The sequence below is a fragment of the Antedon bifida genome, chromosome 9 (genome assembly GCF_963402885.1).
Source record: "Antedon bifida chromosome 9, ecAntBifi1.1, whole genome shotgun sequence".
Taxonomy (NCBI): Eukaryota; Metazoa; Echinodermata; class Crinoidea; order Comatulida; family Antedonidae; genus Antedon; species Antedon bifida.
In genome coordinates, this window is record NC_136234.1 from 4413257 (window position 1) to 4980095 (window position 566839).

Sequence of the window (566839 nt, forward strand, 5' to 3'; positions counted from 1 at the left end):
CCTGTACTATAGTAAGGGGAAATTTTCGAAAATTGGCCAAATTTCGAGTCTTTTATTTTTTTACTTAACTAGTTTCTATGGCTGTATAAGATCATGATAACACAATATATGCGCATATATGTCAATATTATGGCATAATTATTGAATTTTAAAAAGTCGATATTTTGGCTATTTTTCGAAAAAATCCCTGTACTATAGTAAGGGGAAATTTTCAAAAATTGGCCAAATTTCGACCCTTTTATTTTTTGACTTAACTAGTTTCTATGGCTCTATAAGATCATGATAACACAATATATGCGCATATATGGCAATATTATGGCATAATTATTGAATTTTAAAAAGTCGATATTTTGGCTATTTTTCGAAAAAATCCCTGTACTATAGTAAGGGGAAATTTTCGAAAATTGGCCAAATTTCGACCCTTTTATTTTTTGACTTAACTAGTTACTATGGCTCTATAAGATCATGATAACACAATATATGCGCATATATGGCAATATTATGGCATAATTATTGAATTTTAAAAAGTCGATATTTTGGCTATTTTTCGAAAAAATCCCTGTACTATAGTAAGGGAAAATATTCGAAAATTAGCCAAATTTCGACCCTTTTATTTTTTGACTTAACTAGTTTCTATGGCTCTATAAGATGATGATAACACAATATATGCGCATATATGTCAATATTATGGCATAATTATTGAATTTTAAAAAGTGGATATTTTGGCTATTTTTCGAAAAAATCCCTGTACTATAGTAAGGGGAAATTTTCGAAAATTGGCCAAATTTCGACCCTTTTATTTTTTGACTTAACTAGTTACTATGGCTCTATAAGATCATGATAACACAATATATGCGCATATATGGCAATATTATGGCATAATTATTGAATTTTAAAAAGTCGATATTTTGGCTATTTTTCGAAAAAATCCCTGTACTATAGTAAGGGGAAATTTTCAAAAATTGGCCAAATTTCGACCCTTTTATTTTTTGACTTAACTAGTTTCTATGGCTCTATAAGATCATGATAACACAATATATGCGCATATATGGCAATATTATGGCATAATTATTGAATTTTAAAAAGTCGATATTTTGGCTATTTTTCGAAAAAATCCCTGTACTATAGTAAGGGAAAATATTCGAAAATTAGCCAAATTTCGACCCTTTTATTTTTTGACTTAACTAGTTTCTATGGCTCTATAAGATGATGATAACACAATATATGCGCATATATGGCAATATTATGGCATAATTATTGAATTTTAAAAAGTCGATATTTTGGCTATTTTTCGAAAAAATTCCTGTACTATAGTAAGGGGAAATTTTCGAAAATTGGCCAAATTTCGAGTCTTTTATTTTTTTACTTAACTAGTTTCTATGGCTCTATAAGATCATGATAACACAATATATACGCATATATGTCAATATTATGGCATAATTATTGAATTTTAAAAAGTCGATATTTTGGCTATTTTTCGAAAAAATCCCTGTACTAGTAAGGGGAAATTTTCGAAAATTGGCCAAATTTCGACCCTTTTATTTTTTGAGTTAACTAGTTTCTATGCGTCTATAAGATGATGATAACACAATATATGCGCATATATGGCAATATTATGGCATAATTATTGAATTTTAAAAAGTCGATATTTTGGCTATTTTTCGAAAAAATTCCTGTACTATAGTAAGGGGAAATTTTCAAAAATTGGCCAAATTTCGACCCTTTTATTTTTTGACTTAACTAGTTTCTATGGCTCTATAAGATCATGATAAGACAATATATGCGCATATATGTCAATATTATGGCATAATTATTGAATTTTAAAAAGTCGATATTTTGGCTATTTTTCGAAAAAATCAAACTATACTTAGTACAGGGAAATTTTCGAAAATTGGCCAAATTTCGACCCTTTTATTTTTTTACTTAACTACTAGTTACTATGGCTCTATAAGATTATAACACAATATATGCGCATATATGGCAATATTATGGCATAATTATTGAATTTTAAAAAGTCGATATTTTGGCTATTTTTCGAAAAAATCCCTGTACTATAGTAAGGGAAAATATTCAAAAATTGGCCAAATTTCGACCCTTTTATTTTTTGACTTAACTAGTTTCTATGGCTCTATAAGATCATGATAACACAATATATGCGCATATATGGCAATATTATGGCATAATTATTGAATTTTAAAAAGTCGATATTTTGGCTATTTTTCGAAAAAATCCCTGTACTATAGTAAGGGGAAATTTTCGAAAATTGGCCAAATTTCGACCCTTTTATTTTTTGACTTAACTAGTTACTATGGCTCTATAAGATCATGATAACACAATATATGCGCATATATGTCAATATTATGGCATAATTATTGAATTTTAAAAAGTCGATATTTTGGCTATTTTTCGAAAAAATCCCTGTACTATAGTAAGGGGAAATTTTCGAAAATTGGCCAAATTTCGACCCTTTTATTTTTTGACTTAACTAGTTTCTATGGCTCTATAAGATCATGATAACACAATATATGCGCATATATGGCAATATTATGGCATAATTATTGAATTTTAAAAAGTGGATATTTTGGCTATTTTTCGAAAAAATCCCTGTACTATAGTAAGGGGAAATATTCGAAAATTGGCCAAATTTCGACCCTTTTATTTTTTGACTTAACTAGTTACTATGGCTCTATAAGATCATGATAAGACAATATATGCGCATATATGCCAATATTATGGCATAATTATTGAATTTTAAAAAGTCGATATTTTGGCTATTTTTCGAAAAAATCCCTGTACTATAGTAAGGGAAAATATTCGAAAATTAGCCAAATTTCGACCCTTTTATTTTTTGACTTAACTAGTTTCTATGGCTCTATAAGATCATGATAACACAATATATGCGCATATATGGCAATATTATGGCATAATTATTGAATTTTAAAAAGTCGATATTTTGGCTATTTTTCGAAAAAATTCCTGTACTATAGTAAGGGGAAATTTTCGAAAATTGGCCAAATTTCGAGTCTTTTATTTTTTTACTTAACTAGTTTCTATGGCTCTATAAGATCATGATAACACAATATATACGCATATATGTCAATATTATGGCATAATTATTGAATTTTAAAAAGTCGATATTTTGGCTATTTTTCGAAAAAATCAAACTATACTTAGTACAGGGAAATTTTCGAAAATTGGCCAAATTTCGACCCTTTTATTTTTTTACTTAACTACTAGTTACTATGGCTCTATAAGATTATAACACAATATATGCACATATATATGGCAATATTATGGCATAATTATTGAATTTTAAAAAGTGGATATTTTGGCTATTTTTCGAAAAAATCCCTGTACTATAGTACTGTATTGACATAACACGTTACTATGGCCCTCTAAGATTATAATAACAATATATGCGCATATATGGCAATATTATTCAATTTTAAAAAGTGGATATTTTGGGCATTTTTTGACCACTTTTATTTTTTATGGGTTAGAAATCTATTTATAATGATTAATTAAATTATCAATATATTAATTAAAACACAATAACAGTGTATATTATTGCAATGTTTTTATTTTCACAAAGTTTCAATACAACCATTGATAGACGTTAAACATCAACATCTGCCTGTTTTAATATGGAAAAAGTTTCACAAAAAGACGAATCAGCTAATATTACCACACTATGTATATTCATTTAAACTGTATATTCATATTCTGTTCGAATTGGTATCATTATCTTTCAGTAAATTATTCCTTATCGGTTATATATTTTTTACAATTACAACATTATATAAAGGTAGAGTTTTTAAGTCTGGTCCGACTGGTTTTAAAGTAAATGTTATGTAGGTATTATCATACAAAGAAAGCACAGAGATGGAATTCAATCAAAATTGCTAAGATATTCTAAGTATCGGATAATTTTGTCATCATTAATCAGACAAGTGCATAGTATTAGCAACATTTAGTAAAACCAGACACTGTGCGGGGGCCGTGGTTGATGGATGGTGCATGTGTGTTTAGAAAAGTTTAATCGACCTCTTCCATTCGGGATGAATCATCCTCGTCTCCTTCAAGTGGTGGTAAATCTTCGTCTTCTGCTCCTTCTTCTGCGGCAACCTCATCCTCATCAATTCCTGGTAGAAAAAAATTTAAATATATTTACTAATATAATATTTATTTGGTCGCAATGAAAAATAACCAGGAGTGAGAATAGGATAAAGCCCAGACAGATTCTGCACTCACTCCATACAATACAAACAGTTAAAATAAAACCTTATACAAAAAAAAACTTTAATTTTCTCGCGAATAGATGAGTCATCAGGCTTCGTTGTATGACGCTGTCTGAGTTGGTTTTTAATGAATCAAACAATTTTTAGTTATGACATTTTTTTGACATGACCTGTCAATTGCTTTTCCATATTAATGTTAATAATGTTGGATATAATGATGGCCAGCATAATTACACAAGGTTGAACTAATGTTACTTACCGAGTCCAAGTTTGATCATCTTGTGGATGCGTACTGCATGAACATGAGGATCGTCCAATGAGAATCCAGACGACAGTAAAGATGTTTCAAACAGTAACATAACTAAATCTTTCATAGATTTGTCGTTTTTGTCTGCATCAGCTTTTACTCTCAGCATGTCTATGATAGCGTGGTCGGGGTTGATCTCCAGGTGTTTCTTGGCTGCCATGTAACCCATTGTACTGCTGTCTCGCAGCGCCTGTGCTTTCATGATTCTCTCCATGTTTGCCGACCAACCGTACTGACTTGTTACGATACAACACGGTGACGTTACCAGTCTGCTGGAAACTGCTACCTAAAAAGACGCAATCAAAACTACTTAGGAAAAACAGCATTCGTTTCTACAGAGAGGGACATTGGATGCAAAGGAGATGGCCGACTCAGAATGTATCAAAAGAAAGAGAAAGAACAGAACACTATGTAAAACAGTAACAATAATTTTAAATATCACTTAACTCATTTTTACTGTTTTATGTATAATAACTGTTTTTATGAGCTCTGTATTTTAAGTATATAATTTTTTCAATGCCAAAGGAAAGCAGATTTCCAAAAATTGATTGGACGAATAAATATGTATCTTAAATAATCGGCCTACCTTTTCTACTTTCTTATCTAGGATTTCCTTCATAACGGTACACAGATTCTCAAATTTGGATCTCTGTTCCTCTCGTCGTTTCTTCTCTTCTTCATCTTCTGGTAGCTCCAAGCCTTCCTTCGTGACGGACACCAATGTCTTACCGTCATACTCTTTGAGTTGTTGCACGCAGTACTCATCGATTGGTTCTGTCATGTAGATGACCTCAAATCCACGTTTTTTTACCTTCTCTACAAATGCTGAATTGTTAACTTGATCCTTAGATTCTCCTGCGAAAAATTAAAACAATATGATGTTTATTATTTCTATTTTACAAGCTCAATCACTATACAGTCAACTCTCCTATTACCGGACACCTTTCTGCTGACCAAATATGTCTGGTTTTCTGGAAAGTCTGGTATTCGGAATGCGTTTTTAATGGTAAAAATGAATTTTGGACCTTTTGATCGTCAAGAAAAGTCTGGTATCGGGAGAGTTTCTATATTTCAGAGAGTTGACTGTATTCATTTTAAGATAAGATAATATAACTTTTATTGATCCTCAAAAAGGAAATTCATTGCTCGTCAAAAAAAAAGAAAACACAATAAATACAAATTATTGGGGGAGTGGGATGAAGGGGAAAAATAGTGATCTTAATTGATATATCATTTATTACCTGTAATGTAGTAAATCTGTGTTTGGTTTTCCTTCATTCTTGATACATATTCCTTCAGGCTGGACATTTCATCTCCAGAATGCGACGTAAAGTATCTTAGATGTTCTGCCAGTTTATTACGGTTCGTCGAGTCCTCGTGAATACCGAGCTTCAAGTTCTTGCTGAACTGCTCGTAGAATTTCTTGTAGTTGTCTCTGTCCTCTGCGACCTCGTTGAACAGATCCATGCATTTCTTGACGATGTTTTTACGAATGACTTTCAAAATCTTGCTTTGTTGCAACATTTCACGAGAAATGTTGAGTGGCAAGTCTTCAGAATCAACGACGCCCTTTACGAAGTCTGAAATAAACAATTGCACTTTATACACTACTACTTACGATTAAGCAAAACATACTCAATTTGAACAAATTCTTTATGGAGCCTATAAAGGCCAATTTACACAGACAAGCGGCAACGGTAAGCGAAAAACCACGTAGCTTGTCTTGCATAGAATCTATCCCGAGCGGAAATTGTCCGTCCGCTCCACGTTTTGTGTAAATGGTTCTATATTTTTATTACACAGAGCGTTACAGGGGCGTGTTTATATCACCTGCGCTCTATCCTAGTATAGCTTCATTCAAGCTGCAAGAGGGACTATCACAGCAAGAACCATTTTGCTACTTATTTTGAGACATCATTAATCGCGATAACTACTTACTAAGATACTCTGGCATGATCTCTTCACAGTTGTCCATGATAAACACACGTCTGACGTACAATTTGATGTTATTCTTCTTTTTCTTGTTCTCGAATAAATCAAATGGCGCCCTCTTCGGTACAAACAAGAGTGCTCGGAATTCAAGTTGTCCCTCAACTGAGAAATGCTGGAATTTAAACAAATATTTAAATTATTTAATTATTATTATTAGACTATGTTGTTGGCGAAATCCAGGCAACTTAACGCCTTGTAAGAGGCCTGTACAACCAACAGTCCTTTGATCTTATGTCTGGCTGCGACAAATACCAAAAGTACTGTACTTTGTATATTCTCCGCAGTGTGCAGAACTGATCATGTCGCAGCCACAGATAAACCCTTTGATCTCCAGAGCTCAGTATCCTGTTAGATTGCCTTGGTACAACCAATGCGCTCCATTGGAGAGTAAGTGAAGCAGTCACCACTGGTCTCGCTGGCCAAGCACAGTTAATAGCAGGCATCCAACCATACATAGAAGTGGATACATTAATTATACATACCTTAACAGCTAAATGGTCTTCCCAGTCATTGGTCAGGCTCTTGTAGAATTCGCCATACTCTTCTGTGCTGATGTCTTCTGGGTTGCGTGTCCACAGTGGTTTTGTTTTGTTCAATTCTTCATCTTCTACATAGTTTTCCTGCAATATCCAAAAAAGTTAACTTGGTGGCCAGCAAGTACTGCTACATAGATATGAAGTATTTTGTATCTCAGCATCTTAGTTAATTTAATAATTTTTGATATATATATACACAGTAGGAACTAAACACAAGGAGGCGATCTACTGTATATCACCAAAAAATTGGTTTGGAGCAAATTTTTACCTTGATAGTTTTCTTCTTTTTTTCCTTCTTCTTTTCTTCTTCATCTTCATCAACATCCTCAATTTTTGGTTTATCTTTGTCTTCTTCATCTTGCTGTTCCTCATCTTTCTTTTCTTCTTCCTCTTCCTCCTCCTCATCATCACTGACTTCCTTGTCTCTTGTTCTTTCACACTGAAATCATAAAACCAACCAAAGTTTACCAATCGTGTATTCAGAATAAATTATGGAGGGTTTGTAGGCACTAGCCCATTAAAAACCACACTACAAATAGCTATTTGAAATATATTTTTCTTGCATAAAACAAAATAAATTAGAAAATGTTTGTTCTTGAACTATAGGATAATCATTTATGCTGTCTTTGATACAAATAATATTTTTTAAAAATCCAATAAAATGACGTCAATCATAATTAATAAAAACAATAAAATCATTGTATTGTCACGATATTATTGCTCTTACCAATGATGACGCGATTTGATGGGACGTGTGGAAATATTATTTCCATCAAAGACAGCATCGATGGTTATCCTATTCTTCTAGAATGAAAACTTTTTAAATTTCTTTTGTTTTAGGTATGAAAAATGCATATTAATCTATTTATAGGCGATCGTTATCGCCCTAGTGTAAATGGGCCTTTAAACTAAACTAAGAAAGTGGCTGGGTCATCTACATCAAAGAATGTACACTCACTTGTAGGATGATTGGATATCCAATAAACTGACTGTGTTTCTTTACAACCTCTTTGACTTTCTTTTCTTCTAGATACTCTGCCTGGTCTTCCTTGAAGTGCAAAACAATCCGTGTTCCTCTTTTCACAGTTTCATCTGTTTGTTCAGAGAAAAAAAAATAAAAAGTTTATATTTTACATACCACATCCTTTATGGTAAAGCAACAACTATAGTGGAGCTGTAGCTTGGTGGTTAACGTGCTTGCCTTGCCAAACCACCATTGGGACAGTAATAAAGGGACCAGTTTTCCTGGAATATTTCGTGGCAATCAAGGGGCAACGTCATGCTTACCTGAACATGTTCTGATGGTAAAGGATCCACCAGCTGAGGACTCCCAGGTGTAACACTCGTCATCATTATGCTTGGAGGTGACTACCACTTTATCTGCTACCAAATAAGCAGAATAGAAGCCAACACCAAATTGACCAATCATAGAGATGTCTGCACCGGCCTAATAGGTGGAGAATAAATTACTTTTTAACAAAAAATCTTGTATACTAGTTGTTTTTTAACTTTAAAGATGTATCGTCTCCCGAAAAATATTTTTTTAGATTTTTTTTGTTGAATATGCCATTTTATTGTCACATTTATCTTGTCATTTTAATATGAGAAAACATTATTTTTTCTGATTTTTCTTTATTAAAACTACAAAATGGCATATTCAAAGTCTGATTTTATTAATCTTCGTTTTTCATGTTTTTGGGGGACAATACATCTTTAATATTGTAAAGCAGATTTAAATCATCTTGACTTTAAGTTACCTGCAGAGCCTCCATAAAAGCCTTAGTTCCACTCTTGGCTATTGTTCCAAGGTTGTTGATGAGGTCAGCTTTGGTCATTCCGATTCCAGTGTCTTGAATGGTCAGCGTTTTGCCGGCAACGTCGGGAATAATTCGGATGTTGAGATTCTTTTCGTTGTCCAGCTTGCTTGGGTCTGTAAGGCTTTCATATCTGATTTTGTCAAGGGCCTAAAAACAAATATTATAGTATTTAGTTTTGTTGTATTCCGAACAATTTTTGTAAGCCTAGATTTACACACGCATTATTAATTAGTAGAATTCATATAATTGAGAGATATGTTTCAATACATTATACAAATAATGTTACATGAATTTAAAACTTTACTTTTAAATTGATTGAAAATTTGTAATTTTATTAGGATATAATATAAATCAAATCATTATGTTGTACAACACAGAAAAGTTTGTGGTCGTCATGGGCGCGTCGTCCAAACTTTTTTGTGAAACCAGGAAATTAACGAGCCCATACTTACATCAGATGAGTTCGAGATCAGTTCTCGGAGAAAGATTTCTTTGTTTGAGTAGAAAGTGTTGATAATTAAACTCATCAATTGTGCAATTTCTGCCTGGAATGCAAATGTCTCTACTTCAGCATCCTCTTCCATTGGTTGTACATTTTCTGTTGTTTCAGCCATTTTTTGCCTAGATAAATCAAATTAAAATTATTTTTATTACCCTCCTACTACCAGGCCATAGTATATATCACATAACATTCAACCCCTTCTAGGCCTAGCAGTACGTTTTTAAAATACCAATTGTGTGCCCGGCGGACACACCACGAGGAAGAAAGCGTCGGTTCCCGGTGGTCCCCCACACTATACAGTATATAAATGGCCTTACACTTGCCATGTGCTCAACATACACACCAAATTCGGTCGTACATTCGAAAATAAGATTTTAAAGCAGCCTAAAAGACCAAATTATCTTTATAGCATGGAATGTACTTACAAAAAGTGGCAAGTTTAATTTGGAATACTTACGTTTATTAGTTCTTTTTGCCTTTTGTGTGAAAATGAGTAGTGATTGCGATACCTCGCCGAATTTAAAAGACCGGGTGACCAAACGAAGTGATCGAGAATTTTCCCGGTGCTGCGACAAAAGAAAAACCCTTTAATGAATATGCATGAGGACGCTATAATTTGTATATCATTACTCTGGGTACATTTATTAGATGTTAACTATATTTATTTACGAATTTGTTTTCCCTTATTATAAATATATTTTATATATAGTGTATCTGAATTGAAATCATAAAAAATAACTGGCAATATATTACTTTTGACCCAATTAAAATTATAGTCCGCGAAATAGTTCTGCGGTAAAACAAATGTTTTCTGGAAGTTTCTAGTAAATTGCCAACCGGAACACGCTGCGCTTAGCATGATGGGAATACCGTTAATTTCGTTTTCTTATCTGATTACTTATAAATAAATCATGTTTATTGTTAACTAACCGCACTGGAAAATCCAAACACCCATTTTTTTTTTTCTTTTACCTTAGACCACGTATATATTAAACAAACAAAATTTTAGACAAAAGAAATGCCAAGCGATCAATGAATGTCTCTGGGCTTACACAAAGCGCGCGTACACTATATATATATATAATAATAATATATATAATATAAACGGCGCGAAAACTTTTTTTATAGGCCCTATGGGAGTTTTACGCAAAATAGGACCGACCGCATTTTTTTAAGAGGGCAAAATACATAGAATAGTTCAAGAAGAAGTTACCTTACTACCCTATTACGTCGGCGTAATGAAGTACAGTACATATACGTTTATAACACTGGGGAATTCCCCGGTTGTGTAAAGGAGAGAGAGATGTTGTGACCGTCAGTGTTGGCATAGTATCCGACCCATGAATGCCCGGGTACTGAGCTTAATTCGTAAAATGTGATTGTTAGAAGTTTCACATTGTATTCTTGAAATTATTTTTAATGGGACTATTATTTTGTGGTACATTTTATATTGCGCGACAATGCCTTTAGAACCACAGAATGTATTTTTTTAATTGTTTTTTTTTTAGTTTTTGGACCATTTTAAATAGCACTTTATTCTCTTACTAATATACTTAGTCTCAAACTTTACTTATAAAAAGTGAATAAAAACAGATATCAAACAGATTTTCCTGCCAATTTGCAGATCAAATACATTTTAATAACATATTATTCAGATTTTTCATTAAAAATCTACAAAAAATTATTTCAAAGGTTCTTCAAAATTGATAAACAATCCCAAATTTTTTTAAACTTTAAAATATGAATTTTATAACAAATGATAATTTGTTTCTAAGGTAACATGTTTCCAAGGCAACAAGCTAACGATGCCTGCACTTAACTAAAATTGAGGCACTGCTGAATTATGATTAGTACAATTAATACGGAAAGACACATACAGCTATGATAAAAGATATAAAGTAGTCGACCATTCATTTTAAAGCTTAGAGATCTCTATTTTACGAAATTAAATTTCAGGAAAATAATACTCTACAATAAAGAAATATACACATAGTTGAATTCAAACATTAAATGAGAAAACAGAAATATATGTTAAATGCAATTTTATATTTAACAACTAAATTAATTTAATCAAAATAACACAATTAATATTACTTGGTAATGCTTTTAAAGCATTAAAATGCATAATCTTTTGGGTAAACAAAAAATATTTGATATTTAACAGTACAGTATTTATTACAGTACTTTCAATACAGGATATAATATTGACAAACATAACATTGTAATTTTCTAAATAAATTTATCAGGCACAAAATAGTGTCAAATTATTATACAGTACATACGATTGAAGTTACCATTTTATTCAATGTTCGAACTCTGTGTAAGGTATACTCTTACAACTCTACCCTCTTCATGACAAACTATACATAAATGAATAAACTTAATATCTCTTTTAATCCAATTCATGAATTAAAACATTTGAAAAGCTGACAGCACTTGTAGTATTATGATTTTGAAGTTCGAGGGGTTTGTCTTCATTCTCTTCATCATCTTTAAGAAATTCTTTGCTTTTTGTTTTTTCTACATTATTGTTGTTATTGTGTTTCGCATTTACATCCGCACTTGCGCCATTCTCAAAAACTTCTAAAGCATCATCTCCGCTTGCAACAAATTCTTTACTCATCGTACCAGAAGTGTCTTCTTCGCTGACTTCTTTTCCACTGCCAGAACTTTCTTCCTCAGAAGTTTCTGATGGTTCTGTCATACTGTTACAAGTTGCTTTTCCGTTACCAGAAGTCTCTTCCTCAGAAGTTTCTGATCGTTCACTAGCACTCTCATTAACCTTACTATTCTTATTAATCAACTTTCTCTGCCTTCTCATTTGTTTCTTAGACAGCTTGACCTTTGGCCTAGTCTCCCTTGGAGATTCTCCTTTTCCGTCAACCAGTTCCGAGTCGCTGCTTCTAGCAAGATTATATTTCTGAGCTCTCCGATTCCTTCTTTTGTTATGACCCGTTTCCCTTGCTTTTAGAATGTTCACTTTGATGTTGTCAGAGTTCAACACAAACTCGGAATCGCTGTAAGAATTCCACGAATTGTCTTTGATTCTCTCGTAGGACAAAGCTCGCCTCATTTTAGGTTGCTGCCCCTTTTTACCTTTGCCCTTTTTAACAAGTGTCTCAACCTCGACCTCTTCGCAGAAGCTTACCGATTTATGAGCTCGTCTGCGGTTCCTGCTAAGAAGGCTTTTTAAGTTAGAGGGCGATGTTGGCGTCGATGGTGGAGATGAGCTCCCGTTGCATCCATCCAAGTCCAGATTCTTCCATGCATCTACCGATGTGTCATATTCAGACTTGGACGCGGAATCTTCTTGGGTGGTTAAGTCATCTTTACCATCAACTGCGGCACCTTCTGTAATATTTTCAACTTTTTCATCTTCCTTAACATGTTTTTCATCACAATCTGTATCAATTAACTAAAAAAAATCATTTATAAAACAATTAGTACAAGCTCTTTCCTAAAAATTTGATTATCAAACCAATAGATTGATTATTGAACCAACAGACTTACATTAACTTTGACATGCATTTCATCCGCATTCAATCTGGTGACATTAAACTGCACATCACTTGCACAATCCTCAAACACTCTGCTCCGACTTTCTACGTCAAAAACGGTTTTCACATTTTCTTCGGTGATAAATTTCTTTTCCTGCAAACATAAAAATAATTCATTAAAATCTAAGAACAAAAACCCTATTAAGGGGAAGATTTCCCGCCAAACGAACAATGAGCAATGTTTTAACACTACGACCAACCTCTATACAGGAGACAACCTGTTATGGAGATATTTTATTGGGTCTCAAAATATGTTTTTAATTATTATTTAGTACTGCAAAAACTGACAATAATATTGCTAGTCTGAATAGGGTAAATACAGCTAACTGCTAACAAGTGTAAATTTTCCATTTACCTGCAAGGAATTTTCGTCAATTCCAGCCAAAAACATTTCCCAGAGTCCTTTACAACTTGGTTGTTTCTCCAAAACAACAACTACATTCTCCGATGAGACATCTACAGACGCATCCTTACTGATTGTGCAACCATTTGTAAATTTAAGATGCATCGCGTATTGAACTAAGCCATCTGGAGTTACTGCATTGTTTATTGTAATGCTGATGCCATCTTGAAGAGCTGGAAGTTGGTACGAAACATCTTCAGATTGGACACCAGAAGCATCGATCACCAGATGAACAAAATCATCATCCTGCTTGAAGGTGAATGCTGGGTAATCTGGAATACGGGTTTTCTCCTGAACACATAAAAAAAGTGCATTATTTTTATAGAATCTATTAAAATCGTTGACAGCGTTCGTTTAAACACATGAACCTTAAACAATCCAGTGAGTTGCATCATTCTTTTAATTATAGGTTAGGAATGGTTAGCGGCCCTCTGTTTATTTTATTTTTTTTATTTTTAATGTTTTACAGTAATGACACTTACTGTATGTATGGAGTAATCTTTACTCCATGCTGTATGTATTTGCTTATTGTACAATAAAATTTACATTAATAAAATACTGTAAACAAAATGCTTTGAAGAATTTGGTATTTCTGAATTTTACTGATTTTATAGATATTACTTTATGCATCAAAGTACAAATCAATACAGTTCTCTACAATACATAAATAACACTCTGGGTGCAAAGTTCAATCAGATATTCTTAGACATACTGAGTGTCACTGTATACGCACATAAATAAATTATATAAACACAAATTCTGTATATGCTTTTGTACTTATACATATATAAAGTTTATATAAAAATATATAAACAAAAGAATACACACTTTTGAAGTGAATGTTGTAGATACATTAAATATTTCCAACAATTGAAACATGTTAGACAAGCAAGCAGTCCCTCAGAAAAACAAATTTGGAATTTTCCAGAATGTATTTACAGACTCAACCACTTACACAGTACAAACTTAATAAATGAAATTTGTTTTTCCAGAAATCACTATTTACACAGAATAAACCAGTTTATGAATTTGCTTTTGTGATGCAGTAGACAATAACAACTATATTAACTGGCTCAATCCATTTCATGTAAAGAGGTATTTTTTAAACTTGAATTAAATACAGGGTCATGTACTTCCACCCTTGGGTGAGTTTGCAAGGATAATTATTAATCCAATAAAAATGGTTTAGCCAAGGTTATTTGGGGTCAATGAATTTTACACTAACTTTAAAGATATATTGTGACCCTAACAATTTTTTTTTTTCACTTTTTTAATATGCATTTTAATGTTACATAATAGTTATTCACTTTAACCAAAAACTTGATCGAAAAAAAAAATGATTTACCTGAAAAATGTAATTCAAAGCAAAAAAATGGTTTTTGGTTGAAATTAACCATTTCGTTTGTGAAATAATTATTTTTTGGGTTTGTTTTTTTTTTTATAGAAGTGAATAACTTTATTAAAACTGCAAAATAGCCTATTCAAAGTATTTTTCATGTTTTTGGGGGACAATACATCTTTAAGGATTGTGTGTAGAAAAAAAAGTGCTTGAAAAAAGGTGAGAGAGGGAATTGGGGTGGGGGGAGGGGGGTGCCTGTGGAGGGTGTTGTGAGAGGAGGGGTGCGAATCAAACATGGAGCAGCTAGACAGAAGAAGCTGTAAAATCAAAGTTACAAACTTTGCATTTTTATACCTTATTCTTCTCCTTTCCAATCATGGCTAATCTTTGGTTTTCAACACTAACGACTTTATCGATAGTCTCCGATGTTTCTTCGGTTCTTATCGAGTTCTCCTCGCAATTTGATTTTTCTAAAACTAATATTTCTTTTTCATGTGCTTTGTTAGATTCTTCCATTTTTGTTGGGAATAATTTCTCTTGAGTAGAACTTGGCAGTTCTTGGATCAATGATTCAGTCTTTGCCGGTTCAAACGATGGCATGTCTGGGATTGGTGATGGCATTACTGGAAGTGTGACCACCAGACATCGCTTACTCTTATCAAACTTTGCGCTGCCTACATCATCGTTCACAGGATATGGCAACGCAAGGTCTAATTTGTACGCAGCTGGTTTGACGCTTTCAACGATAAGTTGCCGTTCGAAGACCTCAAGGTCAACGTTGGCAGCCGACTCGAGAAGAGGTAGTTTGATTTTAACAACAAGTTCTTTCGGTCTTGTGGTGGTCATAGAGTCTGGTGCATTTGTGAAATGCTGCATGTCAAATTCTCCCCGGTGAATAATGCTGTATTCTGGAACAGTGTACGTTAATTTTGTCTCTTTTTTGTGAAGGATTTGATCATTATTTGGAGGTTTTTTACCGTTTGGTTTAGTCAAATCACATTTATTGTCATACGGGTATTTTAAATTTAAAGCATCCACCCCATCCTCAACTCTAGCTGGTTCCTTTTCCCCCTTGACGTTAGTTCTTAAAATTGTTGCAACGGGATTTCCTTTAAATTTTAACTTTTTGAATTCTTTGATATTTGGTTTATCAAATTTAACATTAAATTTGTTTTCGATGCCATTGACTGCTGTATCAATCATCATTTGTTTCAGACGAGGTTCTTTCTCTGCAGCTGCAAATGTGTCTGGGTGAAAAACAACATCATAAACTCTGCAAACACCTCCTGATTTATCGACATCATCCCTTCCTTCCGACATGCTATGGGGCATTGACCACTGATTACCTTTTGTTTTGACCCCGTCAGAATTAGTTCTATACGTAGTGGTCGAAGAAGCTTTCTCAATTTTATCATTTTTACAAATATTAATGAATGCTTTTTTATCACCATCAACGCTCGTTTTTACTACAAATCCAGGTTGAGGGTAAATGAACTGGGCATCCATTCCACGTGCGGCCTCCATTTTTGTGATCTCTTCTTCATACAATTTACGATTTTCCGGATTAGAGATTTCCTCTGCATATTCAACGAACAATTTTCGGAATTTTTCATCTTTTAATGCTTTTTGCAACTTCTCCACCTCCTCTGACGTTATATCCATATCTTTAAGAGAATCCATTTTGCTTACGGCAAGCTGATTTATTGACTTTTTGCAGAGAAAATACCACTTGATGTCCGTTTCTAGAAATTTCTAGGCCAGTGTTGTTATCGCGATTAAATTCACAACACAACCGATTCAGTACGAGTGTTGTTTACGATTTTAAATTACGTATAGGTGGCGCTAACACCATTTTAGTCATTAACAGAAACAACATTATTTTGGAATAATCAAAGAATATATATTCTTTGGTATAATTCATTTGAATGAATTTTGTCTCAATAACAAAATATTGACTACATTATTACAAAAAGTGTATATAATATTCTTTATTCAAGCGTAACAAAAGACAGAATATTATTTTATTAGAAAGTAATGCTAACAAAAGACAGAATATTATTTATTTATTCAAACTGAAATGTATGGGAATTCTTTAAAGTTATAATGGATACCAAAATCTGGTAATTGTGTTTTTTGTGTGTGTTCCAAAAAAAACAACAAATATTTATTTCATTACATAATAAAAACAATAACCCAAATTAACAATAATTTATTTATTATAATATAGTAAAGGAAAAACAAAAATAATACTAATCGAAATAACATTAAACATTTTAAATAACAATGATATTTGCTTATATAAATATAATATCTATGACTATTTTGAAAATAAAATTGTAAAGCTTCATCTTATAATAAAAATACTAATTATGTATTTTATGCGCAATAATCAATCAACACTCGAGGTGTAGAGGATTAGACCATCCTATGACAACCACACAGAGTAGTGTCTATGTGTATGATCAGAATTTTCAAAATTTCAAATACAGTTTAGTAAAAAAAAGATTAAAAAATTATCCCATCTGTACATCAAATAATATAAACACTGTACAACATTTGTCAGGTTCCCACGGTGATCAAAACCTAATCAATAACAAATAATCAATAACCAATCGATCAAACCATATCAAGTGATTGTGGAGGTGTGGTATATTTGTTTCTACTGAACAAAAGAATATACAGATTTAAATACCATATTTTGAAGAAAAAAAACAGTATTTTTTTTTTGCCAACAGAAACAGGTTATAAAAGATTTTAAATGAGGTTTTAAACCGTGATTGATTAAAGTATCGATCGGTTTCCATTGAGCAATTTTTAGGTGCAACACAATCTTTTTATAAAACAAAGAAAACCGTTCTTTTGGGATTTTTTAAATAGAAACAGGCCATAATGAAACTTTTAAAATATATATACCGTATATCCACAGGTATAATTCTTTATGTCTGATTTTACAAATAGGCATATCATTGACTTTTGGTCTGGATGTAGGCCTCTCTCTAGCCAGTTCAGATGAGTTTTTACAAGAAATGCTTGCCAATAATTGTTTTTCCCTGGGTATAGTCCCACCCCCAAAGACGGCCCAATTGTGTGTTCTAGGTGGTGGCATAATACCAGAGGATATACGGTATATATTTTCAGTATCTGTAATGCGATAGTCTGTGGTGAAAAATGATTTATACCTCTTTGAACCAAATAATTATGAAAAATTCTTCCGAAATTAGCTGGATTTTATTATTTATAACACAGCTATTATTAGTAGATTAATTATAATGAATTTTCAACAGCTACGCACCAAAGTATATACAAGTATATACACTGCCAAAAACATCAGTACTTACAACAAATTTACAAAAAACCACCATTTTAAAGTTCAGTTTTAAAGTCAGTATATAGGTCTACACCTGTAATGCATCTGAGCTTGAGTATTAAGCACTATATAAGAACAACATATTATCTTTTTAGAAAAAAACTATCCCTTTAATCAGCCTACACAGGCCAATAAAATATACATTGTAACTGTCCCTTTAACTACACCACAATTTTCTGCTAGCCCTACAGGTCACATGACTCTCTGTCATATGAATCTGGTAAGAATGTGACCTCACTCTGTCGGAGGTTATTCCGACCGACTTCTAAAACACATTTACTCAATTTTGTACTTATTTCTATATAAATCTCATACACAGTCTGAGTATTTTGTTACTGATCAAAACAGCATTTTATTTCACATTAATTCAGGTTATTTTAATACAGAATAAATGTATTAGTTAGAAATATGATAGAATTTCATAATAAAATCACCTAAATAATTTTTACTGAAATCACTTTGAGTAATAGACCCTATAATACAGCTTCTTAGACCTAAAGAGGGAATATGAATTATCGAATCGAAGAAGGTAGATTCCCTTTCCCGGATAAGCATGGCTGCCGGCAAACACTTCCTCATGGCATTCCCGACGGAATATCGGTATTATCTCGTCCATTGGTGGTCCTTTTGCTTTTGAGCTTCCACTTTCTAAATCCCCTTTTCCTTCTGCAATTATAAAGTTTCAATATCGTTGGAATAGAATCTATCTTTATGGAAAATTGAGGATGAAATGGTGAAAGAAAGAGAGAGATAATAATGATGATGATAAATAGATAATTATGATAATAAATAATGATGATGATAATAGATGATAATGATATATAGATAATGATGATAAATAGATAATGATGATGATAATGATATATAGATAATGATGATAAATAGATAATGATGATGATAATGATATATAGATAATGATGATAAATAGATAATGATGATGATGATAGATGACAATAATAAATGATAATAAATAGATAATGATGATAATAAATAGATGATGATGATGATAATAAATAATGATGATGATAATAAATAATGATGATGATGATAAATAATGATGATAATAAATAGATAATGATGATAATAAATAGATAATGATGATGATAATACATAGATAATGATGATAATAAATAGATGATGATGATAAATAATGGTGATAATAAATAGATGATGATAAATAATGTTGATAATAAATAGATAATGATGATGATAATTAATAAATAGATGATGATGATAGATAATGATGATAATAAATAATAATGATGATACACTAACCTCCTCCTTCTTCTTCTAATTCATCCTCTTCGTCACTTGATTCACTCACATGTACACTTATTGCATTGCTTTGTGCCTCCGTCCATTCAAAGTACAATCCAAACCCAAGATCGTAGCTATCGGTGGCAAATTCCCAAAATATACAGGCGCCCTCATCATGAGTTGGCACACGTACAGTGACGGTTTCTCCCCGACCCACTGTAATGACGGCTTCAGTGTCCTTTGATAATTGTTCTTTGAATTCCTTAATTTGTGGACGTGTCCATATTGATGCATCAGCAACTGTTTGTTCTGAAATCATTTTAATAAGAAAAAATACTTTTTAATAATTGATTAATGAAACTTTCGAACAAAATAATTATTACTAGGATTCTAAAGCTCTGTCTACACTAACAAATATGGTTGTGATGTACCCAAATATGGTAGAAAGTGATATGCCCACATATGGTAGTGATATGACATCATAATGTCCATATATGGGCACATCACATTTTTTGTCACATAAAGTTTGATAGTGTAGATAGAGCTTAACAATTTATACTGGTTAATTAGTATGCAAATCGATTCTCTGTACTGTATCTTTATATAGGACATTATCATAGGCAAATTATGTATACAGTGTCACATATGTATCACATATGACACCTATATTATCTTAATGTAAAAGTTAGGCTTACGGCCCATGATACAGGTGTCACATGTGATACATATGTGACAATGTATCAAAGATAATGCATCAGTTAGACATGCTCAAGACCTAGTAATATGAATATATACTGCAATGCGAGGCAGGAATTTTTTGCATCGCATGAAAAAAAACCTAGAGAGGGTGAGTTTATTTTATGGAGCTTAATTTAGACGCTCTGTTATATTATATACTTACGGCTGTCTACATTATCACTAGCTTGTTGTGTTGAAAGTTCCCCATTTGGTGGTCCATTTTGAATTTTCATATTTGCAAAGCTATCAGGTAAATTGTCACCTAAAAGAAATTGTCATTTAAATAGAAAGATTATTCACAATCAAATCTCTACCTTTCACTACAAATCTGGAATAAGGTTCAGTTATATAAAGCCTAGTGACTTCGTAGTTTTCCAATCTAGAAATACTTTTATTTTCTATGACAATGCCTCTGGTACAACGTCATTTTTTCATCTACAAAAACTTTCATTTTCTATGGCAATGCATCTGGTACAACACAGTTTTTCCCACCTACAAAAAGTTGATAGTATAGTAGCATAATAGTATGAAATGCTCTTGTCCAATATGAGAAGGAACAGGTGGATTTAATCCATGTCATTAACACAAGTATGGAACGCTCACTCACCTGAACCTGCTATTTTTTGCTGTTGGCTTTCCATACTTTGTTGCTGTTGCTGATACACCTGTTGTAGGTATTGTTGGTAATAATGTTCTTGTATCTGATTAATGTAAGCTTGTTGCTGGAAACAGAAAAACAAATTTGAGACGTTAACAGACACAAGTTGTTGCGAGAAAATGTGAACATTGCAAAACATGGTTCCCACTAGCGACGCAACTCAACTCAGCGACGTATTGCATAATCACATGTGGGAACCGACGATGCAACAGTGCTGCAAACATCGTAGGTTTGATTTCATGCAGGTAGGGCAAACAATTACAATTATTGTAGGGGCATTTGTTTACGTTGCGTGGGTTGCTTACGTTGTGTCGCTAGTGTGAACCACACTTAAAACAGTGTGAACCTTTGAACATCACATTTAATGTAAATATCATGTGATAGGCAAGATTAAATAATCTACAATAATGCGATGAGCGTATCTTTAAAATTTGAAAGCTGTATGGCATAATGGCATGGGTTATCAGACTAGCATATGATAGGCATGGGTTCAAGACCTGTCTCTGTCATATTGCTTGTATCCTTAGCTAAGATATTTTACTCTCATTACCTACTCCTTCAGGTAGGACATAAAGCTGTTGGTACAATGCAATAAAGATCTTGTATGGCGTAATGGCATGGGTTATCAGACTTGCATGCGAAAAGTATGGGTTCAAGATCTGTCTGTGTCATATTGCTCGAATCTTTAGCTAAAGATATTTTACTCTCATTGCATCATCCTTCAGATAGGACATAAAGAACTTGGTACACTATTCGAAAAGAGTAGGGTGTGTTAGTGCGATGATGATACTCCTGTATTCGGCTTTCTCGGAGAACTAAATTGAAATAAAATATGTTCCCTTACCTGTTGTGGATTATTTGGATACTGTTGGGCAGCGTATGCCTGGACTTGCGGTAACACTTGCTGATAAATTGATTCTTTTATTTGTAACCTGCAATGCAAATAATAAGTTTTTATGTAAATACGTATTGGGAAAGCTATGGTTTCCACAAAAGTCACGGTATTGCATTCGACAGCTGTGGATTTCTAAAAAAAAATTAATACATAGTGAAATATGTTAAGTATTATTAAAAATTAAATCCAATTACCTTTGTTGTTCTTGTATTAATCTTTCTTCCTCCTCTTTTTTCCTAGCTTCTTCTTGTCTAATTCTTTCTTTTTCTTCTTCTTCTTTTCGTATTCTTTTTTCTTCCTCTTCTCTCCTAAATATAAAATCATCAACATGTTAGGCCTAGAAAATGTAATTATACAATCCACCCCAACCCAAAATTTTTTTAATTGAGCATTAAACTTTTTGTTGTTAAATTTGCATGAGTGAATATTCTACAGCGCCCTCTATTTTTAGTAGTATTTTTTTTTTATGACTACTGTTCATAATTGTCAGTACCAACAGCTTAAAAGTTTTTTTTTTTAATCCAACAGACTGAGATTGTTTTTTTAATTTACACTGCTTGGGCAACAAAATATTGTATTAGTCCACCCCACTTTTTTTTAAAAACAATCCTGAACATTATGTAACAAAATATACCATACCTTTTACGTTCCTTTTCTTCTTTTTCCCACCGTTGCGCTTCAAGGTATGGCTTTAATTTTCCACAGGTTAAATTTAAATGTTTACAAAATTCTAGCATAGCATCTTGTTGAGATAAATCTCCTAATGTTTGCCATTCTCGTCTACAAAAGAGAAAAATTAATATTCATTTTCGCAGTGAAATAACTATATTTTTTACATTTATTAAATTCAATATAGTTCAGAGAGTTACAGCAGTTGACAAATTTATTATATAAAATTAAAATATATACACACATTTAATTTTTCCTTAAGCTCTATCTACACTATCAAACTTGTGACAAAAAAATGTGATGTGCCCATATATGGACATGATGATGTCATATCACTAGCATATTTGGGCATATCACTACCATATTTGGGCACATCACTAGCATATTTGGGCACATCACTAGCATATTTGGGCACATCACTACCATATTTGGGCATATTACCACTAAATTTGGGTATATCACTACCAAATTTGGGCACATCACTACCACATTTTGGCATATCACTACCATATTTACCTTCTATCGTTTCCAACAACATCAAAATAACCAATACTAGGAGAACTTGACGGGTCGTATTTTCCGTGTGAAACTTGACGAGTGTAAGCTACTAACTTTAGTTTGTCTTCATATGATAAATTAATAGCTTTGCTACCTTCTTTTTCTGTAAAGAAAGAATTAGGAAAATTAAAAATATTATAGAAAAGGTGAGATCCAAATGTTCAAATTTAATTGGATAGAAACTTACTCTCAACATGGCATATGCATATTTATTTAATATTTATTCTGTTTTTATACTGAATGACACTTTCAGTGCTAAAGCATTGATTTCCAAAGTGGTTCAGTAGAGAACATTAACAATATAATAACAATAAGACTAACTAGCAAAGTAATTTACATTAGTACACACACATTTACAAAAAGGTAACTAACTAAAAAACATACAGTATATATAAATAATGGAATGAATTCAAGGTAAAAGATACTTAATACTTAATCAGTAATATTGAATTTTTAAACTTTGAAAGTGTAATAAATTTATAGTTTGTTTTTGTGTCATTTGAAAGTTTGTTACATAATTTGGTGGATCGATATACAAAAGTTCTTTTACCTAAGTGTATTTTTCCATGATGATAATAATATCAAATGATTTCAAAACACAAACATTTGAAATGAATAACCTTATCACTATTAAATTAAGCGTTAACATAAAGAGATGATGATGGGCTATCATTTAAATATTAATATTTATATAAATTACTGGACCTCCTCTGCTGCGAGACCAACTGCGAGATTTACCCAAATCAAATTATGCTATGATAATTTGTATTGGCTAAACTTAAGTGTACAATAACAATAGAAATAGCAGGTCATTGTAATAGTATGCTGTCATTTACTCACACACACACTAATGAGTTCAACTAGTATGATAACAATTTTATCAGCAGATGGAAATTTTAAAAAAAATATGTAAAATGTTATGTAATATATTTTGAGACTCTCAAATACTTCAACATGTTTTTTCTTTCATGGGCCGTCCCACTTTTATTGTTATGTATTTTTAATATTATACTTCTTTAACATGGAAACAAAATCGTGGAAAGCATAATGTCGAAAAACGTTTCGAGAGAGAGAGGACTTCTTTAATGACTACCTCTTAGTCTTTGTAGTAAAATATTAATTACCTCAACATAATATTTACTGACTTGTATAGAATACTTTCTTATTGTTTTTTAAACAAATTTACAGTAAAATAAAATATAAATTGATATCTAGAGGATTAAATATTCGCAATGACTTAAATCAAAATTGGCATATATAATACAATTAATTGTTTAATTGTGAACATGCACATTTTATTTTGCTGCACACAAAAAAGTTAAAATGCATAATCACTGACTATAACATCAAATCAAAGAAAAACAAAGGTGTATAATAAAGGTGTAATAAATGACCTACTTATCAAGGTCATCAGAATAATGGAGGTAGAATACTACAACATGTAAAGAAATATCCTACAAACATAATAATATAGAAACATAATTTCTCTAATAGGTCACAATGATAAATTTTGCGAAGATTTATTAACCTAATTTGTTGTATATTATTCAAAATATATATTTTTCTGAAACAGCTTAGCTTCATCAAACAACCCTTTGGTCCAGCAATAGCCATTTTTAAATAAATCTAAAATCTCTATCAAAATAATTCTGTATCCAAATGTACAGATGCCAGCATCAATAACATACCCTACTAAATATTTCAAACTGAAATGAAATAAGAGACACAAGTCTTGTAATTAGCAGATATAAATAAGCTAAAAATGCAGCCAAAATATTAATATTTAAACGTGATAAAATGGTTACCTTGACAGACTGGATGTGGTGTCATTTACCGCTGCTTTGTAATGCAGGAAAACATTACTTATTCTCAGTCAAAATGCACACAGCTTAAATTGGACTAGACCATTATTCAAAATAGGTATGATTATTTTTATATGAGTTGCACTGAACTTGCACTGTATGAGTAGACTTGCATATATAGTACTCATTCTATGATACTCACTATTAGATGATAATGTATTATTAATCAATATTTTGTAATGATAATTGATTAACTGTCACGAAGGGGAATATTGAGACAAATTAAGAGAACACAGAGATGACAAAAAATGCTTGCTTGCAGCTAGTAAATTAAAACAAATTATTCTCTTGTGCTAATAAAAAATTAGTTCCCAGCCTTAAGATCTGTCTACACTATCAAACTAGTTTGACAAAAAAATGTGATGCACCCAAATATGGTAGTGATATGGTTAAATATGGTAGTGATGTGACATCATTATGTCCATATATGGGCACATATCATACTTTTTTGTGAAACTAGTTTGATAGTGTAGACAGGGCTTTACATATCAAATTAGTGACAAGACAATTTTCAATAAAAAACTGTTTGCAATGCAAGTTAGTTTTGGTTATTATGTGTATTTAAATCAACAGTACTTTAAGCTAATAACCATTCCCAGTCAAGATTCACCTAAAGGTCTAATTATGCATTAATAAAGAAAAAATATCAAGACATCCATGCTGCCAATATTGCTTTAGTAGGAAGTGATGTGTCCAACAAGATTGTGGGGGATGTTCAATTCCTGCCCAATGTATTTTTTTTTTAATTATTTAAAAAAAGCGTTTTTTTTTCCAACTATATCATCATCGTCTTTATTGAGTACAATGGTTAGGTCGACTTTACATACCATTTTCTAGTGGGATTGATGTATAGATTTCTTTATATATGACTACATTTAACAGGTACAACCATTTATAAATTAAATTAACGAATTCTGCGTCCCCTGTTCTGCACCAACGGCAGTTGATATGTTAAATAATGAACAGAGTGTACCTAGATATTTTCTAATGTGTATTTTATCATGAAATCATGTATTTAGTTGTCTTGTAAAATGGCATTAACAACTACCTTAGAAAATGAGAGGCTGGGCAGAATTAATTTATAGAAACTCATATGGGTTTTAACTATAGTATTAATAAGAACAAAGAATATGTACAGATTTTACAATATATAAATAATATAACATAATTGTTTATGTAGTAGTACAGGGTACTTGAGAGATGCCTAGGCCTATATACAGGTTGGAAATATTGACCTGGCCTAAAGAAATTACTATTCTGCTACGACAGGCCTACTAACTAGGCCTAGAGCCTGCATGCAGTAACTGTAAAAAAGTATCCTCACTTATCACCATATATATAATAATATAATATCGTAGAATGATGATGGAGGAAAAAATAATTTAAACAAGGCCAACAGCCATTAAGTCGCGTGCTACAATGCATAGTGATACCGGACCGACAGACAGACCGACCGACCGACATAGTGAACTATTAATATTATAGGCTAGAGTAAATAAATTTGTTTTTCCTCAATTTCTCATGGCTAGTCAGGTCTAACTAACTAGACCTTATTCTATCTTCGGATTCAATTACATAAAAGTTATATGGAAAACTAGGCCTAGCTTATTCATACATAAATCAAACAATAAATAAATCCGTAGGCCTGAGTGCTAGGCTAGGCTTGGTTGCCGGTTGAAGAACACAGGCGGTGTTTACCTAGTCGTCACGCGGCGAAATGGGCACGATCTCCACTCAAACTCAGATGGAGGAGGAAGCCTAAATCACCGGCTTGAAAAACCTTACCTTTGTAAAACCGCAAACAAATGTTGTAAAGTTCTTTAAGAGGAAATCCCCATTCTGCTTCTGTATCTAATTTAGCAGTAGTATCAATATTATTAGTTTCTTCTTCTATTTTAGGGGTGATACTTTCCACCGATTCGATTGATTCGTTCGCCATGATCAAAAGTTGGCCACGTTTACGCGCAGCCTCAGAGATGATTAGTTAGCTAACTGTACGTATAACTAGTAGCTATACACCGCCGCCGTACCTATTATTTCTTTTTAAACCCAGTGATTATTATAAACGCCTCTGTATTTATTTGTTAATTGTACGAAAATAAGCACAAAATACCATTTGGAAATCACTGTTATATACTATATTAATTGTCGCTCATGACAAATAAACAATACAAATTATGGTAAATTTGTATACAGCGCGGGTCAGCAGAACAAATAAGACCTTTTAAAGCCAAATGATGACCCAGTATAAAATAAAAACATTCAACAACCTATAGTAAATGTTTCCTTTTTCTCTGCGATTTTTTTATTTTCAAATTATACAAACATTTGAAGCCACTAAAATACTGTTTACCAAAATACTGCCTATACTGTATTCCCAATATAAAAAATACATGATTAGTTAAAACATTATTTCTTACAAAATATATATCCTTTCACCAACAGTACAAACAATTTAATAGCAAAAAATCATTACAATCAATATTTCGTTTTTATCTTAACATAGTTACTTTAAAAAATATCACTATATATATAATACTATGTTTTTTATACATTATTTTCTTCGTGCTTTTTCACGTTCCTCGCGCTCCACTTCTTTTAAATATTTAGCATAGGTAAGGTTATTGGCTTTTGGGCCTGTTATCTCCTTCCTTTCCAGGTACATTCCCATTGGTTCTCTGGGACGCAGCGATATACTTCTGTTCCAGTAAGGCCTTTCAATTCCTAGTGTGTCGCGTATGTTCTTGGCGATAAACTATAGGAGAGAGCAGAAAAACATAAATTATAACAAATTATAGTTTATTTATTTAAGTATCTGAATCTTTGTAAATTTCTACCTATATTTGGTTCATAAAAAAATAATGGCAATTACATTAATTAATGATAAAATACCTTAATATGCTCAAAGTCTGTAATTCCAATCTTTGGTAGGTTTGAGGCATCCATTAGAATCAGTTTACGGCCATTTATCATGTTGGTCTCAAAACACGCCTAAAAATAAATAAAAGAATTTTATTAAAATTGAATTTAAATCTTTATTAAATGATACATTTTTGGTTAGCCAACAAGCCTATGCATATATTATACTACCCAATAATGCAGTACAAACATGCTTAGCCTCCTCACGAACCTTAGATATCCTAGGCCTATGCCCTACATCACCATGGCATAACTAGGCCTATAAGGACTCAGGAGGCTAGATAGGCCTAGGCCTATACCTCGTCGTTTAGGCCTAGCTAGCTAGCTAGGAGGATTAGGAGGCCTCCTCACTACATACAGTATCTAGTTGGCCTAGCCAGGCCTATAGTTTAAAAAGTAATAAATAGACATACGGCATACTGAGGAAAACCTAATGTTTCGATCCAGGAAGAAACGTCTCTGTAGCCCCATGTCAGACAAATGGGTTCTTCGTTCCATTTATTTGACATTATAATAATTATTTATTTACATTTTCATCACACACACGATTGACTTTTTCTCAACAAATTTTTCACGGAAAAAAGTTACTGCGTATTGGTTACTATAGAAACCATATTCATATAGAGGGCGGCAGTATAGTTTGGCCTCCTATCATCACCCCCATCAGACATTTGATTATTTTGGTGGCGCATAATTAATAATTTATTTATTGATTAGTTAATGTAGTTTTAAATATGTGCTATTTCATTATATATAGGCCTATATATATTTATTTGTTTTTATTCTTTTATGACGTCAACGGAAATGAACAAATATATACTGTATAATATTACCATGGAGAAATAAGATAATCTCCATGATATCTGAGTTGTCTCAGATGATAAAAAAAAAAGAAAGAACAATTTAAAAAACCGATGATGAATAATATGTTGATACGCCTAAATTGAATTGTTATACTGTACAATTCACCTACCTTATTATTGTATTATAAGGACAGCGAAATTTCAACTATATGGCCTAATAGTTCGAACTAACAATTCCATTGTGTCTGCTTAGAAAAACCAAATAAAAAGACATAAACTATCTTGTGGACGTGTTAGGCCAATTGTAGCTGTTATTATATTCAATGGAAAACTATTGTATTCTGCCTGACAATATAGGGTGGGGGAAATCATTTGAAAATGTTCATGTTCAAACAACTCAAGTGACCACCACCATCCTTTATTTTTGTTGATGAATTTTTTTTAATAGAAAAATACTGTATACTGATGGACACTAAAATATACTTGTTGTTTATACTCTATATATGGACAATTCGAAATGATTTAAAATCACGATGGCTCAAGTAAATGTACATATTTCTGCTATCCTTTTAATTGATTAATATGTAAGGCCTAATTAATTAAATTAAAACAATATATTCTGTATTTTAAAAAATGGAAAAGGATGTTGGGATTTTTCTAATTTTAATTTGTATCTATTTTTATTGAAGTTTTATACCATTTTTATGAATTTCTTGTGTTCTTTTATATTAATACATATTCACCGGGGACGATCAAAGTATATTGATGATCGAAACTTCAGATTGTACCCCAAACTTTATACCAACTTCGCCATGCAATTCAAACAATATATATTATTTTATATTGGAAATTTTTTTAAATAAACGAATGATTTTTTGATATTTAGTTTTTTTTTAAACTATGTGCCACGTGCGCCACTGGTGTTTAAATCTAAATCATGTCCATATCTAAATAAAGAAATAATCTTTTTTTTTTTCATGTTCCATTTTTTTCGGCGTTCCAGTTTACCCCCATCGTGATCACAGCGGAAGGGCGGTGCCTCAAAGTAGAGTATAAGGCTTTTGTTATCTTGCTACCTTTATGGTACAATCACCGGCAAGAGCCTTGGCGCGTGTTCGTATCAGCTATTTTGATTGGTCAATGAGTTGTCACCGAAAAAGGTGACTTGAAGATGAACGAACATGACCGATCATTATCATTTTGAAACTTTTTCTGTAAACATCGTTAATAAATAAATAAAACAAATCACGTCTACATAATATACCGTAATTTCATCTTGTTTCTCAATAATTATGGCCGCCTCTGCTAACTACACGAGATATGGTCAGAAACATGCAGACGACATAGCAGCTAGCCAGCTACGGTACATATCCAGGGTAGCACCATGTAGAGAAGACCTGGAGCAATCGTCGGAGATGGATGCAAAGAATAAAGTCAGGCTTCACTCAAGTTCTTGTGATCTCCAGTCGTCCAATGGTAGAGATGATGATGTTTTCAGCACATTCAGTGGAGAGAGTTTGAACGACATCCTGGGCTATGAAGACTACGTGATGTGCGGCTCCATCAGTGGGGACGAATTGTTAGCTGAACTTGGAATGGGACGACTTTGTAAGTATTATTTTTTTCCTGAAATATTTTTCAGTACACATTTCTTCCCAGGAAAAAGAAGACGTCATATTGCAAACTTAATATCCTATTTTTTCTCAATAGTTCTATTGAAAAAAGTTAGACTTAGCTCAACTTCTCTTCTAATCCTTTCCCCCATTTTTTCAATATTATAAATTATACCCGATTAACTTTATATTATTTTCTTTTTTTATAGTTTGTCGATCTCCATTCTTCGATGGGCCAGGTGATCAGGGACAGTGAAGAGCTATACGGCGCCGGATAGGGCGACAGCCCCGCAGGCTATCCTTCAAATCACCTCCGAGGAGACAGACGACCAGGGAGGGCCACTTCAACTTTAAACGTCTAATAATTTACGAGAAGTTACTACGGCTTAGGAATGCTTCAAACACGTGACTTGCGAAAAGTTTTAGAACACAAAAATCTATTGACAACTCCTTATAATATATATGATTAAAAATGTTCATCTGGTTTTGACAACTCCGTGACAAAAACTATGGCCTATTTTGTTAATATAGTTTCAATGTATATAGTATATATTTATATTGTAAAAAAGAAAATGTAGAAATAAATGTTTATGATTGATCTTAAAAGTTAGATTTTTATTGTCATGTATTTTTGACGATGACGACATGACATTTAATCGGATTCCATTTAATCGACGACTACTCGTTGCGAAAATAATGTGGAAGGAATTATTATATAACAAAAATACTCCTATTGAGTTTAACTCTACGTACTTAAAGATGTTAACATAGTATTTATAATATTTATCAAATAAGGGGACATGTTTCTGTTAAACGAACAAGAGGAAATTTATGTAAGGCTGCGCTTTACTCGGCCTAACACTCCGCCGGTATAAATCATAATCAGCAAGAAACCTCCATGCTCTACGGTACAACACCAGGTGGACTCGAAGGTGTTCCCTTAATAATAATAATTAATAATATACTGTATTGGGAAGACATTTATGATTTAATTAACTCAATTATTCTCACCATTTCAACGTTTTGGTACTTAATTCCTACAGAAGAACAACCCCTTTTCGGAGTTTTATATATCGTAGGCCTTTATCCAAATTATTTGTGAACTCTCTGGTTTATTTGCTTTCCACATTGGTGGTACACTTTGGTCTTTGCTGGCATTACAGGGCCTATATGTGACGGTATATTTTAAAATCCATTACGGTCCCTTTTGTTTGTAAAATGTATTTTTTTTCTCTAAAGAAATACTATTACATAATATACTGTACCAATTCTAGATACCCCAAAACATACATCATTTTTGTTACATAGAATTATTTTCATTTCATTTATTATTTTATAAATTGCAATAATAAAGTTCAATGTGAGCTTTCTCACGCCCCAAATAACAACATAATACGTTGTTAATGTTACACAAGCTCTGCTAAATAACAAACTTTTCAAGATCGTTACGACGTGATTTTTAACTCCATGTTCTCACGCCCAAAATAACAACTAAATAAACAACTTTTTGGAGCTAATTACTGAATATTTAAAACAAACAATTTCCATTTATTTAGACATGAACAATTTTGCTCGGGCTGATAAAATTATACATTACTGTGTACAGTAAATACTTAGTTTTCTTAATATTTTCCTTTTAATTAGTTTACAGTGGTAGCATTATTACGGACAGATAAGAAAATCCGCAAATGTCGGCAAATGGCCTTTGAAACCGATTGAAGATTCATTCAATGAAATCTTCTCAACCGAGAATATCTCTATTTCCTCTATAGGCCTACTATTTTGGCACACTGCAATGTTTTTAAACATTCATTTCTATGAATATCGGCTTATGTGTTTATAACGATTTTCCATAGTTTTATTAGTGTCGGCAATCAGGGTTTTTTGTATGATGCCGAAGTGATAAACCCATTTACATACCAGTCGGCAAATTGATTGATTGATTGAAATATATATTTATACTGGGTAACCTCTTCAGTCAAAGACTGGTCTCCCAGAGGGCCCAGTTGGTGATCAGTGGCTGTGATGTACTAATACACCGGGGTAACCCCCTACTCGTCTCAAAAGAACACGAGCTAGATGTGTACACTGGACCTACGGTTTATAGTCCTTATCCGAGAAGACTCGGATTGGGATTCGGCAAACTGGTTAGACACCCTTCCAATATATACCAGGCATGAAAACATTTATTTCTCAAGTTTCATAAAATAACAGATAATTTATACAACAATGCAATAACATAATGATATAAGGTCAGAGTTTAAAGGCAGATGCCCTGAAAGATCTTGGACGAGCCTCCATGCACCAGGGGAGTGAATCCATTATAATCTCATACGATGGAGAATTTAATTAATATTATATCAATTGCATAAAATACATAGACACTTGTATTTATGAGGAGACTATTAGTATTACAACCCAATACAAAACAGAAAAGTATAAGAATATTCAATGCTCTAATGGTAGTAAACATGTTACTCTTCCTTGATCCATGGAGGCATTATTTACTGTAGATAATATAATAATTTATTTGGAGTTTACACTTTTACAACAGTGGGACTCGACCAAATGGAAGGTGCATCCAGAAGAAAGGATAAACAAATATAGGCCTACAAAAAAAAACATGATATAGTAAACAATTACAATAAAATGTCGATGTATGATAATTCCTCAATTCTTGATCTATGAATTAAAATAAAATTGTTATACACAACAAGGAATTAATTCATTTTCCCATGATCTACAAACCACTTTACTTTCTCAGGACATTTACTTCCTAGCACATTAACTTTCTTTGTTAATTAAAATAACTAATAAACATTCAGTTTAATTTGTTGTTATTTCAATCGATGGGAAGATTTTTAATTTGTATTGCTAATCGTATTGGAATGTTAACAATGTATTCAACAAGTGTGCCTATGATTTATTACACTCCGCCTTCACCAGTCTCCTCAGTGACGACGTACGCTCGTAAATTCTCCCAACCTGACGACGTAATGGTCAATAACCCAAAAAGTAGCCCATGGAGATACAAAGCAGACTGACCTCTGTTGAGGACCACCATCAAAATGCGACTAAAGACCTATATCTGGTTAATGTCTCTCAGAAAAATTACGATTTTAAATTTGCGATCGAGACACATTCGAATCATGGATCTATAAATTAAAAAAGGACTTTGAATAGGCCATTTCGGAGTTTTAATAAAGTTTAATAATGAAAACAAATAATGTTAAAATTCAACTAAAATCCATTGACTTCCAGCCAATTTGACAATTTTTTGCGGTAAAATTAAATTACAATTTTTTTCCGGTAAAAATGTCATGTAACAAAACAATGTAAACATAAATTTCAGGGGACAACATACAGGTTGCAGGAATAAATTGTATAAAAAATTGCGGTATATATCGTAGGGATCTGATCTCCAAAACTTAAAAATTATTATTTTAAATTGTTATCAAGTTTTTTTACAAGCTGTTAAAAATCAGGCTAGTGTGCGTCAGCGATGCGGTAACATCAAAGAACCCTGTAATCCAGTGAGTGCGTTAAGTGACACCTGTCAAAAGCCACGCCCTTAACGCACAAGCGGACCAATCAAAGGAAGCAAGGAAATCACTGTCACGCACAAACTTTGGTAAGACGACCAATCAAATGCAGTTAAATATTACTAAAAATATCGTGACATCTGATTGGATGGCCGAGAAAACTTTAGATAAGATATTTAGTAGCGCCCTACAGTTTTATGTATCATTTTTCCTCGAGTTCTACCGCAACGTTACGTTAAATTTTATCAGCAATATTTATTGGAAAATTTTTATTGGATTTTGTTTAACAAAATGTCTGAATCGATAAGTCAACGAACACGATCGCAAACTGCACGAAACAACGATAGCCAGCGTAGGATGCCTGCACGACGTCCAACAACGGCAATGAGCCGAGCAGAGAGGCTTTCATCTGGCTACGAAAGCAGTTCGTCCGTCGTGCTAGAAGCCGCCACATCTAGGCCTAGCACCTCCAGGGAAGCAGCAGACGACGATGCCTATCTGACAGACGATGAAACATTCAACCACATAATGAGTAAGTAGGCCTAGTACTTCTCTTTTAAGCCCTGTCTACACTATCAAACTAGTCTGACAAAAAAGTGTGCCCAAATATGGTAGTGATATGACATCATCATGTCCAGATTTTTGTTGTCACATAAAGTGTGGTGTATTTTTATTTCTCCAATCTTTGTTAAAGAAAAATCTTTTTATCCATTTTGTCTGGTGTACTAATGTTTTAATACATTTTCTGAATGTCAGATAATTTTTTAAATATCGATACATTTTAATGATTTTATTTATTTATTTACCATCATACATTTTACCTTTCTTGTCTACATACAGTACAGTACATACAGTACTAATCTAATGTTTTTTGAAAATTAATTTAATTGGACCGAATTTGTTTACATTTTATTCATTTGTTTCTATTTGTTCAATCATATTTTCTATTCATTTGTAACACTTTTTGTTTCATTCTCATCTAACCATGTTAATTATATTCTCAAATTTTTTTGTTAGACACAACGATAAATGGATTCCTCAGCATGCGTTCCGATTTCTTGGATGACTCGGATGAAGACGACCTCGATGAAAGTGATTCCTCCGATAGTTTCGATGAAGACGACGAAGAAGATTTCTTTAGCAATGCCGAAGTTGTTTCAATGATCACGCATGCTTCAGTTGGTGCAAGGTCCGTCTTGACTGGTTTCAGAGTTTTCACCGCCCCCGGTGTGATGGCGCTACTCTCGTCAACGCAATCTGTTGTTATAAATAGGACGAAGAGTCCGTATAGAAGCGCAAAACGATCAAGACATGTCAAATCAAAATCTAGAAATATATAAACTCTTTTCTGCAGAAGAAGATCTATAAGACAATTTTTTCCATAACACACAAAGTACTGTGTAAAAGAAATGTAAATATGTAAATACTTTTTATATTCCATTTTTCTATATTTTAACCTTTATTTTTTATGATGTTAACTAGTATTTACCATTTTTCTATTTTATATTTATGTATTAAAAAAACATGTGACTGTGACAATTTAAAAGTGTCAAATCATTTTATATTTTAACTTTTAAACTAGTATTTTAGTGTTTTGTTTTTCTAAAGTGATATACCAATTTAATTTTATTTAAAATATTTTGTGTGACCATAAAAATCTCCCACAGTCAAATTATATTTCATTTTTGTTTTAAATATTTAAACATAACCTTGATATTAAATCAGAGAAATATTTACAATTTAATTTTTTCTTCAAGTGATAAAAACATTTTTAAATGAGACTGGATACAAATAAATAATATATAATGGTAAAATTGTATTTTACAAAAAAATAATCAGGTAATATGTGTTGTCATAAAGAGTATACTGCAAAGACTTGATTTTATTTTAATAAATGTTCATAGAAAAATGTTACATTGTGGTTATTTTTATTGTACAGTAAATATTATGATGGTGTTGATGATATAAAGTTCAAATCTTGATTGGGGCGACTTTTTCTTATTCTCACAGATCCCTTAATCGTTTCAAATTAATTAAATGATTTTAAATATTATTTATAAAGAAATAAATAATACTGTGAATACACTTACTGTAGTACAGTTTTTATAAATTGTGGTTTGAGAGCATTTGAAGGAGTTAAAAGCTGTTTATATGACTTTTGTTTGTCTATCAGCCACCTTTTGTTTTGATTTTCTTTGTAATGCCTTTTATATCTATCAGATTATCAATCCTAATTTGCATATTGATTATTATTGTCTGCTTTTTGTATTATTGTTATTCATTGATAAATGATCAAATAAGGAACAAAATGTTACTTCTTTCATGTTATGAATGAAGCCGGATTACTGTGCATGTGTTCAATTGTATAAACAAACAAAAAACTGCAGTAGAATGCTTGAATTAATATTAAATACAGTATTATGAATTTAGCCAGATTACTACTGTATGTATTGAATTGAAATGTAAACAAATTTACTAATTTTTACACTAGAATGCTCGATTTGCTTTATTCAAAAAAATTAAATACAAATAAATTTAAATTTACTGATGAAGAAACCGCAAAGACTGTTCTTTAATTTTAATTCCATAAATAAAAATTTAAACTTTTTTTTCGTTAACTGGGCCTAGTCTTGACACTTAGTTTGTCCCACACAATTTAAATTTATGTATCGTAATATAATCAACTTGTTAGTGACGACACAAAGTGATATTAACCGTGTAGTGGTTTGATACATACGTTTCGCGAAAAACACGGTTTAGTAGCAAAAAAAAACACATCATTTTAGGTTCAAGAAATTTATAATTTAGAAAGTTTATTTTCACGCTTACAAACATAGATAATTTTGCAATTAAATGGTTCATTCTAATATTGTTAATTAATGAACTACTGTAGTATGTTATGGCTAAAGATTAGTATTTTTCTATGAAAACGCAAATCTGTTTCATGTGCGTATGTAGCCACGAAACTGCCTCTTTGTGGCGTGACCAAAGAAATGTCGCATGTACAAATAATTTCGTAAAATAAACTTAAATTCAGTTGAAAACTAAAAGTACAGAAGCACAAGAACACTATTGACCAGTAAAGTACATTTTCATGTTATTGACAGTATGACGTAGTTTTCAACGTTATGGACAAAGACAATGTTTTTACATATGTTATCTAGAAAAATTAGATACCAAACTTGTTTATGTTTCTTCATCTTCAGAACTTGACGACTCTGCCAACGACTCCTAAAAATTAAAAATAATTTTGTAAGTTTAATTAATATAATAATAATAATCCTACTGCAGAAACAATTTTTTTTTACTACAGTAACTTAATAAATGAGAGAATAAATATTTTCAAGTTAATTTTGTTTACTCAAGCAGAACAGTGCAGTGGCGTAACGCACAGGGCAAAGGCCCCTGGTTTAGCACTCCTATGTGGACCTCCAGCGCTGGGCTCCTTGATCTCTAGAGCCCCTGGGTTTAGCCAGTGAGCACTCATATCCATTACGCCAATGGAAACAGTGTTTAGTATAATACCTTAGCGCATTTCTCAGCTTCTGCGGCGACATCTTTAGGGACCATCTTATGAATACCATTGCTAACCTCTCCTACCCAACTCAACTCTAATTCAAAAGCTTTATCCTTTACTTCATCATGTACAGCATAAATACTAGATAGGAAGAAAAATAAATACATAGAAAAACATAAAAAACTTTTAAAATAGTAAGGGAGAATTTATGAAAGCAAAATAGAGAGAGCTATACAAGTTTTAAATAATCAAACTATAGAGGGCGCTATTAAAAACTGATGCATTTGCTTCTATAGTAAACAATGTCGTTTTCCAGACGTAGCAATGGCGAAAAGGTGTGAGTGGAAACACATATATTTCACCTTTATTTATTGTATTTTTTGAATGTTTTTATTTTATACTGGCAGAGATGAAAACCTCTATTGAGAAGTTGATTTAACCAACTAGGGCCTAGTAGAAGTGCATAAATGATAAATGTATGGGAGAAATTGAACCTTTAGCAGGCACCAGGATGTTTACTCAAAATATCGGGAACCTGCAATTATTGGGATTGAGTTAAGAGATCTGGATTCTGGTCCTCGGTTATAATCCCACACATAGACGGGGTTATACCAGAGTGAGTATACTTGCTTACATTTTAGCAGCTTCTTTGATTGCATCACGACATGTCATGTCTTTGATGTGTTTATCAGCTGTCAGCAGTTTCTCTATTTCTGTTTTTGCCGTCTGTTTTGCTTTTCCTATGGCGCAACCGAAATAACCCTATTGGTAAAAGAAAAGATTTAAAATAAATTCAATCATTATTAATTGCAACACTGCTGGTACATACTAACAATACCCAAATTACCGTAAAATTTTATTCAAATTTCACAGAGCTACAAATCAATCAAAGGGGTCATTCTTTAAATTTTTTTAAATTATACATAAACAAATATATACATATACTTTATTTTCTTTGTTTTAAATTTCCTGCTTTATAAGCAACCATTTCTTCTTTGTACCCCATAGCTTTTGGAGGTGTGCCTTTATAACTATGCCTTTTGTTTGTTAACATCTTTGATTGGCTGATTTGTTTTATTATGTAATTTTGTGACTTATATATGTTATCCTTTGTTACAATTCTCTTCACCTGATGATGGGCTATGCCCGAAACATGTCGTAAAAATAAATCTATATTGAGGCAGTTTTAACCTATTTGATCTTGATTTTTTTCTATATCCTGCCTATGCAGCTCTTTGATTTATACATATACTTTACTTACGTATGACACGCCAGATGGGTCTACCATGTATAGTTTGGGTCCATTTTTATCAAAACATCCATACATCACACTAGAAAAGAAAATAATGATAGTAAAAATGACAAAATATTGAAATTGGGGCAACTGATTTTACTAAATTTTGGGGCTACTATCATATTTACTACAATTGGGGCTACTAATATTTACTACAATTGGGGCTACTATATTTACTACAATTGGGGCTACTAATATTTACTACAATTGGGGCTACTAATATTTACTACAATTGGGGCTACTAATATTTACTACAATTGGGGCTACTATATTTACTACAATTGGGGCTACTAATATTTACTACAATTGGGGCTACTAATATTTACTACAATTGGGGCTACTAATATTTACTACAATTGGGGCTACTATATTTACTACAATTGGGGCTACTAATATTTACTACAATTGGGGCTACTAATATTTACTACAATTGGGCTACTAATATTTACTAAAAAGCCTGCACAAACCTGCAACCAAACGGTCTAGCATATCCAAACAACGTGTATGCATGTACGTATCCAGCCACACTTTCAACAAGTTTCTGGAAATTATTTTCAAAAAATAATTTAATTCACCTAGATCATATTATTCATTTTATCATCATCAAAATTAAATGTTAATAAAATATTTTTTTCAATATCTTGATTTCTATAATCATTTTTCAATCATAATAAGTGTTAACTATTAATCAATTATACAATCTATTCTGGTCAAACTATTATGATACTTATTAATATTATTATTAATTAATATATATATTCTGGTCCAATTTGATTACCTTTAATGGGACTGATGATCCATATGTTGTTCTATAATGAGCTGCTTCGTCTCTGGAAACTTCACAAACCTGTGGTGAAGTAAATAAATAATAATACTCACTGTAATAATATAAATAATACAGAAAAATAAATTAAAACAACACATTGTGATATATGTATTTTCTCACGTTTTTAAGTTCTATTCAAACTCCATAAACACATACATTAATTTGAACTGTAATTTATAAAATTTAATTTACTAACCTGACGAGCATCTGATAAAAGTCCTGCAACTGCCTGCGTGAAATAAAAAAAAAAGAAAATTTAATTACTAATATGAAAGCATGGCCAAACAATAGAGGGCAATATGCGAGTTTGTAAAATATCAAATCATAGAGGGGGCTATTTAAAAAAACTATCAGCATTTATAGTAAAATATGGGTTTATGCCAGGCGATTTTTTTGTTTGGTGTGGCATAGGCTGATTATAAGTAGGATTCTAGGGCCTAGTATTAGAGTCTAAATGAAAATTTATAAAATTGACACATTTTTTTCATATAAAAACGATCAAGAAAAATTGCACCTTTATTAGCAGGAGACTGGAGGCAACTCAAAAGATTGGGAAACTCCCTAGATTATCGGGAAACGACATGAAATAAAAATACCTTAAAGTAGTCAACATGAATTTAATTACTTACCATTCCTATATGCCTGTCAACATTAAAGATTCTTTGATTTGCTCCGGATTCATAGAGCTTTGATTTAACTAACTTTTCTACAGCAAAAACTACACCATCTTTACAGCGAAGACCCACGGCTGTGCCACTGTTTTCAACTGCTTTGATAGCATATTCTACTTGAAAAATACGACCATCTGGAGAAAACTGGGAGGCTGAAAGATCATACTACAAAAAGAAAAGTTTGATTTGTTTTTATTTCAAATTTATAAAGTGACCATTTTGTATTGGTTGGCAACAATGACAACAAAATGATAATGCAATGGCACAGTGTCAACCGTGCCGATAAATAACAAAATATTGGTAATCCTAGCTAGGGAGAAGATATTATTTTATAGACATGGAGAAATTTTTTTACATACATACATAGCCTTACTTATTAGGGTTAGGCCTAGCTACTACTAGTACTACTACGTACTAGACTGGGCCTATTTTATAATAATAATTAATTTAAATAATTAATAATATAATTAAATATGCATTCGTCATTTTAATTCATTTCATGGATTGAATGAATCATGAATGGAATCATTTTTGTTTTCGAAAACGAGGCCTAAATAATTAATATTATGATGCCCTCCTCCTTATGACACTTATAACGTAAGCTAGGCCTACCCGGGTTACCGGCTAACCGGACCGGTTTGATCGAACACGCACGATGAGGTGTGTGTGGATGATGGATGTTTGACAGGCCTAGCTAGCTAGAGGGCTAGGCCTAGCGCTAAACAGTATTATTAATATTCTCTAGCAAAGAACACATCATTGCATTATTATTCGTGATATAAATAGAGGTTATATACTTACACCTGTTCCAATAGAACTCATTTTTATGTGCTTATTTATATCACAAAATGCACATTCACGTTTCAAAGAGATATGACCTTCGACCTTAGTTCCACTACACTTTTTTTGTGATAACTGTGTATTATCGATATAATTAAAATAATCAATTTCATTTCACATGATTAAAATTATTTCTATATTTAAGTTTATTTTAAAGTTTTTGTAGACTAAAATAAATTTTTAATCTATATTCTTTGTAAGAATGTTTTATGTTACTTCCAGATTGTTGGCATTGTTTCCGCCCTCTATAATAATAGACTTTAAAAACTTAAAAGTTCGCCGCTAATTATGATAATATGAGTGTAGGATCAGAATCAAGTTTTCTTTGTTATTTATTGTCTAACGCATGCTGCTGATGCAAAATGCCATTCAATAAATATCATTACCTATATTTATGAAAACAAACTTAGGCCTATAGTTGCTAATAATATGAAATAACGGTAATAATTATGTTATCATCGGGAAAAACAGGCAATGTCGAGGAAGTTTTTTTCTTCATGCGTATGCTATAAACCGTTAAATAACACTCAGTGTTGCACTGTGAACAAATAAATCAATAATTGTTCTGGATTAACTATAAATATGATTGCGTCAAAAGAACCTCAGTATTGTGTATAGCAATCCGTTCGTACCGGTAATCGCATTGATTTTGGATTAAATTTAGTTACAGCCAAATAGTAGCGTCTCTATCAATTCCATGTATGTGACGTGCGCGTTCGTTAAAATGAGTTGCCTCCTGGTCGACAAAATGCAAGCTGAACGAAAATAAAGATACATAAACATTTTTTATTTTGTTTACAGTTTAGATGATAGTTTATTGTAATCCCAGAAAGTCTTACACCTGAATTTAACATTAATCAAAAGCTAGCTAGTTAGACTTTTTAAATGGAAGCCTACATTTGATACGACCATATTTCGTCACTGAGACACTTAATGAATAATATAGGCCTACCATCAAGGGGGAGGGGGTGGAATAATAGGCATATGTAGCAGAAACATTTTAAAAAATAGACTATTTTAACTAAAATACATCACCATAAATTAAATTATTTTAACATCTTAATATGAGAATATTATTATTGATAAGTGATGGCCGCCGGGAAAAATGAACGAGATACAGATCGTCTGCCACTCTAACGCGTGATTCCCACTGAGCCGCAACAACTTACGTAGACGCACGCAGGCGCGAGTTAACCACTAATGACAAGCGACAGTTCAAATAATCCATCGTTGGTATTGGTCAAATCACTTACGTCACGAGTACGCCCTTACGTTGCGTCATCTTATCAAAGCTTAATGCATCTTATTCTATAAATGCGTTAAAACACGGGTTAAGGTTTGTCCAACCAATAACAAGCGATGGATTATTTGAACGAGTCGCTTGTCATTGGTCAATTCGCTTGCGTTGCGTCTACGTCGTCCTTGCCATCTCTATTGGGTGGTCGTAAATTACTAAAAAGGTTCCAGAAAAATATTAAAACAAATCCAGTTCATAGTAATATCCAATAACGACATCTTACATTCTTAGAGTGCAAGTGGGTATTAGCAAACCAAGTTTAAAGGCCTATTATAATATTTTTTTTTACAAGGGGGTTGTGAAACGTTAGCGATGTTCTACTTGGAGATTTCATCGTTGTCCTGGTTGATTACCACTGGATCATTGTTTATTTCCTATGGGAATAAAACATGAGTATGTTATGTTGAGTTCATACTGTGTTACAGTTCCTACTACAGACGCAACACAAGGACGTAACGCAACGTAAGTGATTCGACCAATCACAAGCGATGGATTATACGAACGGTTGCTTGTCATTGGTCAACTCGCTTGCGTTGCGTCTACGTCGTCCTTGCGTTGCGTCCTAGTGGGAACCAAGCTTAAGAACAAGCCTACAGACGGCGAATACGGTTTGCTTACGTCCTTGTGCTGTGTGCTGCGTCCTACTGGGGAACCAAGACTAACATACGTTTATTAATAGCTAGAATAACCCCCAGGACACACCCCCACCACCCCCACCCATCCAAAAATGTCATATCAATTAATAGATAATAGATTGTAGGCCTACACTTACTATGGATCCGATAGGACCGCAAGTCTTGTGACTGTGATGGCACGTTCCTTCGCAACACGCCCGGTTATGTATACAATGATGGGAGGCAGGCGTGCAATCTGACGTGTTTTCTTCCGTGTCCCCAACTACTTCCGTCGAGTTTCCCGCTCCTGCTACTTCCGCGTCTCCGTTCTCCACCTGTCCACCAGATGCTCCTTCGTCAGTTCCTTGTTGGTTTTCTGCTGTCCCTTCATCTTGCGCAAAGGCACAATGTTGTACTAACTGGTCACGAATTAATAAATAGATGCTTGTAATTGTGTGTATTAACGGTAGTGCATGTATGAAAGATGTTTACTTGAAAATTTGACTTAGTATGGAAAATTGAAGAATACGTAGGCCTATAATATTTCTCCATGGTTAAATATTAAACACAATTCTCACAAATAAACAATGTATCATCCGCGCACGGAAGACATAATCCATACACATTTTATGTTAGGTTGTTTGGATATCCATATTAAGGCCAATTTACACAACAGACGAGCGGTAACGGTAAGCGGAAACCGCGTAAGCTTGTCCGACGTAGAATCAGCGGAAACCGCCCGCCGTACGCTCCGAGGTGTGTGTAAATGGTCATAAGGAATAACATAGATTCTATATTTTTATTACCGTTACAGCTCGTCTGTGTAAACTGGCCTTTAGACGTTACAGGAATTTCGATCAATTTATTTACTTTACTTACCAAGACTATGAGAGTTATACCAAGTAGCTTCTTGAAGGTATTCATGTTGATTTCAGTAGCTTCTACGTGCGACAACGTTATAATTACAACACCAAAAACAGACTGATCGAACTTGTTGGAATTTTGTTTAAGAAGATTAGTGAAATCATGTCGGATTTTGAAAATTGAAAGGAATTTATCGAATTTTTGAAATCGGGCAAAAAAAACATAAAAGAAACGAATTAGATGACGAAAAATCAATATATTTAGTAAAGCTTAAACAATGGAGGGTTGAGTTAATATGCGATTAATAAACTCCTGGTCGATAAAATTTAATCGAATTTTCCCGACATCTGTCTTTTGAACATGTACTGCGCATACTCCAAAATAAATGTTAGGAATAGAGTAGAATCGGCCCCCATCCCTCATTTGGGACACCCCAGGGGAACTTTCATTTAGATCCTGATTCGTCAAAGCTAATTAACAGGTGTGACGTGAAATAAGCCTTAGAAAATTGGTGATACAGGAATGTTTGTAATGCTAACTGGCTTTCATTTATGTAAATTTACGGTATTTTTCTTAGGGAAAGACAGACAGTAAGTTTACAAATGACAATCGACAATTTGAATAATCCATCGATTGTAATTGGTCGAATCGCTTAAGCTTGGTTCTCACTAGGACGCAACGCAAGCGAGTTGACCAATGACAAGCGACAGTTCTAATCACCTGTTATTGGTAAAATCCGTTACGTTCTTGCGTTGCGTCCTAGTGAGAATAACCAAGCTTTGCCACATATTTTAAAATAAACATTATGGTAACTTTTACCTTACATTACGGAGATACCCTTTAAACCGCTGATACTGCATTGAGTTTTAAAAAGAACAAATTAGTCACAAATTATCGTTACATTCATTTATTCATCAACACGAGTACCATGGTTAATTCCCCAACATAGCACCCACCATAAGAATGTACGACTAATTTACCTACTGTACGTAAAACGTACGATAAAACTTGGTCCACACTTCACGCAATGATAGGACGTGAAGCCTATTTTCCACTAGCTGAATTTGTTCGTGCGAATCGAAAGCGTCAGCTTATTATACACATGCGTATTCATGTTTCCGTCTTCCAAATCCCTCTCTGCGCATGCGTATAAGCTAGGTAAATAGGCAAATGGTGCGGAACCAAGATTGAACAATTTACGGAGGAAGTAGATACAAAACTACCGGAGTTTCGTCAATCACTGGTGGCGCACTCCGGAATACATTTCCTTTCAACAAGATAATTATAACCCTAAAACATTTCTCGAAATTATCAGCATTTTTCCCCCTAAAAATTTGTTTTTAATATCTTAAAATATTCTACTTTTTAAATAACAATTAAAACAATCGATGATGCCAGAATAATATACATATTAATGACATTCAAATTATATCCTCAATTATCTACATAAAAATAGACTTGATAGCTATCCTATAGAAATTTCAAATACATTATGTAAATATATGCTATATTTTTCTATAATGTCCAATGAAAAATGTTCAATGTATAAATTGCCTCACGTCTTCATTAAAATGCCACTACGTATATTTATTATGTGTGTACATATTTATATGTATGGACCTATTCTGATTTATAGGTCCATGCTTGTATCTACTTTTTCTATGGCAAAAAAAAATTCTCAACCAAGCTCAGGAATGTTTGATTCACTTTTTGAAAAACAACTTTAGACGACTCAACTGATAGCAAGTCCGGCAAACTAATATAAAGCCGCAGTTAAGGCGCCCTCTAGTGTCAAACAATCGGCCTTACTAACAGAAAACCATAATCCAGTATTTCATAACACATGATTAATTGCACCCCAAAATTATAAATAATAAAATATTTTTGTATATCCACTATATTATATTAATTAGCCTGAGTTATCCCTATATATATTTTCTATGTAAAAACATACTTTGGCCTCAAAGCCATACGGTAAGCAGAGAGTAAGCAATTTGTGAAATGTGTACAATTCTTCCTAAAGCTCTGTCTACACTATCAAATTAGTGATGTGCCCAAATATGGTAGTGATATACCCAAATACGGTAGCAATATGACATCATCATGTCTATATATGGGCACATCACATTTTGTTGTCACATAAGTTTGATAGTGTCGAGAGAGCTTAAGGATATTAATAATATTTTGTACAGATACAGATATATTATCCCAATAAAAAAAGTTTTTTGTTGAATATGCCATTTTCATGTCCAAAAATTGGATAGGAAAAAATCTTTAATGAAGACAAAATAAATAGTCAGAATTGTTTGTTAGAAAATGGGTTTTTCAAATAAAAAATAAAATTTAGGTTAATTAACCATTTATTTTGTCTTTTTATAAGTGAAAACGCTGTTTGTTTTTCAAGGTCTGTTTATATTCTTAATTCTTTTATGTTTTTTGGGGAAAATACATATTTAAGCCATTTTTTCCCCACAAATTGCTCTCCCAACCAGTCAAATCAGACCACGGCCAAGGCTTTAGAACATATGCACTGTACGTTTGTTGCTAACAAACTTTACTTTATAAGGGCAAGAAACTCTTCTCGTGTTTTTGGGTCTTCACGGAAATATCCCAGCATGCAACTTGTAACGGTTTGACTGTTCAATTTCTGAACTCCACGCATCACCATACACATATGTCTAAAAAAAAAGATTTTAATCAGTATTCAATTTATCATATTTATGAAATATATTTATTATATTTATCTTAGACCCCATTTACACTTACGATTGGGTCCTGGACCGGCCCAGGCTCGGGTGCAAACTAATAATTTACGCCCGATCCAGCGTGTACACTTGCATTCCAAATGACGACCCTAAGGATTCATTTACTTTATTTTCTCAAGCGATTGGTCACGGTTCACTGCATAAGCTAGCCAAACATAAAATCCACTCCTGGACCTATTTGAGAGGTGGTCCAGATATGCATCCAGCCCAGGGCTGGCCTAACTTTATGGAGTATTTACAATTCCTATTGGCAACCTAGGGTCGGCCAAAATTGTAAGTGTAAATGGGGTCATAGCATGACCTAATATTTACCTCACAAGTTTGATGTGGACACTATAGTGAGGAAATCTATCATAATGTGTGTTGGTTGATAATAATAGTAAATGATAAATGATAATACTACTTACGATGCTTCAATCACCACACCTACTCCTGCTGGCGCAACTGCTTCTGTCAGTGCAACAGCTATTTGTTTGGTTAACCTCTCTTGTACTAAAGAAATATAAGAAAATGATTCTGATTAGAATGATAATGATGATAATGATCTTAATTCTTATAATTCAAATTCAATTTCATATGCAAAAGCAAGCAACTTGCAATTACAGTATGGATAAACTATTTTTTTGTTTATCGTGCTTATAAACTAAGTCTCATTTGAGGGAGTGGAGTTTAAAAATGGGTAACACTGGCACTAGGTCAAGATTGAACCCGGACCTTGGGATTTGAAGGCAAGCATGGTAATTCATGTCTTTTATTAAATAATTTTTTAGGTATCTTCAACTGTAGCATTTCGAAATTTAAATGTATTTTGAAAGATATTATTATATACATTTTATCTTTGTGTTTTCTTTAAATATATATATTTTATGATCAACCTGTAATTGGTGCCTTGTGTTATTGGTGCTTTGCACTGTTGGTTGAAGAATAAACCACAAAGTGATAGCTTTACTACAATAGTGATTATTGATATTAATGATGTGGGTAATTATGATTCAAATGATAATCATGTTGATAACTGATTTGGTTATGATTAATAATTATGATGCATGTGAATGTGATAATAAAATGTTTACATAAAACAAAATATTATCAAAAATACCTTGTAATCTGCGACTGAACATTTCAACAATTCTATAAAAAAAAAAATCATAATATTAAAATTTATGGAGAATTTGTAATTTCTAATCTCAAGTGCTTTATTCTATACTGTACGTATGTACGAATACTTTAACGTGTGTTTACACAGGTTTTGTTCCTATCTTCATTAGTATGCTTGGCAGTAAACCCAAACCAACCTAATCTGAATCTGAGATACTACCAGTACCATCAATGCAAAATACAAAAATATTTTGTTTGTTTAACAGTGCAGGGGTTTTGCTAATATAGCAGTGAACGGGTAAAAATGTCCGTAGTAATTCTTACCTAGCAATTTTGCTTAGTCCTATAACACGTTTATTTGGTAGATAACCTATAGATACCTAAAAAACAAAAGTAAATCAAGTAAGAAATAGATTATTATTTAATAGTTTGTTTTTGCAGGTAATAGTAAATATACATGATATTATATAACATTGCACTCTGGTTTTATGCAAGTGAAAAAAGAGGCCATTGGAAAAGATAGACCGAACCGGCTCACCCTATACAGTATCATGTCTAGAGACAATAAACAGCCGGCAGTTTCGTGTCTCTGTGATTGTAACATTCGTGTTAGCAGACACAATAATACTGCAAGCTTGTTATTATTACTTGATATAATACCTTATTAGAATTGACTGACCGCTTGATGTAGGCTTGAAAATTACAGTCAATTGGTCAAAGGTGGTCAGTATTGGGAGATTCCATTATCAGGATTTGTACCCAGTATGTTAACCACCAAGCCACGGTGCCACTTTTATTTTACACTCATCAAACATTGAACAAAATAAATATGTACCAACCTTTCCAACAAACGGTACTAAGTGATGCTCACACATTGAAAAAAACTCTATGTTTTTGACAATAACAATCTCATCGTGGTCCTCGTCAAATATTGCATTGTTTAATAGATCTGAAAGAAAATAATTATTAAAATTAGTAATAAAAGGGTAAATAAAATTAATTATTACAAAAATAAATTGTTGACATTAAAAAAGAGGACACTCTGGTGAACCTACAACCTCATTGCACGTGTTAGTAATATCCAAATAGCAATCTACATTTTGTGTAGGTTTTTAATTAGTACTACAGTACTACTACAACCACACAAAGCAATTTCTTACAATACATATGTCGTGGGCGGACAATGAATATGGACGAGGTCATTAACACAGGAAATAAACATTTGTACATCTTAATTTCCTTTTTACCAAGAAATATAAATAGTTAATAGAAATGTGCATTAATTACTGGCAATTTGTTTGGTTGAAACAGAGATTTATAATCTCTATGGTTAAGTCCAAGTACTATATACATGCTTACCAATACCAGTAATTTTTTTTCTGAACCAGGGTATAGTCCCGGCGTGCAAAGTCAACCCAATTTCGTGTTCTAGTGGGGTGGGATTATACCAGAGGATATACAGTATATATATATATACAATTGAGTTTGAACAATACTATGGAAGCCCCGTTGGTCTAATGGTTAGGGCATCTGCATATCAAGCAGAAGGTTCCAGGTTCAAATCTCGGTTTGGGGCAGCATTTTCTCACTCTCACAGATTTCCTCATCTTATTGTTTCAAATTAATTAATTAAATTTCAGTATATCACTGGGTGGTTTAGAATTCGTTCTATACCTGTGATGTTTATATATCCAATCTGATATAATATCTCCTATATTCCTTCTGGAAATATATTGGGGTTAACTTATAACCCTGGAGTAAGGAGCACAAAATGGTGGTTGAATTCGTCTGCTTATACACGAGTATGGCATGCTCCATAATGAGTATGTCAAAGTGCAATGATCTTTCATTCAACTTTTTTTATCACAAAATTAAATCAGTGATTGTAATATTCAATTCACCCGTTTGACACGCCTCATCGAGTATTGCATTCTCATAAACTGGTATATTATTATTACTGTCATGTAATTTATTAGATACCAAAAATTAAGGATAATTTGAATGTCAATGGTGAAGCATCGTTGAGCCATTGAGATCGTAATTAACTCTCAACGAGAAGGAGCAGTTTGTGAATAGGTTGGTACTACGTCACAAGCTCTTTAAGAGGCCAACGCAACAGGTTTTTAATAATATGTTCTGTGATACAGGAAACGGTATGACGTATGGCCAAGTACGAAGATGACTTAATAAATCCTTGATGCTTGTTTATAAATCAATAACATAACTATTCTACTTATAATCTTTTATTGTAATTATAAAAAAATAAATAGATACAAATAAATATAGTGTCTAAATTTAAAATCCTTAAGAGATTATAATTTATTCAATTTTATTACTAAGATTTCAATCTCGAAGATTTACTATCTGGCATTATTAATACAATGTACTTTATTGTACTTTACTCCAAATACAGAGGTAGGAAGTCAAAGTTTTGTTGGTTTTGCATTCATTTCTTTTTTTAAATGCAAGATTATATCATTTTAGTTTCATTTCATTATTTATTTGGTCCTCAGGGAGACCAGTCTTAGACTGAAGTGGTCACTGGTGTACCAGGTCACTCACAGCCACTGATCATAAGCTGGCCCTCTGGGAGACCAGTCATTGACTGAAGAGGTCACTCAGAATAAATAAATAAAATAAAAATAAACATTGTTTACCTTCTATTTTTTCTTCATAACCTTTTGTAAAAAACATTAACGCTTTGGCAGCTCTTTCGGGCGTCTTCTTTAGCCCCTCCCTACTCGAGTCCTCCCCTACACTCTCAATTAACGATTTGTATGCGTCTTCCATTCTAGAAAGCTGTGAATCCGAATCCTTTCGATACAAGTTGGAAAGCGAATTTGGTTTTATCGATTCTTTTGCTTTGTCATTATTTTGGTTCGTGTCTTGAATTGTCAAATTTCGATGGATATTTTCCTCAATGTTGTGCGTCTGACCTCTGTAAGCCATTACTTGTGTCTTGTAAATCTGTACAACAAAAATATATTTAAAGGCGTATTATTACTATTTTAAAGTCACAAACTCCACATGGGTAAAAAAAAAATTACAATATTTTGATAATTTAAACCGTTCAAAATAGATCCTTTAACTCAATTGACTACTAGATCTTAAGCTTGGTTCCCACTTGGACGCAACGGAAGCGAGTTGACCAATGACAAGCGACGGTTCGAATAATCCATCGCTTGTGATTGGTCAAATACCTTACGTTGTGTTACGTCGTTGTGTTGCGTCTCTAGTGGAATCCAAGCAATAGCCCCAGGAATGGAGGATCTGAAGGACCTCTTAGAACTTGCTGTTATCTTTAATACATTTACTAGAACAAACAGTTTCATCTGAGTTACCACCAAATAGAGACCAAGTGTACTGTAACGTCCTGTATAGGTCGGCTCCACAAACACTTTCTAAATTTTATAGGTAGTTTTATGGATTTTATTAAAAGATTGTGTCTCACTCTCACCCAGCTTTTTGTAATACAGCCAATTAAAATTATGCATCACTAACCATATATGAAATTGGGCTAGGTATACTGGAAAAAATGGTCAAGAAAGCTTTATTGCTGACCAATCAACCAAAAATAAACTGCACAATAAGTAAGTTGAACTTAACTTGCAGAATCCATTGTTAACCAAATAGTAATGGAAATAAATTTATCTCTTCAAATAATAAAAAAAGCGACTTTAACAATTCACAGGTATGCAGAGATTTTAAAAGCATTGTGTTTGGTATTTATCAACTTTACGATTAATTTTATATCCAGACAAGTTTTAATGATTTAACGACTTTAATACCAATGTCATTGTTATCAAAGTCATTAATAAATATATTTTTTTAAAAAGAGCTAAATAGTAAAAGTGGTCTTATCATCTACAACGCATGGGTTATCATTATGTCGATCGGAGTGGTCCTGGATTTTAAGGTCTTCAACTGCACACCTGCCCTGGGCTGGTATCTTTGTTAGTACACATCAATAATATTCATCTGCATAAATTTGTACATTTCACAAACAAGTTACGGACTATACCCGATTAGAGGCGCCATGCATTTTGCGATATATAAATAACTTTTCTGTCAAACTTCAAAGGTATATTATATCCAAATATTAAATTTCATTATATTATGCCTCTTATTTATCTATTGTAAACTTCAATATGTTTACCAGAAGGTGACTGTTTTGTATTTGATATATTTTCTTTTTCTTTGTCTGTTTAAATATCATCTTCGTCTATAGGCAGGTCTTCCACAAGCATTCTGCTTTTTTTGTACATGCCTTCTTTAACTGTTATCGTTTATTTTTTTAACTTCATCTTGTTTAACTGTCTTTTTTAAAGTAAATAAATGTCACTTTGAATTAAATTTAAACATTATTATTATTTGTTTCAGTAAATCTCGCATGAATTCGTAAGTATTAAAAAAAAAAACAAAACAAAAAACAAGTAAAACCATATTGAATCAAACGCAGGTTCATAATTTTGGGTTAACAATTTGTTGAAAAACATGTATAATTTCGCAAAATAGAAATGAATACATAGTTGTAAAATTGACAAATGACTTCTATTATTTCCAATAGTTCAGTTAATCTATTTCACTGACGTCACAATCGTCCTCAATATACGGATAAACAAACATTAATTACAAAAGGGTGAAATCAAATAGAACATGTAGGACAAGTACTAGCAGGTTTTAGCTACAGTGTATAGCCAATCATAAAGCCACCTACAGTTGGTCCTGTTTCTGCTGCATAAAAATAACCGGTTAAAAACAGTGCGAATAAATTAACCCCAATTTCTTGGGAGCAGAAACAGGACAATTTTTTAGAAACCGGTTGTAGCGCAAAAATAATGGTTGAAAACACTCATTCAATTCGCTGTTAGAACGCAATTTAACCGGTTATTGCTCGCGGCAACTTTTAGCTGCAACACAAAATAACGGTGATTGACAGCTGCTGACCTTGAGTCAACTACACTGCAGTAACGTTTGAATTAATTGCCAGGACCAATTGCATTTTGGGTAATTTAAAACGATTTAACCCACTGATTTAAACGGTTGCAGTCAATATAACATAAACAAAATCTATTTTGAAATAAACGGTTTATTCGGCACCATGCAGCAGAAACAGACCCCTAGGAAGTTGGTGGGTCATGATAGTGATGGATCTGAATGGGGATCTCTCGGAGACTAGGCAAAAGGGTTTTTATTATTATTTTTATTACAAATAATAGATATGTAAAGATATGTAACTGTGTATGCACCATAAACTGTATGTATGAAATTTGCAAAAAGCCAGTGGAGCAGTAGCCTTTTAACAATGAAGTTTGCTCATAAATGGAAGAAGAGAAAAAGATATATAGGTACCCTTTGTAGAAATTGCCCTCTGACAAAACGAAAATCATCATCATCTTCCTATACTGTGCAGAACCTCATTTGAGTATAGTCATACATGGTTGAATTGAATTGACCCAGAGGGTGTACTAGTACATCGGGGTAATCCCCTACTCATCTCGAAAGATGTACTAAGTTCTTTAAAGGCCACATGAGCCAGATGTGTACACTGGACCTACGGTTTATAGTCCTTATCCGAGAAGACTCATTCTACCACAAGAACCATGGAGGGAGTAAGCCTCGAACCCTTGCTGATGTTAAGGCTACGTAATTACAGTTACGGTTAACCACTCGGCCAGTCAATAAATACAAATAAGTAAGGCTGTAGGGAACAAGATTTTATATCTGCTAATAATAGTAATAAATGTCTAAAAATAAAAATTCAGACTTAATAAATACAGTAATTAAAGCACGGTTGTAAATAAAATAATCTTTAAGGAAAAACTAGATGAAAAATGGAATTTGCTGGTACACATTTCTTCCAGTTCAGTTTTGACCAAGCCCTTTTCGCTCCTTCTGGCCGACCTCTGTTGTGAGCTCATCTTACCTTATCTTACTCAGGCTTTAGATATAAAAACAAAACATTGTTTAGCAATAAATGTTTACAATCTAGATATCTCTAACATTTTTACTGGTACGGTAGATTTAAAATGACATCGGAAATATGGGTAAACATATTGAAAGCTTACTTATTATCATCAAAAACAGATGATCACTATTAGTCGGTAAAAACAAACAATTTGTTATTAACCCGTAGATTAAAAATTCAACTTAAACAATCATAATTTAATCATATCAAATTTGTTTCTTTGTCGGTGTTAAAATCGGAACCTTCTGATCATAAAAAAAAGAAAGAAATATGCTTAAATGAGTGATGACGGTGGTACGTTGGAACAGGGAAGAGTTAAATTACAATTTAATTTAACTCTTCCCTAGTTGGAAGGAACGTTCTCACATGAGAGTGTGGTTGCGGACTAGTCCATTATGGTCCAGGTGTATTCTAGGAACTTTAACTTTTCGTATCTGAGCCTCCCTCTGGAGAGTAAGGGCTATTGTCGGTTTATCCAGCTATATGTTACTATTTAACAAAGTGCGATACATCTGTCTAGTTACTTATTTATAAAAAATAATAATTATTAATACAGTACTGATGTCACATTTATGAACTTTTGCCGAATAAATATTATTATTATTATTATTACATAAGTAGACTTTATTTTTGTAGGAGCTATTGGTAAATGTTTATGATGGTATTAAAATATTTTGTATTTATTTAAAATACGAGCATTCATTGCGCGTCAATTATATTTTCGTATCGTTATGTCCCTGTGATAATGCACCCAAGTATTATGCATTATTTTCACAAAATGTTAAAAATTGCAATGATAGTGTATTTAAAAGATTTTTAAAATAATGATGAAACACAATTTTTTAAAAATGGTACAGATTCTGTACCAAATTTGCCTGAGAATGCAACAGCTTGGATTAATTAATTAATAAAATATGCATATAAATTAATAAATAATTTTACAAGAATTAGCATACATTTTCCATCACACCCCCATCGTCTCAGTCGCTTGAAACACATGGTGAAAACTAAAATTGCATCTGTTGACTAATGCATCAAACCTTTGTTAATATTGATGCCCTATTGATGGTGATTAACTAGGTCATCAAAAGTTTGTATATAACTTTTTAGGTCACGGAAACTTTTTAAATAGGGTTTTTACTGTAATACAGAAGCTTGAAATGAGTTCATTGGCAGATCTAGGGGGTGAATAGGGTGGCTAGCCACCACCCTTAATTCTCAAAAAAAAGAAAGAAAAAAAGATGCAACATACCCGCGACCGTCGCTAGACGTGGATTCGACGCACCCTACTCTTTTTTTAATTAAGAAGAGTATAGGCCTAGAGCTAGGGTTAGCATTAGTTGTGTAAATACGTTGAGAAGCAACTGTCAGAAATAAAGTTTTTATTTGTATATTATGTGTTTATATATCCAGCAGTAGAGCCTACCCACAGTCACAGTAATAAATGTTCTTTGTATATGTGTTTATATAAACAGTAACCACATTCACAGTAAGTAAATTTCGATCCAAATGGCGACCAAAAATGGTTAATACGTACAGTATAAATTATAATAAATTCACTTTACAAACTTTACTGGAATCATCTGTTTGAAATTATTGCTACATTTTGCAAGTAATTTTTTGTATTACTAATTAGTTTTCTAAACTAAATTCCTACAATGGTTTAAAACCACTCACTTCATATTCATATCCTGCTGAATAGGCCTAACTAGACTAGAGTGAACACATTCCAATTTTATATAATATTAATATATACCATCAACATTTAACAAATAAAAGGCTGTCATGATGACTTTAGAAAACATAGAGCATAATGATGAAATTCACAAATATAAGAAGATATATTATACTTACTACTAACAGTACTTGAGTAAAGAAAATTGATGATCGCCTGGTGAGTGTGGTTTCGTTTGTTACAACTACCAAACAAGTGTGACCAACAGAGGGTACAGTTCTTCAAAAGGAGTGCGCTTCTACTAGCGGATAGGCCTAGAAAGTATACTTGGTTTTAAACCAGATATCACTTTCTCAAATCTATAGTAAATAGTCTAACCTTTAGATATAAAAGTTCAGATGTAGATACAATAGAGGATTACAGATTTACACTGACTATCTCTTCAGGTGGTGCCGACAAAACAATTTGATCAGTGAGTTGTAAACTGATTTGATGATGACAGTTTTTGTTGTAGTTCTTCGCTTCTTTATGAATGATTACACTCTCACGCATGAGTGAACACAATTTTTGAAGTGCGCCACCAAAGACACGTGCTTTAAGAAGTGGCGATAAAACAAAAACAACAGTTAGGCCTCTCAGCTCCGATCCTACTACAGGGCAAGGAGGGAGTATGGTCGAAGCGGCCGCCAACCAAAGCGGCCGCCAGTTTAATATCGTCATTTGTATGGAACGCCGTGTGCGCTTTAATCTTGGATTGTTGTTGTCAACGACATGGCCTATAGCGAGTTGAGTTACAGCTCTTCTTTATATTTCTATAACAAGTTGTATAATAAGTTTGCCGGCCGTTAAATCAATGTATATATTATATGTATTTTAATATTAACTTACATGCTATCGAATCTTATATTCTATTTTTAATATTTACATACTATCGAATCATTTAATAATTAACTTTGTATATCTCATTATATTGGTAGTGAAGGGAAAATATAACGTTGAACTGACACGACGTTTCTCGACCCTCTCCTATCGAATCTATACATTAATAATTTACGTACGGTATTGTCGAATCTTTATATCTCATTTACATACTATTGAATCGTTATACAGTATTGCATTAATAATTTACGTACGGTATTGTCGAATCTTTATATCTCATTTACATACTATTGAATCGTTATACAGTATTGCATTAATAATTTACGTACGGTATTGCCGAATCTTTATATCTCATTTACATACTATTGAATCGTTATACAGTATTGCATTAATAATTTACGTACGGTATTGCCGAATCTTTATATCTCATTTACATACTATCGAATCGTTATACAGTATTGAATTAATAATTTACGTACGGTATTGCCGAATCTTTATATCTCATTTACATACTATTGAATCGTTATACAGTATTGCATTAATAATTTACGTACGGTATTGTCGAATCTTTATATATCATTTACATACTATTGAATCGTTATTATACAATATTGTATTAATAGTTTGCGTACGGTATTGCCGAATCTTTATATCTCATTTACATACTATTGAATCGTTATACAGTATTGCATTAATAATTTACGTACGGTATTGTCGAATCTTTATATATCATTTACATACTATTGAATCGTTATTATACAATATTGTATTAATAGTTTGCGTACGGTATTGCCGAATCTTTATATCTCATTTACATACTATTGAATCGTTATACAGTATTGCATTAATAATTTACGTACGGTATTGTCGAATCTTTATATATCATTTACATACTATTGAATCGTTATTATACAATATTGTATTAATAGTTTGCGTACGGTATTGCCGAATCTTTATATCTCGTTTACCTACTATCGAATCTTTATACAGTATTGCAATAATAATTTACGTACGGTATTGCCGAATCTTTATATCTCATTTACCTACTATCGAATCGTTATACAGTATTGCGTTAATAATTTACGTACGGTATTGTCGAATCTTTATATCCCATTTACATACTATCGAATCTTGGTTTTTATTATTAGTAATAGGGTGTGTTCTACATTAAGTGTTATTCCATTGTAATACATTGTTTGTGTTTTCAATAAAGCCATGTGGGGACGAAAACGCCAGAGGAACGCGCACCTTCTACAGGACTATTGCTGGCCGCCAGTCGAGTTATTAGCAAAAATTCGCGTAATTAATTACCGTACCGTACAGACACTTGCATCTTATATTAGTATTTAAAACTCATTTTAAATTGATTTATATATCTGAAGGTATAAAATCATGTATATTGTAAAAAAAATTAGAAAGAAGTTAACAAATTATGAACACTACTATAGTATAGTTACTTTACTGATTAATTAATATACAATAACAAAACTATATATTGTGATATACTTTATTGAAAAAATGTATATAATTCTTAATAATTGGCTTATTATATATTATATTAATATACAATACAAACACCACAATGAATGTTATTGACTTTATTATTAAACATATATATCATTTATTTAAAATCATTTAGTTAAAATAAGTAGGCTAATCATCGATTCGCCATTTCGTTTAAAAGAACGTATCACATTCAATCTGTAAAATAAAGAGAATAAATTACATTACAATAATGTAGATTGTTATTTACGTCCGAGTAAAGAAAACCTGTCGAAACAATGACAATCAAAGATTACAAACCAACGACAATCAAAGAGCACACGGCGTGCCATACAAATTGCCGTTATTGAACTAGCGGCCGCTTTGGTTGGCGGCCGCTTCGACCGTAATCCGCAAGGAGTACGCCTAGGCCCCTTAGTAGTATGGCGGAAGATACAAATTCGATGAATATTTGTCAACTTCTGATTCCCCAAAATAAGAGAAGAACAATTTACGATGGATTTATAGAATCTTTAGTAAGCAGCCCACCAGATCTAGACCCTATTGCTATACTATAAAACTAGCCTATTTTTAGTATTAATATTATTCTATAATATTAATAGTATACTACTAAAATAATTAATATAGGCCTAGCTAGTTTGGCCTATTATTAAACTCTTCCTAGAGGCCTAATATATATAGTTTATATTATAAATAACACATTGTGACTGTCATTACTTCATTTATTTATTTTTTTATTAATAGCCTACCCTCTACTTTAATTGCAGGGCCAAGAGTTTCATCTGAAAATAGAGTTACCACCAAATAGAGACCTCAAGTACTGTAGGTAGGCGTTGCTCCAACAAACCAATGTTTAAATTTTGAATTTGATTTTTATTTATTATTTAAGATCCCAAATTCAAATTATGCATCTCCATTCATGGAATTTCTGTTATTGGCACAAAACTCGACAGAAAATGTATCATGGTCAAAAAATATAACTGATCAACCATGGAAGTATTATAGAACTCCAGAAAATGTACCATGGTCAAAAAATATAACTGATCAACTATGGAAGTATTTTATAGAACTCCAGAAAATGTGCCATGGTGGAAAAATATAACTGATCAACCATGGAGGTATTATAGAACTCCAGAAAATGTACCATGGTCGAAAAATATAACTGATCAACCATGGAAGTATTATAGAACTTCATGGATCAACCAACCACCACAAAAAAATAAACTATACTTTGTCCTTGCAGAATTCATTGTGATGTCAACCTAATGAACATTTTACGAGGATATCTTCCAATAATTAAAACGCGACTACAACAATGTTCAAGTATTCCAACGTTTTTAGAAGAATTGAAAAGCATTGTGGTTTGTCTACTAAATTTATTTATCTATGACAGGATATTTACAATTTTTTGTATTGTCAATAACAATTTACTAAGTTTTTTTCAAGGTTTATGATGTGCTATGAATACCCTCCAAAAACCTTGCTAAATAATATTATATTTCAAGTTAAAAGGGTAAACAAAATGCAATTACTGCAGTAACTGTCACAATAGTGTAATTTTGTCCTAAAGTACCCATAGTTTTATGTACCATTCTTTTGTTTTACTGAAAACACAATACATTCACACCATTTGTGCAATAAACTAATTAACTAATTACCTAAAGAGCATTAACAAGCTTCTTTATACTTTGAATGTGCCACCAATCTCAGAATGGTGGTGGGGATTATGATGGACACAGTATAATATAGTATACTTTCATTTTTTTTTAAAGCATGCAGTGTACAAAAAATTTGAAACTTGGGAAACCATAATAGCCAATGAAAGTAAAGCTCTGTCTACACTAAATGTGATGTGGCCATATATGGACATGATGATGTCATAATAATAATAATACTGTAATTTAGTTAAAAGCTACACTTTTGAAACAGTGGCACACTTCTTGAATGAAGGTTCATCCAAAGCAAGTAAAATAAAACACTACCATATTTAGGCACATCACACTCACTTTTTTTGTCAAACTATTGTAATATAGTGTAGACAGAGCTTACAACTCTTACACAATAATAACACTGGTTTCTTTTTTAGGACTTGGCTGTTAAACAGAATAAGGAATTGCAAGCATTAAACACAGCACCATATTTGTATGAAAAACTCATTCAAGAAATTGCACTTGTAAAATGGGACAAGTAAGTCAGATAAAAAGTTAGACATTTTCATTTTAATTTAATCATTTTAACTGATTTTTTAGGAAATTTTCTTGTATTCAAATTGTTTCAGGGTTGTTGAAATTGATGAATCGTTTAAAAAAGTTAAGTTAAAGACAGTGGATGGTGCGGAAAGAGAGCATTACATAACGGTTCATATTTCCTCTCAGGTAAAAAATTACATTTTAAATTATGTTTCTCCTTTTGTAGATCAATGTCCTAATTAATGTATTGTAGAAAATTCAGATAATTTTTCTCTTCACTCTCAATTGTTAAGCTCTGCTTGTCTACACTATCAAACTAGTTTGATGTGCCCAAATATGGTAGTGATATCCCCAAATATGGTAGTGATATCCCCAAATATGGTAGTGATATGATTATCATCGTGTCCATATATGTGCACATCATAATGTTGTAGACAGAGCTTTATATAGTTTGTATTTCAAGTAGACCACAATGTGTATTGTACAGTATATTTAATAAATCAAATGTTTTAAAAATTTAATGTGAATATTGTGATTTACTTTTCCTTTTTTGAGCAAATAAAACAAACAAAATTCATTGAAAGTTTGAAAAAAAAGTAGTTCCTACCTTGTTTGACGTCGTACAGATTTGTCTTTTTTTGTCCAGAAGGATATCCCTCGATGATAACAGATCTTTAAATTTCCTTACTGAAATTTGTCTATAAAAATACTGATTTAATTTCTGAATATGTATCATACTTTAAGATAGAGTAAACCACTCGTGTTCAATAATGCTTATCCCTCATCAATACACAGCATTGATTTTGCAACATTTTATATGTATATATATACACCTACACCAGAAATTAAACCAGGGCACAGGTTTCTTTATATAACTAATATACAAGCACTATCTTTTATGACAATATTTGTATATAGTAATCCATTAGTTAAAGGTTGAAATCTAGAACTTTCAGGTCAAGGATACAGTAGTTGATTGTGTATAGAAAGTCCTATACCCCAAGTTGAAGGATCCAAGCCTTTGCACTCAATTCTGTACATTTTCACAATAGATATACCATACAATCTGATATGCAAGGAAAGTGGTTTAGTCAAAAAAACTCATATCAATACCTTATGAAACAAGCACGAATGTGCAATACTCGGGGTACAGCGAAAGAAGCTGTAATGACGTCATAAGACCGGATGTAACGTCACATACACATCAATAACCGTGCTACCAAATACGGCTATACGGTATGGCTGCATCCGGTATGAAAATAAAAAATCCGGCTCTATAGCTTTGAGGACATGTCTCTGTAGTATATTCATGCTAAATCCGAGCTCAATACTACAACGAATAAGGGAGGAGTAGTACTTTATAAATCGCACTTTTTTCTCAATAGTGTCCGGATGGAAGAAGAAGAGGAAAAGATGAGAGAGTCCTAGAAAGACTCAGGTACCCCGAGTAATAAAACGAGATATACTCTATATCATATTACGTATACAGTATATTTCACCATAAAGTTAAAGAAAAATAGGTTTCGCCAGGGCTCGAACCGGGACCTTCTGCGTGTTAAGCAGACTTGACAACCACTACACTACGAAACCTCTTACACTAAAAATGTGGGTTACAGAAAGTTTTTTAATCCATTTAAATTAGAAATAAATATGGTAATAAGCACAAAGCAAAATAAACATGTGTAAAAGTGATAATTACCGATTACACAAAATAAGTATTTAAAAAAATAATAAAAATAAGATATACTGTGTATAATTATCATATTGCGTATACACTACTTTTCACCATAAAGTTTAAAAAAAAAGGTTTCGCCCGGGCTCGAACCAGGTACCTTCTGCGTGTTAAGCAAATGTGATAACCACTACGCCAAGAAGCCGCATATAACTACATAACGCTGTGGTGTGTGTCACACATTGTGGCTTCCTAATTAAACAAATTAAAAAAAAGCACGAATGTGCGATACTCGGGGTACAGCAAATGAAGCTGTAATGACGTCATAAGACGGGATGTAACGTCACATACACATCAATAACCTACTATATGGTACCATCTTCGAGACGTCATATGTCTGCATCCGGTTTGAAATTTAAAAATCCGGCTCTATAGATTTGAGGACATGTCCCTGTAGTATATTCATGCCAAATCCCAGCTCAATACTACAACTAATAAGGGAGGAGTAGCACTTTAAAAATCGCACTTTTTACTCAATAGTGTCCAGATGGAAGAGGAGAAAATGAGTAAGTCCTAGACTCGGGTACCCCGAGTAAAAACACCTTAGTACATTTAATAGTGCATAACCCTTCATTTGTAAAAGATTATTAACAGATATGAAATAGTTACATAACATTAACAATAGATTGACAGCAGGTTTTATAAAACTAAAAATGGTTACAATATACAATCTATCATGTAGTGCATGAATTAAAAATATATATGGTTGAAATATAGAACTTTTAGGTCAGTGACTTGATGGTGTATAGAACTATTGATCCAAACCTTTGCACTCAATTCTGTTCATTTCCACAATACTGTGGATACAATACAATCTGATATGTAAGGAAAGTGGTTAGTGAAAAGAATTTCAATACCTTATGAAAAAAACTTAAGTACATTTAATATCTCAGTGCATACCCTTTCATTTGTAAAAGATTAACAGATATGAAATACTTACATAACACAGTAGTGATTTCTCAGATAAACAGCAGGTTTTACAAAAACTAAATTACATTCATTCCTGATGATGATCAAATAAAGATCGAAACGTTGTCTGAATCATGGCTTGCCTCTCGTTATTTGCAGTCAGTTTTATACTATGCTATAATGGTTACAATATAAAATCTATCATGTACTGCATACATTAATATGATATGCTAATCAATTGATTGCACTAGCATTACTGCAGTAAATTAGTGAAACTGCAGAATATGGTATATTTAGTTTTTTTATTTATTGTTTTATAATTTTGTTCCCATAAAGTATCCAAATGAAATACCAGAATTCAGCACTGACTTGCCCTCTGAATTCATACTACAGTGGAATAACTCTGTAAGTACATGGTACATTAATTAATGTACAAACTTATTTTGATATGGAGTTGAGTGGCCAAGTGGTTAAAGCTCTGTCTACTATCAAACTTTGCGAAAAAAAATTTTTGATGTGCCCATATATGGACACGATAATGTCATATCACTACCATATGTAAGCATATCATATTTGGGCACATCACACTTTTTTGTCAAACTAGTTTGATAGTGAAGACAGGCCTTAGGACAGGGGTGCCAAAATTCCATAGCCATAAAATCATCACAGGTTCAGGCTCTCCTTAACGATATATCTTCTGGTGTGGTAGAACAAGCCTTTTCAGATAAGGACTTAAAACTGGAGTTCCACTGCACACATCTGGTTCATCTTAAAGAATCTGAATTTCCTAATTGTGGATGAATTATATAAAATAAGCAAATATCTATTCCACTGTGTGGCTTCACTGAAAGTATTGTTTTTATACAGATGACACTTGCAGATGTTTTAAAACAATTTGACAAAGTTGTTGAGAGACATCAGATATTTTGGAATTGTCTGGATGAGATTGACAGGTCAACATGGGTGCTGGAACCAGAGAACCCTTGTAGGAAAGACAATGCTAGACGAATTGCTTTAGGTAGATATTCTTGTTTAAGTTCGTCATTTTAACCAGTAGTTAATAGGTTAATACATTTTGTCAGGAAGTGGTCTTCTCTGCTACAGAGCAGTGTTGGAGGTATGTGATCTGAAGTTTTCTTTTTTTCCTTTATTTATCCTAACACAAGTTATAAACATTGTAAACATAAATAAAACATAATATATCATGGGAATGGCTAAAACTAGTCAATAGATTGAACTAATTGATAGATAAAAACTACAGGGACAAATTTGGAATATACCACAGCTTTTAGATTCAATTTCACAGCCTGAACTTGCCCTGACCTGTGGTAATGGTTGATCTCCTTTTAATCATCTCCTCCACCCACCCCTGTTGTACCCATTGAGTTGCCGAGTCAACAAATTGAGTTCCCAAATTACAATCCCGAGTGAAATACATTTCTTATTTTGATAGGCAACAATTCCTCAGTTCAAATAATTGTAAATCCGCTTCATCCGACACACTTGCCCGAATGTCGATTCTTAGGAGCCGATAAAGTCGTTAAACCTTTAAGAGACAACATGAACAAGTCCGTACACCTTTGGAACACAGCGCATTCAACACTACACAACTTACAAGCCTTGATGGAAATAACTTTCCCATCTCAAATCTCCTCCAAGAAAGAGGTAATAAATGATATTTAAATTATTTTACCAGGGAAAGTAAATATAGATGTTTGTGATAAAAACATGTGAATGACTGCAAATATTTGAATATTTTAGGTTCTGGCGATTCGACTTAATATTTTGGCACACATGCCGTTTCATACATATAATACTTGCAAGGCCATAGCGAGAGGTTATTATATAAAATATGACGATCTCTGCTGGGGAATTGGGGTGGGTAGTGAAAATTGATTTTGAGCTGAAAACAGACAAAAATTGAAAGGCTGACTGGAATACGAACATAAAAAAGACAACTATTAGAGATGTTGAACAAGTCTAATATGGTAACTAACTGGTAACACCAAAGCATTATTTATGTAGCTTTTTTGTCTGAATCTGCAGGATTTTTGCTTGGAGTGCAGTATTTGCTACCTCTATCGACTTGAAGGGGAAATACCGGATAAAGTGTGCGAGTTTCCAGCATGTAGCAAACCATTCCATCAAGCATGCTTATATGAGGCAAGTTGCATTGTTTGTGTGGTCTGTTCTTCCAGAGGTCTGCCTGCCAAGAACTATGCTGTACTAATCAGACCTCCTGACTCTCCCTATATTTCGAGTCATCTCCAGCGAAAATGCAATTTGTCCCGATATTTAAGATAAACCAAAAAATCTCCTGATATGTATAAATTCATTATTTCTATACTACTCTAGATATTGATAAGAGAAAAGAAAACATACTAATATTATTGGTCCGTATAATGTTTATAATCTATTCATCCATTGCTTAATAAGTGAAATAATGAGTTCCTGGCGCATTTTTCACCTTCGGCACGCATTATGGATACCAATATATTTAGGTAGAGCAATATATGAAGACAAGTAGGGGGAGCTCTTAAGCACTTATACCGGTGTTCTGTGGTTTACAGTCGTAAAACGTACCGTGGTGACATTGGGTATTATACATTGAGTGCGAGATCTTTGCATTTCTTTTACACCTTCCTCAATTTCCATTGGTTTTGTGAGCTCTGTGCTGGGAATGCTAACATTTTTCAATACATTTTTCTTTCAGTGGTTACGATCATTACCAACTAGCAACCAAAGCCTTAGCAAATATGGATTTAAAAACATATATGGGGAGTGTCCATATTGTAGTCAACCAATCACAGCAAGACTTGAAGATAAGTGACATGTGATGAGACATGTACTATGATTACCAGTGAGGCAGAGACAGGCAATTCTTTTGCCATGCAATGCATACCCACCTGCAGAATTAGGCGACATCTGGCTTTGCACTTTTAAAGAACTGCCGCTAAGGTCATACCTTTAATATTCTTATGAGCGCATATTATGACTATAATAATTTAATACGACTTATTATCCAAGATGCTTTTTTTTTTAGTTGTTTAACTGATAATGGTCAGTCTTAACTGAAACATGTCTAACAAAATTACATTTTTTACAAATTTTTATTCTATGCCTGGCATTTTCATTTCAAGTCATCAGAGACTTAGATTTTCATGTTGACAATGTCGACTGCTACCCTATGATATGCACATGCACTAGGCAACTGGCAAATTTGAGCACCTGTTCAGTGGCATTACTACAAAGAAACAGTTTCCGAATAAACAACTTTCGAGAGTGGGCGGAAAGGCAAGATTAAACTTGTCTATTAAATACAATATTGTATTCCAAGAAATGTTATGGATTATAAAATATCAATATTCATATTTTACATAAAACATTTATTTTACAATTCATTAGAAAAAAAGCAAGTACAGTAGTTCTAGAATCTAGAAAGTGGTTTTTGATCAAAGCTTTAAACAAAAAATATATGTACATTTTTATGAAATTAGGACGTACATTGTAAGAAAAACAAAGAAAAATTAGCTTTTCAATTTAAATAAACACAAATCTATTAATTGAAATTAAAACAAATATGTTAGATCATCATCAATATAATTACTGGTACTAATAATATATTCCAATAACTTTTTAGTGCAGTATTTTGGGTATTAATAAGCATCAACTTGTTTTATTACTGTATGGAATTGATTGATTGACCTTACTGTTTTACTCTATATAATTTAAATGTTCTAATAAAGTGTGTTGTTTGAATTGATAACTACCTACCTACCTACAGAGGGCATTAGTTTTTATGCGTTTGATAAGAATCTACAGTAGAACCCTCTATTAAGGGGACACCTTCGGGACCCAAAAAAGTGTCTCATTAATAGTGTCTCCAGAATAGGGGTTGGTTGTAGTGCCAAAACATATATTTCCCCTTGTTTATGTCATTGGAAAGTGTCCCCTAATAGAGGTATCCCAAAGGAGTGTTTGAGTGTATGTTTAATTTTGATAAATAAATATTGTGTATCGTATAGTGAATTTGTTTGTAACTGTAACCAGCAAGTATACAGTCCAAAATCAACCTTTGCTGGCAAGATATTTAAAAATATTTTCAAGTGGAAGAAGGAGGAGGGGGGGGGGAAGAGAAGAGAATAAAGGGAATGTGAGTGAGTATACGTTTTTTTCTCTGCAATTCGTTTATTTTGAGATTCTACTGTCAATGTATCTTTGCAACAAGCCTGGCGATGTTTGGATCTCTGTATCAGTCATTTTTTTTCTTTTTGAATTTTTGATTGCTGTTTTCTTTACTGGTTTACCTATAGTATAGAAGAAGTAGAGAAGAAAAATCACAACACTGAAAAGTAATACAGTAGAAGCCCCTTTAAAGGTGTCCCCTGAATAGGGGGTGGCCTTAGTGTTAAAACATATTTCCCCTTGTTTGATTCATGTGTAAGTGTCCCCTTAATAAGGGTGTCACCTTTTTTATTCATTCATTTATTGCTTTTAATTATTTTTATTGTCAATATTTATTATTTTCTAAGGGTTCTTATTAACTTAAAATATGCATCCTCCATGTACTTGGTTGTAGCAGTAGTCTAGTAGTATGTAGAAATAAAAAATTGAAATATAGGTGTGCCAAACGAGGGGGTTCTACTGTATAAGAAATTTTGCTAGATGAGAAATAATAAAAAAAAGCAATGTAAAAGACTAGGAAACATTGTTCAAAGAGAAATTATTATTTTACTTACTTACTTTTTACTTTGGATTGAAGTTGTTTCTTTGGTGAAGCCTGTTTCTTTTCTTCTGTTGAAGTATCCGACGACGATATGGAGCACACTGCAGGTTCCTTTTTCATCCTCCTATTTCCTGCTGCCCCTTGTTTTTTTATTTGTGGCTTCGGTTCTTCATCTGCACAATCGGAGGAGGAACTTGTGATTTTTCTTTTGGTTCCCCCAACTGGTTTTCTTCTCTTAGCTGGAGAACTCTCTCCTCCAGGAGCAACCTTCTGTGATTGGGGCCTTCTTCTTGGACTTCTTCTCTTTTCTGGGGAAACCTCCCCGGAAGACGTACCATTTGGTGACTTTACCTTTTTTCTTGGGCTGCCATTTGAGACATCTTCTGATTTCCGTTTAGCTGGAATCTTCCCCTTTGATTTAGCAGTTTTAACTGGACTGTTCGTTACACTTTCGAAAGAAAACTTGCCATCGTCTTTCAAGCCGTTCTTTTTCAGGGCGTCTTCAAAAAGTTTTCTTAGTTGAACATAGTCTGGTTTTTCCTCATATTTCAATCTTTGTGCATATTTTAAGTATTTTTCAACTTCAGCTGTCATACAAAAGATTTAGAAAAGAAAAAATGCATTTTACGAATACCGCTCTGTATCATCATTCAGATGAGAAGTTAAGATGACATAATTCAAATTGACACTTTTACAACTAAATATCATTGATAATGTTATTCATCATTGAAAGTGTTATTACCTCCGCCAAGGAGGTTATATTTTCACCCCTGTATGTTTGTGTGTGTTTGTGTGTGTGTCTGTGAACAGCCTGGAGGCCACAGTTTTCATCCGATTCTCACCAAATTTGGCCACAATGATCTATGCCCCAAAAGCTTGGACGAGTTCGATTGGGAGGGGAAAAGGTCATAGGTCAAGGTCACAACTAACAAAAAACTATTTTACTGCCTAGAGCCACAGTTTTTATCCGATTCTCACCAAACTTAGCCACAATGATCAATGACTCATCATATAATTGTGTTTAAATTTTGAAGGGTCAGGGTCAAAGATCAAGGTCCACAAAAAAAAAAAAACTTAACGGGACTTGAACCAGCGATCTCAACTGTGAGAGGCTGGATACATAACCATTACACCAAACTCTCATTCACAACTTTGTAGTGTGCAGTTAGCCTATTTACACTTAGAACTAATAAAAAAAAAAAAAAAAAAAAATATATATATTTTCCGGGGACATTTCATGTAGGGGAATTTTACAGTAGGCGGAGGTTTGTACTCTCGGAGTACCCTCTAGTTGCTACTGTAATTGGTTCATCCTGGAAACAGCATAACTATATAGGGTATTTCTATTCTTTATATTCTATTCTATACTTTACCTTTTCCTGTGAAACTTTTTCCTCCAAAACATTCACCAAGCAAGCCACTGACATCCAACATGTACCTACAGATAAACAAATACAACAGCCTTAGCATGGTTTCCAGAAGGCAGGAGGAAAATAAAACAAAGTGGAGGTGGGCAGTGGAAATGGAGAGAAGGGCATTGGGATTGGAATCTTGAGCGGCAATATATGTTATAACACTACAAGCAACTCTTTCTCAGGGGATTCCCTCCTATTCAGGGGACACACCTATTAAAGATGTATTGTCCCCCAAAAACATAAAAATAAAGAATAAAATAATCAGACTTTAAATAGGCCATTTTGCATTTTTAATAAAGATTATTATTATTAAATTATTTCACTTACTTCACTAAAAAGACCCAAAAAACAGACAGACAATTTAAGCATTTTTTGCTTTAAATTACATTTTTGTCAGGTAATTTTTTTCGATCCAGTTTTTGTTCAAAGTGAGTAACTATTATGTGATATTATTATTCAAAAACAAATGAAAAAAAGTTTTTTTTTAGGGGGACAAAATATGGACATTCCTATTAGGAGGACACTTTGTACATGTGTCCCTTCATACTATACTTCAGTGCATAAATACAACATGAGTATCTTACTTTTGTTTCATATCACTGACTTTATCAGGATCTTGAATGTTGTCCCAAGGAAGTTTGCCACTTAACCAATGTAAAATGTTGTAACCTAAGATTTCAATATCTGCTCTTCTAGATGGTACTAAACAGAGAGAAAACAGTGTGTAATAAGTAAGCATTTACCAATTTGTATTGGTAAAAATAAACAAGAAACTATCATTGAGTGTACTACTATATCATGAGACTTTCAGAAACTTTAAAAATGTTTTATTGTTTTTTGTAAACTTAGTATTTTGTTTTTATTTCTTTTATTCCAGTCCTCTCAGGCAGCGCTTGTCTTGCTTAATATTCTCAATTTACTCTCACTTGCACTGATGAAGGGCTAGTGTTGTCCGAAAGCTCTGCTAATTTGACTGGCTGTTTTGCTTTATCATGTTGATTTAGCTTTCTGCTTATTTTATTCATTTTTTCAGTAATTTGCCTTTGGATTTATATCATCATTTTTGTTATACATGTACATGGAAAGGTTTTGAACTATATTCGAACAAGGCAGGTATTTTTGCCACCCCTATACTATTCAGAGGACACCTTTATTAAAGGGACATTTCCCGGTTGAACAAGTGGTAATATATGTTTTAACACTATTAAGTGGACACATAGTTTGGTACAGAAGTTTCAAGCTTACCCACTCCCTTGTGCGCATCACGACTTGTGTATTCAAGTGTACCATCGTGCGCCTTCCTGGGATCTTCTTTGTAAGGCTTGTGAGTTCCGTCGGGTTTGTAGCGATAGGCAAGTCCATAGTCAACCAAAAACAACTGTATTATAAAAGTAAAACTGAACTATAATCTCTCTCTAGCTTTGCACTATGCAACACATGATTTATCAAGGCCATCATGCATAACATATATCTGAGCATGCTCACAAACTTTTATGATTAGCTTCAGTATTTTATAACTCCTGGTCATTTGTGAAATATTGAATGGAATATGCTTTAAACAAAACTCTTCTAATCTAAATTTATTATTTGCTCTCTTTGGAGAGAATGGCTAATGTTGGTTTATCCAGGTAAGCTATGCACGAAATAGATAATTTAGCACTTACTTGGTTTTCAGCTTTGGGGCCATGTCCCATCATCAAATTAGCAGCTTTAATATCAGCATGTATATACCCATTTTCATGCAGATATTCCAAGGTATTTAACTGCAACAAATAACAAACATTAGTGGAGTTTAGTTAGTGATAAGATGCTCATCATCAGTGTCAAAGGTAAAAAAGGAACCCATTTTATTTGATTATTAAATAAATAAATGAAATAGGCAAATTTCTTTCTCTCCTGGGAACTAATGAAATGTAAATCTAACTATATGTATACCATGCTTATCTATGAAACACCAAATTTTGAGAAAGTTTCACCAAATATAGAGAAAGTTTCACCAAATATGGGGAAAGTTTAACCAATATGGAGAAAGTTCCATCACATATGGAGAAAGTTCACCAAATATAGAGAAAGTTTCACCAGATATAGAGAAAGTTTCACCAAATATAGAGAAAGTTTCACCAGATATGGAGAAAGTTTCACCAGATATGGAGAAAGTTTCACCAGATATGGAGAAAGTTCACCAAATATAGAGAAAGTTTCACCAGATATGGAGAAAGTTTCACCAGATATGGAGAAAGTTTCACCAAATATAGAGAAAGTTTCACCAGATATGGAGAAAGTTTCACCAAATATGGAGAAAGCTTCACTAAATATAGAGAAAGTTTCACCAGATATAGAGAAAGTTTCACCAAATATAGAGAAAGTTTCACCAGATATGGAGAAAGTTTCACCAGATATGGAGAAAGTTTCACCAGATATGGAGAAAGTTCACCAAATATAGAGAAAGTTTCACCAGATATGGAGAAAGTTTCACCAGATATGGAGAAAGTTTCACCAAATATAGAGAAAGTTTCACCAGATATGGAGAAAGTTTCACCAAATATAGAGAAAGTTTCACCAAATATGGAGAAAGTTTCACCAAATATGGAGAAAGTTTTACCAGATATGGAGAAAGTTTCACCAAATATAGAGAAAGTTTCACCAGATATGGAGAAAGTTTCACCAAATATAGAGAAAGTTTCACCAAATATGGAGAAAGTTTCACCAGATATGGAGAAAGTTTCACCAAATATAGAGAAAGTTTCACCAGATATGGAGAAAGTTTCACCAAATATGGAGAAAGCTTCACTAAATATAGAAAAAGTTTCCCCAGATATAGAGAAAGTTTCACCAGATATGGAGAAAGTTTTACCAGATATGGAGAAAGTTTCACCAAATATAGAGAAAGTTTCACCAAATATGGAGAAAGTTTCACCAAATATGGAGAAAGGTTCACCAAATATAGAGAAAGTTTCACTAAATATAGAGAAAGTTTCACCAGATATGAAGAAAGTTTCACCAAATATGGAGAAAGTTTCACCAAATATGGAGTAAGTCTCACCAAATATAAAGAAAGTTTCACCAAATATAGAGAAAGTTTCACCAGATATGAAGAAAGTTTCACCAAATATGGAGAAAGTTTCACCAAATATGGAATAAGTTTCACAAAAAATGGATTAAGTTTCACCAAATATGTAGTAAGTTTCACCAAATATGGAGTAAGTTTCACCAAATATGGAGTAAGTTTCACCAAATATGGAGTAAGTTTCACCAAATATGGATTAAGTTTCACCAAATATGGAGTAAGTTTCACCAAATATGGTTTATAAGTTTTATTTTAAAGAGATTTCAGAGGAGAGTACTTTTCGTAAAAGATTGGAAATAAACTTACTATACGCTTTGCAAGCATGTACGTTACTTTTGGTGTAAATCGCTGATTCGTAGCTTTAAGCTTTTTGTATAAATCCTCACCAAACCGCTGCATGACCATGAAGCGGTACTTTACTTTGTTGGTTTCGTGTAGACCAGTACTGATAAACTTTGGAACACCTACGTATGGTAGCTTGTGAGATTTACGAAACTGCTCCACTAAAATAAAACAGCCATGCCAACATAATAATTAATCAATTATAAATGACAAAGATTTCTTTTTTCTTAGAAATATGAAGATTTTATATTCTGGTTTTTATTTTTTAGTCTTTGCAATAAAAATTGAATTATGAGTAGATTACAAGCATATAAAATACAAATATAAAATGTAACCTTACTAAGATAAGATATCTTAGGTCTTAGTTTTCAAGATTTTAGATCAACAAAACACTGAACAATACCCAGCTGTGAAAGACTGCCACCACACTGACTTCAAGTTCCGTGATATTAATCAACATGATTGTGGGAACTTGCAACAATCAATTACAAATTTTTCTCGAATTTCGAATTAAAAGTTCGTAAATTGCAAAAAAATTGATAATTTAAAATTAAAAAATTACTTACACATTTCTTCCTTAGCTGCCCGTTGATAGAAGTGTAATTCAACAAAAAGCGGCCCATTTCCTTGTGGTTCCTAGCAATATAAATTAAATCATGTTTCACTGAACAGCTAATTTTATACAAAGTTCAAAAAATAAAATGATGGGATTTATGATGGACTATATACTTACAATTTTTAATACATGTTGTGCTTCTGCCACCACCTTTTCTTTTACATTGTCTGATGCTGAAAAAAATAAATAAAATTCAGTTTGTTTTGCACCTTTGTTTTGTTTTGCAACTAGGAAAAATAAGCCTATAATTTAGTTACATCCCAAATAATAAAAATAAACTATATATATTTTTTTAATATTTGTATTTCGTATGCATCCAACAGCGAGCACAAACTCGTCAATTACAGGATGGATAAACAATTTTATTGTGTTTATAATGTATAAACCAAGTCTCATTTGAGGCCTAGGGAGTAGAGTTGAAAGAGTCGCGAGTTAAAACCCTGGCACTAGGTGAGGATTGAACACCGGATCTTGAAATTGGAAGGCAAGCACGTTAACCACCAATCTAAAGCTCCATTATTTACCTAGGTAGATGTATCCAAAGCCTCCCTGTCCGATAATTGATCCAATACGCCATTGTCTTTTCCCGGAATGCTCCGTCAGTATTTCTCCCTCAGGAAGAGGCTTAGGCAGCTTGTACGCTCTTGCTTTTTTAGGCTTTGCTGCACCAGCTTAAATAATAAGTTTGGAAAATTAAAGATTAGTAGTAAGTTGAACAGTAGTAAGAACAGTAAGTTGTAAGAACATGTGCATGAGTTCAATGCTCCTTAAAGTGCATGAAATAGATGCTAGGTGCAGGTCAAAATCTTTTTTAATTTTTCAAAAATGTTATTTCATATGCATCCAACGGAGAGTAACTCGCCAATTACAGGATGGATAAACCATTTAATAACTTATCGTGCTTATAAACTAAGCCTCATTTGAGGCTTAGGGTGTAGAGTTGAAAGAGCCATGAGTTACAACCCTGGCACTAGGTCAGGATTGAACCCCGGACTTTGGGATTGGAAGGCAAGCACGTTAACCACCAAGCTACAGCTCCACTACTAAATTAAATCGGTCAAAATAAAAAAGTGAATACATTAATAAAACAATTTAATTAAATGTGATAAAGTTACATACAGTTTAAAATGAAAAAAAGAGAAATATTCCTTTTTTTTTTACATTTCCAAAGACATTTCTTTTCGTACAAAAGACAAATAGTAAAAAAAACAATGACAAATTGAGATGTAAAAGAGACAGAACCTCAAAACGTTAAGAACATTGTGGCAGGATTGCCTAAGGAGAGACAAATAAATATTATAACAATAAAAAGAAAGACCTGGGGAAAAATTAACGTATGAAAAATAAAGATAAGAATTTAACAAATAAATAAATAAAAAACTATTAAATTAGTTGAAAGACTGTTTATTTAAAATGTCCAACCTTTTGATCCAGGCATTGCCAATGTCTTCTAAAATCTGATATCTGTTGAATGAATAATGTATATATAAAATATACAGAGAGTAAAAATGTTATTTTAATATTATTAAATATTAGTTTTATTTAATTATTATATCCTCTATAGCCTAGCCTAGTATAGAGTGTTATTTTAGCAATTATAGTTTATACTATATAGTTATTAACCCGGCGAACAGACCTTGGGCGGCTAGGATCTAGTATAAATTATATGCTGCATGCCATACTAAAATAATATACGTTAGCCTAGTCCTTCTACTAACAACAGTCTAGACCTAGAGTAGTGGCACTGGCTGGCAGTGTATTCTCGCAGTAGTGAGTCTACTACTACTAGGCTAGTACTAGTACTAACTAGGCCTAGCTAGGCGAACTAACTCCACTCTAGAAGAGTATTATTAGGCCCTACTATACGTGTTTATTGCCTACCAAAAACAAATAAACATGTGTTAAACTATTAATAAAGTTAACCTAAGGCTAATTTCAAAGGAAAAGTCATTATTCTACTCATTTATTGTCATTAAAGTGTTGAAACTTACAAATTTATTTGATGTAATGACATCCACTCTCTGAGAAATTCCCCGCAAAATTTCAAGTTCAATCGAAAGATGGCAGCAGATAACATAACAATTGGCCTACCGTTATACATATCGGTTGTTTATTGGCCAAGGTTCACTACGTTTATCGATGACAACCATTCAGGATGTCGGTTATGTAAAAGATTTAGAATGTATTTTGACCTATGAACCTGTTTCTCGTGAGAATTTAGGACAGCTGTACTGCAAAAATAAAAAAATTTCGAGCGACGACTGACGATCGGATACAACGCCTAATATTTGTATTTTTAAGTGATGTATCAATAAAAAGGTGTAAATAGATGTCCAGTTATGGAAGGAGAGGTTGGAACAAATACAATAACAAGTTATAAAAGCATTCTCTCTCCTACAACTGCTTCAAAGTCGAGGTTGAAACTTCCGGGTAGACGGGTTAATTTTCCTCAGGATGAAAAGATAATTTCGAACACATTGGACCCGCCTGATCCGTGGCAAAATGGTTTGTACAGGACCTTTTGATTTTAGACTGGGCCTAGCCTAGGTCCTAGGCCTAGGTTTTTCAAGAATATCATAATAATAAATCTTTATACATACTGTATATATTGTGGTTTACCTTAAGTTTATGGAGAAGCTATGTTTCATTTTGAAACTGAAAACATATACGAATTATGTAATTCAATAACTAGCTAATATTTAATAAATTAATATTTATAATATTAATATTAATTAAATAATATATATTATTTATATTTATTAATTGTAATAGCATTTTCCTTTGTTCATTTTCTGTTGATTGTTTCAGCGCTTACTTATTAGACTAAGAAAAGGCAGCCAGCACTTTTTGCGCTATATCAAATTGAACTTTTGTTATTGTTTTACAGTATAAACTATTATTATTTCGATATGTACTCGCAACATAACAAAGAGGATTTTTCCATCAAATTTTATTATATGTAGTTGGGTTTTTATTAACTGATATATACAATTTTGTTTTGAAGATCTCTTTGTTCTTGTTTCATTAAATTGTTTTTAAATTTTAAAACTATGTTTACACGCTCTTACTTATCTCTTTTGGAGTTAAATTGTAGTTTATCAGAGTTTATTTACTTATTTTATTTTAATTCAACCTTGTTTATAGAGGGTGACCCTCATCGTATTCTGACAATCAAGTGGCCCTCATGATGAGTTAAGATATCTGTCTGTGTGTGACAGTGGGTGTGTGTAATACTACTACTAGTACACCGGGGTAACCCTGTAACCCCTACTCATAAAAAAATACACCAGTTAAACATCTGATATACCCCTACTGATTGATTACTGTACATATAGAATAGAGGTACTTCGGAGTTATGGGGTTAACGACACAGAGGTATAAAAGACAAGAGGGTTCACAACACTTACTGCGGATGTAACTCGGATATGATTTGAATCGGCTTAAGCGTACATAGAACGGTAGCAGTGCATGTAAACACAGCTTATATCAAATTCATCTTATCTATATTGTATCAATCTTTTGCAGTTCAATCACCCAGCAGAGAGGAATTATTATCAGCTTATCAGTCAGCCTGTGGTAGGCTTAAAATTAAACCAAGTATAAAGATGCTTAATCTAATACAGGTAAGATTTGGCTTTAAAACTACTAACAGTTTATTTATTTAATTCCTTTCATTGAAACATAAAAAGGGAGCACTGAGGGAGATGTCAAATGATGTCAAAGACAACTCCCTCTCTCTCCATTTTGTTGACAGATAGCAAATAAAGTTTATAGATTTTGCTCTGTGGTTAAGTTTTCAACTAGCCTTAAGCTCTGTCTACACTATCGAACTAGTTTGACAAAAAAAGTGTGATGTCCCAAATATGGTAGGTAGTGATGCTTCAATATGTGATATGACATCATCATGTCCATATATGGGTACATCACATTTTTTGTCACATAAAGTTTGATGGTGTAGACAGGGCAGAGAAATTGTATTTGATGAATGAATGAGGATAAAAAGGAAATTAAACCTTACATTAAAACATAATACAATTGTCAATCCCAATGATAAGTGAAAAAAAAAATTGCCAAATAAATGCTGAAAATTTCTAAAAGGTCACCCTAACCAAGACTTTAACCCTGTGTTTCTGCTTTAGGCCTATATATAGTATGCCAAACGTCATACTGTATGTACTGTACATACAATATTTACATGAATTACAGGCAGAATTGGAAAGTAATTTATTAAATACTGCATACCAAAATGACATCCATTTTTAATCAATTCTGTGTCGGAATAAATTCATTATTTGTACTTGAGATTTCAGTGAAATGACAATAATTGGATTAATAATATCTTGAAAAGCAGATGATGTCAAGTATTATATTTGGTTAATTTTTTGACTTCTTAAAAAGACGTATTGTCCCAAGTTGAAACACAAAATATGAAGGTCAAAATATTCTAAAATTAAATTGGCCTTATCAAAGTAATATTTAAAAAAAATTACGTAATTAACAAGTAAATTAATTTGATTATATTTTGTCTGGAAAATCATCGCAAGCGAAAGTAAACAAAGATTTCAAACCACGAGTATGCATTATGCATGATGCTAATTAGGATTGTTTACAACTCGTCACGGTTAAGAAGGTGTTTTCACACAGATCGCAAGGAAGTTTTTTGATTATGCATACATTAGTAAAAAGGTTCATCTGGATCACTGTATAGTATTCAAGTAAATTTTCTTTTGGATGATCCAAAGTCAAATTATGCATACAGAGTAGCCAAACAAGCGCGTTACATTATGAGATATGTTTTGATCGAAAACTTTGACTGGAAGTCAAAGTTATTTTTTGAACAAAAAAACATCTGTATTTCAGTTAAATGATTTTTTTTTCGACTAATATTTGGTGAAAGTTAATAACTATTATGATACTTCAAAATGACCCACTTTTTTCGAAATCTTTTTTTAAAATTTTTTTTGCAATACATCTTTAAAGATTATATTTGGTTTGCAATGTATTGCTAATTAAAGGGTCTTTCACATCTGTTCCGGCACGGTTCAGGTCCAGCGAATTGAACATCAATGTTTCGTTTCAAGACGCTCATCGATATGCACGTAGCCGTGTGAAAACGAAACAATGACGTTCGATTGGATTTTCCAGCGCCGGACCTGAACAGATGTGAAAGACCCTTCAAGTAACTATGATTAAAAGTTTCTTATTTGTGTGTCTTTGATTTATTTTACAAATTATGAAGAAATATACAGATACAGTACTACAAGCCCCTAAAAATATATTGATCAGTTCATTGGATGTAGTAAAATTTACAACAATTCAAGGATGGGTAGATCGATCTGTAATAAAAAATATTTGGTTAGGGTAAAGTTAACGCACATAGGGGCGGCAACAATAACATTTTGTATGATGTGCGCCCTGATGTGTGTACAGTAAACTCTAGAGTCTTGCTAAACAATGTGAAAAGTGTATACAGATACGTTACTGGAATTTACCATGCTTTAATCCATACTGAATGTATAATATATGTAAATAAAAAATAAATTGTAATGTCTTGTGAGAAATATGTCTTAATAAATTAAAAACTGGAGTGACAAACTGCAGTAATGGTTAAGGATATAATGTTACAAAATGCATTACATCATCTTAGACTTAAATTGGAACCTTTACCTGTAAATTTCACCATAAAAGTCTGTGACATTTAGAACGCTAATGAAATAGCCAATAGCATAGTTGAATCATGCTTAACAACCAGCAACATTGAGAAAATACTTAAGAGATCATGACAGCTACTTACATTTTCACCATAACTGCTCTTTTTAAATTTAAAAAAAAAATTCTTAAAATGATAATTTTTTTGTTTGTACCAGTTTGACAATCCCAACTAATGCTTTGTTCCCACTATAGAGGACATAAGTGATTTGGCCAATCACAAGTGATGGATTATTCGAACTGTCGCTTGTCATTGGTCAATGCGTCTACGTCTTTACATTGTGTCTCTAGTGGGAACCATGCTTTAGGAAAGTTTTAAATAGATTATGATGTGGCTGTCGAAATACAGACCAGATGGGGAGTAATAATATTCCAATGATGGCCACAAACTTTGTGGTTACAGTACATTTTCGAATTCATTATTACGGATATTTTTTGTTGTCAAACATCACCTGTAAAGCTCTGTCTACACAATCAAACTAGTTTAGTTATGACAAAAAATGTGTGATGTGCCCAAATACGGTAGTAATATGACATCATCATGTCCATAAATATGGGCACATCACATTTTGTTGTCACATAAAATGTGATAGTATAGACAGAGCTTAAGTGGAAACTTTGTTCCTGTTGAAATGTTTTTGTAAAAATAAATAAATAAAAAAAATTATATATTTATTCAGTAATCCTGTACACAATAATTAGGAAGAGAATAGGCAAAAAAACAAAGCAGCTCCTAGAATCACTTTGCAATAAATAATGTGTAAACCTAGTAAAGGAGTAGAAAAAATACAGATAATATTTGTATCTTTTCTTAATAATTATTATTATTCTTCAGCAGAGAATAGGCGAAAGTGGACTGATTCTCTACAGTGGATAATGCATAAACCATCAGCCATATTAAATAAATGATTATCATAAAATTGTCTAACGTTGACGTTCTATAATTGTTTCTTTAATGATAGGTGTAGAACGTACAAGCAAAAAATAATGAATCTTTGTGTGTATTCCCAACAGGAATTAATATGTAACACACTGCAGTTTCAATTATCTGTTAAAATGCAGTTACTGAAATAATAATATACGTCTTTATTTGCATTTCAGAATACAGCTGATTTCAAGTCAAGAATAGAGACATTGCAATTAAAAGGTAAATAAAACAAATGTGTAAATGTAAATGTTGGGGAATAACCTGTGACTACTAGCAGCCTAACTGAGCTGAATTGCACACAGGTGTGGACGGCACATACAAACAAATAATGAAAACATCAAACCACATTATTTAAACATTAAATATACCATTGCACTTGCCTAATGTTATAAAATGTTCAGTTATGGTGTTCATTATTGGAGGTACCATCTCCCATAAAAACGCTGTAAAACAAAAAGTTTTCAAAAGAAAGGAGGTAAAGAAATTTGTCCAGCAGTAGTACTAGTAGTAGGGATGAAAGAGGTGAAACAGACATAAAATAAAACAGGAGGACATTTAAGAGACATGTATGTCATCTTCTTCCCTTTGATGTCTGGCCCTGATCATGCTAACAAAGCTTGAGGGTAGATGTCAACATTTGGAGGTCAGGTACTATGGTGTTTGTACAGTGTTAACATTCTTATGGTTGGTACTTAGCCAGTGGCATAATGCAGAGACCCAAGGCCCCTGGGTTATAGACCCTAAGTGCCACGCCACCCCTCCCCCCACCCCATTTTGGAGGCCTCTTTTTAGCCTTTTGAACACATTTTAATGCATGTTTTCTTCCCTGCTCCAAGGCCCTGGTGTTAGCCAGTAAGCACTCATAGCCGTTGAACCACTGTACTTAACATTTATTTATTTATTGGGTGAAAGTATTGCAATCTCTGTGACCATCAGCCACCTATATACAGTACCATCTAGTATGTCCATTAATAATGTCAAGTATCGACGACGACGTCACAATTCTCTGATAAAGATACCATACATAATGAATTCATACAATGATACAGGTATATAAACTCTTGGGATAGTCTTGGAATAAACGATTATGTTAGAACACCAGTATAATTCCAATCTGTGTGTTCTATGTTACTACAGTATTATATATGTTTGATTGATGTTATAATATTAATGAATACTGTTTGAATGAATATAGTTTAATTTTTGTTTGATTGTTAAAATGATTTATAGATATTTTTTTGAACTATAATAAATATGAAAAGTATGTTTATTTTGTAATGATTGTGTGTTTTGCAAGTTTCCTGGTTATAACAGTATTTGTTTGTACATACTGTATATAATCTATTAGTATTGGTAAACATTTTGGTGTGTATAACACCCAAGTATCTTTGTCATTTGATTGGAAGATTGTGGGTCACATGATATTTAATAAATACTCCATTGAACGTTATACAAGTGGAATTTGTACTACAGGTATGCGCATTCATTCCTGTTATGTGTAATAGCCACCTTCAAATGACAAGGATCTACGTTAGATGTTATAAAACATTCATTTTTATTTTCAGTTTTATATAACAATACATTTGTGCAATGGAACATCTATGTAATGTTATATTTTAAACTCATCATGATCATATTTGTACTATTGCACTCATTCACTATTCAAGGCGGATCCAGGGGATATTTTATTTATTTAAATATTTTACGACAGACAAGTCTCCCGCAGAGGCCAGATAGTAACATAGCCGTTAAGGCTAGTGGCTAATTTAGTGGCCTCCCCCTTAATTAATCTTAATTTGACATCTCCTCCCTTGACTGACAGCTAAAATGATCTATTTTTTTATATCTACTTTCAACATACTATTAATCCTTGATTATTTGTTGTATCATCTAAATACATTATTATCATTCTGCGATGGCTGGCGATTATTTTCACTTTATCTGTTGGTATTCTGATTCAAAATAACTAATAAAATTCCCAGCTATTTTATGGACCACTTAAAGTAAATTATCATTTTTCTGCAAGCAGCTGACATAGAAGATGGCATCTACATCATTATATAGGTTTTAATTACACTTTCTTCCGGATATAAAATCCTTTTTAATCAGCGCTTACTGGCTAGTTAACCAGCTAAAATTTATGTTTCTCTACATTTTTTTCAAATTTTGTAGATCTTAATGGTTACAAATTACATGTTTCAAAACATCAGATCATTGTGAATTAAAAAAAAGAACATTAAATCAAATTGAATAAAATGTAGAAAGGAGAATAAAAAACAGCTTATGAGTTTAAAAAACAGCTTATGAGTTCAAAAACCATTACAAATTAAATATACAAAATGGAAAATTCACAGTAAAAGGCAAAAGCATATAGATTTCAGCTTAAAATGAACCCCATAGGGCATTTAAGAATAATTGAAAAACATTATTATATTCATATAAAATGACTAAACTTCAGTATACAGAAAAGTGTAGTGCAGTTTTTGCCATACAATTGTCTGCCAACTAGTAGAACACTGGGATAGTAGTCTAAAGTAGATTTTTAGACCCTGTGCAGTGGAGTAATGGCTATGAGCGCTCACTGGCTAAACCCAGGGGCCCCGGAGATTATAAGTGCCCCTGAGCAGTGTCCAGAGAAATAAACAGGCATTAAAATATGTCGAAAAAGGCTCCAGAATTGGAGGGCCACTTTGGGTTCCTAAACCAGGGCCCTCAGGCCTCTGCGTTAAGACTGACCCTGAGCTGTTGAATTCAGATTCAGATTCGATTTATTAAGTCATTCATACATAATATAATGATAATTGTTTTCTTGGCAGAAAAACACAAGCAAAACAATACATACATAATATTTACATTTGTGATCAACTTGGAACTAACAACAACAACAACAACAAATGATCAGCAATATAAAATACAACAGACCTAATGACCTAATTAACCAGGTTGTGGGAAAAATGGTGATTATTTCAATAGTAGCACCATACTGTACACATGCATTGATTTGCCCACAGAGGTTAACACTTAACTGTGCACTGGTGAAATAGCAATAAACCGATCTAAGGTAGAAAAGCCAAGAGAATTGTATAAATTTCCGAATAATATTGTTAACCTTTAATCTTCTCATACTTTATATATAAGACTGATGTTTATCACATTAACATTGTGTAGTCATGATAATGTTGAAACCATTTGAATACATACAACTATCTACTTAACTTGGCACTGAATCTATTAATGCTGCTTTCATAACTAAATTATTAAGCATAAACGAAGATGGAAGAGTAAGCTACCTCTTTCATTTTCTTTAGTTGATATTATTTCTCAGAGCTTGAGGCTTATATTAGATCTATACTTAAGCCTATTTGTTACTCTATTGATTTAATAGATTTAAAATAATATACCAAAGTTTTTTCATATTACAAAATTACTTGGTATAAAGAAAAACAAAAAAACAAAAAAAATAGATTGATTTCGTGAGGAACGCCATTGCACAATGCATGATGGGAAGGGTTTTGGAGCAAACGTCACGATGCGTACGTACAAAACAACAAATCACTTACATACGTGCGACGTTTGCTCCCAAATCCTTCCCACCATGCATTGTGCAATGACGTTCCTTGCGATAAACCTTATTGTTGGAAGAATATTCTCAAAAAGGCTAAAAAAAATTCAACAATGAGTTCAACTGTGGGTTCAATGTATAGTAATAAAATAAATATACAGATTATTTCTCTTCAAAGAGTGGAGATGAATTTTATCAGTATCAAAATTTTGTTTCATTCTGTTTAATAAACAGTTTTATTTCTTGCAATCATAATTTAGGTGAGAAAATGGACATGAAAACCATAGAAGCGATGGAATCGGTTTTTAGTCGGATTCAGTTTCACACGGTAGATTTGGAATTATGCAACTTGGATGATGAGGTGAGAAAACATTTTGAGGGCATAAAAATTGTAAAATGATGTGCTGAACGTAAGCTCTGTCTACACTATCAAACTAGTTTGACAAAAAAAAGTGTGATATGCCAAATATGTTAGTGATATGACATCATCGGCATATTGGCACATCACATTTTTTTGTCATATAAATTTGATAGTGTAGACAGAGCATAAAATATCCTATCTGTAATGCTTAAAATGTAGCTGTATACACCCCAACCCCCCTCCCCTCCAGCCTTGATGAATGTATATTATGCTACAAGTTTGTTTTCTAGGCCAAGTATAACCTAATACAGAATAATCCTGTACAGTGTAATAATATAAGATACTTTTTTATGAATATAAACTACTTGATATATCTATATTTGTATAGGATATGTCTATTGTGTTTAAAGGACTCATGAAATTATTCACAAAAATCCCATTAAATGCTTTTAACTCATTTATAATGCTCCTTAAACATTCTGCTTACGTAAAAAAGATCACAAATTAATTACGTCAAGATTTTTGATGATTAAATGGATTGTACTATAGGTTGGGATTTTGTGATTTCTAAATTTGCCCTAGGCCAGGCCCATTGACCTTCGGTAATGTCAAGCGATTTGATTGGTAAATTTATTTTAAGTTTAACGAGTCACTTTAAAATGATAAATGTAGTTTATTAAAAATGTAATTTACTATTATTAAAATATGAAGATATTCACCAGATAAGAAAGCGGTATAATTCATGATGTGACTGTCACATCTACATTAATATATACAGTACAGTAGTGTTGTTAGCAATGTCTTGTCCAATATACACAGTAAAGCTCTGTCCACACTATCAAACTAGTTTGACAAAAAAGCGATGTGCCCAAATATAGTAGTGATATGACATCATTATGTCCATATATGGGCATGTCACATTTTGTTGTTTGATAGTGTAGACAGAGCTTTATACATTCTAAAATCATGAAACTACTGGTAGTTACATGTTAACAAAAGAGTACTACCACATGAAAACTAAACAAAAATTTTATGGCACATGTGACAGCACATGTGATATGCTAATCTTTCCTATCTACTAAATTATAATACAAATGGTGTAAAAGGACAGTTCTTTTCCTTTTTTTTCAGTCATCAACTGCTCTTTTCGATATGGTAGAATTCTATGAGTCCGCAATTAAATTGATTGTTGCTAGCAATCGTAACATTGGGATACGAGGATGGCAAGCAGCTGGCCGAATGATGAAAAAGGTACGTATCGGATTTAGTTATATTATTTCAGTTCACAATCAACAGCGGGGAGCCCGCCATTTACACTACAGACTGGCATACATAAAAAACAAGACCGTAAAAGAACATTGACAAGGTCCACAAGAACCAATTACAAACAATTCTTAATTTTGGATTTAAATAAAGATAAACAATTAAAGAAAATATATGAAGTCAATGGCAATATATGAATCAAGTAATCTCGGTAGTAACTCTGTTTTTAAGAATATTGAGTCTAGAAAAAGGAGTATGAAAAAGATAAGAAGATGCTTTTCAACATCTCTTACTTTTAACAGCCAGTCCAAATAAAGAAAGGAGAAAGGACCCAAATGACCCATTTATAGAGAAAAGGAGAAATTGCAACACATTCAAAATAGTTTCTGGTATACAGTATGTGTTTGGTGATGGGGTTGGAAAAAGCTTCCAAGCTTGGTTTGACATTTCTCATAGCCACCAAGAGGTAATGTCCCAGTAGCCATAGTGATTAGCAATAGATAATGACATTTGAGGTAGAGTCTTTAAAAGCTCTGTCTACACTATCAAATCTCGGTAGTAACTCTGTTTTTAAGAATATTGAGTCTAGAAAAAGGAGTATGAAAAAGATAAGAAGATGCTTTTCAACATCTCTTACTTTTAACAGCCAGTCCAAATAAAGAAAGGAGAAAGGACCCAAATGACCCATTTCTAGAGAAAAGGAGAAATTGCAACACATTCAAAATAGTTTCTGGTATACAGTATGTGTTTGGTGATGGGGTTGGAAAAAGCTTCCAAGCTTGGTTTGACATTTCTCATAGCCACCAAGAGGTAATGACAAGGTAACAAATTTAAAAAAGGGGAAATAGAACTAAAGCTCTGTTTACACTATCAAACTTTATGTGACAACAAAATGTGATGTGCCCATATATGGACATGATGATGTCATCTCTACCATATTTGGGAATATCACTTTTTTGTCAAACTAATTTGATAGTGTAGACAGAGCTTTTAAAGACTCTTCCTCAAATGTCATTATCTATTGCTAATCACTATGGCTACTGGGACAGAATCTTAGGATAAAAACATTAAATGTAATTGCTCTCCGTAATACTCTATTCACTGTTTATAATATCTATGGTGAAAATAATCACAAAATATGTAATTTGTGATTCAAACTCTGAACCTTTTCCGAACCTAGTCTGAGTTTAAACAAGCAACAATAAAATAATGAATGTATAAATCACATTCCACAACATAGTTGACATGTTATTCTAAGGTGCTATACTGTAAACATTTCACATGGTAGTACACATTATTAAAGTAATATCACTACTGGTTGAATAAATGCTAGTGAAAACAACTCACACTACAGAACCATACAGACATAGTATATTGCTTAAAGACACCTTCCCTACAATTTGTGACGTTTTGTAAAAATAATACATATATATTACTTTAAAAACATTAAACCAGGTCATTCCTTGTCTTAAATGTACGTTTTATGGTAAATTATGATAAAAAGTGAGAAACAATGCACTACCTAAGTAGCTCGCGGCGACTGACCTCTCGTGGACGGCCTTTAGGCCTAGCCTAGCTAGGCTTAGTTTTGTAGGCCTAGCTGGTAAACATCGGTAACGTACGAACATCGTACGCTAGCTATATACCTAGCCTGACGTTGTATAGTTGCTGCATTAATTATCTTTCTATTTTTGCCAGACTCCGTTGATACAAATTGGGGAAAACCCGGTATTTTCGCTGAAAAGTTAGGAGTCTTCCATTTGTTTTGGCCTCACGATCGATCGAAAAGTGGGTGAATTACAGAAGAAAAACAGAAATATCAATCCGCGCGCAATGCATTTTGGGATTTATAGCGGGCCGCTATAATTATTAGAATCGACTTATTTTTCACATTTTTAACCATTTAAAGACAAAAAAAGTTATCGCAATAGGACCATATAGTATTATTTTTACATTAAATATAGTTTGTGATCTTAAAATAGATCTAAAAAACGTAGGGAAGGTGTCTTTAAACATGCTTTCTAGCCAAGGCATTGTGAACTATCAATTCCTATGTATCTGCATCACCCTGATTTGATAATTCAAGAGTCCGAACTAAAAGTGAAATGTCAAGAATGTATGAAGAAAATATAGCCAGAGTGGAGATGTACTGTAAAAATACACTTAAATATTGGTGCTAAGTTTGCAGATGTTGTAACGGCCAAAAATACCTCTGGGGCAGTATAATTCAAGATATCGGGAACCTACCGCAAATTATAGGGAACCTTGGTCTGCGAATATTAATTCTCAGAGACAGACAGACATTGCAAAGATGTTACGTAGGAATAAAAAATCATTAGGATTACTGTTTGCCGATTACAAATCATTTTTTTGCTAATGTGAATGTTATCCAACGTTTTAATTACAATCATGATAAATTCTTATTTAAACCATTGAGGAATTCATGTTTAAAACCGAGTACTATGTCTAGACTGATACATTCAAACATTATGGCTTTATGTAACAAATCTTTTTAACCTAGATTTATTGTTTAAGAATAAATTTGAGTTTTCAATTACGATGAGAAAATAAGTGGTGGGTGACGCAAGTATTGCGTGTAAACAAAATATAGTTGAACATCCGAGTAAGTACTTGGTTTTTTTTAATAAAAAAACCTACAGTATATAGAGTAAAAACAAATATTAAGAATTATGTCAGTTGAACATCTAAGTACTTTTTAAACCAGTAAAAAATATTTGCATTCATATAAGATAAAAACAACTGGCACAATTTTGACCATCAATTAAGTCTACTTTCAGAGGTAAATAAATTGCCAAGGTAGACTAAAATATCCAATATTAAAAATTATGAAAGACATACAAAAATTAACATTTAATAATATAAAAGTATTGGAAATATGATGATTTTTTTTTATCACAATTTTTAATTTTTCCTTTTTAGAGTATTTAATCACATTTTTAATTTTTTTTTTTTTAAATCAAAAATTTCATTTCATTCAAAAATTGTGAGATTATTATATATTTAATGTATATTATCATCAGTTTCAATTCCTCATTAAGAAATGAGAATGTCTTTGTAAGGACATCAATGATAATGTGAGTAGTGCTTCACATAAAGGCTGAATGTGTTGCTGGTTTACAGTGAATGGTTTTAATAGTTTCAGTTGTAATTTTTTTGTTTATAATATAATTACACATAAATTGATAATTACATATTCAGTATCTTTCTATCTATTCCAAGAAGGTACTCCTACATAAACAAAATTGTTCCTTTTTATTTTTTGATTGAAAAAAAATAATGGGCAAATCCAAAAAAACAAAATGCTTGTGGGTGGCAGCTGTAGAGCAAATTCAAAATATACTATGCATAGGCTAAAGCTCTGTCTGCACTTTGAAACTAGTTTGACAAAAAAAGTGTGATGTGCATATATATGACATCATCATGACCATATATGGGCACACCACATTTTTTTGTCGCATAAAGTTTGATGGTATAGACAAGGCTTAAGAATAAAAAAGTAATCCAAAAAATTAACATATAATACTGTATACCACTGCTATATAAATTGTTGTCATACTACATAAATTAGAATTGCAAAGCTATGTCAGTACAATATTTAGATCGAAAAATAAACTGGACATTTTATTAAAGAATGCTTGGGAAGATAAAAAAGAACTGTGCCATATTATTTATAGGCGTACTGTCACAATAATTGTTTTAAGATCAAGAATAGATGAGAAGCTACGATTCATAACATTGACATAATGTGGACTAATATGCTACAATTGCATCGCTAGCCCAATCATTCTCCCATCTATCATTCCTCAACATAATATTGTTTATCTTATCTACTGCCGAGATTGTATTATCCTCAATGAGATGAGAGAAATTTAATCAATATAAGGTTGTTAATTGGTTTCATTAGACATTATTAATGAGAGGTAATATGTTAAGTGGTCTTCAGTTCAGACACATTAGATGCAGAAGCGCTCTCGTGGCTTTACTTTCATCGCCGTACATTCTCATTAAGTAGATCTCAAAATATCTGCATGTCGTATCATATTTTCTTTGATGGACAAATCCAATATAGGGATACAGTAAAAAAAAAACAGATTATGTAGTAGTATATTTTACATAAATATTTTAAAAACAAGTTACAAGAAAAATATAAGGTTTATCGTAGGAATAAAGGCATTTATATGTTTATGTATAAACAGTATGTAATATGTATATATTTGGAAAAATTCGCAAAAAGGCAAGTTTAATTCCAAGCAATTGAGGAAGCAGGCGTACAATTGAATTGCAGTATTTTATTGAGCAGGAAACATATTTATTTGATGACTACACAGTGGCGTGTTTAGCACTCCTAAGGGGCCCTCAAACACTGGTTGCATTGAGGCATCATCCTCTGGGTTCCCTGGGTTTAGCCAGTGAATGCTCATAGCCATGACACCACTGTGACACCAGTACCATGGAAGCAATGAAATATTCACTGCTGTGCTAAAATCATGTATTTGAGTTTTAAACACAAAAACATTTAATAGTCCTATTAGTACATTCATACTCAATTATTTTATTAATTCAAAATTAAAACAAATAATCTGTTAATAATATTTTGATAAGATACAATTACAAGCGAATATAAATATATGTTGCGTATACACATTACAGTTACCCATGGTTAGTACCTTAGTCCATGGGGATTTCTTCTTTAACATCATTATGGCAAAGGTCAGCTGCAGATTGAGCATGCTCACTGACATCTGCTCGGGTCATGTCATTATGTTTGACATCTTTAAATGTGATCGGATCACACATAGTAGGTTTAGGAATTTGTAAGATGGGATTATTTGGTAATGGTTCACGAATATCAGGTTTATTTAGTATTGCACTAGATATTGTATGTGCAGGGGGCGTAAAATACTTTGTGTTTACTACAGAATGCGATTGGCTACTATGTTCATTTACTATAGCACATGGTGAGATAGTATTACTGTGTTGATAAAGTACAGTATGTTCAATGGTACTAGTGGTAGGCTTTTCTACAGTATGTGAAGAGTCACTAATATAAGGTTTAGTTACAGTCTGTTCACGAATGTCTTGTTGATTCAGTACATTATGTGGTGGGTCACTAACATCCTGTTCATCATCCTTAGCAGTAGGATGGGCAGGGTCGTTGGGGTCATGTGCCAGGTCGGTATTGGTCGGGTCACTGATATTAACTGCTTCAGTTTCTGGCAAGTCAACAACGTCCTCATCTAACAGCAACATGCTTCCAGAACGATCATCCTGGTCTTCCATAGAGTGTTGGTCCATCATTAGTTCATTTAACACAGTTCTATCATGATCTATACTAGTGTACATCTTTTCCTTCCGTTGATTTATACTTATACTTCTCAATCTATCGAGCGCATTTTCCAACATATTTGCCAAATCCTCATCGTCAATGTTATTAGCGTACAGTTTAATTTGCTCAAGAGAATCGCACGCCTCGGATGAGGATTTAAACATCGGGTCATCTTTTACAAACTCGTAATCATCGGTGTGATTATTGCCAAGATCGTTATCATCCACCTCGCCACTTTGGTTGATAATGATGTTCTTAATTAGTTGTTGTTGCAGCATTTCTCGCCATTTCGGATCAGACGCATCAACTGGTATCTCGCACGTCGGCACCTTGTCCTCGATATACTGCACCGCGTCAAACCCGCTGTCTATCTTTTCGCAGAGGTGTTTTAAATCCATGAATTCTACACCATCGTAAAGATCATCCAATTCATCAGCTTCATCTGAGAAAAGTCCAATCTTTTTAAAACATTTGGTAACGGTGTGTGCATCTAATTCGTCCCAGGCTAGCTTTCCCCATTGTATAGTATCAAGTAAGCTGGCCGTCTCCGCAATTTCTTCAACGGTCAGCCCACTTCCAACTTTGCTGCATACGTACCGCAAGAATCGATTCCGTGTTTTAATCTTCCATGACCTTATCAATTGTGATTCTAGCACGGGAGTGTGTTGTGGGGATTTTTTCGGCAAAAACTCAATGTGTATGTTTTGTACGCAGTCTCGTAAGGTTTTTGGATGATAAGGAGCCATGTCTAAATATAGTAGTATTTGTCGTCGTTCAAGAGCTAATCGCCTATCAAGTCTCATCAATGTTAATTTCATTATGCTAGTTTGTATCAAACTTTTCACGTTGCTGAAATAACGACATCCAAACGGTCTTTCAGGCATTCTCAACTTCCTGAAACTCATCGGTAATTTATTTTTGCCAATTACAATTGGTTCCATTTTCTCTCCTGCTGCGTTGAAGAAAAAAGCCCATGTCAATTTCCGGTTAGGCGTTTGTTCGATACCTCTTTCGCTTTCTGAGGACATTGTTGTAGGTAGTGCCTTCCAGTAGATTGCTGTTAGTTCCATGTTCCAAATGTCCTCTGCTTGAAAACCAGACATTAATTCACTCGATCGTTCTGCCCAACTGTTCTGAAATTTTCCATCAATACTTGGCCGTCCACGGTTTGAATCGCTGAATGCGACCCCATGTCGTTTTTTCCACTTCTCGAGCCATCCTCGTGAAGCATCAAAAGCAGTCACTCCGGTCAATTTTGCGTAAGCCAACGCCTCGTCATGAAGCATGCGTCCATTTACGTGAATGTTTGATTGAATACACTTTTGATACCATTCCCACAAGTAGGAATTGATAGCGCCGTACGTTTCTGATCTGCCTCTCTTCCTGGTGCTACTACAGTCCGATTCCCAGTCTTTAAGTATCTCAGCTCGATGACTAAGAATTCTCTGAATTTGTGACTTGCTACATCCATATTTCCTAGCTAACTGTCTCTGGCCAATTTTAGGGGACTCACTTTTATCCAGAATAATTTGTACTTTTGTTTTTATGTCCAAACACAGCCTTTTTGCTCCACTCTCCACAGAGATTTGAGTAGGCTTCTCCTTTTCTGCTTCAGCCATGTTTGTTATAGTCTGCTCTTAAGAATGGTCAAAGTTGAAAGTAAGATATGTTCTATTTCACTAATAGGTAATTCTGGTATATAATAAAAACAATTGATATTAAATAAATTTGCACAAATACCTGCAATATGTTTTTTCATATCAATATTAATATTAAGAATCATAAGGTGAATCATTATTGTTTGTAAAGGAAAATTTAAAATACTGTTTATTTTCATTGAATACTACTAGTTACCATATCACAAAAATGGAAGAATCCATATTTTTACTGACATCCAATGCTAAGGTCATTCAAGCAGAACAACCAATCAAAGAAAAGAAGTTAAATTGCTAGCAGACTACTAACAATGAACTATCATTTATAAAATGATTCATTCATATAAAAGATGTTGTTTAATTAATGATACAATCAAAACAATAGTAATTACCAATATAAGAATAAATTAAACACCATTCAAATAGTGTTAAAGTGTGAGATATAATAGGTAAAATACTCTGAAAAGTGATGGTCCCTTAATGGAGGTGGTCCCTTATTGGGAGTGGTCCTGTGAATATTAAGTAGCAAACTCGTGCTTTCCTATTGGTCTGTTTCTAAATGTGATTTAAATGAACTTTGGCTTATAGATTCTAGGAAACAATAAATTAAATGAGACTGTACAGATACACATTCATTATTTTGGAAGATTTTAAAAAAAGACATGAGATTAAATATACTTTAAAAACAATTTTTTTTTACAATAAAAAAGGAGATAATGATTAGTGTTTATTACTATGTCAAATATTTTTTTATTTATTTACTACTGTACTGTGTATAGGTCTATGCTCAATCATAGTTCAATTTAAAGATAAACCAAAAGTGGGTTGTTATTTTTGTGATTAAAATATTTAATAAGAATAATTCAGAATAACTATCAGTTAAAGCCTACAATATGCATACAATAATAAATACTAATATAAATTCAGGTATTATAATCGTGGAGGTAAAATTCCATGTTATATTTAAATATAATGTTGGTATAGTAAAAAAAAAATTGATTTTAATAGAGAAAACAATTAAGGAATCTATGAATTTTTAAACATGTTTTTGCAACAAAATTATGAATTCATTAATAATTCACTTGCAAATTTCCTGTAATTGCCATTTTTTACAATTTATACAAGAGCCAAGACAAATACAATACTTAGTAGTATTTAGCTGCTAGACAAATGTTATAAAAAATTCACATGAATAAAATTTTAAATTGATATTTCGATTTAAACCCTACAGATTTGAAGACAGATCAATTTGTGACGGGTCGCTGTCCTGCGATAAATTGATTAGATAGAGAGTTAGCAATCTTTTGGATAACAACTCTCATACATCAAGAATGTGTGTGTTCTTCAAATAATAATATTTATTTGACTTTGTTAAGCCAGTTCATTGATTTTTACATGAAATAATTTATATTGTACATATCTTTCAGAGAAATTACATATTTGATATAAGACAATTTTCAATCAGTTAAAAGCCTACAATCTGCATTTAAATAATAATTACCAAAATACATTATGTAATTGGTTTGCTTTGTTATAGAATTTTTGAATTTCCTCGGAACTAAAATCTCTTTGTTTTGTTTACTGTATTTCCATTTTCAATGGCAGATTCTACGAAAGAGGTCCTTGCCTCTACCAAAAATTAATAACCTCCTTTGATTGCCTGCTCCTTGTCTGGCGATGGCCTGCAAAAAATCCTGAATCTGATTAAATGTTTTCTTCGTCATTTTAGTTATTACAGTATAAGTTATGTATGAATAAATGAATGAATTAAAGATCACTGTAATTTTATTTTCAATTTGTTGCATACGTTTCTGAATTTTTATCAAGGCATTTTTTATCTTGGTGTATTTGATTATTGTTAGTTTAAAGGCATCTCTTACATTTCATAATTATCATACGAATTGAATGTTAATGGCAACATAGGCTTTCTATCTGTCAATACATCTACCTAGACTTAATTTAAGGTCAAAGGTTAGGCCGCACCAAGTTCGTTTGTATAAGAGACAAGTATTTCAATTAGGGATGTTGTACCAAGAAAATAAATGAGTTGTTCAAATTATCTTGAGATCATTAAATCCATCCTGTGAGGGATTAAGCCTACAGTTTTGATAAAGTATGTTGGGATGAGAAATGAAAAATAATAAATAACTAATTTCTGTAAATTATAAGACACTGTGTTAAGCTATTATCTACACTATCAAACTGTATGTGACAAAAAAATGTGATGTGCTCATATATGGACATGATGATATCATCCCTACCACATTTGGGTATATCACTACCATATTTGGGCACACTTTTTTTTGTCAGACTAGTTTGATAGTGTAGACAGAGCTTTCTCCAAACTCTTTCAAAATGCATGTTGAAAATGTGGATAAATAGAAAATTTGTTATTCAATTATTTAACAGTATACACTACAGTAAAACAAAAATTTTATGATTTTTTAAATTCTTTTTCAGACTTCATGTTTAGAACATCTAGATGTAAGGAACACAGTCTGGTCAGAGCCTAGCATTCAGGCGCTTGCCCGAGCTGTGAGGAATGACATATCAATCAATATCCTTCATCTAGAAAATTGCAATTTGACAGGGCGCCCTCTATTTATACTGAGTAAGTTGATAGTGGATACTATTTGCTAATCAAAAGCAAAACAAATATTCTATCTGATGAAAATAAACTGTGGGACCTAACTAAAGTCTGTTGTAGGCTGTGGACAAAATAATAATAATAATCTGTTTTTATTTTTAGCATTAGCATTGAAATTAAACCAAACTTTACGTGATATCTTCCTTGCCGAAAATCGTTTGGTTGCATCCGACGCTATCCAACTCGGGAGCATGCTAAAGCACAATAAAGGACTTAAGCTTCTTGATCTACGTAACAATCATTTACAGGTAAACAAATACATTGTCTTGGCTACTCTCAGTACTGTGTTGGTTTATCTGGGCATATATTTGTCGTAACGGCTATGAGCGCTCACTGGCTAAACCTAGAAGCCCAGAGCTTATAGCTTGGTTCCCGCTAGGATGCAATGCAACGTAAGTGATTTGACCAATCACAAGTGATGATGTATTCAAACTTTTGATTGTGATTGATCAATTCACGGCTTACGTCCCTGTGTTGCATCCTAGTGGGAGCCAAGCTTAAGGGGCCACACAGTATGATCAACTTCAATGCAACTACCCAGCGTTGGATGGCCCCTTAGGAGTGCTAAACATTTGCCCCATGTGTTACGCCGCTGACCTATAAATGCATCATTCACAGATGATCACCACCAATTATTTTGTGTATTTGCATAGGATGTTGGACTTTCTCATCTGTGCGATGGCTTGATAGATCAAGAGTTTGGATGCCTTTCAACGCTGGTTCTTTGGAATAACCAGATAACACATCTCGGAATGCGTCATCTGGCAAAAGCATTGGTTTGTATTGACGCTTTACATATTACATATTAGGTTTTGGGGAGCTGAAGGAAGAGACGTTGTTGATATGTCTACTACAGTATCTTAAGCTCTGTCCACACTATCAAACTTTATGTGACAAAAAAATGAAACGTATGGATGGAAACACAAAGAGAATGATGCGGCTATAGGCCTACTGTGAATTCACTTATTACATATTAGGTTTTGGAAGGAAGAGACGTTGATATGTCTCCTATCTAACTGTTAAAAACTATTATGAAATATTATATGTATTGTTGTTTCAGCCCCAATTGACAACACTAGAGACCTTGAATTTAGGACAAAATAACATTGGCAACGAAGGTATTCACACCGTAAAGGACGCCCTCATGAAGAACCACTCGCTTCTAAGATTAGGCTTATATCAATGTCGGATATCAGATGAAGGTAAATGACCCTTGGTAAACTACTAGACAGTAGTGCTAAACTATGATAAATGAAAAAACAGAAAGGCCCACTAATCAAACACCTATTTATACTCCTGGGTGGTGAACGATTGCTCAGGCAGATGAAACATGTTTGGTGAACTAATTGCACTGAACATAATATAAAAATTGGAAAAATTAAAAAATTGGAGTACAAAATATGTAATTTTGGTTTTGTCAAATTGATAAAATAAAAAATATTTTACATTTATTTATTTCGGCAAACATATTAGAATAAAAAATAAATGTTTAAACTGTGTTTGCATCGTAAACAGGAGCCGTAGCATTAGCTGAATGCCTAGCAGACAACTGCCAAATGGTGAGACTAGATGTGAGACAGAATGATATCCGTACCGGAGGATTAATGGCGCTCGCTCATGCATTACGTGTCAATAAGGCGCTACTACGATTAGACCTTGATAGGGAAGTTAAGAAAGATTCAGTGAGTATTAAACCATTTTAAATAACAAATGAAATAAAAATATCTGTTTTGGTAATACAAGTTACAGGTACTATATTTAGAATATTATGTTATGATGAAATATACATAATAAAGTAAAGTATATGTTTTGCCAAATAAGGCATTATTACCACCATGATAAATATTATGATCTTATGTTCTGTATAAAACCAAGGAAATCTAACAACAGAACACTGAGCTCGCCTTACCAAGATAGGAACTTGTAACAGCTCTTTGATCTTATGTCTGGCTGCGACAAATACCAACAGTACTGTACTATGTACATATTCTCCATGGAACGCGGTGTCTGTTAATGGGTATGAAATTGATCATGCTGCAGCCACAGATAAACCCTTTGATTTCCAGAGCTCAGCATCCTGTTGTTAAATTGCCTTGATAAAACTGTTGTAATTAAATTTATAAATGCAATTATTGGCACACAAGAGGCTTTAAATATCAGTGATTTATAATGAGACTTGGTTAAAATTCTGCTGTTATTCAACACACAAATGAACGGTAGTGATATGTCCAAATATGGTAGTGATATGACATCATCATGTCCATATATGGGCACATCACATTTTGAAAGTAGTATCATGTCATTCATATTTTCTGTCTTTATTTAGACTAAAGGGTATGATGAAATTCAAAGAAGTCTCCAGCAAGAAATTGCCGTCTATCTGCATCGGAATCGAGAGAGTACACGGCAAGCGGAAGAACAAAGGCAGGCGTTGTTGGGACAACAAACAAAACCAGACGAAAATATTCCCTCACCAAGCAGTGAGGCACCTAGGACTGGTTCCATGGGAACAAATATCAATGGACACATATCAACATTTGTACAAAGTAAAGGAGTTTGCACAAATTCATCAGATTTGAACAAGGACAAAGAATCGGACTTGATTGAAAGAGAAATAACAGAGGCAATAAATGATGTTGATTATCTGACAAGCATGAAAAAGGATTCTGAGAAAATTTGGGAATGTGGTTCAGATATCGTTGGCGAGGCTTCTCAGTTGCCTTCATTCTACGCTCAAAGCACACAGGACTGTAATCCATTGTTATCTCAACTTGCGACCGATGTTGAGACGAGCGAGCCAATCCGACAGCCACTAGATCCACTTGGAGTCATCCAGCAGCAGGTCACGGCTGGGTCACCCCCGGGTATAATGATCACCGGCAACATTAAGCTCTTAACGCAGCCACAAACTATTGTTAAACATACAAGCCCACATAAAAAGGTAGTAAAAGGTGATTCAACCAATCACACAATGGACACTCAGCTTGAGAGTGCACCGATAGGTTCAAAGGTCAACGAGGGTGCATTAACAGATAATAATGTTTCTACAATAGGTAACTCAAATGCAACACTGGATAACAAAATGATTAAATCAGATAAAGTAGACTCCTCAATAGCCAACACACATACAGACACACCGACAGATACACTCAATTGTAACACAGAATCTGGCAACAGTACTATAGACAGCAATATACAGCAGCCAGTCGTGGCAACATCAAGTGCAATCCATAAAACTCAAGTCATTCCAGGTGAAAGTAAGTCTCCAGAAGTAACCGGAATCTCCACAACACCGTGCGGAGATTTTGTTGAAGCCTCGTTGGTTGATGAACAACACAATGGTCACCAGGATAAAACATTAGAACCATCTGATAGTAAATTGGACACTGCTAAGATATCCAATGCAGGGATTGGTGCAATTAATATACCAAAGACTAATACCCTGGGTAAGTGTTTGGTTTCTCAGCATTTTCGCTGTCTTATGAAAACGAGCTAGTGGCCGAGCGGATAAGAGAGTGGAACCATTCGAGGCTCACTCGCTCCATCGTTCTGGTGGTAGAACGAGTGTTCTCGAATAAGGACTATAGGGGGTTACTCCGGTGTACTAGTTCACTCACAGCCACTGATCATAACTGGACCCTCTGGGAGACCAGTCTTTGACTGAAGGGGTCACCGGTGCACTAGTTAACTAGACATTCTTAACTCAATTCTTTCCCTTTGGAAACACATGGTGTACCACAAACCTAAATGACTTTATTCGCCTTGCAAACCTTTAAACAATGTATCATGTCTCATACATTCAAATTCATATAAAGTTTATCTTCCTTGGAAGTTACTTGGCACAGCTTGTGTAATGTTCTTGTGTTTGAACCATTGGATTGGATTCCTCTCTGTTCACCAGACTTCCCTTTAAGATATGCTTGACACACCCGACTAAATTGTATTCAAGTGGATTAATACAGTACAATGATTATTTTCTTTAGCTGTGCAAGACGATGGAGGACTCGTTTCAACCTCTCCCGATGATTTTGAAAAGGAGTTAAGTCAGATGTTGGCCAACGCTAGAAGTGGGATGGACATCACCCCAACAGGTTAGCATTAAGTATTTCCATTTAATTTTTTCAATTCAACATTTCTTTCGACCAAAATCAACATATGTATACAAACAAGAAACAACAAAGTCTCAACAAAGGGACGACTTACAGACTCAAATAAGTCCAATTTAGCAGTCACCTGAATAATAGTTGCTTTTCATTATACAGTAATCTGAACGGTTTAAGCCAATAGTTGGTACCATCCATTGCTATGCCTCCCTCGGCTTTTTAAATTTATTCTTCTACCTGGGTTTTGAGACTAATGCTTCTATGCCCCTCTTGATCAGAACATACTCTTCTTTCTAATAAAATCACACCTTCCGCTAGGTCGGCGCTTGTTTGCATGTATTAGTTTTCGTAAGCCAGTAAAAATCTGTTTCGCATGGCAACGAAATATTGAATGCGCCGTCCAAAATATGACTGCGGTAAATTTGAGCGAAGCGCAGGTACGTGTTGCTTGCCTAGGCCTAGCAAACATCAAAGCGAGTGAGGACTTTAAAAACTGCTATTTATCAAAATTGACCTGGCATTTTAGTAAATTACTTTAGTAAATTACTTTCAATAAATCTATAATTATATTATAATCATGAATCATTCCTGATTCAAATGCAAAATGTGCAAAATAGATCAAAAACTATACTCGTTTTGTAGTTACGAATATGACTGGTGATATTCGTCAACACGAATATGCTTTACGAATATGAAATGAGGATCAGCTCAAAAGTTTCACAAATGTGTGACGTATCCGTTTTCGTTATCGTATTCGTAAGGTTGCGAAACCTCCCTATTAGCTCTAGAATTACCACAATAATCCATATCATCATTCTTAATTTCTGGGTTTTTTTTAACTTTCTTTAGGTACAGAGTATGAAGATGACCAATTATTCAATGATTGAAACAAAAGAAATATCTGATGTTAGGCAAATTCTAACAAAATAAAATCAAGTATTCAACTTGGCACTACTCCACAGTGTCTCACTTGACCCTTGGATATTATAGTACAACTCAATGGTATTTATTAATATTAAAATTAGTTAATTTAAGTATATGAATTTGACATATATTGAAATTTGTAAAATGATAGGTTAAGTAGCACAAGGGGTAAATAGAAATAATAAGGTAACATTCTCTAAGCTCTGTCTACACTATCAAACTAGTTTGACAAAAAAAGTGTGATGTACCCAAATATGGTAGTGATATGCTTAAATATGGTAGTGATATGACATCACCATGTCCATATATGGGCACATTGCATTTTTTTGTCATAAAGTTTGATAGTGTGGACAGAGCTTAAGAGCCAATTATACTGTAGCTGAAGGTCCTTAAAAGGGAACAATATAAACGTCGTGGTGCAGGATATCCAAAGATCCTGGGTAGACGTTTTCCACAATAAACTGACCAATCAAATGCTAGTAATGACCAATTGCCATGGTTACATACAACCATGAAGGAAAATCCTCCATGATACTATGTGTACAATCTTTATATACTGTTGTCATAAATAGTAATTTTAAATGAATATGTTATAAACAAGTTAATTTGTAAATCTGTTACTAAGTTATTGTCCATTGTTTTGTATTCAATATTGGCCAAGATGGGATGACAGACAAACAGACTATTAACTGACCAATGTATGAATGGATTATGATGAATTAATGGAGAAAGAACTAATAATTTTTGGGGTGTTAGTACAAACTTATAAATGTTGCATATAATGCTATAAAAGTTGGTATTGATGTAAAGTTTATTTTTTGTTAGCTTTTTAAATTTTTGAATTATAATGAATTTTAAGGTAAAAAATGAATTAAACTTTCCTTTATTATTTTTCTTAATATGTAACTTGTTATGATATATAAATAATTAAATTATTTATTACATCTTACCATTAAATCCTGTTAGAATGTTAATACATTTCTTGACGGTTTAAACTATGTAATTGATTTGTAATGTCTCTAATCTAATCTATTTAAAGCATAAAAAAAGACAATATATTTACATTTCTACTACAAACAAGATGATATTACAGTAAATAAATAATATGTACACAGTGGCATAACACAGTGGCATAACGCAGAGGCCTGAGGCCCCTGGTTTAGGAACTCTAAGTGGCCCTCCAACGCTGGAGGCCTGGGGTGTTTTTAGCCTTTTTTGACATTTTATGCCTGTTTTTCCGCTCCAGGGCCCCTGGGTTTAACCAGTGAGTGCTCATAGCCCTTACACCACTGTATGTATAGTGTGTATGCAAGGATATTCATCTCTCACAAACAGCAACAAATCTCCCTTCAGTGTACACAAATGAACACAAAATAACAAAAGAGAAACCAGTTAACTTGAACACAAAGTGAACATACGCACTATAAATTAATGGTGCAGTGTCCCCTACATAATTGCCTCCAGTTAAAGACGCCAAGCATACATATAATGTGTAACACTTACTGTAGGAAGGGACCAAATGCTGAACACTACCCAGATATTGAACAATTGCTATAGTAGAACTAGTGATGATTTGTAAAAAAATTTGTTGTTTTTATATAATTTACTTGTTAATTAGTTTTATAATGAATAAACTTATTTTGGAGAGTGGGACCAGCTTATAATAAATAAAAATATGGGCTCACAAACAAAACTTTGGGCTCACAAATAATGCCTTGAGAATGTATTCAGTGAGGAAAACATATAAATGTATTGAGTGTCCATGTTTGGATTTCATTGGACATTCATTTTAAACTTTGTTTTTTGACAGACACAGTTCTATTTCACAACAACGTTATTAAAAACAAATATTACTACAAAAATATAGCTGAATCAAGTTTTTGGAGATAATGCCAAAGAATGGTATTTGGCATATCATGTCTCCCTGACCACATTCAGACATTAATGATTCAGGGGGGGGGGGGGAGAGTCAGTGGCGGATCCAGGCCCACTGGTGAAATGGGATCTTACCCTAAAAGGAGGAATAAAAGCTTTACAATATATATAGATAGATAGGAAGTGTCCTCATTTCACTAAGCTAGGTGGGAATTTGCCTAAATATTGTATTGGAAAAAAAAATATTTTGGCACACATGGCGTTTCATACTGGAATACCACCATAAAAAAGAGACTTGGGGAAAATAAATGCATCATTTCATACACTACATAGTAATATACTTCACCCTGATTGTGTGCTACGATTGATATATGATGCTATAGTTTAATGTTGTTAAGAAAAACATAAATTAAATATGTAAAGCTTTTTTATGTGTACAGTATAGTTAAACAAATATATTACACTTACCAATTTAACAGTAATGTCCTTCAACAATAACTGTAGACAGAGTGAAATGATTTTTATTTGACGCAAATTTGCAATAGAACTAACATTAATGATGTATAGTTTCGTCCAGGACATGACTTTTATATTAAGGTTTATTTTAAATGATTATTATTTTTAGTTACATTATTTGTATTTGGTTGCCAATATTGATCAAATAAGCACCTCACCATAAAGCTTTGTACCATGCTTTTTAGGTTAACCGCCATGTTAAGCCAGACGCATACTGTCGGCTGAGCAAACTTTCACGAAAAATATTGCCACCAACTGTGATCGCGTTCTATTTTCTGATTGGATAATTACTATACGGCGCGCGCTGACATATTACAATAAATTAGAACATGTCATGCGCAGTGGAATTTTTTAGTAAGCTGTTAGCTCACGTTTGGCGCACACTTGGGGAAAATGACACGTGTGACAAAAAATATTAAACACAATAGATATTTTCCTCACCGGCACGCGTGGCCGATTCCTCACGAATTGTCCGGCGTACACTGAGCAAAGTGTTATTCATGCCAGTTGGCTCAGCTGATAGCTATAGTGTGCGCCGGGCTTTAGATAGACAAATGCGAGTTTAAATTAAATTAACTAAACTTAGTAAACGCACACTTAATCGGCTTCAACAAATTGTGCAGCAGTACGACTTGTTTGATCATTTATGGTATCATGTATATTTCAAATATTTTTTTTGAAAGGTTTATTGAAGACTTTTTGTAGGAATTTATCTTGTGCTCCATAGTAGGTGCTTCTGTAATAATATAAGGATTTTTTTTTTTCAACTTTTGTCAATGGATTAAGCTTTATATTTTATGTTATTTTTTCCGGAGACATTTGTAGTTAATCTACAGATACAAAATGCCACAATTGAATATATTATTGGATTTATGCTGGAGAGTTTTGGAAACTAAAAAATATACTATATTCCTTCGTTTTATCCAGCAAAATTTATCATAGAATTATTAAATATCGAATGTTCCTAATTTTTACTTCTTATTGATTGAGGAATATTATATTGAATCATTTGTTCGAGGTTGTCATAGTTTTCAGTTTTTTTTTTTAATATTACATTTACGAATCTTACTCAGAATTTTAATTAAACCTCCCTGGTATAAAGTTGTCATAGTTTTCAGTTTAGTATAAATATTATTTTTATATTAGTTTTACTCAGAATGTAAAATACTGGTATATAAGCTGAATAAACAGATTGTTAAGTTGTTTCTCATAAAGTCATTACACCTCAATCCTGTCCACAACTACACTTTTCTGTTTGTGTATAAACACTGTAAACATCGGTGCGTTTCATGCGCATCAGATGAAATCTGGAACTTTGTGTGTGGACACACCTCTATTTTTTGCAGCAGCTTTCTTAAATTTCTGAGACAATGTGATTCTTTGTCAATATTAAGGTGTACAGATGTCTTAATGATCTTTATAAGATAATTTCAAATTATTTAAATCTGTATGAATATGAAATTAAATTAATTTTATTGTAAACTGATACAATACTGTATGTCTTGAGTTTTAATTTGTTATATAGAATTATTACATTGACGACTGGACTAATCTTTCGCTGATAGTCTATTCTAGGTACTGTATGTGTACAGTATCATAGGCATATGTTGTCATACAGTGTAAAATGTGTATCACATGCAGTACAATGCGATGTGGAGATGTGGTACAGAGAATTGGGTGAATAGGATGATGTGGACTTAATCCTAAACCGTCGTACATTAATCCAAAAGTTTCTAAAGATAATAAAAAAGCATATTATTTTTCTTTGATATATTTTTATTTACACATGTACTATTTGAAATTATGTAAACTTTCAACCAAGTTAAATAGAAGAAAAAAAGATATTTGATAGGCATTATAGTAGTAAAAATTATTTTGAGAAAACTAGAAAATTTAAGTCATATGCCTTTTAGGCAAAATACCCAACTACCAGTAGGGGAAAAAAGAAAAAAAACCACCAAATGTTTCATCGAAATTTAAAATAAATAATTATATATACCTAAAGTTTTTACACTACTTGGAGGTGTATGTATATATTTACATAATTATTACATTCTCAAAAAATTATTATTATATTAATGATTGTCTCACTAATTACTCGGTGGTAATGCATGGATTTCATAATAATAATAATTGTTTTTTATTATTTTTATTTATTTTTTTAATTTTATGTATTTAGGCAATGTGGCCACGGATTACCAATAGTAAATTAATCACTGTCCTATCAGATAGGTGGTAATTCCCCTAATAATAATAATACATCAATCTTAGTTAGCGCTTAATGCAAGCCTATAAGCTCTTCACATTATTACCCCGGTGGTGTTTTGGATAAAACACATCTGGAAACATACTTCTATAATGTTGCAGCCATTAATCAGCACAGTTGTGTTTTGAACTACATGCCAGGTACCCATTTGTACACCTGGGTGGACAGAGGTAACATAAGTAAAGTGTCTTGTCCAACACATTGTGTCTCATGCCCTTATATGCTTTCAAGATCCGAAATGCGAGAATCATAAAATACAATTTTTACGATATCGGGTTTCTGTACAATTTATACAAAGCCGTCATATCAGTTTTCACTATGATTTTTAAATACACTGCGCCACACGCCTTTACGTGCTTTCAAATCCGAAATGTAAGAATCATAAAATACACAAATAGAAAAAAAACGAACCCAATTTTTACGATATCGGGTTTCTGTACAATTTATACAAAGCCGTCATATCAGTTTTCACTATGATTTTATAAATAAAAATCATAAATATAATTAGAAATACTGTAGAATTCCTACACATACAGTGTTGTTGGCTAAATCTGCCAAACATGGGCGAAGAATTGAAGCAAATTCCAATGTCCCTGTATGTGCATAATGAATGACAAGTCATCGCAAATTAAAAGCTCCCAATTAAGATTCGTAGATGAATTAAATCCAGGACCAATGACTCGTAATGTATGTATGCAAACCTCACAAGTTTTTACTACAGCATTGTATGCTGGAGAGACGAGAAGAAGTAAAAGGAGGGTAAAAAGGTCTCCAACAATCGCCTCATCATCACCGACAAACAATGTCTTTTCCTCAACATCAAGAGATCAACAGAGGATGTCAAAAGCCTGTTTTCCCAAAACTGGCATTGTATGCTGGAGAGACGACGAGAAGAAGTGAGAGGGGGTAAAAAGTTCGCCAACAATCGTCTCATCATCACCGACAAACAATGTCTTTTCCTCTACATCAAGAGTTCAACGGAGGATGTCAAAAGCCTGTTTTCCCATAAACTGCCTCCCTCATGTTACAGACAGTGAATAGCAGATACTGATTGTAACATCTCGCTTTTGACTTCAATATCAATAAAGGTCGAATGAACCCAAAACTGCCTCCATCAAGAGTTCAACGGAGGATATCAAAAGCCTGTTTTCCCATAAACTGCCTCCCTCGTCGAATGAACCCCAAAACTTCCTCCCTCAGACACAACAGTACAGTAGCAGATATTTACTGTAACTATTGACATTTTTAATCAAAATGTTACAACTCATATCTCTTTTCCAAGTTGACAAATCTGAACAATGTGTAAAAAAAAAAAAAATCCGTTTACGCATTGTTTACTTACGAATTACAATTTCTATTCCCTACACACATTTTTAATAGTGACCTTTCCTTTTTATTACGCACCAAATGCCTAAATAATTGTTGAGTCGAAAAGTCATTTTACACTTGCTCAGAAACATATGAGCATTCATAGAAAGACGGTTAAATTCTAACAGCTGCGTAGGTGCGTGTCACGAAAGGTCAATAATTTAAAGGCTATAATTTAAGCTCTTTCTACACTATCAAAGTGTATACGACAACAAAAAGCGATGTGCTCATATATGGACAGGATGATGTCATATTACTACCATATTTGGGCATATCACTACCATATTTGGGCACATTACTTTTTTGTCAAAGCTTTAAACATATCAACACACACAATCAACATTTAAAGAGAAAATATAAATAGTAAAAGCAACCAACCTGCGACAGAAACTGATCAGCATTAAATATTTCACTACATCCATAACAGATCTTTTTATTATTTCCACCAGCAGTTGCCTTAGTCTTAAGAACAAAAAAAATAAAAAATTACAATAAAATTATCACATTTTGTTTTCCTGATTTCTATCAATCGATCAGAATTCAATTTCTCTGCAAGCCTTAAAAAATGTATAATATGATTATGATCAAGAATCTCTTATTTCGTACTAAGTTATTCATGTGGATCTTGATAACGTTTTTTTTGTTATTTCATACTCAACCCTGGCACTACTGTAGGTCAGGATTGAACCAAGGACCTTGGGATTGGAAAGCAAGCATGTTAACCACCAAGCTACAGCTCCACTTACCTTCAGATAGTCCATAAGATTCTGATACTCAATGTAATTGCCACCACCGACAACAAACACAACTACTTCTTGGTAGGGATTCTTATTCCTTGGTATTGAAGAACTATTTTTTAAATTAATGAAAATAAAATTATCAAACATGAAATTTTAATTACACATGATGGATGTTTAAGCTAAAAAAGTCTAGTACTCAATTCACTACGAAAAGTTTCAAGAGTATAGCTAACTTAGGAGCGAGTGATTAGCCAAGTGGTTAAGATAGTGGAACCGTAATTAGGTAGCCATAACATCAGCAAGGGTTCTAAGCTCACTTGCTCTATGGTTCTGGTGGTAGAACGAGTTTTCTTGGATAAGGACTATAAAAGTGTGTACACATCTAGCACATGTGCACTTTAAAGAACCACATCAACATCTTTCAAGATGAGTAGGGGGTTATTCTGGTGTACTAGTACACACACTGCCACTGTCACACAATGTCTCTCATCATAATGGGGCCTTCAGGGAGACCAGTCTCTGACTAATCAGGTCACCCAGTATAAATAAATAATAAATAATAATAATAACCTGTCTAGAACTCGTAACATCTTTGGATCGAAGTATCTATACTCATCTGTCTCCTGGTCCGATTTCATCTCCATCAATGCATCGACAATTCGTGTAATCGGTAAATTCTGATAACAAAAACAGTGCAGTGTTATTGAAATGTTAATGTCCTACATATAAAAGTAGCATACTAAGATATTTAACAATACGTCAGGTCACTTCGAGACAAGACTCTATAGTATAATATTTGATTCAAAACTTAATTTAAAATGGTGCCAAATCTGACAAAAAATGATAGCTATGTATATGACAGAAAATGATCATATTATATAAAAATAAAATGTAAATTTACATGTTTTTTGACGACAAAATTCTTGACTCCTTCCATCACAAACTGTGATCCCGTACTCATCAGTTTACTAAACATACCAATTCGTTTCGTTCCTCCTCCTCCGTACGGATTTGGCATCACTGACATCTTACTATAAGCGCTGTGAAATAAGCATTGATTGCTTTTTTCATTTTATTCTAATCAAAAAATAGCTTTTATGGTGCCAAAGGGTAAAACGCTACCGTCACCGATTAGGCAACAATAAAGTCAAAAAATTGTATTATATAAGTTGTTATAAGTTTAAAATTTACTGTTTTCAACTTTCACATAAAAAAGATCTTCTATATTTGCTGCGATGCGAATAAATTGAAAATATAATGCATATATCTTTTGAAAAAGTTTCTGCCCTTTACATAATAATATTTGGTGTGGATAAATACAGTGTCATTTGTTTTCAGTTTTTTTTTTTTTGCTGTTAAAACAGTGTTCATATATTGTTAAGTTCTGTCTAAACTATCAAACTAGTTTAACTAAAAAAGTGTGGTGTGCCCAAATATGGTAGTGATATGACATCATGTCCATATATGGGCACATCACATTTTTTTGTCACATAAAGTTTCATAGTTTAGACAGAGCTTTAGTTAAGATCTATTCATTTCTAATGATTGATAATCTATAAATAAGACAATAAGAAAGAACCCAAAATAATTAATATTTTACATACCGCCATCTTTTGATGTAAGTTAGAGGTGAAAGGTCACAGCCAGCTGCTTCTAATGCTAATGAGTATTGATCAAATTCAGGCTAAAATAAAATATGTATTTTAATAGTTAAATCTCTTGATTGATTTTACATTATAATTTTACAATAGCGTTTTCAGGAGTCTGTTCTCATATAATTGCATTGTCAAAATCTACTCGCAATGCTCAGGACAAAAACAGCGAGAAGTCAAGATAGTTCTCCTCAAAACAGATAAGTCTACTTCACAATTTATAAATTATTAGCTTTTGTGAGTGTTGACTGTACCACACATAGCTTGCTTCATCATGTTTGTAATTTACAAACTTGTGATGGTTACATATAGGCAAAGATTAACTTTGCTGATAACGCAAATAAAATAAAACACTCAAACATCATTAGATAAGAGGGCAATAACAGATTTACTAGATATTGATTAAGTTCATTTTTTAGGAATCATTTTTTTTTTTTAGGAATCCTGTCTCTGCTTGGTTGTGTGTGTTGTTTTTCTTGTTTTTTATCCACGGTTTTTGTTTATTTTTTATGGAGACAAAATAAATGAAATGAAAGGGTATTAATACTTACATCTGTAACTTGTTGGCCAAGAATATAAAATATAATAAACATTCTCATCTTGTCCTCAGGGGTACCAGCATCAACATCTGATATAATATCCATTAGCGGTTTATCTAAGGACATCTTTGTCATCAATCGTTCTTCCACTTCAAAGTAAACATCTAACTTCCTTGCCTGTAAATGCAAATTTATGCTAATTTATGATAATCATGGAGTGTTTTTCTTTGTATGGATCAACAATTGCAACCTATAAGTTTGCATAACAAAGTTGTATAATAATGATAATAATAATAATAATAATTTCAGTATATCACCGGGCGGTTTAGAATTAATGTTCTTTGCCTAATGTGTTTATAATAATAATAATAATAAATATCTATAAAGTATTGTTTACTTATGTCTAAAAGAAAAGAATTGTTGAATCAGGGAAAGATTTTAGTGTGACTTGGTCTTGATTAATTTAATCCTGTTGGAATTGTAGCCAGTGTTCGGATTGGATTTTTTCTGGTCAATTTAGCAGACGACTAGGTTTATTTGACCAGATTAAGTCCAGTGCAATCGAGGCTAAAAAAAGTATTTAACCATCCATACCATCTAGTACTTTATGTAATAGACCTTAACTAAAAGTAAAGGCAACATTTCGAGACATCGTTTCAGGGAGGAAGAGATATATTAAATGTATTTAAAGCTCTTGGTTTAAGGGATTGACACTGACGCCATTTGAAGCTGGTTTCAATTGTGCTTGGCCAAAGATTGGGATAAAATTCATTTTTGGAAGTGGAAAGCAGGACACAGAAACAATCCAATATGCTGAAAATGGTTGTGTCGCATAAAAGATTGAATTTTCTGAAAATCTTAAGCTGTGTCTACACTATAAAACTTCATGTGACAAAAAAGTGTGATGCGCCCAAATATGGTAGTGATAGGACATCATCATGTCCATATATGGGCTCATCACATTTTTTTTGTCACATAAATGTTTATAGTGTAGACAGAGCTTTACATTTTATTAAAAAAAATATCAACATTAAAAAAAAGTCATTTAACTGTACCTTTATTTTGTCTAGTAAAGATGTTGCCAAGTTTGTGTGGGAATCAATCAAGCGTTTCTTTTCCAATAATTCTGGTAAAGAACTGTAAAAGGAAAATAAAAGATTAATTAGTTGATTCCAAATCAAATGTGCTTGGCAAAGAAACCAAAGATTTAACTGTTTAAGGCTCTGTCTACACTATCAAACTTGAAAAATCCAGGATATTATTATTATTAGTACAAGTTCTTATGGTACAGTACAGTACATGGCAACAAGTGATTTGATAATTATGGAAAATTTAAACTTTAATTATATTTGTTCATTTATAATAAACAATTAACATCATTTGGCTAAACATACTTTATGCTTTGTTTATTTACAGTACACATACTCTAGCCATATTGTGAAAATAAGGCTAGAAATAGATAAATTATAAATTGTTTAATAACATTTATTACAAATGTGGAATAGAGAATGTTTATATTGTATTTGTTTATTTACAGAATACGGTAGCCATTATTATATTGCAATATGATTTAAAAATATATAATTAGATAATAATATAGAAGAAGATGTTTATATTTTAATGTTTCTGATGAAAAAACTGTTACAAAATAATATTACTGTTTATTTTTGTATAACTTTAAAAACATTTTGACCCACATTACTTACAAAATTGAAAGGAAATATTTAATTAAATTATGGAGGCATTAAAAGCCAATTATTTATGTCAATGTTCTGTTTACCCTGCGAGGCCCAAATAAACATAAAGTTCAAACGTAATAAGGAGAAACTAAATTTTAAATTGCTCTTGCCATTCTGTCACAGCTGTGCCAATGAGAATGAGTACCCATTGAATATAACAGCTTGTTATTATCTCTCATCTTATCAATTTCAATCCCAATTAAATCAAGTATCATCAAAAGGACCATGGCCTTAATGAATCAAGTTTCTAAAAACAGTTTATATCTACTATTTAGTTGCCTTGTCTACACTATGAAACTTTATGTGACAAAAAAATGTGATGTGCCCATACATGGACATGATGTCATATCACTACCATATTTGGTCATATCACTACCATATTTGGGCACATCACACCTTTTTTGTCGAACTAGTTTGATAGTGAAGACAGAGCTTAAGACTGAGTTTTTTAACAAGCAATCAGTTAGTTTGGGGTTTGGTCAAACGGCTCGGCTACAGTGATTAAGTTCACTTAGGTTGATCCTGGTCTCCCCAATTTCAGTTTGTTTTTGTTATATACTGAAATAGACCGAATAAATGATGAAATCAAAGTTACAATAAATTATCAATATCAATCTAGGCATATTACCTCATTGCTGACGTTAATTTAGCAGTGGTATCTGACATTCCGGAGGCTGCTTCTTCTTCCCCTTCTAAGCCCTATGAAAAATAGACAACATGTCATTAAACAATAGTGCAAGAATAGCAAGGAGGATTGAAATTATAGGTACCATTAGTGGGTCCAAATGAACACACAAAAATGTGGTGAAAACACATCTTAAAGATGTATTGTCCGCTAAAAACATGGAAAATAAAGAATATTAAATTCAAACTTTAAATAGTCCATTTTGAAGCTTCAATAAAGTTAATCAATTTCGTAGAAAATGTAATGTTATCATTTATGAAAGACAAAATAAATGGTTAAATTAAACCAAAAAAACAATAAGCCAATTTGACATTTTTTGCTTTAAATTACATTTTTTTAAAGTAATTTTTTTTTCAGATCTAATTTTTGGTGAAAGTTAATAACTATTATGTAACAAAAAAATTGCATATTCATAAAAAAAAATTCAGAGGGACAATAAATATAAATGTGAAAAAAGGCTGAAAACATTTTTTTTAGGAAACGATAGTTGAAACAGTATTTATTTACATTACCTTGGTGTTTTTCTATTTTGAAACAAATAAATGAAGGAATTTTTCAAATTTGGTGTTCTCTGTTGTTTAAAAAATTATGCTTAAAATGGACCTGAAATGGACTTTCGATTTTTAAGAAATTCACACGTCACATATACACACGACGATCGAGAGCGTGTATGCCGCCCGATAGTCCGTGAATGATCGACGGCCAGGAAAGATACGCGAAGCGCTGACACTAATACTAATTTATTCAATATATAATGTTGTTGAAATTTAGTGCCCTAAAATGTACTTTGTACTAAAACCCGAATTTAGAAGGCCTAGGCCTACCTCCCAAACCTTTACTAGGCCTAGGCCCCAGCGCCCGGAGTCGATCCTCCACCCACCCATGCGAGGCTCCGTTTCATGTGCATCCAAAGCGATATCAACAACTTGCTGCTCATTGTCAAGCCAAAGTAAAATATGAATCAAATTCGTTTTCTAACTGCCTTATTCGTGACAAATAAATTACCATCTCATATTACTAATTTAATTCTGCTAAACTAAAAACTAAAGAAACTAACACATTTATTTTAGCAGTATCAGGCCCGTAGCCAGGGGGGGTTTTTATGGTTCGGGCGAACCCCCTTTACAGCGAACCCCCCCCCCCCCTTAACCGACTGCGAACCCCCATCCCCGACATCCCCAGTACCTCACCACCCTCATCTCTGAAAATCCTCCAACAAATACGTGCCCCACAATACAAAAGGTTATTTGTAAATTGAAAATTCGTAAACTCGTTCGTGAATAACTCATACCTTATTGTTAAACAAATGAATTGGTTGCCGATTTTCACCTGAAAAATAATACGAATTTTTGGTCCCAGGATGTAACATGATATTGACGCGAGCTTGGGCACAAACGATCGTACAAAGGACACCGCTAGACAACCGCGTACTAATATTTAAAAGGAATGAATATAGGCTATATTTCGTTTGTCGATGAATTTTTTAATTCATGTGTGAATGATTGATCCATTAGAGGTAATCTGTTATGTCTCTAGTAACACTGCTATGCGTGGGTAGGCTACTTCTCATGTGTAGTAGAGCGTTTCTTTGATTGAATAGTGTTGTTTGTATTATAACACAAGTTCATTTTGGATTTTCAGTAAATTACCAATGGTTTATTCAAAGTCAAACTGTAACTAATCCCTCAAAATGGTATTATTATACCACTATATTTTTGAAAAATGGATTGCGTGACATGAAAATGGATTGATAGTAAAACGTAACAAAGATACGTTCTTGTCTGGTTATTAGGTATTCATGCTCCGATGAAGCAGAGGATTATTTTTGTAGCGTTCCATTTAAAATGAAAAGAAATATGTTGGTTGTGAAGGTCGTTTTTGGGTATTTGGGTCACTGCACCGCGGGTGGGGTCTGAGGCGAATTTAGTGACACCCCTTGATGGCCGGAAATGGTACTCTCGTACATAACAGTCATGATAAATGGCACCTCTAATTGGCCGGAAAAACACTCTCATGCAGCATGCTACGATTGAACAAAACGATCGTACTTTTTTCCTCCTCCTCACAATAACATTTGTTGCCGCCGTATGTTAGATGCGCGTGCTCTGTGTGCGGAACCACCGCTGATTGTTTGATCATTCACTCGGTATTTTGTTTTGCGTTCAAGTTACAAGCCCCCCAAAAAAGCACAATTTGGGTGAGAAGGCAAATTCAATGCTTATTATAGCCAGGGGCGAACCCAGGGGTGTTTCCCTTGTGGCCCGGGCAACAGCCTTAATTTCATACTAAATGTTGTTTCTGCCACTAAATTAAAATTGAGTTCCATTTCATCGTATACAATATCCATCCGGACCCGGAACTTGATAGGCTTAGTCATAAAGTAGTTACAGAGTTGCAGGGCATTTTATTATTGTTGAATGTTTTGATATTAGCCTAATTGTTAAAACGACCTTCACAACCAAAATATTTCTTTTCATTTTAAATGGAACGCTACAAAAATAATCCTCTGCTTCATCGGAGCATGAATACCTAATAACCAGACAAGAATGTATCTTTGTTACGTTTTACTATCAATCCATTTTCATGTCACGCAATCCATTTTTCAACAATATAGTAGTATAATAATAACATTTTGAGTGAATAGTGAGGGATTAATTACAGTTTGACTTTGAATAAACCATTGGTAATTTACTGAAAATCCAAAATTATTCAATTAAAGAAACGCTCAACACATGAGAAATAGATGTCGGTCGATAAACTTCTGACGACGACTAAAACAACGACAATCAGCTAAATGTTAGTGATTTTATTTCATCTCTGGCTTGCTACATTTTTCATGACACATTACCGGACTTCCCCCTCCTCTCGCAATGAACGACAGTACAGATCTTCCCTATCTAGGCTCGTGTATGTAGCATACTACGTTATTCACAAATTACCCACGCATAGCAGTGTTACTAGAGCCATCACAGATTACCTCTAATAGATCAATCATTCATACATGAATTCAAAAATTCATCGACAAACGAAATATAGCCTATATTCATTCCTTTTAAATATTAGGCATATTGCCAAGGCTAATAATCGATTTGTCCATAATTATTGCGTTTTGCCGGGGGTTTTCCATAATCTAAGGCCAATTTTTAGGCCAAATCATAATTGTGCGTATTCTGTATTTCCGATGCGTGTAGTACCTTATTTATCTTCATTTCCGTACGTTCGTAAATATTAGGCCGAATTTCCGTAGTAATTTATAGACGTTCCGAAATTTGAACCGTGTTATACCGGTAGCAGAGCAAAGTTTGCTTCTTTCTGCAAATGTCCTATCATTCTTTTCTATGTTTTATTTGGAGTGTGGTTTAAAACAACACTTTTGTTAAAGTTTATAGTGGATAAATAAAAATGAATGTTTGGAAATGGTGGTTTTAACATCTGACTTTATTTAGCATTTTTAAATGAATTAAAATTCCAAATTATACAATTTAACCTTTTGCTCAATATATTTATAGCAACAGCTTCATATTTTTTGTATAACTTTTTAAAATTATTAATTGATAATTAATTTACATTAATTGAGTACAGTTATTAGAATGTATTACCGTACCAAAAGTACCTTCATCGGGGACCTCCCCGTGACGTTCGCATTGAACGAAAAAAAAATTATCATGAATTTTACGTGCGAGAGTACCATTTGCGGCCATCTAGGGGTGTCATTTAACAATTTTCTTGCTCAAATACTCAGTGTCTACAGCCCTGGAGTCTTTGGGCAACCCTCTTAAAATAGTCCTGCGACCGCCCCTGATAGCTCTATCTATATTTATTTACAGCAATTTGTTGAGGAAACTAAATATATCAATGTAAATAGGTGGTATTGATACAGTTGAGTAGGCCTACGTATCGGCTGGTGGTCTAGAAAAAAATAATCGAATGCTATAGGTGTAAACTACAGTACATGATACCATAGATATTATAGTGTAATATATTAAATTCACTATAATCCACTATACTTCATAGCCACACATACATATTGTAGGTAACCGCAGCGTTCCATTTTTTGATGTACGTCGGAAGGCTATATATGCATGCTGACTGCCAGTGATCGAAACAATAGGTACGCGGTTGTCTAGCGGTGTCCTTTGTACGATTCGTTCGTGCCCAAGCTCACGTCAATATCATGTTACATCCTGGGACCAAAAATTCGTATTATTTTTCGGCAACCAATTCATTTGTTTAACAATAAGGTATGAGTTATTCACGAACGAGTTAACGAATTTTTCAATTTACAAATAACCTTTTGTATTGTGGGGCACGTATTTGGAGGATTTTCAGAGATGAGGGTGGTGAGGTATTGGGGATGTCGGGGATGGGGGTTCGCAGTCGGTTAAGGGGGGGTTCGCTGTAAAGGGGGGGGTTCGCCCGAACCATAAAAACCCCCCCTGACTACGGGCCTGTAATAGCCCCCAAAACGTCATTCTAAAATGAAAAAAATCGAAAATCCATTTCAGGTCCATTTTAAATTGAAGGTGTCAATGGGTTGTTTTGCATAACAATTTTGCATAATAATAGAACAATAGTTAATGAACGAAGGTGCGAAGTTTAATTGAAATACAACAATAAATACCCCTTTGCTAAGGCGTAAACGCCCTTTTTTTTACTTGTCATTTCCAGAATACTTACTATACCTGCATTTTTCTCAGAACACTGATTGTATTAAAACATTTAGACTTGATCTCTGGAAGTAGGGTATGGTAAGATATTGTTTTCAGTATTTTAAATCTTGGAATTTGTGAAAATCTCAATTTTGAAAACTTCTACTTATGTCTCATTTTGCTTGAGAACACAAACTGTGAAATAATTATTTTATTCTTATTTTTTAAAAGTCTGTAAAACTAGCATAGTTAACAAACTTAAAGTTCATTAATTACTGTACTTTAATATATATGGAATGCCCGACGTGGGAAAATTGTTCCCTAATTAATAATAATGTAATTTTTTTTATAGCAATCTGAATGTTATGCCTTTTGGATGTGTTTTATACTATTTTTACCTTCTTATTTTTTGTGTTTTATATTTGTTGTCTTATTTTGCCCTGCATATGCTTGGTCCTCCAAGCTGTGATGTTTGTTACATTCTTATGATTTTTTAATTTGAAATAAAGGATGATTTTACTACTATGTGTATTTTTTTACACTAGAGACAAGTTGACTATTTCATCATCAAAAGTAGGACACATGACACCATTTAGCAATCAAATAACCCAGTAACAGTTGTTGTTTGCTTTGGAGTGAACCAGTATACAAATAGTCACCCCCACTTGAACACAACTGTATTGTATTCACTTGAACACAACTGTATTTTATATCTGTTTTGTCACTGTGTAATGTACGCCAATCAATTTAATTCAGGGTTCAATCTACATTATGTGTGGCCTTCACATTACCTCTCCAATTTGGTGTCCCAAGGCTAAATATACAGAATCTGCCATCACCTATTGATTATTGAATCTTTGTCATATTGACCAGACCATCAAACATTTTGTGGCTTAGATTAAACTCTCTGGGCGTCCAGTCTAATCAGTGAGTATTAAATTATACTCCACTCTTCAACCAGTAATTTGTATATTATATTGTAGACTGTTGATTTTAACCAACAACAATTTTATTTTTGGAAATGACCATTACCTTCAAATTCATGGCACAGCGATGGGCACAAAAATGGCGCCATCTTTTGCAAATTTATTTATGGGACAATTTGAGGCCAATTTTCTGTCCCTCCAACCAAACAAACCACTTGTTTGGTTTAGATACATTGACGACATCTTCATGATCTGGACCCATGGTGAAGATAATTTGGAATCTTTTCTTCTCAATATTAATGCAGCCCACCCAACTATCAAATTTACAGCTACCAAATCCACTAGTAGCGTTGATTTTTTGGACACTATAGTGACCATAGAAAATGGTACACTCAAAACTGACCTATTCCGTAAACCCACGGATAAAAATATGTACCTGCTTCCTAGCAGTTGTCACCCCCGACACTGTACTAAAAACATACCGTACAGTCAAGCATTACGTATCAGACGTATCTGTTATTTAGATTTTCAGAATCGTACCGAAGAACTAACCGGACATCTCCGGAATAGAAATTACAAGAAGGAATACATCGAAACTGCTATAAAGAAAGCAAAAGATATTCCTCGATGTCAAACACTGACGTACAAACCACGTCAGCCAAAAAAATCGACCAGAGTGCCATTGGTCACAACCTACCACCCTAGGTTGCCTCCATTACGGGCTATTATTGAGAAACATATGCCCATTCTACAGTCCACAGAACGTCTCAGGACTGTTTTTCCGGAACCACCCATTATTGCATTTCGTAGACCTCCCAACCTTCGTGATATATTAGTCAGATCCAAATTTAAGAGTGAAATTAACTCTCATGACAGCCAAAATTTGGGCAGTCACCTTTGCGGCAAATCTTGCAAAACTTGTTCATTGGTTGATTCTACTGAAAAATTTCAGAGTAACCAAACTGGCCGCATTTTTCGGATAAGACAATCAATTAATTGTCTAACCAAAAACGTCATTTATCTCATATACTGTAATATTTGTGGCAAACAGTACGTCGGAGAAACAAAAAACACTCTCCGTATGAGAATGACACAACACAGATCAGCTATCAAAACATTAAAGCTTGATCAACCTGTAGCCGAACATTTTAATTCAGCTGGTCACTCGATTGCAAATTTCAGAGTTATTGCAATAGACCACGACGTCAAATGGAGCGACAAAACTCGCAAAGACAAAGAAAACCACTGGGAATTACTACTTAAAACCACAAAACCTTTTGGACTTAACATTAGGAACATACTCCCAGATCGGTAAAATTATTCCATTGACTACCAAAATTTAAGTTTCAATATTAACCACCATTTTAGCTTTTTTTAGTTCCAGTCCAAAATTGTTTATATCTCTACCAAGCTACCTTCTTTATTTTCTACTCTTATTCAGTCTCCACCCACTATTCAACACGCTGTTTCTATTGTTATATTTCTTTTATTCCTGTCCACCCAGGCAGCACTTGCCAACTCATATGCTATGACTTTATCCAAATTCCCTCACTTGCACTGATGAAGGGCTAGTGTTGCCCGAAAGCTCTGCTAACTTTTCTGGCTGTTTACTTTATCGTTTTGATTTAGCTTTTCGCTTTTTTTATTTGTATCTCCATTGAGATCCAGCCACTGATACCCACAGCATTGTCATTTTTTTTTTCAGTAATTTGCCTTTGGATTTATATTGTAGACTGTTATTCATTGAACTTCTTCATTCTTTTAGTGTGAGAACCATGTTTACCAAGAAAAAGGTAAGGATAGTCTACACTATCAAACTTTATGTGACAGAAAATGTATGTGCCCATATATGGACATGAGGATGTCCTATCAATACCATATTTAAGCATATCACTACCATATTTGGGCACATCACACTTTTTTTTTTAAAACTAGTTTGATAGTATAGACAGTACTTAAAATCAAAATTATTGATACTACTATATTTAAGCATACAGCATCACTACCATATTTTTCAAACTAGTTTGATAGTGTAGACAGGGCTTAAAATCAAAATTATTGATACTACTATATTTAAGCATACAGCATCACTACCATATTTTTCAAACTAGTTTGATAGTATAGACAGTACTTAAAATCAAAATTATTGATACTACTATATTTAAGCATACAGCATCACTACCATATTTTTCAAACTAGTTTGTGTAGACAGTACTTAAAATCAAAATTATTGATACTACTATATTTAAGCATACAGTATCACTACCATATTTTTCAAACTAGTTTGATAGTGTAGACAGGGCTTAAAATCAAAATTATTGATACTACTATATTTAAAGATGTATTGTCCCTTTGACTAATTCCAAAAAAATAAAAAATAACAGATTTCGAAAAAAGGTGGGTCATTTTGAAGTATCATAATAGTTATTAACTATCACCAAAAATTTGTCGAAAAAAAAAATCATTTAACTGAAATACAGACGTTTTGTTGTTAAAAAAATAACTTTGACTTCCAGTCAAAGTGTTCGATCAAAACATATCCCATAATAAAACGCGCTTGTTTGGCTACTCTGTATGCATAATCAGAAAACTTCCTCACGATCTGTGTGAAAATACCTTCTCAACCGTGATGAGTTGTAAACAATCCTAATTAGCATATGCATTATGCGTACTCGTGGTTTGAAATCTTTGTTTACTTTCGTTCGCGACGATTTTCCAGACGAAATGTAATCAAACTAATTTACCTGTTAATTACGTAAACTTGTTGCTTTTGGCTCGAATTTTTGACTTAAAGTGAATAACTTTAATATTACTTTGATATAGCTAATTTAAATTTAGAATATTTTGACCTTCATTTTTTTGTGTTTCAAGGGACAATACATCTTTAAGCATACAGCATCACTACCATATTTTTCAAACTAGTTTGATAGTGTAGACAGGGCTTAAAATCAAAATTATTGATACTACTATATTTAAGCATACAGCATCACTACCATATTTTTCAAACTAGTTTGATAGTGTAGACAGGGCTTAAAATCAAAATTATTGATACTACTATATTTAAGCATACAGCATCACTACCATATTTTCCAAACTAGTTTGATAGTATAGACAGTACTTAAAATCAAAATTATTGATACTACTATATTTAAGCATACAGCATCACTACCATATTTTTCAAACTAGTTTGTGTAGACAGGGCTTAAAAATCAAAATTATTGATACTACTATATTTAAGCATACAGCATCACTACCATATTTTCCAAACTAGTTTGATAGTGTAGACAGGGCTTAAAATCAAAATTATTGATACTACTATATTTAAGCATACAGCATCACTACCATATTTTTCAAACTAGTTTGATAGTGTAGACAGGGCTTAAAATCAAAATTATTGATACTACTATATTTAAGCATACAGCATCACTACCATATTTTTCAAACTAGTTTGATAGTACAGACAGGGCTTAAAATCAAAATTATTGATACTACTATATTTAAGCATACAGCATCTCTACCATATTTTTCAAACTAGTTTGTGTAGACAGGGCTTAAAAATCAAAATTATTGATACTGTTGGTTGTATGATTTGCTCATCCCACTCCTACAATGTCAATATGTTGTTTTTGAAGTTAAAAGAGTCCAGAACTGTGTATTTTAAATAGACATATTATTAAAATTGAAAATGTCAAATAAACATTAGAATTATAATTATTCTAACTAAAGAAATAACTACTAATGATTTTGAATCATTCCTAGGTCATTCAGTGTTTCATTATTACGATGACATTAGCTGTTTTATCAATGCATTTATTATGGAAATTCTCAATAACAAAAGTTTCTGCTAGAAACAGAGAACATTTAACACAAACAAGGTAAGTATTTCATTTTTAAACATATATTTTAGTCTACTCCGTAGTATGTTATTATTATTATACCTAAGCAGGGGTCACGACTTAAAGTTCAATGAACTTACTATGACCTCCATCCACCCATATACGCTGTATGTACTTATGTTAAGTAAATGTTTAAAATCATTTGAAGAGTGGATAGGAAAATAAACAAAACTATATAGCTAAAAATTCATCAAAAGAAAATGGACAATATTTTTTTCCCTAATTTTGTTTAAACAATTCTCATATATTATTTTTAAGGGGTCATGAAGGTCAATGGATTAACAAAATAAAGAAATGTGAAAAAAAGAAAACTGTTGTCTTTCTGAAGACTCACAAAACTGGTGGATCGACAATCTGGTGGATAATGCAGAATTTTGCACTCCTAAACAAATTACAAGTGTTTATACCAAAACGAACAAAACCTATTGGGGATCATTTTATGAATAACAATACGGTAAAAGTGCTAGTTCCACCCAAGGGAGTTCGTGTAGGAGACTACAGCAAATATAAGTACAATATGTTTAGTATACATACCCGGTACAATAGAACTATTCTAGACTCTTTGATGAAGAAAGACCCGATGTATGTAACTATAATACGTAACCCTATAACACAGTTTGAATCTGCCTTTGATTATTTTGCCGTCGCCGGCCGTGGTGGAAATAAGACAAGAAAATTAACAGAATGGATGCGAAATCCTTTCGAAAACTGCAGACGTAGCAAACAACCTTTTGTTTGTAATAACCAACAAATGTTTGATTTGGGAGTTGACCCATGGCTTGATGTTAACAACACGTTTGTAGATAAATCCATTAAAAACTTGGACAAAGATTTCAATCTTGTTATGATAATGGAATTATTTGATGAATCGTTAATAATATTAAAGAAGATAATGTGTTGGAAATTTGATGATATTGTTTATTTGTCCAAAAAGAAACGCACTTTAAAAGTTCCATTATCCGAAGATCTCGTTCAAAAGATAGGCAACTGGAATCACCTGGACATGAAACTTTATAACTATTTTAAAAAACGTTTTCACGATCACATAAAAGATTACGGACCGAATTTTGAATCCGATCTTGCTGTCTTTCGCAAAATCAAACTGTTTCTTTATAACGTGTGTGTGGTTAAAGAAAACGTGGTAAAAATGAATGGTGTGCATGTAACGTCATACGAACAGAGGCTTCATTTTGACGCTAACTTTTCAACTGATGTTGGCACGTGTAAACGAGATGGATCGCGTCAAGAATGCGATTTCGGCAACGGTCAAATTATGTCGTTTAATTTCAAGACAATGTGCAAGAATTTACAAACAATACCTACTAAGTTTGTCCCTAGAATTAAGAACATGATGATGAAGGGTAGGAATGATAGCAGGTTAATTATTTAGTATTTACCAGTAAACCTGAGCTTAAATTATTTTATTAAAATAAATATTTCATTTCTATGGTTCTCTTAACACTTTTTAAGTTTACATGCCTTTGCACAATGTGATTTTGGAGACTTTTGATAATTGAGTAAGGTATCATGGTCAAAATATATATATATATATTATATTCTACTGCAGTAACTACATGTTCTTACTGCAGTAATGCACGATTTTAGTATATTTCAATGTAGAAGTTTATGAGGCAGTCCTTGCAATAAACAGTGTGTATGATTAAAAATTAAAAATCTTGCTAAATAATTTCAAATAAATAACAGGTTTACAAGTAAACAATATATTGTTACTGCAGTAACTGCAGTACAATAATTTTGACACAATCCTTAATAATAGTAACACTAAATTCCTACCATTGCACTTTTTAACCTTTTGACCTCTTCTTCCGAAGCACGGTACGATTCTAATTCACTTTGTACAGCTTCTGCAACTTCTGGGAATGGACTGAAAGAAAACAATTCATATTGTATTATTTAATTTCATTTATTCACTTCTTTTAATGTAAGTAGAGTGATATAGTAGGAGTTCTTAGCATGAAAAAACAGGTAGATTGTTCACTTTTTAATGAAGGCAGACTGTCATATAACATGAAATAAAAAAATATTAATGTGTAATTCAATTATTTGATCGGCATATAATTGCCTTTCCAATGATAACATACATCACTATATTTTAATATTTTGTCGGCCATCGTGTTTCAAAATGGGGGATTATAACACATTATTATGTGAAATCAGATCAGTGATGTAAAGCCGAAGGCTAGAGGGCGTACTCCAGACTGAAAAGTGATTCCAACAGGAGGGGGACCAACAAGATGGCGGCCGTAAATGTGTTCAAAAACATTATTTAATATAAAAAATAATAATTTAAAGGCCAGGTGCGGGCATAAAATTTCTATTGATCATACATTACAATAAATATCGATCTAACGTTTCCCCTATGTTTCATAATTTTTGAGATTTTATTTGTGTTACACGAGCTTGTTGAAAATAAGCACTTTCTTATTAGTGGGGGGATAGTTCAAATTACACAGTAAAATCTGTATTCTTTTGTACACAAATTTTGTAAATAGAGGGGCATTTTAAAAAGCTATGAAAAATAAACGGTGTGGTAAAAAATTTTATCAGATGACTAAATATAGGTAATATAACTTGAATATTACATTTCTGATATTTTTATTCAACTTCACATTTTTATTTTCATGCTATAGCAAAAATTATCCACCGTATATCCACCATCTTTTTTCACCGTCTAGGGAGTCACCAGACATGTTATTACATTAGGTTAACTACCTAACTACTGAAAAAAAGTCTTCCTGGTTTTTGTGGAAGAATTTTGCCAAATTTTGTATTTGACCATATTAAGGGAAATTCATGTTTTTTCGTCTTGATTTGTGTTACAAATATTTGATTTATGTACAATTAACCAAATATTATATTTAAAATTCATGCCTGTACATGAGCTTTAATATAATACATTAAGACCACATAAATTGCAACACATATTCTTGCCAAAGCACAGTGAAGTTTTTATAAAATTAAATATATTGTTAATCGCAATGGAATTAATAATTTCTTGATAATCTAGCATTTTTTGTATACGAGGATCATATAGAATGCGTTTGCGTTTATACGCTTAACACGCTGTGTTGCGTATCGTTCTAGCGCAGATAGGCTCAACAAAGGCGTATAGCAATGCATACTGCGTAGGGTATATCTGATTGGTCGATTGCAGCCGCCATCTTGTTGGTTCCCTCTCCATGGAGAATCACTTTTTGAACTGCGATAACATTGTTCTTTGAGATCTAGCCTTCAGCTATATAAAATCATTGAATCAGATGATCCGCCCCACAATCTTTTTAGATACCATCCATACAACATGTATCAAAAAATGCATGATTTTCGTGCTAAAAATCTCTGCTAACATCCCTCTTTAGTTCTATGTGTATTGTAAGTTCTTGAAATACCAGAGAATAAACATTTATTTCATCTGTACTCACTTTCCTTTTTGATTCATCCAGAATTTGTCGGATGGTCCGAGGTCATACGACTTGACCTTTGGCTTGGGCCTAGCACCTGACTGCTGACTGTCTTGTGGTGATTTCTCCTCAAATACAACCCTATTTAGTTGAAAATCCTAAAAATAGAATACAATAACAATAATAAATATCCTTATTTGGCAATGATTATTAGTACTTACGCTCTGTCCACACTATCAAACTTTATGTGATAAAAAAGTGTGACTTGCCTAATATGGCGGTGATATGCCCAAATATGGTAGTGATATGACATCATCATGTCCATGTATGGATATATGAAGTTTGTTTTTATACTCACCAAAACATCATGAGCCAATGCCTGATATGTCCAGGTGTGGTGGAGGGGCGTGGCCAAGTCCATGTTTCGATCTAATACCACAAGAAGGGGCCTCTGAAAACTTGTACAAACAAAATAATATTAAAAATTAAAAAATCGCAATGAATCAGAAAATTTTCCTTGTTGTTACGTTTGGAATATATTTTGAACAATTTTAAATTACAGGGGTTTTTTTTGGTAATCTTATAAATGTTTTAATTTGTTACTATGTAATGTTGCTTTTAAAATTTAAATTAGGAATGTTTTCAATGTTTTTTTTTGTATTTGAGGACACCCAATGGAAATAAGTTTTATTAAACTAGGTTATCCTCAGTTTATTCAGTTAATCTTGTTTTCTTGTACTTTTTTTTTTGTCTGTTGTTTGTAAAATTGAATGAATTGAAATAAGATGAAATGGAAAAAAAATGAATTTATTGACTATACTATGTATTTTGATCACTTTAGCAAATTAGATTGACATAGAATGACTAGTAAATTACCTTAGCTGGCCTGATTGCATTGAATCTGTTGTAAATAAACTATTTCTGGCGTCCCTCAAGTTCTCTCTTAATTTTTTATCCAATTTCTTAAAAAATCAAAAAAATCTTGTGTTATTCTTTCACTTTTCAAATTCGTGATGCAATTTCCCTCTATACTATGACCAAGGAATCTCGATATTTGGGAGGCGCATGGGGGAGGGATTTGGTTTGGAATTGGAGGGAATTTCTTGTTTTTAAAATCGTATCAGTATTGTTGAAGGTTATAATAAAAATCTGCTAAAGTTACAATACTCATATTTGAAAGTATCATAAAGCTCTGTCTATCAAACTAGTTTGACAAAAAAGTGTGATGTGCCCAAATATGGTAGTGATATGACATCATTGTGTCCATATATGGGCACATCACATTTTGTTGTCACATAAAGTTTGATAGTGTAGACAGGGCTTTAGATTAATGTATCTTTATTGATTCAGTCTTTTAGCTATTTTCACCGATGGCATAACATCATTATTAAAAGTACAAACTTAATTGAATATTAACACTAACCTCAGCCACCATTTCTGCTGCATTTCCTCTCGGTGACCTTATGATCGGTACTGCTCCAAAGGTCACAAATACCGAGAACAGACTGTCTACAATCGTATCCATGATGGCTTCTATTTCAATATCCTTTACATCAGCTTTGTTCATAGCTGTACAAAATTACAACAATAAAAATATGAGGAAAACTTTAAGCTATGCATTTGTAGAACTGGTTCCAGGGTTCCCCTTCAGGGAACACCACTATTGAGCAGAGACTTTCCTGTGAAACAAACATCAGGCAACATATTTTTCAATATAACGGCCAATCCCTTTTCAGGGGACACCCTATTAAGGCTATTTTAGGAAAACGGTAGCTTGTCCCATGTAGAATTTATATCTATTTTTTTGTATATGGTCATAAGGAATAACATAGATTCAATATTTTTATTAACGTTATAGTACGTCTGTGTAAATTTGCCTTTGTTGGGTCCTAAATGTGTTTTATTAATAGGGGTTATACTGTATTCAAGAATATATCATTGTTAAACAATACTTTAGTGGAATCTACAAAAACAATTGGTGCTTCCAATTGGTTGCATAAATGAAAGTCATATTTATGAGTAGCTAGTAAAAAATTAATGCTTTTAATTACATACCATAATATGATATTGCATTCCTGTTCTGGTGTCTAACAGTAAATATCTTATCTTCTAAGCTGATAAAGTTTAAATATTGGTCAAACACCTAAAACAATAAAATGCCAAAAAAGGTATTAAGCTCTGTCTACACTATCAAACTAGTTAGACAACAAAAGTGTGATGAGTACAAATATGGTAGTGATATACCCAAATATGGTAGTGGTGTGACATCTTCATGTCCATATTATGGGCAAATCACATTTTGTTGTCACATAAATTTACGACCACTAAAAATTGATAGTGTAAACAGAGCTTTATTCTTATTTTAGGAACATTTCCAAGGATAGCCAAAAGTGTGTTGAATCACTGTCCTTTAAAAGGTGGCAACACTGTTCACACAACAAACATACAGAAACAAAATAGTCTCATTTAATTCTTTGGTTGTAGAGTGTTATTTTTCAATAGAAAAAATCCTGCCATTCATTTAAAGCTGCAACTCCAATGTATGTTTACAAGTAGTCTTCAAAATGATGGTCTCAACTACAGAGAATTTAATGTACATGCTTATTGGTAAGCCATAAATAATCCTTGCGAATTAACTTCCAGTCAAATGGCCATACCTTTGATACTTGTGAAACTACATTGAATTGTAGAGCCGTGCTGGCTAAATCTTCCAGTCGTTGGCGTGAAACAGCGGATATAAAATTGATGTAATAAGATTCGTAGAGTTGATTTTGGAAATCCTGGTAAAGATTTTGCAATTGAAACATATTATATTATTAATAAAAACTAAAATGAAGGCAGATGATATTTTAGAACTCAAACAAGCCTGTAGCCAGGTTCAAAATACCTTTTTCCCACCCTCTGAATGCTCTGTCTACACTATCAAACTAGTTTGACAAAAAAAGTGTGATGTGCCCAAATATGGTTGTGACATGCTTAAATATGGTAATGATATGACATCATCATGTCCATATATGGGTACATCACATTTTTTAGTCACATAAAGTTTGATAGTGTAGACAGAGCTTGGGACATAACTGGACTACAGCCTTTATCATGGTGATTTTTTCCCCTTTTATGGAAATAAGAACAAGGAGGGAAAATACAGGGGACATCACGATTAAAGGGGACACTTTTTAATGGTGTCCTTTTAATAGAGGATTTATGTATTTCACAAAATGATGTAATTGTACCTGGCATATTCTAGAGACATTTTCTTCAGAAGGCATGACAAAATAAACAGCAGGCACATCTGATAATGTTCCACGGTCAGAATGAAGTAAACTAAGGAGACAAAAGTAATCAATGACAAAAAAATTTCACTTTGTATTAGAAATTCAGTTTAGGCTAGTGTGGCTTGAGCTGCTGATTTCCAATCACAAATTGTAATACAAAAGATAGGACATAAAATTAAGTTCAGCACTTCATTTCATTATTTTTAGGCCCTGCCTTGCCCTCACCCACCTATTTCAAAATCCTGTATCCGCCACTGCTTACAACGACTTTATCATCAAGCAAACATAATATCACTATTACTTAAAATAGATAATAAATATTAAAGGTAACACTTACAGGTGAAGAGTGACACCCATGTCTCTTAGTTCACGCACAGACAAAAGTGGAGAGATGATATCTTGGCCAAATCGGTCATATACAAGAGCCTATATAGAATTACAGTATTGTAATAAAACATTGGTAGATAATTATATACCGTATATCCTCTGGTATAATCCTACCCACCTAGAACACGAAATTGGGCTGACTTTGGTGGGTGGGACTATACCCGGGGAAAGCCTGGTTAAAGAAAAATGATTGGTATTAGCATTCCTTGTAAAAAGAATAAAAAAGATCACCAGGGGCGGATTGCTATAAGCGGTCTATAAACGGTCTTAGCGCTTAGCCGGCTATAATTCGTGACGTAGCAAGTAGTCTTTATTATAGACCATTGCTATACCGCGGTCTAACCTGTAAGAAATAAAAACATTAAAATTAACTATAGGTGTTTAAAGAAAATATTTACCAATTTGTTTATCTCACAAACTTGCCATTTTATGTGTGAAAGGACCACTTTTTTTCAACCACCAAGGGTTTTATAGCAATCCACCCCAGAACTGGCTATAGAGAGACCTACATCCAGATCAAAAGTCAATACTGGGACTATGCCTGTTTGTGAATTCAGACATAAAGTAGGGGGTGGGATTAGACCTAAAGTGGGATTATACCCGAGGATATACAATATAAAAATAAACATTTACTACAACAATGGAAATTACTCTATGTTTGACTGAAAAGGTAAGAATGATATAAACATCTTTTATAATACAATTTATTTTAATTATTATTTATTATTTTATTACCTTCCATGTTGGTTCGTTGAGGGAACTTTTGCTAAGTGGTGCATTAAGATTAAGCATCCGTTTTAATGACGCTAAAATTAAAATAATAAAATAATATTTTTATGAAAAAGATAAGGTAAAATAAGTGATTAAATTAAATAGCCTATTCTAATTAATAGATGTATTTGTCTATCTATTTGGCAAGGCTCCACCTCGTTGAATAGACCAGTCAATGTTTCAAATTATGAAAATATTGAAGCGACTAGGCATAGGAGGCTAGGTCCATGGGTATGAGTGGTCAACTTGTGTGTAATTTATTATTTTCTATCACCAGTTTTAACTCTGTGTATAATTAAGTTTATATATCAGCACGGTTGACCGCCTAGGCCTATAATAATAATAATATCCTGGATTTATATAGCGCTGTACATAAACTAATACAATAAAAGGGATTCCAACCATGCAAAAAAAAACCCAAACCGAAGTAAGGGGATACGCCTTCGTCACTAACCAGGGATCGGTCAAATTGAACCCTGGTCAGCACCGGTTGTGTCTCGGTCATCCTGGACTCAGGCGCCTCCTGCCCTACTTAAATTAGATCTAAAACAATCTAGGTGACATGGTAAAGGAGAGAAAAAATATATATACACAAATTTGACAATACGTGCATTGACAATATTCATTCTATGCCACAGCATATTCTCAGTTTTAAAACATTCAGTGTTTGGCCTAATACTACACCTTTTTCACAAAATGGAAGACATCTTCGATCGATGACAAACAATGCTGTGCAGGGAAGCGTAACCAACAGAAATAACATAGTTCGGCGAGCATATTTTCAGAGGACAACAAGTTACTTAAAAATTCGTAACTCCTAAATGGATAGTCATAATATTAATAAGGAGAACATTTTTACTGTAAAATGTTCTGTGTGATTAAAACAAAGTTGAATTTCTTTCAACGCTTAAAATCCATCGTATGCTTATACACTGTGGTGCTTTAATGATGGATGGATTTTAAGCGGGGAAAACAATTTTTCTAATTTGTTTCAATCATGCAATGATGGCCAATATTTTAAGAACATTTTTATAGTAATCTTTTTTCTCATACAATCCTCCGTTCAAGAGTTATGATTTTTAAATTAAAATGGTGTCCTGAAATCCCCTGAAAACTCTGTTATTTCTGTTAGTTACGCTTCCCTGCACAGCATTGTTTGTCATCGATCAAAGATGTCTTCCGTTTCGTGGAAAAGGGGGGCGTATCACCTACAAAAAAAAGATATTATCTACCATCATATTATAGGGAAGGCCTAGCCTAGCCTGGGCCCTAGAACAAAATTGACTGGCATGACTTGTCATACTGCCACCAGCGGATCTCTTGGGGCTACCTACTAGCCTAGGCCTAGCCTAGACGAATGACTGGTGGTGAGAGGCTGCACGTACGGCCCACACACCGTCAGTGTTGCATGCCTGCCACATCATCGATCCGGTCGCTCACACATCTGTCACACATTCATTGACAAATTACCGGGCTACACTGAAGAACCGAAACTACTAGACTATTAATAGTTCAATAAGAACATTAAAATTAACTATAGGTGTTTAAAGAAAATATTTACCAATTTGTTTATCTCGTAAACTTGCCATTTTATGTGTGAAAGGACAACTTTTTTCTCAATCGAAAAAAGCAGACGACCAAGAGTCAAATTTCTCCCCGATCCTCGTTTCTATTAAAACAGTATAATTTGGCGGCCCAGAACGATCTCAGTTTTTAAAATTGTGAAATATCCCTGAATTGATTACAAACGGCGGCTGGTTAAATAGATAATTTAGTAGCAATAAGATAATTTGAGTAGCAATAAGAACAGTCTTATGGTTTCTGATTGGTTGGTTTTCACTTTACCACCAGGAAGTTTGTAGACCAAACTTAATTCGGATTTCGGACTCATTACGTGTTGAGAGCCAGTGACCAACCAAGGTCCAAAGAGGAAGTTTCATCTAATATAACCAGTGTAAGCTACAACCTCAGGTAAATATAGATTTATTACAATAGAAAATGTAAAGATATGATAATTATAATAATATCGGTAGTTAGATAACTTTTTGTGTTACTAAGGGTGATATTATTATTAATAATACCATGATGTTTGGAAAGGGAGAGGTCAGCCAACTCAGGGAGGGGTCAGGAGATTGATGGGAGGGGATGAGAGGTGGTTGAACAGTTGAGGCTACTTGTGGAGAATATCCAACGCAACTTTAACCTGAATTAATCCATCAATCCATCAATCAATTTATTATGTGATCGGTAATAGAGGGTTATTGTTGTAAAGGCTTTCAGAGTCAATTCATTTCCTTATTTACTTTTCAAAAAATGTGTATCATATAAGATCAGTCAGTTATATTAATCACCGATTGATAATAAATAGAGGACCGTATCGGTCAAAAATAAATCTCAGCCAACATTACACCCAGTAAATAATTAATATGTACAATATTGAGCCTACATTTGTTTAATTTTTACAGAGAATATGGAATCAGAATTGCGTCAAAGAAAACCCGATCAAAAACCAGACAATGAAGAAACAAAACCTGATTCACCAAAGAAAAGACGAAGAAAGCTAAAACCGCCAACAATTGTGTAAGTTTTGTGTGTAGAAGTATTTTTCATATGCTCTAGCACTTGTCTGTTTATGTTGAAATAGAGTGGTCTTAAATTGGAGACTAAAACTAAATATATAATCTTAAAGACTTAATTAATTTGTATAGTTTGTTTTATGACTAAATATTAATTGATAATGTAGGCCTGCAGTATTTAGTTGCATCAATTTATAATATATATTACATATTTCTTTTCTAAATTGATGTATTTTAATGGTACCTGCATGTTTTTGTATTTCAATATTATACAGCCTTTCTTCCAATCACACTTATTAAAATATGATAACGTGTTTGTATTAATATTATCATCCTAAATCTCTGTTTACACTATTAAACTGGTTTGAGATGTACCCAAATATCATGTAGTGATATGACATCATCATGTCCATACATGGGCACATCACATTTTGTTGTCGCATAAAGTTTGATAGTGTAGACAGAGCTTAATAGATGGGCTTGGGTTGTGAGGGGAGTTGGCGGAGGAGGGAGGTGACTGTGTTATGTTATGGTAGTTCTTTTGAGAGGGAGAGGGGTGGAGTGGTGGGTTTGAATAGGGATTATTTACTGTCTCGCATAAAGTCTGGAAAGAATAGTGGTGGTTTTCAAAGAGCCATCTCATAAAATATAAATATGGGTGTAAAAAATATGCCAAGTCATCAAAGTTAAAATGTGTGATTTTTACAATAAAGCAGGAAGTATCTGGGAGAGCATACAAGATTACCACTTCCTATGGGATCATTACATCCTTCGATGTACTATTCCTGATGTTTTTGAATATATTTTACTATCACTACTTTTTACTACATATAATTAATTTGTATTGCATAACCAAGTATTCCAACACAAATTTCCCAGTTCTGTTATCTCCACATACTATCTATTTCCAAAATATCATAGGAATATTTGGTAATACAGCATCTCATTTATATCACATGTGGTGGTGCCTGTATCATGTAAGGTTATGTTAAGGGTTAGGTTACTACTAGATACATGGGAAACACATACAAATCATCCTATGATACTTCGGAAATAGATACAGTACCGAGAATCGGCTGATTATGATGAAGTTAATTTCAAGTGTGACGTATGAACTCGTCTGTGAGTGAAATGCCAACATTTACAGTAGTGTGTCCAGTTGGGGACTTTAACGTCAGTATTGTTTTTCTGTTGAGTAATGTATACTGGGCCATAGCCCTAGTAAGGTTTCAACTTGACCACTTGTTCACAGAGTCCATGACAACCCAGTTACCTGAAAAGAGATTGTTCCATTTTTGCACCACTTTATTTCTTGTGGTACTGGTCACTGGTATTTCCAACATTAATTAAACAAACAATCTTCCATTGCAACGTATAGTATTCAAATAAAATAAGTACATGTACTTAACAGATTATTCGAATATGGTAATGCACAGCTTACATTCCCATCATGCAATGCTGGTTCCTCAATCTTGAATATTGAGAATAAAATCAGATTGATCATCTCTTTAATTTAGTTCTTTTTTTTTCTTCCTTTTTTCAGAGATCGTTCTTGTACTTTATTAAGATTCATAATTTACACCGTGATGTTCGGAGTATTTTTTGTAGGTTCTATAACACTATTTATAGCTTTAGTCATTCCAGATAAAATCCATGCCACAACTTTCAAGTAAGTTTTATTACCGAATAAACAGCTGTTGAGTAGAAAAGTCATTTTGCACGCACTCAGAAACATATGAGCATGTGCAGAATGACTTTTAGACTCAATAGCTGCATAATCATACCACATTTCTGCATTGTCATTGTTTATTTACAAATATATCTAGATCCTGTTGTATTGTTGTTTAAAATCCTTGGTTTTATTATGTCAGGGATCAACTCACTGTGTTCGTTTTAGAATAGGCATACCAAACGTTAATACTTATATTTTTCTCTCATAACAATATTTGAAGAATGTCACTTTTACATACTGTTTTTGTTGAATCCTTTATTTGGTGAGGGTAGGGGGGGGGGGGGTAGAGTGAGGGGAGGGGCACACTTCAGCTATTCGGAGATAGGTGGATACAAGGCAAAAACATAACAGTCTCTGTTAAGTTCTGTCTACACTATCAAAAAAGTGCCCAAATATTGTAGTGATGTGCCCAAATATTGTAGTGATATGCCCAAATATGGTAGTGATGTGACATAATCGTGTCCATATATGGGCACATCAAATTTTGTTGTCACATAAAGTTTTACTCACCCCCAGCTGTCTCAGATGTCAGATTTTTTATATATGAAATTGATAATATTTATGTTACACATTTCAGTGCACCAACCCCAAGGCCTTTCACTGGACCTCTTGCTCCAAATACTCGATTACAGGATGTTGAACGGTTATTTGAAGGTCAAGTTAGTGGAGCAGAATCTTTTGCAATGCAGAAAGGTAATAAACTCATGTTCTACCAGGAGGGCAGGGGTGTTGGAAATTACCTGGCTAAGGCCCTCTAAATTTTAGACAAAAAATATAACTATAGGTTTAGCTACAACATTTTATTTGCCAGTGTTTATAAACCATTTTAAAATCTTGGGATGGATACACTGATGGACATTCTGGTGAAAAATAATTTTAATAATCATATTATTATTATATTATTATTAGTATTTTTCATTACATTTTTAGGCGTCATCTATACAGGCACACACGATGGTAAAATTATCAGAATTAAAGATGGCAAAATATCTACAGTAGCAACATTTGGAAACAAGCCTTGCGGTGAGTTATAAATAAATTAAAATTATCCTAATTTTTTAAAATTTCTGGAAGACCCAATGCTTGTGATAAAAGTGATAACCACTGAGCATCTTGGTAGCAAGACTTATTGTATAATCCAGTATAATATTGTGTTCGTTCTTTTAGGCTTGGAAGAAAACGAACATATATGCGGAAGGCCGCTAGGATTGAAGTTTCAGTCCGAGAATGAGCTCCTCGTCGCCGACGCATACCTAGGCATTTTTCGATTAAATGTTAAAACTGGTAAGTATTGATTAAAAAAAAAAAGGATTAAACCAGTGGCCAATCAAAGAAGTTTTTCCCGTAGCCTAAGTGTGAAAAAACAACCGTATTCACCAATCACACTTAAGTGAGAAATTTCCCTTAAGTATTTCACTTAACTCAATAAATATTTAAGTATTTCCCTTAAATTGTATTCACTTAGATAGGAGATATTTTCAATTTTGAAGGGTAAGTGTTTCCCTTGTGAAAAACAACTGTATTCACCAATCACGCTTAAGTGAGATATTTCCTATAAGTGTTTCACTTAAGTTAAAGTATTTCCCTTAAATTGCCTTCTTTTAGATAGATTGTTTCCTTAGCCTAAGTGTGAATGTTGAATATGGTCACTGGATACTAATAACATGGGTTGCTATTGGATTATTGCAGCCAGTGAAATATTCTCTCTTCTCATTTTCAGGAAAGTTTAAACATTTAATTGAGAATGACAGGTCGGCAAAAGGCGTGTACTTCAAATTTTTCAATGACATTGTGAAGGGAAGCGACAGGACAATATTTTTCACCGATTCTAGTCACAAATGGCAGAGAAGAGAATTTGGATACATTATAATGGAAAATGAAAACTGCGGAAGGTGAGAAGTCCAGTTCAGTCAGGAGTATGCCCTCTAGCCAATGTATAATACTAGTTCAGTCCAGTCCAGTCCAGTCAGGAGTATGCCCTCTAGCCAATGTATAATACTAGTTCAGTCCAGTCCAGTCCAGTCAGGAGTATGCCCTCTAGCCAATGTATAATACCTTGATGGAAGATACACACAGCTGAGATGTTTATTTTAATACCTGATTTACATTGTATAAACATTTAGTGTAGTGTGAATCAGGTATAAGTCAGTTGACGTGTACTTTTGTGTTCAGACAGGGGTCTTGAACACAACATCATGGAGTGCTATTACTGTATCTTTATACTCAGATTTTGTATATACCTTATTCAAACCCAAGACATAATGGTTTTCTGCTAGAAAGTTTAAAACTTTTTAGATTTTTATATATTTGTAATCAACTCACAATTAAATGTTATTGCAAAGAGTACAAAATAAAAGCCATAATGATATTTATGATGATTGAATGCAATATACTTTCAGAGTTTCGTGGTTTGATGAGAAAACCAATCAAATGGATTCGTTCATTAACAAGGCTTATTTTCCCAATGGCATGGCAATAGGACCGGACGGAGAATACCTCCTATTTTGTGAGACAACCCGATTCCGTGTTCACAAGTACGTATTGTTTTTAATCGTTAATGGTTACTATACCAAAAATATTCTTGTACATGTCAGGGCCATAGCCACCAGTACGGTTGGTAAGGTTCCAAGCTGACCACTTTTTCAGAGGCCTTTGGCAACCCAGTGGCTTGAACAGAAATTGTTCCCTTTCTGGCGAAAACCGAACCACTTTATTTCTTGTGGCTACATCCCTGCATCTGTGTCAAAATGGTATATAAAAAGATGTGGCTAAGGCTTAAAAAGAAAATGAATGTACCCATTAATTCATTTTATCCACAATTATAACATGTTCTATTTACAGATATTATCTAAAGGGTGAGAAGGCTGGACAAACGGAGACATTCATTTCAAATTTGCCAGGATTTCCAGACAATATCAGTCCTAGCAGTAGTGGTGGATTTTGGATAGGCTTAGCTTATCCAGGCGCACGTTCCGGATCAATGCCGGTGATTGATTTTCTGTATCAGCATCCATGGATTAGAAATATGATCGCAAAGGTAGGTTTATATAATGGAATCATTGACACTGATCCACATATTTTAAAACTCTATACCAATAAATAGAAAAGCCACTACCAAATCAAGATAGCAGTCCTTTTTAGCATAGAATAATGTGTATCCTAAAGCGCTTTCTACACCATCAAACTAGTTGCTAGCTGCCCAAATATGGTAGTGATATGCTCAAATATAGTAGTGGTATGACATCATCATGTCCATATATGGGCACATCCAAATTTGTTGTCACATAAAGTTTGATAGTGTACAGAGTTTAATTCTTTAATTTCAATAATTGTGCATTGTTCAGGTTATCGACCCAAGGACATTTTTCCGGTTCATACCAAAATATGGACTTATAATAGAAGTGAACCAGAAAGGTGAAATAGTTCAAAGTTTGCATGACCCCACAGGAGAGGTCGTCTCTAGTGTCAGTGAAGTTTTGGACACAGGAAATGAGCTGTATTTGGGAAGCTTTGGAGGGAATTACATTGGAAGACTTAATCTGCGAAAATCTAAAAACTAATTAAAACTATTAAAATAATAATAATTTTAGTTTGTGGTTCTTTTAGATGTTTTTATATACATGATAGGGATTCTTTTTGGGACAGTCTATTTAGGTGTAATATTATGTTTTTAGATATTTTATTTTTTCAAGAAGTTAAATTATATTCAGTAGTATAGCCACATTTAAATCATCCATTTATCATTAAAATAATGATCATTAAACATCATGTTTTTTAGATATTCAGTACTATAAAATGACAATAAAAATGTCTTATTGGATTTTGCAAAATGTTTTTTTTTGTAACAATCTTTCATGATTGTGTACCACAATGTACTTATGATTTTCAAATAGTTACAATATAGAGTACATGGCCTTTTATACTACAGTATATGAATGGTTCAAAAACATATAATAAAATACACAATCTGTTTTTAATTTTCCTGTATTGTATGCTTTAAATCTGCAAACTAATTATATATAATATAATTATTACTTTGTACCCTCATATATGGTCACCCCAATAATTTATCGTACACTAACCCTATTGGGAATTCTAATTTGTAAATTAGAAAACTAAGTTTTCACGACACCTCTTTGTGCATCCATATATACAATAACCTATATTACTATTTATCTTAACTGTTTGTATTATATGGAGTGAGTGCAGAATCTGTTTGGGCTTTAGCCTATTCTCATTCCTGGTTATTTTTACATTGATGACCGAATAAATATTATTATTATTATTATTATTATAATGATAGGTATGACTAGAAGCAAGTACACCTCCAAGAACACATCATCCATTAATTAAACTCCCACCAAACATTTTATAACTTGCATATCAAGATTTATACCAACTTATAAAATACTCTTTTCTATCTACTTTAAATTGAGTTCTGCAGCCCATCTAGAAATTGATCCATCCTATAAATAGTGTACCTTCCACAATAAAACCCTGCTTGCTAACTTTTGGTTGGTTATTCACATTCACATTATGAATACAATATTTATTAACAGATTAATAAAGTTTATCGGAATGCATTACTAAATAATATAAAAAGGCAAGTTATAGCTACCCTAACATGAACGTTCACACAGAGGCCTAAACCCATAAAGCAAAAAACTATATTGTTCCTGTGATACCAAGGACATCTAACAACAGGACACTACCTTGCCAAGATAGGAACTCGTAACAGTCCCTTGATCTTATGTCTGGCTGCGACAAATACCAACAGTACTATACTATGTACATATTCTTCACGGCGCGTAGTGTCTGTTAATGAGTGTGGACCTGATTATGTCGCAGCCACCGATCTCAGCATCCTGTTGTTAGATTCCCTTGTACAACCAATATCTACTTTTGATATACTGTAAAAGAAATGTGCGCGTTGCAAAGGCGCAAATAGAGGCTTTTTAACTTTTTAAATATGAAAGAAATGTCTGTATCATTAATACATTAGAAATTTTGAGAAAAAGTATTAATTTAATGGTTAATGTTCTGGTTCCACGAAACTTGAGAGCGAGGGAAGTTAGATACTTAAAGATGAATTGTCCCCCAAAAACATGAAAAATAAAGATTAATAAAATCAGAATTTTGGAATGGCCATTTTGCAGTTTTAAAAGCTATTCACTTCTGCAGAAAAAAAAACAACAAAAATAATTATTTCACTTCTAATAAAGACAAAAGAAACAGTTAATTTTAACCAAAAACCATTATCTGACAGACAATTTAGGTATATTTTGCTTTAAATTACATTTTATTTTAGGAAAAATGTTGTTTTTTCGATCCAGTTTTTGGTCAAAGTGAATAACTATTATGTGACATGAAAATGGCATATTCAAGAAAAAATGTTTTTTAGGGGGACAATATATCTTTAATAATGATAGATAATTTACCAATACAGACTTAGTGGAATTTCTCAAAGGTCTCTGTAGGATAGTGTTCCTTGTATTGTTCTACGTGTTGTTTCATCTCATTAAGCTGTTGTTGTAGTCGTTTTGGAGGCTTGTCGTAAACATCTAAAAACATCTGCGTTGGAGATGGCTTCTTTAATTTCTCAGCTGCTTGGAAACCCTCCATTACCTGCAAAAAATATAATAATAATAGTTCATTCGTATATAGCGCATACAAGCAAGCTCTCAATGCGCTGCACATTATTACCCCAGTCATTTTTTGGATCAAACACGTATGGAAACATACTCCTATAATAATGAAGCTAGTAATTAGTGCAAAGTTGTGTCTCGATCTAACCAGTACACGTTTTATACACCTGGGTGGAGAGAGGCAAATGTAAGTAAAGTGTATTGCCTAAGGATACAAGCAATGCGGCAAGAGTTGGATTTGAACCACGATTTCACGATCTGTAATCCAACGTCCAACACACTGCGCCACATGCCCTCACGTATAATACTGAACTATAAATACCTAGAGAAAAATAATAACTAAGAATTTTTTTTTGGTGGGGAGGATGGGAGGGAAAATCCTGCAAAGAAAAAATCTTCAAAAATTATCAAAAGATTCTCTCACCTGCTGTCTAGCCTCCTTCATCCAGCTCTTCTCTTTATCCATATCCCACCATCCTTTGTTAATCATAAATGCTCGTAATCTACCAATCGGATGATCTTCCTTATCCCAATAGTTGACCTCGTCCACTGACCTATATGCTGATGAATCATCGCTTGTACTATGATGGCCTAACCTAAAATATGACAAACACGTAGTAATTGAATTGAACACTTTATTTTAGAATATTTATAAAACAAAAATTTTCCCACTTAGTGAAGAGATTTGAATATCGTAACAGTACATAGTACACCTAACATCATTTTCACTATTCACAACTCTTAATCTAAAACCATAGATTTAAATGGATGGATGTAATTGATTATACTTTATGCCTTCAGAGGCGTAATGCAGGAGGTAAAGGGCCCTGGTTTAGCACTCCTAAAGGGCCCTCATGCTCTGGGACCCCTTAAGCGCTGTGGCCCCTGGATTTACCAATGAGCTCTTATAGCCATTACGCCACTGATACCTTTCGATAATAGTTTCTAAATTCTAAATTATGGTTTTAAGACATTAAAAAATTACCTGTACGTCATTGCCTCTATCAAAATAGGTTTACTTTGCTCTACACATATTTTTCTGGCTTCTCTCACTGTGTTGTACACAGCAAAGATATCATTACCGTCTACACGTATAGTATTCATACCATAGCCTACACCCCTTGATGCTAAAACAAACAAAATACAAATCAAATTTAAATATATATTAACAGTTTGTAGGGGACAATGCCGTGTTAGATGCAAATTTTCTGATGTGTATGTCTCCTAACAGCATCTCTGTCGTGCCGTTAAGTATCTACGTAGAATTGTTGTATACACAGTAAGAAAACTTTAAGCTTGGTTCCTACTAGATACACAACGTAACGCAACGTAAGAAAATGGCCTTCCAATAATTATGATTGCCCCCTCCTGCGTGAAATCAAACCTGCGATGTTTGCAGCACTGTTGCATCATCAGTTTCCACTTGTGGTTACGCAATACGGCATGCGCGTCGATACGTCACTGCGTTCCGTTCAAGTGAGAACCACGCTTTAGAACATAGTTTCATTTTGATTTTTGCTTTGAAATTGTAAAAAGATAATTGTAAACGTACCAATACCATCTCCTCTGTATTGTTCAGATGTTGGTGTAGAAATTGCATAACCATTGTTACGACTGAAAGATAAAGGTATTACAGTACAGTATAACTCCTATGAAGGGGACACCTTCAGGACCAAACAATGTGTCCTCTTAATATATCTTTTAGTGAAATAAACTGTTCAATCCCAACTTTGGTTATCATGTACAAAAGATGTTTGCGCTTGCTATATATACAGAATATTTTATAGGGAAGATTAATTTACAATTTGCTTTTACCAAAAAAATATAACCGGGGCATCCAGAGTTGCGGCAAAGTTGAATGCTGCGTGGGCATCTCCTTCACTGGCCGCTCCTTCCCCAAAGTAGCATATCACGCAGATGTCTGCTCCAGCCCGTTTCAAGGCGTAAGCTGCACCAGATGCTGAAAAAGGAAATAACTTGCACAGTTTCTGTGAACTCTAGATTGATTTTGTTTGTATTAAAACAGATTTGCAAACACATATATAGTGTATGACCCAAGTACATACCAAAATATATATTTATTCCTTTCTGTGAAACATAAAACTGAGGAGAGACAGGAGCTGTAAAAGAAAACTATCGCCAAAGGGCATGTCTCTCCAACTCCAGATAAACAATACAAGCAAAAATAAAATAAAGAATTACAAAAACAGACTATGTACACAGTATAATATGATATACAGTATAATACGATATATAATACATTCTCTCCTTTTGCACTCATTTATTATTGCGGAGTAACAAATGTATTAGAGCACCCGGCACACTTACCATGCGGCATTTGAGTTGCAAGGGGCGATGAAATAGTAAAGAAGTTAAGTTCCTTTGACCCATAATGCACTGGCATCTGGCGACCATGTCCAAGATCGTCACTGTTTCCATAACATTGGTTCATGAAACTGCTTAACGGATATCCACGCCACATAAGTACACCAGCTTCTCGGTACTGTGCGTAGACAATGTCTCTGTCATCGAGTGCCGCAGCGCTTCCGACGTGTGTTGCTTCTTCTCCATAGTTGGTCATATAGAAGGAGATTCGACCCTGTCATAGTATAAAAATATATGAAATGTATTGTGTTAAATAGTTAACTGTAGTGATGCTTAGTATTTGTAAATAGTATAATATATAGTCTTATAAGAAGGTCTACTATTGCTGTTTTATTATCTTCCGTCTATGGAAGGCTACAGCTGCCATATTGCAGCACTTTAAACATCCTATCAGGAGCATGGATCAATGGCAGGCAGCATCAGACAAACAAAATGATACAGTACTCAAAATTTATATATTTACCAAACTTGCTTAGCAAAAAAATCGTCTTAACTTTGCCTTAAATCCTAGATTTTGCTTAAGTCAGATTTATTAATATATCTAAGCAAAAATATTTGCTTATATTATAATACAATTGCAGTGTATAAAATAACACAATTTTCAGAATGATTTTCTGAAAAGTCTGGTTTAATCTGAATGTGATTTAATGGTAAAAAAAGAATTTGGGACCTTTCAGATGTCAAGAAAGTTTGGTTTTTGGGATATTTTCTAGGTTTCAGAGAGTAGTCCGGTATTGGGGCGAGACCCGACTACTAAAAGTCTTACCTGTCGTTGCGACTCGTACATAATGCGGTCCATTGTATTCATCATCGTCATACTTCTGTACATCTTCAGGACAGTTTGCTCGTCGAGACAAGGGTCTTGGCTCTCGTCCATAATCTGACCGCCACGATTCATTACATGATAAACAGGAATGGAGTCCAATGTTTCTGGACGGATAAAATCTAATTTTTTTGTGTAGGATGACTGAGAACCTGGGAAATTAGTTTGTAAATTATCATCACTGTATTTTAAGGATTTCTGCAAAAAAGAAAATTATTTTGTTTTATTTATTTCAACAATACTTTACGAGAGTGGTCCATCCAGCTGATCATTAGGGACCCTCACAAAAATATATTATTGGTAAGTCTACTGTACTGTACAACTACATCATACACCCTGTCCTGTCCGCTGAGCTGACTGAGTCTGTACGTGTAGAATGTAGCTTGTAGGCTAGACTAGTTTTGTTGCGAGGCCTAGCCTAGGCCTAGATAGTTTGCGGACTAAACGCTTACTTTTTGGCGGTTTCCGCATTAAAAATATGCATTTGATATAACAAACTCACTGTGCATGATATAGTTCTTGAAAATTCTGTCTTAACAGCTCTGTTAAACCTTAAAATCGAAATAAGCTTTGGGCTGTTCGTTATACTTCTTCTCACGATAGATGCCATATTGAATGTGTCTTCTGCTGCTGATATGATGTGCGGTCTGCCATCTATAGGCATGCGCAGTCCATACTTACGCGAATTGTGCGATTGTGCGTGCGCCACGCGTGGTGTGTTGAGTAAAGAGATGGAGCGATTTAGATGGAACTAATTACAACATTTTCACAAAAATCAAATGATTTACCTTTTACTAAAACATATACAAAATTACAGTGGTTCTTCCAAATTGGCCTCTATAAAGGCCAAATTGTTTTGGAAATTTTGTCATTTGCTTATATAGATCTAGTATCCATATTTTCGACAACTTACATAGCATATTACTGAATTTTGCCCATAAACCTTCGTTCCATTAATGGACGCAGCGCAACAACGTAAGGTAGATGACCAATCACAAAGAATGTTTAGTATCCATCGGCGATGACCTATTCGTTGATGATGATTGTTTTAAATTAAAATAGGTAATATACTTTAGTTTCGAAATTATTCATAAGCGCATACATTTTTTAAAATAAAATTCCTTTTGTAGGCCTAACATGATGTAGGCCTACCGTTGTATCTCTGCTTATTCTCTTGAAATGAATCCACTATAAATATTATTTCATTAAGCCTCAAAGCTTGTGAACAACACGTCCAAAGTGCAAATGCTTACGCTTTATTACATGTATATAAATGTATTCATGAATGTTTGTTATGCAAATAGCGTTACTTGGAATTATTGATATTATGGGGAAAACCAAAACAACAAAAATAACATTCATATACTGCTGTGAAGCGTAGGCCTGTGTTTATGTCGACATTTCGAGTTATTTTGTCATTTTTAACAGACTAACTTTTAGTATTTCTTAATGATGGCTGAAGCTAGCTCCATGGCGACAGAAGGCGTATCAACACAGAAAGAGGTAAATGTTTAAAAATCTGGGTTTAACCTTTTCATGATTGTTTATTTCTTTCGATGTTGGGCTGTTTCGTCAATATTGATCGATGCCAAATTATAGGCATCGACGATGGCCTATTTGGCAAATGGTGTCATAGCCAAGCCTACATAAGCATGAAGTTGGTTCATTAAGTTAGTTAGTTAAATGGATATCAGGGAGAGCTAAATAAAATCCTAAATAACTTGGTCAAAGTTGCGTTGCGTCCATTTATGAACCAAGCTAATAACACTGAGTAAAATAATACGCAAGTGAGGTCGGGATTCCGAATTAATCGGAATTCCGGTCAAATCGGAATGGTAATATCGGGTTCTCTCCGTAACACTAAACCTGAAGGAATCATGGAGGAACCAATAGAGGTATTTACCTTCATGAACCAATGTTATGTTGGTCAAGTTTATCCGAGTATAAAAGAAGGGTCCACAGGGGGAGCGGGAAATTTAGGGCCTATCCCTGTGATTTGTGAGTGTGATTCTTTCTTTGTTTATTTCTAGACCTTTCGCAAGCCTACAAATGCAATTGATTTGAAGGAGAAGGGCAACAAAGCATTATCGGAAGAACGTTACGAAGAAGCAGTCAAGTACTACACTCAAGCTATCGAACTCGACCCTGACAACCACGTCTTGTATAGCAACCGCTCTGCTACGCATGCTCATCTGCAGGAGTATCAATTATCATTGAAAGATGCAGAAAAAACGATTGAACTTAATCCTGATTGGGCGAAGGTATGATCTACTTTCCCACCTTTTTTTAATTGTTGGGGGAGGGAAGGCTGTTAATGAATGTTGTTTGACGTCACAAGCGCATCTAAGTTTGTCTTCACATCCATATTTTCGATATATATTGATATTTTAAAAAGTAAAACAAGGCTGAAGCTCTGTTTACACTATCAAACAATAAATATGTGATGTACCCATATATGGACATGATGATGTCATATCACTATCATTGGGCATATCACTACCATATTTGAGTATATCACTACCATATGTGGGCATATCACAACCATATTTGGGCACATCACACTTTTTTGGTCAAACTAGTTTGATAGTGTAGACTGAGCTTTACCCTAGCTCCTAAAGAGAAAGAATGCCTCATTGATAGTATGGTGGCCGATTGAAAGATATACTGTAATGTGTATACATGCATGTTATGAGATTTTATTTATACAAATTAGGGTTATTCACGAAAAGGCACGGCACTATTTTACTTGGAGCAATACGAACAAGCAAAAGAGGCCTATAATAAAGGCCTTGAGTATGATCCTGAAAACGAAACTATGAAGAAGGAGTTAGAGAACTGCAACCAGAAGCTTAAAAGTAAGACAAGAGTGATAATTAAGTGATTTTACTTCTCAAATTTAAAAACGAACATTTTGATTGAGTGTTTTTAGTCCTCTAGACAATGAATAATAATAATCAAACATCGAACGAATTCAAAGAAAAATGTGAATCCAATTCATTTTATGGTATCTGCTTCTAACAAAAGATAATGTCGCATGTTTCTAGCATTTTATACATATTTTTGGTTGATAGGACAATATCTTAATTCGTTTTAAAGGTCCTGCGCTGAGTCAACCGTTAGCTAACCCATTTGCTATGCCCGGGGTTGAAGAGAAGTTGAAGACAGATGATAGGACCAAGAAACTAATGGAAGATGAAGAATATCAAAAGCTAATAGAACAACTGAAAACAGATCCAATATCACTTGGGAAGTGAGTTAAAAAATCAATATGACAGTAGAACTAGGGGTGTCTCCCGAATAGGTGATTCACATACAGTATGCCCCTCGTTTGGTTCACAAAGGTGTCCCCTTAATGGGTGTCCCAAAGGGATTCTAAAGCTCCCTCTAAATTATTTTTATTCATTCATTCATCTTTTATTTCGGAAAAAAAAGTAATTCTCCATAGCTCAATAAAAAATTATATATATATTTCCCAAATAGGGTAGTGATATGCCCAAATATGGTAGTGATATGACATCATCATGTCCATCTATGGACAAAGCTTATATACATTTCGAAATTATAAAATCTTTGATGAACAAGAGGCATTATAAGTACAGTATTACTTTATGAATAATTCAAAACAGAATCTTGTAATATATTATAACGCATTTATTTTGTTATTTTAGGAGGTTGGAAAGTCCAGAGGTTTTGAATATCTTAAGCGTTTTACTAGGGCTTGACATCAAATTACCTGGAGGCAATAAAGATGAAAACGAAGGAATAAACGTCGACGAAAAGGAACAATATGCAGCAGACGATGATGTGAAAGAAGGAAGTGAGAAACAGGAACAGGAAGATCCCGGAAATGATGGAACAACTGAAGACTCTACGAAAGACCTTGAGCAGAAAGACGATGATTCTGATTCCGAAACAGAGGAGAATGATTTTGACAGCGTTATCGAAAAAGAGAAAGAGGACGAAGACATGTATGGAAAGTCTCCACAACAGGCTGACAGACCATTGCCTTCACAAGACCATGGCATTACTGGTTCATTTAAGCAGGACGTGACGTCAGCACCATCCTCGCTTCGTTCAACAGTTGAAGAAGAACAGCCAGTTGTCAGGGATGAAGACGTCCATTCTGCCGATACTAAAGAAGTGTCCTCTGCATCTAACACCAAAGACGGAGATGGCGTGGATGATGATCAAATGACGCATGTTACTTCAGAAGAGCCAGTTAATGATGAAGATAGTGACAATGATTCTGGACATGACGACGAAGAACAACCGTCTGTAGTTCAAGTTTGCTCAGATGAGACGAAAGAAAGTAGCGATCAGGAAGAAGAAGATAAAATTGAGGAAGAAGAAGATAAAACTGAGGAAGAAGAAGATAAAATTGAGGAGGAAAAAGATAAAATTGAGGAGGAAAAAGATAAAATTGAAGACATTCAAGGGCAGCAGAGTGAAGAAGAGTCCTACATAGAAGATGAGCAGGACAAATGTGAATCTGACAAGGATGTAAAGGATGATGATAGCATTCCAGATCTTGTTTCCTCTCCAGCTGCACCAATACAAGAGGAAGAACACCAAAGCAATGACGACAATAGTGGCAGTTCTGTTTAATGACCTCTGACATTTTACAAGCCCCATTTGAGACACCAAAGTGCATTTCATTGGACCGTTCGTAGCTGTATGGAAGGTATTAAATCCAATTCAATAATTTATTATTTTTTAGCTATGGTAGTTTTTCATATTTTAAATATTTTAGATGTACTTTTTAACGTATTCTGGATAGTATATAGAACCTTCAGTCTACACTATCAATATATGGACATGATGATGTCATATCACTACAATATTTGGCTATAACACTACTATATTTGGACATTTTTTTTGTCAAATAGTTTGATAGTGTAGACAGAACTTAACATTACAATTACTCAATCGCATCAGGATATTGACCAACAACTAACAGTATACAATTTATCCCATTGGATTTGACAAGATCTCTTATGAAAACATAACCTAAATCCTGAATTTTATTTATTTAATGGCTGTATATAAACTGAAAAGTATTCATGGAGAATATAAAAATTAGGGTGAACGGAACAAAATAGGTTGCTTTACATTTATATTTATTACACAGACATTCCAAGGTGACTTTTACAAGATTCTTTACAAACAAAAGCATTATGTATTCGAATATAAATTTTATCTACAGAACTACCTTATGCTCTGTTTACACTATCAAACTAGTTTGACACAAAAGTGTGATGTGTCCTAATGGGGTAGTGATATGCCCAAATATGGTAGTGATACAACATCATCATGTCCATATATGGGCACATCACATAAAGTTTGATAGTGTAGACAGAGTTTTACTCACCCAAAATCAGTACTTCATTCTAGTTAAATATTAGACTTATTTTCTTGAAATAAAATAAATAAAGTATATTTTATTTAATTACAATGTTTTAATTGGACAGTGATTTTAATGTGTATGTGTGCAGTCCTGCATTGATCTGGGCTTTTTATATTTTTGTCTCTAAAAAGGTAATAAGAATTTTAAACATGTAATTTAATAAATACTGTGTAATAACAAACTGACTCAAACTGTTCTTCACTGTACACTATTTATAATATTTGAGCCACAAATACCCCTCCAATTCAGACTTTTGCACAAAGGCCGAAATTAGATTAGTCCTTTAACCAAAATTCTATTATGGTATACAGAAAAACTGAAAAAATAATTGAACAACACATTTGTACCAGCATAAAACTATGTGTTGTTGCTCGACCACTTTCCAAAAATCTTAATAATGCTTGGTTCCCAATTGATGTGCAACAAAAGGACGTAACACAACGTAAATGAGTTGACCAATCACAAGGGTTGTTTTTTTTAACTGTTGCTTGTCATTGGTCAACACGCATAGGTTGCGTTGGGGTCCTTGCGTCGCGCACTAGTGGGAACCACGCTTAAGAGTACTAGACAACAACCACTGTCTCACTAACTGGCATGTTGATGACAGCTGTGATGATGGGTGCTGTCTGAGTCTCTTTCAATACGAACACTTTGATGACATCTGACAATCCTTTGTCACTTAAGCATTCAACTAGTGTCTCAAAGCTGTAGTTTAAGCCTGGAACTAGCATCGGTACCTAGGCAAGAAAAGAACAACAAATTTCAAGGTAAATAGTTATTACTGTACAAGGAAATCATGGAGAAGACGCCATCTATTATTATATAATTCCTATAATAACAAAATCTCTCTCTCTCTTGTTGTCTATTATGTAAACCTTTTCTGTATTCATGTCATATTGAAATAAAAATAACCGTTGATAAAAAACAAAAAAAAAACGGAGAGAAAAAAAAGTATTTATGTTGTTAGTGCTACAATAATGATAATAGCACTAGCAACATAAATAGTGAGTGAATGGCTGAGCGGTTAAGATAATTATGTATCCATAAGATTGGCAAGGGTTTGAGGCTCACTCGCTCCATGGTTTTGGTGGTAGAATGAGTCTTTTCGGATAAGAATTACAAACCGCAGGTGGTACACGTCTAGCTACATGTGCACTTAGTACATCTTTCGAGACTAGTAGGGGGTTACACAGGAGTAATAGTCCACATACAGCCACTGTCACACATAGCCACTGTCACACACAGCCACTGTCACAGACAGCAACTGTCACACACAGCCACTGTCACACACAGCAATTGTCACAGACAGCAACTGTCACACACAGCAATTGTCACAGACAGCAACTGTCACACACAGCCACTGTCACACACAGCAATTGTCACAGACAGCAACTGTCACACACAGCCACTGTCACACACAGCAATTGTCACAGACAGCAACTGTCACACACAGTCACTGTCACACACAGTCACTGTCACACACAGCCACTGTCACGCACAGCCACTGTGCAATTGGGATTGGACTGTTTTAGAGGTGTTTACCACCTGTTAGTCCCATCCATCACTAATGTACATCCTGGTAAGAAGTTGGATAAATTAATACAAAAATACAAAATAAAATACATTGAAACTGTTTGTTACCTGTATGAGAGCCTTTTGCAGTGAGTACAGTTTCTCATCAAAAAGGAAACTAATGAATAGGTTAATTGAAGGATGGTTGATGGACGTGTTCTGAAGACTGACACTCAGTTTAAAGGTAGGACCAATTCCTTGAACCTACAGTATAAAAGAAATAGATAAATTAGAACATAACAGGAATACAGTTGAATGCTTTAGGGAGCTAACAAAGTGTTATACAATGACAAAATAAACTTCAACCAAAAACCCATTGGCTGGCAGCCAATTTGACTATCTTTTGTTTTAAATTATAGTTTTTTAGTTAAATTTTTTTTTTTCCGTTTGTGACATAAAAATGGCATATTCAACAAAAAAATGTTTAAAAAATGTTCAGTTGGACATTACATCTTTAATATTATACATTATAATATATATACAATATATAATTTTACTGTGTGAGAGGTTGGTATAGCAATTGCAGTTTAAACTTTTAGATTAGAGGATCCTTTTTAATCTTTAAATTATCAGATATCTATTGAATTATGTAAACTAATCCTCATCATGTAATATTGCTTGATTAGCATAATATATGAAGTAGTTGAAATTTGCATATTCACCTGTGCAGAGAGCTTAAGTGGTTCCGCAGGATTTGATGAGATTGGACTCATGCTGTTATCAAGTGACTTCAAGAAGGCTCGGGCGGCCGTCAGTTTCATGCGATATAGATCATGTTGAAAAGTCCTATGCATCACTGTTTAAAAAAAAACTACATGTTCTTAGTATAGTAAGTACCAAGTAATCGATTAATAGTATAAGCTATGTAAATGGGGGAATAACCTGCAACTTGCAGCCTACTGCACTGAATTGTGCACAGGTGTGGACGACACATTCTACAATTGTCTATAATTCTTTTAAATTTTTAGCAGTAAAATATATCAATCATTTACCAATTCCATTCTCCTTCTCTCTTAAAGTCTGATCAACAAACGTCTTTGTTTTCTTTGGGATGTTCAGCTTCTGTCCTTGCGCTGCTGGAGGTCCTCTTGCCATTGACATCTTCTCATCAAGTATGGAGTTCCTCTTCAAGATCTTCACGATCATGCCACCTCCTTTGGTGACCATTATCAGAGTGTTGTCTTCTCGTCCAAACCTTCCAAATTGAACACCAGTTACTGTGGCCTTCAAGAATAAAGTACAAATTTTAAATAAATACCTTTGGCATTAGCAACGATTACAAAATTAAACAAAAGACTTTAACAATATTCTAGATTTATAACGCAGCTAATGTTGTGAAACCTCTTAAAGATGTATCCCCTGAAAAAATAATTCTTAAAACATTTTTTTGTTGAATATTCAATTTTAATGTAGCATAATAGTTATCCACTTTATAAATAAATTGTCAAATTGACTGTCAGCCAATGGATTTTGGTTGAATTTAACCATTTATTTTGTCATTTTACAAATAAAAACATTATTTTTTTAAATTGTTTTTTCTATGGAAGTGATTAACTTTATTAAAACTACAAAATAACATATTCAAAGTCTGATTTAATTAATCTTCATTTTTCAGGGACAATACATCTTTAGGCACTTTCCTGTTTGATGTACTGTATGTCGAAAGAAAACTATTGTTCTATATTTACCTCTGTGTTAATAGTATTGATAAGGTATTTCTCACGATAGATCTGGAGCTGGTTATTTGTTAGGCCCACTAACACAGCCTTGTAGCCTTTCTGTCGATGGTCCATCAGCCCCATGGTACTGATGCTACTGGCTAGGTATACTGTCCATAACTTCTTACCCTAGTTTAACAACAATTGAATGTAATGTTTACAATAAACTGATTTTATTATAACAGAGTGATATTCGTAAATTTTATTTTAATGAAAACGTAATTTATATTAAAACATACAGTACTGTACCTTTGTAGTGTAACTCTGCAGTGTTTTATCCATGCAGCCAACTACTATACTTTTGCCTACTCTTTCTAGGCCTACTGGCTGAGAGTTTAACTCAAAGCATTGCCTTGCCATCTTGGTTCCCCTAAAAGAAAGGTATAAAATGTACTCTCACAACTCTTGTTTGACAAGACATAAGTAAATAGAAGCCTAGCTAGTTCTAGACCATTTTAGGCGTACACTTTAACATTACGGAAAGTCATGTTTTGTTAAACAGAAGAGAATAATATCATTTTCACAGTCAATCTTAGTATAGAATAAAGGATGAACTATTTTGAGGGCCGAACTTCACACACGGATGGATAGAACCTGTATTCCATGGCCTAAACCTTACAATAACAACTTTCCACTATCTATCATTTTTCTTCCATTTCAACAGAAAACCTCAATCCTTGTGAGCCATAAATTAATTGTTACCTTTTAAGTGTGTAAACGTTACCATTTCGACATGACATCACAATTCGGTATTCTACATCGTACAGACCGGTTATTGTCATGAACACTGGAACACTAGGAGCGTCCATCTACCAACGGAAACAGACAAAGTTGTGATATACAGATATTGTCTTTATTTTATAAAAAGGGAGTAAACACTGGAATGTGGACGCACCGTTCAATACAGCTTCTGTTCAACACTATTAAACTTTATGTGACAAGAAAATGAGATGTGCCCATATATGGACATGATGTCATATCACTACCATATTTAAGCATATCACTACTCTATTTGCGTACATCACAGTTTTGTTGTCAAACCAGTTTGATAGTGTAGACAGAGCTATTAATAGTCAGGCCACTATGGTCACAGTACATTAAATTCTTGCTTTTTTATTTTTAAACAACAATGCTTCACTTTATTGAACAGGATGCTCACTTGCGCAATGCTAACTAACCTTAGAAAGAACGGTGAATGCTTCGGGGTCAAGTATGTAAATTTCTCTACACTCTGTACCAATCACAAGGCAGCTAATGGCATCGTCATCAGCATTTGTTTTCCGGAGTGTGCCAAGACATGTAATGACAGTCTAGAGAAATAAAAAACACAGTAGTGAAAATTAGCCATTGAATACGTCACTTCGTGGGGTCAGGGTAATATGTCAATAAGCTCACCTGTCTTTTGAGTGGAGTATTTTTATAGAGATTTGCAAAATCCATTTTTTGTTCCTTATCTGGAATCATCAAAAATCTACAAGAAAAGCCATAACAATAATAACAATTATTATATATTCTTCTAATTTTTTATATGCAAAGTAATAATATACTTAGAAAGTAAATAATAAAATGTCAATACACATGTTACCTTAAAGAACGAACTGTTAGAGCGCCCTCGTTGGACTCTCGCTGAATACCCTCTAACATTTCTTGAAGTATGACTACATCAATCTTATCCTAAAATGATACCAACGAACTTTAATTGTAACTTTTGTAATTACAGTAGTGTGACTGTGTTTTACTTTCTTTTCTTTCATTCCCAAGGTCTTGGGTTCAATTCAAGTGAATTTGTGTCTCTTCATGATGATGATTATAAATATTATGCAAATAATATCTGTGATATTATATAAAATTTTAATGACTGTTTTATATATTTTAATCCAATCTGTTAGTAGTAGGTTTGGTACTGTTGAATGTGAGTGAAAATCCAATTTTAAAATAGTGGTCCATTCACCTTACCTCTTTAACTTGATTCCAGAGGTCCTTCTCGATGGGGTTCACTTCCAGAGGAGGTAGTGTAAATTTAAAGTAAGGACGTAGGTTTTTGTACACATATATGAAAGGACCAGAGGCTGCAGCAATAGCTGAAAAATAATGAAAATAATATAATAATAATAATAATACTAATTTTTTTGGTTGAAATAAGAATACTTGATATTTCATTTTTAAACAAAATTGTTTTATATTTTAATCTGCAGACTAGTGTTGTTACAATGTTATCAATTTGAGAGTGACATGAGTTATTCAACAGAGTGTCTGAATATAAAGCATAATTATATTGGGTGAATTTATAAGTATGATTTCCAAAAAGCTTCTAAAAGATCACAGAGTTGTTAGAAGAGGGAATGTTAATGGTATGGAGGATAAAACCTCCTACAAAAATTGGAGGTGCTATAAATTGCACTCCTCAACACATTCAGGTGTGCTGTACTAGATGTGCTGTTTGTATCGTGGTGTAGAAGTTTACCAAATTAAAGTGTACTGTAAATCGGACTCCTAAAGGGCATTTTAGGAGTGTGTTAGGTAAAATATCGCACTCACAGGCCTCAAAAGGCAAGGCCTATCCTACCTGGCACTCTATGTTCATTGTTATCCATGTGGAAAGCACAGACGCCTGTTGGTAAGTCAATTATCGTGTTCTCATTCATCAATGTTGTTCCACGATAGACCTTCAATTTCATATCGTACGATCCTGTTCCTAAGTCAGCAACTATTAGCTTGTTTTCACCATCTCCATTGATGTCTGACAGACCTATGAATTAATTCAAATACCATACAATATTATTATTCCTTCAATCAAAAAAACTGACAATAAAGCTCTGTCTACACTATCAAACTTTATGTGATGATGATCACTTCCATATTTAGGCACATCACTTTTTTTTTTGTCAAACTAGTTATAGTCTAAACAGAGCTTAAGAGTTTGAACTGATTGTTGTATAATTGGTGAAACAGCCACAATATGTTTACAGTTATGCATGATATTGATTTGAATGATTTGTAAATCAAATTGTGCAACAGCTTTTCTTGAGCAATGGTTTCGTTGGGCAGCTGCGTAATTTGCAAACTGCGCATAAAATGCTGTAGCGCAATTTGAACACAAAAATAACATGGAAACGTAAAAAGGAATTCCAGTCGTAATTCACGCTGCACTTCAGCCGATTGTATCTCAGCAACATTGCGAGGTAATTTCCTGCATGATCGTAATCAAAACGGTACTGGGTTTGGTCTACTAGCGTTCCTGCTCCCAACTCGTCATCCATTCATAGAAGCCTTGATGAAGTAAGCCTACCTGGTGGTGACCATAGAACGGTCCCGAGATAACGACTATACTTCGGCTTTAGTCGATAGAAGATTGAAATATTGTTAGAGATAGAGTATACGATGTTTGATTATGTGTAGATGTGTGATTTGTTCTATTATTCAAATGATGTTCTGTATAAGGAGATGAAGATAGTAGTTGGGTGTAATGATTTTGTATATCAATTAATTATCCTAGACTGTATATATTGTATATTACTGTATATATATATTTATTGTTATGATTATAATATTAATAAAAAGATATATATATAGATAGATATAATGAAAAAAAGCAAAGAGATTATGGAGCGGCTAATCCTGAATATACAATAATAAGTATCGTAAGTTTAGTTTATAAATTTTAGCCGATCTTGTCAAAGGTCAAGCGCCTATAGCCTGCCACGTTTCGATATTCTGATTGTATCTCAGCAACATAGATTGCAATCCGGAATTAAAATATAGTGCTACCCCCTCCAACCCTCTAGACAAATTGTGCAAAAATCATTACATTAAAATTACACACAGCATTGTCATCTTCATACTCACACATGCATGTTGTGAATGTATAGAGGCTTGCAACAGGATCATAATGGGCATTTAACCATTTATCAGAACCATCACTAGGACCAGTCTTGCCGCTGCTGTGAAAATAGAAACATTCTATCATCATGATCAATACATTATTACAAAATATTCTGGTTTTTTTTTTATTAATAATAAATATTAATTTCTATTTCACAGTGACAAGGAGTCCTTAATTCAATAATGTTACACTGTGACGAATTACATCAGTGTTATAATTCTTTACACAAAAATAAAATGTATTCAAATGCGAGGAAGCTAGGCCTACCTTGTTGTAACATTTTTTGGCCTGGGGGACTCTGCAGAAGCCGTTGCACTCAGTGATGAAGTCGGGCTTACTGCTGTTGCTGCTCCCGAGCCCGAAGGCTTAGCCTTTGATGTTGTTGTTGAAGACATTTTATCTAATTATGTAACGCTTATTTATCTTAAACTAAAGTAAATGCATATTCTACATTAGCGCTTAGTTTGTTTTACAAAAAAAGACAAAGTAGTTTTATAATAATTCCCACTTTTACTTGGTTATTTTTAAGACAGAAAAATGTTGTTGTTGCTATTTGTTTTCCTGCCCTCAACGTTCAAACAAACAGAAAGGTCGATGATATGGAACGTCGATTATGCCTTCAAACAAAGATAGCTTCAAAGTCTATAATTGACTTAGGCACCGTCTCATGCCAGAAGTAAAACATGCCAGTCAAGCCGAACCAGTAAGTAGGCCTTGATCCGGGGATAAACATTCATTTGCCAATCAGCAGAAGTGTTAATTATACATGCCTTATCACAGAAGTACAAAAGGGAATTTGCCAACACTCGTTACATGAAACTTTCGGCATGTTTCAAAGTCCACTATTGTTAGTACAGTGTGTATCAAGGGTCCAGTCACACTTTATGCCAATTATTAAAAGCCGGTCTACATAAAAATGACAAAGTTTGGACTTTTGGTGACTTCTTTCAAGTAGTATTATTATGTTTTGTTGCTTCTAACAGGAATTGATGTACTACAATGGGCAATTGGCTCGGTCATGTAGGCTCTGGGTTTTTCTTTCTAATCTGGGCATCTTGGTGGGTGCTCCAGTTATCGTTCAACACCTTACGAAACAAGTATGAACGGGATGGAAGGGCTGGTGTACCGTCAGGACCTCTCAGGCTGTGTCGGCGTATACCACTTGAAGGTATCATAATTTGTCTGTGTACAGTATTTGGGTTCATAGCGGAAAATATGTACCCTTACACGCGCTGGAAGATGTTTGACGAGGAAGGAAACTTTATAGAGGCTAATGTCTGGCAACATTGTACAATCTGGGTGGCATTCTGGATCTTTGGATTGGTTAAGATCCTGGCCGCGTGCTGCTGCGTCAATCTAAAACCATGGATACCAGTTTTCAGAACATTTTCTTTTTTCATTCAGGGTATCGTGTTTCTAAATCACTTAAAAGATCGTGATGTACTCAACACAAAACTGCATGTTTTATTGTTAATTGCTATCTTACTGTGTGTATTATTTTCGGGAATGGAGATATGGATGACAAAGGACAAGTTCTTACCTTTTATGAGAATGTGGGCTACGTTTTTAAATGGTACTTGGTTGATTCAGGTTGGCTGCGCATTGTATCCGATACGAACCGGGCGATTCCAATGGAAACCAGACGACCAAAGTGTGAAATTCTTCACAATGATTTTCGCCTGGCATTGTATTGGAAATGTTATGTCAGTGGTTATGTTGTATTTGATCGTAGCAATAGCAATGAAGTTCGCCTACGGACACAAGAGAGGATATTCTCAGCTCGAGATAGAGGAAGACAGTGATAATGAACAACGAAGTGACACTATGTATTTGGAACGTTTACAAGGCGGGAACAGATCACAAAATAACTGGTCGGACAATAGTTTATAACGTGATTAAAATAATACAATATAATTCATATTCAATGTTTGTTTTTATGTTTTGCAGGCCTACAGTAAGCCATAGTTAAATAAATCGATAGATTAATGAAAACAGTTCTGACTTACGGGATTTGATTAATAATATTGATAGATAAAAACAGCAAGAAAGATGTTAACAAAATGAACACAAATTAGTCTTTATAATGTCTTCTTTTATGTTAGTCTACCAGATACAGATCAACTTTATTCCATCCTTCACAGGAAATTCACAGCAGTACCAGTGAGCACCAGTTGGTGTTTCGACTTTTGCCTTATGAGACGCCATGTATGCCAATATTAAGTGAATCGCCGTCTAGAATTCTCACTAAAACATACAGTTCGTAAACTTCTCTTTCAATTGATCACGTGATTTGAAATCCTTTTGGGCACAACGTATTTCGAACGGTGCATTGTGATATGGCAACAAGAACTCGGATGGATTAATGAATGTTCATGAATCCATGGATAGACTGGGATTTATTCAGAGAGGTGATATTAAGTCGGCTATGTAAGATCTTTGGATTTATTGGATTGCCTTCAATTGTCCGGGTTCACAAAGTATTTTTAAAAATGACAAATACGGTCAACGAATAACACATCTTTAATTTATAACCAAACAAAATATAAGATGGCATAATAGAGAAAACCGAAAACTTCCTTAATTTCATCAGATATAAAGACCAATTTACACATACGAGCGGTAACGGTATATAAGTGGAAAACCGCGTAGCTTGTCCCACGTAGAATCTGTGTCTATAAAGGAATAACATAGATTCTATATTTTTATTACCGTTACCGCTCGTCTGTGTAAATTGGCCTTTACCGGTACCGTAATGAATGAAGAACTGAAATCGAAGACGTGATGTCAATTTATCCAATTTGATCGCATCGTGTAATTTCAAAAATTTCCAAGATTCGCAAAATAATTTACAAAATAAAGCAAACACAAGACCACGCTCACCAAATAAACACACATCTTAAATTTACTAACCAAACAAAGTAATATACACTAATTCAACCGCAAGATAATGTAGGCCTATATGTTTATTGAAAGAACCATTGACCATGATTGCTCTCTCAAAAGCAAACACTTTGAGATTACAAATTACAATTTGGATTGAGGAGGTAAATCGACCATCCTAAACACAATTTTTTTTTAAATACTGAAATTAATAAATAGGTACACACTGGATTGAAATGTCGGAGTAATCAGATCCATTGCGTCGTGATTGGTCAAATTAGCTTCGGTCTTTGCGCTGCGTTCCGTCCAAGTTAGAACCAAGCTAAAGCAGTCTGACCAATCACTACGCGGCTGTCGTAGTCATATATCTGTCGAAGTTGTCATTGATCAACTCACGTGCGTTGCGCTCAGTGGCTAACGGCTATGAGCGCTCACTTGCTAAACCCAGGGGCCCCGGAGCGTATGGGGCCCCTGAGCAGAGGAAAAACAGGCACAAAAAAACCAAATATGTTGAAAAAGGCTAAACACATCCGAGGCCTCCAGCGTTGAAGGGCCACTTGCGGTTCCTAAACGCCTTTGCGCTTACGTTGTTTGGGCACGGGGTGGGCAGAAGAGCTTCTTCGCCATTCATTATACAACCATATCTATTTTTTACAGGCTTATAATTTAATACTAATAATATTATTATTATGATATTATATTATATTCGAGAAAAACCGAGAACAGTTTAAGACCTCTTATTAATAATGGGTATTGTCTTCTTAGCCACTGTATTGATCCGTTTGAATTGGGTCAAAAGTTACTCGTCGAGTGTTAAGTGCCAAATGCGATCTTTGGATAATACATTGTTAGCTGACATTGCATTTGCACTTCAAACGTGACCAACAACGCACGGACGACAAAAGTTTAAATTTAATAATAAGAATACACTATATACACTAATTTAAACTGTTTTTAGACGTCATAATGGGTGGATTTTTTGGGCATGCTGCTTCTGGTATCATGTTCATGGCGTTGTCGGTATGGTGGACTTTACAAAGAGTTTTCAATTCAACTTGCCCAAGAATTGGTAGAGGAAAAGGTAACAGATATTTTAAACTGCATCTCCTTAGACGGCTGCCGGTTGAAGGGATTCTCGTGCTGTTCTTAACGCTTAGTGGGCTTATAGGCGAACAAGTTTACAAAACATGGAGGTGGAGACTGTTCAACGAAGACGGTGTGTTTATATACTCTAACATTTGGCAGCATTGTACTATGTGGGCCGGCTTTGCGATGTACGGAGCGGCAAAAATTTCCGTCGGAACCTGGTTTAAAGGCCAAGAAAGGTGGGCTAAAGTTTTTCTAGCGTTTGCTTTTTTCATCGAAGGCACGCTGTTTTCTTTCCATCTACACGGTCGATCAGCACTGAACATACGAATGCATGTTATAGAGGTAATAATGGTCTTCCTCTGCTTATTGTTTACGTTAGGAGAAATTTGGCTGCCAAAAGATGATGTGTTACCATGGTTACGTATATGGGCTACTTTTATCCAGGGATCTTGGATGTTGCAGATTGGCTGCATCCTCTATCATCCCCTTAGCGATTATTCGTGGGATGAAGATGACCACCTGAATGTGAAATTCTTCTCAATGATATTTGCTTGGCATTGTATGCTAGCAATTATCGTCATCATCGTACAGATAATTGCTATGAAGATTACACTGCGCTTTTTCGGAATGTCATACTCGTTCCCTTACTCTGGCTTGCACAACGAAGAAGAAGAACACAGCCTTACTGTACAAACCAAAGTTAGGTTCAGTGATGACGAACTACAAGATTACAAAGATGACGTATCAAGAAGTGAAGAAGAATAGAATCAGGGACATGACTTTATCAATATTAACAAAACGAGTCACAAACGATCGCAGCTAGAAGATATTATTTATAGGAGAACATGAGGGGAATTGTTTTAAAACAATGTGCTATTTAAGAACAAACATTCAGGCTAAATGTTCAAAGCAAAAAAATAAGATTAAAAACGACATAGAAAAGATTTTAATGATTAACATTAAGTAATGTGTTTAAATAAACAATGTGAATAGAAAAAAAGAATATAGTTAGTTAGACGACCCACTAAGTAATAATTTGATATTCGATTATTATAATAAATTGAATGAGAATGCGTGTGTTGATTGGATTTTCTTTAATTTATTAGTTGTGGCAACGTAAATATTGTTTAAATCTAATGTCGGTTTATCCCACTTTTATTTCCATATATTATGTTCCCCTTCTATTTTTCATTTTTATTTCAATACACTATGCATATTATTCTATTAACAATGTTTGTTTTTACCATCTGTTTACATACAATTTTTTTTAAAGTTTTCCATTCATTTCTCTACATATTATCACATTTTCATTGTTTTTTCTACTAGTACTTTATTCCTCATTTTATATTATTTTTATCTCTAACACATTTGGCAACGTAATGATGACGATATGAATATCGTATTTTTCCAAGCAACACAAATTACGTGTATTTACCGTAATGTTAGCATTTTAGTATTAGGCCTAAATATATTATAATTTCTTATTTTGACTGTAAAGTCGATTAATATCGGTCGTTACCACGCCCGTAGACTTTGTACGAATGTCATTATAATTATCATTATTTAAATTGCATCTACTTATAAGTAAAATAGTAACTAACTTAGCAAACATGCCCCGTTTAATGTGATACATGCTTAATGTTTGAATAACAAAATAAACTGCTATACTGATGAAACACAGTAAAAAAGCTCTATCTACACTATCAAACTTGTATATGACAAAACAATGTGATATGCCCAAATATGGTAGTGGTATGACGTCACTGTGGCCATAGGCTTTGGGCACATCACATTTTTGTCGCATAAAGTTTGATAGTGTAGAAAGCTCTACACTATCAAACTAGTTTGACAACAAAGTTTGATGTTCCCAAATAGGGTAGTGATAAGTGATATGGCATCATCATGTCCATATATGGGAACATTTTTTTGGTCGCATAAAGTTTGATAGTGTAGACACAAGGCCAAGTTTTGATTTTTGGTAGCAAAAAGTTTATCTCATTACGCGCGCTAACTCAAGGGTTATTTGACCTAGACACTGGTACTTCCGAATGTGTGGTGGATCGATGTATGGTATTTTGTATATCAAAATATCATTTTGGGTAAAGTTTGGTTTTATCGCTTCCAAAATAAAAAAATTCAACTGTTTTAATATATATTTTCGGACTTTTATATTAGTTGTATTAAAAATAAGACTTAGTTTGCATTATAGACATATTAGACCATAAAAAACAAACAAACAAACGCCTACGTGACCGAACACACGTCGGTTTTCAAAATATCAGATATAGGCCTAAAAATATTCATATTTAATAAAATATAAACCCGTACAATTCTGTGCTAATTTTGTGAACTGGGCAATTCATTTGATTATCACAACTATGTTGTCAAGTGATTGGTGAAGTCAATGGTGATTTGGTAGAGTTTATTTAGCTTTTTTATAAGTGAAAACATTAATTTTATTACTATCATATTTGAGCATATCACTACCATATTTGGGCACATCACACTTTTTTTGGTCAAACTAATTTGATAGTGTAGACAGAGCTTGAAGGTTAAAAAATAGGTCTCAGAACAAACAAATTTACAATGATAATGTTTTTCGAACATTTCTTTTATTGATGAAGTATATTCATTTTGCTTCGTCATTGTTTGATGATAGACATGTGACGTCATCAAACATTGACGGGCGTGGAATCACGTGACTACCTGTTGTGACAAGAGCAGGACTAGAGGCATTTGTTATTTGGTTTCGCAGGTACAATCCAGGCGTGAAGTGTCCAGAGCCGTAAAAACCATGTAACTGCGCGCCTCTCACCTGTTCATTGTGCGTTTCTGTTGTAAGAATACGCTGATCTTGTCCTTTTTCGATAAGTTGTTCCAGTTCTCTGTTGCTATGACGTAGACAACATACTTCGTTTAGCAGACGACGATTTGTTTGTCGAAGTCTCTCCAATTCTAAACCCATCATAGATTTATCTTCTTGGAGTTTACAACAATCTTGGTCGTAACGTTTCTGTTGACTCAACTCTCCATTTGTCGTCGTAAGCTCGTTTTTTGACCTTTTCAAAAGAACATCAATGTGTTCTCTAGCTTCATTTAATTCTACATCCTTAACCTGAATTATTTGTTCCTGTTTCCCAATTTCATCCAGTAATTCATGTACAAATTCCTCAGATTCTAAATTCTTTTTCTTTAACTCTGTTATTTCCTCTTGAACACTGACATCAATAAGTTTCATCAAATTGACTTCGTCAGGGGTTGATGCACCATGTTTCACAAGCCTTCTGGTGATATCACTTATTTCTGTTGAGGGCATCGTGGAGGTAATCTTATCATTTTGTTTAATCTTATCCCGTTTCCAAGGGTTACATAATGTTTGCCATAAAGACGGTGCTGTGCTATTCATAGTTTGTGATTTACTTATTTTTTCTAAATCTTCTCTTAAATTATTAACTTCTGATTTAAGATTTTTAAACAATTCTAAATCATTTTCTTCTTTATGGAATACATGACTTTCGAGACCATCTTTTTGTCGACTTTCTTCAGCAGGCTTCTCAACAGGGTTTGTAAATTGCAACCGATTTGTCAGTTCATCGCCAAGCTGTTCTTTACTTATTTCACTGAAACGAATCGACTCTTCACAGAATATCTTTAATGTTTTCATCAATATTTCTTTCTGTTCAGATAGTTCTCCTTTCATCATCAGAATATGCTGACTAGACTTCATCTTAACACACATGCTTCTCACGACGTTTTTAACCAGATCATCTAGAACTCTGACGTCATTCAGATGAAGATGTCGGCTGTTTGCCAGCTTATGAGATTGTTTGAGTAAATATTTCATTTTTCGAAACAAGCTTTTAGTTGAAACTAACATTTGCGCTTTTGAGTTTCTACAGGAAATAAAGTATAGGAACAACAATGACATTCAACAATTCATTCAGAATAAAAGTAATGTATTAATGTGTTCTTATTATACGACAATCGTTGTATACCTTTCTTCAATAAAGTCCTCCTTCTTTGATCTGTATTTTCTTACTTGCATGGCAGAAGTATAAAAGGACTGAAGTCGAGGATTTCTTTCAGAGCCATTCGTCAACACTACTCCAGACTTGTCAATGTTAACTGGGACGCCATTTATTATGTACTTATTGTCCATGATTACTAAAACTATTTCAGAATTATCATAACCAGGACAGATTGTGATGTCGAAAGTTCCAAAATCGCGGCTATAAATTCCAGGATGATTTCTATTTACTGAATTACAATAAACGCTTGCTTTGTTGTCAGACATCGTGTCTAAAATGAACTGTTGTTATTATGAACCAGATAGGTTTCCATGGCGAGGCGCGCGCATTGTTAAGTTTCCGCGTTTAAGGACTGGTACCATCGCGCGCTCATAAGTTGATATAATCGACTTCCAGATATCTTCTTGTGGGATAGTGGCGCTATATATTTCTATAATCTTGCTACTAAAATACTGTTTCATTATCTAGTGAAATGATGTTAGGTTGTGCAGTAAGATGGTAATGGTAAAAGATCGTCACTGTATAAAGAAGGACAGTCACAACAATCAACAGTGGGTTCTTCACATTCCTCATTGCAACACAGTTTTAAAGTTACATTCGACGATCCAATAACACTTGTCCCGAATGTCACTCTACTAGACTCTTCCTCTATCAGTTTAGTCATAAGTTGAACTATGTCCTCAGAGTCACCGCTGATGTCAAACCGTTCCTCGGGATCCAGTAACAAATCGTACAAAACCGGCGGTGAAAATGCATCAACGGTGTAATTATCGGATTTGCACATCTTATCGTTATCCAGTGCATCTGTGTACACAACTTTTTCCACAAAGAAATGCGCTTTGTACTGAGTGTTCCTCACTGCGTATGCTCCTACTTCTGGGTCTGTTACAATATTGTAATACAACATCGACTTTCGTGGACTCTGAAAGAAAATATGCCTCACTAAACATATTACTTTTATTGACACAGCTTTATTGTCCAGTAATTTAGTATCTATAGATACCATCCAGCTCTTGTACTACTACAGAACATAATCAAATATGAATTAAACCGGCGTGTTAATTCTCTAACTGTAAATAACCATGGAATAATATACTAACCTCTTTTCCATTTAACAAGACGTCTGTGACATCATACCCATCCAGGATGACGTCAAAATCTTCAGCAGAAGAACCACTTAACCGTCTGAAAGTCGGCCATATGTCTAGATGACTCAGCAATTCTCTAGACACACCTGGTTGGATGTGACCAGGCCAGTGCGCAATGGTCGGTACTCGTGACCCGCCGTCAAATGTAGTATACTTTCCACATCTCATTGCTCCAGAAAATCCTCCGAGTGTATGGCTTCCTCTATCAGGTCTACACAATTGCAAAGGAAATTTTAAGAACATTTTAATTTTATGAGCACATTATTCAGCAAAAATCTTGGTTCCCACTATAGGAATGCAACACAAGGACGTAGGGCAATGTATGCTTGGTTCACACTACAGACGCAACACAAGACCAATCACAAGCGATGGATTATTTAAACTATTACTTGTCATTGGTCTACTCGCTTGCATCGTCTACGTCCTTGAGTTGCGTCTCTAGTGGGAACGAAGCTAAAGTGATTTGACCAATCACAAGCGATGGATTGAACTGTTGCTTGTCATTGGTCAACTCGCTTGTGTGTGAACCAAACTTAAGAGCAGATTTTTTTTTATCTCTTCTTCAATTGTGTCTTTTTTTGTCGAATAAGTTAGTTTTATTACGTCTTAAATGGTTTATATAGGCCTATTATTGTTTTATTTACACTTACCCATTATCAGATGTGAATAATATTAACGTATTTTCTATTATGTTGTTTATTCTTAACTCGTCCATTATTTCTCCTAGTTCCCAATCCAGCTCTGCCAGCGCATCGGTGTATTGTCCGCCCAGTGTTGCGTCCTCATTATGTCTGTTAGCAAACTGCGGGGTATGTGGATGGTGAGTGGAATAGTACATAAAAAATGGGCTTCCTTCGCAGACGAACTCTCGTATCCAGCTTCTAGCGGCTCTTGTCTGTCGTTCAGCTAAAGATGTCAAATTAATCGGCTGCTCAATAATATCTTCTTCTAATAACAATGGACAAGTCACAGCATCAGAATTAGTATACACGTTCGGGTTCTCACATTCTACGTCTGGATAAAAACATGCAGCACATACGCATCCCTCATGACTGTATGGCATTCCAAAATAATGGTGGAACCCTTGGTTTGTAGGCAGATATTTCTTATCAAGCCCAACACCAAGGTGCCATTTGCCGACAATAGCTGATTTGTAACCCTGTTGGGCTAGCATTTCTGGAATAAGCGTTTCGTTAAGAGGAAGACCATACACGGACTTGGGTGCAAATACGAGTTGTCCGTTTTCTGAAGTCCAGACTCCACTACGAACAGGATAGCGCCCCGTTAGTAACGCTGCCCTGAAAAATAAATCAACACGACGTGTTATAATAGTTTGACACCTCCTTGGTGACACCATCACACCCACGGGTATTGCACCAAGATTGGTCCTTAAGCTTGGTTCCTACTAGCGACGCAACGTAACGCAATCTACGCAACGTAAGCATTGGAAGGGCATTTTCTTACGTTGCGTAGATTGCATTACGTTGCGTCGCTAGTGGGAACCAAGCTTAATAATTGTGTTTGCCCTCGCCTGCGTGAAATCAAACCTGCGATGTTTGCAGCAATATTGCGTCGTCGGTTCCCACTTGTGATTACGCAATACAGCACTTTGCGTCGATACGTCGCTGCGTTGCGTTCTAGTGGGAACCACGCTTTAGGCCTATTACTACTACTAAATATTATTGTATACTCGTATTATATTGTATTCACGGAATATTTTCTATAATTATAACTTCTACCTTGCAGGGCTGCATATTGCTGAGGCACTGTACATCTGTGTCAGCTTTAGACCTCCTGCCTCTAGAGCGTCTACGTGTGGCGTACGCGATAACGGGTTTCCAAAACTCTGCAGATCAGCATAGCCCATGTCATCAGCCAGGAAGACTATGATGTTAGGCTTATTAGTATAGCTTTTCACACGAGTCCACAACATCACGTGGAAGATGATCCACCAATTGAGTAAAGAAGTCATTGTATGATGCCGAAAGCTATACAGAAAATTGATTTGATTTATTTATTTGAAGATTTATTTGTTAAAATGTATTTAACATCTTTAGGCCTATACAGGATTACACAATCAGGTAAAAGAAAACAAGTTTTTGCATTGTGGTGGTCCTGTCTTAAATATCTGTCTTTTGCTTTTGTTAACCTTTCTTGCCTGATATTGTTTTCTGACTATGCTAGGAGGCACCGGATCCCTGAAAAGATCAAGACTTAACCGATGCTAACTGGGGTACTTACACACTGTTCCCCAGTTAGCGGTGATGGTGTATCCCCATACTCCAGTTTGGGTGCTAGCTTGGTGTTTTTGTCTTTTGTTCTCTTTCCTTTTTGTTTTCCACTCTTTCTCTTTATTGTCGAGCGCATAGAGACATCGTTTATTTGCGCTATATAAATCTATCTATCTATTATTATTATTATTATTATTATTATTATTATTATTATTATTATTACCTAATAATTTTCAATAACCAAATAGTATTATAACCAGTCGGACAATCGATTGTATATTATTACCACTGTCGGTAAATCTAGTTGTTTTTCCCGTAATCCGTAATTTTTTAATTTACAGCATTTACTGTATCAATCTAGAAATTTTTTTTTTTAAATAGAAGATTCAATTTCTCTTTTTAAACAATTAATTGTGGTAACTTTAAAATGATATAATACTTACGTGATCACAAAACAAAAAAGTCCCGTCTATAATTGATAATTTCCCTGCAAATGCTGCTCTCGGTGGAGTGATGGTATAGCCCTATTCTAACAGCGAATGTTGTTTTAACAGAATAAATATACTTACTTTATACCGGTACTACTATCCGGGTAGATATTTATACATTATTCCTGTTTTCTTTGTTTGGTCTTTGCTTTAGAACTACTTTGTGAATATTTTAACATTAGAATAGGGCTATACCATTATACAGAGAGCAGCATTTGAATACTGAATACTAAATGCTTTATTTGTCCATCATCATCATAAAATAACAACAGAAATTCTTCTTAAAGATTGACAATTATTAGTAAAATAATAAATAGATATACAATATAATATATTATGTACACACACATAATTGCACAAAAAAAATATAAGTTATGAAACACGGTGTAAAAATGACAAGGTATTAAAATTGAATAGGATTCAGGAGATTAAAATAGTTTAAAACAGCTTTAAAAGGATTAAAAACAGCTTTAAAAGGATTCAAACCATTAGAATGTTCCTAAAACCTTACAATCTATAAATTGCTAAAATTTCAAATAGGCTAAAAATGTTAAAAACGTTTAAAAATATTAAAAATATAAAAACATTTTATAAAGTTTCATTGTTTACATAGTCTTGTATTACATAACATTTTATCGATGGTGACGTGAATTAATTATATGAATAGCATTTGCAACAAAGGCATATCTCGATCTGTTTGTCTTAGTTATTGGAACATGTATTCTACCATTGCGTTTGATAATAAAGTATTTGCTAAGGGGATGATCAACATCCTTAATTATTTTATGAGCTGCCTTCACTATCCAATCTATGTATATTTCATCTAACTGCACCAACGGATCAGGGAAATTATCAATTATAGACAGGAAAATTGACGTTTTTTGTTTGTTTTCAAAGTGATCACGTAAGTATTATTTCATTTTAAAGTAACCATAATTAATATGTATCTACTGTAGGCCTATGTTGTTACAAATAATGAATAATATATCTACCCGCATAGTAGTATAAAGTAAATGTAATTACATGCTGTAAAAACAACAATCGCTGTGATGACAAATTCGAAAACGCGCCTATCGAGTCGGAAGGTCGTTGTCAGTACTTAAGTACATATGTTATGCGCGATTTGAACGATTTGCGCAATTTGAAATTGCGCAAAAAATTCCTTGCGCAATTTGAAATTGCGCAAAGAATTCTTGCGCAATTTTAAATTGCGCAAGGATTTTCTTGCGCAGTATTAAATTGCGCAATCAACTTGCGCAATTTTAAATTGCGCAAGAAAATCCTTGCGCAATTTCAAATTGCGCTGCACAATTTGTAACATTTTCAAATTGCGCAACAGAATGCGTGTTAACGTCGACGATTGGTTAACAATAATAATTTATTGGAAACTAATAACTCAAAATGAAACATAATATATGCGAAGATAACATGTGTATAATACACAACATAAATGGCATACACAATTAAATAATATTATCACTCATTGTAACTTGAAATAAATCAAAATGAATGTAAAAATAACAAAAATTAAGGCAGTAATACACAACATAGTCTACCGCCACCACCATTTAGACTTGCTATCAAAACATAGCCAGTAGTAGGCTAGAGTAGTATAGCCGCCCGCCGCGGGGAACACCACCGCTTCGTTTTCCTTTGTCGGGTCTTAGTTGGTATGCTAACAATAACAACATTTTCACTATTAAAATAAGGAAATGCGATATTATCTTTAATTTTTAATCATTCTTAGAAATTACTATAAAAATATGTGTGCATGATTTCACAATCTGTCCAAAAACCTTGCGCAATTTGCAGATTACTTGCGCAATTTAATACGTTGCTTGCGCAATTTGAAAGGGATGTTTCAATTCAAATTGCGCAAGGAATTCTTTGCGCAATTTTAAATTGCGCAAATCGTTCAAATCGCGCATAACATTTATACATCTTTCCGGTTTTTATACACCCTCTACCCCAACTTATTTAAAATTCCTGGATCCGACCATATACCTTCTCACAACTACCTCTCTGTAATTCCTTTTCAACAGACAAATTTATAAATGAAAGACAGTCACATAAAAAGTGTTTATTTTAAATAACATTTTAATTCTTTATCAATCTATTTTTCATTTCAGTATAATTATATTCTAGCTTTTTAATATGTATCGATACCATTATGAGCGACATCATACACGAAACAAACCTGACTGTGTTTAAAGATGTACTGTCCCTTGAAACACAAAAAATGAAGGTAAAAATATTCTAAATTTAAATTGGCCATATCAAAGTAATATTAAAGTTATTCACTTTAAGTCGAAATTTCGAGCCAAAAACAACAAGTTTACGTAATTAACAGGTAAATTAGTTCGATTACATTTCGTCTGGAAAATCGTTGCGAGCGAAAGTAAACAAAGATTTCAAAGCACGAGTATGCATTAAGCATGATGCTAATTAGGATTGTTTACAACTCGTCACGGTTGAGAAGGTGTTTTCACACAGATCGCGAGGAAGTTTTATGATTATGAATACAGAGTAGCCAGCGTAGCGCGTTGCATTATGAGATATGTTTTGACCGAAAACAAAGTTCAAAGTTATTTTTTGAACAAAAAACGTCTGTATTTCAGTTAAATGATTTTTTTTTCGACTAATTTTTGGTGAAAGTTAATAACTATTATGATACTTCAAAATGACTCACTTTTTTTTAAATCTTTTTTTTTTTTTTTGGAATTAGTCAAAGGGACAATACATCTTTAAATTGCTGGATATTTTAATGTACTCTTGAAACCATGTGTAATTATCGGGATGACTTTTTTTGTTCTCGTAGATTGTGAAACATAACACAATTCCTTCCTTTGCCAACTATGATCACATTTTCATTCAGAAATAGAAAATGCATGATTGATACGAAGAATAAGGTTGCCAGTTTCAACGGCAATATTCAGCCCATTCATTTTTATATCATATTGATCAATGACTGCATCCTTGTTGAGCTTTAAAACAATGGTTTTGCTGCCAAAACTAGTTTTTATTTCTCTTCTTTCAGTAAACACTACCATATTGGTATTTTTGAATTCCACAGTTTTCTGTGAACTATCAAATGTACACAGTCCACAGCTACAAACTCTATCAACGATCCAATCAGAATCTAGTTTATGCTGATCAGGAACTATCCACAGATGTGATTGGCCGATGTTGGTGACGGGGTAACCATTTTGGTTACTAATAGCAACGGTTTGAAGAGCCGCGATAAAATTCTTAGCTGTCTGTTTAAACTGGTAGATAGAACACCCAATATTTGAACATAGTGAATTTTCAACATTCAACACCTTAAAAAAAAAAACCAAGACACTATGCATAAATTTACTCTATATTTTTGCAAATTAATTAATTTACAATATTTCTTTGTAAACACAAAATAAAGTATAAAATAAAGTTTCAACTCTCTAAAGCTCTCTCTACACTATCAAATTAGTTTGGAACAAAAAGTGTGGTGTGCCCAAATATGGCATTGATATGATGTCATCATGTCCATATATAGGCACATCACATTTTTTTTTTTCACATAAAGTTTGATAGTGTAGACAGAGCTTTAGATTTAATAGAACATTAATTACAATGGCCACTGAAATCACTGTACACTGTAGATTTACACCTATAAGTGAAATACTTACATACGTATCTCACTTAAGTGAAATACTTAGTATCTCACTTAAGTGAAATAATTTATATTTCACTTAAGTGAAATATTTAGTATCTCACTTAAGTGAAAATCTTAGTATCTCACTTAAGTGAAACACTTAGTATCTCACTTAAGTGAAATACTTAGTATCTCACTTTAAAGTGTAATTGGTGAATACAGCCACTGGATTTCCGTGTTTAAAACACCCAATCCCACCTTGGATTGTACACTTACTTTCTGTTGCAAATAAGCAGTAAGCAACGCTTCAAAGCACCCGGCACCAGGTAAAACGACTGGATTTACAATCAGGCTTCGTAAGACATTTTGCGCAACCATACAAACACTCTAAAAGGGTGAAAATAAAAAATAGCGAGGAATTAGTTTACACCTCTAAAGCTCTGTCTACACTATCAAACTTTATGTGACAAAAATGTGATATGGCAATATATGGAAATGATGTCATCACTACCATATTTGGACACATCACACTTTTTTTGTCGAACTAGTTTGATAGTGTAGACAGAGCTTAAAAAAAGATAAAAGTGAAAAAGTATAAATAATAAATATTAATAAAAAAATATGTAAATATATTTGAAGTATTATAACTGTGTCCTATTAGGTAATTGGTTGTCATTGTTATGTAGACATAAGGTTGGCTTATTGTTACCTTTATTTCCGTCAGTGTTTCTTGAAGTCTACTACACAAAACCAATGTACACACTGGCGTAGCATTATTCACAAAATGGTAATAGCTTTTCTTGAAATAACTTGCTCTTTCAAGCTTCTCCAGTCTTCCATACATACCTTCCATTCGGTCGGAGCAATGCAAGCTAGAAATACACTGTGCACCTTTCAAACAAAATAATTTATTCAAATTTATTTTTGAATTTCAGCAGTGAACATTCAAGAATAAGACAAGTCTCATGATGCAGACTTAATGGGCTATCCTTGGTGTACAACACCAAAATAACATGTTTTTGCACCATACTACTGAGCATGCTCAGAAACATAAGAGCATGTGCAGAATGTTTGTTAAACTCAATAATAGTTGCATAGCGCATCATGAAAATGGTTTTTTTTTAAATCAATAAAACAAAACTTTATAGCTTGCGAGTCTAATGGGTTTTTATTTGCATTAAACATTCACAATAAAAATTTAGTTTTAAAGAAATATTAAAGTATAAAAATCACCTGCAAGAGTCTCAATTGCGCCAATATTAACAACAGACAGACGGTCAATTACTAATATTCTATTCTTTGTAAGAAACTTCTTAAGGCTTGGGTGAATCACTTTTTGACAGGCTAAAACATCAACAGAATCTTCAATCAGTTTGTTTGCAATGTCAAAGAGCTTTTGAGTAACAACATCCATTGGGGATAACCCTTCTGTAACCTCGTAAACGGTGTTCACAAAATCGTCAGTATCTCCTGCTAAAGAGATGTTGAAGAGGGCAATCTTTAAAGAACCAGAATGAAAACTCTCTTCTGGTGGAAGGAAGTCCTCTTGAAGGTCATTTGGAAGCTGAAACAACACACCATCAACAATCTGTGAGTTCGCTTTATCGTAACCTCCAACCTCGATATATTGGACAAATTGATCCATGGGTTTATGAGAGTCACAAGGTGGCAGAGTTTTTAAGAAAGCTTGTATGATCAAACTCGAAATTTGCAAGATGTCTGCCTGAGAAAATGAGCAAGCGGGTTTGGTTGATATGACTGATCGAACCACTGCCATCATCTGGTCCATACTGCTGATGTCAACAGGAATCTTGCAGATACTCATAAATTCTTTGCACCAACTTAATAGTATGGTGTTAACGTCACAGCATAATATCCGTGGCAGATCAGTAAAACAAGAAAGAGAAATGAGTTCCGAAGCTATCAGTGCAACAAAGAGTCCTCCATCGCTGAATAATCGCAGGTGCTCAGTAACAGCAGTCACCAGTAATCTGAGAAATGGTCTTTTAATTGGTAGATTCCTTAAGAGGTTGTAAGAGCTGGATGTTAAGGTTACCTGGCCACCACTATGATGCTGGACAGTCTTGAGAAGGCCATTAGGTCCATAGCAGGATTTGATAAGATTTCTAAACGTTTGGAGTGCCAACCAATTATCTTCATTATTCAAAACGCATGATTCAACATTTGATGAGAAGCTTTTTGAGATGTTTGATTTAATCATAATTATCTGAAAATAAAATTACATTAATTTTACATATTTGTGTGTAAATTTCATATTTTTAGTAAAATTCTCCAACTCTATACTTAGATTAAAAATAAAAATAGAATTATAAATACCTATTCTTTGGTTCCTTGTTTCTCTTCGTATGATCTGCTGTATGCTCCGTAATTGACAGATGATGTCCAACGCTTTTCAGGTGAAAATGCAGATTTAAAAAATGTATATGCGCCGAGGTGAAAGACTACTAAGCCAATGCCAACAGACACGTACTTATTCTGTTTGACCCAATTTACAATACCCATTTTACGAAAAAACGCTAAACTTTTCTGAAATTTAAGGAATAAAAACGTTCAAATAATGATCACAAATACCAAGTGAAGGAAAACTAAACCTGCCAAAAAAACCCTAATACATTTCATCCACTAATAATTCATTCGTTCAAACCACAACATAATCATATCTCTTGCAGTTCAAATGAGAGGTTCAAAGTTCAACAATAGCAATAATTTCAATACAAAATTTGGGCTGACATACCCAATACATTACATCCACTAGTAATACATTCTACGTTCAAACCACATCATAATCATATCTCTTGCAGTTCAATGAAAGGTTCAAAGTTCAACAACAGCAATAATTTCAATACAAATTTTGGGCTGACATACCAAATACATTACATCCACTAGTAATACATTCTACGTTCAAACCACATCATAATCATATCTCTTACAGTTCAATGAAAAGTTCAAAGTTCATCAACAGCAATAATTTCAATACATATTTTTGGATGATGTCTAGTTGTATTTTAGGCTGTATTTTGTATATTTTTTTTTTTAACCATATTTAATGAGGGTGATCCATCCAGCTATTGCTGATCATTCGGGACCCTCAGAGGTTCACAAGACAAACATATACACAAACATGAACCCAGGACCCTTGGAGTGGTAGACAAGCATCATAACCACCAAGCCACAACTCCACTGTAAAGTAGTTCGATTTTGTTGTACAGTATCTAATGTTTTTTTTACTGATTTTTTTATTGTAATATAGAGTTTAAGTAGTACAGAATCTGATTTAGCCTATCATGGTACATGGTTAATATTTATTGTTGACCAAATAAATATTATAAACATTATAACCAATAAACAACCAACAAATATTAATATTCATACTATTACTTGTATAGTTTGTTATTTGTCACTTTTTACTGTTAGTTGACTTCATATAATCTGGCACAACGATTCCTGCCTCTCTCTTTTTATTGTTGAATGTTGAGTTGTTCGCTAGTGAGTACCAACCAAGGTGCACAATCGCCAATCCTGTTATAATTGCAAATGAAACTTTATACTTCTGGACGAATGACATTCTTTCTCTAGGCTTCCAGCATCTAGATTAGGAAAAAAAATGTATTGAAAATATATTTGAATTTTAGTAATAGAGTATCTGGGACCTTTATTTTTATACTAGATAGGCCCATTGCATTATTTATATCATCACTAATTTTTCTCACATCACTTGTCCAATACAATTAACCCTCCTGGCCCTACTCTAGAATTATATTTTATTTATATGTAGGCTGAGGTCTAGCTAGCCTAGTGTTGATTGGCCTTACCTACTATGTAGCCTAGCCTGGCTAGAGCCTAGTGTGTAGTTGTAGAATAGAAGAGGATAAATTAGAGAGGCCATATCATGCCATAGTAGGCCTAGCCTAGGTATAAATTTGATTTTGAGGATGGGGTGAAAAAGTGCATTAGCCATTAGCGCCGGCCTAGCTAGCCTAGGCCTAGCATATTATTTATTATCTACCGAAACTATTGTGCTAAAAACAAATGTGCGTATTGCACCGTATAGTCCTGGTTCTAATAATTCAAAATTTATTCTTTACGGATTGAGTGTATCGTTGTTTTCTTCGTAATTTATCAGATTATTTTTTATTTCTTCCTTGTAAAAAAAAAACTCAACTATTATAAATAAAGAGGGCGTTATCAGAATTAAAATTATGCATGTTGTGAGAAAACTTTGTACATGAGTTTTGATTGGATAGTTCAATTGTTTATTCCTTTGAACCACCAATAATATTATACGACACACAGCTGATGTACGAATTTCTCGAGTTACGTGGATGTGTTGCGTGTGACCGTGATGTGTGATAAATTTTACGAAAAGATGGGTTCTACGTGGAAGCTAAACTTTGCTTTATTTATAGCATTATGTTTTACTAAATTGCAATTAATTAATGCTGCACTTGAACCAGGCGTAGTTAAGCATACAGTTTCTGTAAGATTTGCTTTAATTGTATTGTATAACTAGCCTAACAAACAGCTGAGAAAAGGGGCCTAACTCTAGGCCTAGCCTCTAGCCTAGGCCTAGTAGTAAGTAGAGGGCTATGGCCAGGCCGCTAGCTAGTCCTAGTAGGCCTAGGTATAGGCTTAGGCCTAGTCTAGAGTAGATAGGCCTAGCAGACAGATGTACCAATTGCGTTGTATGTGTGTGTGGTGTGTACCAATTAACGGTAAATTAAATTAACATAATTTAATTATTTATGCACAATATAGGCCTAGGCCCTATATTATAATATAAAATAATTATTTATATTTACATTTGTTTAGGAATAGGAGGCCTAGTTTAGTACTTATTATATTCTTTCAAAATGAATTAATATATGTTATTTTATCATTTCTAACCTCACAGCTGACAGATTTATCATTGGTCACATGAACCTGAGCTCCCAATTTCTTTGTTAAAAAAATGTTTTATTCCATATTATTTTATTATTATTATTTTAAACATTTATAATTTCTTCGATATTATTAATTAATTGATTAACAGGAAATACATTTACTGTATCCCTGTACATATTGGATCCAGATTTAGATTTTGGATCCAGATTTAAATTAACACAATTAGAAGCTCAAAGAACTTGTCTCAAGATGACCCGGGGACAGATACAATATAATATTAATATTTTGAAGTTACAAAGTTTGACGTTATTGAAGAAAAAAAGTATTTTGCGCATAAAACATTAAACCCTATGATATTAATTATAATTAGATACGAGGTATCAATCATCACAATGTCTTCTAAAATAGAATATTAATATTATATACATATTATATAAAGTTATTCCTCATAGGCTCCATTTTTTGATTGAGTAATTGGTGAACAGATGATCGGGCCATAGAGACGATCGGGCCCATTTTTTTATGTGCCCGATCGTCTTATACATTTGGCCCGATCATCACTAACATTATTTGTATGTACATAGTTTATTACATTTGTATCACAAACTCGTGGAAAGAACACCCTTAATTTATTTTATGGTGAACAATTATAAATTCATTCGTTCGTTTTTCCTTTATTTTTTTTATGGGCCGATCGTCTAATTATATTGGCCTGATCGTCTGAGTCGTTGAACCCGAACGTCCACAAAGTTGGGCCCGAACGTCCGCACATGTTTGTACCCGAAGCCTGATCATCTGCCCCCGATCGTATGTCAATCGAATAATTTCGTATGTTTTAATTTATCTTTTCTACTTGTTTTGTTTTAGAGGAATGATGTAATTGCAATTCATAAGAGTATGTATAACAACACTAACGTGACAGTGATAGGTAGGATGATAGACTTTTAAACATTTTCAAATTCAATTATACACAATGCAGATGCTTTCCAATATGAGGTGATAAGGTGTGATAATATGTATAAAGTGATATCTGTGTGAAAAAGTACTGTACACTTACAATGGTTTTAAATTTATGGGATGTAATTCCATGTCATTGTATGGGATGTAATTCCATGTATATTGGTGAAACCAATAGACGGTTATCAATGCGGGTGCGTGAACATTTCAGGGACAAGGCTTCTCACATTTTTCAACATCTGCAGGATTCAGAACGGTGTAAGGTCCTCGCTAAGGCAGAATGCTTCACCGTTCTGGTTTCTGCAGATTCCGCTTTCAAACTTAAGGTCAAGGAAGCCCTCCACATCTCGTGGAGTAAACCTTCCTTGAACAAACAAATCTATAACTTGGGCGTCACACTTGCCATATGATTGTTTGTTGCCTACATTCCTTGTTCTTTTATTATGCTAATTACTTACTTATTTACATACAACATGTCCTGTTGGTATATAAGCACTCTAGGCGTTGTTTACTGTTCTGATGATGAGAATAGTTTCTCGAAACATGTCACATTTTAAGGCAGTTTGCCTTTTTATTAAATGCTTCGCTATACAGTACTGTAGTCATCTTAACTTTTAAATTTATATAGCGCAAAATACAAATAGTCTCTATGCGCTGTTTATCACATGTGTAATGTGATTACAAATTACAGTATTCCTCATCAAGGGTTAGCCTCTTTCTGTTACTCATAAGTCATTAACTACAGTACTACTTTCATTTTCAGCCAATTGTCAAGATTCTAATTGCCAAATCAAACTCAAGTGGGTTCTTCGTTTCTCTGATTGTGATAACGCATTTGTAGATAATAATGTAAGTACAGTGCAAAAGCTGTAATGTGAATAATTTCAACTCTCTTAATACCGGACACCTTTGGGCTGGTCTATTATGTCTGGTTTTCTGCAAAGTCTGGTGTTCCGAAATGTGTTTTTAATGGTAAAATTAATTTGAGTTTGAGAAAAGTCTGGTTGTGGGCAAGTTTCCCGTTTTCAGAGAGTTCAGTGTTGGGAAAGTTTACTGTATCATTTTCGGTATTATATATTTGTTATGGTTTATCAAAATGAAAAAAAGTATATCATATGTATTGTTTGAAGGTTTGCATGGCGAAATCAAATGTTGATATAAAGTTTGCGGTACACCACGTACATTAGTTCTGAAAAGAACTTTTGAGTTTCTTGACGTTTCGATCAATATGCTTTGATCGTCCTCAGAACTAATATGTATCATTTTACAATACAGTTGTAAATAATGAACATGACAATTACAAACACAAACTTTTTCAATTGAGTGTTTTAAAATGTTTGTGGATTATTAATTGTATTGTTATTTTTATTTTAGTTGTGCATGTAGTAGTAGGAGAAATGTACTATTTATTCATAAATAATCTATATTGTGCCAGACTTACCTGGATAAATCGACAATAGCCTGTGCTCTCCAGAGGGAGGGCTTAGATACAAAAAGTAAAAGTTCCTACAGTATAACACTCCTGAACCATAATGGACTAGTCCGCAACCACTCCCTCAATTGGGAACGTTCCAACGTACCACCGTCTCCAGGTTCAAGTTATTACAGTACATATGCGAAAATGACATTGACATTTTTTTTTGTTAACAATTATTTTTTTCATTTTAGATTAATACTACAGTTTTGTTGAGCAACCCAGAATCATCGATGTTACAGTTTGAAAATATAATAAGATTTCAACAATCTATTGCGGGCAACGAGACAGAGACATGTGATCATAAAACTATGTTTCAGGTATCAATTATATGTACAGCTTATTACATTACATTTTACTTTTATTTCGGAAACCGACGTCTATAGTTACAAAATCAATTGAATAAATAAGTTTAAATAAAAAAAAGCAGACACAAAAAAAAACACCGGTATCAGATCATCTCAGGATCTCCATCATTTTGTTATGGATCCTGGATGATTCAAATGATGATACCATAATACATTCTATCATTTCATTTTTGCTAGCTGACATTCTCTTTAACAATAAAGTACCTGGCATGAATAACACTTTGATCACAGTGTGCGACGGACAATTTGTGATTTATCGGCCAAGTGTGCCGGTGAGGAAATTATCTATCATGTTTAATATTTTTTATTACGCGTGTCATTTTCCTCGCAGTTTGCAGCGAATGTGAGCTAACAGCTCACTAAAAAATTCCACTGCTCATGTACATTCTAATTTATTCGTCGTATAGTGTAGTAAGTAATTATCCAATCAGATTGTTTGAAAGCATTCGCGTATTGAAGCCGTTTAGTATGCATCCGATAGAACGCAATTACAGTTTGTGGCAAATTTTTTTGTGAGAGTTATTTATCTGAATGGTAATGGTTATTTAACATATGTTTAAAAAGATCTGCTTAATTTCACACTGAATCATATAGTACACAAACAATTGCATCACATACACAACATCTAATAAACTTTTGATTGATTTTTCTATAGTTTTAAGTCACTGTTAAGTACAGTAAATTGTAATGTAATGCGACATTTATATAGCGCTATTTCATGAAGATCAGAGCGTTGTTGACTTAGATGTTACACCTTTTCAACAACATTCTTCTCCCCTACAGTAACGGTCACATCGTGTCCTTGGCAGCTAACTACGGCGCCATTACATCTGTCTACAACGGTGTGTATGTGTGAACTAGTACACCGGGGTAACCCCGCTACTTGTCTCGAAAGATGTACTAGGTTCTTTAAAGCACATGAGCAATATGCATACACTGGACCTACGGTTTATAGTCCTTATCCGAGAAGACTTGTTCTACCACCAGAACCATGGAGCGAGAGAGCCTTGAACCCTTGCTGATGTTATGGCTATGGATTACGGTTCCACTGTCTTAACCGCTCGGCCACTCACTCACTCAAAATTATATAATACATCATTCTAATTTTCTCAGGATCAAAGTATTCTTGCACCTATTCAGTGCCGTACAACCGTCAATGGTGATATTGCGTTTTGCAAAGAAGAAAAAAATAAGGGAAAAGACGAAGAAAAAGATAAAGGAAAAGACGAAGGAAAAAATAAAGGAAAAGACGAAGGAAAAAATAAAAAAGAAAAAGAAGAAAATAAAGAAAACAAAGAAGGCAGACGGAAACGAGTGAGTAAATTCTATCTTTTAAAAATTTTTTGATTTTTTTTTTTTTTTATTAAAGATATATTGTCCCCCTGAAAAAATATTTTTTCTTAAAAATTTGTTTGTTGAAAATGCAATTTTAATTTTCTATAATAGTTATTCATTTTGACGAAAAGTTAATATGAAAAAACAATAATTACTGTACCTTAATAAAATGTTATTTAAAGTAAAAATAGTCAAATTGGCTGCCAGCCAATAGGTTTTTGGTTATATTTAACTGTTTATTTTGTCTTTATAAGTGAAAAAATTGTTTCTTTTTCTTTTTTTTTTATCTTTGAAACTGATTAACTTGATTAAACTACAAAATAGCCTATTCAAAGTCTGATTTCATTAATCTTAATTTTTTTTATATTTTTGGAGGACAATACATTTTTTTAAAGTTTAGATTAATTTTGTATTGGTACAATTCAGTGTTATCTGAGCTTATCAACTTCACATAAAAAAAGCATTCAGTGTTAAAACAAAAATTAAAAGCAGATAAAAATTATACTAAATTTGAAAGTTTGTTAAAATTAAAGATTGACTGAATCACAAACTGGAAAGTTATGATGTGGCTATAGACATTGTACAGTGAATGCATGGTAATTAGTTTAAAAACATTCAGTTTTTCCTACTGTAATTTGTGACATACTAGTAGTAAATGTTTTAAATATCATTAGGCAAGTGAAGGAGACCCCAAATCATCTTCCAAGCCACCCACAACTGCCAAGCAGCCCACAAATGCCAATCCACCCGCAACTTCCAAGCCACCCACAACTGCCAAGCAGCCCACACCTGCCAAGCAGTCCACACCTGCCAATCAGCCAACATCGAACAAACCAAAGGTTGGTCATTCTATCTATTTTATTTATTATTTCTACCACAACAAAATAGAATAATCACAACAAGAACACAATTGAATAAATATAACTATTATATGTTATATATGAAAAATAAGAAAAGATCACATAAACAAAAATGATCCCTAATTTCTTTTCAAATTTAAAGAAAAATTAAAAAAGAACTATGCATGAATCACTGGTGCATTTTCAATGTTGGTTCAATCGCATATGCTACAAAATGCTGCCTAAATAAACTAGTGACAGTCAAAAACAGAACTGCCTCATGTTATAGAACAATCCATGATATATTTACTCTGTCTATACTATCAACTTGTTTTTACTAAAAAAAAAAAAGCAGACCAGGTTAATTTTGACAGCCATCCTACTGTAAAGCTCTGTGTACACTATCAAACTAGTTTGACCAAAAAAAAAGTGTGATGTGCCCAAATATGGTAGTGATATGCCCAAATATGGTAGTGATATGACCAAATATGGTAGTGATATGCCCAAATATGCTAGTGATATGCCCAAATATGCTAGTGATATAGCCAAATATGGTAGTGATATGACAGCATATCATATTTTTTTGTCCCATATGTAAAGTTTAATAGTGTAGGCAGAGCTTAATATTATCAATTTTATATTGATGAATAAAGTAGGATCATGTACAAGAGAAGAATACATATCAACGGTGACATCAAACGATTTCGACTATGATGTTGTTGACACACACCTTAGCAGCGCATGCGCCATTTTTTTGTAACACTGTTGGCAGTCTGCGCTCTGTCGGCAGGAGAGATGGAACGTTTGATGTCAGGCCAATGCCTATCCTTGCCTACTTATTTTGTCCATGGTAAAATTAATCCACAAAAGATTTAAAAAAAAATAAAACTGCCTCATTAAAATATCAGAAATATTGATAACCATTGCTGTGCTTATTTTATCATTTAAACTCTGTCTACACTATATCAAACTTTGTGTGACAAAAAATGCGATGTGCCCATATATGGATCATATTTGGGAATATCACTACCATATTTGGGCACATCACACTTTTTTGTCAAACTAGTTTGATAGTGTAGACGGAGCTTTATAGTAGAACGGCTGTCAAAATCAACCTGTTGTATTTTTTATTTTGTTTTAGGTTCCAAATAGAGTGACAAACACATGGCAGGATGGTCGATATATCTTTGTGTTTTCCATTGAAACAGATTGCGAAAATCCATCCTTTAACAGTAAGTTATTATTTACCAGAACTGCTATACAGTGACTGCAACCTTGGTGTTGACATTCATTTGTCTATGACCCTACAATCATTTTAACATAAACTTTAATTAAAATGTTTTGATTTTTATATTGATATACAGTACATAATTATGTTAAAACAGGGCCGTAGCCAGGATTTGTCAAGGGGGGGTTCGGACACTAAGTATTTGGGTCCACTCCACTCCCCCGGGGTGGGGCATGAGGCGAAGCGAATTTTGTTGGGGGTGGGGCCTGAGACGAAGCAAATTTTGTTAAATGACACCCCTAGATGGCCGGAAAAGACACTCTCATGCAGCATGCTACCAATGTGCAAAACTATCGTATTTGGACTCGTGGACTATTTAAAGGACGATAACATTTGTTTCCATATGTTAGATGCGCGTCTCTGTGCGGAACCGCCGATTGTTTTATCATTTACTAGGTATTTCAAGTTCAATGCGAACGTACGTCTAGGAGAAGCCCCGAAAAAAAGCACACTGGGTGAAGGCAAATGCAATTCTTATTATAGCTCTATCTATAATATTTATTTACAGCAATTTGTTGAGGAAATTAAATATGCCAATGTAAATAGGTGATATTGATACATTTGAGTACGTATCGGCTGGTGGTCTAGAAAAAAATAATCGGATGCTATAATGTGAACTACAGTACATGATACCATAGATATTATAGTGTAAAATATTAATATTCACTATAATCCTCTATGATACATTATACTTCATAGCCACACATAAATACTGATGTATGTTGGAAGGCTATATACTTTATGCATTCTGCCTGACTGCCAGTGATGATCTAAACAATTGGTACGCAGTTGTCTGGCGGTGTCCTTTGTACGAATCGTTCGTGCCCCAGCTCGCTGTGAGACGCGTCAATATCATGTTACATGCAGGGACCAAACATTTATTTTTCAGGTTAAAATCGGCAATTCATTTGCAACTCTTAGAAATTTACAGACACGTATCCCTCGAAGTACGCTCATACAGGGAAGAAGGTACTGTATGAGTTATTCCGAACGAGTTTACGAATTTTTCAATTTACGAACAACTTTTTGTACTGTGTGGGGCACGTATTTGGAGGATTTCCGGAGATGAGGGTGAGGTATTGGGCATGTCGAGGATGGGGGTTCGCAGTCGGTTAATAGGGGTTCGCTGTAAAGGGGGGTTCGCCCGAACCATAAAAACCCCCCCTGGCTACGGGCCTGTAAAACATTGTTGAAATCGTATTTTGCACCAGGGAAGAACAACCAAAACTTGATCTTGGCCTCCCTATTTAAATAAAGTTAAATTTAAGTTTATGATTGCACCTTTGTTTTTGTAATGAGCAATTGTTCCGTCTGGGTGCGATATGAGAGGTTTTTCCCATCAAGATATAAACAGCTTCGTAATGTGCATGTAACAAAATCGTTATCCAGCACTAGGCATGGAATAAGAAATATTTATGCTCCAGCGAACACAGAATCTCTACTCACCCATTTCTCCTGTCCCTATTAAAGTAGCCATTTTTTAACCTATATACTAAATTTTTTACTTTTTGGTGCAAGTTATTCTATATATTATAGTTTTTTTAAACATTTTTTCCAGTTACTATTGAATTCGAAAGTGAGCATGGTTACCTGTCAGCAACTCAAAAACCTCTTCTTACAGTAAGTTAAATTTTTAAATTATTTTTTATTTTATTATTTATATTATTTTTGTACAATCATTATATTTATTATATACCAAACAAATAGGTCATTAAACAGTTTTTTCCCGTCGGACTTTAGGCCGCTCAATGACCAGTAATGTGTGATCAAAGTAGGAATGGTCAATTTTGTATATTTAATTAAATTTATTAACACTGGAACCAATCAATTTTCCATATGTATGTATTTCATGTATATTGGACAGAATAAAGTATTGTATTGTATATTATATTATTATTTTATGAAAATCCTGATACCATTAGACTTTCCCGACGGCCACTTACAAGGAACAACAAGAGGAACTGTACATATGACATAGTTTTAGTAAAAGTTTCGATAGGGGCCGCATTGCTTACTCTTCCTGCCTGCCAAACGACACAAAAAATAAGGTTTTTTGTACTTCTGCAACAACTTTCAGAAGAAAGGGAAATGTGAACAACATTGAATATATTACTACTTAATTATTTTTCGTCGTTCACACTGATTAAAAATATTTCACTTACATGAATTTAGCATATTTAGTCATGTCCTTTCCAGTGTGTGTGTGTTTAAATTGATTTTTTATTATTTACAGTTTTATGCTGTGATGTGTGCTGCGTACACTATATTAGCGTTCCTGTGGCTTCTCATGATGGCTTGTCAATGGAGAGATATACTTAGAATTCAGTTTTGGATCTGTGGTGTTGTTATATTAGGTAAAAGCTTTAATATTTAATTAAGCTTGGTTCCCACTAGAACGCAAACCCAGGACGTAGACCGCAACAAAGCGAATTGATGGATTATTCCAACTGTCGCTTCAATAACTACATTTCGTTTCCTCTTTTATATATGCAATTATTTTACAAGCTTTTTTGTGATAATTGTGTAGTGTGTAGTTGAAGCTTAGTTCCCACTAGGACGTAACACAACAACTTAAGGAATTTAACCAATCACAAGTGATAGATTATTCAAATTTTTATTTGTGATTGGTCAACTCGATTGCGTTGCACTTATGTCCTTATGTTGCGTCCTGGTGGGAACCAAGCTTTAGTGACGTCTATAACATATATTATTGCAGTAATAAATATTGTTACTGCAGTAGAATAGATTTTACATACAGATGATAATATGCAGATAATTATAACTAAAACAATGACTTGAGCAAAGATGCAAGAGTAAAGCTCTGTCTACACTATCAAACTTGTTTGATTTAAAAAATGTGATATGCCTAAATATGGTAGTGATATGCCCAAATATGGTAGTTATATGACATCATATATGTGCGCATCACATTTTTTTTCACATAAAGTTTGATAGTGTAGACAGAGCTTAAGATATAACATATTAATGTAATAATAATAATAATAGTGTGTCCACACCTAAATTATGGTTAAGTATAATTATAGAAGCCAGACAGAGACAATACAAGATTTCTGATTTACAAGTGTGAACACTACTTAGTAGTATTTTTTCCCTTCACATTCAGGTCTTCTTGAGAAAGTAGTGTTCTACTCTGAGTACCACCACATGAACAAGACAGGTTTCTCCTCTCCCGCTGCTTTGATCTTTGCTGAATTGGTCTCCTGTCTGAAGAGGACAGTCGCAAGAATGCTTGTTATTATTGTTAGCATGGGATTTGGAATCACAAAGTAAGTCAATAACTGTACGGACATGGGTGTCTCCCTCCTCGCTCATGCCACCACCTCCTCGCTCATGCCACCACCTCCTCGCTCATGCCACCACCTCCTCGCTCATGCCACCACCTCCTCGCTCATGCCACCACCTCCTCGCTCATGCCACCACCTCCTCGCTCATGCCACCACCTCCTCGCTCATGCCACCACCTCCTCGCTCATGCCACCACCTCCTCGCTCATGCCACCACCTCCTCGCTCATGCCACCACCTCCTCGCTCATGCCACCACCTCCTCGCTCATGCCACCACCTCCTAGCTCATGCCACCACCTCCTCGCTCATGCCACCACCTCCTCGCTCATGCCACCACCTCCTCGCTCATGCCACCACCTCCTCGCTCATGCCACCACCTCCTCGCTCATGCCACCACCTCCTCGCTCATGCCACCACCTCCTCGCTCATGCCACCACCTCCTCGCTCATGCCACCACCTCCTCGCTCATGCCACCACCTCCTCGCTCATGCCACCACCTCCTCGCTCATGCCACCACCTCCTCGCTCATGCCACCACCTCCTCGCTCATGCCACCACCTCCTCAACTCCATTTGAACACAATTTGGTTTAGGATTCGGAAGATTTTTTGTTATTGTTTGTGTTACACACATGTATATCTCTCTCTCACTCCCAGATCTCTCTTACAGTAGATTCCTTTGTTCAGTAAGGGATTATATCCATGCATTCAAATCCAAAGACAAATTACTGAAAAAATGACAATGCTGTTGGTATCATCACATTTTTTTGTCACATAAAGTTTGATAGTGTAGACAGAGCTTTATGTTTTTCTTTTTATACAGACCACGTCTTGGACCTCAGTTGCATCGTGTGATTGGAGTTGGATTTTTATTCTTTGTGCTAAGCTCAATTGAGGCGTGTTTGCGTGTCCAAGGTGTAAGTGAATTGGTTGACATGTTTTGCTTCTAAAACCACGTTCAAAATCATAAATGTGGTTTTAATCCTTGATTTGTCTGTACTGTATATAGTACAGTAGCAACTCTATTAAGGGGTTCACTTCAGAACTCAAAAAATTATTCATTTAATAGAGTTGTCCCCTGAAAAAGGGTTAGCCGTTGTGTTATATATTTCCCCATCATACTTTTCACATGAAAATTAATAGAGGTGTCCCCTGAATAGGGGTTAGCCATATGTAATATATGTATTGCCCCTCGTTCTTTTCAAATGAAAGGACCCCCTTAATAGAGGTGTCTCAGACGAGGGGTTCCATAATTGTCTTTCTAAATGATAAGGCCTAAAAACAATGGTTGATGAGGTTATAAATTATTAATTATTTATCTTTATAGAGTGTACAGCAAGACCTTGTAGCCAGCATTCCTCTAGCTGTCCTGGATGCTGTCATTTGCTACTGGATATCCTTTTGTTAGTGACATACAACCCACTCTTATTATTAAGTGTTTCTAATAGTCTACACTATCAAACTTTATGTGACAAAATATGTGATGTGCCCATATATAGACATGATGATGACATATCACTACCATCATTGGGCATATCACTACCATATTTGGGCACATCACATTTTTTTTGTCAAACTAGTTTGGTGGTGTAGACAGAGCTTTATCCAACCAATGATATCACAACACTTATTGATACTAGTATCCTAAAAAGCAATAAAGTTATTTCATAATATTTTGGTTATACTTTAGGCTTTGAGAAATGGAAATTTCAAAAATGATGTAATACTAGGCCTTGTCTTTAGAGGCATGTACTTGCCTAACACACACCTAATATCCCCCTGTGGTGTGATTTAGATTTGGTAACTATCTACACACTTAGATACAAAAACATACCTACACCTGAATGTGTTGAGGAGTGCAATTTGTAGTATGCCTGTATCATCGTTATCTTATTCCAAATTTTAGAACTGTAACTTCTAATTATTCTCATTGGTTAGAATTGAAGTGAATGAGAATGCTATCGCACTTTGATATTAAAAAAAACACATTTTTCATTTTTTTAATTCTACAAGTGATTCTTTTATTTTTCTGCAGCACTCTACTTTTCAATGTTCTCAACGATAAACAATACTTTAGTTTTATTTATCTTCCTTACATTTAACTTCACATCTTTACAAACTTGGTGGACACAACGAGAACACTGAGACTACGCCGTAACCTTGTCAAGCTCTGGCTGTACCGCCATTTCACCAACTGTCTCATCTTTTGCATCGTTGCGGCCATCATTTTCCTCGTATGGTCTATGAAGGAACACAAAGCTGCTGTCTGTGTCACTGTAAGTGTTTCTGTACAGTGTGTTTTGAATTATATCTATTTATTAGCAAAATACACATCTACAAAATTGTAATATATATATATGTTTTTATCCCAGCCTAAAGTATCCTAATTGTTGATTCATTACCTGCCAACGAAACCGGACTAAAGGCCAATTTACACAGACGAACGCTTACCATGTTACTCGTAGAATCTGTATCTATCCTGAGTGTAAACATGCTCCGCGTTGTGTGTAAATGATCATAAGGAATAACATAGATTCTATATTTTTATTACCGTTACCGTTCGTCTGTGTAAATTGGCCTTTAGGGATCTATATTGAAACAGACTAGATGCAGGAGAAATTTTGTAGATGATGTGTTGTTGAATTTGTTATTTAATTATTATTTAAATAATTTTTTGCTAGAGATGGACGGAGCTTTGGTTGGACGATGCGTACTGGCACATTCTCTTCTACATCGTACTTGTTGTAATCATCATCTTGTGGCGTCCAACCGCCAACAACCAGCGTTACGCTTATTCACCGCTCACTGACGCGCTTGATGATGACGAGTCAAAGGAGCCAATGATTCCAGAATCATTTGGTATGTCTTGTTTCAACCCCCCTCTCTCTCTCTCTTTTCACTGACACCATCCCCCCTCCCCACTTCACTCTTCATTCATTGCCTTCTGGTTAACTTTGTGAAACCATAATTATATATTTTTCAGAGGGCATGAAAATGCGTAATGTAAACCGTACAGATTCTACGCCAAATAAAGTCGAAGACGATCTGAAGTGGATCGAAGATAATATTCCAGCTTCTGTAGCAGATGCGTAAGTGATGTTTTTATTGTACAATTTAGAACAGATCCTATTACTACTAATAATGGTAGTCTTATGTAGTGTGTAATACAATATTTCTAAGCGCTTCACACACAAAAATGATCCATAAAATATCCAAATAAAAAAACAAAGAAAAGTAGAGGAACCATTTACACTGCTCAGTTGTCCAGCACTTTGAAGCTCCCATATGAGAGCTCGCTGGAACAGTATTCACAGAGCTAGAGTGAAAAAAGCATCTGTCTATCCTACCAAAGTAAGAAAAAAGATGTTGCTTAAGACTTTTTAAAAAAAATATCGATTGATGTTGCCTCTTTAATCTTGTGACAGATCATTCCAAAGACAAGCAGATGGTTGTTGACATCCTTCACCTTTATTAGTGTTAACGTTATTCTATTTATAGATTTATTTATTTTCATAGGGCTCTCGCCGCATTTGATGACTCCGATGAAGAGATAGTTACAAATATTGAACGCAGTAAAATGGAATGAAGGTGTAGTGGTTAATTTATAGAGATTTTGCACCAAATGTACTGTACGTACAACTTTTAATATTTGCAATAATTTCGCGCAGATGTCTCGTACAATTTATATTACCTTGTAATTAGAAGACATCCTTATTCCACTGGTAAGCTAAGAAGTTTATGGCTACAGGTGCATGAAAGTATTTGCATTCAGATAACCACATGTATGCAAATTAGCCAAATCTGCACCAGGTGTACATTTTACATCCGATCTAGCTTCCCGAGATTCCTGAGATGTTTGCCAACTTATGAAATAGTGCCCTCTGGTGCTTTTGAACAGCAACATTTAAACCACCTTTATTTAAAGTGGCAAAATTCATTCAGATTTGTTAAAGATTGTTTTCTTATATCTAGGCTGCTAGAATGATAGCGTTATCAATTTGATTCATGGTAGTGTCTTCTTTACCACATCACTTTTACCTGTACATCATTTGATTTTTGGAAAAAATGATGATGTTTCTATTATCCGTTGTTGATAAATGATACCATTACATTAACCAACATCGGCTTTCTCTCAACACACCTACATATTCAAAGCCTCTCAGCGAGTAATAGCCCTCCTATTTCAGGCACCTCTGGCTGCCCATAGAGTTTTAATCAGAAACTCTAAATGCAAAGAATATTTGTATACTATACTGAACTAAGTTGTTTTAAACGTTCTTTATATTTGTTTTTTAGCTCACCAGCACTCATTGTATATAATACTTAGAAAAAGGTTACAATTGTATGTAACAATGCTATATTAAATGATAAATAAAGAGGGCTTTATTTAGTGGTGGCACAATGTCTAGTGTAAAGATGATCCTGGTTGTTAGACAAGTATATTGCATTTTGAAATATTAAAACCAGTTGTACCATCTGAGAATCTCTGCCTGGGTGATAAAGCATGACGATGATAAGATGATTTGTATTAACATCTGCAACAAACGGGGTTCCCCACAAAAAAGAAAAAAAAGGTTCTTTTTTTGCTCTCCAAAAGGGCCAGTGGATCATCTTGAAACCTGTCGAATAAAATTACGATACAAAAAGCCATCTTTTATTGTATTGCTTGAATGACTTGAGAAAGAAGAAAAGCTGTCTAGCGCCCTCTATTATACTTTATTACAATACCAAATCATTACTATTTTAATACACATTTTTATTCTCTCTGCCTTATATGAGATATATATCACATTAGTAAATAATTAATTTGAGCAGAGCTTTATTTAATTGAAATGATTTTATTGATTATTTTTTGCTGTTGAATAACATTTTTTTTGTTAAATCAACTTTTTGAGACTTCTTAAAAAATCTTCTTAAAATTTGATATTCTTTTTTATATATAAAAAATGTTTAACTTTCTGACAAATACAAATGAAAGCAGAGCGTTTATTCAAATAAATATGGTAATGATAGGTTTAAACTGACCCTCTTCACAAATGTTTTGTTCCCAAACCGGGTGCTGTACACCATGTTCCCCATTCAAATATATACAAACATATCTTTATTTAATATTTACATACTAAAATATAATTTGTCCTAATTTGTTAAATGTTTTGAGGTTTATTTTATTTAACAGAAACATTTAAAGCATCCCTCCCCACTATGCTTTAAACATTTATTATTATTAATCTTCATAGAACAAATTTGAATTTAAATAGTGTACAATTAACTTATAATAATATGTATATAAGAAACATACCATATTTGGGTAGAAACATACCATATTTGGATAGATTGTGTTTTACCATTAACATATTTCTGGCAAAGAATTAATTAAGCACTTTTTTATTATCATTACTGCGTTTACAAGTTACATTATGTTTTGAATAAATTATTTTGCTTGTTCGTCTACCTAGAGGTTGTTTTGTTTTTTAATGGTACTTATCTATTTTACCAGTTTAATAAAACGGTTCTTGGGTGTTCATTCAGTCCAGTCCTTTTTGTGCTGATCATAGAGTTATTACAGGCCAACTAGAGTGCAAATTAGGCGACACTGACAGTGATGGGAATTTCCTTGCAAGTTCCTTGTTCGCTTCGCTAGTAAGAATTCTTGTTGAGGTGCTGATATTGTAATGTTATTACGTAATAGCATTATAATTTTTTCATTTCATTTTGATTTTAAAATCAAAGTGGGAGTGCTCTTTAACGAAAGACATTTACATTTGGAGATCGTCATTCAAATATAAACTATAAAGAACGTTAGAACAGTATAAAATGTATCAATATTTACAACAAAAATATATTGTTTGAAATCTATCAACCGGCGATTATCCTTTTTAGTTTTTGTTAGTTTCTTCAATGCTCAATTTGATAGGATCGTAAAACACGGCGGTACCGCCGGTTACCTCTCCTGTGGCAGCAGTAGCAACGTCGCCAACTTCTTGAAAAGGTCGTCTAACGCGCATGCTCCGCCAGAACTCTCTTATTTGGCGTGATATTTGTTGTTCTGAAATTCCCGACGTAACACCCTCAAAGCCATCTCCTTCCTCTGATACTTGAATCGGTATACCGATATTATCACTATTGTTTATTTGACTTGCTGGTGGTGTATGTGAACTAACTTGAATATCCCCAACACAATCTCCTTCTTCCGATACTTGAATCGGTATACCGATATTATCTTTCTCGTCCTTTACTTGACATTCCTGTTTAGGAACTCCTTGTGACGTAGCTTGAATCGGTATCTCGACCATATCTCGTTCTTCCACCGGTTGTTGAATCGGTATCTCGACCTCCGCCGGTTTTTGAATCGATATGCCGATAACTTCTTTCTCGTCCTTTATTACTTGGCATTCCTGTTTAGGAACTCCTTGTGACGTAGCTTGAATCGGTATCTCGACCATACCTCGCTCCTCCGCCGATTTTTGAATCGGTATTCCGATAACTTCTTTCTCATTGTTTACTTGGCATTTCGATTGTTTAGGAACTCTTTGTTGTGAGGTAGCTTGAATCGGTCTCACAACACCATCTTCTTCTTTTCCTTCTTCTGCCTGATTCGGTATACCGATAACTTTTTTTTCATTGTTATTTTTACTTTCTGGATGTTCATGATATTTCTTGTGCTCCATACCTGCGTAAGTAAGGATATCATTATACTAAACATGTGGACTTACATAATGTACTGGTTCTTCTACCAAAAACCCATTGGCTGGCAGCCAATTTGGTTATATTTGGGTTACTAATAATATATTTAGATAAAAGACAACCCATTCTGCGCATTTTGTCAAAAAAACAAAACGGGGTGTAAACAATAATCGGGACATCTTATAACCGTTATAGTATAAATCACAATGTATTATATTTGACACGGGAATTGATCACAAACATCGGTATGTACATTAATTTAGACACAATAATACACTAGACATGAAACTCGTCACTTTGACGAGTTAGTTATCCGCACAACGACAAACGCCACGTGCACGTCATACGTTGGAATATTGCACACAGATAAAGATTATGGCATTATGACAAGAACTGAAGAATATGATATGCTGTTAGTGCTGAATTCTGTCAATTTTGTGTGATATAGTATATACATGCAAACAGTATAATCTGTATACATATTACATACAGTGTAGAATAGGTGAAATTACGGGACCCGCCATTTATTCCAATTTTTAACATGGCGACGGTATCAAAATGAAACACTTAAATAGCAATTTCAGAAGGAAATTATCTCAGGAACAACATATTAACGTGTAGAAGAAATTTGAAAACGTAAAATATAGATGCGCACCCTTTTAAATGTGATGAACTATTACGCAAAATATAAAAATAAGACTTTTTTTATTCAACTGGCCATATGATGACGTCACAACATCCGATTGGCAAAATGTTTACATGAATTCGTATCTACAATCCAATAGCTTCCAGAAAACGTTTTAATCGTGATTATCACATTTTATTCTTACGAGCTATTACAGATTAAAATTTACTGTAAAGATGAAATTAATGACCCACGTAATTAAAATTTTTAGGCATGATGACGTCATAAAAATTAAAATATTTTTATCTCATGCTAAAGAAAGTTGATTGACCTACACAATATATAAATTTAGGAGAAAAAGGAATACAGATAAGCGTGATGCGCTCCATTGAATGTGATGAGAAATAACAAAAGAGACAAAAATACTATATTTTACATTCGTGTGGCCATACGATGACGTCACAATGTTTTTTTAGCCTTATCGATGCATGATCCGATATCTACAACTCATCAACTTCTAGATTTTGTAATAAATAAACGGTTCACGGTTTACTTTAGAAACTATGACTGTTTAAAAAAAGACATAATTTTGACGATTTTTTAAGCTTTTTCATAAAAAACGCGCAAGAATTGTCTAATTCAACGTGTTCGTATGGCGTTATTTAAACTGGAAAATGTCTAAATTGTTTTCAAAATTACTAGGAAAGACTTGAAAAATATAATTCAAGAGAAAAAAATATGTTTTTAACGCTACGTGCGCACCGCGTGCGTAAAAAATTGCGCGCCCGTGGGAATTTTTGACATGCTCAAAATGACAAGAAACGCATAAAAATTAGAAATTAATTTTGCGCATTTTGAAATTTTAAATGCGCGTGCGCGCGTAACTTCTTGTGAAACATGCCATTTTTAATCCGTAGAAAGTTTGCCCCTGATATCTATATATAAATTATGGTTAATTCTGACATAGGCGAGCACAATGCAAAAACTTCGGTACAAATCTCCGCCATGGATACCTACCTTATCTATCTCAGATGTACCGCGAAACGTAGATTTGATAACATTAGTTTTCACATCGACGCTATTGTTCCATATTTCTATCTTAGGAAGATATTATAAAGGGTTTTATAAGACATTTTCTGATTTCAATCGGTAAATTTTAACTCTACGCGCGGTAGAAGTTATTTCCGGGTTCACGGTAAGGTGTGTCAATCACCTTGCAAGTTCCCTGCATTGTTGGTTTCAACCAGGGAGTTGTAAAACAACTCCCTGTTTCAACTAAGTTGGCCGTTGGTGTTTGGTGGCGATAGCCATTTTGTTTTTTTTTTGTTTTCGGACCGCGCGTGTGAAGGTATAGTAATTACATAAAGATCAAATTAAATATATTCATAAAACATATGAGTAAATTGTGGGAAATAATTATATAAAATGACATCGCGAGAATTGATGTCTTTTGTTTGAAATCGAATGAAACCCCGATAGCTGAGTTGTTGAGAAGCTGCCAGGACTTTATGTATACTGTGCGCTATCTGTGTCCCGTCAGGACCCTTGGATACTTCTGCCCATGTTGCAAGCCGTCTAAAACGTCTTCCTTCTTAGGCCAAAACGGCTCACTGTGTCGCGGAATAATGTATTAATTATATCAATTAGGAAGGTATTTATTTGAATAAATGCCCGGAACACCTCCTCAATAAAACATCACTTAAAATAATTATCGCCACTCAACCCCCACCCATCCAAATACCATCTAATAAACGCCCATCCACATTTATACACACAATATTGTATTATATTTATAACACAATTATACTATTTTTACTGTTATCTACAATTTACCAAGCATTTGTTATTCTTTTTTTACCACTTTTCATATCTACAATAAACTACTTAATAAGCTACGTAAATTAATTATCTAAGAGACTGAAACAGGTTAGTTTTACGAATATAAAAAGTATTTAAATAATGGTAACCGTACAGGCCAGAATGTCCTTCTAAAACTTTTTACCCGAGTCATTATCATTCCGAGAACCATCGTCTACACGTCCTAGAGGGGGAGCGAGCGAAGCGAGCTCACCCTCTAGTGACTTAAATTTTGTCAAAGTGTCAATACTAAATGACTTTTGGTTTTTAATCTATGATCAATCATTGAAATTCATAAAATTGCGCGTAAGTCACGTTGCGCAACTATGACGTCATTCAAAAATAGGAGGTGCACAACTTCACGTAAATGCCCATATGTTGTCAAAGTTATGAAATGTTATGTTTACACAGTTTAGAGAAACGCGACTCACAAAAAAGGAAGAAAGAATCCCATACAATAACAAGGAGTTATCCGCTCTACCAAGCGGATAACTAATTAAAGCAATTCCAATGCATTATATGAGAGGATTGAGTGTTTTTGAGTTTATAAAATAAAGTTAGAGTTCAACCAAATTTGTGTATTCCTACTGTTTTATTATTTTGCTATGAGTTGCTGACCGGAAAAATTGGGGGTGGGTTACTATTTTCAGGTGTCTAATTTAAGATTAGTAATAGTAACCCACTACTCTAATAGTAACCCCCTTCTAATAGTAACCCACCCTAAAAAACAATCAAAGAATAATAACCCAGGGTTACAATTAGAAGATTTACGGTATAAAACATATACTGTACATAATATGATAAATATGTGATGCCTTTTGTTACATGCCAAAAACTACAATCTGATATAAAACTGTGCGGATCTGTCTTGCTAGTCAAATTTACATGGACACCCAATTGTTTTTTTCATTGAATGTTATGTTACTATAATAAAACAAAATTAAAATAAAAATTGCTCAAAGAGCAGGGCTTCCAGGTGACCCCACCCCCCCCCCTTCCTGGGCTCCCCGGGGCCCTTGGCGTCACCCGGGGCCCTCGGCGTCCCCCTGTCCCCCTGTCCCCCTGTCCCCCAGCCGTAAATTGCTGGCTTCGCTCGCAAATAAATAATCGTTCTTTCAATCTCACCCCCCCCCCCCCATCCTCACCTTTCAAATCAAATCTGTGCCGTTTGTGCACAGCGCGCCCCTCTGTCGCTTATATATTATGTACAGAGGAATAAAATTGATATGTAATGAAATAATCCACTTACCTCATTGGTAAGAAATAACGTTTCTGGAAGAATAATCAGGGCCTGTATAAACCAAAACACAAACGAATTCGGCCCTTAACGAAGGGAATCCGTTTAAAATTCAATACTTATGATGCACGGCGTTTTCCTCCTCCCGATACATTGCTTGCGACTGGTCCACTGTTCACTACATGGTGCTTGGCTTTATATACACAGACGTCTATTTCATCAGAAGTGAGTAAAAGACTGTGGTTGGATGATATGTGGTGAGATGTAAGCAGTAGGAGTGAGTAAAAGACTGTGATTGGATGATATGTGGTGAGATGTAAGCAGTAGGAGTGAGTAAAAGACTGTGATTGGATGATATGTGGTGAGATGTAAGCAGTAGGAGTGAGTAAAAGACTGTGATTGGATAGTGTTGATGTCATAATATAAGTAGTGGGTGTAAAATATCGGAAGTAACTTTAATTAGTATTCATGAACTACATTTGATAAATGGAAACGAACGCGAGTCATATATGTGCTGCGTCACACGTACAGTTTTTTAATAGGAAATATAGGCTATGTAGAATAATATGCCCGAATATGACTGGAAAATAAGGATTTATTACGAATTATCTTATATAATATAACATTAGGTACATTAAAAAAAAACAATAACTTGGCTCCTAGTAGGCCTACAATAATTTATTTCTTGTAGGCCCTATATGTTTTAATTTTATTAAAAAACAACAGATTATTTCTTCACATTGGACAAAGATAGAGAAAATACCTAGCTTTAGGAAACACTTCATCAGAGCACAAATGGTTTTTAGGTGATCACATGCAGATTCCCTGGGGTAATGAATCAATGTTTTGTTGTTTCTGTTGTTGTATAATTGTAACTGTATTTATACATATATTTTGTGTAGTATGCCCCTACGTGAAGTCCCCAATGAACCACTGAGGTAAAAGACAGACTGCCCACGCCCGTCACGTGTAGGCCTATATTGTGCGGTTTATCTACTAGATCGGTTTGAGGCCTGCGCATTAACGCATAAATAAATATATTTATTGGTGCATGTCTTATCTTCAATATATGTATTGTTTTTAATAATAATAATAATAATGATAATAATATACCACATTTATATAGCGCCCTTTTCATGAAAAAACATGCTCATGCGCTTTACATAGATACATAAAAAACAGACAAAAAGTTACATAGATACATATATATATATAAAATTATGGATATGTAAAAAGAGTGATGGTCACAAAGAGGACACCTACGCAAGAAGGATCAAGTAATTAAGCAAGAAGTTGTTAATTAGAACACCCTATGTAAGCAGGCCTGGAATAAACCATCAAAACTCTACACACCACGCATGGCGAACGTCCCCTACGAAAGCAACACATGCGCAGCCGCAACCCTACGAACCCCCCTGGCTACGGGCTTGTATAACGTAGTTATTAGTATTACCCACAGAAGACCTTTTTATTATAGGCCAATTATTAAAATACACTTATCCTAATTTAGTAATTAGCGTACACTGTTTTTAAAATACTGAAATTATAATTTGTTTAACGGATAATAATAAAAAAGTTGATGATAAATAAATCATATATCAAACTTTAAAGAAACTTTCCAAAAAGAACGAAAAGAAAACTCTTTCTTGATTAAAATGAACAAATGCCCCTGTGAGGTCAGAGGTCCCTTAAAAGTTCACTTCCGTAATATTTGGGCGAATTTCCGTAATAATTACGGACGTTCCGAACTTTGAAAAAACAGTGTTTAATTGCTTCTGTCTGCAAATTTCGATGGTGGTTGTACAGTTTATAGTGGATAAATGAAAATTAATTTAGGAAATTGTGGTTTTAATGACTTATTTAGCATTTATTTCAAAATAATACAATTTAACGTTTTGCTCAATATATTTATAGCAGCAGCTTCACATTTTTTTCTAAATTGTTTTAATTATTAATTGATAATAATTAACTTTAAATTTTCAAAATCGTCTGGACTCTCTACAGTTGCGCCCCCACCCACTTTCACTAAACCCTGGATCCGCCCCTGAATTTATTAAATTACCGGAAGTACCTACCAAAAAATGTTATCCTATTGTTTTTCGCTTGTGTTTTACCGGCGGAAAAAACAGGCGTGATACGTCTGTTTGCTAACTGTGTAGCCCGATATAGAGTGTCATTTCTATTTATCGTAAATTTTACGTGCGAGCGTACCATTTCCGGCCATCTAGGGGTGTCATTTAACAAAAATTCCCTCGCAAATACTCAGTATCTATACGGCCCTCTGAGGACTCTTGGGCAACCCCCTTAAAATAGTTCTGCGACTGCCCCTGGTATACCATAAGGTTTTCCTTCCAAAGGAAGATTTTAAAACTATACTAGATGATAAATACTATCGTGATACGTGGATTACAATCTTTATTATCTTATTTAGAAAACAGGCAAGAAGCTATTACTCAATAAGAAAAAAAAAATCTTAATGAACACCTCAGTAAGCTATTTAATTGCTGAATATTAAATGTAATGTAATGTTGTTCGATTTATATAGCGCTTATACAATAAAAAGATTGTCCCAAAGCACTGAAAACAGAAAGAAATTACAAAGAAAAAAGATGGGTTTTTAACTCCAGATCTACAACGTAGAAGAGGAGGATCCCATATGTATGTATGTAAAATGGAAATTATAATAATATAAGGGGAAACACATTTTAAAAAGGTGTTTAACAATTACCTCTTTAGAAAGTAGCTTGTCTGCTCCACATTCATTAATTTTGGGCAAGCAGTTGGTTTGTTTTTACATTTATGGCTCTGTGGAAATATATAATAAAAAACATTATATAAACATGTAACAACTAAATCAACAACTTCAACAATTGCAATGTATGTTCCGCTTCAATAACATTCAAACTTTTCCGTTGCTCGATTTGGCGAGTTTCCACACTAGTAAACCTTCTAGATAGTTTGAGCAAATTTCAGGGTACAATGCGCCTTTGATCATCTTTTTAGAATTGGCGCTAATGCTATATAAATTTATGGTTTGATAGTTTTCCAAAGTTTGCTAGTGTACTTGACAAACCTCTGCAGAAAACAAGGTTGAATAAGTTCTAGCAAACTTTAGTTTTGTTTGCAAACTCCAGTAAACTTCAAGTTTGGAAAAAAGGGGGTTTTCAGTATTATACCCCTTTTACACCGCCGAGCTTATAACAAACCCGGGTCGTGTCCGGATAAATTTCCTTTTTACACCTGATTCAAAACCCGGGAATGACACGGGTTGCATGTATTTACACTGCAAAATACCAACCCGTGTAAATGTTCTAGATCAATCGAAATATCGCCCTCTCGCGCATGAAGAGACACCATAGTAACGGTCTGCTCATTATACCTCCTACAATTTTGTTTTATGGCAATACACACACAAATTAAGTCTACTCGTGAAGAATATTATCTTGAAATAAAAATGAATAACAAATAACCATAAGTTTTATTTATTAAATAAGCGAATAAACAAAATCAATCTTATCCTAATTTTATGTAAATTAAATACTATAGTGAGCGAGGATAGTAAACAAACGGGTAAAAAGATACGCTGAGCGTTTTACACCGCAAACACGGGTTCATCCCGGGTGCGTCCCGGGTTGACTTGACGCTGAATACATTCCGCATCACTTACCCGGGTGATTCAGCGACCCGGGTAACTTTTTACGTCGTTTACACCGGCCTACATTTCCGCATTTTTGCGTCCCGGGTACGACTCGGGTTATACAATTCCGGATCAACTCCGCATTTTTACTGGCGGTGTAAAAGGGGTACCCCTTTTACACCGCCAGTAAAAAGGCCGGTGTAAACGACGTAAAAAGTTACCCGGGTCGCTGAATCACCCGGGTAAGTGATGCGGAATGTATTCAGCGTCAAGTCAACCCGGGATGAACCCTCTCACGCACGAAGAGAGACCCTAGTAACGGTCTGCTCATTATACCTCCTACAATTTTGTTTTATGGCAATACACACAAAAATTGAGTCTACTCGTGAAGAATAATATCTTGAAATAAAAATGAATAATAAATTACCATAAGTTTTATTTAATAAATAAGCGAATAAACAAAATTAATCTTATCTTAATTCTATGTAAATTAAATACTATAGTGAGCGAGGATAGTAAACAAACGGGTAAAGATACGCTGAGCGTTTTACACCGCAAACACGGGTTCATCCCGGGTGCGTCCCGGGTTGACTTGACGCTGAATACATTCCGCATCACTTACCCGGGTGATTCAGCGACCCGGGTAACTTTTTACGTCGTTTACACCGGCCTACATTTCCGCATTTTTGCGTCCCGGGTACGACTCGGGTTATACAATTCCGGATCAACTCCGCATTTTTACTGGCTGTGTAAAAGGGGTATTAGTATAACCTATATCCAAACCTACCTTAATTTTTCCTCTGATTGACGTAAATCCAATCTTGAATTTCCACATTTTTATGATTTATAATAGCTAAATAATATTATTATTTGACACAAAACACATATCAGAATGATCATTCAATATACACTTTCCTCTAGAAATCGGTTTATAAATCCGTCATGCAAGACGTAACACATTTAAAGAAATATTTATAAATCCAGAATAAGAGAATACAAACATTCCAATATAGTATTCAGATCTTCCGCTTCTGCAAGTCGTCAATACAATATTATTATCTTTTAACAATGACAAGAATTATACAGTAATTTTTTTTGCTTCAATTAAAATATCTGTATCGATATTTCTATCGATGATGCGCATAGAATTGATCGTACATTGAATCTGGTATTATAGGCTATTGTTATTCCGGAAAAATCATAATTCAATATCCATTTCTGAGACGATCTTCCGTTCCGACGACTTCGGACAAATTTATTTATACTTATTTAATCTTTAATTCGTAGTCCAATTTACATACAGCAAAATCAGAATATATAATATAATATTACCTACATTAAAAGCTCTGTATAGAATATACAAAAATACAATAAAACGGAAACAACACATGGACCAAACCTGCCTTGCCTCCGTACTGTTAACATTCCGCAAATCGAACGTTTTATATTAATTATCATCATCCTTGTTTAAATTGTTTGTCTTGAAGAAATATTTTTCATAATTATTATTATTATAATGTCAAAGGTCCTACTGGGTCTATTTCCCTATGTATTATACAGATATACATCGATTATCCTTTTTAGTTTTTGTTTGTTTCTTCAATGCTTAATTTGATAGGATCGTAAAACACGACGCTGCCGCTGGTTCCCTCTCGAGGAATCGGAGCAGCAACAGCGTTGCCACCTTCTTGTACAGGTCGTCTAACGCGCATGCTCCGCCAGAATTCTCTTATTTGACGTGATAGTTCTTGTTCAGGAACTCCTGTTTGTGGAATAACTTGGATACTCTCATCATCATCTCGTTCATCCGATACTTGAATCGGTGGAATACCGATAACTCTCAAATCGCTTTGTCGTTTTGGTTGTTTGTGAATTTCTGATTTTTTAATCGATCTCGCAACCACATCTCGTCGTTCTTCCGATAGTTGAATCGGTGTACCGATATTTCCATCATCGGTTTTTTGGCTTAGTGGATGTGCACCTGAAATAACTTGAATACTTTCAGTACTATCTCCTTCTTCCGATTCCTGAATCGGTGGTAGGCCTATACCGATATTTTCTACATCATCGTTTATCTGGCCTTCTGGCGGTTCGGGGTGTTTTTTGGGTTCCATCTGCGTAAAGAATAGCGTATACCAATATTATGTGGACTACTACGATGCAAAGTATTATACTAAAGTGTAGCACGTAAATATAAAATACAATGCCTACTGTCATCACCAAAGATGATGACAAGGTATGAAGAAAAAACTATTAAGATGTAGGCCTATATCAAGACATCTATAACAAATTGAAAAACATACAATATCCAAATTGTCTTACCTCTGCATTTAACGTATGTTTACGCTAAAAAGTTTTTGCCAATTTATACTTCGATCCCGCGACGGAGTTCTGTTTTTTATTGAGAAAGGATTCTCAAGTATTGTTATTCGATAAAAAATGGTAAAATAGGTATACAATGCTTTATATATGATCAGCTACTAAAAACCACACACAGAGGATATCACTATTGCTTGCTTTTGATACGTCAATGAGAGAATGTACACGCCTCAGCAAACAGCCAATCAAAATGTTTAAAGTGGAGGTGTGTTGGGGCTTTTCCAAAACGATATTTATTATATAAATTATAGATTTCAGACTCAGATTTATTAGTCATGTGGAAATTCACAAGTATTGTTATTCGATAAAAAATGGTAAAATAGGTATACAATGCTTTACAAATGATCAGCTACTCTGAAAACGACACACAGAGGATATCACTATTGTTTGCTTTAGATACGTCGTCAATGAGAGAATGTACACGCCTCAGCAAACAGCCAATCAATATGTTTAAAGTGGAGGTGTGTTGGGGCTTTTCCAAAACGATATTTATTATATAAATTATAGATTTCAGACTCAGATTTATTAGTCAATGTGGAAATTCATGTCCGGCTCTTTATTCAAACAACGCTTTTGCCGATCAGAGGTGCCTCATTCTAAAATAAACAATAAGGTTACAAAAGTAAATTATGCATCAAAACTAAATTTAAACTTAATAAAAAACGGTCAGCAAATAAATTTAAATAATATATAAAAATAGAATTACAGCCAATACTTAACTCAAAGTGGAGAACAATGTAGGTAAAACTAAATAAATAAACAAATAATTTATTAATTTATGTGGTGGGCGGTAAATCTGTAAGTATATTATTCTTTCTATATCTCCAAGCAGCAGTTAAGTAATGTTTACAATGGTAATCAACAATTTCACCTATTTAAAGGAAATAATACAAGGTCATCAATACTACGTGACGTTGATAAACAATATTACATTTTCCCAGAAAGAATCATCACAAAATATATAAGATCATTGAATTAAAATGAAGTCTCTTATAAAAAGTTTTCCACATTCAAATAAAAAGTGGTCTGTATTTTCTACTGTATTGTAATTACATAGTTTGCAGAAACCAGACTGTAGGAAATAATAAATTATGCCTCGCATTTTTTGATGATGGTAAAACGATGCCTCGCATACATTTCTGACTTGCCTCGCTTGCATTTCGCGCAGATGTCTCGTACAATTTATATTACCTTGTAATTAGAAGACATCCTTATTCCACTGGTAAGCTAAGAAGGTTATGGCTACAGGTGCATGAAGGTATTTGCATTCAGATAACCACATGTATGCAAATTAGCCAAATCTGCACCAGGTGTACATTTTACATCCGATCTAGCTTCCCGAGATTCCTGAGATGTTTGCCAACTTATGAAATAGCGCCCGCTGGTGCTTTTGAACGGCGATGTTTAAACCACCTTTATTTAAAGTGGCAAAATTCATTCAGATTTGTTTTCTTATATCTAGGCTGCTAGAATGATAGCGTTTATCCATTTGATTCATGGTAGTGTCTTCTTTACCCCAGCACTTTTACCTGTACATCATTTGATTTTTGAAAGAAATGATGATGTTTTTATTATCCGTTGTTGATAAATGATACCATTACATTAACCAACAATCGGCTTTCTTTCAACACACCTACATATTCAAAGCCCCTCAGCGAGTAATAGCCCTCCTATTTCAGGCACCTCTGGCTGCCCATAGAGTTTTAATCAGAAACTCTAAATGCAAAGAATATTTGTATACTATACTGAACTAAGTTGTTTTAAACGTTCTTTATATTTGTTTTTTAGCTCACCAGCACTCATTGTATATAATACTTAGAAAAAGGTTACAATTTGTATGTAACAATGCTATATTAAATGATAAATAAAGAGGGCTTTATTTAGTGGTGGCACAATGTCTAGTGTAAAGATGATCCTGGTTGTTAGACAAGTATATTGCATTTTGAAATATTAAAACCAGTTGTACCATCTGAGAATCTCTGCCTGTGTGATGAAGCGTTGATAAGATGATTTGTATTAACATCTGCAACAAACGGGGTTCCCCACAAAAAAGAAAAAAAAGTTCTTTTTTGCTCTCCAAAAGGGCCAGTGGATCATCTTGAACCCTGTCGAGTAAAATTACGATACAAAAAGCCATCTTTTATTGTATTGCTTGAATGACTTTAGAAAGAAGAAAAGCTGTCTAGTGCCCTCTATTATACTTTAGAAAACTTTATTACAATACCAAATCATTATTGCTATTTTAATACACATTTTTATTCTCTCTGCATTATATGAGATATATATCACATTAGAAAATAATTAATTTGAGCAGATATTTATTTAATTGAAATGATTTTATTGATTATTTTTTGCTGTTGAATAACATTTTTTTTGTTAAATCAACTTTTTGAGACTTCTTAAAAAATCTTCTTAAAATTTGATATTCTTTTTTATATATAAAAAATGTTTAACTTTCTGGGTGCTGTAGACCATGTTCCCCTGCTTCAAATATATACAAACCTATCTTTATTTGATATTTACATACTAAAATATAATTTATTTTATTTAACAGAAACATTTAAAGCATCCCCCCCCCCCTATGCTTTAAACATTTATTATTATTAATCTTCATAGAACAAATTTGAATTTAAATAGTGTACAATTAACTTATAATAATATGTATATAAGAAACATGACATATTTGTGTAGAAAAATACCATATTTGGAGAGAAACATACCATATTTGGATAGATTGTGTTTTACCATTAACATATTTCTGGCAAAGAATTAATTAAGCACTTTTTTTTTATTATTACTGCGTTTACAAGTTACATTATGTTTTGAATAAATTATTTTGCTTGTTCGTCTAACTAGAGGTTGTTTTGTTTTTTAATGGTACTTTTTAATACTATTTTACCATTTGAATAAAACGGTTATCATGATGCTCATGATTCAACGTTGCTTATACGTTTTGTAAAGTTAAGTTGTATGTACATTATTTACACTTGATTCCATAAAACAGTAATTTGGTCCAGTCCGTGCTGATCATAGAGTTATAACAGGCCAACTAGAGTGCAAACTAGGCGACGGTGAAGTGAATTTTAAAAGTTTCTTTCTTGTTAGCTTCGCTAGTATCGTGTTGATGTGCTGATATTGGAATGTTATTTCGTAATACTGTAGCATTATAGTATTTTGTTATTAGGCCTCCATTTCATTTTGATTTTAAAATCAAAGTGGGAATGCTCTCGAAAGACATTTACAGATCCTCATTTAAATATAAACTATAAAGAATGTTAACAGTATAAAATGTATCAATATTTACAACAAAAATATATTGTTTGAAATCGGCGATTATCCTTTTTAGTTTTTGTTTGTTTCTTCGATGCTTAATTTGATAGGATCGTAAAACACGACTGTGCCACTGGTTCCCTCTCCTGGAATCGGAGCAGCAGCAGCGTCGCCAACTTCTTGAAAAGGTCGTCTAACGCGCATGCTCCGCCAGAACTCGATTATTTGGCGTGATATTTGTTCTGAAATTCCCGACGTAACACCCTCAAAGCCATCTCCTTCCTCTGATACTTGAATCGGTATACCGATATTATCACCATTGTTTATTTGACTTGCTGGTGGTGTATGTGAACTAACTTGAATATCCCCAACACAATCTCCTTCTTTCGATACTTGAATCGGTATACCGATATTATCTTTCTCGTCCTTTACTTGGCATTCCTGTTTAGGAACTCCTTGTGACGTAGCTTGAATCGGTATCTCGACCATATCTCGTTCTTCCGCCGGTTTTTGAATCGGTATCTCGACCTCCGCCGGTGTTTGAATCGATATGCCGATAGCTTCTTTCTCCTTGTTTAAGCATTCCTGTTTAGGAACTCCTTGTGACGTAGCTTGAATCGGTATCTCGACCATACCTCGCTCCTCCGCCGATTTTTGAATCGGTATTCCGGTAACTTCTTTCTCATTGTTTATTTGGCATTCATGTTTAGGAACTCCTTGTGGAGCAGCAGCTTGAATCGGTATCTCGACCAAATCTCGTTCCTCCGCCGGTTTTTTAATCGGTATGCCGATAACTTCTTTCTCGTCCTTTATTACTTGGCATTCCTGTTTAGGAACTCCTTGTGACGTAGCTTGAATCGGTATCTCGACCATATATCGTTCCTCCGCCGGTTTTTTACTCGATATGCTGATAACTTCTTTCTCCTTGTTTACTTGGCATTTCGATTGTTTAGGAACTCTTTGTGAGGTAGCTTGAATCGGTCTCACAACACCATCTTCTTCTTTTCCTCCTTCTGATACCTGATTCGGTATACCGATAACTTTTTTTTCATTGTTATTTTTACTTTCTGGATGTTGATGATATTTCTTGTGCTCCATACCTGCGTAAGTAAGGATATCATTATAATATCAGTTCACTACATAATGCACTGGTTACTAATATATTTAGACAACCCAGTGGTTGTTTTTAGTTAGGGGAAAATTTAATTTGAAAATTGTATTGTTGTGTTGTGCGCATTTTATCACAAAAACAATATTCATCGGACACCTTATAACTGTTATTGTATAAATCACATACAACTATTTAATTGTTCGACACAGTAAATGATTACAAACGTGATGGGTATGTATACGAACACGCATTTTGCGAGTGAAGCAAGCAATCAATTGTAACATCAATTTTATCTTATTTAGTTTAGATAATTCGAACATAAGTTTAACAGTACAGTAAAGCAATGCCTTTATTTAAAGATGTATTGTCCCCAAAAACATGAAAAATGAAGATTAATTAAATCAGAGTTTAAATAGGTTATTTTGTAGTTTTAATAAAGTTAATCCCTTCCGTAAAAAAAAAATGAAAACAAAATTATGTTTTCTCGTATAAAATAACAAAATAAATGGTCAAATTCAACCAAAAAAACCATTGGCTGGCAGCCAATTTGGCTATATTTTGCTTTGAATTACTGTACAGTTTTTTTCAGGTAAATACATTGTTGTTCGATTCAATTTTTGTTCAAAGTGGATAACTATTATGTGACATTAAAATGGCATATTCGAAAAAAAAAATAGAAAAAATAATCAGGGGGTCAATACATCTTTAATGCATGTTATGCGCAATTTGAAAAATGTGTGCAATTTGATTCCCTGCTCAATTTGTTGAACACAAAATAATATTAATAACACGAAACGGTAGGTAGGCATAAAACAAAAGGGAAAGTCCCGTCGGCAATTAGCTCAAAATCGCTGTTTTTCTTAACAGTTTTTGCCGTCTAATCTATCATCTCTCTTATAAAAACATGGGCTTAGTTAGGGCAAATCATTTTATTTATATTTTATGACATTTTATTCTGTTATTAATAAACAATTATTATGACATGCATTATTCATTATCAATAGGCCCAAGTAAGATTATTGAGTTTGGTTTAATCAAATAATACTGAAAAATACTTTGTGCAGTTTGACATTTTCTGCGCAATTTGAATTGAGCATTTAGGCTATATTCAAAGGAAAGGACATCCTTGCGCAATTTTAATTTGCACAAATCGTTCAAAATTGCGCATAACACATATAGGCTAGTCAATCTAGCATTTTGAGTGAAACAAATTGCAAACAGAGATTTTTTTTTTTTAAATGGTTACATATGATAAGGTGATTATTTTTTGAGCATCACACCTCTGACACTCATCCCGAAGGTATGCAAATTAGCTTAAATATGCAAATTAGGGTGAAATTACAGGGTTACCATATCTTCAAAACTACTAATCCTAGAGAGTTCGTTTTTGCACAGTCTGGTTCAGAATATATATATTTATATTTGCTCTAATGAGACATTTTACAAAAAAATGACCGGAAGTACCAGATTTTGACCCTTGACCCCATTTCTCAATATTTACATAAATATGTGATTAAAATGTCTGTAGAGACTTTTTTTTTGGACTCAATGACTTGGATATTGTTTTTCAATACCCACCATAGAACTGTATTATAATTCCCAAAATCACACCTTCGTCATGCACCTCGAAAGTATGCAAATTAGTAGTACAAGTAATATTAAATATGCAAATTAGGGAGTGAAATTACAGCGTTGCCATATCTCGAAAACCGCTAATGCTAGAGTGTTGATTTTTTCACTAAAATATTTAAAATATGTATATTTATATTTGCTCCAATGAAACATTTTACAAAAAATTGACCGGAAGTATGACATTTGACCCTCGACCCCATTTCTCAATATTGCATATATAATGAAACTAAAATGTCTGTAGAGACTTTGTTTTGCCCTCAAATGACTCAGATACAGGTTTATAATAGCCAACATAGAACTGTTTAGTAAATCTCAAAATCACACCTGTATCACTCACCTCCAAAGTATGCAAATTATTAGTACAAGTTACATAAAATATGCAAATTAGGGGGTGAAATTACAGGTTCCTATATATCGAAAACTACTAAGGCTAGAGAGTTGATTTTTTCAATAACTTGTTCAAAATGTACATATTTATATTTGCTCTAATAAAACATTTTACGAAAAAATGACCGGAAATACAACAATTGACCCTTGACCCTATTTATCAATGTTTGTATACATATTGCGACTAAAATGTCTGTAGATAATTTTTTTGACTCAAATGACTCGGATACAGTTTTCCTATCGTCAGCATAGGACCGCTTTGTAATTCCCAAAATCATAATTTTGTCACACACCTTGAAAGTATGCAAATTATTAGTACAAGTTACATGAAATATGCAAATTAGGGGTGAAATTACAGTCTTCCCATATCTCGAAAACCATTAATGCTAGAGAGTTGATTTGAATTCAGAGTTGATTCAGAATGTACATATTTATATTCGCTCTAATGAAACATTTTACGCAAAAATTGTCGGAATTATGACATTTGACCCTCAAATCTATTTCTCAATATTTTCATATAATGCAACTAAAATGTCTGTACAGACTTTGTTTTGGCCTCAAATGACGCAGATACAGGTTTTCTATAGCCAGCATAGAACTGTTTAGTAATTCTCAAAATCACACCTCTGTTACTTCGCTTGAAAGTATGCAAATTAATAGTACAAGAAAGTTGCCATATCTCTATCGGTCATTAGCGTTTTCGACATACATAAGGCAATTCACTGTAATTTGCGTATTTCATATAGCTTGTACTACTAATTTGCATACTTTCGGGGTGCTTGACTTATACTGGCTATATAAACCTGTATCCGAGTCATTTGAGGCCAAAACAAAGTCTGTATATACATTTTAGTTGCATTATATGCAAATATTGAGAAATAATAATAATAATTATAATATTAATATCCTGGATGGTTCTAGGACACCTACCCCCTAGACAGTTACCCCCCGGATGTTTACCACCTGGACAACTACCCCCTTAGGACAACTACCCCCTTAGGACAACTACCCCCTTAGGACAACTACCCCCTTAGGACAACTACCCCCTTAGGACAACTACCCCCTTAGGATAACTACCCCCGGTCAACTACCTATTATACACTGTTGCAGAGTCAGGTTGTTCCTAGGGGGTAGTTGTCCTAAGGGGGTAGTTGTCCAGGGGGTAGTTGTCCTAAGGGGGTAGTTGTCCGGGGGTATTTGTCCGGGGGGTAGTTGTCCTAAAGGGGTAGTTGTCCTAAAGGGGTAGTTGTCCTAAGGGGGTAGTTGTCCAGGTGGTGGTTGTCCGGGGGGTAGTTTTCCGGGGGGTAAATGTCCAGGGGGTGAATATCTGGATACGTCCTGGATTTATATAGCGCCTAATGTTGTGAAACCTCTAAGCGCTGTACATAAACTAATACGAAAAAAGGGAATTCCAACCATGCCAAAAAAAACCCAAACCGAAGTATAGAGATACGCCTTCGTCGCTGAGATATGGGAAGACTGTAATTTATTTATTTATTTATTCACCCCCTTATTTGCATATTTCATGTAATTTGTACTACTAATTAGCATAATTTTGAGGTGCATGACGAAGGCGTGATTTTGGGAATTACAAAGCGGTCCTATGCTGACTATAGGAAACATGTATCAGAGTTATTTGAGTCCAAAACGAAGTCTCTACAGACATTTTAGTCGCATTATGTATGCAAACATTGATAAATGGGGTCGAGGGTCAATTGTTGTATTTCCGGTCATTTTTTCGTAAAATGTTTTATTAGAGCGAATATAAATATGTACATTTTGAACATTTTTGAAGTTATTGAAAAAATCAACTCTCTAGCCTTAGTAGTTTTCGATATATAGGAACCTGTAATTTCACCCCCTAATTTGCATATTTTATGTAACTTGTACTAATAATTTGCATACTTTGGAGGTGAGTGATACAGGTGTGATTTTGAGATTTACTAAACAGTTCTATGTTGGCTATTATAAGCCTGTATCTGAGTCATTTGAGGGCAAAACAAAGTCTCTACAGACATTTTAGTTTCATTATATATGCAATATTGAGAAATGGGGTCGAGGGTCAAATGTCATACTTCTGGTCAATTTTTTGTAAAATGTTTCATTGGAGCAAATAGAAATATGTACATTCTGAATACGGCTGTGAAAAAATCAACTCTCTAGCATTAGCGGTTTTCGAGATATGGCAACGCTGTAATTTCACTCCCTAATTTGCATATTTAATATTACTTGTACTACTAATTTGCATACTTTCGAGGTGCGTGACGAAGGTGTGATTTTGGGAATTACAAAGTGGTCCTATGCTGGCTATTAGGAACCTATGTCTGGGTCATTTGAGGGCAAAATAAAGTCTCTACAGACATTTTAGTCACATTGTATATGCAAACATTGAGAAATGGGGTCGAAGGTCAAATGTTGTACTTCCGGTCATTTTATCGTAAAATGTTGCATTAGAGTAAATATAAATATATACATTTTGAATAAATCAGTGAAAAAATCAACTCTCTCGGACTAGTAGTTTTTGAGATATGGTTACCCTGTAATTTCACCCTAATTTGCATATTTAAGCTAATTTGCATACCTTCGGGATGAGTGACAGAGGTGTGATGCTCAAATTTTCATCTCCTCATCATATATGACCATTTAAAAAAAAAAAATCTCTGTTTGCAATTTGTTTCACTTTGAGCTGTTTTTTTTGCTAGATTGACTAGCCTAATATACTGTGCATATGGTAAATGTGTGATACATGCCAAAACTACAATCTGATATATTAATATCAGGTATATTATGTAACGCCCTAAATAAAGCCCGTTTTCCTGTCGATCGTTAACAGTTCAATCGTTTGAAAACGATCAAGTTGAAATGGTAACGATAGGGAGTACCTTTTTTTCCTGTAAATCGTTGACATTTCAATGTTTACGTAGAAGATCGCCGATTATTGTTAGGCCTAACAATAGCGTCGACTAAAGGCCGGTGCACACCGAACGCGACGCGTGACGGTTCGTCATGCGTCATTCGTCGGATCGCTTTGAAAGTTGAATTGTCGTGCGTCTATTAGTTTTTCTTGTCGGTTCCCACTAAACGCGTCACGATGTGCTGATTCGGCGCGATTGCTAGGCATAGGAGATGGTGGGTTGGCCAATACAATGCTACATTTAAAATAATCAGAGAAGATGACTCTGAAGTATTTCCTATGTAAGTAGGCCTAGCCTTCTTGCTAGTAAGGGCCCAGCTCGTTCAGGGCCTAGGTTATGCTCAGATAGTAGGGCTTAGGTTTTTACTTTCGGTAGTTTCTTCCAAAACGAAACAACTCAAAAAGAGAAAGCCAATCAATTACTGTATACAGACAACAGCAACTGATGAAAATGATTGTTGTATGTTCTGTGTGCATGCTGCTGCTGTTTGTGTAGGGTGTTCCGGGTTGGGTCTGCATACAATGAATAGTGTAAGTTAAACCATGGATTAAAGAATAGAATCTATTCTTTAATCTATGGTTAAACCAGGGAAGAGTTAAATTAAAATGTAATTTAACTCTTCCCTGGTTAAACCAATCACAGTGTTTGGTTTTGGTGGGAAAATGTTATCCTTTTCCAAAGTCTGAAATGTGCATGATTGTATGTATATTAAAAAGCAGTCAAACATTGTATCACAAGGACAGAAGATGTATCCAATATCAATACAGTTACAAGAATTAAAGCGTTTATTGTTGATTACACATACATGTGATCTGCTGACTGTATTCATTAGTGGTGTTACAAATATCTTTTGCAGCGGCAGCCTACCAATCAACAGTTGTTGCAACAACATTTTATAACCATATAAAACATTTCATATAAACACGAACTGGGAATCTTCATGGGTTTGTCACTTTCAAATATAAACTATAGGGCTATATTAATATAAAGTTTTCACATTCATTTTCTAATTATTATTAAATACTGTATTATATTATTCATGACAAAACATACACAGCTTTTTCCTCATTTATTTAAATGTAATAAAAATCCCAAACTCATATTTACACTGTATATTATTATCTTATGACTTTTTCACATAAATACACTTATTGAAATAGTGAATCATTGTTTTTAAAGGTATCATTAAATATCAACCAGATGCTTTCTTTTTTACTACTCCTGAATACTTTCGCAAAATAATATCAAAATAATAAATCTAAAATGTATCATCCCAAAAAAATGAAAATTAAAGAATATTATTATTGTTAAAGGTGAATAACTAACCATAAAGTGTTCTACTGTATTACGCACAACGAAAATGTTTTAAATTATTTTTTCAGGAGGACAATACATCTTGTCCAAAAAATGACACTAAACTTAAAGGTGTATTGTCCCATAGAATCATGAAAAATGAAGATGATTAAAATCAAATTTGAATAGGCCATTTTGTAATTTTAACAAAGTTAATCACTTACGTAGAAAAAAAACCCAAAAAACTAATGTTTTCACTTATAAAATGAGAAAAAAACATATAAAAATATAATATGTCCATGTGTTCTCTATTGCTAAAAAAAGACACGACAATAAAGTTCAGCTTTCCTTCTATAACCACTTAATAAATACTAGTTACAGTCCAACTCCTCCTTAATCTCTTCCATTTTCTATAAAAAAAAAAAAATGAAACAAGTATTAAAAAATTGCTATAGTAAGGCATATTATTATTGCTCAAATCATTTTTTCTGGCCAATGTATGTCACCAACTGATACCCATTTGAAAAAAGTCTATACAAACCTGTTTCAGACTCATAATTGCCAGTCCTCGTTTTTGAGTAGCAATTGCTCTTAATTCCATGGCAATATACTGGCTGCTCAAACTAGCTTGGTCATTGGTGGAGTTTGTAACGCTGTTAATAGCCTGAAGGATCCCATTATTAATGTTCATCTAATTGACCCAAAAAAAGAAACAAAAACAACAGTATTTATGTATTAATAATAATATTAGTACTACTAGCCTTACAACATTAAAATCAACAGCTAAATATTATAATATTAATAATAATAAGTAGGTTAGGCCTAGTAGTACATATTTAGTAGTAGGCTTAACCTAGGCTAGGCCTAGCACATAGTAGACTAGTAGGGATTAGTAAGTATTATGTAGGCCTAGAAGTACTACTACTAGGGTATATGCCTAGGCCTAGGTAGGCTAGAAATAGAAGGCTAGCCAACTCACTTTACAAATTTATCTCTGACGCGTTTATAGGCCTAGTTTTCTGGCATCTTCTACACAGATGTTTGTCTGTGAAATGATTGTCTTCCATGCATTAATCCTTATGTTTCTGTCTGTGTATGACTTACTTCTCTTATCGTAAAGACAAGAAGCGTAATGACAAAGAATTTCCATAAAGACCTCGCTCGTCAGCCACCATTTTTTGCCGTCGGTGGTCCGGTGTCGTCGCACAGCTTGGTCGTCGATGATGAGAGATATTCCCGAGTTCTGATTGGTTGACGAACGCGAACCGCTCTTGCGACGCCTCAAAAAGTTGACCAAGGTTCAACTTTTGAAAATTCGCGTGCGGTCGTTTTCAACGCGTTGATCTTGAAAATCGACTATCGTTCCTGTTCGATTGTAGGGAGGTTTCGCAACCTTACGAATACGATAACGAAAACGGATACGTCACACATTTAACGCTTTCGATTCGCGGGAACAAATTCGCCTAGTGGCATGGAAAAAAGCTTCAGCTTATACGCAGAGAAGGATTTGGAAGATAGAAACATGAATACGCATGCGTATAAGCTAACGCTTTCGATTCGCGGGAACAAATTCGCCTAGTGGAAAATCGCAGCAAAACCGTACGGATCTGTCATTTACATGGACACTCAATTGTTTTTCCATTGAATGTCATGTTTTGTTTAATTAGGCCTATATAAAACAAAATAGAAATAAAAATTGCTCATAGAGGTGATTTCCCCCTGGGACCGTCGTAAATTGATCGCTTCGCTCGCAAATAAATAATCGTTCTTTTTCATTTGATATGTAATGAAATAATAATAATAACAGGATTTTAATAGCGCACATACCACCACTCAAGAGTTCTCAAGGCGAAATAATACACTTACCTCATTGGTAAGATATAACGTTCCTGCTGGAAGAATAATCAGGGCCTATATGCATAAACCAAAACACAAAAACGAATTCGGCCTTTAACGAAGGGGATCCGTTTATCTAGAGCTAGGCCTATATATAGAAATTCAGTACTTTAGATGAACGGCGCTTGCCTCTCCTCCCGTTACATGGCTTGCGATTGGTCCAGTGTTCACCTATCCCTATCATCCAACAACTGCAACAGTGTTATAAATTCTGGTTTTATATAGGCGGATAGCATAATAGCGTATATCATCACTACGCGATTAGCTATATAGTTTTGATTCATTGAATAGTAAGCCTACAGTTTATGACGACTCCGAACAAAAATTATTATTATTATTATTATTATTATTTACTGTTATAATGATAAATAGGCCTATTAAGTAATAAAATAATACACACGAACATGGTGGCTATTGGCGGAATGTTATGATTATAACTCTAAAGCGAACAGGCCAAAAGCCAGAAAAAGGTTTGGGTTTGGTTTGGATTAACGATAATAAGTATTGTTCGCTAACATCATGCTATTTAATTGTACGTTTTATGCAATTTGTTTATTTAAACAAAATGCATTTTTTTAAAATAAACAAATTGCATAAAAGGTCTATTCGGCATTTTTTTTAAATAAACAAATTGCATAAAACGAACAATTAAATAGCATGACGGTTCACGTCAACTACAGGTCGCCGCCGGGCGCGTTGTTATTGACATGTTTTCACGAAGGATAGTTTATTAGTAGTAATTTTTCAATATTTAAATTGTTTCTGTTAGAATATTAATTCAATTTGACATTGTAGCCTATTAATAACATGTATGTTATAGTAATTTATATCATTAAAACATTGCTTTTTTAAATGTGATACAAATTTCCAGTGCAAAAATCGCGGATTGCTCATTCTTCTGATATTCTTTGATAAAATCTAGACAATTAATAATTAACTTACATCTTTATATCGGCAGCATTCAATGACAATTGGTGGTTTATGTAAACGAAACAAAACAATTAACATAGGCCTACAATACATGCTACTAAATTAAAAATAAAATATGAAGTTAAGTTGCTTCAGAAAAAAAAAGTTGTCTAGCGCCCTTTATACTGAGTAGAACTTCAGTTTGGAATGTACATGTTATTTTAAATCGCATTTGTTTGTTCTGTCTGCTTTTATATATGAAAGATATATCACATTAAAATTCCCCGACGGGGGAGGGGAAAATTCCCGACGGGGGGGGGGGGGGGGGTTCCCCGACGGGGGCCGAATTCCCCGACGGGGGAGTGGGTCGTACGCGCGAAACAAACAGTCATTGGTTTAGGGCTCTTATTCTTCTTCTTCATATTTGGAGCCAACTTCATATGTGAAGACTCTGCTCCTCCAACTCTGTTTTGCTAGCTCTACTGTATTTGGTTGTGTATTATTATTCTATTTATAGTTATTCTTTTACAGAGAATTTCTATTTAGTTATTCTTTTCTATTAGTTATTCTTTTACAGAGAGAAACTGGCTGTCAGTCAGCATGCATAAAGTGTATTAGTAGTATGGTTTTATTTTTGACCAGAAAAGAAATGATCATATTTTTCTCCCTGACAAATATGGTCAATACTCCCCCGAGGGCTGGCCACCAAAAATGTGTTGCCCGCAAAATAATAAACAATTTACACAATTAAGTACAAAAAGACTTTTAAACACTTTTCATATCACCCTAGAGGGTCACGCTAGCTATAATTGTTTCAACAAAAGTTTAAAAAAGGTTTATTAAATAAACGTAGGCCTAGCTTTTTTAGGCAAAAAGGCCTAGGCTTGCCCTATATAGCTACCATTTTTAAAGCCAACAAAAACAATCAAGATCGAAATAACTATTTCCGCGTTTAATGCTACATTACGCAAGATAACATATTATTCTAGATGAAAAATATTGAGTTTCATATTGTTTTATCCATACGTAATTACACTGGCATTAAAGATATAACATTAAAATGTAGGCCGTTTTATGAGCCATATTTCGCCGATTTCTAATCGCGGGGAAATTCCCCACCAGCGACATCGATCGATCGAGGCTAGTAGAGGTCCGGCCGGCTAGAAGCCTAGCGTGCGATTGTCGGAACGGATGGATTATTGCTATACAAATAAGTTTGAACAAAAGAGCTTACGACAATCTTAGGTACATTTTTATTAAACGTATATACTTGCTTGGCGAACCCATGCCTTTTAAATCATTTAACAGTCCGTAATCGGATCGTAGTACTGTACAGTAAAACCAAAAAACACCACATCAACAACCTCGTGCGATCTGTACGGTAACGGGACGATTCGGCCCTGAGACGATTCGGCCCGGGACTATTCGGCCCGGGACGATTCGGCCCTGAGACGATTCGGCACACTTACATTTATCGGCTTTGATATGCATTTTATAAGCAAAAATAAGCTTTTTCCCCAAACTTTATTTCCAGAGAGACTATGGGGTAGTACTACTAGGGATAAAGATGCAATAAAGCAAACATTTTGAAAACATTGTCGAAAATGATCAATTTTTAGTCACGCGAACGATGTAAACAAGTTACGCCCTCTGTTGGCCGCTTGGCGAATGCACGAAATAAACAAGGTTTTCGAAGTAATAAATTCATTATAAAATTACGTTTTTTTTAGTAATTTATTGTATATATTATATCAAAATGTCAATATCAATAAAATACGGATTGTTAAACACCTTTAAAAACTTGATAAATACCCACAAAAATGAATATGAATTTGGTCTGAGGTGAGACGTTTCGGCCCACAAAGTGGGATGTTTCGGCCCGAAAGTGGGCCGAATCGTCCCACCAAAAGTGGGCCGAATAGTCCCGGGCCGAATCGTCTCAGGGCCGAATCGTCCCTGAACCATGTGTACGATCTGTTGTTCTTTGCTGCTGCAGCCCAGATCAACATTGGTAGAGTCCATTAATTATGAGGGTGTTTATGTGATAACCCGTCTCAACCACTGTGTAATCAAATAATCGCGTATTCCGGTTATCACGTGATTGATTCACCGATTTAACCGTAAAATTAATAATCGCGTATTCCGGTTATCACGTGATTGATTCACCGATTTAACCGTAATGAGAATTGTTGGGCACAACAGGTCAAACACTTACTTTTTTCTACTGGTTTTGGTTATATATGGTTACAACAATATGTTAATAGTAAAGGTTTATTTTTGAGAGAATTTAAGTTGCGCTTATGTGATATTGAAAAACAAAAATGCATTCAAAAATTTAGTTTACATAATAAGTTAAGGCTCTTTTCTCTTTATAAAAAAGAAATATGTTTAAGTTATCACTTGACCAACATCATTAATTTTAAACAAAGAAGATTATTAACTAAGTTACGTTTAGGGATATTAGAGCTAGAAATTGAAAAGGGCAGATGGGATGGGAGGGTGTAGAAAGGTATAAGAGAACGTGTAAATTATGTAAAAAGAACATTATTGAGGATGAATATCATTTTATTTTGCAATGCACATTTTACAATGATTTAAGAAAAAGTTTTATTCCAAGATTTATTTTCCACTTTCAAGTTCCATAAAAGAACCCCCAGCGTCCGATCCGGAAACCGCACACTTTTTGACGTGAAAACTCGGGATTCCACGAAACCCAGTAATAATAACATTCATTTTAAGTACGATTTCTAAGCAAAGTACTGTTAGTTAGTAGATACTTACTTCAGCAGAAGTTGTAACGACGTCATTCGCCAAGTGTATGTTCAACGTTGCTTCCGATGTTTTTTCCTGTAGTAATCAAAGAAATTTCCGTTTAAAGGGATTCCTCTTTATGTTTGATTCTGACGATGACTCACTCAATAACTGAGTGTACCCCAACCGCCATTTTAATATATATATTCTTGCTTTCTTCCAGTCAGCCAATCGAGTCGTATTTGCTAATAAGCTAAAGATAAATGTAAATCGTAATGATTGGATTGTTCCATTATTAGGTAGGGCAACCTTAGAACAACCTAGAACGTTTTAAATATTAATCAAACATACACAATAATAGAAAAAATGTAAACTCATTCAAATCATTGAATACAAAACAAACATAATACATTTTAAAGAAATAATATTTTTCAATTGATATACTATTCATAATAATATTAAATATAGCAACGAATTTTAACTTGGACTGTACGAAATTATCGACCTGAAAAAAGCTAAGGTGACGTCAGCAATGTACTACGTCACACCTAACGAGAGTGATGCCCGCCCTCAAAAAGACTTGATTTAACAGATATTATACATGTCACATTAAATAGAATTATGATAATATATTTTGCAATTGTACAACATTTTATACAACATATTTAATAACAAACTAGTACGAAAGCCTATTAGGGCCAACAAAAAAATAATATTGCTTTCACAAATTCGAAATAACGAATTATTAATTCGTTTTTTCGAATTATTAATTCGTTATTTCGAATTTATTTAAGTAATTTGAAATTTCGAATTATTAATTCGTTATTTCAAATTAATAATTTAAAATTTCGAATTAGTAATTCGTTAATTCGAAATTTCAAATTAGTAATTCGAAATTTCAAATTAGTAATTCGTTAATTCAAATTTTTAATTCGAAATTTCAAATTAATAATTCGAAATTTCGAATTAATAATTCGAAATTTCAAATTAGTAATTCGTTATTTCGAATTAATAATTCGACCTCTGCCCTTTCTACTGTATGTAATGATATCCCAACCATCCCGCTTTCACAAATTCGAAATAACGAATTATTAATTCGTTATTTCGAATTTATTTAAGTAATTTGAAATTTCGAATTATTAATTCGAAATTTCAAATTACTAATTCAATTACAGACGTCAGGAATGCTACATGGGTACAGGTGGATGCACAGAAAATGGGTTAAACATAGATAACGAATGATCCACCTGTACCCATGTAGCATCCCTGACGTCTGTAATTGGCTTTCAATGAACGCAGCGACTTCCAGTTCGTCAGAATGCCGTTTTCTTCGACTAATAGGGAGGTTTCGCAATCTTACGAATACGATAACGAAAACGGATACGTCACGCACACGTATTCGTTTTCGTAAGCCATTAAAAATCTGTTTCGCATGGCAACTAAATATTGAGGGCGTCGTCCAAAATATGACTGCGGTAAATTTGAGCGAAGCCAGGTACGTGTTGCTTGGTTGCTTGGCTGCCTAGGCCTATCGTAACATCAAAGCGAGTGAAGACTTTAAAAACTGCTATTTATCAAAATTGACCTGGCATTTTAGTAAATTACTTTAATAAATTACTTTCAATACATCTATAATTATATTATAATCATGAATCATTCCTGATTCAAATGCAAAATGTGCAAAAAAATAGATCAAAAACTATAGGCCTACTCGTTTTGTAGTTACGAATATGACTGGTGATATTCGTCAACACGAATACGCTTTACGAATATGAAATGTTATTAGCCAAGTTAAGAAAATAATGGAAGATAACTCACACCCATTGAATGATAAATATGTTGTTAATAAATCAGGTAGAATTCGTCCTTTAATGTGCAATACCACTCGATGTAGGACATCATTTGTCCACAACTCTATTCATGTTTCCAACACAACATTCCAAAGATAGTTTGTTTACTTGTTTACTGCTGTATATAGTTTTAATGTATTGTATTGATATTTTTAATGTTTTATATATTGTATGTGTTTTTAAGCATCAAAGAAAACCAATTTCATGTTCGCCGTGTTGTGTTCGTGACAATAAAGATTTATCTTATCTTATCTTACAGTGGGAAATTCAACAAATCGTGTCAAATTTCGACTCGGAGAGGGCGCCCTACTTTTCTAATTTAGTTCAAAATTGCTAAATTTTAGGGTGTTAGTAAAACACAATATTTGTAAATTTAGCTGATTATCGGAAAAATATTATTAGTAAAATATATTCATAAATGGTTTTAATATATTGTCATGTAAAATTAAAATGTTTTTGAACAAAACGATAATCTGTAATTTAACGGCAAAATCAACCAATGTCTTTTTTCCGAAATTGTACCCTAAAAAATCGTTAAAATAAAATATTTAGAAAAATTGAACAGTCCTGAATTTAAAAAAAAATTAATAATCTACAGAATACGATATTAAGATACAAAATTCGGTTAGTGGGATGCAGCTCCGACTATTCAAACTAAAGGTACCTCTATTTGTTCCATCCAAAACTAGCGAAACCGCCATTTTGTAAACACATCGTCATCGTGTTTATGAATTTATTTATAGCGAACGATATACGCGATGTTTATTATTGTCCGCGTATTGTATTCATATAAATAAATACATTCCATTACAACGTATATTATTACTTGTTTATTTATGACAATTAATTTATTTAGTAAAAACTGCCGAATTAACAGTTCGCTTCATCAACCGGGCGCTACCGGGCGTGTTGTTGTTTACGCATTTTCACGAAGGATAGGTGGGAAGGATATTTCTAGGATAGGATAGGATATTTATATATTTAACTTGTTTCTGGTAAAACAAATAAATGTTAATGAAATTTAACATTGTATTCTATTAATAACATGTATTTTATACTAATTTATATCATAAAAACAATACTTAATTTACCGGGCGTAGATTAGTACGCGGCAATGGCAAAGAATAGGCCGATTTTTGGTGTTGCTGTTCGGCCTCTCTTTGTGAAGTAATTTAGCATGGTAGTAAATAATTTTCTGTCGGTCCTACTAAACACCACCAGATACCACCAGATACCTACTAGAGCAATAAATCTTACCACCAGAGAGCAGCCACCTGTTTGGAATTGATTATTAAGGGTATATTGCAAATTTCAAAGCTTAATTCTTTCAGAAACTGATAAAAATTTAAGTTTAAAGTTGAATTTCTCGCCGTCGTATTCCAGAACCGAATGCGTTTGATAAACATTATAGCAACGAAACGAACGCATTCATCCGTGTCTCTTGTGTATTGTATTCAACGGTCAACTATGAGGCGCTACCGATGCTCTTGTGTTACTTTAGTCAGTCACATAAAATACACCAATCGATTGCGCGATTAGTCTTTCTTTTGACATTATGTTTTTATCATGTTTTGTATGTCAAAATCGGTAACGATAACATAACAAATAGCATACGATAACATTTTTTTTGCACATTAATTTTAATTATTTCCCTTTGTTGCAGACTCATCCAAAATTTCAAGGTCATTATTTAGCTTTACTAATTCAATCTCTCTTATAATTATAGCATTAAGAGCTTGGCAATTAAATAAAAAATGTTGTATATTTTCTCTATTTCACCACTCTGACATATTATAGTGCAGTGGCCAGTTCTTTAGACATAAAATACACGGTAATATCAAGTTAAAACTTCTGTTTTATTTTCTCTTTCCACATTCCTATTCTATAATGAGTTTACTCTATTTTAACATACGATTACCATCACTGACAAAAGGTAGTTGGCATTAAGTTTTATTTATTTTTAATAAATGTTATAGTGTACAGAAACGAATTTCTGATTTTATTTTACCAAATAAATTCATCGGTAGCGCCTCATAGTTGACCGTTGAATACAATACACATGGCTCCATGAGACACGGATGAATGCGTTCGTTTCGTTGCTAAAATGTTTATCAAACGCATTCGGTTCTGAAATCCGACGACGAGAAATTCAACTTTAAACTTCAATTTTATCAGTTTCTGAAAGAATTAAGCTTTGAAATTTGCAATATACCCTTAATAATCAATTCCAAACAGGTGGCTGCTCTCTGGTGGTAGGATTTATTGCTCTAGTAGGTATCTGGTGGTGTTTAGTAGGACATATTTTCTGTAGAAGTGAATGTACACTAGTTTACGAAGCCTATTCTCATCTCATCTCATAGCCTATTTCACCCACTGCTGTGTGAAGGCCTCCTCCAGCTGTTTCCATTTAGTTCTGTTCCTTGCCGATCTTTCCCATGTTGCTGTTTCCATGTACGCTGTTATGTCGTCACGCCATCTTCTTTTTTGCCGTCCTCTTCTTCTTCTCCCTGTCCTCGGCTGCCATTAATTCAATCTCTTCGTCCATCTGTTGTCGTCTCTTCTGGCTATGTGTCCTGCCCATCTCCATTTCAGTTCTTTGATCTTTACCATGATGTCTTTGACTTTTGTTCTTTTCCGTATCTCACTATGCTTTACTCTGTCTCGTATTGATAGATTTACCATTTTTCTTTCCATCGCTCTTTGTGTTGTTATCAATTTTTGTTCCATCTCTTTCGTTGTTGCCCATGTCTCTGCCCCATAAACTATAGTTGTTAGAACACATTGATTGTACACCCTGCTTCTTAGTGACATGGGAATGTCTTGGTCGGTCAGGATATGCTTGTGCATCCCGAAGCTTCTCCAACCTGCTTTTACACGTGTTAATATCTCCTCCTCTGTGGTGTTGACCATTTTCAAGGTCTGCCCCAGGTATTTGTATTTGTCAACTTTCTCAATCTGGTGATTGTCTATTGGTATTGTCTCTTGAGTCGAGAAGTTGGTCATAAATTTAGTCTTTCCTTTGTGCATTTGTAGGCCAACCTTTTTACTTTCTTTGTTTAGACGATTGAGCTGTTCTTCCATGTCCTTAACAGTTGTAGTTGTTAAAGCTACATCGTCAGCAAATCTGAGGTCTGTTAGCATCTCTCCGTTTACGTTGATACCCTTTTCTTCAAGTTCTGCCTTTTTGAAGATATCTTCAACTGCTGCTGTGAAGATCTTTGGAGATATCGTGTCACCCTGCCTCACACCTCTCTTTAATTTGATGGCATTTGAGATGTCTTTATCGATGTGTATTTTGGCGGTTGCATTTGTGTAGATATCTTCCAAGATGGTAATGTATCCTTCTTGTATTCCAATTTTCCTCAGGGCATCAAACATACCTGTGTGTTCTATCGAGTCAAAGGCCTTCTGGTAATCTATGAATCCAAGACAGACGTTCAGTTGATATTCATTTGACTTTTCGATTAGTTGGTTTACTGCTTGCAGATGGTCTATAGTTGAATAGCCCCCTCTGAAGCCTAGCTGCTTGTTACCTGGGCTGGTTTTGATCCAAGATATGTCTCAATCGGTTTTGGATTACTTTGGTGAATATTTTGTAAACATGTGACAGAAGGCTGATTGGCCGGTAGTTTTTATGTCTGCTTTGTCCTCCTTTTTGTGGAGTAGTATGACTTTCGCTTCTTTCCAGCTTTGTGGTATTTTCTTGGATTGCAGAATCTGGTTAAAAAGTTTGGTAAGTTGGATTACTGCCTCATCACCTCCTGCTTTAATTATGTCACTTGTTAATTCATCAATGCCTGGTGCTTTATTGTCTTTCATTTGTGCTATGGCATGTGTCACTTCCTTCTGTAGTACAGGAGGTAGCTCATCCTTCTCCTTACTATTTGCCTTACACTTTGGTGTATCCGTTTCTGGTTTAGTAGAGCTGTACAGATCCTGGTAAAACTTGGCGCATATCTCTAAAATTTGTGATCTGTCCGATGTTAAGGTCCCATCTTCATGTCTTAGTTGGCATATTCTAGATTTGTTGCTGTCCTGTTTCCTAGCTGCCTTTGGACCTCTTTTAGATTTAAGGGTTTGTAGTATAATGTCATATTTCCTTTTTCTTGTTCTTTGCCTTCGTTTCTTTCTGACCGTTTTTACCATTTCAGCATATTCAATTTTCTCGGCTCGGGTTTTGATCTCTTTTTTCCTGAGATCCTTTCTCCTCAAGTTAAGCGCCTCAATTGTTTTGTCTTCTTCTGATTTGGTGTTTTCACTTTTCTTTGTTGAGGCTAGACTTGCTGCTTCCTCTAACATTACTGTTGTTAGTTTGTCGCATCTTTTATCCAAGTCGATGTCCTCCACTTCTAGACAAGCGAATCTGTTTTTCAGCTTCAGTTGGAATTCATCCTTCCTTTCTTTCAGTTTCATGATGTTGATGCTTTTCTTCTTTTTGTTGTTACTGAATTTGAGCCATGCAAGTTTGGTGTTTATGCAGATTTTAGCTCTCACCAGTCAATGATCACTTGCGATGCACACCTTCGTAATGACTTCGCAGTTCTTTACGATTCCTCGTTGGCTGCTTAAAATGAAGTCAATCTGATTTCTGGTTGCTCCATTTGGGCTCTCCCACGTCCAATAGCGTGTTTTGTCTTTTTTGAAGTAAGTGTTAGTAATTACTAATTTCTGTTCTTCTGCGAATTCAATGAGCATATCACCTCGTCTGCTCCTCTCTCCGACTCCAACAACTGCCCATGGTTTTTTCTTCTCCTACTTTACGCTGACCAACTTTGGCATTTAGGTCTCCCATAACTATAGTGTATTTGCCTTTGTTGTCTCTGATGGCTTTATCTATGTCTTCATAAAAGGCTTCCACTTCCGAGTCCTCGTAGTCGGTGGTAGGAGCATAAACTTGGATAACACTCATAGTATCGTCTCTGGCAAGCTGAATAACCATAACTACAACTCGGTTAGAATATGCTTTTATTTCTCTGATGTAGTCTTTAAACTTGGCATGTATCAGAAATCCCACTCCTTTGGCATTTTTGTTGTCTTCTGTTTTGCCGTGATTATATAGCCATGAGCCATCCTCTAATTCTGTTAATCCTGTTCCTCCTCTTTTAGTTTCTGCTAGACCGATGATACTCCAATTGAAGTCCACCAGCTCTTCCATCAGGCTTTCTAATTTGTCGTCCTCTCTAATTGTTCTTACATTATGTACATAATTGAATTGTAGTCAGTCTTCCGCGTACCTTCCTCCCTTCGACCTTAGAGCGTCCTTGCGGCTTTAACTTTAAGGCGTCATCATTAGCGTATGCTGTTGAGTGGTCTTTGGAGCTGCTACCAATTCGTTGCCCATTATGGCCATGGGCTTTACGGCCTCTCTTAATTGACTTTTCCATATTGCTGAAGGGTTTTCTGCCTTAAATCGACGCGCTGGCAAGGCGTGTTGTCGATTGGTTTGCGTTCAGGTTTTCCTTCCTGACCAGCAATGTCAGCTAACTTGACTGTTACCACCATCCGTTGTCTGCAAAGATCATCCGCATGCTGAATATGACATCAAACCGTTGGCAATAATAGAAGCTCGTCCGCTTTGATGTCTACATTGACCTTGCTAATCAATCAATGGTTATTTAACCCATAACTGGATATTTAATACTATTGTGTAAAGTACAGTACTACCATAGGCCTGAAGAGCCTGAAACCTGCCTGACTTGGTTAAACCTACTAGGGACAAGTGTCCCTGACAGTATAGCTTTCAGACAACTAGACCTTTGGTAATATTTTGCTGATACAGGTTCAGAATACCGTCTTGACCGATAGCAGTCCAGATGTTTTGACTGACCTGACCTGATGACTGACCTGACGAAAGCCTATTAGGGCCAAAAAAAAAAATAATATAAACATTTTAGTTGAGGAATATTTATAAAAACTATTATAGTAACTTGTATACGAGTCCGAGGCCTAGCCCTACTTTTAGCGAGCGATTTTTCCAGGGGCGGAAAGTCACTTAGTGACATCGTGATCTGGCGCGTCGGGCCTAGCTAATAATTATTAATAATATGACCTGAAATAAGCGGCTAACAAGAACTGTTATGATATAGTTGCTTACAATTTTTTTGTTATTGATGAACAAACAAGCAATTAATTTGAATATTTTTTTATTCATTTTTTGGGTAAAAACATATGTACAAACTACTCTACTGTACTGCATGCTCTGAGACATATGTGTTATGCGCGATTTGAACGATTTGCGCAATTTGAAATTGCGCAAAAAATTCCTTGCGCAATTTGAAATTGCGCAAAGAATTCTTGCGCAATTTGAAATTGCGCAAGGATTTTCTTGCGCAATATTAAATTGCGCAATACTTGCGCAATTTCAAATTGCGCAAGAAAATCCTTGCGCAATTTCAAATTGCGCTGCACAATTTGTAAAATTGTCAAATTGCGCAACAGAATTCTACCAGAATGCGTGCTAACGTCGACGATTGGTTAACAATAATAATTTATTGGAAACTCAAAATGAAATATAATAAATGCGAAGATGATACATGTGTATAATACACAACCTAAATGGCATACACAATTAAATAATATTATCACTCATTGTAACTTTAAATAAATCAAAATAAATGTAAAAATAACAAAAAATAATGTAGTAATACACAACATAGTCTACCGCCACCAACGTTTAGACTTGCTATCAAAACATAGCATCTAGAGTAATAGCCGCCCGCCGGGGGAACACCACCGCTTCGTTTTCCTTTGTCGGGTCTTCGTTGGTATGCTAACAATAACAACATTTTCACTATTAAAATAAGGAAATGCGATATTATCTTTAATTTTTAATCATTCTTAGAAATTACTATAAAAATAGTAAGACAGATTTCACAATCTGTCGAAAAACCTTGCGCAATTTGCAGATTACTTGCGCAATTTAATACGTTGCAATTTGAAACAGATGCTTCAATTCAAATTGCGAAAGGAATTCTTTGCGCAATTTTAAATTGCGCAAATCGTTCAAATCGCGCATAACAACTGTTCTACCTATATAATATAATATAGGCCTAACAATAAATATTCGGTAATTAGCCTGCCTCCATTTATTATACTTTATAATATATCTGAAGTGTTGCTAGGGCTAGTGTAGTGAAACCCAACTAGGCCTAGGCCCTAGTGTAGTTGGGATCCGTGTAGTTGTATTGTAATCCTTGTTGTAGTAGGGCCTAGCTAGCTAGAGCCTAGCCCAGCTAGGCCTACCTTGCCCCTAGCTAGTCCAAAAAAAAAACAATGCAACCTGCATGCCTAGACCAACAAGGTAAGCCTGGGAGTAAGCCTATCCCCGGTGAATCAAGTAATTCTACGTCGTCTGATGGAGCAGGAACAAGCAGGCCTAGGGTTGGTGTTGGCGATAGTGGGGATGTTAGCTTCAAAATGCCAATGTTTAAAAATCCAATACGAAAAACATTGAAGGTAAAGGCACCAAAGATTTTGGCTGATCAATCCGTTGCAGATTCTATAACTCTAGTGCAACCTGAATATAAAAAAAATGTTGATAATAATATTATTAATAATAAACTAAAAAAGAAGGCTAGGCCTAGTCAACGGTCACCAGCAGAAATACTAGCCACACCGCCACCTCCATACCGTGAGCCAGCATGGAGTGGTATCCCGCAAGATGAACATTATCTTGAAGTTCTAAAAGGCGGTACGATATGTGATAAAATTGGACTGAACGATCATGCATTTCATCTATTTGGTAGACTCGAAAGCAACCATGTTCAACTGGACCATCCTTCTCTGTCTCGCTATCACGCCGTGCTGCAATATCGAACAATCGGGGATAATGATCACGATCCAGGATTTTACTTGTATGATTTGGATAGCACTCATGGAACAACATTGAATAAGAAGCAGATAGAAGCCAAGGTGTTTTGTAGAGTCCGTGTTGGGCATATGTTTAAACTCGCAGGAAGTACACGTTTGTATATATTGCAAGTTAGTACACATATTATTATTAAATCATGAATTCACCAGGGAAAGTAGGATAATTAGCACCCTATTGCTATATAAAATGATACAAAAATCAGAAACTGAAAGCTTTGTAGTTATTTTATAACACATTTATTTATTTATTTTTTATTTATTTCTTTTTTATTATGGTAGCCAAGCATCATAACCACCAAGTATAATTGTAAAATACATCAATACAATTAAATCAACAAAATAGTTCATAAACACAAAATACCAATGTTATAATAAAAAATTGCCATAAAAATATATTTAAACAAGTGTGAATCCTACTAAAACACAATAACAATATAATAAGCTTTCTTGGAGGTATCGGGGGGAGGATGTATCTAGATACAGTGAAAATATCAACAGTTTATTTACAGAATCAAATTCCAACACCCCCTCCCCTCTAAAATTCCAAATATTTATCAAGAAGAATATACTATACAATAATATTATGATAAATGTTAATTATAATTATAATTAATATTTTGAAAATTATGAAGTAGGGAGTTTGTTCTTGTATTAATATAAAATTAAAATAAAATTTTAAAGTCTTTATCATATCATTTATGGTTATTTATCAAAGAAGTAACAATACAAATTATTTGTACTTTCAATTTATTTTTTGTCAAGGGTGGAAATACGTCGATGGAAGGGACCAGAAATGATCTTTCAATCGAACAGTTAAAAGACATGCAACAAAGACAAATGGAAGAAAAAGAACTGCTTAGGATGAAAGAGATGGAGGAAGAGAAGAAAGAACATGTAAAGGAAGATACTTCCAACACTGGAATATCATGGGGAATGGGTAAATGATTTTACTTCAGTTACTGCAGTACATTCATAGGGAGGAAGACCAGTGCAAACTCTTCTTTGTAAAACAATCAATTTGGACTGAAAAACACTGTGATATTAATCAGGAAATACATTATGGAGTCATTTCCCTATAATTGCGCAATATAGATAAGTGTAACATGGCTTAAAAACTAGTTGACTAATTAACGAGTTTTACGAGTTAACTAGGAGCATTTAAAAAATATAATATAATTCTATTCTTTATTTACAGATTCGCATTAGTTCCATCTTACTTTGAAGGGTGGCGCACTATTTTAATACAATTAATAACACATTTTTAATAATCATTTCTTTAGCTGACGATGCGGATGCAGAGTCTGATCTATCCCACAATCCATTCGCATTGGATGCCGACGACGATAAAGAAGCTCCTTATTTGAAGGACCCCAAGAAGGCTCTAAGAGGATTTTTTGAAAGAGAAGGTAATTGGTTTTAAGAAAGTAACAACAGTATCTGTGTTTTTTCACACCATCAAGCATCAATTATACCATCACTTTGTTCCAAATAACTATCAACATTTTTTTTTCTAACCATTAATTTCTTTAAAATGATTTAGTCTTGGTTGTAGACTGCGAATTGGCTTAATATTAAAAAAAGAAAAACGTTTTGGCACACATAGCGTGTCATACCTATAATTGTGGTTGATTTTAAAAAAAAATAAAAATCCTGATAGTGTGGCACACATGAATAATAAAAATGTAAAAACAAAGACAATTTTTTTTTAGACTTGGGGAAAGTCCAACAATGATTTTGAAACAACAATGTATCGTCTTTATACTATATAAACGATTGGAAGTCACTTCCTGCATTTCAGATTTGTTGTTGAGTCAACCTCAATTAATCAATTTAAAACTGGCTTGGAGAATCACATGTCTGAACACCACATAAATCTCTTTATTCATCTCATAAACAAACAAAAACAAGCAAGGATTAAAACATATTTTAAACGATGAAAGGGACCTCCAAGAAACCCCAAGGGGCTTGTGATAGGAGGCGCACTAAAAACTAGTTACATTAATTAAGATACCTGTACCGTAAAAAGAATAAATAAATAGACGAATAGACTATTAATTATAACAGGGGACGCGCATTGTTAGGGAATACCATTGCCAGGACAATCAAATACCAGATGAGGTTCGAAACAGAAGCAGAAAGGTTAAATGAACCCACATAGGCCTACATACTGTACATTACATGATACATACACATGCATGCATGTAATCATGGCATAATATAGACATTAGCTTAGTGTAAATTAATAAAAGAAAGTTTATATTTCATCTTAAAAAGACTTTTTTTCAGTAGTATTCACATGAGTATTCTCCCAATACTCAATACGATCTAATGCTTTACTAATGGAGGAACACACAGCCACAGCCTCAACATCAAGATATATATACATTTTAATAGCCAGGTGTGGGCAAAAAATGTCTATTGATCATACATTCCAATAATTATCAATCTGTAGTTTCCCATATGTTTCATATTTTTTGGAATTTTATTTGGGTTACACGAGCTTGTTGAAAATAAGCACTTTCTTATCACTGGGGTATAGTTTAAATTACATAGTAAAGTCTCTATTCTTTTGTACACAAATGTTTTAAATAGAGAGGCATTTTTAATTTGTAATATAACTTGAATTTTACGTTTCTGGTGTTTTTATTCAATTTCAGATTTTCATGCTATAACAAAAATTATCCACTGTATAACCACCATCTTTTTTTCACTTGCTAGGGAGTCACCAGTCATGTTATTACAATAGGTTAAACTACCTAACTACTGGAAAAGTCTATCTGCTTTTTATAGCAGATTTTTTCCAAATTTTGTATTTTACCATTTTAAGGGAAATTCATTTTTTTTGTCATGATATATGTTGCACATATTTGATTTATGTACAATTAACCAAATATTATATTTAAAATTCATGCCTGTACCTGAACTTTAAACAAATTGGTATATTTCTAGATATTGAGCTTGAATATAACGTGGAAGAAATGGGAATTGGACGAAGTCATCAATATATCTGCAAGGTTGTGTAAGTGCTATTAATTACTAAAGCTATCTAGTTAAATAGTGTTGTATACTGATACAGTATACTGTACGTTTACCCTTGAGTAATATGCCTACCTCCCAAATTTGAGATAGTTTTCTTACATTATGAAATAATATACATATACCATGTATACATCAACACACTTCATTTTTGTTCTTGAGTATTAATAATCTTTCTCCACGAATGATACCAACTCTTCCAAAGGAAGACCCAAAACCAGTCATGCGTGTAATTCATTTTTTTTTTTAGATGTACAGTAGTTGTAGTACTATACTATGAATCAATAAAGTGCTATTTTTGGTTGTAACCTAACAGTGTTTTGTTGAATTAGCAGTTCTACTGCCAAAGCCTTATTATGGCTTAGTTTAATTGTTATGGGACACGTATACCATGTAATTGTCACCATGGTGTTGGATGCAGGTAAATGTAAATAACATTTTTCCTAATGTTTAAATTGTCAGTCTACCTTTGGATGATCCTAGTGGAAAATCTATAGTAGCTGAGGCTGCTGTATCTGGTAAAAAGAAGGAGGCCGTTCTGGCATGTGCGCTGGAAGCGTGCAAGATCCTCGACAGACATGGAGTGCTAAGGCAGGCTAAACACGGTAAGATGATGCTCTCAGATCTTTGGAGTAATTACTGCAATGTTTCTAAATAAATAAATTATAGTGAGAAAACTGTAATGAGCTTTTGAGAATTAATTGACCAACTTTTGATTCGTTCAAATATAAAAGTTTATACAATATTGTTTAATTTCTTAGGGAGTCAAATTGAGATTATTCCATTAACAACAAAAACCTGAAGTTTCATTCAATCCTAAAGCTCTGTCTACACTATCAAACTAGTTTGACAAAAAAAAGTGTGATGTGCCCAAATATGGTGGTGATATGCCTAAATATTGTATTGATATTCCCAAATATAGTAGTGATATGTCATTGATGATCATGTCCATATATGGGCACGTCACATTTTTTTGTCATATAAAGTTCTTGATAGTGTAGACAGAGCTTTAATCAGTTCATGGAATTATTTTGGGCACACAATTCAATACAATATTTTGTGGAATTTATCAAATGTTTTTCGGTTTTTTATTTGAATCTTTATCATTTTTAGTCTCTTTTTTTTTGTCATAGAAAGTAAAAAAAGGAAAGACAAAAATTGGGCAGCAGATGATTACTATGATAGTGACGAAGACACGTTCTTGGATCGAACAGGAGAAATAGAGAAGAAGAGATTGAAAAGGATGAGAAAAGCTGGAGCAGAGAAACAGGAAATATTAACTTATGATAAATTGGTAAAGCTCTGTCCCCACTATCCAACTTAATGTGAAAAAAAAAAAGTGATGTGCCCATATATGGACATGATGATGTCATATCACTACCATATTTAGGCATATCACCACCATATTTGGGCACATCACACCTTTTTTTGTCAAACTAGTTTGATAGTGTAGACAGAGCTTAACATTTGTTTATATTATAGAAAGTAATACAAACATTTTGTTAGGTAAATTGATGTTCAACAGACCAACAAAAAAAGAAAATATTTGAAAAAAAAATGAAAAAAGTATGCAGATATTTATAATGCACAAATGTAAACTTTAAGCCAAAAAATGTTACCCAAGAACCATATAAATTGTTAAAATGTTATTTTTAGCTCATTTTTTGCTAATTATGAATACTCTTTAATAAGCCAAAATCTAAAATATCAAATAGAGGGCGCTATACAAAATTCACTCTCTTTCTACTAAATGAATCAAATTAATTTTAAATGAGTTTAAAATTCAAGATTGACAAATATACTGTAGATAAAACGTAAGCAAATATATTAATAATAGTAATAAATAGTAAAAATATAACTAGAGAGAAAATAAATGATAATTTGTTCTCAGGTTGTGCAACTAGAAGAACTTGAAAAGGAAATGAAGAAAGTTGAAGATAACTTGGCAAAAATGGCTAATGGTAAGAAACAGACAGTAACGTAGTGACATTCAGTATTGCTGTTGTTAATAGTTGTCAAAAATAGATATCGCAACGTAGTTCATAGTTTCAGGTAAGGGGAGGGCACACGCCAAGTGCTTCCCCCTGTTTACTGTTCTGCACTGTCAGTATTTTACCCATTTTATGACATTTTTTTGTGTTTGTTTTAAATTTTTATCTGGCAAGCAATTCCAAGTCATTTTATTTGTGTTTAACCAAATAAAATTGAACGAATAAATCACTGTCTAATAAATCAATACTCTCTACTTTTTAAGCTCTGTCTACACTATCAAACTAGTTTGATGAAAAAAATGTGATGTGCCCAAATATGATAGTGATATGCCCAAGTATGGTAGGGATATTACATCACCATATATGGGCACATCACATTTTTTTGTCACATAAAGTTTGATAGTGTAGACAAGGCTTTAAATATTACTGTATCTATAGTTGTTGTTTATTTTGTTGTAAAGATAAAGATGAGAATAAAGCCGAGGATTCATTGGATGCTTTTATGGACTCAATTAAAAGTGGCTTCAAAGATAGAAATCAAAGAGCTAAACTGAAATTGAGGCTTGTTGATCTGCGAAAAGAACACATGAAATTAAAAAAACTTATCGATATTGCAAAACCAGCCAAAATGCCAGAATTAAAGGGGTATGAAAATAAAACACTTTCCTGTCAGGAGTCCATCCTCTAGCCAATCTATATAAGCTCATTGGTATGTAGTTATACCATAGAGATATTATAGTGAACTACTGTATAATATCACAATAATATCTCTATGGTTATTATACTAGAGTGAGGATGACAAGTTATACTGACCCTAGTATAACTAATATATACCAATGAGATTATATAGATTGGCTAGAGGATGGACTCCTGACATAGAGTATTTCCAACAGGAACTGAACCATAAATATAACCAATATATAGATATGAAAGCACTCTAATATAAGACCACCCACAGCTCTACACATCTAGGATAAGGCCATATGCCATATCATCAATTTTTATCTATTTTCTATTGTAATTTCTAGACAAATGTTCAATATAAAGGTTTTTTTAAACTCTTTCTACACTATCAAACTTTGATATTAGTTATAATTAGATATGAGGTATTAATCATATCACAATGTCTTCTAAAATAGAATATTAATATTATATACATTATATAAAGTTGTTCCTCATAGGCTCCATTTTTTGAGTGAATAATTTCTTATGGTATTTTTAATTTATCTTTTCTACTTGTTTTTTTTTAGAGTAATGAAGTAATTGCAATTTCTAAGAGTATGTATAACAGCACTAATGTGACAGTGATAGGTAGGATGATTCACTATTAATATTATTAAACATTTTCAAATTCAATTATACACAATGCAGATGCTCTCCAATGTGAGGTGATAAGGTGTGATAATGTATAAAGTAATGTCTGTGTGAAAAAGTACTGTACACTTACAATGGTTTTAAATTTATATAGCGCAAAATACAAATACAGTATTCTCTATGCGCTGTTTATCACAAGTGTAAAGGTAAAATAAACCAGGAAAAAGCCTAATAAACCGAATAAATTGACCAAGACAACAGAAAAAAAGTCCGAAAACGGAATCTCACATCACCACACTTTTTCACTAACTTGTCAAGACAAGCTAGCTATTTATTCACCTTCTTTACTGTACACCCTATTTTGTCTTGAATGGTGTACAGTACTGAATTTTCCATGCAAGCAAACTATACACTGAACATACTGTAAATACAATTTTATTTAGTAGTCCTACTTTTTGAGAGAATCACTGTCTAAAACCTTGATCTCACTGGATTTAGATTTGTCAGTGTAATCCAGTAGCCAGGTACTGTAAATTGGCAAATCTGAACACTTGCTACAATTCAATTATAGTTAAATTATGTTAACCAACAGTTAATTGTATGACCACTGTCTGCCCAACTTGCCTTGGTAACCAATGATAATGATTTCTGCTGTTGAATAATCCAAAAATTTGCCATTTGAAAGTTCAGTGTGATTAAGGCTCTAAAGCACTCCGCCATTTCAAAGTCCAGTGTGAATAAGGCTCTAAACTCTTAGCCATTTGAAATTCCAGTGTGAATAAGGCTCTAAACTTTTAGCCATTTGAAATTCCAGTGTGAATAAGGCTCTAAAGCACTCGGCCATTTCTAAGTCCATTGTGAATAAGGCTCTAAACTCTTAGCCATTTGAAATTCCAGTGTGAATATGGCTCTAAAGCACTCGGCCATTTTTAAGTCCATTGTGAATAAGGCTCTAAAGCACTCAGCCATTTGAAAGTCGAGTGTGAATAAGGCTCTAAAGCACTCCTCCATTTGAAAGTCCAGTGTGAATAAGGCTGTAGACTCTCAGCCATTTTTAAGTCCAATATGAATAAGACTCTAAACTCTCAGCCATTTCTAAGTCCAGTGTGAATAAGGCTCTAAATCACTCAGCCATTTTTATTTCCAGTGTGAATAAGGCTCTAAACTCTCAGCCATTTTTATGTCTAATGTGAATAAGGCTCTAAAGCACTCAGCCATTTAAAAGTCCAGTGTGAATAAGGCTTTAAATCACTCAGCCATTTTTATGTCCAATGTGAATAAGAATCTAAACTCTCGGCCATTTTTAAGTCCATAATGAATAAATAATGAATAAGGCTGTAAAGCTCCCATTACAGTATTCCTCATCAAGGGTTAGCCTCTTTTTGTTACTCATAAGTGACTAACTACAGTACTACTTTCATTTTCAGCCAATTGTCAAGGTTCTGATTGCCAAATCAAACTCAAGTGGGTTCTTCGTTTCTCCGATTGTGATAATGCATTTGTAGAAAATGTAAGTACAGTACAAAAGCTGTAATAAATCTCTTAATACCAGACAGATTTGGGCTGGTCTATTATGTCTGCTTTTCTGCAAAGTCTGGTGTTCCGAAATGTGTTTTTAATGGTAAAATTAATTTGAGTTTGAGAAAAGTCTGGTTGTAGGCAAGTTTCCCCTTTTTCAGAGAGTTAGTGTTCGGAAAGTTTACTGTATCATTTTCATTATTATATATTTTTTATGGTTTAACATTACATTACATTATCAAAATGAAAAAAAGTATACCATTATCATGTATTGTTTGAAGATTTGCATGGCGAAATCAAATGTTGCACCATGTATATTAGTTCTGAAAAGAACTGTTCAGTTTCTTGACGTTTCGATCAATATGCTTTGATTGTCCTCGGAACTAATATACGTGGTGTACCGCAAACTTTATATCAATATATATCACATGTATTATTTTACATATACAGTTGTAAATAATGAACATGACAATTACAAACACAAACTTTTTCAATTGAGTGTTTTAGAATGTGGATTATTAATTGTATTGCTTTTTTAAATTTTTATTTTATTCAATTGAAACCAACAGCGATAATTACCGCCACTAACAGGTTTGATACAAACAAAGCCAGGACTGTTTAAAGCACCTTGATTGGTCCTAACATTATTTTTATTATAGTACTAGTAGTTACTAATAGTAGTTTTATTAGAGAAATGTACTATTTATTCATAAATAGTCTATATTGTGCCAGACTTACCTGGATAAATCGACAATAGCCTGTGCTCTCCAGAGGGAGGGCTTAGATACGAAAAGTAAAAGTTCCTATAACACTCATGGACCATAATGGACTAGTCCGCAACCACGCCCTCAATTGGGAACGTTCCAACGTACCACCGTCTCCAGGTTCAAGTTATTACAGTACATATGCGAAAATGACATTGACATTTTTTTTTGTTAAAAATTATTTTTTTCATTTTAGATTAATACTTCAGTTTTGTTGAGCAACCCAGAATCATCGATGTTACAGTTTGAAAATATAATAAGATTTCAACAATCTATTGCGGGCAATGAGACGGAGACATGTGATCATAAAACTATGTTTCAGGTAACATTAATATGTACAGCTTATTACATTACATTATACTTTATTTGGGAAATAGACGTCCATAGTCCATAAAATCAATTGCATAAATAAGTTTAAATAAAAAAGGCACACACTAAAAAAACACTGGTATCAGATCATCTCAGGATCTCCATCATTTTGTTATGGAGCCTGGATGGCAAATTTTTTAGTGAGCAAAGTGTTATTCGTCACCTATGGCTAATGTGTATGCCGGGCTTAATGGTTATTTAACATATTTTAAAAAAAATCTCTGTGATATAATGATTGAATTTTATGATTTTATTAGAGAAATGTAGTATTTATGAATAAATAGTCTATATTGTGCCAGACTTACCTGGATAAATCGAAAATAGCCTGTGCTCTCCAGAGGGAGGGCTTAGATTTGAAAAGTAAAAGTTCCTATAACACTCTTGGACCATAATGGACTAGTCCGCAATCATGCCCTCAATTGGGAACATTCCAACGTACCACCGTCTCCATTTCTTTCCGCAATAAGTGACGGGAAACAGCATAATCATATTATTCCGTCAACCCAACAGTATCTGCTTAATTTCACACGAAATCATACAGAACAAAAATTGCCTCACATTTTGATTGATTTTTGTATACTATAGTTTTGAGTCACTGGTAAGTACAGTAATTTCTTGTGCTTAAAATTGTATAATAATATTTCATTCTAATTTTCTCAGGATCAGAGTAATCTTGCACCTATTCAGTGCATTACAACCATTGATGGTGATATTGGATTTTGCAAAGAAGAAAAAAATAAAGGAAAAAACAAAGATATACAGGACTCTGTAACAGAAAAATCCAGACGGAAAAGAGTGAGTAAATTCTATCTTTTTAAAATATTGGATTTGTTTTTGTCTTTTTTTAATTAATTATTGTCCCCCTGAAAAATATTTTTTCTTGAAAATTTATTTGTTGAATTTGCAATTTTAATTTTCCATATTAGTTATTCACTTGGACAAAAAATTCAATTGAAAAAAACAATTATTTACCTGAATAAAATGTTATTTAATGTAAAAAATAGTCAAATTGGTTGTCTTTTTTATTTCTTTTTTATCCATGGAAGTGATTAATTTGATTAAATCTAGAGCCTAGTCTAGTCTGATTTTTAATCTTAATTACCTCCGCCTAGGAGGTTATATTTTCACCCCTGTATGTTTGTGTGTGTCTGTGAACAGCCTGGAGGCCACAGTTTTTAGCCGATTCTCACCAAACTTAGCCACAATGATCAATGACTTATCATATAATTGTGGTTAAATTTTGAAGGGTCAGGGTCAAAGATCAAGGTCCACAAAAAAAAAAAAAATAATAAAAAAAAAAACCCTCAGCGGGACTTGAACCAGCGATCTCAACTGTGAGAGGCTGGATACATAACCATTACACCAAATGCTTATCCACAACTTTGTAGTGTGCAGTTAGCCTATTTACACTTAGAGCTAATAAAAAAAAATATATATATATTTTCCGGGGACATTTTATGTAGGGGAATTTTACAGTAGGCGGAGGTTTGTACTCTCGGAGTACCCTCTAGTTTTTTTATATTTTTGGAGGAAAATACATCTTTAAATTTTAGATTAATTTTGTATTGGTACTGTACAATTCAGTGTTATCTAAACTTATCAACTTCACATAAAAAGAAGCATACAGTGTTAAAACAAAAATTAAAAGTAGATAAAAATTATACTAAATTTGAAAGTTTGTTAAAATTAAAGATTGACTGAATCACAAACTGGAAAGTTATGATGTGGCTATAGACATTGTACAGTGAATGCAGGGTAATTAGTTTAAAAACATTCAGTTTTTCCTACTGTAATTTGTGACATACTAGTAGTAAATGTTTTAAATATCATTAGGCAAGTGAAGGAGACCCCAAATCATCTTCCAAGCCACCCACAACTGCCAAGCAGCCCACAGATGCCAATCCACCCGCAACTTCCAAGCCACCCACAACTGCCAAGCAGCCCACACCTGCCAAGCAGTCCACACCTGCCAAGCAGCCAACATCGGACAAACCAAAGGTTGGTCATTCTATCTATTTTATTTATTATTTCTACCACAACAAAATAGAATAATCACAACAAGACCACAATTGAATAAATATAACTATTATATGTTATATATGAAAAATAAGAAAAGATCACATAAACAAAAATGATCCCTAATTTCTTTTCAAATTTAAAGAAAAATTAAAAAAGAACTATGCATGAATCACTGGTGCATTTTCAATGTTGGTTCAATCGCATGTGCATATGCTACAAAATGCTGCCTAAATAAACTAGTGACAGTCAAAAACAAAACTGCCTCATGTTATAGAACAATCCATGATATATTTACTCTGTCTATACTATCAACTTGTTTTTACTAAAAAAAAAAAAGCAGACCAGGTTAATTTTGACAGCCATCCTACTGTAAAGCTCTGTGTACACTATCAAACTAGTTTGACAAAAAAAAAGTGTGATGTGCCCATATATGGTAGTGATATGCCCAAATATGGTAGTGATTTGCCCAAATATGGTAGTGATATGCCCAAATATGCTAGTGATATGCCCAAATATGCTAGTGATATAGCCAAATATGGTAGTGATATGACAGCATATCATATTTTTTGTCCCATATGTAAAGTTTAATAGTGTAGGCAGAGCTTAATTATCAATTTTATATTGATGAATAAAGTAGGATCATGTACAAGAGAAGAATACATATCAATGGTGACATCAAACGATTTCGACTATGATGTTGTTGACACACACCTTAGCAGCGCATGCGCCGCTATTGTGGGCAGTCCGCGCTCTGTCGGCAGGAGAGGTGGAACTTTTAATGTCAGACCAATGCTTATCCTTGCCTACTTATTTTGTCCATGGTAAAATGAATCCACAAAAGATTTTAAAAAAAACAAAACTGCCTCATTAAAATCTCAGAAATATTGATAACCATTGCTGTGCTTATTTTATCATTTAAACTCTGTCTACACTATATCAAACTTTGTGTGACAAAAAATGTGATGTGCCCATATCTGGACTATCATATTTGGGAATATCACTACCATATTTGGGCACACCACACTTTTTTTGTCAAACTAGTTTGATAGTGTAGGCGGAGCTTTACAGTAGAACAGCTGTCAAAATCAACCTGGTGTATTTTTTATTTTGTTTTAGGTTCCAAATAGAGTGACAAACACATGGCAGGATGGTCGATATATCTTTGTGTTTTCCATTGAAACAGATTGCGAAAATCCATCCTTTAACAGTAAGTTATTATTTACCAGAACTGCTATACAGTGACTGCAACCTTGGTGTTGACATTCATTTGTCTATGACCCTACAATCATTTTAACATAAACTTTAATTAAAATGTTTTGATTTTTATATTGATATACAGTACATAATTATGTTAAAACATTGTTGAAATCGTATTTTGCACCAGGGACGAACAACCAGAACTTGATTTAGGCCTCCCTATTTAAATAAAGTTAAATTTAAGTTTATGATTGCACCTTTGTATTTGTAATGAGCAATTGTTCCGTCTGGTTGCGATATGAGAGGTTTTTCCCATCAAGATATAAACAGCTTCGTAATATGCATGTAATAAAATCGTTATCCAGCACTAGGCATGGAAGAAGAAATATTTATGCTCCAGCGAACACAGAATCTCTACTCACCCATTTCTCCTGTCCCTATTAAAGTCAATTCATCAAGAGTAGTCATTTTTTAACCTATATACTAATTTTTTACTTTTTGGTGCAAGTTATTCTATATATTGTTTTTTTAAACATTTTTTCCAGTTACTATTGAATTCGAAAGTGAGCATGGTTACCTGTCAGCAACTCAAAAACCTCTTCTTACGGTAAGTTAAATTTTTAAATTATTTTTTATTTTATTTATATTATTTTTGTACAATCATATTTTATTGATTATATATCATTATATTTATTATATACCAAACAAATAGGTCATTAAACAGTTTTTTCCTGTCGGCCGCTCAATGACCAGTAATGTGTGGTCAAAGTATGAATGGTCAATTTTGTATATTTAATTAAATTTATTAACACTGGAACCAATCAATTTTCCATATGTATGTATTTCATGTATATTGGACAGAATAAAGTATTGTATATTATATTATTAATTTATGAAAATCCTGATACCATTAGACTTTCCCGACGGCCACTTACAAGGAACAACAAGAGGAACTGTACATATGACATAGTTTTAGTAAAAGTTTCGATAGGGGCCACATTGCTTACTCTTCCTGCCTGCCAAACGACACAAAAAATAAGGTTTTTTGTACTTCTGCAACAACTTTCAGAAGAAAGGGAAATGTGAACAACATTGAATATATTACTACTTAATTATTTTTCGTCGTTCACACTGATTGAAAATATTTCACTTACATGAATTTAGCTTATGTTAAATCTACCAATTTGGCATATTTAGTCATGTCCTTTCCAGTGTGTGTGTGTTTAAATTGATTTTTTATTATTTACAGTTTTATGCTGTGATGTGTGCTGCGTACACTATATTAGCGTTCCTGTGGCTTCTCATGATGGCTTGTCAGTGGAGAGATATACTTAGAATTCAGTTTTGGATCTGTGGTGTTGTTATATTAGGTAAAAGCTTTAATATTTAATTAAGCTTGGTTCCCACTAGAACGCAAACCCAGGACCGCAACAAAGCGAATTGATGGATTATTCCAACTGTCGCTTCAATAACTACATTTCGTTTCCTCTTTTATATATGCAATTATTTTACAAGCTTTTTTGTGATAATTGTGTAGTGTGTAGTTTAAGCTTAGTTCCCACTAGGACGTAACACAACAACTTAAGGAATTTAACCAATCACAAGTGATAGATTATTCAAATTTTTATTTGTGATTGGTCAACTCGATTGCGTTGCACTTATGTCCTTATGTTGCGTCCTGGTGGGAACCAAGCTTTAGTGACGTCTACAACATATATTATTGCAGTAATAAATATTGTTACTGCAGTAGAATAGATTTTACAAACAGGTGATAAAATGCAGATAATTATAACTAAAACAATGACTTGAGCAAAGATGCAAGAGTAAAGCTCTGTCTACACTATCAAACTAGTTTGATAAAAAAAAATGTGATATGCCTAAATATGGTAGTGATATGCCCAAATATGGTAGTTATATGACATCATATATGTGCGCATCACATTTTTTTTCACATAAAGTTTGATAGTGTAGACAGAGCTTAAGATATAACATATTAATGTAATAATAATAATAATAGTGTGTCCACACCTAAATTATGGTTAAGTATAATTATAGAAGCCAGACAGAGACAATACAAGATTTCTGATTTACAAGTGTGAACACTACTTAGTAGTATTTTTTCCCTTCACATTTCAGGTCTACTTGAGAAAGTAGTGTTCTATTCTGAGTACCACCACATGAACAAGACAGGTTTCTCCTCTCCCGCTGCTTTGATCTTTGCTGAATTGGTCTCCTGTCTGAAGAGGACAGTCGCAAGAATGCTTGTTATTATTGTTAGCATGGGATTTGGAATCACAAAGTAAGTCAGTAACTGTACGGACATGGGTGTCGCCCTCCTCGCTCATGCCACCACCTCCTCGCTCATGCCACCACCTCCTCGCTCATGCCACCACCTCCTCGCTCATGCCACCACCTCCTCGCTCATGCCACCACCTCCTAGCTCATGCCACCACCTCCTCGCTCATGCCACCACCTCCTCGCTCATGCCACCACCTCCTCGCTCATGCCACCACCTCCTCGCTCATGCCACCACCTCCTCGCTCATGCCACCACCTCCTCGCTCATGCCACCACCTCCTCGCTCATGCCACCACCTCCTCGCTCATGCCACCACCTCCTCGCTCATGCCACCACCTCCTCGCTCATGCCACCACCTCCTCGCTCATGCCACCACCTCCTCGCTCATGCCACCACCTCCTCGCTCATGCCACCACCTCCTCGCTCATGCCACCACCTCCTCGCTCATGCCACCACCTCCTCGCTCATGCCACCACCTCCTCAACTCCATTTGAACACAATTTGGTTTAGGATTCGGAAGATTTTTTGTTATTGTTTGTGTTACACACATGTATATCTCTCTCTCACTCCCAGATCTCTCTTAGATTCCTTTGTTCAGTAAGGGATTATATCCATGCATTCAAATCCAAAGAAAATTACTGAAAAAATGACAATGCTGTTGGTATCATCACAATTTTTTGTCACATAAAGTTTGATAGTGTAGACAGAGCTTTATGTTTTTCTTTTTATACAGACCACGTCTTGGACCTCAGTTGCATCGTGTGATTGGAGTTGGATTTTTATTCTTTGTGCTAAGCTCAATTGAGGCGTGTTTGCGTGTCCAAGGTGTAAGTAAATTGGTTCACATGTTTTGCTTCTAAAACCACGTTCAAAATCATAAATGTGGTTTTAATCCTTGATTTGTCTGTACTGTATATAGTACAGTAGCAACTCTATTAAGGGGTTCACTTCAGAACTCAAAAAATTATTCATTTAATAGAGTTGTCCCCTGAAAAAGGGTTAGCCGTTGTGTTATATATTTCCCCATCATACTTTTCACATGAAAGGACCCCCTTAATAGAGGTGTCCCCTGAATAGGGGTTAGCCATATGTAATATATGTATTGCCCCTCGTTCTTTTCAAATGAAAGGACCCCCTTAATAGAGGTGTCCCCTGAATAGGGGTTAGCCATATGTAATATATGTATTGCCCCTCGTTCTTTTCAAATGAAAGGACCCCCTTAATAGAGGTGTCCCCTGAATAGGGGTTAGCCATATGTAATATATGTATTGCCCCTCGTTCTTTTCAAATGAAAGGACCCCCTTAATAGAGGTGTCTCAGATGAGGGGCTCCGTAATTGTCTTTCTAAATGATAAGGCCTAAAAACAATGGTTGATGAGGTTATAAATTATTAATTATTTATCTTTATAGAGTGTACAGCAAGACCTTGTAGCCAGCATTCCTCTAGCTGTCCTGGATGCTGTCATTTGCTACTGGATATCCTTTTGTTAGTGACATACAACCCACTCTTATTATTAAGTGTTTCTAATAGTCTACACTATCAAACTTTATGTGACAAAATATGTGATGTGCCCATATATAGACATGATGATGTCATATCACTACCATCATTGGGCATATCACTACCATATTTGGGCACATCACATTTTTTTTGTCAAACTAGTTTGGTGGTGTAGACAGAGCTTTATCCAACCAATGATATCACAACACTTATTGATACTAGTATCCTAAAAAGCAATAAAGTTATTTCATAATATTTTGGTGATACTTTAGGCTTTGAGAAATGGAAATTTCAAAAATGATGTAATACTAGGTCTTGTCTTTAGAGGCATGTACTTGCCTAACACACACCTAATATCCCCCTGTGGTGTGATTTAGATTTGGTAACTATCTACACACTTAGATACAAAAACATACCTACACCTGAATGTGTTGAGGAGTGCAATTTGTAGTATGCCTGTATCATCGTTATCTTATTCCAAATTTTAGAACTTTAACTTCTAATTATTCTGATTGGTTAGAATTGAAGTGAATGAGAATGCTATCGCACTTTGATATTAAAAAAAACACATTTGAAAACAACATTTTTCATTTTTTGTGATTCTTTTATTTTTCTGCAGCACTCTACTTTTCAATGTTCTCAACGATAAACAATACTTTAGAGTTTAATTTATCTTCCTTACATTTAACTTCACATCTTTACAAACTTGGTGGACACAACGAGAACACTGAGATTACGCCGTAACCTTGTCAAGCTCTGGCTGTACCGCCATTTCACCAACTGTCTCATCTTTTGCATCGTTGCGGCCATCATTTTCCTCGTATGGTCTATGAAGGAACACAAAGCTGCTGTCTGTGTCACTGTAAGTGTTTCTGTACAGTGTGTTTTGAATTATGTCTATTAGTAAAATACACATCTACAAAATTGTAATATATATATATATATGTTTTTATCCAAGCCTAAAGTATCCTAATTGTTGATTCATTACCTGCCAACGAAACCGGACTAAAGGCCAATTTACACAGACGAACGCTTACCATGTTACTCGTAGAATCTGTATCTATCCTGAGTGTAAACACGCTCCGTGTTGTGTGTAAATGATCATAAGGAATAACATAGATTCTATATTTTTATTACCGTTACCGTTCATCTGTGTAAATTGGCCTTTAGGGATCTATATTGAAACAAACTAGATGCAGGAGAAATTTTGTAGATGATGTGTTGTTGAATTTGTTATTTAATTATTATTTAAATAATTTTTTGCTAGAGATGGACGGAGCTTTGGTTGGACGATGCGTACTGGCACATTCTCTTCTACATCGTACTTGTTGTAATCATCATCTTGTGGCGTCCAACCGCCAACAACCAGCGTTACGCTTACTCACCGCTCACTGACGCCCTTGATGATGATGAGTCGAAGGAGCCTATGATCCCAGAATCATTTGGTATGTTTCGTTTCTCTCCCCCTTCCCCCCTCCGACTCTTCATTCACATTCATTGCCTTCTGGTTAACTTTGTGGAACTTAACCTTAATTATATATTTTTCAGAGGGCATGAAAATGCGTAATGTAAACCGTACAGATTCTACGCCAAATAAAGTCGAAGACGATCTTAAGTGGATCGAAGATAATATTCCAGCTTCTGTAGCGGATGCGTAAGTGACGTTTTTATTGTACAATACAGATCCGATTACTGCTAATAATGGTAGTCTTATATAGCCCCTAATACAATGTTTCTAAGCGCTTCACACAAAAATGATCCATAAAATATCCAAATAAAAAAAGAAAGAAAAGCAGCGGAACCATTTACACCGCTCCGTTCTCCAGCACTTTGAAGCTCCCATATGAGAGCTCGCCAGAACAGTATTCACAGAGCTAGAGTGAAAAAAGCATCTGTCTATCCTATCCTACTAAAGTAAGAAAAAAGATGTTGCTTAAGACTTTTTTTAAAAAATATCGATTGATGTTGCCTCTTTAATCTTGTGACAGATCATTCCAAAGACAAGCAGATGGTTGTTGACATCCTCCACCTTTATTAGTGTTAACGTTATTCTATTTATAGATTTATTTATTTTCATAGTGCTCTCGCTGCATTTGATGACTCCGATGAAGAGATAGTTACAAATATTGAACGCAGTAAAATGGAATGAAGGTGTAGTGGTTAATTTATAGAGATTTTGCACCAAATGTACTGTACGTACAACTTTTAATATTTGCAATAATTTCGCGCAGATGTCTCGTACAATTTATATTACCTTGTAATTAGAAGACATCCATATTCCACTGGTAAGCTAAGAAGTGTATGGCTACAGGTGCATGAAGGTATTTGCATTCAGATAACCACATCATTAGCCAAATCTGCACCAAGTGTACATTTTACATCCGATCTAGCTTCCCGAGATTCCTGAGATGTTTGCCAACTTATGAAATAGCGCCCTCTGGTGCTTTTGAACGGCGATGTTTAAACCACCTTTATTTAAAGTGGCAAAATTCATTCAGATTTGTTTTCTTATATCTAGGCTGCTAGAATGATAGCGTTTATCAATTTGATTCATGGTAGTGTCTTCTTTACCACAGCACTTTTACCTGTACATCATTTGATTTTTTAAAAGAAATGATGATGTTTTTATTTTCCGTTGTTGATAAATGATACCATTACATTAACCAACAATCGGCTTTCTCTCAACACACCTACATATTCAAAGCCTCTCAGCGAGTAATAGCCCTCCTATTTCAGGCACCCCTGGCTGCCCGTAGAGTTTTAATCAGAAACTCTAAATGCAAAGAATATTTGTATACTATACTGAACTAAGGCGCTTATTAGACTACTGGGCATATTTGATCATTCACAGTTGTTTTAAACATTCTTTATATTTGTTTTTTAGCTCACCAGCACTCATTGTATATAATACTTAGAAAAAGGGTACAATTGTATGTAAGAATGCTATATTAAATGATAAATAAAGAGGGCTTTATTTAGTGGTGGCACAATGTCTAGTGTAAAGATGATCCTGGTTGCTAGACAAGTATATTGCAATTTGAAATATTAAAACCAGTTGTACCATCTGAGAATCTCTGCCTGTGTGATGAAGCATGACGTTGATAAGATGATTTGTATTAACATCTGCAACAAACGGGGTTCCCCACAAAAAAGAAAAAAAAAGTTCTTTTTTTGCTCTCCAAAAGGGCCAGTGGATCATCTTGAACCCTGTCGAGTAAAATTACGATACAAAAAGCCATCTTTTATTGTATTGCTTGAATGACTTGAGAAAGAAGAAAAGCTGTCGAGCGCCCTCTATTATACTTTATTACAATACCAAATCATTACTATTTTAATACACATTTTTATTCTCTCTGCCTTATATGAGATATATATCACATTAGTAAATAATTAATTTGAGCAGAGCTTTATTTAATTGAAATGATTTTATTGATTATTTTTTGCTGTTGAATAACATTTTTTTTGTTAAATCAACTTTTTGAGACTTCTTAAAAAATCTTCTTAAAATTTGATATTCTTTTTTATATATAAAAAATGTTTAACTTTCTGATAAATACAAATGAAAGCAGAGCGTTTATTCAAATAAATATGGTAATGAATTAAACTGACCCTCTTCACAAATATTTTGTTCCCAAACCGGGTGCTGTACACCATGCTCCCCTGCTTCAAATATATACAAACCTATCTTTATTTGATATTTACATACTAAAATATAATTTATTTTATTTAACAGAAACATTTAAAGCATCCCCCCCCCCTATGCTTTAAACATTTATTATTAATCTTTATAGAACAAATTTGAATTTAAATAGTGTACAATTAACTTATAATAATATGTATATAAGAAACATACCATATTTGTGTAGAAAAATACCATATTTGGAGAGAAACATACCATATTTGGATAGATTGATTGTGTTTTACCATTAACATATTTCTGGCAAAGAATTAATTAAGCACTTTTTTTTTATTATTACTGCATTTACAAGTTACATTATGTTTTGAATAAATTATTTTGCTTGTTCGTCTAACTAGAGGTTGTTTTGTTTTTTAATGGTACTTTTTAATACTATTTTACCATTTGAATAAAAAGGTTATCATGATGCTCATGATTCAACGTTGCTTATACGTTTTATAAAGTTAAGTTGTATGTACATTATTTACACTTGATTCCATAAAACAGTAATTTGGTCCAGTCCGTGCTGATCATAGAGTTATAACAGGCCAACTAGAGTGCAAACTAGGCGACGGTGAAGTGAGAATTTTAAAAGTTTCTTTCTTGTTAGCTTCGCTAGTATCGTGTTGATGTGCTGATATTTGAATGTTATTTCGTAATACTGTAGCATTATAGTATTTTGTTATTAGGCCTCCATTTCATTTTGATTTTAAAATCAAAGTGGGAATGCTCTTTAACGAAAGACATTTACATTTACAGATCCTCATTTAAATATAAACTATAAAGAATGTTAACAGTATAAAATGTATAAATATTTACAACAAAAATATATTGTTTGAAATCGACGATTATACTTTTTAGTTTTTGTTTGTTTCTTCGATGCCAACTTCTTGAAAAGGTCGTCTAACGCGCATGCTCCGCCAGAACTCTCTTATTTGGCGTGATATTTGTTGTTCTGAAATTCCCGACGTAACACCCTCAAAGCCATCTCCTTCCTCTGATACTTGAATCGGTATACCGATATTATCACTATTGTTTATTTGACTTGCTGGTGGTGTATGTGAACTAACTTGAATATCCCCAACACAATCTCCTTCTTTCGATACTTGAATCGGTATACCGATATTATCGTTCTCGTCCTTTACTTGGCATTCCTGTTTAGGAACTCCTTGTGACGTAGCTTGAATCGGTATCTCGACCATATCACGTTCATCTACCGGTTTTTGAATCGGCATGCCGATAGCTTCTTTCTCCTTGTTTAAGCATTCCTGTTTAGGAACTCCTTGTGGAGCAGCAGCTTGAAACAGTATCTCGACCATATCTCGTTCCTCCGCCGGTTTTTTAATCGGTAAGCCGATAACTTCTTTCTCCTTGTTTACTTGGCATTTCGATTGTTTAGGAACTCTTTGTGGAGCAGCAGCTTGAATCGGTATCTCGACCATATCTAGTTCCTCCGCTGGTTTTTTAATCGGTATGCCGATAACTTCTTTCTCATCCTTTACTTGGCATTCCTGTTTAAGAACTCCTTGTGATGCAGCTTGAATCGGTCTCACAACACCATCTTCTTCTTTTCCTTCTTCTGATACGTGAATCGGTATACCGATAACTTTTTTCTCATTGTTAATTTTACTTTCTGGATGTTCATGACATTTCTTGTTCTCCATACCTGCGTAAGTAAGGATATCATTATACTAAAAATGTTCACTACATAATGCACTGGTTACTAATATTTAGACAACCCAGTGGTTGTTTTTAATTTGGGGAAAATTTAATTTGAAAATTAAAGTGTTTTTTCACAAAACGACAGGGTGCAAATAATTCATCGGACACCTTTAACCGTTATTGTATAAATCACAATGTATTCTATTTAATTGTTTGTCACAGGAAATGATTACAAACGTGGGTATGTACACGAACACGCATTTTGCGAGTGAAGCAAGCAAACAATTATAACATTAATTTTATATTATTTAGTTTAGATAATTCGAACACACGTTTAACAGTACAGTAAAGCAATGCCTTTATTTAAAGATGTATTGTCCCCAAAAACATGAAAAATGAAGATTAATTAAATCAGAGTTTAAATAGGTTATTTTGTAGTTTTAATAAAGTTAATCCCTTCCGTAAAAAAAATGAAAACAAAATTATGTTTTCTCGTATAAAATAACAAAATAAATGGTCAAATTCAACCAAAAAAACCATTGGCTGGCAGCCAATTTGGCTATATTTTGCTTTGAATTACTGTACAGTTTTTTTCAGGTAAATACATTGTTGTTCGATTCAATTTTTGTTCAAAGTGGATAACTATTATGTGACATTAAAATGGCATATTCGAAAAAAAAATAGAAAAAACTAGAGGGTACTCCGAGAGTACAAACCTCCGCCTACTGTAAAATTCCCCTACATAAAATTCCCCCTGAATATTTTTTTTAAAAATTGTTTTTATTAGTGTAATAAAGTGTGTAAATATGCTAACTGCACACTACAAAGTTGTGGATGTCAGTGTGGTGTAATGGTTATGTATCCAGCCTCTCACAGTTGAGATCGCTGGTTCAAGTCCCACTGAGGTTTTTTTTTTTAATTATTTTTTTATTTCTTTTTTTTGTTTTGTTTTTTGTAGACCTTGATCTTTGACCCTGACCCTTTTTTTAACCACAATTATATGATGTGTCATTGATCATTGTGGCTAAGTTTGGTGAGAATCGGGTAAATACTGTGGTCTCTAGGCAGTAAAATAGTTTTTTGTTAGTTGTGACCTTGACCTATGACTTTTCCCCCTCAAATTCGAACTCGTCCGAGCTTTTTGGTCATAGATCATTGTTGCCAAATTTGGTGAGAATCGGATAAAAACTGTGGCCTCCAGGCTGTTCACAGACACACACACACACACAAACATACAGGGGTGAAAACATAACCTCCTTGGTGGAGGTAATAATCAGGGAGTCAATACATCTTTAATGCATGTTATGCGCAATTTGAAAAATGTGTGCAATTTGATTTCCTGCTCAATTTGTTGAACACAAAATAATATTAATAACACGAAACGAAACGGTAGGTAGGCATAAAACAAAAGGGAAAGTCCCGTCGGCAATTAGCTCAAAATCGCTGTTTCTCTTAAAAGTTTTTGCCGTCTAATCTATCGTCTCTCTTATATAAACATGGGCTTAGTTAGGGCAAATCATTTTATTTATATTTTATGACATTTTATTCTGTTATTAATAAACAATTATTATTACATGCATTATTCATTATCAATAGGCCCAAGTAAGATTATTGAGTTTGGTTTAATCAAATAATACTGAAAAATACTTTGTGCGTTTGACATTTTCTGCGCAATTTGAATTGAGCATTTAGGCTATATTCAAAGGAAAGGAAAATCCTTGCGCAATTTTAATTTGCACAAATCGTTCAAAATTGCGCATAACACATATAGTGTGCATATGGTAAATGTGTGATACATGCCAAAACTACAATCTGATATATTAATATCAGGTATATTATGTAACGCCCTAAATAAAGCCTGTTTTCCTGTCGATCGTTAACAGTTCAATCGTTTGAAAACGATCAAGTTGAAATGGTAACGATAGCGAGTACCTTTTTTTCCTGTAAATCGTTAACATTTCAATGTTTACGTAGAAGATCACCGATTATTGTTAGGCCTAACAATAGCGTCCAAAGAACTGTTATAAGTTCTTTGATAGCGTCGACTAAAGGCCGGTGCACACCGAACATGACGCGTGACGGTTCGTCACGCGTCATTCGACGGATCGCTTTGAAAGTTGAATTGTCATGCGTCTAGTTTTTCTTGTCGGTTCCCACTAAACGCGTCACGATGTGCTGATTCGGCGCGATTGCTAGGCCTAGGAGATGGTGGGTTGGCCAATACAATGCTACATTTAAAATAATCAGAGAAGATGACTCTGAAGTATTTCCTATGTAAGTTTAACCAAAGAAGAGTTAAATTAAAATGTAATTTAACTCTTCCCTGGTTACACCAATCACAGTGTTTGGTTTTCGTGGGAAAATGTTATCCTTTTCCAAAGCCTGAAATGTGCATGATTGTATGTATATATCACAAGGACAGAAGAAGATGTATCCAATATCAATACAGTTACAAGAATTAAAGCATTTATTGCATGTTGATTACACGTACATGTGATCTGCTGACTGTATTTATTAGTGGTGTTACAAATATCTTTCAACAGAGGTTATTATTATAACCATATAAAACATTTCATATAAACACGAACTGGGAATCTTCATAGGTTTGTCACTTTCAAATATAAACTATAGGCCTATACATTAATGTAAAGTTTTCACATTCATTTTCTAATTATTATTAAATATTATATTATTCATGACAAAACATACAGTTTTTTTCTCATTTGATTAAATGTAATAAATATCCCAAACTCATATTTACACTGTATATTATCTTATGACTTTTTTTTCACATAAATACACTTATTTAAATAGTGAATCATTGTTTTTAAAGGTATCATTAAATATTTAATCATTACACTGTATATTATCTTATGACTTTTTTACATAAATACACTTATTGAAATAGTGAATCATTGTTTTTAAAGGTATCATTAAATATCAACCAGATTTTTTTAATTTTTTTTTTACTACTCCTGAATACTTTCGCAAAATAATATCAACGTTTATAAATTTAAAATGTATCATCCCAAAAAAAATGAAAATTGAAGAAATATTATTATTGTTAAAAGTGAATAACTAAGTGTTATACTGTATTATGCACTTGTCAATTGTATGACCCACTATACGACCCCCGAGAGAGGTGCGTCATGGGTGCGTCATTTACAAATAATTACTGACGCAGGGGTGCGTCAAAAAACCTAGATGGTACGTCAAATCAATGACCAATGGTGTGTCGATGTCCCTCACTTTACCACCCAAAATATCATAAAAAACATGGTTACAGTGCGTCAAAATGGGTGCGTCATGGTCACCTAAAGGTAAGTCACATTATTGACGCATGGGTGCGTCATGGTATTTATAAGGTATGACGCACATCGGACAAATGACGCACCTCTCCCGGGGGTCGTATAGTGGGTCATACAATTGACATGTGCATTACACACAACGAAAATGTTTTAAATTATATTTTCAGGAAGACAATATATCTTGTCCAAAAAATGACACTAAACTTAAAGATGTATTGTCCCATAGAATCATGAAAAATGAAGATGATTAAAATCAAATTTGAATAGGCCATTTTGTAGTTTTAACAAAGTTAATCACTTACATAGAAAAAAAACCCCAAAAACTTATGTTTTCACTTATAAAATGAAAAAAATTCCATTAGCTGGCAGCCAATTTGACTATTTTTTTAGTATTGGAGTATAACAAAACATATACATATATTTCCATGTGTTCTCTATTGCTAAAAAAAGACATTCAGTTCAGCTTTCATTCTATAACCACTTAATAAATACTAGTTACAGTCCTATTCCTCCTTAATCTCTTCCATTTTCTATAAAAAAAAAAATGAAACAAGTATTAAAAAATTGCTATAGTAAGGCATATTGCTCAAATCATTTTTTCTGGCCAATCAATGTATGTCACCAACTGATACCCATTTGAAAAAAGTCTATACAAACCTGTGTCAGCCTCCTAATTGCCAGTCCTCATTTTTGAGGAGCAATTGCTCTTAATTCCATGGCAATATACTGGCCGCTTAAACTAGCTTGGTCATTGGTGGAGTTTGTAATGCTGGTGGTAATAGCCTGAAGGATCCCATTTATCAATGTTCACCTAATTGACCTAAAAGAAACAAAAACAACAGTATTTATGTATTAATATTACTACTAGGCCTATTCTAGCCTTACAACACTAGGCCTAAATCAACTAAAGTAAATATTAGGCCTAGCCTAGGCCTATAAATATTAATAATAATAAGTAGGCTAGCCTAGACCTAGCCTAGTAGTACTCATATTTAGTTAGTAATAGTAGTAGGCTTAACCTAGGCTAGGCCTACCACATAGTAGACTAGTAGGGATTAGTAAGTATTATGTAGGCCTATAAGTACTACTTGGCATGGCCTAGCCTACTAGGGTATAGGCCTATACTTAGGCCTAGCTAGGCCCTAGTATGGCCTAAACCTAGTAGTAGGTAGGCTAGAAATAGAAGGCTTGCCAACTCACTTTACAAATTGATCTCTGACACGTTTTAGGCCTAGTTTTTCTGGCATTCTTCTACACAGATGTTTGTCTGAAATTATTGTCTTCATGCATTAATCCTTATGTTTCTGTCTGTGTATGACTTACTTCCCTTATCGTAAAGACAAGAAGGGTAAATGACAAAGTATTTCCATAAAGACCTCGCTCGTCAGCCACCATTTTTTTGCCGTCGGTGTTGTCGATGAGAGATATTCCTGACTTCTGATTGGTTGACGAACGCGAACCGCGCTCGCGACGCCTCAAAAAGTTGACCACCAATGTTCAACTTTTGAAAATTCGCGTGCGAAGCCTTCGCTGCTGTCGTTTTCAACGCGTTGAAGTTGAAATTCGACTATCGTACACTGTTCGCTTGTATGTTCACACTGGAAGCGTCCGTCGCCTGCCGCGTGCGTCACTTTTTAACGCGAAATTCGCTGCTTCGCGTTCGGTGTGCACCGGCCTTCGAATACGATAACGAAAACGGATACGTCACACATTTAACGCTTTCGATTCGCGGGAACAAATTCGCCTAGTGGGATGGCATGGAAAAAAGCTTCAGCTTATACGCAGAGAAGGATTTGGAAGATAGAAACATGAATACGCATGCGTATAAGCTAACGCTTTCGATTCGCGGGAACAAATTCGCCTAGTGGAAAATCGCAGCAAAACCGTACGGATCTGTCATTTACATGTACACTCAATTGTTTTTCCATTGAATGTCATGTTTTGTTTAATTAGGACTATATAAAACAAAATAGAAATAAAAATTGCTCATAGAGGTAATTTCCCCCTGGGACCTTTTCTTGGCGGCCCCTGTCCCCCCAGTCGTAAATTGATCGCTTCGCTCGCAAATAAATAATCGTTCTTTTTCATTTGAACAACAACTTACATTATGTTTAACTAAAATGACTAAAATTAAACAGTAGGCCCCTAACATCTTTTTTTGCTGATATGTAATGAAATAATAATAATAACAGGATTTTAATAGCGCACATACCACCACTCAAGAGTTCTCAAGGCGAAATAATACACTTACCTCATTGGTAAGATATAACGTTCCTGCTGGAAGAATAATCAGGGCCTATATGCATAAACCAAAACACAAAAACGAATTCGGCCTTTAACGAAGGGAATCCGTTTATCTAGAGCTAGGCCTATAGAAATTCAGTACTTTAGATGAACGGCGCTTGCCTCTCCTCCCGTTACATGGCTTGCGATTGGTCCAGTGTTCACCTATCCCTATCATCCAACAACTGCGACAGTGTTATAAATTCTGGTTTTTATATAGGCGGATAGCATAATAGCGTATATCACTACGCGATTAGCTATATAGTTTCGATTTTTTTTTTTTAATTCATTGAATAGTAAGCCTATAGTTTATGATGACTCCGAACAAAAATTATTATTATTATTAATAATTACTGTTATAATGATAAATATTAAGTAATAAAATAATACACACGTGGTGGCTATTGGCGGAATGTTATGATTATAACTCTAAAGCGAACAGGCCAAAAGCCAGATATAGAATTTGTTTTTTTCGCATTGCAATAATAAGTATTGTTCGCTAACATATGATTCTAATAATAGAAAATATTTATTTATTTTTATTGTGGCTTTTTATTCAATTTCACCATAGAGATGTCTATGATTTCACGAAGGATAGTTTATTAGTAGTAATTTTTCAATATTTAAATTGTTTCTGGTAGAATAATAAATATTAATTCAATTTGACATTGTAGCCTATTAATAACATGTATTTTATAGTAATTTATATCATTAAAACATTGCTTTTTTAAATGTGATATACAAATTTCCAGTGAAAAAATCGCGGATTGCTCATTCTTCTGATATTCTTTGATAGAATCTAGACACAATTAATAATTAACTTACATCTTTATATAGGCAGCATTCAATGACAATTGGTGGTTCATGTAAACGAAACAAAACAATTAACATAGACCTACAATACATGCTACTAAATTAAAAATAAAATAATGTTCTATAAAGTTAAGTTGCTTCAGAAAAAATATGTTGTCTAGCGCCCTCTATACTGAGTAGAACTTCAGTTTAGAATATGTTATTTTAAATCGCATTTGTTTGTTCTCTCTGCTTTTATATATGAAAGATATATCACATTAAAAAATAAATTGGTTTGAGCGGATCTTTAATTGAAATGATGGATAGATTGTGTTTTACGATCAACATATTTCTGGCAACGAATTAATTAAGCACTTTTTTTTATTATTACTGCGTCACAACTTACATTATGTTTTGAATAAATTATTTTATCATTCCGTGCTGATCATAGAGTTATTAGGCCTACAGACCAACTAGAGTGCTAACAAGGCGACGGTGAAGTAAATTTATATAATGATATTGATATACACTGTGTTGTTTTTTTCGATGGATTTTAAGCAGTCAAAAAAAAAATTAATTTTTTTAATCACACAGTGATGTAGGCCAATCTTTTAAGAACATTTTACAGTAATTTTTTTTCTCATACGATCCTCCGTTCAAGGGTTACGATTTTTTTTAATAAACATGGTGTCCTGAATCCTGATTATGCCATATCAAAATCACCTTCCGTTTCCACTTTCATTTCCATAAAAGAACCCCCAACGTCCGCACACTGTGAAGCTCATTGACGTGAAAACTAGTACTATAATTACATTCATAAATAATAGAAATAGTTATAATATAAGATTATACATAGAATTATTCGCTTAAATTTACCAATATTTATTTCACTCTTTCCGGATTATATTATTACAATTCTCGTTAATAATTTAATTATCACCAAAATATAATGCGGGCGGAAGTATAACAACAATAACCGGGATTCAAACGAAACCCAGTAACAATAACATTCATTTCTAAGCAATGTACTGTCAGTTAGTAAATACTTACTTCAGCATGGGCATGAATGAACTTCTTAAAAGAGAGTAGCAACGGGTGTTAATGTGCTTAGCAACAATAATATTTATAAAATAATATACCTGAAAATTCTAGAAATTAAGGATATTTTATATAACAATTAAGAAAGGCCTAATAAATAAAATGGAGATATTATATTGATATGTATTTACTGTATTTCTAATTTAAAGAAATATTTAAATTAAATATAAATCCAGAATAAGAGAATACAAACATTCCAACAGTATTCAGATCTTCCGCTTCTGCAAGTCGTCAATACAATATTATTATCCTTTAACTAAAATGACTAAAATTAAACAGTAGGCCCCTAACATCTTTTTTTGCTGATATGTAATGAAATAATAATAATAACAGGATTTTAATAGCGCACATACCACCACTCAAGAGTTCTCAAGGCGAAATAATACACTTACCTCATTGGTAAGATATAACGTTCCTGCTGGAAGAATAATCAGGGCCTATATGCATAAACCAAAACACAAAAACGAATTCGGCCTTTAACGAAGGGAATCCGTTTATCTAGAGCTAGGCCTATAGAAATTCAGTACTTTAGATGAACGGCGCTTGCCTCTCCTCCCGTTACATGGCTTGTGATTGGTCCAGTGTTCACCTATCCCTATCATCCAACAACTGCGACAGTGTTATAAATTCTGGTTTTTATATAGGCGGATAGCATAATAGCGTATATCACTACGCGATTAGCTATATAGTTTCGATTTTTTTTTTTAATTCATTGAATAGTAAGCCTATAGTTTATGATGACTCATTATGATGACTAATTACTGTTATAATGATAAATATTAGGTAATAAAATAATACACACGTGGTGGCTATTGGCGGAATGTTATGATTATAACTCTAAAGCGAACAGGCCAAAAGCCAGATATAGAATTTGTTTTTTTCGGAAAGCAATAATAAGTATTGTTCGCTAACATATGATTCTAATAATAGAAAATATTTATTATTGTGGCTTTTTATTCAATTTCACCATAGAGATGTCTATGATTTCACGAAGGATAGTTTATTAGTAGTAATTTTTCAATATTTAAATTGTTTCTGGTAGAATAATAAATATTAATTCAATTTGACATTGTAGCCTATTAATAACATGTATTTTATAGTAATTTATATCATTAAAACATTGCTTTTTTAAATGTGATATACAAATTTCCAGTGAAAAAATCGCGGATTGCTCATTCTTCTGATATTCTTTGATAGAATCTAGACACAATTAATAATTAACTTACATCTTTATATCGGCAGCATTCAATGACAATTGGTGGTTCATGTAAACGAAACAAAACAATTAACATAGACCTACAATACATGCTACTAAATTAAAAATAAAATAATGTTCTATAAAGTTAAGTTGCTTCAGAAAAAATATGTTGTCTAGCGCCCTCTATACTGAGTAGAACTTCAGTTTAGAATGTACATGTTATTTTAAATCGCATTTGTTTGTTCTCTCTGCTTTTATATTTGAAAGATATATCACATTAAAAAATAAATTGGTTTGAGCGGATCTTTAATTGAAATGATGGATAGATTGTGTTTTACGATCAACATATTTCTGGCAACGAATTAATTAAGCACTTTTTTTTCAAAATTAAACAGTAGGCCCCTAACATCTTTTTTGCTTCAATTAAAATATCTGTATCGATATTTCTATCGATGATGCGCCAGAATCGATCGTATTTACATACAGCAAAATCAGAATAGATAATATAATACTACCTACATTAAAAGCTTTTTAATATAGAATAAAAAAAATACAATAAAACGGAAACAACCCATGGACCAAACCTGCCTTGCCTACCGTACTGTTAACATTCCGCAATTCGAACGCTCCATTTTAACGATGGGCATCATCATCCTTATTTAAATATTGTTTGTCTTGAAGAAATATTATTCATAATTATTATTATAATGTCAAAGGTCCTACTGGGTCTATTTCCCTATGTATTATACAGATATACATCGATTATCCTTTTTAGTTTTCGTTAGTTTCTTCAATGCTCAATTTGATAGGATCGTAAAACACGGCGGTGCCGCTGGTTCCCTCTCCTGGGATCGGAACAGCAGCAGCGTTGCCAACATCAGGTCGTCTTACGCGCATGCTCCTCCAGAAGTCTCTTATTATTTGACGTGATAGTTCTTGTCCAGGAACTCCTGGTTGTGGAATAATTTGGATACTCTCAGTCTCATCACCATCTCGTTCCCCGATACTTGAATCGATGGAATACCGATAACTCTCAAATCACTTTGACTGTTTGGTTGTTTGTGAATTTCTGATTTTTGAATCGATCTCGCAACCACATCTCGTCGTTCTTCCGATAGTTGAATCGGTGTACCGATAGTTGAATCGGTGTACCGATATTTCCATTATCGGTATTTTGGCTTTTCGGTTGGTCAGGAATTGCTAGTAGATGTGCACCTGAAATAACTTGAATACTTTCAGTACTATCTCCTTCTTCCGATTCTTGAATCGGTGGTGAACCGATATTTTCTACATTCGGTTCGGTGTATTTCTTGGGTTCCATCTGCGTAAAGAATAGTGTATCTATGCATCAAATATTATGTGGAATGCGTGCGATACTATACCATTTTTTTTAATAATGAGAATTTTAACACTGAGAGTTAGGCCTACAGGTAGTTTGTGGGATACAAAATGTAGACAACTGTGAGTAGGTTAGAGGAAGATTTTGAGTAATTTGTAAGGGGTGTATACGCTGCATTAGCGCGGTATGTACCACCGGGCGATTCAGGCACCGTGCGGTTACAGATTTTGTTGCTGTATTTTGAACCAGACATACGACAACAAGTAGCCTCACTATTGATAAATAGATTTTATTTTATTATTACATTTTATTACTGAGCCTACTGAAGATTTCTTTTCACTTTTATTAAAGAACGGTAATTACCAATTATATTTATCTATGAGTATTAATTATCGGTCGAACCGGTTCCTGGTCACCCTGAAATATTCCGAGTAATTTGTTCAAATCATAAAAACGGAGATATTATATTGCTATGTATTTACTGTATTTCTAATTTAAAGAAATATTTAGACTAAAAGGCTATAAATCCAGAATAAGAGAATACAAACATTTCAATAGTATTCAGATCTTCCGCTTCTGCAAGTCGTCAATACAATATTATTATCTTTTAACAATGACTAAAATTATACAGTAATTTTTTTTGCTTCAATTAAAATATCTGTATCGATATTTCTATCGATGATGCGCATAGAATTGATCGTACATTGAATCTGGTATTATATTGTTATTCCGGAAAAATCATAATTCAATATCCATTTCTGAGACGATCTTCCGTTCCGACGACTTCGGACAAATTTATTTATACTTATTTAATCTTTAATTCGTAGTCCAATTTACATACAGCAAAATCAGAATATATAATATAATATTACCTACATTAAAAGCTTTTTAATATAGAATATACAAAAATACAATAAAACGGAAACAACCCATGGACCAAACCTGCCTTGCCTACAGTACTGTTAACATTCAACAAATCGAACGTTTCATATTAATTATCATCATCCTTGTTTAAATTGTTTGTCTTGAAGAAATATTTTTTCATAATTATTATTATTATTATTATAATGTCAAAGGTCCTACTGGGTCTATTTCCCTATGTATTATACAGATATACATCGATTATCCTTTTTAGTTTTTGTTTGTTTCTTCAATGCTTAATTTGATAGGATCGTAAAACACGACGCTGCCACTGGTTCCCTCTCGAGGAATCGGAGCAGCAACAGCGTTGCCAACTTCTTGTACAGGTCGTCTAACGCGCATGCTCCGCCAGAATTCTCTTATTTGACGTGATAGTTCTTGTTCAGGAACTCCTGTTTGTGGAATAACTTGGATACTCTCATCATCATCTCGTTCATCCGATACTTGAATCGGTGGAATACCGATAACTCTCAAATCGCTTTGTCGTTTTGGTTGTTTGTGAATTTCTGATTTTTTAATCGATCTCGCAACCACATCTCGTCGTTCTTCCGATAGTTGAATCGGTGTACCGATATTTCCATCATCGGTTTTTTGGCTTAGTGGATGTGCACCTGAAATAACTTGAATACTTTCAGTACTATCTCCTTCTTCCGATTCCTGAATCGGTGGTAGGCCTATACCGATATTTTCTACATCATCGTTTATCTGGCCTTCTGGCGGTTCGGGGTGTTTTTTGGGTTCCATCTGCGTAAAGAATAGCGTATACCAATATTATGTGGACTACTACGATGCAAAGTATTATACTAAAGTGTAGCACGTAAATATAAAATACAATGCCTACTGTCATCACCAAAGATGATGACAAGGTGTGAAGAAAAAACTATTAAGATGTAGGCCTATATCAAGACATCTATAACAAATTGAAAAACATACAATATCCAAATTGTCTTACCTCTGCATTTAACGTATGTTTACGCTAAAAAGTTTTTGCCAATTTATACTTCGATCCCGCAACGGAGTTCTGTTTTTTATTGAGAAAGGATTCTCAAGTATTGTTATTCGAAAAAAAATGGTAAATTTTTCCAATTACAAAAGTAAATTATGCATCAAAACTAAGTTTAAACTTAATAAAAAAACGGTCAGCAAATAAATTTAAATAATATATAAAAATAGAATTACAGCCAATACTTAACTCAAAGTGGAGAACAATGTAGGTAAAACTAAATAAATAAACAAATAATTTATTAATTTATGTGGTGGGCGGTAAATCTGTAAGTATATTATTCTTTCTATATCTCCAAGCAGCAGTTAAGTAATGTTTACAATGGTAATCAACAATTTCACCTATTTAAAGGAAATAATACAAAAAGGTCATCAATACTACGTGACGTTGATAAACAATATTACATTTTCCCAGAAAGAATCATCACAAAATATATAAGATCATTGAATTAAAATGAAATCTCTTATAAAAAGTTTTCCACATTCAAATAAAAAGTGGTCTGTATTTTCTACTGTATTGTAATTACATAGTTTGCAGAAACCAGACTGTAGGAAATAATAAATTATGCCTCGCATTTTTTGATGATGGTAAAACGATGCCTCGCATACATTTCTGACTTACGAAACAAAAGAGGAAAACCAGGTTTGAACGAACTTCCCTGATACTATGGGAAATCAGAAGATTTGAAAGATAAGACTTTTTAAAGTCATTGTTTATTAAATTGTCATTTCTTTGTACGTTATCTTCGTAATTATACATAAAGCCCTATAATACGACCTCGACAAACCATTTTTATACCCTAGTAAATAGATTCACGTAGCGGAACCAGCGATAAGCGAAATACAAGCAGTTAATGGTCTCTAACGATAATAATTGACTTCTAAAAGACAGCTTAAATAATGGCACTATGAATATTATTGAATAGGTTTTTCTGAAAGTTGTATTATTTGAGCTGGTACTGTTAAAAGTCGTGCGACAGATAGGCGAGAGTTAAATCATAAAATAGTCCCTGCGATTAACAACCCGTTTGATCTTACAGAGGAAATAGTTGATAACTCCATTGTTATTTTAATACACATTTTTATTCTCTCTGCATTATATGAGATATATATCACATTAGTAAATAATTAATTTGAGCAGAGTTTTATTTAATTGAAATGATTTTATTGATTATTTTTTGCTGTTGAATAACATTTTGTTTGTTAAATCAACTTTTTGAGACTTCTTAAAAAATCTTCTTAAAATTTGATATTCTTTTTTATATATAAAAAATGTTTAACTTTCTGATAAATACAAATGAAAGCAGAGCGTTTTTTCAAGTAAATATGGTAATGAATTAAACTGACCCTCTTCACAAATATTTTGTTCCCAAACTGGGTGCTGTACACCATGTTCCCCTGCTTCAAATATATACAAACCTATCTTTATTTGATATTTAAATACTAAAATATAATTTGTCCTAATTTTTAAATGTTTTGAGGTTTATTTTATTTAACAGAAACATTTAAAGCATCTCCCCCCACCCCCCCCCCCCCCCCACTACACTTTAAACATTTATTATTAATCTTCTTCATAGAACAAATTTGAATTTAAATAGTGTAAAATTAACTTATAATAATATGTATATAAGAAACATACCATATTTGTGTAGAAAAATACCATATTTGGAGAGAAACATACCATGTTTGGATAGATTGTGTTTTACCATTAACATATTTCTGGCAAAGAATTAATTAAGCACTTTTTTTTAATTATTACTGCGTTTACAAGTTACATTATGTTTTGAATAAATTATTTTGCTTGTTCGTCTAACTAGAGGTTGTTTTGTTTTTTAATGGTACTTTTTAATACTATTTTACCATTTGAATAAAAAGGTTATCATGATTCAACGTTGCTTATACGTTTTGTAAAGTTAAGTTGTATGTACATTATTTACACTTGATTCCATAAAATAGTAATTTGGTCCAGTCCGTGCTGATCATAGAGTTATAACAGGCCAACTAGAGTGTAAACTAGGCGACGGTGAAGTGAGAATTTTTCTTGAGGTGCTGATATTGTAATGTTATTACGTAATAGCATTATAATTTTTTTGTTATTAGGCCTCCATTTATTTTTGATTTTAAAATCAAAGTGGGAGTGCTCTTTAACGAAAGACAATTACATTTAAAGATCCTCATTTAAATATAAAATATAAAGAATGTTAACAGTATAAAATGTATAAATATTTACAACAAAAATATATTGTTTGAAATCGGCGATTATCCTTTTTAGTTTTTGTTTGTTCCTTTGATGCTTAATTTGATAGGATCGTAAAACACGGCGGTGCCGCTGGTTCCCTCTCCCGTGGTGGCAGCAGTAGCAGCGTCGCCAACTTCTTGAAAAGGTCGTCTAACGCGCATGCTCCGCCAGAACTCTCTTATTTGGCGTGATATTTGTTGTTCTGAAATTCCCGACGTAACACCCTCAAAGCCATCCCCTTCCTCTGATACTTGAATCGGTATACCGATATTATCACCATTGTTTATTTGACTTGCTGGTGGTGTATGTGAACTAACTTGAATATCCCCAACACAATCTCCTTCTTTCGATACTTGAATCGGTATACCGATATTATCTTTCTCGTCCTTTACTTGGCATTCCTGTTTAGGAACTCCTTGTGACGTAGCTTGAATCGGTATCTCGACCATATCTCGTTCTTCCGCCGGTTTTTGAATCGGTATCTCGACCTCCGCCGGTGTTTGAATCGATATGCCGATAGCTTCTTTCTCCTTGTTTAAGCATTCCTGTTTAGGAACTCCTTGTGACGTAGCTTGAATCGGTATCTCGACCATACCTTGCTCCTCCGCCGATTTTTGAATCGGTATTCCGGTAACTTTTTTCTCATTGTTTATTTGGCATTCATGTTTAGGAACTCCTTGTGGAGCAGCAGCTTGAATCGGTATCTCGACCAAATCTCGTTCCTCCGCCGGTTTTTTAATCGGTATGCCGATAACTTCTTTCTCGTCCTTTATTACTTGGCATTCCTGTTTAGGAACTCCTTGTGACGTAGCTTGAATCGGTATCTCGACCATATATCGTTCCTCCGCCGGTTTTTTACTCGATATGCTGATAACTTCTTTCTCCTTGTTTACTTGGCATTTCGATTGTTTAGGAACTCTTTGTGACGTAGCTTGAATCGGTCTCACAACACCATCTTCTTCTTTTCCTCCTTCTGATACCTGATTCGGTATACCGATAACTTTTTTTTCATTGTTATTTTTACTTTCTGGATGTTCATGATATTTCTTGTGCTCCATACCTGCGTAAGTAAGGATATCATTATAATATCAGTTCACTACATAATGCATTGGTTACTAATATATTTAGACAACCCAGTGATTGTTTTTAATTAGGGGAAAATTTAATTTGAAAATTGTATTGTTGTGTTGTGCGCATTTTATCACAAAAACAATATTCATCGGACACCTTATAACTGTTATTGTATAAATCACATACAACTATTTAATTGTTCGACACAGTAAATGATTACAAACGTGATGGGTATGTATACGAACACGCATTTTGCGAGTGAAGCAAGCAATCAATTGTAACATCAATTTTATCTTATTTAGTTTAGATAATTCGAACATAAGTTTAACAGTACAGTAAAGAAATGCCTTTATTTAAAGATGTATTGTTCCTTTGACAAATTCAAAAAAAAAAAAAATATTTCGAAAAAGAGTGGGTCATTTTGAAGTATCATAATAGTTATTAACTTTCACCAAAAATTAGTGGGAAAAAAAATCATTCAACTGAAATACAGACGTTTTTTGGTTCAAAAAATAACTTTGACTTCCAGTCAAAGTTTTCGATCAAAACATTTCTCATAATGCAACGCGCTTATTTGGCTCTATGCATAATCATAAAACTTCCTCGCGATCTGTGTGAAAACACCTTCTCAACCGTGACGAGTTGTAAACAATCCTAATTAGCATCATGCATAATGAATACTCATGGTTTGAAATCTTTGTTTACTTTCGCTCGCGACGATTTTCCAGACGAAATGTTATCAAATTAATTTAGCTGTTAAATACGTAAAATTTTTGTTTTTGGCTCGAATTTTCGACTTAAAGTGAATAACTTTAATATCACTTTGATATGGCCAATTTAAATTTATAATATTTTGACCTTCATTTTTTTGTGTTTCAAGGGACAATACATCTTTAAAGATGTATTGTCCCCCCAAAACATGAAAAAGAATTTAAATAGGTTATTTTGTAGTTTTAATAAAGTTAATCCCTTCCGTAAAAAAAAATGTTTTCTCGTATAAAATAACAAAATAAATGGTCAAATTCAACCAAAAAAACATTGGCTGGCAGCCAATTTGGCTATATTTTGAATTACAGTATTCACATTTTTTTTCAAAGTGGATAACTATTATGTGACATTAAAATGGCATATTCGACAAAAAAATTGAAAAAATAATTTTTTCTTTAATGCATATGTTATGCGCAATTTGTGCAATTTGAAATTGCGCAAAGATTCCCTGCTCAATTATTTTTTGTTGAACACAAAATACGAAACGAAGTAGACATAGGCATAATTAAAAGGGAAAGCCCCGTGTATTCACTCGTCGGCAATTAGCTCAAACCATCATCCACGCGGCGGTGAGAAGTTCGCTGTTTCTCTTAAAGTTGTTGCCGTCTAATTTATCGCCTCTATAAAACATAGGCTTAGTTAGGGCAAATCATTTTATTTATATTTTATGACAATAATTATTACATGCATTATTTATCAATATAGGCCCAAGTAAGATTATTGAATTTTGGTTTAATCAAATAATACTGAAAAATACTTTGTGCAGTTTGACATTTTCTGCGCAATTTGAATTGAGCATTTATATTCAAAGGAAACGAAATCCTTGCGCAATTTTAAATTGCACAAATCGTTCAAAATTGCGCATAATTAATTCAATTAGACCCTAAAAATAAACATTTTAACATTGGTTTCATTTATGTACTCGATTATGCTAATTAAATCAAATTTTGGGGTATTTTGAGCGCCCCTCCCTAGCGTTGGTACAGGGGCGGGAACTTAAGAAAGGCTGTTTGATGGTCCCTGCACCCCACTTGACATATTATTCTATGCCTCAGACCTTTTGTACTCGCAATGCTAAACAAATCTTCATGGGCTCCCGAATTATCAACCGTGACGAGTTGTTAGCATGATGCATAATGCACTTGGCCTACTCGTGGTTTGAAATCTTTGTTTACTTTCTTTTTTTTTTTTTTTTAATTTTTTTTTTATTCATTTAAAAAAATACAACCATAACACAAAATCACTTAAATATAAAGTAATACTTTGTTTACTTTCGCTCGCGACGATTTTCCTGTGAAATGTAGGCTAATCAAATTTAATTTACCTGTTAATTACGTAAACTTGTTGTTTTTGGCTCCAATTTAAATTTAGAATATTTTGACCTTTATTTTTTGTGTTTCAATGGACAATACATCTTTAAATAAAGTGTAGAAATACATATACATGTACCATTGCAATTTGACCAAAATATATATAATATTTAGTATATTGATCATAGATTACCGCGACAATTTAGAGGCCCTCTATATTTAGAACTTTGGCCAAACTTGTTTTCAGCCGAGGGCGGGCCGGGGATGCCCGCCGCTTGTATTATTTAATATTAATTTTCTTACAAAGGGCTTTCTTGTATTGGTGGTAGAGTAAAAAAATAATATATAATAATTAAATTGGTCATAAAATAGAACACTTACCTCTTTCCTAAGAAAAAAAAATGTTGACGGGGAAGAATATAATTAATACCACAGTAGACCCATTATGTAAAAATACTGACAACGAGGTGCACGTCGTACATTGGAACATGCAGCTCCAATACTGCTGCTGCTGCTGAAATCAATCTTATTTTGATTGGTTGATTCAGTCTTCTTTTGATTGGTCGATTTCATCATGGAACTATAAATCCAGCCAATCGAGTCGCCTTTGCTAATGAGCTAAAAATAGATGCACATCGTAATTGTTGGATTGTTCTATTATTAAATAAGGCAACATTTGAACCTAGAACGTTTTAAATAATCAAAGATACACAATAATAGAAAAATGTAAACTCATTCAAATCATTGAATACAAAACAAATATAATACATTTTTAAGAAAGAATATTTTTCAATTGATATAATATTCATAATAATATTAAATATAGCAACGAATTTTAACTTGGACTGTACGATTGTTTCAATTCAGTTGTAACTCCCTGTGCCTGAACAAAGCGATTGACGTCCTACGTCACACAGTTCTCCGTATGTTGATATCACATAATGGGCATGAATGAACTTCTTAAAAGAGGGTAGCAACGGGTTTTAATGTGCTTAGCAACAATAATATTTATAAAATACTATACCTGAAAATTCTAGGCCTAATAAATTTTACTCAAATTAAAGTGATGAAAATATATTGGCTTATAAATAAAAGAATTACTGTTTATCATGGATTGTGTTTAATATAATTATTTGTGTGTCTTTCGTAGAATGGACTATAATATAAACAATATTTGTGTTGGTCTATGGGGGTAAATAACGTTTTACCTGCTCCATGGTTAGAAAGAAGAGCACAATTCTTACAGTAATACAGGTATCACGATATGCCATGTTTAAAATAATTAATTTGAGGAGAGCTTTATTTAATTGAAATAATTTTATTGATTTTTTTTGCTGTTGAATAACATTTTTTTTGTTAAATCAAATTGTTGTCTTTTTGAGACTTCTTAAAATATGATATTCTTTTTCTATATATAAAAAAATGTTTAACAGAATTATTTAAAGAACAACCCCCCGTTAAACATAAGTTTCTGGCAACGATTTAATTAAGTACTTTTTTTTTTCTCTTTCGTGGGGGTCACCCACATTTATTCATTCCTTTTACAAATATATTTTATATAACATACATACATTTTTTATAAAAATATAAAACAATAAAATTCAATATAGTAGCTAAAAAGGCACTATATCTATACATGTACATAAAATTGATGGAGTAAAAGTATGCTTTAAAAACGTACATTTTATGTTTATTGCAAGTTATAGTAAAAGTACGAGTATTTATCATTTAAATTTACTTTATATTAAGAAATGTATTAAAAAGTAACTGTTTCTTTTATTATATCTTAAATCAGTACTCACAATTTGCATGTTTCTTTATTTCTTTTAAGTACTTTTAAAAAATTATTACTGCGTTTACAAGTTACGAATGTTATGTTTTGAATAAATTATTTTGCTTGTTCGTCTCCTATAGGTTGTTTTGTTTTTTAATGGTACATATCTATTTTACCAGTTTAATAAAACGGTTCTTGGGTGTTCATTCAGTCTAGTCCTTTTTGTGCTGATCATAGAGTTATTACAGGCCAACTAGAGTGCAAATTAGGCGACACTGACAGTGATGGGAATTTCCTTCCAAGTTCCTTCCTTGTTCGCTTCGCTAGTAAGAATTCTTGTTGAGGTGCTGATATTGTAATGTTATTACGTAATAGCATTATAATTTTTTCATTTCATTTTGATTTTAAAATCAAAGTTGGAGTGCTCTTTAACGAAAGACATTTACATTTAAAGATCGTCATTCAAATATAAACTATAAAGAACGTTAACAGTATAAAATGTATCAATATTTACAACAAAAATATGTTGTTTGAAATCTATCAACCGGCGATTATCCTTTTTAGTTTTTGTTTGTTTCTTCAATGCTCAATTTGATAGGATCATAAAACACGGCGGTGCCACTGGTTCCCTCTCGAGGAATCGGAGCAGCAGCAGCGTTGCCAACTTCTTGAACAGGTCGTCTAACGCGCATGCTCCGCCAGAACTCTCTTATTTGGCGTGATATTTCTTGTTCTGAAATTCCCGACATAGCACCCTCAAAACCATCCTCTTCCTGTGATACTTGAATCGGTATACCGATATTTTCACAATTGTTTAATTGACTTGCTGGTGGTGTATGTGAAATAACTTGAATACTCCCAACACAATCTCCTTCTGATACTTGAATCGGTATACCGATATTATCGTTCTCGTCCTTTACTTGGCATTCCTGTTTAGGAACTCCTTGTGACGTAGCTTGAATCGGTATTTCGACCATATCACGTTCATCTACCGGTTTTTGAATCGGTATGCCGATAGCTTCTTTCTCCTTGTTTAAGCATTCCTGTTTAGGAACTCCTTGTGGAGTAGCAGCTTGAAACTATCGTTCCTGTTCGATTGTAGGGAGGTTTCGCAACCTTACGAATACGATAACGAAAACGGATACGTCACACATTTAACGCTTTCGATTCGCGGGAACAAATTCGCCTAGTGGCATGGAAAAAAGCTTCAGCTTATACGCAGAGAAGGATTTGGAAGATAGAAACATGAATACGCATGCGTATAAGCTAACGCTTTCGATTCGCGGGAACAAATTCGCCTAGTGGAAAATCGCAGCAAAACCGTACGGATCTGTCATTTACATGGACACTCAATTGTTTTTCCATTGAATGTCATGTTTTGTTTAATTAGGCCTATATAAAACAAAATAGAAATAAAAATTGCTCATAGAGGTGATTTCCCCCTGGGACCTTTTATTGGCGGCCCCCTGTCCCCCCAGTCGTAAATTGATCGCTTCGCTCGCAAATAAATAATCGTTCTTTTTCATTTGATATGTAATGAAATAATAATAATAACAGGATTTTAATAGCGCACATACCACCACTCAAGAGTTCTCAAGGCGAAATAATACACTTACCTCATTGGTAAGATATAACTAACGTTCCTGCTGGAAGAATAATCAGGGCCTATATGCATAAACCAAAACACAAAAACGAATTCGGCCTTTAACGAAGGGGATCCGTTTATCTAGAGCTAGGCCTATATATAGAAATTCAGTACTTTAGATGAACGGCGCTTGCCTCTCCTCCCGTTACATGGCTTGCGATTGGTCCAGTGTTCACCTATCCCTATCATCCAACAACTGCAACAGTGTTATAAATTCTGGTTTTATATAGGCGGATAGCATAATAGCGTATATCACTACGCGATTAGCTATATAGTTTTGATTCATTGAATAGTAAGCCTACAGTTTATGACGACTCCGAACAAAAATTATTATTATTATTATTATTATTATTATTATTATTATTATTATTTACTGTTATAATGATAAATAGGCCTATTAAGTAATAAAATAATACACACGAACATGGTGGCTATTGGCGGAATGTTATGATTATAACTCTAAAGCGAACAGGCCAAAAGCCAGAAAAAGGTTTGGGTTTTTTTTCGGAGGATTAACGATAATAAGTATTGTTCGCTAACATCATGCTATTTAATTGTTCGTTTTATGCAATTTGTTTAATTAAACAAAATGCATTTTTTTTAAATAAACAAACTGCATAAAAGGTCTATTCGGCATTTTTTTTAAATAAACAAATTGCATAAAACGAACAATTAAATAGCATGACGGTTCACGTCAACTACAGGTCGCCGCCGGGCGCGTTGTTATTGACATGTTTTCACGAAGGATAGTTTATTAGTAGTAATTTTTCAATATTTAAATTGTTTCTGTTAGAATATTAATTCAATTTGACATTGTAGCCTATTAATAACATGTATGTTATAGTAATTTATATCATTAAAACATTGCTTTTTTAAATGTGATACAAATTTCCAGTGCAAAAATCGCGGATTGCTCATTCTTCTGATATTCTTTGATAAAATCTAGACAATTAATAATTAACTTACATCTTTATATCGGCAGCATTCAATGACAATTGGTGGTTTATGTAAACGAAACAAAACAATTAACATAGGCCTACAATACATGCTACTAAATTAAAAATAAAATATGAAGTTAAGTTGCTTCAGAAAAAAAAAGTTGTCTAGCGCCTGGCCCTTTATACTGAGTAGAACTTCAGTTTGGAATGTACATGTTATTTTAAATCGCATTTGTTTGTTCTGTCTGCTTTTATATATGAAAGATATATCACATTAAAATTCCCCGACGGGGGAGGGGAAAATTCCCGACGGGGGGGAGGGGGGGGGGGTTCCCCGACGGGGGCCGAATTCCCCGACGGGGGAGTGGGTCGTACGCGCGAAACAAACAGTCATTGGTTTAGGGCTCTTATTCTTCTTCTTCATATTTGGAGCCAACTTCATATGTGAAGACTCTGCTCCTCCAACTCTGTTTTGCTAGCTTTACTGTATTTGGTTGTGTATTATTATTCTATTTATAGTTATTCTTTTACAGAGAATTTCTATTTAGTTATTCTTTTCTATTAGTTATTCTTTTACAGAGAGAAACTGGCTGTCAGTCAGCATGCATAAAGTGTATTAGTAGTATGGTTTTATTTTTGACCAGAAAAGAAATGATCATATTTTTCTCCCTGACAAATATGGTCAATACTCCCCCGAGGGCTGGCCACCAAAAATGTGTTGCCCGCAAAATAATAAACAATTTACACAATTAAGTACAAAAAGACTTTTAAACACTTTTCATATCACCCTAGAGGGTCACGCTAGCTATAATTGTTTCAACAAAAGTTTAAAAAAGGTTTATTAAATAAACGTAGGCCTAGCTTTTTTAGGCATAAAGGCCTAGGCTTGCCCTATATAGCTACCATTTTTAAAGCCAACAAAAACAATCAAGATCGAAATAACTATTTCCGCGTTTAATGCTACATTACGCAAGATAACATATTATTCTAGATGAAAAATATTGAGTTTCATATTGTTTTATCCATACGTAATTACACTGGCATTAAAGATATAACATTAAAATGTAGGCCGTTTTATGAGCCATATTTCGCCGATTTCTAATCGCGGGGAAATTCCCCACCAGCGACATCGATCGATCGAGGCTAGTAGAGGTCCGGCTGGCTAGAAGCCTAGCGTGCGATTGTCGGAACGGATGGATTATTGCTATACAAATAAGTTTGAACAAAAGAGCTTACGACAATCTTAGGTACATTTTTATTAAACGTATATACTTGCTTGGCGAACCCATGCCTTTTAAATCATTTAACAAGTCCGTAATCGGATCGTAGTACTGTACAGTAAAACCAAAAAACACCACATCAACAACCTCGTGCGATCTGTACGGTAACGGGACGATTCGGCCCGGGACTATTCGGCCCGGGACGATTCGGCCCTGAGACGATTCGGCACACTTACATTTATCGGCTTTGATATGCATTTTATAAGCAAAAATAAGCTTTTTCCCCAAACTTTATTTCCAGAGAGACTATGGGGTAGTACTACTAGGGATAAAGATGCAATAAAGCAAACATTTTGAAAACATTGTCGAAAATGATCAATTTTTAGTCACGCGAACGATGTAAACAAGTTACGCCCTCTGTTGGCCGCTTGGCGAATGCACGAAATAAACAAGGTTTTCGAAGTAATAAATTCATTATAAAATTACGTTTTTTTTAGTAATTTATTGTATATATTATATCAAAATGTCAATATCAATAAAATACGGATTGTTAAACACCTTTAAAAACTTGATAAATACCCACAAAAATGAATATGAATTTGGTCTGAGGTGAGACGTTTCGGCCCACAAAGTGGGATGTTTCGGCCCGAAAGTGGGCCGAATCGTCCCACCAAAAGTGGGCCGAATAGTCCCGGGCCGAATCGTCTCAGGGCCGAATCGTCCCTGAACCATGTGTACGATCTGTTGTTCTTTGCTGCTGCAGCCCAGATCAACATTGGTAGAGTCCATTAATTATGAGGGTGTTTATGTGATAACCCGTCTCAACCACTGTGTAATCAAATAATCGCGTATTCCGGTTATCACGTGATTGATTCACCGATTTAACCGTAAAATTAATAATCGCGTATTCCGGTTATCACGTGATTGATTCACCGATTTAACCGTAATGAGAATTGTTGGGCACAACAGGTCAAACACTTACTTTTTTCTACTGGTTTTGGTTATATATGGTTACAACAATATGTTAATAGTAAAGGTTTATTTTTGAGAGAATTTAAGTTGCGCTTATGTGATATTGAAAAACAAAATTGCATTCAAAAATTTAGTTTACATAATAAGTTAAGGCTCTTTTCTCTTTATAAAAAAGAAATATGTTTAAGTTATCACTTGACCAACATCATTAATTTTAAACAAAGAAGATTATTAACTAAGTTACGTTTAGGGATATTAGAGCTAGAAATTGAAAAGGGCAGATGGGATGGGAGGGTGTAGAAAGGTATAAGAGAACGTGTAAATTATGTAAAAAGAACATTATTGAGGATGAATATCATTTTATTTTGCAATGCACATTTTACAATGATTTAAGAAAAAGTTTTATTCCAAGATTTATTCGTGTTTTTCCTTCTATTAATAAGCTATGTTTATTACTTTCCAACACAAATTTTACTTATAATTTAGGAAAATACGTCTACTTTGCTTTTGAAAGAAGAAACCATTATCTTAAGTTATAGTTATTTTTTATTTGTTTGTATTAGGGCCAAAGGCCAATATACATTGAAATAATAAATTCCCTGAAAAGGGAAAGAAAGAAAGATTCACGGTTGGTTGCACGCTTCTTTTTTACACGTCCGGCGGAGGTTAAATATGTTCGCCAATTTGGCAAATAAGACAATGTTTTTTCACCATTTGATTTCAAAATTGCCGTTTGGCTCACAAAGAAAAAAAAAAAAAAAAAAAAAAGCCGACCTTAATTTTCGGCAGTTTAGGGTCGGTCGGGCGTGGCCAACACAATAATTATTTTTGGCCTATGCCATATCAAAATCACCTTCCGTTTCCACTTTCAAGTTCCATAAAAGAACCCCCAGCGTCCGATCCGGAAACCGCACACTTTTTGACGTGAAAACTCGGGATTCCACGAAACCCAGTAATAATAACATTCATTTTAAGTACGATTTCTAAGCAAAGTACTGTTAGTTAGTAGATACTTACTTCAGCAGAAGTTGTAACGACGTCATTCGCCAAGTGTATGTTCAACGTTGCTTCCGATGTTTTTTCCTGTAGTAATCAAAGAAATTTCCGTTTAAAGGGATTCCTCTTTATGTTTGATTCTGACGATGACTCACTCAATAACTGAGTGTACCCCAACCGCCATTTTAATATATATATTCTTGCTTTCTTCCAGTCAGCCAATCGAGCTAAAGATAAATGTAAATCGTAATGATTGGATTGTTCCATTATTAGGTAGGGCAACCTTAGAACAACCTAGAACGTTTTAAATATTAATCAAACATACACAATAATAGAAAAAATGTAAACTCATTCAAATCATTGAATACAAAACAAACATAATACATTTTAAAGAAATAATATTTTCAATTGATATACTATTCATAATAATATTAAATATAGCAACGAATTTTAACTTGGACTGTACGAAATTATCGACCTGAAAAAAGCTTTTAGTGGTGGCACAATGTCTAGTGTAAAGATGATCCTGGTTGCTAGACAAGTATTATTGCAATTTGAAATATTAAAACCAGTTGTACCATCTGAGAATCTCTGCCTGTGTGATGAAGCATGACGTTGATAAGATGATTTGTATTAACATCTGCAACAAACGGGGTTCCCCACAAAAAAAGAAAAAAAAGTTCTTTTTTGCTCTCCAAAAGGGCCAGTGGATCATCTTGAACCCTGTCGAGTAAAATTACGATACAAAAAGCCATCTTTTATTGTATGACTTGAGAAAGAAGAAAAGCTGTCTAGCGGCCTCTATTATACTTTATTACAATACCAAATCATTACTGTTATTTTAATACACATTTTTATTCTCTCTGCCTTATATGAGATATATATCACATTAGTAAATAATTAATTTGAGCAGAGCTTTATTTAATTGAAATGATTTTATTGATTATTTTTTGCTGTTGAATAACATTTTTTTTGTTAAATCAACTTTTTGAGACTTCTTAAAAAATCTTCTTAAAATTTGATATTCTTTTTTATATATAAAAAATGTTTAACTTTCTGACAAATACAAATGAAAGCAGAGCGTTTATTCAAATAAATATGGTAATGATAGGTTTAAACTGACCCTCTTCACAAATATTTTGTTCCCAAACCGGGTGCTGTACACCATGTTCCCCATTCAAATATATACAAACCCATCTTTATTTGATATTTACATACTAAAATATAATTTGTCCTAATTTGTTAAATGTTTTGAGGTTTATTTTATTTAACAGAAACATTTAAAGCATCCCTCCCCCCCCCCCCCCCCTATGCTTTAAACATTTATTATTATTAATCTTCATAGAACAAATTTGAATTTAAATAGTGTACAATTAACTTATAATAATATGTATATAAGAAACATACCATATTTGGGTAGAAAAATACCATATTTGGATAGATTGTGTTTTACCATTAACATATTTCTGGCAAAGAATTAATTAAGCACTTTTTTTATTATTATTACTGCGTTTACAAGTTACATTATGTTTTGAATAAATTATTTTGCTTGTTCGTCTACCTAGAGGTTGTTTTGTTTTTTAATGGCACTTATCTATTTTACCAGTTTAATAAAACGGTTCTTGGGTGTTCATTCAGTCCAGACCTTTTTGTGCTGATCATAGAGTTATTACAGGCCAACTAGAGTGCAAATTAGGCGACACTGACAGTGATGGGAATTTCCTTCCAATTTCCTTCCTTGTTCGCTTCGCTAGTAAGAATTCTTGTTGAGGTGCTGATATTGTAATGTTATTACGTAATAGCATTATAATTTGTTCATTTCATTTTGATTTTAAAATCAAAGTGGGAGTGCTCTTTAACGAAAGACATTTACATTTAAAGATCCTCATTCAAATATAAACTATAAAGAACGTTAACAGTATAAAATGTATCAATATTTACAACAAAAATATATTGTTTGAAATCTATCAACCGGCGATTATCCTTTTTAGTTTTTGTTTGTTTCTTCGATGCTCAATTTGATAGGATCGTAAAACACGGTGGTGCCACTGGTTCCCTCTCCTGGAATCGGAGCAGCAGCAGCGTCGCCAACTTCTTGAACAGGCCGTCTAACGCGCATGCTCCGCCAGAACTCTCTTATTTGGCGTGATATGTCTTGTTCTAGAACTCCTGGTTGTGACGTAATTTGAATACGGTCATCATTATCCCCTTCCTCCATACCTGCATAAGTAAGAATATCATTATACTATCAGTTCACTACATACATAATGCACTGGTTAATGATATATTTAGACAACTCAGTGGCAGTTTTAATTTGGGTATGCAAATTAAAGTGTGAATTTTACAAAAAAAACAAGACAGGGTGCAAACAATATACACGAACACGTGCGAGCAGAGCAAACAAACAGTCATGACATTAATTTTACATAATTCAGATACAAGTTTAACAGTACAGCAAAGCAATGCATTTTACTAATTTTGATGCATTGTATGTTATGCGCAAATTGAAGAATTTGTGCAATTTGAAATTTGCGCAATTTGTTGAACACAAAACAATTATTATTACATGCATTATTTATTTTTTTTAATTTAATTTTATTTTATTCATTTCGGCAATAAACATAAAATAATAATTACAAAACATTGAAATATACATATATATGAAGTACAAGACACGAAGCCGAGGAGAGACAAAGGCATTAAACAAAACGCTGTCACCGGTAAGGTGTGTCTCTCCAAATAATATAATACTAAAAAATAGGCCTACTTTGCGCACTGTTACAACCGCTAATGTAGAAAACGCCAGCTAATGTCGAAACAACCGTTAATGTAGAACAATCCACCGATAATGTAGTAAAACCTCCAGCTAATGTAGAAACACCAACAGCTTATGTAGTAAATATAAATCAACACCAGCTAATGTAGAAACGGTCAACAGCTTATATGTAGCGAAAATTACCTTCCAGCTTATGTAGTTACTATCGCCAGCTAATGTAGAAAATGTTAAATACTTTTCAAAAATGTCTAAATCATGTGCAAATGCATCGATCTTTACTTAGGCTAGCTATCAGTCCACCTCCCGTAAGCAAACAACTTTCTAAAACGACCACACATCGTAAGCAACCATCTCTGTTAAGGTTGTTTCTAGTTACATATTCATCATTCATTATATCGATCCCTGGTCACCCCAAGTAATTTGGTACATTCCATTCATTAAAAAAACCGAACCGAACCGAAGGTTCTACAAAGGCTATATAGGCATACGGACGAGTACAATAAAGATATAAATATTATTATATAGAACATTTAAAAAAAAGCTTTATGTTATGACTCATTGAATCATAATGTTTAGGGCAATACTATGGTCCGATTGGCTGACAATCGGGGCTGTATTGGTATTTATAGATTGAATGACAGATACAGATATATTGATCAAGTCCATTGTATCTCTGTTGTATTAACAAAAACAGAGATACAAACAGATAACAGAAATACAATGGCCTTGATCAATTCATAAAATGGAATACGCACACTGTTCCATTTTTCCTCAATATTATGTCAAATCTTACCAGTCGAAGCGGGAATAATAGCGGTAGCTTCAACTTGGCCAGGACGACTTAACTATGAAGATACAAATATATGAGTTTAAAGATGTCTTGTTCACTTTTTTAGATTTTTTTTAATATGCCATTTTACTATCACATAATAGTTATTCAGTTATTCACTTTGACCAAAAATTGGATCGAAAAAAAATTATTTACCTGAAAAAACTGTAATTTAAAGCAAAAAACAGTCAAATTGGCTGCCAGCCAATGAGTTTTGGTCGAATTTAACGGTTTATTTTGTCATTTTATAAGTGAAAACATTATTTTTCAGGGTTTTTTCTATACTTAGGCCTAAGTGATTAACTTTGTTAAAACTATAAAATGGCCTTTCAAAGTCTGATTTCATTAATCTTCATTTTTCATGTTTTTGGGGACGATACATCTTTAACTGATTGAATTAATAAAGTCGATGACTATTAACGGCGTCTATCCTTTCTTAAACTATTTGGCATATAGGCCTAGTTCTATTTACATGTATTTTACAGATATTAGGCCTACATACGATTATCCTTTTTAGTTTTCGTTAGTTTTTTTCAATGCTCAATTTGATAGGATCGTAAAACACGGCGGTGTCGCTGGTTCCCTCTCCTGGAATCGGAACAGCAGCAACAGCACCAGCGAAGTCAATACTAATTTGTCGGGTGGCCGCTTACTGGAGGTATTTTATCATACAATCTCATTTTTAGTTAAAAAAAAGTGGCCGCGGCCGCTTACGGGAGGTACCAAATGCATGGAAGAACAAACGGGCTTTTGAGAGTGCGGCCGTTAAAAGGGAGATGGCCGCTTACGAGGAGATGGTCGCTCACGGAGTTCAACCTGTATAACTAAAGTCGTGCAGCGCGTAAAACGATGCCTACTGCCACCACCCCAAAGACGATGACAAGGTGTGAAGAAAAAACTATTAAGATGTAGGCCTATATCAAGATATCTAAAAAATTGCATAAAACGAATGTCCAAAATTGTCTTACCTCTGCATTTAACGTATGTTACGCTAAAAAGGTGTAGCCAAGTCGCTTCGTAAGAAACTCTTGATCGTCAAAAAAATATCTTACGATCGACATCTACTGCTACCGACATAATAATGTGACTAAAACTAAAATAAAAATCAATAAATGTTGACTTGATTTTATTACCTCATATCATAATTATGCTTAATCGGCCAATCAATGAAAAGATATTCAATACGGCACGACACCCTTTAGACAATTCAAAACCGATGATGGGGAAAAAAAATGTGCACTAGCGCGAGTTAGTTTTCTCACGCTTGCTTACTTTAGATGATTCGCATGATTCGTTTTCGAGAAAGCCTTTTCACCACTATTCGTCGCTCTCGATCTCGTGTCGCGTGTTTCCAATAAAGTCACTAATTTTAATACCTTTAATTCTTTTTCTTCCCATTGAGACGTGACATAGAGCCACACTTGAGCATGTTTAGGCTTAGTTACTAGCCCTATGCATAGAAAAGTTAAGCATACGTTTATTTAATAAACCTTTTTTAAACTTTTGTTGAAACAATATTTATAGCTAGCGTGAGCTTAGGGTGCTATGAAAAGTGTTTTTAAAAGTCTTTTTTATCATCTGTGTAAGTTGTTTATTTTTTTGCCGGCAACACATTTTTTGGTCTTAAAAAAAAAGAAAACTTTTCCTACCGACCTACCCATTTTTGGGATTTACCCAAAACGTGGCCAACACAATACATTTTTTTTGGCCTTATTTAATATTTTAAATCGCATGTGCTTGTTCTCTCTGCTTTTATATATGAAAGATATATCACATTAAAAAATAAATTGGTTTGAGCGGATCTTTAATTGAAGTAAAGTTATATAATGAAATTGATATTGATATACACTGTGTTGTTTTTTTGATGGATTTTAAGCAGTGAAAAAACTATTTTTTTTCAATCACACAGTGATGTAGGCCAATCTTTTAAGAACATTTTACAGTAAATTTTTTTCTCATACGATCCTCCGTTCAAGGGTTACGATTTTTTAATAAACATGGTGTCCTGAATCCTAATTATGCCATATCAAAATCACCTTCCACTTTCACTTCCCCATAAAAGAACCCCCAGCGCCCGGAAACCACACACTGTGAAGGTCATTGACGTGAAAACTCGGGATTCCACAAAACCCGGTAATATCATTCATTTGAAGTACGATTTCTAAGCTAAGTACTGTAGTAGATACTTCAGCAGAAGTTGTAACGACGCCATTCGCCATTGTGGTAAGTGTATGTTCAACGTTCAAAATAGTCGGTATAGCAGCTCGAGGGATGTATAATTGCTACCTTCTTCCAGTCGTCTTTGCGCTAATAAGTACGCTAAAAATAGATATAAATCGTAATGATTGGTGGTTAAATCGCAATGGTTGGATTGTTCCATTATTAGGTAGGGCAACCTTAGAACAACCTAGAACGTTTTAAATAATCAAACATACACAATAATAGAAACAATGTAAACTCATTCAAAACATTGAATACAAAACAAACATAATACATTTTTAAGAAAGAATATTTTTCAATTGATATACTATTCATAATAATATTAAATATAGCAACGAATTTTAACTTGGACTGTACGATTGTTTCAATTATCGACCCTGAACAAAGCGATTGACGTCAGCAATGTCCTACCCACACTATTATGCAATTGTATTACAACTTTGAACTGTTTTATTTAAAAAAGGTTTTTTCTTTCCATTGCTGTTGCAAAATTAGTTGTTGTATTAGTGTAGTTTTAGTTTGAAAATAAGTTTTGTAATAGCGTCGAGTCAAATTTTATGTCGTTATCTCAAATATGTTTTATTTTAGTTTCAGTTTTTATTTTCTATTTTTTTTGTATTGAATTTTGTAATTGGTATGGACGCACCATCTACGCATGTTGCCACTGTTAAAAAAGTGTTGTTCCAAATAAATATTATTTATGTTGATATCACATGGGCATGAATGAACTTCTTAAAAGAGGGTAGCAACGGGTTTTAATGTGCTTAGCAAACAATAATATTTATAAAATACTTTTAAATAATGTTTTACCTGCTCCATGGTTAGAAAAAAGAGCACAATTCTTACAGTAGTACAGGTATCACAATATGCCATGTTAAAATAATTAATTTGAGCAGAGCTTTATTTAATTGAAATGATTTTATTGATTTTTTTGCTGTTGAATAACATTTTTTTTGTTAAATCAAATTGTTATCTTTTTCAAAAATTTTCTTAAAATATAATATTCTTTTTCTATATATAAAAAATGTTTAACTTTCTGATAAATACAAATGAAAGCAGAGCGTTTATTCAAATAAATATGGTAATGATAGGTTTAAACTGATCCCCTTCACAAATATTTTGTTCCCACACCGGGTTCTGTACACCCATGTTGCCCTGCTTCAAATACATACAAACCTATTTTTATTTGATTGTTATTTTATGGAATAGCTAAAAATAGTAATTTGGTTCTGTTGATCCTTTTGTGCTGGTTTATTACAGACCAACTAAAGTGCTTACTAGGTGACAGTGATGGGAATTTAGTTCCATGATACAATGAAAATTTATATTTTTTAATTGTTTGTATCCATTTTCATCGCTCAAAGCAAATAAAATGTCAACTATGAAGCACGGGTAACTCATATAACATAATGGAATCTATTATATTAATATTTATTGTTGGCAATTGTAATTTTCTCACGCTAAACTTGCTTTAGAAAATTCATGATTCGCATGAATCGTTTTCGAGAAAAGCGATCTGTTGTACTTGCACGTGGTATTTGTGGCCAATTTTCACCACTATTCGTCGCGCTCGATCCCGTGTCGCGTGTTTCCAATAAAGTCACTATATTGTACACCCTTTCGTGTGTTACACTGAGCTCCACCCAAGTTGCCACCAGTGGAACACAATTATATAAAATAGAAATAATGTCAGTAAATCTATATTTTCGTATGTTAATTTTTTCTTTCTTTGGTGACACTCTATAAGTATGAGTCCGACTCGGGGTACGACTGCCATTTCCAGCTCTGGATAATTAATATTTCATTATTAAAATTATTTTTTTTAATTTATTTAAAATTAATCTACTGTTATGTATTGTCTATTAGTAATTATAAGTATTAAATTGATTGTTATTGTTGTAGTGTAGGCCTACACAGTTATTGTATGATTAATGTTAGCTTAGTTTCGATGTGTTCTTGCATGGCTGATTAGACCGATCCATTTCTAAAGGAAAGTGTATTGAATGATCTGAAATGTGTTTCTGTCCACCGGGCGATGCAGGCACCTTGTGGATGCCGATTCTGTTCCTGTATTTTGAACCAGACATACGACGACGAGTGTGAGTACTGTATGAATATTTTATACTTGCGGGATGTTGTAGACAACTGTGAGTAGGTTAGATGAAGATTTTGAGTAATTTGTAAAGGGTGTATACGCTGCATTAGCGCCGTATGTACCACCGGGCGATGCAGGCACCGTGTGGATGCAGGCTCTGTTCCTGTATTTTGAACCAGACAACGAATGAGTACACTATTGATATATTTTATTTTATTATTACATTTATTACAAAGGCTACTGAAGATGTTTTTTCACTTTATTAAAGAACGGTAATGACCAATTATTATATTTATCTATGAGTATTAATCGGTCGAACCGGTTCCTGGTCACCCTGAAATATTCCGAGTAATTTGTTCAAATCATAAAAACGGAGATATTATATATTGCTATTTATTTACTGTATTTCTAATTTAAAGAAATATTTAGACTAAAAGGCCTATAAATCCAGAATAAGAGAATACAAACATTCCAACAGTATTCAGATCTAAAAATCAGTGCTGAACGTATGAACCAACTTTATATCATCGAGTAAAATTCTAGAAGTAACGCGCGATTTACCGAATTTTGCCCTTACGTAAATGTTATATAGATGTCAAAGTTTTTACGTATATTATACATACGGTTATCCTTTTTAGTTTTGTTAGTTTCTTCAATGCTCAGTTTTATAGGATCGTAAAACACAACGCTGCCGCTGGTTCCCTCTCCTGTGGCAGCAGCAGCGTCGCCAACTTCTTGAACAGGTCGTCTAACGCGCATGCTCCGCCAGAACTCTCTTATTTGACATGATATTTCTTGTCCAGGAACTCCTGGTTGTGGAATAATTTGGATACTCTCATCATCATCTCGTTCCTCCGGTGATACTTGAATCGGTGGTATAGGCCTATCGATAACTTTGCAATCACTTGCTGTTTGTTTGTTTAGGAATTTCTGATATTTCTGGCATAACCTGATTCGATCTCGCAACCATATCTCGTCGTTCCTCCGATAGTTGATCCGGTATACCGATATTTCCATTATCGTTCTTCTTTTGGCTTTTCGATTGTTCGAGAATAGCTGTTTGTGTTTCTTGAGTCGGTGGTATATCGATGTCTACATCATCGTTTATCTGACCTTCTGGTGATTCCTTCTCTGGCGGTTCAACGGGGTATTTCTTTGGTTCCATCTGCGTAAAGAATAGTGTACACAAATATTATGTGGACTGTACTGTACTACGATGCTACAAAATATACTAGCGTGTACGCGTAAATAACAATACCTACTGCCAACAAAAACTATTTAAGATGTAGGTCTATATCAGGACACCTAAAAAATGCATAAACATACCAATGTCAAAAATTGTCTTACCTCGGCATTTAACGTATGTACACTAAAATTTTATACCATTCGATCCCGCGATGGCATGGAGTCTAGTTTGCAAGAAAAAAACTACTGCTACCGAACTAACAATTCCTGTCCGCCGGTTTGTCTGACTTGATTTGACACAATATAAAGTCAATTTTACTCAATAATCAGTCAATATTGAATGCGTACATTGGAAAGCACTGTATACCAGACTTCATGATAAAACCAACCAATCAAAAATGTTTAAGGCAGTACACTGTGGTCCCATTGGCCGACTTGTTCGGGGCTTTTCAACAACATTTATAGATAGGTATTTTCCAGACCGTCAGATTATAACTATAATCAATAGATACGATATACTTTGTATTTATTTCCTATACTTGATTTAACATTATCAATACCGGTCATGGTTTGTATTGATTTTTGATTTTTGCAAACATTTCTTTCCTCGGAATGAAAAGTGACCCAAATGATTAAAACTTATTATGGAAGCTGTTGAATGGTAGATATGAATTCATATAAAAATGTTGTCTATCGGGTGTCATGACGTCATCATATGGCCAGTTGAATTAAAAAAGTCGGATTTCCATCTCTTTCGTAAAAGCTCATCGCGTTTAAAATAGCGCGCATCTCACGTTTACGTGCCCAAATATCTTCAATTTGTATTAATGTAATTATTGAGATAATTATCTTCTAAAATTGTTATCTTTATATGTCACTTTGATGACGTCATCGTGTTAAAAATTGGATTAAAAGGTGGGTCACGTAATTTCGTCTATGCTACACTGTATATACAGTGTATTCAGTAAATACTGTAATATCCTGTATGCTACAAAATAGGTACAATTCAGCACTGTAAACATATTTAATTCATAGAATGTCATAATAATATTGTCGACGTTCATATGATTTGAATATGTGCATGTTGCATTTCCGCAGATAACCCAAATCTAGTTTGACATAGTGTTAGTGCCTCATATTATATATAATATGCTTAATCGGTCAATCAATGAAAACGACGAATGCATCACTTATAGGACAAACTAGTTTTTTATATTTTGTTTGTTTAGTTTTATTTTATTTAGCAGAAACATTTAAAGCACCCCCCCCCCCCCTACGTTTTTAACATTTACTATTAATATTCTTCATAAAACAAATTTGAATTTATAATATGTATATAAGAAACATACCATATTTGGATAGAAAAATACCATATTTGAAAAGAAACATACCATATTTGGATAGATTGTGGTTTACCATTAACATATTTTTCTGGCAACGAATTAATAAGCACTTCTTTTTTTTATTATTACTGCGTTTACAAGTTACATTATGTTTTGAATAAATCATTTTGCGTGTTCGTCTACTAGAGGTTGTTTTGTTTTTGAATGGCACTTTTCTATTTTACCAGTTTAATTAAAGGTTCTTGGGGTGGTCATGATTCAAAGTTGCTTATACGTTTTGATAAGTTAAGTTGTATGTACATTATTTACACCTGATTCCATAAAACATTAATTTGGTCCAGTCCGTGCTGATCGTAGAGTTATTAGAGGCCAACTAGAGTGCTAACTAGGCGACGGTGAAGTAAATTCTTCCCGCCTTGTTCGCATTACTGCATTTATAATATTTTTTGAGTTAGGCCTACATATTTTGATCAACTTGCAACACTGAAAATCGGCTGAAATCGAAGTGGAAGTGCTCCAGCGAAAGACAAAACAAAATTACATTTATTAAAGATTTTTCTTTCACTTTTATTAATGAACGTTAACAGAGTCGTCTCAAATATATTTTCGAAATTGTGTACAAATAAATGACATAAATGTCAATAATCTATCTGCGATCAATAACCAATTATATTTATCTATCTATGAGTATGGATCGACTTGGACCACACTCGTAAAATAATAATAAAATCTAAAATGTTTAGTGTATAAATTTTAAAAATCAACTATCAATCTGCGATCGATAATCATTTATATTTATCTATGTATACCATTATTATTATATGATCACGGTGAAATATTCCGAGTAATTTGGTAATACCATAACAACAGAGATATAATAATTGCTATTTATTTCAAGACAGTTTTTCTAAATTAAAGAAATATAATTACACTAAAAAGTTAAGGCCTGTAAATCAAGAATAAAATGATACAAACATTCCAACAGTATTACAAGTTACAGTTTGAATATTTCCCAGCTTGTCAATACAATATTATTATCCTTTAACAATGCACTAAAATATACAGAATATAGAATCTTTATTGATCCAACGTATTGTTGACAAATTACCATAAAACGCTCAAAAGCAATACAAAAGAAAACATACTACTCATACTACTCAATTAAAAAAAAAAAGCAAAAATACCGTGTGCCGTTGGTCTTGGGTTCCATCTGCGTAAAGAAAAGCGTAGGCCTATACCAATATTATGTGAACTAAACGATGCTACAAAATACCCTCGGGACCGGGAAAAGTGGCAGCTTAGTGAGGTGACGGGAATGTTCTTCACAGAAATGTACTTAAAACCGCTTCGAAATAAAGCTAATACAATATAAAGCACACTAAATATAATTTTTTTTGGTCAAAAGTCAATACGAATTTTTCGGGTGTCCGCTTACGGGAGGTAATTTACCATACAAACAATCTAATTTTTAGCTTTTGAAAGTGCGGCCGTTAAGGGAGATGACCGCTTTTAAGGCCAATTTACACAGATTCTATATTTTTAGTATTACCGTTACCACTCGTCTGTGTAAATTGGCCTTTACGGGGAGGTGGCCGCTCACAGAGGTTAAACTGTATAGGCTCTACTAAAGTGCATGCGTAAAACAATGACAAGGTATGAAGAAAAACTATTTAAGATGTAGACCTAATATCAAGACATCTAAAAAATTGTATAAAACATGCAATGTCCAAAATTGTCTTACCTTTGCATTTACCGATGTACGCTAAAAAGTTTAGCCAATATTGTTACCAGTTGATCCCGCGAGGGAGTCTAGTTTGTAAGAAAAGCTCTTGATCGTCAAAAAAATATCCCACAAACAACTGCTACTTACCGAAAAAACAGTGTGACTAAAATAAATAACAATCAATGAATGTTCTTGAACAAGATGTCTGTCAACTTATTGGTTATCCGCACTTGGTTGAATTTTTCAGGATAGGTCCCTAATTGTTGTGTGAAAATAAAATAAGTTGTCATTGTCATAACAATATGAAGCACGGGTGACGTAACTCACGGGTAAAAAATGTAACATAATGAACAGTCCTATCCTATTATAATAGTATTTAGTATTGACAATGTGACTAAAACTAAATTAAAAATCAATCAATTTTCTCACGCTTGCTTTAGGAAATGAAAAGATTCGCATGATTCGTTTTCGTGAAAAGCGAGCTGTTGTACTTGCACGTGGTACTTGTGGCAAATTTTCACCACTATTCGTCGCGCTCGATCCCGTGTCGCGTGTTTCCAACAATAAAGTCACTAATTGTAATACTCTTTCGTATGTTAATACACTGTGCTCCAGTGGACCCAAGTTGGCACCAGCGGAACACAGTTATACAAAATAGAAATAATGTCAGTAAATTTACTATATTTTCGTATGTTAATTTTTTCTTTCTTTGGTGACACCGATATTTCCATTATCGTTTTTTTGGCTTTTCGGTTGGTCAGGAGTTGCTAGTAGATGTGCACCTGAAATAACTTGAATACTTTCAGTACTATCTCCTTCTTCCGATTCTTGAATCGGTGGTAGGCCTATACCGATATTTTCTACATCATCGTGTATCTGGCCTTCTGGCGGTTCGGGGTATTTCTTGGGTTCCATCTGCGTAAAGAATAGCGTATACCAAATATTATATGGACTGGCCCCTGTACTACTGGCCATATAAATAAAATCATTGTATAAGTATATACAAATATTGAATCGGTCAACTTACCTCATTTGTTACACAAATTTGCCGTCGTAGGCCTACCAATGTAAAAACCGAATCGCAATAAATACTAAAGGAATGTGTTTTATATAAGATATCCTGGACGTGTAGGCAGTAGTACTAGTAGTGAGTAAAAGACTGTGATTGGATGATGTGTGGTGAGGTAAGCAGTAGGAGTGAGTAAAAGACTGTGATTGGATGATGTGTGGTGAGGTAAGCAGTAGGAGTGAGTAAAAGACTGTGATTGGATGATGTGTGGTGAGGTAAGCAGTAGGAGTGAGTAAAAGACTGTGATTGGATGATGTGTGGTGAGGTAAGCAGTAGGAGTGAGTAAAAGACTGTGATTGGATGATGTGTGGTGAGGTAAGCAGTAGGAGTGAGTAAAAGACTGTGATTGGATGATGTGTGGTGAGGTAAGCAGTAGGAGTGAGTAAAAGACTGTGATTGGATGATGTGTGGTGAGGTAAGCAGTAGGAGTGAGTAAAAGACTGTGATTGGATGATGTGTGGTGAGGTAAGCAGTAGGAGTGAGTAAAAGACTGTGATTGGATGATGTGTGGTGAGGTAAGCAGTAGGAGTGAGTAAAAGACTGTGATTGGATGATGTGTGGTGAGGTAAGCAGTAGGAGTGAGTAAAAGACTGTGATTGGATAGTGTTGATGTCATAACATAAGTAGTGGGTGTAAAATATCGGAAGTAACTTTAATTAGTATTCATGAACTACATTTGATAAATGGAAACGAACGCGAGTCATATATGTGCTGCGTCACACGTACAGTTTTTTAATAGGAAATATAGGCTATGTAGAATAATATGCCCGAATATGACTGGAAAATAAGGATTTATTACGAATTATCTTATATAATATAACATTAGGTACATTAAAAAAAAACAATAACTTGGCTCCTAGTAGGCCTACAATAATTTATTTCTTGTATATGTTTTAATTTCATTAAAAAACAACAGATTATTTCTCCACATTGGACAAAGATAGAGAAAATACCTAGCTTTAGGAAACACTTCATCAGAGCACAAATGGTTTTTAGGTGATCACATGCAGATTCCCTGGGGGTAATGAATCAATGTTTTGTTGTTTCTGTTGTTGTATAATTGTAACTGTATTTATACATATATTTTGTGTAGTATGCCCCTACGTGAAGTCCCCAATGAACCACTGAGGTAAAAGACAGACTGCCCACGCCCGTCACGTGTAGGCCTATATTGTGCGGTTTATCTACTAGATCGGTTTAAGGCCTGCGCATTAACGCATAAATAAATATATTTATTGGTGCATGTCTTATCTTCAATATATGTATTGTTTTTAATAATAATAATAATAATGATAATAATATACCACATGTATATAGCGCCCTTTTCATGAAAAAACATGCTCATGCGCTTTACATAGATACATAAAAAACAGACAAAAAGTTACATAGATACATATATATATAAAATTATGGATACAGTTTAAAATATATCTATTTAAAAACGTAGTTAAATTTATATTCAGTTTCTTTATTAAAAATTAGGCTTATTATATACCGTTTACAAAAATCAAAAACACTAGGCCTATATTAAAACATAAAAAATACAACATTAAAAAGTATGACAAATTAGATTAGATTATAATAAGCATTTTGTCACAACCTCTTAAAAAATACCATTATTATATAGATCGTTAAAAATTAAAAATACATAAATTTCAACATAACAAAATACAACATCGTACTTTTTATAATAATCATTACTATGTAAACTTTCTGATATTCATATTTTTATATATACATATTTTAATTGTTTTAACTCTGAGCAAATAAATTTCTCCTTTGGAGATCAATACAATTATTCTGATTCCGTTTATGTAAAATCCACCAAGTTTTTAGCCCTCTAGTCGGTCCTACTAAAACACCCGTAGTGCCACGGGAATCTAAAAAATCTAGCATAGTTTTTTGTTACCAGTCGATCCCGAGAAGAGTCTAGTTTGTAAGAGAAAAGCCTCTTGATCTTCAAAAAAATATCCCACAAACGATATCAACTGCTGCCGAAATAACATGTGACTAAAAATACATCCGTCAAGAAGTCCGTCAACTCATTTTAACTTCCGTGGCTGTGCTATCGACCAATCGATCAAACAATGCGACACTCACATGTGATCCTTTTTACCCAATTGAAAACCGATGGGGAAATAGTGCCATGATCATTTCTTTCTGTGCTCTGCTTCTGCGGAATTCAGATTTTCGCTTCTGCAAGTCGTCAATACAATATTATCCTTTAACAAGGACTAAAATTATACAGTGCCATCTTTCTTGCTTCAATTGAGTCAATGAATACTATGTATCGATATTTCTATCGATGATTCTATTCTATGATGACATTGAATCTGGTATATTGTTTGTTTCTGAGACGATCTTCCGTTTCGACGACTTCGGACAAATGTAGTTATACTTATTTAATCTTTAATTCGTATTCCAATTTACATACAGCAAAATCAGAATATATAATATAATATTACCTACATTAAAAGCTTTTTAATATAGAATAAAAAAAATACAATAAAACGGAAACAACCCATGGACCAAACCTGCCTTGCCTACCGTACTGTTAACATTCCGCAAATCGAACGTTTCATATTAATTATCATCATCCTTGTTTAAATTGTTTGTCTTGAAGAAATATTTTTTCATAATTATTATTATTATTATTATAATGTCAAAGGTCCTACTGGGTCTATTTCCCTATGTATTATACAGATATACATCGATTATCCTTTTTAGTTTTTGTTTGTTTCTTCAATGCTCAATTTGATAGGATCATAAAACACGACGCTGCCGCTGGTTCCCTCTCGAGGAATCGGAGCAGCAACAACGTTGCCAACATCTTGAACAGGTCGTCTTACGCGCATGCACCGCCAGAATTCTCTTATTTGACGTGATAGTTCTTGTTCAGGAACTCCTGTTTGGGGAATAACTTGGATACTCTCATCATCATCTCGTTCCTCCGATACTTGTATCGGTGGTATACCGATATCTTGGATACTCTCATCACCATCTCGTTCCTCCGATACTTGAATCGGGGGTATACCGATAACTCTCAAATCGCTTTGTCGTTTTGGTTGTTTGTGAATTTCTGATTTTTTAATCGATCTCGCAACCACATCTCGTCGTTCTTCCGATAGTTGAATCGGTGTACCGATATTTCCATCATCGGTTTTTTGGCTTAGTGGATGTGCACCTGAAATAACTTGAATACTTTCAGTACTATCTCCTTCTTCCGATTCCTGAATCTGTGGTAGGCCTATACCGATATTTTCTACATCATCGTTTATCTGGCCTTCTGGCGGTTCGGGGTGTTTTTTGGGTTCCATCTGCGTAAAGAATAGCGTATACCAATATTATGTGGACTACTACGATGCAAAGTATTATACTGAAGTGTAGCACATAAATATAAAATACAATTCCTACTGTCATCACCAAAGATGATGACAAGGTGTGAAGAAAAAACTATTAAGATGTAGGCCTATATCAAGACATCTATGACAAATTGAAAAACATACAATATCCAAATTGTCTTACCTCTGCATTTAACGTATGTTTACGCTAAAAAGTTTTTGCCAATTTATACTTCGATCCCGCGACGGAGTTCTGTTTTTTATTGAGAAAGGATTCTCAAGTATTGTTATTCGATAAAAAAAATGGTAAAATAGGTATACAATGCTTTATTAATGATCAGCTAATGAAAACCACACACAGAGGATATCACTATTGCTTGCTTTTGATACGTCGTCAATGAGAGAATGTACACGCCTCAGCAAACAGCCAATCAAAACGTTTATAGATTTTAGACTCAGAAGTATTGTTATTCGATAAAAAGTGGTAAAATAGGTCTACAATGCTTTATATAATGATCAGCTAATGAAAACGACACACAGAGGATATCACTATTGCTTGCTTTTGATACGTCAATGAGAGAATGTACACGCCTCAGCAAACAGCCAATCAAAATGTTTAAAGTGGAGGTGTGTTGGGGCTTTTCCAAAACGATATTTATTATACTAATTATAGATTTCAGACTCAGATTTATTAGTCAACGTGGAAATTCATGTCAGGCTCTTTATTCAAACAACGCTTTTGCCGATCAGAGGTGCCTCATTCTAAAATAAACAATAGAGTTACAAAAGTAAATTATGCATCAAAACTAAATTTAAACTTAATAAAAAACGGTCAGCAAATAAATTTAAATAATATATAAAAATAGAATTACAGCCAATACTTAACTCAAAGTGGAGAACAATGTAGGTAAAACTAAATAAATAAACAAATAATTTCTTAATTTATGTGGTGGGCGGTAAATCTGTAAGTATATTATTCTTTCTATATCTCCAAGCAGCAGTAAGTAATGTTTACAATGGTAATCAACAATTTCACCTATTTAAAGGAAATAATACAAGGTCATCAATACTACGTGACGTTGATAAACAATATTACATTTTCCCAGAAAGAATCATCACAAAATATATAAGATCATTGAATTAAAATGAAGTCTCTTATAAAAAGTTTTCCACATTCAAATAAAAAGTGGTCTGTATTTTCTACTGTATTGTAATTACATAGACTGTAGGAAATGATAAATTATGCCTCGCATTTTTTGATGATGGTAAAACGATGCCTCGCATACATTTCTGACTTGCCTCGCTTGCATTTCGCGCAGATGTCTCGTACAATTTATATTACCTTGTAATTAGAAGACATCCTTATTCCACTGGTAAGCTAAGAAGGTTATGGCTACAGGTGCATGAAGGTATTTGCATTCAGATAACCACATGTATGCAAATTAGCCAAATCTGCACCAGGTGTACATTTTACATCCGATCTAGCTTCCCGAGATTCCTGAGATGTTTGCCAACTTATGAAATAGCGCCCGCTGGTGCTTTTGAACGGCGATGTTTAAACCACCTTTATTTAAAGTGGCAAAATTCATTCAGATTTGTTTTCTTATATCTAGGCTGCTAGAATGATAGCGTTTATCAATTTGATTCATGGTAGTGTCTTCTTTACCCCAGCACTTTTACCTGTACATCATTTGATTTTTGGAAAAAATGATGATGTTTCTATTATCCGTTGTTGATAAATGATACCATTACATTAACCAACATCGGCTTTCTTTCAACACACCTACATATTCAAAGCCCCTCAGCGAGTAATAGCCCTCCTATTTCAGGCACCTCTGGCTGCCCATAGAGTTTTAATCAGAAACTCTAAATGCAAAGAATATTTGTATGCTATACTGAACTAAGGCGCTTATTAGACTACTGGGCATATTTGATCATTCACAGTTGTTTTAAACATTCTTTATATTTGTTTTTTAGCTCACCAGCACTCATTGTATATAATACTTAGAAAAAGGTTACAATTTGTATGTAACAATGCTATATTAAATGATAAATAAAGAGGGCTTTATTTAGTGGTGGCACAATGTCTAGTGTAAAGATGATCCTGGTTGTTAGACAAGTATATTGCATTTTGAAATATTAAAACCAGTTGTACCATCTTAGAATCTCTGCCTGTGTGATGAAGCATGACGTTGATAAGATGATTTGTATTAACATCTGCAACAAACGGGGTTCCCCACAAAAAAAGAAAAAAAGTTCTTTTTTGCTCTCCAAAAGGGCCAGTGGATCATCTTGAACCCTGTCGAGTAAAATTACGATACAAAAAGCCATCTTTTATTGTATTGCTTGAATGACTTTAGAAAGAAGAAAAGCTGTCTAGCGCCCTCTATTATACTTTAGAAAACTTTATTACAATACCAAATCATTATTGCTATTTTAATACACATTTTTATTCTCTCTGCATTATATGAGATATATATCACATTAGAAAATAATTAATTTGAGCAGATATTTATTTAATTGAAATGATTTTATTGATTATTTTTTGCTGTTGAATAACATTTTTTTTGTTAAATCAACGTTTTGAGACTTCTTAAAAAATCTTCTTAAAATTTGATATTCTTTTTTATATATAAAAAATGTTTAACTTTCTGACAAATACAAATGAAAGCAGAGCGTTTATTCAAATAAATATGGTAATGATAGGTTTAAACTGACCCTCTTCACAAATATTTTGTTCCCAAACCGGGTGCTGTACACCATGTTCCCCATTCAAATATATACAAACCTATCTTTATTTGATATTTACATACTAAAATATAATTTATTTTATTTAACAGAAACATTTAAAGCATCCCCCCCCCCCTATGCTTTAAACATTTATTATTATTAATCTTCATAGAACAAATTTGAATTTAAATAGTGTACAATTAACTTATAATAATATGTATATAAGAAACATACCATATTTGTGTAGAAAAATACCATATTTGGAGAGAAACATACCATATTTGGATAGATATTGTGTTTTACCATTAACATATTTCTGGCAAAGAATTAATTAAGCACTTTTTTTTTATTATTACTGCATTTACAAGTTACATTATGTTTTGAATAAATTATTTTGCTTGTTCGTCTAACTAGAGGTTGTTTTGTTTTTTAATGGTACTTTTTAATACTATTTTACCATTTGAATAAAAAGGTTATCATGATGCTCATGATTCAACGTTGCTTATACGTTTTGTAAAGTTAAGTTGTATGTACATTATGTACACTTGATTCCATAAAATAGTCATTTGGTCCAGTCCTTTTTGTGCTGATCATAGAGTTATAACAGGCCAACTAGAGTGCAAACTAGGCGACGGTGAAGTGAATTTTAAAAGTTGATGTGCTGATATTGGAATGTTATTTCGTAATACTGTAGCATTATAGTATTTTGTTATTAGGCCTCCATTTCATTTCGATTTTAAAATCAAAGTGGGAATGCTCTTTAACGAAAGACATTTACATTTACAGATCCTCATTTAAATATAAACTATAAAGAATGTTAACAGTATAAAATGTATAAATATTTACAACAAAAATATATTGTTTGAAATCGGCGATTATCCTTTTTAGTTTTTGTTTGTTTCTTCGATGCTTAATTTGATAGGATCGTAAAACACGGCGGTGCCGCTGGTTCCCTCTCCCGTGGTGGCAGCAGTAGCAGCGTCGCCAACTTCTTGAAAAGGTCGTCTAACGCGCATGCTCCGCCAGAACTCTCTTATTTGGCGTGATATTTGTTGTTCTGAAATTCCCGACGTAACACCCTCAAAGCCATCCTCTGATACTTGAATCGGTATACCGATATTATGACTATTGTTTATTTGACTTGCTGGTGGTGTATGTGAACTAACTTGAATATCCCCAACACAATCTCCTTCTTCCGATACTTGAATCGGTATACCGATATTATCTTTCTCGTCCTTTAATTGGCATTCCTGTTTAGGAACTCCTTGTGACGTAGCTTGAATCGTTATCTCGACCATATCTCGTTCTTCCACCGGTTGTTGAATCGGTATCTCGACTTCCGCCGGTTTTTCAATCGATATGCCGATAGCTTCTTTCTCCTTGTTTAAGCATTCCTGTTTAGGAACTCCTTGTGACGTAGCTTGAATCGGTATCTCGACCATACCTCGCTCCTCCGCCGATTTTTGAATCGGTATTCCGATAACTTCTTTCTCCTTGTTTATTTGGCATTCATGTTTAGGAACTCCTTGTGGAGCAGCAGCTTGAATCGGTATCTCGACCAAACCTCGTTCCTCCGCCGGTTTTTTAATCGGTATGCCGATAACTTCTTTCTCGTCCTTTATTACTTGGCATTTCGATTGTTTAGGAACTCTTTGTGACGTAGCTTGAATCGGTCTCACAACACCATCTTCTTCTTTTCCTTCTTCTGATACCTGATTCGGTATACCGATAACTTTGTTTTCATTGTTATTTTTACTTTCTGGATGTTCATGATATTTCTTGTGCTCCATACCTGCGTAAGTAAGGATATCATTATACTAAAAATGTGGACTTACATAATGTACTGGTTCTTCAACCAAAAACCCATTGGCTGGCAGCCAATTTGGTTATATTTGGGTTACTAATATATTTAGATAAAAGACAACCCATTGTGTGCATTTTTCAAAAAAAAAAAAACGGGGTGTAAACAATAATCGGGACATCTTATTCTATTTGACACAGGAAATGATCACAAACGTCGGTATGTACACGACGAACACGCATTTTGCGAGCGAAGCAAACAATTATGACATTAATTTAGACACAATAATACAGTAAAGCAATTTTAATGCATTATATCATGTATTATGCGCAATTTGAAGAATTTTTGCAATTTGTTGAACACAAAATAATATTAATAACACGAAACGTAGTAGACATAACATAGGCAAAAGGGGAAGCCCCGTATACTATTCACTCGTCAGCAATTAGCTCAACACCCATCCACGCGGCGCTGAGAGAGGATCGCTGTTTCTCTTAAAGTTAGGCCAAATCGTTTTATTTATATTTATAACATTTTATTATGTTAAGTTATTAATAAACAATTATTATTACATGCATTATTTATCAACATAGGCCCAAGTAAGATTATTGAGCTTTGGTTTAATCAAATAATACTGAAAAATACTTTGTGCAGTTTGACATTTTCTGCGCAATGTGAATTGAGCATTTATATTCAAAGGAAAGGAAATCCTTGCGCAATTTTAAATTGCACAAATCGTTCAAATAACAGTAACCCACTACTCCAATAGTAACCTCACAAAAATGTATGATGCAGTATTTTATTTTGAAAATAAGGAGATAGGCCTAATGCATATTGATCTCGGGAGTGGGGGAGGATTGACTGTTTTTGAGTTTATAAATAAAGTTAGAGTTAAACCAAATTTGTGTATTCCTACTGTTTTATTATTTTGCTATGGGTTGCTGACAGGAAAAATTGGGAGTGGGTTACTATTTTCAGGTGCCTAATTTAAGATTAGTAATAGTAACCCACTACTCTAATAGTAACCCCCTTCTAATAGTAACCCACCCTAAAAAAAAAATCAAAGAATAATAACCCAGGGTTACAATTAGAAGATTTACGGTATAACACATACACTGTACATATGATAAATATGTGATACCTTTTGTTACATGCCAAAACTACAATCTGATATAAAACCGTGCGGATCTGTCTCGCTAGTCAAATTTACATGGACACCCAATTGTTTTGTTTCATTGAATGTTATGTTACTATAATAAAACAAAATTAAAATAAAAATTGCTCAGAGAGCAGGGCTTCTGGGTGATCCCCCCCCCCCCCCTCCGGGCTCCCCGTGGCCCTTAACGTCCCCCAGTCGTAAATTGCTGGCTTCGCTCGCAAATAAATAATCGTTCTTTCAATCCAACCCTCACCTTTCTTTCAAATAAAATCTGTGCCGTTTATGCACAGCGCGCGTGTCGCTTATTTATAGAAGAAAAAAATTGATATGTAATGAAATAATCCACTTACCTCATTGGTAAGATTATAACGTTCCTGGAAGAATAATCAGGGCCTATATAAACCAAAACACAGAAACGAATTCGGTTGTTAACGAAAGGAATCTGTTTATTCAGAGTGTAGCTACTATATAGGCCTATATAGAAAATTCAATACACCTGGTCGAGTAGTTCGTCTTTCCCTATTATTGCGAATGCGACCAAAGATACTATAGCGCCACGATCTTTGAATGCGTCAATGTCATAAATTCTGGTTTTATATAGGCGTTATCACTACCCGATATCTGCGCCACTAACATAAAATAGTTCCGCAAGACTTTAAAAAAAAACATTAATTGAAGAACTGTAGGCCTACAGTTTATGACTCTAAACATACATTATTATTATTGTTATCGTTATCGATGTCATTATTAATATTTACTGTTAACTATTATTATTATTATAATAAATATTAGTAATACAATAATACACACAAATATATGGTGGCGCATTGGCGGAATGTTATGAGATTATAACTCTAAAGCGAACAGGCCCCCACGCAGCAATATCAGCCAGTGAGTGAGTGAGTTGCGTAAACCAAGACACGATCTATTGGGCAGTGAAATGAGATGAAACGCCCATTTATGTTAAGCCCACGTTCATCCGGGGCAGGCAGAGCCATATATAGAGAAATTATCTCTATATTACATAAAATTCTACTTCCAATGATTTAACAATTTCTTTTGTACCATTTTTTCCTTGTTAAACCCTTCAACCATGGAGGTATAAATCAAACTGCAAAGAAAAATGCGATGCGATTATGAGATCATGTTCCGAATATGAGCACTGTTTCTATAATTTACAGTATGATTTATAGGAAGGAATAGTTGGACACAAACATCCATTCAAAAAATCACAACTCTTTATATATATAATATCAAAGATCTTTGATAATATGGCTCTGATGTGTGTGATGAACCGCGCCGCGCCACCATATAAAAGGATGATTCAGGCAGTGTGGTCGTCAAAGAATATACTTTGGTGTGGATTACAGTTTACGACTAGGATATGACTAGGCCTAGCTAGCTAGAGCTTATTTTGTAATTTAAAAAAAAATGCCGTAATGTTTTATAATGAATTACACATTTCCGCCAAGTGAAATAATCAAATTAAATGTTGGTGGAACAAAGTAAGTTATAAAATAGTTTTCTGGCTGTAAACAAATCGCTATCTACTAAATAATCTAGCCTAGGCTAGACCTACCCTGAGACTGAGTGATAGGCATATCTAGGCGGGTGCTGGTCAACCCGTACCTGTGCCAACTCGTACCCAACTTCATTTCACTCCGGTTGCCATTCACTCCAGTAGCCATTCACACTTTATTCTTTTTTTCTTGTTTGGAGAAATCCCTTTTAATTAAAGGGATAGGTTCATTACTAGGCCTACCTTTAGTTCCTTCCATTTTGCAATCAGACTCTGATTAGACAATAATGTGCAATTTATCAGGGTCCTTTATGACATACAAATAAAAATACCTTTAATAATAATATTAATATGATTTCAGATTTTCTACTTCAAAGCAAACTTTATCATGGGTACCAGATTCTTTCTTTTCCAGATAAGAAAATATAGAGTGATACTCCAGTTGGAGTTTATCAATTATTTAATCAAGATCAAGAGAAGGGTAAGCGATTTTATGATTGAATACTGTATTTATACATTAATATTATTATTATAACCAACGTATCAGAATTGAATGGAAATTTAAATATGTTTTACAGAATTAGTTATTTAAAATTGTCTCTTTTTAGTCTTCTCAGTGGCAGTATATCATCAATGATGAGAGATGAGGAAGGAACTGTAAGTTACATTTTATTTATCAATTTCAAACATCAGTGTTAAAAGCCTGTTATTACAAACCATCAACTTTATTAATAATTTTGTTTTATATTGCAATTTATAAAACATTTTATGTATAATGTTATTTTATTCATAATTTAATTACCATATATTTTTAAAACAATTTATTTAAAAATATAAATTATCAATTATTTATTTCAACAGATATTTATTGATCGTGACCCAGTGGTGTTTGTTCCCATCTTAAATTACATGCGAACCAAGGATTTGGATTTAAGAAGTGTCAATATAACCACTCTAAGACATGATGCAGAGTTCTATGGAATATCTCCCCTTGTAAAGAAGTTATCACTTTGTGAGGATCTTGGGCGATCTAACTGTGGCAATGTTCTATTCCATGGATATCTCAATGCTCCATGTACTATCAAACTAGATTGACAAAAAAAGTGTGATGTGCCCAAATATGGTAGTGATATGACATCATCATGTCCATATATTGGCACATCACATTTTTTTTGTCACATAGAATTTGATAGTGCAGACAGAGCTTTAGAAAAATAAAATTTGTTTTTTAATGTATTTCAACAAAATAATGTTGAGTTTATCTTCAATTAAAGTAATTTTTTTCTGCTTCAGGTTTCCCTGCTCGGAGCGAGCAACGCAACAGCATTGCAACAGAAGCAGAACTGCGGTCAAGACCGGGGTCAGCACGAAGTATGTCAAGTCGTGATCATCGCCCTCAATCAGCAATTGAGTATCGGAAATCTGACATAGAAATGAATTTAAGTAAGTCCCTTCTTTTAATTTACCTTACAATTCATGCAGCTGCTTCAATGCAGTTGCATTTTATTGTACACAGGTATTTATCTTATAATCTCCATTAAAATGGGGTTTTCCCTTTCTAATAAATAATTATTTCTTGTATTTTTTATATAGATATAGATCCACGAAAAGTAATAATAGTAACAGGACACCACGGCTGGATCGCTGTAGCCTATGCACACTTCGTTTGTTGTTGAATCCAGCGGATGGCAACTCGTTTTTACGAGTCCTTACCTCGAACAGTCCATTGAACGCCTCGCTCTCAACTCTAAAGTTGTTGGAGTGACACAGACAGATGGAAAAGATAAGATGTTGGCTGTGGCATTTGGCAGTATGATCCGTTTATGGTGTTGTCAAGATGATAGTTTAAGAAATGAAATAGGTTTTGTTTAATTGTTTATTGATAATTTCAGTAGATGTAAAAAAAATCCTTACTTATTATAACCACTGATATGTTTTACACTAGGATTTCTTTCTTTCTAATTCGTTTTAGGTACTTTTGATCTTGGAGTGAGAGTCGATTCATTATTTTTTATCGGAAGTCAACTGGTTGCTACTAGTCATACAGGGAAAGTAGGAGTATGGCATGCAGTTACCCGTAGTTGGCAGGTAAAGGTCTCTTGTATCTAGGTTGGACCATTAATATAAATACCTAGCCTAAGTATTTAGGCTCTATAGACTAAGGACCTATAGATTAGGTGAGGGCAATACCTCACTATATGCACTATAAGTCTAGTTTATACTTACAAAATGTGTTTCACTCATCATGTGTGTATATTGATCGAAGATAATATTCCAGCTTCTGTAGCGGATGCGTAAGTGACGTTTTGATTGTACAATTTAGAACAGATCCTATTACTACTAATAATGGTAGCCTTATATAGTGTCTAATACAATATTTCTAAGTGCTTCACACACAAAAATGATCCATAAAATATCCAAATAAAAAAACAAAGAAAAGTAGAGGAACCATTTACACTGCTCAGTTGTCCAGCACTTTGAAGCTCCCATATGAGAGCTCGCCGGAACAGTATTCACAGAGCTAGAGTGAAAAAAGCATCTGTCTCTCCTACCAAAGTAAGAAAAAAGATGTTGCTTAAGACTTTTTTTAAAAAATATTGATTGATGTTGCCTCTTTAACATCTTGTGACAGATCATTCCAAAGACAAGCAGATGGTTGTTGACATCCTTCACCTTTATTAGTGTTAACGTTATTCTATTTATAGATTTATTTCTTTTCGTAGGGCTCTCGCCGCATTTGATGACTCCGATGAAGAGATAGTTACAAATATTGAACGCAGTAAAATGGAATGAAGGTGTAGTGGTTAATTTATAGAGATTTTGCACCAAATGTCCTGTATGTACAACTTTTAATATTTGCAATAATTTCGCGCAGATGTCTCGTACAATTTATATTACCTTGTAATTAGAAGACATCCATATTCCACTGGTAAGCTAAGAAGTTTATGGCTACAGGTGCATGAAAGTATTTGCATTCAGATAACCACATGTATGCAAATTAGCCAAATCTGCACCAGGTGTACATTTTACATCCGATCTAGCTTCCCGAGATTCCTGAGATGTTTGCCAACTTATGAAATAGCGCCCTCTGGTGCTTTTGAACGGCGATGTTAAAACCACCTTTATTTAAAGTGGCAAAATTCATTCAGATTTGTTAAAGATTGTTTTCTTTTATCTAGGCTGCTAGAATGATAGCGTTTATCAATTTGATTCATGGTAGTGTCTTCTTTACCCCAGCACTTTTACCTGTACATCATTTGATTTTTTGAAAGAAATGATGATGTTTTTATTTTCCATTGTTGATAAATGATACCATTACATTAACCAACAATCGGCTTTCTCTCAACACACCTACATATTCAAAGCCCCTCAGCGAGTAATAGCCCTCCTATTTCAGGCACCTCTGGCTGCCCATAGAGTTTTAATCAGAAACTCTAAATGCAAAGAATATTTGTATACTATACTGAACTAAGGCGCTTATTAGACTACTGGGCATATTTGATCATTCACAGTTGTTTTAAACATTCTTTACATTTGTTTTTTAGCTCACCAGCACTCATTGTATATAATACTTAGAAAAAGGTTACAATTTGTATGTAACAATGCTATATTAAATGATAAATAAAGAGGGCTTTATTTAGTGGTGGCACATTTTGAAATATTAAAACCAGTTGTACCATCTGAGAATCTCTGCCTGTGTGATGAAGCATGACGATGATAAGATAATTTGTATTAACATCTGCAACAAACGGGGTTCCCCACAAAAAAGAAAAAAAAGTTCTTTTTTGCTCTCCAAAAGGGCCAGTGGATCATCTTGAACCCTGTCGAGTAAAATTACGATACAAAAAGCCATCTTTTATTTATTGTATTGCTTGAATGACTTTAGAAAGAAGAAAAGCTGTCTAGTGCCCTCTATTATACTTTAGAAAACTTTATTACAATACCAAATCATTATTGTTATTTTAATACACATTTTTATTCTCTCTGCCTTATATGAGATATATATCACATTAGTAAATAATTAATTTGAGCAGAGCTTTATTTAATTGAAATGATTTTATTGATTATTTTTTGCTGTTGAATAACATTTTTTTTGTTAAATCAACTTTTTGAGACTTCTTAAAAAATCTTCTTAAAATTTGATATTCTTTTTTATATATAAAAAATGTTTAACTTTCTGATAAATACAAATGAAAGCAGAGCGTTTATTCAAATAAATATGGTAATGAATTAAACTGACCCTCTTCACAAATATTTTGTTCCCAAACCGGGTGCTGTACACCATGTTCCCCTGCTTCAAATATATACAAACCTATCTTTATTTGATATTTACATACTAAAATATAATTTATTTTATTTAACAGAAACATTTAAAGCATCCCCCCCCCCACCCCTATATGCTTTAAACATTTATTATTAATCTTTATAGAACAAATTTGAATTTAAATAGTGTACAATTAACTTATAATAATATGTATATAAGAAACATGCCATATTTGTGTAGAAAAATACCATATTTGGAGAGAAACATACCATATTTAGATAGATTGTGTTTTACCATTACCATATTTCTGGCAAAGAAATAATTAAGCACTTTTTTTTATTATTACTGCGTTTACAAGTTACATTATGTTTTGAATAAATTATTTTGCTTGTTCGTCTAACTAGAGGTTGTTTTGTTTTTTAATGGTACTTTTTAATACTATTTTACCATTTGAATAAAAAGGTTATCATGATGCTCATGATTCAACGTTGCTTATACGTTTTGTAAAGTTAAGTTGTATGTACATTATTTACACTTGATTCCATAAAACAGTAATTTGGTCCAGTCCGTGCTGATCATAGAGTTATAACAGGCCAACTAGAGTGCAAACTAGGCGACGGTGAAGTGAATTTTAAAAGTTTCTTTCTTGTTCTCTTCGCTAGTATCGTGTTGATGTGCTGATATTGGAATGTTATTTCGTAATACTGTAGCATTATAGTATTTTGTTATTAGGCCTCCATTTATTTTTGATTTTAAAATCAAAGTGGGAGTGCTCTTTAACGAAAGACAATTACATTCAGAGATCCTCATTTAAATACAAACTATAAAGAATGTTAACAGTATAAAATGTATCAATATTTACTACAAAAATATATTTGTTGAAATCTATCAACCGGCGATTATCCTTTTTAGTTGTTGTTTGTTTCTTCAATGCTCAATTTGATAGGATCGTAAAACACGGTGGTGCCGCTGGTTCCCTCTCGAGGAATCGGAGCAGCAACAGCGTTGCCAACTTCTTAAACAGGTCGTCTAACGCGCATGCTCCGCCAGAACTCTCTTATATGGCGTGAGATGTCATGTTCTGGAACTCCTGGTTGTGACGTAACTTGGATACTCTCATCACCATCCCCTTCCTCCGATACTTGAATCGGTGTAGACCAACCGATAACTTCTTTCTCATCGTTTACTTGGCATTTCGATTGTTTAGAAGGATGAATCGGTGGTCTTGCAACCATATCTCGTTCCTCCGATACGTGAATCGGTAAACCGATAACATTCTCATCCTTTACATGGCATTCGGTTTGTTTATGAACTCCCTGTGACGTAACATAAATCGGTGGTCTTGCAACCATATCTCGTTCCTCCGATACGTGAATCGGTATACCAATAACATTCTCATCCTTTACCGGGCATTCGGTTTGTTTAGGAACTCCCTGTGACGTAACATGAATCGGTGGTCTTGCATCCATATCTCGTTCCTGCGATACGTGAATCGGTGTACCGATAACATTCTCATCCTTTACCTGGCATTCGGTTTGTTTAGAAACTCCTTGTGACGTAACAAGAATCGGTGGTCTTGCAACCATATCTCGTTCCTCCGATACGTGAATCGGTATACCGATAATTCTCATCCTTTACTTGGCATTCGGTTTGTTTAGGAACTCCTTGTGGCGTAACAGGAATCGGTGGTCTTGCAACCATATCTCGTTCTTCCGTTACGTGAATCGGTATACCGATAACATTCTCATCGTTTACATGGCATTCGGTTTGTTTAGGAACTCCTTGTGGCGTAACAGGAATCGGTGGTCTTGCAACCATATCTCGTTCCTCCGATACGTTAATCGGTATACCGATAACATTCTCATCGTTTATTTGACTTTCTGGATGTTTGTTGTATTTCCTGGGCTCCATATCACCTGTGTAAAAGTACATAGTGGTAACTGAGAGTATTGTACCGTAGGTGGTTTTGGGTATGAAGATAAGTGTTGTGCACGATTTTCCAAAAAAAAAATAAAATTCATAATTGTAATTAAAGATTAACCTTTAGCCTTCTCTGATATTGTGTAGATCACATGTGTTGATTTTTTTTGTTTTTATAGACCCTAAACAGCGTATGCTGACAATCAAAGGGCCCTCTTGACGAGTGTGACAGTGGCTGTGTGTATACTAGTACACCGGGGTAACCCCTTACTCGTCTCGAAAGACTAGACTCTTTAAAGTGCACATGAGCTATAATTGTACACTGGACCGACGGTTTTACTGTTCCACTGTCTTAACCGCTTGGCCACTCACTCGCTCTTATTCACATAAGTGGGTACTACTTTTTTTGGAAATCGTAAGCCGATTATTAAAATAAACTTACCCTAATTTAATAATTAGCGTACACTTTTTTTTAAATACTGAAATTATAATTTATTTAACGGATAATAATAAAAATGTTGATGATAAATAAATCTTATATCGAACTTTAAATAAACTTTCCGAAAAGTCGCAGTATAGTATATAAACGAAAAGAAAACTCTTTCTTGATTAAAATGAACAAAACAATTTGTTTAAAAATAGACTCTTTTCTCGCTAGATGCGTTTACTGGACGTAGTTGTGCCCCTTAAACAAGTTTGGCTACCGGCCGAGGGTGTTCGCCCTTTGCGTATTATTTTTCCCAAATCCCCATGCATTTATTATTATCAATTAATTATTATACTGTAGACCTAAAAAAAAGTAAAATATTTATTCACTTACCTCATTCGTAAGATTAAATGTTCTCACTGAAGAAGAATAATAATGATACAGCCAACAACCACCACTGTAAAACCGAATAACGAATGCGACACTTTCAAGTAGGGAGACGTTTTATAGGCCTAAATCTCAATCCTGATTGGCCGCGGCACAATAAGGATGATTCATATTAGGTACATCATGGAGAAATAATCCATGTAGTGCCGTAAAATTGTGTTAGATTATAATCATTGTTGGATTGTTCCATTATTAGGACCTTAGAACAACCTAGAACGTACACAATAATAGAAAAAATGTAAACTCATTCAAATCATTGAATACAAAACAAACATATTACATTTTTAAGAAAGAATATTTTTCAATTGATATACTATTCATAATAATATTAAATATAGCAACGAATTTTAACTTGGACTGTACGATTGTTTCAATTACCGAACCTGAACAAGCGATTGACGTCAGCAATATCTTGCGTCACATTATTCTCCGTTGATATCACATATCTTAAATCTCCCAATATATAGATTGTTTTTCTTTTGTATTGTTGCTTTTATATATGATTTGTAAATATTATACACCTGTAGGTGTAGGTCTTTGTTGAAACACAATGGTTTGTAATGTAAACTCTTTACTATATTTTATGTTTATTTTTATATACCTTTTTAAATTATCAACTCAAACCTATGATTAGGACAATTTAATACAGTACCTGTATTACCATGTTGATAATGATTTTTCTTTTATATTTTTGCAAATAGTTTAAGAACCTGTATCCGTCATATAATGTATTGTTTTGATGTATTATTTTAAATTGGATGCACCATTTCTGTGTGTGCCACCGATGCAAAAGTGTCATTTCCTAATAAATTATTATATTATATCACATTATATTCCATTCCACTAGTATAATATAATGTAAAAAAAGGCCTAACCTAGAAATAATTGCGTACAAAGGTTTTTAAGTGGATTTCACTTCTTCATCATGTACTGGATCTGAGAAAAAAAGTCCCGAAAAATCTGAGACCGCGAAAGGTCATTTTGGGTCATTTTAAGGTCATTTGAGGTCAAAAAGTTACAATATCACGTTTTTGGACATTAAATATTTTTCCAACATCATTTTTACCTTGATATTGGTGTCAAAATAAAGCTTATTAAATTTGGAATTCAGTGACATAAACTTTATTGATTACTAGTACATTTTAATATTGATTTAAAGATGTATTGTCCCCCTGAAAACATTTTTTTAAAAATATTTTTGTTGAATAGGCCATTTTAATTGCACATAAAAGTTATTCACTTTGACCTCAAATTGGATCGAAAAAAAAAAATTATTTACTCGAGAAACCAACCGGAAGCTATTTGTCTGGAAGACAAACGAGTTCCGGTTTAATTTAACCCTTGACCTGAGTTAGCTCATACATATTCATATTGTATGGATACATCGTGTGGATGATGCTGCTCTCAACATTACCCCTTTTACACCGCCAGTAAAAATGCGGAGTTGATCCGGAATTGTATAACCCGAGTCGTACCCGGGACCAAAGTGTATTTCAGCGACCCGGGTAACTTTTTACGTCGTTTACACCGGCCTACATTTCCGCATTTTTGCGTCCCGGGTACGACTCGGGTTATACAATTTATCAATTCAAAATTGTAGAGGTATAATGAGAGATGGTGTCTCTTCATGCGCGAGAGGGCGATATTTCGATTGATCTAGAACATTTACACGGGTTGGTATTTCTCTCGCGCCATATAACCATAAGTTTTATTTATTAAATACAATTCCGGATCAACTCCGCATTTTTACTGGCGGTGTAAAAGGGGTAATACTATAGCGCCACGAAGTGGCGCTACACCGGGACGCAAAAATGCAACAAACAGCCAACAACGCGACGATAGCAATGCATAGCTAGCTCTGAGGAGTCGAGTAGTGACGCGAGACGAATCTTGAAGGAAACACGAAAACTATAGCTAGCAGAATACTAAGTTAGAACTGCAGTTGGTAACTTTGATGTTGAATCTTATTCATTTAGGTGAGTTTTTGTTTAGCTAGCAGGAGAGGCCTAGCTAGGCCTAGGCCCGAATTTGCTGGCACAACCACATGGCAGGTAGTCTCGAGTAGCCTTACTGCTGCCTCCTTCTGTTTCTAGAAGTAGAGTGTAGTAGGCCGTAGGCTAGGCAGTACACTGCTAGCTAGGGCTAGACCACCACCAGGAGGGATGTATTTTTGTTTTATAATTTTTGTTGAGGAAAATCTATTCTTTAATTGTGTAATAAGAGTATGTAAAAGCTATTGGGTTTAAATAAATTTGAAGTCAAAAATACTATTACAGCTAGTTCAATAGTTGAGAATGGAAGCACTGAAAAAAGTAAAACCTCTACTACGTATTCCATATAAAAATGTATACAGTATTTATGATAAAATCTATTTATCTAAACGACAAAACCATTTTAACACTTATTTATATCAAAGACTCTTGCTTTTTCCTCATTTTTAACGGACCGGATTTTTACAAATACAATAAAATAATCCTCCAAACAATAGAATTTGGCGCCCATCTCTGTAAATAGATGTCTTTTATCAATAAAGAGTTGTTCTTTTATCAGATGCATTCATTGAAAAACAAATGTTTGTTGTAAAAAGGCATATTGTTAGTTTATCATAATGACTCACAAAAAGTGTTTAAAACCACAAACGCGCCTCATGAGTAATTGATGTTGGCTTAAATGGAAACTTTTTGTTACGATTCATATATTATATATATTGTTATATTATTATTATTTGAAGGTTGGCATGGCAATGTGTGTAGTTCTACATTTTTTGTTTCCATCATCATGAATTGGTTACATTTTTAAAGATTTCTAACTAGGCCTATCTATTCTGCAGAGGAAATTACGAAATAAATCTAAATATTGTTTTGGATGTTTACTGTACAGTATTTTAAAAATATTTTCTGCATCAAATGCAATAGGTTCAATTCAACATTCACACAATTAACCATTTTATGCAGATATATTGACACAAATTTCTTTTTTTCAGGTATTAACATTGATTGAACAATAAGAGCAAGTGAAGTAGTGAGAAACACAAAATGTATCGTACAGTGGCAACATTCACAATTTATTGAAACATTTCTTACTATTGAAATGACACTTTGTAATGGATATGAGCGATCTTAGAAGACTATAGCTGCCGTAATTACTGCCACAATCAACATATTGATATTAGTAGACAAATTGACACAAAAAACAATACAGGAATTCAATAAGATATACTGTATATATATTTTTTATTAACTCCTTTTGCACTGTAATATTTACAGTAAAATTATGTAAGTATAAGTAAATTTGAAGAATTTATCCTCTGTGTACTGTATTTTTTATTTATTGAATGTTATGTTTACAAAATAATATACTGTACAAATATTATTGCTTTATAACAAAAAAAATTATACAACAACATTTTACAAGCTGGACAGGAACATATTGGCCGAATGCAGCATCACAAATATTTTTCTTGCAATATCCAATCATATTCCAATACCGAGTCTATCATTAGTTGTCTTTATGAAGTACGAATATGACCTCTGTTCCAGTCTTCATCAGCTCAACGTCTTTAAATAAATTTTTTAAAACAATGATGTATAAATAAGTTAAATGTTTCACAAAATCTAAAGTTTTCAATTTCGGCAAAGTACAAAAACCTGGAATTTGGTATTTAAAAATAGATCATGCACATTAGTGCAAAATGTGGGCTAGTGAGATTGCTTGCTTTGACATAGTCAAATAAGTACACTAACTTTCTATGGTAAAACACATTACAACTTAATAAAGAGAAAACAAATATTTGACTTACTACAGTACAGAGTAGCATGGTAAAGAACATTTGTTTGTGTTGTAAAATGGCTAAGCTGGCTTTTCCCCTCTGTCTACTTGTACAGTGCTGCTGGAGGAAGGTTCTCAACTTCAGGCTTGTATTGTAACCATTTTCCCTGAAAAATTTTTGTTTTATTTTTATCATAAAAACTAGTTAAACAAGCTTCAACTGTAAATCATGTATAATTGGTACAGCAGGCTGGCTGTATTTTCGGATTGATGGCCTAGCCTAGGCCAGTCTATGAAGAGTACAATGTATAGGGCCCACCCCAGCTGGGCATCTTCTGCAGGGACCCGATTGGTCTCTAAATACTACTCCTAGCCTATGGGGTCCTACTAAACACCACCAGATACCTACCAGAGCAACAAATCCTACCACCAGAGAGCAGCCACCTGTTTGGAATGTAGGATCAGGTGCCGTTTTCGGCCACCTCGACTTGTATGGACTATACCATTATAAAAAGATGGGAAAATAGGGGTGTCCCATTTATTAATTGAGTGTGTTAATGTGTTAAAATACTGCTGCTTTTGTTCTTTTGTTTAGTGCATTATGTTTCAGCAACAAAGGGAAAACAACTACGCCCTGCATGCTGTAGAATTAAATTCAAGTTTTCAAGTTAATACAGTATATTATGGCTCTTTATTTCTATATAATTGTTAGGTATCCTTCTTCTAATATATTAGGTGGATTCCCTAAGGTGGATATTGAATAATTTTTACGGATTTATAGATACAGAAAATATATAAAGAAAGTTTTTATTCCAGTTACAAATAAAAAATATAATTTACCTAACAGTAGTACATTTAATAAAGATGACAGTAGTACATTTAATAAGATCTATCACATACTGATTATTAGGTAATATCGAATAATATCAGATACAGAGAATAATCGTTGTTTTAAGTCCAACTATAGCCGAGTCGTCGTAAAATAAAAATACATATAATTATGTCGTCAATGAATCTGTTACCATTTTGTTTCTGTATCTACAATCGTTTCGTTTCTGTCAATGAATCTTCAATTGTGCTTGTCTACTGATTCCAGGTTCTTGGGTTTAAATCCATGTTGTTGGGATTTATCCCTTGCAAATAAAAATATGATTTATCTACCGATAGGATTGGGCCGATTAGAATGCATTTGCCAACATTCTTTTACATATTTTACAACATTATAGAGTGTACAGTAGGTAATTTAACCGATTGTAATGTAGTATTTAGGATATTTTAATATCGATTGTACTGTAGTATTTAGGATGTTTTAATTCCGATTGTACAATACTGTAGTAACATGTTTTAATTCCGATTGTATTGTAGTATTTAAGATTTTCTAATTTCGAATCCGATTGTACTAAAATTTAAAGTGTTTAAATCCAGATAGGAAAACATAGGCCTAGTATTTAATTAATATGCTTTAATTTTGATTTTGACTGTAGTGTTTAGTTTAGTTTTTATATATAATAAGTAAGTATACCTACTTATATAGTTTTTATTTATTTATTTATTCATCATAGGAATCACCTTTATATCAGTGTCACACATTTATCAGTTAATGGTGCATCCAATTTACAGACAAAATTACAAATAACATAAGCCACAAAGTTCTAAATACTAATACATAACATAAAAAAAAAATGTGAACAAATTAATCAATTAGATCTGTATGAAAATACATAATACGTAAATTGTACAATATATATAACTACAAAAATAAAAACAGAACAACAAAAATACAGAATAGGCCTAATAAATAAATAAAACTTACAGATACATCCTCATGGAGATGTCTGTAGCTTGTTTACTATAATTATTAATCAATTAGTTGAGAGGGGTAATGATGATAAAATTGTAGATCTAGTAACCCATGCTTTCATGAAATATTTTTTACAATAAAAATCAAAGATTTCTCCTAATGTTTCATTTTCAGTGAATAAATTGTAGCATAAAGTGGTGTTTTAATTCCTTAGATCCACAATTAAAATTATCCCAGTACATACTTAAATTATTGTCTATGAGGTTGTTCTTAGGATCCAAGTATACATCATTTCTAACAGAGTTTAATGAAGGACATTTAAATAAAAAAATGGTTTACTGTTTCTTTTTCGTTAGTATTACACATCTTATCCTGTGTTATGATTTGACCAGGATTGTCTACGACCCTCAAGATCTAGAGAGTTTGATCTTGCTTTAAATTTTAAATTCATACCCGTAAAATTAGTTTTATATAACAAATATTGTTAAAGATTTGGAGTTCCTTTATACATAGTATATTCCGTTAACGTTGTTTTGCATTGGGCCTTTGAAAACCACTCGTTATGATCAACTTGTTTATTATTTTTCCTAAATGGCTTTAATTTATCCAGTTAGTAGATGGTTCTTGATTAAATTTGTCTATAAAATTTGTTTTATTTAAAATATCTTTAGTTAATATAGTAATATTGTTACAAAATCTTGGCATTCCCTAACACACTACCTAATAATAATAACATGCCTTATAAAAAGTACATGCATTGCTAGTTTTTGATGTTTTGTATTGTTCCTTGTAGTTTGTACTGTAGGTTACATAATTGTATTGTCTTCCCATTCAATAGACACCCTTCTCTACATAAAACATAATACACCACACCCCTATCATAATAATGGTATAGTCCATATAATTCGAGGTGGCCGAAAACGGCACCTGATATATTACAAATGTCAAGGCTTAATTCTTTCAGAAACTTATAAAATTGAAGTTAAAAGTGATTTTCTCGCCGTCGCAATTTCAGAATCGAATGCGTTCGAACTTCGTAACAGTAACGAAACGAACGCGTTCATCCGTGTCTATTGTGTATTGTATTCAGCGGTCAACTGTGAGGCACTACCGATGCATTTATTTGGTCAAATAAATTCTGTGTGCACTAACATTTATTATTTATTTCATTCCAGACCAACAGCGAATCATCGCCATTAACAGGCTGGTTAAAATCTTAATAAAAATTACTTTAGATAAAAAATTTAAATCATTTAAACAATTAAATGATGACATCGAAGATAGAAAAATGATATTTCAGGTTAAAAGTGATGTAAAATAATAGAATGGAAAGAATTGATCAATATTGGTGTTATACTAAAGGAATTATATTGTAATTGTGAATTGTATATTTAAAAATAATTAACTTATTTGTTACTCAGTCAACTGCTCTCACATCATTTATTTGGTCAAATAAAATCAGAAATTCTTTTCTGTACACTATAACATTTAATAATAAATAAAACTACAATGTTCACACACTTTTTTGATCATATAAAATTGTACCCAAAGTATTTATTCAAAACAATCCAAATGTTATCATTTTCGATTTTCATGTAATTAATCTTCCGAAAGTCGATTATCATTTAAAATTCGTTTACGCAATCTGGAGAAAATGTACAAAGACATCATCAAAAAATTGGTACAAAAATACAAAACAAGGTTTAATTGAATGCAGACGAACATGACTTCCAAAAAATGTCGATTTACTAAAGGAAAGAGTTTTAAAAGAAAATCCTGATTTTGTTAAAATACGCTATTTTGCCGCCGAAATCAAACACATGGTTGCCGTTTGATTGGAAGAAAAATTCTAATAATATATTAAAATTAGCAACTGACTGGAAAACATTAAAAGTAGCCGACCTGATTGACAAGATAAAGGATCGTGGAACCAACAAGCCATTTTACCCCTTTTGTATGATAAACTTCCACGTTTATTTTTATTGTATGTTTTGTTATGTTATCGTATCGTTTTTGCCATACGAAATATGAAAAAAAACAAAATAACCGACCGTAATGAAAGAAATCGCGCAATCGATTGGTGTATTTTCTTGTACCAATTTTTTTAAGATGTCGTACATTTTTCTCCAGATGACGTAGACAGAAAATATGAGATGAAAGTCTTGACTAAAAATTACAATTAACACAATCATTTTTAATTTAACATGACGATAATAATTACTATTATTATTGCTGATTCTATGCGATATAAAATACACGATAATACTTTCTGTTCTTGCCACATCCCTCTTCTATGATTCTACTCTTTTTTTTAAAGTACGAAAACCTAACGAATTTTAAAGATGTATTGTCCCTTTGACTAATTCCAAAAAAATAAAAAATAACAGATTTCGAAAAAAGGTGGGTAATTTTTAAGTATCATAATAGTTATTAACTATCACCAAAAATTTGTTGAAAAAAAAATCATTTAACTGAAATACAGACGTTTTTTTGTTAAAAAAACAACTTTGACTTCCAGTCAAAGTTTTCGATCAAAACATATCCCATAATGAAACACGCTTGTTTGGCTACTCTGTATGCATAATCATAAAACTTCCTCACGATCTGTGTGAGAATACCTTCTCAACCGTGACGAGTTGTAAACAATCCTAATTAGCATATGCATAATGCGTACTCGTGGTTCAAAATCTTTGTTTACTTTCGCTCGCGACGATTTTCCAGACGAAATGTAATCAAATCAATTTACCTGTTAATTACGTAAACTTGTTCTTGGCTCGAATTTTCGACTTAAAGTGAATAACTTTAATATTACTTTGATATGGCCAATTTAAATTTAGAATATTTTGACCTTTATTTTTTTGTGTTTCAAGGGACAATACATCTTTAAAATGATAATCGACTTTCGCCGGAAGAATATTTATTAAACAGAATACCATCACTGACAGAAGGGATTGTCGGATTACTGGAATGAATGTAGCCAATTGTATGGTTTCATTAAAAAAGGACGAACAAAATATCAACCAAAGAATATAGTTGCTTTAAGTTTTATTCATTTTTAAATATTATAGTGTACAAAAAGAATTTCTGATTTTATTTGACCAAATAAATGCTGTGAGAGCAGTTGACTGAGTAACAAACGCGTTATTTATTTTGAAATGTTATAGTGATTTATTTAACCAAATAAATGCATCGGTAGCACCTCATAGTTGACCGCCAAATACAATAGACAATAGACACGGATGAACGCGTTCGTTTCGTTACTGTTACGAAGTTCGAACGCATTCGATTCTGGAATGGCGACGGCGAGAAATTCACTTTTAACTTCAATTTTATAAGTTTCTGAAAGAATTAAGCCTTTGAAATTTGTAATATACCATTAATAATACATTCCAAACAGGTGGCTGCTCTCTGGTGGTAGGATTTGTTGCTCTGGTAGGTATCTGGTGGTGTTTAGTAGGACCGCTAGCCTATGCACTATTATTCTAGGCCTAGCCCTTAAAGATGTATTGTCCCTTTGACTAATTCCAAAAAAATTAAAAATTTCGAAAAAAGGTAGGTCATTTTGAAGTATCATAATAGTTATTAACTATCACCAAAAATTTGTCGAAAAAAAAATCATTTAACTGAAATACAGAAGTTTTTTTTGTTAAAAAAATTACTTTGACTTCCAGTCAAAGTTTTCGATCAAAACATATCCCATAATGAAACGCGCTTGTTTGGCTACTCTGTATGCATAATCATAAAACTTCCTCACGATCTGTGTGAAAATACCTTCTCAACCGTGACGAATTGTAAACAATCCTAATTAGCATATGCATAATGCGTACTCGTGGTTTGAAATCTTTGTTTACTTTCGCTCGCGACGATTTTCCAGACGAAATGTAATCAAACTAATTTACCTGTTAATTACGTAAACTTGTTGCTTTTGGCTCGAATTTTCGACTTAAAGTGAATAACTTTAATATTACTTTGATATGGCCAATTTAAATTTAGAATATTTTGACCTTCATTTTTTTGTGTTTCAAGGGACAATACATCTTTAAAAAATCCCAGGCTAAGTTAATTAATTAACCTTCCTGTTATTACAAACGTCTGTCTAGTTTGCGTTATATATATAATTATTATATTAAAAATAACTGTCTAGGCCTACTTACCGACAAATTAACAGCTCATTTTTACATACTACGATCAGGGGAAACCCCTGCCAGTCGCGTCGATCTCTGGTACGCGGTGTACGAAGTGCATCATCCATATGTTTGTTAGATCAGATCTCATCTGTGTCGATGCTCATTAACATCGGCCGAATTTTTGAGCTGACAAGTTGAGAAAATTGATTAACTTATTTTGGTTTTTTTCTAAGCGAAATTAATATTTTTTTCGGATTTTTTTTCGGCGTAAGTGAACAACTTTATTATAACTATAAAATGGTCTATTCAAAATTTGATTTTATTGATCTTCATTTTTCATATTTTGGGGGACAATACATCTTTAAAGCTAATTAACTATTTTGTATGCACTTTTTTACGAAAAATTGTTTTTTAAATTGTGTTATATATAATATTCAATGACATTTTATAGCTCACTAGGAAGCTTAAAATGTTTCAATGTTTTCCTAAAAATATCTGTAGGACTCCAAGACACTAGAGTGAAATTTTCAAAATCATAGCCTCAATAATGAGGAGTTGAGCACTTTTTAAAACGTTGTGATTTGAAATAGATGTATTTTAACCCATTTGACAAAAAAACCTACGCAGGCCCCTTTGGGCTTCCATACCTAATGTTTCTTGAAATAGAGCTTTCTGATTGGCTGAAAGTTTTATGCATCACTACACCGCCGGGAAAAGTTTTTGTCAAGAGTTTTATCATTATTTTGCGGGTTTGTGTTTATGTTGATTATGTTTAGATAAGACAGATAATTAATTGAATAAAGTAATTATTACCAGATATCTATGATTAGACCTATTACTAGGCTCTGATGGGTACTAGGCCTAGGAGGCTTCCTAACCTAGCTAGGCCTAGTAGGCCTAGCCTAGGCTGGGTAAGGGGTTCTAGGAGCCTGTAGACTTAGGTTGAGGCCTTTGTCTCGTCTGACTAAAAAGGGACCTACTTCAATACTCACCTAGGCTTATATAAATATAAAGTGATATTAGGGGATTATACTTTATAAATCATAAACTTGAAAATTAAACATTTAACATTTTTTCAACTAGTCCATTAAAGTACGGTTACACGTAGGTGCCTTGTAGCTTTGTCACTAATGATTTGCTATTACAACTACAGTACTGTAAAACTATTATCTGGCTGTTTAAAATGCATTACTGTATTCCTTTATAATATTTTAAATCATAATAGGCCTAATATACTTGACTTGTCTACGAACTGACCCAGGTGGTTAAAAATATAAAACATTTTATAGTTTACTAAATGTACTGTATGCTCAAAATAAGTATGGTTTTTTTTTTAGTCTCATTTTTTTTAGTCTCATTATGGAAGCGAGTTCCAGTGGTTTGACAACATGTCCATTTTGTCATGGATATTTTCATGTGTCATGTGTTGATATAAGGGGATCTCTCAGTACATAATTCATCACTTTTAACATTTCAAACACAAAATAACTATTTTTTATTAATTATTTTAATTTTCCTTAGTTACGCATAGCAACGGTTGCTATGGTAACATGATTATTGATAAATAAGATGATCAATGGAATTCACTTTGGTCATATGATAAATACACAAAGTTTGCCTAAGATTGATTGATATTAAGATATTTTAATTAATTTATGTTAATTTCTACTTAATTTGACCTCAAATGACCCCTTCGGAGGGTCCGATTTCTCGGGACTTTTTTTCTGTGACTAATGACATAGAGTAGAATCCAAAAACGTTGAAAAACCTTGTACGCAATTATTTCTATGTTAAACCTTATTTTCCATTCACTATCTTAAAAGAGGGTAGCAACGGATTTTAATGTGCTTAGCAACAATAATATTATAAAATACTTGTGTTGGTGTTGTTCTATGGGGGTAAATAATGTTTTACCTGCTCCATGGTTAGAAAGAAGAGCACAATTCTTACAGTAGTACAGGTATCACAATATGCCATGTTAAAATAATTAATTTGAGCAGAGCTTTATTTAATTGAAATGATTTTATTGATTTTTTTGCTGTTGAATAACATTTTTTTTGTTAAATCAAATTTTTGTCTTTTTCAAAAATCTTCTTATAATATAATATTCTTTTTCTATATATAAAAAATGTTTAACTTTCTGATAAATACAAATGAAAGCAGAGCGTTTATTCAAATAAATATGGTAATGATAGGTTTAAACTGATCCCCTTCACAAATATTTTGTTCCCACACCGGGTGCTGTACACCCATGTTGCCCTGCTTCAAATATACATACACACCTATTTTTATTTGATATTTACATAATAAGATATAATTTGTCCTAATATGTTACATGTTTTTATATTTGTTTGTTATTTTTATTTTATTTAACAGAAGCAATTAAAGCACCCCCCCCCCCCCAACCCCCACAATGTTTTAAACATTTACTATTACTATTCTTCATAGAACAAATTTGAAGTTAAATAGTGTACAATTAATTTATAATATGTATAAGAAACATACCATATTTTGAGAGAAACATACCATATTTGGATAGAAACATACCATATTTGGATAGATTGTGGTTTACGATTAACATACTTATGGCAACGAATTAATTAAGCACTTCTTTTTTTTATTACTGCGTTTACAAGTTACATTATGTTTTCAATAAATCATTTTGCTTGCTCGTCTCCCGAGAGGTTGTTTTGTTTTTTAATGGTACTTTTTAATACTATTTTACCATTTGAATAAAAAGGTTATCATGATGCTCATGATTCAACGTTGCTTATACGTTTTATAAAGTTAAGTTGTATGCATACATTATTTACACTTGATTCCCTAAAATAGTAATTTGGTCCAGTCCTTTTTGTGCTGATCATAGAGTTATTACAGGCCAACTAGAGTGCCCAAGTAAGCAGCGGGTACTGCACCAACAGGATTAGCAAGTATTCTCAAATGTACTTAGTATAAAGTACAAATTACGTCAGAGTAGGGCAAAACATCTAATTACTCAACTCCCTGACGCAAAACTACAATTACAATCCTGTTGGTGCAGTACCCGCTGTTTACTTGGGCTCGAATCTAACCACTAGCCATCAGCGCAAGCTCGGTGGTCTAGAGGTATGAACGCCAGGCTAGTGATCTGGAGGTCGTGGGTTCGAGTCCCACCCGAGAACTACTTGCGAATTTTTTCGCAAGTATTCTTAAATGTACTTAGTATAAAGTACAAATTACGTCAGAGTAGGGCAAAACATCTAATTACTCAACTCCCTGACGCAAAACTACAATTACAATCCTGTTGGTGCAGTACCCGCTGCTTACTTGGGCTCGAATCTAACCACTAGCCATCAGCGCAAGCTCGTTGGTCTAGAGGTATGAACGCCAGGCTAGTGATCTGGAGTTCGTGGGTTCGAGTCGAATTTTTTCGCAAGTATTCTCAAATGTACTTAGTATAAAGTACAAATTACGTCAGAGTAGGGCAAAACATCTAATTACAAACAAAAATGTTACATAAAATGTAGAAAATCTAATAATCTAATGGACACAGTTCATTGTATCTTGTACATTTCCAATAAGAGGACTTTTATAAGGAACTTTTCAACGACATAGTGGTCATTCTTCAGTAAGTGTCTAAAATCGTGTCCCGATACTTTGGTGGGATAGAGACTAAAAATTCATTTGAAAAACAAAAATTCTTGACTTATATCATAATCAACATTATTGTAAGAATAATTATAATATTGAACATTTTAAATTTATTATCTATCTATCTAAATATAAAATTGAATAGAAGTGTGGTTGAAGAAATGCTTTGCACATTTGTAGAATATCTTTTGCACATTTAACGTCAAAACTGATCGTTTTTAGTTGCGTGGACGCGACTCAATAGTTCACTATGTCGGTCGGTCGGTCTGTCTGGTATCACTATGCGTTTTATCGCTTTTCTGTACATTTTGAACTGTTTTGATGTACAGAAAAGTTTTAAAGTACATTACTTTTTGAAAGTTCATTTTTTTCTGAGAGCACGACTTATGGCTGTTGGCCTTGTTACATTTAACGGCGTGATGTTTGCACATATGCGGGTTATGAATTTTTACAGATTTGCACATTTGAAGGTAAAATGTTTGGACAAATGTGGTTGTTTGCACATTTGAAGGTAAAATGTTTGGACAAATGTGGTTGTTTGCACAAATGAACCGGAATCATTAACACCCACGGAACCCAACAAATTCCATAAAATAGTAATTTCTCCATGGTTGTTCAGTTGATTCTTTGTGCTGATTTATTATAGACCACCTATAATGCTTACTAGGTGACAGTGACGTGAATTTATATAATGGAATTGATATTTAACTGTATCTTGTATCTTTCTTTCATATTGAATTTTTTATCGATCAAAGAAAATAAAATAAGTTGTCATTGTCATGAAGCACGGGTACCCTACCGTAACTCATGGCTAACTCATTATGTAACATATTTATCTATTTGGCTTTTCATTGTGGTAGAATAATCTATTATAATAGTATTTAGTATTGACAATGTGACTCGCTTGATTCTCACGCTTGCTTTATGAAATTAAAATACACAGATTTGCATGATTTGTTTTCGAGAAAAGCGATCTGTTGTACCATGGAGAAATAAATTATTATTTCTCCATGGTTGTACCTTTCACCACTATTCGTCGCGCTCGATCCCGTGTCGCGTGTTTCCAATAAAGTCACTAATTTTAATACCCTTTCGTGTGTTAATACACTATACTCCAGTGGACCCAAGTCGGCACCAGTGGAACACATTTATATAAAATAGAAATAATGTCAGTAAATTTACTATATTTTCGAATGATAATTTTTTCTTTCTTTTGTGACACTCTAAGTAGAGTACGACTACCATTTCCAGGTCTGGATAATTACTATTTCATTATTAAAATAATTTTTTTTTATTTATTTAAGTTATTTGTTTATCTACTATTATGTATTGTCTATTAGGTAGAAGTATTAAATTGATTGTTATTGTTGTAGTGTATATATGTATGATTACTATTAGCTTAGTTTCGATGTGTTCTTGCACCGATCCATTTCTAGAGGAAAGTGTATTGGATGATCTGAAATGTGTTTTGTGTCATCTTCCTCTGTACCGGGCGATGCAGACACCGTACGGTTACAGATTCTGTTCCTGTATTTTGAAACATGCACGTTGGCATACAGCATTGTATGCGGAGCCAAAATAATAGACGATGTTCACTGGTCAACGGCTTGACTCAAAATGTGTTCTTGCATGGCTGATTAGACCGATCCATTTCTAGAGGAAAGTGTATTGGATGATCTGAAATGTGTTTCTGTCCGCCGGGTGATGCAGGCACCGTGCGGTAGCAGGTTCTGTTCATGTATTTTGAACCAGACATACAACGAGTGAGTACACTATTGATAAATATATAATATATAATATTTTATTATTACATTTTATTACAGAGGCTAGGAAGATTTTTTCACTGTTATTAAAGAACGGTAATGACCAATTATTATATTTATCTATGAGTATTAATCGGTCGAACCGGTTCCTGGTCACCCTGAAATATTCCGAGTAATTTGTTCAAATCATAAAAACGGAGATATTATATTGCTATGTCTTGAAGAAAAATTTTTCATAATTATTATTATAATGTCAAAAGTCCTATTAGGTCTATTTACCTATGTATTATACAGATATACATCGATTATCCTTTTTAGTTTTTGTTTGTTTCTTCAATGCTCAATTTGATAGGATTGTAAAACACGACGCTGCCGCTGGTTCCCTCTCGAGGAATCGGAGCAGCAGCAGCGTTGCCAATTTCTTGAACAGGTCGTCTAACGCGCATGCTCCTCCAGAAGTCTCTTATTATTTGACGTGATGGTTCTTGTTTAGGAACTCCTGGTTGTGAAATAATTTGGATACTCTCAGTCTCATCACCATCTCGTTCCTCCGATACTTGAATCGGTGGAATACCGATAACTCTCAAATCACTTTGGCTCTTTGGTTGTTTGTGAATTTCTGATTTTTGAATCGATCTTGCAACCACATCTCGTCGTTCTTCCGATAGTTGATCCGGTGTACCGATATTTCCATTATCGGTATTTTGGCTTTTCGATTGGTCAGGAGTTGCTAGTAGATGTGCACCTGAAATAACTTGAATACTTTCAGTACTATCTCCTTCTTCCGATTCTTGAATCGGTGGTGAACCGATATTTTCTACATCATCGTTTATCTGGCCTTCTGGCGGTTCGGGGTATTTCTTGGGTTCCATCTGCGTAAAAAATATAATGTATCTATGCATAACATATTATGTGGACTGCGTGCAATACTAGACTATTTTTTTAATAATGAGAATTTTAACACTGAAAGTTAGGACTACAGGTGGTTTGGGGATACAAAAGTGCAGCGCATAAATAATAATAGGCCTATTTGCCTATTGGCACCAAAGACATTACAAAAGGTGAAGAAAGAAATATTCAAAATGGTTTTTTTAAATATATAAGTGACATACACAAATGTACAAAATTATCTCACCTCTGATCATTCACCGATGTACGCTAAAAAGTTAATCAATTTGTACCAGTCGATCCCGTGAGTGAGTTCTCAGTTTGTAGGAAAACATGCAACGGAAGTTCTGTTGTGAGCAGTGTTTCAGTCATACATTGTCGTGAATTCAAAAAAGCACACACTATGGAACGCGATGCATTTCCTTCACATATCATAAAAATATAATATCAGTGAATGTTGTTTAACACAGTATAAAAATAATTATTTCCCCCATTTATAAACCAAACCAAACCATTGTTAGTAACGTGGGCGGGGCTTGTTGGTACTTTCGGCTTCGATATCCGGTAGCGACGCGCGGTTATTGGTAAATCACCAATCAAATTATCATATTACTATACGACATGTCAAGTCACTTTGACGGGATTCCCCTCAAAGAGTAGAAAGTATTATATCTAGGCGTATATCATCTATTTGTGACTTAGTACTCGAACCATGTCACATCACTCTGAAAATGTTTTTAAATGTCGATTTAAAAATAAGAAGTTCCAATTTAGAGCCCAGTCAGTACTACTAGTCCTTGTATTCCCTTATTGTATATATTGCATATTGAAATATTAAAACCAGTTGTACCACCAAAGTCATCTAAGAATCTCTGCCTGGGTGATGAAGCATGACGATGATAAGATGATTTGTATTAACATCTGCAACAAACCGGGTTCCCCACAAAAAAAGAACACAAAACAAGGAGTTATCCGCTTGGTATACCAAGCGGATAACTAAAAAGAGTTATTTTGTTGCTCTCCAAAGAGAGGGCAGTACATGTGGATCATCTTGAGCCCTGTCGAGTCAAATTACGATACAAAAAGCTGTCTTTCATTGCATTGCTTGAATGATTTGAGAAAGAAGAAAAGCTGTCTAGCGCCCTCTATTATACTGTAGAAAAACTTTATTACAATACCATATCGTTATTGTTATTTTAATACACATTTTGTTTTATTCTCTCTGCCTTATATGAGATATATCACAGAAAATAATTAATTTGAGCAGATTTATTTAATTGAAATTATTTGAGCATTTTTTATGTTAAATTTAAACTTTAAAATGAAACTTTTTTAGACTTCCTCATAGTATTTTACTTTAATACCATCAATCAATATTTTACTCAGTAAAAAGTAAGTAGTTAAAATTAATTTTTTTATATATATATATTTAATTCAAAATTCCTGATAAATACAAAAGAAAGCAGAGCATTTATTCAAATATGGTAATGATTGGTTTAAACTGACCCCGTTACAGATATTTTGTTCCTAAACCTGATTCTGTACACCATGTTCCCCTGCTTCAAATAATATATAATTTTTCCTAATATGTTAAATGTTTTGTTTATATATTTGCTTATTGTTTTTATTTTATTTAGCAGAAACATTTAAAGCACCCCCCCGCCCCCACCCTATGTTTTAAACATTTACTATTAATATTCTTCATAGAACAAATCTGAAGTTAAATAGTGTACAATTAATTTATAATAATTAGGTATATAAGAAACATACCATATTTGGATAGAACAATACCATATTTGGATAGAAACATACCATATTTAGATAGATTGTGGTTTACGATTAATATATTTCTGGCAACGAATTAATTAAGCACTTCTTTTTTTTATTACTGCGTTTACAAGTTACATTATGTTTTATGTTTTGCTTGTTCGTCTACTAGAGGTTGTTTTGTTTTTGAATGGTACTTTTCTATTTTACCAGTTTAATAAAAAGGTTCTTGGGTGCTCATGATTCAACGTTGCTTATACGTTTTGTAAAGTTAAGTTGTATGCATACATTATTTACACTTGATTCCATAAAATTGTAATTTGGTTCAGTTGATCCTTTTGTGCTGGTTTATTACAGACCAACTAAAGTGCTTACTAGGTGACAGTGATGGGAATTTAGTTCCATGATATAATGAAATGTATATTTTTTAATTGTTTGTATCAATTTTCATCGCTCAAAGGAAATAAAATGTCAACTATGAAGCACGGGTAACTCATATAACATAATGGAATCTATTATATTAATATTTATTGTTGGCAATTGTAATTTTTTCTCACGCTAAACTTGCTTTAGAAAATTCATGATTCGCATGATTCGTTTTCGAGAAAAGCGATCTGTTGTACTTGCACGTGGTATTTGTGGCCAATTTTCACCACTATTCGTCGCGCTCGATCCCGTGTCGCGTGTTTCCAATAAAGTCACTATATTGTAAACCCTTTCGTGTGTTACACTGAGCTCCAGCCAAGTTAGTCATTTTAGGCGATTTTAACTTTCATGTTGATAATTCTAACAACAGGGATGCTGTATTGTTCCTCAACACTCTTGAGACATTCGATTTATATCAGCACATCCATGACCCAACTCACATCGCCAACCATACTTTAGATTTACTTATCTCCCGCAAAGAATCTGACCTGCTTAGCAAAATATCCATCCAACATGGTATGCCTTCGGACCATCATGCCATTAAGTGTCAGGTTGACATCAATCGTCCTGGGCCCAGCATAACACAAGTAGTTTCACGAAATGTCAAAAACATAGACATCGTCAAATTCCAGTCTGATGTTCTTGATTCTCTCTCACAATGTTCCCTGGCCTCTGACATTGATTCTATGGTGATGGGGTATAATGTGTCGTTACAGAAAATATTAGATTCTCATTCTCCACCTATGCTTCGCACTCTTGTGCTTCGCCCTCATGCACCCTGGTATACAGGTGAACATCATTCAATGAAGCAGGAGCGTCGACGTCTGGAGCGCAAGTGGCTGAAATCTGGTCTCATGGTAGACAAACAACTGTACCATAATCAGTGCACTAACTACAATGAACATCTTTATAAGGCCAAGACGGAGTATCACAAAGATGAGGTATTAGGATGTGATCAACGCAAGTTATTCCGTGTTGTTGACAAGTTAACATCTACTGCCATCTCTAGTCCTCTTCCAGCTCATGATGATGCTAAAACTCTTGCAAATCTATTCTCTGACTTTTTTAAGAATAAGATTGAGAGATATTGCAGAACTTTTTCATCAACCTCCCCTCATTATGTTGAATCTCAATCATGTAAAAGTAATTTCAATACCTTTGACCCTGTCTCTGCTGATGATTTACTTAATGTCATTAGGTCAGCCTCCATTACCTCTTGCTCCCTGGATCCGCTTCCTCTTAAATTATTTAAGACTTGTCTTCCTACCCTTCTTCCCTTCTTTACCAAAGTTGTCAACACCTCACTGAGCTCAGGTATCTTTCCATCTTCACTCAAACATGCCTGCATAACACCATTGTTAAAGAAGCCATCTTTGGATGTTGAGGAATTTGCAAGTTATAGACCCATTTCCAATCTTCCATTTCTTGGAAAAATTATTGAGAGGGTTGTGTCCAGTCAGCTGCAATCATATCTGAATAGAAATGGGTTATTTGCCACTAGACAATCCGCCTATCGTCCAAACCATAGTGTAGAATCTGCACTTCTTCTTGTGCATAATGATATTAGCATTGCACTTGACAACCATAATGAGGTTCTTATGGTCCTTTTAGACTTCAGTGCTGCTTTTGACACCATCAACCATAAGCAGTTATTACATCGTCTATCATCACGTTACGGTATCTCTGGAATTGGTCATAATTGGTTTGCATCATATCTAAATGATAGGTCCCAGTCCATTGTCATCAAGGATGTTTTGTCGAACCCGACTCTGCTTACAGTTGGTGTTCCACAAGGGTCTGTGGTTGGTCCTCTTCTGTTTATTTTATTTACCGCCCCACTACTTGACCTTATTGAATTTCACAATGTGAAGTGTATGGCGTACGCTGATGACACTCAGCTTTATGTCACTTTCAACCCTAATCAGCGTAATTCTGCTGTCAGTAAACTTGAATCCTGTATTGCCGAAGTCAGAGCATGGTGTCAATCTAACAACCTGGTTATGAATGATGCTAAAACAGAACTTATTCATTTTTCTTCTCGTTTTAAGCCTGCGTGTTGGACTGCCTCTGTTAAGATTGGTAATTCTTTCATTCAACCTTCGTCATCCTGTAGAAACCTTGGAGTTGTCATGGATTCAACGCTTTGTATGTCCAATCAGGTACATAACATCTGCAAAGCTGGGCTTCACGCTATTCGTAAAATTGGAAGCATTCGGAAGTACCTGGATTCAAGATCAACTGAGATTCTTGTTCACGCTTTTGTTACATCAAGGCTAGACTGTTGTAACTCATTACTTTATGGCTTACCAGCAAAGGATATCTCTAAAATTCAGCGAGTCCAGAACACAGCTGCCCGATTGGTCGTTCAAAGCCCCATAAGGCAACATATCACACCTGTGCTGAGACAGCTTCACTGGCTTCCGGTAACACAAAGAATTACTTTCAAGATCCTGCTCTTTGTTTTCAAAGCTCTTCATAATTCTTCATCTAAGTTCATTTCTGAACTTATTCAACCTTATGTTCCTAAGCGGTCTCTGAGATCTAGATCTGAGTCTCTTCTTGCCCATATATTTCATCCCTCCACTAAGTTTTATGGAAATCGTTCATTTTCTTCGGCATCCGTTTCTCTATGGAATGCGTTGCCTATTGAAATCCGTCAGGCTACTTCCACCAGTGTCTTCAAATCTCTCCTCAAAACCCACCTTTTTAATTTGTAATTTTTCAAAATTTTCTGTCTTTGTAAAGCGCATTGAGGCTTTCAGCATAATGCGCTATATCAAGTACCAGTTATTAGTATTATTATTAAGTTGCCACCAGTGGAACTCAATTATATAAAATAGAAATAATGTCAGTAAATCTATATTTTCGTATGTTAATTTTTTCTTTCTTTGGTGACACTCTATAAGTATGAGTCCGACTCGGGGTACGACTGCCATTTCCAGCTCTGGATAATTAATATTTCATTATTAAAATTATTTTTTTTTATTTATTTAAAATTAATCTACTGTTATGTATTGTCTATTAGTAATTATAAGTATTAAATTGATTGTTATTGTTGTAGTGTAGGCCTACACAGTTATTGTATGATTAATGTTAGCTTAGTTTCGATGTGTTCTTGCATGACTGATTAGACCGATCCATTTCTAGAGGAAAGTGTATTGAATGATCTGAAATGTGTTTCTGTCCATCCACTCCACCGGGCGATGCAGGCACCTTGTGGATGCCGATTCTGTTCCTGTATTTTGAACCAGACATACGACGACGAGTGTGAGTATAGTACTGTATGAATGTTTTATAATTGCGGGATGTTGTAGACAACTGTGAGTAGGTTAGATGAAGATTTTAAGGGGTGTATACGCTGCATTAGCGCCGTATGTACCACTGGGCGATGCAGGCACCGTGGGGATGCAGGCTCTGTTCCTGTATTTTGAACCAGACAACGAATGAGTACACTATTGATATATTTTATTTTATTATTACATTTATTACAGAGGCTACTGAAGATGTTTTTTCACTTTATTAAAGAACGGTAATGACCAATTATTATATTTATCTATGAGTATTAATCGGTCGAACCGGTTCCTGGTCACCCTGAAATATTCCGAGTAATTTGTTCAAATCATAAAAACGGAGATATTATATATTGCTATTTATTTACTGTATTTCTAATTTAAAGAAATATTTAGACTAAAAGGCCTATAAATCCAGAATAAGAGAATACAAACATTCCAACAGTATTCAGATCTAAAAATCAGTGCTGAACGTATGAACCAACTTTATATCATCGAGTAAAATTCTAGAAGTAACGCGCGATTTACCGAATTTTGCCCTTACGTAAATGTTATATAGATGTCAAAGTTTTTACTATATTATACATACGGTTATCCTTTTTAGTTTTTGTTAGTTTCTTCGATGCTCAATTTGATAGGATCATAAAACACGGTGGTGCCACTGGTTCCCTCTCCTGGGATCGGAACAGCAACAGCGTTGTCAACTTCTTGCATGCTCCGCCAGAACTCTCTTATTTGACGTGATAGTTCTTGTTCAGAAACTCCTGGTTGTGGAATAATTTGGATACTCTCATCATCATCTCGTTCCTCCGGTGATACTTGAATCGGTGGTATAGGCCTACCGATAACTTTGCAATCACTTTGGCTGTTTGTTTGTTTAGGAATTTCTGATATTTCTGGCATAACCTGATTCGATCTCGCAACCATACCTCGTCGTTCCTCCAATAGTTGATCCGGTATACCGATATTTCCATTATCGTTCTTCTTTTGGCTTTTCGATTGTTCGGGAATTGCTGTTTGTGTTTCTTGAATCGGTGGTATAGGCCTACCGATATTTTCTACATCATCGTTTATCTGGCCTTCGGTCGGTTCCGGGTATTTCTTGGGTTCCATCTGTAAAGAATAGTGTATACCAAATATTATGTGGACTATTTACTACTATGCTACAAAATATACTAAAGTGTATGCGTAAATAACAATACCTACTGCCAACAAAAACTATTTAGGATGTAGGCCTATATCAAGACACCTAAAAAATGCATAAACATACAAATGTCCAAAATTCTCTCACCTCGGCATTTAACGTATGTACACTAAAATGTTTACTTTACAATTTTATACCATTCGATCCCACGATGGAGTCTAGTTTGCAAGAAAAGAACTACTGCTACCGAACTAACAATTCCTGTCCGGTTCGTCTGATTGAATTTGACTGCTTCAAAATTCCCATGTATATACTGTATTATATAATACGCTCAAAACGACATGGACCTTAGTTAGCCAATGAGCAATCAATAATATTTGTACAGCAGAAACCGCATTCCTATTGAGGTGTAATTGTGGGATTACCAGTTATCAATTACTATTATATGTCATAAACATGTTATATTATGCTGTTGTTTAATATTGCATGGACGCACAACGAAAGTGTCACGTGCCACTGATTCTAAAGTAAAGTGAGTGCAAATAAAATACTAATACCGTAATACAGTATTATTAGTATTTTATTATAACAGTATATACATGGGAATTTTGAAGCAGTCAATTCAAGTACAATAACAATTGGATAACAGTATATAAAGATACAATAGATACGTCGGTCAACAGTATATACATAATCTATAAATAAAAATGTTTGGATAATTGTTTCCGCCGCCTTCTATTATCAAGATATGTCAAACCACCCACATTAAGGCCAATTTTACAAAACAGACGAGCGGTAGCGGTAATTGTAAGCGGAAAACCGCGTGCTAGTCCCATTTATACAGCGCGCGGAATTCGCAAACGGAGTGGTGGAAAGTAGGTGCTTTTAGGCCTCGAGGCTAAAGAATGCATGTTACAAGCACTGCTGGTTCCAAAACTAGGCTAGGCTCATCTTGCTTTTGACGGACTCACGCAAAAAAGTTTTTGATAAATGACGTCACATCAATCATGTCGTTGATTATTGAATATAGAATCTCATGTTATTCCTTATGACCATTTTATACATAACGCGGAGCGGACGGGATATAGGATACACAGATTCATGTAGGACATCCGCTATACCGTTTCCGCGCGCTCTATGTAATTGACAAGCCTTAAATTGGCCTCGTGTCAAGTTGAATATGACTCTTTTTTTCAGGGAATTTCAGGACAAAATCGTAACGGAGGTCGTATGAGAAAAAAAATACTCTAAAATGTTCTTAAAAGATTGGCCTACATTACTGTATGAATAAAAACTATTATAAAATTTGTTTTGATAGTCTAAAATCCACCAACGTAAAAAAGACACAGCAATTAATCCATTTAGGACCTGTAAAATTATAGAAATAGAAAAAAAAGCATATTAATTGAATAACCAAACATAAATAAATCACTTCGCCAATAAACGGATACAGCAACGCGAAAAACAAATGAGTCGAGTGAATTTGTAAAGAAATAGGTTTTTTAAAACTACTCGCATAAAAAAACATGTACATTAAATCTAATTATGTTTTAAAATTACAAATCACAAATGTATAACTCTTGCCTCTTGTCTTGTACAACAAGGCCAACAGCCACAAGTCGCGTGCTCTCAGAAAAAAATGAACTTTCAAAAAGTAATGTACTTTAAAACTTTTCTGTACATCAAAACAGTTCAAACAGTACAGAAAAGCGATAAAACGCATAGTGATACCGGACCGACAGACAGACCACCGACAGACTGACCGACCGACATAGTGAACTATAGAATGAAGTTTGCCTAGTTTTCGAGAAAATGCAATTTCAGTTTACTTGTTACTTAAGAATGCTCGCTATCTACTGTTGTTTTCTGTAATAATGGGAATATTTATTTATTTATTTGGAATTACACCTTTAGATCGGTGGCACACTTAGCACAAAAGTGCATCCTTCACTAATAACAATATAAAATATAACAATTTATGAATTACATACAGAAAAGTGTAAAGGCAAAAACAACTATCAACCCCTCACAAGATAGTAACTTATACCTTAAGTCTTTAAATTCACAATTAAGTTGTAGCATTCTAATAAATATAATTTTTTGCCATCGATAGTTTTCCATCTTTATAATTCTATGGAAGTATTTCATATGAAGAGCGTTATGGATCTCGTTAATTTTGGAGACCAACCAAGCTCTCCATATAGAGGGCGACATTACAAACAGAAAAGATTTTTAGGTTTGTTTTTAGTCGTTTTCGGTAATTAGCCTGCCTCCATTTATTATATTTTTTATATCTGGGAATGTTGCTAGGGCTAGTGTAGTGGAACCCAACTAGGCCCTAGTGTAGTTGGGATTCGTGTAGTTGTATTGTAATCCTTGTTGTAGTAGGGCCTACCTTCTTGCCCCTGCCTAGCTAGTCCTAGGCCTAGTCCAAAAAAACAATGCAACCTGCATGCCTAGACCAACAAGGTAAGCCTGGGAGTAAGCCTATCCCCGGTGAATCAAGTAATTCTACGTCGTCTGATGGAGCAGGAACAAGCAGGCCTAGGGTTGGTGTTGGCGATAGTGGGGATGTTAGCTTCAAAATGCCAATGTTTAAAAATCCAATACGAAAAACATCGAAGGTTAAGGGACCAAAGATTTTGGCTGATCAATCCGTTGCAGATTCTATAACTCTAGTGCAACCTGAATATAAAAAAAATGTTGATAATAATATTATTAATAATAAACTAAAAAAGAAGGCTAGGCCTAGTCAACGGTCACCAGCAGAAATACTAGCCACACCGCCACCTCCATACCGTGAGCCAGCATGGAGTGGTATCCCGCAAGATGAACATTATCTTGAAGTTCTAAAAGGCGGTACGATATGTGATAAAATTGGACTGAACGATCATGCATTTCATCTATTTGGTAGACTTGAAAGCAACCATGTTCAACTGGACCATCCTTCTCTGTCTCGCTATCACGCCGTACTGCAATATCGAACAATCGGGGATAATGATCACGATCCAGGATTTTACTTATATGATTTGGATAGCACTCATGGAACAACATTGAATAAGAAGCAGATAGAAGCCAAGGTGTTTTGTAGAGTCCGTGTTGGGCATATGTTTAAACTCGCAGGAAGTACACGTTTGTATATATTGCAAGTTAGTACACATATTATTATTAAATCATGAATTCACCAGGGAAAGTAGGATAATTAGCACCCTATTGCTATATAAAATGATACAAAAATCAGAAACTGAAAGCTTTGTAGTTATTTTATAACACATTTATTTATTTATTTCTTTTTTATTATGGTAGCCAAGCATCATAACCACCAAGTATAATTGTAAAATACATCAATACAATTAAATCAACAAAATAGTTCATAAACACAAAATACCAATGTTATAATAAAAAATTGCCATAAAAATATATTTAAACAAGTGTGAATCCAACTAAAACACAATAACAATATAATAAGCTTTCTTGGAGGTATCGGGGGGAGGATGTATCTAGATACAGTGAAATTATCAACAGTTTATTTACAGAATCAAATTCCAACACCCCCTCCCCTCTAAAATTCCAAATATTTATCAAGAAGAATATACTATACAATAATATTATGATAAATGTTAAATATAATTATAATTAATATTTTGAAAATTATGAAGTAGGGAGTTTGTTCTTGTATTAATTATCAGAACCCAAAAAAAAAAAATGAATTTTAAAGTTTATATCATATCATGTATGGTTATTTATATATTAACAATACAAATTATTTGTACTTTCAATTTATTTTTTGTCAAGGGTGGAAATACATCAATGGAAGGGACCAGAAACGATCTTTCAATCGAACAGTTAAAAGACATGCAGCAAAGACAAATGGAAGAAAAAGAACTGCTTAGGATGAAAGAGATGGAGGAAGAGAAGAAAGAACCTGTAAAGGAAGATGATTCCAACACTGGGATATCATGGGGAATGGGTAAATGATTTTACTTCAGTTACTGCAGTATATTCATAGGGAGGAAGACCCAAATACATTGTGCAGTGCGTTATAAAGCAAACTTTTTTTGGACTGAATAACACTGCGATATTATTCAGGAAATACATTATGGAGTCATTTCCCTATAATTGCGCAATATAGATAAGTGTAACATGGCTTAAAAACTAGTTGACTACTTATTAACGAGGAGCATTTAAAAAATATAATATAATTCTATTCTTTATTTCAAGATTAGCGTTAGTTCCATCTTTCTTTGAAGGGTGGCGCACTATTTTTAATACAATTAATAAAACATTTTTAATAATCATTTCTTTAGCTGACGATGCGGATGCAGAGTCTGATCTATCCCACAATCCATTCGCATTGGATGCCGACGACGATAAAGAAGCTCCTTATTTGAAGGACCCCAAGAAGGCTCTAAGAGGATTTTTTGAAAGAGAAGGTAATTGGATAAGAAATCTGTATCTGTGTTTTTTTCAGAAGTATAATTATACCATCAAGCATCAATTATAACATCACTACGTTCCAAACAACAATGTAGCGATTGGAAGTCACTTCCTACATTTGTTGTTGAGTCAACCTCAGTTAATCAATTTAAAACTGGCTTGGAGAATCACATGTCTGAACACCACATGAGTATTCTCCCTATACTCAATACAATCTAATGCTTTACTCATGGAGGGAAACACATGCACAGCCTCAAATACCTCAAGATCAAGGTATATCAAGGTATAAATTGTAAACAAATTGGTAAATTTTCAGATATTGAACTTGAATACAACGTGGAAGAGATGGGAATTGGACGAAGTCATCAATATATCTGCAAGGTTGTGTAAGTACTATTAATTTACATTGCTATCTAGTTAAATAGTGTTGTATACTGATATACTGTACGTTTACCCTTGAGTAATATGCCTACCTCCCAATTTTGAAATAGTTTTCTTACACTATGAAATAATATACATATATAATGTATCAACACACTCAATTTTTGTTCTTGAGTATTAATAATCTTTCTCCACGAATGATACCAACTCTTCCAAAAGAATACCCAAAACCAGTCATGCGTGTAATTCATTTTTTTTTAGATGTAGTACAGTAGTTGTAGTGCTATACTATGAATCAATAAAATGCTATTTTTAGTTGTAACCTAACAGTGTTTTGTTGAATTAGCAGTTCTACTGCCAAAGCCTTATTATGGCTTAGTCAAATTGTTATTGGAAACGTATACAAAATAGCTCACCATGTAATTGTCACCATGGTGTTGGATGCATGTGATTGTAATAACATTTTTCCTTATGTTTAAATTGTCAGTCTACCTTTGGATGATCCTAGTGGAAAATCTATAGTAGCCGAGGCTGCTGTATCTGGTAAAAAGAAGGAGGCCGTTCTGGCATGTGCGCTGGAAGCGTGCAAGATCCTCGACAGACATGGAGTGCTGAGGCAGGCTAAACACGGTAAGATGATGCTCTCAGATCTTTGGAGTAATTACTGCAATGTTTCTAAATAAATAAATTATAGTGAGAAAACTGTAATGAGCTTTTAAGAATTAATTGACCAACTTTTTGATTCTTTCAAATATAAAAGTTTATACAATATTGTTTAATTTCTTAGGGAGTCAAATTGAGATTATTCCATTAACAACAAAACCTGAAGTTTCATTCAATCCTAAAGCTCTGTCTACACTATCAAACTAGTTTGACAAAAAAGTGTGATGTGCCCAAATATGGTGGTGATATTCCCAAATATAATAGTGATGTCATTGATGATCATGTCCATATATGGGCACATCACATTTTTTTGTCACATAAAGTGTGATAGTGTAGACAGAGCTTTAATCAATTCATGGAATTATTGATTATATTCAATACTATATTTTGTGGAATTTATCAGATGTTTTGCTTTTTTATTTGAATCTTTATAATTTTTAATCTTTTTTTTTTCACAGAAAGTAAAAAAAGGAAAGACAAAAATTGGGCAGCAGACGATTATTATGATAGTGACGAAGACACATTTTTGGATCGAACAGGAGAAATAGAGAAGAAGAGGTTAAAAAGGATGAGAAAAGCTGGAGCAGAGAAACAGGAAATATTAACTTATGATAAATTGGTAAAGCTGTCTACAATATCAAACTTAATGTGACAAAAAAATGTGATGTGCCCAAATATGATGATGTCATATCACCACCATATTTGGGCACACCACACCTTTCTGTGTCAAACTAGTTTGATAGTGTAGACAGAGTTTAACATTATTTTATATTGTAGAAAGTAATACAAAACATTTGTTAGCTTATATGTAAATTGATGTTCAAAAGACCACAAAAAAGTATGCAGAAATTTATAATGCACAAATTTAAACTTTAAGCCAAAAAATGTTACACAAGAACCATATACATTTTTAAAATGTTATTTTTAGCTCATTTTGTGCTGATTATGAATACTGTACTTTACTAAGCCAAAATCTAAAATATCAAATAAAGGGTGCTATACAAAATTCACTCTCTTTCTACTAAATGAATCAAATTAATTTTAAATGAGTTTAAAATTCAAGATTGACAAATATACTGTAGATAAAACGTAAGCAAATATATTAATAATAGTAATGAATAGTAAAAATATAACTAGAGAGAAAATAAATGATAATTTGTTCTCAGGTAGTGCAACTAGAAGAACTTGAAAAGGAGATGAAGAAAGTTGAAGATAACTTGGCAAAAATGGCTAATGGTAAGAAACAGACAGTAACGCAGTGACATTCAGTATTGCTGATGTTAATAGTTTGTCAAAAATAGATATCGACACGTAGTTCATAGTTTCAGGTAAGGGAAGGGCACACCCCAAGTGCTTCCCCTTGTTTACTGTTCTGCACTGTCAGTATTTTACCCATTTTATGACATTTTTTTGTGTTTGTTTTAAATTTTTATCTGGCAAGCAATTCCAAGTCATTTTATTTGTGTTTAACCAAATAAAATTGAACGAATAAATCACTGTCTAATAAATCAATACTCTCTACTTTTTAAGCTCTGTCTACACTATCAAACTAGTTTGATGAAAGAAAATGTGATGTACCCAAATATGGTAGTGATATGCCCAAGTATGGTAGGAATATTACATCATCATGTCCATATATGGGCACATCACATTTTTTTGTCACATAAAGTTTGATAGTGTAGACAAGGCTTTAAATATTACTGTAATTATAGTTGTTGTTTATTTTGTTTTAAAGATAAAGATGAGAATAAAGCCGAGGATTCATTGGATGCTTTTATGGACTCAATTAAAAGTGGCTTCAAAGACAGAAATCAAAGAGCTAAACTGAAATTGAGGCTTGTTGATCTGCGAAAAGAACACATGAAATTAAAAAAACTTATCGATATTGCCAAACCAGCCAAAATGCCAGAATTAAAGGGGTATAAAAATAAAACACTTTCTTGTCAGGAGTCCATCCTCTAGCCAATCTATATAAGTTTATTGGTATGTAGTTATACTAGGGTCAGTATGACTAGGACAAGCCATACTGACCCTAGTATACCAATGAGATTATATAGATTGGCTAGAGGATGGACTCCTGACATAGAGTATTTCCAACAGGAACTGAACCATAAATATAACCAATATATAGATATGAAAGCACTCTAATATAAGACCACCCACAGCTCTACACATCTAGGATAAGGCCATATGCATCATCAATTTTTATCTATTTTCTATTGTAATTTCTAGACAAATGTTCAATATAAAGGGTTTTTGTGACAAAAAAATGTGATGTGCCCATATATTGACATGATGTCATATCACTACCGTATTTGGGCATATCACTACAATAGTTGGGAACATCACACTTTTTTGTCAAACTAGTTTGATAGTGTAGACAGAGCTTTATTCAATTATAGTTGTATTCATTAATTAGTTAGCTTGTTAAATCTATGTTGTATTTTTGGTCCATAGTAATTCATCATCTAAGAGTACTAGTAGCGTTACTAAACCTAAGACACAGGCTATGATTGGCAAGATGCATGGCGCTAAGAAGTTCAGATTTGCAGTAAGTATGCTAACAAGCTTGTTATTTAGTGTACCTATTATATGTTTATTGCTTGAAAATGATTAAATTTGCAGATATGATCATTCTAAGATACATAATAACTGTTTTTGAGTTAGGATTGTGTAGGAGTTGACTATTGTATACCTACATAGATAATGCAAGATAGTTTTTTGTAATTTGTAACGGTACCCACAAAACAGGGTTGTATACAGTACTCAATATTGCGTTGTTTCTTCATGTTATATTTTGTTTTTCTTCTATTGCTAGCCACTAGTCAGTAAAGTGTCAACTGTGACCGTATCATCTCAACCGGAACAAGAGGTGGAGGAAGAAGACGAAGAGGATGATGAAGAAGAAGAAACTAGAGAACAAGAAATAAATAAAGTAAAAGAAAATAAACACTATTTACAATTACAATTATATCCTCAACATTTAAGGATTTATTTAAGAGAATTTAGCTCTGTCTACACTATCAAAGTTTAACAAAAAAAAGTGTGATGTGCCCAAATATGGTAGTGATATGCCTAAATATGGCAGTGATATGACATCATCATGTCCATATATGGGCACACCACATTTTTGTGCCACATAAAGTTTGATAGTGTAGACAAGGCTTTAGTTTACACAAATTTGAATTTATGTTGAATTTATATTTTAATTATCTTGAAAGGTTTCAGACGATTCCTCGGAAACTTCACACCATGATGAACTACAAGCTCGATTATCAACAAGTGTCAAAGAAAAGACAAAATTAACTCCTGAAGCACCAAAAATACCACTTTCTAAGGAGCAGAGTGGTCCCTCAATGCTGCATTCTAAGGAGCAGAGTGGTCCCTCAATGCAGTATTCTAAGGGGCAAAGCACTCGTATCTCAGAAGTATCATTACCAAAAGGGCCAACGCTAGGGCCAACGCTACCCCCAAGTTATATGAAAGAAGATTTGGAGAAGGATAATGAAAAAGAGAGGGGAACAGTGAACAGGAAACAGAATAGAGTGTCAGAGGAAGCAATGGAGGAAGAAGTGTCTGATTGGGTACCTCCAGCTGGTAAGGTTAAAAGTTTTTCTATAGTTTGAAATTTAAAATCATTTTTTAAGTATTTAGCCTAGCCTACTACTACAGTAAAACTCTGTCTACAATATCAAACTTTATGTGCCCATATATGGACATGATGATGTCATATCACTACCATATTTAAGCATATCACTGCCATGTTTGTGCACATCGCATTTTTTTTGTCAAACTAGTTTGATAGTGTACACAGAGCTTTAGAATTTGTTCTTGTTTTGATTGTTATTTATTTTTTGGCTTTTACCTTTTCAATTGTATTTATTATTCATTGTTAATATTTTTTGTATTATCTTTTTCAATTGAATTGAGATTATATTTAATTTTTTTCATGCTTTAATTTATTTTCTTTATTATTTTCATTTAGGTCAAACTGGTGATGGTAGAACGAGTTTAAACGATAAATTTGGATATTAAAGAGAAACGAAAAACGTTGAGAAGCAACAATACAAATTCCACACTCATAAACTTGAGCGATTTAACAGCAAATAATGTAAAGCAGTTTTTACCGGCAAAACAAATTAATTTTATTGCCCCATTTTGAACTCTGGTTATCACTGATCATGTTTCTTCTCAGACAGTTGCGCAAATGAACAACAATAATGTAGTATGACAGGATTACACTGTGTTGTATTTAGAGGAAATATATAAAATATTCACTGTATAATATGGTACACAGGGCCTGCTGTACTGCATAAGAAAATCCTATCATCATTATCCCTAGTAAGCTTATGATACTAAAGCGTGGTTCCCACTAGCGACGCAACGCAAGGACGTAACGCAACGCAAGTGAATTGACCAATCACAAGCGATGGCTTATTCGCTTGTGATTGCTAACTGTCTATAACTTCGCTTGTCATTGGTTAAAACGCTTGCGTTACGTTTACGTCCTTGCGTTACGTTCTAGTGGGAACCAAGCTTTAAGAGAGCATTGCAGCGAAACTTATCATACTTTGTTTGTCATCATGCCCTTATTACATGCTTTAATAACTACCACACCAATTCCATTTTTCTGTTTGTTTTATATTTAAGTGTGAAATATAGTCATATTAACTGATGGGTATTCCTAGAACAGTAAAACAAAGTTAATACAATTATAACTTACAAAATATTGTAGGCATGGTTTATTTTTCATATGGTTTGAACATCGTAAAAGACACTCGCCCTTTTTCTTACTTATGCATAGTTACTGACCTGATTAATTACTTTGCGTTTCTATTTACATACTGTAAATACTATACTTGTAGTACCCAGATATGTATCTCATTATTATGCGAGACTTAATGTATGATTGATTAAGAAAACAAACTGGGTTAGATTCTAAATATCAGAATGATAAGTAATAAATAACTGCATCACCATGAGAAAGAAAAATACTTGCAACAAGGTGGTGTGAAAGAAGAAAAAATATATGCATATGGTATCATTATGTATTCATTATTCTATATTATGCAAGACAGATTTGAAAAATTTGTACTTCAAAAGTGTTTAAATTACAGTTGTACAAAGGAAAATGAAATACAAACAGTGTTTTGATGTGTGACTCTTCATTTCTGTTTGATATAATTGCATGTTTGAGGCATTGTATTTTCATCCAAGCAAAGAACAGTGACCAGACAAGTTGGTACCCTCCAGCTGAACTGACCAGGGGGACATGTTTGCTGTGATAACAGTGAATTTGTTTTATTGATTGTTGGTCTGAACTGGAGGCACTATTGGCTCTCCATACTTAACCTCAGTACCTGACGTACGTACAACACAGAGGCCTGGCTGGGCCTACTAAATTCTGTTTACTTTAGTTATAATTTATGAAAGATGAAGTCGCGATTTACGACTATTGATTTAAGATGTGTTTTGTCTGAACTTGGGGATAGGTATGAGCTTGTAAATAATTGTTAGAACTATATATATTTATAAATTATTCCGATTTCTGCTAGGCCTGGCCCGAACGAGCCTAACTAGGGGTGTAAAGATGCCTAGCGCCCGCTCAGCAGGGCCATCGCTAGGCCTACTATTAGTCGAAGCCTGACCCGTAGTAGTGTATGACTAGGCCTAGGGTAGTACTACTCTAGGTAGTAGCTAGGCTAACATTTTTATTTTATGATGATATTTTGCAATCTCAAATTATGACTTAGTTAGGCCTAGCTAGGCCTATCCTATGTGAAAAATGTTTAAATACTGTAAATGATTAGGCCTAGCCTAGGTCTAGGCTAATATAATATAATAAATAATTTGTTTACAACTTTCTTTCAGGTTGATGGGAATGCGTGTTCTCAATGTATATGATGTAGACAACAAAACATATTTAATTCGACTGGCAAAGTAATGATAATGTCAACTGGATGATAAACCATTTTGTTTTCTTTACACATTAAGCTCAATTTTAAAATAAAATTTAAAATCTAAAAAGCCTAAAAAGATAGGCTCCTCCTCTCGTTAATTATTAAACAATTTTTTCTTTGATTGAGTCATTTTGTTTGTTAAGAGACGAGTCATTTTGTTTGTTAAGAGACAGTTTCTTTGATCCAAAGCATTTAATTAATTAAGGAATCAAATTTAGATTTGAACTTGGACAATACTTTGATATAATTTACTCTATCAGTAAAGCACAATCTATTTTTTAAAATAATAGTGTACAGAAAGCTACAAATTATACAATAAAAAAATTTATTTTATAGGCCAGATCAAAAAGAGGTGTTGTTGTTTGAATCTGGAAATCGAATCCATTCAACAACGTTTGAATGGCCGAAGAACATGATGCCCTCAAGCTTCTCTATGAAATTAAGAAAACACTTAAAAACAAGAAGACTTGTTCAAATCAAACAACTTGGAATGGATCGTATTGTGGACCTTCAATTTGGGTCTGATGAAGCGGCCTATCACCTCATCGTTGAACTTTATGATAGAGTAAGTAAATAAGAAAATGAGATCTTGCTTTAAAAGAATTAATGAAAATAATGTCTCATTAAAATATATACTATTTGTTAAAGATGTATTGTCCCTCCAAAAACATGAAAAATGAAGACTAAAATCGGACTTTGAATAGGCCATTTTGTAGTTTTAATAAAATCACTTCCATAGAAAAAAAACGAAAAAAAAAAATGTTTCCACCTATAAAATGAAAAAATAAATTCAAACAAAAACCCATTGGCTGGCAACCAATTTTACTATTTTTTAATTTAAATTACAGTTTTTTTCAGGTAATTTTTTTTTTCAATCCAAATTGTGAATACCTATTATATTTGCATTAAAATAGCACATTCAACCAAAATTTTTTTAAGATATATTTTTTCAGGGGGACAATACATCTTTAAATTAAAGAGACTTGTAAGCTATCTGTGGACTATTACAACCATAATTGAGTTGTGAACGGCCCATGACTAATTTATCAAAATAAATTTGTTTCAATTAATAGGGAAATGTCATTCTAACAGATTTTGAGTTTAACATTCTGTCGTTGCTACGAACGAGAAAAGAGGGCGACGATGTAAGGTTCGCTGTTCGTGAAAAATATCCGATTGAGACTGTCAAAACACCTCAGCCTCTTATGGAAGTTGGAAGGTAAATGTATCTACTGTGTAACTGTAAATATAAACAAATTTGCTTTAAAGCTCTGTCTACACTATCAAACTAGTTTTACTAAAAAAAAGTATGATGTGCCCAAATATGTTAGTGATATGCTTAAATATGGTAGTGATGTGACATCATCATGTCCATATATGGGCACATCACATAATGTTTGATAGTGTAGACAGAGCTTTATATGTGTATTCACACTTTCTCTACCACTACTTTTTAACCAGGTTACAAGATCTGCTATCTGGGGCCAAATCTGGTGAAGTACTTAAAAGGGTTTTAAATCCAAACTTTGGTAAGTGATGCTGTTTTGTTTTTATATATTTAGACAAATTGCCAAGGATAGCCATAAGCCAATTCATTCACTATCCTTCTTAAAGGTGGCAATCCCGTTCACAAGACAAACATAGACACAAGATGCTCTACATAAACAAAGTCTGATTACAAGTCTTTGGGAGTTGTAATTTGTCATTAGAAAAAATCCTGAAATATGACATGACTTGAACCCAGAACCTTGGATTGGTAGCCAAGCATCATAACCACCATGCCACAACTCCACTCCTGTATTGTATATATTTTACATTTTTTGATTTTTTAATTTGTAGTTTAAAAAAATGTTATTTCAACTTTATTTTCCATTAGTTTATGGTCCTGCTCTTATTGACCATTGTCTGAGAGGTCAAGGGTTCACGGACAATGTCAAGATAGGTCAAGGTTTTAATGTAAACGAAGGTATGGTGGGAAATGTTTTCGTTTTGTGCTGAATTTGTTCACCTCCTTCACAGCGAGTAGTAGTGTCACATGACAGTGTGACAACATTTTCTTTTTCTGTGATTGAGTCTTCAACTCACAACTCATGTTTTTGTTCTGTTTTTTTTTTCATCTTTTCCATTTCATACTTATATATTTTTTATCAATTTTTTTGTTTTTACTAGTATTTGTTTGTATATTATCATCATATAACTTTTGATTGTTATTTAAAAGATTTACCTAGATTAATGGAAGCTCTTAAGGAAGCAGAGCAAATGATGCATAGTGGCGGAACAGTAAAACAAAAGGTAATTGCAAACATATGTAGTGCTCTAGCCCAGGATGATTCAGTATCTAGTAGAACCCTGGTAGAACCACTCTTGACTAACCTAGCTATTTAGCTTGGTTCTCACTAGGACGCAATATAAGAACGTAAGCCGCAACACAAGAACGTAAGCTGCAACACAAGAACGTAAGCTGCAACACAAGAACGTAAGCTGCAACGAAAACGAATTGACCAATCACAAGCAACAGTTGGAATATTCCTCGCTTTTGATTGGTCAATTTGATTGCGTTGCGCCTTACGTCCATATGTTGCGTCCTAGTGACAACCAAGCTTAACTAAATAGCTAGGTTAGTTGTTTGAAACCCTCAGTTTACACAATTTGATGATATCTTTCTTTTTGTCAGGGATACATAATACAAAAGATAGAAAAGAAGCCTGCCTCATCAGAGGGTCAAGACTCTTCCATAGTAACGTAAGTATAATATCAAAATTCTATGGCTCATTTTTATGCATCATCAACATTTAGAACTCTAGATTTGGAATGTCTTTCTGTGATATACATAAATGAAAAGTTAATAAATTTGTTGATATATTTTACAGATATTCCGAATATCATCCCTTTTTGTATCGTCAACATGAACAACTTTCTTACTTAGAATTTGATACCTTTGACCAGGTAAGAATATTATATAATATGTTTACAAACATAACTGTAACTTGCTGTATAACTTGCTGTATAATGTTGGGTCGGTTTAGCACTATGCTACACACCCCACCACTTTTTCAATTTTGTAAAAAATGTTTATGTAAATTTTGCAGGCTGTAGATGACTTTTATTCCAAGATTGGCAGTCAAAAACTAGATATGAAAGTACTACAACAGGTAAGTACAAATTGTAAATGTAAACAAACATTAAAGATATATTGTCCCCTTAAAAAAGTTTTTTTTTCTACTTTTTTGTTGAATATGCCATTTTAATGTCGCGTAATAGTTATTCACTATTTACCTGAAAAAAATGTCTTTTTTTGTCTTTTTAAAAGTGGAATAATTATTTTTTCTTGTTTTTTTTTGACAGAAGTGAATAACTATTAAAACTGCCTATTTAAAGTCTGATTTTAGTAATCTTCATTTTCATGTTTTTGGGGGACAATACATCTTTAATCTATTTTTATTATTATTGAAGTGTGATTTAGAGATTCTAATGTTGCCTTTAATAACTATAACATTTTATTTATGCAGGAGCGGGCAGCTTTTAAAAAACTTGATAATGTCAAGAAAGATCATGACAAACGAATAGCACAGTTACAAACAAACCAGGTAATACCATTTCACATTATGTACTTGTGTATTTATTTTATTACTTGTAGTTATAATCATTAGGTAAACGGCATTAGTTGAGAAGAGAATGAAGAAAACAGCACTATTTTCAATTACAGTATATAATAATGGTTACAACACATATATCAATAATTGTCATATTTAAAAAATGACATGAAATGTTTATTCATCATTATTTTATTTGTTACGTACTTAAAAAGTCTTTCCAAAAATTAAGCTGTTCTTTTTATCTCGCAGGAAACCGATAAAAGGAAAGCAGAGTTGATCGAAGTCAATCTAACATTAGTAAGTAAAATATGTGATGTGCCCAAATATGGTAGAGATATGCCCAAATATGGTAGTGATATAACATCATCGTGTCCATATATGGACACATCACATTTTTTTGTCACATAAAGTTTACTTAATTCTCTTAAATAAATCCTTAAACTACTAACTATTTCTATTTGTTGCAATGTCCAATCACATTCTATAACCGGTTGGTTTTCAATGTTGCCTAGAAAAAACAGTAATGTGTTTTTTGTGTTTGATAGGTTGACAAGGCCATTCAGATTGTACGTAGCGCAATAGCCAATCAGATTGACTGGACGGAGATTAAGGGTATTATCAATGAAGCGCAGATTCAAGGTGATCCCGTTGCCATGGCAATTAAAAACATTAAGCTTGATACCAATCATATCACAATGTCACTAAGGTAATGCTCTTCAGATATAATGTTAAATTTATGTACTGCAAATTACTGCAGTAATTATATCACATGCATATATGTACTGCATACCCAAAACATCTCTAAGCAATCAATAAATTTTATTTCGGAAATATTTCATTTATATCAAAAAAACGTACAAACAGAAAAAGAAAATTCTCAAACTCTAAGCTTAAATATATAGAATTCTTCTCCATCTACAATATATTTTACATTTATCTCGTAGAGATCCTTTTGAGATCATTGAAGATGATGAGGATGAAGATAAAGAAAAAAAAGAGGATAAGAAATCTGAGAACAGTAAACCAATGAAGATAGATGTTGACCTGGGTCTGTCGGCTTACGCAAACGCACGCAAGTAAGCAATGATTATTTTTAATTTTGGTTTTCACTGAACTGACTGTATATACATTTTTGACTTTTTAAAAAGTTTCTCCAGCATAAGTGCATTCTACTTTTTTTGTTATTACATATTATAATGTATCTTATGAGAATAAATAAAATTGAAATATATAACCAAAACAATATATTGATGTTTGTAGATATTTTGATCTGAAGAAACATTCCAAAATGAAAGAAACAAGAACACTTGAATCATCTAGCAAGGTGTGAAATTTAAATTTATTTGCTATTTTATGAATATAAGAAATGTGGCCCTACCCCTGTATATAACCAATGTGGTCCTATATAACCATTTTCTTGTTAAATTACATGCATTGTACAGTATGTAGGATTGGCCCTATCCCATTTTCCTCTTATGTTAACACAACCTAGAGCCAACAATAAATCCGTGCCTAAGGGCTTCTTTGTTCAGGCAACAGAGCTCTTAAACCAATTTCCTCATTCCATCCGTTACACTCCATCAACTTTTCAATTCAAATCTCTCCTGGAAACCTATTTCAATAGCTATTCTTTTCATATTGCACTGTGAGACTCTGGTAAAGATCGCTTTTTAAATGATTGTTCGATATTATTATTACCGTATTCTCACGCTCTTTGTTTTATTGGGCATACTAAAGAATTAATACACAAATATTATTGAATAACATTTTATTGAATGTTGATAAAAAGGTTGTGTTACACCGCGTATATTAGTTCTGAGAAGAACTGTTGAGTTTCTCGACGTTTCGATCAATATGCTTTGATGACGATCAAAGCATATTGTTCTTTTCAGAAATAACATTTTAAAAAAGTATCGTTGTTTTTGTTCTTCTAGGCTATCAAATCAGCAGAAAGAAAAACGAAGAAAGCTTTAAAAGAAGTTGCCACGGTCACTAGTATTAAAAAAGCAAGGAAAACATACTGGTAAAAAAATATAATATATATTCCAGTCAATAAAGTGTATACATAGGATACCACACTTAGGATCCATGTGTTATAAATGATGTAATTATATCAAAATTCATTCTGAATACAGTAGAACCTCTATTAAGGGGACACCTTTAGGATCCAGCAAAGTGCCTCCTTAAAAGAGGTGTCTCCTGAATAGAAGTGTCACAAAGGAGGGTTCTACTGAATATCAGAATTTCCAGACCACAATTAACATTTTGGCTGGTGTGAAAGTTTCGCTTTTGGGGAGTTGACAATATGGTCATGGATTTATCACTTATCGTATCTGTTTCAGGTTTGAAAAGTTTTATTGGTTTATAAGTTCCGAGAACTTTCTGGTGATAGCGGGACGAGATCAACAACAGAATGAACTGGTTGTTAAGAAATATCTGAATACTGGTGACATCTATGTCCATGCGGACCTCCATGGCGCTAGTAGTGTCATCATTAAAAACACAACTGGTGAGTTATACTACTATATTAATTATTTTGTATTTAGACTGCAATGTTTAGGCTAGCAAACTGCTTACTGATGTGATAGATTAAAATCATTACCCATTTCCTATTTAATTTTGTTTGTAGGGCAGCCTGTTCCACCAAAGACCCTTCAGGAAGCTGGCGTGATGGCAATTTGTTACAGTGTGGCCTGGGAGGCTAGAGTGGTAACAAGTGCCTGGTGGGTTAAGCATGATCAGGTAGGCTAACTGTAAAGAAATTATATTCTAAATACAAAAAAAGGCGTTTAGACGTTCACATACCAATATGTATAATCAATTGAATTAACCTGAAGCCTCTAGGATTTTAGTCTGCCTCGGCTAAACTTGAGTGAAAGGGAATCCACACAACTTATAATTTATATCTTTTCATTTGTCAGGTCTCCAAGACTGCACCAACAGGCGAGTACCTAACAACTGGCAGTTTTATGGTCAGAGGTGAGTTGTTTTCATTTATTAATTTTATTCTAGTTTAATTCATTAATTTAATCAATAATTAATTCAGTTACTATTCATGTATAAACCTATGTGGCAGAATTTTAATATTTTTCAAGCCAGATTCTGTGTATACATTTATTTTTCATGATTATAATTTATAATATTTTTTTTTGTGTGTAGGTAAAAAAAATTATTTGCCACCGACGCATCTTTTAATGGGATTTGGAATTATGTTTAAGGTAAAGAATTTAATTTTTTAAATTGAAAGTTGAGTCTCAGCTTATGGTTTTAAGGAAGCACAGGTAGAGGTAACGTGAATAGGTAAATAGAAATTGCAGACTCTGAATTTTGCATCTTAATATTTAAAACTTTTGAATGTTCAAATTTATCATTTTCCTTTTTTTAGGTAGATGAGTCGTCCGTATTCCGGCATAAAAATGAAAGGAAGATTCGATGTGCAGAAGACGAAGAAAGTATTGCAGTATGTACCCACACCTTATTTGTAAAATCCTGTCGGTCTTGTTTATTAATCTTGTTAAGTTGACTCTTCCAAACTGTAACCCCACTTGTTTTGACCAAACACCTGGTTTTCAAAATTTAAAATAATGTTGTTGTTGTTCCAATTCAGACTGAGAGTACTGCTGATGAGGAGGAATTAAAACTACCATCAGATATTGAAGATGATGATGATGTCAAAAGCAAGGAAGATGAAGATGAGAATGTAGAGGAGGAGAAAATGAATGATAAAGAGGAGGACCACACAGATAACATGGAACAGTTAAAAGAAGAGAGTAGTGAGAGTGATGGAGAATCTTTATTTCCCGACACATCTATCCAAGTTCAACACATCCAAGGAGAAAAGTAAATACAAAATTATTTTAACACTTAATAGTAGTGTATTTCTTCAGGACAATATTTGTTTAGGCAAATTTCGTAATACACCGTAGTGGTTAGGTCAAAGATTGTATTGCGCCACTATGCAGCGCAAGATACAGTAGATAATGCTATGATAGATGATGCTGTATCACAAATTTACCTACGATACTGCTACAGTACAGATAATCAACTAATTTTATAAATTATTTAAACAAACTAAATAAAATGCTTTCGGATATAAAGTTATTTAGTAACAATTAAACAAAAAAGTTTTCCAGTAATTGTGATTTCGTTCGTTAGGTATGAGCTGCAGCGTACCAGAGGTTCAAGCGTTCTTAGCACCAGCAGCCAACATTCTACCGGTGTTGACGACGAAGACGACGATGAGAACAATGTCATCTACCTTGGTGATAATCAGCCAATCGTTCTTGGAAAGAAATTGACTGAAGAGGTTAGTCAATATTTAAACAATTACTAATTAAATTGATGGTGGCTGCTGAACTAAAGCTCTGGTTACACTATCAAACTTTATGTGACAACAAAATGTGATGTGCCCATACAGTATATGGACATGATGATGTCATATCACTACCATATTTAAGCATATATTTAGGCACATCTGATGCATTGGTTATCAATGACTATTCTCTCTTTCTAGGAACAAAAAACGAAACAGAGATTGTCTGCCAAGCAACGAAGGTATTCTTTACTTTTAAATATTTTTATAAGCAATTCTCAATTTTTAGTTAGTAGAATAGAATAAATAAAACTTTCTAAACTAGAATGCATTTAGCATGGGTTCAAGACCAGTCTGTGCCATTATCTGTATTATTTATAGTAGATAGCACTAATCAAATCTTTATTAATTAGCTGAGGAAACAAATTAAACTCAAGCATATCATGGAATTATTGTGTCTGTCTTTTAGGGATCTTAAGAAGAAACCGTCTCAAAAAGACACTGCAGTTGAAGATGTTGAGGACGTACAACCAGAATCAATCAAAGTTGAACAGACAAACAAAAAGAAAGCACAAAAAGTATGACTAAATCTTTTCACATTTGTTCCATCATTCACTTCTATTGTAAATTTTATCAATCATTATGTTGTAATTAATATTGAATTTTCATTTATTATTAATTTATTTTTCAGCAAGTGCAGCAGCAAGAACCAGTGAAGAGAGGTCAAAAGGTTATTTATTTGTTTTATTTTCACAATTAAATGCTAGTATGAATCAGTATTATGTCAGGGAAGAGTGAAATTTCACTCTTTAATTACACTCATTAATTTTTCTCTTCCCTGACTATGTTTTAAAAAAAGATTGCCATCTGTTTAAACATTTTACACTCTATAATTACACTCTTTTAATTACACTCTTTTAATTACACTCTTTTAATTTCACTCTTTTAATTACACTCTTTAAATTACACTCTTTTAATGTCACTCTTTTAATTACACTCTTTTAATTACACTCTTTTAATTTCACTCTTTTAATTTCACTCTTTTAATTACACTCTTTAATTTCACTCTTTTAATTTCACTCTTTAATTTCACTCTTTAATTTCACTCTTTTAATTTCACTCTTTAATTTCACTCTTTTATTTCACTCTTCCCTGATTATGTTTTAAAAAAAAGCTTGCCATCTGTTCAAACATTCTGATTTGGATATTTTTTCTGAATTAAAAAAAAAATGTTCCAGTATAATCTTTCTAAAAATATTAGTAAAGTAGTAGTAAAACATTTTAAAACTATTTTTTTGTTTTGTTAATTCAGGCGAAACAAAAGAAGATGAAGGCAAAGTATCAGGATCAAGATGAAGAGGAAAGGAAGTTGAAAATGGAGTTACTTGCTGTAATTATTTATTTATTTTAAAATATTTCTGTAGAAACTGACAGGGTTGAGGTTATCCTTAAAGATATATTGTTCCCCTGAAAAAATAATTTTTTTAAATTGGATCGGAAAATGTTTTCATGTTTTTGGGGACAATACATCTTTAAACAATACAATTATTATTTGATTGCAGTCTGCAGGTGCCCCAAAAGAAGTGAAAGGAAAGAAAGCTAAAAAGAAACTTCAACAACAGCAGAAATATCAACAACAAAAACAAAATTATCAAAAACAACGTGAGAAAGAGGATATCATTCAGGAACCAGAAGGGGATGAACCTTCCAAGGCTGTACCTGAGGAAATTCAGACACTAGAAAAAGGTATGTGAAGGAGTGACCAAACATATTATGGCATCACGTTTAAGATGTAAAGCTCTGTCTACACTATCAAGCTTTATGTAAAAACAATGTGATGTGCCCAAATATGGACACGATGTTATCATATCACTACCATATATGGGCACATCACACTTTTTCTATCAAACTAGTGTAGACAGAGCCTTAGAGAGTAAATATTCTTGACCTTTGATCTCTATTCACCCACCATGAGAAAATCACCACATTAAGCTAAGACCATGGTAGTTTCAAGATGTATAGCAACCCACACCCTTATATTATTACTGGAATGGACCTCTCTCAACTGCCATAATCATAATCATTTATAGTTCTATATTTTTATGTTTGTTGAATAAAATATAACGAGATATATGTTTTTGGTCAATGGTTAAAAACCATATGGTCAATAAAAGTAGCATTATTTTTATAATTTTATTTTTATCAATAGAAGAGGAGGATGTTGTGAAACCATTTGTTGCAACACACACATGGAAAAAAGATGCCAAAGATGAGGTTGAGGACGACGACGAAGATGATGAAGAGAAGGAAAGTATTCAGGTGATGAGAAATGTTATTTTCAATTTTAACTAATTTACTACACACTTATTATATTGTTTGGAGGTTTGTTCATGAGAAACAATGTCATTCTATAGCTTGTTTCTCTTTCTCTGTGAGCCTTGCTATTATTTTAGCTTTCACACCCTGTCCTACCCTATTTCACTTAAGCTCTGTCTACACTATCAAACTTTATGTACTTCCAGCATTCTCCCTCCTAAGAAACTCAACAGTTCTTTTCAGGACTACATAAGTTATGTGCACGCATATTACCAGACTTATTTTGTAAATTGAGAAATGCCTTATTTTGACGTAATATTTTATTTGTTTTTATAAATTCATTTTTTAGGCAAGTGGGTCAATACTGGACAGTGTAACTGGTCAACCTCATGCAGAAGACCTGCTATTGTTTGCTTTGCCTGTTTGCGCTCCATACTCAGTAATGCAAAATTTTAAGTGAGTAATACTGTTTACTATATTGTAGTTAAAAAGGTGAATAAAATCACCAATTCATGTGCTGCCAACTTTAAAGGGGGATTCTGGGTTTAAAATTGCTTTTAAATATCGTTTATTTATTAAATAAAAAATATTATAACAATATAGACATGTCAGAATGAAGAAGTAATAACGAGAAATTTAAAAAATTAAATTTCATATACATTTTAGGGTAAATTCATGGAAAGTCTGTTTTTTAGCAGCTTAGGGAAGCTCATTAATATTCATGAGATATTCACAAAATCACGTCATCAGTGGATTCCAACTCGCGACGTCATGTACAGTGTTTTTGTCAACTAATTTACATCCCTCTCCCCTGTCAAACGACAACCACCCGATTATTGTGAAATACATTTTTTGTAGATTTTCTAAGCTAGGCCTAAAGTGTAATAATAACAGTAGTAGCATATATTTATTTGACATTTAATGAAATACAAAATTTAGTACAGATTATATATAGATTGTATACAGTTATACTATTTTTATACCTCGAATAGTACAGATCGTATTATCGGCTTCAAGTACTAGGCTAGGCCTAGCCTAAATTATTTTTTGTCATGGGTGAGAGCCATTCTGACTAGGGATTCCATGCCACGATGGCTACCCTACGTTTTACATTGGGGCCCATCATGGGCCTAGCTAGCCTACTAGTACTACTAAACGATTGGCCCATAAATAACAAAACTCAGTGGATCCAAACCCATCCTATCAACCAAACTCCTAAACAATCTAAACCTAAAACGTTCTACAAAATCGGCTGTAAATATTGAGGCAAAACAAGGTCGGATCCCGTCCGCACGTATGCCTATGGTGTCCCGATCGTCTAAGTAGGCCTAAAATAGGCCTAGTTTACTCTCCAAAAAAGCGGATACTGCATCAAGCAAGTAGACCAGGTAGTAGGAAGGAGACCTGGCCGATCCGGACCAGTTAAAAATTGAGCTAGCTAGTGTAGTAGACCCTATGCGAATTGATACTACCAGGCCTTTTACTATAGGCTACACTTGTTAAAATTAGCAATACTTATGTTTACAAATATTCCAACTCTCTCATTCGAGCTATATTATCTATACCATTCCGGTAGGTCGAGTCGACCTTCAATCAAATACTGTACATCGTTCATGTTGTGATTATAGACGGGGTATACTCGACCCGACCAGTTTGGTATTGTATACTGTATCTGCTTATCACGTGACGATGCCAGGCATGGGCAGAGAGAGCACGTGTATCGTCGTCTCGCTCTCCTCGCTCAGGAATGTATACGTTACGCTTCATTGATTTTGAAGGCTTTCCCTAAGTCAGTGCGAAAATCGGCAAACGTAAAGTGCAAACATATCTAATTTTTCACTGTTTTGATAAATTTTCATAGAAAATTGACTTCATAAATGGGAAGACCGACTAAAATTACATCAGATAAGTATAATTTTACAAAAGTAATTGATATGGTTAATGATAACGAGTCGTCGGAAGATTGACCATTTCACGAATTTCCTATTCTGTAACACAGTGTCATATCGCCGTAGCTGCACTTGTAATCTGGCCTCATTTCACAGCCTTCGTTCTGCTTCACTGGGCGCTTATATAAATTGAAACTTTTACCGTTCAAGAGACAAACAAATATATTTTACATTTTTTACTATTCATTTTAAACCCGGAACCCCCCTTTAAGCTCTGTCTAGACTATCAAACTAGTTTGACAAAAAGAGTTTGATGTGCCCAAATATGGTGGTGATATGATGTCATCGTGTCCATATTATGGGCACATCAAATTTTGTTGTCACATAGTGTAGACATAGACAGTTTATATCAAATAATATATGGCCTGATGCTTGGCCTAAACTTCTCATCTACTTTTGTTTGTTTAGATTCAAAGTTAAGCTTACCCCAGGAACTGGAAAGCGTGGGAAAGGTACAACTTTTTATTTTATCAGTGTAAATTTTTCTAAAAAAACTTTTGTTGAAAAAACAATAATATTTAACTTGGTTTTTTTCAGTAATTAAATTAATAATTTTTTGGTTCTTTTAGCTGCAAAAACTGCAATGCATATGTTTCAGTCAAGTAAAGAATCAACTCCTCGTGAAAAAGATCTTTTTAGAAGTATAAAGGTATGAGGACATATATGGTCCAAGTATAGTCCCAGGGGCCTGACTTATGCAATTTTGGAAAAATTAGTGGGGGTGGGATAATACTAGGATTGCATTAAGTGGTTATACTCATGAGATTATCCTCAAGCATGGGATTATACTCAAGCATGGGATTATACTCGAGGATGGGATTATACTTTGAAATTATTTGGCCTTGGATTATTTTTCTGTAGTTCAATTCAATTCATCGACATTTTTATTCCATAATCCAAATAAAAACATATACAAATACAATACAAATAATAAGATAATGGAATGGGATACAAAATAAGCACAAGTGCTTTAAGCATGTAACTCTAACAAAAAGATCAAACAATCAGTACAAACAAAAAAAAAACAAACCAAAATAACATAATGTGATTTACTTAACTTAAATATTTCTATTGTTATAATATTGCTTTAATCTCTGTTTAAACAAACTTAAAGTGGGGGATTGTTTTATATAGTCTGTTAAATTATTCCAAATATGTGTTCCAGTTAAACTGTTACAGAAACTGTGTACTGTATACTAATATAATTTTAAATATTTTTCTTCTTGTTTTTTCAGGACACCGATTTATCAAGAAATATACCAGGAAAAGTTAAAGTATCTGCACCTAATTTGCATAAACACAAACGATGATGAAGTATATGAAAGTACTGTTACATACAGTACTCTATGGCTGTTATTATCTCCTGGTGAATAATCTATACTGATGTTTTTAAACAAATCACATCATGATTGAGTGCATTTTATTACTGTATTTGAAGTTGATTCCTAAACATTTTTTTCGATGCTTAAATAAACTTACAGTATTAGTATTTATTTAAAGATTACATTAGCAGTTTCATCTGAAAATGCATCTAAAACAGTTACAAATATAAACAAATTAATAAGAGAAACCAGAGTGATAACAAATATGATAATGGCAGCATAAAAACAGAATTATTGTATTATGTTTTAAAAAATGATTGGAACAATCAATTGTAGTTGAGAAATATATAATACAATTTTTTTTAAATTGTGCAAAAAATGAATTATGTTATGAAATAGAGAACAAATAAATTTTAAACAAATGAGTTTGTTGTTGTACACAATGAGTGTGAAACATTCCTAGATTTCAGACTATCAACAAATGCCCAAAATATAAATGGACGTATCTTTCCCGATAGTTTGTACACTAGGATAATCAAGTTGACGTAGTTAACGTGTTGAAGTTGGTTTAAACGCGATTTATTTGGGGTTGACGCAAGTTGACACTAAGTAGCAGGAATGAAGTTTCAATCTGTGACGTAATGTGCCATGCGGTTGTTCTAGGCCTACTTAGGTCTATCCCGTAAATGTTGTGTTTTATGATTTTTCTGTAAAACTATTTGAAATACAATGACATTACCTTCAGATTATAACCTTCTTGTGGATACTGAAAAATGCTTATTACTTGAATCGAATGTAATAAGTAAGAATGTGAGCAAACAGTTCAATGAAAAAGCAGCGGCGGCGGCGGCGTGGACAGAAGCCGAAGGTAACGATGGCAGTCCGACTACGGGTATGCTCTAGTCTAGTAAGCCTAGGCCTAGCCTAAGCAGACTTGTTTTGACCTTGATCAAAAGTCATTTCAGGTTTTTATAGTTTACATATTGTGAATGGCCTAGGGCCTAGCTAATATTATTAATTACAAAAATTAGGCCTAGGCCCTAGACCTATTTTATAATATTTTTATAAATAGTTTGGGGGGGGGGGGGGGGGGTGTTGGAGGGCTAACTAGGCCTCTAGTAGTCTAGGTCCACTAGCCTAATAATACTACTAGACTAGGCATAAATAGGGCCTAGATACTGGTAGAAAATAATATTAATTAATATATATTACATTTGAAAAATAAAATTAAAAGTAGGGAAATGAATAATGATAAAATGAGATGGGCCATAAAATATTTTATGAATACTTTATGATTTATATATATTTCAAATTATGAATATGCTCTTTTTTAGGTGGTGAATGTGTACAGCTTGTTTTAAATCGTGAATACGAATCGTGTCTTTTGTGTGGTACAAGTGCCAATATCCTTGGAACTAACATGCAAGAAGAAGGGATGGAAGATTTGGGAAATGCTATTGAAAACAGAATTAAGAAATACCTCAATGACGAACAGGTTAATTGTATAGAAAGGTACTTCATTAAATATTAGTGTGGGCATGAAGTCATCTGTCTTTACTATCAAACTTTGTGACAGAAAAATGTGATGTGCCCATATATGGACATGATGATATATCACTACCATATTTGGGTATATCACTACCTATACTATACCATATTTGGGCACATCACATTTTTGTCAAACTAGTTTGCTACAATACACTTATTTGTAATTTTTTTTTTTTTTTTTTTTCATTTCTCTTTAAAAAAATGAAATAGAGAGTTAGAAGTTTTGTGCATTGGTATCTCACTACTCAACTTGTTTGTACAAAATAACTGGACTGGACCAAAAACAAAATGTCAACCGACTGACTTCTTATCACAAGGATTGCGAACTACAGAAAAGGTACATTTGTTGTTATTTTTATATTATTAATATGTTATTACTAAAAAGAAAAAACTTTTTCATAGATTATTCTCCATATCTAGCTCTTCCCACCCAAATAAATTTTACAATTCCAATTTGATACTAGTTGTATATTTATAATATACAAAGAATAATCTCTAAAACTCTGTCTACACTATCAAACTTTATGTGACAAAAAAATGTGATGTGCCCATATAAGGACGTGATGATGTCATATCACTACCATATTTAAGCATATCACTACAGTACCATATTTGGGCACATCACACTTTTTTGTCAAACTAGTTTGATAGTTTTGACAGCTGTATATGTTGCCTATCTAAGCAACCAGAAGGCCAGTTTTAAAAAAGGACAAATAATAATATTAAAAAGTTCACACTCTATATTCGGTATAATGTTTGTGTGTGTATTGTGTTCATGGATATATTTTTGTATTTTCTAGGCTCAAGATTTTAAAGAGTTTTGTAAGGAATCTCTAAGTAGCAGTAGCGATGCAGTATACTCACTTTTAGATTTCCCAGAATACTTGTTCCTTGCGAAGGTTATTCTTGTACAATGTCGCCCTCTATTAACAATGAGCCAGGTACGTTATGTAGACTTGTTTTCATTAATACAATTTTTAGGAAAGTGGTGTTAACTTTAATGAAATTGGATGGATGAGCCAATCACCCCTGTTCCAGAGACACTTTGTTTTTCCCCATTTCATTTATTTCTCAATCCACAAGAAAAAAAATAAAAACCCACCTTAATAATAAAAACCCCTTAACTGTATATACGGTATTCGTGTATAATAAATGAGTCATTTACATTAATTAAATCTCTTTGTCTTCTACTAGACAACTGATTGGTGGGCTATGCGATGTTTGTGGATTCAACAACAACTCATAGATGAAAAGTCTCCCGACATTCATGAACAAATTATGAAATGTAGAGAAAAAAGTAAGTTTCCTTATTGATATTTTACAACATTGTTGTAATTATACTAATGTAGTTACAGATACAATATCAATTGAATATCTTTGTAGAGCCTAGGTGATTGTAAAAAGATATATTTGTCTTTTGAAATGTCTTTAGATTTCATCCTGTGTTATGTAATCATTTTGTGTTTCTTTTGTAGTTCTTAAAAATGAGGCCCTCGTGGCAAATGAGGACAACATGGAGTTGTGCGTGATGTTCCATCTTGAATGCTGCCCTCTATCGCATTATTACTATCATTATCAACAAAGCGAAGATCATTTAGAAGCTGCTCAAAAAGCCGCAGGAATAAAAGTCAGTTTTACAGGTACGTAAAAATGGATTGACCATACCCAAATATATATGGTATAAGTAAGTAAAGCTCTGTCTACACTATCAAACTATTTTTTAAAAGTGTGATGTGTTCAAATATGGTAGTGATATGCTCAAATATGGTAGTGATATGACGTCATCATGTCCATATATGGACACATCACACAAGTTTGGTAGTGTAGGCAGTCTGTCTGCCTGTAGTTATAAGCTACAATACAATAACGACTGGTATATAACTCAAGTCAGTAAAGTTAAATGGAACTAAAATATTTCCCTAATTCTGTAAAGATGCCTGATTACTGCCACAGCCGTCGGAAAGCGTAAATTGACAATTTGCATACTTTTGAAAGCCCTGCTCCATTTTTTAAATATTTATATTTTTATTATCATTTTTTTTAGGTGCTTTAGGAAAAAGAACAAAATTTCAGCAAACAAATTGTGCTCAGTTGATCTTGAATGTTGAAAAACAAGAGATTGCTACTTTATCAACAGCTTTATCAGAAGATGATAAATCATTAATTAAAGAAAATCTACCAAAGGTAATTTTTCTTTTGTGTTCTTTTTCACATATTCTTTTGAACTACCATATTTGGGCATATCACTACCATATTTGGTCACATTACACTTTTTTTGTCAAACTAGTTTGATAGTGTAGACAGAGCCTAACAAACATTCATTCATTTATTTTACACAAAGCAACATTCAAAACTTGGAGAAACCAAAGTCTAACTTTAATTTTGCTTAACCATGTGATGGATCAACAAATATTGTTGGAAAAAATATAATGATCAACCACAGGCCTAATGCTTGCTAAAACTATTTTAATCATTTCTTTTAGGATCTTCACCTAGATGATGATGTTATTTTAGAACGTGTCCAACTTCTTGAACCAAATGAAACAAAGTCCATGGATCTTACACCCTTACAACAAGCAGTTGTACTTGGGCTCTTGTAAGTTGAATGTACGAGGAGGCTTTACCATGTAAATAAGAATAATAATGTTCAATTTTATATAGCGCAAAATCCAGGGCGACTCTCAGCACTGAACAATCAACAGAAAATGCTATTAAAAGAGTAAAAGATTATTGATAAAAGTGCAAATTAAAAAGGTGGGATTTGAGGAGTTTGAATGTGGCGAGCAATTCAGCTTTCTTGATTGAGTTTGGAAGGGCCTTCCAAAGAACAGCAGCTGACCAGGAAAAGGCATGCATATTATTTTGTTGAAGGCTGTGTAGTGTAATGAAGGCCGTGTAGTGTAATGTGCGAATATACTCTACGAGGTTATGCACAAGTAACACAAGATGATGATGCGATATGCCATTATTAATTAATTAGTTTTAAAATTGTTATGAATAGAAAATTTAATTATTTTTTAGTTCTCACCATAAAAGAAACAGTGCAAAATTTGAACTTTTAAAAGAAGAACTGAATGCATATGTTGACGTAAGTAGACAGTGTTATATATAGTACTAGAAAGTAAGAACCACCAGGCTAGCTAATTTGATAGCCTATGTACCCAGTGAGCTTACTCAAGATCTGTACCCAAGATATTTGCATGCATATTTTAATATAAGCGAAATTCAAATTTTGAAACGCACACTATTGTAAGTTTTAGCTAATTTTGAATCGTTTTTTAAATAATTTGTAAATGTTTGTTTTTACAGAATGTATTGGGACAGCCACAGTGTTGGGGTGCCCAAATAAAAGCACTAATGGCTCGCTCATTGCTGGAGAAAGATAAAGGAAGAAAAATTGAGAGAGCCATGATGCAGGTTGAGGTACTGTGTATCATTGCCTAAACTAGGTTGACAAAAAGAAGTGTGATGTGCCCAAATATCGTAGTGATATGACATCGTCATGTCCATATATAGGCACATCACATTTTTTTGTAACATAAAGTTTGATAGGCAGAGCTTTAATATTGTGTTTTAAAAATGTTGAAGTGATATAAAAGTAAATTAGTAAACATTAAAATGATAATGCTAGAAATTAATTCAGAAATCCATAACCATTTATTTTTGTACCCCCACAAATTTAGTCAGCAGTTCGGTCCGTCCAATGACTGTGCCTGTGTTACATTTGTGGTAGAGCAATATCTCTCTCGGTTCTTGTGATTGGTTGAACTGTTCTAGTTTTTCTGTATCACTGTATGAACGTTGAGATGTGGTTCCTAAGAGTTGACCTAGGATATTTACTTCCTGTACTGGGTCATAGTTCAGGAACTGACATTGTATGTCTTATTGTTATAAGATATAATTGAAAAATAAGATAAATTTGACAATGATAGCAATACTTTGTTGTTTTTGTTTTTTTTTTCAGTACAATGAAGAATAATACATATATATTTTTTTTATGTTTCAGGTTTTAGTTAACGAATTAAAGCAAGAGAAATGTCCAGTTAGTGTTCGATTCCATCATTTCTATTCTTTAAATCTTCCACCGAAATGGGTAGTTGAGGTACGTTGCTCAATATCTGTATTCTCAACATGTTAACAAGGTCCATCCTTTGGTTTATAAACAGTAACCTCATGTTAGATAAAGATGTATAAACATATACATTGCCTATCTTTCGTTTCATGGAAAGGTCTCTTCTGAATGTTGGTACCCAGATAAAGATTTCTAATGTATTTCAAACTTGCATTGTATCATTATTAAAGTAAAGTCGTATTTCCCCTACAGAGGGGTTTTCCACCGGAGGTGCTGACCAGTCGTGGGCGACCCATATTAATTTTTTTTTAATTTATGTATTTATTTATGTACATATTTGATTTCAATTTGTTCTTGTTCATGAATGTTGTCTGGTATTTGTGTACTGTACATGTAAATGGTATCCAAACTAACAAGCACCTGCTTCTTGTGATACTATTGAACATTGTAATTGTGAATGAATAAAAAAAAATTAGTTGTCCCAATAAAAGTTGTAACTCCTGTCTGAAACCCCATATAAAAATGTCATTTTTATTTTTCATAGAGTGAACAAGCTAGCTTGCTACTAAGTCTTGGATCTACAAGTGCTGCGTTACAAGTATACCTTAGACTGCAGTTATGGGAAGAGGCTATTTTTTGTTATCAAAAACTTGATAAACTTGATAAGGTATTTAAATTAATTCTATCACAAAACATCCACAAATTTAGTCAGCAGTTCGGTCCGTCCAATGACTGTGCCTGTGTTACATTTGTAGTAAAGCAATATCTCTCTCGGTTCTTGTGATTGGTTGAACTGTTCTAGTTTTTCTGTATCACTGTATGAACGTTGAGATGTGGTTCCTAAGAGTTGACCTAGGATATTTACTTCCTGTCCTGGGTCATAGTTCAGGAACTGACAATTATCAATCAGAAATAGACTTCTAAAATTCATATGTTATTTGTATAAAGTGTATTCGATATGTCATGTCATTTTTATCTCATTTTAAAATCAAAAGCAGTATATTCAAATTTTGTTTGTTTCTGTACAATATTAGTTTCATTTTTATTTAGGCAGAACGTCTTATACATGACCAACTGTTAGCCAAGGAAACGCCACTGATGCTATGCCTACTTGGTGATGTGACAAGAAATCCGGAGCATTATTTAAAAGCATGGGAAGTATCCAATCATAAAAGTGCTAGAGCGCAGAGATCGCTGGGAAGGTTATATTTGGATGATGAAAAATATGAAGAAAGTATCCAGTGTTTTGAAAAATCTCTAGAAAGGAACTCCCTACAGGTAAGGAATTTATGATGACTTGTGGCATGGAAAAGGGCAAAAAGTAGTTGTAAGCATGGAAACCCATTATCAGATAGCATATTATAGAAGTTTTTTTTTGGTTATAATATGGAATTATATATTAGTATCCACAAATTTAGTCAGCAGTTCAGTCAAAAATGTGATGTGCCCAAATATGGTAGTCATGTGACATCATCATGTCCATATATGGGCACATTTTTTGTCACATAAAGTTTGATAGTGTAGACAGAGCTTTAATATTGTGTTTTAGAAATGTTGAGTGACATAAATGTAAATTAGTAAATATTAAAATGATAAATGCTAGAAATTATTTCAGAATTCCATCACTTTTTAATTTATTTTTATACCCCACAAATTTAGTCAGCAGTTCAGTCCGTCCAATGACTGTGCCTGTGTTACATTTGTGGTAAAGCAATATCTCTCTTGATTCTTGTGATTGGTTGAACTGTTCTAGTTTTTCTGTTTCACTATATGGACGGTGAGATTTAGTTCCTAAGAGTTGACCTAGGATGTTTACTGCCTGTCTTAGGTCATAGTTAAGGAACTGACAAAGAAATAATAGCCGATGAGGGCGCTTTACAAATGAACTTCCACGCTAACAATTGCAGATCTCCATTGAGTTCAGATCAAGTACTGATTTGTTGCTAAAAATCGTGTTTCTTTTTTGTTTTCAGTACAATACTTGGTTTCTTCTTGGATTTGCTGCCCTCAAATCTGAACAGTATAAAGTGGCCATACGTGCGTACCGAAAGTGTCTTACCATAGAGATGGATGTAAGTTTTTCTAATACTGTGGTGTAAAGAATGTGTGTTTTTTAATTTACAAAAGAAGACTCGGATATGTAGATAAATATTTTTACATTGTTATCACTGCTTAATATCTGCACTCTCTTCGTTATGCAGGATCCTTGCCATCAATTATATACTGAAATTGTAAATATAAACGATGACTAAATAAATTTTAATGGAATTGAATTTTTATCAAATAAATCATTTCTTTTTCTTCAGAATTTTGAATCTTGGAATAATCTTGCACATTGTCATATAAAGTTAAAAGAAAAGTAAGTCAACCTGACTTGATTGATTCTCGATAAAAATGTTATTATAAAGTTGATATTTACTTGCTTATTTTGAAGTTTAAGTAAATGTAAGTGTATTATAATAATGATTCAATTATTATAAGTAATTAGCATTTAATTAATTGTTTGGGACTATGGTTTTAATTTTGATTTAATTCAATGGGCTGCAACCTGAATGTTAAGGCTGCTTTACTAATGGATGTGTTCATATCTAATTTACCTAAATTAAAGTATGTCATCTTGAAAGTGGTATTGTCTTTAAAAAAAAAATGTGTTTTTTGTTTTTTTTTTAGGGGAAAAGCTCATAAAACACTCCAGGAAGCAATCAAGTGTAACTATGAAAATGAAAAAGTTTGGGAAAACTTCTTGTTTGTAAGTATGGAATATTTTGGTAGTATAAGCCCATCCCTTAATTCCAAATGATGCTTGTATGTCTGTAAATGATGTGTTACATATTCTGGATTTACCTTATACTTAATAAATTCTATCATTTTCTGTTACAAAACATCCACAAATTTAGTCAGCAGTTCGGTCTGTCCAATGACTGTGCTTGTGTTACATTTGTGGTAGATCAATATCTCTCTCGGTTCTTGTGATTGGTTGAACTGTTCTAGTTTTTCTGTATCACTGTATGAACGTTGAGATGTGGTTCCTAAGAGTTGACCTAGGATATTTACTTCCTGTCCTGGGTCATAGTTAAGAAACTGACAAATACACAATACATTTTATTTTTTGTTAATGTTTATTCATATGCTATGTATTATCTTTATTTTCTATCCCATATTTTAATATTTAGGTGGCGACTGATGTTGGTGATTTTCAAAGCAGTATACAGGCGTGTCATCGATTATTGGATTTAAAAGGCAAATACGTCGATGAAGAGATTATGAATATTTTGGTAACGGCAGTTGTTAACAACATCACAGGCAATGATGGCGTACCAGGTATGTGTTGAATTGTCCATATTTGGAAATAAAAATGTACTGTATCATTTATGATATAATAATCGTAATATTGTTGTTGTCAGCTTCAAAACATCGGAAGAAACTGCAGGAATTGTTCGGTCGTTTGTCCTCGATTGTTACAGGAAATGCAGATGTGTGGAAGTCGTACGCAAGGCTGCTAGGTGATGGACATTCAAGTGACCAAATGGACAATGATAAGGTATACATGTGGACCAATCTGCCCGTCTCATGGTACTGGGTCTTGTATCTTGGTTGTGTTAAAATTGTGGCACTCTTGGTGTGGGTGGTTTGTGATCCTAAGAGCCTATGTTCCAATCATGTTCCTAGTCTAATTCTAATTTTTTTTTCTCAAATGTTTTCTTAATAAATTCAGGCAATACAATGTCTTCAGAAGTCTCATCGATGTAGAACGCAAAACAGTGATTGGTCCAAAGATGTAGAAACGTGCAAGGTGATAATGGAACAGTCCATTGAACTTTCTAAAGGTATGCATCACATGTTATAATGGAAGATTCTGTAATACTGTTAAAACTGTTTTCTTACTTAGCCGCAACACAAGGATGTATAGCGTACCATATGTAATTTGACCAATCACGATACAAAGGGTCATCCGAACTGTCGCTTGTGATTGGTCAACTTGCATGCCTTGTGCCTACCTTGTTACATTGCTTCCAAGTGGGAACTAAGCTTCTATATGCATGAATGAGTCAACCATAAACGTTCACAAAATCAGCTGTGGACTGTCACATTTGTGTGTAATTTAATTGTCCAAAAATTATAATTTTTTTCTATACAGAAAATCTTTCTTTTTATTAATTATGATTATAGTATTCGTTTTATCATGGCCAAATAGTATTTGAATTGAATTGAAATATTTTATTTATACTGGGCGACCTCTTCAGTCAAAGACTGGTCTCCAAGAGGGCTTAGCTATGATCAGTGGCTGTGATGTACTAATACACCAGGGTAACCTCCTACTCATCTCAAAAGATGTACTAGGTTCTTTAAAGAACATGAGCTATATGTGTACACTGGACCTACGGTTGATGGTCCTTATCATTGCTTAGTGTGTTTATTTCTTGGTCACAATGCGATTTGTTTTTCTTTAGCTTATCAGTTGGTGAGTGAATCTAAAACCAGCCACATAGAAGCAATCCAGTTACTATCATCTGCCAAACTGATGCTTAAGACAGTCCATAGTAATACTAAGGTAAGCTTCATATTAATTTACCAAAACACTTCCATATGTTGTCATTTATTTATAAAGCAATTAAATGCCCTAATATAATGGTTAGTGGTTTTAAATTTGTATATCTCAATTTGATTAACTTGGTTGTTCCGATCTGGGATTGTTTAGCATTAAAAAAGAAACTGCGCAATTTTTAATAATTATTTTAAATTAATTTTATTTTTTGGTTTTGTTTATTAAAAGTTACAACATGGTGAGTTTGAAAATGAAGAAACAACTAAAATGGCAGATCTACAGTTACAACTAGAACAGGAATTGCAAAACTTATTAACATTAATTAATAAAAGGAAAGAACAAAACGTATGACACAATATTTATCAACTGTATTTAACCAAAATTATTCATCTATACATATTCAACAAGCACAGGAGTCACTAATTACAGGATGGGGAATGCACCCATGCTTTCTAAAACAAACTCCGTATAATTCAGGTATAGATTCAATAATATGTTATCAGTGGCAAAACGGCTATGAGTGCTCACTGGCTAAACCCAGGGGCCCTGGAGCTTATGGGGGCCCCTGAGCATTGGCCAGAGGAAAAACAGGCATTAAAAACGTCCGAGGCCTCCGCATTATGCCACTGTATGTTATAAATTTATCAGCTAGGAATATTACACAAATAATCATGTTTATTATGAGTTGGATGGTGAGAATATTTCATGAGTTAAAAATTGACGAGGCAGAGCTGATTCGATTTTTCATTGAATATTCTTTCCATTGTACGAAACGCGTACAACATTTTCGAACGTGATCATGAGCCTACAATCTTTGCGTGGCAAAAAATCGCAAAATGTTTAAAGCGTGTTAATTATCACCATATATGTATCACTTTTCTGCTAGGCAGGGCTTAATTCCAAATGACACGACCTGTGTAATTTACCAATAACATTGCAAGAATACAATCAGGTGTGTTATAATACAATATATGAATAGTTAACAAATAATATATGAGGCTTAGGTAGGGTAATTTAAATCATGGAATAAATAAAATGTGGTTTTATCGAACAAATTTATAAATGATGATAAAGTACCAAACTAGTCAATGATAATTTGAATTCTTGTTTACTTTTTGGGTTTACTATCAGAAATTATTTATTATTATTAATTAATGTTATTAAATATGAGTATTATTATTTCTGTAATGTGCACATATATATTGCCAACCATTTTATAAAAACTACTATAAAAGTACAGGGACATTTTTGAAAAATGGCCAAATTTCAACCCTTTTATTTTTTGACAAAACTAGTTACTATGGCCCTATAAGGTGATGATAACGCAATATATGGGCATATATGGCAATATTATCGCATAATTATTGAATTTTAAAAGTTGATATTTTGGCCATTTTTCGAAAAAATCCCTGTACTATAGTAAGGGGAAATTTTCGAAAATTTGCCAAATTTCGACCCTTTTATTTTTTGACATAACTGGTTACCATGGCCCTATAAGGTGATGATAACGCAATATATGGGCATATATGGCAATATTATCGCATAATTATTGAATTTTAAAAAGTTGAGTAAGGGGAAATTTTCGAAAATTTGCCAAATTTCGACCCTTTTATTTTTTGACATAACTGGTTACTATGGCCCTATAAGGTGATGATAACGCAATATATGGGCATATATGGCAATATTATCGCATAATTATTGAATTTTAAAAAGTTGATATTTTGGCTATTTTTCGAAAAAATCCCTGTACTATAGTAAGGGGAAATTTTCGAAAATTTGCCAAATTTCGACCTTTTTATTTTTTGGCATAACAGGTTACTATGGCCCTATAAGGTGATGATAACGCAATATATGGGCATATATGGCAATATTATCGCATAATTATTGAATTTTAAAAAGTTGATATTTTGGCCATTTTTCGAAAAAATCCCTGTACTATAGTAAGGGGAAATTTTCGAAAATTGGCCAAATTTCGACCCTTTTATTTTTTGACATAACTGGTTACTATGGCCCTATAAGGTGATGATAACGCAATATATGGGCATATATGGCAATATTATCGCATAATTATTGAATTTTAAAAAGTTGATATTTTGGCTATTTTTCGAAAAAATCCCTGTACTATAGTAAGGGGAAATTTTCGAAAATTTGCCAAATTTCGACCTTTTTATTTTTTGGCATAACAGGTTACTATGGCCCTATAAGGTGATGATAACGCAATATATGGGCATATATGGCAATATTATCGCATAATTATTGAATTTTAAAAAGTTAATATTTTAGCAATTTTTCGAAAAAATCCCTGTACTATAGTAAGGGGAAATTTTCGAAAATTTGCCAAATTTTGACCTTTTTATTTTTTGGCATTACTGGTTAGTATGGCCCTATAAGGTGATGATAACGCAATATATGGGCATATATGGCAATATTATCGCATAATTATTGAATTTTAAAAAGTTGATATTTTGGCCATTTTTCGAAAAAATCCCTGTACTATAGTAAGGGGAAATTTTCGAAAATTTGCCAAATTTCGACCCTTTTATTTTTTGACATAACTGGTTACTATGGCCCTATAAGGGGATGATAACGCAATATATGGGCATATATGGCAATATTATCGCATAATTATTGAATTTTAAAAGTTGATATTTTGGCCATTTTTCGAAAAAATCCCTGTACTATAGTAAGGGGAAATTTTCAAAAATTTGCCAAATTTCGACCCTTTTATTTTTGGCATAACTGGTTACTATGGCCCTATAAGGTGATGATAACGCAATATATGGGCATATATGGCAATATTATCGCATAATTATTGAATTTTAAAAAGTTGATATTTTAGCAATTTTTCGAAAAAATCCCTGTACTATAGTAAGGGGAAATTTTCGAAAATTTGCCAAATTTCGACCTTTTTATTTTTTGGCATAACAGGTTACTATGGCCCTATAAGGTGATGATAACGCAATATATGGGCATATATGGCAATATTATCGCATAATTATTGAATTTTAAAAAGTTGATATTTTGGCCATTTTTCGAAAAAAATCCCTGTACTATTATAGTAAGGGGAAATTTTCAAAAATTTGCCAAATTTCGACCCTTTTATTTTTTGACATAACTGGTTACTATGGCCCTATAAGGGGATGATAACGCAATATATGGGCATATATGGCAATATTATCGCATAATTATTGAATTTTAAAAGTTGATATTTTGGCCATTTTTCGAAAAAATCCCTGTACTATAGTAAGGGGAAATTTTCAAAAATTGGCCAAATTTCGACCCTTTTATTTTTGGCATAACTGGTTACTATGGCCCTATAAGGTGATGATAACGCAATATATGGGCATATATGGCAATATTATCGCATAATTATTGAATTTTAAAAAGTTGATATTTTAGCAATTTTTCGAAAAAATCCCTGTACTATAGTAAGGGGAAATTTTCGAAAATTTGCCAAATTTCGACCTTTTTATTTTTTGGCATAACAGGTTACTATGGCCCTATAAGGTGATGATAACGCAATATATGGGCATATATGGCAATATTATCGCATAATTATTGAATTTTAAAAAGTTGATATTTTGGCCATTTTTCGAAAAAAATCCCTGTACTATAGTAAGGGGAAATTTTCAAAAATTGGCCAAATTTCGACCCTTTTATTTTTGGCATAACTGGTTACTATGGCCCTATAAGGTGATGATAACGCAATATATGTGCATATATGGCAATATTATCGCATAATTATTGAATTTTAAAAACTTGATATTTTGGCCATTTTTTTTGAAAAAATCCCTGTACTATAGTAAGGGGAAATTTTCGAAAATTTGCCAAATTTCGACCCTTTTATTTTTTGACATAGCTGGTTACTATGGCCCTATAAGGGGATGATAACGCAATATATGGGCATATATGGCAATATTATCGCATAATTATTGAATTTTAAAAAGTTAATATTCTGGCAAATTTTCGAAAAAATCCCTGTACTATAGTAAGGGGAAATTTTCGAAAATTTGCCAAATTTCGACCTTTTTATTTTTTGGCATAACTGGTTACTATGGCCCTATAAGGTGATGATAACGCAATATATGGGCATATATGGCAATATTATCGCATAATTATTGAATTTTAAAAAGTTGATATTTTGGCAATTTTTCGAAAAAATCCCTGTACTATAGTAAGGGGAAATTTTCGAAAATTTGCCAAATTTCGACCCTTTTTTTTTTTGACATAACTGGTTACTATGGCCCTATAAGGGGATGATAACGCAATATATGGGCATATATGGCAATATTATCGCATAATTATTGAATTTTAAAAAGTTGATATTTTGGCCATTTTTCGAAAAAATCCCTGTACTATAGTAAGGGGAAATTTTCGAAAATTTTCCAAATTTCGACCCTTTTATTTTTTGACATAACTGGTTACTATGGCCCTATAAGGGGATGATAACGCAATATATGTGCATATATGGCAATATTATCGCATAATTATTGAATTTTAAAAAGTTGATATTTTGGCCATTTTTCGAAAAAATCCCTGTACTATAGTAAGGGGAAATTTTCGAAAATTGGCCAAATTTCGACCCTTTTATTTTTGGCATAACTGGTTACTATGGCCCTATAAGGGGATGATAACGCAATATATGTGCATATATGGCAATATTATCGCATAATTATTGAATTTTAAAAAGTTGATATTTTGGCCATTTTTCGAAAAAATCCCTGTAAGGGGAAATTTGCGAAAATTTGCCAAATTTCGACCCTTTTATATTTTGACATAACTGGTTACTATGGCCCTATAAGGGGATGATAACGCAATATATGGGCATATATGGCAATATTATCGCATAATTATTGAATTTTAAAAAGTTAATATTCTGGCCATTTTTAGAAAAAATCCCTGTACTATAGTAAGGGGAAATTTTCGAAAATTTGCCAAATTTCGACCTTTTTTATTTTTGGCATAACTGGTTACTATGGCCCTATAAGGGGATGATAACGCAATATATGTGCATATATGGCAATATTATCGCATAATTATTGAATTTTAAAAAGTTGATATTTTGGCCATTTTTCGAAAAAATCTCGACCTTTTTATTTTTTGGCATAACTGGTTACTATGGCCCTATAAGGTGATGATAACGCAATATATGGGCATATATGGCAATATTATCGCATAATTATTGAATTTTAAAAAGTTGATATTTTGGCAATTTTTCGAAAAAATCCCTGTACTATAGTAAGGGGAAATTTTCGAAAATTTGCCAAATTTCGACCTTTTTATTTTTTGGCATTACTGGTTAGTATGGCCCTATAAGGTGACGATAACGCAATATATGGGCATATATGGCAATATTATCGCATAATTATTGAATTTTAAAAAGTTGATATTTTGGCCATTTTTCGAAAAAATCCCTGTACTATAGTAAGGGGAAATTTTCGAAAATTTGCCAAATTTCGACCCTTTTTTTTTTTGACATAACTGGTTACTATGGCCCTATAAGGGGATGATAACGCAATATATGGGCATATATGGCAATATTATCGCATAATTATTGAATTTTAAAAAGTTAATATTCTGGCCATTTTTAGAAAAAATCCCTGTACTATAGTAAGGGGAAATTTTCGAAAATTTGCCAAATTTCGACCTTTTTTATTTTTGGCATAACTGGTTACTATGGCCCTATAAGGGGATGATAACGCAATATATGTGCATATATGGCAATATTATCGCATAATTATTGAATTTTAAAAAGTTGATATTTTGGCCATTTTTCGAAAAAATCTCGACCTTTTTATTTTTTGGCATAACTGGTTACTATGGCCCTATAAGGTGATGATAACGCAATATATGGGCATATATGGCAATATTATCGCATAATTATTGAATTTTAAAAAGTTGATATTTTGGCAATTTTTCGAAAAAATCCCTGTACTATAGTAAGGGGAAATTTTCGAAAATTTGCCAAATTTCGACCTTTTTATTTTTTGGCATTACTGGTTAGTATGGCCCTATAAGGTGACGATAACGCAATATATGGGCATATATGGCAATATTATCGCATAATTATTGAATTTTAAAAAGTTGATATTTTGGCCATTTTTCGAAAAAATCCCTGTACTATAGTAAGGGGAAATTTTCGAAAATTTGCCAAATTTCGACCCTTTTTTTTTTTGACATAACTGGTTACTATGGCCCTAATAGGGGATGATAATGCAATATATGGGCATATATGGCAATATTATCGCATAATTATTGAATTTTAAAAAGTTGATATTTTGGCCATTTTTCGAAAAAATCCCTGTACTATAATAAGGGGAAATTTTCGAAAATTTTCCAAATTTCGACCCTTTTATTTTTTGACATAACTGGTTACTATGGCCCTATAAGGGGATGATAACGCAATATATGTGCATATATGGCAATATTATCGCATAATTATTGAATTTTAAAAAGTTGATATTTTGGCCATTTTTCGAAAAAATCCCTGTACTATAGTAAGGGGAAATTTTCGAAAATTGGCCAAATTTCGACCCTTTTATTTTTGGCATAACTGGTTACTATGGCCCTATAAGGGGATGATAACGCAATATATGTGCATATATGGCAATATTATCGCATAATTATTGAATTTTAAAAAGTTGATATTTTGGCCATTTTTCGAAAAAATCCCTGTACTATAGTAAGGGGAAATTTGCGAAAATTGGCCAAATTTCGACCCTTTTATTTTTGGCATAACTGGTTACTATGGCCCTATAAGGGGATGATAACGCAATATATGTGCATATATGGCAATATTATCGCATAATTATTGAATTTTAAAAAGTTAATATTCTGGCCATTTTTAGAAAAAATCCCTGTACTGTATAGTAAGGGGAAATTTTCGAAAATTTGCCAAATTTCGACCTTTTTATTTTTTGGCATAACTGGTTACTATGGCCCTATAAGGTGATGATAACGCAATATATGGGCATATATGGCAATATTATCGCATAATTATTGAATTTTAAAAAGTTGATATTTTGGCCATTTTTCGAAAAAATCCCTGTACTATAGTAAGGGGAAATTTTCGAAAATTTGCCAAATTTCGACCCTTTTATTTTTTGACATAACTGGTTACTATGGCCCTATAAGGGGATGATAACGCAAGATATGGGCATATATGGCAATATTATCGCATAATTATTGAATTTTAAAAAGTTGATATTTTGGTTATTTTTCGAAAAAATCCCTGTACTATAGTAAGGGGAAATTTTCGAAAATTGGCCAAATTTCGACCTTTTTATTTTTTGGCATAACTGGTTACTATGGCCCTATAAGGTGATGATAACGCAATATATGGGCATATATGGCAATATTATCGCATAATTATTGAATTTTAAAAAGTTGATATTTTGGCAATTTTTCGAAAAAATCCCTGTACTATAGTAAGGGGAATTTTTCGAAAATTTTCCAAATTTCGACCTTTTTATTTTTTGGCATTGCTGGTTACTATGGCCCTATAAGGTGATGGTAACGCAATATATGGGCATATATGGCAATATTATCGCATAATTATTGAATTTTAAAAAGTTGATATTTTGGCCATTTTTCGAAAAAATCCCTGTACTATAGTAAGGGGAAATTTTCAAAAATTGGCCAAATTTCGACCCTTTTATTTTTGGCATAACTGGTTACTATGGCCCTATAAGGTGATGATAACGCAATATATGTGCATATATGGCAATATTATCGCATAATTATTGAATTTTAAAAAGTTGATATTTTGGCCATTTTTCGAAAAAATCCCTGTACTATTATAGTAAGGGGAAATTTTCGAAAATTTGCCAAATTTCGACCCTTTTATATTTTGGCATAACTGGTTACTATGGCCCTATAAGATGATGATAACGCAATATATGGGCATATATGGCAATATTATTGCATAATTATTTAAATTTAAAAAGTTAATATTTTGGCAATTTTTCGAAAAAATCTCTGTACTATAGTAAGGGGAAATTTTCGAAAATTGGCCAAATTTCGACCCTTTTATTTTTTGACATAACTGGTTACTATGGTCCTATAAGGTGATGATAACGCAATATATGGGCATATATGGCAATATTATCGCATAATTATTGAATTTTAAAAAGTTGATATTTTGGCCATTTTTCGAAAAAAATCCCTGTACTATAGTAAGGGGAAATTTTCAAAAATTTGTCAAATTTCGACATTTTTATTTTTGGCATAACTGGTTAGTATGGCCCTATAAGGTGATGATAACGCAATATATGTGCATATATGGCAATATTATCGCATAATTATTGAGTTTTAAAAAGTTGATATTTTGGCCATTTTTCGAAAAAATCCCGGTACTATAGTAAGGGGAAATTTTCGAAAATTGGCCAAATTTCGACCCTTTTATTTTTGGCATAACTGGTTACTATGGCCCTATAAGGTGATGATAACGCAATATATGTGCATATATGGCAATATTATCGCATAATTATTGAGTTTTAAAAAGTTGATATTTTGGCCATTTTTCGAAAAAATCCCTGTACTATAGTAAGGGGAAATTTTCGAAAATTTGCCAAATTTCGACCCTTTTATTTTTTGACATAACTGGTTACTATGGTCCTATAAGGTGATGATAACGCAATATATGGGCATATATGGCAATATTATCGCGTAATTATTGAATTTTAAAAAGTTGATATTTTGGCAATTTTTCGAAAAAATCCCTGTACTATAGTAAGGGGAAATTTTCAAAAATGTGCCAAATTTCGACCTTTTTATTTTTTGGCATTGCTGGTTAGTATGGCCCTATAAGGTGATGATAACGCAATATATGGGCATATATGGCAATATTATCGCATAATTATTGAATTTTAAAAACTTGATATTTTGGCCATTTTTCGAAAAAATCCCGGTACTATAGTAAGGGGAAATTTTCGAAAATTTGCCAAATTTCGACCTTTTTATTTTTTGGCATAACTGGTTACTATGGCCCTATAAGGTGATGATAACGCAATATATGGGCATATATGGCAATATTATCGCATAATTATTGAATTTTAACAAGTTGATATTTTGGCCATTTTTCGAAAAAATCCCTGTACTATAATAGTAAGGGGAAATTTTCGAAAATTTGCCAAATTTCGACCTTTTTATTTTTTGGCATAACTGGTTACTATGGCCCTATAAGGTGATGATAATGCAATATATGGGCATATATGGCAATATTATCGCATAATTATTGAATTTTAAAAAGTTGATATTTTGGCAATTTTTCGAAAAACTCCCTGTACTATAGTAAGGGGAAATTTTCGAAAATTGGCCAAATTTCGACCTTTTTATTTTTTGGCATTACTGGTTAGTATGGCCCTATAAGGTGATGATAACGCAATATATGGGCATATATGGCAATATTATCGCATAATTATTGAATTTTAAAAAGTTGATATTTTGGCCATTTTTCGAAAAAATCCCTGTAAGGGGAAATTTTCGAAAATTGGCCAAATTTCGACCTTTTTATTTTTTGGCATAACTGGTTACTATGGCCCTATAAGGTGATGATAACGCAATATATGGGCATATATGGCAATATTATCGCATAATTATTGAATTTTAAAAAGTTGATATTTTGGCAATTTTTCGAAAAAATCCCTGTACTATAGTAAGGGGAAATTTTCGAAAATTGGCCAAATTTCGACCTTTTTATTTTTTGGCATTACTGGTTAGTATGGCTCTATAAGGTGATGATAACGCAATATATGGGCATATATGACAATATTATCGCATAATTATTGAATTTTAAAAAGTTGATATTTTGGCAATTTTTCGAAAAAATCCCTGTACTATAGTAAGGGGAAATTTTCGAAAATTTGCCAAATTTCGACCTTTTTATTTTTTGGCATTACTGGTTAGTATGGCCCTATAAGGTGATGATAACGCAATATATGGGCATATATGGCAATATTATCGCATAATTATTGAATTTTAAAAACTTGATATTTTGGCCATTTTTCGAAAAAATCCCTGTACTAAAGTAAGGGGAAATTTTCAAAAATGTGCCAAATTTCGACCTTTTTATTTTTTGGCATTGCTGGTTAGTATGGCCCTATAAGGTGATGATAACGCAATATATGGGCATATATGGCAATATTATCGCATAATTATTGAATTTTAAAAACTTGATATTTTGGCCATTTTTCGAAAAAAATCCCGGTACTATGGTAAGGGTAAATTTTCGAAAATTTGCCAAATTTCGACCTTTTTATTTTTTGGCATAACTGGTTACTATGGCCCTATAAGGTGATGATAACGCAATATATGGGCATATATGGCAATATTATCGCATAATTATTGAATTTTAAAAAGTTGATATTTTGGCAATTTTTCGAAAAAATCCCTGTACTATAATAAGGGGAAATTTTCGAAAATTTGCCAAATTTCGACCTTTTTATTATTTGGCATTACTGGTTACTATGGCCCTATAAGGTGATGATAACGCAATATATGGGCATATATGACAATATTATCGCATAATTAATGAATTTTAAAAACTTGATATTTTGGCCATTTTTCGAAAAAATCCCTGTACTATAGTACAGGGATTTTTCGAAAATTTGCCAAATTTCGACCTTTTTATTTTTTGGCATAACTGGTTACTATGGCCCTATAAGGTGATGATAACGCAATATATGGGCATATATGGCAATATTATCGCATAATTATTGAATTTTAAAAACTTGATATTTTGGCCATTTTTCGAAAAAATCCCTGTACTATAGTAAGGGGGAATTTGCCAAATTTCGACCCTTTTATTTTTTTACATAACTGGTTACTATGGCCCTATAAGGGGATGATAACGCAATATATGAGCATATATGGCAATATTATCGCATAATTATTGAATTTTAAAAAGTTGATATTTCGGCCATTTTTCGAAAAAATCCCTGTACTAATAAGGGGAAATTTTCGAAAATTTGCCAAATTTCGACCTTTTTATTTTTTGGCATTACTGGTTAGTATGGCCCTATAAGGTGATGATAACGCAATATATGGGCATATATGGCAATATTATCACATAATTATTGAATTTTAAAAAGTTGATATTTTGGCCATTTTTCGAAAAAATCCCTGTACTATAGTAAGGGGAAATTTTCGAAAATTTGCCAAATTTCGACCTTTTTATTTTTTGGCATTACTGGTTAGTATGGCCCTATAAGGTGATGATAACGCAATATATTGGCATATATGGCAATATTATCGCATAATTATTGAATTTTAAAAACTTGATATTTTGGCCATTTTTCGAAAAAATCCCTGTACTATATAGTAACCGGAAATTTGCGATAATTGGCCAAATTTGACACTTTTATTTTTTGGCATAACTGGTTACTATGGCCGTATAAGATGATGATATATGGCAATTATTGAATTTTAAAAAGTCAATATTTTGGTCATTGTTGAAAAAATCTCTGAATTTCAAAAATGCTACACTTCTAACTAAAAATGTGCACACTATAAATTCTGAAATCGATTTCTTTTTAGTTTTAAAAAGAGAATGATAATGAAAATGTTTATTATAGTTTTCACATAATATAGGTTTACATATAGTACCAAGAGATTATGGTTGCAAGGAAATTGGAAAAACATATTTCTATACAGTTTTATAGCATCTACAATCTATGTAGGCCTTTTAATATTTTGAGCTTAATTTAGAGGCAAAGTATCTGTAGATTAAGTAAATCTAATACATCTACATCAATTGTTCTTCCAAAAAGCCAAAACATATTTTGATCTCCCTATTTATTACACGTTTTCATACACACATTCAATCGGGTGTAAAATTCAGAGAAAAACAGACCTCTTGCTAGTGTTGTTCTCTCGTGATTTGTTTAAAATAAAATTTCCTTCACACTATGAGAACTTGTTACGTTTTGCAGATGTGATAAGGTATTAGAACAATTATATCTCTTACCTTGAATGCAGCAATTGCAATGAAATTACTAGATAATATTGGCTGTTTTTTACACAAAGGATAAACATACTACAGACACCCTAGGTTACTAATTAAGATAGCACCCTAGGTTACTGATTAAGACAGCACCCTAGGTTACTGATTAAAAAAGCACCCTAGGTTACTGATTAAGACAGTAACCTATGCATGCATATTGCTGGCTTTCTATAGATTTGTTTATAAATCACCCTAATCTCTGATTTCCCCAGTATCATAGTAATACAGGATCATTTTGCATTTAGCATCATAGACCCCAACCTTTAACTTAACCTTACATGATACAGACACCACATGTGATACGTTGTGATGCTGTATTATGGAATTTTGCTATGATACAGGGCAAATATTGTTGGATGTGGAGATACAGCACTGAGAATCGGGTACATAATTGTTTGTTTATCATTAAAACGCTGTATTGTTATCTGTAATGCTAATGTTAAACTGCAAACTGTTTTATTGTCCTTTTTTGCTACAGTGCCTTCAAAGATGTTTGTATTATCAACAACAAATAAAACCATCTAAATAATTACAAATAACAAATCATGTGTCTAGCTATCTACCTACATGAATGTAGCTAACAAGCACTGTCTTCTGTAAAATGTACCTACTGCTAGTATTGCAATATTGGAGCGCCCTCAACTGAAGACTAAAGCACCAGCAGCGTAGCTAACGGAACTATCACCTTTACTCTTACATTGATTGGATTGTGCATAGCTTAAAAACTTAAAAGACATTCCGTTTTCGCCTCCTCGTCGCGATTTTATATCTTCTACAGCCTAAAATAAAACATCAAATTTAAAATCTCTAAATTCAAATGTTCAATAAATTATTTTGTTTATTTAGTTTGTTGCGGTTGCTGTGTAGAAAACTTTACAATCAATGTTATAATCTCCTAACATTTTCTATGTATCGCACGCTACAAATACAATATGTATGGCATGCTACAAATACAATATGTATGGCATGCTACACAGATTCATGTTTCATTTGAAGCGGTATTTTTTCAAATAAAATAAAAAAAATCAGTTACTTACATTTAGAAGCACGGCAATTGGATGGCGCCCACATATTGTATTCGAATATTTCTTTAGGTAGTCATGGAAACCATGAGCATCAAGAGATGATATTAAATCCATACCCTACCAAATAAATAATATGTTATCTTATCTTGAAAACAATGTTATGTCCATGGATGATAAACACCTGTACACATGTACAGTAATGGATTTGCAGAAATTCTCAATTGTAGCCAACAGAAAATTCTGATAGGTTTGGGCAACCAAGAAAATGGTTTGGGCAACCAAGAAAATGATTTGGGCAACCAAGAAAATGGTTTGGGCAACCAAGAAAATGGTTTGGGCAACCAAAAAAAGGTTTGGGCAACCAAGAAAATGGTTTGGGCAACCAAGAAAATAGTTTGGGCAACCAAGAAAATAGTTTGGGCAACCAAAACTGAAAACTCACCATTCTATCTAAGGCTTCTATAGATTTGTGAATTGATTTATACGATGCATCATAAAACTCATAATCAAATCGATGTCCTAAAAAAAAACAAAAATTACTTTTTAAATACTGAAAATTAAGAAGGACCATAAAATTCGATAAACTTTTAGCCATAATACAGACTTTTTTTTAATAGCTTTCTCATCTATATTTTTAAATTACTTACCCCAGTGGCAAAAATCTGAGGATACAATAAATAAATTTTGCGGGTCTTCGAGATACTGGCTAAAAAGTCGACCATATCGTTGTTCATTCTTCCAGTCCAATGAACCAACTAGCACAGGTACAATGGTGAACATATCGCGTTTACTGTAAAAAAAAGAAATATTTCTTGCAAAAAATTTGACCTAACAGTTTTATTTATTGTTCTTTCTTCAGAAATAATGATTTATAATCAATTACTTTTGCTTAACCATCAGTAGTAAACATTTTGTGTAACGTAATCATAAACTATTAACTATGGTACTGTACATATTACAGGGTAGGGGCTTTATTTAAATTGCTAAACATATTGCGCTTTACACCATAAGAAAAACATAAATGGTAAATGAGGTAAAGTATTATAAAATTTTAAAAATGTATGATATAACATCTCAACCAAATGTATAAAAAAAAATTTCTGTTACCTTTCCATCACTTTAGCAATGTAAGGTAAATGCATCTCAATGCTATGTTCCGCTTCATCGGTTTGTATGTTCATCCAATCAAATCCACCCGTTGCATAAAGCGTTTCATTCACTGGAAAAATAACCATATAAGGATAATTGATTAACATGAAGACTATTTTTTGTATAGCTTGACTTAATATATCTATAAGAAATTATAATAGCCCTGTTGTGCTTCAGAGCTAGGGATTATTATACAAATAATGAATGTTCATGAGTGCAATGGTACAGATAATTTCATGATGAAACGTTCTATTTTTACAAGGCTTGATGCAATAAACTACTTACTTTCCTTGTCTACTCGTAGATTGTAAAGAGGTGTTTGATAGTAAGTAGTTTGGGTCAACGCGCATCCACGTAAAGCAAACCGATGCGAAGGCCCGAGTATAAAAACACGTTTTCTAAGGAGAGAATTAAGATATTTAAATAGGTGTTTAAATGTGAACCGTCTGTGATCTTGTAGAAAAATGTTGCAGTTCACTACATTGATTCAACTTACATATGAGTAGGATCAACTTGTTTGTAAGCGTGCGCACCGCATGCTCCGCAGTATGTAAAGCCAGCATGGCTGAAAAAAAAAATTTTTAAATCATAAGATATTGATAAATAATATATAAAATTCAACAATAATATAACTAGTTAAATGTCTATAATTTAGCAAAGGGTATATTTTGTATGGGTACGCGTCTAAATAAACCGCAACTGATATCATTGTAAACCAATTTTACTACCAACTTACGGAGCAATAATCGCCCTTGCTGGCGAGTGGTTGCTATCCGCATTATTCAACCATTCCTCCAATTCACTTGATAAAACACGACCTGCAAAACATATAATTATAATGATGAACAATAAACCAACACTATATATCCTATGCTAATTAAAGTTTCTATACACATTCTGCTTAGTCTGTACAGTACTATAATATAAACACAAAATAAAAGAAATATTGTAAATCATTGATTGTGTAAATAAGACACTTTATGACAAAGGTCATTTAATAATAATATTATAATAAGCAAATGAATATACTAGGCCTAGGCTCTACTATTTGTTCTAAATTCTATTCTGTTCTTTGTTTCTTTTGTTTTCATCACTCTCGACACTTCTTCGTTCGGAAAGATTCGCCCTCGATATTTTCAGATGTGAAGGCCTTTCTCTAGTAGGCTAGACTACTTTCTTTGCTTAATTGAATAGAATGGAAAATTACAGCCTACCTGAACTTTTATACCAACTCCCTGCATGCGTGGCACGTCTTACCGACATATCAGACCCTATCTTGGCTAAATTTAACAAAGAATGCTAATATGAAATATTATATTCTTCTTTCTTCGTATTTTATGTTTTTATTCTATTTATAGGTCAGTGTTGTCATCCCAGCTGATCTGCAAGTACGCCCTCTTCGAAAAGATTTGGTTGAGGGCGCTATGTCAACTAGTTGCCGGTTGGTTGCAAGTTTTGATAAAAAAATTGACTGCTTGCATTTTTTTTTAATGTATTATATTATAATATATTATTTATATGGCCAACCGGTAGTGTAATGCCGTGTGTTTGCAAGTACTGGCCAACTACAGTTCTAAATCAAACTTTTGTAACTCATTTGTTTATAATAAAAAGTAAAAAAAAAAAAAAATCATCAACATAATTATTATGCAACATTTATTCAAGCAGTGTCACTCAATGAAGCAGACATTAAATTTAATAACATACAATACCATTCTATGATACTGAAATACTGAGAAAAACAACAGGTTGTGGCTGGTTCACCATATATAACAACTTTTTGCTCAAATTGTTTGCAATGTATGGTCCAGACACTATTTATTATATCTAGAGAAAAAATTAATTTGTAGAACAATTTAGTATTTTTTTTAGAACAATTGTCATTGTTCAATTTTAAAACAAACTTGTCTTCGCATAGAATTAAACATGCATTCTAAACAAATTATTTTTAATAGTTTTTTGTGTGTAACTTTTAGAAATATAAACAAAACAATGTATAGCGCATTTAAGGTCAAAGGTCATAATGTAATTCACCTTTTAATCAGATACATTAATCTCTATTCAACTGTCTATATATATAGTATTTTATACCAAAAGTGACACTAATTTAACCCTAATTATCACTATCTACTTAACTACTAAATAAAAAATAAATTGAATAAAACTCTTTGTCTATTAACAGAAATTATGCAACTCACATAGATTAGGAAATGTTTGCGCAGTATATTTGAATGATATAACGATAAACTTGTTCGCTGAGTGCTAACTTAGCATCGTTGTAAATACAAAGTCCGCAATTGAATATGTCAGATTGACGCATTGTGACAGACGGAACGTAGTATTTTACTCTTTATATTGTAAAGATTTTTAAAAATTGGTTTGAAAAGTGTCAAAATGCTTCTACTGCAGCTGCTGAAGTAAAGGGTGGTCATCGCTCCAGTGGTTGAACACCTACTGTTATTGTTATAATATAGACTGCATTATGAAATTGCAGTAAGCCATAGTGGTAGGCTAAGCTACAACAATAGTAGATTAACCTCACTATAGTAAAATAATTGTATATATAACTGTTATTGTTATAACATAGACCGCATTATGAAATTGCGGTAAGCCATAGTGGTAGTAAGCTAAGCTACAACAATAGTAGATTAACCTTAATACAGTAAAATAATTGTATATATATAAGTGAATACAGATTCTTGTGAAACTTTTTTAAGTTTCTATATTCAGCATTTGTTTAGATATCGTCAATATTTATTTCATCAGATTCGGCAAAAGCAGAAGCAGGCTTCGATTCATCTTTGACGGCCTTGACTTCCAGACCAGTACTCATCGATGAGAAAGACACCTAGAAATGAAAAGAAATTGAAAATCAAACAAAGTAAAACCGCTATTAAGCTCCGTCTACACTATCAAAAGTGTGATGTGCCCAAATATGGTAGTGATATGCCAAAAGATGGTAGTGATATGACATCATCATGTCCATATATGGGCACATCATATTTTTTTGTCACATAAAGTTTGATAGTGTAGGCAGAGCTTTAGGTGGGCACCTTCAGGATCTAACAATGTCCTCTGAATAGGGGGTCGCTATTATTTTGAGAAAATCGGTAATAAAAGGGTTAACAAGTGCCATTGATAGAAGCACAGTTTAGATAATTATATATTGCGTTGTTTAGTTGCTGATATTTAATTACTTACCTGGACTTCTTCCTCCTCTCCTTCACTTGCTTCCTCTTCAGCCTCTGCCAACCATTTTAAGAATGGAGCAGCTCTTTTGATCAAATCCTGACTCACATCCTTCGACACATACTTCTTGCTTGGCTGAAAATAAGTATTTGTAATTAAAACATTATATTTATGTATTGACATTCTGTAGCATATATTTTTAGAGTGATATATCTTACAAATGTGATATTAGTTTCCCTGTAGTAGCCCAACCAACCTGAACCAACAAATATTAGCAAAAATGAATTTTTAATCTACAAAACAAGATTTACCTTACTACCCCAAGCAACAAACACCTCTTCGTCCACAATATCCAACTCGTAGAGCTTTTGAAGAATAATGGGGACCTTAGCGATAAGCTGAGCTGTGTACACCTTACCGCACAACTGTTCAATCGCACCGAGAAGATACTTCTGAGCCTTCGGGTTGTCGTGAGTGAACTGAAAAGGTCATTTTATAAAAGTTTGGTCATTGTCTTATTTTTATTTTATTATTTATTCCTTTCAGCGAAACATAAAAAGGGAGCACTGAGGAGAGACAAGAGCTGACAAAGACAACTATCACCAAAGGGCGTGTCAACTCCAGACAAACAATACAAGCAAAATAAAATATACAATACAAATATACAATATTAAAATCAAATTTGTGACAATACATGTATGGTTAAAAGATTGTTGACTTATGGTAGGATAATAAAAACCTCCTGAAGTAAAAACGATTAAACTTTTTTTTAAACGCTTTTATTGTATAACGTACTCTGAGGAAGTGAATCCTGTATCGCTTCAACTGTTCGATAATGCCCGTGTCCAGAAGCAGTTCTCCGAGAACCAACGGCGCTTTATCTTTCACTTCAAGACGTTCAGCCTCAGCTAGTAACTTCTTGTCAGAATCAGTCTCTGAAATGGTTTTGTTGCTTTTCATTTTCTGAAAGTAAAAACACAATTATTAGTCATCATAATTTACACTTAGTTCGTCTTTGTCGTAATTAATAGCGCCCTCAATTATTTGTCTCCAGTTGCCTGTCACTTTTTTCAATTATTATTAGTTCTGTAGCAAAATATAATTTCATTGATGTTAACAATTTGAGCTTTGGATAAACAAACCTATGTGGCCGTCTTCACCATTCACACCTAGGCTAAAGCTACACTATCAAACTTTATGTTTAAAAAAAATGTGATGTGCCCATATATGGACATGATGATGTCATATCACTACCATATTTGTGCATATCACTACCAAATTTGGCCACATCACATTATTTTTGTCAAATAAAGTAAAGCTTTAGGAAAATAGCATTCAAGTTTAAACAATTTTCTATCTGTGAATATCACTTTGTAAGAATCCTGTAGTAAAATAGTCGTAATAAAATCATAATAAAATCATAGCATACCTGCACATACTTGTAGAAGATATCAATGCGTTCAGCCTGTGTTTTCTCCAAGTCATCATTGAGGGTTAGCCCCTTGGCACCGTCCGTCAAGTCCTTCATTCTCTCAGCTACAGCTGCTTGGCTGGTATCCACAGACCAATCTTTATCATCATCGCTGTAGTCATCCTAAAACACAACAGAAATGCAATGTATAATGCACCCGATTGTAACATTGCCATTTGATTGATTAATAATGCATTAGGTGTCGTTCAATATTAGTTCTATTGAACGGAAAGAGATATGCACTATACCTTATTAACAAGGGTACAAATTTGGGCATTGTTGCCGTATGTTTATCAGTGGATCCCTTATAATACAAATAAATAGTGGAGCTGTAGCTTGGTGGTTAACATGCTTGCCTTCCTATTCCAAGGTCCGGGGTTCAATCCTGACCTAGTGCCCAGGTTGCCGCTCCATAAGCCTCAAATGTGACTTGGTTTATAAGCACGATAAATTATTAAATAGTTTATCTATCCTGTAATTGGCAAAATTACTCACTGTTGGATGCATATTTTTACAATTTGTTATTTATATTTACAAAATGATGAAAGAGCTACATACTCGTTCTGGAGCTACAATCTCAGAATCCTGCTCGGCGACACCATTCGATTGTTTCTTGCCCTTGTTAGCTTTCTCTTTATCCTTCTTTGGCGTGTTCGACTCCTCAGGGGGATGTTTAGTCATGTAGGTGGTCACTTTGTGCCTCATGTCCACTGAAGCTCGATGACCACAAGCCTTACAGACCTTACCGATACGCTCTTTTTTAATGATCTATAATACACAAGAAAAATGCAAGATAAAGCGTTAATAAAGGGTTGTTTTTAAATATTAACTTTACCCAATTTTTTTTTTAAACAGCACTGTGTAATTCCTAACGCATTAAAAAGAAAGGACTGTGGCTTTTATTCTTTCTAAAGTTCTGTCTACACTATAAAACTGTGACAAAAAATGTGATGTGCCCATATATGGACATGATGATGTCATGTCACTACCATATTGATGAATCTCACTGCCATATTTGGACACATCACACTTTTTTTGTAGAGAATCTGGAGTGCATGTGTTGTCTTGGGAAACAGGATTGCATGTTTTTACCAGGCCACAAGAAAAAAAAAATGTTTTTTTTTACCAGGTTTGTTTCAGGATTGTCGCATTCTGTACAAAGCACAAACTTCTTGATGAACGAATCCAGCATTAGCTGCAGTTTAGCAGCTGCATGTGATCCGTTAACAATGTAACGGTCATGTTTTGAATCTACCTGGGTCTGAGCTCCCAACTCGCAACCAAAGAATTTGGTAGTGTCTGGGAAAATAAAAGATACCATTTAGTTTAAATTTTCTTTAAATTCAATAATTTAACTTTAGCTATAATCTGCATGAATGGGAGTAATCTGGCTGGCCATCTGTTTCATGACCTCCGACAAGGTCATTCTAGCCATCCTTCCTGCTTCTGCTAGTAACTGTACTTCAAGCTTGGTAATGTCATTTCTTATGCTATCCCTCCATTTCTTGGTTGGTCTATCTCGAGTCTTTTTCTTTTAATCTCCGACGTATATACGATTCCTAACCAGGGTTACCACATAGACAATTACATGTTATATGAAGGCTGGCATGCAAGCTACTGGATATAGCATACAGCACCATTCAACCTGCATTTTGTAGCCAGCCTAACCTTAATAAAAAATTACTTACATGTCGGAGGTCGATTTAAGGCTTTGGCTACATCCGCCATATTTACGATTACTGTTTTGATTCCATTGCCTTTGCCTTCAACCTAGAAGGGAAAAGAAACCAAATTTATAATTATTAAAAAAATATTAAATAGCATACAATAATTATTAATTAAAGTACATTATCATTTTCAAGTATTGTACCATAATATTAATAGAGTTAAAAACTATAATACAGTCGACTCCGCCTAAGTCGAATTCGCGTAAGTCGAAAAATCACGAAAGTCGAATTTTTATGAAAGTCTCAATTCTTTCCTATACATTACTGTGTAATTTTTATTTGTAAGTCGAATTTTTCTAATTCGAAATTCGTCTAAGTCGACGTCTTTTTGCGGTCCGAATACACACATTTTTTAGTGATTTATATCGTATAAGTCGAAGTCACAAATCACGCGGCAACAACGCGCTAAAAAAGCCGATGAAACGTACGTAATTTGATAAACAAACGACAGAGGAGATAATGTGGGACCATATTGGTTCTCTCAAGCAGGTTGCATAGTATAGGCGGCGTCCTACAACTCGCGCTAGTGTATATAGTGTATGAGTTGTTTCAGATTTGAGAACTTGAGCGGCGTTTTGTGGGTACCCATTTTGTGCTAGACAGTTGGCAATAAACAATGGATACCGATTTCGAATAAGTTTTTGTATTGTTTCGGGCTTAAACCATAAAAGAAAATACAGTTTATCATTGCCGATAAAAGAGGCTTAGCATTTATTAGGCCTAGCTAGCTAGCTAAGCAAACTCAATTCAAGAAGGCTCATCGTGTGGGTGGGCCGTGATCGCGACAGGGCAGGGTCTACTAGGCCTAGCCATAGCGCGGCTAGTGAGTGAACCTACGCCTAGCATTTTTTTTGCAAATCTGTAAGTCGAAGTTCGCGTAACTCGACATTTTTATACCGGTCCCATTAGATTCGACTTAGGCGGAGTCGACTGTATATTCATGTAAGGTTTTTTTCATTTTTCTTGAAAAGTATTATATAATAATTATATTATATACACAATATATCATATACACTGTATTATCTCTATCTCTTTAATGGTTGGGGACCAGCTGAAAAAATCATATGGCTAACTAAATTATGTTTATGAATATTTATTTCTGTAAAAGTCGCAGCTATGGTGGCATTTGAAAATATCATAGCTACTGAATTTGCATTCAATCAATTATTTAACGCATATTCTATCATGAATTTGTTATGAACAATTGACTGCGATTCAGTTATTGAAGTAACGCAAGAAAATTACAATTTTTAATCATCTTTAATTTCTTAATTAAACAAAAAAAGCCAAGTTTTAGAATTGGACGATAAATCATCATTAGCAAGTAGAAATAATACAATTATTATTAAAAGGTCCTTTAAAATTTCTCAAGTTCAAATGTTTTTATTTAGTATTCTACCATTGTTAATTAAAAATTCATCATTTTCTTGGTGATCAATTAGAGATTCGGACCAAAATGCCTGGATAATCAGGGCAATCTATAGAGATGTGATAAAAATAGCCTCTTACCTTGGCTATGATGGGGGGCATTTTGTAACGGTAGAATTGATCAGTGATGTTACGATTGACGTTGAGAGACATCTTCTCGACGAATCACCGACGTGTTTATTTTTAAATATATTATGTCTTGTTTGTTGATGTAAATGCAGTTGATGATGTAGATTGGCACACTTTGAGCTGGACATACAAGTTTCTAGTGGCGTCGTCTGCTTTATAGAATTTGCAGGCGGTCTTGTCTTGGCTCGTATAACCAATGGCTCTGTAGAAATAAAATCATGGCTCATAAAAACGACGTCTATAGTTGCTATACATATTACAGTTCTTCATACTTATACGTCTTCGTAATTAAAAATCTACGTCAGATTTTTACACAGTATTTTTTGTCACCATATGGATGGTATTAGTACATCTTTTACTTATTCACAAGAGGTTTTCACACGGTCTGCAGTGCACGAGATAGGCCTAGACATAATATTATATTATATTATTATTTATTATTAAACAGAATAAATATTTTTAAAATAAATGTCTTATTTATATTTTAATAAGTAAATAAGCCTACAAATTAGGAAAGGGTCTAAAAATACAAAATGAGTATAGGCCTAGCTATTCTTACCGTGATATCCCAACAAAGACATAAAAAAATTCAATGCAAGTTGTCTCGAACGAGAATAATGGTCGTTCCTATGCAAAAGAGGAACGGAAGTCAATTTGTGTGGTGTGGCGCCGTACAGTGGCACACAAACACTGTAGAAGCTACAAAAACGGTTTCGTAGATAAATGTCCTGTAAAAATTAAAATACAAAACGATATAACTAAGTAAATCAATTGAGTAATGCTATACTAGTTAATTGTTATATTTATATAACTGAGATCACATTTAAGTAGCAATTTTATACCGAAATTGCCACGTAATTTCAATCAACTTACCTCAACAAAATGTCGCACAAGAGTCACGAATTGCAAGAATAATCTTGGTCGAAATTCTGGAAATCCATATGGATTTGTCAGAAGGTTGCCAGACTTAATTAAGATAACATAGAAAGTATTTGAATATTATAATATCATTTTGTTATAAATTATACAATTCAAATATTTATCTGCAAAGATAAAATACCGAAATAAAGTAATACTCTTATATTATATCATAATAGTTCAATATTTATTTAATACAAACCTAAATTATTTCTGGCAAACAATTCGTGATTGCGAAATTGGAGATCGAGAGTTAAACAAATTGGTGGCGCTATTCCAATTTTTATCTTTTCTCGCGTTTTTGCGCGCGCAACGTGACTATGGTGAAGCAAGAGAGTATATGAATAAAAATAAATTTATTTTTTTTAATTGATTTATTCAATATACACATAAAACTATACATATACATTCAATACAACAAGTAATTACAAAAAGAGAAACAGCATCGGGAATGAACCAAGTAGAATACGTCATAGTTATAAATACATTTTAAGTTTTCATCATGAGGATTAGACAGGTCATTATGCACTTAAGAAATAATTGTAATACAATTACACGGTCAAGCAATTATGCGGTTTTTGTTTTCGACCATCCACAATTTTTTTCCGGGAATTATATAATGCGGTTGAATGATTTGCAGTTTTACGGCACGTGTGTCCAATATGCAGGTACGTACTTAATATGTTGAAGCATGGCTGAAAGCTTATTAAAAAGTTTCTAGGATTACGCATGCGCTGTAACGAGAAACTGTAAAAAAAGATCTGAGAGCGAGCCGCCGAAAAGAAAAGGTGCGAAATCATCCGTGTTTGATGGCATGTATAAATAGCCTCGGTTCAAACTTACTGAAAAACATTTCAAAAGTATATATTAGTCGTCTTTCTTTACGTGCATTTACTCTATCTACCGCAAATAACATGCCGATACAGGTAAATTATTGCATTTCATTTTTAAAATGGGCCTCTCTCTAGCTAGGCAGGCGGCTAGAGTAGTAGGCCTAGTAGTTTAGTTAGGGCATACGCTAGCCTATCTATTTAGCCTAGCTCTATATCAGGCGCGCCGGTTACTGTGCATGTGTGGCACTGTTGAGGGCCATATAGGCCTAGCCTGTAGCTGCTGAGCATTGTAATAACTAAGTCTAGGCCTAGCCTATTTTATATTCCTTTTTACTTTGCTGATTAATTTATTCTTTTTTAAAATTTCATATTTAATTCTTTCTAAAAAAGGGAACGAAAGGTACATGGCAATGTAGTTACCTTAAATAAATGTAGGCCTACATCTTTTTTTATAGGTTGGTGACAAAATTCCCAGTGTGGAAGTTCATGAAGGCAATCCAGGTCAAAAGGTCAATATGGCGGACCTTTTTAAAGGCAAGAAGGGAGTGCTGTTTGCCGTTCCTGGGGCTTTCACCCCTGGCTGTTCGAAGGTAAGCTATCTAGAGAGGTTACTTTACAAATACTGTACAATCATATTCATTTTTTTTTTAAAACAAGCCTTTCATTAAATTATGATATTTGATTTTAGACTAGAGATTCCAAAATAAAAGATTCAATTGACATTCTTTCTAGACTCATCTACCAGGATATGTGCAGGACTTTGCCAAGATCAAGAGCAAGAACATCGACATTGTTGCTTGCATCTCTGTCAATGATGCCTTTGTGATGTCAGCGTGGGGAGATGCCCACAAAGCTGGAGAGGTACGCATATGTTTAAAAGAACACTAAAAAACATTCCCTATCCTATACGATTGAGAGCTGCCATGTTGGAGAAGAGTTGGTATCTATATATATCAAGTTTGAAGCCAGGATAAATGGTGTATATTTCTACTGTTTTCACATCTCATTTACACCTGTATGTTATGTTAATTTTCTTGTTTTTTTTAGATTCGTATGCTAGCAGATACATGTGCAGAATTTACTAAGGTTTGTCAAAATTGTTCTTTTTTCAATGTGTAAATAAAGAGTATCAATACAGGAGAAATAAACTAAAAATATTATTTTTTTATTATAGGCCATTGACTTGGGACTGGATGCTACTGCCATATTAGGAAACCTGCGATCAAAGAGGTACAAACAATACCAACGTTTATACTGAACCTTACTATTTATGACTAAAGATTTTGAAATACAAACATCACATAATTTATGTTTTATGCATATTCATATTATTTATTTATATTTAAATCTGATGTTGCATCCATAAGCGAAGTAATGTTGTTTTTGATGAATGGTGTACTGTAACTATACCTAAATAATATAAGGGGAGATCACATGATCAAATTAAGGGGATGCACATTTTACTAGTCACTTTAACTGTGATACACATCCCTACTTAGGTTTAAAGCTCTGTCCACACTAACAAACTAGTGTGATGTGCTTAAATATGGTAGTGATATGACATCATCAAGTCCATATATATGATCACATTTGTTTGTCACACAAAGTTTGATAGTGTAGACAGAGCTTAAGTGGAGGTCCAACAACCTGGAGTTTTTACATTGAATTGAAACCCATATACTTATTATTATACTACTATACAAATATTTGTACCAAATAAAGGATGCCGTCTCTCCTCCTCTGCGCCAATGCAGGCATCTATACAAGCATGTCACTAGCACTCATGTGACAAAGGGGCTTAAGAGTTAAAAAAAATACTAGAGAATTTTAATAAGGGGCAAGGTTATACTAAAGTTAAATACTAATAGAGTATAATTTGATATGTTTCAGATATGCAATGGTTATTGAAGATGGTGTGGTAAAGAAGATCAATGTAGAACCTGACGGTACAGGACTGACATGCACGCTAGCTGCTAACATCGTCGATCAAATTTAGAAAGAAAACCAACAAGTTTTAATGTGTAAATTAATAAAATAGTGTGATTAATAAGATTATTGTTAGGATATTTAAAAGAAAGACAATAGTGAATAAATATAAAGATAATCGGTATTACAAAACATTTTCGGTATTATTAGTAAAAATACTAAGTATTAATAATGAGTTGTTGAAACTAATCTTTTCTAACCCCCAAGGACCTATAAACCAAAAAAATGAATAAGAAATTTTAAGTGTTGTTCTTCCATTGACAGATAGTTTGACAAAAAAAGTGTGATGTGCCCAAATATCACATTTTTTTTGTGTCACACAGTTTGATAGTGTAGACAGAGCGTTGCACAGAAGTTTTTAAATATAAAAGTTATAGATGACACGCACAATCTATTACAGTGGTGCTTTTTATAGTTATGTATGTAAATCCTGAAATAAAAACCAATGAAATATGAAAATAAATTTCTCCAATAATACCTAAATGAACTTTTTGTGATCATTATTATTTATGCATCAGCTCCGGAGTAAACATTAAATGTAAATATTTTTATAAATCCAAAATTCAGGGGAAACCATTATTAAAGGTATACCTTCACGATCGATGCATTTGCACATGATTTAGACATTTTTGTAAAATATATAACATTTTCTACATTAGCTGGCGATAGTAACTACATTAGCTGGCGATAGTAACTACATAAGCTGGGAGGCAATTTTCATTACTACATAAGCTGTTGACCGTTTCTACATTAGCTGGTGTTGATTTATATTTACTACATTAGCTGTGGATTGTTCTACATTAACGGTTGTTTCAACATTAGCTGGCGTTTTCTACATTAGTAGTTGTAACTGTGATTGGTCAAATCACTTATGTTGCGTTACGTCCTTGTGTAGAGTGTAATAGCTATTAAGGGGGACTTTGTTGGTTCCCAAAGGCATCCCCTTAATAGAGGTTATACTGTATATTGTTTGAACCATAGAGATATAATATCTCTATGGTTGAACAAAGAAATTAAAAACAGACATTGATGTACCATGAACAGTGTTATTGAATAATTCACCTGTCAATTTGATTGATATTTGATAGATTATACAGCAATGAATTACATTATTAATATATTACACATTTACAACATCAATAATTTTTATTTTCCCGCCGCTCTACAAACCAACCATTTGACTTAATCTCCCTATATTCTTTGTACATTATTTACAAGGCCCAGCCTCAAATTGCTTTGTACACTTTCGCTGTTTTAAAACAGTTTCCAAAAAAACTGTTACATTAGTACCAATGTACTGATATTGTTTGATATATTATTTGGCACAAAATGTACAACGGTACATAAGACAATCTGATAAACTGTTTTAAACGTTGTGTTAGGACTAACATACAGACTGACCGTGATATGATAGTGTACATAAAAGAAGTTATTATATTTGCTATATATGTGGGGATATTTTACATGTTTTGCAAGGTGAACCTTTATTGGTCAATGCGTGGACAGAAAATCAATTTAGTGTGCTTATCAAAATACAGTTGGCTTATCCTAATCTACTTCTTAGTCAGTCAGTCTGAACCTAGCCTTAGACCTTAACAACTGGATATAAACAATTATTTTGTAATAACTTTATACGATCGTTTTTCCTTCTAAACACTTTACAAAATTCTTACTTTATTACCCTACTCTTCATAACTCAAAACTTAGTGCACACACTTAAGAATTTACAACTGGAAATTGGGCAGTCAAATATAGATATAACCTGGCAACACTGGGATTATTTTACATTTTAATTTCATCTTAATAAAACAGTGGTAATTTGTACCAATCACACTTAATCAACGGATCAATACATTCTTTCAACAATATAATCTACTATTATTATATTCTTTGCCTACTCCAATGTGTTAAATGCACATAATTATTTTAAAGAACTTATATAATCATATTTTCCTTGATTTTGATTTTCGAATATTAACAATAAACTTATTAAAAAAAAAAAACTTACCTAATCTTTTTATAATTTTTTTAATTTAAATAATAGTTCAAGATAAATTTTATAGAATCGAAATTTAATTATATTGGTACGCTATATTAACAGAAAATAAACCATTTTTTGCTCTGTCCGATTTGTTTTATTCCTGTTCTATACAGAGCTTTTTTCTTTAAAAAATGTTATACAGAGTTGTACATTTTTATATCTAGTGTCTTCTGACATTAAATTTGTTAACCTCCAAATAAAAGGAATGTCACTTTTTGTACAGTAGTTCACATTTTAAGTATCTTTCATTTGCAAATTTAGTCTCATTTTTCTCTCTTACTAAAATAATTTTCATATCATTCTCGAATAACATAGACAAGCAACTCTTAGCACTAATGCATCGGCAGTCTCACTATAATTGCTGCAGTAATTCTACTGCCTAAACTGCAGTAATGCTAATGCAGTAACTTTACAATTTTCCTAACCCCTTAATTTTACTTTACAATCACCTTTCTTAACCCTCCCTCAAATTTTCGGCAATAAAACCAATTTCAGCAAAGTAAATAACAGGGGCTAGTAAGCTGAAAGTGGGTTAAAAAAATATAGTTATAATAACCTCAGCGCTAAATACGATAGTATTATAAACTCTTTGGTTTTAAATCATGTTGCACTAAAATGACCATGCACGTTAACACCGTACCACATCTCTCAATTGTATCAATTATAAACCGAAACATTTACACCAAAATAGTCCCTCTCCTTTAAAACATTTATGAGCCAATCATATTTCAATTATTCACAAACCTTCTTGACAGATATACTACTGATAAATTTGGCACACCTACTGAATACAATAACCTATAGAAAGTAAATCACACTTTAAAGTCAACCTTTTAACCGACAAAGTAATGCCTATATAAGGGAATGGTGACATCTTACCCAACAGCTATATATGGGCATGACAACACATTATAATAATATTCGTACATCATTACCATATATCAGCATTATATTATACCATATATGATACATCATTACCTTATATAGGCATAAGATAATATAGAAACATCATGATCATATATGGGTACCACATGTCTATATATGGACACGTTGTAAACTTGAGTACTTCAAGACTATATATGGACACATCATGACCATATATGGGTACCTCATGTCTATATATGGACACGTTGTAAACTTGAGTACTTCATGACTATATATGGACACATCATGACCATATATGGGTGCCTACAAACATAAAACATCTTTATCAGTCCAGACTAGAGCAAATATAGAACACCCCTTCTGTGGTTTTTATATGGGCTTATACATTACTGTTGTAACATATTTCTTGCGGTACCGATGAGTCGCACTTAAAACCATCACACCATCCTACATGGCAAAGAATTAAATCATAAGTAAGAGAAATTATCTTTAAAAAAAAATATCTATAATATAAATGAGATCCCCAATGGAAAACCATATTATTATTATTATGGTCATAGAATCTATGTTATTCCCTATGACCATTTACACACAACGTCGAGTGTATGGCGGTTTCCGCTCAGAATTGATACATATTCTATGTGGGACAAGCTACGCGGTATTCTGCTTACCGTTACAGCTCGTCTGTGTAAATTGGCCGTTAGGATTACCAGAACTCCTCAGGACCCAACAAAATGGGAGGAGTTCTACTGTACTCTCCAAAGAGTCATTTGAGGTCATACTGAGGTCATACTAACCTTAATTGACAGAGCATATAAATGGTTCAACATCACATGATTTGGTTCAGGAAGCAACGAAGGATCGTACTATAAAAATAAAATATTTTAATAGCATACAGACTCAATGTAGTGTTTTATAGGAAGCTAAAGTTCTGTCTACTATCAAAATGTGACAAATGTGGTGTGCCCATAATTATATGGACATGATGATGTCATATCACTACCATATTTGGGCACATCACACTTTTTTGTCAAACTAGTGTGATGGTGTATACATAGCTTAACAGTTGAGGAAAGAGAGATTGGGAGTTTTTTACAATTTCACATGAGGACACAGACGAGAGAACTTTCCATTTTACAACCAATGATTCCTTATCTACGGTTCTCATCGCGCTGGTTGGTGATGCACCCCTCTCCTTCCCACCCACCAGCCCAAGGCGTGATTGCCGACTGGCACTCCTGGCATGATGGTGAGAAACCATGCTTGCCAAGGTGTTGCAATCGAATCATCTTAACAATCAATTACCAAATCTGTATTTGAACTGTTTCACTAACCTGTAGACCTGTGTCTTTATTCAACATCACCTGCAGGAGATGCGGTGGAAGAATTGGAGGACCTCCAGACTTCTCAGGTGAAATCCTTTTAGGTATTTCTTGACTATAGTCACCTGGTGGTGAACTACTCTCTCCTACAAACAAATTGAATTTTAAAATCAGTTAATTTTGCAGTTGGCTGTTTGTTGTTATGGTTACTCATTCTATTGTCTTTAAAACAGTCATAAAGCTCTGTCTACACTATCAAACTTTGACAGAAAATGTGTCCTGTTGTTAGATGTAATTTACCCTAGCAATTTATGTTGAAATCCAAGAGCATACCTTTTGTTACATTCTGATGCGCAGTACTGCTACTGTTTATAGAGTCAATGGCTAACGCCTCTAAAACTTCAAAGTCAGACTTCATCACATTTATTGTGTTGTTTACACTGCCTACGTTGTTATCCACTGTTGGCTAAAAAAGAGAAAAAACACGCAGAACTTCTGGTTATTACAGTACATCTTTCGTCAGTTATTGGGCGTGGCCTAAAAAATGATTCTTGAAGGGATATTTGATATAATACTGTAAAAATAAAGTAATGCTACAGAGAAGGGCCTAGAACCTAGGCAACCAGTCACTAATACTATAGACTGGTTACAGTTGAACAATGAATTAGAAAATGTTATTGACATTACCAAACTTACAGCTAAAACAGTAGAGAACCCTGTGTCTGAGATGTACACACTAGTTATCAAAATTGCAATACAATAAACATACCAATACATATATTAATATTGATATAATTATAATTGATATACAGTAAAATTATCACTATTGCTGGTACAAAAACAAGGTGAAAACTAATCTACTTCATATCTATAAACATTATTGCCATGGCAAATTGATAACGGTATTTTTTTTGGTGCCAGCCATCTTGTCATCAAGTTATTGGTTCAAATCTGTTAGCAAACAACTGGTGGTAAGTGATTTAATTGGTCAGTCAATGGTATATTGTTAGTTCCCATCACATTTCAGATAGGAACGAATGTGCTGGTATAAAGCCAATAGAAAAAAAATCATCAAAAACCAGACAGACTAAAATCTAAATGTTGGTACAGAGCCAAAATACTGACATTTTACTGTTACAAAACCCTAGGTGGTAGGAATACAGTACATTAGTATGATCATGGGTTACATTTCAAGCTTAGCTAGGCAGCAATCACATTTGAATCTTATTTTCAATTGGCACTTGGCCCACAACATGATACTACTAAGCATATAAACTGCCCTATAGGGGCCGCCTGCTAACATATCACATACCTATTCTAGTTTACTAAAGCTGTCTACCACACTATCTGATGATAGCAATACCATCTTAAAAGCAATACACATCAGAAAACATTATATCTGTTACACAATATTTTTGGTAATTTGATATTCTTGTATTCATTTTATATTTTGGTTCAGTGAAAAACCTTTCATTTCAGTGGTCATACATAGTCACAAATCGTATACTGACTAAAATCACATTTGCATTGTCACCCAACTATTTCTAATTCAGAAATCGCTGTAGTCCGAGGCCAAATCAAATGGTTAATTTAGTCCGTAAAGTATATGAGTATGCTTAGACACTATAATTAAACGGCTCTAATTACGCATTTTAAACATGCCTCCCCAAAGCTCCCCCTTCAAATTAGAAAGAACGAGTTTAAATAACTTTAGTTTCTAATTACATAAATGTAAGAAATATTGATAGCTTTTGAAAATGGTAAATGTAATAGGAGAAAAATTATATCTGTAGGGTCACTCTTTAATGAATGGTGCCACTAACCATTAACAGTAATAATTGGATGAAGTTAAACACTAATGCGTTGAGTTATTTAAATTACAATATAGTTTTAATTAACCAATTTTATAATTTGAAATGTTATTCACTTTCAAATTGCACCAGATTCAATGGACTGTATCTTCACAAATTCTGTAATACATTGTCACATATGACCATTCATTATTTTGTATTAAAAAATTTGTAATCATATGCATCCAACAGCGAGCACAAACTCACCAATTACAAGATGGATAAACTATTTTATCATTTATCATGCTTATAAACCAAGTATAAGTATGGAGTTGAGAGAGTGGTGAGTTACAACTCTGGCACTAGGTCAGGATTGAACCCCAGACCTTGGGATAGGAAGGCAAGCACGTTAACCACCAAGCTACAGCTCCACTACATTTATGTTAGTGTATTACCTGCTTAGGATCGTGAGTCCATTGACCGTCCACATTGAACTTGTACTCATGCTTGCCTTCTGGAAGCTCCACTATTGTCACAAACTCACCAGTGCTGTAAAAAACAAAAATATTAATGCAGTGACCAAATTTATTTTAGTTGCACTGCATTTGAAAAATCAAATGTATTCTGCAGAATTTCAAGTCATTAAAAGCTCTGTCTACACTATCAAACTTTATTTGATGTGCCCATATATGGACATGATGATGTCATATCACTACCATATTTGAGCATCATTACCATATTTGAGCATATCACTACCATATTTGGGCACATCACTACCATATTTAGGCACATCACACTTTTTTTTGGTCAAACTAGTTTGATAGTGTGGACATAGCTTAAAAAGGAAAATCAAATTATTAAAAACAGATCAATGAGTAATGCCCCTCACACCTGGTCATTGACCTGGTATTTCAACAACAAGGTCAAGTTCAATGATTGGTCAACAATAAATGCTTTGATAAGCTGGAGTAGGCCCCTGGATGTAACCTTCACTACATGACCACAAAACAGGGTTTCCTCAGGAAAAACGAAAATTGAAAGCAATGCTTGTTTGGGCTTAGGCTTGTCTATAGATTAGATAACAATGATCTAATGCTTCCTTTAAAGGCAACCAATATGATACTGTAATCATCATATTTTGGTAAATGCTGACCTGGCAACTTTCATTTAATATTTTGCAAATTGAAAAAACTATAAATTATCATGAAGGGTTTAATCTTGTAAAAATCATTGACTTTAAAAAAAAAAAGGTTTTTTACATTTTATTTCATACGCATCCAACAGCGAGTAACTCACCAATTTTGGATGGATAAACTATTTAATAACTTATCATGCTTATAAACTAAGGGCCTGTTCAGACCTACAGAGTTATGCTTTCGTATTGTACGCGTTGTACAACTCCATAGGTCTGAACCAGGAAAAAATTAGTGGAAGCCACCTCGTACGACACTGATCTTTCGTTCGTTACAACAGCTCAAAGTACAGGAATAGTGAATGACGCTTACGATACGAAAGTCATGCATCAACGATTTTGACTTCTAACCAATCAAATTTACTCTTGCATACCAGATGTTCACCCAAATTGTTGACACTTCAGTTTGAAACGAAAGTGTTAGGTAGGGAAGTCTAAACATTTTTCTGTTACGACGCTAATTATAATATGACATTGCGTGCGATACGAAAGCATAACTCCATGGATTTGAACATACCCATAGTCTCATTTGAGGCTTAGAGAGTGATGTTAAAAGAATTAATAAAAGAAATGCGAGTGACAACTCTGGCACTAGGTCAGGATTGAACCCTGGATTGGGATTGCAAAGGCAAGCATGTTAACCACCAAGCTACAGCTCCACTACTTTTAGCAATTGTACTAGATAGATACTGTAGTAGAAATTAGAAAATACAATACTGTATACAAAATATATTTAAGCATACTAAATAATGTTCACTCGCAGCACTCATGTGTTGGGAAGATATAGAATCATGTATCAATTGATTTTTGATTTGATTTATTTGCATCTTATTAAAAACGTACAAAATTTATGATTAATTTAAAAGACTAAAAAAGAGATTCAGGATTAAATATGTGCAGATGGTTGTTTTCTTAGAGCATAACAATAACAATCAATACCCATTAAGAAACATATTAATTATAAAATATCATCATATCATTATCACAAATTTAAATCAACAGGATATGTCTAGCAAACATGAACCTAGCTATTGTTATACTAATTAAGGATTTTAAAAAACCTTGGTACTGTAAGTGCAACAGCTCGATATTAACGCCGAAGGCAGCCTTTTAGGATCAGAAGTAAGTGTTAATAACAAACACAAGACCTTGTGCAGATTTCTACAGCGTATTAATCTATCTCATAATAACAATACATCGAGAAAATCTATACGGCAAGTTTATTTTTCTACAGAAGTATTATTGAATATAGATTTGTGAAATGTGATCATGTTCACGTCAGTACACATGCGAACTAGGAATCAAATTCCGTCAAATGTAATTAAAACACACATGTACTTTTGTTGTGGTGGGTGGATAGTTGCATTCATTTATCATTATCAGGCCTTAACAGTGTAGGTGTGCTACAAATTTTTTACACAAGGTTGTGTTGATAAGCCATGGGTAGGTTAGTGACCTCACCACGGTACGCTTTAACGAACTTCATTAGCTATGATTAATTGTTGATCAATAATTCTTAAATAGGCAAACACACTGTACACAAACAACATCAAATTAGCCTGTCTACACTATCAAACTAGTTTGACAAAAAAGTGTGATGTGCCCAAATATGGTAGTGATGATGTCATCGTGTCCATATGGGCATATCACTCTTTTTATCACATAAAGTTTGATAGTGCAGACAGAGCTTTACGCCTACACTATCAAACTAGTTTGATAAAAACAGTTTGATGTGCCCAAATAAGTTAGTGATATGCGCAAACAAACATCATCATGTCCATATACTGTATGGGCACAAGTTTGATAGTGTAGACAGAGCTTATACACAATTAGAATATTATTTTTATTATTTTATTATTATTCCCAATATCTTCCATAAGAAAAATGATTACAAAATATTTACAAAAAAACATTTAATTAGAATCTAATGGCTATGAGAATTAATAATTAAAACAGAAATATATATAATAATGTTGTGACTGCTGAAGATACTATATTGATTATATGGTAGTATTATTTATACTAACAAACAGTCTAAAACCAACTTAATAATTGAATCAATGGCAAATAAGTCAAACAATATATACAATGGGAATAATGTATCTCGTAACCTATTCATTTCGAAGAATAGCAGCTTTAGGCAATACGTGAAGATGCTATGTTTGATTTTCTTTTATTATTCATAAAACACAATTGTAACTTGGAAAAAAATGTTTGTATAAAATAAAATGTAAACCAGGAATGAAACCATCTTGTATTTAATTAATAATATTGGGACATCAGTGCTATTGTGGTTTTATATTAAATTTGCTATTTTAGTTAGAGTATAATAATAGATATAAAATGCAAACTATTAGGGTACACACATACATACAGCACACAAGTCAGATGGAGAAACTTATGTTCCAATTGTCCGGTCCATTTTAAAATTTCTATTTTTTTTATTTTTTTCTTTTACTCATCATCATCTTTACAGTCATAACCATTGTCTAGAGAGATGTTTTTCTTAGCTTTTGAGGACAGGATGCTCTTGAGCACTCTTGAGTGGTATGTGCGCTATATAAATCTATATTATTATTTTCTCAATACTGTACCTTTAGCAGCCAGTGCAAAAGATATAACTACCATATTCATACTATAGGGACACCATGAAATTATATGCCTTTTATCATTTCTTACTGTCATAGTGAGTGAGTGGCAAAGCGGTTAAGACAGTGGAACCGTAATTACGTAGCCGTAACATCGGCAAGGGTTCAAGGCTCACTTGCTCCATGGTTCTAGTGGTAGAACGAGTCTTCTCGGATAAGGACTATAAACTGTAGGTCCAATGTACACATCTAGCTCATGTGCACTTTAAAGAACCTAGTACATCTTTCCAGGCGAGTAGGGGGTTACCCCGATGTACTAGTACATCACAGCCACTGACCATAACTAGGCCCTCTGGGAGACCAGTTTTTTAGTGAAGAGGTCGCCCAAGTATAAATAAAATATTTCAAATACCTTTTAGACATTGGAATCTTTGTCTTCCATTGGTTGAAGCTCCCTGATAGGAACACATTTTTGCCTCCTCCATTCCAATGGAACACAGTGGGTAAGGCTTTTAGGTTGAGAACAGGCTGTTCAACAATAGTACTAGCTCTGGGTCTTGTGAACTCTGACCTATGAATATCCTTTAAAACAAACAAGACATTTTGGTGAAAATACAAGATGTGAAATATACACAAATTGAAATGAAGATGGCCTACTGTACCATAAGTTATAAAGCTCTGTCTACATTATCAAACTACACTGAGTAGCCTACTATATAAACATGATGATGTACAGTAATATTAATCACTACCATATTTGGGCACATCAAACTAGTTTTTTAGTGTAGACAGAGCTTAAACCAATGTTGGTTTGAGGGCTGAGTAAAATCAGCTCACGCTGGCTGGGTCGCCCTCTTGAAGTAATGATGAAATAAATAGTTAAATTAAAAGCAATTAAAATAGAATAAAACACAACATATATTTTTAGCGGATTCTAGATACTCTACCATCATAGGCAAATTCTGTAATACACTATTCATATGACACTGTATGTATTACAAATATTGATATAAAGCAGATAAAAAACTACAGAATTCGGTAATATTTTTTTTCAGTTTTAAGTATGTATTTGTGTGGGTTTAGTTGGTTACCCATCCACAAGTTCTTTTGGCATTATTTTAACTGTTTAAAGCTCTGTCTACACTATCAAACTAATTTGACAAAAAAAAAGTGTGATGTGAACAAATATGGTAGTGATATACCAAAATATGGTAGTGATATGACATCATCATGTCCATATATGGGCACATCACATTTTTTGTCACATAGTGTAGACAGGGCTTTAAAATGTTTGTTAATCATTTCATTGTATAATATAACATAGATCCTTACAGATTACACAGCATAATTATGAAATATTCAAGCTAAAAATACACCCACATTTTATACTCCATTGGTTATGATTGATTATAAATAACGCAATAAAGTCCTTGAAAATTGTTTTTAAGTAAAACATAATGTTGCCTATTATTATTGAATCACATCCCGAAGGGATCTGGACACTAATGTTGGATTCGTGCCAAGAACACAACAATAGAATCAGTGTTGATGATCCTCACCCACTTCCCTTGGAATAGCTGAGTGGTAGACAGACTCTAAAAATACTCAGCGCAACTAAACTATAAAATATGATCTACTAAAACGAGAATCTGAAAACAAAGCGTTGGCAGATATGCTGTCAAGCTGCAGAAGAACAAAACATAATATATCTTTTTCTTAACAGAAGAAAGAAAAGAAGAAAACAGGATCTGATATTTTCATAAACTGAATTTCTAAGCGCATCCCTGATAATTGGTGTTCACCTTCTGGTCATCTGCCAAGGTCACAACAATGTACTCAGAAAAATATAGGACTAGCATAGGGGGGTCTATTAAAATGTGCATAGGGAGAAGGTTAAATTGTTTAGAACACTCTAGGCTATTTTAATAGTGCATTTAATTACTTAAATGGACATTATTAGAAAGCAGAAGCAAAGTAATTAACATTTTTTCAAGGCATATTTTTTTTTTTTTTCAATTCAAATCTGCAATCTACTGTAAATGAAAGCTATTATTGTGTTTTTACATTCATTTAGAAAGATACTGTACCAAACTAACACTTCAGTGTATTATGCTATTATGCTGATGACAATGAGAATAGAAATGTCATTTTATTCACCCCACCCTAAAAACAATCGTTACCTTAAAACTTGCTTGCGATAAGTCATTATCATCTAACGACAACTGCTGGAAAAGTTTACGATGCTGATGATTGCGCGGATTAAAATCAAATGACGGTGTCTCCTTGCTCGGTGACATAGGCAAACCATCTTTACCCTTCTCTTTACCACCGGTGTTGCCCATAGTGTGTTTTCATACAAGACCGCACTTCTTTCGAATACTTTTGAATGTACCGAGTCGCTTTAAAGATTGAGAGTGAATACGACGAAGCATCTGTTTTGAAAACTGAGTCACGAACTGAGGCAATAGGAACTGCAGGGATCTAGAAAACACTGATAAAAAGACAACATTTGTTATAAATATAAAACTATTATTAGTTTTATACTATTATGTGCAGTAGTCTCAAATGGACCATTTTATATCCGCTCAGTATGAGCAGTAATTTGCCCTGTTTTATAGGATAATGCAAAATGATTTTACTGCAGTACAGTTGTGCATCACCACACTAGGGCCTAGATGGAACTTTTTGTCCCGATTGACCTTGTAAATATGGCGCCCTCTGGAGTTATCGAAGTCGCTTATTGAACACATACAGTGAAAATGTGTTCTGTAGTTAGAAACTGAGCTGTAGAATAATGATATACTGTATAAAACAGTCAGATACGGAAACAAAGACATTTTGGAAGAAAACAGTTCATGCGTTCTTGACGCCAAGTCTTTGACCCACCTCTACACAATCAAACAACATGTAGGTGATAATTGTCGATGATAATATTAAGAGATGTATTGATTTGCAAGTACTTTTTGCAATGTTCTTAAATTGTGCATGCATCGCTGCAGATACCAATACTGCTGACCTAAAAACATACAACCCATGCAAGGCCTGCTTTATGATGTTGTTGTTGTTTCAATGTGCTATAGATGAAATGTTCAATCTACTGTACATCTGTTGCTGGCTGGGTATTGATGTCATTTTCCAAATAACAGTTCAATAAACCGTCTGATTAGACAATCTTTTCTGTTTAGCCTTCTGTTAAATGATTTTACTACTGTGTATACAAGGTGTTCTATGCTTGGCATAATGCCAAATTTACCCCTTTCAGTTTGATATATTTTGATGGTACCATAGTTACCATGGTGTTACTATAAATAAACCCAACCTCTCAAGTACATAAAAATGTAAGTGAATGTAATGAACATTAAGCCTGTTTTACACTAGGCGAATTTGTTTACACGAATACAAACATGTCACCTTTATGCGTATTCACGTTTGCCATCTTCCACACAAAGATTTATGATTATGAAATCGGAAGAATTTAAACACTCTCATGGTAGACTTTTTGTTGTATTCGATTAGGAACTTTCGTAGTCAACATAAAAATTTGTTGAGGACTTTTTGTATTCAAATGATAAATTATAAATGGATTGTGCTCAAGAGAAAATCATTTGAATACAAAACGTTAACAACGCAAGCTTTTTTGTTAAGAACAATCCCGCCACTGAAAATACTACGTTATAAGTACTCAACGGAAAAACTATACTCAATGGTAAATTCTCAATTGAATACTTTTGGTAGTGTCAATGCATACTACTGTATTATAAAAATTAAATATTTTCAAGGAAAACAAATTGAATAAAATCACAATTTTTCGAATTTTCAGAATTTTTAAGAATGTAGTAATTGATTTTTTACTTTATGATGAAAATGACATTGAAGCTGAAAGGCAATTAATTACAAAACATGTTTGCAATCTCATAAATGCAATGTTTGGTAGATTACATAATTTTCAAGTTCTCTATCGAAAAAAAACAGATGCGTAAGTACATCTAGAAGTGATATGTTAAATGATTATGATGACTAATTGTAAGTAATAAGAACTCAATTTCTTATTTAGTATCTTTATTTAAAATAAAGTAAATACCGTAATAGAGTAATATATGTTTTTTTTTCATATGCATCCAACAGCAAGCAACTCGCCAATATCGCCAGAATAAAAAGCTTCCAACAATGGAGAGAAATAAAAATAAATGACAATGACAATTTAAGTAAATTCCAAGTAACCCTAACTTGAGAAAATATAGCATTAAGTCCAAAGAATTAATACCTTGTTTTTTAAATGAAAATTGCAATCATGTAATTAGTAAAAAAGAAAATTTGCATTTTATTTGCAATTAAGAGCATCCATCATGTGATTGATTGACTACTTTATTCAAAATTCTCATTAGCAATACAATACCTTAAAAAAGTGAGAGTGCATCAATATAGTATAACAATATTAAAATAAATAAAATAATTTAATAATAATAATTTAAATTTCTATGTATATTTTACATGCAAATGATAATAAATGGAAGTAATTTTCCACTGATGAATGAAATAGTAATAATTATAATGAAAATGAAAGTATTATTACATACATTACATTTATTAAATTAAAAAAGGATAGGACTACCCTGTACTTTATTTATAGCACATTCAACACAAATAAATCAATAATGTCACTATAATATCATAACATACAAATAAGCCTGCATTTCGGCCATATAGTGTTGCCATGACCCTTACCTTAATCTACAGTACAATAGCCATATAGACTCAGTCCATAGATAGAGAATGTTCTTTTTGCTCAGTCATAATATAAACAGGCTGGATGGAATGGAGGGCTACTTTTTTACACTCATAAAAATAACATTCAAAATACAAACTGGCCTTTCGTATTTCTTAATTAAATTTGATTGCCTTTTTGACAGCTAACAATGCACTAAACATCAAAGCATAATAAAACATACATTTTAGACAAATTAATGATATGGTGCATGTTCTAAAGACAGTTCTGTTCAATATAAATAGAATCAAGTGTTTACAAAAAATACCGACTTCATGATGTATGCAGCAGCAGATGGCGATGACCAGCCGTTGGTGGCCGCCAAACCCAGCCTCAATTTATCCAGATCGCAAAATGATAACCAAAAAAGAATGTAATGTTTATCCGAAATTTTATAACCGATTGGAGCATATTCCCATATAAAAAATACATCAGTAATTTACCTTTCGATCCCTTTTCAAATATTTCTCCCAAATTGTAAAGACAAGTGAACAATCTCGAATAAAAAAGTTTGTTTACATTTACCTACCCTCGTGGCTTCTTTCCGAGCATACTGATGAAAACAAATATGGCGTCGATAAAATTACCTGGGTCAGGACTAGTTGATTTATGTAAACAAAGGAAAAAAGAGTTTAAATCCTGAAATTCAATTTACGCCAACGTTAAAACAAATTTGCAAACATATTTAAAATACATTAATAACATATTTACTACGTTTTATAAATATCAATAATATGTAAATGCAATTTTTGAGTTATATTGACTATGGCTCTAAATAAACACCCCCGTTTTCTAAATACTATCGTCTACTTCCTGAGAATCTTGGGTACAAATAACTAGGTCAGTGGCCTGTGAATGTTCCAGGTCAACAAAAGCACATGGTTCGATGAATTTCTGCATTGGTGGCTCACTACTAGTACAAAGGCATGATATTAATGGCTGGGCCATGGACTACGTGCAAAACGTCATGAATTGTTTTTTTTTAAGCCAGATTATTCTAGTCTGAACGTGATAATTATGATAAAAGGTGGATTATTATAATGCATCTTGCCCTTTTTTTCTTGTGTTATCTGTTTAAAAAGAAATCCCTATCAAAATCTTGCAGAGACATAATAATTATTCCATTGAACATTTATTATATTTCTCTATATGTATAGATAGGCTGTTGCTGGCACATGCATTTATTAGTTCTACATGCACTTCATAGGAATGGAAGCTTTCAAATAGTTTAGTACACAAATACTGTATAAATGATAGGGGAGGGGGAGAAGAATAGTTGTTATTGAAATACAGTTATAGTCAATCACCTCCACCCCACCCTCTTTTTTTTTAAAGGGCATTTTTGGGAAATTGGAAAGGAAATTATGTGTTTCAAAACAACTTTCACAACATACTGGATCTGCACTCCATACTGTATTTAACAAATTGAAACACTGTCCTTCACAGGAACCTTTGGTTTCCTCATTGAGGAAATCTCCAAACACCACTTACGAAAAAAAACAACTCTATAGTCAATTTTAGATTAGTATATACTTTTAATTGCATTTTCTGAAGTGCAGTACAGTCGCAGTAGACTTACTCTTCAGTTATAACAGGATAATAAGCACACGAAGCACCAGAACTCAAAAAGTAATATTTAACACTAAATATAATTCAAACAGCTTGACATCTACTTTCAGCCCTATTCTGCCGAATTGATCAACTTCCACAATACAAACAGGTTTATTCTGTACAAAGACTTGCCATGGATATATTACTACATACAGTACAGTATCTACCTTCAGGACACAACCCCTGAATAGTTAAAAGTATATTTCCCCTTATTCATTTCATGGGAAAATGTCCCCTGAATAGGGCTGTCCTGTCCCAAAGGACGGGTTCCACTACTGTTTTGTTAACCAGGCAAGCGATGAAATCCAAACAAAGTAATATTGTGAATTAAATATTCCATTTAACAAAAAGGTTGTCTATATACTGTAGTCACAAAATATACCTGTAGTACACTTTTACAGTCGTATACCACCCTTTATTTTAGGATGCTTATTAACCATGACTAAAATCTGGTGGTAAAGTTGCACCAGCGTCAGTGTGGTAAACTGAAAACAACAGAATGTGATCATTTTCCATATATGCTGTTCCATATTTACATAAGATGTTATCAACAAAATAGCATTCTAACTTGATCATAGACTCTTCAGTGTAAATGTTAAACGTTCTAAATATTGTAGTTGTGTCTATTATTAGATCAAAACTATAAAGTAAAAGGCATTAAAGTTTAGTATTTGAAAAAAATCATTTTAAACTTTTTGAATCACAGAAAATTTGAGTCAATCAGCAAGCATAATGAACGCTGTAATCATGATGTCTGGTAACAAAGACATTTTTTGTTGTGAAAATAGTAATTATGGAACTCTTAACATTAATATACTAATTATCTACTGCTTAAACTACTTTTTAATTACAATCCACATTGAAAATTTATGAAAACAATTTGTATCGTATAAACCTCCAATTTATTACGTACTATTGAGAACATGACCAGGATTAAGATCAGGGTAGCAAATTGCTTATGGTAATAAGGGAAAATTTAACGTATACATACTTCTTCCAATGCTACAAGGAGAACCAAGTCTAAAATAAGATCATCAAATTAAAAATTGTCTCTTATGAATTAATAAAAAATTACCTTGTATATTGTTACTTTTAAATTCAAAATCATTTTCAGATACCTTTTCATTTTCCAATTATATATTTCTCTGTACTACGTACACTGTGTAATTTTTTTTTTAGTACAAATTAACCATTAAGGAGGGTATTAAATACATTCATAAACTGCATTAATTCCAAAACTTTACTCAATTTCCTTTCCTTTTTAAAATGAATTCACCAACAAGTCAACAGTTATTTTCTAACTTCACCAACATTATTAATTAATTTAAAATTAACATTAATAAAGTACTTTTTAAGTATAAAAAAATGCTGTTTATATTTCATGATGTCCAAATAATTATATACAAATAATATTTGTTTAAATTTTCAATATATTGCATTATTAAACTGTGAAAAAAACCCAGAGAAAATAAACTAGTGTTTTGTCGGAAGACGGTCAGGGCAACATATATCATTCAGGATTTGATATGTTTGTTTTTGCAATGTTTTTAAAAAACTAGATCAATTTAAACAAACACAAACAGCAGATACTTTATATTGATTTAGTATAGCTAAGCTAAATACACAGTTAACGTGAAATTCTACATGCATTTGAATAAACATTGTTCGTCACAAAATTTGCATATTCAGGTTGAAATGTTAATAGGCATGCGGCGGGGCAAATAGAACTTAACAGCCATAAACAAAATTATATTTACAAATGTGAAAGTATGCATTTGATTTCACTATTTGAAAATTGCGCAAGAAATCCTCAATATTGCATATTATTACCCACATGGCAATGTCCTCGTATTTTTAACTGTAAGCAACCGCAGATGTGCAAAACTAATGGAACAACTAACAAGAAGTTTGTCGGACTGTAAAACACTTGTATTTAAATGGGACAATTGCTATTTACATAATGGCGAATTTTAGTGCATACGAATTGCTTATGCTCAGCGTACCAAATGGGTTGAACAACCAAGGATGGTATGAATGGCTGCAACCAATCAGGTAAAGGGAACATTAAAGCCTTTACTCAACAACTATTTACTTTATATGTATGTTTATATGTACATAAATGACACCGCATAGTGTACTTCGAGTTGTTTGTAAAAGTCATCATTGTTGAAGTAAATAACTTTAAAACCTCAAGGCAACGAAAGTACACTACACACCTAAAAGTAAATAAATGTTTAAATATGAGTTCACTTTAAGAAATCAACCTCACTCGTCATCCTATTGTATTAGAGTGCTTTAAACACAAAGTGCACAATTTATTTGCCAAAAAAATGGGTTATATTCTTCTTGTAATATTATATACTACATTTTATATAAACAGGAATTTTACCAATATTATTATCAATAAACCATTATTATGAAATAAATTCCGCTGAAACTCTATTTAGGAACCACATTTAAATAACTACCTTTGAAATAGTGACCCAAGTATTCCAAAAAGGGACCTCAGTTTGTTACCCTGTTGTCCTATCACTGTACTGAATATGATGTTAATAGAAATCAACTACAGACAACCCTAGAAGTTTTGGTCTATCATTAGAATCACTACATATGTTCTGTTTATGTAAGCTGTATAATAGTGGTCTCTAATTGGAGGGAATATTTGCATAGTGGATCTACATTTAACAACATTGCATAAGTGACAAGCAAGCAAAACATTCACAAAATTTGAATCAAATATCTAACACAGCTTTGGACAAAACCCAATACCACTGTGAATACTTTGAATCAATCAGTAGATATCAATCAATAGATATTGAGATATTGATAGATATCAATCGACAGATATCAATCGATATATATCAATCAATAGATATCAATCGATAGATATCAATCAAAAGATATCAATCAATATATATCAATTGATAGATATCAATTGATAGATTTCCATCGATAGATATCAATCAATAGATATCAACGATCGATATCCATCGATAGATATCAATTGATAGATATCAAATCGATATATATCAATCGATATTGAATTAAGAAAGCATACATCTGTACATGTAAAACATAATACAGTCAGAGAGCTACGTTGATAACACATCACTGATTTCATACATTGTGAGGCCGCTGTTTTATGTAACCACTTCAAATTATAATATCATAGGTTATGGATGGAATTTTTAGATTTTTACAATATTCCTACTAATGTATACACATAATTATATTGTTGTAATGTATATATAAATGTTGTATATTTTTTAGAAACCTCAATCCAAATTTTTCTTCTATAAAACAAGTAAATATAATTTGCCAATTTTATATAAACATAATACAAAAAATAAAATATTAAAGTAAAGGGAATGACATTAAAATACAAAATAGAGTTGGAATTTTTTAGGTGGGCACAGAAAAATTCTTAAAAAATTAATATAACTAAAAGCAAAATGTTTTTTTTTTATGTAACAGTGTAACACCCTCTCAAAATTATCTGTAAACTAAATAGGAATGGGGGTGATTTCTGGGAATGGGAACAGGGTCACAACCCAAGGATAGGAGTGGTTGGGAAGGCCTGGAATTTAGATGGACAACCACCATAATATTCTAAACAGCACATATAAAGAAAACCTAACCATAAGCACTTTTAGTTTCCCCTCCTATATTCTAAGGAAAGCATTAAACTCCCTAAAACGCCCTAAACATCCCTGGATGGCTTATTGTTACACCAGACCCTGGCAAAAGACCTTTCTTATCCAAGTACATAAATAGGTGGAATTTATTTATTATGTTTATACTAACTACAAGTTGTCTTTTTTTAAATATAATTGTTTGTACAATAGATTCTGAAGAGATGATGAGTAAATATGAGCATCTTGCACCGAGAACCAATAACGTAGAAATATTACTGCCGAATTCTAGACCACTTTTTCTGGAACCTTAGTTGAAGCAAAGACTAAATCCAGGTCATAAGTCTTTATTTCATCCCATAAGATTTTCTGTCTTTGTAACAACCTAGGCATAAAACTAGAATTCTAAGCCGTTTCATCTTAGAATACTCTGGAATCTTAAGGAATCACACGATGAGATGTTGCACATGTTTTTGTGTTTAATGCCCCTTAGTGGTTCCTCCTTAGGAGGACTGTGATACCTGGATTACGTTGTTCAATCCAAATTCTGCCTCTACTGTTGGCTGAAAAAAAGATAAATAAAATGCATTAACATACCAAGTACATAACGTTTTTTGATTAGCCATACAGTAACTGCTGATCATTTCGAATTAGGATTAAGCTCTGTCTACATTATTAAATTTTATGTATATATGAACATGATGATGTCATATCACTACCATATTTGGGAATATATCACTACCATATTTGGGCACATCACACTTTTTTTGTCAAACTAGTTTGACAGTGTAGACAGAGCTTTAGGAAATATAGATTAGTACTGTATTGCCTTTTTGGCTATACTGTACCATTTGATAAATGCATAGCCATAAGGTGGCTATGCATGGAGGAAAAACCATTGGCAAAAATGTTATCTAAAACCCCATTGTAGCCCTCCATGTTTTTCTCCCATTTTAATTATTTACTCTTTGTTGTAATTTTAATGCAATTTGATCAATTTTTACAAACTCTCACAAACTCAAAGGTTTATTAGGTTTGGGGTACCATACTAAAGATACATTCATTCATGTATCATGTTCCAAAAACAGAATGGAAGATGGCACTGTTCTGTGAAGCAGAAACACAACAGAATGTTAAAAACAAAAACAATTTTAGTGCAAATGTAGCTGTAAGTGGTCATGATAAAATTGTCTAATACTAAATAACTTGTTTTAGAATGATTCCTACCTTCAATTAAGTACAATACTACAAAACACACTACGCCTACTGTATTTCTTTAACGCAATTGTTATAAATAATATTCCAAATATTAATAATGCACACGTCATGCAAAGAGCCAAAATTCTGCCGTCAAGCTAAACCACAAATTGTTGAAATAATTACATTAATTTGAAATTTGGACGAACACCATAATTCTGTTGCCAAAACCTTTATAGAATAAAAAAAAATGTCCATTCTTTCTGTTTCAAATTTCAACAAGACAGAGTGGAGAACATTTCCAGAAAAATCTGAACCAAAATTGTGTTGTATTTGGCTTTTATAGAATGCACTAAACTTTGATTGGTGTAGTCACTGGAACTATCACAACAGTGATTTAAGGAGTATGATGCATGTAGTTAGAAAAGCAACAAAAGAAATGAAAAGATTTGCTAATTCTAAAAGATACATTGAAACTGATTCTAAATGGATGTTAAGCTCTGTCTACACTATCAAACTTTATGTGACAAACAAATGTGATGTGCCAATATATGGACATGGTCATATCACTACCACATTTGGGCACAGCACACTTTTTTTTGTCAAACTAGTTTGATAGTGTAGACAGAACTTTATTTGAAGTTATAAAGTTAATGTAATCAAGATCATTGTTACCATGTATTTTTGATCATGATAAAATTGATTCTATAGTAATATACAATTTGTATTAAATTTGAATGAGATATAAGAATGCAAAGCCAATAATTTAACTTAATGTACAGTTAATATTAAATTAACAAACTGCAGTAGAACCCCTTTGGGAAACCCCTATTCAGGGGACACTTTACTTCCACCAGCCCATATTCAGGGGACACACATATTAAGGGGATACTTTTATTGTGTTCTGAAGAATTTCCCTAAATAAGAGTTATTCTGAAGGAGCCCCTTAAATAAGAGTTGTTCTGAAGGAGTCCCCTTAATAGGAGTTGTTCTGAAGGAGTCCCCTTAATAGGAGTTGTTGTAAAGGAGTCCCCTTAATAGGAGTTGTTCTGAAGGAGTCCCCTTAATAGGAGTTGTTCTGAAGGAGTCCCCTTAATAGGAGTTGTTCTGAAGGAGTCCCCTTAATAGGAGTTGTTGTAAAGGAGACCCCTTAATAGGAGTTGTTCTGAAGGAGTCCCCTTAATAGGAGTTGTTCTGAAGAAGTCCCCTAAATAGGAGTTGTTCTGAAGGAGTCCTCTTAATAGGAGTCATTCTGAAGGAGTCCCCTAAATAGGAGTTGTTCTGAAGGAGTCCCCTAAATAGGAGTCATTCTGAAGGAGGTCCCTTAATAGGAGTTCTACTGTACAACAAAAGAAATGAACAAAACATGCTACATCAGAACAAGACTGAACAAAATGCCATAAAGAAGTTTCAAACATGCATGCTATGGAAAACGATGAAATACTGGATCGTCATTGGACAATTCTCTCACCTGATCAGTGTCTACCTTTGTTTCGCCATCGACGGTGAAATTGTAGTTGTATTCACCTTCCGCTAAATCAATACTCAAAATAAATTTACCCTCGCTGTGAAAAAAATGGGGTCCATGAACCCAATTGGTTATTATTTCATTATTATATATACAAAAAAAAAATAAAAAAAGAAATGCCCATTCGTAAGGAGAGGATGCACATTTCATGCCTCATGCCTTAAAAGGAAACAATGCCAACAAAACTGAACTTTTGCCAAATTTTCGTTTTCCATAAAACCACTGTAACATGAAACCCAAGGTGAAAACTAATGACAACATTTTGTTTTTAATCGTGAAACAGCATCATAAATTCTTTTTTCTGCCATAACAGGTTCAATTTTGTTTGGCATTGTATCCTCATACATCCTGTCTTGCGTATGCTAATTACCTTGGAGTTATCGCATCTCCACTGACCATCTACTATATATTTATACTCGTATTCACCTTGCGATAGAGCTATCATGGCGGACAGATGGTGCATGCCACTACGTAACAAATGAACAGTTAGTGAAAACACAGCACAGTGTTATTAAAATGTTTTTGATTTGTGATTTAAAGCAAAACTCTGGGCGAAATGAAAAATAAAATGTTAAGAACAGCAATTTTTAGATAATTAGTTATGAGAGAGTTGAATTGATACTACTAAAAAAGTTAAATGAAATGTCTTGAATTTTGTACAAGAAAGCTTCAGAGTTAATGTTGTTTTTAGATTAAAATTTTAGTTATAAATATAAATAACAAATAAAAAGTGCAGAACTGATTACTAAAAGCTGCAGTCAGTCAATATCTATAACTTTGTTTAATGCATTAATTTATTAGCTTTTAATTTTATTTGAATAGAACATTCAATGGAATATTTCACATTCCCAACTTTGAAAATTTAAAAATTGGAAATACTTTTATTAAAGCAATGTTTAAAAAATATATTCAAACATAAAATTCATCAGCATCTATAGTTTAAACAATTGGTATTACCATGGAGAATCTTATTTCTCCATGGTATTACCAAGGCAATCTAACAACAGGACACTGAGCTCGCCTTGCCAAGATAGGAACTTGTAACAGTCCTTTGTTCTTATGTCTGGCTGCGACAAATACCAACAGTACTGTACTATGTACATTCTCTGTCATATTCTAGAGTATGTTAACAATCGTCATGGAACTAATCATGTCGCAGCCACAAATTTGTTGTCAACAGATTAACCAAATTTCCGTTAAACAAAATGGGCCTAGTAGTAAAGCCTAAATGGTAGATTTATGCACTATTGAAATATTTTTGTATATCAAAACAGATTATTTTTTTTAGTTTGGAAGATCTGGTTTAGGTTTTGTACAACCCTTAGCAGTTGAACAGTGTGTACGTGTTATCAGGGTAACATTACAGCGTTATCAGAGTATTCTTTTAACCAAGAGCAGAGACAAGCCAAATTGTTTACTCTTGTACTCTTTTATTTAATATTAATGCATTAAACACGATTTATTTGCAGCTTTAAAAAAAAAAAAACACTGAACATTGAACATGCAAACAAATGATTACAACTAAATATAAAATTAGGCAAACACAAACAGTATATAAAAATAAGTGCAAAACAACAAATGAGCAACAAAATATAGTTGGTGAATTATCAATTATTTTTAATTAAAAAGTCTGAATGAATTGGTTTGTCCGAAAGTATGCTTCACCGTATATGACAGCAGAGACAAGGTACTTTCCGAAAAATGTAAAAAAAAACCATAATTCTAAATTTTTTAATTTGGATAATAATTTAATCTTTAAATTCACAAATAAATATAGAGATACTTACTCATGAACAAGGGGAGTTTTGGCACTCCAGTTGTCCCAACTTCCAGACACAGTTACATCATCTGCAGATTCATTCCACATAAAGTTCACGGAAACTTTGTCATGTGGTTTATTGTCAATTTCTCCATTTGTATTTTCTACAGCAATCAACTCCGGTGTTGGTTCAGGTTCTGAAACCGGTGTAGGGTCATCTACTGGTGTTGGTTCTTCCACTGGTGCTGGTTCTTCCACTGGTGCTGATTCTTCCACTGGTTCTTCCACTGGCACTGGTTCTTCCACTGGCGCTGGTTCTTCTATTGCCGTTGGTTCTTCTACTGGTGCTGATTCTTCAGCTGGAATTGGTTCAGTTTGGGACGGTTCCTCTGTGGCAGGTGTTTCTGTGGAGTCTTCTGAAGTATTGTCTAAAGGTCCAGATTCATCTATTTCTATTGTTGGTATTGTTTCTTCTACTGATGCAGTTTTTTCTGGTTCCTCTGTTGGTTCTGGAGTAGGTTCTACTAATTTAGGTTCTTCCATCTGTGTTGGTTCATTAGCAGTCACCTGTTCAACAGCAGGGACCATTGTAGGTTCTGGTAAAGCTGGCTCCTCAGTTGGTGTGGGTACTTCTACTTCTGCCGGTTTTTCGGCAGGTAGCACTTCTTCTACTGGTGTTTGTTCTGCTAGTATAGGTTCTTCTGCTGGTGTAGGTTCTTCTACTGGTTTAGGTTCTTCTACTGATGTTGGCTCTTCTACTGGGGCAGGTTCTTCTGATTGTTTAGGTTCGTCTACTGGTGTAGGTTCTTCTACTGGTGTAGGTTCTTCTGCTGGTGTAGGTTCTTCTGCTGGTGTAGGTTCTTCTACTGGTTTAGGTTCTTCTACTGGTTTAGGTTCTTCCACTGGTGTAGGTTCTACTACAGGTATTGGATCTTCTACTGGGGTGGGTTCAGCTGGTGCAACTTCTTCTACAGTTTCAACTACTGTTACATTCTCTACTGACATTGGCCTTTGTTCCACTGATGCAGAGCCCACCATTGGAGGAACATATGTGTGTGTTTCCTCTACTGTTACAGTCTCTATTGATTCTGGTCTTTGTTCTAATGATACAGATTTTACAGCTGGTGTACTAACTAATTCTGTAGTAACTGGAGCAGGTTCCTCAATTGTTTGTGGTTCTTGAATTTCCACTACCTTTTCCTAAAAATACAAAAATTAAAGTAATAATATTAATTAATTGTTAATTCAAGTATTATTTAAAAAATACAATGTTGATGCCATACATAAAAAGATAAATAAACAATGAATTATTATTACATCATCTGTTTTGGCTTGTTCAGTTGGTTCCTCTTTTGTTACTTCTGTTGGTAATTCCTCTTCTTTTGCCAGTGGTGTATCCTCCTCCTTTGCTGGTGGTTCATCTTCTTTTACTGGTGAATCCTCTGTCTTAGCTGGTGGTTCCTCTTCCTTTACTGGTGAATCCTCTGTCTTTGCTGGTGAATCATCTGCTTCTGGTTTAGCTTCAGTTGATTCTTCTTTCTTCTCCTCCACTGGCTTTACATCTGCTGCCACTGGTTCTGCTGCATTTGGCTGGAAAACAAAGAATTTAAATAGATAGATTTTTCACATGTATTTCCAGTCTTATGTTAATGAATTTTTGCTATGAATTGCTAATTGCTAATTTTACTAGTAGATAAAAAAAGGAAATTTCTAGCCTTTATAAATATAAGGTAATTTATAGTTTGCCTTCGAAAAGTTGTTTGTCTTTCATTTCTATTGCATCTTCTCTATGGCAACTAAGTGCAATACCCACAAATAATAAGAAAAATGACCCTGGTGGAAGGCTGATTAATTTAAATTACCTTCACTACAAATTAAGGTCAAACGGCAAAGTAGAAACACAGGCTATTCAATTATGCACAATGTGCAGTTAATGAGGCCAATTATTTGGAAAATTCCAAAAAGTACAATTAAAAAATGTGAGTGATTCTATGCTAAATAAGACATTAATAGGCAGCTTTCAGTTCAGAGGTTTGCAAAATATATTTTGGTAAATTCTAAATATCCAAAAAACGCTATTCTATGGAACATGTTAGCATCAAACAACTTAAAAACTTTCATTACATCTCTTATTATCATACTGTAGCTGTCCGCAAGAAGAACCCAAGACCACTTCTACTTGGCTAAAGGGTCTTCCACACCTATTTCGGCACAGTTAAGACAGCGTCAAATCAAGCAAACTAGTTTGATAGTAGTGTAGGCTAAGCTTTACGGTAGCAAAAGGTAGCAATTCTAATTATTCTTGGCAGGCATGAGCATAGACTGTTTACCTGTGATGCAGCCTCTCCACCTGCTGCTGCTGCTGGGTCATTCTCAACCTTTGTTGCAACCTCTCCTACTGCGTTCTCTTGGATCCCATTCTCTCCTCCGGCAACCTTTGCTTCTTCCTTGGATTTCTGCAAACAAATTTTTATTTCATTTAATTTTTTATTTTAATTTTTGTATGCATTATTTTATTTTGTCCATCTTTATAAATTCTATTTATTTTAATTTCATGTTTGTTGTTACATGTTTATGTCATGTTGTATTTTTGTGAGGGTCCCTAATGATCAGCTTCGTAAAATATTGTTGAAATAAAATTTTACAGTAAAACAGTAAATGCAAAGTGATTTGAAATCTGCCCAAATATAAGATAACCTATAAATTACAATTTTCCTAAATCACAAGAAAAAATATACTATCATATCATGTAATGGAATATTACTGAAAAATGTGAAAATTATTTAATTTCTGTAAAAAAAAAAAAATGTTTAATAATCATTATTTATGTTAATTTATGATTCAGTGTGATTGATTGCAATGAAAAATGGTAAGAAATTTTAATAAACATTTTTATAACAAATTGTTATTACATTATTATTTCATTTCCAATTCATAAAATGATAACACCCAGTTTTTATTTAGTAATATTGCTGTTGAGAATTTTTCAATAAATAATTCACCAAACATTCATTAGGCTATAACCATTAGGTATGCTGGCCATCTGTGTGTATCAAGAATAAATGAAAGACTAGCGTTTTAATAGCCGTGTACTATATCATATCAACCAGCTTTTTTAGTGTATTCCTGCACTTTGAATAATTAATATCATGTGAATTAGTAATATTCATAAAGATATTAACAATACATGTAAAACTATCAGTAAATTTGATTCTACAAACAGTCTTGTTTGTAGTGGAACTGTAGCTTTGTGGTTAACATGCTTGCCTTCCAATCCCAATTCCTGACCTACTGTAGTGCCAGGGTTGTAACTCGGGACTCTTTCAACGCCTCAAATGAGACTTAGTTTATAAGCACGATAAATTATTACACAGGTTATCCATCCTGTAATTGATGAGTTACTCGCTGTTGGATGCGTATGAAATAAAAAAAAGGAAAGCACCTCCCACTTTATCCCAAGCCTAAAAATGTTTCCTCGCAATACAGCACTTTCAAATCAGATATTTTGGTTTCGGATGATAGTTTTTTTAAATGAATATTGCACTTAATTTCAGGAATACAGTAAAATTAGAGACAGATGTGACGGAATTCCCTCGTGCCATGTACCCAGTCAAGCGTGTAATTCAACACAAATTAAATCCTGTTAAATACAAATTTCATATTTTAAACTTGACATGCATGATATTGTACTGAATTTAATTAAACCCTCTGAACAACGAACGTTGTTAATAGACTGCTATGTTGATGCATTTTAAGGCCACAATCTTTACATTAATTGGGAAAGTATGTTTAGTAATCCATGACTGAGAATGGAAGAAGTTAGCAAAATAGAATGTAACCAATGTGTTGTGTAGCCTAGATGAAGGTCAACTCTCATCCCTTCCTAGCTACAGTGCTGTAAAAGCTAAAGCAGCCTAACAAGTCACTGTTTACACTATTTTGATACCTTAGTACTACACTGTGAATTTAAATCTTGCATGTACTGTAGAGGAAAGCAACAGTGGTTCCAGGATAGAAAAAAGTGAAGAGGGAGGGGAGGAGTTTGTGCTATAGGGGTTTACACAGTGACAGGTTAAAGAGGGACAAGGATTTAATATCCATATTTCATTTTCATCATTTATCTGTACAATCCTCACCCTATCACCTTAATTTACTATCTCTCTGGAAAAATTTTGAAAGAATAGACAGTTAACTGTATTTTTAAACCCTCTCAACCTCCACTTGTAATCTCATCATCTGCTGTTGGTACCTTCATGGTATCTCTATTCTTGTAAACTTTTTTTACATCACTAATTTCAATCCTTTATTTTATATGGTCTACTGTATTTGCTAATGATATCATAATCATTTCTAGGGGGAAAGGACACGATTATTATTGTTGTTTGTTTTTACCCTTTTATAATTGTTAAAAATCTTCAAAAGAATTCTATTACAATTACATACAAATAAAAAAACATGAAGAATCTAGTATTATAATAAGTAGATAAACCAACAAGTATAACAATGTATTTAGAAAGATTATAATCTCTACTTGTTTATCATCTTCAGTATTTAAACCTCAAAATGCACGCAATATATGCAATAATATAATATTAATAGATTAACCTTTACGAAGCCTTCAGCGTAATGAAATAAATAGGCAGTGAGATACTGCTATGATAAAATGTAACAAGATATATGACACGCATGCTGATGCATTCTGGTCTTGTGTGTCACATGACTGACTCATCTTTTAGTAATGCGTGAAGACACTCGATAAGTCAACTCTCTTCATCAAATGGAATCTCTGGTATGCTACTATACATACACTCACACATAACTAATCCTTTGACGTTTATAAAATATTACGCAATTTAAATTAAAAATTTATATCATGATAATTAGATATAATTAATTTATAATTATAAAGGTTAAACTGAATTGCTAATAAGAAAAATATGATTCAATTAATCAAATTAATTAATTAGTGCTTTGTTGTAATTAATAATCAATGCATATTGTATTATTCTTTTATTAATTATCTTTCATGCTTTATCAAACATAAATAAACTTTGAATTAAATTAATACAATATTTCTATATAAGGGTTAAATTTTAAAGTTTTAAATGAAGTTCAATTTGGGTTGTTTCAGTAGAAATAATCACAGTATTGCTAAAGGAAGATCTTTTAATTTAAACTTACAGCAATTTCAAATTTAATGATCTATTTTTTGTAAAAAAATATAATCATTATTACTATCTGTATTTTTAATAAATGTTTTCAATAACTGCACAGTATATATTTAACTAAGGGTTCTAAGTTTATGTATAAAATATATATTTCTATCAAAAAATTAGTTAAAAAAATTAAAATTATAACCCTATAAAAAAAAGACGAATATAATTTTCTTTTGTGCATTAAAATTTAGTAAACTTTAAATAAAACTTACAGTTGCTTCTTCTAACAATTTAGTATTTAGGTCCTCGAGAGAAGATAACCTCCGGTTTAATGCCGCAATGGCCGCCCAAATAGCATTTATAGAGTCTTGCACTTGGTTCTCCATTGACATCCCGCGGTAAAATATCGTACCAAAAAATATTGACACGCTCCCCAAAATATATCCCCAAGATTTGAAGGCCACGTTAGACATGGAATGCTTCTCTTAACTTTGAATCATCTTCAAGAATTTTTACTTTTCTTTCAACCTCTGACCTCATCAATATGTATATAAAGCTAGACTCAATTACCAGACATTCTTTAATTGATAAATGTGACAGGTGAGAGGCTATGATGTCTGGCTTGTAGGATATCATATTTGTTAACTTTGAATCATCTTCAAGAATTTTACTTTTCTTTCGACCCCTGACCTCATTAATATGCATGTCAAGCTAGACTCAATTACCAGACATTCTTTAATTGATAAATGTGACAGGTGAGAGACTATGATGTCTGGCATGGAGGATATCATGTTTGTTAACTTTTGAAGGTAAATAAACACATTGTTCAGGGTAATTAGGAAGATGATATTTGTAGGAAAACAGAACAAGGTACACTTGACACCTCATACAGAATTACAGTAAATTGACGCAACAAATTAATTTCACTTTTTCACAAGTAAATAAATAAATATGTAGGTATATTGTAGATATCTTTTGTTCTTTTCAATCATTTTTTCTTCTTTCATGCTGTAATTAACTTTTTCTCAATGATTCATGTTGGTCTTTCTAGTACACTTTACTGTAGATTTTGTATTTTTGACCCAGGCAGTTTGACTTAATTTAGTCAGTTCAATTAAATATGTTTATTGTTAACAAGTATATATAGTATGATACACAATTAATTTCCATTTTTACTGGATAACTTTATATATGCGACTCGATTAAATTCTTAATATTCGCCACCAACAATCTGAACTACTTGACACCTATTAAAATTTACTGCCTGCCTAAAATTGGTTACTTGCCTAAAATTATAGAATCTGTCGCAACTAATTAAAATCAATTACTGTTTGAAAAAGAACATAGCCAACTCCTTGAACGCACGTCTTTGAAATTTGTGTAAACTATTTTGTTGTATTTTGAGAATTTACTGTATTCTATCCAAATAAATAAGTGATAGTTTTGGAATAATTATGCTGTCAGTGTTGAGAAATGGCCTTAAAACACAGGTGTGCGATGTGTTCATTACATGGAACCAAATGCACAATGGATAAGTTACTCAATAATGATTCACTCTATTCTAAGAATTACACTGTTCTTGTTGGTGTAGTGGTCTCCTAATAAAATGCCAACTATTTATGAGGAATTCAAGTGAAACCATTTTGATGAGAATTAAAATGAAAGGCTCAAAAGCCTTTGGATTACAAGAACTTTGACTGCAACTAGTGGAAACATCAACAAAGTATTTAGAACACAAAAAAAGCAATAATATATTGAAAGATTTTAACATAATTTCTCAATTATCGATAATTTTTTCAGTGAATTTCCATTCATAATTTAGGGATGGAAATGTTGGTGGTATAATTTCAGGTTGAATGATATTTTCTTTCATAAATCATAGACAATTTAAATTGACCCATACTGATGACACACAGAATATCAAATCCTACAAAATCCCCTTGAACTGTTGTCCAAACTAAATGCTCAAATAATCTCCCAATTATTTTCAAACAAAGGGTTATTACATTTTTTTTACTAGTCTACACAAATCATTAAAACTAAATGTTTTCTATAATAAATTTAAGTGGAATTTCAAAATACATTGATTAAATACTAATTTAAAATGACTTACAGAGGTTGCTGACTCATTTTAATAGAAGATGACATCACATAATCGTTAAAATATATTCATATATTATACCTTTTCAAACTATCTGTTGTTCACTAAAATTAGCAAGTTTTCTAATAACGTACTACAGTAGACAGTCTAAATTTGTAATGTACAGTGGATTGCTAATGATTATATTCTTTAGGTACTATAGGCTACCTATAATAATTATTCACTTTTTATTAACGTTTTACTGATAGATGATCTGGTTTTTATACTAAAAGGTCATAATAATAGAAAGTACAGTATGTACTGCTATTATTTAGTAAGGGACCCGTATACAAAGTGTTCCCATAATAGGGGCGTTGCCCATGGCGTCAAAGTACTTACCAGTGTTGTGTTCATTTCACAATTTAAAGTTAATAAACAGGGGGATATCCCCTTAATGAATAGGGATGTCCCCTTGATGAATAGGGGTGTCCCCTTAATAAACAGGGATGTCCCCTTAATGAATAGGGGTGTCCCTTTAATGAATATGGATGTCCCCTTAATAAATAGGGATGTCCCCTTAATGAATAGGGGTGTCTCCTTAACAAAACGGGATGTCCCCTTAATGAATAGGGGTGTCTCCTTAACAAAAAGGGATGTCCCCTTAATGAATAGGGGTGTCTTCTTAACAAAAAGGGATGTCCCCTTAATGAATAGGGGTGTCTCCTTAACAAAAAGGGATGTCCCCTTAATGAATAGGGGTGTCTCCTTAACAAAAAGGGATGTCCCCTTAATAAATAGGGGTGTCCCCTTAATGAATAGGGGTGTCCCCTTAATGAATAGGGGTGTCCCCTTAATGAATAGTAGTGTCCCCTTAATGAATAGTAGTGTCCCCTTAATAAATAGGGGTGTCCCCTTAATGAATAGGGGTGTCCCCTTAATGAATAGGGGTGTCTTCTTAACAAAAAGGGATGTCCCCTTAATAAATAGGGGTGTCCCCTTAATGAATAGGGGTGTCCCCTTAATGAATAGGGGTGTCTTCTTAACAAAAAGGGATGTCCCCTTAATAAATAGGGGTGTCCCCTTAATGAATAGGGGTGTCCCCTTAACGAATAGGGGTGTCTTCTTAACAAAAAGGGATGTCCCCTTAATAAATAGGGGTGTCCCCTTAATGAATAGTAGTGTCCCCTTAATGAATAGTAGTGTCCCCTTAATGAATAGTAGTGTCCCCTTAATGAATAGTAGTGTCCCCTTAATGAATAGTAGTGTCCCCTTAATGAATAGTAGTGTCCCCTTAATGAATAGTAGTGTCCCCTTAATGAATAGTAGTGTCCCCTTAATGAATAGTAGTGTCCCCTTAATGAATAGTAGTGTCCCCTTAATGAATAGTAGTGTCCCCTTAATGAATAGTAGTGTCCCCTTAATGAATAGTAGTGTCCCCTTGATGAATAGTAGTATCCCCTTAATGAATAGGGGTGTCCCCTTAATGAATAGTAGTGTCCCCTTAATGAATAGTAGTGTCCCCTTAATGAATAGTAGTGTCCCCTTAATGAATAGTAGTGTCCCCTTAATGAATAGTAGTGTCCCCTTAATGAATAGTAGTGTCCCCTTAATGAATAGTAGTGTCCCCTTGATGAATAGTAGTGTCCCCTTGATGAATAGTAGTATCCCCTTAATGAATAGGGGTGTCCCCTTGATGAATAGTAGTGTCCCCTTAATGAATAGGGGTGTCCCCTTAATGAATAGTAGTGTCCCCTTAATGAATAGTAGTGTCCCCTTAATGAATAGTAGTGTCCCCTTAATGAATAGGGGTGTCCCCTTAATGAATAGGGGTGTCCCCTTAATGAATAGGGATGTCCCCTTAATGAATAGGGGTGTCCCCTTAATAAATAGGGGTGTCCCCTTAATGAATAGTAGTGTCCCCTTGATGAATAGTAGTGTCCCCTTAATGAATAGGGGTGTCCCCTTAATGAATAGTAGTGTCCCCTTAATGAATAGGGGTGTCCCCTTAATGAATAGGGGTGTCCCCTTAATGAATAGGGGTGTCCCCTTAATGAATAGGGGTGTCCCCTTAATGAATAGGGGTGTCCCCTTAATGAATAGGGATGTCCCCTTAATGAATAGGGGTGTCCCCTTAATGAATAGTAGTGTCCCCTTAATGAATAGTAGTGTCCCCTTAATGAATAGGGATGTCCCCTTAATGAATAGGGGTGTCCCCTTAATGAATAGGGGTGTCCCCTTAATGAATAGGGGTGTCCCCTTAATGAATAGGGATGTCCCCTTAATGAATAGGGGTGTCCCCTTAATGAATAGTAGTGTCCCCTTAATGAATAGTAGTGTCCCCTTAATGAATAGGGATGTCCCCTTAATGAATAGGGGTGTCCCCTTAATATGTCACATAGGAGGAAAGGTGTCCTATGGACAGTTTTTTTTTTATAATTTTGTGCTTTTTTGTATTTTAACACCACAGAATGAGATTTCAATTCAATTCTGGTTTATTAAAAATGTAAGTGGCATTGCAGAATAATCTGAATTGCGACAAAATTGTAATATAAAAAATATTTAAAAATTTAAAATTCCATTTACGGGAACTTGATTACACAAGATTTACATTATCCATATAAGGTCAGAATATTATAAACATATTACAATAATGAAATCATTTTTTTTTAGTAAATAGCTGTGAGTCATATTACATTAATTGCACAAAGGTATTATGACTGTAGGAATAGTAGTACCGCAAATGTTTCTTTGAATATAGTGGCTTTCTAAATAAAATATTCACAATTATTGTTTTTCATTTAAAAAAAAATATTCCGATATTAAATAACAGGAAATTAATGAAAAAATATGAAAAACAATAATAATTTCATTTTCAATTTAAATTTATTAATATTATTTTATCATCTAAAAACAAATATTTTTCTTCTTCTGGAAAAAATTTTACAAGTAGAATGATACAGAAAGACAATTACAGGGCGCTATAACATTAACAACTAAAAAAACATTCCTACAGTACTGTTTTTAAAAGGTCCTGTTTGAAAAATCAGTAAATCATTCAAGCTTCAATAAGTGAATACCGTAAAGTAGGATAGAATCCTCAAAATTCAAATGAGAATGATTCCATGAATGTTAATAAGAATGTATTTAAATGATTCAGTATGCTGCATTCTGAATATTAAACAGTTAACACTTTGCTTACTACAGTATATCTAGAGTAGGTTAGTATTAGTAATTCTTAAAGTGGCAGCAGTCAAGAAAAGAAATGAGAGATAACTGAACAAATCGAGGAAAAAAAATATAATTTCACAAAATTAAACAGCAGTATTCTCCAAAAGTAAGTTTTGCCAGTAAGGTTTACTTGAATAAACAGGATCTGTACGGGGCGCCATTCTGGAATTGTATCATGTCGACAACATTAGTAATGTTCCAAACGGCGCCCCGTAAGAAATGTAACCTAAAATGTATAACACTTGTTCAGTGAATTGATTCGTCTACTGTACGCTGGGCTGGTCATGTGTCACGTATGGAACGACATCCACTCCCTCGCTACATACTTTATGGAGCTCTGGAACAAGGAGTCCGATCTGTCGGTATGTCATCCACGTCTAAGATTTAAGGAAGTATTGAAACGAGACTTAGATAATTTTGGAAAATCAACTTCACACAAGCCTCAGTTGGAAAACAATCGCTTTAACTGGAGATCCATGCTGAAAAATGGGATACAACCATCAACAAACAAACATCAAGATGATGAAAAAAAGGCCTCCATGATAAATGCCCATTTGACAGATGTCTGCCATACTACTACTACTACTATCACCTAGGATTCAGACATTGCGTAATTGCCCAGTCTTGATTTCTATATTGGGAAAACACTGTACAAATGTAACAACAATTGTTTGGTACAGTAGAAAAAAAGCTACGTATCGGTATGTTCTCATCTATCAAGCAAGATCTCATTGTCTCGTCCTTCAAATGGGACATAATGCTGTTGCATTAATCACACATTGTCGTACACGTTTTTTGAATTTTTAAATGTTTTAAACTTTCAACTGGAGGTGGGTGAAGCACCCATTAAAGTGAAAGTTATACGATTTCTACTAAAAATCAAAACAATGTAAACATTTATTATGAAATGCCATTCTTTCTACAGGTATAGTCATGTGACGATTTATGGAAGATTGCCAGAAATACCAATTTCTTGCATTTATGTCAAAATTGCCAGAAATCAAGGGTGGATCCCGCATTATAGATAGAGGAAGCAAAATATTTCATAAATGATAAAAACGATCCGTCGGGTTGCAGAAAATATAAAAATAGTAATTATTTTATTTTAAAAAGAAATGGCTGTTACATTTTAGGTCATTAAAGTTACATTAAAGTCTGTTTAGTCCCCGCTTAAATCCGCGCCTGGACATACCAATTTCTTGCATTTCTCAAGAAAAAAATCTTTACATCAGAATCAGATGCCAAGAACAGCAAAATGACTACTGAATGACGGTTATTTCCTTCGTTAACTATAATACCACAAAAGTACATTTCAATTTAAATCTAATAATATTTAATGTCACTAGTTTTTTGTCCCTCCCCCATTTTTCCTCCGGATTATTCCCACCTGTCCATCTCCTTCAAACAGATCTTTCCATAAATCCATATTTCCTTTTATTTGGCATTATTTTCACAATTTATTTTGTTCATTCTGTCAATCAGGATTACCAATACCAAGCAGTAAAGACAAAATAAAAAAAATAATATTAGTTTCACATCTCCCCCTCCCCTTTCCCCCATCTAATTTTGGAGTTGCATAACTTTCTTTACTAAATTTATCATACACTCAGTAGCTACTTTTATTAATAAATTGTTTTATTGTATTCCAAGGTGAAACCTACAGTCCCATGTACTTTACAGTTTTAAATTCTAAAATTACAAATTAAAACTATTTCATAGACAATTTTATAGCTTTCGTTTGGGGATGGTAGACAATAATTTAACAAACTGTCATAGCTTGTGTAACATGGACACATTAAACCGGCTGAAAGTGGTGGCTAACAAATGTACGGGAAAAAAAAACAGAAAAGAAACCAACAATCGGTAAATAATTTCAGAGTTCTCAATTCTTGATAAAAAATGTCCAGTTTTTAGGCTTCAATTCGAATTGTGGTTTAGCCTAAATTTTAAAATTTAAAAATTGAAATCCTGGTCAGAAGAAACTAAACACTTTTGTTTTATTTGGCCTAATCTCCACATTTGTATTAATTCAATAGAACAATGGATCTGGATAAAATCATGGTTACAACAATCAGATTTTGAAGAAATGATTCAATTCAACAATGGAGAAATACAGAGAAACATTCTATCCAATGATGGTCCAATATTATGTCACATGACAATTCTTTATTTATAGACGTGGGGGCAGGAGACATCAACCTAAATATACTTTAAAACATACTTCTAAACGACTAAATGCACTTTGTTACAAATTGGTTTGAAAACTAAAGTTTGGGTACAAGCAAATGTATTTTATAGCCCTCCATTTTACTATCTATTATACTTTTATTCGTGTGTGATAAACTTCTGATGAATTATGGTAAAATGTGTGATGTGTCATATGATCATGACGGGTGGAATCGAATCAACCAAATTGCTTTATAATTTATTTATATTTAGGCTAAACTACAATTAAAGCGTAAACAACTTTTTAAAAGACTTTCTATTTACTACTATACAGGAATTTGTTAATCAAGAATTGAGAACTTTGAAATTGTGGAAAGATTGTTGGTTTCTTTCCGATAATTTAATCAAGATACAGAGTATCTATATTTTTTTTTTGGAATTTTTAGCGACCACTTTTAGCTGGTAGAATGTGTCCATGTTATTGTTACACAAGCTATGACAGTCTGTTAAATTATCATCTACCTTCCCCAAACGAAAGCTATAAACAGTGTCTATGAAATAGTTTTAATTTGTAATTTTAGAATTCAAAACTGTAAAGTACATCGGACACCAGGTTTCAATTACCCAGGCACAGAGACCTAGAATGGTTGATGATTTTAGGAAATCCATTATTCCTATACAGATATTTGACATTGTCAAAACATTTTGTTGTCATTATTGAATTGAAAGTAATACATTCAATTTGGTTATACTTTACTTTGGAAGATTGCCAAAACAAGAATATGCAAGTTTAAATATTACTGTACCGTATGTACCATGGATGTAATAGCCGAAGGCTGGATGGCAATCTTTTAATGTTATCGCAGTTCAAAAGTGATTCTCTATGGAGAGGGAACCAACAAGATGGCGACTGCAATCGACCTATCAGATATGCCCTACACTGTACGCACTGCTACGCCTGTGTTGAGCCTATCTGCGTGAGAACGATACACAACGCAGCGTGTTAAACGCGAACGCATTCTATATGATCCTCATTATACAAAAAATGCTAGATTACCAAGAAATTATTCATTCCATTGCGATTAACAATATATTTAATTTTATAAAAACTTTACTGTGCTTTGGCAAGAATATGTGTTGTAATTTATGTGGTCTTAATGTATTATATTAGATTATTATTTTTTATATTAAATAATGTTTTTGAACACATTTACGGCCGCCATCTTGTTGGTTCCCCCTCCTGTTGGAATCACTTTTCAGTCTGGAGTACGCCCTCTAGCCTTCGGCTTACAGCTCACTGGTATGTACTGAAATGAAATAACCTTTAACCTTTGGCTACATGAATGTACTGTGTCACTATACAAAAATTACAAATAAAAAACGCTATGATAGCTCCTGCACTGGACGGTATCACCAATACAACAAAATATTTAAATTCATGTTAATATACTCAGTAATGCAAAAAGAATTTAGTGATTCTACTGTATGAATTTGTAAGGTATGCATGGACAATGCTATTGTCTTGAAGGGGTGTCTAAAGTTGTTGGTTTCAAATTTATGTTTTTCTCCTCAGGGGGGAAAAAGCCTATGTTGGTTTATCCAGGTAAGTCAGGCACGAAGCAGAGTTAGCATTGCAACAAACAGACTGGCTCTATGTAAGTACAGTAGGCTCTATGTACAGTAAGTAGGCTACTGTACTCCTGTAAGTAAAATATAACTGCTAAGGCTAAATGTTAAATATCTTGTCAATAATTGCTTACACAGTAAGTTCATGGTTTTGCAAACACCATTTGTCAACAAGACCAAGTGTCATGGGCACTGTGTATTTATTATCAAGCTCAAATCCAAGATTAAATTCACAAATTATACAAAAAATGGTTTTACTAGGCTTATTTTAACAAAGGTTCAAGATCAATGCTTGTCCTTACGCATTCAATAATACCCTTTTCACTGCATAAATTGTTACAACTTTTAACAAATTGTAACCAGGTTTGATTTCACAAGGATCCCCTGTGAAATCTCAGGAGATTTTCCAGAAAATTGTCTTCACACTATGCAAACCTGGATACAAGTTGTTACATTTTGCAGATGTGAAAAGGCAATACAGTATAATCAAAATATGAGTTTTGTTATAAAAAGACTGATGTTGCATTTGTAAACAGTGAGGAGAGTGTGAATAGAAGGGGGTTTAAAATAGGGTCCACAGTTTGCCTTTATCCTACTGTTAAGGTCTTGCTATATAGTACAGTATAGGCTCTGGGTATAAACTAAATGGTTGTGTGATCCATCCATCTTCACAACTATTACTGTAGGCTAATAATAAAGTATATGAAATCCATACAAACTTCAGAAGAAACAGCACAAAATACCAAAGTTAAATACTTACCATTTTATCTAGCGATGTTCCCATCTCCACAAATATGTATCACAAAACACAAAATTAAATGTTTTTATATACCGTATAGCTTTTTTTATTGACACAATTGGCCGTTCCCCAAAAGCACAAACTCAATTTGATAGCAAGACGAAAATGCATGTATTATCTGGTATGTTGGGGTGTATCTGAAGTAAAGCCAACACTGCTGTTTCTGACTCAAGCATCTGTGATTATTAATAAATCATTATGGTGTCATCAGTAGACAGGCTAGAACATACCCACATCTCTACAGATTGCATACTTCTTTAAACGATAAATCTATAAAAGTTTTCTACCACTAATTCTTTATACAACTCATATGTCTTATAAATGACATTTATTTTGCTTTATAAACAAGAATAAGAGAACTGTGTTGATTTATTTAAATAGTTCACAGGAGTTCATGCACATTTTACATAATTATTTGTCATGATGTTCTACTTTATATTATCGCTTCCCTAGATTTGATTGCTCTAAGTACAGTACAGTATTAAAACACTCCTTAAGGACACCTCTATTCAGGGGACACTGTCCATCTCTTTAAAGGGCACTCCATTCTGAAAAAAGTACAGTAAAAAACACATTCTGGGGACACCTCTGGTCTCTTGTTTTCAAAAGGGCAGTTCTATCAGGAAAAAAAAACTTTCAAACCCTCCTGGCTATGGGCGTGGAATTGAGCACATAAAAAAAGAAACTGGATAGTCACAGGTTGATGTAATAACATAAAAACAGGCCAAATCAAAGTGTTAAAACCACACCACATCCTGAATTAGCTGTTGAGGGTTGGCAAATAAGCCTGCTCCAGTTCCTAGGAAGTGCCGATTGTTCCGGATACTCAACTACAGGAAGTGAACGATTTCACCTTCTATCACTTTGGATCCGAATGAAGAACACATTTTGGGAAGATTTTTCAAATGAAAATATCATAAAATTTTGTTCAAACTTGTATGTAACGCAAGGATGTAACTTGTACAAGAGCACTGCAAGTAATTTTGACCAATCATGACGCAATGGATCATATAAAGTGTCGCTTCTGATTGGTCAATGTACTTGCATTGTGTGTACGTCATTGCATTCCAGTAGCAACCAATTAATTCTACCAATACTAAAGAAATAAATGAAATATAATAATAAATATAATAAATTTATAACTTCAAAGAATTGAGAATGGTAGAATGTGGCCATTCACAATTCTACATTTTATCCTCATTAGAAGAATAAAAAAAATATAAATTATCAGAATCCAGTAACAAATATTGTTTTGTCTTAAAAATAATCACATTTAGATTAGTATTCTTACAGTATATTTTTATACTGAAATGAAAAAAAATTAAATATATTTTATTTTTTGAAAAAATAAGAACAATTTATTTATTATAACGATCAAATGCAACAAGAAATGTAAATTTTGTCTAGTTACAGTATATTTTTATACTGAAAATGAATAAAATGAAATATATTTTGTTTGAAAAAGTAAGAACAATTTATTTAAATAACAATAAAATGCAACAATAAATGTAATTGGCAAAATATGAATTGATACAGTATCAGTAATATCACAAAGCAATAATTATATATTAAAATCTCTTTGTTTGGATGGAAGAATAATAAAATGAAACAGTCTTTCTTTCTCTTTGAAAAAAAAAAATGAAACCACATTTTATTAGTGGTAAGCCTAATAATTACAGGCTAGGCACTTGTAGACAGCTGGTGTAAAACACAACGCATGTGTTTGTCTGTTAAAAAGACCTCTTTGTTGTCCTTGTGTTTGGCTGGAGGATCTATCACATGTGAATATGTTTATAATACAATACCTGTCATTGGTATAGGGAAATACAGACTGTTTATCAAATACAACTGTTTAGGGTTAGCTAAATTAAACCATGCTAAACAGTATGGTATGTTGTATAATCCTTGAATACTGTCCAACACTAATCTTGTTTTAGTCGGTCAAATATTGCGTCGGAAACAACTTCTCCTGAACTAACCTGCTAGAACTACAAAATCGTGTTAGTACACTTCCCTAATAGACATTTAAACTTAACGTTCGTCATTAACTTATAAATTATCAACTCACTGATTTTGTGGCGTTTAAATTTCATTAGTAAGCTTCCACTTAAAATCATTTAATTTATATATCTAAGTAAACCAGATGGATGTTTTCGACCTCAGTTAATTACTGTATCTTCAGAGAACTTCTTTTTTAAAAATTTTTTTATTAGAAGTTCAATCTGAATTTGGAGTATGAACCCTAGTTTTCTAAAGTTTTTATGTAGCTCATTTGGTTGGCTGCACTATTAGTTATAGTAAACTGGCGAAATTATCCACTTGAAATACAGTACCATCAATTCAAATGTACCAAGCCCACCCTGGAATAAGCCCACCCTGGAATAGGCCCACCCTGGAATAAGCCCACCTTGGAATAAGGTCCACCTTGGAATAGGTCCACCATCTGGACATACAGTAAGCCCACCCTGGAATAGGCCCACCCTGGAATAAGCCCACCTTGGAATAGGTCCACCATCTGGACATACAGTAAGCCCACCCTGGAATAGGCCCACCCTGGAATATGGCCACCCTCTGGAATATTGTAAGCCCACCCTAGAATAGGCCCACCTTGAAATAAACCTACAGGGACTCCTAAAATATAACTTTATTATAAAAACATCAATCAAGCTAAAAGTATTTACAGTACTTGGTTACAATTAATATTTCCTATATTCAAGACCAACAGGATATAGGAAGTTGGGCTAGTGGTGAGTGAGTGACCATGCACTTTCCAAGTCATAATGACATCTACCTTTTGGAATTAGCAAATCACCCACCAGCACTAAAGTACAGATAAGGAATACTTCTTAATAAAATATACCTGTTCCAATATCAAGTAACTATATTGTAGTAATAAATAGGCCATGTGTGAAAAGATGATGGTATGATTGTGGTACTGTACTGTGTAGTTTAATGTACTGTATTAATTTAAAATTTAATTTAATAATAAAAAAGGAATACTATTACTATCTTAATATAGAATAAATGAAGGCCAAATACTGTATAATTCATATCATGACAAGACTGAAGATAAATAAATGATGTTACACAGTACTGTATATAAAATAAATACAATTTTCAAAATTTGAGGTACAGTATATTTACTATTTTTGGGTATAAATTCTAAATATTTCTAAATATTGACTTGTTCCAAACGTAGAGTAAATTTTATAATTATAATACTGTATAAAAATCTTTATTTTAAAATGTTTTCCACCTCAATTTTGTTTTTACTCTTTTCTGAATTTTTATTCTATGATTTCAGTCCGAGTATTCTAGCTTTTTCCTCCTCTACATAAAAATTGAAATAACTCCGTCTTTGTTCATTTCAATAATACCGTAGTTAGCATTCAAACTTAACATTACTCTTAAGTTGAGTGAAATGTATGCATGGAGTTTTTTTCCCTTTGTCAAAACATGCATCATGCTACAGTAATTTTCGGAAATTCAACGTCTCCGGAGGGAAGTTGGAATTAGCGTACAACATTAATGTTCTACAAAAAAAAACACCAAAAGCTATTTGTACATTTGTTATTGCAGAGCAGACTAATAATATATATAATATTAAATGTGAAATGTAAAATCATACATATGAGAGATTAAAAATAATAATTAGATATTTATTATGAACCATTACGATTCACCATTTCATGAATGTGTACTGTACATTCAATAAAAATTAAGAATACAAGAAAAACCATGTTTATATCGTCTTTAAATAATATGGCAATATAAAATTTTATTTACTCTAAGAAATAATCATTTTAAAAAGGAAAAATATTTCATTTATTACTAATACAATGGATTAAACTTTTTTTTATTTACTAAGATTTTTTAAATGTATTTGATTGGCACCGGTAATTCAAGAACTAAGATTTTTAAATGTATTTGATTGGCACCGTTGTTTCAAGCAATCAATTCCACTTTTCCCATTCCTGCCAATCACTCCCACAAAAGCATCTTAAAATCAATAGACTATGCACAGCTACTTTGGAACGAAACGCATGAGTAAGCACGAGTACGCAACTCATCATCATAGTAGATATATCTGTACATAATGTAATCAATATTATGTGGACGATACGAAGACCGTTCTTCTCGGAATAGCAGAGCATTTATTGCTAAATTGTTACATAATTTAGGATTTTTGTCTTGTTTTATCTTAAAATACCTGGATTTTAAATCAAAAGTATCACTACCTATCATTTTATTATTGTGTCACTACATTTTATGGTGCTATTACGTTTTATTAATAATATAAAAATAATTATAATATACTTTGCAAGTACTGCCCCATGGGCTATGGTTTGGGATTCTTGGAACAATTTATTAAAAACAAAAAACTTATAAGAAAAATTGATTAATAAATACCTTATTAAATTTGAAATATTAATTATAATGACATTCCATTATTTTTTGAAAGACTTTTGTGGGAGCAATATGAATGAATCAATAATTACTTATTATTTATTTATAAAAAAGTGTTATTTTAATGTATGGATAAATTATGAATATGATGATATTGATAAAAAGGAGGTTGACGGGTTGAGAGGATGAGTGATGAAAATAAAATGATGAAAATAACATGTTGAAATCCACTCTGTGCTCTATGCTAAAATAAAATCATTAAAATATTTGTATAGCTAAAATATCTAATCCAAATGACTAGAAATAGTGCACAAATAAAGAGGAGGATGAACGGAAAGGTAGGCCACTTTCTTTTCGTTACCACAAACCACCGGTTGACGCTTCACGTTGTCTCGCTCCCTGATCCTCCTAGCAGGGCGTGTTTTTACCGTGCCACACATGAGGCAGTCAGCCGAAACACACGTTGTGTTGGTAATGTTGAATAAACAAATTATTTACTTACCTTACTGCCCTTATTCTTTTTCTTCTTTGAACTTTTAGGTTCTACATTATTTGGTTTGCCTCCGTCTGCGGCCTTTAGATCGTAAGATGTTTTTCCCTTTCCTAACTTGTTCCCCATTTTTCAATCTTTTCTTTTCGCGGTGAAGGTAAAAAATGCGATCTTCTTTGATTTTCTTGTAAACAGCGCCACCTATTTGAAACAATTTCTTTGTTTTTGACAATTCTAGCATATTAATTTTATCATTTTTAAAAAAGAATCTTACGCCTGTTCACACCCTAACAATGCGAAAATTCTTCATCATAAGGTATTGTCACTTTATCATCAGATTATTATTATTTATTCATTATTACAATACAATTGATTTAAACAAAAAGATTATTATGTCATACATCTTACTCCTAATAAAAAAAGAAAGAAATGGGCAGATAGATGCCATGTTGGCACCACCTGAAAACATCATTTTGTTTTCCCTTCTAAATAGAGAGTACAGTACAGTAGTTAATAATAGTAGTTTTGGAAGGTAAATATAATGTAGGCCTAATGGAATACTAATTTTAATGTTATCCATAATCCAAAAGTAAATTGAAGTCTGTAAAATCAGGCTAATAACTTCAACCAAAGATAGTGTAGTAGCACTATCTCTTCAACTAAAAAGATTGACATAGAGGGCGAAATCACTCAAAACTATGTGGTCCCTTTTTGGGAGGGGATTGATTAAATAATCTTATTTACCTTTTATTTACCCTGTATGAATAGTAAATAATAATGATGCTATAGTAAATATACCGTGTAGACTTGGTAGACTAATTACTAATTACAATAACTAAAAGGCATGTTACTGACACAGGTCATAAACCAATCATTAACTTTAGATTGAATAATAATTAATTGGGCCTACTATAGCTTACGACATCAAAGTTTACGTTATTGTAGAGAGATGTGTGAACATCTAGCAGAACAACTTGAATTGGATTTTTAAACATAACTGTCTTTCCTCGGTAAAATGTAATACATCTCTTATACGACTGTCTGTGAGAAACATTTTTATGTGACGAGATAGAGGGCGCTACCAAATAATTGATGACTAGAGTAATCTACTCGACAGAAAACCTAGAGCTTGGTTCCCACTTAACTTGGACGCACCAGCAAGTAATTTGACCAATCATTACGCAATGGATCATCGAACAGTCGTTTGTGATTGGTCAACTCATTTGCGTTGCACCTACGTCGTTGTGAGTTGCGTCCAAGTGTGAAACACACTTATAGTAAGTCTTCCTCCTCCTACAAATAGCATGTCCACACTCTACATTCCTCTCCCTGCATGTTTCATATTAAATCAATTGACTTTTTAATTTGAAAAAAGGGGTGTTTTTTTTCATCTTGTGATGAGTAATGTTGTTTACTTTACCTACTGTAATCAATAACGTATATTGGTAAATTCACACATTTATTTCCTGTTTTTGATCAATAATCGATATTGCGCGCGTCACTGCGCACCTGTGACGACACTACTCGTAGCAGATGTGAAGCGATATCACACATCTGTGATCATTCAAGCGAAGACAGTTTGATTATTATGTAATCAGAGGTGTGAGGGATTAACATGTTTATATCCTAGAAACTGTCGCATTTCGTACCTTTTGTGTTTGCTAGATTAAAAAATATGAAGAAAACGGTTTTCACAGAAACGTTAGATGGACCAAACAACGAGCATTTGATTAAAATAGAGTACACACATCGATCTCTGCGCTCCCATTGAATGGCCGGCGGGGAAGGAAGCTTTGAGAACGTCGTGGTGTACAATATATACTTTCGGTGTCAATGTTAAAAATAAAAATATGTGCATTTAGTGACTATATGTTGTATTCCGTAAAGCTCTGTCTGCACTATCGAACTAGCTAGTTTGACAACAAAAAGTTTGATGTGCCCATATATGGTACTGATATGCTTAAATATGGTAATGATATGACATCATCATGTCCATGTATGGGCAGATCACATTTTTTGTCCCATAAAGTTTGATAGTGTAGACACAGAGCTTTAGTTACTCTGTAATCAGTCTGCTTATAGTAGTTAATTGATGTAGGGATGCTGCTAGAAACGTATACGTAATTAAGCTTGGTTCCCACTAGAACGCAAGAACCTGAGCCGCAACGGAAGCGAATTGACCAATCACAAGGAACGGTTCGAATAATTCATCGCTTGGATTGGTCAATTTGCTTGCGTTGCGGCTTACGTCATTGCGTTGCTTTCTAGTAGGAACCAAGCTTTATAATTGATGAGACGTACGTACGTCGACCCTTCTTACAGTTATTTTAATGATGTTACGATTATACTGACATACCTCTAATACCGTGGCCTAAAATAGTAGGCCTAATACATTTTTCGTGGTACCTTACGCCTCCGCTTTTCGAAGTGTGATAAAAAAAAAATCAAAACCCTTTAAGTTTAGAATTCAGAAATGGGCGGTGCATTATTGCACCAATCAGCGACAAGGCTCAACTTCGGACGGCACGCATTGGTTGGATGTTGCTAAGCCAACTGCCAATCCACACCCGCTTAATATTATATAATCATTATGCAATGTTCTGTGACACATATGGATCGTGATGCAAACACATCTGTTGGGGCCAAACTATGCCATATCAGCGGCAAGCCTTCACACCTATCCTATGGGTCGTGAGGCGACCCTAGCGCTGCGTTTACATGACCTCTTCACGAAATCGCCACAGTGAGGACCTCAATAGGAAACGACGACGTGCTAACCTTACGGGTTATACTATCGATAAAAATACGCGGTTTACATTGTTTAAAATTTCGACAGTGTGTGTCGTGACTTTTCTCGTATATTGGATATCAGCCGTGACGTTGTTACCGCCATCAACCCAGTTGGAGAGACATAAGATCGGTCGCTCTCTAGAAGTACATTGCACTGTAACAACTAATTACCACGCTAATAGCAGTCGTCGGAGTAGGACCATATACTCGGACCAGACCTCTATCTAAATTCGAGCGACTGAAATCAGACAAGCACTCTCATCAAACCAGCTCAGAGCTTTATCAAATCGCGAGTGACTGAAATTAAGACCAGTACTGACTCATTAAAAAAAACTGTTGCTTTATTATTTATTTTATACACCAATTATGGATATACATATTAGCAATCTCACTTTGACTCTCTTCCTCCCAGTCGTGTTACTCCTCTTCACATGGCACTACGTCAGCTCACGACTGCATCCAGGGTTGCCACCAGGACCGACTGGTTTACCAGTGGTCGGCTACCTCCCATTCCTTGGTCTCAAACCGTACAAGACGTTTACGAAGCTGGTCAAGCAATATGGTCCAATCTACAGCGTGAAGATGGGTTCGCGAATTGTGGTCGTACTGAATGGATGTACGGTTATCCGGGAAGCGTTTGTGAAGAAGGGACGTCAGTTTGCAGGACGTCCACACTGGATGCTAAGTAAACTGAACGGCGGTCGAGGTGAGTTCTTTTATCATCATAAATTATTTAAAGATAACATATTTAGTTTACATTGTAACCAGACCTCTGCGGGGGCCGAGGTTCCTATTAGTACGGATTTTTCTCGGTGTCAATTCTATATTGGCGTGTTAGGTTTTGGCGAATTGATTCAGAAAATTGCTAGGGATGTATTCGAGTATGTTTATACTGTTTTGGCGAATTGATTCAGAAAATTGCTAGGGATGTATGGTTATACTGTGACCTGAAAGGGACACAATACAAGGCATATAGTGTACTTGGGCAGATTCTTAAAAACAACACTCGATTAACAAAACGCATAGAACCATGTCCACCGTCCCACCAAAAACTATAGACCTAAGAAAAGGCGGGAATTCATTTTTTTTACAATAAGCCTAAACCGATTAGTCTGCGCCTGTAGATGACAGATCGCCCTCTCAGTCCGCATTATTCTCTCCCCTCCTCTATGATTATTTACATTAAAAACCGTTTATCAAGGTTACCGAATGAAATTTATCATGCATGCTGTCGAGATAAGCAAACATGACGATGGAAAATTGAGCAACATAAAATAGTCTAAACTACATTTTATCACTCATCCTATATCGTCTGTTTATTGATTGACGTCATCGCGTATTTATGTTCACCTTGACTATGTTAGTTTGGCGCACCGCTGATGACCTTGATGTAGACGGCCGCCGTGCACATTAACCTTGTCTCAAGACCAAGATTAATTAATTGTTTGTAGAGGGGTGGTTATCAATCATCCAATAGTATTCTCAGTGACTATTAAAATTTGGCAAACGTTTGTGATAAATTATAGAAGATATGCCACAGAACAGTACTTGCTTTAATGATTTTTTTTTCTAAAAATGTTTAACTATTAACGTGAAGACAACTATAATAATTTATGATAATGATTTTCTCGCGATTTTTGTACGCGCATAATTTAAAAAAACGGTTGTAGTATCCATTTTTTTACGCGCCTCAAATTTGTTCATGTCATGATAATGTGATTTAAAATGTAATGTGCATACTACTAACAATTCACTCGTTCATGATCACCGCAATAAGTACTTATTCAGGGGGACACATCTATTAAGGGTGCACTTTTCGAAGGAGAACTCTACCACGGTCAACCGCCATTAAGGGGACGCTTTGTTGGGTCTCGAAGGGGTTCTAAGGCTTGGTTCCCACTAGGACGTAACGCAAGGACGTAGACGCAACGCAAGTGAGTTGCCCAATCACACCCGACTGTTCGAATAATCCATCGCTTGTGATTGGTCAAATCTAGTGAGAACAAAGCTTAACTGTACAATAAAACGGGAGCAACTACTGTATCTAAAATCGCTCATTCATTCATTTCATTTTTTTGTATAGGTATTGCAAATCACCAGCCGACAACTCATTGGCGGGAAATCCGTAAATTCTCCTCTAACATCCTGCGCACATTCGGAGACCGCCATTCAAAGATGGAAGCCAAAGTAACGCAAGAGGTGTCGTACTTCATGCAAGATCTGCACAAGACGGACAGCAAACCAGTTGATCTTCGTCACAATGTCCAGCGAATGGTCAGTAACGTAATCTGTTCAATATGCTTTGGAGAACGATTCGAATATGATGACCAGCAGTTTCAGAAGTTGATACACTACGTTGAGATTTTCTTTCAAAATATAGACAGTAAAAGCGCAACGAACTTTTTGCCATTTCTCTGGTATTTGCCAATGAAGGCGAATACCGCAGTAGAAGAAACGTACACGTTTATCATGCGGTTTGTAGAAGAGCGTATCGAATCGCACCAGGCGACTTACAATGCAGACGAACCAAGAGATTTTATAGATTTATTTATCACGGCAAACGAAGAAGGTCAACACCCTAAAAAGAATGGATCAATCGAAGAAGACGTCCACAAGACGTCTTACAACATCGACGACCTTAAGTACATTGTCATTGATCTGTTCTTTGGTGGCACAGAAACCGTCATCGCGGCAATCATGTGGAGTTTAGTATACATGCTGGTTTTTCCTGACGTTCAGAAGAAGGTTCAGGATGAACTGGATAAAGTCGTTGGCAGAGAAAAGAACGTTACCATGAGTGATAGGAAAGAGCTGCCATATACGCAAGCAGTCATTAAAGAGATTCTACGCATGTGCAATGTCATCCCGATGGTCATACCGCATGAGACAGTTGAGGATATTGATTTGTGTGGATATAATCTTCCGAAAGGAACAACAATCTTTGGAAATTTGTACTCTGTTCACATGGACGAAGACGAGTGGTCCGAACCACACACGTTCAGACCAGAACGGTTTTTGGATCCCAACGATAATAGTACAGTGACGTCAGAAGCTTTTATGCCATATTCAGCCGGTAAGTATGTAAAGTATTTTGACCAATCACAAGTGACGGATTATTCGAACCGTTCCTTGTCATTGGTCACTCGCCTGTATTGCGCTTACGTCGTTGCGTTACATATACACATAGAGAATCAACAGATGATACAGTTGATAATGTTTTTAAAGATCTGTAGGTCTACGTATAAACCGAGCCTCCAGATTGTTAGGTTTACCGCACAATTATACCGTCTGCTCCCTGAACTTACAACCCCCAGAAGACGCACCCCGCCTACATAATACTCCCATTTAACATGTTCATTTTCTACAAAAACATCTTCTCTCGACACCTGTTAGTTCATGGCCCATGGTTCAACATCTTTCGCACATTTTAAAGAAAACACAAATTAAATTGTTAATACAATTTGTTCACGTCTTATAAACAATAACAAAATAAGTAACTATTTGAGAAGTGTACAAACACGTGACCGATAAATACAGCAGGCATTGGTAAGAATTTAACGACTTCGAAACTAAGATACACTATATATATATATATATATATTCACACGAAATAATATGACCTTAATAAGATAGAATCCATAACCTTTTCGCGAAATTATTACTGTACGACTCAAAAGTTGATTTTAAAATCGAGATGATCACAGGCGCATCATGTTATGTACGCGGCGTGAGTCACGTGAGTGTCTCTGCTGAGACATTTAAACAACATTATGATTACTATATATTTCTGTACGCGCGGTCTTGTATTCAATTAGAAATACATTTCAATAGTAAACAACGATTTTTGTTCATTGATTTCAGGTCGTAGAAATTGTTTAGGGGAGCATCTAGCGAAAATGGAGATTTTCTTATTTTTCACGTCGATATTGCAGAAGTTTACAATTGAGTCTGCCGGAACCAATCCCAGCCTAGATGGTCGCCATGGTATCACACATATGCCGCATCAGTTTAATCTCACGGCAACACCAAGATGATACTGCATTCCTCTTAGATGACTATCGTGGTATCTCACACTTTCCGCACCAGTTCATCTCACGGCAACACCAAGATGATAGTGCATCTCTCCTGATGGCTCTCGTATCTCACACTTTCCGCATCAGTTCATCTCACGGTAACACCAAGATGTTACTGCATCCCTCCTAGATGGCTCTCGTGGTATCTCACACTTTTCACATCAGTTCATCTCACGGCAACACCAAGATGATACTGCATCTCTCCTGATGGCTCTCGTATCTCACACTTTCCGCCTCAGTTCATCTCACGGCAACACCAAGATGATACTGCATCTCTCCTAGATGGCTCTCGTATCTCACACTTTCCGCATCAGTTCATCTCACGGCAACACCAAGATATGATACTGCATCACTCCTAGATGGCTCTCGTGGTATCTCACAATTTCTGCATAAGTTCATCTCACGGCAACACCAAGATGATACACCATCCCTTATAAAAGGTCCTCATTGTGAAACAGGGTCTCTCTTAGATGGTTCCATGGTATCACACACTTGCCGCTTAGATTGAATGTCACGGCTACGCCAGATACAGGAATCTACTAGATGGTGCCCACAATACACATTTTTTTCTCCTAGGTTGAGACAACATCAGTGAAACTTCACGGCAACGATATACGATGATAATTAGTCATATGGTTGCCAAAGTTTATCACATACATCAGTTAAAATCAGTAAAATAAAATAGAATAGGAAAAGACTTTATTACAAAGTATAGGCCTATTACAATAAATACAGAATTATTTACAATAGTGTGAACACAGAATATATAAAAATAATAGTACTTGTCCAAATATAGCAGGATAGCGTGATGTCCACACTGGGCCTGCATAATCATAATTATTTTATTTTTTACAACTACAGTACAAGTCTGTAATAGAATCCAATAAAAAACAGAAATACAGATTTGTTTGTTACTTTTCTTAAAGTATTTTAAATTAGAAGTGATTTTTTTTATGAATGATGAAGAGAATGATAATAATTATGACAAGATGACGATAATGATTTATGATAAGATGATGATAATGATTTTATATGATAAGATGATGATAATGATTTATGATAAGATGATGATAATGATTTATGATAAGATGATGATAATGATTATGTTGATAAGATAATGATTATTGATAAGATGATGATAATGATTAAAGATGTATTGTCCCTTGAAACACAAAAAAATGAAGGTCAAAATATTCTAAATTTAAATTGGCCATATCAAAGTAATATTAAAGTTATTCACTTTAAGTCGAAAATTTGAGTCAAAAACAACAATTTTACGTAATTAAAAGCTAAATTAATTAATTACATTTCGTCTGGAAAATCGTCGCGAGTGAAAGTAAACAAAGATTTCAAACCACGAGTATACATTATGCATGATGCTAATTAGGATTGTTTACAACTCTTCACGGTTGAGAAGGTGTTTTCACACAGATCGCGAGGAAGTTTTATGAGTATGCATACAGAGTAGCCAAATAAGTGCGTTGCATTATGAGGTATGTTTTGATTGAAAACTTTGACTGGAAGTCAAAGTTATTTTTTGAACCAAAAAACGTCTGTATTTCAGTTAAATGATTTTTTTTTCAACTAATTTTTGGTGAAAGTTAATAACTATTATGATACTTCAAAATGAGCCACTTTTTTTCGAAATCTTTAATTTTTTATTTTTTTGGAATTTGACAAAGGGACAATACATCTTTAATGATAAGATGATGATAATGATTTATGATAAGATGATGATAATGATTTATGATAAGATGATGATAATGATTTATGATAAGATGATGATAATGATTTATGATAAGATGATGATAATGATTTATGATAAGATGATGATAATGATTTATGATAAGATGATGATAATGATTTATAATGGATGGTCATCACGGACATCATCCACATGTCCACCAGTCCAAGGCAAGGCCAGTATGCTATCCCATCATACTTACTAACCACTTTTGACGTGGCTAAACACATTCCCTCCTCAGCGTTTCATACAAAATCCTCTTCTCTCCTTAGCGTTTCATACTATTCAACATGTGTAAAATACATACTATTTCTCTCTCCTCCTCACACCATTCCAAAGTGTACAACATGCAACCTAGCTGATGTAGTATCTTCTGATTTTTCTTCTTGTTTTTCAGCCGTTTCCTCCGCACCTGTGCTATCACCTGTTGAATCTGAAATTTTAAATAACAAATAAATACTAAATTGTATTGAAAGAGCTAATTTCTTTATATTAAAATTAATAAAATAAAAATATTTATATTTAAAATGGTGAATATGAGAGCAGGAAACGTCTGTAACATTAAAACATAAGCCGTCAGCTGTTTTGCTAAATTCTTTGAAATTCTAATCATTAACCGAGATCAAATAACTCTTTAAATTGCCGTAAAACATTCAGAAACTAGTTCTTGTAAAATCTGTTCATAACCACACCTGGTCTTCAGTGAGATAATTATCCGATAAGCTCAATGCTGCAAGTTATTTAGCTTTTACTTGTGGTTGGTGGACCCCATGAAGGAGTGTGACTGTCTATACACCCCATGCTGCTTTCTTTTATTTATCATTGGTGTCGGAGTGTGTGCAGGTCCAATCAAGCCCTCAAGCTAGTACCGAATTGGCACACCGTCAACCCCATGTTGTGGTCTAAACTTAACTTAGCATAATAATTTATGAACTATTAACTTATTCTTGTATTTCATAACTAATTACTGATGTGTTTAGATGGCCTTTAGTTGGGTTGATATTGTATCGCAGTTTTCTTAAAAAGTTTAACTCTCTATTGGACGGCTCCCCACTGATACCTTTTGGTAGTTCACTGTTAATTAAATGTCTCGCTTGTAGCTTTCTACTTTCTAATTTTTTCAACCATTAAAGATGTATTGTCCCTTTGACTAATTCCAAAAAAATTGTAAAAAAATATTTCGAAAAAAAGTCGGTCATTTTGAAGTATCATAATAGTTATTAACTTTCACCAAAAATTAGTCGAAAAAAAAAAAATTTAACTGAAATACAGACGTTTTTTTGTTAAAAAAATAACTTTGACTTCCAGTAAAAGTTTTCGCTCAAAACATATCTCATAATGCAATGCACTTGTTTGGCTACTCTGTATGCATAATCATAAAACTTCCTCACAATCTGTGTGAAAACACCTTCTCAACCGTGACGAGTTGTAAACAATCCTAATTAGCATCATGCATAATGCATACTCATGGTTTGAAATCTTTGTTTACTTTCGCTCGCGACGATTTTCCAGACGAAATGTAATCAAATTAATTTACCTGTTAATTACGTAAACTTGTTGTTTTTGGTTTGAATTTTCGACTTAAAGTGAATAACTTTAATATTACTTTGATATGGCCAATTTAAATTTAGAATATTTTTTTTTTCATTTTTTTTTTGTCAAGGGACAATACATCTTTAATATAGAATCTGTTTTATTGATGAATTTTGAATTGAACTTTTATCTTGTAAAAATATTTCATCATCTTTTGTTATATAGAATAACAAACTATTAAAGATGAAAAACATGAAAAATGAAGATTAATAAAATCAGACTTTGAATAGTCCATTTTGCAGCTTTAATAAAGTTTTTGGTCAACTATTATGTGACATTAAAATGACTTTTCAACAAAAAAATTATTTTTCAAGGGGACAATATATGTAGGGTACTTTTAAACTTTAAGTTCCTGGGAAAACACCGGTTTGTTGGGACTGTGTATTGACTTCACAGATATAAAAAAAACAGGATTTTATCAGAATTCTATAAAAATCAACTTCTTTCGCGCACAAATTAAAATTGTTATCTGGTGGCGTTCCGCGAACGACTGACTAAATTTATGCATGTTCCGGGTGCTTACAAATTTATAAATACAGACATAGTACTTTGAAAGTACATTTTGAAATGCAAAATCATACATTTCTGTGAACAGACAGATTCAGAAGACAGAAGAAATAGAAGACCTATTTATTGTGTTAAAATAACACAGCTGGTAGAACACACTAGATAAGTGAAATCATACAGATGTTAAAATTTCATCCTCAACTCAAGGGAAGGGGAAATCTCGACGGAATGTCTGGCGCCACCAGTTAACACCGATCAAAGTAGGTTACGCAAATTGATCATGAATTTTATACCTTTCAACGGATCACAATAGTATGACGAGTATATTCTGGCAACCTATAAAACCCCGCTGAATCTACTAAAAATAACGTTTGTAGAACGGCTATGGATTTATGGTTGTTGTGGCAATCTAGGACGATAAAACAACAAACAATAACACTGTCCTTCTGTCTAAATGATGCAAGTATAATATGTCTGTGAGGAGTACAATGCACTTCTGGATTTCCCAAACGTATCTTTAATTTTACCACTGGGTAATTGCACCTTTTTATTTGGTATCTCACCCAAATATGTCACAGTATTGAAATATAGGTAACTAATGTAGGTTATATGAACATTCATGCACTATATCAGTTGAAGGATATGTTTAAATTATTATTTTTAACCAATCTTAATTTTTTTTTTAAATATTCCAGCTTTAAAATGCAGTCAGGTAATCATTAAGTGATGTAATTATTTCTTTAATTTCTCTATAATTTATTGAAAATTGATTGAGTACCATATATTACAGTGTATAATCCAATAAGTGCAGTTCTGATTTAGGTTAAATACGGACACAGGACTTTGTTAATGGAATACGAGTATAACCTCACCCCCTAAGTTCCTCAATTCTATATCCAGGCCCCCTGGATATATATATAGTATAGTGTGAAGATAATTTTAACTTTAAGAGCATGTTTGTTAAGAAGAGTAACAACAGAATGCCAACTTTGACCTTGTTGTTTGTCCCCAGAGGAGTCACCTTGTTCTCCCTACTAATAGTAGGGCTACATGATTAATCATCTCACCCTATAACCAACAGTTTTTGTTTTAAAACATTTGTCACATTATTTATAATGCACAAAAACACATTCAATTGAACAACTTAAGTGTTAATTCAATCAAAATAGTTAATCTGCTAACAGACAAAATATCTTAAACACTTAAAGAAAGCATTAATATACAGAACAAAGAGTCCGAAAGGAGTTCCGGAATTTCAAAGTAACAAGTGCACGTGGTTGAACTCACTAGAAAAGCAGGCGGTAAAAGCTAGGCTGCTTTACTAGGACGGTTAGGGGCTCTCGACAGAGATATGATCAAGGGCGAAATACTTATGACAGATTATGTTTCGATCTAAAGGACTAAACAATTGGATTTAAGTAAAAAAATAATTTTAATATATTGAAGGGTAAAGGTAGATAGGTAGAAGATATAATTTTCATATAAATCGTATTAATAAAAACAATTATAGATTCTATATTAATTTGTGTATTATATTAATTTACCACTGCCAACCAATTGACACTCGAAATATAAACATTAAAACTTGATTAATATACAGAATACCTGTATTTGATTTCACAAAATAAATATTTGCCATGCAAACCTTAAGTACATTTTTTTTGCTTTTTTAAAATTTTTCATATTAGACACAAAATACTTACAAAATGGAAAACATTCAATATGGATCCATAATGATTCATTAGTTATGATTTAGAGGTGGTGACAGGCCAGGTCAAAGGGCATGTGACTGGAATACATCATTCAAGTTTTATTTGACAAAATCATGATTGATATAAGATGTAACAGTGCAATATGTGGGTATGATTAATAACAGAAGCTGGTAGTAATATTAAAATTGTTCTAACTCTTTTTGCATTTTGATAAATTTTAACAAAGAGAATAACACACTAAAGCTATGCTTCCATGATCTTTTCTCTAAAGCGTGGTTCCATTACAGACGGAACGCAAGGTTGTACGAACAACGCAAGCGAGTTGACAAATGATAAGCCACTGTTCGAATAATCCATCGATTGTGATTGATCAAATCACTTATGTTGCGTTATGTACTTGCATGGCGTCGCTAGAGGGAACCAAGCTTATGGTTTAACTTACTCTGTGTAAACGGTATTGTATAATGTTAAGCCGGATAAAACTCTGAAACTTAACAGAGTTATATCAGCGGTACATTCAAACTGATTAGTTTATGGTTTAACAATACTCTATGTTCAAACGTGTGTGGTCTAATGTTAAAACACGTAGCCGCATGAAAACGAAACATTGATGTTTGATTTTATTTGCCACTGCAGGATCGGAACCGTGTGAAAGACCCTTAAGAGGAGTTAACAATCACACAAGTCCTCAGTTTTAACTTATATATGATTTGAATCAGTTTAAATTTGTCCATATGCACGCTTAACACTAGTGCATGTGAACACAGTCCAAATAAATGAAGAAGATACATTAGTTTGATTAAGCATAAGACACATGATGTACTAATGAAGAATGTTAAGTTTCATGATTGTCACAGGTGGCTAGACATGTGATTTGTTGATCTAACATCACCAATTACAAGTCATTACCCTAGCCACCATGAGTGGCCATCAAGTAGGCCTGAGAATGCCTCTTTATCAATCAATAAATGAAACTGTCTGGCCTAGGACCTATCTTTTATTTGATGAGAACATGCAATTGATGTATTCATTTATCAGCTCTTAAAATACTTGTTTATGATATTAAGTAGTTAGATGAAGGGCCTTGTTTCTGCTGCGACTAACAAATAACTGATTAATACTGTATGAATAAATTACCTTTATTTTAATTAATCTTTTTTGGGGCAGAAGCAGGATACATTTCAAATAACCTGTTAAATGGTATTCTTAAAATAACAGTTAAAACAGCAAATAGTTGTTGGAACATCATTTAACCGGTTAGAGCTATGCAACTTTTACCTGCAGCGCAAAATAATAGTTATTTGATTGACCGCCATAGACTTTGAGTCAACTGTTGTAGCCCCACCCATTTTGGACACAGGTCAGGAAATAGATTTCATTTTCCCACACACATACAAATGTTCTGTCGCATTTGTTTGAATTAAAAGCCGTCAATAAAACTATGCAGACAGTAAAGTACGGTATGAATCGTGCAATCTCGTAATTCTTCCCATACCCGTTCCCACATTAGCACAACATACCAACGCAATCGGCGAAGGCCGACAAACAAGGAAAATAAGAAACAGGATTTAAAAATTATTGCTTAAATTCTCGGCTAAATCGCTTACATCCAGCAATTTTTATTCAATTTTATCCACTCGCAAAACATGTTCGAGAAATAATATTAAAACAAACATTTTGCTTTGTTCATAACACGACATCATCATAACATTTATTTGTTTATAATCTTAAAAGTATTAGGATCAAATATCTGGAGATTAAGATGGATTTGTGTGGATTACTTACCTGTCTTATCCCATCCAAATGGATTATCCATCAACACCTTGGAATAAACACTTTCAGGAATCCCGGCAAGTCCGCGGGAAGCATCAATAACAATGTCATCGGGGTCCGCACTGTTGAAATAAATAAATAAAATATCATAATTTTTATTTTAATTATTTATACACATCCAACAGCAAGGAGCCAACAGGATGCCTCATATAAATATAAACAAAACACAATAAAAACAGCAATAAAAATCAATATTAAAATAATTACACAGTTACAATTACCTTTCATTTTATTCCACTTTACTAATAACTTAAATAAAGTGGAAGAGCCTAAATGAAAGCATAGATTGTAATGCCAATAGGCTCCTTGTTAAAAATATGTTTCATAAAATAAAATAACTATCATAAAAATCTTAAAAACTGGACAAACATAGTCTAGCCCAAATTATTTTTCAGAGTTGGAATTTGGAAGAGTCAGCTATTATTATGATTTCATGCAGTAATTATTACATTTCATGCAGTAATTAATACAAACTGATTCGTATAAAATCCCCAAAAAAACCTTTTGACTTTAAATAATAATTTTAATACAAAAAAAATTCCACTTTATAACCAAAAAACTATAAATTTAGAATAATATTAATAGAACTCTATCTGCTGATTAAAATTGCCAAATATGGAGTCAAAAATTTAGTTTTCGTTCATGTAAAAAGAATTGAATACAAGAGATTATGATAAATTATGAATGTGTAATTGTGCACATACGTTCGTTGGTAAGTTTCGTCTATTTCCTCCTCTGTTTTTCTCCACTGTGTATTCTTTGTCTGTTGTTTCTGTTTAAGTTCTTGCATTGCTGTTTTAGCTGTACCACTAGTTCTGAAATAAACAAATTACAATAATTATTTTATTTTAATGCAGAATTTGCAGAAAATGCAGAAAAATCTTGTAGTAAAACTAATTCTCTGTCTACACTATCAAAACCAAATATGGTAGTGATATGCTTAAATATAGTAGACATCATCATGTCCATATATGGGCACATCACATTTTTTTGTCACATAATTGTTTAATTACTTAACAAAAAATTAATTAAACTGAAAAACAAATTTTTGCACATCATTAATTGTTGTGCTTTTTATTTTTGCAAAATCGCTAAATTGAGAGTGCCAGAAAGAAATACAAGTTACATAAAATATTTATTTCATATTTGTTTTTCCCATTACAACTATTATTTATGTATTATTCTCATTGGTTTGGGTTCAATTATGGGTTACCTCAAGTTTTATGATGATTCTATTAATAGTTTATGTTTTATGTATTTTCATATTTATAAGGGATAACCAAAATGATGAATAACATTAAAGTATAAAATAACACCCCAAAGGCAACATTTAATACCTCAGATAAAATTTATGACACTGGGGAGAAAATAACATTCCAATAGATTACAATAAACACTCTCTAGCCTTGGCTGATGAAGATATCAAGTAGGGGAAGAACTCATACAACCTTATTTTCCGTCAGTCACACACAAAAATCTTCTACTCGGGTGGTCTGTCAGCGTTTAAAGATAACTTAAGTATTATATGATATGTAATGAATACGAACGTATTAATTACAATATTAACACTTATGTTTATATATGGATGCGGGTGATGATTTTGTGGGTTGAATTGTGTAGAGCACTGGTGTGAAAACGGTGTTAAGTGTTCGTAATTGATTTGAACGTTGACTTTTTTATGTTTAATTTGGCAATAGAACAGGGAAGGAATTAGGGTTTGGTATGCGAATAAAAATATGTAATATTTGGTTATGGGGCATGTACAACATAGGAGTCATATGATATTCTTTTAAAACAGTACTTTATTGGCTAGGCCTAAAAGTATTTTTTAATTCACAAATACAAGCAAGGAGGGACAAAAGAGGTGAACTTACATCTTTAAAAGTATCCACCTTATAATATTAAAATTAGGAAAGTTATGTTAACGATGTATTGTCCCCCTGAAAAAATATTTTTTTCAAATTTTTTGTTGAATATGCCATTTTAATGTCACGTAATAGTTATTAACTTTGACCAAAAATTGGATTGAAAAAAAAATTTATTTACCTGAAAAAATGTTATTTAAAGCAAAAAATACTTAGTCTGTCAGATAATAGTTTTTTTGGTAAAATCAACCATTTCTTTTGTCTTTTTATAAGTGAAATAATTATTGTTTGGGGTGTTCTTTTACAGAAGTGAATAACTTTATTAAAACTGCAAAATGGCCTATTTAAAGTCTGATTTTATTAATCTTCCTTTTTCATGTTTTTGTGGGACAATACATCTTTAAGTTATGTTATGTAAATATATTATTTACCGTAATTCTTGTTGGTTACTTTCATTTTGGAACTCATTCCCGCTGCTGTATGATTCACTTGCAGAATCAAAGTTTTCTAAAAAAACAAAGAATGATAAATTGAATATTTTTTAAGACTAATATAAACAAAGTTATATTCAAAATAACACAACTAATAGTCGTTTAGAAATGTTAAAAGACAGCTCTAATGCTCTGTCTATACTGTACTATCAAACTAGTTTGACAAAAAAAGGTTGATGGACCCAAATATGGTAGTGATATGACATCATCATTTCCATACATGGGCACATCACATTTTTTTTTTGTCAAATAAAGTTTGATAGTGTAGACAGAGCTTAATGATTACCTGTATCTGAATTTGGCATTTCTTTTTCGATATCGTCTGCTTTCTGCTTAGCGACTGTTGCCAAGGCGTGTTCATTTAAATCTAATGCTAAGTAATATATATCCTGAAAAATAAACAAACATTGACAAATATTTTTCTTAATTAAGATTAATTAAAAAAGACAAAATTTAACAGAAATAAAAGGTGTTAAAAAGTAAAACACTGAATGAAATTTTAAAAACACATAATCAATGTATTGTACATTATTTTTGGTTAAGATTGTATCCCACTTCTATGTAAGCATGTCGCAAGTAATCTAGCCAATCACAATGCGGTTGGTCCAGTACTAAACTTTTGTTTAATCGGTAAACTCACTTGCGCTGCGCATGCGTCGTTGCATTACGTCCAAGTGGTAACCAAGCTCTAATTTATCATTTTATTCAAATTTGCACACAAAAATGGAAACATTCCCAGCACTAACAGCTGACAAATCCCATACATAATTAGCAGTGCTTTATGGAGAAAACAGCTGAGTTATATAACATAACTTACTACCTGTAATCTAGGTTAAGAACATTCATAAACTCAAGATTACTAATACTAAGTATTTTGTGAATGATATACAGTAGTGATCACCTTAAAACAGGTTTAGCAAATAACAAATTCTTCTAGTAATAGTAATAAATTTAGCGTGTTACATTATGTCTACAGTACATCATTGTGATAACATTGGTATGGAGATGGATAGCTGGCCTAGGCCCCCATAAATGTATTAAATTATAATGCACAAGATACGACATCAGTTTAAATTCAGCACTTCATGTCACCATTTAATTTAAAGCTCTGTCTAACTATCAAACTAGTTTGACAAAAAAAAGTATGATGTGCACAAATATGGTAGTGATATAACATCATCGTGCCCATCTACATGGGCACATCACATTTTTTTGTCACATAAAGTTTGACAGTGTAGACAGAGCTTTAGGTTTTTTTTCAAACTCCGACAACAATTGATTCTTCAACATTATTTACCAAAAAATAGAATATAAAGGTATACATAGATAAGACTTAATCATCTTTTAGGGAGTTTATTGAACTGCCAGTTGTGACAAAGAGATTTCTGACAAATTATATATGACATTGGTACTGGACAACCTTAGCTACCCATGTTAGAAACGTGTGCCTATTTCATGTTGTTTTACTAAAAATGACAAACTGTGTCTATAAATAAACAATGAGCTGCCTGTAAGGATTATTGTAAACAGATACAAGATACATAGGGTGCAAGGTAAGGTCATTGTCAGTTGATAAAGTAATGGGACATGTTTTGAAACATCAAATATGCTTTATTTTCTTATAAATTAAATCTTTTTTCATAATCTTCCCATTAATCTAGTTTACTTTTTTTATCAATAATATTTTTTATATAACAAATGAGAGATTATCTAATACTGTATTATATTGAGAATTTATGTGACAAAGAAATGTGATGTTCCCATATATATTGACATGATGATGTCATATCACTACCGTATTTGGGTGTATCACTACCATATCTGGGCACATCACACTTTTTTTGTCAAACTAGTTTGATGATAGTGTAGACAGAGCTTTATACTATAGCATTGTTGGGACTCATGTATGTACAAATGCCCTAAATTCGTCAGTGATGTTTTGGTTGGTTCTTTTAAGTTTATTTAATTGTCTCATCCTTCAGATAAGATGTTAAGCCTATGGTCGCATGTACACAACAGGAAAATGTGCAGGAAGGAGGTAACAATACACTATTCAAAAAAGGTAGGGAAATACTTTTGTGGCGGCTGAATCACAAAAGTATTAAAACCAGCCAAACATAGTGTCAAATATAATTAACAAAAGAGGGATTGCAAGATGGGTAAAATTATGAAATAATATATATATTACTGAATCAAACACACAGCCATGACATCATGTCAATCAAACGTGACAATAATCGTTATTTTATCTATCAATCATAAAATATCTATCTAACGTAATTTTGAATTTCGAATGATTAGGACTTCCATAATTTTGAAGACCTTTCGTCTGATTGGTTGCGGCAAAAGCATTTACAGATTTTCTATTTCCTATTAGTAATTGATTGGCAATTGACGGTACGGGATTTTTCCGTTACAAAGTCTGCGACAACTCAATCATGTGATCAACGTTGACAGATCCTTGGCATGTTTAGGCAGTCAGCAGAAAATCAGAGGGGGGTGTTGACAAATAAAGGAATAGTGCAATGCACAATTTTTAATCTAACAGTAATTGTAATGGTTGACAGTAATGATTGTTAATGTCCAAAAAAAACCCAGAGGGGGTATTGACAAATAAAGGAATAGTGCAATGAACAATTTTTAATCTAACAGTAACTGTAATGGTTTATGGTAAATGATTGTTAATGTCCAACACATCAGAGGGGGTAGTAATAGAAAGAAGGAAGAGATGATTAATATTGTAGTGTGTAAAGAGCTCAGACATAAATTGAAAAAAAATAGAAAAATTATAAAGTAGAATAATGAATGCCAGCGACTCAGTGAATGTGATAGAAATCTGTATGTTGCCAATACAAACTGTTCTAAAGCTCTGTCTACACTATCAAACTTTATGTGACAAAAAGTGTGATGTACCCAAATATGGTAGTGATATGCTCAAATATGGTAGGGATATGACATTATCGTGTCCATATATATGATACACATCACATTTTTTTGTCACATAAAGTTTGATAGTGTAGACAGAGCTTTAGATTATCATTTAATTGATAGTGTAGACAGAGCTTTAGATTATCATTTAATTGATAGTGTAGACAGAGCTTAAGGTCGAGTCATTTATTTTATAGCACAAATACAAAGAAAATACCAAGAAGCAAACTGTAGCTGATTATTGATAAATTATGTTTATACATTATTCTATCGTTTTATCTGTTCACTGAAAGTAATTTAAGAATAAACTAAAATGGCACAAAACACACCTTTAAATAATAAAATGTGATTAATGTAGTTTGAAACAGGTGTAGTGGGAAGATGCTTACATTAGTTTTCCCCACTCACTTACTGCTAAACGTAACCCACACAGCATGTGCAAGGAGGAAAGTTCATTCAGAGTTCACAGATTGCAATGTAATCATTTTGGTGACCAATACAAAATGTTATATAAATAATATTAAATAATTTTACACTAAAATGTATCAACTATAGTATAAAACCTTTACAACAATTTTCCTTAGTATAAAGTTCTGTCTACACTATAAAACTAGTTTGAAAAAATAAGTGTGTTGTGCCCAAATATGGTAGTGATATGCTCAAATATGGTATAGTACTAATATGACATCATCATGTCCATATATGGCCACATCTCATTTTGTTGTCACATAATGTTTGATAGTGTAGACAGACCTTTTCACATGCAACATCAACCAGATTGGAGTTGTTTTATCTAACAGTATGTTCAACTACATGTTTGGCGTTAATAAGTATGACAGAATGGAAAACTCAAGAAAAAAAAAAGACAAATAAACCTACCATAAACAAGTCCCTGGCATGCATGTCTACAGCAAGGAGAAACGCTTTATCAAAACGTTTATACCTGAAAATGAAAACAAAGACCTTTCATTTTAATGTGATATTTTGCATTTTATTTCTATTTAACTAATACAAAACCATTGATGTCACCAGTACAATTAATAATAATGTCCATTTGTACTGTGGAGTAGCTTTGAGTCAGGAAGTTGAGTAATTGGTCAAATGTCCATTTGAATAGCCCATCTCAACGATCATTGCTCATGGCGCTGTGGACTTAGATATTACACTTTTCAACTACATGCTTCTCTCTAAGTAGCCAGTGCTGTCAATTCTAGCATTCACTATTTACAGTTGATGTAGGCATTTTTAAGTATGATAGTGTTGCCTGTCAAAGGGTCATAAGATAGGACTTGAACCAAGAATTCGAGATTTGAAGGAAGGCACCTTGCAGATTATGGATGTACATATCTACCTCAGTCATATTGAGTGAGTAGGAGTTGTCAAACCTGTTTAAACTTCCCCTTCTCTAATTAAAACTACACAAATACAAGCTGATTCAAAGTGACTAAAGATGGCCGATCTTTCATTCTACACGCTGTCTATGGGTCTGAGTGATTGATGGGTTGACCAAGCTTCTTAACTTTCTCCTTCCCCAATTAAAACTACACCTACACACTATGAGTTAGTTCCTCCAGAACAGAATACGTTGAACTGCGCTTTGTACCTTATTTGCCAAAAGCCTCAGTTGATATTCTTCTAGACTACATGCTTTATCTTACAACCCTTCTCCTTATAATACTAGACATAGGCACACATTTGTTGGAAACTCAATGTGATACCGCCATTTTTGCAGTCCTGTTCCAAATTTGACTAGACTTTTAAATGAATCATTTATAATTTTGCCTTTTAATGTAGTTTTACTGTTTCTTCATTATGTAATTTGTTTTTTATGACCTATAGCAGTAATTTTTTTAAGTAATTTTAACGAATTTTATACATATTTTTAATTTAATATAAACGCAATTCAGCATGTTTTAATACTTTTGTTTTATGAATAAATGAATCATACATTACAATCACAATAGAATCTTGCAGCTACATGCCATCCAATTAAAGATATATATGGTCACTAATGGGAAGTCATGACAAATAAAGAATTTGAGAATATTTATTTTAAAAATCTTTTATAGATACTTCAAATAATGACATCCAGACAGAGGCCCAGATATGATGGGTGAACGACCTCAACAAAACTGCTCTTGTATATTTATTGATAGCTGTGTTTATTACATTGTTGTAGTGAGAGATGTTTTTAAGAGCAAACGGCAAGAATGGGGGAGCTTTTTTTTAAAAGTACTTCAAAGGAGACAAGACGACGAACATGTTTTGATTTATATAGTTATAATTGTCACAGGCCACTTGCAAAATATAACACCATCCATCATAAATACACAGTAAAATAATCATCAACATAACTCAACAGTATACATAAAGGTTTTCGACCTTGAATGATGACATATTTCACCAGTTGGCGAGTAAAGTAAAATATTATAATGCTCTCACTTTACACTTTGCTAATGTTACTGTGAGAAGAAGTCTTTTACCTTCATAAACAAACAACTCTAAAGCTCTGTCTACACTATCAAACTAGTTTGACGAAAAACTGTTATGTGTCCAAATACGGTAGTGGTATGCTCAAATATGGTAATGATATGCTCAAATATGGTAGTAATATGACATCATCATGTCCATGTATAGGCACATCATATTTTTTTGTCACATATAGAGAATAACCTATGAATATTCATTAATGTCTCTTTATATAGGCATATCCATTGAATTTAAAGTCTCTTCACCTTTAGTAATTGGCTACAATAGTAATTGCACAATAAATGTATTGGTAACCAAATAGTCTTGAGATTTATTTATGAACAAAACGAAGTAATTTATTTAACATAAAGTTTGAAAGTGTAGACAGAGCTTAAGAATTATTTGTTTATGAAGGTAAACAAATTGCATTTTTATCTCATTAACTGTTTTAGTGGGAATGACGGTGGTACTTAGGTTAGTGTCTGATGTCAAGAAAATAGAGGTGATAATAGGTTTATCGATTAAAGTTGTAACTAATTATGTACCTTAATAACTGATGAAAAAACCGTCTTGCTAGACGACTTATTTGGTCTCTGTACTCGATGACAATGACCTCGGAAATAGGACGCACTGGAGCATAGAAGCTGCCGAGACACGACTCCAAAGCACCTACAAACATTGTAAATTATCGATTATGATTATGTAATACGAGCTGTTGACTGAAGACAATGAATCTTTAGAGGTCCTAGCTTAAAAAATGAATTATCGGAAAACTTTATACAAAATAATTACCAAATTATGGAGGGTGCTATATTTAAAAAAAATACAACCAAATATAGAGGGTGCTATTCAAAATATCTGGCATCAGCAATGAAGTATGCTGGGCACATTTTCTACCTTTAGTAGAGTCTAGACGGTAAATTTAAATTGTATCCAAAACAATCTGGAGAAATTGGACCTTAAGCTTTGCCTACGCTATCAAACTAGTTTTGAAAGTATGATGTGCCCAAATATGGTAGTGGTATGCTCAAATATGGTAGTGATATGACATCATCATGTCCCTATATGGGCACATCACATTTTTTTGTCACATAAAGTTTAATAGTGTAGACATAGCTGTAGAAGTGTGCATCAGTTCTTACCTTCTCTTTGCGCATTCAAAGGAAGTCGGAGCAAATAGTTGACAACTTTCGTGATGCAAGAGAAACAGCTTGCTGACTCGGTGTTCCAGTTGAGTGAATTCAGAAGATTCACAGCTTCATCAATCTGTTTATGGTCCAGGTAATGCTGCATCAGCTCTTTTGGACCGAGTCTACCGCGACTTTTGACCCCAAGGTGAAGTTGTAACATACAAACTGGACCTCTGTAGAAATAAATGAATTAAAGATGTATTGTCACCCAAAAAATATGAAAAATTAAGATTAATAAAATCAGTCTTTGAATAGGCCATGTTGTAGTTTTAACAAAGTTATGTAGTTAAAGTTATGTTTTCACTAATAAAATGACAAAATAAATGGTTAAATTCATCCAAAAACCCATTGCCAATTTTTTGCTTTAGATTACAGTTTTTTCAAGGTAAATAATTTCTTTCGATCCAATTTTTGGTGGTCAAAGTGAACTATTATGTGACATTAAAATGGCATATTCAACAACAAAATGTAAAAAAAATTAGTTTTTTCAGGGGACAATACATCTTTAAGTGGTTCTGTTCTGTTTGTTTGAGATGAAGACATTTTACCTGTCAAATAACAGCATTAATATATCATGTGCATCTACAATGTAGTCTTGTGTATTGCTTGGCTTACTCCATTCCATTGTGTTTACTGTCACAGACATTCTATCAAGTTTAAGTACATTTTAAACTATTACATTTTAATTCAAAGTAATAACAAGTATTATTACTGACAAGATTACTTAAATAATTACATATTGTACTTTTTATTTCTGTAGGGTATAAAGATACGCACAATTGCCGCAATACCTTTTTTGAAAATAAATATGCTTTCGATTTTTTTTAGACTTTTCTATGGGTAGATCTGTAATATAACAGATAGTCAGGTAGTTGGTCTAAAGCTCTGTCTACACTATCAAACTAGTTTGGCAAAAAAAATGTGATGTGCCTAAATATGGTAGTGATATGACATCATCATGTCCATATATGGGCACATCACATTTTGTCACCACATAAAGTTTGATAGACAGAGCTTTACTGAGGTCTCCCTTCTATTTTTTGTTACCTCTGATGCTACAACAACAAATGCTATAACAAAATATAGGCTTACCTAAAGAACGCAGCTAAATTTAAAAGCTGAGCAGGTTTTGGATCCTCACCTACTGAAAGTATCGTTAGCGGGTTCAGAGCCATATCAAACACCTAAAAGAGACATTGATTAAACCAAATTAATAATAATAAGACCAATTTATACCATTGTATTCTTTATTTGAGAAGTTAGATCTGCTAAGCATCTGCTAAAAAATAGCCCAGTACAATATAGCCTATTGTAATACCTGTATTTCAGCTCCTGATCCTGCCACAAACAACACACTACCACCAGGATGCCATTGTACCATACTAGGCATCTGGGAAAAAAACACAAAAGAAAATAAGATATTCTATTTTTTATTTATTTTATTTATTTATTTTTTATTTTAACCATATTTAATAAGGGTGATCCATCCATTTGCTGATCATTTGGGACTCTCAGAACAGATACAATATACAAAAAACAACAAGAACAGAAAAGTAAAAGAAAAAAATAAAATTAATTACATAAGACTAAAAAAAATAAGAAAATTTGAAAAATAGAAAATAACTGAAATGTTAAATAAAGCAAAATATAAAATATATATATATATAAATACAAATTTAGATCTACTATTTTACAATTAAAATCTGGAAAAGGATTACATAGTTTTGAGAAAAGTCATAAGTCTAGTTTTGAAAGAGGAAAAGGATAAGGAATTGCAGATAGATAGAGGAAGATCATTGTAGAAATGAGGGGCCTGGTAACTGAAAGAGAGTTTGAACATTTCAAGAGTAGGTTTAGAAATGTGAAGATTTCCTTTTGAGATTTGACATGTGGGCATTCTCCCATTGGCCGTAATTTTAGTGAGGAGATGGCATAAGCCTTGAGGAGCAAGAAGATTTAGGGTTTTGAAAGCAAGACAACCAAGTTGGTAGTGGAGTCTTTTCTGAAGAGGAATGGTATGGGCTAGTCTAAAGTGATCATCAGAGAGGTGTGACATAGGATTAAGTTTGAGAATAATGCGTAGGGCTCTGTTTTGGATTTTTTGTAGTTTACTAGAGAGGTTAGTATTAGAGTTAGAACCCCAGACTGACCAGCAGTAATCAAAGCGGGAAAGAAATAAAGCATTATAGAGGAGAAGACATGTCGACTGGTTGACAAATTTAGAGGTGCGAGCAAGAAGGAAGTTAGCTGAGTTTAGTTTTTTACATAAAGCAGAAGTGTGCGATTTCCATGTAAGAGTGTTATCAATTATAATTCCAAGGTGTTTGTAAGATGTGACTGAGCTGATAGGAGTATTTTCAATGTTGAGATTTATGCTATTAGTAGTTGTTTTTAGTTTGTGTGAGGAACCAATTAACATAGATTTAGTTTTTTGGACATTAAGTGAAAGTTTGTTAGCATTGAGCCACAAAGAAAGGTGAGTAAGAGTCATATTTAGTTTTTGCTCGATGAGGGGTAAAGATGTGTTACTGAAATATATAATAGTGTCATCGGCATACATGTCAGTGTGTATGTTACTATCTAGATTAGAAAGAGCAGAGGGAAGATTAATATATAAGGAGAATAAGAGAGGTCCAAGAATGGAGCCTTGCGGGACTCCCGCATAAACAGAACAAGTGTTGGAGAGTGTGTTGCCATATAGCACTTGCTGACTACGTGATGTTAAGTAAGATTTAAACCAGGTAGAAGCAAGAGAAGAAAGACCATAGTGGGGAAGTTTGGAGAGAAGAATGTTATGATTAACTGAGTCAAAGGCTTTTCTAAGATCTATGAAGATGGAGCCAGTGAGTTTTCTTTGGTTAGTTGCATTAAGCCAGTTGTCATAGGTACTAGTAAGTGCAGTAAGCGTAGAATGTTTAGGTCTGAAACCAGATTGAGAAGAGCAAATAAGATTATTTTCATTAAGGTAAGAATACAGTTGTGAAGAGACAGCTTTTTCAATAATTTTAGAAGATATAGGGAGAATAGAGATTGGTCGATAATTGTTTAGTAGGTTTTTTTTGCCAGATTTAAAAACAGGTGTAACTTTAGAGTGTTTCCAAAGAGATGGAAATATACCAGAGTTCAGGGATAGGTTGAAAATAAAAGTTAGATGAGAAGATATAATAGGGGCTGCTGTTTTTAAAAGTTTACCGTTAATAGTGTCTGGTAAATACAAGTTTATTTTATATTTTACAAATTCCTGTTTACACCTTAATTTGTACAAATAGTTTCCAAACTTTTATAAGTGTGGTTAGAGAGATAAACCATACTTACCAGGGCCGATTGCACAAACTGAGTCAGGCGTTTGTGGTCATCATATAAAACCTAAAAAAGAAATAAATTCTAAAGTAGAAATATTCAAAAATGTAAAATGATTTTGTTTGGTATAGGTTATTATGTTTGAACAATAACAGTTTTTTAGTACAGAGAGAGGATCTTGTAGTACAGTTATTATAAAAAAAAATGTTTTAAGCCCCTTGAGCACCTTTGGTGGCGAAATGCGCTCTAGAAATCTGCATTATTATTATTAACTGAATGATTACTTACGAGACGTCCATCTTCACAGCCCAGCACTAACTTATCATCTGTATGATTTCTTCCAAAAGCTGTGACAGAAGCTGAAAACAAAATATTGTTTATTTAATAAAATGCATTTGTTTTTCCTGGAATAAAAGTAGATTCATTTACTGCAGATGATCTACAAATAACAAAGCATTTTGATACAATTTGTATTTTATCATTTCTTGATATTTAATTGTACTTTTTCATATTAAAGTTTTATTTTGAGTATATACAGTATGTAACCATTTTACACCGCCGAAAAATAGGTGAACCCCCTCCCTTTGAAGAAACGGGGCATTTATTAAAATAAATATGGTACTCACCTTTTAATGGTATTGTAGTTACAGTAGCCCGTTGAATCTGCAAACAGACAAATATTGATTTTCATTCATAAACCATTAGTAATATATAACAATTTATTTTTACATATTAAATTAAGAATTACAGTTACAACAAATAAAAAGTAATTTGACCTTTGACTTGGAACATTCATAGATGCATGTGTCGATGCTGATGTCATCGCTGGATTGAGACGAGACTTCCAAGCTGTGGATATGACGAGGCTGACTACGACTGAAATAATTATGAGGGCGTGAACATATGTTAAATATAAAACTGATCTGTTAATATTAAATCTTGGTATAAAAAAACAGGTATGTTTTTGTGCCATAAACACATCTTGGCAAGTTATAACCTTAGAACAAAATGATTTTAGCTGGACCAGTACATGATTTTCTTTGTTTCACCGTGTTAAAATGAGGTACTATCACTCACCTAAAAGCAACATTGACTGGGTCACACTCTGTAGCTATGTAACTCAACTCTTCTAATTTCCCTCTAAATACAAACAAAAAAACAATTTCCTCAAAAAATTGAAGTACACACATTTTTATATTATCATTAAAAGCTGTAATCCATTATTACTTTAACATTTACTGTTGTCAGACTATCCCATTGTCATGTTGAAGAAAAGCTAAACATATAATAAATAACTCTATATCAATTCAACACTTATTCCAATAATATAGAGGGAGCTATTTACCCATAAACACTGTACATGACAATGTTGGCTTTATCCCTCTCGTTGGACGCTGGTGTCCAGGGCATTGCTTCTTCACCACTTATTGACCACCACACAACAATCTGACCAAAAGTAAAAAATTTTATATCAATATTATTTATAGGAAGAGAAAAAAAATTAAATTTAAAAAACCAACATGAACAAATTATTGTGACATTGGGAAAGATGTTACATGATTTTCCAGGATTGAAGTTCCAGCATGATTTTGATATTAAGATCATGGAGCTATAAAATTTTATATATAATTTTATAGCTCCATGTTAAGATCCTCAATTATTTAAAATAATTTCTAATATAGAATATGTTTTATAGCAGAACAGTGGTTGTCTGTTAGTCTGTCTGTTACATAACAATTGAAACATGAATTAGATTTGTTAGCTATTATGTGACAAAAAAAAAGTAATTTACCCATTCTTGATTAACATTAACTGTCAAATTTCGTTCAGGTTTCCTAGCCTTTGTTCCAGGAAGATCAATGTACGAAATCTAAAATAAAAATTGATGCAAGTGTAAAGCTCTGTCTAGACTATCAAACTTTATGTGTGATGTGCCCAAATATGATAGTGATATGCTTAAATATGGTAGTGATATGACATCATTATGTCCATATTTGGGCACATCACATTTTGTTGTCACATGAAGTAGTAGACAGAGCTTAAAATTCAATCAAACAAATAGTGGTTTAATAGGACAGCATCAGCATATTATTTTTATTTTTTATCATTTTATCTAACATACCTTAGGATCAAAACTAGAAAGCTTTTCCATTTTTTTGTTGGGTTCATTTCCAGTAGGTGGTTTTTTGTTCAAGTAGACGAGACCTAGTTTTGCTTTATCAGGAAACGTAACTGCAATGTATCCATCCGTTATGTACGCTGTAAAAAAATATTACATTTTATTTCTCTTCTTAAATTACATTTTTTTTTATACACATCCAAAAGCAAGAAACTTGATGTTACGGGCTTCGCATGAGTCCGAGCGGTTTACTTATGTAGTCAGATAGGAGAAACGTCTGAGCGGTTTAATATAGTTATCAGACAAAGATGAACATCAAAATTGCAGTAAAGTTAAAGTAAAAGTATATTTCTTTAATGAACAGGCCCTCTTGCTGGCCTGTGTCTGTTCACCTTCCTACCAAAACTAAACTTAAAACATATCATCTGAACTATTTAAAAAACCCACCATGACTTCTGATTGGCCAACAATATTCCAAGTAGTTTGATAAGTTAGCCTTTTTCATCAAAAATTGAGACAAAATTACCGTTAACTTTGTCTGGGGCTTTTTTCTAGGCCACATGGTACCATATGATATGTGTAACTGTCAGAGGAGTAACTAAAGGTTACTGGATGATAACCTCAATAGTATGAGTTATTATCACACTTGACAATTACAGAATTGATAAACTATTATTTAAAATGATCATGCTTATAAACTAAGTCTCATTTGAGGCTTAGGGAGTGGAAATGAAAGAGTCGTGAGTTACAACCCTGGCACTAGGTCAGGATTGAACCCTGGAACTTGGGATTGGAAGACAAGCACATTAACCACCAAGCTAAATCTGGTGGTAGTAGGCTATAAGATTAGAAAAGATCTCTTTCTAATTGTGAGATGATTTCTTACAAAATTTGAATATTTTAGCAGCAGGAATTACGCAAGTCGGATATTTGAGTCCCTGTAGTACACTAATATAATAACATTACTGTTAATTTACCATGACTAATAGTGTCACTGCACAATTTTCCTTGGAGCGTTTTGTCAACCAGGATTCGCTCCACGTCACCAGAATGAGATGACACTTGGAAGGTAATAAGCACACAGTTTTTGAGAAGTACCTAAGAAAAACAAGAAACAGAGTATTTGAAAACAAGAAATGTTTTCCTAATATGTAAAATTGATTCTAAAAATCAGACTTTTCTAGGCATAAGATTATCAGTCATTATATAACACCTGCATAAATTCCTTTTGTGGGTCACATGGCGTGCAATAGTGTGCACTATTGAATAAATGTAGGTTTTACTATATGTTATCAAATACCTGAAGCTGTCTTCTTGATCTCCATCTTGTTGTAATGCATTCGTTGTTTGAAAGGAAGTCCTGAAAATGTAATAAGTTAGTATTCACTTATTGTTTTAATAAGGAATTCATTCTAAAGTTCTGTCTACACTATCACACTAGTTTGATAAAATTAAAGTTGTGATGTGCCCAAATATGGTAGTGAAAGTGTGATGTGCCCAAATATGGTAGTGAAAGTGTGATGTGCCCAAATATGGTAGTGATATTCCCAAATATGTAGTGATATGACATCATGTCCATATATGGGCACATCACATTTTTTTGTCACATAAAGTTTGATAGTGTAGACAGAGCTTTAGGATTTTTGGAGGAGTATCTGAATTTACAAAACTGTTGCTCTTAGCATTCAAAAAATAATTTATTATTTTCATTTTTTTGATAACTTTACCTCTGCATCTTTTATAGTTTCACGCAGCTTTTCAGGTCGTCTGTTTTTCGGTGTCCAAATTAAACCTCGACCTTTTATAATAAAAATGAAAAATATGCATCAATAGTGGAGAAATTTTATTTCTAATACTGTATAGTATAGGTAAAATAAAATATGTTTTCTTTGTGTGTAAATCTTTATGCTCTATTTAAAAAAAAATATTGTATGTTGATTTGTGTCATAAATAATAGATAGGATATAGTTTGGTGAGCACTCATCTCATAGTAATATACTGAGATACCTGACTTGACAAAAATATCAATTTCTTACTTTCTGTGTATTGCATTTTCTGCTCACTGTAACCTTGCGAGGCTGTCAAAGAAATAATAAAGAATATGCATATGCAATAATATTTTAATAATGAATATGCATAAGCAATATATCAAATGGATATAACACTATTAAAATGGAAAAATCTAATCATTTTTTTCTCTAATCATCACGTAGTAATACCACACAATATTGTTAAATATACATTGATAGCAAAAACAATTATTTAATATTTTAGGTAAACGAGTTTCCATGGTAACTAATGATTAAGACACATTTTGTAATCAGTATCTAATCCATTAGCAGATGTAGGACAAATTACATCAATGATTGTATTAATACAAAAGAACAATTCTGATGACCCAATTCAAATGATCAATAAAACGGGAAAAATGAATGCAATGACATTATATAACTTATAACATAGCGCAAACCCACAAAGATACTCACTGATTCCTCCTTTGTCATGATAGCTATGGCAGCTTACATCTTTGTCTGCAGAAAAAAAGTTACTTGTCAAGGGAGGAAGACTGTTTTTAAAATTTGTTTCCCTTAAAATGTGAATAGGTTATCGACATCGACTATATTATAAATTAGACTAGCTAGTTATAGCCAGTAGTAAGCCTAGGCTAGGCCTGGAATATATACCTCTAGCTAGCTATAGCCTAGTTGTAGTAGGTGGCCTATGCTTCCTTACAGACAGTAGGACCCTTAGGCTCTAGCTAGAAGAAAAAACAAAAAAGGCCTAGGCCTAGGCCTAGTACTAGGCCTAGCCCTCTCTAGTAAATGAGCTAATATTAATAAGGCTAAGTTTACAACCATATCTGAACACACCTCGAATAACAACCGAGTTCTTCATAGACCATACATACAGTTCAACCAATATACCTGCCATTGCAAAACAGATATTTTCATTTTTAAGTAAAAAAGAATACTTTTAGCAAGAGCAGCTCGCAAAAGATGCGTGTGCGAAAGCGACGAGAGAAAGTTGTTTTCCGAAGTTTCCTATCGGCGTTATAAAACTGATTCCTATTGGATGACAACAGTTCATGTCAAAGGTGACAATATGGCGACTTACAGTAAGTAACGTAAACAAAGATTTCTAAACCAAATCGCATTTGAAAATAGAGTGTGCATCAACTTAACCTTTTTATTATTATCAAGAATTACAAATAAAGTGTTACTTATAAATTAAGAATTAAAAATGGTGTCGAAATATCAGGTCTAACCGGTTAGGCCTTTCCCTAAGCCTACCCCGAAATTTCAAAATGGCATGCTGCTATGCACACAACGGCGCAGACAGGAACTTCACTGCCTGCTGATTTGGCATGGTACTGTACAGGCTAGGCCTAGCCCATTATTATTAAGACATGCCCTGCCTTCTTATGCCTTGGTCTGTCCAAGATTCAGAATCATTTATAAGAAGCGAATTATATAATTCTTAATCTAATTAGGCTTTTTTTTATTTCTGAAGTCATAATTGTACACGTAAAACTACTGTACATTGAACTAATAATAGACATATCTTTTTTACAGATGACGATGGAAGTGTGACATCATCATCTGTTTATGAGATGCATATAATTGAGAAGAGAATGTTTGAAAACATTGCCTGTAGTGGTGCGAGAATTTCAAGCCAACAAAAAGATGAGACGGACTTAACACTTGAAGAAAAAGTTGTAATTCTAAAAAAACTTTTTGAGGAAAAGCCGTCAATTTTTGCTGAAAGATTTCATATGTATTTAACGGACGATGACTTTGTTGCATTTGATAATAAAAAACAACATTATGAAGTTGATTATTATTTGAACGAAGCCAAAAAACGTTTAAGTTCGAAAAACTCTATGGTTGTAAAAAATAGAAGATATGAAGCGCTTCAAAAACTTGAGAAAGACGGTGTTTATTTCGGGGATGAAGCCATGAATGAGAGGGCGCCCTTTATGTACGATTATTACGTTGGGCAATATCAGAGTGAAGCAGAGAAAAAAGAAAGACCGTATGATAACGTACACGATCAAAATTTGAAGTTTTCAACAGTACTGATAGATTTTATGCAAAGGAAAGAAAGGGAGGCTTTGTTTAAACGACAAAGGGAAGAAGAGGAGTGTATGGAAAGTGAGGAGGATGAGGACACAGAGGATGAGGAAGATGAAAAGGAGGAATGGGATGATGATAAAGAGGAGAAAAATACAGAAAACGAAAATGAGCAAAATAATATAGGTCATTAATATTAACTGTTTTTGTTTGGAATAACATAGATTCTATATTTTTAATACTGTTACCACTTGTCTGTGTAAATTGGCCTTTATAGAGATAGACATTTTCAAGTTAATGTTACAACCCAGTGTCATACCATTGTGTTTTGGTAGGTTCCAACATAAAGATACTATAAATATCTCTATGGTTGCCCAGGGGTGTAAAGTGGTTTTATTAGGTTATATGCATGATATGCATATAACCTCTTGATTCTGTCAGGATCTTTATTTATTTATTTATTTATTCTTTCCTTAGCACTATTTTGTCCGTGAATTATCTTGGCATCAGTTTCATCTAGCTAAGTCAATTTTTCAGAGTATATTCCTTATGGCCAGGAATCGATGTGGTCATGTTTTCACGGTGCGCAATCATAAATTACGCGGTCTACGCGCGATTTAATGAAATCACGTTTGTAATCATATCTTCACAAGCATGAATCACTTTTAAACAAAATTTGGTACTCATAAATTTCAGGTCATATTTCATCATATGGCAATATAATTACGTGCGTAGCGCATATAACGCATGCGTACGCGCGCTTAAAAGTTTTAAAATTGTCAAAATTTATTTTCGATGAAATTAGAGTACGTTTCAGGCAATTTTAAGCGTTTAAAAAAATTGCCACGAGTGCGCAGAATTTTGCACGCGCACTGCGCGTTAAACGTTAATGCGCACTCTTTTTGCCCGATTTCTGTTTTACAATCTTTCTTTAATAATATCATCATATTTGATTCACTTTTCAACTCGAAATTGCGTTATACAAGCACGTCAAAAGTGACAGGCTACGCACGTATAAGTTAACAAAATAGTAAAAATATGCTAAATTTTAAAATTAATATATATCGTCAGAATGCTGGGGAACACCTATTTTTTATTTAATTTTCTTGAAGTGTATGTATCATATGTATGATTTATTATCAAATTAAGAGAACAAAAGTTGATTAAGTCATCATTAATTGCATATTGAATTAAAAAAAATTAATTTCGACAATCAAACAAATTTTGACATTTTCTTAGGCCGAAATAACAAACTTAACATTAACTTTCTTTCTTAAGAATTTCATATATTAAAGTTAAAAGTATATAGTTTGACAGTGCATCATTTTTTTAAATTTTTAAAGATGTCATCATAGTAATAAATTATAATTCATTGCGGTATGTAATAATCTATCTGCACCAAAGTGGCTACTGAATAGTAAATACACGGAGGAATCATTCTACATGTTTTAGTAAGTTGCGTATGGCTCGGTGGTCTGTGCTCGTGTCTATAGCATTCAAGGTACCGAGATCGAGCCTCACCTTGGGTAACGAAACGAAATAAGATTTTTTTTTATTATTTGTATTGTTTGTTCAATTTTATTTCTTAGTGTATAGATTATACACATGATTTATAATGAAATCTAGATAAAAAGAAACTTATGTCTTTATTATTATGTAACAAATGTGGTTTATGACATTATACGCAGAGGGATCTTTGATCGGATTGCGATACCGGCTATTGTATTTGCGTTAGTAAGATCCTAGCATATATTATAAATAATTAAAGATTCTGAGAAAATCAATCAATCAATATATCTTTTACAAATCAATTATCTTTATTTTAATAAATGCATATAACCTATAATTCGTCATAGTGACGAATTAAATCTAGTTTTATTTGTTTCCCCTAAGATGATTATGATTGTCTACACTTTTATTTATTTATTTTATTTTAAAACAACTGACAGAGATAAAAACCTCCACTAAAAAGTTGATAAATATTTATTCGTTTGTCTTACAGATGATGAACCGCATTCAAGCCAACAGACCGTGGCGGTGGCGGCTCCGGAACCGATATCAGAAGAAGAGAAACACATGCTTCGACAGGAATTTATGAGTCGTATGCGAGAACGATTCTTAAATGGGGAAGAGGAGGATTTTGATTATGCCAGCGTTGATTTTAACTCAGAATATGATTCCGTTGAAACAAGGACACAGGATGAGCAGGAGAAATATTTTGATGGCGATTGAACATTTTTTTGTTTAAAGATGTATTGTCCCCCAAAAACATGAAAAATGAAGATTAATTAATTCAGACTTTGAATATGTTGTTTTGTAGTTTTAATAAAGTTAATCACTTCCATAGAAAAAAAAATGAAAAAAAATAATGTTTTCACCTATAAATTGACAAAATAAATGGTTAAATTCAACCAAAAACCCACTGGCTGACAGCCAATTTGGACAGTTTGTTCAGGTAAATACTTTTTTTTCGATCCAATTTTTGGTCAAAGTGGGTAACTATTATGTTACATTCAAATGGCATATTCAACAAAAATTTTGAATTATTTTTTCAGGGGGACAATACATCTTTAAGTAACGATTAAACGATGAAATAAACTTTGTCCGAAATTTTGTGATTATTCAATTTGATCAGATGAGCATTGCAGTCAAACAAGCGGCACTGAAATCTATCACCCCTGAGCTAGTTACAGTTGCAAGAGGTTTGGGTCCAAATCATAATTTATAGAGAAATAAACATTAATAGTAATGTATGATTTAATATATTGTACATACTGTACTGCTCAAATGTTAAAATATATTTTCAAAATTCATTTTATCCTGAAGTTCTAGAAAATGTCTTCTTTCAAAATAAATCAATGTATAGCAAATAATAATTAAATATTATAAACTATATATAAATTAATATTATAATCACAGTACTGACCTGGGTATAAGTTCATCCACTAATAGACAAAGTTTTGGAGGACCAAAACGTCAGTCTATACTCACAAGAATCATTGGTGATAGACAAGTATATGTATGTCCATTAGTGTACAGGGTTTTTGTTAAGATTTGATTTTAAAAAAAGAGCTAAAGAATAATTGGGGAGACCATATGGGTATGTACAATTTAAGGAATCCTGAAGCTTAGGCTTAGAAAATAGACAAGACCAAAATAACCACATAAAAGTCTCTATGTGTCTGTCTTAACAAAACCCTGGTATAATATGAACATATGCTTTGGATATAATCAGAAAACGTGATTGTAATACTGTATACACAACATATTTATTTTAATTAATGTACTTCTAATAAAAATGTAATTTATAGAAACATTATGAAATTTAATATTTATACATGCTATACAATTTGTTATATTTCTGTTTCAGAACCCAAATGTTATATTTTCCTATTTTTAATCCCTTTACAAAATGAAATAATCACACCTCTTAAAATGAATTAATCTAATGTTCAGCCAAATGTCTACTTGTAATAATCAAATACCTCGTTAACTGCACTTTTGCGAATACATTAAGTACACAAAATAAACATTTTAAAAGTATAATCTAGCTAAATGCAATAAATTATTCATTAAACATGATTAAATATTCTCCTCAAGTATTTAAAATTATACTTGTAAATCGATCAACTAAGTGAAAGAAAATTAGTTTGAATGCTTGCATACCGACTACCTCCATGATTTATTTAAATTTACTTAGTAAATTCCATTTTAAATCTGAAAGTTGAGTGAAATTTATTCTTCATAAAAAAACTGATTTGGTTAAGATTATGATTTTTTAAAATTCATTCACTTTTTTCCTGAATTTATCATGTAGTGATATGTACTCTATTTATGATATTAAATACAGTAGAACGCCCTTTTGGGACACACCTATTTAGGTGACACATTTTTGTAATGTATAACCATGGTATAACCAAGTTAATCTAGTTCTTATTTATGCTTTAAAATTCAAGCTAATCAAATGGAAAGAAAACTATAAATTCTTCGGCACAAAAAAATGTATAGAATATGTAATGATTTAATACTTCATAAAATAAAACTTTGCAAGAGCTATTTTAACAACTTTTCTTCAACTTCTTTGAATTCTCTTATAAAAGTAATTCCAATTTAAAACCACAATGTCAAAAGCGGTCTTTAAATACAAGTAAATTTCTTGTTAATAGCAGTGTTAGTTTTTTTTACATAAAAACAAAATCATAATCACATTAATGTACATTACATTCTCAGTCATGTCTTTTGTGTTTAATGTGCGTAATCACACTATTTACAATTGTTTTACAAAGAACTAGCAGGTCAAATAAACTAGGATAAATTGGTGTAAACCTCTTAATCTATTAATATTATAAAGAAAAGAAAAATAAACCACTACTTTTAATGTAAACACCCTGTAAATATTGTTGCAAAATGTGAGAAAAATGTATACTACAATTTGTATTTCACTAAAGGCCAGTTCGCACTAGTTTGAATTGGTGTGTTTTTCAAAGCTACTGAAAGATATGCATGTATGCTGGCATCTGATTGGTCAGATTTGAAAGGCACTTGTTTCATATATAAAATTCAATATCAAAAACAAGTGAATTATTAAAGAGTGCTATAGGCACTAATGTAGCATAGAACATGGAGTAAAGAATATTATTCTTTACTCCATGCATAGAAGAACAACTTGTATGAATAAATCTATGTGATTCCAACATAACATGTGATATTGACATGGATGATTACACATAATGTATTTTGCCTGTAACAGTAACACCAGAGTGTACTTTAAAATGGAACATGCCCATTTTTAAAGGTTATTCAATCAATGTGTTCGATGATTTAAGCTCTGTCTACACTATCAAACTTGATGTGACAAAAATATGTGATGTGCCCATATATGGACATGATGATGTTATATCACTACCATATTTGGGCATATCACTATCATAATTGGACACATCACACTTTTTTTAAAATTAGTTTGATAATAGTGTAGACAGTGCTTCATATTGTTTAAATTTACCGCACTCATTCTAAATTATCCATCCGCTTCCGTGTAAAAGCTATGTCATTAATATACATGATATGTTGAGTGACACACCCATGGTACCAGATTCTATGCACTGTATCTGGCATAAATTACCCAGTATCATAGACAATTCTATAACACAGTGTCACATCACCTATTGTATGTATGTTAAGCTTATTGCTGATGATACAGGTGTCACATGTGATACAATATGCCACTGTATTATAGGATTTTCCTATGATATTGGACAAATTACATACAGTATCTAGAGAATTGGCTACATGTGGTATAGTCATACAGTTTGCGATAAATTGTATTATTATATCAGCCATCATCACAAGATACAAGCATAACACAAGCATAACAATACAAAAACAGTATATACAGTTTATGAATAGCAGATGAATGGTAAAGAATAGTTAATATAAACATGCATATCATTATAGCAAACCATATATGGTAATATCACAACCCCCCTCACAGTCCAAAGGCAATTATTCAAAATGCTAAACACATACCCCAGGAGATCAACTCCTACACTTAAATGCATAAAAGTATTATTTTTTGGCGTAGAAATGTAGAGAAAAGTACAAAAACCAATAAAAGCACCTGGCCTAGCAATGCCAAGATTATACCTGTATGTTTGTATCTCATTTAAATACTTAAGAAGCAGCATTGGTTTTAAGCATAAATTTGCTTATCATAAGAAAAAAAAACATAAATGTTAACTTTGTATCATGACAATATTATTCTACTCAAGTTACTGCAGTATTTTGTACTGCGATAACGCATGATGCACATGATAATTTCAATGTACAAAATAATTGCATAAACATGTTTGAGAGCAAACAACACAGAGTTACTGCAGTAATTTTGACATGGTCCCTAAATAAATATATATTTCTTTATTTACGGATCATGCACACGAGAAAGAAGATTTAAGTAGCCAAGGGATTGTTTGACTGACGATCTACTAACTGAAATGTTCTCTCTATTCTAGACTTGCATGTATTTGTATTGTCTTGTCAATTTCTGTCTGGCAAAGTATTATATGTATGAAACGCAATATATGCCAGAATATTTATGTTTTGCTAATATTAATTCGAAACACGGTCTGAGACTATATCTAATCATGCATAACCTAGTAAAAAAAATATATGATATATCTATTAATAAATAAAAAGAAAGGATTGCATTGTAAAACATGAAATATTGAATAAGCAGATCAGTTTCAGACCAGCAGATTATTAACAATAATATTTCTTAATTAATAATTTTTTAAACATCAATTAATTACGTTTTAAAAAATCAACAGAAATAGGAAAGGTTTTTTTTCATAGTTTATGTTAAAAGAGGCCTAAACAAAGAACTTTTTTGTTTGCTTTTTTGAAATAATTTTTTTTTTGCTTTTCACTTTGATCTTGTTTACTGGCCCTTAAACACAAATGTTTTTTCGCAATTTTAAATTGTTGTCAATGGAATAGGTGCCTATCTTGACTGGGTAACACCATTGGTTGTGTGTATTAATTTTGACTTACGAGTACCACACTGGGGTGTGGGTACTAAACTTGGTTGTGTGTATCTCTGGGACTTCTGGCTTGTGAGCCATAGAGCTTCATTGACTCTTTAGAAGTCCTGAATGTTATGTCTAACAACTAAATGAAATTAAATCTCACTTGGTTGTGGGTATCAATTTTGACTGGTGATATCACCACACTTGGGTGTGGTTACAACATACCATTGACTATCACCACACTTGGTTATACTAGGGCGGTACTCCCTGGTTGTACATAGTTACCAAACACCAATAACTGGTAACCGACTAACAATCTGGTAATAGGTATGAATTGAAAAAGGTATGGTAATACAGTTGTTTTGTATAAACAAATTATGCTATGCTCAGCAAAAGACATACTTTAAGTAGCATTTTTAGGCATCAATTATTAGAAAACTTCATTAATTATCTCATAAATTTCTTAATTATTTTCATAATTTTTAATATTTTACCAACAAAAGAGTCACATCAAGTCAGAAAAAATATATGTAAGAAAATAGTATGATAATGAAATTCATTTAGTTTTCTCTTGTATTTGAATATAAACCTGCTTTACTATAGTTCAATAAGGTCAAAGTTCAATAAGGTCGAAGTTCATTAAGGTCAAAGTTGTGGTTGTTTCACATGGACAGTAGCCTCAATTGCTAAAGGTGTCAGCCATTCTTTTGGTAGCATGCGTTCCATAAACGGCATCCTAGCACCAACGGTTGCAAGTCTGTTCACCCAATTTGGTATATCTTTCCCACATAGAATCTGCAATACAATAACAATATCAACAGAATTATGTAGTGTACCCAATATCCATGAATACATCAACCATACCCAGATTGGAAGACGAACCATCACCACCCCCGAAAAACCTTTCCCCATCACCCACTCCACAAGAACATTAAACCAGGAATGTAATTTAACTCTTCCCTGATTAAACCAACAAGAAAGGTAGTCATTTTATAGTAATTTCATATACAGTCAACTCTCCCAATACCGGACTCAATGACAACCGAAAACTCTCCAAAAACCAGACATTTCTTGAGGTCCAAAAGGTCACAAATTTATTTTTACCATTAAAAACATATTCCAAATACTGTACCGGACTTTCCAGAAAACCAGACATTATATTATTATAGACCAGCCCAAAGATGTCCAGTATTGGCAGAGTTATCTGTATCAATTTCACAGTTCCAGTGTAAAATTGTACAAACTGGTCTGGAAATAATCCAGTTTAACATGAACTTGGGATGTTCTGGTATCCCAGGGTGGGCTTATAATCGCACTAGGTATACAAACATTATTTTACCTGTGATAGTTCTTGCGTAAAATGATTACAGTTCTTGTGTATAAGGTGATAAGAGTCACCCGAGTACTTTTTACCGAGACAGTCCACGACCTTCATCACTTGATCTTCTGTTAAGTCCGTCGTTCCTAAACATATACTTTCCCTGTAAAGTTAAAAGTCAATAGTGGTAAACAGGATTATTCGTACAATATGTAATTCAAAGGACTGGCGTTTTACTGTGTACAGCAGGCTTAAAATTAAAGGGTCATCAAATGATCATTTATTTCAAATAAAATAATAAGAATATACTATAACAGACATCCCAGGTCACATCTTGGAGGACCAAGCATATGCAGGGCAAAACCAGACTATTACAACACACTTAAAAGAAGGTAAAAAATAGTAGAAAACACATATCATACATTAAAAAATAAATAAATGATACAACTGAAAATAACAGACAAATCTATTAGGAAGACAATTATCTTGTCTTCAATTATCATTTATGAATTTTTATAATTATTATTTTATCTAACAATAACATTAGCAAATGATGATCCCTGGAACAGCTCCTATTATTTTAATACCATTAACCTATTGTAAATGTACAGTATGCTTGTTTTTTTTTCTTGGATGTTTCAAATAGGTGTGAATGAAATAAATTTTTATTTTACATCTAAATTAATTGTGAGCATGCCAGTTGATTGACATTTGTAATGAAAATAATGATCAAAATATGGATTTTAAATGTTATATAAGACTAGAGCACAATCATCACAGTTGGAGGTCTAAGGACGTTTACACTTTGAATAGACTTCTTTTAATAAACAATTCTATTTAACAAGTATAATGTCTCCACAGTGGCTTACATATCACTATAACACAATTCGATAAACTGCTATTATTCAAGGATGAGTATCCAATCCCAGCAGGCCAATTCTGGATGTTTACCCTTTAACGTCGGACTAGTCTGCTGAGTATTAAAGAGACATAGCCCATTTAACATAGATAATGTCCGCGCAGCAAGCGGGACAAAGCATCAATTGCGTTGTACGCTCTTTTATCTGGTAGATCAAGATCTTCTTTCTAATGGAGTATTTGCTCTTTAAATGGATTAGTACGTAATACTGTCGTCAGGCTGTAGTGTCGTTCAGATCAATACACGTTTCCACTTTGTACAGCAGCAACAATGATTTTGCCGTGACGCACTACACATATTAATATGGTTTTGGTACTAGTGCTACTAGGGCTTTAAGCACTTCACCACCACTGAGTGAATTTTCAAGCAAATTCTATTAAACTACTACATGATATGAGTTATTGGTTCTTTTTGCAAAAACCAACAAATTAGCAAAAAGAACCAATAACTCATGGATTTTCAAAACCAGATGAACATTTTTAATCATACTACATTAGATATTTATAAGTAGTGTAAATAAGAAATAATAATTGCTTTAGTTCACGCCTGAATAACTAAAGTACTGGTCCAACTTGTCCTCTTATTTTAAGCTAGTCAAACCTTTAAAACAAAGAGGCTATCTACCTAAATATCACAGCAGGGATTGACATAGCACTACCATTTTTTCTCAAGTTATTAGCCAAGTTAATTAATTATTATATTAAGTTGATTAAACTGAAAGTTAATTATTTTATCTAGATCTAATTATAGAACTAATTAAGAATTGATTATATCGCAAACCATTATTTTATTTTAAATAATGTAATTATAATCGAGGCAATTTGATTGGTTTGTTTTTAAATTACAATATACTGACTGACCAAGTCAATATTGAGATGAACCATAGTGGACGTCAGACCACATTGATGACGTCACATTACCATGTAATCCACACTAAATGGCAAAAATACAGATTTAAAATTCTTGAATGCAAAAGCAAAAATGATATGGACTAAACGTACAGTATGCTCTCTCTTATAGTATAAGTTATAAATACTACTAGGTACAGTTATAAAAAATTAAGAGGAAAAATTCTTTGTATATTTTGAACACTAGAATTATCTGTACATGTACTGTACCGTTATAGTAAAGAATTTTTAAAAATGAAACTAAAGAATTGTAAAAAGCAATTAAACTGTACTCATCTGGATTTGATAAACAATTTTCCGAGTTTAAGGATGCGATTGAAACGAAACTAAAATATTCCTTCACGTCTAAATACCCAATATACCGACATCCAACTCCTAATTACATAGAGCTTTATTACCAGGAACTAATTCACGTTTCATAAATTATTGTAATTTGTTAGGAAAATAATTCAAAATATTCATAGAGTACACTTTTGAGTTGTAAATTATTGATGGGGAAAGAGTTACTATAATTAAATGTTTTGTCAATAATTTGAGTTACATATTCATTGGCTGACTACTGACAGAATTTAATAGACCACAACACAATATTAAGTAGACTGACTGATCATCTACACGATTTGGTTTCACTGTCCGTATTCAAAGAAGTGTTACAATATAATATTATATTTTCATCCTTAATGATGTTTTATGACGAAGTTTACAGTATGTCCGTATTTCTGATTCAGTCATAATTTCATAATAATTTGTTCACACTGTTTTCAGCCACATATGTTTATACATTCTTTATAAGTATAACTGTCTTAAGCTCTGTCTGCACTATCAAACTTTGTGTGACAAAAAATGTGATGTGCTCATATATGGACATGATGATGTCATATCACAACCATATTTGAGTACATCATTGCCATAATTGGGCACATCACACTTTTTTTGTCAAACTAGTTTGATAGTGTAGACAGAGCTTAAGACCCATTTCACAGTACCTAGCAAATGTTTAAATACACGGCGTCAACATATGTGTTTTGTATTATGTGCAACCCAGTGTGTACAAACTCTTAAATTTTACTAGCCCATGTGAAAGGGGCATAAGGTTTTACATAATAAGGTCTGTTTCCACAGAGAAAAAAACAACTCATTATCATTACTGTACAATGAAGTAACATAGATATAGCTTAAAGTTGATATCACGCATTCAAAATGCCATTCTAGTATCACATTTAACAAAGTCGTTTATTGTATTGGTCTACTTACAACACTTCATATTCATTCCTATTTGACAGTCACACGCAACAGTAAAGCTATTATTATTATTACAGCTATTTAGCAAAATTCCACATTAACATTGGCAGCGCGTAACTAATTTGCATAAAAGCAGATATTAATAGGATAATTATGTTGATAAACAGTATAAACATATGGACTGGAAAGCAATATTTTACAACTGAAAACAAGACATATTACTGTATTATAAAGGCACGGTGAATTAAAAATGCATAATAATCTACACTTAATAGATATGCGTAATCTGAAAACATAGTGTCATTTTAATCATATTCTCATGTGGTATTTCTATATTTAGATATCAACACATTTAGTTGAGTACCACTAACTATACTGTGTTATTGTAAAGCATCAATAATTCATAAATTACAAGTGGGAATCATTTTAACAAAAGACGTTTTCCTTGCGGAGCACTGCCAATTACTTTAATCATTTTTATATAAATGACAACAACAGTTTTGATGCTATGTACTTTTGTATGTGTTTATAGACCACGTTTTCTGGTTCAGGTCACAATAAAGAATCATTAATACTGGGCACTCATCATATGCTCTTTAGGTCAAATTATGTCATAATCGATAGGCATTTTTTGGAATTGGAAAAAGGCTCATAACGCATATTAAAGCCCCCTTCCCTACGTTTTTTAGATCTAATTTAAGATCACAAACTATATTTAATGTAAAAATAACACTATATGGTCCTATTGCGATAACTTTTTTCGTCTTTAAACTGTTAAAAATGTGAAAAATAAGTCGATTCTAATAATTATAGCGGCCCGCTATAAATCCCAAAATGCATTGCGCGCGGATTGATATTTTTGTTTTTCACCTGTAATTCGCCCACTTTTCGATCGATCGTGAGGCCAAAACAAATGGAAGACTCCTAACTTTTCAGCGAAAATACCGGGTTTTCCCCAATTTGTATCAACGGAGTCTGGCAAAAATAGAAAGACAATTAATGCAGCAACTATACAACGTCAGGCTAGGTATATAGGCTAGCGTACGATGTTCGTACGTTACCGATGTTTACCAGCTAGGCCTACAAAACTAAGCCTAGCTAGGCTAGGCCTAAGACCGTCCACGAGAGGTCGATCGCCGCGAGCTACTTAGGTAGTGCATTGTTTCTCACTTTTTATCATAATTTACCATAAAACGTACATTTAAGACAAGGAATGACATGGTTTAATTATTTATTATTTTCCAAAAAACGTCCAAAATTGCAGGGAAAGGGTCTTTAAACTATACTGTAGTTTTTGGAAAACAGGGAGTGGTAAATAAAAAGCATGATACATAAACTGTACTATGGATTAAACAGAATAGGAGAGTGACTAATTATTAACTATCAAAAGTCGCTTGTTTGACTTCGGCCAGACTACTACCTCTCCATTGTATAATATTATGTCTTTAGATTAACGTTATTTCAGAACACAACAGAGAGCAAAAGATATACAGTAATATACAGTACATAAAGTTAAAAAGATCAATTTGATCTTCATCACACAATCAAGAACGGTAATTAAACATAAATTGGAAAATAAATTGCAACAATTAAAACACAAAAAGTTTTCGCGTGCATTGACAGCTGTTGATTCAAATACAATTTACTTTTTATTTATGTTCAGATTTCTAAAATATTAAACTGAAGGAATGTTAATGTCACTGCACGACTTGTGTTACATTTTCTTTATTTAATATAACATTCTCAATAATGATATATGACAAAATGTCTCTTCATGAGCGGTTCATGACATTGTTATTAAAGAACTTGGAAATACAGTAAATTTGTGATCATAAGACGACGTATTGAGTTTGAGTTGAATAAAGATTGTTGGATGTATTCTTCTTGTATTTTCTAATAACAGACTTAAGCTCTATCTGTCTACACTATCAAACTAGTTTGACAAAAAAATGTGATGTGCCCAAATATGGTAGTGATATGACATCATCATGTCCATATATGGGCACATCACATTTTTGTTGTCACATAAAGTTTGATAGTGTAGACAGAGCTTTAAACTTACTTGAACCTAAACTGTTGGCCCAAGTCATCCACGTCACGAGGTAATATTTCAAATATTCCAGTCATTGGAAATGGATGCCCACCAAATGCATATTCTACGGAAGAAAAAAAATGTATTTAATAGATAATGAATGAAAATAAATACTGAATGAAATGTGATGTACAGTATACAGTCAACTCTCCTATTACTGGACACCTTTCTGCTGACCAAATATGTCTGGTTTTCTGTAAAGTCTGGTATTCGAAATGTGTTTTTAATGGTAAAAATGAATTTTGGACCTTTTGAACAATGAGAAAAGTCTGGTATTGGGAGAGTTTCTGGTTTTTAGAGAGTCCGGTATTGGTCGACTGTACCTGAATAAATAAACAAATAATAAATAAACATTCTTTTGAAAACATTGGATATTCATTATTTATCATCAAATTGAAGTCTTTTTGTCGAAAGTTGCAGCGCAGTAAAAAATAATATAATTGTATATTTATTTAATACAGGCAATTGAAGTAGAAAAAAATACTATGAATTAATCATTTAATTTTAAAATGGTTATGAGGAAATCTGTGAGAATAATAAAAGCCACCCTAACCAAGATTCGCACGCGGGACATTCTAATGATTTACAGGCATTAGGAGAACCTATAAAACGACTAGTGTTGATAAATAAATGACAATCTGTAATTAAATGGATAAAAGCCATATCACTTTTTTTTTTATAGAATTACAGTATTATTAAATGGATAATGTTTTTATTTTCAATGTCACAAATGTCATAAATTATTTAATGAATGAATAATGAATAAACTACTGTACCCTCATATAGAATTATTTAAATCAATTTAATATTCACGCGTACAATGTTAATAACAACCCTCATATAAAATTTAATTGAATAATATTTAATAATGAATGAACGAAAATATAATAGATTAATTATTAAAAATGCATTAATAATTATTTTAGCCTCGAGTAGTACTGTAAATAGATAAAAGTTTTGACAATTTCATTTTTTTTCTGAACATTTAACCCAATAACCTGGCTACTAATACAAATTCTACCCTTTTAAATTGTTCACTCACTACTGTAAGTAACTCACATAAATAAATAATGTACTTGTACTACTGATGTTTAATTCAATAATGATGAAAATTCAAATTATGACTAAGAGGGAAAAAATGTTATGATTTGATAAAAGTAAAATCTGTAAAAGACAAGGTGAGTCTTTACCATTCTGAACATTTAATGAGCTGTTTGATTTGAATTTATATGGAAAATTATAAAGAAAAATAGTGAATAACTATTATGTGATATTAAAATGGCATATTCAACAAAAAAAATTAAAAAAATTATTTTTTAGGGGGACAATATATCTTTAAACTAAAAAAACTGGAATAAAAAAACCTTTACATTACAGAAACTGGATAGTAAGATATTGGTATGCACAACGACGCTGACAACATTCAATAAAAATGACATAAAAAAACCAAATAAATTATTCAGTATGGGAAACTACGCGTTTTCTTATGGTTGTGTAGTGAGATAGAAGAATATATTACCACCAGAAGCCTGATGTACATACACTGTGACAGTTGAATGCTTTTGATGTGTGTTATGAATAATGTATGTTTACTATAGAGAGACACTGAATATGTTTTTATCAATAAATGTTTATGACAATATGACAGGTTGCTTTTAAGAAAATTAATGTTTGTGGGATAAATATGTTTGTAATAATATAAATAATGCATTAATTAAGAAGATTTGAATTTATTAAATAGAGACACTGAACTTTCTTTTTTTATCAATAAATGTTTATGACAATATGACAGGTTGCTTTTAAGAAAATGAATGTTCGTGGGATAAATATATGTTTGTATTAATATAAATAATGGATTAAATATAAGAAATGAAAATATTTTGAAATGTTTACTTTCCTCTGCTTTTGTAGAAATAGGAATATATTATTATTATACTACTATTGCTAAGTCCAAAAAAAGAAAATCTGTATGGCAAGAAGAAACCAATTCAAATGAAAGATTTAACACAAATAGGGGACAAAAAATTCCAGTACAGTCAACTCTCCCAATACCGGACACCTTTGGGCTGGCCTACAGTATACAGTATGTCTGGTTTTCTGGAAAGTCTGGTATTTGGAATGTGTTTTTAATGGTAAAGATGAATTTGGTACCTTTTGGGCCTCAAGAAAAGTCTGGTTTTGGGAGAGTTTCCGGTTTTTAGAGAGTCCGGTATTAGGAGAGTTGACTGTATACAGTAGTCTAAAATGATCAAACAACACACCTGATCAGGATTTACTACAATACCGTATATGACCCAAGTATAATCCCATGCTAGAGTAAATGTAAGCCCACTCAATATATTTTCAGTAGGCTAAATTCAAGACACAAGGTAAATCTCATTGTTCATACATTCCGAGTGACCCTTGACACACTACACTCACACAGTAGTATCATTATACTATAGTATTAGATTCCTACAGGTATTAGGAAATGGTTTGACAATCAATGAGCTACTGTACACGATTGGGAGAAAACAAGCAGATATACGGAAGCCAAATTATAACATTTTCTAATTTAATTTTGTAATTAATTTATTCGTAATTTATACTCTATTTACAATTTCATTACATACTCTAGCATGGGATTATACTTTATTCATTCTACGGTATTAAATTTACAAATCCTGGTCTATATTCCAAATGTTCTTAATCAAAATTTTAATTATCAAAATATCATGTAATTTATTTTATATAGGCTTTTGTTTTTCATTAACTTTTCTGTTATTGTTGTATTTTGTGTATTGTATCTGTTCTGAGGCTCCCAAATGATCAGCAATTGCTGGATGGATCACCCTCATTAAATATGGTTCAAATAAAAAAATAAAATAAAATTAATGTTTGAACGTTTCAGATTGCAGTAAAATTGTTAGCTACCCCTACAAGTTAATTAGAAATAAAGATGGCATTAGCTCAAGCCACATAAATTGTACACAAGACTACAAGACTTCCTGTATATCAAAACCACATAATGGTTTACTGGAGCTCTAGACAGGATGTGTTCTTATAGCAAATTTGCGTCATTCATAATTTCATACTATACTTGGTCTTTTTATAATACACTTTTATAATAATTTTAAATACATTTCTGACAAAAAAATACATTGAGCTTATATTTTGTTCTAGAAAAAAAATGAAAATCAATAGAAATATTCATTTTGTTGTCATTACTTTATGGATGATTGGTTTTATCAGCAATGCCTGTCAGAGAATGATGATGGTTGTACCAGTAATAAAATAATGATTATGTCATTTACAAACCCTTATAAATCATAAGCGCATTATGTACAGTATTGTCAGAATATGAACAATATTTATTATTGTTTTCTTTCACTTAACACTGTATACTGATATTGTCACAAGATACAGTGTATGTATTTAATTACGATTGGTTCATACGTTGAACACTCTACTGTACAAATGAACCAAAAGTTTATTTGTATAGACTTACAGTATTTGTATGAAAATATTCATACTGAAATCATGGAGGTATAAAATATTATTATATTTTATACCTCCATGGTCAAATTGAGAAAATCTGGATTAGGTCCGAAACATGAATGACAATGAGAGGCAGAGATTGACCAGTACACAAGGGTAACTCCATACTGTACTGATAGATGCACTAAGTTCTTTAAAGTACACACACAATTCAGATGTATACTGGACCTCCAGTTTTAAGTTCTTAACGGAGAAGACTTGTTCTACCACCAAATCTATGGTCAAACCTCTACCGATAGATGCAATAGGTTCTTTAAAGTGCACACACAAGTCAGATGTGTACACTGGACCTCCAGTTTTAAGTTCTTAACGGAGAAGACTTGTTCTACCACCAAATCTATGGTCAAACCTCTACCAATAGATGCAATAGGTTCTTTAAAGTGCACACACAAGTCAGATGTGTACACTGGACCTCCAGTTTTAAGTTCTTAACGGAGAAGACTTGTTCTACCACCAAATCTATGGTCAAACCTCTACCAATAGATGGAATAGATTCTTTAAAGTGCACACACAAGTCAGATGTGTACACTGGGCCTCCAGTTTTAAGTTCTTATCAGAGAAGACTTGTTCTACCACCAGAAGAATGGTCGAACCTTAGCTGATATTATTGCTACAGTACAGTCTGAGGCCCCCTTGTCTTACTACTCGGCCACTGGTCTTAACACACAAGGACAATATGTTACAAGTTATCAATGATAAATGTCACCAACCTTTGCCAAACACCTCTACACCAGAATGGAAGACTCCAAGGCCTAATGTTGTAGTATAATCATTGATCCAGTACTAATAAGAAACAAAATATTACATAATAATTATTCATAAAACATTCAAAATCACTTAAAAATAATAATAGAAAACAGCATTTATTCAGTGAAATATTGTTATGAAGATTTATTTTAAGAATAAATAATTTAGCATTTTATGAAATTTTAATTAATTATTTCCTATGTTTTTTACTGTGAAATATTTTGAATTGTTTTATTTTAATGTAACTTGCATTAATAATAACTAACAAAAACTACTCAGTCTAATTACAAGCAATACATTAAAGGAAGGGATAATCAATCTTAAAGCTGAGAATACAAATATTAAAAATGTAATCAGAAGTAATGTGACACGTATTAACTAGAAACATTGAAAGATGACATAAAGTATGACAAAAAATAAATAAAAATATGATACAATGTTTTTACAAAATTGTCCCTTTCTGAAAATCAATGTAATGAATTTTTATTATTGTATTGTTTATTAATTTAATGACAAATTGAGAACAAACTCATCTATCAGGCTACATGTAAGATAGTTATTTTTCTTTATATTTATTTAAGGATTGGATAATAAAAGTATCTGTTTCTGTATTTTCAATCAATTATTTTAAGGCTGCTCTGTTAAACTCCTTTTTCTCTTTATTTTCTGCTTTTTATTTCTTTTGTTAAGAGGTTTTGCATAGAGGTTTTGCATAATGTGCTACTGTATATTTAAGCCCCATTTATTATTATCATTATTTAACAAAAATTTAATAAAACATGCTTTTATAAAAGAATTTGGTTACGATTCACAATTTTAATGATTATGATGATTATTATTCATTCGTCATTTTAATGAATTAAGGTCCAATTTAAGAACATTTTTTTGTACCATTTTGGTCTCCTTAAAATTATTTATTATGCATTAACTAATGGCAAAGCACTGTACTATCTTATGTTTATCTGGACAAGTGAACAATTTTTAATTCAAATAGTTGTTAGTCAATTGTTATTAATGTATCAAAATTAAGTAGGAAACTACTGTATGAAATAAATTGCATCTCAGAGTTGAAATTACACTCTTCAAGGATTTCTCGATTCCATAGTATTTTTTTATATTAATTTTATACTCCACATTATGAGTTAATTTCATTATTGATTTACTTAGAAATGGATGAATTCACAATGAGGAGATGTATACATGTAAAGAAAATTAAAGGAGCAGCTATTGAAATTACAGAAAGTTGTGTGGGTTGGCTGTGGTGTATGGCTGTGATGCACTAATTATCTGCAGTCATTTAAACTAATTATATATACTCTGTAAAATGTCACTACTATAAGAAATCATTTGTTACTGACAAGAATGAGCTATTAATGATAACCTTTCAAACAAATTTATTTTGATGTGAATTTCTACTATATTATTACGTATCACACTATTCACAAACTAGTTTGGCAATTTGGCCACAATTTAATGACTAATTGAGAAAGTAAAATTCTTTCAGGGATATTGGGAAAGACGATGGGAAAGACATTTCACATCGTACTGACATTTATGATGATATATTGTCCCCCAAAAACATGAAAAATGAAAATTAATAAAATCAGATTTTGAATAGGCCATTTTTGTAGTTTTAACAAAGTTAATCACTTCCGTAGAAAAAAAATATAAATATAGATAAATGTCCAGTATCTAAAACTACAGTAATCAATTATACATTTGAATATCATTATAATACTCACCATATCATAAACGTTTAATTTAACTTCCACCATAGTGTTTCCATAATGTGTTGTCGTCGTGTATATTGAATTGAGTGACATTGAGAAACAATTTTTTTTTTAATTTAATCTTATGGAAAAAAAAGTTACTGTATAATTATCATGTTGACGTTCTTCCAAGATTCATTATGAGCTAATCTTTTCAAGGTTCCAATTTATCTGCAAATAGAACACATTAACTATATTGGTATGACAAGTCTGTAGGATTTTTTAAAACATAGAACAAGGGTATTAAAATAAACCTTAAGCCTAAAAAAGAGTTTTGTTTAAAATAAATGAATACAAAAATAAACTTAACTTTAGCAACATTTGAATTACATTTTCATTCTAAAAGTATTCAATAATAAATATAGAATTAGTTACAAATAGTACACCCTTAATTTTACAATATATAATTAAAAGCGTATTGCTAATTTGTTCAATTTTGTCAGGTTATCCTCGCCTTTAGAAAGGAGAAGCTAGAGGCTAGGCCTAAAAATACACAGCAGCAGTAAATTCATCAATTTATTTATTTATATATTGATTTATTATTATTTCTATTAGCAGATTTATTAATAAGTACGGAGGCCTAATTATTGGTATTTATTGCGATCACGGAGTTATACCTCCATGTCATATTCCGAGCTACTGTAACCATGTTCCGTTGAACAGTTGTAACCCCAATCAACCCGTCAAACACAGCATTTCCGCAGGTACAACCTCAGGTCTGCTGCCTAAAATCTAGGCCTAGCCTAGCTAGCTGCTCGAACGAACTGAACAACAAAAATTACGTACCAGTTTTAAATTTCTAGCACCTGAAAAGAAGTACTATACTTAATTAACACTCTAATGTGTGTTAATAACTCATCAATGATCGAAAAAACGTTGAAAATGAGAATTAAACACACAAAATTCTTGACACAAAAACTCTGTTGTTATTACGTCTGCTGCATTTTCTTTTTTGCCAGCTCCATGAACCTTTGACCTTTCACCTCATTTTAACCTATAATAAAAAACTGACTGACCGGACCGTATTTTTGAACGGTTAATTGCGTTCCAGAAAAAAAAATTGAATATTCTTGCTGGCCGGCTAAAATTAATTTTTTTAATTTTATCCATAGATATTTTAAGAAGGTTACTACAAATACAATTTAGGCCTAACTTTATTGAGCGTCTATATCATTTTTTTGTTTCGACTTACTCTCTAGTAAGTTTCGGATGTGGGTGACTAGTAGGCCTATTATATTTGGCTTAAAAATGTTTTTAACATTATTTTCAGGGGAACAATTATTATCTTCAATTCATATTTTTAAACATCAGTTTGGTATGTAATGTAGTACTGTGTAAGATTGGCTGGTATTCCTCACACGATGGGAATTATAAATTAAGTTTTTAAATCCAATAACTTGAGGGCGCAGTGCAAAATGTTCTAGTATCGAAATTCAAACTAAAATTTATCCAAATATAAAAAGAATCAAACAAATGTAAGCTATGTTTTTATGTACATGTAATTATAACATGTTAGTTTCATATATATCTTTACGATGGATCTGGGAAAAAACCCAACCTTTAAGAACTTTTTATTTCAATTATCAGGACTTCTTTCTTTAGGTCCTACAATCTGTTGAATATGAACTTTAGGCCTACTGTCATATTTAAAAGATTTTGAAAACAAATTAATAAAGTCCATTCCGATCTAAACTACTACCCTCTCTCACACACTACACACCAAGATGTTTAATAAAACTTCCATTCACACTAAACCAAGAAATTTAATAAAACTTCCATTCACACTAACCAAGAAATTTAATATTTCACACTACTCCAAGTCTTTAATCAAACTCTCATTCACTCTACCCCAAGATGTTTAATAAAACTCCCATTCACACTACTCACAAGTCTTTAATCACACTCTCATTCACACCTCAAGATGTTTAATAAAACTCCCATTCACACTACTCACAAGTCTTTAATCAAACTCTCATTCACTCTACCCCAAGATTTTTGATAAAACTCCATTCCTTCACTGAGATATTTAATAAAACTCAATTCCTTTCCATTCACACTACTCCGAGAGTGTTTAATACAACTTAATTCCCATTTACACAGAGGCTATACTACATGATGCTTAAATCTCTATTCCCATTCACAAGAGATTTAATAAAATAAAAATCCATTCACAATATGTACAGTATTTACCCCATGATGTTTAATAAAACTCCATTCACACTATCCCAAAATGTGTAATCAAACTTTATTCCAAATCACACTACCCGAAGTGTTTAATAAAATAAAAGTCCATTCACATTACCCCATGAATAAAACTCTATTCACATTCACACTACGGGAAGATGCTCAATAAAACTCCATTCACACTATCCAAAAATGTTTAATCAAACTTTATTCCCATTCACACTACAGGAAGTGTTTAATAAAATAAAAGTCCATTCACATTATCCCATGAATAAAACTCTATTCACATTCACACTACGGGAAGATGCTCAATAAAACTCCATTCCCATTCATCAACATCTCAACACCAAAACCGATGTCTCAGATCTACTTTTATTACATAACCCATTAATAATTCTAAACAAGAGGCCTAGCCCGTGGCTCAGCAACACATGCAGCACGCGATTATCTCCGAACCATGCGTCGTATGCCGCGTTCTGTTTCTTGCAAACACACTTGCATAATAATATACCTAATACCGTGGAATTTATAAATATATTGCTGATTCCTCTCTCGGAGGAGAGAAGTTGTGTCGATAATGTGGGAACCAGTAGAAACACCGGTTATTATACCAAGCAAGAATATTATAATCAGAACACTTTCTAAGGTAAGATATAATTTAAATTCGGTCAGTTTAGGCTATGAATTTCTGTGCTAAACTATATAGTTTTATTATCATTTTTAGTTGAATAATGATTAGCTGTAAGGCTTCAGGGATGATCACAGAAATATATTGTGTATTCTTCTTCTTCGATACCATTATAATTCACAGTCACACTGTCTTATTCTTATTCTCTTCTATAGTATATGATGACTCATGTGATAGATATTACATTCCATATCATAAGATTTATGGTTTTTGAAGTATTGAACAGTTTTAATGTAGAATAAGAGAGAGAGAGAAAGAGCCAAGTCCGTCCAATATATAAATTTAAAACAAAAGCAGTACAGTTCTTCTTTCTTTTTTAATTGGGAAAGGGGACATTCGGGCTAATACGGGGATAGGGAGGAGATATGCAATTCATATCATATTTTAACATTATACGTTTAAACTTTATCAGGGAAAATCCCCTAACTTGTGTTAAGTACCGAAGATGTCCCGGGGTTCACAGTGTTGCGTATATTCTTACGACTCGGCGGCCATTTAATGAAATGTACCTTAAAAAAGGAAAATTAAATAAACCAGTTATAGGCCCAGCCCAACCCTAACTAATTCTAGGTGCCGAAAAAAGCTTAAGTATAAGTATTTCTTGGTCGAGGTAAAAACAAAGGCGTTGTTTCAGTTAGAAAGTGAGGTCTGGCTTGCTGGGTGGGGGGGGGGGGGGAGGGGTTGGGGAGTAGGAGGTGGGAGGGTGGGGTTAACCATACGAATGTTGTCTTGGTCAAACTTTGAATTGTCTCTCACAATTAAAAAAATATATGACCTTGAATACAGTACATCAATATTATATAAAAAAAATGAGTAAATTATTTTTTAATGAATATGTTTAAACATAAAATCGATATAAGAACATAATATTATAGGCTATAACGTTTATGACATACCGAAGATTACCGTCTGAATATTCGTATATTTTTATCAGCAGTCACATGTGCATAGATATAATTAGCGTATAATAATTATTTGCTGGGTACACATTATTGGTAGTAAATCTTGTGGAGGTCATATGACGTCATCATTGTTTGTGTTTTAAGAGACTTCATATAAAAGTGCAGGAGATGCTGGTACAGTATATTTAATTAACTATATACTGTAGTCTTTTTTATGTATTTTAACTACAATGGTTGTTACGGCGATGTTTATCATCATTAGGCTAAATCATGGTTTCCATCACTAAAGCTTGGTTCCCACTAGAGACGCAACGTAAAGACGTACGCGCAACGCAAGCGAGTTGACCAATGAAAGCCACTATTCGAATAATCCATTGCTTGTGATTGGTCAAATCACTTCAGTTGCGTTACGTCCTTGCGTTTCGTTGCTAGTGGGAACCAAGCTTTAGGTCACAACGCAATGACGTAATTAGTGTAACGCAACTAATTGGACCAATCACGGCGCGATGAATCATCCGAAAACGAACATTATGAACTCGCGTAAAGTAGTCGGGATAAATTCATTCATTAAAAACTACACACCATGAGCACATAATTGGTACCTATCTCACCTGTGTTTAATTAATGACGACCTGCTAAAAAGTACGATAGGCCTACTCATTTGTTCTCCTCGTCCTCTTGACCAATCAATGAATGGAGGCTCAAACTGGGTACAAAGTTCATCAACCAATCAGCATCCACCGCAAACTTACGATTAAAAACAACAGTCGCGATAAACTTTACACTTTCACCCGAATGAGCCAAGCTGTCCAAACTCTTCATTAACTATAGCTTTTCACTACGGAATTTCCTATTACCAATATTACCATCTTATTTCTTTGAGCCTTGTATTATAATGTATTTACGTACACGTTGCGCAGCTGCAGCGATGCTCCCCGTGGTTTGGAAACCAATCTCGTAAGTGATGCTTAGGATGAAATATTAATTGACCATTAATAGTAAATTTACCAATGAGAAAGACTTTGTATAACACAGTGTTTAGTTCGTAATATACAATAAGTACACAGTGTGACATAAAGCCATTATCTCTTCATTCGTGAAGCGTAACTGCGACGGCTATATTGTCAAACTTCACACACTGATTGTGATCTGTATTCGATGAAATCGGACTTTATTTCCTACAACATGCGATGACTCTTTGGGCGTGCAGTGCGCACCACCACGCCAGTATTGGCGCTTGCACGTGGTATCATTCGTTACACTCCATGTTTTATGTACCGACGATGATATGTTGAAAACTCGAAATACCGTAAGTTTGTTAATTATTTTGAAATAATTTGCATGTCACGAACTGAGAGATCACAGTTTGCCCACGCGTAAATCACGTTGGTATCGACGTAATTGACGCCGGCGTGTAAATCACGTTGGTAATCGATGTACTTGACGACCGCGCGTAAATCAGGTTGGTAATCGACGCACGCGCGTAAATCACATTGGTATCACGTGGATATCAGGGAGGAGTGGGGCACGCGCGGCATAACAATGGTATGGTTTGTAATTATTGTTACTGCAGTACACGCGCGTAAACTTGATGGCGGCGCTATACTCTCTGGTCTGAATCGGGTTTTAGTATGTGAAACACTTTTGAATTATATCAATCTTTAATCAATGACAAATTGACAGCATTACCTTTTATTAACGTTATTAGTTTAAACTGAAAAATGCGAAAATATTTAATACAGCCTAATGCATCAATAAGCAGTGTACGCATGTAAAAATGTTTTTACGAATTTTAAAATTACCTAAAGTATATACATTCTAAAACGAATGTTTCGAGTTTTTAACGGTACCCAGTAAAAATCTAATCATAGTAATACAGTAACGATGTCAGAGCCTAACTTTTTTCATCGTCTATCGGAGGTAAGTATACGATATATATTTGCGCTTTTATTCGATACTATTCGAGATTAATTATGCACTTAAAAAGTGCCATACTTTTCAATTGTTAATATTGAGTTATATGATGAAAATAAAGGCTTTTGTTGGCTTTCTTATTGACATAGCTTCTAATTATGTATAAGGTTTACGATATCTATTTCATACGCAATCGTCTGACAGGCAATCTAAATCATGATTCTAAAAATTACAATTAGTTTCGATACTGTATATACTGAACATCAGTATGATGATGTTGCGCAAATTAAAACTGAGAATGTAGGCCTTATGCTGTCTTCCTGCCAAAAACAACATGACAAAGTGTTTATTTAAATGTGAACTTGCTTTATTATTATGATATTATGTATACAAATCCACATATTATCTAGCTCATCCCTTTTTGTCAGAGTTTGAAAAAGAGTTGTGAAATGAAAAAGAACGAAAGAAATTTTCTAAATCTAATTTTTTCCTGTAAATACATACTGTATTTAAATGCAATAGACCATGCAGTTCCTCTCCTCTTTATTTTGTAAGGACAGCAATGATCCAGGGACTTTGCTACATGATAATAGGCCTACCGAGTAGGCCTCTGATCCGGGGACTTTGCTACATCATGGTAATAGACCTACCGAGTAGGCCTCTGATCCGGGGACTTCGCTACATCCTACGGAGTAGGCGTATTTGCTTATCGTTCAGCCGCAGTAGCAATTTGCGCCCTCGGCAAATTGATGTAGACATACAACCTATGATCATAAGTGAAGTACCCGGTAAAAATGTAACGTTCGTATATGATTAATATCATGTGACGTGCACGTAAAAATATGCAATAGACATCATCAGTAAGCGCTTCGCTATAAAGCCTCTTCCATAAGCGGATATATTCGCGCGCAGCGAATTCTTTAATTTTGATTGGTTGCGCATTTTCTCACGACACACAGTAGATGAAAATATTAATACGCATGCGCATTAGTGAGCAATTTAGATTTTGCGCGAATAAATTTGTCTAAGTAAAACCGGCTTTAAACGAGAGAGTATTATGTTAATCATAATATAAGTGCGATAGACAAGATACCTACAATAGGCTTACGTACATGGTGTTAAATTGAATACATGCAACATGTAATGACCTTTGACACATCTCTCTCTACGAGGTACGCATTATTTTGTATCTCGTCAGTAAATCATTGCATTATGCCTTCTTATTAATCAATTCGTTCATTAACCAATATATTACAGAAATATAATTAAAGATTTCTTCGGATAAACAGACCAGCCGATTCTCGGTACTGTATCATATAGGAATATGACGCATGTTTATTTAATGTTATCACTAATGTAATTATTTTAGAGAATTAATACCCAGTGGGAAGAGAACAACGCTGGATGAACTATGTTATTCATTGAGTTCTTAACGGATAAGAATATGTTACAATGTATTAAGTAATCTTTTCTTATATAAAAATTATCCGAGACAAAAAACAGAGAGAATTAATACGCAGTTGTTTTCTGCCAACTCTCAATTGACTATGGATAGGCCTAATGTATGTTAACGTACACAACCAACCCTATTCAGGAGGCACCCCTCTAAAGCAGTCTACACTATCAAACTAGTTTGACACAAAAGTGTGATGTACCCAAATATGGTGTGATATGACATCATCATGTCCATATATGGGCATATCACATTATACAGATTTGTATCAAAAGCTGTAAGCAATAGTAATAATAACAGACCAACAATCCCCCTTTAATCTTCTTCTCATGTACTGTCCTGTCAACCATTTAGCAGTCATAAATATCAACATTGTTTACACTATTACATTATGGTTAATTTACATTTGCATATTTATCTTAGACAGGAGTTACAGAAGATAGTTTTACGTTATAGGCCTACAATGTTGCTTCTATTGCACGTATCCATACACACGTGGTATCAAAATGGCCGCAATTGTACTGGGAATGTTTTTATGAAATTAGAACATTATCCGCCATCTTGGATATTAGTTAGCGACAAAATGGCGTCTAATTGCCCCACTTTTTCCCACTAAGGATATTTCTATCAAAATGTGACGCAGATAGTTCAGTTTTGATGAGGGAGAGAAGAGGGTTTTTTTTTTGTTTTTTTTTTTATAGATTTTTAACACGATTTATTATCATATTTATCGATAACAACATATATCAATCGTCAATTTTGGCAATTGATACGTTTCTTCTACACAGAAGAATTACTTTTACGATTTCATCTCTTATGAGATAAAAAATTAAACCACATACGATATGTTTTTTGGAAATCCAATCCACGGATGGATAGTATCTCTTGCATATTGAATTACTGAGCAAAATGTATCATATCATTTACTATCATCGAATTATTAATATCAAAAACTTCATTCAAAAGTGTTTTTTTTTGTTTTTTTAATGCAGAAGATAGGTTTAAATGAAGTATGTAGTTATTGTCTTTGTTATGTATCCACCAATTTTGAAAAACCGAACTGAAAACACGAGCTCAAGTAGTATACGTATGAAACGCTATCCTTGGACCTAAATAAGGTCCACGATATCTAAAAACACTTTTTACCAACGCTTTATGATTGCCCCCACTTTCACTGGAAACAACTCCCAATTCGGATATTAAGCTCTGTCTACACTATCAAACTTTATGTGACAAAAAACTTTAAGTGTCATGTGCCCATATACGGTCATGATGATGTCATATCACTACCATATTTGGGCACATCACATTTTTTTTCTCAAACTATAATTTGACAGCGTAGACAGAGCTTTAAGATTGTGTTTTACGCGCAGTAGCATATCCAATATCTAGGCCTAATCTAAAGAAGCCACAAGTCTGTCCATCAGATTCGTTTTAACGTGTTTCACTGTTGTTTCATTAGTAGTAAAGGACCACTGTAGTTTATACTAATGATGGACATGCAAGTGCCAATTAATATATGACAACAAATAGCATTTGTTATGCATTATCGTTGATTGGTTGTTTTAGATAAATATTAAGCTGCAGCCGACCGAATTTCTGATACTGTACTTCTGGGTTGTTCCACCCGATTCCGAGTGCTGTAATATATCCACATAAGGCAATATTTCTCCAGTAATCATAGGATGATTCTGTAATACAGACATGTTGTCGGAAGGGTAACGTAGGTTAAGGTATGATATAGGCATTGTGTGTTTCACAGAATTTGCCTATGATATTGGACAAATGTATATACATTATACCGAGAATCAGCTAATAGTAGAGACCAAAATAATAATATTGTGACAATCTATACAATTCAATGTATTCCGGATTTTACAAAACAAACAATAACACATACATCACACATGCTAGACCCGTGGGACTATTCATTTTTGTCACGAATTAGATAATAAATGTTACCGGTAGTATAAGTGATATAAATGAATAATTTAAATGTTGGTAGGCCTATACATTATTATTAAACCATAGCAAATATTATAAAGAACCATGTTTAAAGGTGGTATATACCGACACACTGTACAACACATTAATATTGTTATACAGACTCGCTGTTGTCATCAGCTGTTACAACTGTCAGTAGTTGACTTGTGATCCCGAGCACGTGCCTGGCAGACGACAAAGCCAAGGGTAGCATAATAATATTGCCATCCTTATAGGCCTACTACTAGCCTAGTGCATTCGACAAGAAACCATCCCACTGTGTAAGCCTACTACTAGTTCAGGGAGTAAAAATAATTGTACAATTCCCTGATATTAATACTAGTAGTAGGCCTAGTGCATTCTGCGAGAAACCTTCGCACTGTGTAGGCTACTACTAAAGCATGGAGTAAAAATAATTGTACAATTCAGTTCAGGCCTATTTTATTTATTTATTTCAACAATATTTTATGAGGGTGGTCCATCCAGCATTAGCTGATCATTAGGGACCCTCAAACAATACAAACAGTAAACACAAAATTAACAAAGATATAAAAAATAAATATATATATATATATATATGACGTTATCCAAATTCCTTCTCTTTCACTGATGAAGGGCTAGTGTTGCCCGAAAGCTCTGCTAACTTTTCTGGCTGTTTTACTTATCGTTTTGATTTAGCTTTTCGCTTTTTTTTTTGTATCTCCATTGAGATCCAGCCACTGATACCCACAGCATTGTCATTTTTCAGTAATTTGACTTTGGATTTATACATATAAATATCGTAGGAAAGTAAGCCTACTACATACTACATCATATATTTCATTTAAAAAAAGCATCATTTAATGAAGAAAGAACAATAATTAAAAACTGTTACGTCAAAAAGTCGAGTGACATTTTTTTGTAAGAAACATTTCTTGCTTTAATGAGAATCAGCTAAAATAATGTGTAAATATATTATTATCTGTATGAAAATACATATTTTATACTACCCGACTTCTATTATGGAAAATAATGTATGCCTATTTGTGTTTGTGTGAGTTTGTTTGTGGTTTGTCACTGTTGTTGTTGGTTCAGTGACAAATTTACGAATAAAACGACAATTGCAGTATTTCTGTACTAATGGGAGTTAGTTCAACAAACATGTATGTTTAAGGCCTACACACTGGCTTTTGCTAGATTGCTTCTTTTAACTTCACAAACAAACCGATTCGAGAATTTATTAGTAGGATTTCATTAGAGAACACTAATGCACCACAAACGCGACTAAGTATATTTTACATTACTCAACAACAAAATCTCACTTACGTCGTGAAATTTACATTTGTAGAAATATGTTACTGAATTACCGGAAATGTAAAACAAACAAAACAGAAAAAGAATGTCTTTGTATTTTATTGTTATAGTGTATTAAAGATGTATTGTCCCCCTGAATTTTTTTAAAACATTTTTTTTGTTGAATATGCCATTTTAATGTCACATAATAGTTATTCACTTTGACCAAAATTGGATCGAAAAAATAAATATTTACCTGAAAAAACTGTAATTTAAATACATGGTACCATACTATTAAGGGATCATGTAATAACAATTCTACTGCTGTTAATGCAGTAAAAGTTACCGTCTTACTGAAATAACGTATTTATTAGTTTGTTTCTTCAATACGATGCTGTCACTGCAATAAATAGTGTGTATATGATTACAAATTGCTAAATCATTTCATAACATGTTTACGAGTAAACAAAATGGTGTTGCTGCAGTAACTGCAGTAGAATAACTTTGACATGATCCCTAGTGATCACGTGTTTATTGTGTTTATAATGGTAAGTGGTCATAGTGGACATTTACGTCCTAGAAATCCACGAAAAGGTTAGATCAGAATACAGAGTACTACATACTTAATAATTCATTAATACTATAGTTTCGAGTACTTTATGATAAAGAATCTTTCCTAAGTTTTCAAATAATAATAATACAATTATATAAATCTTGATCGTAACACCTGTGTGCTTTTATTGAGGTTTCGTATCAAAGAAATCTCTTGTCTTTTATCACTTAAGAACAAAAGTGCAGAGTGAATTATTGCAAATGACGTTCCATACTAACACAGGTCGGCTTGGCTTATCCTGTTCAAATATATTTTTTTATGTATACATTTATTTAATTAACGTCTACTGATCCGTGTATATATGAGTATTGACAAATAATATTTATATATACCCTTTTTTCCACAAAGTTTGTAAAAAAATATTCTCTATTTAAAGAACCACTCAAGCATGACTAAGTAGTATACTTAACGAATCAGAATGCTGTATCAGCAAATAGTTTTGAGGAGAAAGGAATTAAGATATTCTATATATTCACAAGAAATATCTTGACATTTTCATAATCCATTTCAATATATTGCTGAGAGCATTGAACAGGAACGGTACATGGATCAACCGCGCGGCTAACAAAGCATCGTTTGGAATGTGACCGCCGCGCAGGCCTACTGCGGAGAAAGGGTTTATCAGAAATTAAAAACAACATCTTGATAATTTGAAAGCACGGATGATGATCCATACAATGTATTACAGATACTAGTTATGGTCATATTGGATTTAGGAAATGCATATCGCACAAGGAAATAATTTTACAACATGAAGTGTGATCGAACATATATTGGAATTGTAATTTAAAGGGGATTATTCAAATGTAGCAGTGTGTTCTTATGGCTTCAAATCGCAATAATCTCATTTACAGCAGTGTTCAGTCTAGATGTGTAGTAGTGGAGACGGGTTGTTACTACTTTTGCTATAGTCAACATTGCCGTATGAAATCATTTTATTGTTTGAATTTGGATTGAAATTATCCCAAGCACATTTATGAAACTCTATAGTCGCAGGATTTATGTCGCGATCTCAATGGGCATAATAAAAGCCGCTAAGGAGCACCAGAAAAAAGTAAGTTAACCAAAATGTGTCACTTTTCCCCTCCTATTTCAAGAAGTTGTCAAAATGCCATTTCTATACGGTCTCTGTAGATATCAATTATCAGCCATGTTCCCATATCTGCATAACTAGTATTAAAATATTTATTAGCAGAGGTAACATGATGCTTTATTTAATTATGGAACTAATTTACACGTTCTTGTTTCATTAATGTAACTATTAACATTTCACAAAAGTAATTTCTTCTTAATTGCTTTGGAGGAGTTTACTGGTGTGAATAAGGGTCAAACCGATTGAAAAATGGTGAAGGGAACCACGGTCGGTCGATTACTACTTTAAAAAAATCACCTAAATCCCAAACGATTAACTGTGGCAAGTTATAAATATTAAAAATAAGATCCTTTCTTTAAATTATTATCTTTAAAAAAAATATGTAAAACTAGACCCAATTTTGGATAGGGAGGAGGAGTTATTGTATCTTCTATCCCGCCTACCATGTCAGTGGAGATCAGTTATCACACATTACAAAAAACTGTATTTTTAGTTACCAATAGATCAATCTTGATCGATATCTTTATCAATACCTTTTCTAACAGATAACATGCTCCAGTCATACATATAACTCTTAAGCTCTGTCTACACTATCAAACTAGTTTGACAAAAAAAAGTGTGATGTGCTCAAATATGGTAGTGATATGACATCATCATGTCCATATATGGGCACATCACATTTTTTTTTCACATAGTTTGATAGTGTAGACAGAGCTTTACTCGTTCTATGCTAATATTATTCAGAGAAACATAAGATATACAACAATTCATAATGATTGCTTTGACACGTGACCAAGAGCTGAGAAGGAATATAATATACATGATTTCTATCATCCCTCGGGCTAAACCTTGGTAACCGATTGTGTGACTGGCTGGCGTTCAACAATATACAGTCATAATAGCCAATCTCCTATATTAAAACTAAAAGAGTTTACATTCATAGATCCAATCTTCTTTATTAAAACTGAAAGAGGTGATAGCAATATTGCTGTCAACATTTTATTAAGGGATCGTCATCTGTTGCGGGCATGTTGGTTTGTTGGGGGTGATATAAGAGTCAGGAGACAAACACGAGGGGTGTCTTTCTATTACACTCCCTAAAACGAGTTGAATTGATATGACTTTATAATATTAAAGCTTGGTTCCCACTAGAACAAGGACGTAAGCCGTAACGCAAGCGAATTGACCAATCACAAGGAACGGTTCGAATAATCCATCGCTTGGATTGGTCAATTCGCGTTCTAGTGGGAACCAAGCTTAAGGGATCAACTGCGTTGTTATTGTGTCTCATTATTGTGTAATACCTTTTTGAAAGGAGGTAGGGTATACATCATGTTGTTGTTATTACATAAGGAGACTAGGGTACACGAATGTATGTCAGTCTGTCACAGCTTTTATTCTAGATATTGCTATATTATTTTGTTTCTTTTCAAGTGAACCTACACAGCTAATTTTTTGTATTCCCACATGTTTGTTCTGATGGCTACGGTACTCTCATCTAAAGCTTGGTTCCCACTGGGACGCAACGCAAGCACGTACGCGTAACGTAAGCGAGTTGACCAATGACAAGCGACGTTTAAATAATCCATCGCCTGGGATTGGTCAAATTGCTTGCGTTGCGCCTACGTCCTTGCGTTGCGTCCTAGTGGGAACCAAACTTGTTTCAAAATGTTAGTGGAACTACATGCAGCATTAAAGCGTGGTTCCCACTAGAACGCAACGCAACGTAACGCAGCGACGTATCGACGCAAAGTGCTGTATTGCGTAATCACAAGTGGGAACCGACGACGCAATAGTGCTGCAAACATCGTAGGTTTGATTTCACGCAGGCGGGGGCAAGAACAATGTTTGGAACGGCATTTTCTTACGTTGCGTAGATTGCGTTACGTTGCGTCGCTAGTGAGAACCAAGCTTTAGGCTTTCACTCTGCACCCTTTGCCCGTGATATTGAATCTATGTGGGTGTGATCTCATAATCATATGTAAGCTTTGCAATTTAGTTCAAATCTATTAGATCCACTTGTTAAACAGCACACGTACACTTAGCAATTAATAAAACAAGACACACTATCAGAATCAAATGCAATTTAGCAAACGACGACTTGAACTATATTAGATAAATATATATGAAGGTTTTATGACCGGCCGTTACAATTTGGAAACAGTTTTGATTAGACACAATAACCACCCGATTCTGAGTGCTGATCTGCACTGGAAATATGTTTCCCATTATCATAGTAAAATTCCGCAAAACAGGACACAGTGTGTTTCACATGTGACGTCTGTATCATGGAAAGTTATGTGATGATATGATCTCCACATGACAATAATGTTTCTCTAGTATCATAGTAAAATTCCGTAAAGCAGGACACAGTGTGTTTTACATGTGACGTCTGTATCATGAACAGTTATAAGGTTGGGCTATGGGTCTACATGTTTTGCGTGTTTCCACGGAATTGATACTGGGAAAATAGTACCGAGAATCGGCTAATATTGATATAAGAGTGCATGGTGGTCATCCATTATCTGGAAGTTAATGGTTTGTGTGCTATAATTGAAATCCCCGATCGTTTGTTATTCGGTTTGTTTTATCCATTTGATGTTAACAACTACCGTACTTCTCTTTTGCTATAACTCATTTAGACAGTGTTGTTAAGCATGCAGACTTATTTTTTGTGCGTAAAGAAGTACAGTAGAGATTTCATTAGGCCTATTATCTCATATCAAACAACTAAAGGTTAAACTTTGTCATTTGAGCAACATTGTACTCGATAATTTCACTCATACTCTTAAGATTGCTAAGTAACTTTAGACAGTGACCTATTCAGTATTACCTGATTGTGATGGGTAAAAAGGGGATTTAAACCTTGTATCTCATCCCAACACTCATCATGGGCACAAATTGTACTCGATAATTTCTCTTGTTCACTTTATATACATTATTTATAATATATGTATTTCTTAGAAGAATATAGTTCAGCGAAACATGATTAATAGTAGCTATACAGTTGCATACATTGGAATGGAAACATTCCACATAAATTAAGTTTGGTTAAAAATTTCGGATTCAGTGGAAACCGAAATAATGTGTTTATGATGGATGGTCCTCCTGTACTAAAAGCACAATTTTAGCTTTATTTACTGCATAGATGTAGGCCACATTTTAAATAAAATATAAGGGATTTGATGAGAGATAGTAGGCCTGTTCATACCCATCCTACAGAAATGAATTTGGTAATTTGTTATAATAGGCCTCAGTATATATTTACGTTCCTGAAATAGACATTTCTTATTAAAATGTTTTATCGCAGTTTTTATTTTTTAAATAGTTTCTGTCAGAACAGACCTTTACGCTTCCTGTGGGTTTTCAATAATTCATAAACAAATTCATTTATGCGTTCGTTCGTAGTTTAGCCCGAAGTGTACGGTAAGGCTACTCAGTGATGCTATTACTACGTAAAAATTATAATGACAACTAACTTTTACGTCATTTTTTTTCAATAACCAAATCTCTAGAATTCGTCTTTTACATTTCTTGAGGCTAATTTCACCCAAACGTGTGTTTACACTATTTTTATTGCTGCCCGTTCAATTGTTGACGTTTTTACTACTTAAGACTTTTCAAGGCTCTGCAATACGTACTAGCAATTTCCTTTACCTTCCTTCAAATAAATGAAATAATATTGTTTATCTTTAAGCTCTGTCTACATTATCAAACTAGTTGTCAAAAACAGTGTGATGTGCCCAAATATGGTAGTGATATGCTTAAATATGGTAGTGATATGACATCATCATGTCCATATATGGGCACATCAAATTTTTCTGTCACATACAGTTTGATAGTGTAGACAGAGCTTTATACTTATAACTTCTGTTACACATAATAACGACAACGACGTGACTATGCTCTCTCTAAAGCTCTGTCTACACTATCAAACTAGTTTGACAAAAAAAGTGTGATGTGCCCAAATATGGTAGTGATATGACATCATCATGTCCATATATGGGCACATCACATTTTTTGTCACATAAATTTGATAGTGTAGACAGAGCTTAAGTTCATGTGCGTTAGCAAATCATTCATGAACTAATTAACGGGTGTCCAGCGTCTGCTCAAATATTCGGTCAAAGGTCATATGTAACACATAAAGCAAACACGAACTAGAAACGTTACAAATTATAGAAAATAAAATAGACTATAAACTCGAAGATAATAATAATATATAGGGCTACGTGTATGTACAAACTAGAGTCACAAATTAATTTAATTGACAATCAAAATCGGTTAACTGTGTATGTTTTAAAAGAAAGATGATTGATTGTACAGGCTGGAGATAATGAATAATATGAGTGTGGCTAAGCATGTTGAATGCTTCACTTGACGCGAGACGCGTTAAAAGTGCTCTCGTGGGGGCCGTCCGTGACGCTTCGCGACGCAAGGCTTATGAATACATACATAACAGGTCTTGTACAAACGCGACGTCTTTATTTGTGGCAAAGATAGTGTTGTTTGTTGATAGTTAAAGCTTGGTTCCCACTTGGACGCAACGCAAGGGCGTAAGCCGCAGCGCAAGCGAGTTGACCAATCACAATCGACAGTTCGAATAATCCATCGCTTTTGATTGGTCAATCCTATTGTGCAGCGTGTACGCCCTTGTGCTATGTCACAGTGGGAAACAAGCTTTAGAGCCGCGATAATGCAACTTTTAAAGAGTACGAACTATGGAGTAGTAGGCCTATGTATTTAAAGTAACATGTGTATTTGTACTGTAATTAATCTATGATGCCCAAACTTTGTTACTAAATGTTTGTAGGCCTTCAGTTGATATCGTAAACTGAGCGGGGTTTCTGACAGGTGCTCGCGTGTATCACAATAGTACAACAGTAAGGGGAATTTATTTTACCAATGCGATACGATGAAAAAGGAAGCTTAAGATTTTTATCTGACTCTATGCCATCATCACAGGACTGTAAATAGTTCCATCCTTCGACTAGGCACGGTGAATATAGGCCTTATGGGCGTGGTTAGATTTAGTAAATGAAAGAATACGACACAGGATACACCAGGGTTTTTATTGGTGAAATCTGTCCCGTGCTGCCAAAATAGAGGCTTCATTTGTTGTCCACAAAGAGGTCTTTGGGCACGCATGGTCCCGGTTAAGCGTGGTTCCCACTATCTAGGACACAACGTAACGCAACGCTACGACGTATTGACGCAAAGTTCTGTATTGCGTAATCACAAAACGGAAACGGACGACGCAATAGTGCTGCAAACATCGCACGTTTGATTTCACGCAGGCGGGGGCAATTATTGGAAGGGCATTTTCTTACGTTGCGTAGATTCTTGCGTCGCAAGTGGGAATCAAGCTTTAGATGCCAACATAGCAAATGTCTGGCTGGTCGCTGTGACGATATTGTTAAAAACCAAACACAGCATTTCAAAGGGTACATAATATTAATAGATAATAAAACGTCGTATTATTATTATATATGGTACATGTTTCTCTTTTTCTTTGCAGCTAAAACTTGGCGGCTTTTTGCGCTTACTATTACGGTGGAAAGCAAGTGTGTACAAGTTACTTTGGCGGGAAATGTTGATATTTCTTTTCCTGTACACAATCGTTAGCGTCACATACAGATATGCTCTAACAGGAGATGTGAAAGACACATTTGAAAAGTTGGCGATATATTCTAACGAGTATACCCGAGTATTCCCGATTAGCTTCGTATTAGGATTTTATGTTACTGTCATCTTTGACCGTTGGTGGCGTCAATACCTTGTAATTCCATGGCCAGACCGTGTAGCTTATAATGTTGCAGCTCATATTCTGGTAAAAATAAACAATTTTTAATTTTTAAAAACCATTACCCTTTAAAGAATTTTATTAGGAAACTTTAAACCACTCAGCAATGATGCAAATGAATGTAAACAGGAAATATGAGAATCATCTGTGGGTGTAACAAAAATGTTTCTCATTAGACGGATTTTACTAAAAGTTATCTCTTTCAATGCATTTCTTTTCTTTTTGTAGGGCTCCGACGAAGAAGGGCGTATACTGCGTCGCACAATGGTTCGTTACATTAATCTAGCCGGTATTTTAATTTACCGTGTGGGTAGTAAACGAGTTAAAAAACGTTTTCCAACATTAGCTCATCTCGTAGAAGCAGGTAAGCCTACATGTTCACTATTTAGTAAACAAAAACTGAAAACACCTGACATTTACCGTAGGCCCACTACGAACATCAGTAAGAATTACAACGTCCTCCGTAATTAACACTATGAATTCTAAGCATCACATTCCGCATATCAATTTAAAAATGTTTTCGCTAAGTGCCTCCTCAAAGAACATTGACCTAAGATATTAGCAAATGTGGGAGTACTTTCTATTAATGGACAATTCAACATCGTCAATAAACCTTGATCGAACATAGACCGCTTTTTGGAATCAAATAAAAAATGTATAAATGAGCATACTGAGTCTGTTCTAAAAACACAATAAATATTACCCGTCATAAATGATGTATCAGAATCAATCAAGTTGAATGCTAGAAATGACATTATCATTCATTGATATATGAGAAGATCAGCATTGGAAACTTGAGTTTAGTGACGTCTAAAGCTCTGTCTATAACACTATCAAAATAGTTTGACAAAAAAGTGTGATGTGCCCAAATATGGTAGTGATATGCCCAAATATGGCAGTGATATGCCCAAATATAAAGAACAACTTATAAAATGTCTACGTACGTATTAACAGAGACACACAACCAACATTTCCTGGATAATATTTTCCAGCATTCATCTGTAGCTTTTATTATTCAGCTCCTACACTATCAAAGTGTGATGTGCCCAAATACGGTAGTGATATGACATCATCATGTCCATATATGGGCACATCACATTTTTTTTGTCACATACAGTTTGATGTCTACACTATCAAACTAGTTTTTACACTATAACTTGCCAACATTATCTCCCGTGAATATATGCATTTTTAATTTGTGTCAGGTTTGATGACAGAGGAAGAGAAAGGTGTGTTTAAAAAACTTCAAACCAATCACCCGCGTCATTGGCTACCATGCGTCTGGTTTATAACACTAGCAAGAAAGGCGCGAAAAGATGGGCGGATAATCAGTGATCCCGCAATGAAAACAATAATAGATGTAAGTAAACTCATTGGGTATAGTTTCTTAAACACAGATACGGTATATTTTTGTTGCTGTTGGCTTAATAAAGCGTAGTTCCCACTAGCGACGCAACGTAACGCAATCTACCCAACATAAGCAAATGCCCTTCCAATAATTGTGTTTGCCCCCGCCTGCGTGAAATCAAACCTACGATGTTTGCAGCACTATTGCATCGTCGGTTCCCACTTGTGATTACGCAATACAGCACCTTGCGTCGATACGTCGCTGCGTTGCGTTCTAGTGGGCGCTTTACTAGGTACTATAGCTAATCACAGTAATCTGATGTAATGTGATACATCCAAGCAATGACTTAATCTACTCCTAACGCTTGGTTCACATGCCAATTGACCAATCAAAGCAATGGATTATTCGAACTGTCGTTTGGTGATTAGTCAATTCGCTTATACGTTATGTTACGTCCAAATGGGAACCAAGTTGTATAAGAGGAACCATAAAAATAGATCTAGATGGACAGTTTACAAAAAGACAGTTATTATTATTTGAATTATCCACCAATAAACATCAGTGATGAGCATCACTCATTATTTGTTTTTATATTACAGGAGGTAAATGCATTCCACGATAAATGTGAAGAGCTCTACGGATTTGATTGGATCATGGTACCACTTGTGTACACTCAAGTTGTTACTATAGCAACATATAGCTACTTTGCAGCTTGCTTATTTGGCAGGCAATACTTAGATCCGGCGATGTCATATGAGGGTCACGAGATTGACCTCAAATTTCCAGGATTTACATTATTAGAATTTATATTCTATGTAGGGTGGTTAAAGGTAAGAGCACAGACTTTTATCGTTCGTAAACTCGGTTGACCAATGACAAGCGACAATTCGGATAATCCATTGCTTGTGATTGGTCAAATTACTTACGTTGCGCGTACGTCCTTGCGTTGTGTTCTAGTGGGAGAACCAATAAAGCGTAATTCCCACTAGAACGAAACGACGTATTGACGCAAAGTGCTGTAAACATCGCAGGTTTGATTTCACGCAGGCGGGGGAAGACACAATTATTGGAAGGGTATTTTCTTACGTTGCGTAGGTTGCGTCTCTAGTGAGAACCAAGCATAAGTGAACCTACAATAATAGCGACGTGGGAGGACACAACGCGCAAGGAATGCAAAAGTTGAAGGATCAGAATTGACTGCGATTAGTCACCAAAAACACTTCCGCTGCGCCCAGCCACAAATTTGCGTCTAAAATTTGAAAACTGGCGTCGTTACCAAAACGTGACCGTAACATTTCAAACCACAATTTACATTAATTGCATTTTATCTTCATTTTTTTTCCCAATGTTCTAGGTCGCAGAGAATCTTATGAATCCTTTTGGCGAGGACGATGACGACTTCGACATGAACTGGATTATAGATAGAAATATTCAGGTAATATATAATGTTGTTCATAATAATCACGAAATACCGCGCAGGCATACATCTATCCGTAAACTGCAATGCAATCAGAATGAATCAACTATTAAAGTTCCCACTTGGACCTAACTCAACTCAACGACGCAAGCGCAGGTGAGTTGACCAATCACAAGCGACAGTTTGGATGACACATCGCGATTGGTTAAATTACTCGCAATGCGATTGCGTCCGTTTACGTCCAATTTTGAACAAAGTTTAATCAATGTGAGGAGATGGATCAAAGAGGAAGATGTTTTCATTGTCCACGTCAAACTGTATTCAAGAAAACTTCGTCAAATTGGCAAATTACGATACATTTTGCAACTGCCAATTCCTCCTGTATTCTTCTGTTACTAACTCTAGATATATTTTCGTTTCAAAGGTCGGATATTTAACTGTTTTTCTTTCAATAGGTCGGATATTTAGCAGTAGATGATTTTTACGAATGCGACCTACCATTAGTCAAAGACCTTCACTATAGTGTACAGAATCCTATATTACCGTACACACGAGCTGCTAATTCTAAGAAGGGCAAACCCTGGCAAGGTTCAGCAGATAAAGTTAGGTAAGTCAACAATGGCACAAACTGTGGAAAGATGGATTAAAAGGCGAATTGGGAGAGCTGTGCCGAGGAATTGAGCGAGGAGCAACTCATTCCAATGTTTTCGCATGCGCACAACTAATTAACATGACGTAACTACGCCCTAAGTCGTCGCAAATCGACATTTCTCTTCCTTTAAAACGAATCAACCTACCCATTAAGAGACTATGTCATTAAGGCAATGATTTATACATGCCTAAACGAATCCGTTACATTTTTGTATTTTATTAATATTCGAAACTCTTACTCAGGCTCTTAAGCTCTGTCACACTGTCTAACTATAGACCAAGTGTGATGTCTCTAAATACGGCAGTGATATGCCCAAATATGGTAGTGATATGACATCATCATTGTCCATATTATGGGTACAACACCATCACATTTTGTTGATAGTGTAGACAAGGCTTTACTGTTTAGTAGTCCTATACATTTCACCAAGCTGAATCAGTTTCTGTAGTTCGATTTGATGAATGTCCCCTTGACAAATTAATTCAGTATTGATGAATTTCTTTAAATTATCAATAATAATTTTTCAGAATCGCAAGGAAAGACATGATATTCACCAACATGCCAGCTAAACTGTTTTCAGAAGATGACGAGGTATATCACTGCGAACTTCCTCCACCTACGTCACCAGTACCCACGTCTAGTAGTATTAAACATACACAGGAAGACTACCCTAAGGACGAAAGGGAAAAACAGAAACAGAAAGAAGAAAACGACAAACAGAAAGAAGTAAAGAACAAACAGAAAGAAGAAAAAGATAAACAAAAAGAAGAAAAAGACAAACAAAAAGAAGAAAAGGACAAACAAAAAGAAGATAAAAAGAAGACAGAGAGTAATAATACTACTGAGAAACTAATTTCACAACCACCACAAAAATCTTTTAAAGTAACACATTCGTCGTCAACTAAAGGCCGAGGAAAAGGAGATCGGAAGCATTCGTCAATGCGATCAAACCCCGGCGAGCGCCGTAGGTCCTTATTGGACAAACGGGACCAAGAACGATTCCGTCGTTATAGTTCAGCGGATATATTACAAGGATTTACGACACCTCCGATAGATAGCGAAGATGACGACATGTACCGTCAGCCGGCGTCTTCTTGGGAAAAGGACAAGGGAAATGTATGATGTTTGATAAGTACTGTAGTTTATTGGTGTGCCAGTAATTGCAACCAAAGTTTTCCCAAACCTATATGTCATGAGGACTTTGTGAAAAATAAAATCACAGCCCGAGGTACCCTATATAATGTATAGGCCTACTCAAGCCGTCATTTACTGGTGCATTACCCATCACTGTACCGATAATAATAATATCTTAGCCGTTACCAATTCTAGTATTAAATCAATTCCTAAAATTTATAGTAAAGTTTAAAAACCCATTTGAAGGTTATTTATAAATGTGGCTCACGATGTTTTTAAATTACGATACTTAAAATTGTAAAAATGGAACATTACTGTAGGCCTACCTACTTCATAATAATAATAATAATATAGGATCTTAAATAGGATATTTAACTAGCATTGGCATTTTAATGTTTATAAACTGGAGATAAATATAAACAGAAGACGACCTATATTATGATTAACCGACCAATATAATCATTGGTTAAATTAATATGAATGATTGTGAACTTCTGGGTGACGGGGAAAGTACTCAACTTCTTTATGAAGATAAGTTTTTGATGTGATGCTACCGCAACACATCGCCAATGGATGAGCAAAGATGAAAGAAAATTTGTTGTGATATCATCACAAACAAATTTGACTCGAATTGTTATAATGGGCGTTTGCGCACGACACGTCACCTTTGCATTTCTTTGATATAATGACAAGATCACTAAAGCTCTGTCTACACTATCAAACTTTATGTGACAAAAATGTGATGTGCCCATATATGGACATGATGATGTCATATCACTACCATATGTGTGTATATCACTACTACATTTGGGCACATCACACTTTTTTTGTCAAACTAGTCTGATAGTGTAGACAGAGCTTAAGTTCTTAAAAAACATTCCTCTATGCAGGATTTGCAGTATTACAACATAATGATATCGATACAGTATTTATTTATAAAATTATTTATTTATTTATCTCTTTATTATCTCTTTTAAAGGGATTGTAAACAACTGTTGTAGTGTTCTGACGTGAGATTCCTCTACATTAGAATTTCATTCTTTTTTTTTATATAATAATAAAAAAACAAGCTCAATCAATGGAGAAAATGTTTCTCTCTTCATTCTCTGTGTTAGTCGTGTTTTACTGTACGCGCGAATAATCCATAAATCACCTATTCACTTTAAAAACATTGTTATGCGCGGGAAAATAATAATAATTTACTATCACACAATCAATCAATTATAAAACATATTTCAAAAAGGGTAATCTTGTACGTTACTTACATAAATGGTAATGACAACGCAACGAGCAAATTGACATTGACACACAGGAAACATTATTTGTTTTAAAGAATTCTACAATAGGTTAGCCAGTAGGGGTAACCGAAAAGGTATAGTTTGGAATTATATTTAAAATAAGGTATTTAAACTAATTAAGATTCTGAAGATTTTGAATGAAGATACTTATGTTTAGAGAGTTAACTGATATGCTAATTGCAATGTATATCGAACTAAAGACGTTGAATTTTAATATGAAGGATAAGAGATATTAAAATCAGGCCGAGCATATCGGAATATCATTTTCAGCTGAAGCTTATCATGACTTGCTATGACACAATGTATCATGTACTTAAGTAACACCAGCAATTAATCATAAATCTATATAAATTGAACCTATAAATATATACAGTCTGTATACTCTAACGGTGCTGGCCTTGTTTACATTACAATTTAAAATTACAATTTTTAGGTTACTGATAAAATTTTAAAATCAAAACAGAATGCAACAAACACTAAAATGCACTTAATATAAATTAGAGGTTTTTTTTAAAACGGTAGTACAAGACTTGATATTTAGGTAGATACGAAGATGAACAAGGTAATGTAAATACGAGAATGGTACAAAATGACTAATGCTAACCTGCGCAAACTCCACTCCTCCCAGCGCAATAGTTGTTCTCCCTGGGCTATCGATCATGTAGGAAGGAAATACTGTACTTGTGTACTTTAAATTAAATATAAATTACACTTCCAAGTTCCAGCAAAAAATAGATATGACTAACAAAAGAACTAAAAATGTATAAAAATACAAAGAAAAAAGTAATTAAAACATACAAATTAAAATAGGCCACCAAGAACAGTGACTTAAAACTTGGAGGAGCCCATACTTTAAATGACGTCATCATACAGTATATAATGGAGTAATTAAATTCCTCTATTGTATAGTAGTGTATAGACACATAATGTTATTTACTAGAATACCTCAACTCAATACAAACAGTGTAAAATACAAAACGTGCAATACACTGCATGCCATGTGCACCACATGGTACAGTACCATAGAGATAATATCTCTGGTGGTACTAAACAATTAGTTTAAATTTTGAATACAATCACATATAATATTTTTAGTTGGGATGATCTAATAAAGATTTCAACCAATAATATAAAGAGGTAGAGTTTCTGTGTTTTTTCAAAAACACATGAACTGTAATATTACTTTCTGGACGCTGTGTTAAAATTAAACACTAATCATGATGTATCATATTAAAGTCCAAATATTCTTCTTGTATAAAAAATAATTTAAATCACTTTTAAAATATAGTACCTGTACTTCTTTGCCTTGCTTGCTTTTTGGTTTGCATGTTTTAATATATTATCATTATTATGTTTACAATTGAATGATAACTTTTGCATTATAATTATTATACTCACTGTAACTGTACAGTATAGTATTATATAAAAATAAAACATAATAATTGCACTAATGACATCACTATGACATCATAACTGAAAGATGTTGGAAGAATTTGTTGCTTTCTCTAGAAATCCTTTAACATCTACAGGTGCTTTAAACCAAATCCAATCATCATTATCAAAATCATCATGATCATCTGCAATATTTGCTGGTACATCATCTTCAATATTTACGCCTCCATGTTCTAACTTTATCCAAAACTGCTCACCTCGCTTAGGCCCGGTAAAATTAATCGGCACAAACCATTCAATTCCTGAATTTCTATGTGCATAGACGAGAAGGAACATCTTCGTAGGAGGTGAAATTTTCCCTGATGTTTTTTTAACGGACAGTAATGCTTCGGATGTTATAAGTTCTTTCATTAACGTACGTACACATGTTTTAGTCCGTAACGAATCGCCCGTAGAACCGGAGTTATCAGCTATAGTCATATGGTACACTTCTTTAGGGCTTACGATCGTTGCGCCAAAAATGATTGCAAAGCGTTGAACGCAAGCCATTGAGAATAACATGTCGACGTGTGAAAATATTTCTTCAAGGTTGGCAACTAGTTTTTTAGCATTCTTAACTTCCATTAAAGGTCTTTTGCATTTAGGATCCTTGAATAAATAGAAAAAAACAGCACTGTTGCTCCGAACATTTTTATTGAATTTCTACTAAGCCTACTATTAAATAGTTTTTAATAGGCTGTTGTTAACAGTAAAGATAGTAATTACTGTATTAAATGATAGGCCTTTTAAGATTTTTAATATAGTTTTACTATTTCTGAGGACCTGAGTGCTTTTCTTATATTAATTAATAGAGTAATTTTTTTTTAAAAAAAGGTGTTACAGTTTATTACTATTATTTAGAATCTGAACAAGTAAAGTAGTAGTACTGTAGTACTATAGTCTAGACACTGTAGCTTTAAATTCAAAATTTGTCATTTTGTTTACAAATACATGTTTTTGTACTTCTCACTCACCACAACCCCCAGAAGACATGGAAAACTAGAGAGAGGAAATATTTCTTTCTAGGCCTAGCTAGCCTCAGTTTTAGTCTACCCATAAATTGAAAAGTTCTATTCTATTTTTTGTAAAGCTAAGGCCTATATACACGTCGTAGTCTAACTAGCCTGCGCCGAGGCCTAGCCTACCGGCGGAGTTTCCTGCCTTGGGCCAAGCAAGTTGGGGGATGGATGATGCTGAACTTACCTTTTTGGGGGACTCCTCCAAGTCGTATTTTATTTGTTCAAATGGCATTTGTATTTGATGACAATGGTACAAAAGATACTTCATTACCTCCTTAACCAACGTTGCCCTAATGTAAGGGGCAACATGGCCGGAAAACTTGACAAAACATGTTTTATCAATCAACATTTCTTGACTACTTTGAAATCCCGCTTGTGCCATTTTAAACTCTAGCGTATGACCTTTGTACTCGTCGTCCGTGATGGCGGTAGAGGGCAGCACATATTTTTTCTGTTTATTCAAGCGTTACATTTTCGCGCGAAATTTGTGATCACATTTTACTGTATTGAGAAAAAGTATGTTATGTATTTTGTGTTCTTTAAAAATGTAATTAGTCGATTTAAAATTTAAGAATGGTTTAATCTTAAACAATAATTACTATTTACCAATTTTCTTATTTACAAGAGGAAGAGTATTAAGGCTAGAAGCGAGGAGGTGGTACTAACTAGGCTAGGCCTAATAATAATATTATTATTCATTTTCGTTCAGCAGGGCCTCCTTCCATGATCAGAATGACAAGGAAAATCTATTTCTGTGGAAGTATTCGAGGAGGAAGAGATGACCGTGACTTGTATGAGAGACTTATTAATAACCTGAGGCAGTATGGAGAAGTTCTCACTGAACACATTGCTGATAAAGACCTCTTCGAAAAGGGTTAGAAACATTGTTCAACAGTTACATCAATCTGATCACATATTCAATTCAGCACATACATATCATCACACTCTTTTAAATAATAATATATATATAATTTATATTTTTATATTAATTATTTATTATAGAAAAATTAGATGATAAAGGAATACATGACAGAGATATGGATTGGTTGATATCAAGCGATGGTAAGTTTTGAGGAAAAAATAAAAACACTACACCAAGCACTAATGCACTATTGCACCACCAAGCACTAATGCACCACCAAGCACTAATGCACCATCAAACACTATTACACCACCAACATAACACTAAAACAGTACAAAAATGTAATGTTTTAATTATTTACATTTGCAGCTATCGTTGCTGAGGTGACACAGCCTTCCCTTGGCGTAGGATATGAGATTGGCCGAGCAGTGGCACTCAACAAAAAGATTCTGTGCCTTTTTAGACCTGAAAGTGGAAAACGTAAGCTCGACTATGACGACGATATATGCCTTTTGAAAAAATAAATTCCCAGAGTAAAATATAGTAAGGGGGAAAATGGCAAAAGTTTTCCTACTTTCTAAGAGTTTTATCAGATAATCTATATTGTTTTGACAACTCTTGTACATGACCACAGTGCAATTTTTCCTTTAACTGTATATACAAACCTATATATGGTGGTATATGCAATAACTTTTATAGCCCCCTCTATAATTTATCAGATATCCAGGTTTTTTTTCAATTTATTTTGTTGCAGATCTTTCTGCCATGATAGCAGGTGCAGACAATGGTGCTAATTTTGTAGTAAAGAATTACGAAGAAACTCAAGCATCTGAAATATTTAAACAGTTTTTTTCTTGAATGAGAATGTAGTTTGATTATACTTTTATTTTGAATAAATTAATGATATACATTTTGTTTGCGCCTTACTTTGTTGTTTATTAGTTACACTACAGTGACTTTCAATGTCTCAACTGACTCCTTTAATTGCAGAAAGATTAATAGGTTTTAGACTGAATTTCAACTTAATATTGGTTAAAAGATATTGTAATATTTTGGCACATATGGCGTTTCATACGTATGATCATGGAGGATTTTATTTCTAAGCTCTATTCAGACAAAAATCAAAACTGTTGGACTTGCTTGGGGCAAGTGTACAGGAAAAACAAGCATTTCATGTGTTTTGATTTTTACTGTCGACTTATGATCTAGAATTTTTACGACCTACTGTACCAACAGTTTGTTACAAAATAAGTGTACAAATAAATTAATTTCATAGTTTATTACACAATGTATTGATATCATTCAATGAGACAATAACATAATAATTACAGATGCCTTAATGTAATATTCAAGTAAAATTCTATTAAAACATCAAGGGTATACAACATCAAGGTGGATTTAGACATTAAAAATTGCATAACATTCAATATTACACTTTGTTCTGAAAGAGTGGATTAAAATATACTGTATATTGGAACTCTGTTAAGTGACCATTTCTGCTTCTACAATCAATTATTTTAACATTCCTAGTAACACTTGTTAAAGGACCACCCAATGATGATAAGCATAAAGCTGTAAACAAATTGAAAAACATTTTGTGTCTGTATAAATGAAATAAATTTGGTTGCTGTGCTACTGTACACCCTAGCTGTCCTGTAATATTTTGAAAGAAATTATTAAATTCATCACATATTTGACTATACAGTAAATACATATGGATTCCTATTACAGTATCTTAATAACCAAACAAGGTGGTCAACCTAAAAAAGACACCTTGTCATGGAAACCGCTTGGTCCTGAATATAGGTTAAACTGTTTCAGTAATTTGTATAGGAAAAAATAACATTGCAAATACAAGCAACATTACTGTAAATTGAAATATGAATTATTAGGAAGATTAAATTGCACCTAGAATTATTTATTATTACTTCAATTATATTTTACAAAAATAAAACATTACTATACAGTATATTATAAATACTGTACACAACTCAAAAACTTAATGGGACGGAAGAGGGAATTATCAACTAAAAACCTAAACAGCTTGTCACACACAGTGTATTTGGAAATAAAATTTACTAAAAATAAAAGGAAACTTGCTTTGAATTATTAAAATTAAGTAAGGGACCATGTAAACTTTATTCTACTGCAGTTACTGCAGTAACTACTTCTGTCCACTCTTTAACCTATTTATGCTATTATTGTGTAATAATAAACACTGTACACACATTGCAATCATTGCCTCGTAATCTTCTACAGTGAAACAAATACAATATGTTGTTGCAGTAACCACGAAGTAGAACTACCCCTTTTTGGGACACCCTATTACTGGCGACGCCCTATTAAAGGGACACCGCTTTTAAGGAGACACCCTACTAAGGCAACACCCTATTAAGTCGACACTCTATTAAGGGGACACTCTATTAAGGGGACACTCTATTAAAGGGCTACTTTCCAAAGTAACAAAATAAGAGAATAATGTAGTTCTAACACTACAGCCAACCTCTATTCAGGGCACTCTCATTATTGGGACAATTTGGTGGGTCCCGATGGTGTCCCATTAATAGAGGTTCTACTGTAAAAGGTGGGAACACATTGGAACAGAGGGATCTTACTGTTTATAACAATGGAAAAATACTATATATAACAATTGTTAAATAGTGCATAATATTGCACACCATTTGGCCCACAATTGCTCAATTAAATACAGGAATTTATCTAGGTGTTATATGAAATAGAACATGTTCAGATATGTGAAGTAAAGGTCACAACCGCGGCGCAATTAAGCCGATTTTCGAGTATTTGAGTTTCTATCTGTCATACTCCCTTCTTTGACGAATTCTAGTTCCTTTGATTTTTCGCTTCAGCGAAATTTACTAGTTCGAATTGTTTCTACTTTTTGCAAAGCGAAATATTGCGCAACCAATCAGAGCTCAGGAAATGAGCTATGACGCTTTCATGAGCACTCATGCGAATCGAAATGCTTAGCAACCATGCGAGGAACATGAACGTCGCAGGTATTCGCTCATGTAGTGGAAAGAGAGTAGGCGATTTTAGGTACTTATACCAAGTCTTGAAAATAAACAAACTAGCGACTTAATTTGGCGTTTCCAAAATTAATTTACACCACAAAAATCCAAAATAAAGGTATCGTCTGAAATTTAGATACAATTTCAAGTGTTGTTCTACCAAAAATCTGTTATCCCACTAATACAATGCAGTAAATATTGTCCACTGCAAGTGGAATCGCTTTTTTGTTACATAAAAATAAAATTTAATTCAATAATGGTTATATTTACATAATTATATTTTGTACTGTATTTTTTTTAATTTTTACACCACACAGCTTCAATACCATCATGTTAACTGTAGTAAATGAAAGACATTCTCAAAACCTTGTTTTAAAAGGAAGTCTCTTGGCAGAGGAAAACTCATTTATGTTTATTTTTAAATATTTGAAAGCCTTTAGCAATCACAACAAAACATATAATAAAATATATTTGTTCAAAAACTTTGCTATAGTTTTTTATACACAAAACTACATTTACTTAAAAAAACAATATATACAATTATCTAAAGCTCTGTCCACACTATCAAATTTTATGTGACAAAAAATATGATGTGCCCATATATGGACAATGGACATGATGATTTCATATCACTACCATACTTGGGTATATCACTACCATATTTGGGCACATCACACTTTTAATAGTGTAGACAGAGCTTAATACTAAGTTTTTGCACTTTCTTATTTGTACATCATTGATACTTATGGCGTTGAAGACATGAGGGCGCTGTTACTAAGCGGTACTGCATAATCTCTTGTCCAGTCTCCTTATATGCATAGAGGAATTTGTTCAATTGTTTTTAGTTGCAGTAATACTTGTTTAAAAGCCCGCCCCCTTGCTTTTTGTAATTGATGGCAGTTGGTAGTGACCATACATGTTCTTTGTTGGTGGTTTATATTGTGTCGTCTATAAAGAAAAAAAAATGTAACAATTATATTGAGGATATTGAATAACTAGCTCTACGTCTAAAGCTCTGTCTATACTATCAAACTATTTTGACAAAAAAAGTGTGATGTGCCCAAATATGGTAGTGATATGACATCATCATGTCCATATATAGGCACATCACATTTTTTTTTACATAAACTTTGATAGTATAGACAGAGAGCTTAAGTCAACTGTTTCAAAATTAGATGCAAAGTTTTTAGCAAAGATATTGAATTGAGTGCTCCTGATTGTCCTCGAAGTATTTCAAACTGGGGGTTATTTAGAGCAGTTTTGACTTTCATTATCTATACGTTGTGTGTTTATCTGCTTACCAAATAGTAGGATCACAATTATTGCTGTAGGAACAACTGATGTGTAATACTATCATAGCATCATTACCTTTTTTGGATGGTGGTGGTGACGGTTGTAGTGCGTGTTTGCTAAACTCGGTAGCATGCTCGGTGCGTGAATCTTTGGTAATGCGCTGGAATGAAATCCCGTTTTTTGGAATGTGTTAAAACTATGATTGACGCCCGACTCGCCTGTGTTCACCTTCGGTAGTAGACCGCCGTGGAAATTAGAATTGCTATCTTGATAATTGCGTCTAACTCTTCGCTGTAACAGAAAATAATGTTGTAAAAGTGGTTGTGTTGGGTGGAGGTGGGTGGGGTCATACAACTTCATTCGGGGGTCACACACCATCTGTTGGGGTCAAACACATTCAATCTTTCACTAATTCTAAAGCTTTTCTTAAGGCTTTCCAACCAGCCTAGTGTAAAGCTCTGTCTACACTATCACATTTTATGTGACAAAAAAATGTGATGTCATGATGAAGTCATATCACTACCATATTTGGGCATATCACTACCACACTCTTTTTTGTCAAACTAGTTTGATAGTGTAGACGGAGCTTTACAATAGGAACTGAATATTGAAAGCCGTTTGTCTTACTTACCCTTCGTCGCTGAATACTTTGCTGTACTGGGTCTATTACTGAGATGTGAGTAGTAGTGCTGGGTTCTGTACTAACTTGAGATGCCCTTCTTTCGTTCTTTTCATCTTTTTCTTGCTCTAGCTTGGCTAATCGGTGCTTTTTAATCTCTGCATCTCTGTATGAATAATATTAGGGTTGCTATATTTATTAATTTTTACTGAACTTTTTTTAACCATTCACAAAAAAGAACAATAGCCTTTTCACATCTGCATAAATTGTTACAATTTGTAACAACTCTCCCGATTTATTACACGTTTTCATACACGTATTACCAAACCCTGAAAAATCTCGGAAGGAAAGCGTAGTTAGTTATTTGATTACCATGATTGATCAGTTTAATACCAGGGCAATACATGCACACATGCAGTAAGAACTCGGAACATCTCGGAACAAAAACAATCCTCTCATCAGTGTGTGTGGGGACCTCTGTGAAATCTCTGTAGATTTTCCATAAAATTGTATTCACACTATGCAAACCTGGTTACAACTTCTTACATTTTGCAGATGTGAAAAGGGTATAACTATAAGTCAATTATATTTTCTATTTAAGAGTGAAATTACACTTTTTTTGAGCAAATATTCTAAAAAATCAACTCCAAAAAGGTGTGAATCAAAATAATGATGAACTATAATTTGTTTTTTTTTACTGTAAAACGTGAGACGCAACGCAAGGACATAGACGCAACGTAAGTGATTTGACCAATCACAAGCGATGGATTATTTGAACTGTTGCTTGTCATTGGTCAACTCGATTGCATTGCGTCAACGTCCTTGCGTTACGTCCTAGTGGGAACCAAGCATACTACTTAATGCTTAAGTACATGTGAGCAACAGTAGAACAATAAAGTGCTTATCTTTACGTAGCTGTATCTATTGACAACATAATTACACAATCTTGTCAATACATTGATAATTGCAAAATAATTTATAGTGACCTTGATACATCATCCAATTATAAAATGATAATTATTTTAATCAAAATAATAATCAGAAATCATGCTCAATATAATGAGGCTACAAGGGGTTGGAATGGCAATTGTTAATGTTCTACATTCACTACAAATGTATATTTGCTTTATAAAATCAACTAATTATATTTAACCTAAAAAATATACATTTCTCTGAAATTTTCTGATCTAAATACCAAATCTTTCTTAAAGATATACTGTCCGCCTGAAAAGTTTTTTGTTTGTTTTTTTATTCCATTCTAATGTCACATAATATTTATTCACTTTCACCAAAAATTGGATTAAAAAAAAAAAATGTAACTCAACGCAAAGAAAATTGATTGAAATTCAATGGATTTTTGGTTGAATTTAACTGTTCATTTTGTCTTTTTTTAAGTGAAAACATTTTCCTTTCTGAGGTAGTGATTAACATTATTAAAACTGCGAAATGGCCTATTAGAAGTCTTTTTAAATAATCTTCATTTTTCAAATTTTTGGTGGACAACACATCTTTAATATCATGTAAAAAGAATTTCTCGGAAAAACAGAACATAGGGGGTCTGGCTTCGGGAAAATAGACTAACCGTAACTCTTTGAAATACGAGTGTTTCAGGGCTTGTTTTGCCGTGATCCTATCATCTGGGTCATACGTACAACACTGGTAGATAAGTTCAACGCTTTCGGGGGACGCATGTGATAACATTCTCTCAAGTCCGCTGCCTTTCTTCTGTGGAAAATTGAAATTTAAACCTCGCGTTTTGCTGGAAATAAAAGAAATATTAAAAAATTAAAAATAAAAATTGTATTTATTATTAATAGTATAGTAATTGTTATATTATTTATATAATAAATTTCAATTAATGAAAATAAATATTTTATGTTCTCAATTTCTAATGAACTTATTATAACTAGAAAAACTACAAATAAACAAAGGTAAAAAGGTTATTAAAATCAATATAATAATTAATTGAATTGAATAATAATTTATTCAGTGTTACCATATTATTCTTTTTTTATAATAAGCCTTCAAATAATAATTATGTTAATTAAAATATGTACAAAATAACAATAATCAGAATAAAATTGCTTTTGCGAATAAAACTGTGCCCAAGTAATGAAGATTCAACGTTACCATGGTTACAATTAATAATGCCACACTAAAAAATGAAACGTATCTCTAATATTAATATTATTTCTAAAATATATGACCAGGACTACAATATGTAACCATGGTAATACTTATAAGTGAGTAATAATAATATTGTTTTTAAATGTCAACGCTATTAAAGTCAAAATATTTTTTTGCCAAAAGCTAAATACAGGAGAGTTACCTGTATCGTATGTAAACCATGGTACACAAACAAATGTTAGGTTTAAAAAAATCGAAAACAACTTATTTATGCATACAAATCCAGATTTATATTACTCTATTGTCAGGACTTACATGGTAAATAAAGAGATTACCTAGGCTATGTTAACATATATATTTTATTGTTATTTGTAGAGGTATGGTGTAGAGTTCCAATATACCCAAGGACCAGAGAACGAACTAGTCGACAGTGAGGTTACTCCTAGTACTATAGATGCAATCTTATTATGTAAAGCTCTGTCTACACTATCAAACTTTATGTGACAAAAAATGTGATATGCCCATATATAGACATGATGATGTCATATCACTACCATATTTAAGCATATCACTACCATATTTGGGCACATCACACTTTTTTGTCAAACTAGTTTGATAGTGTAGACAGGGTTTAGAAATAAGTAGGTACTAACTTTCTCAGCTTATTCAGTACAGTTGGTTCAGGTGTTCCTAAGGTTTCATGGATTTTAGCAATTTGATCAACTTCATTTGAACCAGGAAATAATGGACGAAGACTGCAAAATAAATTAATATTAATACTTCATATTCATTCAATAATAACATACCAATCTTTTGTTTGTTTTTTATTTTGTTCTAGTGACAAATGTGTTATTTAAAGATGTATTGTCCCCCTGTTTTGTTGAATATGCCATTGTGATGCTTCATATAGTTATTCACTTTGACCAAAAATTGGATCCAAAAAACTACAAAATGGCCTATTAAAAATCTGATTTTTTCATGTTTTTGGGGACAATACATCTAAATTCTTAAACTGTTTAAAATGTTGCTGATGTAAAATCCACAGTAAATCTAAATCTAATTGTCAAATTGTTGCCAACTTCTTTATTATTTATTACTTCTTAGATTATAAATGTTTCTTTTATATTATATTATGAAATGTGAAAAAAAAGTACTTCTCATAATGCATTATTATTTATATACTTTGTTAACATTTTCAATTCTGTACTGAATCAAACCATTAAGCTTATACATTATGTTGTCATGTTTGATAACAATCTCTCAAAATCACAAAGGTCACAAAAAAGCTGTTGTAACAACCTGTTATAGTTGCAAAGGTCATTTTTAAAAGCATTTGCTCAATAAGTGAGCGCATTATTATGTTGTTTCAAGGTCAAGTTTGACTACAGCAGGTTAGAATGATATGTTAAACTCTGTCTACATCAAATTTTATATAACAACAAACTGTGATATGTCCATATATGGACATGATGATGTCATATCACTACCGTATTTGGGTATTTGATTTGATATCGGTACCATATTTTGGCACATTACACATTTTTTTTTGTCAAATTAGCTTGATAGTTTAGACAGCGCTTAACAATATATCATTTATGCTGTATGTCTCTTATGGATAATTTGTTGTAATGCACATTTATAAATTGAAATGACATTCAAAATTCTTATATTGACCATGAAAAGATAACTACAAAAGATTATCAGAATTTATGATACTTCATAAATAAAATCAATATTAGATGGTTGTGCTTGCCACATGTACTTTTTTTCTGCATTTTGGAATAGTATTGAATTCATTCAATTAATAATTTTAGATATCAATCCATAGACAAATACAAGTTATATAGATAACAAAACAAATATAAAATCAATTTGATCCCATCTATAGTACAGTACAGTTTTGACTTTTTAGCAATGTAATTGATTGTTCTAAATTAAGACATATATTGCTAGAATTTATTCATTTTATTAAGCTAGGCACGCAGTATTTATAAAAGGAATGCACTTTACTTAAAAACATATTTGCACTATTATTAATTCTCCAAGAAAAGTCTAACAATTTCCATAAAGCATTATTAAAGCACACTGTAAATGAGTATTATGATCAATGTTCTATATTATAAATTCCAGTCATTTGATTGGACGCTTGTGGGTCACATGGCGTGCAATAGTTCAATGTTCTATAACAACACATACCTAAGGACTTCAAAGAAAACGCAGCCAACACTCCATAAGTCCATCTTGTATGTATAGTAACCATCGGTTAAAAGGCATTCTGGTGCCCTGTACCTATTACAATAAAATGTGTACAAAATGAATAAGTTGGCTTCCACCTTTGGGACACCCTTATTCAGGTTTAATTACATCTCTATTAAGGGGACACTTTTCTATGAAATGAACAAGGGCTAATATACTGTATTTATGAGCAACCTCTATTTCAGGGACAAATTAATAAATTGGGGTTCTTCTGCATAAACTATTAATCACAGAGCTGGATAGTCTTTAAAGTCTTGTCTACACTATCAAACTCTATGTGACAACAAATATGATGTGCCCATATATGGACATGATGATATATTAACTACCATATTTGGGTATATCACTACCATATTTGGGTACATCACACTTTTATAGTGTAGACAGAGCTTAAGAAAATTCATCTACTTACCACCGTGTTGATATATATTCTGTGTACGGCTGTTTGGAGTATATACTACGACACGATCCAAAATCAGCTAGTTTTAATTGCTCACCCTAAAACAAAAATATGTTTGTTTATTACACACAAAGTTTATAATGTGAATTACAAATGGTTAATGGTTTTAAATTTGTATAGCGCAAAATACAAATAGTCTTTATGCGCTATTTAACATACAGTATAACTGCCATTATGGGGACACTAGTAGGACCCAGTAAAGTTTCGTATAGGGGTTTCCCTTGAATACCTGTAGGTTTTTAAAAAATATATTTCTCCTTGATTTTCTTGAGAATGTATCACATTAGGCTGAATGGGGGTGTTGGTATGACCCAAAAGAGAGGTACAGTAATAATGATAATACTATATCATCAATAAATAGTGTACTGTATTTTTAACATTTTGATTCAAAATTATGCTTCTTTATACAGCACATGTCAAATTGTAAAGGTATAGTAATAATGATAATACTATATCATCAATAAATAGTGTACTGTATTTTTAACATTTTGATTCAAAATTATGCTTCTTTATACAGCACATGTCAAATTGTAAAGGTATAGTAATAATGATAATACTATATCATCAATAAATAGTGTACTGTATTTTTAACATTTTGATTCAAAATTATGATTCTTTATACAGCACATGTCAAATTGTAAAGGTATAGTAATAATGATAATACTATATCATCAATAAATAGTGTACTGTATTTTTAACATTTTGATTCAAAATTAAGCTTCTTTATACAGCACATGTCAAATTGTAAAGGTATAGTAATAATGATAATACTATATCATCAATAAATAGTGTACTGTATTTTTAACATTTTGATTCAAAATTATGCTTCTTTATACAGCACATGTCAAATTGTACGAAAATAATGTCAAATATTATTAAACTATAACAGTACTGTACTTACACGTATAAGAATATTTTCAGGTTTAATGTCACGGTGAAAAATTCCATTCCTATAAAAATAACAACTTAAAGCAGTCAAAATATTGTACAATTATATAACAAGCAGTCTATGATACTGTACATTCCTAAATATAATATATAATACATTTGACAATAAATTTCTCAAATGTTCACACTATTGCAAAATATAAAATATGGTAATAAAAACAAATTTCAAGGCCATTTGTCATAAATTAACAATTTTAAACAATGTTTGAATTTATATCTCACTGTTGAATAAGTCATTTAATATGCAGGTATTTTTTAAAAGTAACATAGTTAAATGTTGGTATTATATCAAAATAGTGGAGTTGTAGCTTGGTGGTTAACGTGCTTGCCTTCCAATCCAAAGGTCTAGGGTTCAATCCTGACCTAGTGCCACTCATGACTTTTTCAACTCCACTCCCTCAAATGAGACTTTTTTTTAAGCACAATAAATTATAAAATAGTTTATCCATCCTGTAATTGGCGAGTTTGTGCCGACTGTTGGATGCTTATGAACTTTTAAAAAAAATTTAAAATTTATTCATAAATGTATATGTCATATAGTGGAGGAATTACATGACATTAACATAACAGGTGTTCATTAGATCATACCTGTGCATGTGTTCTAGAGATTTGCATAACTGGTACATATAGTTTTTAATTTTTTGTTCTTGAAGATAATGTCTTCTTCCTAAAAAATATAAAGAAATGAGTAAACAATGGAATGCCACTTTATTTCATAAAACAGTGATAATTCCAAAATAATGAGAAAGAATTTCCATGAAAGGCATATTTATATATAATTTATTTATTTGTTGATTAAGTGGATCAAACAAGGATAAAAACACAGAAAAGTACAAAAAGCAACTTATTTCCACTGTGGTCCTTAAGTAATTAACAACAGAATTGTTGAAAAAAAAACATATCAATTATTCTTTTTAAAAAATGTAATTTTAATACAATTGACTTCGCTTTCAATGTGGTTTTGTAGTATTTTTTAAAAAATCATTGGTATCATGGTATCAATCAATCAATCATCGACATTTTTATTCCATAATAAAAATAAAAACATATACAAATTTACAATAAAATTAAAAATGATAATGGAATGAGATACAAAATAAGCTTTAAACATGTAATCCTAACAAATAAACAAAAATAACATGGAGAATAAATACCCTAGCAAAATGTTAAGTGTGAAAGGGGTATTTAAGTTGTTTATTGTTTAAATCAACAGTAATTTCTGATGAAATTAGAAAGAGACTTCTCAAGTCAATGACTCTACCACTTAAGCGTTGCTTAAAACAGTTGCTCACTGTTGTTTAAAACAGTCGCTCCCTGTTGCTATTTACACTGCCTTTGGTAATACTAATTCGGTAGCTAAATTGTGACGTTAAGTTCGCACAGGGACACACTGGTCAAACATAGACGACAATGAAAGCTTGACGGTCAAATAAGACGGACAAAGCATTCATTTACAACTCAATGGAAACCTGTTAACTAAGTAATCAAACTTGATTAATGTTATATCAATGACACATTCGTAAGAGTGTTATACCGGTTGCCTAGGAAACAAACATCACTATATTGATTACATAAACTGTGTCTAAATTAGTTCGTACAATAACTTAATTATCAACAATTTCAAAAAGTTGTTGCCCTAAATTAAATCTTTTTTTTAAAAATTAATAATTAGCATTACCTAAAAAATATAAAATAAAATAACTTTTTGAATAAAGAATGTGGAAAATATATTAAATATGGCTAGCCAAAAATAAATGGTTGACTAAAAGTTCTGGATTTCAGAATGGAGGAAAGATATTGGAAGAACTAAGGTAGAACTCTGTTACAATCCATTCTGAAATCCAGAATTTCTAGTCAACCATTTATTTTTGGCTAGTCAATTTCCTATTTATCAGCCAATGCATGCTAATTTATAGGTCCATGATTAAACAAGCCTAACTATGCCTAGTCTCTAGGCCCAATGTATTCCATGATTTGCTTTAATATGTGAGGCGTATGTTAAGTGCGCGACACATGCATTGCGTTCTACACTTCCCGTCGAAGCGAAATAAAAAAGAACAAATATATTGTGCAACTTGCTAAACTACGCTGTTATGCAAATGAGTAGAATGTTAACATTTACGTGCTCCTGCAAAAACTCCCTAATATTAGGTCTAACAAACAGCATCATTTAAACCATCACTCTTCACATGGCATGTTTACAACAAAGAAAGACTATTCCATGGCTCAACATCTTATTTACAAGAACTTGATAGCTTAATATTTCAACAATGCCATTAATCACACTTCTTAGGACTGGTAAATAGTAACTACACAAAGGTACCTATTGAATTGAAGGTTGATAAACAAACAACAGATCAAACGAACTCTAAAATGACGGTCCAAAAAGTGTAATAATTTGTAATACAGATCTACAGTAGGGCCTACTCAATAAAATAATTGTAATATTAATTTCAAACAGTTAACTTCATAATAGTAGTACAGTATTTATCAGAGCCAATCCTTATCACTGACTATACCATTATTTCATAAATATTTATATCTAAAGCTCTGTCTACACTATCAAACTTTATGTGACAAAAAAATGTGATGTGCCCATATATGGACATGATGATGTCATATCACTACCATATTTGGGTATATCACTTCCATATTTGGGCAAACCACACTTTTTTTGTCAAACTAGTTTGATATTGTAGACAGAGCATTATGAAGGGGGTGTTTTTTTAAATAATTATTCATCATTCACATAATACTACATTCATTATGTCATATTAATTCACTATTACATAACTGTAATATAAACATATCTCATCAATTCATAAATATTCATATTACCTCGTATTAATTCATAAATATTCATATCTTACCTCGTATTAATTCATAAATATTCATATCCATTAATTCACATATCAAAGCTAATGTCCCGGATTTCTTATCACTGGCGAAAGAAAAAAATAATTCAATTTAATTAACAGTTATTGATTGTAAGCATTCCTTTGGTAATTTAATATTAATTGTGCGATGGTGTTAATGATTAAATTAATACAAAGGATTGGAATGCGTAAAGAAGTTGTTTACTGATAAATATAATTTTCTGAACTACCACATTTACAGCCATCCATAGAGATGTTCACTTTTTCTGCAAAGCTCTGTCTGTAGACACTATCAAACTAGTTTGACAAAAAAAAAAAGTGTGATGTGCCCAAATATGGTGGCGATATGCCCAAATATGGTGGCGATATGCCCAAATATGGTGGCGATATGCCCTAATAATAATAGTCTTTTGTATAGCACCCAAAATAACATTTTCTCTAAAGCGCTACGTCCACATAAAGTTTGATAGTGTAGACAGAGCTTAACTGAACCCTTGTCTCCCTAAAGTTACATTCACACTGAACATTGATTTTGTGAAAATTAGTGTAGTGTTTAAAAATATAATTTTTAACTATCAGTAATTATAGATTCAGTTATGTTTAAAAAAAAATAGTTTCCTTTCGGCCACAGAAATATTATTCTGTTATTTTAAACAATACCGTATGTTAAATCTGGAGTTTCCCTTTAATTAATAATGTGTTATTTAACAAAAAGTATTTAGTTTGGGATTACTTTAATTCTACAAAAATTCTCAAGATTGGATTGAATTCTGAGAATAATATTGAAAGAAACTTGAAATATAAGGAATTAGCTGCAGCATGTTAAGCTATCAAATGTTACTAATTATCATATAAGACCTAATAAAATGACATATGAAACAAGGCTACCATGATAAACAGATCAGAATCTAAGAAAACCTGTACTTAATGCTTTATTGATTTCATATCGTGTTTCATTTTACAGGTAAATGATCGAATAAAACGCCTCACAGTCGCATGAGAGACATGATTGGTATGTATATAACAGCGCATGACACTTTGGTTTATGCATAATGTGCACAACCAGCGTTCATTTTTATGGTAATCTTAGTAACCTGTGCACATCACATTTTTTTGTCACATAAAATTTGATAGTGTAGACAGAGCTTAAGCAATTTTATAGCAGATTTTAATCTTCCCACAAGTGTGCTGCTAGGCCTACAATATACGCCCATGGCACAGTCCAATTGCCAAATAAAACATTTTGTTTTCTTTTTCGTGGAAAAGTGGAATTGTACACTTACAATATAACCTCTTGTAATTCCAAAATGTTCTCATGAGAACTTAATCTTCTCATTGCTTGTATTTCCCTAAGACCATTAACTTGATCAAGACTGAAAAGAAAAAAAAGACAAAAAAATTGGTATAAATAACTCATGTACATAGGAAATTCATATAATTAATATTAATAGTTATTATATAATAATTAATTATAACAGTGTTTAATCTGACCTTTCATACGTTTGCTTCATCTTTTTACAAGCATAGTAAGTACCGTCTTGTGTATTTTGACATTTCAGCACCTCAGAAAATGTTCCCTCGCCTTTCTTGCCCAGCACACGGTACTCTGAAAATGAGAATGGTATGTGAAAAGTGCATGATGATTATTTGGAATGATAAAGGATGACAACAAACTGGATGGTGATGATGATTTTTGCTATTTATGTTAACATTTATTAATAATTGATAATCAATCACCAGAATGATATTGACAGATGATATTACAATTATTATGATAATTATGCACTTGTCAATTGTATGACCCACTATACTGTACGATAAAAAAACAAATAAACAAATAATTACTGACGCAGGGGTGCGTCAAAAAACCTAGAAGGTACGTCACATCAATGAACGAAGGTGTGTCAATATCCGTCACTTTACCACTAAAAATATCATTAAAAACATGGTTACAGTGCGTCAAAATGGGTGCATCATGGACACCTAAAGGTAGGTCACATTTTGTACGCACAGGTGCGTCATGGTATTCATAAGGTATGACGCACATCGGACAAATGACGCACCTCTCCCGGGGTCGTATAGTGGGTCATACAATTGACAAGTGCATTCGATAGCTATATATATATACTTTATTGATGAAAATAAAAAATAGTGTGAAATAGCAAGTACAGAAATTATTACTTATTAGAATAGAAATATTTGCAAATTACAAAAAAAATATTCTTAAAATAAAAAAAATTAATAAAAAAACATTTTATTAAACAAAAAAACAATCTTGAAATACAACGAATTTACATGGTTAATTGCAGTCTGACCTAACCTAGTAGTAACTCTGAACTAGAGTGCTGGCTAGGCCTAGCCTAGATACAGTATAGTAACAGTATGTCCCAGGCAGCCAGGTCACCTGGCTGTGTGGTGGGTGGTGGCTTGCAACCAACATCATGAAATCAGAGAGACAAAAAAATAAAATAAAACTTACTGTGCATTGCTGGGTTTTGTATAGTTTCCAACATGTCTAAAGATTAACATTAAATCTGATCATTAAAAAATCCATAAATACGATCTAGTATTATATCGATAAAAGTACACAATCTGAAGATACATGTTGAGAGTCATAGTAGGGTAAAAATAGAGAGAGAGGTTACAAAACAACAACTCATTTCCGCCCCGTGCGAAGCTGCTGCAAAAAAGTTACTGGTCGATTCGGTCTCGTTCCTCGATATCGCGCACGAAAAGTTAGTACGACAAAAATAATTAATGAGTGTGACCTTTGACACGCTCTCATACTTCATGAATAATATCAATCCGCTAGATAAAAAATGTACTGTGTAATTTAATTATATTTACAATAATATTCCTATCGATGGCTTTCATAACTTATTTTATAATATTAAGCATGTAAATCGGTTCCAAAAGGAAATCAACTGTGTTTAAACCGCATTACTTATTTCTGTGTATGCGAATGAATATGTAGGTTCTGGGTAATGAGGATTCTCCCCAGTAGATCAGAAAGCTTGGGTAGTTGCTAAGCGACTAAGTCCTTAGAGTGCCCACTTAGTTCAATAATACGATCGAACTAGTCTTTTATTTTCGAATGAAACTTCATATTATAAGGTTTATTTCGATCTAATTAGTATTGATTGACAAACCATGCATACATCTTTCAGTTAAAAACATTACACGTGAGAAAAATTATGGAAAAACATTCAGATTTGTTACATGCTAATTGTAAAGTCTAGTAATTTTCGTTCAATCAAATTTGGGCAAAACAAATAATCTTAATTGCATGTTCCACCTTAGGCTACTGAAAGAGGGATTAAATCTCAATTTCCAATCAGAAAAAATTAGCTGAAACGAGAACCATGGAGGTATCTGTGTGTCCGTCAACCAAGATATACTCTAGAGGGCATGTGGTTAATTGTACTATAGCACAGGTTATGTAGCTTCAGTTTAAACAAGAAATATTTCTTACAAAAAACGCTGCTCGCTTATTGACGTAACAGTTTTAAAGATATATTGTTCCTCTGAAAAATATTTTTTATTTCAAATTTGTTTTTGAATGTGTCATTTTATTGTCACATAATAGTTATTTTACCTGAAAAAAATGTAATTAAAAGCAAAAAATACTTCAATTGTCAGACAAAGTCTGGGGGTCACTTCATCACGTGTGAAGTATCATATTACAAACAAAAACTTTCATGGACTGTTTTGATAATAATTCAATGATTATCTGACAGCGAAATACAGTATTGTCATGGGACTCATAAATACCAGAAATGCAGCTGGTACCTATAAATTATAGTTGAGTTTCCATTTTAGCAAAAATGTCAAAGTGTAGTACTATAACTGCTGCTTGATTTCATCTAATAAATGAGTCATCTCGTGGCTAGAGCAGCAGCGTGAAAATTCTTATCCAAAAAATGAAGCCTGTTGTGAAACGTAGCTAGCCTATATCACTTTTACGTTGCAATGGCAAAAGTCCTGGTAAAGTTATATTCTATCCTTGTACAGTATTAATTTTATACGTTTTTATTAGCAATGGTATTATGAAATGAGTGATCATACATAATAGGCAGGTACAACAGAATTGGCTATGTTACGTAATACATTATTTTTAATAAGCTAATGTTACATACATTATGTTACAATATAAAGACACTGACAATAGCAGGCTAGTTTAAAACAAATAATTATACTTAAAATTTATACAATACATAGATAGACTATGAATAATGTGTATACATATTTTGTCTTTAGTGGCCGGACATAGTGACCACTCACATCTATTTGACCAACACCAACTGGACAGTGCCAAACCCTTTAACTCATGAACCTGTGTACAGTATAAACCTTAATTTTTTTTTAAAGGGGGGGGGGGGGAGAATTAAACAAACAGAATAGGAACAAACAAAAATACCTTTCAAAAATATATTTCAGAGTACAAGAAAACCCACAAAATAATAAGTACATTAAAACAAGAAAATGCCAATGTTTAGTATACAACTCATTGTTAATAATTATTATCAATTCAAAGTTTTTACATATTTAAGTTAGGAATAAAAACTAAGTTTAAACAAGGTGCGGATAACTAATAAAATATATCTTCTGTACAATATTTGTTATTTATATTGATTAATGTTATGACGAATCTGATTATAAATGATTACAATATTGAAAAAATATAAATAAAAACAAAATAAGGTGGTCTTGGAAAATCCGGAAAATAAATACTTTTATCAAACTGTCTTGCAAAAAACGTTGACATTAAGCGCAGCGCTGTCGTCATTATCTCCATTCTGGAATTTACATCAGTACAACAAATTGGATTGTTAAGGCGTCATTAACAATTCCCTTATTATTGTTAGGCACACTCTAATATCTCCTCTTCAAACTATTTACTGGTTATTCTTGTGAAACGGGTACAAGCCTAAAACAGGGGCGCATTCAACCTTCCCTGACAAAAATGTCTGGTTTTACAATGACAGAACTTTCTGTTCGTTTTGTTTTTTTTTTATTTTTTTGAGTTTTTCATTTTATTTGCAACAACATTATATGCCCAGTATTATAGGCAGATTCTGTAATACAGTGCCACATATGCATCACATGTGTTTCCTGTATTTTGTCAGTAACCTATGATACACACGCCAAGTATTGTAGAATTTTCCTGTGATACTGAACAAATTATAGAAACAGTTGCATTAAGCTCTGTCTACACTATCAAATTTATGTGACAAAAAAATGTGATGTGCCCATATATGGACATGATGATGTCTATATCACTACCATATTTGGGCATGTCACTACCATATTTGCGCACATCACACTTTTTTGTCAAACTAGTTTGATAGTGTAGACAGAGCTTTATATTTCTGTTGTTAATGATGATTTTATGCCACATATTCCGGGAAAGCCAGGAAGGCTGACTTTCCCGGAATATGTGGGATTCCATCCTTATGCCATAAATACTACGAATATTATAAAGAACACGATGAGAACACCAAACACTTTGATCATCAGCCAGCGGTTCGACGTCACCGACTGAAAATATTTCAGTATCTCTCCATGAGCCATCTCAACGTTTGTAAATGCATTATCAACATTTGAATCAATTCTAAAAATAAAATGGTAATGGTCATTAGACACAGAGTTCAAAGGTGAAAGGTTAAAACCAGGTCAGCAACTCAATTATTTAAATAAAGAGATTAAAAAAAAGATACAAGAAAAATGCTGAACACAAATAATAGGTTTCAAAGACAACAAAGTCATAGAATCGTTTGATTGTGTGTGGACATAAAAAGAAAATGGTAATGGTCATTAGACACAGGTCAGCAACTCAATTATTTGAATAAATAGATTAAAAAAAAGATACAAGAAAAATGCTGAACACAAATAATATGTTTCAAAGACAACAAAGTCATAGAATCGTTTGATTGTGTGTGGACATAAAAAGAAAATGGTAATGGTCATTAGACACAGAGTTCAAAGGTGAAAGGTTAAAACTAGGTCAGCAACTCAATTATTTGAATAAAGAGATTAAAAAAAGATACGAGAAAAATGCTGAACACAAATAATAGTTTCCAAAGACAACAAAGCCATAGAATCGTTTGATTGTGTGTGGACATAAAAAGAAAATGGTAATGGTCATTAGACACAGAGTTCAAATGTGAAAGGTTAAAACCAGGTCAGCAACTCAATTATTTGAATAAAGAGATTAAAAAAAAGATACAAGAAAAATGCTGAACACAATAGGTTTCAAAGACAACAAAGTCATAGAATCGTTTGATTGTGTGTGGACATAAAAAGAAAATGGTAATGGTCATTAGACACAGAGTTCAAAGGTGAAAGGTTAAAACCAGGTCAGCAACTCAATTATTTGAATAAAGAGATTAAAAAAAAGATACAAGAAAAATGCTGAACACAATAGGTTTCAAAGACAACAAAGTCATAGAATCGTTTGATTGTGTGTGGACATAAAAAGAAAATGGTAATGGTCATTAGACACAGAGTTCAAAGGTGAAAGGTTAAAACCAGGTCAGCAACTCAATTATTTGAATAAAGAGATTAAAAAAAAGATACGAGAAAAATGCACAGACACAGAGTTCAAAGGTTAAAATCAGGTCAGCAACTCAATTACAACAAAGTCATAGAATCATTTGATTGTGTGTGGACATAAAAAAACGAATACTTTCACGTTTGGAACAATAACAAAATGGTCATAAATATAATACTGACCTTTGAACCTGTTCTTCTTGTTGGTGTATCATATGTGCCAATTGTTGAAATATTCCACTTAATTCCACAATAGTACTTTCTATATTTTGCATGGTTTCCTCTCTATCTTTTATGTAAGTGTCTTGTTGCTCAACCATTTGCATTGAGCTTTGCTGTGCACCGTCAAACGGCATGTTTATGACTGCATCACCTCGACTACTGGCGGTCTCATCATCTATCAGTACCGATCGTACTAAGAGAAAAAAACCATCAATGAGATAAATTTGTACAGTTTTCTGCGTGTACACTACATTTAATTGGACGTGTGTTTTATGAAATCAGTTGAAATGTTAAAAACAAAATTCATTCTTACTATTTCCACTGGAAGCCGATGGTGGTAAACTCGATGTCAGAGGCCCTTGGGAAAATTGTTCTCGCCTATTTTTCTGATCTTTAAGATTCTGTGTCCGTACTTCAAGAACTGATTTAAAATCGTTGGACATTGTCGCCAACTTTGATTGTAACGCAAGAACAACTGTGTTGGAATGTGTTTGCATTTGCTTGCCATTTTGCGAGCTATTTCGCCGTACAAACTGAAAAAAAAAACCAAAAATTAGAAAGTTACCATAATATTTAAGGCTGCTCTACACTATCAAACTAGTTTGACAAAATTATGTCTAAATATGGTAATGATATCCCAAATGTGGTATTGATATGACAACATCATGTCCATATATGGGCACATCACATCTTTTTGTCACATAAAGTTTGATAGTCTAAACAAGGCTTAACACTTTATTTCATGTTATGTATAGTTTTATTTGCATTACAAATACAATTGTTTAATTTTCTTGTATAAGGTTTATTTTAACTGTTTGTATTGTATGGAGTGAGTGCAGAATCTGTTTGGGCTTTAGCCTATTGTCACTACTGGTTATTTTTCATTGGTGACCGAATAAATATTATTATTATTAGATGTAGATGTGTACCAAATTTGATTTTTAATCGGGGTATGATGATTAAATACACAACTCAATACGGCTATATACCATTCAATGCAGAACAAGGTACATATTGTAATGTTTCAATCTGAATAAGATATAGAGGTTGCTATTCAACACAATCTATTCAACAATGGCATGGTACAGACCTGAATATAATAATAAATAATAATAATAAGATTTATTCAGCGCACATATCCACAAAAGTGCTCAAGGCGCTTGTGAAAACCATGAAACATATACCTACCTCTTGCAACTTAGCAATTTGTTTATTAAGACTGTTAATGTCCTGTTTTATTATATATGTCAATTCTTGAATTTCTACTGATTTATCATCAAATAAAGATTTTTTCTTTGCCACTACAAGAAAGAAATAGTTGTCAAATATATAAAAATTGATTATATAAAACTTTTACTTATTCAGAAATAAAGGCAAATATAATAAAAGTAAACAATATAACTTTGAAAGGCCATATTTCTAACAAATACAGTACTGTATTATTGTGTTTGATGTACAAATGAAACAAACAAGTTCTCTCAAACAGTCATCTATCGATGACAGTAGCCTATGATGATGTCTATCTGCTGGTGAACATTTTTATCTTATTATTTTATTTTACCCAAAACCTGATACAATAACCATGGTGATTTTTATGAACATACGACACATCTTATTAATCCTCTCAATTATCTTGTATACTTACATATTGTTAACTTTTCCAATTTTGTAAAAGTTTGATTAATGTCACTACCAATACGTCTGAAAATAAAATTTAAGTATGGAAATTTAATGAAAGAGTTGAAATATAAAAGTGAAATAGCCATTTTGACGCAAAATACCTACTCTACTCATTATTCAAAATGGATAAAACAATTATGGTAAAATACTGTAGCTTTGTTTTCTTTTATTTATTATTAGTTATGTATATTTTTTTTTCTTTTTCGTATTTAATGTTATATCTTGGGGTGGGTCAAACTTAAAGTCTTTAAGACTTATATGACTCTCCCCCCACATAATCACTTCATTGCATTTATGTATGTATTTTATTATATTGTGGAAATAAATTGAAATTGAACTACTGTAATTCTATCAAATAGAACTTACTTTGCCATTCGCATGAAATCACTGTGTTGGGCCTGCCTTGAGGCTTTGTGATTGTGTGCTGCAACTCCATTTCCCTAAAAAATGTTAAAAGTATTCCGAACAAATTGTTATATATATTACAATAAAAAAATCGACCAGAGTGCCATTGGTCACAACCTACCACCCTAGGTTGCCTCCATTACGGGCTATTATTGAGAAACATATGCCCATTCTACAGTCCACAGAACGTCTCAGGACTGTTTTTCCGGAACCACCCATTATTGCATTTCGTAGACCTCCCAACCTTCGTGATATATTAGTCAGATCCAAATTTAAGAGTGAAATTAACTCTCATGACAGCCAAAATTTGGGCAGTCACCTTTGCGGCAAATCTTGCAAAACTTGTTCATTGGTTGATTCTACTGAAAAATTTCAGAGTAACCAAACTGGCCGCATTTTTCGGATAAGACAATCAATTAATTGTCTAACCAAAAACGTCATTTATCTCATATACTGTAATATTTGTGGCAAACAGTACGTCGGAGAAACAAAAAACACTCTCCGTATGAGAATGACACAACATAGATCAGCTATCAAAACATTAAAGCTTGATCAACCTGTAGCCGAACATTTTAATTCAGCTGGTCACTCGATTGCAAATTTCAGAGTTATTGCAATAGACCACGATGTCAAATGGAGCGACAAAACTCGCAAAGACAAAGAAAACCACTGGGAATTACTACTTAAAACCACAAAACCTTTTGGACTTAACATTAGGAACATACTCCCAGATCGGTAAAATTATTCCATTGACTACCAAAATTTAAGTTTCAATATTAACCACCATTTTAGCTTTTTTTAGTTCCATTCCAAAATTGTTTATATCTCTACCAAGCTACCTTCTTTGTTTTCTACTCTTATTCAGTCTCCACCCACTATTCAACATGCTGTTTCTATTTATTATTGGTTATATTTCTTTTATTCCTGTCCACCCAGGCAGCACTTGCCAACTCATATGCTATGACTTTATCCAAATTCCCTCACTTGCACTGATGAAGGGCTAGTGTTGCCCGAAAGCTCTGCTAACTTTTCTGGCTGTTTACTTTATCGTTTTGATTTAGCTTTTCGCTTTTTTTTTTGTATCTCCATTGAGATCCAGCCACTGATACCCACAGCATTGTCATTTTTTTCAGTAATTTGCCTTTGGATTTATATATATTACAATATCTATAAAATTAATGACTATTATTAATTAAAAAAATGTGGCCAAATCATTACAAATGTTGTTAACATAACTAATAATTAATACGATGATGAAAATAAATCATTTTAAAGATGTATTGTCCCCCTGAAAAAATCATTCTTCAAAATTTTTGTTGAATACGCCATTTTAATGTAACACTTTGACAACAAATTGGATCGAAAAAAAATGTATTTACCTGAAAAAAACTGTAAATTAAAGCAAAAAATAGTCAAATTGGCTGCCAGACAATGAGTTTTTAGCTGAATTTAACCATTTATTTTGTCATTTTATAAGTGAAAACATTATTTTTCCTTGTTTTTTTCTATGAAAGTGATCTTTATCATAGAGATATATAATATCTCTATGATGACTTTATTAAAACTACAGCATACTGTATTCAAAGTCTGATTTAATTAATCTTCATTTTTCATGTATTTGGGGACAATACATCTTTATTTAAATGGAATAAAATGGATTAGTATTTTTCTATTCCTTTTGAACTTACTGTTCTGGATTGAATATATTTAACAGCAGACTTAAACTCAGGTGTTCTATCTTGACATGTCATATCTATATCAAGTTGTTGGCTATTTGTTGGATTAGAATTGGAGACAATCCAGCCTCCGTGCCCGTTTGATCTGTCTTCAGTGGGCGTATGTCGGCGTCTAGCGGTCATTGGTCATCCCTCAACTTCAACCGGTTCCTGAACTAGAAAACAAATATTTGAATATTAATTATACGAAATGATTATTTAATATTATTAAATAAAATTTTTTAAAAACCACAAAAATGATGACTTTTTAAAGTTAATTAAACATTATTAGTAGTAGTTATATTATACAATTTACACGAGTGCTCGGCAGAAATGTTCTACTAATCCACCAGCCATACGGTAGGACGAAATGGGCCTCTTTCTTCTTCCTGGATACACAAACGGAGTGGTCTCGGCGTGCGTCCTGCTGGCGACATCACACAGGCTCAGCAGCCGCTGTGACTGTGGAAATATTTTACTACTGGACTGTATAGTATCAAATACTAAATAGGCCTAGGTCTAGTTTTAAATATTTACTGCAAATAAATTCGTACTTAAAACAATGAATAATATTAAAAGTATACTTACTTTGAAAATCCTGTTACCTATAAAGATTTACAATTATATAACTTGTTAAAACTTCATTTAAATTACAATTAAATTTTGATTTTTTATGATAGATAATCCCTTCACACGTCATCAGCCTTTTTAAACAACTTATGTCATTCATCGACCTTGTAACGGATCCAACAGCAGTATTCGTACTTCTATACATAGCAGCATTCAGCCAGATGCGATATAATGAATGTGGGGGCGGTATGCAAATTTCCAACACAAAAAATAAAAAAAACAAAACAAATGCACAAATGGTAAGGAAAAATAATATTTATATTATTGTTTAGGCCTACATTATATTGTAGCCATGCATATTGCAGTATAAGTAGTTATTATTAATAGAAATATCTGATACAAATATCAAGACTGTAGCTAGGACTGAATTTGTTTAATAATATTTTAAAATTAGTAAATTTTAATACACATTCATTTCGGGTCAGATTAAATAGATATTATTATAAAAATACTACAGTACAACCTGACCAAAGTAGATTACAGTTTAGTACTCTACCATAAATATAGTAGTCCAGGTAAATGTACATGCACTTTTAATTTGTGTTGCCTATAAACAGGTTATATCCATCGAGATGTAAAGGAAATAATGCCAACAACAAAACATGATCAAATATTTCTACATAATCGGAAAACAAGGCCGAACCCGTCTCAGTCGGTATTACGAAAATGTTCCACTAAAATCCAGAACAGCGCTTGAATCCGATGTCCACCGAAACATTCTAACACGGACCAAAGACCAGGTTTGCTATTATGAGATTTGTGTGTGTGTGGAGATTTTAAAGCCCCCATTATAAGCTAGAATGTTCTCTTTTTTTGCTAAAAATTATGAAGTTATGTTATAGTTAAATCCTTTTTTTTTCTTTTATATAGTGTTTGTTTTTTAACTATCAAGATTATAAAATAGTGTACAGGCGGTACAGCTCTTTGTTTGTCATCTTAGCTGTTGATGAAGAGGAGGTAAAATTCATTCTCATAAATCAATCTTAAAATATTATCATAATCCCAGTTAATGCTTATAAATCTGTATAGGACTGATTTAAACAGTTTATTATTTCATATTTTAGAATGAAGTCGCAAGCCTAGAGTTTATCCAGTTGTTTATCGAGACCTTGAACAAGTACTTTGAGGGTGTTGTAAGTGGAACAAATTTCTTGTTCTTTTATCAAAATGACGTGTAATTTACATAAACTGATGTTTAGAAGTGTTTATAATTGAATAGGTTCTATACTGACTTAATATTACTATTAGTAAAAAGATAAATATTTTGGCACATATGGCGTTTCATATGTATACTGCTTGGGCTAAAAATTGCTGATTGGTGGACTAACATAAAAAGAGACATTAAGTACATGATGAATGACACTAAAAGATATTTCTTTTGCTGTTTTGTTTATTTTCAGAATGAGATGGATGTATCCTTTTTGAACTTATTAAATTAATATATAATAACATTTCATACAAAAACGATAAAATACTAATTCATTTTCTTTTAAATCTATTTGTTCAGTGTTGCTAAAATACATTCACAACAATCATTTCTGTACTTAATTCTTAACGCACTCTTAATTCTTAACACACTCTTTATCAGATTTTATATAATTTAGAGAAGATACACATCATCTTAGATGAAATGATTGTCAATGGGTACATTTTAGAGACCAATATCGCCAAGATTCTTCAGCCGATTCAAATAATGGACAAAGTATCAAAGAGATGAGATTACGGTTCAAGAACAGACAGATGTGTAAAGAAAATAGAAAGGCACCAGAAGAATAATTTCAATGAGAATAGATCACCACATCCAAGAAAGCAGCTTATTTTACACATGTAATTACGCCGTAGTTGGCAGCCGGTGACATGGCGTGACCCTTTGTGGAGAAGAATGGTGGTGTACTGTAACATCTAAGTTCACAGCGCCGTGAGCGCTATTGCAGACATAGCGCTATATAAAACACCTTCATTATCATTATCACATTTCTACCAGGCTTAAATCTGACAACCAAGACCATGCTCTATTGTAGGCTTAAGAATACAATGATTGGGCAGATGTTTGCCCTACTCGGACTTCCAATCTAAGCCTATCCAGTTTAAGCTTGATGGTCTAAAGCCTTGTCTACACTATCAAACCTTATATGGACATGATGTCATATCACTACCATAGTTGGGCGTATCACTACTATATTTGGGCACATCACATTCTTTTTTAAAACTAGTTTGATAGTGTAGTAATGGTAATGTATTTTTATATCTTAAAATTGTAATCAAAATATGTTAAGCGCTTTGATCAAATTGGAAAAGATAAATATACATGGTGTACCGCAAACTTTATATCAACAAAGCTATTATTATTTTTAGACTATTTTCGGCAGGTATGGTTACCAAAAATCTAAGAATGCACCACCGCTATGCATTCTACTATTTAAAAATTTCTATGATTTTCACAGCTCATTTCATTGCATATACCTAATGATTACATACATCAAAATATATGAATATTTGTTCATCAAAAAATAAACCATAAAAATAGAAGTAAAAAATCATAATCCAGCTGAAGCATTAATAAAAATCTATCATAATTTATAAGATAATTAGTTTTGGTTTTAATTTTTTTTTTGTAATTGCACAATATTGTGAATATCATATTTCTTTGTTACCATTTCACTTGTATTGTATCACCATTTTCAATACCAAAGAAAGATAGAGGGCGCATGTCATTGTTCAGTTCAAATTCTTGATCTGTCAACTAAAAACATAAAGATATGGTCAATTTTGTAATCAATTTTTTAGTATGTTAAAAATAAACATTATATAACATTTTAGGTCACATAATATGACTAGGTAGCATACTATGGCTAAATTTGAAGAGAAAAGAATAGGTATACTGTATAATAACAAATTCTGCATAATCCCACCCACTTATTTTCCCCAAATTTCGTATCCACTTTCCACACCCGATTTGGTCATATTCTATATTTGTAACATGCTACAAAAACTATAATCACCTTTGTACTGGTGTACGTCAGCTTCTGAGATGCGATGTCAACTTTCATTAGCTTGTGTATTAGGCTTTTTAATTTCTGTATATTCATGGTTCCTATATCAAAAAAACCCAAAATGAGGTTTGCTTAATATCAAAATGTAAGTTAAGTGGTCAAGATTTACGGTACAGCTTTAAATTCAATGGACCTAGATTCAAATCCTCTGTAGCTCTGTCTACACTATCAAACTAGTTGACACAAAAAAGTGGGATGTGCCCAAATATGGTAGTGATTTGACATCATCATGTCCATATATGGGCACATCACATTTTTTTGTCACATAAAGTTTAATAGGCAGAGCTGAAGTTATTGTTTGTTCTTTCAAAACATCACACTCATTAATTTAGCCTCAGTGGTTGAGAATTAGTTAATATCAACTTTTCTAAAAGCAGACCATTTTGTGTTGGCTGACATATTAAAGAATAAAAATTATATTTAAAGCATGAAAAAAATGAATTTTGGTTTTTATGAGATGATGTTTTTATACAGTATGTTTGTATATAATTTATATAGCATAGTGAATACACAATGCCCATATGAAACATGAAAAATAAAATGAAAAGAAAAATACCTGGTAGTTTCTTTTGTATTGTCTTTGTATTATTGCCTTGTTCACATGTTATATTAACTTGAATCAAGCCGCTTTTTAACGTGGTTACTTTTGTTATTAATTCATAATCTTCTGGAGCACCATACGCTGCAAATAAAGAGGAGTAACTCTTAAGCTCTGTCTACACTATCAAACTAGTTTGACAAAAAAGTGTGATGTGCCCAAATATTGTACTGATGTGCCCAAATATGGTAGTGATATGCTTAAATATAGTAGTGATATGACATCATCATGTCCATATATATGCACATCACATTTTTTTGTCACATAAAGTTTGATGGTGGAGACAGAGCTTTAAAATAATAACATGTTAAAGCATAGAAGGTAATATAAGACAAGATAAAAGGATTCAACGCAACAACAAAAACTCAGTACTTGTATGGACTTACCCTTTATAAGATGTTTGTAGCGTGGATGTTTTGTAAGAAATTCCTCCGATGGATTGTTCTTTTCTGGATCTTGGTCACCTCCACTTGCTCGCCATTCCTTGCCAAATGTCTTCAGGTAATCCAGTTCTGCACCTCGTCTTTCCATACCAGACACCTAGGAAATCAAAAAGAAAATTTGATATAACACTTCTTTCATTACATGGAGAGCTTAATTTTGTTTATATATTTTTTTTAAAGGGACGATATTGATTGGGGTCTTTTGTGTATCTACAAATACATTAATCCTCTATTTTGTTTTTTTTTCATTGTTTTTATATATTTAGGCAAATTGCCAAGGATAACCATAAGCAAATTCATTCACTATCCTTTAAAGTTGGCAATCCTGTTCACAAGACAAACATTACACAAGATGCTCTACATAAACAAAGTTTATTACAAGTCTTTGGGAGTGGAGTTGTAATTTGTTATTAGAAAAAAATCCTGCCATATGACAGGAATTGAACCCAGGATCCTTGGATTGGTAGCCAAGCATCATAACCACCAAGCCACAAATGCACTACATCTTCCTACTTAAGAAAGGACAACTTTGCCACAGCCAATATTCCAAAGACTATTACTTACCAAGGCATTGTTGCATCTTTTCAAGTTGCCAATCTTTCCAATAATTATCTGTCTGGTGTCTAATAACTTATCTTGTTGGCAAAATGGATTTTTCTTCGTCCGAGTGTCTTCCAAGCAATTGAGCTTTTTAAGTTCATTTATTGACTGCCACTAAAAAAAATATAACATAAAAGCAAACTAATTTAGTCACACATGATAATGAATTAGTCAGCAATTGTCACGTTAGTTTACAAACTTGTATCAAAGTATACCAGAGCCAGAATGGTAACACAGTGTATACTGTAAAACCAGAAACTTTTGTGACGTGAAACTTTAGCGGATCGGTTACATCAGCCATTTTTGCGACATAAAACTTTGCAAATTTGAAAAATAAAGTACAAATACTGCAACAACATCGCATATGCGCGACCTTTGTGTTATAAAGATGTTAATACAATCTGAAGCTACTTAGTACTGTACTTTTTTAAAATTATTTGCGAATTTTGCGATTGATTGAAGTTTGTGAAAGTTTAATGCTCGCGAAACTTTCTGGTTTTACAGTATAACTTACATCTGACAGTAAATTATCAGTAAGTGATATTGACTTGAGAGATGGAAATGACTCCGTTTTACCGTCAGGTCCAACATCATTAAAAGCAACTTGTGTCAACATGTTTTTGTTCAGAATCAACACTTCTAGCCTGGAAAATCAAACTTAAAATTATTCCATATACTGTATATATTATGTCCTACATAACTGGCTCAGCCTATATAATTGTGCGAGTTCTGCGGTACATATCATTTCAGAACCTGAGCTGCACTGACGAAATCTAATAAGTTAGAAACAAAAAAACTGTCTGCAGATTGGGTATATATATCAAAAAATTGGCATATGGGAGAATCACCTTGATGATGGGTTTTATTCAGAGATTACCTTGGTAATTTTGCAAAATGTAGGACATCATTCCAATCTGAAATCTTGTTTCCTTCAAGGTTTAATAATTCCAAATTTTGTAATAATTCAAGGTCAAATCTGAAAAACGATAAATATTTATACGCATTTTATATAAGACAACAAAATGATAACTAAATATATATAAAGTGCATCCTGATCAGTAAATCAGTTAAACTGAAAACAGTAGTATCATTTAATAGAAATTTTCGATCAACATACAATTTATTCTTTACAAACTGTGAGAAGCGTTGTTCACTTACTTATTGATAGTTGTGATATTGTTAAAACAAATGTGGAGTTGACGTAGCTTAGGCCACATTGGAATACAGAATTCAACCTAAATAAAAAATGTAAAACTAAAAGGTAATACAAAATAAGTCATTGTAATTGTGTTGATTGTTTATTACAAAATATCAATATGAATACATCTTGATGCATAGGAACTTATTTAAGATGGGAAAACATCATAAAACACTTTTATTAATATTGATTGATCGATAGATGTTTGGTTTTTATTTCAGTTATCTGCAAAGTTAACTTTAGCCTATAGATATATTACAAATGTGATGAAACAACCATGTATGTATGTCTAAATATGTGCCCAAATATGGTAGTGATATGACATCATCATGTCCATATATGGGCACATCACATTTTATTGTCACATAAAGTTTGATAGTGTAGACAGAGCTTAATAAAATATGATGCATGTTGGAACTTACTTCTTCCCAAGTGAAGTTGACATAATTAAGGAACACATTTTGAAGATTGACAAAAGATGACCTCAATGACCTTGGATCTTTTGGAAGACGGAAGCGGTTTTCACTGAAATAAAAAAACGTGGTTAAAATGTTAAAAGTTTACCAACAATTAAAAAAAATGTTTACGATGCAAACAAGTTTGCTCTCTGACATCTAAAACGCTTTTCAAATTCTGTAAAATACAAATTAGTAAACTTTAGTATGTTTTTGTATTTACAGTAAATGTTTAATATTTGGTTTAAAATTAATTAACTACTTTAATTACCTTAATTTCAAGTCCTGTAAATTCTGCAATTGGTTCGCCAGCATCGCAACTTCCTCGAGCGAATTAATGAGGTTTTTTGAAAGGTCAATCTCTGTGACATTTGGGATCAATTTACGTACGATGGAACCTTCATTGCATCGGTTAATTTTCAAATCTCTAAGTACCGCATTCTTTAGTCTGGCAAAGTTGCTGAAATTAAATCAATATATAGAGTACTGTAGTGTTATGTGCCCAAATATGGTAGTGATATGCCCAAATATGGTATTGAAATGACATCATCATGTCCATATATAATGGGCACATCACATTTTTTTGTCACAGAAAGTTTGATAGTGAAGACCGGGCTTAACATAATACTAATGATAATATTGACATCTGGTCACTAGTGAATAAAAGCTACTTTTACTTACTGACCTAGAATTCTCTAGTCGTTTTTTAAATGTAGCACCATCAACGAGCATTTTGATTCAAGCTCAAGTATGACACGCCATGTGTGCCAAAATGTTTTTCCTTTCTATATAGATACCTTTGTCTTTTGACTATACACTTGGCGCCAACCATTTCTACAGCAGTTTGCTGCCCATCACCAACTACAAACATCTCGGTTTCATCAATGCCCCCTGTCAACATATCTTCTGGTATGTATCTCTCCTTCAAGGCTGTCAAGAATGATACTCCAAGAATAGTTTTTTTGGGACGAACAAACGATCCACTAGTAGGTGATCTAAAATACAAATTATATTGAGTTACTCTTGTTTTCGAACCAATCTACTAAACCATCAATGCTAATTTCTTATTCAAGATTCAAGAAAATTTATTCGTCCACTTTAAAATGGAAATTTGTTTTGCTTGGCATAAAAGACAATAAAACAACAAAGAAAAATATATCAAATTTCAATATTATATGTTAAAAAACTATTTATATGTTAAAATACTGTTTAAAAAAATTTGGATCTACATCAATGGCATGATCAGCTTTTGGTTTTGTCTGTCTTTATAAATTATACTAACCTAGATAAATCATGAATAATACCACCATACTAACCTAGTTTCAAAGTACTTTTTGTTATTGTGAGTCCCATCATGCTTTCCTCTGTCCTGGTTGTCCCAATCAACTCCAAACCACAAACCTGTTATAACGGATTGTCATAATTTGTCTATGCTTTTGTTTAAATAAATACAATTTAATTATCATTATTAATTATTAAATAATAATTAAAATTTTTAAATATTTTTTTAATTAAAAATATTTAAAAATTAATAAATAAATATACATGCATATAGAGAAAACCAACAACCACAATCCAGTAAAGTTAACAATATTTAAAAATACATATAAGTCACCAAAGGAAGAGAGGTTTTTTGATAGTCTAGCCTAGCTAGGCCTAGAATTTATATTACCAACTGGCAGTGTTAGGCGAACAAGTCACACCTTCCGACACCCTCTTTTTGGCATTCACAGAGTCACAGATGGGCCTAGCTTTAGTGAGGTCACCGTTTGCAAATAAGTACATAATTTTTACCCGATGTTGATTCTACTTCTCCGACATATTTAACGGTTCCAATTTCATCCTCACTCCATATGCGATCTCCCACATTTGCTGAATTTTCAGTCATTTTTGTGTGCTTGTTTCGCACGACTCACTTTTTTTTCGATCCACAAATTGCAATATTTATGATACGCCACAGGTGCTATTTTGGTAGGGTATGATCAATCGTGATAGAAACAGAAGGCACTGCTAGCGTACCGTACCATTTAAAGACATTTTAATTTTGTTTTGAGCGGCCATGTGTTTTTATTCACGACACACAAGAAGTGTTGACGTTCAATTTAATGAGGCTAAGTATTATTAGAAAAATGAAACTTTTAACTCATAATATGCTCACGTCTCACGTAAAGGGTGTTAGTAATGGCTATCCATTAAAGATTGAGGTAATTATTTGTGTATTTGTAGCTAAAAATCAAATATCTTTCTAGGCCCAGAGAGGATCTAAACTTGTGTATACATCAGCCAGCTGTACTGCCGGTTGTGTGCACTTCCAACTGCTGTCGAATATAAGGATTGTCTCTTCTGAGTAGGCCTAGGCTTTTTTCAATGCAGACATTTTGAAAAAAAAAAGATCAATCTTAATTGACAGATATTTCTAATTGTATTTATTATTTTTACATTTTTCTAAAAGGCTCAAGAAGTAAAAACGGTTGAAGTTGATTTTAATCCAGATTTTGTTTCGCGAATGATTCCAAAACTAGAATGGAGAGCCCTCTACGAGGCTGCCAAGACAGTAAGTCATCAGAAAACTGCCTGAACATACAACTGCACATGCTCACAAATATTACTGATTAAATTTAATCAGTTAATAACACTAACAATAAATACTTCACAGGTGTATACTTTTTTTTTTTACAGTTGGAGTTGGTTGGCTCACTCCCTCCAGAACCGATTGCCGAGTTTGAAAGTAATGAAGAGTTTTTGAAAGAAGTTCATAGAGTATTATTAGAGGTAAAAACTTAATTTTGATAAACAAATTCTGACTCGATACAAATAAAGCATTGCTTAAATCTAAAAAAAATGTTGGTTATGACAAAACAATAATTAGTTTCTATTATGACTGTTATAAATTTTCAAAAAAGCTTTTTTTTATATCAATATTTTTTTTCCTTTGCAGATTGAAGTGGTTGAGGGAGATCTTGTCTGCCCAGAAAGTGGACGGAAGTTTCCAGTAAGCAACGGTATTCCAAATATGTTATTAAATGAAGATGGGTCATGAGGAGGAGCTGTAGATATACTGGCAAAAGATTTGTTAAGCTCTGTCTACACTATCAAATGTGATTTGCCCATATATAGATATGATGAGATCAATACCATATTTGGCAATTTCACACTTTTTTTTTCAAACTAGTTTGATAGTGTAGACAGAGCTTTATACTGTGGTATCAACAGAAACAATATGATGTGCTATGAATACATATTATGTGTTGTTGGTTATTAACACACTCAGTTATAAGCCCAATGGGATTAAAACCATATTTTATGTACTGTATTAAAACAAATGGTTTCAGTTGTAAAACACATATTTATCTAATATTTGAATAAAAGAAACACATTGAAACAGATAATGATGTTAATCTTTATTAAAATGGAAGTACTTTTAAAAATTTTAAACATTATATTTCATTTAATAATTATATAAATATTTGGTAATATATCCTTTCGAAATTCTCATACATCTTTCACAAATCATTTGAAGAACTAGCCTAGCATCCTTCAATGTGACATTAAAATATCTGCTACTATAACTACATACCCTCTTCTGGGTATATATTAAAATTGAACATTGCAATGAAACACCTACAAACAAATTGGAAGCATTTCACCGTCATTATAATATATCACTTGAAGTTATTACAAGTTGTTCTTTCTTCCAAAACTTATTCTGTATATATTGAAAGACAGGAAGTGACAGGACTCTCGTGGCCAATTCATACACCCGTATTTTAAACAGACTGAAATTTGCATTCATGAATATTCTTATATAACATCGCCATCCATTACAATGATTGAGTTGATGAATTGCGACAGCACGTACACAACAGCGAGACATGTTTATAAAAGAGCTGGCATCTTTACGGACTTGCAGCGTGTATTCTATACCGCGTAAGAGGTCATTTGTTTTGAGAAGTAGCAGCATTTGTCGCGGTACTTGATTTAGTAAATGTGAAATTTGTGGGAAATAGTCAACAATGCTAGCTTTAATCAGATTATCCTGAAATATAAAAAAATACAGTTTATTTTTTGTCTAGTTTATTTATTTTATAATAACTGAAATTTCAATGGTTGATTATATAAATACAGTATATTATGAATATTTTGAACACTGCTGTAGTTAGTATTAGTAAATAATAAATTATCTTAGAAATGGTTACCTCTACATTTGACCTTTCCACTTGATCGATTCCATGGGTCACAACAGCCCATGACCTTGCTGTAATCATACATGCAAATAGGGGGTAAAGTTCACCAGCTCCTAGATGTTGGCTGTACGTTTTGATGCCTTCTATGTCTGCTGCTATGAGTGATTGCCATAGATTGGCATAATTTAGTCGAAATTCATTTGTTAAAATCTAGAAAAATAAATCGATTGGAGATATACAAAAGTGCTTGTGTTCATGAGAAATAACTAGCTCAATTTAATGTGTAACTAGAAGGCCACTCACTCCGCCTAGGCATATGAAAATTTAATGATGTATTCCCATACAGCTATGAAACCATCCTTTAAAATCTTATAAAAATCATGGAATAACTTTTTGAGTAGTCTTGCTAACTAAAGCTCTGTCCACACTATCAAACTAGTTTGACAAAAAAGTGTGATGTGCCCAAATATGGTATGATATGACATGTCCATATATGGGCACATCACATTTTTTTGTCACATCAAGTTTGATAGTGTGGACAGAGCTTAACAAATATAGAAAGAAACAACCACACACACACAATCAACCACATTCCCCCTCTCGCTATTCTGGCTAATAAAATGTGTGCATGGAGAAAGAAGTGTAAACAGGGTGTTTATTGGATTGGATTACTATCATTATACCTGATAAAGTCCATGATCTAGCAACACTATCTCTTGACGTCCAGTAGTTTTGTTCTTTCTCACCAACACATTGCCAGGGTGAGGATCACAATGAACAAATCCATGAACAAAAATCATCTCGCTGTACAGTTTGCCAAGATCTCTTGTAACCTACAAGACAATAATGTAATTGATTCACACTTTTACAATCGGGCAAGAGGTTTGACAAAAGGTGACATTGCATTATTATCATACCTGGTTTACATCTATAGAATTCTGTTTCAAAAATGTCAAATCATTAACTCTTCCTCCGTCACAATACTCCATTGTTAGTACTCTTTCAGTCGTCAAATCCCAATGTATCTTGGGAACCTGCAATTTAACAACAGCATGTCAATGACCTTTATTATAATTGTACAAATACCTGTACCCAGTAGTAGTAGTACAATGTTAGTATTTTTAAAATGCTAATTATTTAACTTACTTTAAGGAAATCAAAATGTCCTAAAAGTTTGTCAACTTTTTCCGCATTCTTTCCTTCTTTCACAAAGTCCAATTCCAACGGGAGGTTTTTGTTCATCTCGTCACTTAACCATAAAAATTCAAACTCCGGAAAAAACCATGCAACTGTGTTCAGAAGAAACTGGGAAATGAAAGAATAAAACAGTAATGTTAATAACATAACTAATTACAACTACAGTGTCATTTTAAACAGGAGAAGAAATATCCTTTGACCTTACACTTATAGTTTTCATGTCAACTTCAGAGTATTTCTTGACCTTTGGATGTTGAACTTTGACCGCTACTTGCGTACCATCCATTAAAGTTGCTTTATGAACCTGTGCTAACGAAGCTGCGCCAATTGGTTCTGGTGAAAAATCTTTGAATATTTTTTCAACCTAAAAAAAATGAAATTAAAGATGTATTGTATTGTCCCCCAAAAACATGAAAAAATGAAGATTAATTAAATCAGACTTTGAATATGGCAGGCAATTTGACAATTTTTTGCTTTAAATTACAGTTTTTTCAGGTAAATACATTTTTTGTCAATCCAATTTTTGGTCGAAGTGGATAACTATTATGTTACATTAAAATGGCATATTCAACAAAAATGTTGTTAAGAATTATTTTTTCAGGGGACAATACATCTTTAAACTATTAATACATTTTTATTTTTAAAATTACAATTTATATAAGGAACATATTTGAATTTCAAATTATAATTTAAAAAAAAGTTAGAATCACTCACATTTTTCAAGTCTTCTTTCACCAACTTTATGATGTCCTGAAATGGAGACTGCGGAGCATCATCATGAAGAACTTTTAGCGTGTTGACATATTCCTTTGGAAGCAGATAGTCTAGCGCCCCCAAGTGTTGTCCGACTTTGATGAAAACTCCGCCATTCTTACAACATAGTTTGTAAAGCTTTTTAGCTGATCGAAGGTGGACCTGAAAATGAAAGGAACTATTTTTTAGGATGGCTTATACAGTGTTATTAAATAACAAATAAATCGCAACAGATACAAAGAAAAGTGGCTAATGGTACACTATAGAAAATATAATAAAAACACATGGTTTGACGATATGAAACAGCCTCCACACCAAATATTGACTATTGAGAGTAATAATAAATATCTAAATTCAGATACTGTATTAGTAACTTACCTCATTCTTTACAAGTTGATAATCAGGTGTGCTAGATTCTTTACCAAACAATGATAATTTGTAATCGACTACAATTGATGTTGCCTGAAAATAAACCAATGTTATATACAGTTACTATAATACGGAGTAAAATATGAAATTCTAAATTTTATTTCGAGACAATGACACTTACAGTTGCAAAAGCTCTGCCAAATCTAACAGCACCAAATATGGAATAAACCTCTAGTTTTCCGGGGTTTTTTCGTTCCTGATAACCAATGACAGCAATCGAGACAATTGAACCACCAACAAACCATCGGAATAAACTTTTTGAATTTCTGAGATCCCTTATAATCATTGCTGTCTTAGAAGTCATGGTCTGGTATTAAAAGAAAATAATAAATTATTTAATTAAATATATATATATTTTAAAATGTTAAAACCTTTATATTTATATACTTATTACTAGTATTAAATAGTATTTCATTATCTTATTTTTTAATTATACCAATAGAAAAAAATTACACATTTATACAGTAATTAAATATAAAATAATTAATAAATAATTCGTTCATGTAAAGAAAATAAAATATTTTAAAAATTCAGATTATTCAGAGGCTAGAAGAACAGAATCAAATTATTCGGCATTTTAAATAATTAATATCCTCTAAGATTATACAATAGCTAGGCCAATACCAATACTAAGTAGCCTAGATTGTAAATCTTTGACCAATGATATACCTCTGCTTTAACCTTGGGCCTAGCTAGCTAACTAATTCATGGGGGTACCTCCATGACTAAAAAAAACTAGCCAGCTAGGCCTAGACCTGCGTATTCCTATTCTAAAATTCATTACATAACCATCTAATTCAGTTTATCAATAGATGTGCTATCTAAGTCAAATCTAATTAGTAAATCGTTCTATGTGAACTACCTAGGACTTTTCAATTATTTTGTCTAATATTTTATGAGTTTTGACACAACAAAACAAAACCATTGAGCTCCATTCTAATCTCAAATCCCTGTTCTCAGACTGTCTGCTCTAACTTTTATCCACATTATCTAAAATACAAATTTACATTTAACAAATAATTATTTATAAAAATACTTACATAATAAATAAATATAAAGTATTAGCCTATATATTATTTAATTATAAAGTTATTGTTAGCTTGTTCCTAATATTATCATTGTTATTTACGATTTTTACACTTTTAGTTATAGGTCATTCAGGTCACACACGGAAGCACAAAGTGTGAATTTTATCGAAAACGCGGAGTTAGATAATTGTGTTCGAAGAAATACGTTAAAAACAGTATATTATGGTATCTCTCGCGGAGTAAGTAATATTTTAAACATATGATCGCATATTTATAATAGTAGTCCATGTGTGATTACTTGATTTGTACATCCATCCTCCCATATTACTTTAGTTTAAAAGCTAGGCCTAGCCACCAGGCTGCGTGCATGCAACAGGCAGGGTCCTTTTTTAGTATCCAGCGCGCCCCGGTCGCACTGATGACCAACGCCCGGTAGCGACCGGTAATGTTTTATGATATAAAATTATATTTATATACTTATACTTTGTATAGCCTAGGCCTAATTATATACTTTTATATCCTATAATGTATAATAGATCATCTAGCCTAGGACTTGTACATACAGGTATGACTATGATAGTATGATGATGAACTTGAATGAAGTATGATAATGATGTTATGTATGTTTTTACTCAGAAAAATGATTGTTTTGTTTCTAAAACAACTTTTTCTTTTATGCAGTATCCTTCCGCCTCCCATTCAGCGGACTCATGATGACTTTGTTGATGAAGAAAGGATTTCAAGAAAGGTTTGTTTTTAAAAGTTTAATACAGTATATATAAAACAAAACTGTACATTTCTAATAATATAATATCACCATCAACGTGATGATGTTATGTTTGTTTGTTTTTTTTTCAGTTGAATGTAGTATCTGTTTCGAAGAATGCTGCCCCTCCGTACGGACATCGTAAAGGATGGATTCCCCGATCAGCAATGGCAAGTAGTGAAAGTGTAGTAGTAATGTGACTTTTAAAATCTCTGTGCCTCTAACTATACAAAAAAAGTACAGAAAAATGAATAAATAATTCTTCTATTCCACTTTTTCTTTTGATGTAGGACTTTGCTGATGGTGGTGCTTTTCCCGAAATACCTGTTGCTCAGTACCCGCTTAATATGGGTCGAAAGAAGTCCGCAGGCAATGCCTTGGCTAAAACAGTAGATGCTGAAGGCAAAGTCCGGTATGATGCCATAGCGAGACAAGGACACGGCAAAGATAAGGTAACAATTAACATACATAGTTCTTTTTCATCAACATTTCAGCATTTAATTGTCTTTGGAAACTAAACTTGGAAAATAAAAACAAAAGAATGCACTTAATAAATAATGTATTAACACTGTTGTATTGGTTTTGTTAGATTGTGTTTTCTAAGTTTCAAGACACAATTGTCAAAGGTGTGCCAGCAGAGGATGATCCCGATTTACAAATTCCAGATGAAGAACAAATACAAGAAGTAAGAAAGTATTAATATTAATGTTATCATGGCTGGTGATGTGCCCAAATATGGTAGTGATATGCCCAAATATGGTAGTGATATGACCAAATATGGTACTATTGTAGTGATATGACACCATCATGTCCATATATGGGCACATCACATAACGTTTGATAGTGTAGACAGAGCTTTAGTCAAATATTATTATTAATCAATAAATATTATGTTAATTACATATTGTTGGTTCTTTAAATGTTTATAGACAACCGAGAAGACACGGCAAGCTCTAGAGAAACTTGTTCAAAGTAAAATATCAGCAGCTATGCCTGTAAGAGCAGCTGAGAAGCAAGCTCCAGCCCAGTATATTCGGTAAAAAATAATGTATTTTAATTCAATTGAAAAGATAAACCCAGCCATCCCTGGTGTACCTTTACAATCGATACCTTGTAAGCTAGGCCTCAAACCCTTTGAGACAATCTACTACCTTGTAAGCTAGGCCTTGAACATTTTGAGACCATCTACAATGGTTACTCTCGCTGTAAGGTTTAGTATAAATTAATAAATTTAATTAATTCTGTGTTTTTTTATTCAGGTACACACCATCTCAACAAGGAGTATCTTTTAATTCTGGAGCAAAACAACGTGTCATCAGAATGGTAGAGGCACAGAAAGACCCAATGGAACCGCCAAAGTTTAAGTAGGTCAAAATACAATATATTTCATTGGATCATAGTAGCTATATATATATATTTAAACCTTTGGAAATATGTCAATTTATCATGTTTCCTAAATTGTTTTTTAGAACTAATAAAAAGATACCACGAGGGCCTCCGTCACCACCAGCTCCAGTGATGCACTCTCCGACAAGAAAAGTAAAAATTTAGTTTATCTATATATAACTGATTGTACAGTATATTTGATAAAAGAATGTATTGTAAATTAATGTTTACTGAAATAATGCTAAACATGTAAAATATTCTAATAGGTGACAGTCAAGGAGCAACAAGAATGGAAGATTCCACCATGTATATCCAACTGGAAGAATCAAAAGGTTTGTTCAAAAATATATTTTATTAATTAAGCTCTGTCTATACTATCAAACTTTATGTTTGTGATGTGCCCATGATACAATGGACACTTTTTTGATAGTGTAGACAGAGCTTTAGAGTAGAACCCCTCCTAGACAACCCTATTAAAAGGATACTTTCCCATGAAACGACCAATTCAGGAGACATTGTTGGTCAAAAGGCTGTGTACTGTAGAACAAGTACTAACAAAATTATAAATATTAGAATCTGTAAGTTGAATCCTTAAATTCAACAAGTTTATAAAATCCTCTCTCTTATATGATTTGATTTGTCATTTTTTATTCAATTTCACAGGGTTACACAATCCCCCTAGATAAGCGTTTGACATCAGACGGACGAGGGATGCAGAACCCACAGATTAACGAAAACTTTGCTAAGTTAGCAGAGGCGCTTTATATTGCCGATAGGAAGGCGCGTGAAGCTGTTGAAATCCGAGCAAAGGTCGAAAAGACAATTGCTCAGAAAGAACGGAGTAAACATGAGGATAAATTGCTAGCGGTGGCGCAAAAAGCGCGAGAGGAAAGAGCAGGAATCCGGTCACATGCAGGAGGTACGCTTGATAAATTAGTTCATGAGTTACTGATAAATATTGCAATTCTATTCAACTAGTCCAATGTACACTGGTTAATGAGATATAGTAGGTCTCCCTTTTTTGTGACTCCCCTATTAAGAAGACACACACAGAAACAAACAAACTAAACTATATATTTTACACTAAAACCAACCCCCATATATTCAGGGGACACCTGTGAAATGAAGGGGCAATATAACACTACAACCAATCATGCCCGACAAACTTACGGAAGTTGTAACTAATTATATTTTTAATGTTTAGACCGTGATGACGAAGCAATGGAAAGAGATCGGTTACGTGATGATAGACATCGTCAGCGCCAACGTGACCGAAACCTAGCTAGAGCAGCTCCAGATAAAAGGTAAAGAAAGCTCATTATTAGCAGTTGACTTACAATTAACCCTAAGTAACCTGTGGCGTGTTCTGTGGTTAAGGGAAACACTTACCCTTAAAATTAAGAAAAATCTCCTATCTAAGTGAATACCATTTAAGGGAAATATCTCAATTAAGTGTGATTGGTGAATACGGCCACAGACCTATAATTTATTATGTTTATATGTTTATAACATATATTTCTTGTCATCAGGAACAAACTCCAGCGAGAGCGTGAGAGGGATATCAGTGAAAAGATTGCACTGGGTATGCCAAATGTCGGAGGTCGCTCGGATGACCTGCAATTTGATCAACGACTTTTCAATCAAGATAAGGTATATCGTTTAAATTATTTTCCTATTTCATCTTATTCAACTAACTATGTAAAACATTTGTAAACTACACATAGATTGTAGAGCTTGTTGCACAATAATGACCTAATTACCCATGCTCTAGTCTACTGTATGCTTACAGTACAGTTAGTAGTAGATGTAAAAGCACTGACTAAACAGTTTGTAAAATAGTGGCCCAGTCTCATATAAATCAAATAAGCTTACATACATAGATAAATTAAGTAGTGTCTTACTTCTCTGTACTGTACTTCATGTAATCCAATGTATATGAATATCCAAGGTAATAAAAATACAAGGAAAAAAAACAAGAAGAGCAGGTAGAATGATGAGAGCCACATAGCATGCTGTGTTCACTTGAACAGCACTGAACAGCAACTGAGCAACACAATAGATCTTTAGACAAAGGAAATATTTTCACACCTGTGCAATATGCAAATTATCAGTGAATCAGCACAGCAGAAGCTTGTAGTAAAATAAGATAGCTAATGAAAAAAGAAAAACAAATAAACAGAATATTTCTTGTAAAGCTCTGTCTACACTATCAAACTTTATGTGAGAAGAAAGTGTGATGTGCCCATATATGAACATATCACTACCATATTTGAGCACATAACACTTTGATAGTGTAGACAGTAGGCGACAAATGTGAAAATATCTACAATAATCTCAACATGACAGCATATTTCTTGTAACCTTTAACCATAAACCTGCCTGAAATTGATTCATTTTACTTATCTTTTTAATGAAGGGTATGGATAGTGGGTTCGCAGGAGGTGAAGATGAGTCGTACAATGTGTACACAGAAGCATGGAGGAAGGATCATAATGTTGCCAACTCCCTCTATAGGCCAAGCAAGAATGTTGATAAGGATATATATGGTGATGACTTGGAAAGAATCATCAAAGAAAAGAGGTACGAACATTTTTAAAAATATAGTGAAAATGCACTTAATCTTGCAAATATTAAATAAAATATGGTAATGGTAATATAAACATTTAAAAAAAAATTATTTCTTCTTATTTCAGATTTGTACCAGATAGGGGCTTTGAAGGAACCGATCATTCTCAGAGACGAGACGGCCCAGTAGAATTTGAAAAGAACGAGGAAGAAGATCCGTTCGGTTTGGATAAGTTTTTGAACGCTGCCAAGACGGCAGATAAGAGACGATTGGAAGGCTCGCGTTCAAGGGATGACTATGACAGTAGAAGTAAACGCAAAAAGGATTTCTAGGTTATTTTGATATGACACTGAATATTTCAAAATAAAATATGTCAAGTTTAAAAACGTGAACAGTTTATTAATGGAATTGTGATCAACAAATTTCTTACTATTCCCCCAAAATTCCCCCATTGATAGCTAAATACATCTATTTTGTTCTCTAGCAATATTACCTATACAACCCCTCATCCCCCTCCATTTTCCAAATCTAATTGGGTAGGAGTATGTACTGTAATATTGCTTTGCACTTTGTATGTTTGTTTTATTTACCAGTGCAACTCTACCCACATGATATTATGGTGACATTAACTTAAATGTATAATGTATTTAGAATAGGTTTAACTAATGAGTATGTATAGGTTATCAGCTATATAATTAATAGCAACATCTTTTAGCATACCATGTGTTATATGACAATAAAATGTATCGATTCTGATGAATTTGTTGAGTTTTTATGTTTGAAGAAAAATAATGCGCAGGACACCAGGAGTCTTTTGCCTATTGATATCTTATATTATTATCTTATTATTAATTGATTGTGATAATAGATTACAACCAGTCGTTGAGAGAAAGGAAATCTGAAAACAATACAATAATTGTACAATCATAATTATAAAGAATTGTAATTATATTTATATATAATTATAAAGAATTGTAAAAACTCTGTGTATGTGTGTGCCCCTCCTGGAGATATCCATCCTAGCTGTGATTTGATTGGTTGCTCAAGGAATGAATGAATGACTCATGGACAATCAAAACAAAAATAAAACTCAGTTTCACAACATATGCCACCAGTTTAGCAGCCAATAAATCATGGTTAAAATTGCAATAATACCAGGTAATGGCTGTGGAGATATTGAAAGATGTAACTGGTATGCATGGGCAAATGCTCAATTTAATAAGGTATGTATAAAATAATAATGCTTATCCAACAAAATAAAGCTAGGCCTAGGCTATATTAAGCCTATACTATTACTAGATTGATAGATCTCTAATGGACCATGGTGGTCTAAAAAACTAAGGCCAGAGCCTAGGCTAGAGGGAGTACCCAGCTACTGAGAGCCACACTAAATCAATCACTGTTTGGCTTAATTAATTTGTGAAAGTGATCAGAGGGCGAAACAAAATCATATAATATCTATACAGATTTGTAATGTAGTGAACATTTTTAGATATAATAAAAACTTTCTAGGCCTTTTTTATATAAATTATAATATTATATATAGCATAACGATATGTCTGTAATTGTCCATGCTGATTATTAATATTTGGTATGCCTTTTTTTTCTATGAACAAGGTCGACCATGTCCATGTGCCTTTATTCTGCAGTCACAGTCGGCAGTGCCGATAGAAAATTACATACATAAAACGATCATTTTTGTTGCTTAATTTTAGATAGAGAACGTGGAATGCCTACTACGGTCTATGCCTGATCCAGGTAACTAATCCTATATAACATTGAAGTTGACTGATAAGAATGTTGAATTTTGATAGAGACCTGGCAATGTATCTTGTATACATATTGCCGAAAATGATTTTGACCAAATAAAATGAATGATGAATGAAAAGGGGGAATATTTTTACCACCGAACACTACATTTTACTGAATCTTATTTCAAAGTAAAAATTAAAGAGACACTTTTTCCACAGATGTTGCCAGAGAAAGCGAGTGGATACCGTTCATGCAAGATGTCCTAAAGTGTGATGAATCTACTATTATCATTGGTCATAGCTCAGGTTCACAAGCGGCCATGAGGTATGCTAAACCCAAATTGCTGAAGCGTTTGTGTGGTTTTCATATTTAACAATTCTATAGGCCTATCTATTATACTGTCCTTCCTTTTTTTAAGGTTTATTCTTTCGACACACATGAAGAATATATGAACTGAATAATATAAACATCTTTGGATCTGTGTTGCATTTTGTAAAATGTTGCAAAAATATACAATTTTACGCCTTTATTTATTCCAGATATGCAGAGACGCACAATGTTTTAGGAATTGTTTTGGTATCAGCTTGCGTTACAGATCTTGGCATTGAAAATGAAAGAGCAAGTGGTAATATATACTTGATACATTTACATTTAAATGTTTCTGAATTAACAATTTTAGGCCCTATAAATTTGTAAGAAGCAACCACACTGGGTCAAAGGTCATGAGTGATCAATTTACTTGTAACGTTTTTATTACAGGATATTATGATAGACCATGGGAATGGGATAAGATAAAGAATAACACAACATTCATAGAACAGTTTGGGTCGGAGGACGACCCTTTTCTACCGTGGAGCGAGCAAATGGAAGTTGCTAAACAGCTGAATTCTAAATTACATCACTACAAAGAAAAAGGACATTTTATGACAAGCACCTTTCCAGAACTCGTAAATTTTGTCAAAATACACTTGAAATAAAATTGTGTTTATGCCTGTTATGAATAAATTTTAATCAGGTTTGTTTATTATTATAAGTTTACTACTCAACACTGTCATCACACTTTATTGCTTCGTGAAAGTCTGCAATTAAAATGTGCTTTGGTTTTGAATGGAATGCTACTTGTTGGCCTAGGCCTATAATGAAGCCAAACAAGGACTGAGTAAGACCGTGTGAGGCTAAGCACCAGTGCGCTAAGAACAATGGAAACCACATGCCTACCCGTAGGCCTAGCCTTTAGACAACAATTCTTGTTTTATATTCTAGTTATTAACTATCTACATATGCTTATTATTCTGTACAGTTTTAATATAAGAAGTGTATCATGATTATGTTTACAGTATTTCAATTATAAGGCTTTTCAAAATCGTTCATTACTCACTTTTTTGCCGCGTTCTGCTCGTGGATGTCAAAATCGGCAGACTATTATTCTAAACAAATTCCAGTGATCTGATTGGTCAATAGTGAGAGACGTCTTAGCGCCGCAGTCTTTGGGATTTATGATTAAATACAGTTATTGTTTGGGAATATAAAACACGTTTCGTGGGAACCAAATTTTAGTTAATAGAAAAAAAAAATGATGGTTTATAATCAATGGAACGTATGGATGATCGTGTAAGACATTATATATTTGAAGTGTTTTGAAAAACATGTTGAAAAGCATTGGAACACAATGAATATTGTTAATAACTACAGTAGTGACATTTAATTAAAAAAACAAAAATCTATACATTCGTCTATTTTGGCAGAATAAGCGATAGTTTAAGTTAAACACAATCAATAGATCAGTGACTCTAGAGTAAAATGTATCAAACGTTTTAAAAAATTGTTTTAAATTAAGGATTTTGCTTAAGTTTTAACTTTAAATATTCGTATTTTTTCTTAAATCTTAGACGTCAAATCCATAAAAAAACAAACTGGTTTGATTAATATTGCGTCACTTTTCACTTAAGCAAGCAAGAACTATTTTAAGTTACGCAATAATACAAATAGTACAAAAATTGTTTAAAGCTTGCTTCCCACGGGAAGATTTGATGGCGATTTGACCAATGAAAAGCGACAGCTTGGAATATCGCTTGTGATTGGTTAAATTACTAAGTTACGCTGCGCTTACGTCCTTTCGTTGCGTTCCCATTGGAACCAAGCTTTATATTATATAAGAACAATAGGTCTATATACGTTTATCAAGTTCGTCTCTGTACAATAAATTATTTTCAACACCCATAAATTACATTAATCTCTGTGCAAACAACTTTCAAAGCTGAAATATAATACACCCTCCACCTTTTTACACCATCCAGTCTTACACCATCCACTCTGAAATATAATTGAGGGTCAAATTGTTACAGTCGTATTTTGTTGCGTCCATTTTTCTTTATTGATTGTCGTATTGTTTGTATTGTCTCGTCCTGCTTTGTGACCGTTTTCGGTTTTCGGGCACCATTTTCGGTTTGCCGACACCATTTTCGGTTTGCCGACACCATTTTCGGTTTGCCGACACCGTCATAGAAAGTGGGAAGTTTTATGAATATCATTGTCACATCATCGCCTCTCTTGTCGTGGGCATCGTGTTCATTAAATTTCTGATGGTTTTCATGGTTCATGGTTAATCATTTAGAATAAATACCAAACATTTTACCATTTCTGCTATATGGTTTCGGTATCAGTCTGAAACGAACATAGAGATAAACAATGTTATGGTTGATACACTACGATTACAAGGCTAAGAATATCGCGGCGTCCGCTCCATTCCACACCAACCATTATTTAAGCGTTTTAACTTAGGCCTATAAAATCAGAGTTCTTTATAACTGTTATAACTATCGCTTTATGGTGATGAACAACTCTAAAATGTATGTAATTTTTTTATTTTATATCTATTATGTTGTGTTTATTGTTTTATGTTTTTTATGTAAAAGGGTCCTGCGAAAACAGAAGTGTAAACTTCTCTATGCAGGCTTGCTTGCCATTTATGCTATGAAACTATATTTATAAACGATGAGTAAATAAATGTGAATTGAATGTGAATGTGAGAATAAGATGTTATGGTTGATATTACGATTACAAGGCTCCGGTCCACTCAAACCGTGATTTCAGCATTTTAACTTAAGTTATAAAATCAGAGTTCCTTATAACTGTTATTGAATAAGATACAAATTATAAAAACCCGTACTTACTAATTGTAGGTTTTCTGAATCTTGTTCACCTGATACTTTGTTTTTCTTCTTCTTACTATGTATCTAAAAAGAGTGCATTAATGTATAGTATAATAACAATTTTCGTTTACTTTTATAATTTAACAAATTCTATATAAACATTGATTGTGATTGTTTTATGTATATTTTGTCTAAAAGATTCTCTTGTTTATGTTGTTCCCATTGCTGTAGGCCTATCTCTACATACTATCTATTTCCGAAGTATCAGGAATATTTGGTAATACAGCATAATATTTATATCACATGTGACGCCTGTATCATGTAACGTTAGGTTAATGGTAAGTTACTAGATACATGTGAAGCACATTTGATGTTTTATTACAGAATTTTCCTATGATAATTCGGAAATAGATACAGTACCGAGAATCAGCTGGTTTCTTAAGCTTCCAAGAGGACGCAACATTAAAAAGATTAACGTTAAGCACAACGCACGTGAGTTTGGCCAATCACAAGCGACAGTTCAGATGATGCCCATGGCGTAATGAGCCAAATTAATTTCGGCTCGCTTAGTTCAAGCTTCAAAGGGAGTATAGACTGCCCTTAAAATTAGGCCACAAGTTTTGTAGTTATTTCAGCGTATTCAGGAGTTGGTTGATGGGTTAACTAATACCCTACATTACACAATCATATTGAGAGATTAAAAAGAATCCGTTACTTACGATAACAGCTAAGATTACTATTATTGCAATTGCAACAACGACTGCACCCACTACAATTCCTACTATAGCCCCTGTGCTGATAGGATCATCATCAACAAGTGACTTTGGTGAATCTATTGTCATCGTTACAGCAGGTGTATAAATGACCTCTGGTTCGTCAACACTAATGACAGGTATACTTTGGTTGTTAAACATGAATTCAAAAGTTGGCAACTATACGGATGAAAAGATAAAAACAGATTTAAAATATCATTTATATTTTATTGTAATAAACCGATACGATACGGTTTTGAAAAAACGTTTTTTTTTTGTTTCAGCCTCTTGTGTATGAAGTACACCAGCAGTGCTTATTCGAGTTCGGCTCTCAATTCGGCGAGTGCATTTTTATTTAGGTATCAGTGCTTGAACAATGCATATTTGAGTGTGAATGCAAAATACAGTCTTTTTTATCATAATTACGTCGGTGTTTAAAAAGAAAGAAATAATTTACATAAACCTGACGAATGTTATATATTATGTTATATTGAGTGATGACGTGTGTTAATTATGTTGCCTTGCAGCCTACGAGTTGGTTCAATTGGAGTTTCAACAGATTCTCATAAATATTTCTCGACCATATTCTACTGTAAGGATATAGGATCTAGACCTATCATAATAAAAATGATTAGTACATAACCTGTGCGTTTGTCTTCTTCTTTTGTTTGTATTGTCTTGCGTAATTGTGTATTTGTTTCTTTTATTTTTATATTATTACTAGGCCTACGTACTACTATTGTCTGATCTTATTTACTTAAATTTGTGCAATTATTATTAGTAGTTATGTTGTTCTGGTGAAACCAGGCTAAAAGCTCTATATTGAGCTTATATAGTCTTTCCCAGACTTTTCATCTTTTATTTAATACTTTGAATTAATCTGTATAAATAACAAGTTTGATGCATTGTGAAATTAAAAAGAATGAATGAATGAATAATAATTGTCGTTTTGCTTGTATAGCTAAATCTAATATATTATTTTGATTACCTCGTCAAACATCGTAGCAGCTACTTCTTCAACATTTATGTCATCATCATCAATTAGCTTGAATTCAACAATAACACTACCTTCGCTTATCTACAAAGGGAAAATATGAAGATATATAACTATGAATGTCGGTGAGTGAGCATGAAGATTTAACCGTAATATGAATCTAATGACAAGAGTGATATCGCTAGAGATTCGTGGCAGGGGCGAATCCAGCATGATTGGTGTAGGAGGTGGAGCATAATTGGGCCTAGTTCGTGTATGCTTATGTATTCTTTGCTAATACGATCCTCGGAAGCAAGCTTGTGATTGATCGTGCTTTACACTCTCTCCTCCTCTCTCCCGTTCTCACACATAACCTTAAAACGTTTGGACTAATTTAATGTCTTTTTACCTGTACGTCAATAATATTGTTTGTTCCAATATCAAACTCTTCAGCTAACTGATCAACAATGGTACTATAAAACAAATTTAAAATTATTTTTAAAAAATACTTGTCAGTAACCGTACGAGAGTTGTAATTGTTTTTGTATCTCAGAGCAAACACCATTTCTATGCACATTTTATATGTAAATGACAATGGAAATCATTTTCCACTGATGAATGAATGAAAGCACTGAGAATTGAACAATGGGAAACAAGGTTAACTAAAATGTATCTACTACTACTATCTATTGTAGGCCTTCGTTGTATCAGTTAATAAGTTCTTATATAATACCTAAATAAAATCCTGTTATTTGATTGGACGATTGTGGGTCACATGGCGTGCAATAGTACGCACTATTAAACGATCGTTTAATAGTACTTTTAAAACATATTTGTGTACGAAAAAAAAACCGTTTCGCGGATGAAAAAAAATCTGGTGTACAAAATTACTGTGAAATACAACAGCGCCACCTGTTGTCCTGCCTCTGTTGTTTGTAAACACCACCGCTAAAGTAGGTGTGTTTATAAACTCCATATAAATATAACATTTAATATAATATTAAAAACAAAATGTTACTGTTTTAATCAATGTGAATGAGCCTCTTGGCTAGGGCTACCTTTTATTTGATTCAAATGACTGGAATCTATTTAGATCTTATACTGTATAAAACAAATAATGAATGTTTTATATTCGTGTAATGGTACAAATAATGGCATTTGGTGAATGATGAAAGGTTAAATATCAACTCGGCGTTGCCTCGTTGATATATAACCTTTCATCATTTACCTCATGCCATTATTTGTACCATTACACTCATAAACATTCATTATTTGTATAGTATCATACACTTCACTGATTCGTTGTTGCTCAGACCCAGACCATGGAGGTATTTTATACCATGCTCAGACATGACCAACATTCATATCTAAAACACCGGCAAAATATAATAATTTGTGTGTATATACTTACATTATGAACACGGTAGCATTCTCAATATCGCTGAAGGTATAGTTTAAGGTAACGTTCATTTGGATAATGATACTGTAGTGAAAGTTACATATAAAAGATTAAACATGCTACAAAAATGTATTATTTAGTACAATGATGCTAAACAATACAATTTGTCGCAAAAAATAATTATTTAATATTGGTGTATGCTATACAGAACATTTTATAAGTATAAAGGTATTGTTGGTCATTAAGCATACTATAAAATAAACATACTACAAAATAAACATACTACAAAAATAAACAGGCTACAAATAAACATGCTACAAAATAAACCTGCTACAAAAATAAACCTGCTACAAAAATAAACATGCTACAAAATAAACATGCTACAAAAATAAACAGGCTACAAAAATAAACAGGCTACAAAAATAAACAGGCTACAAAATAAACAGGCTACAAAAATAAACAGGCTACAAAAATAAACATGCTACAAAAATAAACATGCTACAAAATAAACATGCTACAAAAATAAACAGGCTACAAAAATAAACAGGCTACAAAATAAACAGGCTACAAAAATAAACAGGCTACAAAATAAACAGGCTACAAAAATAAACATGCTACAAAAATAAACAGGCTACAAAAATAAACATGCTACAAAAATAAACATGCTACAAAAATAAACAGGCTACACAAATAAACAGGCTACAAAAATAAACAGGCTACAAAAATAAACATGCTACAAAAATAAACAGGCTACAAAAATAAACATGCTACAAAAATAAGCATGCTACAAAAATAAACATACTACAAAAGAAACAGGCTACAAAAATAAACAGGCTACAAAATAAACAGGCTACAAAAATAAACAGGCTACAAAAATAAACAGGCTACAAAATAAACAGGCTACAAAAATAAACAGGCTACAAAAATAAACATGCTACAAAAATAAACAGGCTACAAAATAAACATGCTACAAAAATAAGCATGCTACAAAAATAAACATGCTACAAAATAAACATGCTACAAAATAAACAGGCTACAAAAATAAACATGCTACAAAATAAACATGCTACAAAAATAAACATACTACAAAATAAATGCTACATATGAATTATTATTAATATTCTAATTCAATAAACAGTTAATACTCACTTATCTGAACGAATGAGAATGTGTCAATATACCAGTCAGTATTATATAAAATAAAATAAAATAAATTTTGATGAAATTATATGTGACAAATGTTAATTAAAGTGTTGCATCATTTTTATTTGTGTTAGTTTACTTTCAAAATAGGCCGATAACCAAGACAATTACTCTCTATATACTTTTAAATGAGAATGTGGTTTTATCTTACCAGTACAGTCTAGGTCTATATCAGTACAAATCCATTCTCCACTTGAACAGGTACTACGTAGAAAAGATCATTATTATCACTAGAATTATTCCCCAAAAATAATGAAAAATAAAGATTTATAAAATCAGATTTTGAATAGGCCATTTTGCAGTAATTATGAAGTTATTCACTTCCATAAAAAAAACCGAAAAAACAATTGTGATTCCACTTATAAAATGATAACATAAACAGTTAGCTTTAACCATCAATTGTCTGACAGCACTGACAATTTTACTATTTTTTGCTTTAATACAATTTTCTCAAGTAAATAAATTTTGTTTAACCCAATTTTTGGTCAAAGTAATTAACTATTATACTATTATGTGACATTAAGATATATATTCAACAACAAATTTAAAATATATATATATATTACTTTATTAAAACTGCGAAATGGTTTATTCAAAGTCTTTTTTAAAATGAACCTTCATTGTTCATGTTTTTGGGGGCCACTATATCTTTAAGTCTATGTTCGCGTACCGTACGTTAACGTAATATTCAAAAACATTATAAATTCGCACTGTTAATATTGTATAACTGTCTAAACTTACCACGTATTGCATCCTTCTTCTTCAAACCTTTCATCTCCTGCATTGTAAACTTGACTGTTAAACATACAAACTACAGTTTCTGTTGTTGAACCACATTCGCAAGGCGTTAATGATGGTGTCGTAAACCTGGTTGGTTGCGTTGTAGTCGATTGATCGGTAGTCGATTGGTCGATAGTCGATTGATCGGTAGTCGATTGGTCGATAGTCGATTGATCGGTAGTCGATTGGTCGATAGTCGATTGATCGGTAGTCGATGGTTCAGTAGTTGGAAGTTCACTTGTTATTAGACAAAAACATGTTGTTGATGCTTCAGTAGTTGGCGGTTCAGTCGTGGACGGTTCAGTAGTCTGCGTATCGGTAGTCGACATATCGGGAGCCGATGGATCAGCTGTCGATGATTCGGTAGTAGGCGGATCGGTAGTCGACGGAGCGGTAGCAGATGGATCAGCTGTCGATGATTCGGTAGTAGGCGGATCGGTAGTCGACGGAGCGGTAGCAGATGGATCAGCTGTCGATGATTCGGTAGTAGGCGGATCGGTAGTCGACGGAGCGGTAGCAGATGGATCAGCTGTCGATGATTCGGTAGTAGGCGGATCGGTAGTCGACGGAGCGGTAGCAGATGGATCAGCTGTCGATGATTCGGTAGCAGATGTGGTAGCGGCAGCTGACGGACCGGTAGTAGGTGTATCAGGTGTCGATGATTCGGTAGAAGATGTGGTAGCGGCAGCTGTCGGACCGGTAGTATATGTTTCAGGTGTCGATGATTCGGTACCAGATGTGGTAGCTGCAGCTGACGGACCGGTAGTAGTTGGATCAGCTGTCGATGATTCGGTAGTAGGCGGATCGGTAGTCGACGGAGCGGTAACAGATGGATCAGCTGTCGATGATTCGGTAGTAGGCGGATCGGTAGTCGACGGAGCGGTAGCAGATGGATCAGCTGTCGATGATTCGGTAGCAGATGTGGTAGCGGCAGCTGACGGACCGGTAGTAGGTGTATCAGGTGTCGATGATTCGGTAGAAGATGTGGTAGCGGCAGCTGTCGGACCGGTAGTATATGTTTCAGGTGTCGATGATTCGGTACCAGATGTGGTAGCTGCAGCTGACGGACCGGTAGTAGTTGGATCAGCTGTCGATGATTCGGTAGTACGCGGATCGGAAGTCGACGGATTGCTGGTCGATAGGCCGGTAGTCCGTGTATCGGTAGTCCATGGATCGGTAGTCCGTGGATCGGTAGTTCGTGTATCGGTAGTCCGCGGTTCGGTAGTTCGTGTATCGGTAGTCCATGGATCGGTAGTCCGGGTATCGGTAGTTCGTGTATCGGTAGTTCGTGTATCGGTAGTTCGTGTATCGGTAGTTAGTGTTTCACTTGTTGTTGGACATACACATTTTTCGGTGGTTGATGGTTCGGTGGTCGGGGGTTCGGTTGTCGAAGGTTCGGTGGTCAAAAGTTCAGTGGTCGAGGGTTCGGTTGTCGAAGGTTCGGTGGTCGAAAGGTCAGTGGTCGAGGGTTCGGTTGTCGAAGGTTCGGTGGTCGAAGGTTCGGTGGTTGAAGGTAAGGTGGTCGAAGGTTGGGTTGTCCATGGTTCGGTGGTCGAAGGTAATGTGGTCGAAGGTTCGGTGGTCGAAGGTTCGGTGGTTGAAGGTTCGGTGGTCGAAGGTTGGGTTGTCCATGGTTCGGTGGTCGAAGGTAAGGTGGTCGAAGGTTGGGTTGTCCATGGTTCGGTGGTCGAAGGTAATGTGGTCGAAGGTTCGGTGGTCGAAGGTTCGGTGGTTGAAGGTTCGGTGGTCGAAAGTTCGGTTGTCCATGGTTCACTTGTTGGACATATACACGTTAATGTTTCGGTAGGTTCTTAATGATAGTAATTAAATCATGAAGTACATTAATAAACAATAATAATAATTCATTATTGTAAGCAAAATCAAAAAATTCTTTTCGAATAGTGTACCAAGTTCTTTAACGTGCACTATTAAGTACACGGGACCAACGGAATTACCTCCCATCCGAAGAACGAGGCAATGCGTATATTAAAAGTGACGTCACATAGGCCTATGATTTCCTCATTGGATTTTTTTTTTCAATTTAGATTTAGATTAGACTAATGATAAGAGTTATTTCACCTTTTGTCCCAATAGTGGTCTTTAATTGGAGGGTATACCCTATAAATAAATTTAACTTACGTATCAGAAGTTCAATAAGCAGCATAAATGGTAAAAATAACATGATTGAGCCTCAGTAACGAATGATCTCTGTCACGCAGTTAAAAGTTAGATGTATTTAGATATTTGGGCTAAGTTTTACAAACGGTTTATTTATACCAATACCATGACAACAAAGTATGGGATGAATACGATAATTCTGTTTATACAATTGTCTGATTTCAATAGTTTAACTGTGTGTTATCTTTTTATTATCCACGTTTGACCTTAACAATGAATGTAATATTGTTACAAGGAAGACTATATCATTCAAAAATATTGTTTATACATTTTGGGAGGTAAATGTCCGGGGGGCCACCAGCCTACCAACAAGTTTTCGAAATGTGTAAACAATATTTAAACATGATATAAGGTTCAAACTTCAACAATAAAATGATAATATAAAGTCACTATAATAAAATCAGAATCAAACAATCCTTATAACACGTCTAGTTCTATTCATCCCTCTTACTTTGTTGTCATGGTGTTATAAGTACGCTTCTAGGCCGGTTGCCCCCCGGAAATTTTGTCCCCCGGACATTACTTACTATTTAAAGCTTGGTTCCCACTAGGACGTAACGCAAGGACGTAGACGCAACGCAAATGAGTTGACCAATCACACGCGACTGTTCGAATAATCCATCGATTGTGATTGGTCAAATCACTTTGCGTTGCGTTACGTCCTTGCGTTGCGTCCTAGTGGGATCCAAACCGTTATTATAGTGACGTGTAAGTTCTTTTTGTGAATGATTGTGCAATTTAATTATAAAAAGATGAAACGAAAGAGGTGATTTAAAACTGCAATAAATAAAAATAGATTCTCGTTTAATCATTCTATTATGAGAATGGCGACAAAAAGCGGACACAAAATGAAAGGGAAGTATTGTAATCAACAAATTATAGAATTAGTCACAATGGATCTATGTGGCGTGAACCGCGACGCTCTTTTGTAAAAATAATTATTATTTCCCATAGAAGTTAAGCTTAGTTCTCACTAATAGAGGTCGTTCTGCAAAGATGTACGTCAGAGCCATAAAGCTGGTTCCCACTAGAGACCAACGCAAGCGAGTTGGCCAATGACAAGCGACAGTTATAATCCATCGCTTTTGATTGGCCAAATACATATACATACATTGTAACAGTATTGGTATGATCAAGTGTGCTAATTATTAATGCCAACAGTTTAATTTCAACTTATTCACTCTAGTCCATGAGGGGGATCTTCAGATGCTTGGGATCTATATATAAATTATGGTTAATTCTGAGATAGGCGAGCACAATATAAAAACTTCGGTACAAATCTCTGCCTGATCTATCTCAGATGTACCGCGAAATGTAAATTTGATAACATTAGTTTTCACTATTACGATATTGTTCCATATTTCCCTTTAGGAAGAAAAATTTCTAATTTCATCGGTTGATTTTCAATTCAATTTCAATTGTACGCGGGTAGAGGTAATTTCCGGGTTCACAATGAGTTCACGTCCCACCTTGCAACTTCCTGGTTTCAACTAAGTTGGCCGTTTAGTGGTTATAGCTAGTGGCTATTTTCGGACCGGACCGCGCATGTGCGTGTGAAGGTACAGTAGTTGTACTGCAAATTAAAAAGATCAAATGAAATATACACCATAAAGCATCGGAGTATATAGTGAGGAATAATATTATAAAATTATACAGGGTGATCTGATAAGACATTTTGTTTAAAATCGAGTGAAATCCCGCTGGCAGGCAGGAATAACTGTGGGCCATCTGCCCATGTTGCAAGCCGTCTGAAACGTTGGGCCGAAACTCTGTCGCCGTGTCGCGGAAGTGAGTTTCAAAAGATGTTTAAACTAAATTATGTATTGATTTTTAAGATGGTATTTATTTGAATAAACGCCCAACACCTCCCCATTAAAACATCACTTTGAATAATAATTCGCCCCCCCCC

At 33.3% G+C, this 566839-nt stretch overlaps 47 protein-coding genes, 2 long non-coding RNA genes and 1 other non-coding gene across 75 annotated transcripts; 21 read left to right on the forward strand and 29 right to left on the reverse strand.

Annotated features, from left to right (window-relative positions):
* Positions 1-3562: 3562 nt before the first annotated feature.
* LOC144852788 (heat shock protein HSP 90-alpha-like) lies at positions 3563-9981 on the reverse strand. The gene is made up of 12 exons (XM_078710765.1): positions 9850-9981; positions 9343-9511; positions 8831-9037; positions 8361-8520; positions 8032-8165; positions 7342-7512; positions 7020-7157; positions 6484-6649; positions 5787-6125; positions 5132-5400; positions 4498-4831; positions 3563-4142 (listed from the first exon to the last, which is right to left on the reverse strand). The coding sequence occupies exons 2-12, from the start codon at positions 9502-9504 to the stop codon at positions 4036-4038; spliced, it is 2187 nt and encodes a 728-aa protein (XP_078566891.1). The 5' UTR covers positions 9505-9511; positions 9850-9981; the 3' UTR covers positions 3563-4035.
* Positions 9982-11003: 1022 nt separating this feature from the next.
* Positions 11004-16492, reverse strand: LOC144851909 (protein kintoun-like). Its single transcript, XM_078709569.1, has 4 exons — positions 15046-16492; positions 13305-13643; positions 12903-13043; positions 11004-12807 (listed from the first exon to the last, which is right to left on the reverse strand). Exons 1-4 carry the CDS (start codon positions 16369-16371, stop codon positions 11785-11787), a joined length of 2829 nt encoding a protein of 942 aa, XP_078565695.1. The 5' UTR covers positions 16372-16492; the 3' UTR covers positions 11004-11784.
* A 397-nt stretch (positions 16493-16889) lies between these two features.
* LOC144851676 (Golgi resident protein GCP60-like) lies at positions 16890-26664 on the reverse strand. Of its 2 annotated transcripts, none has more exons than XM_078709254.1 (9): positions 26481-26664; positions 22792-22936; positions 22246-22386; positions 21801-21914; positions 21556-21643; positions 20661-20775; positions 20217-20315; positions 19334-19624; positions 16890-18724 (listed from the first exon to the last, which is right to left on the reverse strand). In XM_078709254.1, exons 1-9 carry the CDS (start codon positions 26632-26634, stop codon positions 18513-18515), a joined length of 1359 nt encoding a protein of 452 aa, XP_078565380.1. In that variant the 5' UTR covers positions 26635-26664; the 3' UTR covers positions 16890-18512. The 2 variants fall into 2 exon arrangements, with proteins under 2 accessions (XP_078565380.1, XP_078565381.1); XM_078709255.1 differs by lacking the exon at positions 26481-26664 and adding an exon at positions 24639-24701.
* A 346-nt stretch (positions 26665-27010) lies between these two features.
* Positions 27011-28187, reverse strand: LOC144851677 (sterile alpha motif domain-containing protein 15-like). Its single transcript, XM_078709257.1, has 3 exons — positions 28028-28187; positions 27588-27686; positions 27011-27450 (listed from the first exon to the last, which is right to left on the reverse strand). Exons 1-3 carry the CDS (start codon positions 28121-28123, stop codon positions 27250-27252), a joined length of 396 nt encoding a protein of 131 aa, XP_078565383.1. The 5' UTR covers positions 28124-28187; the 3' UTR covers positions 27011-27249.
* An 8181-nt stretch (positions 28188-36368) lies between these two features.
* Positions 36369-40808, reverse strand: LOC144852794 (proteasome subunit alpha type-3-like). Its single transcript, XM_078710773.1, has 9 exons — positions 40682-40808; positions 39839-40045; positions 39406-39438; positions 39162-39230; positions 38851-38924; positions 38351-38420; positions 37724-37851; positions 37098-37230; positions 36369-36803 (listed from the first exon to the last, which is right to left on the reverse strand). Exons 1-9 carry the CDS (start codon positions 40700-40702, stop codon positions 36759-36761), a joined length of 780 nt encoding a protein of 259 aa, XP_078566899.1. The 5' UTR covers positions 40703-40808; the 3' UTR covers positions 36369-36758.
* A 688-nt stretch (positions 40809-41496) lies between these two features.
* Positions 41497-43653, reverse strand: LOC144852635 (uncharacterized). Its single transcript, XM_078710561.1, has 3 exons — positions 43511-43653; positions 42790-43050; positions 41497-42391 (listed from the first exon to the last, which is right to left on the reverse strand). Exons 1-3 carry the CDS (start codon positions 43553-43555, stop codon positions 42335-42337), a joined length of 363 nt encoding a protein of 120 aa, XP_078566687.1. The 5' UTR covers positions 43556-43653; the 3' UTR covers positions 41497-42334.
* A 586-nt stretch (positions 43654-44239) lies between these two features.
* LOC144852625 (GTP cyclohydrolase 1-like) lies at positions 44240-50685 on the reverse strand. The gene is made up of 7 exons (XM_078710546.1): positions 50673-50685; positions 50016-50325; positions 48198-48307; positions 47683-47738; positions 47360-47391; positions 46668-46752; positions 44240-46173 (listed from the first exon to the last, which is right to left on the reverse strand). The coding sequence occupies exons 2-7, from the start codon at positions 50305-50307 to the stop codon at positions 46050-46052; spliced, it is 699 nt and encodes a 232-aa protein (XP_078566672.1). The 5' UTR covers positions 50308-50325; positions 50673-50685; the 3' UTR covers positions 44240-46049.
* Positions 50686-57742: 7057 nt separating this feature from the next.
* Positions 57743-65286, forward strand: LOC144852612 (E3 ubiquitin-protein ligase FANCL-like). The gene is made up of 10 exons (XM_078710524.1): positions 57743-57898; positions 58151-58209; positions 58627-58744; positions 59470-59570; positions 59662-59758; positions 62550-62618; positions 63081-63231; positions 63667-63878; positions 64260-64376; positions 64927-65286. Exons 1-10 carry the CDS (start codon positions 57806-57808, stop codon positions 65041-65043), a joined length of 1134 nt encoding a protein of 377 aa, XP_078566650.1. The 5' UTR covers positions 57743-57805; the 3' UTR covers positions 65044-65286.
* Positions 65287-65629: 343 nt separating this feature from the next.
* On the reverse strand, positions 65630-74425 carry LOC144852601 (serine/threonine-protein kinase VRK1-like). Of its 2 annotated transcripts, none has more exons than XM_078710509.1 (12): positions 74371-74425; positions 73802-73843; positions 72904-73050; positions 72497-72552; positions 72330-72399; positions 71728-71924; positions 70019-70117; positions 69600-69732; positions 68939-69056; positions 68313-68377; positions 66953-67526; positions 65630-66520 (listed from the first exon to the last, which is right to left on the reverse strand). In XM_078710509.1, the coding sequence occupies exons 2-12, from the start codon at positions 73815-73817 to the stop codon at positions 66517-66519; spliced, it is 1479 nt and encodes a 492-aa protein (XP_078566635.1). In that variant the 5' UTR covers positions 73818-73843; positions 74371-74425; the 3' UTR covers positions 65630-66516. The 2 variants fall into 2 exon arrangements, with proteins under 2 accessions (XP_078566635.1, XP_078566634.1); XM_078710508.1 differs by having other exon boundaries at positions 65635-66520; positions 66957-67526.
* Positions 74426-74627: 202 nt separating this feature from the next.
* Positions 74628-99866, forward strand: LOC144852587 (uncharacterized). Its single transcript, XM_078710484.1, has 13 exons — positions 74628-74884; positions 75905-76002; positions 79190-79235; positions 82839-82939; positions 84071-84190; positions 93665-93815; positions 93954-94099; positions 94505-94627; positions 94912-95053; positions 95367-95533; positions 96178-97297; positions 97835-97942; positions 98804-99866. The coding sequence occupies exons 1-13, from the start codon at positions 74719-74721 to the stop codon at positions 98839-98841; spliced, it is 2526 nt and encodes an 841-aa protein (XP_078566610.1). The 5' UTR covers positions 74628-74718; the 3' UTR covers positions 98842-99866.
* Positions 88756-91178, reverse strand: LOC144852589 (uncharacterized). Its single transcript, XM_078710486.1, has one exon. The coding sequence runs from the start codon at positions 91166-91168 to the stop codon at positions 88892-88894; it is 2277 nt and encodes a 758-aa protein (XP_078566612.1). The 5' UTR covers positions 91169-91178; the 3' UTR covers positions 88756-88891.
* A 3197-nt stretch (positions 99867-103063) lies between the features above and the next one.
* On the reverse strand, positions 103064-129251 carry LOC144852594 (sec1 family domain-containing protein 1-like). Its single transcript, XM_078710498.1, has 20 exons — positions 129143-129251; positions 127546-127616; positions 126761-126849; positions 126382-126472; positions 125806-125928; positions 125204-125291; positions 124572-124717; positions 124025-124110; positions 123507-123606; positions 123170-123306; positions 121524-121614; positions 110202-110272; positions 108890-108971; positions 107847-108011; positions 107248-107327; positions 106545-106683; positions 106214-106320; positions 105650-105752; positions 105282-105365; positions 103064-104826 (listed from the first exon to the last, which is right to left on the reverse strand). The coding sequence occupies exons 1-20, from the start codon at positions 129168-129170 to the stop codon at positions 104800-104802; spliced, it is 1908 nt and encodes a 635-aa protein (XP_078566624.1). The 5' UTR covers positions 129171-129251; the 3' UTR covers positions 103064-104799.
* On the forward strand, positions 119991-123213 carry LOC144852617 (galactosylceramide sulfotransferase-like). The gene has a single exon (XM_078710529.1). The coding sequence runs from the start codon at positions 120094-120096 to the stop codon at positions 121117-121119; it is 1026 nt and encodes a 341-aa protein (XP_078566655.1). The 5' UTR covers positions 119991-120093; the 3' UTR covers positions 121120-123213.
* Positions 129252-129433: 182 nt separating the features above from the next.
* Positions 129434-135709, forward strand: LOC144852609 (adipocyte plasma membrane-associated protein-like). Of its 2 annotated transcripts, XM_078710519.1 has the most exons (10): positions 129434-129552; positions 130047-130161; positions 131701-131826; positions 132467-132582; positions 132820-132912; positions 133057-133173; positions 133610-133781; positions 134289-134423; positions 134731-134926; positions 135234-135709. In XM_078710519.1, the coding sequence occupies exons 2-10, from the start codon at positions 130052-130054 to the stop codon at positions 135447-135449; spliced, it is 1281 nt and encodes a 426-aa protein (XP_078566645.1). In that variant the 5' UTR covers positions 129434-129552; positions 130047-130051; the 3' UTR covers positions 135450-135709. The 2 variants fall into 2 exon arrangements, with proteins under 2 accessions (XP_078566645.1, XP_078566647.1); XM_078710521.1 differs by lacking the exon at positions 131701-131826.
* Positions 135710-135776: 67 nt separating this feature from the next.
* Positions 135777-141355, reverse strand: LOC144852608 (2-oxoisovalerate dehydrogenase subunit alpha, mitochondrial-like). Its single transcript, XM_078710518.1, has 8 exons — positions 141245-141355; positions 140686-140940; positions 139863-140133; positions 139350-139494; positions 139087-139148; positions 138520-138661; positions 137959-138130; positions 135777-137514 (listed from the first exon to the last, which is right to left on the reverse strand). The coding sequence occupies exons 1-8, from the start codon at positions 141350-141352 to the stop codon at positions 137338-137340; spliced, it is 1332 nt and encodes a 443-aa protein (XP_078566644.1). The 5' UTR covers positions 141353-141355; the 3' UTR covers positions 135777-137337.
* A 751-nt stretch (positions 141356-142106) lies between these two features.
* On the forward strand, positions 142107-145681 carry LOC144852604 (uncharacterized). The gene is made up of 5 exons (XM_078710513.1): positions 142107-142245; positions 142773-143003; positions 143456-143597; positions 143839-143992; positions 144411-145681. The coding sequence occupies exons 1-5, from the start codon at positions 142192-142194 to the stop codon at positions 145345-145347; spliced, it is 1518 nt and encodes a 505-aa protein (XP_078566639.1). The 5' UTR covers positions 142107-142191; the 3' UTR covers positions 145348-145681.
* A 621-nt stretch (positions 145682-146302) lies between these two features.
* LOC144852596 (BBSome complex member BBS1-like) lies at positions 146303-153880 on the reverse strand. Its single transcript, XM_078710501.1, has 14 exons — positions 153587-153880; positions 153283-153377; positions 152003-152185; positions 151393-151517; positions 151022-151110; positions 150832-150907; positions 150615-150746; positions 150139-150245; positions 149686-149806; positions 149407-149565; positions 148711-148942; positions 148381-148514; positions 147788-147922; positions 146303-146883 (listed from the first exon to the last, which is right to left on the reverse strand). The coding sequence occupies exons 1-14, from the start codon at positions 153712-153714 to the stop codon at positions 146710-146712; spliced, it is 1890 nt and encodes a 629-aa protein (XP_078566627.1). The 5' UTR covers positions 153715-153880; the 3' UTR covers positions 146303-146709.
* Positions 153881-157154: 3274 nt separating this feature from the next.
* Positions 157155-158461, forward strand: LOC144852102 (transmembrane protein 45A-like). The gene has a single exon (XM_078709809.1). It carries the CDS (start codon positions 157166-157168, stop codon positions 158051-158053), a length of 888 nt encoding a protein of 295 aa, XP_078565935.1. The 5' UTR covers positions 157155-157165; the 3' UTR covers positions 158054-158461.
* A 3333-nt stretch (positions 158462-161794) lies between these two features.
* On the reverse strand, positions 161795-164436 carry LOC144852351 (arylsulfatase A-like). The gene is made up of 4 exons (XM_078710135.1): positions 164204-164436; positions 163115-163762; positions 162417-162675; positions 161795-162238 (listed from the first exon to the last, which is right to left on the reverse strand). Exons 1-4 carry the CDS (start codon positions 164434-164436, stop codon positions 161795-161797), a joined length of 1584 nt encoding a protein of 527 aa, XP_078566261.1.
* A 2842-nt stretch (positions 164437-167278) lies between these two features.
* On the reverse strand, positions 167279-172997 carry LOC144852048 (molecular chaperone MKKS-like). 2 transcript variants are annotated; one of them, XM_078709738.1, is made up of 7 exons: positions 172921-172997; positions 172214-172422; positions 171152-171361; positions 170048-171041; positions 169524-169705; positions 169091-169201; positions 167279-168503 (listed from the first exon to the last, which is right to left on the reverse strand). In XM_078709738.1, the coding sequence occupies exons 4-7, from the start codon at positions 171033-171035 to the stop codon at positions 168051-168053; spliced, it is 1734 nt and encodes a 577-aa protein (XP_078565864.1). In that variant the 5' UTR covers positions 171036-171041; positions 171152-171361; positions 172214-172422; positions 172921-172997; the 3' UTR covers positions 167279-168050. The 2 variants fall into 2 exon arrangements, with proteins under 2 accessions (XP_078565864.1, XP_078565865.1); XM_078709739.1 differs by having other exon boundaries at positions 172208-172422.
* Positions 172998-173146: 149 nt separating this feature from the next.
* Positions 173147-245610, forward strand: LOC144852595 (transmembrane protein 87A-like). Of its 2 annotated transcripts, none has more exons than XM_078710500.1 (16): positions 173147-173312; positions 231858-231918; positions 233349-233431; positions 234400-234525; positions 235233-235367; positions 236406-236570; positions 237708-237798; positions 238334-238395; positions 239038-239158; positions 239925-240087; positions 240819-240912; positions 241496-241561; positions 242281-242448; positions 242854-243031; positions 243135-243240; positions 243666-245610. In XM_078710500.1, exons 1-16 carry the CDS (start codon positions 173178-173180, stop codon positions 243733-243735), a joined length of 1824 nt encoding a protein of 607 aa, XP_078566626.1. In that variant the 5' UTR covers positions 173147-173177; the 3' UTR covers positions 243736-245610. The 2 variants fall into 2 exon arrangements, with proteins under 2 accessions (XP_078566626.1, XP_078566625.1); XM_078710499.1 differs by lacking the exons at positions 231858-231918; positions 233349-233431; positions 234400-234525; ... (10 more) ...; positions 243135-243240; positions 243666-245610 and adding exons at positions 174584-174644; positions 175437-175522; positions 176342-176467; ... (10 more) ...; positions 186262-186367; positions 186795-188729 and having other exon boundaries at positions 173155-173312.
* LOC144852637 (uncharacterized) lies at positions 209775-251904 on the reverse strand. 4 transcript variants are annotated; one of them, XR_013614314.1, is made up of 3 exons: positions 251433-251904; positions 250890-251052; positions 209775-210715 (listed from the first exon to the last, which is right to left on the reverse strand). It is a non-coding gene; the product is annotated as an uncharacterized LOC144852637 (long non-coding RNA). The 4 variants fall into 4 exon arrangements; XR_013614312.1 differs by lacking the exons at positions 250890-251052; positions 251433-251904 and adding exons at positions 210847-210996; positions 211410-211506; XR_013614311.1 differs by lacking the exons at positions 250890-251052; positions 251433-251904 and adding exons at positions 210847-210996; positions 211285-211487.
* LOC144852590 (kanadaptin-like) lies at positions 224969-335874 on the forward strand. Of its 2 annotated transcripts, none has more exons than XM_078710487.1 (12): positions 224969-225691; positions 226343-226517; positions 226861-226986; positions 228530-228599; positions 229079-229221; positions 229750-229910; positions 230508-230577; positions 231069-231252; positions 333189-333282; positions 333550-333666; positions 333953-334328; positions 334717-335873. In XM_078710487.1, exons 1-12 carry the CDS (start codon positions 224984-224986, stop codon positions 334764-334766), a joined length of 2274 nt encoding a protein of 757 aa, XP_078566613.1. In that variant the 5' UTR covers positions 224969-224983; the 3' UTR covers positions 334767-335873. The 2 variants fall into 2 exon arrangements, with proteins under 2 accessions (XP_078566613.1, XP_078566614.1); XM_078710488.1 differs by lacking the exons at positions 224969-225691; positions 226343-226517; positions 226861-226986; ... (3 more) ...; positions 230508-230577; positions 231069-231252 and adding exons at positions 327501-328399; positions 329046-329220; positions 329558-329683; ... (3 more) ...; positions 331898-331967; positions 332467-332650 and having other exon boundaries at positions 334717-335874.
* Positions 295519-300252, forward strand: LOC144852258 (BTB/POZ domain-containing protein KCTD3-like). The gene is made up of 7 exons (XM_078710036.1): positions 295519-295574; positions 296197-296245; positions 296450-296663; positions 296882-297031; positions 297182-297449; positions 297561-297676; positions 298312-300252. The coding sequence occupies exons 1-5, from the start codon at positions 295519-295521 to the stop codon at positions 297262-297264; spliced, it is 552 nt and encodes a 183-aa protein (XP_078566162.1). The 3' UTR covers positions 297265-297449; positions 297561-297676; positions 298312-300252.
* Positions 305650-312417, reverse strand: LOC144852642 (uncharacterized). The gene is made up of 3 exons (XR_013614316.1): positions 312370-312417; positions 306446-306581; positions 305650-306203 (listed from the first exon to the last, which is right to left on the reverse strand). It is a non-coding gene; the product is annotated as an uncharacterized LOC144852642 (long non-coding RNA).
* On the forward strand, positions 315431-315505 carry Trnat-agu (transfer RNA threonine (anticodon AGU)). The gene has a single exon. It is a non-coding gene; the product is annotated as a tRNA-Thr (tRNA).
* A 198-nt stretch (positions 335875-336072) lies between the features above and the next one.
* On the forward strand, positions 336073-350599 carry LOC144852585 (ribosome quality control complex subunit NEMF-like). The gene is made up of 33 exons (XM_078710480.1): positions 336073-336223; positions 336603-336671; positions 337028-337256; positions 337765-337910; positions 338153-338220; positions 338568-338657; positions 338910-338983; positions 339366-339433; positions 339562-339637; positions 339781-339843; positions 340201-340278; positions 340537-340584; positions 340833-340993; positions 341232-341363; positions 341548-341611; positions 342222-342310; positions 342630-342796; positions 342917-343029; positions 343209-343266; positions 343447-343505; positions 343673-343747; positions 343895-344127; positions 344443-344593; positions 344801-344841; positions 345069-345177; positions 345291-345329; positions 345912-345989; positions 346162-346345; positions 346809-346918; positions 347265-347371; positions 349273-349316; positions 349434-349513; positions 350100-350599. Exons 1-33 carry the CDS (start codon positions 336165-336167, stop codon positions 350172-350174), a joined length of 3237 nt encoding a protein of 1078 aa, XP_078566606.1. The 5' UTR covers positions 336073-336164; the 3' UTR covers positions 350175-350599.
* A 242-nt stretch (positions 350600-350841) lies between these two features.
* Positions 350842-361447, forward strand: LOC144851503 (tetratricopeptide repeat protein 27-like). Of its 2 annotated transcripts, none has more exons than XM_078709008.1 (21): positions 350842-351078; positions 351521-351698; positions 351945-352071; positions 352535-352675; positions 352929-353031; positions 353210-353374; positions 353779-353918; positions 354218-354330; positions 354756-354822; positions 355044-355157; positions 355741-355836; positions 356351-356473; positions 356857-357084; positions 357780-357878; positions 358113-358165; positions 358477-358555; positions 358980-359127; positions 359211-359347; positions 359522-359633; positions 360258-360358; positions 360581-361447. In XM_078709008.1, the coding sequence occupies exons 1-21, from the start codon at positions 350916-350918 to the stop codon at positions 360701-360703; spliced, it is 2610 nt and encodes an 869-aa protein (XP_078565134.1). In that variant the 5' UTR covers positions 350842-350915; the 3' UTR covers positions 360704-361447. The 2 variants fall into 2 exon arrangements, with proteins under 2 accessions (XP_078565134.1, XP_078565135.1); XM_078709009.1 differs by having other exon boundaries at positions 350842-351054.
* Positions 361448-371879: 10432 nt separating this feature from the next.
* On the reverse strand, positions 371880-375908 carry LOC144851469 (protein MEMO1-like). Of its 2 annotated transcripts, none has more exons than XM_078708958.1 (9): positions 375742-375908; positions 375264-375345; positions 375024-375092; positions 374813-374925; positions 374486-374597; positions 374026-374168; positions 373821-373897; positions 373391-373495; positions 371880-373132 (listed from the first exon to the last, which is right to left on the reverse strand). In XM_078708958.1, exons 1-9 carry the CDS (start codon positions 375788-375790, stop codon positions 372992-372994), a joined length of 891 nt encoding a protein of 296 aa, XP_078565084.1. In that variant the 5' UTR covers positions 375791-375908; the 3' UTR covers positions 371880-372991. The 2 variants fall into 2 exon arrangements, with proteins under 2 accessions (XP_078565084.1, XP_078565085.1); XM_078708959.1 differs by lacking the exon at positions 375742-375908 and adding an exon at positions 375573-375633.
* Positions 375909-376165: 257 nt separating this feature from the next.
* On the reverse strand, positions 376166-383413 carry LOC144852610 (eukaryotic translation initiation factor 5-like). Of its 2 annotated transcripts, XR_013614310.1 has the most exons (12): positions 383345-383413; positions 383031-383199; positions 382424-382673; positions 380876-380957; positions 380314-380486; positions 379746-379955; positions 379146-379310; positions 378512-378679; positions 378028-378195; positions 377729-377851; positions 377181-377375; positions 376166-377064 (listed from the first exon to the last, which is right to left on the reverse strand). XR_013614310.1 is itself a non-coding variant. In XM_078710522.1 (11 exons), exons 3-11 carry the CDS (start codon positions 382493-382495, stop codon positions 377265-377267), a joined length of 1272 nt encoding a protein of 423 aa, XP_078566648.1. In that variant the 5' UTR covers positions 382496-382673; positions 383031-383199; positions 383345-383413; the 3' UTR covers positions 376166-377264. The 2 variants fall into 2 exon arrangements, 1 of the variants encoding a protein (XP_078566648.1); XM_078710522.1 differs by having other exon boundaries at positions 376166-377375.
* A 713-nt stretch (positions 383414-384126) lies between these two features.
* LOC144852627 (peroxiredoxin-5, mitochondrial-like) lies at positions 384127-386340 on the forward strand. The gene is made up of 6 exons (XM_078710550.1): positions 384127-384315; positions 384678-384812; positions 384955-385083; positions 385270-385308; positions 385397-385452; positions 386113-386340. Exons 1-6 carry the CDS (start codon positions 384199-384201, stop codon positions 386216-386218), a joined length of 582 nt encoding a protein of 193 aa, XP_078566676.1. The 5' UTR covers positions 384127-384198; the 3' UTR covers positions 386219-386340.
* A 1861-nt stretch (positions 386341-388201) lies between these two features.
* On the reverse strand, positions 388202-401381 carry LOC144852621 (5'-AMP-activated protein kinase subunit beta-2-like). 3 transcript variants are annotated; one of them, XM_078710540.1, is made up of 8 exons: positions 401235-401381; positions 398207-398517; positions 396439-396608; positions 392702-392795; positions 390790-390922; positions 390469-390602; positions 389932-390000; positions 388202-389581 (listed from the first exon to the last, which is right to left on the reverse strand). In XM_078710540.1, exons 2-8 carry the CDS (start codon positions 398366-398368, stop codon positions 389504-389506), a joined length of 840 nt encoding a protein of 279 aa, XP_078566666.1. In that variant the 5' UTR covers positions 398369-398517; positions 401235-401381; the 3' UTR covers positions 388202-389503. The 3 variants fall into 3 exon arrangements, with proteins under 3 accessions (XP_078566666.1, XP_078566667.1, XP_078566668.1); XM_078710541.1 differs by having other exon boundaries at positions 401321-401361; XM_078710542.1 differs by having other exon boundaries at positions 401317-401345.
* A 925-nt stretch (positions 401382-402306) lies between these two features.
* Positions 402307-430650, reverse strand: LOC144852593 (uncharacterized). Of its 7 annotated transcripts, XM_078710493.1 has the most exons (7): positions 415947-416237; positions 412849-412974; positions 411836-412108; positions 411304-411718; positions 410547-411231; positions 409130-409226; positions 402307-406597 (listed from the first exon to the last, which is right to left on the reverse strand). In XM_078710493.1, the coding sequence occupies exons 1-7, from the start codon at positions 416145-416147 to the stop codon at positions 406538-406540; spliced, it is 1857 nt and encodes a 618-aa protein (XP_078566619.1). In that variant the 5' UTR covers positions 416148-416237; the 3' UTR covers positions 402307-406537. The 7 variants fall into 7 exon arrangements, with proteins under 7 accessions (XP_078566619.1, XP_078566620.1, XP_078566623.1 ...); XM_078710494.1 differs by lacking the exon at positions 415947-416237 and adding an exon at positions 430483-430650 and having other exon boundaries at positions 410547-411718; XM_078710497.1 differs by lacking the exon at positions 415947-416237 and adding an exon at positions 425535-425696 and having other exon boundaries at positions 410547-411718.
* A 2446-nt stretch (positions 430651-433096) lies between these two features.
* Positions 433097-437715, forward strand: LOC144852605 (cytochrome P450 2J4-like). The gene is made up of 3 exons (XM_078710514.1): positions 433097-433966; positions 435344-436333; positions 437122-437715. Exons 1-3 carry the CDS (start codon positions 433627-433629, stop codon positions 437292-437294), a joined length of 1503 nt encoding a protein of 500 aa, XP_078566640.1. The 5' UTR covers positions 433097-433626; the 3' UTR covers positions 437295-437715.
* Positions 437716-438015: 300 nt separating this feature from the next.
* LOC144852591 (WD repeat-containing and planar cell polarity effector protein fritz homolog) lies at positions 438016-462087 on the reverse strand. Its single transcript, XM_078710489.1, has 25 exons — positions 461955-462087; positions 461571-461615; positions 461121-461162; positions 460812-460882; positions 460385-460444; positions 460062-460182; positions 459088-459224; positions 458758-458835; positions 458311-458411; positions 458043-458105; positions 457742-457841; positions 457592-457628; positions 457254-457324; positions 456981-457031; positions 454984-455055; positions 454758-454849; positions 454214-454312; positions 453618-453838; positions 453021-453144; positions 450886-450949; positions 447365-447467; positions 447019-447094; positions 445427-445537; positions 444675-444784; positions 438016-439510 (listed from the first exon to the last, which is right to left on the reverse strand). The coding sequence occupies exons 1-25, from the start codon at positions 462013-462015 to the stop codon at positions 439401-439403; spliced, it is 2220 nt and encodes a 739-aa protein (XP_078566615.1). The 5' UTR covers positions 462016-462087; the 3' UTR covers positions 438016-439400.
* A 95-nt stretch (positions 462088-462182) lies between these two features.
* On the forward strand, positions 462183-466286 carry LOC144852619 (coiled-coil domain-containing protein 97-like). Its single transcript, XM_078710536.1, has 3 exons — positions 462183-462199; positions 462657-463340; positions 465157-466286. The coding sequence occupies exons 1-3, from the start codon at positions 462187-462189 to the stop codon at positions 465384-465386; spliced, it is 927 nt and encodes a 308-aa protein (XP_078566662.1). The 5' UTR covers positions 462183-462186; the 3' UTR covers positions 465387-466286.
* On the reverse strand, positions 465724-483148 carry LOC144852629 (deubiquitinase DESI2-like). Its single transcript, XM_078710552.1, has 6 exons — positions 482997-483148; positions 482184-482381; positions 480405-480477; positions 476128-476221; positions 471018-471159; positions 465724-470473 (listed from the first exon to the last, which is right to left on the reverse strand). The coding sequence occupies exons 2-6, from the start codon at positions 482262-482264 to the stop codon at positions 470324-470326; spliced, it is 540 nt and encodes a 179-aa protein (XP_078566678.1). The 5' UTR covers positions 482265-482381; positions 482997-483148; the 3' UTR covers positions 465724-470323.
* Positions 483149-484838: 1690 nt separating this feature from the next.
* On the forward strand, positions 484839-505745 carry LOC144852598 (bestrophin-2a-like). Of its 3 annotated transcripts, none has more exons than XM_078710504.1 (8): positions 484839-485040; positions 499831-500142; positions 500344-500479; positions 501321-501475; positions 502063-502293; positions 502818-502898; positions 503336-503487; positions 504060-505745. In XM_078710504.1, exons 1-8 carry the CDS (start codon positions 484972-484974, stop codon positions 504652-504654), a joined length of 1731 nt encoding a protein of 576 aa, XP_078566630.1. In that variant the 5' UTR covers positions 484839-484971; the 3' UTR covers positions 504655-505745. The 3 variants fall into 3 exon arrangements, with proteins under 3 accessions (XP_078566630.1, XP_078566631.1, XP_078566629.1); XM_078710505.1 differs by lacking the exon at positions 484839-485040 and adding an exon at positions 487200-487293; XM_078710503.1 differs by lacking the exon at positions 484839-485040 and adding an exon at positions 493759-494273.
* LOC144852624 (MAD2L1-binding protein-like) lies at positions 505595-508798 on the reverse strand. The gene is made up of 2 exons (XM_078710544.1): positions 508599-508798; positions 505595-508004 (listed from the first exon to the last, which is right to left on the reverse strand). Exons 1-2 carry the CDS (start codon positions 508794-508796, stop codon positions 507432-507434), a joined length of 771 nt encoding a protein of 256 aa, XP_078566670.1. The 5' UTR covers positions 508797-508798; the 3' UTR covers positions 505595-507431.
* Positions 508799-508867: 69 nt separating this feature from the next.
* On the forward strand, positions 508868-534378 carry LOC144852633 (putative 2'-deoxynucleoside 5'-phosphate N-hydrolase 1). 4 transcript variants are annotated; one of them, XM_078710556.1, is made up of 6 exons: positions 508885-508939; positions 509127-509288; positions 509417-509476; positions 509646-509756; positions 510031-510139; positions 534369-534378. In XM_078710556.1, the coding sequence occupies exons 1-5, from the start codon at positions 508933-508935 to the stop codon at positions 510132-510134; spliced, it is 444 nt and encodes a 147-aa protein (XP_078566682.1). In that variant the 5' UTR covers positions 508885-508932; the 3' UTR covers positions 510135-510139; positions 534369-534378. The 4 variants fall into 4 exon arrangements, with proteins under 4 accessions (XP_078566685.1, XP_078566684.1, XP_078566682.1 ...); XM_078710559.1 differs by lacking the exon at positions 534369-534378 and having other exon boundaries at positions 508868-508930; positions 510031-510191; XM_078710558.1 differs by lacking the exon at positions 534369-534378 and having other exon boundaries at positions 508878-508930; positions 509124-509288; positions 510031-510191.
* On the reverse strand, positions 510617-525585 carry LOC144851915 (MAPK/MAK/MRK overlapping kinase-like). Its single transcript, XM_078709574.1, has 13 exons — positions 525364-525585; positions 524376-524490; positions 524168-524257; positions 522879-522949; positions 520597-520675; positions 519962-520010; positions 519013-519098; positions 518541-518633; positions 516998-517099; positions 515800-515976; positions 514230-514383; positions 513674-513889; positions 510617-513253 (listed from the first exon to the last, which is right to left on the reverse strand). Exons 1-13 carry the CDS (start codon positions 525395-525397, stop codon positions 513167-513169), a joined length of 1353 nt encoding a protein of 450 aa, XP_078565700.1. The 5' UTR covers positions 525398-525585; the 3' UTR covers positions 510617-513166.
* On the reverse strand, positions 526972-534180 carry LOC144852616 (syntaxin-5-like). Its single transcript, XM_078710528.1, has 8 exons — positions 534044-534180; positions 533429-533631; positions 531702-531775; positions 531301-531356; positions 530844-530956; positions 529969-530188; positions 529617-529848; positions 526972-528495 (listed from the first exon to the last, which is right to left on the reverse strand). Exons 2-8 carry the CDS (start codon positions 533597-533599, stop codon positions 528336-528338), a joined length of 1026 nt encoding a protein of 341 aa, XP_078566654.1. The 5' UTR covers positions 533600-533631; positions 534044-534180; the 3' UTR covers positions 526972-528335.
* LOC144852641 (AP-4 complex subunit sigma-1-like) lies at positions 534257-536465 on the forward strand. Its single transcript, XM_078710565.1, has 6 exons — positions 534257-534324; positions 534643-534825; positions 534956-535042; positions 535150-535218; positions 535486-535497; positions 535674-536465. Exons 2-6 carry the CDS (start codon positions 534688-534690, stop codon positions 535800-535802), a joined length of 435 nt encoding a protein of 144 aa, XP_078566691.1. The 5' UTR covers positions 534257-534324; positions 534643-534687; the 3' UTR covers positions 535803-536465.
* LOC144852602 (tubulin-specific chaperone E-like) lies at positions 536452-542364 on the reverse strand. The gene is made up of 13 exons (XM_078710510.1): positions 542227-542364; positions 541749-541833; positions 541230-541427; positions 540704-540892; positions 540400-540502; positions 539938-540014; positions 539657-539755; positions 539294-539423; positions 538744-538893; positions 538123-538276; positions 537695-537820; positions 537088-537179; positions 536452-536828 (listed from the first exon to the last, which is right to left on the reverse strand). The coding sequence occupies exons 1-13, from the start codon at positions 542318-542320 to the stop codon at positions 536736-536738; spliced, it is 1590 nt and encodes a 529-aa protein (XP_078566636.1). The 5' UTR covers positions 542321-542364; the 3' UTR covers positions 536452-536735.
* A 116-nt stretch (positions 542365-542480) lies between these two features.
* LOC144852634 (multifunctional methyltransferase subunit TRM112-like protein) lies at positions 542481-543821 on the forward strand. The gene is made up of 4 exons (XM_078710560.1): positions 542481-542636; positions 542885-542986; positions 543112-543204; positions 543371-543821. Exons 1-4 carry the CDS (start codon positions 542538-542540, stop codon positions 543470-543472), a joined length of 396 nt encoding a protein of 131 aa, XP_078566686.1. The 5' UTR covers positions 542481-542537; the 3' UTR covers positions 543473-543821.
* On the reverse strand, positions 543819-552207 carry LOC144852597 (aarF domain-containing protein kinase 1-like). Its single transcript, XM_078710502.1, has 10 exons — positions 552077-552207; positions 547117-547302; positions 546945-547028; positions 546528-546728; positions 546019-546177; positions 545763-545921; positions 545534-545650; positions 545300-545449; positions 544629-544826; positions 543819-544468 (listed from the first exon to the last, which is right to left on the reverse strand). Exons 1-10 carry the CDS (start codon positions 552179-552181, stop codon positions 544085-544087), a joined length of 1743 nt encoding a protein of 580 aa, XP_078566628.1. The 5' UTR covers positions 552182-552207; the 3' UTR covers positions 543819-544084.
* Positions 548151-553497, forward strand: LOC144852600 (SNW domain-containing protein 1-like). Its single transcript, XM_078710506.1, has 14 exons — positions 548151-548262; positions 548705-548771; positions 548882-548959; positions 549080-549241; positions 549379-549474; positions 549719-549825; positions 550049-550153; positions 550259-550328; positions 550442-550507; positions 550839-551094; positions 551380-551479; positions 551705-551825; positions 552592-552755; positions 552869-553497. The coding sequence occupies exons 1-14, from the start codon at positions 548246-548248 to the stop codon at positions 553071-553073; spliced, it is 1614 nt and encodes a 537-aa protein (XP_078566632.1). The 5' UTR covers positions 548151-548245; the 3' UTR covers positions 553074-553497.
* Positions 553498-553785: 288 nt separating this feature from the next.
* LOC144852628 (serine hydrolase RBBP9-like) lies at positions 553786-556077 on the forward strand. The gene is made up of 5 exons (XM_078710551.1): positions 553786-553964; positions 554457-554499; positions 554712-554817; positions 555033-555118; positions 555253-556077. Exons 1-5 carry the CDS (start codon positions 553875-553877, stop codon positions 555468-555470), a joined length of 543 nt encoding a protein of 180 aa, XP_078566677.1. The 5' UTR covers positions 553786-553874; the 3' UTR covers positions 555471-556077.
* A 90-nt stretch (positions 556078-556167) lies between these two features.
* On the reverse strand, positions 556168-560847 carry LOC144852632 (uncharacterized). The gene is made up of 6 exons (XM_078710554.1): positions 560782-560847; positions 559780-559843; positions 559386-559475; positions 558365-558577; positions 557667-557729; positions 556168-557157 (listed from the first exon to the last, which is right to left on the reverse strand). Exons 1-6 carry the CDS (start codon positions 560838-560840, stop codon positions 557137-557139), a joined length of 510 nt encoding a protein of 169 aa, XP_078566680.1. The 5' UTR covers positions 560841-560847; the 3' UTR covers positions 556168-557136.
* Positions 560848-562079: 1232 nt separating this feature from the next.
* Positions 562080-565302, reverse strand: LOC144852352 (uncharacterized). The gene is made up of 4 exons (XM_078710136.1): positions 564892-565302; positions 564476-564562; positions 562714-564385; positions 562080-562176 (listed from the first exon to the last, which is right to left on the reverse strand). Exons 1-4 carry the CDS (start codon positions 564932-564934, stop codon positions 562080-562082), a joined length of 1899 nt encoding a protein of 632 aa, XP_078566262.1. The 5' UTR covers positions 564935-565302.
* Between the last annotated feature and the right edge of the window lie 1537 nt (positions 565303-566839).

Coding starts and splice junctions, on each gene's coding strand:
- LOC144852788 (XM_078710765.1), bottom strand. CDS start 9,504: ATGGCTGAAACAACAGAAAATGTACAACCAATGGAAGAGGATGCTGAA. Junction 9,038..9,342: donor TGATCTCGAACTCATCTGAT/GTAAGTATGGGC, acceptor ATTTGTTTTTAG/GCCCTTGACAAAATCAGATA. Junction 6,650..7,019: donor AAGACCATTTAGCTGTTAAG/GTATGTATAATT, acceptor TTTAAATTCCAG/CATTTCTCAGTTGAGGGACA.
- LOC144851909 (XM_078709569.1), bottom strand. CDS start 16,371: ATGGATTCTCTTAAAGATATGGATATAACGTCAGAGGAGGTGGAGAAG. Junction 13,044..13,304: donor TTGACGAAAATTCCTTGCAG/GTAAATGGAAAA, acceptor TTATGTTTGCAG/GAAAAGAAATTTATCACCGA. Junction 12,808..12,902: donor AAATGCATGTCAAAGTTAAT/GTAAGTCTGTTG, acceptor GATTTTTTTTAG/TTAATTGATACAGATTGTGA.
- LOC144851676 (XM_078709254.1), bottom strand. CDS start 26,634: ATGGCGAACGAATCAATCGAATCGGTGGAAAGTATCACCCCTAAAATA. Junction 22,387..22,791: donor GTTGTTGGAAACGATAGAAG/GTAAATATGGTA, acceptor TCTCTTTTGTAG/ACGAGAATGGCAAACATTAG. Junction 20,316..20,660: donor GCAAAAAATAGCAGGTTCAG/GTGAGTGAGCGT, acceptor AATTTCTTTTAG/GTGACAATTTACCTGATAGC.
- LOC144851677 (XM_078709257.1), bottom strand. CDS start 28,123: ATGTCAAATAAATGGAACGAAGAACCCATTTGTCTGACATGGGGCTAC. Junction 27,687..28,027: donor TAGGTTTTCCTCAGTATGCC/GTATGTCTATTT, acceptor ATTTATTTTTAG/GCGTGTTTTGAGACCAACAT. Junction 27,451..27,587: donor CAGACTTTGAGCATATTAAG/GTATTTTATCAT, acceptor TCTCTCCTATAG/TTTATCGCCAAGAACATACG.
- LOC144852794 (XM_078710773.1), bottom strand. CDS start 40,702: ATGAGTTCTATTGGAACAGGT. Junction 38,421..38,850: donor GCTAGACCGTTTGGTTGCAG/GTTTGTGCAGGC, acceptor TTTCTTTTCTAG/TGTGATGTATGGATGTTTTG. Junction 36,804..37,097: donor AAGCTGAGAAATGCGCTAAG/GTATTATACTAA, acceptor TTTAATTTTTAG/GAGTCGTTGGCAGAGTCGTC.
- LOC144852635 (XM_078710561.1), bottom strand. CDS start 43,555: ATGAATACCTTCAAGAAGCTACTTGGTATAACTCTCATAGTCTTG. Junction 43,051..43,510: donor GTATAACTCTCATAGTCTTG/GTAAGTAAAGTA, acceptor ATTCGTGACCAG/TTAGTACAACATTGTGCCTT. Junction 42,392..42,789: donor GCGGTCCTATCGGATCCATA/GTAAGTGTAGGC, acceptor TTATTCCCATAG/GAAATAAACAATGATCCAGT.
- LOC144852625 (XM_078710546.1), bottom strand. CDS start 50,307: ATGGCTTACAGAGGTCAGACGCACAACATTGAGGAAAATATCCATCGA. Junction 48,308..50,015: donor TTATGAAGAAAAAATAGAAG/GTAAACAATGTT, acceptor ATTTTCTTTCAG/ATCTATTAAACAATGCAATA. Junction 46,174..46,667: donor GGTGTGGTGATTGAAGCATC/GTAAGTAGTATT, acceptor CTTTTTTTTTAG/ACATATGTGTATGGTGATGC.
- LOC144852612 (XM_078710524.1), top strand. CDS start 57,806: ATGGCGGAAGATACAAATTCGATGAATATTTGTCAACTTCTGATTCCC. Junction 59,571..59,661: donor GCACTTGTAAAATGGGACAA/GTAAGTCAGATA, acceptor AAATTGTTTCAG/GGTTGTTGAAATTGATGAAT. Junction 64,377..64,926: donor ATCAAGCATGCTTATATGAG/GCAAGTTGCATT, acceptor TTTTTCTTTCAG/TGGTTACGATCATTACCAAC.
- LOC144852601 (XM_078710508.1), bottom strand. Junction 72,553..72,903: donor CTTTGGATACATCTACCTAG/GTAAATAATGGA, acceptor TATTTTTTTCAG/CATCAGACAATGTAAAAGAA. Junction 72,400..72,496: donor CACAACATGTATTAAAAATT/GTAAGTATATAG, acceptor TTATATTGCTAG/GAACCACAAGGAAATGGGCC.
- LOC144852587 (XM_078710484.1), top strand. CDS start 74,719: ATGGAAGGAGAGGTTGGAACAAATACAATAACAAGTTATAAAAGCATT. Junction 84,191..93,664: donor CTGGCCGAATGATGAAAAAG/GTACGTATCGGA, acceptor ATTCTTTTTCAG/ACTTCATGTTTAGAACATCT. Junction 95,054..95,366: donor ATGTCGGATATCAGATGAAG/GTAAATGACCCT, acceptor CATCGTAAACAG/GAGCCGTAGCATTAGCTGAA.
- LOC144852589 (XM_078710486.1), bottom strand. CDS start 91,168: ATGGCTGAAGCAGAAAAGGAGAAGCCTACTCAAATCTCTGTGGAGAGT.
- LOC144852617 (XM_078710529.1), top strand. CDS start 120,094: ATGCAGAATTTTGCACTCCTAAACAAATTACAAGTGTTTATACCAAAA.
- LOC144852594 (XM_078710498.1), bottom strand. CDS start 129,170: ATGGCAAGTTTACGAGATAAACAAATTG. Junction 126,473..126,760: donor ATGGGTGTCACTCTTCACCT/GTAAGTGTTACC, acceptor TTGTCTCCTTAG/TTTACTTCATTCTGACCGTG. Junction 106,684..107,247: donor ACTTACATCAAAAGATGGCG/GTATGTAAAATA, acceptor CTTATTTCACAG/CGCTTATAGTAAGATGTCAG.
- LOC144852609 (XM_078710519.1), top strand. CDS start 130,052: ATGGAATCAGAATTGCGTCAAAGAAAACCCGATCAAAAACCAGACAAT. Junction 130,162..131,700: donor CTAAAACCGCCAACAATTGT/GTAAGTTTTGTG, acceptor TCCTTTTTTCAG/AGATCGTTCTTGTACTTTAT. Junction 132,583..132,819: donor ATCTTTTGCAATGCAGAAAG/GTAATAAACTCA, acceptor TTACATTTTTAG/GCGTCATCTATACAGGCACA.
- LOC144852608 (XM_078710518.1), bottom strand. CDS start 141,352: ATGGCATCTATCGTGAGAAGAAGTATAACGAACAGCCCAAAGCTTATT. Junction 140,941..141,244: donor CAAGAACTATATCATGCACA/GTGAGTTTGTTA, acceptor TCTTTTTTGCAG/AAATCCTTAAAATACAGTGA. Junction 139,495..139,862: donor TGCAACTCAAATGCCGCATG/GTAAGTGTGCCG, acceptor TTCCTTTTTCAG/CATCTGGTGCAGCTTACGCC.
- LOC144852604 (XM_078710513.1), top strand. CDS start 142,192: ATGATGGCTGAAGCTAGCTCCATGGCGACAGAAGGCGTATCAACACAG. Junction 142,246..142,772: donor GCGTATCAACACAGAAAGAG/GTAAATGTTTAA, acceptor GTTTATTTCTAG/ACCTTTCGCAAGCCTACAAA. Junction 143,993..144,410: donor GATCCAATATCACTTGGGAA/GTGAGTTAAAAA, acceptor TTGTTATTTTAG/GAGGTTGGAAAGTCCAGAGG.
- LOC144852596 (XM_078710501.1), bottom strand. CDS start 153,714: ATGTCTTCAACAACAACATCAAAGGCTAAGCCTTCGGGCTCGGGAGCA. Junction 153,378..153,586: donor CCAAAAAATGTTACAACAAG/GTAGGCCTAGCT, acceptor CTATTTTCACAG/CAGCGGCAAGACTGGTCCTA. Junction 150,747..150,831: donor ATACTCCACTCAAAAGACAG/GTGAGCTTATTG, acceptor TTATTTCTCTAG/ACTGTCATTACATGTCTTGG.
- LOC144852102 (XM_078709809.1), top strand. CDS start 157,166: ATGGGTGGATTTTTTGGGCATGCTGCTTCTGGTATCATGTTCATGGCG.
- LOC144852351 (XM_078710135.1), bottom strand. CDS start 164,436: ATGACTTCTTTACTCAATTGGTGGATCATCTTCCACGTGATGTTGTGG. Junction 163,763..164,203: donor GCAATATGCAGCCCTGCAAG/GTAGAAGTTATA, acceptor TTTATTTTTCAG/GGCAGCGTTACTAACGGGGC. Junction 162,676..163,114: donor TTATTCACATCTGATAATGG/GTAAGTGTAAAT, acceptor GCAATTGTGTAG/ACCTGATAGAGGAAGCCATA.
- LOC144852048 (XM_078709738.1), bottom strand. CDS start 171,035: ATGATTAAATCAAACATCTCAAAAAGCTTCTCATCAAATGTTGAATCA. Junction 169,706..170,047: donor CGCAATTGAGACTCTTGCAG/GTGATTTTTATA, acceptor TTTGTTTGAAAG/GTGCACAGTGTATTTCTAGC. Junction 169,202..169,523: donor AAACACTGACGGAAATAAAG/GTAACAATAAGC, acceptor TCACCCTTTTAG/AGTGTTTGTATGGTTGCGCA.
- LOC144852595 (XM_078710499.1), top strand. CDS start 173,178: ATGTGTGATAAATTTTACGAAAAGATGGGTTCTACGTGGAAGCTAAAC. Junction 179,922..181,535: donor CGAAAATCCATCCTTTAACA/GTAAGTTATTAT, acceptor CATTTTTTCCAG/TTACTATTGAATTCGAAAGT. Junction 186,138..186,261: donor AATGATTCCAGAATCATTTG/GTATGTCTTGTT, acceptor TATATTTTTCAG/AGGGCATGAAAATGCGTAAT.
- LOC144852590 (XM_078710487.1), top strand. CDS start 224,984: ATGCAACCTGCATGCCTAGACCAACAAGGTAAGCCTGGGAGTAAGCCT. Junction 226,987..228,529: donor AGGATTTTTTGAAAGAGAAG/GTAATTGGTTTT, acceptor GTATATTTCTAG/ATATTGAGCTTGAATATAAC. Junction 229,222..229,749: donor GCTAAGGCAGGCTAAACACG/GTAAGATGATGC, acceptor TTTTTGTCATAG/AAAGTAAAAAAAGGAAAGAC.
- LOC144852258 (XM_078710036.1), top strand. CDS start 295,519: ATGAATTACACATTTCCGCCAAGTGAAATAATCAAATTAAATGTTGGT. Junction 296,664..296,881: donor TGGATATCTCAATGCTCCAT/GTACTATCAAAC, acceptor TTTCTGCTTCAG/GTTTCCCTGCTCGGAGCGAG. Junction 297,032..297,181: donor TGACATAGAAATGAATTTAA/GTAAGTCCCTTC, acceptor TTTTTTATATAG/ATATAGATCCACGAAAAGTA.
- LOC144852585 (XM_078710480.1), top strand. CDS start 336,165: ATGAAGTCGCGATTTACGACTATTGATTTAAGATGTGTTTTGTCTGAA. Junction 336,672..337,027: donor TATTTAATTCGACTGGCAAA/GTAATGATAATG, acceptor TTTATTTTATAG/GCCAGATCAAAAAGAGGTGT. Junction 346,919..347,264: donor AAGAGAAGGAAAGTATTCAG/GTGATGAGAAAT, acceptor TTCATTTTTTAG/GCAAGTGGGTCAATACTGGA.
- LOC144851503 (XM_078709008.1), top strand. CDS start 350,916: ATGACATTACCTTCAGATTATAACCTTCTTGTGGATACTGAAAAATGC. Junction 351,079..351,520: donor CGATGGCAGTCCGACTACGG/GTATGCTCTAGT, acceptor GCTCTTTTTTAG/GTGGTGAATGTGTACAGCTT. Junction 354,823..355,043: donor AACTGAATGCATATGTTGAC/GTAAGTAGACAG, acceptor TTGTTTTTACAG/AATGTATTGGGACAGCCACA.
- LOC144851469 (XM_078708958.1), bottom strand. CDS start 375,790: ATGTCGGTAAGACGTGCCACGCATGCAGGGAGTTGGTATAAAAGTTCA. Junction 375,093..375,263: donor GCAAGGGCGATTATTGCTCC/GTAAGTTGGTAG, acceptor TTTTTTTTTCAG/CCATGCTGGCTTTACATACT. Junction 373,496..373,820: donor TAGAAGCCTTAGATAGAATG/GTGAGTTTTCAG, acceptor TTTATTTGGTAG/GGTATGGATTTAATATCATC.
- LOC144852610 (XM_078710522.1), bottom strand. CDS start 382,495: ATGTCTCTCAACGTCAATCGTAACATCACTGATCAATTCTACCGTTAC. Junction 380,958..382,423: donor TGCCCCCCATCATAGCCAAG/GTAAGAGGCTAT, acceptor TTTCCCTTCTAG/GTTGAAGGCAAAGGCAATGG. Junction 377,376..377,728: donor GAGAGGAGGAAGAAGTCCAG/GTAAGTAATTAA, acceptor TTTCATTTCTAG/GTGTCTTTCTCATCGATGAG.
- LOC144852627 (XM_078710550.1), top strand. CDS start 384,199: ATGGCATGTATAAATAGCCTCGGTTCAAACTTACTGAAAAACATTTCA. Junction 385,084..385,269: donor ATGCCCACAAAGCTGGAGAG/GTACGCATATGT, acceptor TGTTTTTTTTAG/ATTCGTATGCTAGCAGATAC. Junction 385,453..386,112: donor GGAAACCTGCGATCAAAGAG/GTACAAACAATA, acceptor GATATGTTTCAG/ATATGCAATGGTTATTGAAG.
- LOC144852621 (XM_078710540.1), bottom strand. CDS start 398,368: ATGGGCAACACCGGTGGTAAAGAGAAGGGTAAAGATGGTTTGCCTATG. Junction 390,603..390,789: donor GCATCAGAATGTAACAAAAG/GTATGCTCTTGG, acceptor ATTTGTTTGTAG/GAGAGAGTAGTTCACCACCA. Junction 390,001..390,468: donor ATAAAGACACAGGTCTACAG/GTTAGTGAAACA, acceptor TTATTTTTATAG/TACGATCCTTCGTTGCTTCC.
- LOC144852593 (XM_078710490.1), bottom strand. CDS start 416,147: ATGTCTAACGTGGCCTTCAAATCTTGGGGATATATTTTGGGGAGCGTG. Junction 411,719..411,835: donor AACAAGCCAAAACAGATGAT/GTAATAATAATT, acceptor TTGTATTTTTAG/GAAAAGGTAGTGGAAATTCA. Junction 406,598..409,129: donor GGAGATGCGATAACTCCAAG/GTAATTAGCATA, acceptor TCTTTTTTTCAG/CCAACAGTAGAGGCAGAATT.
- LOC144852605 (XM_078710514.1), top strand. CDS start 433,627: ATGGATATACATATTAGCAATCTCACTTTGACTCTCTTCCTCCCAGTC. Junction 433,967..435,343: donor TAAACTGAACGGCGGTCGAG/GTGAGTTCTTTT, acceptor TTTTTTGTATAG/GTATTGCAAATCACCAGCCG. Junction 436,334..437,121: donor TTTTATGCCATATTCAGCCG/GTAAGTATGTAA, acceptor CATTGATTTCAG/GTCGTAGAAATTGTTTAGGG.
- LOC144852591 (XM_078710489.1), bottom strand. CDS start 462,015: ATGGCAGGTATATTGGTTGAACTGTATGTATGGTCTATGAAGAACTCG. Junction 460,183..460,384: donor GATCAAGAAGACAGCTTCAG/GTATTTGATAAC, acceptor TGTTTTTCTTAG/GTACTTCTCAAAAACTGTGT. Junction 447,468..450,885: donor ATGCCAGGGACTTGTTTATG/GTAGGTTTATTT, acceptor TTTATTTTTCAG/GATATATATTACTTAGCATT.
- LOC144852619 (XM_078710536.1), top strand. Junction 463,341..465,156: donor AAATGAGCAAAATAATATAG/GTCATTAATATT, acceptor TTTGTCTTACAG/ATGATGAACCGCATTCAAGC.
- LOC144852629 (XM_078710552.1), bottom strand. CDS start 482,264: ATGTCACTCAATTCAATATACACGACGACAACACATTATGGAAACACT. Junction 476,222..480,404: donor TGTAGAGGTGTTTGGCAAAG/GTTGGTGACATT, acceptor TTTCTTCCGTAG/AATATGCATTTGGTGGGCAT. Junction 470,474..471,017: donor TTACGCAAGAACTATCACAG/GTAAAATAATGT, acceptor ATTGTATTGCAG/ATTCTATGTGGGAAAGATAT.
- LOC144852598 (XM_078710503.1), top strand. CDS start 494,196: ATGAAACTCTATAGTCGCAGGATTTATGTCGCGATCTCAATGGGCATA. Junction 494,274..499,830: donor CTAAGGAGCACCAGAAAAAA/GTAAGTTAACCA, acceptor TTTTCTTTGCAG/CTAAAACTTGGCGGCTTTTT. Junction 502,899..503,335: donor TTATAGATAGAAATATTCAG/GTAATATATAAT, acceptor TTCTTTCAATAG/GTCGGATATTTAGCAGTAGA.
- LOC144852624 (XM_078710544.1), bottom strand. CDS start 508,796: ATGGCACAAGCGGGATTTCAAAGTAGTCAAGAAATGTTGATTGATAAA. Junction 508,005..508,598: donor TGGAGGAGTCCCCCAAAAAG/GTAAGTTCAGCA, acceptor TATTTATTCAAG/GATCCTAAATGCAAAAGACC.
- LOC144852633 (XM_078710556.1), top strand. Junction 509,289..509,416: donor TAAAGACCTCTTCGAAAAGG/GTTAGAAACATT, acceptor TATTTATTATAG/AAAAATTAGATGATAAAGGA. Junction 509,757..510,030: donor TAGACCTGAAAGTGGAAAAC/GTAAGCTCGACT, acceptor ATTTTGTTGCAG/ATCTTTCTGCCATGATAGCA.
- LOC144851915 (XM_078709574.1), bottom strand. CDS start 525,397: ATGTTGGAAACTATACAAAACCCAGCAATGCACA. Junction 522,950..524,167: donor GAATTACAAGAGGTTATATT/GTAAGTGTACAA, acceptor TTCTTTCGCCAG/TGATAAGAAATCCGGGACAT. Junction 515,977..516,997: donor GTACTGAATAAGCTGAGAAA/GTTAGTACCTAC, acceptor TTTTATTTCCAG/CAAAACGCGAGGTTTAAATT.
- LOC144852616 (XM_078710528.1), bottom strand. CDS start 533,599: ATGACCGCTAGACGCCGACATACGCCCACTGAAGACAGATCAAACGGG. Junction 530,957..531,300: donor ATTGGAAAAGTTAACAATAT/GTAAGTATACAA, acceptor TCTTTCTTGTAG/TGGCAAAGAAAAAATCTTTA. Junction 529,849..529,968: donor ATCGGCTTCCAGTGGAAATA/GTAAGAATGAAT, acceptor TTTTTCTCTTAG/TACGATCGGTACTGATAGAT.
- LOC144852641 (XM_078710565.1), top strand. CDS start 534,688: ATGATCAAATATTTCTACATAATCGGAAAACAAGGCCGAACCCGTCTC. Junction 534,826..534,955: donor TAACACGGACCAAAGACCAG/GTTTGCTATTAT, acceptor TCTTTTATATAG/TGTTTGTTTTTTAACTATCA. Junction 535,043..535,149: donor TAGCTGTTGATGAAGAGGAG/GTAAAATTCATT, acceptor TTCATATTTTAG/AATGAAGTCGCAAGCCTAGA.
- LOC144852602 (XM_078710510.1), bottom strand. CDS start 542,320: ATGACTGAAAATTCAGCAAATGTGGGAGATCGCATATGGAGTGAGGAT. Junction 540,015..540,399: donor TCAACTTCACTTGGGAAGAA/GTAAGTTCCAAC, acceptor TTTTTTATTTAG/GTTGAATTCTGTATTCCAAT. Junction 538,894..539,293: donor CTGATAATTTACTGTCAGAT/GTAAGTTATACT, acceptor TATTTTTTTTAG/TGGCAGTCAATAAATGAACT.
- LOC144852634 (XM_078710560.1), top strand. CDS start 542,538: ATGAGGCTAAGTATTATTAGAAAAATGAAACTTTTAACTCATAATATG. Junction 542,637..542,884: donor GCTATCCATTAAAGATTGAG/GTAATTATTTGT, acceptor TTTTTCTAAAAG/GCTCAAGAAGTAAAAACGGT. Junction 542,987..543,111: donor TCTACGAGGCTGCCAAGACA/GTAAGTCATCAG, acceptor TTTTTTTTACAG/TTGGAGTTGGTTGGCTCACT.
- LOC144852600 (XM_078710506.1), top strand. Junction 550,508..550,838: donor CCAACTGGAAGAATCAAAAG/GTTTGTTCAAAA, acceptor TCAATTTCACAG/GGTTACACAATCCCCCTAGA. Junction 552,756..552,868: donor AGAATCATCAAAGAAAAGAG/GTACGAACATTT, acceptor TTCTTATTTCAG/ATTTGTACCAGATAGGGGCT.
- LOC144852597 (XM_078710502.1), bottom strand. CDS start 552,181: ATGTGGCTCTCATCATTCTACCTGCTCTTCTTGTTTTTTTTCCTTGTA. Junction 547,029..547,116: donor TTGGCAGAGCTTTTGCAACT/GTAAGTGTCATT, acceptor GTTTATTTTCAG/GCAACATCAATTGTAGTCGA. Junction 545,450..545,533: donor ATTCTATAGATGTAAACCAG/GTATGATAATAA, acceptor ATTGTCTTGTAG/GTTACAAGAGATCTTGGCAA.
- LOC144852628 (XM_078710551.1), top strand. CDS start 553,875: ATGGTTAAAATTGCAATAATACCAGGTAATGGCTGTGGAGATATTGAA. Junction 553,965..554,456: donor CAAATGCTCAATTTAATAAG/GTATGTATAAAA, acceptor GCTTAATTTTAG/ATAGAGAACGTGGAATGCCT. Junction 554,818..555,032: donor GGTTCACAAGCGGCCATGAG/GTATGCTAAACC, acceptor TATTTATTCCAG/ATATGCAGAGACGCACAATG.
- LOC144852632 (XM_078710554.1), bottom strand. CDS start 560,840: ATGAACGTTACCTTAAACTATACCTTCAGCGATATTGAGAATGCTACC. Junction 558,578..559,385: donor CTGCTACGATGTTTGACGAG/GTAATCAAAATA, acceptor TCATCCGTATAG/TTGCCAACTTTTGAATTCAT. Junction 557,158..557,666: donor ATTCAGAAAACCTACAATTA/GTAAGTACGGGT, acceptor TGTTCGTTTCAG/ACTGATACCGAAACCATATA.
- LOC144852352 (XM_078710136.1), bottom strand. CDS start 564,934: ATGTTATTTTTACCATTTATGCTGCTTATTGAACTTCTGATAC. Junction 564,386..564,475: donor CGAACCTTCAACCACCGAAC/CTTCGACCACCG, acceptor CGACCACCGAAC/CATGGACAACCCAACCTTCG. Junction 562,177..562,713: donor GAAGAAGGATGCAATACGTG/GTAAGTTTAGAC, acceptor TTTTCTACGTAG/TACCTGTTCAAGTGGAGAAT.